A 576,716-nucleotide genomic window follows, 5' to 3' on the forward strand; every position below is an offset into this window, starting at 1 on the left:
GTAAAATTATAAGGTGCAATGTCACACAAGATGTTTATTGTATGCATAAATATTTTAGCAATCAATAAAAAAAAATTAAATAAAATAAAAAAATAAAAATAAATTATTATTATTATTATTATTATTATTATTATTATACGGACATCTTCATGGAGTCAGTAGACTCATCACGGGAGCCCAAACTATCCTAACGTATTTTGAAGGCAGAGTAGATCCTTCATGGAAGCCAGATGACACTTATGATGTTCAATAAACAAAGTAGTTGTATAGTACTGGCAAACGAAAATTATCATTTCGATTGCTAGTATTCAAATTATTAAATTCAAATTAAAAGTAGTAAAAAATCAATTTTATTACTAGATAAAAAAATTCACAAATTATTCAACCTTTTTGGCTCTAGTAAATGTATTATAGGTGTTCAACGGATGGTCGTTTGGTGGTTTTTACTAATATACTAGATGGGTTCACCGTTTGGCTCATCTCATCTAATACATTAAGATGTAAAGATTTCCAAATTTACATGTGTGGGTTTTCTATATATATATATAAGACGTTAGCGAATTTTTTCCCCCAAATTAACCAATGATTAATATTTAATTATTTAATAAATAATAAATTTGCATCAAATTTTAATTAGAAATTTATAAATTTTATTCAAATGTATACAGAAGAAATAGGTCGAAGAAATTTTTTAAAATACATTTTTGACATACATCCTGATATTTATGCATAGTTAATTATTTCATTTTCAGCATCAAAGAACACCATCCCCCAATTCCTGAATCTCCAGAGCCAATGTGGTAACATCCAAATTACCCGAATATTGAATTTTGTTTGGCTTATGTCAAAAATAAACTATGTATTTTAAATTGTAATATAAATACTATACCAACATTGTGAATAATCAAAGAAGTGCCTTTCTGTATATAAGCTGTAATTATTCATTAGGATAAATAAATAAATAAATAAATATATATATATATATATATATATATATCTTCTTTTATTTTGATTCTTTGAAGTTATTTCTTTTTCATAATTTGTGATATGTGAGATGCAAATAGGTGCGCTGTGTGCAAATCAAGTAGAAATATTATTTAGAGGAAAAGCGTAAGCAATCAGACATAATTAAAACTCACATAATATAAAATAAAGTAAAAATCAACAAGGAAGAAATTGACAGGAGTTCGTAAATTTCTAAAAACGTTTAGAAACTTTCATACAGTGAACGGGGATTCAAAAGTATGAAAATAATATCTAATTATATAAATAATACTGTCTGCACACACACACACACACACACACACACACACACACACACACACACACACACACACACACACACACACACACACACACACACACACACACACACACACACACACACACACACACACACACACACACACACACACAAATGGAAAATAACATGGAAAATATAATTTTGCATAATGCGCATGCCTAATTTAGACCAAACTTGAAGGTAAAGCTGAAATCAATATTTGTAATATGCACTGAACGGTATATTTCAGTCGAGAGTTCCAGAAACAAGTGCATAATAATAATAATTATTTTTTTAAATAATAAATATGATCTTCATGTTGGCTGTTAAATATTGCCAGACAATAAGTAAAAATGTTTTATCATTGCTAGAATTATCCTGTCCTTCAAGTGTCATCTCCATCCAAGAGGGTGATTATTATGGATCTCTACCTGAGATCCATAATGTATTGACATTTAATACATTAATATTATAATATTAATGTATTATAATATTAACATCACAGACGAGATTCGAACCCGAGTATTTCCAACCAAAGGGCTATACCAACTTACCTTTGGAGGATCAGAGTCCTTAAACGATCTCTAGCCAATAGGGCAAAGCCATTTTCACCATACATGCGACTAGAAATAAGTTTCTCCACTGTTGGTGTATTATATTACCTCATTATACACATCACCCTCATCTTTCTTGTTCAGCTGTCCATCCTCCCACAGAATATGATCAAGTGAATTGAAAAAGCAGTACTTGCAAAAGAACACCACAGGTCAAAAAGTCGTTTGCGAAATGCACATTTTTTCAGACATTAGTGTGAGTTCTAAGAAGACACTTTGTCTGCATTCTTTCTCTCTCTCTCTCTCTCTCTCTCTCTCTCTCTCTCTCTCTCTCTCTCCTATGCTTCTAAAATAATTAATAATTATGGGATAAGCTGATTGTGATGGCTAAGGGTTGAATATGACTTCTTGCCAATTTCCAAGAAAGTTAACTAAAAAAGAAACTGGCAAAATCCCATTTGGAAATTAAAAGGTCTTCATTTTTCTTAAAATTTAATTTTCAACATTTTGTTTCTGGAGGGGAAAAAATCAGTGGTCCATAGACTGTTCCCTTTTTTGGGAGCAGTGTAGAAGCTCATACTTTATGCTATGTAAAGGTTGCTCCTCTTCCTTTATGATAATAAAATGATTATAATAAAGCCTGACATAAAATGTACATATGCCTGCCTATGTAGCCTTGTAGGAATGGTATTTTCACCCAGAGCATTAGGCTACCTGAAGAAAAAAACATAAGTTCAATTCTAGTCGCCAACTAGACGACTTTTAATAAGCCTTTCTTCGATTGGTTCCCGAGTTAGTCGAGAACCTGTTTTAACCTGTTTTAACCCATACCAAGAAAATTGAACATAAAACTCATGCTATTGCAGACAATAATATGAATATTTGGATTCAGAGCCAAGAAACTTCAATACCGACTGCCCCCTCTCTCTTTCTCCTAAAATGCTTTGATTTATTAATAAGTGAATAAATATCACTCACTGTCAGAAAATTCTTAAAGAATTGATACCAGTCGCCCAATAGTCTTCAATAAATTAGGGATAAAGGAATTCTTTCTACTCCCTTTGGCAAACAAAACTGTTAGAGGATTTTTATTTTTTATAGAATTTAGTGATGTTAATTTTTTGTGTGCTTTTTTAGCCCTGTGCAATTATAAGTGTTAATCGTGTGTAAGTTCGATTTGTCTTTGTTGTTTCCAGTAAACATTTATTTTTTGGTTATGAGTTATCCTGGTTTGTGTAGCAGATAGTGTCTACTTACTCTGATTTCCTACCAGTACGCTGTGGTTAGACAAAAGATCTACCCATAACCGGCTGTAGATAAACAGTGAAAGCAAAGACCAAACATGGAACTGTTTTAAGCCACTTCGGCTTTTAGAAAGCATGGCATCTAAAGCAATTTTCTAGGATTATCTAAGCCTTAACCTATCACGATACAAAAAATGTACATGACAATTTTATAACATTTAGTTGGAAGGATTAACATAAAAAAATTCAACTTACATTCCTATATTTCTTTTGATGTACAGTGTTTTAGAATGAGAATTTGCTAATACCTGGTTTCTAAACAAAGAAATTTCAGATCCGACCTATAAGGGTCAGAGGTGTGATCCGTAAGCGTAGTTCTAATTCACGACAAATTTTATGCTAATCATTATTGTTAAAATAAATACTAAACAGAGAACAATAAAGACATGCTCATTTATTAATAAAAAATATTCAAATAAATTGGGCGAAAAACATAAAATTTGAAAATCCATTCATAGGTAAGCTAAACTAGTTATTGCACTAATGAATATTCATGCGTTCATGAACTGTTTAAAAAAGATGAGAAACATTTTTAATAACGCTTTTTTAAGGTATACGTGTTCTATGACATAGTAGTTCATTGTTACCATCTCACTACTGTCACAAAATTGTAGCTTCTTCAAGCATCCTCCGTAATTATGGACAGATCTCCACAACTGCAAACTAAAAAAATAACAATAAAACAGCAATGTTATAAATATTAGAAGTCACTGCAGTGAATCTTAAGCTAAGCATAGTAAGTCAGCGACTAATTTTTTTAGAAGAATCATTGGCATCATATTTTCAAGTACTGTAACTGCAGTTCTCTGCTCAATATTATTGATCAGTCTTCATACTTCTGTGGAATACTTCAACAAAAGTGTTCAAGAGGACTTGAAAATTAAAAAGGAAACTTGGAAAATATCCTCAAATGCCTCCAAAAGAGTTGATTTATTCTTCTTTCTTTATTTTCTTCTTCTTCTTTTTTTCTTTCATTTCCCCCATCTTCTTTTTATTTTCTTCCTGTTCTCGTCTTCTTCCTGTACAGATTAATATATTAATATGATTTTGCTAAGCTGTTGCTTAGACTTTTTGTGACCAGTTCCCAAGTTAGTCGATCTAAGTTAGGAACCGGTCCCAAGTTTCTTGGAGAAAATTCGGGTTTTTCGTCCCGTCAACTCAAGAAAATCGGCCGTTGAACCCATACTATTTTCATACAGTAAACATAATATTAGCATTGGGGACCACAAGATGGCAGGACTTGTCAGTCTCCTCTCTTCACTGGATCATGTATAATTAGCGGTAGTCTTGGGCAAGGTATCTCTGATTGGCTACCGGTGGAGATTAAACTGCCTTCCCCAAGTTTCAAAAGCAAGATAAGGCTCAAACTGCCTTGCCTACTTCCTATACGAAAATAAAAAGGGTTAGCGGATTTTTTTTTATGTGCGAGGAACTTGAAAAAAAATCAAAAATTAATATATATAATAACGATATATCTGCAGTATAATTAATTAAGCGGCACGCTTAATTAATTATACTGCAGATATATCGTGCTCCCTAGCCCTAATACAATATTCTTAATGTGTGAAAGTGTGGGTTCTATTTTACGGTCGAATTAATCGCTTTCAAGCCCCGTGCCAGAAATCGATTAACTAGGGAACCGGTCGAAAAAAGGTCAGAAAAAGTCTTCCTACGGCGATAAGAATCGAACTTTTGACGCTCTTTCTTCTGGCGGTTTAGTGCTGAGGAATGTAGTGTAAACATCACATCCACCGAGCTACACAGACTCAAACAAGAGTAAAATTTTTCGATGAGATATTTTATTAAGTTAATTCTTAAAATATGATTAACATAGTAACAGTCTGCTTTATTTAATGACACATAAATATTTATTATTATTATTATTATTATTATTATTATTATTATTATTATTATTATTATATACCAAACTCCGGATCATCACAGCAAAACTTTTCCAAATTAAAGACATTATTCCATCCAACATAAAAAAACTCCCATATCACGGTATCTGCGAATCCCTACTCAGATACGGAATAACAGTCTATGCACACACATCAAACAGCTACCTAACAAAATTAGAAATATTATTACAGGAAAATCGTGTCAACAGTGATCTGGACATCTTACACGCAACAACCAATATCCTATAAGCACATGGTGATACACAGAATTCTGAGCATTAAAAAACCTGAAACACTACATGACTTTAACAAGGAATTACTTCAACATCGCCTATCGAAACCACAGAGACATATATCGTATAACACGACCCACAATAACTCTCTACATCCCTACATCCTTCAATAATTCAGACGGTTCTTTTGTGAGATCACATCAGATACCCACGCAACTCAACAACCTGCCAAGAAATTTAAACACATAGATAACTACAGAACATTAAAACACGAACTTTGGAAAATATACCAACAAAGTTAATATACCATTCACACTAATATACACATCACAAATCACCAGCATCCAATGCCAACTTCCTATACATAAACAGTAGCAACAACGTAAATAGTGAAGCCTAAATCCCACTCTCTTCACAAAAGCTAACCCAAGCTTCGAAGTAGGTGGGATTAACTCGCCCACTCAACCACACGTAATCCTTATTAGCAAAGAAGTAGATTATGTAATAGAACAGTTAGTAAAGTATACACCAATAAAGAAGATATATAAGATACTGGTTATTATGTGATAATATCATTAATATAATACTCTTTTGTAACATGAAAAAAATAATGTAATAAATTATTCTTATAATCAAAAATTTATATAAACAAAAAAAATTATTATACAAAAAATTCTGAATAATCTTCATTGTTTAGAAGAACATGTGTTGTAAATACATAATATAGAGGCAAAAAATACTATTGAAAATTTTAGTTGAAATCAATATAGAAAATGCAGCACTTAGAGCTGAATTCTGTAAAATTATTAGTTACAATGTCACTCAAGATGTCTATTGTATGTGTAAATATTTTAGCGATCAATAAAATTACTATTACTATTAAGAGAAACCTCCAGAGAGTCAGAGACTCATCAAGGGAGGCAAAACATTACACACACCAGCTATCATGCTTATTCTTGAATTCATTCACGCTGTTTGCACTCACAACATCCAGTCGCAATCCATTCGAATCAAGCACCATCCTATGAAAGAAAAATCTAGCCTCCAACCACTTCTTAGTGGCATTCATTCGTAGCATCCAAGGATGCTTTCTTGTCCTTACTCCCACATTTCAGAAATTGAAAAATTCTTTCAGTTGAAATCCTATATGACCCTTTCAGAAGTTTGTAAGTCTCAATCATATCACCTCTCTTTTTCCTGTTTACTAGTGTCTGCTCTGTACAAATTCTCAATCTGAATTCAGTATTCCACAATCCTGATATCATTTTTAACACTATCCTTTGCATTCTCTCCAATATATCAGAATCATAACGGAAACCAGGAGACGAGACTTGCACACAATAATCCAAGTGAGGTCTTATCAAAGGCCTTCTAAAGAGGCAAAATAACAGCCGTATGCTGATGGACTGCCTTTGCATCTTTACATGTGAAAGTTCGTTTCAGCATTGCAATTATCTTTTGAGTTGTATTTGCAATCTTTGCTACATATCTCCTGAACTTCGACCTCTTATCTACTAACACTCCAAGATCCCTAAGCTAATCAGTTTCTTCGAGCTTAATCCAATATAATATGATATTGGATATCTAATCAAAACCAACGTGCATAACTTTACATTTACTGACATCCATTTTCCCATGCCTACAATTCTAGCCTATTCAAATCATTCTGCAAGTAATGCATATCAGCCACATTCCTGATTTCCATACCTATCTTTGCATCATCAGCAAATAGATGTATGTTGCCAGTAAAATCCTCCCCAATGTCATTAATATAGAGGTTGAATAAGAGTTCACCAAGAACTGATCCTTGTGGTACACCTCTAGTTACCGTCTATTTTGCAGACTCACATCTCCTGAATACCACTTCTTGATATCTGTTCAGTCAGCCATCCTCTTATCCATGCTAATATTCTAGAACCCAAACCCATATTCTCCATTTATGCAACAGTCTACCATGCTGTATTTTGTCAAAAGCCTTAGCAAAATCCAAAAGTATAATAGAATATAGTTCAATGGTGCAAGTTGCTAAAGCATTACCTTCCCTTAGTAAACCCATGTTACTCATTGCAAAGTAGAGATTCACTGTCAACCCATGTCTGAATGTGAACCCAACCAACTTTTCCACAATCTTCACTACCACTCTTGAGATACTAATTGGTTGATAGTTGGATATATCATTCTTTGGAATGATATATCCAGCTGACTGAACGCTACCGGCCTGGAAGTATATATACGTACAAGTTACCATGGATGCGAAGTGCATATTAAAATTGTAATATCATTGATATTATATTGAAATATATGATGGATACGAAGCGTATGAGGAGTATTTGATCCATAATGGCCGGTAAGGTGGTTAAAGAAATAGCCAGCTCAGCTGAATCACTTTTACCATACGTGCTAGTATCCCATCACTCACTATTGCTGAATTCTTATACAGTTTGTGCAACAGCTCCTATATCTCGTCCTCATACAACTGAATTTCTTCATTCAGTGAAGAGGTAACAGTGAGCTCAAAGTCACGTACACCAGGTTGATTGCTTTTAACAAAATTGGCACTCATTAGTTGAACAACCTCTTCTGTATCTGTAATCCTCACGCCATCTGCATGTAGCAGAGTTATTCTTTCATATTCATGTTTTCTTTTATTGCAGCATATCGATAGAATTCTTGTGGGTTGTTTTTAGCACTCAGAGCAAATTTCTTTTCATTTTAAGACTTGGCTTTACGTACAACAGTTGTGAATATTCTAGCCTGCTGCTTATAACTTTGATAACGGTCACCATCCTTATGCACAGTATTCCTCCCACATTATCCCCGAGACAAATTCTGTATTGCATCATTTAAGTAATGTCTAAATGCTTCCCATGCACTGTCGATATTCATCCCATCCAGCAAACGACCCCATTCCACTGAACTCAGGATATTGTACAATTAACTAGAGCTGTCTAAAACGTTCTCTGCCTCGACCATAGATGGCAACACTATCGGCAAGATTTTTTTTTTTAAGTTGGTACATCTGGTATAAGCATTCATGTGAAATTGCAAGTCATTCTATGAAGTAGTTTTTTTAAATACAACTGTCTGAAGCAAAAGGGTCGTCTGTATCCTTTGAAATGGATAAAACTGAGTATCGTGCAGTTATAAAATTTCTTTGTAAAAGAAAGTTTAACGCCAAACGAAATTCATTTGAAGTTCATAAGGGTTTATAGGCACTCTTCTCTTTCGTTGTCGACAATTAAGAAATGATCTTCCGAGTTTAAACGTGACCGTACCAGCCTTGAAGATGATCCACGTGAAGGACATCCAAAAAAGTGTAACAACACCAGAAATCATTGATGTCAAGTACACGATATGGTATTGGGTGACAAGAGAATCAGAGTGCGCGAAATTAATGAGACTATTGGCATTTCAAAAGAATGTGTAGGATATATTTTGCATAAAGAATTTCAAATGAAAAATCTTTGTGCAAGATGGGTGCCGAGGTTACTCACAGCAGATCAAAAACGCACTAGCATGAAAACCTCTGAACAGTGCTTGGAGCATTTTAACAAGAATAGAACTGATTTTGTGCGTTGATTTATTACGATCGGTCAGACTTGGATTTACCATTACCCAGCATAATCCAAACAGCAGTCAAAACAGTGGGCAGAAGTCCTTTGTTCAGCAGCAAATAAGACAAAGCCAGTTCCATCAGCGAAAGGTCATGGCATCGGTGTTTTGGGATGATAAAGGCATTTGGTTTATTAATTATCTTGAAAAGGGTAAAATAATAACTGGAGAATATTATTCCGATTTTATAACCACACTAGACGAAAAAATTCGTAAGATAAGACCCGGTTTCCAGAAGAAAAGGTTGTGTTGAAAATTAAATAAAAATAATTATAAGTTCGTTTTTTCATTGTTAGGCCGAGAACTTTTCCGATGACCTGTGTCTACACACACACACACACACACACACACACACACACACACACACACACACACACACACGGTAGACAACTTATCTTCCAAAAACACTACTGAATAACTTCAACGATATACGAGGGTGAGGTCCGAAAACTTCTCAGCCTAACAATGAAAAAACGAATTTCATCATCTCCATCATCAACATGTGTATCAAGGATTTAGGCGTAGCATGGCCTGTTCCTGCCTTGGAAGTCACCATTGAATCTTTTAAGAGGATGTCCTTGTTTTTCTTTTCCTATTGGTTTGTACTTTAAGGCTTGTTTTTGTAATCTTTCTATTTTCATTCTTTGAACGTGTTCCATCCATCAAATCAATCAAATCAGCTAACGCCTTTTTGTTCCTGTATAGGGAGTAGGCGAGGCCATTTTTTTAGGCCTATCTTACTTTTGGAGACTGAGTGGGCAGTTCAATCTCCACTGGAAGCCAATCTGGATAGCTGGCCCAAGGCTATCACTAATTAATCGACACGCAGTGAAGAAGGCGGCTAGTAAGTTCTGCCATCTGGTGGTCCCTAACCCTAACACAATATATTTAATGTCTGAAAATAATGTTGGTTCGACGGTTGATCGAACACCTTTCGTCGTGCGGTCAAGCACTGAAGAATGCAAACACCACTTCTACTGAGCTACACAGTCTCTGTTTATATTTTTTAATTTTTTGTATTACTGATTCTTGGTTTAATTCTTTCATAATTTCTTCGTTTCTTTTAACGAATTTATAATTAATTTATAATTATTGTAAACGAATTTATAATTTCAAAATTATTTTTATTTTTCAACATAATTTCTCTTAAGACTAATAGATTTATTCCAGCGATGTTTCACGCCATTATCCCGTCCCTCTAGTGGTTCTCAGTAAGATCTGCAAAATACTTCTCTATAGCTGCAATCACCTCTTGATTCGAATAAAAACGCTGACCATCGAGGAAGAGTTTTAGTTTCAGAGGGAGCCAAATCAGTGGAATAGAGTGAATGTTCCAACAATTCATAGTGCAGATCCTTAATTTTCCCATTGCCAAAACACCTTTGTGGGCAGGTACATTGTCCTCATGAAAGATGATTTTTTTCTTCTGCAAACCGACTGTTTTCTCACGAATTTTTTCGTTTAGTCTGTTATAAGATCGGAATAATAAAAATCCCCGGTTATTGTTTTACCCTTTTCAAGATAATTAATAAACAAATGCCTTTAGCATCCCCAAATAACGATGCCACGACCTTTCCTGCTGATGGAACAGACTTTCTCGTCTTTGACTGAACAACCAGCTTCTGTCCACTATTTGGACTGCTGTTTGGATTCTGGGGTGTAATGGTGAATCCACGTCTGGCCCATAGTAATAAATCGACTCACAAAATCAGTTTTAATTCTTGTTAAAATGCTCCAAGCACCGTTCAGAGATATTCATACAAGTGCGTTTCTAATCTGCTGTGAGCCAGTGTGGCACCGATCTTGTGCAATGCTTTTTCATTTGCAATTCTTTATGCAAAATATATCCTACACGTTCTTTTGCAATGCCTATAGTCTCAGCAATTTCACGCACTTTGACTCGCCGGTCATCCAATACCATATCGTGCACTTGACATCAATGATTTCTGGCTGTTACACTTTTTGGACGTCCTTCATGTGGATCATCTTCAAAGCTGATACGGCCATGTTGAATCTCAGCAGCCCATTTCTTAATTGTCGATAACGAAGGAGAAGAGTGCTTATAAATTCTTATGAACTTCGAATGAATTTCTTTTGGCGATCGCACGATACTCAATTTTATCCATTTCAAGGGATACCGACAATACTTTTTCGTCAGACAACTGTATAAAAAACTACTTTATAGACTCACTTGCAATTTCACATGGATGCTTATGACAGATGTACCAACTTATAAAAAAATCTTGCCGATAGTGTTGCCATCTCTGGTCGAGGCCGAGAACTTTTCAAACCACATTCGTATGTTACGGAGTAAACTGGTTTATTAACAAAGAAATATAGTTTTACCTATGATATGTACATTCATAATAAGTAGATGGTGGAATCTTGATCGGATATAGTATTAACGACAGCAGATTATATGCTCGAAATGGTAATGTTGTCTTTCAATGCCGGTTTTGTAGCATATGAGAAGAATGTCTGTCCTCTTATTTTGTCATCATCTATAAGACTATAATTCGTCCACATCTTGACGGCTGTGGACAGGTTTGGAAACCTGTCTTCCATGGGAATCAGGAGGCAGTCGAGAGGATTCAGAGACGATTGATCGATATGGTGACAGGTCTGTGAAGTACTCGCTACCAGGATACGTTGAAGGTTTGTGAGTTACAAAGTTTGGTTGATAGGCGGAAAAGAGGAGACTTGATAGAAACTTTTAAGATATTTATAAGTTTTTCTATCTAGAAAATGTTCAATATATGACAAATAGTCAGAGAACTAGGGGCCATCCATGGAACTGTGTAAGAGTGCAGTGAGTAGGACGTGCATACTAGAATTTTTGCATGGAGAGTGGTGAGTAAGTGGAATGGATTTCCAGAATTGGTTGTGAGTTCCCTGACAATGAAGTGATTCAAGGAAAGATATGATAGGATTTGTGTGTGTATAATGGTTCATTAGGGTGTCCCACAATATGTCTCCAGACTCCATGAAGATGCTGATATCATGAATCTCTATGTCTGTGAAGTTAGAATTCATCAGAGTGGTAGAATGTTAGTTATTGACATGGTGTAGTTGTTCTTTATGACAAATACTAAGAAACGATGCAAAACACATATGGAAGTACTATTCTGACAACTGAGGAGAGGGAGAGAGAGAGAGAGAGAGAGAGAGAGAGAGAGAGAGAGAGAGAGAGAGAGAGAGAGAGAGAGAGAGAGAGAGAGAGAATAACTCCATGGCATGTAAGGTGTCAAAATACTTTTGTCAGTATAGTTTATTATGCATTTACCAATTAATTGAAGTTAAAAATGCAAACAAAAATTGGCCACTATGGACATTTTTTTTGTTGAGCATGCAGGATTACCGTGGATTGCTAATCCATGGTAGGATATGCAGACCTGTAATAGATGAAGTATACTGATGTAAAGAAAAATTGGTGCCTGTGTAGTCCTGTGGAAATTTATTTGCTTCCTAATGCAATATTACTAGTAAATGGTTTATAGGATCAATATTAGTCGTCTACCAGAGGAACTTTTTCGAAGTTTCTTTTGAGTTGGTTTCCGAAATAGATAATCTTTGACATAAACGGCAGGTGAAATCTCCTCGCCCCCACTTTGCAACTGGAGAAAATTCTCTGTAAAACTCACACGTTTCCAGTACAATAATATAGATATCTTTTAGAATTTGTGATCATGATATGGGGATCACTGCCTATCTTACTTTCTTCCCCTCCCCATTCCTTTGAAATCATCGATAGCCTTGTACTCAGCCATTACTGGCGGAAACTGGAGATCCACATACACACACACACACACACACACATACTGTATATATATATATATATATATAAGAAAAGTCACCCTATTTATTAACACACACACATACACGCACATCCTATTGATTAATATACGGGTATTAAGAAACCGGAATTTTGTCCCTTAGGACTGTTGAACTTAAAAATAAACATTGTCATATGTAAAGTTTGGGCTTTTTTTTTTATTGTGCAATATATTATTATATTATGTATCGTATGGCTGGCAGATGATTCACAGGACATAGGGGTGTAACATGTAACGGAGATGATCGCTTTTACATTTCGAGTTTTAAAGTGTGTTGAAATGATTAAGAGGTGTTTCGATTTTCGGTTGTGATTTTTTTTTTTTTCTTTTTTAGTCGGGCTTTAATTTTGAGGTGTGGATATTTTGACAGTGCAATAGGAATACAGCTATGCCCTTTCACTCGTTTCTGAATTTATACTTTGCTATGATAATATTGACACGATAATTGAATGTTAGGTGCGGTTTTTGATTGTTTATTGTATAGTATCTGAAGAAAAGTCACCGTAATTTGTGTTTTTCACTGTGAGCAGAAAATATGTAAGCTATATAGATGGTGTACTGAGTATATTGTTATATTGAATTTATTTTGCTTAGCATGGTTCTTTACTATCAGGTACCACACTTGATAGTAAAAGAGTGCTGTCTTAGCTGAAAATAAATAAACAATAATCGTCATATAAACAGGAACACTTATATTTCTAACCATTCCATGTATTTTTCCCACTGTACACTCACTTAATAGTTTTTAACATAATTTACTCCAGTAACAATTTAAAATGGTTAATCGCTTATAAAATTCAAATGCCCATAACGATTATAATTAAAGAAACACCACCAAGAACTTTCTTTTAGCCTTGATTTAAAAGTAAAATAATGTTATTAACATTATTTTTATTAATATTATTACACTCTCCATGGAGCTCAGCAGACTCATCTTGGGAGGTTCATTCAACTGACAACATATCATACTGAATCTTAAAATCCTTAACACTCCTTGCATTTACAACATATTCTGGTAATGCGTTCCATTCACTTACAATTCTCCATGTGGTTTTGGGAACAGTTGTCATTCTAATGAACACACCATGTGTCTAGATGCTGTCATGAAATAATATTTTCCTATCTAATTAGTCAACATTATGAAATTTAGGATGGCAAGAAGTAAGGTATTCAAACAATTTGATTGTATGATTACTCATCACCACTGATCACTAACCCAAAGTATACTTGAAGGTAAGAAAGAGGCCTGATGCCACCTAGCCTTGATTCTTTCTTGGCCTTTTTTGCTTAGTAGTTTGCAAATATGACATTCAAGCATTTTTCTGCAGTTTCTGTGGATCAAAAACATTATTTTTATTTATTTCCATAGTTGTAAACTTTAGACTTGCACTTTGAAGGGATTGCTCCCTTCTGCCAAAAAAAGAAAAGAAAAAAAAAGTAGAACTGTTTTGGGGGATTGCAGTTTGCAGTAAATTTGCCCATCTTTTGTCTATGAAAGCATTAAACATTTGGTGGCCCATTGATCGCTGGTGAGACACAGTCTCGTCTAACTTTGCTAAGCCCCTCCCTCCAGCAGGAGGGAGGGGCTTAGCAAGTTTGATTCCACAAACAGGATTCTGGCAGTAGATGATCTGGATGATAAGGTGGTAGCTGACTTTGATCTGCCATGTTTGGCCTCCACAGTTGTGGTTGCTGTCTTCTCCTCAAGACAAACGCATGCAGCACAGGTTACACTTTCCATGGGTATGCTTAATATGCTCCAATTAATTAGAGCAGTACTGCCTCTTACAATACAACAGCAAAGTTCTGTAGGCTGGATCTGAGAGTAAGCTTCCTAATGCATTAGGGAAGCTCTCAAATCTTTGATGCTTTCAGGTTTATGCACTAGCTGGTGGGAAAATTCTTAATGCACTGGGAGATTTCCCAACCAGCTAGAAAAAGTTATCAAAATTAAGTGATACTGCAGATTACTAGAAAATAAAAAAAAAATCAGAAAAAAAAATAAAAATGCACTTCTCTCAAAAGTTAACTTCTAATCATATCAATGGTTATGTTGATGACAGCACACTCCATTCTTCATATTTGTTACATACCTCTGCATTGCTCAAATGATTAAGGTGTCTAGATCTTTAATAACTAGTGTCTTAAACACCAATTTGATTCATTCTCCACTGTAATAAGGATAATATAGTGAATTTCAGTGCAACAAAAACAGATGTTTTAATTCTTGTAAGAATGATTTCACTTGACTCCTCTTTAGTTTTGGTAATATCAAATTTAGTGTTGGTATTACTTCCAAGCCTCCATGGAGTCTGAAGACTCTGCAGGAGGTCAAGCACTCAGGCCACAATAACTGTCATACATTGCTTTGAACACATTCAGTGTTGGAGCACACTCTGGCAATGCATTTCACTCATTAGCCCCCCCCCCCCCCCAACAGACAAGCAGTTCTCCACCTCTTCATTGACATAACCTTTGTATAGCTTCCAGAGATGACTTCTTGTTCTTTCATCACGTATTATCCTATGTAATAAATTCACTGTATCTATTTGATAGGCTCCTCTCTCCAACTTATACATCTCAGCCATGTCACCCCCCCCTTTCCTCTTCCTATCTGCCAAGCTTTGAAGGCCACATTCTCTCAATCTGCCCTCATACTTTAATATTTCAGAGTACTGAGACAATGTAAATTATTTGCATCTGTACTTTTGACAAAGTTATCACCAGTATAGCCAGGTGACCAGATCTGTGCACAGAAATCCAAACTAATTTGCACATTATACTGTGGAACTATCACCACCTTATCTGTGCATGTCAGCATGTTCTTTTCATTTTAGCAGAAATTTTTTGGGATGAGTCTTACAACTTTTGCAATATGTACCCCGAACTTCAGTTTCCCATCCACCAAGATATCCGGATCTTTGCCTCTTCCAATATGGTACATCTAATTCCATATCATCTCTGGCCAAATTGCAGAACTTTTCACTTAACAACATTGAAATGACATCTTCATTCTTCAGTCCAAAGCACCAACCTATTCAAATCCTCTTGTAACAACAATACATCATAACTTCCTGACATTGCTCTTCCTAATTTAGTATCATCAGCAAACAACTGAATATCACCTTTCACATCATGAACTATATCATTGATATATAAAGTAAATAACAGTAGTCCCAGAACAGAACCCTGTAGTACTCCACTTATTTTCCCTTTCTGGGACACTGCACCACCATACAACTCATGGCTTGTATCAGTCAACCATCATTGTAACCAAGCTACCATCTTCATCCTGCTCAGTGTCAACAGTAGCTTATCATGTGCCATTCAAATGATTCAGATAAATCACAGTATAAGCATCTCCCGTGTCCAATACACTACTCACCCTATTATAACATTTAACTAAGTTACTGAAGCATCACCCCCCCCCCAACAAACAAATCCATGTTGCTCTTTGAAAAAATTTTCATTCTCATCAATCTAGATTTGTATTGTCTCTAACCAGCCGCCTACAATTTGACACTACTGACTTGAATTCTCCCATATGCATTGACACTTTTTTTTTTATTCTTTCCCTCTTTTGGGACTGTTTCAGTTAGCAGACTCTCATTGAACAACCACGTCAAGGACACTGCCAGCTCTTTTGCACATTCCTGTAATATATATGTAGTGATATCCCATTCATTCCTGCAGCCCTATTGACATTAATGTTACTCAATATGCTGGACACTTCCCATTCTTGAGCGGTCAATCCTCTGTCCTTCCTATTTAATCCCACTACATGAAATATATTAATGGGATACTCTAATAATAAATTTAGTTTAATCCTTTATCCAAGTATGAGCAAACAAAGTTTGCACCTGAAAATATCTTCAGGACTGAGGTAAGGTAGTACAACACTGGGCAACTCGCAGCAAAGGTGGATCAAGCTCTCAATTCTGTCTCAGTATCTCCCATAATGCACAGCACATCTCCTTGCGGACATGCATACTGCTATGCATTAAGGGAAGGGCCACTACCCATACCGGTTTCGACCTTTATTGAGGTCTTGTCAGTGGGAGCCAGGCCCAGAGTGGAGATACTAAGGCAGAAGCAATAGGAGAAGTCATCCTTACCTATAGGAGTTGCCAAAAGGTGTGCCACCTTATTATTAAATTACTCTGGATTTAGAGAAAGTTGTTTGAAAGTTTATTTTTCACTTGGTTAGACTATAATAAATTTAGTTTAATCCTTTATCTAAATGTGAGCAAACAAAGTTTGCCAATGAAAATATCTTCAGGACTGAGGTAAGGTAGTACAACACCGGGCAACTCGCAGCAAAGGTGGATCAAGCTCTCAAAATGTGATCTGTGTGCCATCTCCAGCAACTGAAGTCAATCTTTCATACTCACCCTTTCTTCTTCTTCTTGAAACATAACATAGAATTCTCTACAGCTTTGCTTTATTACTTCAGCCAGTCTCCTTTCATATGCTAATTTCTCTTTTCTTATTACACATCACCTTTCTAGCCTCTGCCTCATACTCTTCCTCCATGATATCCACTTTCTCAGAAGTTCGTACATAATTCCCTAATTCATCCATTTCACCACTACTTTATTTATTCTCAAAACTTTAGGAATGCAATATAACATTGCCACAAGTAATTGATTGTTGACCACATACCAGTAACTACTGAGATCAAGCTGCTGCATATCACCAGTCTACTTTCTTAATTTATTATAGTTCCCTTGCTTTGTAATTCTACACATCTCTTGCTTCACGAAGCTTGTACCAGACTAGCTACTCCCCCCCCCCCCCCCATCAAAACCACACAATCACTCTCCCCAACTGGTGAAATCTACATACTGGCTACTGAATTAGAAACTTTTATACAGATTTATGTAAATGTCAATAATGCACCATATATCAAAATATTTAGTCCCGTGCATTATCATGTGTTCTAGGCAACTATTTAAGAATGCTGCAGCAAGTAATTGAAGCAACACATGAAACTTAAATGTCACATTTGATGATATCATCTCGTACAGCGATGACAGAAGATGTTGATAAATTATGGATTTTTAAGGTGAATGGAAGGATGGTGTGTGTGTGAAGTGTGACTTGAATGTGGAGTTGATGGGCAGTAACATATTGTCAACTGAAGGTAATAGTAGTGAGAATGTAAGGAGAAGAATGAGTGCTCATCTGATAGCAAAGAGAGGTACTGTAAAAGCAGACTGGAAGTGTCTAATTATAGGCCTTTAAGATCTTGGAGAAAGTAGTGAAGGACCGTATACAGCATTGGGCAGATGAGGGTAATGTTATCTGTGAGAGTCAACATGGATTTGTGAAGGGGTGCTCTTGTTTTAGCAATATGCTAGTCTTTTATGATAAAGTTACAAGAGCATTAGATGAGGGAAAGGCATATACTCCCATTTTCTTAGACTTAGCGAAGGCATTTGGCAGGGTGCCACATGATAAGTTGATATTTAAGTTGCAGCACATGGGTCTGGATGTCAGATTGGTCAACTGGATTCAGGATTGGCTGTCCAATAGGTATCAGGAGAGTTGTGTATGGTGAGGCAGTTTCAAGGAAGCAGAGGGTTACAATTGGGGTCCCACAGGGCTCAGTACTGGGACCTATATTGTTTAACCTTTATATTAATGACATTGTCAGTGGTTTGCAAGGGGATATTCAGTTGTTTGCGGATGATGCGAAGCTGGGAAGGATTATTAGTAATAGTACAGATGTGCAGCCCTGCAAGAGGATTTGAATAAGCTAGATAGATGGGCAAATGAATGGGGGTGTCGATTTAATGCAGCAAAATGTAAGGTCTTGAGGTTTGGGAATCATCGATGGGACACTACATACTCTATGGGAGGAGTTATACTGGAGGAATATTGTTTAACCTATATTGTTTAACCTTTATATTAATGACATTGTCAGTGGTTTGCAAGGGGATATTCAGTTGTTTGCGGATGATGCAAAGCTGGGAAGGATTATTAGTAATAGTACAGATATGCAGCCCTGCAAGAGGATTTGAATAAGCTAGATAGATGGGCAAATGAATGGGGGTGTCGATTTAATGCAGCAAAATGTAAGGTCTTGAGGTTTGGGAACCATCGATGGGACACTACATACTCTATGGGAGAAGTTATACTGGAGGAAGTAGGGGAGACAAGAGATCTGGGGTTGATGATTGATAGAAACCTGAAATTTAGGGGACATATTGCAAAGGTGGTGAAGGTAACACAGAGGATTGCTGCAATAATGAGAAGGATGCTGACCTGCAGAGATAAAACAGTTATCATTCCGTTGTATAAGACCCTGATCAGACCACACTTGGACTATTGTTCTCAGATTTGGTACCCAGGATTTGAAGGGGATAAATTAACTGCGGAAACGGTACAAAGACGGATAACAAAGATGGTTTCAGGACTGTACGATGATAGTTATGAGGATCGGCTGAGGGAATGTGGACTGCAGAGTTTTGTGGATAGAAGGAGAAGAGGTGATATGATTGAGACTTTTAAACTGTTGAGAGGTGGCTACAGGGTTGACACTGGGGAGTTCTTTTGCTTGGTTGAACAGTGGGAAGGAGTGATGACAAGAGGCCATCCCTAGAAGTTACAAAAGGAAACTGTGAGCAAGAGGGTGAGGAGTGGTTTCTTTGCATGGAGGGTGGTTGAGTCATGGAATGCATTGCCTGATGGAGTGGTGGGAGCGAGAACGGTCAATGAGTTTAAGGAGTGGTATGATAGACTTTTTGTTTCTTGGGGGGGGGGAGGAACCTCCCCTCAATGAGTTTTAGTAGTCTTTGTGTTTCTTAAGAAGGACCTCCCATGAAGAGTCTTTTGACTCCATGGAGGCCTGAATAATAATAATAATAATAATAAAAAGAGCAGCAATGAGTAGTAAGAAAGTTATGAAAAAGCAAATGAGTGATCTGCTGAAAGAAATGTTCGATGGCTGCATAAATGGTCAGTAATCGTCAATAGTGTTGATCACAATGGGAAAACAAAGGATCTTTCAGAGTTCGATAAAGGGCTTATTCTGGATGCCTGTCTGACTGAAGCTAATTTTGAAAAGAACAGAGCTGACTGGTTTCTCAAAAGGCTAGATATTCTGGATGTTTTATCAGTGGAAAAAGCCCATATTGCTTGTCTAAGAGATGTAAATATGGTCCTAAGGCAGTCTGTCAGGAACGAGATTGCTGTCTTTATTTGTATGCGCAAAAAAGAACTTCCTGTGTGCAGCAATTGACTGAAGCATTTAATGAAGACTGATCCCGACCCACATCTCAGGAATTGAAATGCCTATGCAGAAACCACTGATTTCTGCAAAGAACCAGAAAGTTCATCTGGACACTGGAGGACTGGACATGTTCTGTTGGAACAGAACAAGCCCCCTGATATTGCTGGAAGGTGTCCTCCAAAGGATATCTGAACCTTGTTGCTGATCAAGTTCATCCAGCAATGTTGACTTTTTATCCAGCAGGTGACAGTTGTTTCCCAGAAGACAGTGCAATTGTGCATCGTGCAAGAATTTTTAAGGAATGGTTCAGCAAGAATGATAGCAATTTCCACCATCTTCCTTGCCCATCACAAAGCCCAGATTCAAACCCCATTGAGAATGTAGATAAACAGATCCAGGAGCAGAGTCCTCTTCTATCAAATCTGAGTGAATGCTATGTTGTAAACATAGATGGAGGGCCAACATGGTACTAATTCAGTGTCTGGTATGCGTGCTATCATTACTATTTGAGATATATTAAATTTAACACACTAGTCTCACGTGTTATTTCAGCTACATGCTGCATAGGATGATTGTTCCTAAGTAGCTCAAGAAATTTGATCTTCTTACACATGATATTTTTGCTTCATTGGTACTTTCATAATTCAAGTTGCCCATTATTGTCATCTTCCTGTTGCTCACTAATTTCATCTGTCTGAACATTTTGGAATCATATCCCTCTGCATTCCCTGACCTGTAGCAACATCCCACTAAATATCTAAAATTTGTACTAACCTCAACCTCACACCAAATGACCTTAAAGCCATTATCATTATTGCATTTCTGAAGTTCCACACTGAGAGGACACAACTGTTCTGAAATCATCAGTAATACCCTACTTCCTCTTTTATCTTTTATGTGATTTTGAAAAATGCCATAACCATAATATTCTATCCTGCGAGCTCATCATCCTCTGTAAATCGTGTCTTGCTGATACCAATGATTTGTGGGCCAACTAACTGTATCAAGGCCACAAACTTTGCACCCTTATTCCTAATACTCCTTGCATTGGTGTATAAGCACAGAAACTTTCCCCTGATTCTGCTTTCTTTTCCACAATTCCTTCTCATTGAGGCCATTCCTAATGTGGATCATCTGTAGCAAACCTCTCTCCTGCCTTCAAATTTATCCCATACATCAACTAACTGAAGTCCCTTTCTTCTTGCAAATTCTAGTTATCTTGACATTTGTGATGATTGCTCTTCTCCTCAACTTTCTACTATCATAAATTGATAGCACTTAAAATTCTTCCTCTCACACTATTTCACTTCACTATTCCTAGCAACACTCACAAATTCCATGCTACCTCATTTACATTTCCTCGCAAGTCATTTGTTCCAACCAGCACAGACAGCTCCTCTCCAGCCTTACTCTTCCTACTATTACTCCTCTCAGACATACTTTTGGCACCTCCTCTATTTTTACATATTTCATCACAGATTCTTCATGTAACACTACACTACTTTCCATTGCAATCATTCATCTCTGATTTATCTGCCACTTTCACCATCCTTCTTACACTTTCAACTACCAATCTCTTCTCTAAATATCTTGTTATACTCTGCATGATCCACAATTCATTTCTCAATCTTACCAGTTCTTATCTGATGTCTTGATTTACATTCATCGCTTTCATGATGTCTTCTTTACCATTCTTCATTCGTTCTTCTGCCATTCTACCATCTTTTGCATCTTCTTCTGCCTTACTGTACTCTGTCCAGTCATTCACCACATTTGCACTACATTTATATTGCTTACCTCATTTATGCAGCCATCGAACATTTCTTTCAGCAGATCACTCATTTGCTTTTTCATAACTTTCTTACTACTCATTGCTGCTCTTTTTATTATTATTATTATTATTATTCAGGCCTCCATGGAGTCAAAAGACTCATCATGGGAGGTCCTTCTTAAGAAACACAAAGACTATTAAAACTCATTGAGGGGAGGTTCCTCCCCCCCCCCCCCAAGAAACAAAAAGTCTATCATACCACTCCTTAAACTCATTGACCGTTCTTGCTTCCACCACTCCATCAGGCAATGCATTCCATGACTCAACCACCCTCCATGCAAAGAAACCACTCCTCACCCTCTTGCTCACAGTTTCCTTTTGTAACTTCTAGGGATGGCCTCTTGTCATCACTCCTTCCCACTGTTCAACCAAGCAAAAGAATTCCCCAGTGTCAACCCTGTAGCCACCTCTCAACAGTTTAAAAGTCTCAATCATATCACCTCTTCTCCTTCTATCCACAAAACTCTGCAGTCCACATTCCCTCAGCCGATCCTCATAACTATCATCGTACAGTCCTGAAACCATCTTTGTTATCCGTCTTTGTACCGTTTCCGCAGTTAATTTATCCCCTTCATATCCTGGGGACCAAATCTGAGAACAATAGTCCAAGTGTGGTCTGATCAGGGTCTTATACAACGGAATGATAACTGTTTTATCTCTGCAGGTCAGCATCCTTCTCATTATTGCAGCAATCCTCTGTGTTACCTTCACCACCTTTGCAATATGTCTCCTAAATTTCAGGTTTCTATCAATCATCAACCCCAGATCTCTTGTCTTCCCTACTTCCTCCAGTATAACTTCTCCCATAGAGTATGTAGTGTCCCATCGATGGTTCCCAAACCTCAAGACCTTACATTTTGCTGCATTAAATCGACACCCCCATTCATTTGCCCATCTATCTAGCTTATTCAAATCCTCTTGCAGGGCTGCATATCTGTACTATTACTAATAATCCTTCCCAGCTTTGCATCATCCGCAAACAACTGAATATCCCCTTGCAAACCACTGACAATGTCATTAATATAAAGGTTAAACAATATAGGTAAAACAATATTCCTCCAGTATAACTCCTCCCATAGAGTATGTAGTGTCCCATCGATGTTTCCCAAACCTCAAGACCTTACATTTTGCTGCATTAAATCGACACCCCCCATTCATTTGCCCATCTATCTAGCTTATTCAAATCCTCTTGCAGGGCTGCACATCTGTACTATTACTAATAATCCTTCCCAGCTTCGCATCATCCGCAAACAACTGAATATCCCCTTGCAAACCACTGACAATGTCATTAATATAAAGGTTAAACAATATAGGTCCCAGTACTGGGCAGATGACCCCAATTGTAACCCTCTGCTTCCTTGAAACTGCCTCACCATACACAACTCTCCTGATACCTATTGGACAGCCAATCCTGAATCCAGTTGACCAATCTGACATCCAGACCCATGTGCTGCAACTTAAATATCAACTTATCATGTGCCACCCTGCCAAATGCCTTCGCTAAGTCTAAGAAAATGGGAGTATATGCCTTTCCCTCATCTAATGCTCTTGTAACTTTATCATAAAAGACTAGCATATTGCTAAAACAAGAGCACCCCTTCACAAATCCATGTTGACTCTCACAGATAACATTACCCTCATCTGCCCAATGCTGTATACGGTCCTTCACTACTTTCTCCAAGATCTTAAAGGCCTATAATTAGACACTTCCAGTCTGCTTTTACAGTACCTCTCTTTGCTATCAGATGAGCACTCATTCTTCTCCTTACATTCTCACTACTATTACCTTCAGTTGACAATATGTTACTGCCCATCAACTCCACATTCAAGTCACACTTCACACACACACCATCCTTCCATTCACCTTAAAAATCCATAATTTATCAACATCTTCTGTCATCGCTGTATGAGATGATATCATCAAATGTGACATTTAAGTTTCATGTGTTGCTTCAATTACTTGCTGGATAAATAAATATCCCTAAGTAGCTCAAGAAATTTGATATCCTTACTCTCACATGATATTTCTGGCTTTCAGTCAATACTTCCACAGTTCATTACCCATTATTATCATCATTCTGTCCCAAATTTCCAGTCAAAGATTTCTCTTCTTGGGCTATCCTACACTTTCATCTTCCTGTACATACTCATTGCATTTATGTTTTTCTCACCCTCCAAAAAACTCATGGTTCTCTTATGTTCAAGGTTCTGTTTCTGACCTATATAAATTGTAATGCTATATAAATTCATTCATTTCAAAAAAGGACAATTCACTTAATGGATAATCATCCCTCTCTCTCTTTCACACTGATTATTCCCTCCAATCACTTTCTCATCATATCGTGTTTACATTGTCTTTTTTAATACACATTTTAATTAAAAACTTGAGCATTTCTTTCAGACATATCAAATCACTTTCTCTTATATAAAGTGGAAAATCCATAAATATACTTCATTGTTTCCTGTTTTTGCAAAGAAAATACTAACATGTTGCATAGTAACAGACTGACAGCATCAAATTTTACAATCAGTATGTGTGGCAAAAATCTAACTAAATATAGGAAATTCAGTAAAGAAATAACTCAGAAATATAAAGAGGTTGGTTGGTCAATTTGTGATTTATGGCCAAAGCACCTCGGGCTATGTGACTATTGTATTATCCCCATTCATTATATGTGTTCTAATGGCTGACTTGCCCATTTTGCTGGAAGAAAAATCCAAGTTCCTGGGAAGAAAAATCCTGCCACCTCTGTATAGTGTAAGGAGGCAAAGAAAACCCTAGTGTTCATTATTTATATGGATCACTAGGGTTTTCTTTTCCTCCTTAGGATAATATAATATACATTATCCTCAGAAAGGATAATGTACATCCTTGTCTTATACCAGATTTAACATTAAACCATCTTCCTGTACTTCAGTTCTAACTACTGTCTTACAACTGAAAAAACTAAGTATTGCTTGATATAATGCTCCACTGACTCAATACAACTGTAGCATTTTGAATAGCTTCTCTCTTGGCACCTTGTCATATGCCTTTTCTAGATCTACAAATTGTGTCTACTTTAAAGATTAAACTAAAAAACATTTCTAAAAACAATCATACTTGAAAGACTTGATATCTTAGCTCAGAAATTAGATCATGTAGGATATAAAACAGAAGACAATACACTTGAATGGCAGGTGCCAAGCAATTCTACTTCACCATGATTTTCACAAGATACAAGATAAAGAAACTTACAGGAAAGAAATGGAACAAACAACTCAAATGTTTAAAAAAAGGGGGAGGTGTTGGGGGAACTATATTAAAATCTATAGACAATAGGAAAGACACCTAAAAACTATAAGAAGAATGAAATAGATAACTGTCCAGTTCTAACTAAAGATGTAAGAAAAGCACTTAAAAGTTGAAGAAAATAAAGCACTGGGTCCAGATTTAGTTATACTTGATGATACCATTAATGCTAAAAAATTTAGAGATAATGGTATCATCCATTTAACAAAAATATGTAATATATGATTATGATATCTTGCCTAAAACTGTGGAAAACTCTATCATCCCAATACTGAAAAGCCAAATTCACTAATGTGTCCTGATTATGTGAAAATGTTGACAGAAACTTGAGGAAGTTGTTGCAGCAGGTAAAGAAGAATAGTGTTGTTGGGAAAGCCGTAGCATGTTGCCCAGATATGATAGCATGAATTGAGGAGGAGAGCAGAGATAATGAATAGTAAGATGGCTGAGTTGTGTGAAGCAAAAGGGGTTCATTTGTAAATCTGTGGAGTGAATTTGAAGGGAGTTGGAATGGTATGAATGTCGAATAATTGTGATGAATATGATTTGGGGCCTCCCTCGATGAGTCTAATGACTCCCTGGAGTTGCCCGTAATAATAGTAATAGTATAAAGCTGATGGATTACATTTGAATGGGTTTGGTATTGGGCATTTAGAAAGGCTATTGTTTTCTGAGAAGGCACAGTCAAGAAGTTAATGTAGTAAATGATCATTCTACTTGTTAAGCAGAATAGCACTAAATGGATTGTATGACAGGAGGGAAGATAGATATGAGGTTGAAGATGTGATTGCAGCAGCACAAGTTGATGGAATGCATAAAGATCAAGATGAGACAGATAGGAATGGAAATCACAGTCAGGATCAGGGAATTGGGAGTGATCAGACAAGAGAGAGAGAGAGAGAGAGAGAGAGGGGTAATATAGCAGCTAGAATAGAGAATGTTGGTACTGGTAGAATGACCTCAAACACACAGGGATTGTTATGTTTATACACAGATGTAAGGAGTATTCGAAATGAGTGCAGAGTTTGTTGCATTGATTGAGACAGTATGCTCATAAATAATTGGAATAAGTGAAACTTGTTTGTCTGAGGAGAATGTGATGTCAGGAATAGAATTAGAAGGATATATAATTTTCTTGAAGGATAGAAATGTGAAGAGAACTCACATTTCAGTGTCTTAAACTGATTAATTATTTATGACTTCTTGTGACTCTTTAACAAAACGATGCATAAAATTTTGTAAAAAAAACCTATATCAAATCCTTTTAATCTTCATAGTCATCTGAATCAATGTTCGAATCACCATCACTTTCACTTACATTAATTACCAAAGGTTTGCATAATTCTTCAATAATTTCATCTGTCCCAATACATATTTTTCAATTAGGCGACATGAGAGTGATATTTTCCCTAGTTTTGAACTGTAATACTTTTAATTGTCTTATCTGAAAACTTTAAAAAAGGTTCGACATATCAGTATTCCCAGTTACGTTATGATGACTAATAAAATTCTTCTCCTTCATACCCAAACATGCTCAATAGCATTAATATCAATGATATGGTGGTAGTCTCAAAGCAGGAATCCATTCTCTTCAAGTATTGTATTGAATTTAAATAGTTTAGTTTTGGGCAAGTTTCTTTTGACTAAGTTGAGCAATTTAATTTTTCTCAAATCAGAGGAATGAGAAATGTTATTTACAGTGCCAGTCCATAATGACTTGCTTCCTATTAGAAGAATTGGGAACTTTCTTTAATTGGATGGAGTGATATGGAGCATTATTAGTTATAACAATTGCATTTTTAGGGAGGTTTGGAATCAATTTTTTCATCTGCCCACTTTTCAAAGATCATAGAATTCACTTGCCCATGGTAATCTCCAGTTATTGAATTGGCTTTGTAAAGTAAATTTAAATTCAGTAAAAAAACCCATTTCTCTGCCTACACACAAAATCATTATGCGGCGTGAGGTATTTGCTTTCAAATCCTGCATTCTAGATAAACCTACGTTGCTTTACTTCATGATAAGTTTCATTTTATTCTGTGACTTTTTGAATCAAAATCCAATTTCATGAAGTATTGCCCTTATAGTTTCTCTTTTCCAAGGAAAATTAATTTTTTCTTTCAGCACAGGAATCAGTTTAGGAACAGTTGGCCTTTTTTTGACTGCATAAAATTTGTGAATAGTTCTTATAACATCTACATCAAAATCATTCAAAGCTATGTTTTTGATGGTTTTCTTTCTCCGGAGGTTTTTAGGAGATTTAAATTTTGACTTATCTTCACTTTTTGATTCCCTATGAATTCTTTAAAAAAAATGATTCCGATAGGACTGCAATTTCACTTGCACGTTTTGTGGCCTAAAAAATTGGAGCAAGACTGCTTTCTAATGATTCTTTTTCACAGAATGTCAGTACATTATGCAATATTCTTTTGCAAGCTATGAAACTCCAGAACTTGTTGACGGTAGTACTAGATCCATCATACAAGTAAAAAGTGGCAACAAAAAATCAACACAAAAAAGCAACAACAAAAAATCAAGCTAGAACAGTGACAGACAAAAAAAGCATGTGATTTTGCATGTTGGTGACAAATTCATACATTCTTTATTCCTTTTCACCCTACAATATGAATTGACTCTTCTTGGTACTCCCGCTATGATTCTATCGACTGTGGGCAGACATTATGTTAAGGATATTGAAAACACTTCAAAAGCAAAAGTACCATATAGATCTTTAGAGATGCACAAGATAGAAACATGAGAGTGATATTTTCCCTAGTTTTGAACTGTAATACTTTTAATTGTCTTATCTGAAAACTTTAAAAAAGGTTCGACATATCAGTATTCCCAGTTACGTTAGTGAAGAGCCATGGTGACACGTCAATAAGTGAAGAGCCATGGTCACCAACCTCCAGATCAGAAATGGCACTTGAATGAATATGTGTGTGTGGGGGGGGGGACCTGTATGGAATGCAAGGACTTATGTGGGAAGGCACTGGCTAGTTTTCCAATTTGCCTCAATTTCTTCTCTAGGACAAACTTGAAAACTGGTGAGTGCAACTAGAAAGCAGCTGCACTGAACCAAAATAAACATATTTGCACCTTTATTATTTTTTTAATATAAAAATACACTTCAGAATTTTATAATTTTTGCCAAAAAAGTAAAGAAACGTTTGCTTCTGCATTGACATATGGATCTTCAAAAGATACACAGATACTGCAAAGAAAACCAATAAATCAGTGATAAACAGAATAAAGCCAGATTGCTCCCTTGAAGCTATGATCATCAACTTTGGACATATTATCTGAGCAAATGACAATCTGGAGAAGATGATGCTTGCTAAAGTTGATAGAAGTAGGAGAAGAGGAAGACCAAGAATTAGATGGGTGGATGGAGTTAAAGAAGCAGCTGGAATGCACCTGGAAATTCTGAAAGATATGGCCAGGGACAGATCAGAATGGAGAGTGTATGTTCATAGAATCACCAGGAGTCGAAAATGACTCGATGGAACATAACAACAACAACAACTGAACAGTTAGGTTTACACCATTACTAACTTCCTTCAGTTCTTTTTCCAGATTAATTTGTTATTGTTGTCATATCTTGTATTTCAAATTTCTAATATTTCTAACAACTGCATTAATTTACCAAGATTCTTCTCCCCTGATGCTTGATTTCTAAGATTATCATAATCACCTGCCTTATATATAAATTCCTTTCTTCTTGACATCTCAGCATATCTACTTATTCCCTACATCAAGACCACGTAGTCACTCTCTCCAAGTTGGAGCAGAGATGACATTTCAGATACAGTCGAGTCATTTGATGCCAGAACCAAATCCAAAACTATTGCACCTCTTGTTTCTTCTACTACATGTTACTTGAGGCATTTCCCCCTCAAGAATTCTAGAATTCCATTTTTTTTCACTATTACTACATGCTGTTTCTTCTTCCCAATTTATACTGCTGTAGTTAAAATCTCCTGTAATGAACACTCATTTTGCACTTGCCAAGCTCAACTGTCTAAACATTTCCTGCTCTTCAGATTGTATTCCCTGGCCTATTGCAACATTCCACTAAATATCCTATCCTACCTACCTCACACCAGATACTCCCAAAACCATTAGTTGTATTTCCCTTCTACACCTCCACTTTGAGAGGACATAACTCATCACTTATAAGCAATACTCCATGACCGCATTTGCTCTTCTTATCCTGCCAAAATATGCTATACCTTTCTATTTGTATTCCTGTTAGTATATATCTTCCATCCACCATGCTTCAGTAATTCCAATAATCTTTGGACTAGCTGAGGCTATCGGTGCCACTAATTCATCTTCTTTATTCCTGATACTCCTGGTATTTGTATAAAGGAACATCAATGAATTGTTAGTATTTCTATACCTATTATTATTCCCCCCAGACTCTGCTTGATTCTTCATAACACCATATGTCCCCCATTTCCTGAGTGTCTGTTCCTGCAATTGTCTATCTCTGCTTCCATCCACCTTGACAACTCTAGTTTACCTGTACTAATACTCCCATTTGTTCTGAGAACAACATTCTGTTTGAATGCCTGCATTCTTCCTCATTCAAATGCAATCCATATTTTGCATACAGTGCTTTTCTATCCTCAAATGCATTCCAATCATTCACATAATCCAATCCTCTATTTTGACACATTCTCACTATCATGCCATTCATTATTGACATTCTTTTTCCTCATCTCTGCATTATCTACACTATTTCCATATTTAATTGGAAAATGGATGTCAATTTAATATCAGTAAATGTAAAGTCATTCACTTCGGTGTGATTAGATATCCAGTGTCATATTATATTGGTGGAATTATGCTTGAAGAAACTGATGAGGCTAGGGATCTTGGAGTGTTAGTAGGTAGGAAGTAGAAGTTCAGGGGCCAAGTAGCAAAGATTGCAAATACAACTCAAAAGATGAATTGCAATGCTGAAACAGACTTTCACATGTAAAGATAAGGATGTCATTTTGCCTCTTTACAAGGCCTTGATAAGACCTCACTTGGACTATTGTATACAGGTCTGGTCTCCTGGTTTCTGTTGTGATTCTGATATATTGGAGAGAGAGAGAGAGAATGCCAAGGAGAGTGTTAAAAATGATTTCAGGATTATGGAATACTGATTGTGAAGACAGATTGAGAATTTGTAGATACTGGCAAACAGGAGGTGAGGGGTAGATTTTTCTCTCATAGGATGATGCGTGATTGGAATGGATTGCCATTGGCTGTTGTGAGTGCAAGCAGTGTGAATGAATTCAAGAATAAAGTACGATAGCTGGTGCATGTAGTATATGGCCTCCCTTGATGAGTTCCTGACTCCCTGGAGGTCTCTTGGTATCTTCACAAAAAATTGTGATCTCTTTTTTTGTGTTCTGTAGAAATACAGTTATTGCTTCCTGTCTTCGGCACTCCTGCCTATTTTTGTAGTCTCTTTCTCATGCCAAATTGGTTTTACTGGTTATACAGTTTGGATAGTCAAAGATCTGTAGTGGATTTATTTAAAAGCATAATATCAGCATGATAATGATGCAAAGCTGGGAAGGATTATTAGTAATAGTGCAGATGCAGCAGCCCTGCAAGAGGATTTGAATAAGCTAGATAGATGGGCAAATGAATGGGGGTGTCGATTTAATGCAGCAAAATGTAAGGTCTTGAGGTTTGGGAAACATCGATGGGACACTGCATACTCTATGGGAGGAGTTATACTGAGGAAGTAGGGGAGACAAGAGATCTGGGGTTGATGATTGATAGAAACTTGAAATTTAGGGGACATATTGCAAAGGTGGTGAAGGTAACACAGAGGATTGCTGCAATAATGAGAAGGACGCTGACCTGCAGAGATAAAACAGTTATCATTCTGTTGTATAAGACCCTGATCAGACCACACTTGGACTATTGTTCTCAGATTTGGTCCCCAGGATTTGAAGGGGATAAATTAACTGCGGAAAGGGTACAAAGGCGGATAACAAAGATGGTTTCAGGACTGTACGATGATAGTTATGAGGATCAGCTGAGGGAATGTGGACTGCAGAGTTTGGTGGATAGAAGAAGGAGAGGTGATATGATTGAGACTTTTAAACTGTTGAGAGGTGGCTACAGGGTTGACACTGGGGAGTTCTTTTACTTAGTTGAACAGCAGGAAGGAGTGATGACAAGAGGCCATCCCTGGAAGTTACAAAAGGAAACTGCGAGCAAGAGGGTGAGGAGTGGTTTCTTTGCATGGAGGGTGGTTGAACCATGGCATGCATTGCCTGATGGAGTGGTGGGAGCGAGAACGGTCAATGAGTTTAAGGAGTGGTATGATAGACTTTGTGTTTCTTGGGGGGGGGTGACCTCCCCTCGATGAGTTTTAATAGTCTTTGTGTTTCTTAAGAAGGACCTCCCACGATGAATCTTTTGACTCCGTGGATAATAATAATAATAAAGCAGAGCTGAGTTTAATATCACCAGTTTTGATATCAGATGTAATGCAACTTTCCTTCAAAGTGTGATATAGGATGAATAGTAATGGAGATGGCTTAAACTTGCTTTATGGGGATTCATGTAGTGAAGCAAAAAGTGTCATTTCTTAATATTGGGTGGACATATGTTCACCCAATTATCACATTCCATGTTTTCAAAAATATGTAGAATCCACATATTCTTTACATCTCATTTCCAGCCAATATCGATTAATTTGCTTATAAGTTTTTGAGACCACACAAAACAAGAAATTCTGTTTGTACATGGAAAAGACCAGGAATCTTCTTTGTCTTTGACAGAAGAAAGTGTTTGAAAGAAGGAAATGTTAATTTCCTACGAGAAGGAAATGGCAGAGTTGAATTCTTGTAGGATGAGTGAGTTGACAGAAAATCTGGATATATGGAATAGTTTTATGTGATGTTTATTATCAACAGAGGTTTATCGGTATATAGTATAGGGTGTTAACATTGAACCTCCCTAGTTTCAAAGAACAGTAAAATTGAAATGCGGAAATATGTAAATTTTGTGTTGTTCAAACTTTTCAGAGAGACTTCAAGTTTAATTCAGAATTTTTTCTTGCATCACAATGTGATGGTGCTACTGGACAGGGCTGTCGTAGTTTTGCCATGAAATGCCACAACAGGTAATGTTTGCAGCTGACATTGTGGAATGTTTCGATGAGAATCAAGATTTTCTTTCCTGGATTTATTTTTTGGACGAAGCTACTTTTCATGTCAGCGGAAAAGTAAACAGGCCCAATATCAGGATATGGGGGAGTGAAAATCCTAACTGTGTCATGGAACGTGTGTACTGTACCAAGGCAAACATCTGCTGTGGTGTAATGCAAAACACTATCATTGGCCCATTTTTTTTCATGGAAAGCAATATCAACGGAATGATTTATCTTGAGGGAAGACCCTGTCAAGAGTTGCACTGATATCCAAATGCCACTGTGGCGGCATTTGGATATCCGTGCAACTCTTGACAGGGTCTTCCCTCAGCAGTGGATCAGACATGGAGGACTGATTCCCTTGCTGACGTGATTGCCGGATCTTACCCCCACTTGATTTTTTTTTTTTTTTTGTGGGAGTGTGAAGGACACAGTCTATGCAACTAAAGTGGATAGCCTAGAGAACCTGAAACATCGCATTTCTATTGCTGTGTCCTCCTTCATCCCTGACATGCTTCAGAGAACCTGGTCAGAGATAGACTGTCGACTTGACATTGCGCATGCTACTAAAGGAGCACACATGGACGTGTACTGATTTTTTTTTTTTTTTGTACAAAAACTTGTTGAGTGTTCCTTCTCATTTGTACAACACCATGGTCCATACACTTTAGTAGTAACATGTTGAAACTAGGTAGGTCCAATGTGGACATCCTGTATTTTGTTAATAATGGATGTGCCATCTATTGGCATATGATCATATTCATATAATCATATACCAATAGATGTTTGTGATCAAAACTTATAAGCTCGTTGGGCAAGGATTTTAATTTTTTGTTGCTTTTTTATGTTGCTCCCACCTACCAAAAAGTTATTTGGTACTGTGAGTGGGCTATGGATTTTTTTTCTATTTTTCATCAATTTTATATATTTTAAAAAAATTTTTAATCTATGTTTTATATAGTCTGGAACCCCTTCTCTGGTGACCAAACATGAAACTTTTTCTAGCCACTTCAGGTCTCTAATAAGTGGGATGGTGGTCGTACAGTGGGTGATGCAATTCATCTCTGATTTCAAGAGACAAGGACAAACATCCATTCCTATGGCAGGTAAGCTAAACACTCGGTCAACCATGCCAGCAAAATGTAATAATTTTACCAATATTGATATGATGTTGGTAAAGTTATGACAGGTTAAATATAATTATTAAGAAAAAAAAAAAAACAGGTATCAAAAGGAAGTGTGGCAAGCAGTTTATGATAACTGTGAAATAAAGATAATGAAAATAAGAATATCTTGCTTTGAAGAAATAGACGAAACAAATTAAAACAGTTTGGCTTAATTGAAATCCTTGTCCATTGGCCAGATGGAGGATGGGAGTTCCCATGGATCTATCTTCTGATAGAGGTGGGATTTCTCTCAACAGAAAAACTTAATTTGTTAAGAATATATATGTATGAGACAGTCCATAAAAGAAAGGTTGGCTTTCTTTTTCCAGGTAATGTTGCTGCATCAGTAGATACTTCAACTGAAAAAGATGTTAACACTGGAATATTAACTTCCAATGTTAACATCTTTTATAGTTTTACAATGTTAACAAGTTTTTACAGTTTATTTTTTATTTTGTGTGTGTGTGAGAGAGAGAAAGTGCTCACTTATCTGAGAAGAAGCTTAAATAAAATTTTATTTAATAAACTTCTTAACTAAGACGTAATAATTTTATCACTATTGAAATAATTTTGTTACAATTATTACAGGTTAAATATGATTATTGAAATTAAAAAAAAAAAAAAAAAAGATAAAAAGGAAGTGTGGCAAGCAGTTTATGCTAACTGTGAAATAAACATACTGAAAATAAAAATACTTTCCTTTCTGTCTAGTCATGAATTAAAAATTCAAGAAACAGACAAAAAAAAGTTACAATGTGAAGGATTATATATATCACTTTTTCTAATTTTAAACAAAAAAACTTTCTTCTTTTATATGTGTGTCACGAACTTATGAAAAACAACAACAACAAAAAAAAGTTTTCTCATTGCAATGTAATGCATTGTTTTTCAATGAGCTCATATTCATGAATTTTTTTAATAATTATATTGCTGAACAAGGATTTTGATTTCCAGGATCAAAACACATTGATTCTATGTATTATAGGATACAGTAATGGTATTATTATTATTACATGACACCTCCAGGGAGTCCAAAGACTCATCGAGGGAGGATACTTACTCCACAACTCTGTCTCCAACTACAATAAACCGCAACTACCTTCATCATCTATACCAACTCCATCTAACGCCAACCACCACCACCACTAGTATTTTCACGATCATAAACATCCATGCTCACGGCGGGATTCGAACCTGCAGCACCTTTCCTACTACACTGTTATCTTTCACTCTTCTCAATAGTCTCCTGATATTCATCCTCACATCCTTCTTATGTCCACTTAGATCATTCATCCCTACAATCACACCTAACTCTCTTGCTTGTTTCTTCCTCATGTCCAATGCCTTAATTATTGTACTCATTCTCTCACCCGGATAGCAGACTTTATGGACTCTGTCATTAACTAGCCCTCTAATTGAGTCGCCTCCATATACTGTTATCCTGAAATCACTCGTTACTTCTTTTACTCTTTTTTCTTTCGTTCTGTTTTCTTGCTCACTTTGATTAGTTTCCACTAGACGTCTCACATCACTCCACATATCCTTCATTTCATTTTTCATTTCCAATACTGTTTCATTAAATCTTGCATTTTGACAATTTTATTCTCTATCTCGCTACTCTCATTTGGCTGCACTTTATTTCCTTTTCCTCATTCATGCTTTCTTTCACTCCCTTATCACTAACTTTTGCTTGTACATCTTTGCATTCTTTCAGTTGGAGAAACTCCTTCAGTTTCTCCAACTTTCGTTTCATTTCTGTTTTTTGTAACTTTTGCTTCTACATCTTTGCATTCTTTTACTCTCTCTCTGTTTCTCTTGCTTTCATTTCATTTCCATTTTTGCCCAACTTTTTCCGTAACTTTCGCTTCCATATCCTCGCATTCTTTCACTCTTTCAGTTTCTCCTGCTTTCGTTTCATTTCCGTTTTTTGTAACTTTTTCCTTAACTTTGACTTCTACATCCTTGCATTCTTTCACTCTGTCAGTTTCTCTGCCGTTTGTTTAATTTCCATTTCTTTATGTACACCATCTACCCTTTCAGTCAATTTTGCATTCTTTGTATCGTGGTCCAACAATATATCGCACTTCCGATACATCTATACTTTCGTCTCTCTTCATTCTCTCTCTCTCTACAAAGACATCTCTTACACTCCACCATGCATACATATTGCACTCACGACATCAAATCAGTTTCGAAAAGTCTATGTCAGCAATGCTATTTGACTTTCGTGGCATTCACCTAGTAGCACCAGTCGATGCCCGCGTGGTTGACCTTGTGACTGCCATTGTATGATATTTAAAATGGCAATTTAGGCTAATAAATCGGACAGAATTTCACACCAAAAATCACTCAGACACACTTTGTTATCAAAAATAAATAACGATAGACATCCACGGAGTCCGCACAGTTAGCCTAGTGGCTGTGTGCTTCGCAACCATATGCCTGGGAAAGGAGTGTCCTAAGTTCGATTCCCATCAGTGATGCGAGGAGCTGAAGGATCTTCCTCAACCATAGCCAAGTTAGCCGGTCTTGGGTGTGGACAGTAGGGTTTTTCCCCAGTTTATCCTGAGGTTTTTTCATCCCACAGAGCAGGCAAACTGGCCTTGAGAACTCAACACTACAGGACATAGGATACACCGGGGCATAGGGCTGACCACTTTATCCTGTGAACAGTTTGAGATCCGAAGATTAATAAACCCTCGACACCACAAGGTAAAAGAGAGTAATAAAAAGATGAGATATGCGATCCATGGAGTCAAAAGACTCATGAGTGGTCATCCACCTCCCCCCCCATAATTACCCATGAGGCCCATCAAACTGTGCCTTACTTATTCACTCACTATTTCTACATGCACTGCATTCTCAGGTAATGCATTCTAATCACAAACACTTTCTTGCTCACATCCTTCTTATATCGCTTCCAGGGATGTCTTCTTACTCCACCTCTAGCTTCCCCCATTCTATGAAATATCTCACACAGCTGGCCTGGTTGGACGGCTAGTTAGTGTATCTGCTCTCCCCCCAAAGACTGCAGATTTGAATCCCACCATGGGCATAGATGTTTGTGATTGTCTGTGAAAATACTAACCAATATCATCTACACCAATGCCAACTACCATGGTAAATGATGTTGGTGTAGTTGCAGTTCATTGTAGATAGTGGATTGTGAGTGGTGGAGACAGAGCTGTAGAGTAGGTGCCCTCCTTTGATGAGTCTTTGGATCCCCCCCCCCCCCCAGAGGTGTCACGTAATAATAATAATAATTCAGTGACAATAACTTATTCTGCTGATATTATCAAGAGCACTATTCACCCCTCCCTTCTTGCCTTTGCTACCCTCACAGAAAACACCATACTCTTTCATTTTTGCTTCTATCAGGTATTATCTTCATACAGCTTTACTCATTCTAATAATTTTCAATCTTATCAGTTCAGTTAGTAGAACAATTTCAACTCCTGAAAGTGATCACCTAGGTTGTGGCTAGCCATAAGACTTCAGTGAAAAAAAGAATATTTGTGGAAGTACAAGCAAGGCTGATAATTATGATGAGCTTAGGAGACAGCTTGAAGCTATAGCATGGAATGAGGAGTTGAGCAGTAAGGAAATAAATGCTGCTTGGGAACTGATAAAGAAATATATAACAACATGAATGTGTGAATGTATTCTGAAGGCCAAAAGGTTGAGTAAGGTAGGTAGGTGTAAAATGGATGAATGAGAGGATTAAGCATGGAATTTGAAAGAAGAGGTTACTGTGGAAGCAGCACAAGATAAATAATGGTAACAATCAATTGTATGAGGAATATAAAGAGCATGGGCCAAGAAGGTGATTCATTTGGCAAGGACAACAAAAGTGCAATACGATCAGAAATTAGCGAATCAGGTCAAGAAAAACCCTCATATGTTTTTTCAATATGTGGCAAAAGAAGAATGATTATAGTAAGATGATATTAATGGATGAAAGTGGGAGATTTATAACTGCTGCAGAGGACATACTTGAAGAATTCAATGAGCAGTTCATGAGGACATTTCATCCTTAGTGTGAAATCAGAAGCTCAAGTGTAGAGAATGAAATGATAGAAGACTTAATGGTGAGCATGCAAGAAATATATGAGTTAAGTAAGCTAGATGCCATAAGGCAATAGGACTTGATGACATAGCAAAACGTCTTAAGGGAATGTTCTAAGCACTCAGCATCAGCCTTGGCCTACCTGTTTAACAAGAATTCTGCAACAGCTCAAGTCCCAAAGGAGTGGAATGAAGGCAAAATTATTCCGCTTCACAAAAGTGGTGATAAGACCGAGGAGAATTGGCAATACCTCGCCAGGCCATCTCAGCACTAACAGGTTCTCAATGAGAGTGGAATGAGAGTAAAATAGACAACATAAATGAGATCCCAAGAGAAGTAGTGAATTATAGATCATTGAGCATCTCAAGAGTTCATAGTGGTTGAGGTATTATAAAAGTTGGTTAAGGATTGTAGAAGATGATTTAATGAGCTGTATTGTGGGGCAAATGATAATTGTTATCAATTTAGTATACCAAATATTACAAGCTGTGTATTGCATCATAGGAAGCTTCACTGTAAGAATTTGATGAGGCTGGTGGATGAATCATCATCTTTATTTTTAAAAGCAAAACATTTTGGCAATAAACTCTGTCTAGGCTAGTCTACTCTGTCTAGTAGAGTAGACAAGGAAGTGCTGAAAGTTTATTTTGCACTTGGTTAGACTATAATAAATTTAGTTTAATCCTTTATCCAAGTGTGAGCAAACAAAGTTTGCACCTGAAAATATCTTCAGTAAGGTTGTACCACCTTACTGAGGTAAGGTGGTACAACCTTACCTCAGTCCTGAAGTTCTGGGCCTGGCTCCCACTGACGAGACCTCAATAAAGGTCGAAACCGGTCTGTTTAGTGGCTCTTACCTTAATGCATAGCATTATACGTATCCACAAGGGGATGTTCTTTGCATTATGGGAGATACTGAGATAGGAGTGATAATAGCTTGGTCCACCTTTGCTACGAGTTGCCCGGTGTTGTACCACCTTACCTCAGTCCTGAAGATATTTTCAGGCGCAAACTTTGTTTGCTCACACTTGGATAAAGGATTAAACTAAATTTATTATAGTCTAACCAAGTGCAAAATAAGCTTTCAACCATCTCTCTCTAAATCCAGAGTAATTTAATAATAAGGTGGTACACCTTTTAGCAACTCCTATAAGTAAAGATGACCTCTCCATTGCTTCTGCCTTGATATCTCCACTTCTGGGCCTGGCTCCCACTGACGAGACCTCAATAAAGGTCGAAACTGGTCTGGGTAGTTGGCCCTTACATAATGCATAGCATTATACTTATCCACAAGGAGATGTGCTTTGCATTATGGGAGATACTGAGATAGGAGTGATGATAGCTTGGTCCACCTTTGCTACGAGTTCCCTAGTGTTGTACCACCTTACCTCAGTCCTGAAGATATTTTCAGGTGCAAACTTTGTTTGCTCACACTTGGATTAAGGATTAAATGAAATTTATTACAAGGAAGTGCACTGGCTCAGGCAACACATTTTTTGACTGATTAGTAGACAAGTCATTTTTGGGGATAGGGGGGAGGGGAAAGGAAGATATTTTGAAAATATGGCTTCAGAATGCACTGAACATGTTGATAATGTGTGCCACTGCTGAATCTTGCATATGCTATAAATATGAGTGATAGCAGTGAGGTGTTATGAATCAGTATTCTAAGTGCTAACTCAGTTATTTTTCTTTGCAGTGAAGGAAGATCTCTTCACTGTCGATTATTGATTTAGGATTGTCGAATAAGAACAGCACAACCTCTGGTAATTTATTCTTATAACAGATTGTATTTCTTATACTAAAGATGTTGCACTGTGTTACTGTTATTGTATCTACTAGAATGAGGCCGCCTTTCCTTTTAATATATCCATAATGAAGTTTCATTGATTATATTTTATTAAGAATATTGTGTAATTAATGGATCTCTAATATTTGTTAATTACACAGTTGCCTTCCAGTGATAAATTTGAGTATAAATGCACAGCTAGTATAATTTCCTCTTTCTATATTATTATTGTTGTTGTTATTATTTTAACATCTGATACTTCTAGCCTCTGAGCTAGAATTTGAGAATGTTGGAATAAATGAAACTAGCCATATGATAAAATGAAAATGTAGCTTGAGACAGATCCCCCCCAGAAACTGCAGGAGAAAAAACCTCCTTGGAGAAAAAGCAGTATTCATATACTGCTTTTTCTTATATACTCCTTTTTTTAAAATTCTGCTTATTGAAATGGCAAAGGTTGAAAGAAAAATCTAGAGTTTCAAGAACATAAATAGGAACATTTTACCAGCAAATACAATATAAAAAAAAAGACATCATTCTCAGAGGCTGCTCCACATATGGACATTTATGAATATATATTATGAATGTAAGTGAATTTTATGAATATATTATTATGAATGTAAATCTCAGATCAAAAAATTGAAAAGTCTGCTCAAAAAAGATTTTTGTGGCCTCCTAAAATCGCAAAAAAACTCAGTCTTCAGTAGTCTCTCCCCCATCCCATGGATTTAAGGATTTCCAAAAATACACCAACCCAATTCTCCCTCTAAGACCTATATTAGATGCTACAAATTCCCATGCTGTAAATTAGAAAACAGTTAGCAATCTCATCACCTCCTATATAAAAAAAAACTTGATCCATTTTAAAACTTCTATTGAGAATTTAATTTTCATACAATTGACCCTTGAACATTCATACAGTTGACCCTTGAACAACGCAGATGTTAGAAGAATTGACCCCCCCCCCTCGTGCAGCCCAAAATCTGCGTATAACTTTTGACTCTCCAAAAACTTAACTATTAATAGCCTTCACAACCATACGCTTGGGGAAGGAGTGTCCTAGGTTTGATTCCCATCAATGACGTGAGGAACTTCTTCAGCCATAGCCAAGTTAGCCTGTCTTGGGCATGGACAACAGGGTTTTTTCCACCAGTTTATTTGGGGTTTTTCATCCTGCAAACAGGCAAACCGGTTCTATGAACATACAGGGTACAGTCATAGGATATAGCATGACAAGGAAGGCAATGGGAAACCACCTTGCTCATAATCATTTCCATAGTATGGTGGCATATAGCTACCCCAACCAGCCTTATGGCTGAGGGAATAGAATAGCCAACTCTTGATCGGAAGCCTTACTGATAACATAAACAGTCAATTCACACATATTTTGTGTGCTATATGTATTATATACTGTATTCTTACAATAAAGTAAGCTAGAAAAAAGAAAATGTTATTAAGAAAATCATAAGGAAGAGAAAATACATTTACAGTACTGTATTTATCAATACCATAAGTTTATCCATATACCAGATGAATCATCTGACTGTCAGTAACTAAATACATCAATATTGTCTTATATAATTCAATTATATAAGACAAAATATAATTCAATTATAACACTGTAGATGTTATACTTATTACTGAAACTAGACATCAAAAATGAAAAGGTAATGTAAAAAAGAAATTCACGTTTATTTATAGGTATAATGATTCATGCATTGATAAGAAAAGCAGCAGCAATATGATTGCTTTACGGTAGCCTAGCCTATACACTAATGAATAAATCATCATCATCATCATCAAATTCCTGTCATGTACCCTCAAGGGGTGTACAGGATATGACAGTACTACATGAAAAAATTACATCATTACTAACTTGTTATCTACAATTTTCCTCCAAATCAGTCTGTTACTTGTCAAGACTCCAACATTATCAGATCTTATATTTCTATCATCTAAGGCACTTTGTACCATATCAATCCACCTATATCTTGGTCTTCCTTTGGGTCGTTTTCCTGCCAACATGGCAGAGAACACTTGTTTTGCTAATCTTTCCTCTCCCATTCTATTTAAGTGACCATACCACCTGAGATTAGCTCTGCTAATGCATTCCTGGATGCTGACAATGTCAAGTTCTTTCCAAATATCCTCGTTTTTAATATGATATTGCCATCGATGCCATCTGTTCACGCCTCTAATCTTTCTCAGGACTCTCATATCTGTGGTCTCTAGTCTTTGGTCAACTGTTTTACTTCTGACCCAGCTCTCAGATCCATAAGTTAAAACTGGTTTGAACACTGTCTTGTATACAGCTAATTTAGTGTTCCGACTAATTTCTCTCTTATTCCATATGAATTTATTCAATTGACTTCCTACCATACCAGCTTTGCTGATTCTGTTGTCTATTTCTATATTTAATTTACCATCTTCAGTAAAAATTGTGCCTAAGTAGCTGAAATGTTTTACTTGTTCCACAGGTTCTCCATTCACAACACAGTTGACATTTTCAATGATTCTGCCTATTTTCATTGTCTTTGTCTTTTTATTGCTGACCTTCATACCATATCTATTACAACAGCTATTCAATTTAGTCAGAGAATCTTGCAGACTTGTAGCGGATTTATTTAGAAGTATAACATCATCCGCATAAAGCAAAGAGCTGACATTAACATCTCCAATTTTGATATCAGGTTTAATACCACTTTCCTTCAGAATGTGATCCATATAGATAATGAATAACAGAGGGGATAATGTACATTAAACCATCTTCCTGTACTTCCTTCAATTCTAACTGCTGACTTACAACTCAAATAAAGACTAAGTATTGCTTGATATAATGTCCCATTGACACCATATAACTGCAGCTTATTGAATAGCTTCTCTCTTGGTACCTTGTCATATGCCTTTTCCAAATCGACAAAACTTAAATACAGATCTTTGTTATATTCCCATGCTTTCTCGACTATTTGTCATAAAGTGAAGATCTGATCCTGACAGCCTCTACTTGGCCTAAATCCAGCTTGTTCTTCACCAAGCTTTTCTTCCACAATTCTTCTCAACCGTTTCTCAAGTATACTTGCATAGATCTTGCCAGGAACACTCAGTAGGGAAATACCTCTGTAATTCTCACATTCAGTTTTATTTCCTTTTTTATATATGGGTACTATGAGAGCTCTACTCCAATCATCGGGAATTCGTCCCTCTGTCCAGGCTTTCTGAACTATGCAGTGCAGCCACTGTAAGACTTTTATACCACCATACTTCAGCATTTCTGGTCAAATGTCATCTACTCCTGCTGCCTTTCCACATTTCAAGCCTTTGATGGCTTTTTCTACTTCAAGTATGGATATGTATTCCTGACTGCATGCCTGGTCAGTGTTTTTTATCACTGTGCTGTCATCACTGCTTGTTTCACTTAGCAGTTTTTCAAAGTAATTACTCCATACTTCAAGGATATCTTTTTCTCCTGTTTTCATGTCACCTTTATCATCTCTAACTCCTTTTACAGCACTCTTTCCTCCATTCCTAAGCTTCTTCAACAACCTCCAGAATATTTTGCCACCTTCTTGATATTTATTTTCTGTATTCTTGCCAAAGTCCTCCCATGACTTTTGTTTAGCTAGTTTTACACACTGTTTAGCTTTCTTACATTTGTCTCTGTATTCTGTAGGAGTAAAATCTGACTTATTTGCCAGGAACTTTTGATATGCTTTCTTCTTTTCCTTCACTGCCTCTTTAACTTCCTGTGTCCACCGGGGAGTTCTGATTTTTTTATCCTTGCACACAACCTCACCACATGCCTCTCTGGCAGAATCAATCAATGTTTTCTTCAGAGTTTGCCACTGAATCTCCAAGGTTTGATTCCTGTTCTCAAATTCTTTCATTTTCTTTTCAATAATCTTTGTGTATTTTAGTCTACAGTTCACATCTGAGAGCTGCTCAACTTTTATTCGCTTTAAAACTTTCTTACATGTTATTCTTTTCAATATGAAATTCAATTTTATCCTGCTCAAGACTAAATAGTGATCACTTCCAATTTCAAATCCTCTGTACACTCTGGTGTCCTGCACCAGGGAGAAAACATCACTATCAACAATAACATATTCAATGAGGCTTTTCTTATTCCTTGCCTCTTCTCTCCATGTGAATTTGTGCACATTTTTATGTTGGAACATGGTGTTAGTAATAACCAGTCCATGTCCTGAGCAGAAATCCAACAGATATTTGCCATTATTATTAGCTTTGCTCTTTTCTCCAAATTTTCCCAAAATATTTTTGTATGTCTCACAATCATTTCCTACTCTGCTATTTAGATCCCCAACAAGGACCAACTTTTCCTTTTTCATTGTGTCAGTTGCTTTTTCTAAAGCGTCAAAAAATTCCTCCACTTCTACCTTAGTAGAACCTTCTGTGGGACCATAGGCACAAATAAGTCTCATTGTCCAGTTCCCCATTCTCATATTTGCCCACATTACTCTACTTGAGACTGACTGCCATTCAAGAAGATTAGCCTCGTATTTTGTGTTGAATACTATGGCTACTCCTTCTTTTCCTTGATTTTCATTGCCTGAATATAACATTTTGTATTTATTGCTCAGGAAGATCTCACCAGTTTTGGTCTTTTTTGTTTCAGTCACCCCGATTATGTCAATCTGGTACTTATCTAATTCCTCAGCTAGCTCCATTTCTTTGCCATTCAGGCTTCTTACGTTGATAGTACCGATCTTTAACTCTGGTGATGTTGAGTTGGGGTTTGTTTTCAGATTTGTTCCAGTAGCTGACTTTTCGATGTTCGCCCTGGTTCCCTGGCGAAAACAACGGGGGCCTTGTTTAACCGGGCCACGCCCCAGCTGGCATGAAATTTTGTCATGTTGTACCATGTAACTAATTAATAACTGTGTTATTAATTAGTTACAATTAATTAGCATAAAATAAATTTTTTTTTTATAAATCATAAAATTTTTATTTTATGCTAATTAATTGTAACTAATTAATAACACAGTTAATTTTATGCAGTTATGATTTAATACTGCACCTTTACATTTGCTTACATTTCTCTTGACTGCAAATGGCGCCATGTACAGTCTGTATAAGTGCTTGTGTGCATAAGTTTTGATGAATTTTAACTTTTTATAATAGATTCGTGTATATTTAATGATAGTAAATGATAAAATAGACTAGTATCTACATCTATTTTATGCATTCATTACATACCTAACTTTTCTTAAATTGTTTGTTAAATATTTCTACGCTACATGGTTCATCTGTGAGTTTTTTCGAATTTCCACAACTCTCCAAAAATTTTTCAGTATATTGATTGAAAAAAAATCCATGTATAAGTAGAATTGTGCAGTTCAAACGCTTGTTGTTCAAGGGTCAACTGTACAGATATTTTGGTTAGTTTTGATATTTCCTTACTGTTCACCAATATTCCCTTAAATGATACCTTAATAAGTGTCATTTAAGGAGGAATATCAGGATGAAAGTTTTTCCTCCTGATATTACTGATCTGTTTTCCTTTGCTATCCATTCTGGATATTGTGGTTAAGATATGTGGATGATGTGTTCTCCATTTGGCCTCATGGCCCAAACACATTACTCTTTACTTTCTCACCTGAATAGTCTTCACTCTAAAATCCAGTTTACCATAGAAAAAGAAATTAATAATAATTTAGCCTTTCTATAGATACCTTAGTAACATGCCTCTTGGAAGCACAAAATTTAGGAACAGATAGACGGTACCTCTATGGGTTCTCTCCTCTCACCTCCACTAATTTTTTATGGAATATTTTGAAAAACAAATTCTTGACTCAGCCCCTCTCAAACCTTTTATCTGGTTAAGATATGTGGATGATGTGTTCTCAATTTGACCTCATGGCCCAGACACATTAGACTCTTTCCTTTCTCACCTGAATAGTCTTCACCCTAGAATCCAGTTTACCATAGAAAAAAATAAAGAAAAAGAAAGAAAAACTAATAATAATTTAGCCTTTCTATAGACACCTTGGTAACATGCTTACCTAATGGTAACTTGTCCTTTTCAGTATATGGGAAGCCCACCCACACAAGCAGATACATTCATAAACTTTCCCATCCCCTCCCCCTCAACAGTATGGTATCATTCAAAAAACCAACCAATAGAACCCATAACCTTTGTTCTAATGAGTCCTCTCTCTTATAGCAGAACTTGATCACATACACCAAAACCTTATCTAATGGCTACAGTTTTCATAGTATAAAAAATATAATAATAAATCCTTCTTCCAATCCTTGACCTTCTCTTCAGAAACATTTTATTAATGCTATCATCTCCTACCATGTCCGAAACACTTCAGATAAAATATCCAGAGTCTTAAAGAAAGATAATCTCTGCATAGCTTTCAAGCCCCACTAAAGATCAGCTCTCCCTCCTCTCCTGTTGGACAGACAGGAAGATCAGTCAACATCTGTATGTAAAAACACACAAAATACATTTGCAGTCATGACTGTGATCAATCAGGCATTGCGGACCATGCTTTAGATATGACTCACAGAATTGGTTTGAAGAAGATCACCATGCTCCACCACAGTAAAGTTAAAAGAGAAATTTTAAATTTTGGAATTTGCAGCTGCTCTTAGAAATCGGCCTAATTTAAATAATATGGTTGCATTAAACTTCCCAAAATATGGGAAACACTCATACTTTGAGATCCCAGTTTATATCTTAGGTGCCCACAGAGGGCACCTCCGCCTAGTTAGGACTCCTAGTTTTTCATCCAGGTGTTTCACTTAGTTTTGTGTTGCCTTTGTGTGTGTGTAACAAGCCTCATATTATACTCCCTGACAATGTCTCACTGACTGAGACGAAATATTGAAGACTTAAATAATATTTTTAATCCATTTTCAGTGCTGTTTTATTCCATTAAGCCTCTAACATGAATTTCTCACAGCATTTAAACCTTAACACACGAATTATTAGAGAAAGTTAGCTTAGTAAACAAAACAAAACAAAAAAAAAACCTAATGATTTCATTAACATACAGTTTCTGAGTTTATTGGCATGTGGTAAATAAACAGAAAAATGATTGATAGAATAGTTTTTAGTAGATTTTTATTATTTACAGCAACTATCATGGAGTTGGCAGACTCATCACAGAATACTCTTTTGACTAACAGTATATCTGTCATATTGAACCTTAAACTTATATATACTTTCTGCATTCGCAATGCATTTCATTCACTTGCCCACCATTCTCCATGCAAAAAATATACTCATCACACCTTTCTGACCAATGCCCTCTGATTAGTGGTGCAACCACCTCCTTATCCCTACTTGTTAATTTGCTCCTTATTATTTTAGCAGTGGTGAGATCTGGTGGCATTATCAATATTGAAAAATCTGATGCAATTATGGTCATGGATGATTGTCACTGCACCGTGTGAGAGATGTCGCCTTGCTTATTGGAAACCTGAAGTAGTTTTAAAAAAAAAAAAGTTGTTTGGTCTCTCAGAGCAAAGTTTCCAGATTATATAACCTTTAATCTACCTGTGGTCTAGTGGTGCATGATAATTTAAACATTTCATGATTGGGAATGATGTATTTTTATGAGTGAGAACTGCTAATGCTTTTGGCATTTGAGTAACTAACTTCCATGTTGGGAATTGTGCAGCTGTTGGGACTCAAGCATAAGTAAGTCCTGATGTTTGACACTGTCAGTCATTATCTCCGGTGAGTGGGATGGTGCCTAGATGCACCAGTGCAGTGAATTATATGCCAGTTAGTATCTTTGGAATGGTAGTGAAGAGCTACTTGTAGAAGCTAGTTAGTGCCTGAATTTGGCATGGTCAGATGCCAAATTCAGGCACTAACTCTAAGGGATATCATTATTTATTAAGGAGTCCCCTATATAGCAATCTCATCCATAAGAGGTAGCAGGACACATACTATATGTGCTTTGTGTGAGAGATTAGAAATTAAAAGAAGCCTGCTGATATTCTTTTTTGAATAGTTTGAAGTACTTGAAATGCATTTCATTAGAAAGCCAGTTCAGATTATAGAAGTAGATGAAATGAAAGAGAAGAAGATTATTCAGTGGCTTAATTCAAGGGAACAAAAAAAAATTGGATATTTATTTAGCTAGTTTTTATACCCAGCATCTGTGGAGCACAAATAGTTTTCACAGTACATAAGCACTAACAATCGGTTATTAGTGGGAACATGAAAACTTGCACACAAAAGAAGCTGACATTGACATCAAAATTTCAAATTTTCTAAAGATAACAGGAATGATCGATGATATTTTCAAACCTAACCAAGAATAAGAGTTTATAAAGTTTTGGCAAGACCTCTACTGTATGGAAGTGAATTATGGACCATAAAAACTGCAGAAGAAAAATGAATGGAAACTGGAGAAATGAAATTCCTCTGAAAGACAGCAGGCTGTACTCTCTCTTTCTGGGACAAAAGAAGCACAGAAATAAGTAAAGAACTAAAAATAAACTCAGTATTAGACAAAGTATATGAATACCAAAAGAAGTGGATTGATCATGAAAGAATGAACAGTTCAAGACTATTAAAAAAATACTCCGATACCACCCATTTGGAGGATATGGAAGTCTAGGATGACCAAGGAAAAGATGGAAAGAAACCAGAACAGGCCACTGAGCCTAAATACCTGAAAGGATGATTCAATTAAACTTGTAATTCAATGTCTCTGCTGTTGGGACAAAAGAAGCACAGAAATAAGTAAAGAACTAAAAATAAACTCAGTATTAGACAAAGTATGTGAATACCAAAAGAAGTGGATTGACCATAAAAGAATGAACAGTTCAAGACTACTGAAAAAATACTCCGATACTACCCATTTGGAGGATACGGAAGTCTAGGATGACCAAAGAAAAGATGGAAAGAAACTAAAACAGGCCACTGAGCCTAAATATCTGAAAGGATGATTGTAAACTTGTAATTCAATGTCTCTGCTGTTGGCGAAAAAGAAGCTTATAGGTTTAAGTTGGAGTTTGGCTTAAGATTACTGGCCAGATTTTTGGTAAATTAATACAACCATACTTGTTGTGATTTGGGGAGTATCTCATTGCTGATTCCAAAAACAGTCTTACCAACTTGTAAAAACTTCTTTGTAACTATATATTTTTTAAGAAATTACAGTGTGGACAGTTAAATTGTCATCAGGAAACACAGTACAGTATGATATGAACATGCAGGCACTACACTGGGTAAATGAGGCTGAAGCATGGTAGCCAAAAGTAAGCCCAAAATCTTAAATAGTGTCCTCCCCTATAGGACTAAAATAGGTGTTCTTGGCTGTTGGGCTGAAGTATGGAGGATGAGTGCTTCCCAAATTCAGGGCAGTTTCACGCAACTCCATATGTTGAGGTTTAGGTAATTTCTTAAGGCTGAAGCAGATTCAAGGAATAGTTCTCTCTCATACTTAAATTTGCTCTTCTAGCATATCCTGTGGTGGAAACAGATGTAGTCCTTTTGTTCAGTGATTCTGATGTTGGCTGTCTTGTCTTTTTGGCCATAGTAGTATAGTCTAGACTGCCTAGGATCCTGGTAAATTTGTAAACACCTGGCAGGTCTAGGGACTATGGCTCATCTTTGGTGGGTGGATAAGGGATGCCAATTTTTTTTTATTTGATAAGTAGTTATAAGGTTATATATTTTTAGCTATTTTTCTAGTTTTTCAGATGTGCCCTGGATATATAGAATGGTAGTTTCTGTTCCAGGGGGAAGAGGATGTTTGGTTTTGGGTTTTAATAATTTTTGGATATTTTGGAGATTGTAACCAATAGCTTAGAAGGTTTTGTGAATGTGGTCAGATTCAATAGTGAAGGCACTGTTATCAGAACAAATTAATTTGCCCTAGGGCAGTATTTCTCAAACTTCAGATATCTGCGGACCCCTTCTTAAATTTTCATTATTACCAATTACCCCTAATTAATTAATTCATAAATTAATTAATTAAAAATTAATTAAAATGAATAAATTAAAATTAATAAATTAATTTAAAATATTAAAAAAATTAAATATCTATTTTATTTGAATTTATATGTTCATGTAAACAAAAAATGCGATTTATTTTTAACAGAACAAACTTTATAAAAATACTATAAAGTTTTACTTACTTGAAATAATTTATCATCAATGAGAGGAGTGAAATTGCTTATGGTGAGATAAAATTTCAGCAAAATTTGGCTCTATAGTTGTTAATTTCAATCTCAGATGCTGTTCGACATCTATAATGCGATTCCTCTTCTTCATCTTAATATCTACAAGGGCCGAAAATCCAACTTCGCACAGATATGAACTTGGAAATAGAAAAATGAACCTTAGAGCTTTATCTGTTAATTCAGGAAATTCATTCTGTATTTGTAGCCAAAATGATGATTACGTATTCTCACTGTATTTATTTTTTAGGAAACCATCAGAAGCTAGTTCTAAAAGTTGTTGTTCTTCTATTGACGATAGATCCTTTGGCATAAATTTGTTTTTATTGAAAGGGTATCTTATCCACTCAATATTAATGTCCAATTCAGGGAAATACTTTTCTAGATTCATTTGTAAGCTTTTTAAATGCTGCATGATAGTAATTTTCACATCATCGTCAATTTGTTCATTTGAACTTGCAAGCAATTCATGAAGTGATGGAAACGCGTCAAATTTTTCATTACCAACCCGCTTTTGCCATAACTTCATTTTTGCCAACGTGGCATTCACTTTATCTTGGATATGAAATATATAAATTTCCTTGCCTTGTAAAGATAAATTAAGACTATTTAATACAGTAAATATATCTGCCAGGTATGCTAACTGACTGAGCCATTTCCAATTATGTAAATACTTTTTCAATTCAAACTTTTCATCAAGAAAAACTTGTAGTTCATTCCGAAGTTCAAATAAACGAGTAAGAACTTTTCCATGAGAAAGCCAACAAACATCGGAATGGAAAAGAAGTTGTGTATAGTTGCTTCCCATTTCTTTGCAAAGTTGAGAGAAAAGTCTGGCATTTAAATGACGGCCTTTAATATAATTTATGATTTTTACAGCTTCATCAAGAACTTTTCTTAGGTCTGTAGACATCATATGTGTAGCCAAAGCCTCCCTGTGTATGCAGCAGTGTGTCGATTTTGCATTTGGTGCAACAGCTTGAATCCTTGAAACAAGCCCTTTTTTAGATCCAACCATGGATTTCACTCCATTCGTGCTTATTCCAACACAACTTTTCCAATCAAGCTTGTTTTGATGCATAAAGGTATTTATGCTGTTGAATATTTCTTCTCCTGTTGTATGTTCTGGCAAGGGTTGGCAATATAAAAGGTCGTCATGAATTTTTTGATTTTTTTCGTACCTAATGAACACTAGAAGATTTGCAAAATTTGTAATGTCGGTGGATTCATCTACCTGCAACGCATAATAACGACTCTTACGTATATCGAATAACAATGTTTGTTTTATATTTTCAGCCATTTCAGTGATTCTTTGATGAATGGTACTATTTGAAAGACAAATCCTATTAAAAGATCTTTTTGCATTATCTCCGATCATAATTTCTGCTATTATTTTTGCTGCAGGCTTGACCAAAGTTTCACCAATTGTTTCCGCTGCACCACTTTTTGCTATTAATAGTGACACACGATATGAAGCTTCTAAAGCCTTCATGTTTTCACCTCCTGACACGATCGACATCACTTTTTGAGATTCTTTTAAATTTTTTAGTTTATTTTGAAAAAATTCGACAGGTTTGTCCTATGTTTCGATTCAAAATGGCGATTTAAATTACATGGTTTCATGCTTTCATTTTTTAAAGTTTCACTGCAAATTACACACAATGGAATAGGTTCCTCTTCATTTCCCGTCCGTGAAAATCCACATTTCAAGTAATTTATATCGTACTTACGAAGTTTTCTCATCTTCTTCCTAGTTGGTTCTTTAGAGATGTCAGATGCACACACTTATCAATTTCACTTGATCCAGATACAATATCAACATTTTCTTGTTGCTGACAGCTACTTGTATCTACTATGTTCCTCTCTTTTGCACATTTTAAAAATCCAGTCTTTAACCAGTGATCCATACTTAAGAATTTGAAAGCTAAAAAAAAATTACCGTATTTAACGAACATTCCTTCAATAAATGGCTAGTGAAAGCAGAACTCGAAACAGACAGCAAAAGTAGGCCAGTAGAGATAAAGCAGCTATGAAGACGTCCATATGATTGGTGCAGTATTAACAAAAGATCGCACTACTAATTGACAAAAGCAAGCTGACAGTTCAGTTGAAATGCTAATTCTCTTCAACCGAATTCCGTATATAATATCTGAAACACATTCAATATATATTTCTTAGTTTTAACACGTTCACTCAAACAAAACCATATGTTGCCGGTGCACCATATGGTTTTGATTGTCTACTATACAGCATTTTATGTGGTAGGGGTCATGCGATTCATTAGTTCCGTTTTTACCCAGTTGTCTCTAATTGCACTGTTTGTTGAGAAACATATTACACAGCCTGCAGATGTCTCTGTACCTTATTCAGTGATACGATAGGAACATATTACGATCTCAAACTTAAATTTTATTCCATGCGTTAATGATGCATAGTCGAAAATTGCCACGGACCTCTGGGGGTCTGCGTACCACACTTTGAGAAAGCCCTAGGGTTTTAATAATCCCATGTTGTTGGGAGGGGTGAAGTGACTGTTGGTGAACATATCTAGCAATATGTGGATTTTCTATAAATAGGAAGGGGACTATTGTTGTGTGACATTGGTGAATGAACTGAGGTGTCAGAGCATAAGGTTTTTTACTGACTTTAAAGTGGGCTAAGTTTTTTTGTGTGGAGGGATGTTGCCAGTATACTGGGAGAGCACTATGACCAGATGTTTGCCTAATTTGTATGTGGGTGATTGGGTATAATGGCACATTTCATTTATGGGTTTTTGGTAGCCCATATATCTGGAGGGGAGGGGGTGGAGATCTAGAATTGTATGGTTTTAGTTTATTAGTAATTTCATCAGACCAGGAAGTGACCTTTTTAAGGAGCCCTGTGAAGTGATGTGATCTGTTTATTGGTATTTATAGAGTGGGTAGGTTGAGCAATCTTTAAGCAAAGAGGCGTTTTAATGTAATTGTGGTAGTTCAGTAGCATTCTCCTTATCAGCTTTCATAATTACTATTTGATTGCTCTTCATTTCCTGTAGTGCTTCATTCCTTGTGGGAGAAGTTACTTTTATTTATTTGGTGGTCTTGCTTGTGTCAGTACACTACATTTAGTCTGATGTTTTTAGCAATATGGACAGGAAGGCTGAGAATCCTTCATTCACTCTGAATCATAATTTCTTAATCATGGATTTTTATAGGTGCAAGTGCAATGATTATTTATGCTTGAGGGTGGAAGACAGTAAGTTTACTACAATGTTTTCTTGAGGTCACTGAGGTTGGAAAGCAGTTTTTTAAAATGTTATGAAACTTGTTGGTGCAACTCCTTATATTTTTGAAATTCTTTGGCTGCTGAAGCATTGTAGACATCTGAAAGGATATCCAGGGCACAATCTGAAAAACTAGCAAAAATCCTAAAAATAAAAAAAAATAACTTTTCAACTACTTGCAGACTATATAAAGATTGATATTTTTTTATCTGCTCCACTAAAGACCAGCCACAGTCTCTAGACCTAGCAGCTGTTATCAGGTCTTTTGTAGCTATAAACCAACCTACTATGACCAAACAGACAGGATAGCTATGTCAGAATTGGTGAAAACAAGGACTCCATTTCTGCCAATAACAGCCATTTATAACTTTGCACGCCATACTTTTGACACCTACCACAGGATTCTCTGCAAGAAGGCCACTGTACTCCACTGCAGCAAATTTAAGTATGAGAGGGAATATTTCTTGAATCCTCTTCAGCCTTAAGAAACTATTCAAATCTTAGCAAATTTGGTTGCATGAAACTGCCTTGAATTTGGGAAGAACTCATCCTACTCCAGCCCAATAGCCAATGATAGATTTTATCCTGCTAGGGAGTCACTATTTTGGACTTGAGGCTTATTTTTGGTTGCCATTCTTCAGCCTCATTTACCTTATCTGCATGCATATCATATTGTTCTCTTTCCTGATGATGGTAATTTGACCTTGCCAAATACTGCCAAAATATTGGAAGTATTAATTAAATTTATTTTAATCAATATTAGTTTATGTTGGAATTTGCTTTATAAAAAAGCAGTTATGAATAGTCAACTTATAAGCTTTACCACCAGGCTAACTTCATTATAGCACTTTCCTTTTCTTTGATTAATACTGTGTAATAATATTATGTCCTCCTAGGCAGATGTCAACATATCTTCCTTTCTGTCCATACTAAGACAGTTCACAGATGCAAGGCACTTCATACACTCCAGGGTGTGATAAAAGATGGAATTTGTCCTCAGGTAAACAGATGAGGGTTGCTAATTTGACATATGTTTGGTTGGCATATGGCGTGCAGCTAGCTATTTTATTCAGTTACTTAATGCATTGTTTGATTATTAATCCTCTTAGCCTTGGGAATGCCAAAGTAGGAGTGAAAGGGATCAATCATGGAATTATTCGGAGCTTCTGAAAAAAGAGAACATCATGGAGGATGCACAAAGAGCAGGGTGTCCCTCAGCAGCATGCAGGCTAGGAAGGTGACGTATAGTAAGGAAAATTAGCATATGAAAAGAGATTGGCTGAAAAGGTAAAGCAAAGCTCTAGAGAATTCTACAGTTATGTTGCTAGTGGAAGAAAGGGTGAACATGTAAGATTGACTTTAGTTGCTGGAGATGGAACATGTGACATCTGCTGAAGATATACTGGAAATGTTCAGTGAGTATTTCATTAGTGTATTTCATGTAGTAGGGTAAAGAATGGTGTTGAATAGCAATAGGAAGGAGGACAGAAGATTAATAGTTTAGGAAGTGTTTAGAATAATATGGCCTGTGGGATTAAATGGGATATCACTACGTATATTGTTCTCTTTCCTGATGATGGTAATTTGACCTTGGACGGCAAAGGTTGGCCGATTGGTAGAGCCTCTGCTACTAATGGCTCAGTTAAGTAAGTTTGAGCGCGGTTAGTAGTTGGAAGGGAACCAATCATTCGATGCTGTTGGCACACTCTCCCTCAATGAGTCTTTGGACTCCCTGGAGGTGTCAAATAAAAATAATAATAATATTACAGGAATGTGAAAATGAGTTGGCAGATCCTGACTTGGTTGTTCAACAGAAGTTTTGCAACATCAGTGGACCCACAAGAATGGAAAGAAGGAAAAAGACGAGGGTGATCTGAAAAGTTCTTGGCCTCGACCATAGTTGGCAACACTATTAGCAAGATTTTTTTTTTCTAAGTTGGTACATCTGTCATAAGCATCCATGTGAAATTGCAAGTTATTCTATCAAGTAGTTTGTTTTTATGCAGCTGTCTGAAGCAAAAGTGTTGTCTGTATCCCTTGAAATGGATAAAATTGAGTATCATGCAGTTATAAAATTCTTTGTAAAAGAAGGTTTCCAAAAGAAATTCATTCAAAGTTCATAAAAGTTTATGGGCACTCCTTCATTTTCGACAATTAAGAAATGGGCTGCCGAGTTTAAACATGGTCGTACAAGCCTTGAAGATGATCCATGTGAACTAAACATGATATAGATGGCAGCCTGCAGTTTGACAGCTGACTTGGATTCTCCCTTATGCAGTGGCACTATGTGTTAAAAAGGCTGGTTATAGACAGAATACAAACCTGCATTGATTGAGAATTGAAATCTTTTGAAAGAGCAGTATGGGGTCTCTTAAGGAGGGTAATCATACTCTAGTAACTTGGTTACATTTTATAATGGGGTGACTAATATAGTGGACAGAGCAGATGCTTATACCATGATTTATTGGGATTTTGTTAAAGCATTTGGGCACCATATGATAAGCTACTGTTGATATTGAATAGGATTGTGATGGATGGTCATTTGGTAGTTTGCTTGCAGGGATGGTTGAATGATAGGAGCCAATGAGTATGGTAGTGCTACTACAACATAGTGTCTTGGAAAAGGAAGTTGACAAGTGGGGAGGGGGATATCACAGGGTTCTGTTCTGAGGCCACCGTTGTTTAACTTATCACTTATATCAGGGCTGTCCTACCTTAGGTAATCCGCAGGCTGCATTAAAAAAAAGAGATTTATCTGAGGGCTGCATCCAGAATAATAAATACATTACATATATTAAATTCTTGGAGAGTCCTACTATTAGTTAGGTTTAGTAAGCACTTCGAAAATTTCATAAGAAAGAAAAGTCATGGTGCTTATAAAAGTTTTTATTGAAACAGTAGACAAGGAACAATAATTGTTTATTTCATTTTAACGAGGCTCTGTGGTAGTTCGGCTTCATTTACCAAAGTACCTGTATCAATTTTGATGCTTGTAGTTGCCAATCACAGTAAATTTGCACGAGAATTATCAGTCAATGAACATCTGTACTTTGATTTAATGAATTTCATCGTTGAAAAAGTGCTTTCGCAAAGATGTGTGCTCCCGAGCATTGAGCACATCTTGAGTCCAAAGTTCTTCAATTTCAGGTACTTCTCTATTGGTAGTAATTTAAAAAAATCTTCTCCTTTTTCACTTCTGTTAGTATGAAAAAAAAGTGTAAGAACGCTTCTTTGATACATCTAATATTTGAAAAACATGTGGGTATGTAGTGATGCAAAAACACCAAATAAAATTACCAACATCGAAATTATCGATTAGTGATAGAATTAAAATATCTAATATGCATTTGATTCAAATTGTTATTTCTTTTTTGCTCATGAAAATCAAAACTCAAAGGTGGGCTGCACAGAATCACACCGTGGGCTGTGTTTTGGACAGCCCTGACTTATATAGTTCACAACGTGAAAGGAGATATTCAGTTGATTGCTCAATGATGCTAAATTAAGAAGAGCAATGTCAGGAAGTTCTGATGTGTTGTTACAAGAGGATTTGAACAGGTTGGTGCTTTGGGCTAAAAAAATGGAGATGTCATTTCTTTGTTGTTAAGTGTAAAGTCAGAGAAAGATGGAATGAAATTTACCATATTGGAAAAATCTTGCTTCAAGCAGTGGAGGAGGTAAGTGATCTGGAGATCTTGGTGGTTAGTAACTGAAGTTCAGGAGATACATTGTGAAAGTTTATAAGGGTTAATGTATGCCCACAGATATGAGACCCTACGACACTTCTGCACATATCAACAGAAGGAGGATCCATTCCGATAATAGGGTAATCAATCCGTATTATGAGATGAGTTATTTATTATTACACATCGGAAAATTAACTTCACTTTTATGATCATTATAGTTTTTAAAGTGGTAACTATTTTGCTTGTATAACAGTTGGAAAATTTTACCTATGAAGCATGTGATTTTGCATATTGGCGACCAATTCATACATTCTTCATTTCTTTCTCCCCTTCAGCATGAATCGACTATTCTTGGCACAAAGCCAAGCGAAGCTCTAGCAAGTGTGGGCGTACTATATCCAGCAAATTATGCTATAATGAAAAGAATGCTGACATATGCAGATAAGGTGGGATGGTTCCACAGTATAAGGTGCTAATTAGGATTTGGGACCACTGATGGATTGAAAGTTAAAGTTCAGAGGACATACTGCAAAAGTAGTCACAGCTTACAGCATTATTTGGTTACTGAAGAAACATAAGCAGATATAAGGAAGAAGTTATGATTCCTTTTTATTATGCTATTATGTAGAAGTGGTGCTGACCCCCACCCTCCCCAGCATTGTTTGAATATATGTGTATAACTTTTGACTCCCCAAAAACTTGACTACTAATTGGCTACTGTTGACTGGAAACTTACCGATAACATAAACAGTCGATTAACATATATTTCATATGGTAAATAAAATAAATTCTGTGTGATGATGCAGCGTTCCCCCTTTTTACGGGAGTTTATGGTACCATCTAGTTCCCCCCAAATTTTATCCGGGCTCCGGAACTGGCATAGGCTGATGAATCAGACTGGGTCAGTATTCCTGACTGTAATCCATGTGTGTCCTCGGACCAGTTTGCCTGCTTGCGGGATGAGAAACCCCAGATAAACTGGCGGAAAAAACCTTGCTGTCCATGCCCAAGACCGGCTAACTTGTCTATGACTGAGGAAGATCCGATCCTTGAACTCCTCACGTCATTGATGGGAATCGAACCTAGGACACTCCTTCCCCAGGCATATGGTTGTGAAGTGCAAAGCCACTAGGCTAACTGCACGGACATTTTATATGGTATGTATGTGTGTATATAGAGTAAACCTCAATTTAATGGACTATAGGGGCTAAGGGATGGCCGTTAAATCGCGAATTTTTTAAAATAAAAATATCTGTAACATTATACTGCAGTTTTATCAATATTATCACTGTAATAACAAAAAAATTGTTTTACACGCAATTTTTAACAATTTTCACACTTTTAGATATAAGCTAATATGAAGTTAATGTTCAATGTTGAGGTGCTTGGTTTAGGTAATCCTGCATTGAAAAAACTATAAATTTTTTTTTGAACTTTTGAATTCTGTTTTTTTATAATTAACTCCTTAAAATTACAAAAATGTGTATAATAAAACTGCCGCAGAAAGTCAAGCTACGCGACAAAAGAACCAATTACAGTGTGATTGGTGTGATTACGTCCTAATCATTAGTCGAACATGTTTTATGAATGGCGACTCATTTTTGTTGACTAAATTACTACAGTGTTTTTCCAACATATGATGGCCTATTTGCCAAAATGTTAATTTAATTATAAGCAAATCCTGGTTAAAAGCATTTTAAAATTAACATGGTGTTAATTTTCAGTTGTGACATACGGGCCGAAAATTTTGTCCATTAAATCCGAAGTCCGTTAAATCAAGGGTTTACTGTACTATATTCTTACAATAAAGTAAGCTAGAGAAAAGAAAATGTTATTAAACAAAATCATAAGGAAGTGAAAGTACATTTAGAGTACTGTACTGTATTTATCGATACTGTAAGTTTACATCACCTGTTTACAAGATTCGTATGTCTGTAAGTACCTACATCAATATTGTCTTATATGATACAAAACACTGTAAGTGTTATACGTATTACTAACACTAGACATCAAAAAATGAAAAGTGATGTGTAAAAGAAATTATTCATATTTATTTACAGGCATAATGATTCATGCAGTACTGTCGACAGGGTGTAGCATAGAGGCAGCCTGCCTGACGGTGGTGTTTAATAAGGGGCGTGCTCGTTCAGCCATATTGCAGTAGGCGCCATCTCTACATTAACAGGAACTGTTAGCATAGCAACTGAGGAAAGAAGTTTTTCCAAGCTTAAACTGATTACAAATTATTTGTGAACAGCAATGACCCAAGAAAGCCTCTTTGGTCTAGCAACTATATCGATAGAGGCGGACATAGCTTATAATTTAAATTTAGAAGAACTTATAAACAGCTTTATTGTGTGACATCCCCATAGAGCAAGCATTTAATTAATATTATTATGTAATCCTTTTGTATTAATGTTTCTCTTGTAATAAAAACAAAATAGCAAGGTTTCTTCTTGATGGGGAGGAGGTGGAGAGGATCCAGAGGCGGGTGACAAAGGTGATAGCAGGTCTATGGAATGAACCTTATGAGAACAGGTAGAAGATTTGTGAGTTGCAGAAATTAGTTGATATGCGGAAAAGGGGAGATATGATTGAATGCATTAGATGTCAAAATCTTTCAGGAAGACTTGGATAGATTGGAGTTCTGGGCTAAGGAGAGAGAATGTCAATTTAATGTGACAAAATGTAAGGTTATGCATTTTGGGGTGAAAAGATTAGCAGCAGTATACCACATTGGTGGAATTGTACTCCATGAGATTGATGAGGCCAGGGACTTGGGAGTGATGATGGATAGGGAGATGAAGTTTAGGGGGCACATTGCAAAAGTGGCTAAATCAGCTCATCAACTCACTTGGTTGTTGAAAAATACTTTGACGAGCAGAGACAAGCAAGTTATTGCACCTCTGTACTGAGCCTTGATAAGACCTCATCTCGACTACTGTGCCCAGATTTGGTCACCGAGGTTTCTTCTTGATGGGGAGGAGGTGGAGAGGATCCAGAGGCAAGTGACCAAGATGATAGCAGGTCTATGGAATTAACCTTATGAGAACAGGTTGAAGATTTGTGGGGTGCAGAAATTAGTTGATAGGCAGAAAAGGGGAGATATGATTGAGACATTCAAATAGCTAAAGGGTTTCTATAGGATTAATTCAGAGGATATTTTTGAGATCAGAACTATATGGAAGCTGGGCAAGAGTGTGGTTAGCAAGGGTGTTAGAGCTGGGTTCTTTACTTTTAGAGTGGTAAATGAGTGGAATAAGCTGCAAGAGTCCGTTGTGGGTGCTCTGACAGTGAATGAGTTCAAGGCAAGGTATGATAGATACTGTGAGAATGTCGAATAGTTGTGTGGACATGTTGTTTAGGGCCTCCATCGATCCTGGAGTCGCCCATAATAATAATAATTGTAGATTTTTTAATATTTTGTCTTATATTCATCAGGGGCGATGTTTAATCGTTTGCCTCAGGGCTCAATCTAATCTGGTGATGGCCCTGATGAAGCAGCAGCAGTATGGTTGCTTTGTGGTAGCCTAGTGCAATTGATACGATTACTTCGTAGTAGCCTAGCTTATACACTAATAAATGAATCATTATAAAAGTTTTAGTTTATGCTAATTAATTTAATTACCATATATGTGTCGGCGTATAGAATGACTGGCGTATAAGACGAGGCCTAAATTTTAGGGTATTTTTAGGTTTTAAGCTTATATCAGTTGTATAAGACAACCCCCCCCCCCCAGTTTCTTCTTTCTTGTATTAATGCAATATCAGGTATTGTTGTTATATCCATTATTTTTATATCTATACATATCCGTTATTTTTTTTGCATAGTATAGATTTTGTATTTACACGAATTTCCCTAATTAAAAGTGTTTAGCCCAATTTTAATTATTAATTTTGCATTTTTTAAAATTTTACGATTATTAAAATTGTTATTTAAAATCATGGAACCAGCAACAAAACAAGAAAGTATGAAGCTCAATTTAAAATAATGGTAATTGAAATGGCAAAGTAAACTAATAACTGCTGCTGCTGCAAGAAAGTTTGACATAACTGAGAAGATGGTAAGAGAATGGAGGAAGATAGAAGATATTTAAAAAAAATTGCCAAACTAAAAATATGCAATGAGAATGGGGATCACCTGATGGCCGCAACTGGAAAATCATGTTGCAGAATGGGTATGCAACATGATTTTGTTCGAATGGGTATTCGAACAAAGGCAGAATGGTTATCTTGTTACAAGAAATATGATTAGAGCATATGCACTAAAATGGTCAAGATTGAATCTGGATGAAAGTATAGAATTTCATGCTACTTCAGGATGGTGTAATCGTTTTATGAACAGACAAAATCTGGTAATACGATAAAAAAACGAAAATTGCTCAAAAACTACCAGCAGATCTTGTCCACAAACTTACCAGTTTCCATAAATTTATTATTCAGTTGAGACAATAACATAAATTTCTATTGTCAAATATTGGAGATATGAATGAAACTCCTATGAACTTTGATATGATAAGCAATAAAACAGTGGAATCTAAAGATAGTAATAGTGTGCTAGCTCGAAGTACAGGTCATGAAAAAACAAGGTTTACAGTTGTGTTGTCATGTTTGGCTGATGGAACCAAGTTAAAACCAATGATCATCTTCAAACATAAAACTAAATCTAAGATAAAATTTCCTTCAGGTGTTTTGTACATTTTCACAAAAATGACATTTTTGTGAAAATGTCATTTTTCACTGTTTTATTGCTTATCACAGATATGATAAGCAATAAAACAGTGGAATCTAAAGATAGTAATAGTGTGCTAGCTCGAAGTACAGGTCATGAAAAAACAAGGTTTACAGTTGTGTTGTCATGTTTGGCTGATGGAACCAAGTTAAAAACCAATGATCATCTTCAAACATAAAACTAAATCTAAGATAAAATTTCCTTCAGGTGTTTTGTACATTTTCACAAAAAAGGATAGATGGATGAAAATGGTGTGAAATTATGGATAAATAATGTGTGGAACGCACGACCAGGCAGTATAATGAAGAAACACAGTTTATTAGTATGGGATATGTTTCATAGTCATTTAACTGAGAATGTTAAAAGTCTTCTAGAAAAAAATAACACAAAAATTGGCTGTTATACCAGGTGGTTTAACTTCTATATTGCAACCACTGCTTGAACAAACCATTTAAAGGTTATATGTGAGAAAAGTGGAATAATTGGATGTTATAGGTGTAAAATCATTTACAAACGGTAGATCTATGCATGCTGCATCACTTGATATGTTGTGCAATCAAAGCATGGAATAAAGTAAAAGTAAAGAGTGTAATAAAATCATTTAAAAAGTGGTATCTGTAATCTTATGGATGGTATGGAAGATGATCTGTTGTGGGACACTGATGATGAAAAAGAAATCAATTCACCGGATTTGAAATGGGATCCATACGACGATCATTTAAACAATGAATCTGAAGAACTATTTTCAACAGATGATGAAGAAAATTTACATGAAAATTGAGGTTAATAATTATTTGGTTTTTAAGACTTACATCTATTGTAATATTTTAAATAAATTTATATAACAAAAAATTAATCTGATTTGTTTATAAACACTGTCTATTTTCTTATATAACAATGTATTGTAACTACCTAAATGTTCATCCAAGAAATTAACTTCCCTTTTTATACTCGCCGTATAAGATGACCCATGATTTCGAAGGGTTTTCTGTAGTATTCGAGATTCGTCTTATACCCAAACATATACGGTATTTAACTAATTAATAACAGGTAATTTTATGCAATTATGATTTAACACTTCATTTTTATGTTTGCTTACATTTCTCTCGAAATTTTAACTTTTTATAAATAGATTTGTGTATACTTTGTGGTAGTAAATGATAAAATAGACTAGTATCTACGTATCTTTTATGCATTCATGACATACCTAACTTTTTCTTAATTTTTTTGATATTTCCAAGCTACACAGTTTACATCTGCGAGTTTTTTCAAATTGTTTCAAATCTCCAAAAAATTTTTCCAGTACAGCAATCCCTCGATTAGTGCGCCTAATGCATTCTTTAAAACAGGTGCATTAATCGAAAATGCACTAATCGAATATAATAACCTATGGGAAAAAGTATAATTCGTTCCTCAAATTTCTTTTTTTGAACATTAATTTTTTATAAAAGAATTAAGGTATGTCTCAAGTCCTAGTTAAAGGAAACCATGAAGCTGAAAGACGATAAAATATATTCAGAATATAAATTTTATTATTTTACTTCTTAACAAAGAATTGACCTAACGTAGTATGGCGGGCATTTTGTTTATTTTTTCATACAACCGACGGTATGGCGCTATTTCCTTTTCTACTCTTCTGCAAATTTTACTGCTTGTCCCTTCATCAGGGTCAGCCTCGAAGCATTGCTGCTTAAAAACTTCGATTGTACGAAAAATATTTTCAAATTGTTTCTGCGAAATCTCTTTTGGCTGACTATCAGTGATTAAAATTTCTTCATATTTTTCGGGATCTTCCTGCTGTGCATCTAAATTTAGCAGGTCGAAATCACTCAGTTCTTCAGAATGAGATTTAATTAACTCTCGGAAGTTATCATTGAAGGGAAGAAAGAAATGAAGGATGTACGAATCGGTCGTCAACACGCAAAATCACATGCTTTATAGATAAAATTTCGCAACTGTTATACAAGCAAAATAGTTACCACTTTAAAAACTACAATCATCATTAAAGAGAAGTTAATTTTCCGATATGTAATAATAAACAACTCATCCCAGAAGACGGATTGATTACCTATTATCGGAATGGATTCTCCTTTTTGTGACAGCGCAGAAATGTTGAAGGGTCTCAAATCTGTGCGCATACTATAGCAGACGACATAAATTTTGGCGGTAAAAATTTGAGCATAGTGTACATGGAAGTAATGTAGTATGCCATTAAAAATAACTTTGTAAAATGTTTTAAATCAGTAACTAAATTATTTCATTCTGGTGAGTGATTTTTTAAAATAGTTAGCCATAAAAATGTATAGATAGAAAATTTTTAAAATCTGTAACATTTATTTTTAAGATGTATATAGGCGCACTAATCGAATTTGGATATAGAAAAAAATGGCGCACTAATCGGGGGTGCATTAATTGAAGGATTACTGTATATTTATTCATAAACTGCATATAAATGGATCTGCACAGTTCAAGCCCATGTTCTTCAAGGATCAACTGCCATCAGCCACATATCCATATCACCCAGAATCATATTCATCCTATTCACCCCAGATGTATAACAGAGTTTCATGTGGTATCCTGTCCAACACCATTGTGAAATCCATTCTTATTCTTAGATATTTTCTTATCCATCCATATATTCTTATCTGTCCATTCCCAAATTTCGTTTTTACTGACTTCTGTAATACCTGTCCCATGACTTCTTATTACTGCTTGTATGTAATTTGCTCTTGGCACCTCCTTTATGTAATGGAAACTATTTCATTCCCTTTCTACTTCCTCCAGACTGAGACAGTAGTTCCCAAATGGCTTCTAAGTCTTTAGGAAATAAATCATTGGTTAAGTACTTTGACTAATTACTTAATAAATGGAACTGTTAAGTACAGTAAACCCTTGATTTAATGGACTAATAGGGGCTAAGGGTGTTTGTTAAATCGAGAATTTTTTTAAAATAAAATATCTGTAACATTATACTGCAATTTTATCAATATTAGCACTGTAATAACAAAAAAATTGTTTTACACACAATTTTTGACACAATTTTCATGCTTTTAGATAAGTTAATGTTCGATGTTGAGGCGCTTGATTTAGGTAATCCTGCTTTGAAAAAAACTATAAAGTTTTTTGAACTTTTGAATTCTGCTGTTTTTTTATAATTAACTCCCTAAAATTACAAAAATGTGTGTAATAAAACTGCCACAGAAATTCGTTCTTTTGTCGCACCATGTGACAAAAGAACCAATTACAGTGCAATTGGTATGATTACGTCCTAATTATTCGCCAAACATGTTTTATAAGTGGTGACTCATTTATGTTGGCTAAATTACTACAGTGTTTTTCCAACATATGATGGCCTATTTGTCAAAATTTGTTAAAAATAACAGGGAATTAATAACAAAAAAAAACCCCGTTAATTTAATTATAAGCAAATCTTGGTTAAAAGCATTTTAAAATTAACAGGATGTTAATTTTCAGTTGTGACATATGGACGCAAAATTTTGTCCGTTAAATCCGAAGACCGTTAAATCGAGGGTTTACTGTATTGATTTTTGCCAAGGGGTGCTATAAAAACTTACTGAGGTACTAAATGTGTTGTGAATTAAGAAAGTTTGACAGACAGTTTCACAGCAGTATCGTCACCCTGATGATAAATTTACAGAGTGGTCACTAACTTTACTGCTTTGTCTGCATCTGTCACCTTTGTTATATCTTCGTCTTTTTTTTTCTTTGGCGTTATTGCCGCCTTATTTCTTATTTGTCCTATCTTACACTTTATCTTTTGTTATCATTAAATCTTAGTACTTTACTTATTATCAGTTAATTCGCTTGCCGACAAATTTGTATTATTTAATGACTGCGCCAGCCGGCAACAGAATCCTGATGCTATCCAAGATTACTTAGAAAGAAAATGCATATCTTACACTTTATCTTTTGTTATCATTAAATCTTAGTACTTTACTTATTATCAGTTAATTCGCTTGCCGACAAATTTGTATTATTTAATGACTGCGCCAGCCGGCAACAGAATCCTGATATGCTATCCAAGATTACTTAGAAAGAAAATGCAGGGATCATGAAGTATGCAGTCGTGGTCCCGTTTCTTATATTATTAGTGGATTCTCCTTTTATGCACGGTTCGTAATTTTCCAAGCGGTAATTCAATCCACAGAAAGCATGACAAACTCATTTGATTACACATAAAGAAATACATTTATTTTAGCACAAAACATAATGATACAAGTTAGTTAATCCTTAAATTAAAAGAGTCTGGGTTCCCTCCCTTTTCTTAATTTAACACATCCAAAATTTCTACGCTGTAATCCTCTATACTGACACAAATTCCTTCACTTATATATAACTATCCTCAGACTCTGACAACATATACTAAGTAACCAATCTACTATCACACATGCTAACTACATATATATATATATATATATATATATATATATATATATATATATATATACAAGTCAATTCAGTAACTCTGACATAGATTTCTTGAGGCAATGCTCCTTATATTTCAGACTTAATCCTCCCCCAAAATTTTAGTTAACATTCAATTAGGTTTTAACAGTATAATATTATTATTATACTGTTAAAACCTAATTGAATGTTATTAGTCTAAAGAATAATAACATTATTATTCTTTAGACACAAACAGTTCGTAGCCTTGGTTTCCTACTTGGCTCAAGCCTAAAGTGCCTTTTCCTTAGATATAGACAAAATGTCCAAGCTGCAGACAGTTCCTGCAACACTTCATGGAAATGGGCTGTGTTCTCAAGATCAGTTCTCCTTATTCCATGGTTACTCCGATATTAATATGAAAAGATTTCTGCTTACCGTTCTTGCTTTATCTGGATATTCGGATCTCTTTACTGTACTTTCTTTAATGGCGACTTCACCATTCTTTTGTTCCACACGAAACGAAACACTTTTACACTGATTTATACACTGACGTTAACTCATCAGTGGCCCTCTCTTCTTAGGAATCTGCACGCACTATAGCTGCAGCTTTATCCACGTAGCACACATAGCAAGGGGAGATTCTTGCTACGCATGGCGGCAAGCTTTTCACAGCTATACAGCCTTCCGCACAGCTAAACCAGGTACCGACAAAACGAGAAGAAAAAGATGATGATTCAAATCCCCGCCGAAACCTATATACTCCAAAACAGCAACCTCACTTGGTGGTGTCGTCATACATACTGCGACAGCCGATTGGATACCGTGGCCACGAACTATCTTCGACATGGCCTAAAACTATTATTAGCTTGTACGCATCTTTTTAGAATTTATACATGATTTTCTATCTTAATAGATTTAACAAACCTTCTCTATTTAGTTTATGGGATACTTTAACATTACTTAGAATTTACTAATCTGGATATACACATGTTCTTGGGTCATTAATGAGCACATTTTCTGTTTGGAGGCATAAGCATGTCATTATCCACTGCTTCTGAGCTAACCCTATGTAGTGTCGGAAAAGGGAGATGACTCATCACATTTTCTCGACACAACAAAGGCCCCCCCTTTAATTAAAATTTTTTCTTAATTAAGTTATGACAAAATTTCTTTGCCCCCTTTCCCTTTGTTTCCCCTTTTACATTTCTGCTAGAAGTCCCTGCCGAAGGAATTCTTTCTCTCAGTTCTCTGCGGTGGGTTGATGGTGATGTTTCTCTACTTTCCACACTGCCCTTTGGTAATGGCATGATATCTGTGGGGGTCCCTTCGGTTTGAATTTTCCGTTCATTCAGCCTTGTGTTCTGACTTTCTATTGAGTTCTCTGATTCTACCTCTTTGCTTTCATACTTTTGATTGTTCTTTGAGTCATTCCTTCTTCCATGGAAGAGCACAGTTGCTTTGGGATAATCACAGGAAAAACCATGTTTTTTCAGGAAATCTTCACCTAAGATCATTTCCACATGTGGGTACGCGTTTCTGGGCAGTACGAGGAAATTATGCCATGTATGTAGGCCTAGTCCTACCAATTCTATTCTTAACCTTGCCCGTTTTTGGGCATAAATCACAGGGGGTGATATCCCTAATAGTCTAATTGGCTTCCTCAATCTCTTAGTTCTCACTTTTATGAACGTACTCAGTTCCCTGATGCAGTTTTCAGATACAGTTGAAACCTGGGAGACTGTATCTAAGATTGTGTCTAAATCCTTCCTGCCTATTCTCGTTGTTACTTTCATACCTGTGAGGTTTTTCCTTTCCCTTTTCAAATTGCTTGGCACAAACGTAAGATGTGGCCTCATGTTGGTGCCTAACACTTGAGGATCCCTGTGTGGTAAAACAATCACGGGCAATGTGTCCTAGTTTATTACAACGGTAACATCTAGGGATTTCACGTTCGAAATCTCGTCTAACCTCTCCGTCTGCAGACAAAGAAGGGCTCGAGCCACATTGGCTAGACATTTCAGTCAACCTGTGCATTAGGGACTCTAATTTATCAAGTACTGGCTGTTGTAATCTATTTACTTCTTGTCTTATGAGATCAGCTACCTTCTCCTCTGGGATCATTTGAAAACTCTTGCTGTTAATATTATTTTCCGTCAACTGGCTTGCTATTAAATCAAGTCGTTCCATGAGTGGTTGTTGGAGTTTTTCAACCTCCATTTTGATTAAGGAGCGGACTTCATTGAGGCTACAGGTGTCATCGTCGACCTTACAGACAGATTTCACTTTGTTTCCTTCTATATTTTCTTGTACTTCTCAGCATTTTTCTATTTCCTTTTCTCTTCCTTCCTTTCCTTGATATAAAAATTATATTATCTCTTATTATCATTTACTACGTTTACGTAGTTTGCAGTGGCTGTGGGGTAGATGTCCCCAAGCAGTTGCTCTTTCTCTGTGGTGACATTAAGGCACTCCTTCAGGTTAGATATGTCTTTTGCAAACGCCACCTCCTTTAATTCCTGTCTCAGGCCTACTCTGAATAGTTGGAACACTGTCCAATCCAAATGTCGTCTCTCCTCCTCTTGTACACTTGGTGAGTTAGCACACGTGAGTAGCCTGTTGTAATACTCATTTACACTTTCTTTTTCCTGTTGCCTTATGCTTTGGAGCTTCCAGAGGTTAGGCCCCACTGTCTTGGTCTTTGAGAATTGTGAGGTTAGAATTTGCCTAAACCTCTGGTAGTCCATTGTATTTTTCAATAGAGGAGAGGAGTAGAAGTAGCTTTTTGCCCTTCCAGTTAACTTGCTGCGAAGCAGAATGAGTAACTGGAAGTCACTCAATCTCCCTATGTTCCTAAGTTCTACTTATTGAAAATAAGCCCCCACATCGTCAGAATCTTCGCTAGAGAACTGAGGGAAAATTTGTTGGGGGTTTATGGTCCTAAAGAACTCTGTGTCGCTCATCTCGGTGGTTGTATTTGGTAGGGACATACTTACGCTCTTTGATTAACACTGTTCAAATTCAAATAATTTCAAAAAAATTTCACTATTATACCTATCAATACTGAGTTTGTTTCTGGGATTGAGACCAGCTTGGTGCGCAAATTAATCTCTTTCAGCACATCCTGTCGACTGCGGCATTGTTATATCTTCGTCTTTTTGTCTTTGACGTTATTGGTGCCTTATTTCTTATTTGTCCTATCTTACACTTTATCTTTTATTATCATTAAATCTTAGTACTTTACTTATTATCAGTTAATTCGCTTGCCGACAAATTTGTATTATTTAATGACTGCGCCAGCCGGCAACAGAATCCTGATATGCTATCCAAGATTACTTAGAAAGAAAATGCAGGTATCATGAACTATGCAGTCGTGGTCCCGTTTCTTATATTATTAGTGGATTCCCCTTTTATGCACGGTTCGTAATTTTCCAAGCGGTAATTCAATCCACAGAAAGCATGACAAACTCATTTGATTACACATAAAGAAATACGTTTATTTTAGCACAAAACATAATGATACAAGTTAGTTAATCCTTAAATTAAAAGAGCCTGGGTTCCCTCCCTTTTCTTAATTTAACACATCCAAAATTTCTACACTGTAATCCTCTATACTGACACAAATTCCTTCACTTATATATATATATATATATATATATATATATATATAAAACTATCCTCAGACTCTGACAACATATACTAAGTAACCAATCTACTATCATACATGCTAACTACACACATATATATATATACACAAGTCAATTCAGTAACTCTGACATAGATTTCTTGAGGCAATGCTCCTTCTTATATTTCAGACTTAATCCTCCCCCAAAATTTTAGTTAACATTCAATTAGGTTTGAACAGTATAACATTATTATTCTTTAGACACAAACAGTTCGTAGCCTTGGTTTCCTACTTGGCTCAAGCCTAAAGTGCCTTTTCCTTAGATATAGACAAAATGTCCAAGCTGCTGACAGTTCCTGCAACACTTCACGGAAATGGGCTGTGTTCTCAAGATCAGTTCTCCTTACTCCACAGTTACTCCGATATTAATATGAAAAGATTTCTGCTTATTTCTTGCTTTATCTGGATATTTGGATCTCTTTACTGTACTTTCTTTAATGGGAGCTTCATCATTCTTTTGTTCCACACGAAACGAAACACTTTTACACTGATTTATACACTGACTTTAACTGATCAGTGGCCCTCTCTTCTTAGGAATCTGGATGCACTATAGCGGCAGCTTTATCCACGTAGCACACATAGCAAGGGGAGATTCTTGCTATGCATGGCGGCAAGCTTTTCACAGCTATACAGCCTTCTGCACAGCTAAACCAGTACCGATGAAATGAGAAAAAAAAGAGGACGATTCAAATCCCTGCCGAAACCTATATACTCCAAAACAGCGCCCTCACTTGGTGGTGTCGTCATACGTACGGCGACAGCTGATTGGATACCGTGGCCATGAACTATCTTCGACATGGCCTAAAACTATTATTAGCTTGTACACATCTTTTTAGAAGTTATACATGATTTTCTACCTTAATAGATTTAACAAACCTTCTCTATTTAGTTTATGGGATACTTTAACATTACTTAGAATTTACTAATCTGGATATACACATGTTCTTGGGTCATTAATGAGCACATTTTCTGTTTGGAGGCATAAGCATGTCCTTATCCACTGCTTCTGAGCTAACACTATGTTGTGTCGGAAAAGGGAGATGACTCATCACATTTTCTCGACACAACACCTTACTACTATCATCACTGAGAAAATTTAGTCTCCCATAGTCATTTTTTCTTTTACTTGTTGCAAAGTTTACTACAGACTGAAAGAACTATGATTTCTTTTGTCCTGCTCAGCTAATGTCTTCTCAAAATCTGATTTTGCACTTACCATGCTGGTCCCTTTCTTGTCTGTATCTTTTACTACTTGTGAGCTTGCTGATCACTTTCCTCCTTATATATACCCTCCACAACATTTTTGCATCTTGTGCTTCTGATACTAATCATCCATCGAGCTCTCACCTAATTTATCCTCTTGACCTTGTATATATGTCTAATATTTTTTTTCTTCAGACACCTGCCCTCTCCAATTATTAACATTTTTCCCTTATATATTCTTATGCTATTGCTCTGCTTCCAGCTGTTATAAGCTGTCTGCTGGTAAGTTTGTCATATTCGCCTGTTCTCTAGCTCCATAGTCTCTCTTCCCAGTTGGAGCCAGTGGACTACCTTGGTTTTGAATATAACTTTTGATCATGTGACCAAATTCAGCACTTCAAATTTTAAGTTCACTCCATCGCACGTTGATTCAAGTAGCTATCTCTTAGTATGTAAATTACATTTCTTTCCTCCTTTCCATATCCTTGAAGTTAAAGTCTCCTATAATAATTGGCCTGCACTCATCATACTAATTTGCAACTCATGTCATCTCATCTTTCTTTACATCCCCTAGTCCAGTGTTTCTCAAACTTCAGATATCCACATGTACCCTTTCTTAAATCTTCATTATTACCAAGTACCCCCTTATCAAAATAATAATAATAAATTAATAAAGTATATTTCATTGTAAATGTCTAGTTTATTTGAATTTATATGTTCATGTAAACAAAAAATATGATTTATTTTTAATAGAACAAAATTTGGAATAGGTTCCTCTTCATTTCCCTTCCATGAAAATTCACATTTCAAGTAATTCATATCATACTTACGAAAATTTTTCATCTTCTTCCTAGTTAGTTCTCTAGAGATGTCAGACGACACACCCTTATCAATTTCATTTGATCCAGATACAATATCAACATTTTCTTGTTGCTTACAGCTACTTGTATTTGCTATATTGCTCTCTTTTGTGCATTTTATAAATCCAGTCTTTAATCAGTGATCCATACTTAAGAATTTGAAAGCTAAAAAATTTACTGTATTTACTCGAATATAACTCGCATTTTTTTCCCAAAATGAAAGCTAAAAAATCGTGGTATGATATATATGCAGGGATTTTCGGAAACTAACGTTTTCAGGAAAAAAACTGAAAATGGCGTGACTTACTGAGAAGCCCCTATTCGCTGTCGCTACTTTTGGCATCAAGAACAGTTTCCTTGTGGGCATTGTAAGTCACCTACTCAAATAGCTTTATCTTCTTTCCCATTATTTCAAGCAGAAATTACCAATAATTTACAAGACTTGAGATATGTAATGAACAATCCTTCATGAATTACTAATGAGAAATAAAAGCAAAGTGTGAAACAGACAGCAATGGTAGGCCAGTAGAGATAGAGCAGCCATGAAGAAGTGCATATGATTGCAGTATTAACAAAAGATCGTGCAAACCAAAGACAAGCCAACAGTAGAGTTGAAATGCTAATTCTCTTCAACCGAATTCCATAATATCTGAAACACTTTCACTATATATTTCTTAGTTTTAACATGTTCATAACAGGGTGGTGTCAACCAAAACCATATGTTGCCAGTGCAGCATGTGGTTTTGCTTGAGTCTATGCAGCTGTTTCTGTTGGAGGGAAGATGTGATTCATCAGTTAGTGCAATTTTTATCCCAGTTGTCTCTAATTGCACTATTTGTTCAGAAATATATTACACAGACTGCAAATGTCTCTGTACCTTATTCAGTGATACAATAAAACTACTTTTTTTTCTTGCATCTTCAATATAGTGATGCTGTTGGGGAGAGCGTGTTGTTTACCACAGGGATCGAGTTACTATCGCCAGGACGTGAATGTCGTGGCAATAGTAACTCACAATTTTCGTGAACCAATGGGGGTACGCATATACCACACTTTGAGAAACACTGTCCTAGCCTATAATGGCAATCAATCATATTGTAATTATCCTCAGTAGGACAATTATCTTGTCTTACTTAAAGCAATTAATGTGAAGTCAGTAGCATCTGTATACAAGTAGATTAGTCCAGAAGACAATTGATATGAAATCTTTTTTTGCTTATGCTTGGGCAAAGGATTAAAAGAAGATTGGAATATTTCTTTTCAAGTAAAATAAATTTTGTACTGTGGTGATTTGCTGATGCTTGTCTTCTGTCTTCCTTTGTACTTCCACCTCCCTCCAGCCTGTAGCAGTAGCTGTATATTTTGTCCTAATTGGCTCTATCTCACCTATCATCAGCAGACCCACCTCCCCAATTCTGTTTCTTCATCTTTACTGAAAATACTATATCCCTCACATGCTATCCCTATAACCACATCATCTATTTATATACTTTTAAGGGGTAATTTTCTGTCTTTTTCTTTCATATTTGATTGTAATATTTTTTTTTCTTTTGCTTTTTTCTAATTCTCTTAGATTAACTTGGGTTTAGAAGAAACCATTTTGATTAGTAATGCCAGGATTAGAGAAAATTCATCTACAAGATGCATTTGATGATAATCCTCAAGTAAGTCCATTTTGTATATTGATAATTGATTGTGAAGACTAAGAATAATGTTGATAGAAGAATTGACAAATCTATTCAATAAATGACTAAAAGAAAAAGGTATATCAAACATCCTCAACAACATGTTATCATGATATTGCTGGAAAATAAAGCTGATAAGAAAAAAGATAAAAACTGCATGCTTATGTCTCTGTCACAAGTGCTAACCACTTGTAAAAATAACAAGTAGAATCATCAGATTATTAGCTCTAGCTCAGCATGATGAGCAAGGCAGTTTATAAAGGATTTACCGCAACAACATTTTCTCAGTACGTATAATACTGTAAAAAACGTATATAATAAATGATACAATTATGTGAAATTTTGACAACTCTACTAGTAGCCATTTTCTTTAAGCAGAGGAGTTTCATTTAAACAACCACATTTGAGAACTAGGTTACATTAAAAATATAGGTTTCTGCTTTAATTTAGGTATGTAAGTTGATATACTTAGAAAAATTAAAGATGGAAACTTACATGAAATAAATTTATTAGCTGCATAATTGTAGTTGGTGGATTGAATGGTGAGAAGGAGAGTGGTAGAGTAGGTGCCTCCCTCGATGAGTCTTTGGACTCCCTGGAGGTGTTAATAATAATAATAATTTTTGCCTATGTATTTTTCATACTTATCTGCCTAGATTATATGGTCTTTCCAAGTTCCCTAACAGTGAGTAGATTCAAGGAGAGGTATGATAGGATTTGTGTGTATGATGATTGATTTGGGTCTCCTGTGATGAGTCTCTGGAATCTATGGAGATACCTTAAAATAATAATAATAATTTATAAACTAGGTATTTCCATTAAGACCAGTAGTAGATTGTATTGGCTGTCCTACATATAAAGTTTCTAAATGCTTGTCTATGTTACTGTCTTCATTTACTGGAAAGTCTACTTCTCATATCAAGAATAAATATGAAGATAAGCTTCAGGAATGGCAGACAGTATCAAATAGTGGGTTGGACAAATATCAGAACAGGGAACTTAACATGAGACTAATTTGCCTATAGTCAAACAGAGGGTTCTATTAAGAAAGAAGTAAAATTTTTTGAGGCATTAGAGAAGGCAGGTCTCACAACAAAAAAAGGAAAAGTAGGAAATTATTGCCAGACATATTGAAATGTTTTGGGAAAATTTGGAGAAAGAGCATGTTAAATGCCTGCTGGATTTCTGTTCCGGACACAGACTAGTTATTACTAACACCATGACCTAACATAAATGTGTACAAACTCACATGCAGAGAATATGCAAGTAATAAGAAAAGTCTCATTGACTACATTATTGTTGATAAAGATGTTTTCCATTGGTTCATGACACAAGTGTACAGAGGATTTGAAATTGGAAGGGATCATTATTTAGCTTTAAGCAGGATAAGATTGAATTTTATATCGAAAAGAAGTTTTAAAATGAATCCATGTTTAGCAACTTTCAGAGGTGAATTTCAGACTCAAATACACCAAAATTATTCAAGAAAAAATGAGAGAGGTTGAACACAAAAAGGAAACATCGATCAATTCAGCCAGAAAGTCATGTGGTGAGGTTGTCTGTAAGAATAGAAAAATCAAAAATCCATGGTGGATGCAGGAAGTTAAAGAGGCAGTGAAGAAAAAGAAGAAAGCATATCGAAAGTTCCTGGCAAGTAAGTCAGCTTATGCTCTTAGAGAATACAGAGAAAAATGTAAGGAAGTTAAGTACTGTGTAAGAAAGTAAAACTAGCTAAACAAAAGTCATGGGAAGGCTTTGGTAAGAACATAGAAAATGAATATCAGGGAGGTGGCAAAATTTTCTGGAGGCTATTGAAAATGCTTAGAAATGGAGGAAGCAGTACTGTAAAAGGAATCAGAGATGATAAAGATCACACGAAATCTGAAGATAAAGGTATTCTAGATGTCCAGAGTAATTACTTTGAAAGATTATTAAATTAAGCAAGCAATGTCAGCAACATGGCAGAAAACACTCAACGGCGGGAATGCAGGCAGAAATACATAACCATACTTGAAGTAGAAAAAGCCATCAAAAACCTGAAATGTTAAAAAGCAACTGGAGTAGATGAAATTCAACCAGAAATGCTGAAAAGTTTTACAGTGACTGCACTGCATAATTCCTAGTCAGAAGGCCTACTCAGAGATTGAATTCCAGATGATTGGAGTAGAGCTCTCATCTCTAAAAAGGGAAATAAAACTGAATGTGAGTATTAAAAAGGTATTTTCCTACTGAGTGTTCCATAAGACTACTTACTTCAAGCAAGTATACTTCAAAAACACCTAAGAAAAATTGTGGAAGGGAAGTTTGATGAAGAACATGCTGGATTCAGGCCAAATAGAGATTGTGGGGATCACATTTTCACTTTAAGATAAGTTGTTTTGAAATCTTGGGAATATAACATGGGTGTCGATAGTATCGCAAGTGAATGCAGCAGTAGATTTGAGCTGCGCTAAAAAAATGTTTTTAATTAGTGTAGTGCAGCTTTTTATTGCAAATTGTGCTGCATTTTTTCAGTTTAGATACAAGTGTCTTCTGATGTTGTTGTAGAAATTTTTTTTTTGTTTATATTGTGTTTTGCTACTTGTTTGTTCATACTGCTTCTGAAAATGGTGTCTATAAAGAAACATACATCAGCAGTATGGAAGGCTTCTGTATAAAAGTCTAGCTCTGCCTTGGATTTTTTTGCAGTGGATGCATTGCGAAAATTGCTATATGCATGCACCCAAAAATGTGAAAGATTTGTGGAATGTTTGGGTAAATAAGAAGAAGGAAAGCATCAATGTATATGAAAAGCATCTTGATAGATTAGAGCAATTAGAAATGGTGGCAAGCATTGGGATCATAGTAGAAGAGCTTAGGCAGGAGGTAGTGAACATGAAGTCAAAGGATAGGCGAATTTCATTGTATGGGGGCTCAATCATTAGAGACGTGATGACTAATCAAGTGTACAAAACATGCTTTCCTGGTGGAACAATGAAGCAAATAACTGATGTGTTGCAGAAAAGGAAAGACCAGGTATCAAAATTAGTAGTAGTTATGGGCACAAATGACTTGAGACTTGAGGAAGTTGTTGCAGCAGATAAAGAAGAATAGCGTTGTTGGGGAAGTCATAGGCATTTTGCTCAGATATGACAACAGTGAATGGAAAAGGAGAGCACAGATAATGAATAGTAAGATATCTGAGTTATATGAGGCAAAGGGGATTCAATTTGTAAATCTGTGGAGTGAATTTGAAGGGAAGTTGGAATGGTCATTGTTTTCTGAGAAGACACAGTCAAGAAGATAATGTAGTAAATGATCATTCTACTTGTTAACTAAATGGATGCTTTCAGCATTGTGAGGCAAGCTTTTTGGCATACTTAATATCACAAAATGAGAGTGGGGGAAGCATTCATTTTAAAATCATATTCCAACTAAACTCTTATATTAGATAACTTTTTTTTTTTGTTTAGTTTAGCATTATATTATAGTGCAAACAAAATTATATTTTGTTGTTTAGATTCTTATCTAAGTAATGGCAGTGATAAATTGCAATTCATTTATGACTGTTTTTATTCTTTTTTTAATGAGAGTATACAACAAGATATTAATTTCTTTTGTGAACTCTGGCATATTCAGCTGTTTCATACCCAGTGTTGAGATTCCCCATAAACTAGGATAGGGAATGCTTAAGGCTGATTTTTGCTCTAATGGTGATATCATTCATGGTGTCAGCACCTTTTTTGTCGATTTGCAGAAATTAAGTTATTACCTTTCTCTATAAGGTGCAAGTAAATTTTTTAAATATATTGTCAGGAAAGTAATCATTATTTTGGATATCTTTTAAGGCTATGTTACTAATTTTTTCATATAGCAGTATTTTAATTTACTGTTTTATAGACAAGGGCACTTGTGGCTTTATTTGAGCAAGATGCACACCTTTTGAAGAACTTTATCAAGTCATTTTATAATCATTGTGAAAAAGTCTTAAATGCACAGGTTAGAATTGTCTTTTATTTTTGTAATTTTAGAATTTTTTTCGATTATATCAGACTATATGTTCAGTATTTATTTGTAACTTTTGTCACTTTGATTCTCTCCCTCCCCCATATATCTTAAAATATAGAGTGAGAGAAAAGTATGTAGATAATTTTTTGTGATACTTCTGAAGTATAAAGTAACATATAAAAGATTTGAAGAAAATCATTAGCATTGTCATAATAATACATATAGATACAAGCCTGATCAAAAAGAAAAGCCTCAGTATTTTGTCATACCAAATATAAGCAAGAAAGATTATTCTTGAAATCTGCATCCACACTTAAAAATTATTACTCCAACCTTAATAAATATTTATATATGAAACCACACCTCCTCTGGGTCCTGAGTTGGACCAGCTCAACTTTCTTTGTGTTGCTTTCATGCAAATGATGGTTCTGTATTGTATTGATATATGTGACAGAGAAGAAATATCAGAATCATTAAACTTGTGTTTACTTTTATTCCTTAATGGTGCTGATTCTGTTAAATTGCTGTTCTAAATATTCAATAATAATAATTGATGAATTTCTTTGCCAGCAAACATTTTGCTTCTTTAAAAGTACACTACCAGACCTACAATTTACCAATGATAGTTAAAATATTGTTCTTGATTAATTGTGTATTATAAAATATGTTTGAGGATATCATATGTAATTTGAATGTGAAAGCAATACTCACTAAGAGTAATATTCAGATAGCTCAGAAGATAATGCAAAGAGGATTTTGGAGAAGGATGGTGTAATGACTATGGCTTCTGAACAAATCTTTATTTTCCATTCTCCATCTGCCTACTGGTAAGCCTATTTGTAATTGACTATTTGCTTAATTAAAAAAGATTGTGAATAAACTGACGCTTTAGGACTGACTGGACTGGCTAAATTTTTATTCTGTATTAGCTCAAACACAATTAATAGTGTCTTATAAATTTCATTGTCAAGAATGTTAGGAGAAGAATACTTGGGAGTTGGGGGGAGGGAAACACCACCTATCTTGCTATTTACATCATGGAATCAATGTTATAAATAGCCTTCTGGAACAATGGATGGAACTAATACATTATTAATGAGTAAAGGATCGAGGGTAAAATGATGAGCTATCAAAGGAACTTCATTTATCAGCCAGTTATACATTTATACATCAATCACTGAATTACCCAATCTTGTTGGGAAATCAATCTGCTAGTCAGGTAATTCAGGATACTGTAGGTATCCTGAATTATGATGAATCATGATATTATACCAGAAGTTGATTTACGTGCTAACCCCATTTAGGGATTGGTTTTTACTGAAAGTTGTTATTTGGTCCTTTTCATTAAAATTGAAACATACTATTTGATTTTTCAGACCATGGATTTAATAAACATTTATACAAATGGTCTACTAGTTTCACCAGCTGTAACATTCTAGCTTTGTCAAGACGAGAAAGGTTATGCTAGTATTAAATGCAAAAAACAAAAGAATGAAGTAACGGTTTAAAAACAGTTAGACAAATTGGAGAGCACGCATGACATCACACGCATAAGGAGTGAAGACTTAGTTATTGTTATTAAGTCACATTTTATAATTTTTTTGCGTAATTTAGTTCCGTTAAACTTGATGAATTTAACAGATTTTTCCACATGTCTTTTAATATTATTCCCTGGTTTTTATTGAGATTATTTCCTGTTCATAGGACTACTGCAGCTTCTTTAAAGGTTCTACATCTAAAATCCTCTTCGATATGTTGCATGGAACTGTTATCACAATCTATTGAATGGTCTGAAGTTGAGAAATGATGTGCTAACCCTGGGGTGTCTCTTCTATTATGATTGACATCTCAGACATGTTCCTTTCGAATTTCTAGGCTTCTTGAAGTTTGGCCTATGTAGGTGTCCACATGTACATGGTATGCTATAAACACCTGCATATTAGTAGAAAGCGACACTATCCTTAGTGGATCTTAATAACTGTCTTGTAGTTGTGGTAGGTTTAAAAACAACTCTGATGTTAAAAGGTCTCATGATTCTTGCTATTTTCGTGGAGACTGATCCAGCATAGGGCATGACAATGGATGATACGTACTGGGTCGTCCGAGGTTGTTTCTATAGAGAATTTTGTTGATTATATTTTGAGGATAACCATTTTGTGATAGAGTTTTTGATATAAGGGTTTTGATATATTTGACTTAGCAAGTACATCCTTTTCCTCTGTGATGATATTTTTGACTGTTTTTTAGCATGCGTATAATGCTCAGTTTCTGTGCATAGTGATGATTGGATGTATAATGGAGATAACGTCCAATATCTGTAGGTTTATGATATATCGTAAGTTTGATATTTCTATTATCTTGTTTTTTAACTAGTACATCTAAAAAGGGCAATTGATGATTGTTTTCCAATTCTAATGTGAATTTAAACTTCAAATTCAACTTCAAACCATTTAATAGATTGGGATAACAATTCCATGCCATATATTGAAGAGGTTTTAGTTGTAGAGCCTTTAAAGAAGCTGCAGTAGTCCTACGAACAGGAAATAATTTCAATAGAAACCAGGGAATAATATTAAAAGATGTGGAAAAATCTGTTAAATTCATTAAGTTTAACAGAACTAAATTACATGAAAAATTATAAAACGCGACTTAATAACAATAACTAAGTCTTCACGCCTTATGCGTGTGATCTCATGCGTGCTCTTCAATTTGTCTAACTGTTTTTAAACCATTACTTCATTCTTTTGTTTTTTTTGCATTTAATACTAGCATAACCTTTCTCATCTTGACAAAGCTAGACAGTTACAGCTAGCGAAACTAGTAGACAATTTGTATAAATGTTTATTAAATCCATTGTTTTAAAAATCAAATAGTATGTTTCAATTTTGAGGGTTTGGTTATTTGAAAGCCAGGTATTTGAGACATCATTCCATTCAAGCAATAAGGAACAATAAAAGGATGAATTAGATGAGGATTTTAAATTAGTATATATGAGAATATGCTTTGAATTAGGCAATTTTGTGTAGTGATGATGTGGGTGGGCAAGTTTTAAGACGCAACATTGTCAGATAGGAGGAATTTTTTTAATCATTAGAAGGCAGATGAAATGAAGTGCTAACAAGATACATCATCTCTGCAGAAAATCTGAGAGTATTTTATCATCATCATCAAATTCTTGACATGTACCCTCAAGGGGTCTACAGGATATGAGAGTACTACATGAAAAATTTACATCATTACTAACTTCCTATGTGCAGTTTTCCTCCAAATCAGTCTGCTACTTGTCAAGACTCCAATATTATCATTATCAGATCTTATATTTCTATCGTCTAAGGCACATTGTATTGTATAACTCCACCTATATCTTGGACTTCCTCTGGGTCATTTTCCTGCCAATCTGGCAGAGAAGACTTGTTTTGCTAATCTTTCCTCGCCCATTCTGTTTAAGTGACCATACCGCCTGAGATTAGCTCTACTAATGCATTCCTGGATGTCGACAATGTCAAGTTCTTTCCTAATATCCTCATTTTTAATATGATATTGCCATTGATGCCATCTGTTCACGCCTCTTATCTTTCTCAGGACTCTCATATCTGCGGTTTCTAGTCTTTGGTCAAGTGTTTTACTTCTGACCCAGCTCTCACATCCATAAGTTAAAACTGGTTTGAACACTGTCTTGTATACAGCTAATTTAGTGTTCTGACTAATTTCTCTCTTATTCCATATGCATTTATTCATTTGACTTCCTACCATACCAGCTTTGTTTATTCTGTTGTCTATTTCAATATTTAATTTACCATCTTCACTAAAAATCATGCCTAAGTAGCTGAAATGTTTTACTTGTTCCACAGGTTCCCCATTCACAACAAAGTTGACATTTTCATCAATTCTGCCTATTTTCATTGTCTTTGTCTTTTTAATGCTGACCTTCATACCATATCTATTACAACAGTTATTCAATTTAGTCAGGGAATCTTGCAAACTTGTAGCGGATTTATTTAGAAGTATAACACCGTCTGCATAAAGCAAAGAGCTGACATTAACATCTCCAATTCTGATATCATGTTTAATCCCACTTTCCTTCATAATGTGATCCATATAGATAACGAATAACAGAGGGGATAATGTACATCCTTGTCTCACACCAGATTTAACATTAAACCATCTTCCTGTACTTCCTTCAATTCTAACTGCTGACTTACAACTCAAATACAGACAAGTATTGCTTGATATAATGCCCCATTGACACCACATAACTGTAGCGTATTAAATAGCTTCTCTCTTGGCACCTTGTCATATGCCTTTTCCAGATCGACAAAACTTTAATACAGATCTTTGTTATATTCCCATGCTTTCTCAACTATTTGTCGTAAAGTGAAGCTCTGATCCTGACAGCCTCTAATTGGCCTGAATCCAGCTTGTTCTTCACCAAGGTTTTCTCTCCACAATTCTTCTCAACCGTTTTTCAAGTATGCTTGCATAGATCTTGCCAGGATCACTCAGTAGGGATATACCTCTGTAATTCTCACATTCAGTTTTATTTCCCTTTTTATATATAGGTACTATTAGAGCTCTACTCCAATCATCGGGAATTTGTCCCTCTGTCCAGGCTTTCTGAACTATGCAGTGCAGCCACTGTAAGACTTATACCACCATATTTCAGCATTTCTGGTCGAATATCATCTACTCCTGCTGAATTTCCACATTTCCACAAAAATCCTTTGATGACTTTTTCTACTTCAAGTATGGATATGTATTCCTGACTGTATGCCTGTTGAGTGTTTTTTACCACTGTGCTATCACTGCTTGTTTCATTTAGTAATTTTTCGAAGTAATTACTCCATACTTCAGGGATATCTTTTTCTCATGTTTTCATGTAACCTTTATCATCTCTAACTCCTTTTACAGCACTCTTTCCTCCATTTCTAAGCTTCTTCAACAACCTCCAGAATATCTTACCACCTTCTTGATATTTATTTTCTGTGTTCTTGCCAAAGTCCTCCCATGAGTTTTGTTTAGCTAGTTTTACACAGTGTTTAGCTTTCTTACATTTGTCTCTGTATTCTGTAAGAGTAAAAGCTGACTTATTTGCCAGGAACTTTTGATATGCTTTCTTCTTTTCTTTCACTGCTTCTTTAACTTCTTGTATCCACCATGGAGTTCTGATTTTTCTATCCTTGCATACTACCTTCCACATGCCTCTCTGACTGAATCAATCAGGGTTTTCTTCATGGCTTGCCATTGAATCTCCAAGGTTTGGTTCCTTTTCTCAAACTCTTTCATTTTTTCTTCAATAATCTTTGTGTATTTTAGTCTACAGTTCCCATCTGAGAGCTGCTCAACTTTTATTCGCTTTCAAACTTTCTTAAATGTTATTCTTTTCAATACAAAATTCAATTTTATCTTGCTCAAGACTAAATAGTGATCACTTCCAATTTCAAATCCTCTGTGCACTCTGGTGTCCTGCACCAGGGGGAAAACATCACTATCAACAATAACATAGTCAATGAGAACTTTTTATGTTGATAGTACCGATCTTTAGCTTTGGTGATGTTGAGTTGGGGTGTGCTTTCAGATTTGTTCTAGTAGCTGACTTTTCACTGTTTGCCCTGGTTTCCTGGCAAAAACAACGGGAGCCTTGTTTAACCGGGCGACGCCCCAGCCGGCACGAAATTTTGTCATGTTGTACCATCATTTTCTATATAGGTTAAGCCAATAAGAATACAATTTGGTCTGCTAAATCCCAAATTGTGAGCCCATCCTTGTTCGTTCAGTATCCAAGTAGATACCCAACAGGGTGCACCACTAGAAGATGAGAATTGGACATTAGGTCAGAAGCCCTGGTCGGTTCTCTGCATTCCTTTAAAGGCTATGTGGAGGTCTCCTCTCAGTTATACAGCTTTGACCCTTAAGCACCCCGAGAGTATTTTATGCTCTCCAAATTGGCCAGCATAATACAGCACAGCAATTATTAAATGCTTTGAACACTTCTATAGAATGCTAAGAACCATGGCTTTCGCAAAAGGTAAAAGAAAGATTCTCACATGCTTTGCCAATTTTGAACAGTTGCAAATTCCTCAATTGGTCTATTTTCTGTTCCCTTAATATGATCATTCAGTTAATGTAAAGTTTATTCCATTGACTTTTGCATTTTTTTTAATGCAGTGCTGAAATTTTTACTTAGTTGTGCATCAAGAATTAGTCAAAATTTTGAATTCTATAGTTTGATACAGTATTCCCAATGTATAAATTAAAAGTTTACCTTAAATGGAAAATTCAGTTTTTTTTTATTATTATTACACACACACACACACACACACACACACACACGCACACACACTGAGAGGCCAACAAGGCCTATAGCAAATAAATGCTGTGTATGTGCTGGAGTCGAGAACAAAATCTGTTGATATTCTTCTTGAACTAGAAGTTATTCTTGGGAAATACTTCATGGGAAGGTTATTCCACAGAACTGAAGTGGATGTAATAAAAGATGACTGGGAGTAACAGTTTGTTCTTAATTTACTTAAGTCAAAATCCTATTTTTACATTCCTTTTTATCCTTTACTCTGATTAGTAAGAAGTGAAGAGAAATGATTGACCCATTTAGGTCAGTCATTTCTTTTTGCTTGCCTGGTTGGCCAAGTGGTTAGCATATCCACTCTCCAACCAACACAGTGTAGGTTCGAATCTTGCCAGGAGCATGAATGTTTGTGATTGTCTTTAGGTGAGAGACGAATTTCATTGCCCAGTGTGAGACTACTGCCTGGTTTATTGGAGGCCTGAAATGGCTTAAAAATGTTCCATGTTTGGTCTCTAGAGCAAGGTTTCCAGACCATGTAAGAATAAATAAAAAATAAAAATAATGAAAAATAGAAAGAGAAAAAAAATATCCTTTAGCCCACCCATGATACAAATGTACTATAGGTTTACAGAAAAGATTTTTATGGGAAAAAATGCTACATAAAATTATATAATTAAATACATAAATAAATACACATACATAAGAAAAAATATGACATATCTTATGAAAAAATTATTTATCATAAGAATTTCATAAATACAAGCCATTCGCAGGATGGCTAACGTTAGTTGCCTTCCATGTCATTGTGAATTTTTCACATGTAGCTTTGTTAACTGTGTAATTTATTATTATTATTATATTGCATAGGCATCTCATTGTGGAAGGTCTGCATTGTCTACACCATAGGTGGCCAACAGCAGGCCCGCGGTAGTATAAAAACTATATTAAATTATATTTATCAATTTAGCTATTAGTTTCGACCGCAGAGTTTCTGATTGATATACTAGTTATATTCATTATTTCTGATGACAGAAACAATTTATATTCTCAACATGGAATCAAAATTGCTTTAAAAAAGATTACTCAATTTATAAAATCTACTGCTTCTCTGTGTGAGGTGTAGTAGTGGGAGTGGAAGATTTCTATGCGCTCCAGAGTAATGCATCATTGAAAGTCACTTGCTCTGCTCTGGTTACAGTGATCAGTTTCACAGTTAACAGTGTTATTGTTGCAGTTTGTCTCCTGGTCAGTTACTTCAGCCTTTGTGTACTATGAGTAAGAAATGTAAGATCTGTGAAGAAAACAGATTATTTCAGGAGAAATGGGAAAATGAATTTCTGTTTATAAACAATAACAACAAACCACAGTGCCTTCTGTGTTTGCAAGTATTGTCTGTGCACAAGGAATATAACCTCAAACGCCACTGCATACAGCACCATGCCACTAGATACCAAGTTGGACAAGTAATACACTGGACAAGTACTATAATTATACGTAATTTGAAGAGAAAGGTTAGTGCTCAGAAACCTATTTTTACTAAATCAACATCATTACAAAAATGCTCACTCTTGGCATCGTTTTTTGTAAGCGCAGAGATAGGAAAAGTAAAAAAATCATTATCTGATGGTGAATTTATGAAACACTGTTCTGTGAAAATGGCAGGTGCATTTGGGGAGGATAAAATTGCCAGTGAGTTTGAAAGCATCTCACTATCAAACAAACTGTAACAAAAAGAGTCTAGAAAATAGGTTCTCACATATTAAATAAATTAAAAAGTGTTATTACAGATTCAGCTTACTTCTCATTTGCTCTGGATGAATCAACTGACATAACAGATACAGCTCAACTTCTAATTTTCATTTGAACAGTTTCCAAAGACTTTGTTATTAATGAAGAGTTACTAGCATTAGAGCCATTGCATAACACAGCCAAAGATCAAGACATTTATGATGCAGTTATGAAGGTTGTAAATGGTACTGGTGGTAATCTCACAGCTGTTGTGACAGATGGCGCCAAATCAATGCATGGTACTCAAACAGGCTTAGTTCCTGTATTAATCTGATAGATTAATACAGAAAAAATTATAAAAAGAGTGGATGTTAAGATGGGAAGAACAAGAGGCCATCTCTGAAAGTTGTATAAAGATGTGGTGAAGAAGGGTTTTAGGAGTTGATTTTTTACATGGAGAATTGTTAGTCAGTGGAATACATTGCCTGAGTGTGTTGTGAGTGTAGGTGGTATAAATAACTTCAAAGCTCATTATGATAAATACATTGGTGATTAAGTGGGCCTTCCACGATTAGTCTGACTCCATGGAGGTTACCAAATAATAATAATAATAAAATATACAACTATTTCTTAAAAGCTAAACAACACATGCTGTCACACATTCCTATAAAAAACAAAAAATGCAACAAATTAACCTAATATTAACTAAATTTAAAAAAAAATGCTTATTTGTCTGTTCCCTTGTAATCACCTATTGTTCACTATGATTCTCTCCAGTCTACATTTAAACATGTGGTCAATACACCAATTTTATAGTCTCACTCTTATATATGGTTTTATTCCAAAAGTTCAGTGAGCTTTAGGAGATAATTGTTATTTTCATGTAGCAGTGATGAAGTATTCATATTCAATTAGGATTAGAGCCTCTGTAGCTTAGTCAGTATAGACAAAGCCCTTTGGTTGGAAAGACCTGGGTTCAATTTCCATCCATGACATGAAGAACCCTTATCTGATCTCTTTCAACTAAAGGTGAGTTAGCTGGTCTCATATGGAAGTAGAGGGATTTTTTTCCACCTGTAAACTTGGAGTTTTTTGTCCCTCTGAACAGGCAAACCCTCCCCATGAACACACACAGACTTAGTCATAAGATACGTGTACTTCAATCCCTCATTAGGAGGGCTCCCCCCCTCCCCCCCCAAGGAATGGGGAGAAAGAGGAGAGAACCCCATACAAATAAATAAAAAAAAATCCTCAACAAATTCCACCAAAAACATTCCCACATGCACTTCGCTATTTATGAGACATACATTACCAACAGACATCCTAAACTGATTTTTTGCTTTTGTTTGAAACGCATACTGAAATTGTGTTAGTAACCAGCGTTAATATTGGCATATGCTGGGATTCTTAATCTAGGGATGTTTTCTACCACATACAAATGTACAGGGACAAAACCTGCACATTTGTATGTGGTCTCATGTTCTGTGATAGACATTGTGAAATCTAGATTTTTTTACCTTCTCTAACTGAATGTTTCCTTTGGACATTCATCTCTTGTCTTGACTACTTTACCTAAATTGTAAAAATGGTCCTGAACTTTCTCACTTGTTACCCTGAGGCTTGATTTTCTGCAATACAACTATTTATACAGTCAAGTAATCTTTCTTGGCATAACTTTAGTCCTCTACTGTGTGTGTGTAGCCCCAATTTTTCTAGTGTTCTGCTAACCATCTGGAACAGTTTTGATGTGATTTGTTGTATATAAACAAGGGTTTAAGCAAATTGTCCATTCATCAGTCAGAATACCAGACAACCTTTCTACTCTCCCAATGCTCTTGATCCTTTCTTAACTAGTCCTCATTCAAATATTCTATAGTGGAGTGGAGTGCCTTTCCCTCAAACACTGGTATCCTTTGGTGTGTGGGATGATCTTTGGGACTTCTCCTCCTTTCCATGGTCATGTATACTCTTTCTACTTTCCTGTGTCAAATATATATATATATATATGTCAAACACTTGCTCTTATCAAGTTAAATAAATTATTATTGCTAGAATGAAGGCCTTCATTCTGTACTTTGTTTAGAATTCCCACCTGCTATTCAAGCTTTGGAAGTATAGAATCAAGACATTTTAAGGGAAAACTACAGCATATCCCTAATGACTTAAGATAAAAACTAACTTCATTCTCAGCATTTACTGAAGGAACAAAACAACCATTAACAAATCCCCTAACATTAACAAGTATAGCATTTATCTAAAATTTGGGAGACAGCCAATTTTAGGCCTTCTCCAGCCCAGTAAAGGTTAGAATTTGTCTTAAAATTTTTTTTTTTTCTTTTTTTCAACGTCAGACAGTATCAAGTTAGACTTTAGTTCTTTTTTGTCCATTACAATTTCAATTGTTTTCACTACTAATTGTTATTGAGTGTGTATGGTGACATTATTTGTGGCTTGAAGTACTGGTTTGAAATCCAGCAAAATTTAGCCACTTAATAAATATCTTATTTTTTTCTTGTTGTTTAACCATCAAACATAAAATGAATACAGTACCCAAGTCTGCCTGTACGATCATCAGATCCCAGTCTGACTTTGAAAACTAAGTGCAGAAAATTATCCTCTTGTACAAAATAGTAGTCATTCTATTTTCAGTATTCTGATTGGAAAATATTATTTATTTTTTAAAATAGAGTAATTATAATTATAATAAGTAATTATAGAGTAATTATAATTACTCTATAATTAATAGAGTAATTATAATTATAATAGTAATTATTATAAGGGGTGCTTAAGGGTCAAAGCTGTATAACTGAGAGGAGACCTCCACATAGCCTTTAAAGGAATGCGGTGAACCGACCAGGGCTTCTGACCTAATGTCCAATCCTCACCTTCTCGTGGTGCACCCTGTTGGGTATCTACTTTGATACTGAACGAACGAGGATGGGCTGGCAATTTTGGATTTAGCCGACCAAATTGTATTCTTATTGGTTAAACCAAAATAAAAAATGATGGTACAACATGACAAAATTTCATGCCGGCTGGGGCGTCGCCCGGTTAAACAAGGCCCCCGTTGTTTTCGCCAGGGAACCAGGGCGAACAGCGAAAAGTCAGCTACTGGAACAAATCTGAAAACAAACCCCAACTCAACATCACCAGAGTTAAAGATCGGTACTATCAACGTAAGAAGCCTGAATGGCAAAGAAATGGAGCTAGCTGAGGAATTAGATAAGTACCAGATCGACATAATAGGGGTGACTGAAACAAAAAAGACCAAAACTGGTGAGATCTTTCTGAGCAATAAATACAAAATGTTATATTCAGGCAATAACAATCAAGGAAGAGAAGGAGTAGCCATAGTATTCAACACAAAATACGAGGCTAATCTTCTTGAATGGCAGTCAGTCTCAAGTAGAGTAATGTGGGCAAATATGAGAATGGGGAACTGGACAATGAGACTTATTTGTGCCTATGGTCCCACAGAAGGTTCTACTAAGGTAGAAGTGGAGGAATTTTTTGAGGCTTTAGAAAAAGCAACTGACACAATGAAAAAGGAAAAGTTGGTCCTTGTTGGGGATCTAAATAGTAGAGTAGGAAATGATTGTGAGACATACAAAAATATTTTGGGAAAATTTGGAGAAAAGAGCAAAGCTAATAATAATGGCAAATATCTGTTGGATTTCTGCTCAGGACATGGACTGGTTATTACTAACACCATGTTCCAACATAAAAATGTCCACAAATTCACATGGAGAGAAGAGGCTAGGAATAAGAAAAGTCTCATTGACTATGTTATTGTTGATAGTGATGTTTTCTCCCTGGTGCAGGACACCAGAGTGTACAGAGGATTTGAAATTGGAAGTGATCACTATTTAGTCTTGAGCAGGATAAAATTGAATTTCATATTGAAAAGAATAACATGTAAGAAAGTTTTAAAGCGAATAAAAGTTGAGCAGCTCTCAGATGTAAACTGTAGACTAAAATACAGAAATATTATTGAAAAGAAAATGAAAGAGTTTGAGAACAGGAATCAAACCTTGGAGATTCAGTGGCAAACTCTGAAGGAAACATTGATTGATTCTGCCAGAGAGGCATGTGGTGAGGTTGTGTGCAAAGATAAAAAAATCAGAACTCCCTGGTGGACACAGGAAGTTAAAGAGGCAGTGAAGGAAAAGAAGAAAGCATATCAAAAGTTCCTGGCAAATAAGTCAGCTTTTACTCTTACAGAATACAGAGACAAATGTAAGAAAGCTAAACAGTGTGTAAAACTAGCTAAACAAAAGTCATGGGAGGACTTTGGCAAGAATATAGAAAATAAATATCAAGAAGGTGGCAAAATATTCTGGAGGTTGTTGAAGAAGCTTAGGAATGGAGGAAAGAGTGCTGTAAAAGGAATTAGAGATGATAAAGGTGAAATGAAAACAGGAGAAAAAGATATCCTTGAAGTATGGAGTAATTACTTTGAAAAACTGCTAAATGAAACAAGCAGTGATGACAGCACAGTGATAAAAAACACTGACCAGGCATGCAGTCAGGAATACATATCCATACTTGAAGTAGAAAAAGCCATCAAAGGTTTGAAATGTGGAAAGGCAGCAGGAGTAGATGATATTCGACCAAAATGCTGAAGTATGGTGGTATAAGAGTCTTACACTGGCTGCACTACATAGTTCAGAAAGCCTGGACAGAGGGATGAATTCCCGATGATTGGAGTAGAGCTCTCATAGTACCTATATATAAAAAGGGAAATAAAACTGAATGTGAGAATTACAGAGGTATTTCCCTACTGAGTGTTCCTGGCAAGATCTATGCAAGTATACTTGAGAAACGGTTGAGAAGAATTGTGGAAGAAAAGCTTGGTGAAGAACAAGCTGGATTCAGGCCAAATAGAGGCTGTCAGGATCAGATCTTCACTTTACGACAAATAGTCGAGAAAGCATGGGAATATAACAAAGATCTGTATTTAAGTTTTGTCGATTTGGAAAAGGCATATGACAAGGTGCCAAGAGAGAAGCTATTCAATACACTGCAGTTATATGGTGTCAATGGGGCATTATATCAAGCAATACTTAGTCTTTATTTGAGTTGTGAGTCAGCAGTTAGAATTGAAGGAAGTACAGGAAGATGGTTTAATGTTAAATCTGGTGTGAGACAAGGATGTACATTATCCCCTCTGTTATTCATTATCTATATGGATCACATTATGAAGGAATGTGGTATTAAACCTGATATCAAAATAGGAGATGTTAATGTCAGCTCTTTGCTTTATGCGGATGATGTTATACTTGTAAATAAATCCGCTACAAGTCTGCAAGATTCTCTGACTAAATTGAATAGCTGTTGTAATAGATATGGTATGAAGGTCAGCAATAAAAAGACAAAGACAATGAAAATAGGCAGAATCATTGAAAATGTCAACTGTGTTGTGAATGGAGAACCTGTGGAACAAGTAAAACATTTCAGCTACTTAGGCACAATTTTTACTAAAGATGGTAAACTAAATATAGAAATAGACAACAGAATCAGCAAAGCTGGTATCGTGGGAAGTCAATTGAATAAATTCATATGGAATAAGAAAGAAATTAGTCGGAACACTAAATTAACTGTATACAAGACTGTGTTCAAACCAATTTTAACTTATGGATCTGAGAGCTGGGTCAGAAGTAAAACACTTGACCAAAGACTAGAGACCGCAGATATGAGAGTCCTGAGAAAGATTAGAGGCGTGAACAGATGACATCAATGGCAATATCATATTAAAAATGAGGATATTAGGAAAGAACTTGACATTGTCAGCATCCAGGAATGCGTTAGCAGAGCTAATCTCAGATGGTATGGTCACTTAAATAGAATGGGAGAGGAAAGATTAGCAAAACAAGTGTTCTCTGCCAGGTTGGCAGGAAAACGACCCAGAGCAAGACCAAGATATAGGTGGATTGATACGGTACAAAGTGCCTTAGACGATAGAAATATAAGATCTGATAATGTTGGAGTCTTGACAAGTAACAGACTGATTTGGAGGAAAATTGTAGATAGGAAGTTAGTAATGATGTAATTTTTTCATGTAGTACTGTCATATCCTGTACACCCCTTGAGGGTACATGGCAGGAATTTGATGATGATGATGATGAGTAATTATAAAATTTTAAAAATAAATATTGATGATTATTTAAAAAATTATCAAGTTAGAAAAATTATTCTTGCTGTAATAAATTATTTTACCTTCATTCTTCACTTCTTTACTCTGTTCAGAAATTTCTTTCATGTTCCAAAAAAATTATGCCAAGGCATTCCAAGAAGAAAATTTCTTCTATATATATATATATATTTTTTTTTTTTTTAAATAGATGTGTAAGTTGTCATGTTTGTTGAAATTAAAGATGGAAACTCAAAGAATATTTCCCATAACTGTGATAACTGAAGGCCATCAGATCTGTTTAAATTTGGGCAATATAGAAAGGCCTCACCTATAACCATTCTGCAAGGAAAGTACTCTGTTTAGTCAAGATGGCAGATTTAGCTAGGTGAATCTTACATCCAGTTCATGATACTGGATGTAAGAGTTATTTTCCTCACAATAGACGGCTGCAGATCTTCTAGAACATCCGAAGTAAGACAAACCAGATAAGCAAGGGATCTCGTAGACATCTGGAAAGTTCAGTGTTGGAAGCTTGTCTTTAAGTGAAGAAAGAAAGGTAGAAATCTTCCTGATAGGACGAAAGCACACCACAATGTTGAGAGGTCTTAGAACTTCAGCAATACATTCAGAAATTCCTTTAATATACAGAAGTGTAATCTGAGAGGTTGTTTCTTCTGGGGACTTAGAGATTGGCAACCTAAAGCTGTTAAATACTTTATTGATAAAGGACTCATTAAAACTTTTTTAAAAAAGGCAGATTTGATATATTTCAGCAGAACATATAAGAAAAGTCTAATCAATATCTTGAAGGGCCTAAATGAAGATTGCATTTTTTTAATATATATATATATATTAAATTAAAGTATCTGTCAAACAGATGTTAGTGAAAAGAAATTATTATTAATAATAATAATCTCTTTTCACTAACATCCATTTGACGGATACTGTTAATTTACTCGAGCAAGATTTTACGGACATTATTAGACTTTTTGGAAGTTATCCACTCTGGTTATTTTAGTGTCCAGGACAAATTATATCAGCAGGTGCAGGTAACCCCTGTTTTACATGGAGGATTTGTTCCAAAAAAAAAAAAAAAAAAAAAAAATATATATATATATATATATATATATATATATATATATATATATATATATATAAAGCAAATTTCCCCTTTAAAATAGGATACTGTTTTTTTTTCTTTTTCACATCTTTTGACAGTTTGTATTTGTTGATTGATTTTTTTCTATTTTTTAAAGACTGAGAGCCTTATTTGTTGATGGGTATTGATTTTTGATTTAAATGTTTGATCCACGCAATTAAGAATTTTTTCAGCTCTCAGATGGTTTCCCTCTGAGAATGGATGATTTTCTTTGTCAAAACGGAAGTAACATTTTCACGCACTTTAATTTTATCCTTATTCTTTGGAGATTGTTGTTGACTTGCTTAATTTAAATTCATGTGCATCGTCAACAATCTTAAAACCAGAGTTGAGTTTTTGTATGAATTTTAATATTGTATCTGAATTGATAACAGCATGCCTCTTTTTATGTATTGGCATATCTTCATTGTTGTGACTTTGCTGACATGTTTAATAAGGGTGCAAATTAAACCTGTAATAAATTTGCAGAAACAGTAACATCAGAAGCGTATTGAGCTGATATTTATCTACCTCTATTTTTAAAGTTCATCTTCAAACCAGCAATTGAATTTTCAACTTGCAGATATGAGGTAATATGCTGGCTAACTGCTGCATACATGGCACATGCATACAAGTGCATAGCAACATGTAGACAGTGGCATAACATATATATATATATATATATATACATACGTAGGCTGTTCAATAAGTAATATTACATGGTCTTTTTCAAAGTAACTACTGTGAGACGCGATGCATTTGTCCCAACGTTGCGTCCACTTCTTAAACACATGTGAGAGTCTGTTTTTTGAGAGTTCTTTCAAAACTGCCTCCTCAGCTTTTACACATGCTTTGTTGCTTTCGAAATGGCGGCCTCTTAGTGGTTTCTTGAGCTGAGGAAACAGCCAGAAATCGCACGGTGCGAGATCAGGACTGTATGGAGGGTGTGGTAGGATATCTGTGTTGTTCTTCTGCTAAACGTCCACTACACAACCAGCAATATGTGGCCTTGCATTATCGTGGTGCAATAAGAAGCCATTCTTCAGCAATGGACGCTTCCTTTTGATGTGTTTGATGATAATCGCTGTTGTGTTGATCATTGTCTCTGTGATGGACGTTGAAGGTCTTCCCTCACGTTCAAGATCTTCCACATTTTGCCTTCCTTCCTTAAAAGTTTTATGCCAGCGAAAAACACTTGCCCTCGACATTGCTTCATCGTGGAAAGCTTCGCGTATCATGTTAAAAGTGTCTGATGCCGATTTTTGCAAATGCACACAAAATTTAATCGCATACCGCTGTTCCAAGGACGCTTCCATTTCGAAGACTGGTCGCACCTCGTAGGCGCACCGATGAGCACTTGCGTTTAGTCACGTGACACTCTGGCACATCAGCCAGTATACGAAATCTATCAACCTCTTTTGTTAATGCATACAGCAACATTTCTTTATTCCACAGAAATTAATATTGTGATGAGTGGTTTTGCCACAGTAAAATTAGTCTTATTACGTATTGAACAGCCCACGTATATACAATGGCAAAAAAAAAAAAGAGTAAAAGCAAATCATATAAATTGGGGATCACCTGTACAGCCATGGGTAGTCCTCTCTCTCCTATGCTTGCTAACTGTTACACAGTCTTTTGAAGATCACCTCCTTAATGACATTTCTACTAAACTATAGTGTGGTACAGAAATGCTGTTGATATATTTGTGATATGAAATGCTTCTCCATCCGATTTTAAAATGCTTTTAAAAAATAAATATGATTTGTCCTGGAATTCAGTTTACCTTAGAGGTAAAAAAACCATCAGCTAGACTTATTTTTTTGATTCTTTGTCAGCCAGATGGTAGTTTACAATTTTCAGTTTTTTTAAAAGAAACACTGATTTCTATATCCATGCTATTATTGGAACCATTAAGACCTTATTTATACCATGCTCATAGTATGTCTCACCAAGACCTTCTAGGACAAGAATTGAATTTATCAAATCTGCCTTTTTAAAAAATTGTTTTAATGTATTATTTATCAAAGCATTTAATAGCTTTAGGCTGCCAATCTCTAAGTCTCCAGAAGAAATAACCTCTCAGATTCCACTTCTGTATATTAAAGAAATTTCTGAATATACTGCTGAAGTTCTAAGACCTCTCAGCATTGAAAGGAAGGTAGAAATCTTCCTGTCCTTTCAGGAAGATTTCTACCTTCTTTTCCTAATCTAAAGACAAGCTTCCTCCACTCAGCTTTCCTGATGTCTATGGTTCTTCATTTACCCATTCCCCTTTCTGGAAAATATTGTATCAATCTTCTGTAAATTCCTAATTTTTTTTTTTTTTCATTATGTATATATATATTATTAAATTAGGAATTTGCTGACAGTCTGCTGTCTTCTTATACCATAGTGGTGCATCTTAAAATAATTCTATTGTTGCATTTTATTTTGTGTTCCATTGTCAGGGTACTGAGAATGCCGTAGATACTAAGGCAAAAATGTTACGTCAATTAAAATTATTTCGATGTCAGTTTGAATCTCTGTCTTTGATTTTTACAAATCTAACATGTCCAAAGATATTCCGAGTAGTTTAAGACAAGAGCTTTAACTTCGTTCTCATTGGACACTGTTGCAGCATATAGGTACAAAACAATCATCAGCAAATTCAAATCTGACTTCAAAAGAACTTAATGCAGAAAAATCATTTCCTGTATAAATGATAATCATGCATTCTAGCCTCTTGCAAAGGTGTGCAACCTCTATCCATCTGTGCTCCTGACTCCCTTCCTCTCTCTCTCTTTCATGTGTGTGTGTGTGTGTGTGCACATGTGTACACACACACCACCGGATGACTCTGCTGCAATTAATTCTGAGAAGGAAACACACCTTTTGGCACAATTGATCTTTACCAAATCTTGCATAATGACCAAGGCAAATCAGCTCTACATGTACTTGCTTACAGTACACTATATTTGTCTTGTGGCCTATCACAAGAAAAGCATCAGAAGAATCTTGACTAACCAAGATACTAAAAAGTCTTCTGGTCCCCATGGTGTTATTCCCACATTTGTATTTAAAGTTGTGCTTCACAGCTAACACTGTCCTTCATCTCTGTATTGTGTTCTACTCAGCTGGCATCTATTCCGTAGCCCATTCAAAAAAACAAGAAAAAAAAAGATATAAAAATTCCATCATTAAACTATCAACCTATTCTCATCGGAGTTCTACCTAACATAACGGAGAAAGTCATTAGGTGTCACTGCCTTAGAGTCCCACAAGTTCATGATTGGCATCAGTATGGATTTTGCCATTTTATATCCACAGCTGATCTCCTAGACATTACTTACTTCAGGACTTATGGAAAATGTATGTGCATTTTCTACATCTCCATGAGGGCTACTCACCTAACTTCTATCCTGTTATCTCCCTTCCACCCTTTTAATTGGATTTACTTTCCTCTCTTGTCATTCACTGCTGGTCATGATGACTGGCTTTCTCTCATTCTCCAAATTTTGATACCAATTCTGAGTACTCTTCTGTTTGATTCTGTGTTCCCTTGCCTACCCTCTTTGAGGTTAGTATGTGTGGGGGGGGGTCATTTATACATAAATAATCTTGTCTTCAAGCTTCAAGATTTTCTATAGCCAGTGCCTTAAACACTGATTTACCATTATTCAGTGGAGTGAGGACAGTTTTTTTTTTTTTTTTTTTTTTTTTCAGTTCTGCAAAATGCAGTCCTATCTTTATTCTCACAAAAAAGATCTCAGGATCATCTTTCCTTATTTTTGTTAACACTCAGTTCACCTTATATTTATCTCTAGTCTCCTTTGATCCAAACACATCACATCATTAAACTCTCCCTGTTGTTCTCATCTAAGTCCTACCTAATATAATTTCCTCATTCTTCAAAAACTTGGTATCCTTTTCCACTCAAGACATTATTTTTTGCCTTTCCAACTGCTAACTCTAGAAATCCCAAATCCACCTAACCCTAGAGTACTGTTACACCATAGTGCACCAAAATCCTGTCTAATTTTTTTTAATTGCGTTAAGAAGAGGGCATTTGACTAATTGTTTTTCTCTCTCTCTCTCTCTCTCTCTCTCTCACATACTCACTCACTCCAGCTGCTTTCTCACAGATAGCACTAAGCAGTGTGTCTTTTCTGTAGGCGCTATTTTTCTGAACTGGCAGCCATTATTCCTTTACTTTCTGCTAAGCCTATAGCACCTGCTCAACATCCATTTATAATTTGACTGCTAATCTGCTGATTGTTTTACTGTTCCTTCTTTTTCATTCCATCTACTTTTGTTGTTTTGTCACAAAATGTTTCCCGAGGACCTCAGCCATTCCAAAAAAAAAGAATATCAGTAGATTTTTTCTCTTAATTCCTGTCGCATATTGTACCGGTTTGCTCACATTCCCACACTGCACCAATAATGAATGTAGCATGGGTTTTGAAACTGTGTGCGTAGAATTGTTATGTTAATCAGTAAGTATATTTACTTAAGTAAGAAAATAGCAGAGAATGTTGTATATTTGCCAGCCAGATTAACTGAGTGGTTAATGTACCTGCTCTCCATCCAATAGTTTCAAATCTGGGTGTGGAATGTCATTGGTAGATGGACAGTAAATTTCATCACCGAATGTGTGGAGACCACTGCCCTGCTTATTAGAGGCCTGAAGTGGCTTGAAAAATTCCTCATTTAGTCTCTAGAGCAGGGTTTCTGGATTCCTTAAAAATGTATAAAAAATACAAATACATGAATAACATAAAGAATAATAATAAAAAAAATTCTTAATCCATGCATGGTGCTAATGTATTGTAGGTCATTAACCTTTCATGGGTGGGAGTCACATAAAAATTAGATCCTTGAGAAGATTAGAACTGTAATGGATGAAAGATTAATAATAGTTTCATCACATTTTATGGCAGTTTATTAATGTTATTAATTGCACAAATGCTAGTAATTAATAATTCAATATCGAAAACAATAAAAATTTATTTATCCGAGTTATGATTTTGAATTTTCTAGAAAGATCTTGTGGCTGCAACTAGCAGTCTCTCAGATCATCTAAGGACTTATGAAATTGAGGTAAGTTAGACATACATTTTTCTTTTGACATGTATTGCATTTCATCCTTAATATAGTTGAGCATGTCTTTAAATAATTAAATTTAAATTTTTTTAAAGATTTAAATTAAAAGCTTTATTCATACAACAAGAGCCTGTGTAGCTCAGTGGATGTGGTGTTTGCACACCACGGCGCTTGGCCGCACGAAGGAAGACCTGGTTTCAAGTCTAGTCGGCGACTAGAAGAAATTTTTCTAAGACTTTTTTCGACCGGTTCCCGAGTTAGTCGATCTCTGGCACGGGCAAGCAGGTTTTTCCTCCCGGAAACTCGGGTTTTTTGTCCTGTAAACTCAAGAAAATCGACCGTAGAACCCACATTATTTCAGACATTAAATATATCGTGTTAGGGACCACGAGATGCCGGCACATTTGAGCCGTCTCTCTTCACTGTGTACCGCTTAATTAGTGATAGCCTTGGGCCATCTATCTCTGATTGGTACCAGTGGAGATTGAACTGCCCACTCAGTCTCCAAAAGTTAGATAGGGCTAAATGGCCTCGCCTACTCCCCGTATATGGGAATAAAAAGGCGTTAACTGATTTTTTTTTTTGATTTGATTTCATGCAACAAACATTTATTTATGCTATTTCGTATCTCATGTGTTTAAAAAGCTCATACTATGAGTATTATTTAAGCATTTCTGATTTCTTTCCAATATATTCATTTACTTTAAAAATAATTCTAGTTTCCCCAAACTGTTAAAATCTCAGATATTATATTCACCTCCCTTAGTCTTAATATTAAGACAAGAAAGATGTAATGCAAAGAAAACATTGTTTAATTAAAATAACTTACAAATATAATTATTTACATAAAATTCATTAAAAATGAGTTTCAGAGAGATACTTTCTCACTCACACATTTAATTTTGTGAATTAAAAAAATCTAACAAACAAAACAAAATTCTCTGTAAATCTAGAAGTAACAACTTCAGCTTTCCAATGTGATTGATTCACTCAGTTTCCAAATGAGAGCTGTCTGACTAATTCACAGTCTGCATTCTTTACAAATAAAATAACCTGGTCCTACCTCAGGATGTGTATGTAAAAAATATTGGAAAAATTACCCTGCTTCAGAAAGTAATCCATGAAGAGAAAATACTCAGAGTAATGTTTTTGGTTTTATAGTTCTCTAAACAAATCTTCATTACATGAATTCAATTCCTTTCTTTGTCTAAATAATACAGTTTCCTTCATATCATCAGTATTCTAATTCGTATACTATCATGAAAAAACACAGTTTTGAATGTGTTTTTTCATGATACATTCCACAACTCTCTGCTTGAAAATAAAATGTTCTATGTTCAGTTTTGTCTGTTGACAGGAACAAATGCAGGATTAAATAAACAAACACTAGATCAAAACTAGTACTTGAATTTCTTCTTATTATTTGGCACTACAGCCCCATGTAGGGCCTTGGCCTCCCATTTTTGGGTTTTGTAACTCACTACGAGGTGGGGTCGTTACCCCCATGCTCAACCATGCGTAATTGTCTATGAAGCGTTGTTTTCTTAAGACCCATTTGCCTGCTTTGCAGGAGGAAAAACCCCAGATAAACTAGGGAGAAAAACCCTGCAGTCCACGCCCAAGACTGGCTAACTTGGCTATGTCTGAGGAAGATCCTTAAGCTCTTCATGTCGGCGATGAGAATCGAACGCAGGACAGTACTTGAATTTATTCTTTCCAAAGCTTGCACTACTATTTATCTTTTAAAACAAGAAACATTAGGTGCCTTCTAGATTTTCAAATGGTGGTCATACACCATTTGAAAGAATTAAATACTTGCAGATAAATCTGTGTTTCCAAATACATTCCTACAACTCTCTCTCCTCCTTTAAACAGAACCCGTGTTATTCTTCTCATCTCTACAGTGATGTCACAAACACCTGTTGCTTAGCTATCCAGATACTTATATGTGTGTATATGCATGCATCCAAGCTCAAACTACTGGTATAACTTAATGGTGTTCTCCTCATATAGGTAGAACCACTCCATTGTGAATGGAGTGTCTAATCTTCCCTGGTTGGTGAGAGTGTACATGAAGTGATTACCTGAGTTGTAGCTGGTCATATGAGAACTTACAAAGAAGGGGTATATGTGGAACTACAAGACTGGTGATTATGAAAAACTTAGAAGACAACTGGGAGCTGTAGCATGGAAAGAGGAGTTGAGTGGGAAGGAGACACACTGTGTGGGCATTGATCAAGAACTATTTAACAGCAGTAATGCTTGAGTGTATTCTAAAGGTTAAAAGGCTAACCAGTATAAGAGTAAAATGGATGAATGAAGAGATTAAATCTGGAAGAAGAAGCTATGGAGGCAATACAAGATGGATATTGGTAATGATCAGTTGCACGAAGAGCACAAAGAACAGGCCAGGACTCTGTTGGTAAAGACAGCAGAAATGCAGTTTGAGAATAAATTAGCCAATCAAGCCAAGAAAAATCCTAGGAGTTCTTTCATTATGTGGCAAGTAGAAGAAAAAATGACTATGGGAGGATGATGCTCGTTGTTGACACTGCAGATTGGTAACCAATGCAGAGGATATAGTTGAAGTATTCAGTGATCAGTTTATCAGTATATTTCATCCTTGTGAAGGGTGACATCATGAGAAGCTGCAGTGTAGAAGGTATGGTGGAGAGGAATTAAGTCAACTTGATGTTAATAAGGCAATAGGACTTGACAATATATTGCCACATTTCTTCAGAGAATGCTCTTTGGAATTAGGGTTCCCATTCATCCTGTTTTTCCTGGGGACAGTCCCATTTTTTATAAAAAAAAATGTCCCGAGTTAATTCCAAAAGTCTCGCTGTTTTAAGTATCCATAAGGAAAAAATGGATAAACGGATTTTATTTTGTTTTTAGTACCAATTTCTATTACAATGTTGATAATAATAAATTTTATTTATTTATTATTTATAATAATAATCATTAGTATTATAAATAATATAACTAACTAATAGTAACTAATGGCAATGTTCTTTTTTCCCATGCTTCTGTTATAACAGTATCTTCTTCTCTTCTGTCTAAGACGGGTTGAGTCTTCCCTTGAGCAGGATCTTCCAGTCTTCTCTATTCCTTGCTGTTCGAAAAAGTTCCTTATATGTTCTGCATTCCGAAATGTTCTTTATTAATTTCAGCCAGGTAATTCTTGGTCTTCCGGGTCTTCTTTTTTCAGTCAGAAAAGTATTGATTAGGATGTTAGGAAGTCTGCCTGCGTCCATGCGTACAGTGTGGCCAAACCACCTCAGTTGTTCTTTTCTAATTTTTTCTATTATTGTCTTTTTATGCAATAATTCTTGTCTAACTGTGCTGTTTGTTTTCTTTTCTATCCAACTTGTTCTATTTATTTTTCTTAAGCATTTCATTTCAAATGCCAGCAGTTTTTTCTCCTCTCTTAACTATCCACGCTTCTGATCCATAGATGACTGTTGATTCATATAATTTGATTTTGGCTTGCTTAGATATCTTAAAATGATTTGACCAGATTTTTCTTATATCTTCAATATTCCCGGTTTAAGTCTTCTTGTTTACTATTGTTACTGCTTTTACTGAGAATTCCTCTGTAATTTCTCTTGTAGTGTAATGGAAGACTTTTTAGGTTGTTTTGTTGGTATGCTTCTTGGCATTTCTTAGCTTTTTCTTCTAGCCATTTTTCTTTGGCTGTTTTGCATAGGTTATCAACTTTATTTTTTAGAGGCCAAGATACTTGTAAACCAACAAAATTTCATTGTTTTGTTGGTTTACAAGTATCTTGGCCTCTTTTTTCTCTTCTATTATAGCTATGATTTCTTGGGTTATCCACTGTTTGTTTATTTTCGGTTTGGTACCTAGAGTGTCTTTTGCAATTGATAACACTGTTTCTTTTTCTTCTTCCCAGTATTTTACGCTGTTCTGGAAGATGGAGGGTTTTAATTTCAAGCACATCTGTTCTAAAAATCGACTTCTGCTTGAGCTATCTTTTAGTTTTGATGTTTTCTTCTTTTCTGATATTGTCAGTGTCAAAATCAAAGCTTCTTAATGTTCGTACATTATTTAGTGATCTTTTCCATTGTTTGTTTATGATGATATAGTCTATGCAGTTCTTTATATTACCATCTGGAGATGTCCATGTATATTTATTATTAGGGCGTTGATAGAACAACGTGTTTGCAATCATTAGATCGTTTGCTTTACAGAAGTGGAGTAATTGTCCTCCTCTGTCATTAAGCTCTCCATATCCAAATTTCCCCATCACATCTTTTTTGTCTGCTGTGAACTGTCCTATTTTGGCGTTAAAATCTCCCATCACTATTGTGAGTTCTCTATTTTTGGAATTATCTATTTCCTGTTGTAGTTCTTCATAGAAATTTTCTATTTCTTCCTCTGAATGGTTACTGTCTGGTGCATATATTTGGATTATTTTAATTGTTTGACCTTTTTTCTTTTGTTTGAAGTTTGGCTGTGATTATTCTGGGAGACACTGGTTTTATTTCAATTACTGAGTGTGCAAGTTTCTTTTCAATTAATAATGCAACTCCTTCTCTGTGTATGTTATCTTTTCTTCCTGAGAAGTATAGTCTTCCTTCTGGTAAATCCATGAATCCATATTCGCACCAATATGTCTCTGATAAACCTAAAATACTCCATTTCAGTCTTTTTAAATTTTCCTGTACTAATTGCAATTTTCCAGGTCGGTATAATGATCTTATGTTGAGGGTGGCCACGTGTTACACATCCTTGGCTGACCACATTGCTGATTTTTCACCTGTTCTATGTGGTCTTCGAGTAGGTGCGTCTGCTGTCCTGTACGAAGTAGCACTATCTCGGTTTGTAGACTTTCTCGGGCTCATGGAAGTTACTAGCTCATTGAAGACACTAAAGCCACTAAAGTCACCCACGTGGCTTTAGTGTCACTCTTTAGTGGCATAATAATGTAGCCAGCTTGCCATGCCTCTGCTACATCCTTTGGTCCACGACTCTTTATTCAGAGCAACCCATTTGAGTTTTTCCACATCCACCACCAGGGGGGCGTGCCTGGTAGGAGTGTGGTCTCCCCAAGTTGGTCTCTCCCCCCCCCCCAACAGTATCTTACTCGATCAATACTTTGTGTGTTTTAATTTTTATCATTTTCTATCCCTATAATGTCGAAACGTAAGTGCAGTATTAATGATTATATTTGAAGAGAATTTCCTTTCATTAAAGGTGTAGATGAAAATGTGGAATGTACTTTATGTAACTGTAAATTTTGCATTTCGTGGTTGACTGCATCTGACTGACCATGGTCGGTCAGACATAGTCAACCACGTGAAAATGAAAAAACAAAGCTACTGTTCGAAGTAAGGCTTCCAACTGCAGTATAAGTAATTTTTTAATTGTGAAAACCAAGAGGGAAGGGGGAAAAGAGTTATCACTGGCAGCGCAGGAAGCAACCTTCACGTATCACACAGCCATAACCACAGCTTTAACTCCATGGACTGCACAACAACAATCGTGAAAAAAATTTTCAACGATAAATTCAGGTGTTCACAAACAAAGTGCAAGGCAATAATAACCAATGTTATTGCAACCAGTATCATCGACAGGGTGTAGCATAGAGGTAGCCTGCCTCACACCGCGGCTTAATAAGGGCGCTCGTCAGCCATATTGTGGTAGGCTCTGTCGCTAGAGGCTTTGTCGCTATTAAGCCTCCAACATGAATTGTTGTACACTAACAATTCATGTTGGGGGGCTTAATGGATTGTATACAGCACTCAGAAAGGATTAAAACAGAATTTAATTCTTCCTATATTTTGTCTCAGTCAAAGAGACATCTTCAGGGATTACAAAAAAACTAATGTAACATAAATACAAATAACATTCACTGTTATTTATATTTATAAAATTAACTGGTTAGTGAATGTTCAATTACATTCATTAACCAGAGGAAATTTTTCTAACACTCTCTTCAACCTAGTTCCCAAGTTAGTCAATGGCACAGGTGTTTTTTTTTTTTAGTTACCTTCCTCTTTTGAGATATAGCCCCCTCCATACACAACCTGCTGATACTTATCTGACAACCAACAAGCTATCAAACTCACTAGTCTTATCTAATCCCATCTTCGCTTGATTGAACAGCGGGAAGGAGTGATGACAGGAGGCCATCCCTGGAAGTTACAAAAGGAAACTGTGTGCAAGAGGGTGAGGAGTGGTTTCTTTGCATGGAGGGTGGTTGAACCATGGAATACATTGCCTGATGGAGTGGGTGAGAGTGGGAACGTTTGATGAGTTCAAGGAGTGGTATGATGGACTTTGTGTTTCTTAGGGGGTACCTCCCCTCGATTAGTCTCGATAGACTTTGTGTTTCTTAGGAAGGATCTCCCACGATGAGTCTTTTGACTCCATGGAGTCCTGAATAATAATAATAGATGCTAGCTTATCATGTATCCTAGTCCTCAGCAACTTCTCTAACACCTTAACAACAACCCTAGACACACAGACTGGCCTATAATTTGTAGCCTCAGTTTCACATCTTCCCCTTTTTGTGAAGTGAAACAATTTTTCCCACTTTCCATTCCTTTCAGACTCACCCTGTTGCAAGACTCATGTTAAGAAATGCCATTATTTTAGGGTTCCCATAATGTTTTACTAAAATCTGGAACATTCTGAAATTTTTACTTAAAAAACCCAGGACATTTCACAAACAAACAGGACATGTTAAAAATTAAGAAAACGAAAAATAAAACTATTATATGTTGCAGTTAAATTAAATACTGCTATAAACATACATTAACATTAAATCCACTTTAAAAAAGGATTATTAATCACAAACATATTTAATTAGAAAAATATTTATCAGATTTATGAACCTGTTTAAGAATTTTTTTTTCTTTTGATATTTGATCATAGAACTCAGCAGAAGAGAAATTCTTAAAATATGTCTTTACAATGATTAAAGCTTTTACTGTCTCAATTTTAAGTCTGTTTTTTTCATCTGTCCAGAGCGTATTTATTAATGAAAAAACACATTCAACAGCTGCATTAGTTCCTGGCAGTGCTAAACAAAAACTAACTAGGCATTAAATACTCCAAGAATTTATACATCGCTTTGTAAAATGACCAAACAACAAAAACTAACTAGGCATTTAATACTCCAAGAATTTATACCCCGCTTTGTAAAATGACCAAACATTTCACACCATTTATCACTGACACTTTGATCCTTCTGTTCACTCCACACTTCAAATTTGCTTTCACAATATTTTTTCACACATACAAACTCATCAAATAAGTCCTCTTCATTCACAGTAAAACCTGGTGAAACTGTCTGCATGAATACGTAGCTTTCTTGTATGTTCTTGCAAGTCACGGGATCCTTTCCCTTGAAATTAATCCAATTCATAGACTGAAGAGGTATGAGAAATAGTGGAGTAGAAATCTATTGCATAGCTTTCAAACTTTTCAACTGTTGTGTCCTTTTTCTAATCCTTTTCACAGTAGATGTAAGATACTCTTCTGCCTTCCTACAATTTAACCTTTCCACCAGTTTGTTTGTTTCATCCTTCACTTCAATTACTGTTATATCTTGTTTTTCAATACATTTAATGGTATCATAAAAGGTTTTTAACTGGCTGGCAAGGAAATGCAGGAGTGTAATTGAAAGTGGATTTTCAAAGAAATTTTTGAGACTGATAAGACATTTGTCAATAGAAAGAAAATATGACTTCAATGAAGGGAACATGTCAATAACCCTCTGGATTGCAGGCAGAAGAGAGAGCCATCTTGTCTTGCTGCTACTGTGTTTGTGAATTCACAAAATGAATTCACAAAATGAACTGAATTCACAAAATGATTTCAGTTCCTCAACTCATACACAATATATGTGGAAATGTTGGTAAATCTTGTTAATTATTAACTGAAGATTGATAGTTAAGCAATCTGAAACAGACTGCACAGCATTATGTATCACATGTGCAGGGCAGCCGATTCCAATTAAATTGTTTACGGTGTTTTCTTGAATTTTAAAGTACAGTTTATTCTTTCTCTTTCTCTTCTTTCCACCAAAGTTTGTATTTGTATTATCTGCTAATATAGCAGTAACCTTATTCAAGAGATCTAACTTCTCTAACACTTCCAACACATAAGAAAAGTTTCACCACCTAAATTAATTAACCCTAACACATTCACCTTCACACCTTTTTCTGGATGATAGTATCTAATGACCAGAGGCACTAATTTCACGTCAAAGTGGTTTGATGAAACCCTCATAGAAAATTTAACCTAACACAGACATATTGGTAAGCTTTGACATCTCCTCATTGTTTACCAATATTCCTTTAATTGATACCTTAATCCTCATAAAAAACGTTTTTCCTTCTGACATCTTAGATATCTTTTCATCTATTCTGGTTATTGTTCTTGGAAGAACAAAATCTACAATCAGATAGAGGGGAACTGCCATGGGTTTCCCTCTCACTCACTCTTGCCAATTTTTATATGAAAGATTTTGAAAAATGAGCCATAGACACAGCCCCTCTCAAATCTTCTATCTAGCTAAAATATGTAGATGATGTGTTCTCTGTTTAGCCTCATGGCCCAGACACATTAAACTCCTTCCTCAGTCACCTCAACAGCCTACATCCAAGAATCCAGTTCACAATGGAAAAGGAAAAGAACAATTGTTTACCCTTCCTAGACAGCTTAGTTACATGCCTTCCCAACGGTACACTTTCCTTCACGGTATACCCACGCACACAGGCAGATACATTCACAAACTCTCCCATCACACCCCGGTCAACAATATGGCATTATTAAAACTCTTACCAAGAGAGCCCACAATTTTTGTTCCAGTGAAACCGCCCTTACTACTGAGCTTGACCACATACACAACACTTTTCTCTCCAATGGTTATAGCGATGGGGTGCTTAAGGGTCCAAGCTGTATAACTGAGAGGAGACCTCCACATAGCCTTTAAAGGAATGCGGAGAACCGACCAGGGCTTCTGACCTAATGTCCAATCCTCACCTTCTCGTGGTGCACCCTGTTGGGTATCTACTTTGATACTGAACGAACGAGGATGGGCTGGCAATTTGGGATTTAGCCGACCAAATTGTATTCTTATTGATTAAACCAAAATAAAAAATGATGGTACAACATGACAAAATTTCATGCCGGCTGGAGCGTCGCCTGGTTAAACAAGGCCCCTGTTGTTTTCGCCAGGGAACCAGGGCGAACAGCGAAAAGTCAGCTACTGGAACAAATCTGAAAACAAACCCCAACTCAACATCACCAGAGTTAAAGATCGGTACTATCAACGTAAGAAGCCTGAATGGCAAAGAAATGGAGCTAGCTGAGGAATTAGATAAGTACCAGATCGACATAATAGGGGTGACTGAAACAAAAAAGACCAAAACTGGTGAGATCTTTCTGAGCAATAAATACAAAATGTTATATTCAGGCAATAACAATCAAGGAAAAGAAGGAGTAGCCATAGTATTCAACACAAAATACGAGGCTAATCTTCTTGAATGGCAGTCAGTCTCAAGTAGAGTAATGTGGGCAAATATGAGAATGGGGAACTGGACAATGAGACTTATTTGTGCCTATGGTCCCACAGAAGGTTCTACTAAGGTAGAAGTGGAGGAATTTTTTGAGGCTTTAGAAAAAGCAACTGACACAATGAAAAAGGAAAAGTTGGTCCTTGTTGGGGATCTAAATAGTAGAGTAGGAAATGATTGTGAGACATACAAAAATATTTTGGGAAAATTTGGAGAAAAGAGCAAAGCTAATAATAATGGCAAATATCTGTTGGATTTCTGCTCAGGACATGGACTGGTTATTACTAACACCATGTTCCAACATAAAAATGTGGGCAAATTCACATGGAGAGAAGAGGCTAGGAATAAGAAAAGTCTCATTGACTATGTTATTGTTGATAGTGATGTTTTCTCCCTGGTGCAGGACACCAGAGTGTACAGAGGATTTGAAATTGGAAGTGATCACTATTTAGTCTTGAGCAGGATAAAATTGAATTTCATATTGAAAAGAATGACATGTAAGAAAGTTTTAAAGCGAATAAAAGTTGAGCAGCTCTCAGATGTAAAGTGTAGACTAAAATACAGAAATATTATTGAAAAGAAAATGAAAGAGTTTGAGAACAGGAATCAAACCTTGGAGATTCAGTGGCAAACTCTGAAGGAAACATTGATTGATTCTGCCAGAGAGGCATGTGGTGAGGTTGTGTGCAAAGATAAAAAAATCAGAACTCCCTGGTGGACACAGGAAGTTAAAGAGGCAGTGAAGGAAAAGAAGAAAGCATATCAAAAGTTCCTGGCAAATAAGTCAGCTTTTACTCTTACAGAATACAGAGACAAATGTAAGAAAGCTAAACAGTGTGTAAAACTAGCTAAACAAAAGTCATGGGAGGACTTTGGCAAGAATATAGAAAATAAATATCAAGAAGGTGGCAAAATATTCTTGAGGTTGTTGAAGAAGCTTAGGAATGGAGGAAAGAGTGCTGTAAAAGGAATTAGAGATGATAAAGGTGAAATTAAAACAGGAGAAAAAGATATCCTTGAAGTATGGAGTAATTACTTTGAAAAACTGCTAAATGAAACAAGCAGTGATGACAGCACAGTGATAAAAAACACTGACCAGGCATGCAGTCAGGAATACATATCCATACTTGAAGTAGAAAAAGCCATCAAAGGCTTGAAATGTGGAAAGGCAGCAGGAGTAGATGATATTCGACCAGAAATGCTGAAGTATGGTGGTATAAGAGTCTTACAGTGGCTGCACTGCATAGTTCAGAAAACCTGGACAGAGGGACGAATTCCCGATGATTGGAGTAGAGCTCTCATAGTACCCATATATAAAAAGGGAAATAAAACTGAATGTGAGAATTACAGAGGTATTTCCCTACTGAGTGTTCCTGGCAAGATCTATGCAAGTATACTTGAGAAACGGTTGAGAAGAATTGTGGAAGAAAAGCTTGGTGAAGAACAAGCTGGATTCAGGCCAAATAGAGGCTGTCAGGATCAGATCTTCACTTTACGACAAATAGTCGAGAAAGCAAGGGAATATAACAAAGATCTGTATTTAAGTTTTGTCGATTTGGAAAAGGCATATGACAAGGTGCCAAGAGAGAAGCTATTCAATACGCTGCAGTTATATGGTGTCAATGGGGCATTATATCAAGCAATACTTAGTCTTTATTTGAGTTGTGAGTCAGCAGTTAGAATTGAAGGAAGTACAGGAAGATGGTTTAATGTTAAATCTGGTGTGAGACAAGGATGTACATTATCCCCTCTGTTATTCATTATCTATATGGATCACATTATGAAGGAATGTGGTATTAAACCTGATATCAAAATTGGAGATGTTAATGTCAGCTCTTTGCTTTATGCGGATGATGTTATACTTGTAAATAAATCCGCTACAAGTCTGCAAGATTCTCTGACTAAATTGAATAGCTGTTGTAATAGATATGGTATGAAGGTCAGCAATAAAAAGACAAAGACAATGAAAATAGACAGAATCATTGAAAATGTCAACTGTGTTGTGAATGGAGAACCTGTGGAACAAGTAAAACATTTCAGCTACTTAGGCACAATTTTTACTGAAGATGGTAAACTAAATATAGAAATAGACAACAGAATCAGCAAAGCTGGTATCGTGGGAAGTCAATTGAATAAATTCATATGGAATAAGAAAGAAATTAGTCGGAACACTAAATTAACTGTATACAAGACTGTGTTCAAACCAATTTTAACTTATGGATCTGAGAGCTGGGTCAGAAGTAAAACACTTGACCAAAGACTAGAGACCGCAGATATGAGAGTCCTGAGAAAGATTAGAGGCGTGAACAGATGACATCAATGGCAATATCATATTAAAAATGAGGATATTAGGAAAGAACTTGACATTGTCAGCATCCAGGAATGCGTTAGCAGAGCTAATCTCAGATGGTATGGTCACTTAAATAGAATGGGAGAGGAAAGATTAGCAAAACAAGTGTTCTCTGCCAGGTTGGCAGGAAACGACCCAGAGGAAGACCAAGATATAGGTGGATTGATACGGTACAAAGTGCCTTAGACGATAGAAATATAAGATCTGATAATGTTGGAGTCTTGACAAGTAACAGACTGATTTGGAGGAAAATTGTAGATAGGAAGTTAGTAATGATGTAATTTTTTCATGTAGTACTGTCATATCCTGTACACCCCTTGAGGGTACATGGCAGGAATTTGATGATGATGATGATGATGGTTATAGCGATCACAGCATTAAAAAAAATAATCAGGTCCTTTCCCATTCCCTGGTCTTCTCTCCAGAAAGAGTTTAGAAATGCCATCACTATACCCTACATCTGTGGCACATCCAAAAAAATAGCCAAGATTTTAAAAAAGTACAACCTACACACAGCATTTAAGCCCCACCATAAACTTGCTACCCTTATCCGCTCTACAAAAGATCAGCTCCCTCCTCTCTCAGTGCCTGGAGTCTATAAAGTACCCTGTTCCTGTAAACTGGCATACTTTGGACAGACAGGCAGATCAGCTACTATCTGCCTGGAGGAACATAAGTCATACATCTGCAACCACGACTATGGTCAGTCAGGCCTGATGGACCATGTCTTGGATACAACCCACAGGATCTCATGGGAAAAAACCACCATGCTCCACCACAGCAAATTCAAAAGAGAGAGACTATTCTTAGAATCAGCAGCAGCTCTCAGGAATCAACAAAATCTTAACAAATATGGTTGCATTAAGCTTCCTAAGATTTGGGAAACGCTTATCACCAGATGTCCCACTTTACATTCCAGGCCACCTACAACCACCTTCGAGGTGGAGTCCTATCTAGGTGGAGCGCCCTTAGAGGGCACTCCACCTAGATAGGACTTTAGTGTCACACATGTGGTTGGGCTTAGTATTGTTTGTCATTTGTATTTATGTTACATTAGTTTTTTTGTAATCCCTGAAGATGTCTCATTGACTAAGAAGAAATATAGGAAGAATTAAATTTTGTTTTAATCCTTTCTGAGTGCTGTATACAATCCATTAAACCTCCAACATGATGTCCTCACAGCACTTAGGCCTCTACACACAGACACTAACAATTCCTGTTAGTGTAGCAAGTGCAGAAAGAAGTTTTTCCAAGCTTAAACTGATTAAAAATTATTTGGAAACAGCAATGGCTTAAGAAAGATTGGTTGGCCTAGTGACTATAACAATAGAGGCAGACATAGCTTATAATTTAAATTTAGAAGAGCTTATAAACAATTTTATTGTGCAATATCATCGTAGAGCAAACGTTTAATTAATATTATTATGCAATCATTTTGCATTAATATTTCTCTTGTAATAAAAACAAAATAGCAATTGGAGATTCTCTTATAATTTTGTCTTATAATCCATCAGGGGCAATATTTAATTGTTTGTCTCAGGGCATGATCTAATCTAGCGACGGCTGTGATTGCTCCATTAGCAACAAAGCAGATTGAGGAAGAGCTAAAAGAAGTTCGTTTTATATCAGTACCAATCAATTCATCAAACCACTTTGACATGAAATTAGTGCCTCTGGTTATTAGATACTATCATCCAGAAAAAGGTGTGAAGGTGAATGTGTTGGAGTTTGTTAATTTAGGTGGTGAAACTTTTCTTATGTGTTGGAAGTGTTAGAGAAGTTAGATCTCTTGAATAAGGTTACTGCTATATTAGCAGATAATACAAATACAAACTTTGGTGGAAAGAAATAAAAAAATAAACTGTACTTTAAAATGCAAGAAAATACTGTGAACAGTTTAATTGGAATCGATTGCCCTGCACATGTGATACATAATGCTGTGCAGACTGCTTCAGATTGCTTAGCTATCGATCTTCAGTTAATAATTAACAAGATTTACCAACATTTCCACTTATATTGTGTACGAGTTGAGGAACTTAAATCATTTTGTGAATTCACAAACACAGAGTATAAAACTGTTTTGGGTAGCAGCAAGACAAGATGGCTCTCTCTTTTGCCTGCAATCCAGAGGGTTATTGACATGTTCCTTTCATTGAAGTCATATTTTCTTTCTATTGACAAATGTCTTATCAGTCTCAAAAATTTCTTTGAAAATCCACTTTCAATTACACTCCTGCATTTCCTTGCCAGCCAGTTAAAAATCTTTCATGATACCATTAAATGTATTGAAAAGCAAGATATAACAGTAATTGAAGTGAAGGATGAAACAATCAAACTGGTGGAAAGTTTTGTTAAATTGTAGGAAGGCAGAAAAGTATCTTACAACTACTGTGAGAAAACAGTTGCAAGAATTAGAAAAAGGACACATAACAGTTGAAAAGTTTGAAAGCTATGCAATAGATTTCTACTGCACCGTTTCTCATACCTCTTTAGTCTATGAATTGGATTAATTTCAAGGGAAAGGATCCCGTGACTTGCAAGAACATACAAGAAAGCTACGTATTCATGCAGACAGTTTCACCAGGTTTTACTATGAATGAAGAGGACTTATTTGATGAGTTTGTATGTGAAAAAATATTGTGAAAGCAAATTTGAAGTGTGGAGTGAACAGAAGGATCAAAGTGTCAGTGATAAATGGTATGAAATGTTTAGTCATTTTACAAAGCGGGGGTATAAATTCTTGGAGTATTAAATGCCTAGTTAGTTTTTGTTTAGTACTGCCAGGAACTAATGCAGCTGTTGAATGTGTTTTTTCATTAATAAATACGCTCTGGACAGATGAAAAAAACAGACTTAAAATTGAGACAGTAAAAGCTTTAATCATTGTAAAGACATATTTTAAGAATTTCTCTTCGGCTGAGTTCTATGATCAAATATCAAAAGAAAAAAAAATTCTTAAACAGGTTCATAAATCTGATAAATATTTTTCGAATTAAATATGTTTGTGATTAATAATCCTTTTTTTAAAGTGGATTTAATGTTAATGTATGTTTATAGCAGTATTTAATTTAACTGCAACATATATAATTGTTTTATTTTTGGTTTTCTTAATTTTTAACATGTCCTGTTTTTTTTGTGAAATGTCCTGGGTTTTTTAAGTAAAAATTTCAGAATGTTCCAGATTTTAGTAAAACATTATGGGAATCCTAAATTAATGGCATTTTTTAACATAAGTCTTGCAACAGGGTGAGTCTGAAAGGAATGGAAAGTGGGAAAAATTGTTTCACTTCACAAAAAGGGGAAGATATGAAACTGAGGCTACAATTATAGGCCAGTCTGTGTGTCTAGGGTTGTTGTTAAGGTGTTAGAGAGAAGTTGCTGAGGACTAGGATACATGATAAGCTAGCATCTAAATTGAAACAGATGGGATTAGATAAGACTAGTGAGTTTGATAGCTTGTTGGCTGTCAGATAAGTATTAGCAGGTTGTGTATGGAGGGGGGGTTGTATCCCAAAAGAGGAAGGTAACGAAAAAAAAAACACCTGTGCCATTGACTAACTTGGGAACTAGGTTGAAGAAAGTGTTAGAAAAATTTCCTCTGGTTAGTGAATGTAATTGAACATAGAACATGCAGCCTAGTGCTGTGAATACAAATGCATTGCCACCCAGGCTACTTTATGAAAATAGAAATGAATTTATATGGAAATTTTAAGAGTTTGTATATGTGATGATGTGAGATAAAACAAAAGAGATATGCCAAAAACAGCCTCTTTTTACTAAAGGTGTGTGTGTGGGGGGGGGGGATAATTACTTCCTGACAAAACATGACATTTGAAAATATATGTGTGTCTAGTATTAACCGCCGGCCTGATTAGCCGAGTGGTTAGCATGTCTGCTCTCCAGCCAAGGGCCTGCAGGTTAGAATCCCGCCGTGGGCATTGATATTTGGGATTATCCTACAAACTTTGTGTGGAAAGTGAATCTGCGACCCAACCACTTATTCTAGCAGAAGACATCATTGCCAAAACCATATGCGGTACGGCATCTACAGACGTCAAATGTGAAAAAAGTATTAACCTGCTGAGATATATCTTAAACTGTTTACGTAATCAATATTGAAATCTGTAACCCAAATGTTAACATGCGAAGGAAGTCTAATGCCATTTTCTGCTTTGTTTATTGAGACATGAGTTGATAATAATAACCAAGAAAAGCCTACTCTCTTAGCTTCCTGAACATTATTACAAGAAGTAGAATACATAAAATCTAAGAAAATAACCTTGAAGCTCTGCAATACTTTCAGTGTGTGACTTTCAGCTATTTCATAAACAAATAGAAAGCTTTCTTCTTCAACTGTTCAAGAAGTTGAAAATTTTTTATGTTCTGGGAATCTATGAGCATTCTGCTCAAGATACTCTGAATGCTTAAGAAGCTGCATTCTGTCCTGTCTGAAAGCTTTCTTTGTTTTTAGATTTTGTGTAGGATAATTTCTTGCAGTGATATTACTTGGCATTTATCAGATCATTTGCTCCTGTGTTTTATCTTTGGGCAGTTGGGAGTTATGCAGCTATTTGTTGTGTAAAACATAAACATGCAAGCATTATGAAGTAGAACAATTGACTTGCAGAGCATGCTATTATCTCTGCACATAAATTCTACTGGAAAATTTCCACAAGAGCAGAATCTATAAAGAAGATAAACATAGCCCAATAGGCTCTGTGTAGCTTCTTTGTGAGAAGTAGTGTTGCTTGACATTGCTCATTGATGTTAATTTTTTTAATACCTTTTAATAAACCTTTCTGTGAATTGTTGCAGTCAGTGCATTCAACTAAACTACAGCCAACTCTTCATTTCATATCTGCATTGTTAATCCTTCTGTCATCATGTTTGCTTTTACTGTTAATAATCCATCTTTCAAATCATACCAGTGATGCCCATGATACTTTGGGCAAAATTCTATAAATAAATAAAACTTATTATATGGGACCCTCTATGGAATCCAAATATTACTTTTATGCACACAGTACCTGCTATTTCTTTTTAAGCTCATTAACTGACAAAGCACTCATCACTTCCCCTGGGCTTCTCTTCAACTCATTCACCACTCTTCAAGGAAAAATGTTAACCAGACTCTTTCACACATCTGGGGATGACCTCTTGTTCTTTCCTGTCTGTATTGTCCTCATTGACTGTCAGGACAATACTATTACCTATTGACTAAACTTCAAATCACAGAAGGCGGTTTGACTTAGATACACTTCTACATATGAAATATGTAGAAGTGCATTAGCCATATTAAGTTGTACCTATGGTTAATCAAGTAGGTTCGATGGATGAATAATATCATTAAGCATGAGCTTCAAAAAAGAAAATGCTGAAATGCTGTGGAGGATATATAAAGAGAAAGGTGACCATCAGATTCATGAACAGTAGAAGGGACAGGCAAGAAAGGTGACCAGTGTGGTAAGGATGGCAAAATCAGATTACAAGAAGAAACTAGCTGAGCAGGCCAAAGGAAATCCCAAAGAATTCTTTCACTATGTTATTATTATTACGGGTATCTCCATTGAGTCAGTAGACTCATCGTGGGAGATCCAAACTAGCAAAACAATATCTGTCATATCTCTTCTTGAATTCATTTATAGACGAAGAGCTCACAACTAAGTCAGACAATGAATTCCATTCATTCACCACCCTCCAGGCAAAAAACTTTGTTCTGACACTCTTGTTAACCACACTCTTCTTTAATTTCCAGGGATGACCTCTTGTTCTTCCATCACTATCACATAGCTGAAACATTTCCCCTGCATCAATCCTGTAAAAACCTTTCAGTAATTTAAATGTTTCTATCATATCCCCTCTTTTCTGCCTATCAACCAACCTCTGCAATCCACAAGCTCTCAATCTATCAATGTAGGGAGCATTTTTTACATCACTCGCCAACTTGGTCACTCTTCTCTGAACCCTCTCCACAGCCTCCTCATCTCCAAGGAATCCAGGTGACTAGACCTGAGCACAGTAATCCAAATGTGGAAGTATCAACGCTTTATAAAGGGTAATAATAACCTCTTTATCTCTGGATGTCAGTGTGTTCCTCAACAACCAAGTAATCCTATGTGCAATCTTGGACACCTTAGCAATGTGTCCTCTATATGTGTAACTATATATAAGTTCATCTCATTTCAGAAATATATATGTCACTCATTTCAGTAGTCCCATGCAGATTTTTATCCCCTCTCTTCTGCAATTTATTCTGCGAATAAGGATTAATAAATATACAATCAGTGCTAAAGTTTCTCTCTCTTACACTCAGCCATTTCAATATTAGTTTCCTTGCCCAATTACTTCAACTTGTTCAGAAAACAGTATAACTTCTTCAATCACCTATGTCCTTCCATGTTCAGATGTAGCCCATCTCTAGCATACAATATGGTAGGTAAGAGGAAGACTGACTAAGGAAGAATAACCTTAATGAGTGCTGATGGTCACAAGATTACAGAAGCAGATAAAATACACTCGAGTCTCTTTTTATGCAGTAGATATGTTCTACAGAAAACCACATATAAAAAATCGCACAAAAAAGGCCTAACTTACGTTGAAAAATTAGGGATGCATTCCATAATTTCCAAAAACCTTATTAAAACCGAAGCAATGAATTAAAATAAACCTAAAATCGCATAAAGAAAGTTTATGAAAATTCAGGAAAATAAGAATGCTCAAGTTTGTTTTAAAGCTTTATTCATTTAATTTTATTGAAAAGTAACAATTTTTTTTTTTTTACATTTTTCATCAGAATTATCGTCGCTATTAGACAATATTCAGCAACGTTTTCAAACGGTGCAAAATGACTTTCATCACCAGAAAAGATAATCATTTTTAAAAATAATAGGCCTACAGATTTAAATTTTAATATGAATAAGAGACAAGGGACTTTGTTTAATTTTGGTAAATAAGGTTAAGAAATCTCTTAATTGAAGATGTTTGTGACACAACACATAGTGATTCATTCTCCAGACTATAAAGTGATCTCCAGGATGTACAAAAGGAGGAGAAACTACCAGCACACAGGAGAAAAAGTCTGCATTCACTTGTAAGTACTTATAATAATATTATAAATTTTTGGTGATCAGAATGGGATATGTCAATGAAATCAGCACGAATTAATTTAATGATTATGTTTAATTGATGTTTCATTAATTAATAATTAATGATCAATTATTAATTAATAATAAAAATCAGCTAAATTAACAATTAATTATTAATTCATACATTACAAAATAACCAAGGTGTTCCATGAAAATTTCAGGATTTATGAAGTGTTCCATCATAGAAAAAGTTTGGGAAACGCTGGGTTACCCTATTATCGGAATGGATTCTCCTTCTGTTGACATGCACAGAAGTGTCGAAAGGTCTCATATCTTGAAGTTATGCACTGCATAACTTCAAATCCGCATAAAAAAGATACGCATAAGAAGAGACCCGAGTGTAGTTTAGGTTAATCCTTTATCCAAGTGTAAGCAAACAAAGTTTGTGACTGAAGTATCTTCAGGACTGAGGCAACTCGTGGTAAAGACTCGCACTTGGATAAAGGATTAAACTAAATTTATTATAGTCTAACCAAGTGGGGAAAAACTTCCAACATAAAATAGTTGTTACTGAGTGACCACTTTGCAAGGGTATATCATACAAGTGAGGTAATGTTGTGACATATATGACAGACTTATTTGGGAATAGAGGTGCATGAATTGGAGGTTTTTAGTGTATTGCACAATCTCAGTGTAAATGCATCTGTGGGATAAGATAGGATATCAGTTCACATTTTGTAAGAATGTGCAAGGGAACTGGCAATACCTGTGACTAGGCTCTTTAAGTCTCAGCTCTGGTTAAATTCCAATGGAGGGAAAGCGAGCAAAATAATTCCCTTACATAAGGGACGTTCTATGACTGCATTAGCAAATTATAGACCAATCAGTATTTCAGGAGTGGTGGTAAAAGTACTGCAAAAATTGATGAAAAAGAGAATTCAAGATGGGTGGATAAGAATATGATACTCTGAGGGGGCAACATGGCTTTGTGATGGTTGGTCATGCCTTAATAATCTGCTGAGTTTTTATAACTGAGTGACAGCTAAGTTGGATAGAGGAAATGGCTAAATGATGATTTTGCTGGATTTTGCAAAGGCATTTGACTGCATACCACATAGAACTCAGTTATGCTGGTAACCTTACAACAAAAGGGAATGGATATGAGACTGGTTATGTGAATAAGAGGGTAGCTGCTGGACAAATCAGAAAGTGGCATATGGAACAGCAGAAAAGGCAAAAGCTGGTGACTGGTGGTGTGCTGCAAGGTTCAGTGCTAGGACTATTGCTGTTTATTTTGCGTATAAGTGATATAGGAAATAACCTAAAAGGAAATATTCAGGTATTTACTGATAATGCAAAATTAAGTAGAGTAAAGAGCTTGCTAAATGATTTAAATAGGCTGTCAGTATGGACAAAAGATAATGGATGTAAGTTCAATGTGGAGAAATGTAAAGTTATGCATTTTGGGATAAATAGATTATAAGCTGTATGCTAATACAGCTTATAATCTATTTATCTACTTAATGGAACTGTATTCCAGGAAATAGATGAAGCTAGGGATTTAGAGGAGATGGTAGACAGAGTTGTAGTTTAGAGGACATATTGCTAAGATTACTAAGGTAGTTCATAAGATTACTTGGCTATTGAAGAACACACAAGTAGAGATAAGGAAGTTGTTAATCCTCGTTATAAAGTCCTGATATGTCAATTTCTGGATCACTATGCTCAGGTCTAGTCTTCTGAGTTTCTTGGGGATGTGGCTGTGGATGGGGAGGATTCAGAGGCAAGCAATGAAGATGTTAAGTGGTCTGTGGAATGTTCCTTAGAAGGATAGATTGAGGGTGTGAACTGGAGAAATTGATTAATAAGCAAAAAAGAGGGGATGTGATAGAAACATTTAAGTTACTTAAAGTTTTAGAGGATTAACAGGGGAAATGTTTCAGCACTTGGCTTTGAGAAGGACAAGAGGTCATCCCAGGAAGTTAAGTAAAAACATGGTTAGTAGGTGTGTGAGGACTAGATTTTTCACTTGGAGAGTTGTGAATGAACAGAATGGGTTGTCAGAGTCAGTTGTTAGTGCTTTGTCTGTTAATGGGTTTAAGGAGAGGTATGATAGATTGTGTGGATAGTTTGGATCTCTTGCGATAAGTCTTCAGATGACATGGAGGTGCCCATACAACAACAATAATAATACCATTCCTTCTCTGGACACTCTTATAAGACTGAATTGATAAGCAGGTTACAGTATAATGATATGTAGAGGTGATATCTAAGTAATCTTCATAACTTTTGTTCAGTTTAAATTTGATAAAAATCATGTTTCTGCTGATTTGAACTGTCTAAACGAATTTTGGACTTTTCCATTTATATATTGTTGAATTTTTTTTATTTAAGAAATTAAGTATTGCATTTCTTAGCACTGTAAAATTTTAAATGCAGATAAAATTAATTTTTTAAGGGTTTTCCTCTTGATACTGATCTGGATAGCGTTTTGACAGCTACTTTGCGAGAACTTGCTGCAACTCTGGATGAGGTAAATTATTTAAATTTCTATATTTATTTCTGCTGTATTTATTCTATATTTCAGCATAGGGGTTAAACAAAACAGATTTATAGGAATAAATGATATATATAATACTGATATGTAACAAAAAACACAAAAAAAAATCCCTGGATTGTTTTTGCATATTTCATCATCATCATCATCATCAAATTCCTGCCATGTACCCTCAAGGGGTGTACAGGATATGACAGTACTACATGAAAAAATTACATCATTACTAACTTCCTATCTACAATTTTCCTCCAAATCAGTCTGTTACTTGTCAAGACTCCAACATTATCAGATCTTATATTTCTATCGTCTAAGGCACTTTGTACCGTATCAATCCACCTATATCTTGGTCTTCCTCTGGGTCGTTTTCCTGCCAACCTGGCAGAGAACACTTGTTTTGCTAATCTTTCTTCTCCCATTCTATTTAAGTGACCATACCATCTGAGATTAGCTCTGCTAACGCATTCCTGGATGCTGACAATGTCAAGTTCTTTCCTAATATCCTCATTTTTAATATGATATTGCCATTGATGCCATCTGTTCACGCCTCTAATCTTTCTCAGGACTCTCATATCTGCGGTCTCTAGTCTTTGGTCAAGTGTTTTACTTCTGACCCAGCTCTCAGATCCATAAGTTAAAATTGGTTTGAATACAGTTTTGTATACAGCTAATTTAGTGTTCCGACTAATTTCTTTCTTATTCCATATGAATTTATTCAATTGACTTCCCACGATACCAGCTTTGCTGATTCTGTTGTCTATTTCTATATTTAGTTTACCATCTTCAGTAAAAATTGTGCCTAAGTAGCTAAAATGTTTTACTTGTTCCACAGGTTCTCCATTCACAACACAGTTGACATTTTCAATGATTCTGCCTATTTTCATTGTCTTTGTCTTTTTATTGCTGACCTTCATACCATATCTATTACAACAGCTATTCAATTTAGTCAGAGAATCTTGCAGACTTGTAGCGGATTTATTTAGAAGTATAACATCATCCGCATAAAGCAAAGAGCTGACATTAACATCTCCAATTTTGATATCAGGTTTAATACCACATTCCTTCATAATGTGATCCATATAGATAATGAATAACAGAGGGGATAATGTACATCCTTGTCTCACACCAGATTTAACATTAAACCATCTTCCTGTACTTCCTTCAATTCTTACTGCTGACTCACAACTCAAATAAAGACTAAGTATTGCTTGATATAATGCCCCATTGACACCATATAACTGCAGCGTATTGAATAGCTTCTCTCTTGGCACCTTGTCATATGCCTTTTCCAAATCGACAAAACTTAAATACAGATCTCTGTTATATTCCCATGCTTTCTCGACTATTTGTCGTAAAGTGAAGATCTGATCCTGACAGCCTCTATTTGGCCTGAATCCAGCTTGTTCTTTACCAAGCTTTTCTTCCACTATTCTTCTCAACCGTTTCTCAAGTATACTTGCATAGATCTTGCCAGGAACACTCAGTATGGAAATACCTCTGTAATTCTCACATTCAGTTTTATTTCCCTTTTTATATATGGGTGCTATGAGAGCTCTACTCCAATCATCGGGAATTCGTCCCTTTGTCCAGGCTTTCTGAACTATGCAATGCAGCCACTGTAAGACTCTTATACCACCATACTTCAGCATTTCTGGTCGAATATCATCTACTCCTGCTGCCTTTCCACATTTCAAGCCTTTGATGGCTTTTTCTACTTCAAGTATGGATATGTATTCCTGACTGCATGCCTGGTCAGTGTTTTTTTATCACTGTGCTGTCATCACTGCTTGTTTCATTTAGCAGTTTTTCAAAGTAATTACTCCATACTTCAAGGATATCTTTTTCTCCTGTTTTAATTTCACCTTTATCATCTCTAATTCCTTTTACAGCACTCTTTCCTCCATTCCTAAGCTTCTTCAACAACCTCCAGAATATTTTGCCACCTTCTTGATATTTATTTTCTATATTCTTGCCAAAGTCCTCCCATGACTTTTGTTTAGCTAGTTTTACACACTGTTTAGCTTTCTTACATTTGTCTCTGTATTCTGTAAGAGTAAAAGCTGACTTATTTGCCAGGAACTTTTGATATGCTTTCTTCTTTTCCTTCACTGCCTCTTTAACTTCCTGTGTCCACCAGGGAGTTCTGATTTTTTTATCTTTGCACACAACCTCACCACATGCTTCTCTGGCAGAATCAATCAATGTTTCCTTCAGAGTTTGCCACTGAATCTCCAAGGTTTGATTCTTGTTCTCAAACTCTTTCATTTTCTTTTCAATAATATTTCTGTATTTTAGTCTACAGTTTGCATCTGAGAGCTGCTCAACTTTTATTCGCTTTAAAACTTTCTTACATGTTATTCTTTTCATTATGAAATTCAATTTTATCCTGCTCAAGACTAAATAGTGATCACTTCCAATTTCAAATCCTCTGTACACTCTGGTGTCCTGCACCAGGGAGAAAACATCACTATCAACAATAACATAGTCAATGAGACTTTTCTTATTCCTAGCCTCTTCTCTCCATGTGAATTTGTGCACATTTTTATGTTGGAACATGGTGCTAGTAATAACCAGTCCATGTCCTGAGCAGAAATCCAACAGATATTTGCCATTATTATTAGCTTTCCTCTTTTCTCCAAATTTTCCCAAAATATTTTTGTATGTCTCACAATCATTTCCTACTCTACTATTTAGATCCCCAACAAGGAACAACTTTTCCTTTTTCATTGTGTCAGTTGCTTTTCCTAAAGCCTCAAAAAATTCCTCCACTTCTACCTTAGTAGAGCCTTCTGTGGGACCATAGGCACAAATAAGTCTCATTGTCCAGTTCCCCATTCTCATATTTGCCCACATTACTCTACTTGAGACTGACTGCCATTCAAGAAGATTAGCCTCGTATTTTGTGTTGAATACTATGGCTACTCCTTCTTTTCCTTGATTGTTATTGCCTGAATATAACATTTTGTATTTATTGCTCAGAAAGATCTCACCAGTTTTGATCTTTTTTGTTTCAGTCACCCCTATTATGTCGATCTGGTACTTATCTAATTCTTCAGCTAGCTCCATTTCTTTGCCATTCAGGCTTCTTACGTTGATAGTACCGATCTTTAACTCTGGTGATGTTGAGTTGGGGTTTGTTTTCAGATTTGTTCCAGTAGCTGACTTTTCGCTGTTCGCCCTGGTTCCCTGGCGAAAACAACGGGGGCCTTGTTTAACCGGGCGACGCCCCAGCCGGCATGAAATTTTGTCATGTTGTACCATCATTTTTTATTTTGGTTTAACCAATAAGAATACAATTTGGTCGGCTAAATCCCAAATTGCCAGCTCATCCTCGTTCGTTCAGTATCAAAGTAGATACCCAACAGGGTGCACCACGAGAAGGTGAGGATTGGACATTAGGTCAGAAGCCCTGGTCGGTTCTCCGCATTCCTTTAAAGGCTATGTGGAGGTCTCCTCTCAGTTATACAGCTTTGACCCTTAAGCACCCCTTTTTGCATATTTAAATAAATGAATTGCAGATGAGTTCTTGTCTTTACAAAATGAAAATTTTTCATGAAGTAATTGAGTAGAAACTTGAATTTTCTTATTTGTAGGTAATATGAGTCTTGTTTAACAACATTTAAGACTATCACAACAAAAACATTTTTTGTTGTAATTCTAAACTATCACAACAACGTTTTTTTTTGTGGTAATTTATACTTAATTCATATGAAGATCTAACTAGCGTGATATATTTATCATGCGGTGCCTAGTTAAACACTTCAGTGTAGTATCTGAGCACTGATAGCCTAGATTGCTGAGTGGTAAAGCCTTTGTATTTCCATGAATAGGTCATTGGTTTGAATTTTGCCTTGTCATGGATATTTATAAAGCTCCTTCTAAATAAGGAGCTATTTAGATGGGTTAGAGGGGGGGGTGGCAATTAGTATACTTATAAAGCTCCCTGATAAAGTATAGTTAGAAATATACTGGTGTTGCTCTTTCTCCCTGTACAAAAAAAATAATAATATTAGGAACAGTTTACTCTAAGCCACGGAGAAAAGAACAACTTTTGAGACTTGGATACATTGGAAATTGCATCGATTTTTGCTTTATCTGTTGAATTCAATTTTAGATGGGAGATGATATATGTCACCCAATGAGTCTGCCATCCAATCTTGCTTACAGAGACCTGCAGTGGTTCAACAATTTTCATGTTTAGTCTGTAGAGCAGATTTTCCAGAGCATCTGAAATTGATCCCATACTGTTATTGATGTGGCACTAGTTTAATAGGTTCAATTGTTAAAACAAAAAAAAATTAACTTTCATGAGTGTAATTTATGTGTAATGTTAAATCAGTTGATTCATGTTTGATTGGTTTCTGTTTTGCTGGAGGAAAAAACCCAAAGTTTCTGGAGAATTTAAAAACCAATCATCACTTGTATGTCCCCAGATAACTCTCCCTTGCATGCATTATTGAATTGGAACTTGGATCTGGCCAACCAAAGAATGGTTATCATTACTGACTGCATTTTGGAGGTGCTGCATATTGTGATTATAAGTAATTTATTTCATTGTTCATTATTATTTATCAACTGAAATGTGGAATGGCAGTGGGAGTAGATGATATGCTACCAGAAATGCTCAAGTATGGAGGTATAAAGTCTTACAGTGGCTACACTGTATAGTTCAGAAGGCCTGAACAGAGAGATGAATTCCAGATGATTGGAGTAGAGCTCTCATAGCACATGTATAAAAAGGGAAATAAAACTGAATGCGAGAATTACAGAGGTATTTCCCTACTGAGTGTTTCTGGTAAGATTTATGCAAGTATACTTGAGAAACGGTTGAGGATTGTGGAAGGGAAGCTTGGTGAAGAACAAGCTGGATTCAGGCCAAATAGAGACTGTCAGGATCAGATTTTCACTTTACGACAAATAGTTGAGAAATCGTGTTTTGTTCTGTTTTATTCATCAGATTAGGGGTTGGATCAAAATCTATTTTTTGATATGTTTTGGATCTATAATAGTGTTATTTTGTTTCTGTAATCTTTATTAATAAGTACCACAATGTCTCCTTTATCAGCCTTCATTACTATTATATCATGGTTATTTTTTTAGTGATTTTATTGCATTTGGTATCATGATTCCATTATTGTCTGCGGCCAAATCTGTTTGAAAACACCATTTCTTGTCTGATCACTGAAGTTAAGCAAACCTGAGCCCAGTTAGTACTTGGGAGGGTGGCTACCTGGGAATCATGGGTGCTGCTGGCCTGAATTTTTGATTTATGGAGTGTTAAGTGGAATGATAAAAAGTGCGATGAAAGGTTAGGACATCCCAAAAATGAGAATGGTGTTAATGGGAATAATCAAGGAAATGGATGGGAGTACTTGCAATGGTAATAATCGAGGTGATGTGGAAGAGCTTAGGCAAGAGTTAAGGAAAATGAAGAGTCAAGTTAATTGTAGATAGGAGGAAATTGAATGTTTAAAGAAGAGCATAACTGGTGTAAATGACAAGGAAGTTAATAAGAAGCAGCAAATATCTAAGAATGGTAGGGCTGCCTTATATGGTGACTCATTCATTAAAGGTGTGGTAAAAGATAAAGTGCACAAGACACGTTTTACAGGTGGTACAATAAAGTGAATATCGGATGCTTTACATAGAAGAAGTAGACATCAGAATTAGTGGTAGGCACAAACGACTTGAATAGTGGGACAAAGAATGTGGAAAAGGATTTGAAAAAGTTGTTGCAGGAAGTGAAGGATATCTGGGCAACAAACTAACCACTATGGGAAAGTGGTTAGTTTGTTACCCAGATATGATAGTAGTGAACTGAGAAGAGAGCAGTGATACTGAAAGACACAATGGCTAATTGTTTCAGGCAGAACATGTTCAATTTGAATATATGGAATGAATTTGAAGGAAAGTTAGAATGGTTCAAACCTGATGGGATGCATTTGAATGAATTTGGTGTTGGTCATTTGGAGTGATTGTTGTGCAATAAGAGTGCACAGGGTCCATACAGAATTCATACCACTAAGAGTCAGAGATAGGTTGTGAAGCAGGTTGTGAAAGGAAGGGAAGAGGATGGATACAAAGGGGAGGAAAGTGATGCAGTGTAAAATGGTGGGGATCATAAGAATATAAACGAAAATCGGAGTCTGGATCAGGAAAACGGGGATGGTCAGAATGAAGAGAGAAGTGTACTATAGCAGAGAGAATAAGAGGGATTATGTTGATGGGATTCAGTATGCCCAAAGATAATTGACATAAGTGAAACTTTGTTGACTAAGGATGATATACTGTCAGGACTTGAAACGGTAGGTTATAGAATTTTCCAAAAGGATAGGAAAATCAAGAGAGGATGGAGAGTATTAATGGTAGCAGAGGAATTGTGTCCTTCAAGAGTCGAAACGAAAAATAGCATGTGTGAAGATTTTGAAGGTGTTTGGTGTGAAGTTGAGATCAATAGAATAGTATCTAAGAGATACTATTATAGGCCAGGGATTGATTGTGAAATGTTTAGACAAATTAATTGGGCAAGTAAAAGGGAAAATGATCCTGATGGGAGAATTTAATTATAGGAATGTGGATTGCAAAGAAGAGATGGCATATAGTAACTGAATTTGTCGAGTTTCTGCAGGATAACTAAATCTAAAGCAGCATGTGATGGAAACAGCACAAGATTTATTAGTTACATCCTCACAGGATGTGATTATGAATGGGGTATTGTTTTAGCAATCTGCTTTTGTTTTATGATAAAGTGACAAATGTGTTAGATAAGAGAGAATCATATACAGTGATATTCTTGGATTTTGCAGCAGCATTTGATAGATTACCACATGAAAATTGATGTACAAGCTGCAGAGGATAGGAGTAGAGTGTATATTAGTTGGATGGATCGGAGATTGGCTCTCTGAAGGATACCAGCAAGTTGTGTATGATGGTGTCATATCTCAAAAATGGAAGGTAACTGGTAGTGTGCTTCAGGGTTCTGTTCTTGGGCTTTATTGTTTAACTTGTTTATTAATGATATTTCCTGTGGATTGACTGGGGATCTTCAAATGTTTGCTGATGATGCAAAGTTAGGAAGAATTACCAGGAGTAGTGCTGATGTTAATTCTCTACAGGAAGATTTGAATGGACTTTTAGCTTGGACAAATGAGTGGGGGTTGCAGTTTTAATGTTAATAAATGTAGGGGATATGACTATACTGTATTGGTGAAGCTATACTTCAGAAAGTGGATGAGATTTGGGATCTTGGAGTGATGATGGACAGTGGACTGAAGTTCCAAGGGCACGTCGCAAAGACTGCACGTCGTATTGCTGCTATGATAAAAAGTATATTGACATGTAGGGATAAGGAGTGGTGGTGGTGGTGCATCTATATAAGGCATTGGTCAAACCACATATGGACTATTATGCTCAGATTTGGTGACTTAGTTTTAATTGTGTTGTAGAAACACATGGGAGTGGGGAATAGTCATATTTAAGCCTTTTCCCAACAATGTTTCATTAAGTTAAAAGGTGGTGATTAGAAAGGTTCACTATCAAGTTAAATGTTTGCTTGCTTACTCTTGATAAAGGGTTAAAACAAAAGCAAAATTTCTTGTCTGGTATTTATTTTTTTTTTTTTTTACTCTCCTACAAAATCAAAAAAATACAAAGCAATCTTGCTTCTTCCTTTTAATCTATGTGTATATCATTCCTGTCAAATTGCAGTAGCTTACGACTGCAGCTTCCAATAACACTGCCAACAGAAATTCACACTTGGACTTTTTTTTATTTAATTTAATTAAATTAAATTCTTTCCAGACACTTACAGTTGATACTAGCAGCAAAAAGTTTGCATGTAAATGTTACTGAATATGCTCAATAACTGAGAAAAAATTTAAATGAAATTTCCATGTGACAGTATCAGTGGTTCCTTTGTAGAATCATCTACGATCCATATATATATATATATATATATATATATATTTTGCCACAATTTGAATTTTTCAGCTATCCATTGTATTATTATTTTGGCTATTCATTGAACTAGTTAGATCAGTTATTCTTCCCCTCACTGCTTAGAGATCTTTGCAGTTCAACATTAAGAGGTGTTGTTGATTACATATATGGTGTTTATGGCTGTTTAACAACTGAATAGATACAACTGTCAGTTTTATTTGTTTGATAAAACCATCATTTATATTGGAATACTTCATGGATTCCATTTCCCTCTTCAACTGCTCACCTTGATTACTCACTCACGTTACTTCTCTTGTGAATTTTTTAAAATTATTATTAACACCAGACCTTCATGGAATCAAGACCTTGGGAGGGACACACTGTCACACACAAAACTTATGAAACTTTAAACTCATTCATTGGGTTCGCATTCACCACACTGTTGGGGAATGCATTCCACTCACTAGCTACTCTCCATGCAAAGAACCTGCTCCTTACTCCCTTGCACACACCTTCCTTATACAGTTTTCAGAGATGGCCTCTTATGCTATGTTATGAAAAATTTCTTTTTTCCTCCTATTCACAAGGCTTTGCAAATTGATTCCATCAGTCTGTCTTCATACCTCACATTTCAAAGACCAGTTATCATCTTAGTTGATCTTCTCTGGACCATTTCTAATAAATTCTTACTACTACGAAAACTAGGTGACCAAATCTGTGCATAGCAATCCATATGAGGCCTGATCAATGCCTTATAGAATGGAACCATAACCTCTTTATTTCTTCTTGCCAAGGTCTTCTGTATCTTTGCCATAAACTGATGTCATGACCTCAACTTGTGCAATGTAACCCCTGAACTTCAGATCTTCATTCAGCACTCCCAGATCTCTTGTCTCTTCAATCTCCTTCATAATCTCCCCACTAAGTATATACTTCACATTCCATCATTGCCTGCCCAATTTCAGAACATTACACTTTGCAACATTGAACTGATATTTCTGCTACCTTGCCTACTCATACAATCTATTCAAGTCCTCCTGTAAGCCCATAATGCAAAGCACATCTCCTTGCAGACATGTATACTGCTTTGCATTAAGGGAAGAACCACTACCCAGACTGGTTTTGACCTTTATTGAAGTGCTGTTTAAGTAAAGACCTCTCAAACAATTAGACAGTTCCCCAGACCACTCCCTACGAGTGACTGAAGGACTATCCAATTCAGCGTTGTCTACTCAGTGATGGGCTCACCCTGTCACTGAGAAGAACTTCTCAGCGTGGGCTCTACCCAGTAGCAGGCTCACCCCACCACCAGACAGAGCCATAATCTCCATGTGGCCCCACTCAGACACAGGCAAAAACCTACCTCAAGGAAAGGGAAAAAGGGACCACTTCTGTGCAAAAGCACATCAGTGGGCACCATACCCAGAGGTGGTTGATACCAAGGTGGAAGTAACCACCTTGTACAAGTTGCCAAAAGGTCACACCTTATTATTAAAATTCTCTGGATTATCCAAGTGTAAGCAAACAAAGTTTGCACCTGAAGTATTTTCAGGGCTGTGGCAAATCATAGCAAAGGTGGTACAAGTTCTCATCACTTGCCTTAGTATCTCCCATAATGCAAACGCATCTCCTTGCGGACATGTATACTGCTAAGGATTAAGGGAAGGGCCACTACCCTGACCGGTTTCGACCTTTATTGAGGCACATCAATGGGAGCCAGACCCAGAGGTGGTAATACTAAGGTGAAAGTAATGGAGAAGTCATATTTCCATATACAAGTTGCCAAAAGGTGTCACATCTTATTATTAAAATTCTCTGGATTAGAGATAAGTTGATGGAAGTTTTTTCACTTGGCTATGCTAATGCTGCCAATTATATAATTGGTTTAATACTTGGATAAAGGATTGAAAATACTTCAGGTGCAAACAAAGTTTTGCACCCGAAGTATTTTCAGGACTGCCACATCACCTTTGCCACAAGTTGCCCCAGTCCTGTATCTCAGTATCATCCCCAAGATATGATTACTGTATTTGTATAACTGACATATTTTGAGTAGAAAATGTGTACACATTCAAATTTTCGAATTGCATATGCAAAGGGATCGTGTAGTATCACTCAACAGGATAAAAGGCTGAGCTAAGTGAATTGTGTTTGAAGGAATCTCTTTTCATGAAGGAATAAAGTTGCAAACTTTGGTCTTGTAATGTCTCAAAGTCTCAAATCTAGTTGATTTCAGGGAAAAATTATTGGAACGCTTTAAGAATGCTGCAGAAGAGAGTTTGGAATATCACATAGTTTTGTATCAGTGGCTCTGAGCAATGAATGTTTAAACTAATGGAATGTGTTCCAGATGTTTGCTAAGAGATCACCCTCATGCTAGCATGGAGCAGGAAGACAGATTTTTGGTTATACCAGCAAAACTTAATTGATGCACCACAGCAGGTCAGATTGCAATGCTGCTTCATTTAAGCACAAGTATGCAGATATCCTGACAAACTGTGACATGACATCTGAGACAAGTAGGCCTATACACCCGAAGTTATATCTGTGAAAATTGAACAAGACACTAATGGGCTAATGTACTCTTTACAGATGAGTCATTTTAGTTTTTCCTCTGATTTTAGACAACACTTGTGAAAGTTGTACTGCTTACCATTATAAGAATGTTTTGAAAAGGATAGATATCTGATTTTCGAAGCCATCTGACGTGAAGTAGAGTCTAACAAGATTAAATACGTAGTGGAGTGTTGTTACAGACCTGGTGGATCAGTTGCTTGCTAGTGATGAAGAAATGCATAACCAAATAAATATGATGGGTGTGAAAAGAGTAATCACAATGGGGGACTTCAATTATCCAAACATTGATTGGATCGCTATGAAATCTCATGAGGAAGAAAGAAACTGAATTATTGAGCTCTTGTGAGACAACTTCCTCAAGCAGCATGTGACAGAAGGAACTCGTGGTCAAAGACTGTTAGATCTGATTATAGTGTAAGAGGAGGTTTCAATTAAAGACGTAACTATTCTGCCTGCGGTTGGTGTCAGTGATCATGTGGTACTCACTTGGGAAGTGGCTAAGTTTATGAATGTTCCATTCAGAAAAGGTTACATACTGAACTGCAAAGCAAGAAATTATGACTACTTGAGGAGTATGCTGGATTCTGTACCATGGTATTAGTTATTAGATGGGAACGGACATCCACAGTGTGTGGGAAGTGTTTCAAAAATACTTAAATGATGCAATATCAGAATGTGTCCTTAGAGTTACAAGAATAGAGTAGGAGTGAAATGAATGTGTAATCCAATTAAGCAAGAGATCATAAGTAAAAGATGATGTGGAAGGAATATAGTTTGCATAAAGATGATGTCATCTATGATAATTATAAGCAGCAGGTCAAGAAGAGTCACAAGTGTTGTATGGAAAGTTAAGGTCAAGTATGAAAAGAAACTGGCTCTGTAAATTAAAGACAACCCAAAAGAAGTCTATCGTTATGCTAAAAGTAAAAGAAAGAATGAATTTGAAATAATTACTCCTGAATGCAGATGGTATGCGGGTGAGTGATGCAGAAATGATTGTTCAACTAATGAGCAGCTATTTTGCTAAAAGCTATGAATCTGGTATATGCAACGTTGAACTCACTGCTACCGCTTCACCATATGAGTAAACCCATACGTGGATGAGCGGGAAGTACTGGAGCTGTTGCACAAAATGAATAAGAATTCTTCAATAGGAACTGATGAGATATCAGCATGGATGCTAAAAGAATGTTCAGCTGAACTGGCTATTCGCTTGACCATTGACCTTGATTGAGAATTTGCAGGCTGTGGATGCTAGCAAACAGGAGAAAGAGGGATGATGTGATTGAGACTTACAAACTTTTGAAAGGGTTATACAGAATTTCAAAAGATGGAATTTTTCATTTTATGGAGGGTGGGGAAAGGATGCAAGGGCATCCATGGAAGTCGTTGAAAATTTTCCACTTGGTTATACTGTAAATTAAAGCTGCCAAGAAATTATATTCTTGGTTGGTTTCATCCTTTATCTAAGGGTAAGCAGACAAAGTTTTCACGTGAAGTCACTTCACAGGGAGGCTTAATTAAGCATTAAGCCAGCCCACATATTATGCTTAATGGATGCACTACTACAAGTGCATCCATTAAGGATGGAAAATGGAACTATGATATTGCAATGCAGTTCTTCAGTGTCATGTTCATTTGTTCCATGGTGTTGTAGGCAAAAAAAAAAAAAAAAAAAAAAAATATATAAAAAAAATTCATTTTTATGAATGACACACGTACATGAGTAATGGAGGTACTTCTGGAGACTGAATAGAGTGGCCAGCACACTCCCCTGATATCAATCCCATTAGAATGTGTTTGAGACGCAATAAGGAGATGCATTGCTGGTCAAAATTCCCCTGTAGAAAAAAGGTTTTCTCCTTGCTCTGGAGAGTGGGCCAGTTTTCCTCAAGACCACTGAATCACTTGGTGCTAAGCATGGTACAATGTTATGAGAAGAGTTTGAGGTGGACATACTCCATACTGAGATGTCTCTCTGCATAGTTTTCTGTAAGCACCATACATTAATTCCTTAACTGCATCCTTAGGAAATTTGTAACTTTTGTCAAAAATATATTGCAATTTAATAGCACATTTTTTGCATAATAGAATTTATTAGAATGCTGGCAATAAATTAATGTTCATGCTAAATTAATGTTCACATTTAGCTGTAGTCATGAAAATTTTTTTCATATACAGGTAAAAATGTAATTGTCCATAGCTTTTGGATACCAGTGTGTGTGTGTGTGTGTGTAATTTAGTCACCTAAAAACATTTAGAAGTATGTCACAGTGGAATTTTAAACCTGTGAGTTGGAGTGTATAGATGCTATCCACTCAGCCACCCAGGCTTATATTACCTAATACAGGGATCTCTTAAATTATCCAACTCTCAGATAACTAGAACTTATTTAACTAATGTGAAGTGAGCTCTTGGAACAGCTGGAAGTACCATATCATTAGTTAACTGGCCAGCAGATTAACTTATCAGCATGACTGGATTAATGCTATGTATTCATCCAGCTCTTATTGCAGCAAAGTATGTTATGATGTAAACAGATGAATGGCTTATCCTTTTTGCATTCTAGAATGTCATGGACGAATATTCAAGTAGCAGTTGATAAAGGAATTGCACATACCAGCATTAAAATAAAATGATATTTCTTTATCATGATACCAATGTAAATAAGGGAGGAAAAATAAACTAATGTAACAGTTCATTGTATTATGGTTGCTACTCAGGTCAGTGGGAATATGTGTTTTAAATGTGTTTTTTCTATATATATATATATATATATATATATATATCTTATCTTTATCCTTTATCCTTCTCTTCTACCTTTATGGTGTTGAGGTTTTTTATTATTGCTACTGCCACCATCTCAAGGATGAGATAGTTGGCCCTATGCTTGCCTGGTGTGTCCTAGGTCTGTAGATGCACGTGTTCATGGGATCGGTTTGCCTGTTCTGGGGAACAAAAAACCCGAGTTTCCAGGTGGAAAAAAACCCCTATCTCCATATGTCGTTGTTGTTATGATCTATCGAGTTGTTTCCGACTCCTGGCGACTCCACGAACATACACTCTCCATTCCGATCTGTCCCTGACCATGTCTTTCAGAACCTCCAAGCGTACTCCAGTTGCTTCTTTAACTCCATCCACCCATCTAATTCTTGGTCTTCCTCTTCTCCTGCTTAAATCAACTTTAGCAAGCATCATCTTCTCCAGACTGTCATTTGCTCGCATAATATGTCCGAAGTATGACAATTTTTGCTTGATGATCATAGCTTCAAGGGAGCAATCTGGCTTTATTCTGTCTATCACTGATTTGTTGGTTCACTTTGCAGTCCATGGTATTCTTAGTAAGCGTCTCCAAACCCATAATTCAAATGAATCTATCTTCCTTCTTTCACTCTTTCTCAGGGTCCAACTTTCACATCCATACAGCACCACAGGGAATACCATTGCTTTCACGATTCTGATTTTTGTTGTGAGGCTAATATCTTTATCTTTAAAGATCTTGCTTAAATTTGTCATTGCTTTTTTTCCGAGTAATAATCTTCTTCTAACTTCTTCGGTACAATAACCATCTTTATCAATTCGGAGATCCTAGGAACACAAAATTGTTAAGTGCTTCCATTTTCTCCCCATCTACTTCAAAATCATTAAGTTCACATGTTACCATAACTTTTGTCTTTTTGAGGTTAAGTTTAAGGCCATATTTAGCACTTCTTTAACTTTCATGATAAGTTCCTTCAAATCTTCTTTGCATTCTGCTAGCAAGGTGGTATCATCTGCATACCTCAAATTATTAATATTTTTTCCACCAATTTTAATTCCAACTAGAGACTCCTCCAGCCCTGCCATTCTTAAAATGTATTCGCTGTACAAGTTAAACAGGTATGGAGATAAAATATATCCTTGTCGCACCCCTTTACCTATTGTGAAATACTCAGTTTCTCCAAGATCTATTCGGACAGTAGCTTCTTGTTCATAATAAAGATTCCTCAGAAGGATAATGAAATACTCTGGGACTCCCATTGTTCGTAACACATTCCACAGTTTCACATGATCTACAGAGTCAAAAACCTTGCTATAGTCAAGGAAATAAAGGTAGACATTCTTGTGATATTCCTGTGCTCTTTCTATTATCCATCTCACATTGGCAATTTGATCTCTTGTTCCTCTGCCGTTTTGAAATCCTGCCTGTTCATCTGGCATTTCTCTCTTCATGAATGGTTCCAGTCTTTTCTGAATGATCTTAAATAAGACTTTACTTGCATGAGAAATCAGTGCTATAGTTCTGTAATATTCGCACTCCCTTGCATCGCCTTTCTTCAATAAAGGTATATAAACTTATTTTTTCCATTCCCTAGGCCATGTAGTTGTGATCCAAATTCACTGACATAGAGCTGTTAAATTTTTAACTGCCTCTTCTTCCAGGGCTTTGAGCAACTCAATGGCTATTCCATCTCCTCCTGGTGCTTTCTTACTGGATAGCTGTTGCAGTGCCCACCTCACTTCACTCTCCAGTGGTACTGGCTCCTGTGTATAATCCTGCTGTTCAAATTTTTCAGTAATTTTGGAGTCCTTTCTGTAAAAGGCTTCTGTATACTCTTTCCATCTTTCTTTGATATCTGCAGCTTCTGTAAGATATATATCCTTTGTGTTTACTTTTCAATATTGTCACCTTGGCACTAAACTTCCCTGTTAGTTCTCTGATCTTTTTTGAAAAGATCTCTTGTTTTTCCTTTCTTGTTTTGGTCTTCTATTTGGCATTCCTGGTTAAAGTATTTTTCCTTGTCTCTTCTGGCTTGTCGTTGAAACTCTGCATTCAAATGCCGTACTTCCTGCAAATTTCCTGTGGCCTTCATTTTCCTCCTTTCCTGAGCATGATGGCATTTTCTGACAGCCATTTGGACTTCTTCTTCTTACAAACTGTTGGAATATTCTTCTTTGCTTCTGTTTTAATTATATCTTTAATCTCTTTCCATAGTTCATCTGGTTCTCTTTCACACAAATTGAGTGTGTTGAATCTGTTCTGTATGCTAATATTGTATTCAGCTGGTATGTTTCCAAGATCATATCTGATAGACATTTGTGTTGTTTTTAGTTTCCGTAGTTTCACATATATCGTAGCCACTAATAACTGATGGTCTGTTCCACAGTCTGCACCTGGAAAAGTCTTGACAGACTGAATTGCACTTCTCCATCTTCTTTGTCCAAGTATATAGTCAATTTGATTTCTGTGTTGTCCATCAGGTGATATCCATGTGTACAATCTTCTTTTGTGCTGTTTAAAGCAGGTGTTAGCAACAAACAAAGAATTCTCTGCACAAAACTCAACTACTCTCTTCCCTGCAGTGTTACGAATACCTAAACCAAAACGACCTGTTATTCCTTGTTCCTCAGTCTCTCCCACTTTTGCATTCCAATCTCCAATAAGTAGCCATAAATCTCGCTTTGGTGTTGCATCTATCACTTCTTGTAACTTGCCATAAAATTCTTCAATGTATCTTCTTCTGATTCTTCTGTACTAGGTGCATAAACCTGAATGATGGTCATATTTATTGGATGTCCACTCACTCTGAGAGAAATGATTCTGTCACTCACTGGATTATAACCCAATGCATAGCTAGCCATCTTTTTCCTGAGAAAGAAAGATACTCCATTTTTTCGACTTGTCTCATGTCCTGAGTAATACACCATATAGTCCCCTGATCTCCATATGAGACCAGCTAAATTCACCTTTTGTCGAAAGAGACCAGATAAAGGTTTTTCATGTTACTGACAGGAATTGAACCCAGGTCTTTCTGACCAAAGGGCTTCATCTATAACAACTGAGCTATGGAGGCTCCATATAAATGTAGAAAGTTTTTTACCTTGGGTATACTATACGTTAAAGATACCAAGAAATTTTATAAACTTGGTTTTAATCCTTTTTTTTTTCCCAAGTAAGCCAAGTTTGTGCTGAAGTATTTTCAGGTCTGAGGCAACTCTGGTAAAGGTGGCATAAGCTCTGATCACTAAAGGATTAAAACCAAGTTTATAAAATTTCTTGGTATCTTTAACGTATAGTACACCCAAAGTAAAAAACTTTCTACATCTTTCTCTCATCCAGAGATTTTTATTTAATAAGGTTTAAGTGGCAACTCATATAGGTAAATATAAGTTCTGCATTACTTCAACCTTGGTATCACCACCTCTGGGTCTGGCTCCCACTGACGAGACCTCAATAAAAGTCGAAACCAGTTGGAAGCTTGGGTGATGGATAGCAATGCTGTAGTCATTGAAGTTCTAACTGAGGCTCTGCTGTTGCTGTTACCCAGGTACAGGGGTAATGCTGTAGCCCATGAAGTTAACTGAGGCATGGCTGTTTGCTGTTACCCCTCAGATGAAATATGAGTGGTTCTGCTCAGTGGTGGAGTAAGCCTGCCACTGAGTAGAGCCAAATGCTGAGAGTTCTCAGTGACAGGGTGAGCCTCTTACTGGGGGGGGGGGGGGGACAACGCTGAGTTTTCGATCTTTTGGGTCACTCATTGTTTGTTGGGTAATCTGGGGGATCTCATGAGTTTTTGGAGAGGTAATCCCGCACTTATTACGGGGAAACCGGTCTGGGTAGTGACCCTTCCCATAATACATAGCATTATACATGTCTGTAAGGATATGTACTTTGTATTATAGGATACTTAGCAAGTGATCAGAGCTTATGACACCTTTACCAAGAGTTGGTTAACTTGATTATCTATCGCACTTCATTCTGAAGAAGATTGAAAAACATTAATTTATTGTGTATACAAGCATTTTGGTAAGAATTATGATTTCTAGATTAAAAGAGTGATCATTTTTGTCTTAGGTCAGTTCTTGGCAGCAGGTCTGTGCCTCTCAACTTGCAGATGGTATGATGTTCCCTTTGAATCGATTTATTGAAGCTGATTTAACAGGTTAGTTTCTATTATTTGTATTTTTATAAATTTTATTGCCCTCTGAAATGAAAGTAGTCAACTGCAATATATATAATTTCACGAGATTATAATTACAATAATTTACAGTGTATCTAACTAGGAAGGTAATTTGTCATTCTGATACTTGAAAGATCGGATAATTCTGATACTTGAAAGATCGGATAATTCTGATACTTGAAAGATCGGATAATTCTATGTCAACAGATTTTTCTGTTGACATAGAAATATTGGTTAATTGAAGTATCATTGTTTTGAAAGTGGGTAAATAGTAGATTGTTATAGGTCTGGAGCTATAGTAATCTACTATATTTCTTAATTCCAGAAATTCCTGGGAAAAGAGTATCCAGAATTTCCATGAATGTACAGAATAGTAGTATATTAAGTGAGAATGACAATTTTTATTATTGGATGATAAGCTATCCTTTCAAAATTGGGATAATTAATGACTTATGCTTAGATGATCATTTCTATATTGCACCACTAAGTGCATTCTCCATCAGTGATTGCTATTTATTAATCATAAATTTATCATGTTAATCATCAAAGGACTCAAAAAAGACTGAAATAACATATTTCTTTAATTATAATTAAATGCATATGCATCTTTTATCTCAACAAATTTTATTGTAAAATATTTAGCAGTACAAGTTTTGCCAACCAAACTTCTAAAATAACTAGAAGAATGGCATTATCAGTATTGATATTACAATACTTATGTTACACAGAGAGATTTTCTGACATACATAATGTGTTAATGTGTTTCTTTAATGTTTTTAACTTTTGGAAATAGGGGAGTGGAACTGCAGCTCAAGGGATTGCAGATAACATTATAAATTATGTCATGTGAAAAGATTTAAGTTTTGTTTTTTTAGAAAGAAAAACTGTACTGAAACTAAAAATACTGTGATTTTTAACTAGGATTATCAATGAGTAACAAATTAGAGAACAAAAAGCAATGTTTTTAGAACTGATATGCATTATTAATTTATAAAATAGTTTTTCATGAAAGTAATTATCTTCAATAAAGTTCTTCAGGAACAAAGAAAAACATGATCATCTGAGCATAATTAGACAATATTAAAAACAAACAAAAAAAATTCTGGCATTGCTTTTTGATGCTAATGAAATATTTATGCGTAGTCAAGGATTACAAGCATTTCCTGTACCAATTAACAGCCATTTTTTTTAAAGATATACCATATGTTACACTATGAAAGTTTCTCTTATTTTGTCTTGACATTAACAATAATAATTTTGATGTAATAATTATAATAACCACGTGATAAAAGAACTCTATATAAAAATATATTGTATATGTTTATCGTCATCAAATTCCTCGTGTACAGGAAACTATGATAAATACTTCATGAAAAGTTTACATTATTAAATTCTGACAACAATTTTCCTCTACATTAGTCTGTTATCTGTCAGAACTCCAGATATTGTCAATTCTTATATTTTGGTCTTTTAATACAATTCTAAGTTAATCCACCCTGCATTTTGGTCTTTTTTCCTGTCATTCTGGCATTTTAATATGATTCTGGCACTAATGCTACCTATTTATTCCTCTAATTTTTCTCATAATTCTTTATTATTATTTTTTATTTCTCATTCAGCTCTTGGATCCATAAGTTAAAATTTGTTTGAAAACTGTCGTGTACACATCTAGTTTAGTGCGTTGACTAATTTCTCTCTCATTCCATATAAATTTATTCATTTGATTTCTCACATCACCAGCTTTTTATCTATTATCTATTTTCATCTTTAATTCATCTTTACTAAAAATTGGACCTGAATAGTTGAAATACATTACTTGTTCTATAGGTTCTCCATTCAGGATGCAGCTGACGTTTTCAGCAATCCTGTCTATTTTTGTAGTTTTGAACTTTTTGTAGCTGATTTTCAATCAAATTTATTACAGAAGTTTTTCAATTTAGTTAAGGAATCCTGCACACTTGTACTGGATTTATTTAGGAGTAAAACATCTTTCTTTCTATGTTCACTGAGCATCTACAGCTGCCGTATGGTCACTCCTATGCTCGGTGATGTTCCACACCAGGCCTCACCATGTAGTCCTGTTGTTTGCTTTTTCTGGCAGCCTCAACTCTCTGAAGATCAGTCACTCCATCCATCCATCTCATTGATGGTCTACCCCTGCCTCTTTTTCCAGGAACTTTACCTTCTATTACTATTCTGAGAAGTCCTCCTTCCATCCTTTCTATGTGTCCAAAATATTTTAACTTTCTTCTGTCAATATCATTAAGGAGAGCCTTAAAGTTCTACTGATCTTTTCTAACACCCATTAATTTGTATGCCTTTCAGTATATGATATCCTCAACAGCCTTCTGTAACACTACATCTTGAAAGCAGATATCCGTTTCTTATCTGACTTCTTTAGGTTCTAGGTCTCGCATCCATAAGTCGCTGTTGGAAAAACAACTGCATCCAAAATCCTCAGCTTTGTTCCCATGGAGATAGATCCATCCTTCCAGATTTTAGACAGGTCTGAGACTGTTGTTTTAGCCATTCCTAACCTTTTTCTGACATCTTCTGAACAGCAATTCTTCACATTAATAATGGATCCCAGGTACTCAAACTTGCTGACTTCCTCAATTCTTTCTCCATTAAGGTACACTTCTTTCTCAAGAGCTTCTCTGTTTATTTTTCCTTTGAGAACCATGATCTTTGTCTTGCTAGAATTGAGTTGAAGTTCTCTGTTATTACTGATCTTGTTAACTTTGTCAAGAATTAGTCCTAGTTCTTCCATGTCATTACAAAGGAGTACTGTATCATCAGCATACCTCAGATTACTGATCAATCTACCTCCTATCCTAATTCCTGTCCTGAGCTCATCCAATGCTTCATGCATGATGTCCTCTGCATTTATACTAAACAAGTGAGGAGAAAGTAAACATCCTTGCCTAACTCCTTTTCCAACTTGAAGCCAGTCAGTCAATCCAACACCTGTTCTTACTGTGGCTTCTTTCTCCTTATACAAGTTGGCTATCAACCTGATAGTGTGTTGAGGAAAACCCATTCTTTTCATTACTTCCCACAGTTTCACATGCTCAACACAGTCAAAAGCTTTAGAGTAGTCTAAGAAACACATTACCAGAAGGAGTCTGAATTCTTTATATTTTTCTATGATTGGACTAAGGCAAAGGATCTGATCTCTGGTGCCCCTACCTTTCCTAAAACCTGCTTGTTCCTTGGGCATCTTTGCCTCAACTTTGGCCTCAATCCTATTTAGCATGATCTTTAATAAAATTTTGCTTGCATGAGATATCAAACTAATAGTTCTATAATTCTTGCATGCCTTCATATCACCTTTCTTATGTAGTGGTATGAAAACTGACTTATTCCAGTCTCTAGGCCATGATCCTGTCTCCCATATCCTTGTAATCAATCTATGAAACACTCTTATACCTCCATCCCCTGTGGCCTTAATTAATTCTGCTGAGATTTCATCTGCACATGGGGCTTTATTGCTGTTAAGCTGCTGAACTGCTCTTTCAACTTCATGCCTAAGTGGAGGAGGTTCCAAATCAAAATTTTCTTGGTGGGAGGACTTCACATCATCTGTATGAATTATATATTTAGTTTAATCCTTTATCCAAGTGTAAGCAAACAAAGTTTGTGCCTGAAGTGTTTGCTTACACTTGGATAAAGGATTATCCAAGTATCTAAATATATAATTTATAGTCTAACCAAATGGGGGGGGAGACTTCCATGATCTGTATGAAGTAAAGAGCTCAGATTAACATCTCCAATTTAACATTTCACTTTCCTTCATAATGATTCATATAGTTGATGAATGACAGTGAAGATATTCCTTGAGTTTTACAACTGCTTTCACATCAAACCATCTTCTTATATCTTTACTTCTGACTGACTTACATCTTAAATTTAGATAATGTACTACTTGATATGGCTTTCCATTTACACCAAGTAACTGTAGATTTTTGAACAGCTTTTTTGCTTGGCACTTTATTATATCTCTTTTGCAGAACTACAAAACTCAATGCTTGATAACTGGGAGGAGACTTTCATGTAGACTTTTTAGAAAGGCAGAGGTCTGACCTGGGCTTCTGACTTAATGTCCAGTCCTTACCTTCTAATGGCACTTTGTTAGTATGTATCTGGATTCTGAATATATGAGGATGAGCTGTCAATTTGCGATTTAGCTGACCAATTGTATTCTGTATTGACTTAAACCAAAAGGCTGTGATGCTTGAACAATCCAAAAAGTCATGCCAGCTAGGCTGTTTCTCCAATTTAACAAGTTCCTCACTGTATTCATCAAAAAACTGAGATCAATGATAGGTCAGCTACTGGAATGAACTCAAACTTAATGTCAGCAAAGTTCAAGATAGGCACTATAAACATAAGAGGTATCAATGGAAAAGAAGTGGAACTGGCAGAAGAATTGAAGAAGTACTATTTTCACAGAGTTGGTGTTACCAGAACCAAAAACAGGTGAGATTCTTCTAAATAACAGCTACACGATATTATATTCATGCAATAATGATGAGGGAAAGGAAGGGGAAAGCTTTAGACCAACACCAAATATGAAGATAATCTTCTTAAATTGTAGGTGTGTCAAGTAGAATAATGTGGGCAAATATAAAATTGGGGAATTGGACAATAAGACTTATTTGTGCCTGTGATCCAACAGAAAGTTCTACTAAGGAAGAAGTGGAGGAATTTGTCATGTCATTAGAGATGGCAGCTAATGTTAAGAAAGAAGAAACTCTGGTCCTTGTTGGAGATCTAAACAATAGAGTATGAAATAAATACCAGACATAGGAATTATTATCAGACCCTCCCATGGCATTGACTCAGTATGGGAGATCCTCCATCACACATGCAGCTCATCATACTGTGACTTGTATGCATTCACTGTCTCCACACTTCCAGGCAATGCATTCCAACCACTCACAACTCTCCACACAAAAAATTACTCCTCACCCCTTTGCTCATACCCTGCATATGCAGCTTCCACAGATGGTCCCCTTGTTCTCTTCTGTCTCCAACCATTTTGTGAACATTCTGATCCACATTAATCCAGTAATAACCCCTTACCAACTTATGTTTCAATCATGCCTCCCCAACATTCTACCCACTAGACTCTGTAATTTGCAATCCCTCAATCTGTCTTCATACACTACATTCCAGAGACCAGAAACCACTTTAATCAATCATCTCTGAAACTTTTCCAATACCTCATCATCCTTTTGAAAAATCGATGACCAAACCTGTGCACAGTAATCCATATGCAGTCTATCAAATCCTTATACAAAGGAATCATAACATTCTTACCACCGCATGTCAATGTTCTCCACATCATTGTCATAATGCAATGTGCTATCCTCACAATTTTAGCAATATCCCTGAAATTTCAGGTCCTTATCCACCAACACCTCCAGAGATCCCTCATCTCCTCTGCCTCCTCTAAGGTATGTCCACTAATTTTATACCCTGCATCCCATCTGTGCTTCCCAAATTTTAAAATCTTACACTTTTTTCTATGTTGAACTGGTAGTCCCATTCACCCAATTTATTCAAATCCAATTGCAAGGGCTACAACAGCCATTTTTCTAATAATAATTTTTGCCAACTTTGCATCATCTGCAAACAACTGTATGCCACCATTCCAGTCTTTCCCAATGTCATTTACATTCAAATTAAACAGCAGTGGCCCAAAAACAGACCTATGGGGGCACACTACCAGTGACTTTCCTGTTTTGTGATATCATTACCCCATACACATGCTCATATGATGAAGCAGAACAATTTTTCCCTCTTTCCATTCCTTTGGAATTTGGGAAAATATAAGACTAATGTTAAAGCAGTAAGTCAAAGCTGTTAACTGCCTGGAACATTCTCTCAAGAAATGCAGCAATATACCATCAAGTTCTATGGTATTATAAACATGAATTTACTCAAGTCCTCATACACTGCTTGGAAAGAAGTCAATGGACACCCCCACAGACAAGGTGCATCATGTCATGTAATGAGTCATGTTTGTAGCAGGTATAATTGGAGGAATATGATGCTGTCAGTGTAACTGTGTTTAAATGAAATGGCTGTGAGAAGGGAACTGACAGAGTTTTAAAGAAGTGTTGTGATAGGATGCCTCATGTTACAGGCCTATCTGTTTGACAAATTGTTGATAAATTGGGCCATCCCAGGTCAGCAGTCACAAACTGGAACACAAATCTGCTCAAAAACATTCCTAACCAAGGCTTACAACATGGGTTTCCATAGTTGGACTGGAATACACAAGCCCCACGTTACCTGAACCAACATGTAGCATCATCTTCATTGGTGCAAAGAGCAGCTTGTGCAGTGGGACTTGGAAGCTTGGAAGGCTGTGTTATGGAACAGTGGATCCCACTATACTCTACTGAGCAGATGGATGGGTGGGGGTGTGGTGGAGATGCCCAGTGAAAGTCTCTTACTAGAGTGCATAAATATGAAAAATTTCATAAGTATGTAATTTAGAGGTGGCAGTATGATGATATGGTCCTGTTTTTCCTGGACCATATCTGGTTTGGCCTCAGACCTCTGTTTGTGATGCCACAAACATTGAACTCTAATAGGTGTCTGAACATTCTGAACAATGCAGTGCTTCCTACTTTGTTGGCTTTCTATGGAACTGACTATTGTCTCTTTCAGCAAGACTATGCTTCGTGTCATAAGGCTGCTGCTGTAACTACATGGTTGAGGGCATGAATATCATCTTGGCTTTCTGTAGGATGAACTGGAACATCAGGTGAAGGGACGTCTGCCCCATAACATTCCAGGACCTCATTACATGCTTGCGGGAAGAATGGTCCAAAATTCCCATTGATCGCTATCACATGCTTGTGGAAAGTATGCCTCATAGGATTGCTATAGTCATTGCAACAAAAGGAGGTCCTACCTTTTATTAGGATTCCGTTTGTTCCTCACACTATGATCTGTAGGATGAACTGGAACATCAGGTGAAGGGACGTCTGCCCCATAACATTCCAGGACCTCATTACATGCTTGCAGGAAGAATGGTCCAAAATTCCCATTGATCGCTATCATATGCTTGTGGAAAGTATGCCTCATAGGATTGCTATAGTCATTGCAACAAAAGGAGGTCCTACCTTTTATTAGGATTCCGTTTGTTCCTCACACTATGGTGTACATAGACTTCTTTCCAAGCAGTGTATACCTCCTGCTCACTCACCATAAGTGGTTCCTACTCCTTCCCTATTGTTCTCAAAGTTCTCCATGATGTTATCTTCACAAGGATGAAATACCTTTATGAATTGCTCCTTTAACTAATCTACTATATCCTTCTCAGTAGTTATCATTCTACCATTCTTTTCAACTAATGTCATCACTTCTACAATCATTCTTTCTTCTACTTGCACATATTGAAGAAACTTCCTAGGATTTCTTTTGGCTCATTAGCTAACTGCTGCCCTTACTGCACTTTCACTACCCTTACCAAGGAAGTTACCTCTCTTGCTTGCTCTTTGTACTCCTTGTGCAAGCGACTGTTACCACCACCACTACTCATCTTATTCTTACATAATGCTTTCTTCTAAATTGCATGCTTTACCTCTTCATTCATCCATTTCACACCCACCTTATTTGACCTCTTGACCTTTGGAATGCATGAATGAAGAGGTAAAGCATGACATTGCCTCTGCAAGCTGTTTCTATGTTTTTCATAATCACCAGGCTTATAGTTCCACATATATTCTTTTCTCACAGAAGCCTTCATATGGCTGACAACCACCCTAATAATTACTTCATGCTCACTCTTACTAACTGGAGGGAGATTTAACACCTCATTTACAAGAACATGTTGTGATGAAATGATCAAATCCAAGACTGTTGATCCATGTGCCCTCTGTTACATACTACCTAAGGTAGTTGTCCCTCAAAAACTCAAGAAATTCATTTTTGATCTCCCTCCCCAACCTTTCAGATGTTTCCTCTTCATTCCAGTCTATATTACCATAATTAAAATCGCCCGGTTCTTATTAGCTAGGCCGATTTGCCTATACATTTCCCTCTCATTGGCCTCCACATTACCGGGTCTGTAGCAACACCCAACAAGATGTTTCATTCTGTTCACTCCTTTGATCTCCACTTTAGATGGAGATGATGCTTCTACCGACATCAACAGCACTCCTCTTCTGCCGTGCTTATCCTCACGAAAAACGTATTCATTCATCTCTATTCCTACATGTCAGAATATCATCAACTAACCATGTCTCAATTATTTGAACACTGTTTGGATAAATATACTCTATTTATGCTAGAATTTCATTTCCTCTCTTTTAAATACTTCTAGTATTTGTAAACATATATATGAGCTTATTTTTGGTTTTATCACAAGCCTCTGCAACCCCATTCCTCAGATATGATTCCATGCCCCTCCCACCTTTGCCACTCTTCTCTATCATCACTGATTTTACACCTCTCTTCAGATGTTTTTGTTTCTCCCGCATTCCTGATCATTCCAATCCTTTCTTGTGTACACACACATTCTCCTGTATCCATCATGCACTCTTCTCACAGCGTATCCTGTCTACCCTGTTTCCCCATTTGTCTTGTGTTCCTTCTTTTCACTACTTACCTGCTCTTCCATGTCACCTCTACTGCCTCTTGCTTCCTCAGGTCTTCCATTGTCATACTGTTTATTGCAGCAACAACTTCTCCAGCTGACTCACATCAAATCCATTTAAATGCAGCATCTATATGAAACATTATATAGTTTCATCCATCCCTCAAATTTAAAAATGTAGCTGGAAGATTTAGAAAAGAAGTGCAGTGCTAATAATAAGTAGGTACCTTCTGGATTATTACTGTTTGGACATGGTCCACATCACTTACATCATGTTCCAACATAAAGATGTGCATAGATTTATATGGTGAAAATTAAGGGAAAAAAATGATGTTGTTGTGGATAATTATATCTTCATGCTGGTCATGACAAGCATACAGGCAAGTGGTGATCACTAGAACTAATTGACCACATTCTTGTTTGAAACAGAAAGCAATCACTATTTAGTTTTGAACAGAATAAAATGGAATATCATATTGAAAAAAAAATATGCAAGAAACTAAAAAAAATTGAAGAGCAGCTTTCAGAGGTGAACATAGACTCAAGATTCCAAAAATATCATTGGAGGAAAAATTAAGGAGTTTAAAAACAATAATCAAGCCTTGGAGACTCATTGGCAGACTCTGAAGAAAACATTGATTAGCCAGAGAGGCATGTGGCAAAGTTGTCTATAAGGATAGAAAAAGCAAAACTCCATGGAAAAGTTCCTAGCAAATCCATAAACATGTATTCTGAGAGAATATAGAGAAAAATGTAAGAAAGCAAAGCACTGTGTAAGAGTAAATGAAAGTCTTGGGGAAAATTTTGGTAAGAATACTGTCTGCCCACAGATGCGAGAACCTTGGCTGGCACAACACCAAGAAGAGTCAATTCATGTTGGAGGGGAGAAAGGAATAAGGCAATGTACGAATTCATCACCAACATGCAAAATTGCGTACTACATGTAAAATTTTCCAACTGTTGTACAAACAAAATAGTTACTCTTAAAAACTAGAATTTTCATAAAACACTAATTTTCCGACATAAGATAATAAACACTCATCATTGATTACACTATTATCAGAATGAATTCATCTTCTTCTCCTCCTGCCATGTGCCGAGAGGTTTCGCATCTGTGGTCGGACAGTATGTCCCACCAAGTATAGAAAGATATTTATCAGTAAAGTAGCAAAATGGTTTTATTATTATTATTACATAACACCTCCAGGGAGGGGGTGCTTAAGGGTCAAAGCTATATAACTGGTAGGAGACCTCCACTGTTAAGTTCAGAATGAGAGCATTTATAAGACAATATTATCTCATTCAGAATTTAACAAGATCTCCCATTCCTAAAGCCAATTTTGTTATTCAGAATTAATGTGAATTATTTCTTACTGTTGTGTGTCACAAAATTGTAAAATAAGTGTAAATATTTCTAGTTATAAATTGTGCTATTCTTGCAAATTCTTCGTAATACGTATACACACCATGTAATAAATTTAGTTTAATCCTTTATCCAAGTGTGAGCAAACAAAGTTTGCGCCTGAAAGTATCTTCAGGACTGAGGTAAGGTGGTACAACACCAGGACAACTTTGCAAAGGTGGAGCAAGTCCTGAAGATACTTTCAGGCGCAAACTTTGTTTGCTCACACTTGGATAAAGGATTAAACTAAATTTATTATACTCTATTATTTATTATACTCTATTATTGCCTAGGGCGGGATACATAAGCTTGTAAGTTAGTCATAATTGGAGATGTTAATCTTAGCTCTTTGCTTTATGCGGATGATTTTATACTTCTAAATAAATCTGCTACAAGTCTGGAAGATTCCCTGACTAAATTGAATAACTGTTATAGTAGATATGGTATGAAAGTCAGCAATAAAAATACAAAGACAATGAAAATAGGCAGAAACATTGAAAATATAAACTTATTGTGCATGGAGACCCTATTGAGCAAGTAAAACATTTAAGCTACTTAGGCATGATTTTTAGTGAAGATGGTAAATTAAATATGGAAATAGACAATAGAATCAACAACATGCTATTACAATGGTTTCAAGAACATTCCACATTTATAAGTTGGCCAACATATAGTGAGGTTATGTTCTTTTCATCATATGTACAGCAACTTAAATAAGTAAAATAACCTCATGTTATTGTTATTATTAACAGAATTCCGTGGAGTCAAGAGACTCATTGCAGTAGGTCCTGTTCTCACATGCACAGCTCATCATACCTTGATTTAAATGCTTTCACTGTCCTTGCACTCACCACATTCTCAGGCATCGCATTCCAGTCACCCACCACTCTCCATGCAAAAAATCTCATCTCCCCCTCAACCCTTGCTCACACCCATCTTATACAGCTTCCAGGTATAGGTTCTCATTCTCTTCTGTCTCTGGATATTCTATGAAAAATCTCATCCATGTTAATCTGGTAATTACTCCTTACCAAATCATGCATCTCAATCACATCTCCCCTGTTCTTTTTGTCCACTAGACTGTGTAATTTGATTCCTCTCAATCTGTTCTCATATTTCACATTCCAGAGATCAGAAATTAACTTAGTCATCTTTGAATCCTCTCCAACATCTCATTATCATTTAGAAAACCAGGCAACCGAATCGGTGTACAGTAATTCATATGTTGCTTGGACAAAGCCTTGTACAGTGGAACCGGTGTTCTCTGCATCATTCCCATAATCCACTGTGTTTTCCCCACAATTTTAGCAAAATGTACACAAAATTTCAAATCTCATCTACCCCCGCCACCCAAGTCAGTCATCTCCTCCACCTCCTCCAAAATATCCACACCAATCCTATACTCTGCATTCCATTATACTTTGCTTCCCAAATTTTAGAATCTTGCATATTGCTGCGTTAACTGACATCCGCACACACTTGACAGTTAATACAAACTATTATTATCATCATCAACAGACCTCCATGGAGTCAAGAAACTCGTTGTGGAAGGTCCCACTCTCACATTCCCAGCTCATTATACCTCAACTTAAAGGTATTCACTGTCCCTGTACAGTGAATACCTTTAAGTGTAAGTGAATGCACTTACACTTTCATGCAAAAAAATGTACTCCACATTCCCTTGCTCACACCCACCGTATACAGCTTCCAGGAATGGCCTCTCTTATTCCCTTGTCTCCAGATATTCTATGAAAATTCTCATCCATGCTAATCTGGTAATTATTAACTTATGTCTCGATCATATCTCCCCTCTTCCTTCTATCTACTAGGCTCTGATTTGCATTCTCTCAATCTGTCCTCACATTCCAGAGACCAGAAACCAACTTAGTCAATCATCTCTGGATCCAGATGCAGATGATGCAGAGAACATCAGTGTTCTCTGCATCATTCCCATAATCTGCTGTGTCGTCCTCATAAGTTTAGCAAAATGTCCATGAAATTTCAAGTACCTATCCACCACAATCCCCAAATTCTTCATTTCCTCTACCTACTCCAAAATATCTTCACCAGTCCTATACTTTGCATCCCATCTTTGCTTCCCAAATTTTAAAGCTTTACATTTTGCAACATTAAACTGATTGATACAGTCTCCCACACAACACTTGACCATTCAGAGACAGTATATTGAGGAGGCACTCTTGCAAGGTTACAACACCTGCTCTACTTCTCATAACTCTCTCCAACTTTGCATCATCTGCAAACAACTATATATCACTATCACCATTTAAGCCCTTTCCAATGTATTTTACATCATCATCATCAAATTCCTGATATGTACCCTTAAGGGGTGTACAGGATATGATAGTACTACATGAAAATTTACATCATTACTAACTCCCTATCTACAATTTTCCTCCAAATCAGTCTGTTACTTGTCAAGACTCCATCATCATCAGATCTTATATTTCTATTGTCTAAGGCACTTTGTACTGTATCAATCCACCTATATCTTGGTCTTCCTCTGGGTTGTTTTCCTTCCAACCTGGCAGAGCATACTTGTTTTGCTAATCTTTCCTCGCCCATTCTGTTTAAGTGACCATACCACCTGAGAATAGCCCTGCTAATGCATTCCTGGATGCTGACGTCAAGTTCTTTCCTAATATCCTCATTTTTAATATGATATTGCCATTGATGCTATCTGTTCACGCCTCTAATCTTTCTCAGGACTCTCATATCTGCGGTCTCTAGTCTTTGGTCAAGTGTTTTACTTCTGACCCAGCTCTGAAATCCATAAGTTAAAACTGGTTTGAACACTGTCTTGTATACAGCTAATTTAGTGTTCCGACTAATTTCTCTCTTAATCCATATGAATTTATTCAGTTGACTTCCTACCATACCAGCTTTGTTGATTCTGTTGTCTATTTCAATATTTAATTTACCATCTTCACTAAAAATCATGCCTAAGTAGTTGAAATATTTTACTTGTTCCACAGGTTCCCCGTTCACAACATGGTTGATATTTTCAACAATTCTACCTATTTTCATTGTCTTTCATTGCTGACCTTCATACCATATCTATTACAACAGTTATTCAATTTAGTCAGGGAATCTTGCAAACTTGTAGCGGTTTATTTAGAAGTATAACACCGTCCGCATAAAGCAAAGAGCTGACATTAACATGTTTAATACCACTTTCCTTCATAATGTGATCCATATAGATAATGAATAACAGAGGGGATAATGTACATCCTTGTCTCACACCAGATTTAACATTAAACTATCTTCCTGTACTTCCTTCAATTCTAACTGCTGACTTACAACTCGAATAAAGACTAAGTATTGCTTGATATAATGCCCCATTGACACTATATAACTGTAGCGTATTGAATAGCTTCTCTCTTGGCGCCTTGTCATATGCCTTTTCCAAATCGACAAAACTTAAATACAGATCTTTGTTATATTCCCATGCTTTCTCAACTATTTATCTTAAAGTGAAGATCTGATCCTGACAGCCTCTATTGGCCTGAATCCAGCTTGTTCTTCACCAAGCTTTTCTTCCATAATTCTTCTCAACTGTTTCTCAAGTATACTTGCATAGATCTTGCCAGGAACACTAAGTAGGGAAATACCTCTGTAATTCTCACATTTAGTTTTATTTCCCTTTTTATATATGGGTACTATTAGAGCTCTACTCCAATCATTCGGGAATTCGCAGTGTTCTGAACTATGCAGAGCAGCCACTGTAAGATTTTTATACCAGCATACTTCAATATTCTACTTCAAGTATGGATACGTATTCATGACTGTATACCTGTTGAGTGTTTTTTACCACTGTGCTATCACTGCTTGTTTCGTTTAGCAATTTTTCGAAGTAATTACTCCATACTTCAAGGATATCTTTTTCTCCTGTTTTCATGTCACCTTTATCATCTCTAACTCCTTTTACAGCACTCTTTCCTCCGTTTCTAAGCTTCTTCAACAAAGTCCAGAATATCTTACCACCTACTTGATATTTATTTTCTATGTTCTTGCCAAAGTCCTCCCATGACTTTTGTTTAGCTAGTTTGCTTTCTTATATTTGTCTCTGTATTTGTCCTTGAAGAAAACCCTGATGTCAATCAGGGTTTTCTTCAAGACTTGCCACTAAATCTCCAAGGTTTGGTTCCTCTTCTCAAACTCTTTCATTTTTTCTTCAATAATCTTTGTGTATTTTAGTCTGCAGTTCACATCTGAGAGCTGCTCAACTTTTATTCGCTTTAAAACTTTCTTATGTTATTCTTTTCAATATGAAATTCAATTTTATCCTGCTCAAGACTAAATAGTGATCACTTCCAATTTCAAATCCTCTGTACACTCTGGTGTCCTACACCAAGGAGAAAACATCACTATTAACAATAACATAGTCAATGAGACTTTTCTTATTCCTTGCTTCTTCTCTCCATGTGAATTTGTGCACATTTTTATGTTGGAACATGGTGTTAGTAATAACCAGTCCATGTCCTGCGCAGAAATCCAACAGGTATTTGCTATTATTATTAGCTTTGATCTTTTCTCCAAATTTTCCCAAAATATTTATGTATGTTTCATAATCATTTCCTACTCTGCTATTTAGATTCCCCAACAAGGACCAACTTTTCCTTTTTCATTGTGTCAGTTGCTTTTTCTAAAGCATCAAAAAATTCCTCCACTTCTACCTTAGTAGAACCTTCTGTGGGACTATAGGCACAAATAAGTCTCATTGTCCAATTCCCCATTCTGATGTTATCCCATATCACTCTACTTGAGACTGCGTGCCATTCAAGATCAGCCTCGTATTTTGTGTTGAATACTATGGCTACTCCTTCTTTTCCTTGATTGTCATTGCCTGAAAATAACATTTTGTATTTATTACTCAGAAAGATCTCGCCAGTTTTTGTCTTTTTTGTTTGTTTTAGTCACCCCTATTATGTCGATCTGGTACTTATGTAATTCCTCAGCTATCTTTATTTCTTTGCCATTCAGGCTTCTTATGTTGATAGTACCGATCTTTAAATCTGGTGATGTTGAGTTGGGGTGTGCTTGCAGATTTGTTCCAGTAGCTGACTTTTCGCTGTTCGCCCTGGTTCCCTGGCAAAAACAACGCGGGCCTTGTTTAACCGGACGATGTCCGAGCCGGCATGAAATTTTGTCATGCTGTACCATCATTTTGTGTATTGGTTTAAACCAATAAGAATACAATTTGTTGGCTAAATCCCAAATTGCCAGCCCATCCTCGTTCATTCAGTATCCATGTGGATACCCAACAGGGTGCACCACGAGAAGGTGAGGATTGGACAATAGGTCAGAAGCCCTGCTCGGTTCTCCACATTCCTTTAAAGGCTATGTGGAGGTCTCCTCTCAGTTATACAGCTTTGACCCTTAGAAATTAAACATCAGTTGCCCTAAAACAGATTCCCTGGGGTATGCCACTGGTGGCTGTCCTCTTATAGGATATCACTTCCCATACACAACCTGTTGATACCTTACAGACAGCCAGTCTTCAGCCCAACGCACTAATTTACTATCCAATCCCCATCTGTTCCAGTTTAACCACTAGATTGTAATGTGGCAATCTATTGAAAGCCTTTGCAAAATCTAATTATACTACTGTATATGTATCCCCCCACCCTCTTGTCCGTTGTATTTGTTATCTTGTTATAAGTAAGCAGATTGCTAAAACATGATCTTCCTATAGCAGAGCCATGCTGTCCGTTAAAGAGAATTCTACTGCTGTCCACCCTGTTCTGAATCCTTGTCCTCACTAGCTCTGTAGAATTTCTTTTACTATCATTTGCTAACTGCTGCTTATACTGCACTTTTGCTTCCCTTACCAAGAGAGTCATCTTCCTTGCTTGCTCTTTGTGCTCCTCATATAATTGATTATCTTCACTCATCTTGTGCTGCATCCAAAATGCCTTTTTCTTCCAGATTGCATGCTTCACCTCTTCAGTCATCCATTTTACACCTATCTTATTTAACTCCCAATCATTGCATATTTACATTCAGTCATTGCCTCCACCATATACTTTCTGAGTAGAATTGCTTTCCTTCCCATCCAGTTTCTTATTCCATGATATTGCTGCCAGCTGCCTCCTGAGTTTGTCATAATCACTGCCTTGTAGTCCCCATATAACCCTTTCTAACAAAAAATATCCTACCCCCCCCCTCCCACACCCATCTTATACAGCTTCCATGTATAGATTCTCGTTCTCTTCTGTTTCTAGATATTCTATGAAAAATTTCATCCATGATAATCTGGTAATTTCTCCTTACCAAATCATATGTCTCAGTCACAGCTATCCTCTTCTTTCTGTCAACTAGACTCTGTAATTTGATTCCTCTTAATCTGTTTTCATATTTCACATTCCAGAGATCAGAAAACAACTTAGTCATCTCATTTGACCTGATATGACTGGTGATCACTTTATGGTCACTTTAACCAGCTGGAGGAAGATGTGACACTTCATTTATAACAGTCTATTCTGATGAGATAATCAAATCCAAGACCCTTGATCCACATGGCCTCTGTTACGTACTGCTTAAGGTGGTTACCCTTAAAAACTCAAGATATTTGTTCTCTGGTTCCTGATGCTATCTCTTCATTCCATTCTATATTACCATAATTGAAATCACCATAATGATCATTCTTTTCTTATTAGCCAGACCAGTTTGCTTAAACATTTCCTTTTCACTGATTACATTATCAGGTCTGTAGCAACACTCTACTAAACATTTCATCCTGCCTGTCCACCACCACTCCACACCATACTGCTTCAAAATTACTGTCAGTATTTGTTTTTTGCATCTCCACCTTAGATGGACACAACTTCTCTGCCATCATCAATAGCATTTTTTGCCTTGTCTTCCTTCACAAAAGACTACATACCCCTCCATCTCTATTCCTGTCATAATGTCATTTCGTTCAACCATGTTTCACTTTACCGATAATTTCTGGGTGAATGAACTCTGTCAGTGTTACAATTTCATTCCCCTTATTTCAAATACTTCTAGCATTTGTAAACATTATACCAGTTCATTTCTGTTTCTATAGCGAGTCTCACTGATCCCACTTCTCGGATGTGAATCCCCCTCCCCCACTGTCCATTCCTGTCTATCTTACGTGTCTCCCCATATTACGTTTTCCCCATACCTAAATATTACTCCTACAAACTTTACTATCTTAATCCTTTCTTGTGCACTCACACATATCTCTCTCTCTCGTTCACTCACGCACTCACTCCTGAAATCATCATCTACACTTCTCACGCAGTGTCTCCCTGTGTTCCTTTTCTCTCATCTTTTTTACTTGTGCATCCTCTCCATTCCCACTTGCCTACCTTACTCATCTACTCTTCCACAACACCTCTTGTTTCCTCAGGTCTTACATTCATTTCAGTCATTTTCTCTTCCAGCAACAGTTTCTCCAACTGACTCACAGCAAATCAATTCAAATGTAGCCCCTGTCTTTTATACAGTTCTATTTATCCCACACAGTCACAAAATGAATTCCTTTCTCTTTTCGCAATTCTGCTAGCATACCATTTATAATCTTGGCTCATCTTCTCAGCTCATAATCATACCTAGGCAACATGCTTGACTATCTTACATACCACACTGTTATTTTTTACTCTCCTTAACAGTCCTCTGACATCCCTCCTTACATTCTTCTTGTTACCAGTCAAATCATTCGTGTGAACTATCACTGCCAACTCTTTTGCTTGCATACTCCTCTTATCCAATGCTTCAACTACTCTCCTCATTCTTCCTCCTGGAAAACAGACTGTGCACCTTTTCACTCACCACATCTCTTGTCATTAAATCCCATACATTGCTGCTCTCAAATCATTTGATATTTCTTTCAAGTCTTTCGTCCCATTCTCCTCACTTTCCAATTCAAATCCATAATTCTTTTCAGTTCATTCCTCATATGTTTAATCTCTTGTGTCATCTTTTCCAGCTCTGCTTTCACCTCTTCAATTACTTTCTTAGTGCCATTTATGCAAATCACATTTTTACTACCTTGCACATATCTTCTGTCTTACCACTCACTGCCACTAACTTGCCACCATCTATGCGAGCTGTCTTACCAATCAACATTGCTAACTCAGTGCCACTTTTGACCACTGTCTTACCATTACTGTTCATGCACTCAGTCATATAATCAACTCCGCTTAATCCCATAGCTACATCCATGATCTTTTGCCTGCTATCACTCACATTCAGTGATATCTCATAATCTATAAGTATTCTACACTTCTTACACACCCAAACTCTCATCTCTCTCTTATTAATCCTCTCCACATAAATATCTCCAATCTCTCCCCAAGTATACATAATGCATTCCCAGCATGTAACCATTTTCGAACAACCCATGCCACTTACATTCATCTTTTGTGCTGTTCTGTGTTCCACTGCCATTTTATTCATTCTCAAAGCTGTACAGAAGAAACACAAAGAAATTTAATAAATACAGAACTGTACACTGCCTACTGATTACAGCTATCATATAGCAATATTTAAATAACTAATTATCACTATTGTCACTCACAAATTTAAAATTAAACATGTTTTCACCAATCTTGATGAACACTCTTTGTCACCTAGTGGCCATGTTATAAACACATATGTGCTAAACTGCCCTATCAATTATCTGTAAGCAGAAATATGTTGATCCAAATAAATATCCTATCCTAAAGATAGACTCAGCAGAATGCATATAGATAGTATTTCACAAATACTTGAAGTTTTGATTAAGTGATAAAGATATATGGTAATGAATTCACTGAAATATTTGTATTCTGCTATAAAAAATGAAACATGATTATCTACATCTGAGCAAACTCGCTCTAGCAGAACTTCTTCAGACAATTTCTTTTTGTGAATTAGAGGTTTGAAATGTTAACCACACAAAATAAGTCCCAATTTCTCAGTAGGTCAAGAACATTATTCTGTTCTTTGCTGATAACAGAAAAATTTTTACGTGAATTTTTAGCACACAAGTTAATAATAATAATAATAATAATAATAAAAGTTTGCTATTTTAGTAAGAGTTTGAGAACAGGAACCAAACCTTGGAGATTCAGTGGCAAGCCGTGAAGAAAACCCTGATTGATTCAGCCAGAGAGGCATGTGGTCAGGTTGTCTACAAGGATAGAAAAATCAGAACTCCATGGTGGATACAAGAAGTTAAAGAGGCAATGAAGGAAAAGAAGAAAGCTTATCAAAAGTTCCTGGGAAATAAGTCACTTTTACTCTTAGAGAATACAGAGACAAATGTAAGAAAGTGAAACACTGTCTAAAACTCGCTAAACAAAAGTCATGGGAGTGACTTTGGCAAGAACATAGAAAATAAATATCAAGAAGGTGGTAAGATATTCTGGAGGTCGTTGAAGAAGCTTGGATAGAGGAAAGAGTGCTGTAAAAGGACTTAGAGATGATAAAGGTGACATGAAAACAGGAGAAAAAGATATCCTTGAAGTATGGAGTAATTACTTCGAAAAATTGCTAAATGAAACAAGCAGTGATAGCACAGTGGTAAAAAACACTCAACAGGCATACAGTCGGGAATACATATTCATACTTGAAGTAGAAAAAGCCATCAATGGCTTGAGATGTGGAAAGGCAGCAGGACTAGATGATATTCAACCAGAAATGCTGAAGTATGGTGGTATAAAAGTCTTACAGTGGCTGCACTACACTGCACTGCCTGGACAGAGGGACGAATTCCCGATGATTGGAGTAGAGCTCTAATAGTACCCATATATAAAAAGGAAAATAAAACTGAATGTGAGAATTACAGAGGTATTTCCCTACTGAGTGTTCCTGGCAAGATCTATGCAAGTATATTTGAGAAACAGTTGAGAAGAATTGTGGAAGAAAAGCTTTGTGAAGAACAAGCTGGATTCAGGCAAAATAGAGGCTGTCAGTAAGTGAAGATATGTCAGTGTCATATCTTCACTTTAAGATAAATAGTTGAGAAAGCATGGGAATATAACAAAGATCTGTATTTAAGTTTTGTCGATCTGGAAAAGGCATATGACAAGGTGACGAGAGAAGCTATTCAATTCGTTACAGTTATATGGTGTCAACGGGGCATTATATCAAGCAATACTTAGTCTTTATTTGAGTTGTAAGTCAGCAGTTAGAATTGAAGGAAGTACAGGAAGATAGTTTAATGTTAAATCTGGTGTGAGACAAGGATGTACATTATCCCCTCTGTTATTCATTATCTATATGGATCACATTATGAAGGAAAGTGGTATTAAACATGATATCAGAATTGGAGATGTTAATGTCAGCCCTTTGCTTTATGCAGATGATGTTATACTTCTAAATAAATCCGCTACAAGTTTGCAAGATTCCCTGACTAAATTGAATAACTGTTGTAATAGATATGGTATGAAGGTCAGCATTAAAAAGACAAAGACAATGATAATAGGTAGAATTGTTGAAAATGTCAACTGTGTTGTGAACGGGGAACGTGTGGAACAAGTAAAACATTTCAGCTACTTAGGCACGATTTTTACTGAAGATGGTAAATTAAATATTGAAATAGACAACAGAATCAACAAAGCTGGTATGGTAGGCAGTCAATTGAATAAATTCATATGGAGTAAGAGAGAAATTAGCCAAAACACTAAATTAGCTGTATACAAGGCAGTGTTCAAACCAGTTTTAACTTATGGATCTGAGAGCTGGGTCAGAAGTAAAACATTTGACCAAAGACTAGAGATTGAAGATATGAGAGTCCTGAGAAAGATTAGTGGCATGAACAGATAGCATCAATGGCAATATCATATTAAAAACGAGGATATTAGGAAAGAACTTGACATTGTCAGCATCCAGGAATGCATTAGCAGAGCTAATCTTAGGTGGTATGGTCACTTACACAGAATGGGCAAGGAAAGATTAGCAAAACAAGTGTTCTCTGCCAGGTTGGCAGGAAAACGACCCAGTGGAAGACCAAGATATAGGTGGATTGATACAGTACAAAGTGCGCTAGACAATAGAAATATAAGATTTGATAATGTTCGAGTCTTGACAAGTAACAGACTAATTTGGAGGAAAATTGTAGATAGGAAGTTAGTAATGATGTAAATTTTTCATGTAGTACTATCATATCCTGTACACCCCTTGAGGGTACATGTTAGGAATTTGATGATGATGTTATTTTAGTGGTTTGTGGTATATTTATATACAAAAAGATTCTTATTTATTTCCCAAAGCTTTTACAACAACGGTATGATCAAAAAAACAGTGGATCAACTGGATGAACTAGCATTTCATCCAGAGATCAAATCAAGAACAAATCATGTCTGTTTTGCAGGATTTTGATAGATGTAGGCCACTTTGAGCTGATTTTAGCAAGACAGGCCATCAGCTACCTCCTCTAGAGGTAGCTTATGCAATGCAATAATGTTGAGGGATCAAATTGCTAGCACTGAGATAGATCAACATTATAGAACATAATGGTTACATTTTATTAGATAAAATTTGGTCACAAGTTATTCTTCATACTACTAATCTGTCTAAGAAATTTTGATTATTGTTAGTTTTCATCTTTAGTCATAGCACCAAATTAAATAAGACGCATTAAGACAAGAACCCATAATAGCAGCTGCCCATCTGATTTACCTGATGCTTCAGATATTTATTCTGGAGAATAACTATTCTGAGTTCAGGCAAATTCACTATAGCAAAACTGCAGTAACAAAAGAAACATCACTGCATAAAAGTTCAATATAGTGTATTGCGAGTGTTTTGAATCAAGTTTCTACTATACACACAATTGTAATCATACAATTGCTGCCTGCATTAAAAACAAATTTTAGGCCTTCCAACTTATATGAATGCATATAAATACCGTTTTTGACATTTATTTTAATTTTTCCTTATATAAATACACTTTAACAAATTAGTACTGTTGAAGCTGTAAGCCTCAACAGTTTTTGCTCTTTTGTTATTTTTTTCATTCATTACTTTATAATTTCTTTTAGTGTTGTTATAATTTTTTGTCATTCAATTTTACCTCATCTGTAGTATTTTTGTTTGTTTAACATTTTACTGGTTGTTCATTAGTTATCCTGTACACTCCTAGAAAACACACACATCACAATTTGATGTGTATTATAAAATATACTTTTTTAAAATTTGATATTTAAATTCACTAAGAGCTTGAATTTGTCATTTCAATAATTGTTTTATTTATTATTTTTAGAAATATTCACAATGAGAGAACTGTTTTATATATCTTCCAGTGGTGAGTAACTGTTTAAAAGTTCACCTTACTTTGTCATTGGATGTGTCATTGTTCTTATTTCATGTTTAGTATATGCAGAATAAATTTGCAATTTTACATTTTTCTTTCTTTCATTTATATATTTTGTCAAGTGTTATCTGAATATCAACAAATGATATTACCTGTTGTTTTACCTGTTTTACTTTAATAAATTTAGTTTAATCCTTTATCCAAGTGTAAGCAGACAAAGTTTGCACCTGAAGTATCTTCAGGACTGAGGCAACTCGTGGTAAAGGTGGACTAAGCTCTCATCACTTGTCTTAGTATCTCCCATAATGCAAAGCACATCTCCTTGCAGACATGTATAATGCTATGCATTAAGGGAAGGGCCGCTACCCAGACCGGTTTCGACCTTTATTGAGGTCTCGTCAGTGGGAGCCAGACCCAGAGGTGGTGATACTAACGTGGAAGTAATGGAGAAGTCATATTTACCTATACAAGTTGTATAGCATTATAACATTATATATATAATATTATATGCATAATATAGTATTATATACATAATATTATATACATAACATATATAACATTTTGTATTTATTGCTCAAAAAGATGTCACCAGTTTTTGCCTTTTTTTTTTTTTTTTTTTTTTCCAGTCACCCCTATTATGTCAATCTGGTACTTATCCAGTTCCTCAGCTAGCTCCATTTCTTTGCCATTTAGGCTTCCTATGTTGATAGTACCGATCTTGAACTCTGGTGATATTGAGTTGGGGTGGGTTTTAGGATTTGTTCCAGTAGCTGACTTTTCGCTGTTTGCCCTGGTTCCCTGGCAAAAACAATGGGGGCCTTGTTTAACTGGGTTACTCCCCAGCCGGCATGAAATTTTGTCATGTTGAACCATCATTTGATATTTTGGTTTAAGCCAATAAGAATACAGTCTGCTTGGCTAAATCTCAAATTGCCAGCCCATCCTCGTTCATTCAATGTTCAGGTAGATACCTAACAGAGCGCACCACGAGAAGGTGAGGATTGGACATTAGGTCAGAAGCCCTGGTCGGTTCTCTGCATTCTTTAAAGGCTATGTGGAGGTCTCCTCTTAGTTATATAGCTTTGACCCTTAAGCACCCCATATATTCCTTAGCATCTTTAATTTATTCTGTTGCTTCCATATGAAATTGGCTAACTCACTTTCAACTGATAAAGTCCATGTAAGTATTCCTCTTGTCATGATGAGAATCAAATTCAGGCCTTTTCCAATTATAGTACAAATTGTCCCATTATTCTTCCAACTATGCTACAGAGACAAAATCTAGATTGTATTCATGCCATCTTTTGCACAAGATATTACAGACAGATATCAAAATAACTTTGATGACACTGTATTATTTTAAAAATACAAATAATTGGGTAAAGTTTAATTGTGTAATACTACTGCTTGGTATGCAACACATAATAGTGTTGTAGGACAGAATTTTTTAGTTTAATATCAGTTCTGTATATCTGCTATTGTAATTAAGGTATTGAAGAGATGGTTTAGGATTTAAAGTATTTTTTATGATGGTTATCATTGGTTTGTAAAGAGTAGATCTTGTTTTAGCAAGCTGCTTGTGTCTTGTGATGAATATGTTGGGTAAGGTACTCTTATACAGTGATATTTTTGGGCTTTGCCAAAGCATTTGATAGTGGCTACATGATAAATTGGTGTATTAAGCTGGGGGGGGGGGAATGGAATGGATAAGAGTTTGATTATATGTATTGGAGATAGGCTCTCTAAACAATACTCTCAAGTTAAGTATAGTGGGACAGTGTCCCAGAAAAGGAAGTTAACCAGTAGTGTTCCATATGGTTTTGTCCTTGGGCCTGCTGTTTAACTTATTTGATAATGATATTTCCTGTGAATTAACTGGGAATCTTCAGTTTTTTGCTGATACTGCAAAGTTGGGGAGAATTATAAGGAGTGTTCCTCTTTTCTGTTGTTAACTCTTCATTGAACAAATGATGGGATTGCAGTTATTTTAATAAGTGTATTATGTTACACTTTAGAGTGCAGAGGTTAAAGCTGTGTACTATATTGATAAAAGATGGTGAGGGTGGTGATCAGCAGCAGTTTGAAGTTTAGAGGGTATGCTGGAAATATTGTAAAGAATTCATGGTTTGTTGGTGCTGTGATAAGGAACACACTGACAAGTAGGTTCCTTTAATAAATTTAGTTTAATCCTTTATCCCAGTGAGAGCAAACACAGTTTGCACCTGAAAATATCTTCAGGACTGAATATAGTGTTGTACTATCTTACCTGGGTAAGTAGTACAACACCAGGCAACTCGTAGCAAAGGTGGAGCAAGCTACCAACACTCCTATTTTGTTTGCTAAAATAAACTTTCAACATCTTTCTCTAAATCCAGAGTAATTTAATAAAAAAAAGGTGGCAAACCTTTTTGGCAACTCCTATAGGTAAAGATGACCTTGCTACTGTTTCTGCCTGGTATCTCCACCTCTGGGCCTGGCTCCCACTGAAGAGACCTCAGTAAAGGTCGAAACTAGTCTGGGTAGTGGCTAATCCCTTAATGCATAACAGTATACATATCCACAAGGAGATGTGTGTTGCATTATGGAAGATACTGGGATAGGAGTGTTGGTAAGATAGTACAACTATCTTACCAAGTGTTTTACTATCTTACAATAGTGTTGTACTATCTTACCTGGGTAAGTAGTATTGTACTACTTACCCAGGTAAGATAGTACAACACTATATTCAGTCCTGAAGATATTTTCGGGTGCAAACTTTGTTTGCTCTCACTGGGATAAAGGATTAAACTAAATTTATTATAGGCTAACCTAGTGAAAAATAAACTTTCAAGTAGGTTCCTTATCATAGTGATTTTAGTGAATTTATATAGTGGGGATTATAAGCAAGTGTTTGTGCCACTGTTTAAAACACTGTGCAGATTAGACTTGGATTGTTGGGCTCAAATTTGGTCACCTGCAATTTCCATTGTGGTCTGAAAACACTGGAAAAGTCCAGGAACAAGTGAGTAAAGCAGTATCAAAGAAGTTCCAGAATGTTTGGTTATGGGGAGGTTGAGAGAAGGTAAATTTACAGAGTTTGGTGGAAGAGATAAGGTAATTTAAGTTAGTGAGAGGATTTTAGTGAATTTATACAGTGGGGATTATAAAAAAAGAGTGGTGGGTGAGAAGAAAAGAGCAAAAAGTCGTCATTCCTGAAAGTTGTGTGATGGTGAGAGGAATGTGTTGTGAATTCTGAGAGCATGAATGAGTAAGTATGATATGTCACCTATAGGAAGGTTTTCCACTTGGTTACAAAGTAAAATCAAGTTGACAAGAAATATAATTTCTTGTCAACTTAAAATCCCCTCAACTTTTAGGGGATTTTAGTGAATTCTTTCTGATAAATTATATTTCTTGTCAGAAAGAATATAATTTGTCAACTTTGTTGCTTGTCGAGAGAGACCTTTCATGATGAGTCTTTTGAACTCATAGGGGTTTGTTGTGTTCATAATAATAATAATTCATTAATCATTTCAAGATTCAGAGAGCATTTTTATGTATTCAATAGAATTGGAACATGCAGTTACAAAATTCTGCAAAATTTCAAAGAAGAAGGATGGAGAAAAATTGAGACATGAAGCTAATGAGGAAGTATATAACACCAACAAAAAGTTTCATCAGGTATTTATAGTTGATATTTTATACTTTATTCTCGGATTAGCAATATGAATTGAATAATATTATATATATGTATATATATATATGTTACGCACAAATTATGAAATCACACAATCCATGAACTGTATAACACACTTGTACAGTTCATGGAATGTGTAGAATTTTGAAACGAGCATTATGTTTTCTGCTCATTTCATGAATTGAGTACATAGTAACAGTAGCAGTGCATGAGCATCATGTGTGGAAACTCGTGATAAACTGGTGAAGAGCATTTCTTATTGGTTGTTGCTGCTGCTGCAAGTTGCTGTAGTTGCAGGATCCCCCGCGGCATATATGATATGTGACGATTAGGTTTTAAAGAGCATTTCTTATTGGTTGTTGCTGCAAGTTGCTGTGTTTTTAGAAGATTTTTTGTAATAGTATTAGTCAAGTGTTACAGTAAATTTGTACAACATTACATCAGAATTCCTTTTGTTGTATTTACTAAGGTTAGTTTCTCATTGGCATGAGTTGCAGGACCCACGGCTTATATGATATGTGACTATTAGGTTTTAAAGAGCATTTCTTATTGGTTGTTGTTGCAAGTTGCATCTTACATAATATGTGACGATTCGTCACTATTAACTTAATAAAGTGATATTTTAGGTTTTAAACATCCATATTTGTTAAATTTTGGATCCCTATATACAAAATGGAAGATTTGGAAAACGTCGTTAGAGAATGTGAAATCTTATGGAATAATGAATTCGAACAATATGTCATAAACCTTCTAAATGATAATAGATCTGGCTTTAAAAGAAGTAGACAAGAATATCATCTTAGAAGTAAGTACACCATATCAAATTTAATGGGTGTGTAACGAAAGTAGTGACAAAAAAGGGTTGATTTATGGCAACAAAAGAATCCGCTATTCTATCATTCATGATATTCATCTCTCTACTGGTCACAAAGGCTAGTCAAAAACTCCCACAAGAAAATAAATGGAAAAGTACGCTAACATTCCACGACGAATTGTTTCTGAATTAATGTGAAAGATGCACAGAGAAACTAAAAAGGAAGGAGACCATTAAAGGATCGTCGTTAGACCTATTACCAAAAATGACATGAATCAAAGGGGTCGGGTAGATCTTGTTGACTTTCAATGCTTACCAGATGGGAATTTCAGGTTCATCATGCACTATCAAGAGCATCTGATAAACTTTAATTTGCTTCAAGCGCTGCCTTCAAAAACAGCAAAGGAAGTAGCTCAACATTTATTAGACATTTTTCTCGAGTATGGTGCTCCACATGTTTTACAATCCGATAATGGAAGGGAATTCACAGCTGAAATTATCAAAGAACTACTCTTTGGTCAAACTTGGTTTTAGTGAATGGAAGGCCCAGACACCTGCAGAGTCAAGGATCAGTGAAAAGGAGCAATGCAATGCTTAAAGATTTTTTAGTTGTGTGGATGCGAGATAATAATTCTTCCATTTGGAGTATGGGAATAAAATTTGTTCAGTGGAGTATGAATACTGTATACCATGAAACTATAAAAATGGAGCCTTATAAAGCCCTGTTTGGAATAAAACCTAAAGTGGGTCTTGGTACAAGCCTTCCAACAGAATTTCTGAACAAAATTCAGTCGGGAATTGAAGAGAATTTCATGGATATGTTAAACTACACTGACACCAAAAATATATCCGAGCAAGTACCAATTCCAGAACAAAATGAAAATTCATTTATTGGGGCAAATGTAACTATAAATAATCATAACAATGAAGAATACATTGAATTATATGAACAATCTATTACAAATAACAATGAAACAGCACAAGTCATGAATACGATTTGATAGATGAAACCAGAAAATTGAATGGAGGAATTCTTGATGATTCATTAAGCAATCAGAGTCTAATTTTTTCAGATACTGACATTGATGACCTCCATCCAGTGGTCAAGCTGAGGAATATTGCAAGTCAGAACATGAAGCATATCGCTACAAAAAATGGTGCAAAGAACAAACAAAAAACTAAAAGAAGTGGATATTGGAGATTGTGTAAATGTGTTTGTACCATCTTTTGATCGTGGTCGAGGAAATCCGGCAAACTTGATTGGAGTAGTTCTTGACAGGAAAGAAGGAAAATACAGAATTGGTACCAAAGGTGAAGTTATTGAAAAAACTGGCTTCAGAGAAATTGTTTTGAAAAGGTTGATTTTCTGGGATTATCTATAAATGAAGAACTATAGACCTCAACATCAGAGCTCTAGTTCGCCAACTTTCTGTTGGTAATGGACAAGGATTCGAAAGATGCTCTTGTAAAACATGTTGTACAAATAAGAAATGTAGCTGTTTTAAAAATCAAGTTCTTTGTAACTCTTCATGCCATCCAAACAAGTCTTGTGAAAATTCTTAATTATTGTTTACTTGTTGGTTGTAACGAAATTTGGTAATAATATTTTTCTTGTGTTTTGTCAAAGTACATAACTATTTTTATGTAATAGAAGTTTTTGAATTAAAACTATTTTATTACTCTTCACCTGTTTATCATCTATTTATATGCTGTAACTATGCACCCAATTCATGAAATGAGCAGAAAACGTAATGCTCATTTCATGAATTGTGCAAAATTCTACACATTCCACGAACTGTATAAGCATATTATACAGTTCATGGAATGAACAAAAATGTTGCGCATTCCGTGAATTGTGCGATTTCATAATCTGTGCGTAACATATGCTGTAACTATGTACCCAATTCATGAAATGAGCAGAAAACGTAATGCTCATTTCATGAATTGTGCAAAATTCTACACATTCCACGAACTGTACAAGCGTGTTATACAGTTCATAGAATGAGCAAAAATGTTGCGCATCCCATGAATTGTGTGATTTCATAAGCTGCACATGATATATACATGAATGATATATACTGTCATCACAAATGGCCTGTGCAAAATAAGAAAATTGGATTGTACTCAGTACTTCTTGGTGTAAACCCAAATGTAGCCTCGATTCTCCACTGGATAATTAATTTTCACAAAGTAAGAGGGATAACATTGTAAAAGTCTCATATGATCATGATTTGCTAGCCTAGTTAGCTGAGTGGTTAGCATCTTGAGACACTTTCCAACCAACAGGCTGTATATTTACTATGGGCATGGATGTTTGTGATTATCTTTAGGTGGGAGATGAATTTCATCGTTCAGTGTGTGATCACTGCTCTACTTATTGGAGGTCTGAAGTGGTGTGAACAAGCTCTATGTTTGGTCTCCGAAGCAGGGTTTCTGGACTATGTAAAAAATAAAATAAAATACTATGCCCTGTTTATAGTAGTTTTCCTATGCAGTAATCTTGTGATGTGCATTTGCTGTATTATCAAGAGCAGTTTTGTCACATTACAGTTCGTTCTCTCAGGATTATATGGTAGTCAGCATCACTGTGCACAAATTATGGAGGAAAAACACATGTTAGAGCAATTACTTTTCTTAAAATGAATGTTAAGTGAGAATGTTATATACTCAATTGGGAAGCAAATTCTATACATTCCATGAATCAAGATGGAATCTGCAGTAAAGTTCTTTTTCTTGGAAGTACCTTTAGAACTTCCTTAGTTAATTGTGCTTCATTGTCAGAGCAATTATCTTCATGCCCACTTCTTCAGTGAAGGAAAGATGTTTTTCATGAAACATGCTTGCAAGAAAAAGGTATATGCAAGCATAATAGTCAAGTGAGAGCTTCACCTTCTTTTGGTAATTAAATTGTAATGGGATTTTATTGTAATTTTAGAGATAAGGCTGATTGAATAAGTAGAAGTAATAAAAAATGTTGTTGTGGTTATAGCCTTTTGGCTGTTTAGGGGCAGCTATATATATGCCACCATCTAGAAAAATGACTATGAGCATGGTGGTTCCCCGTTGCCTTCCTTACTGTGCTATATCCTATGACTGCACCCTGTATGTTCACGGGGCCGGTTTGCCTGCTTGCAGGATGAAAAACCCCAGATAAACTGGTGGAAAAAACCCTGCTGTCCACACCCAAGACCGGCTAACTTGGCTATGACTGAGGAAGATCCTTAAGCTCCTCACATCGCCAACGGAAATCGAACCTGGGACACTCCTTCCCCAGACATGTGGTTGTAAAACTACTAGTAAAACTGACTAATAAAAAAATAAAGGAAGATAAAAAAAGGCAGTGATGGAATAAATGCTGCAAAGGGAAGTTCCTATATAGTCAAGTGAAAACTATAGAAGATTTAGCTGAATGCTATATTCACTATCTTTGTGTATTTGATATTATCCTTGAAAGATTCTTTGAGCTCACATTATACAATCTATAGAATGTCCATATAAATTTATATATATAGAATTAGAAATTATTTACTAATTGCTATTTTACAGAGAATATGCTAGATCTCCTTAGAGGATAGAGAATAACTTAATATTTAGAATTGTAGTTATACATATATAATTATTTCCAGCAATATTTTAATTTTTTTATATTTGAGCTTCATTCTTTGGAAAAACAGAACATGCTAATTTTGAAGTCAATGCACCATCACAGGTATGAATCCAAAACATTCTAACCAACTAATAAATAATTGCAAATATAGTTAACTTGCTCTCCACAACAGAATCACTATAAACATTTGTATATTGAGAAGGTGGATTAATACACTGTTGTCCTAAACCTAATGACAATGCTATTTCAGAAGATTACAACTGCAAATTCAGACAGATCAGCTTGTGGCAATTTGTATAACTGATGATCTCAAGTTCATTTTAGAAATTATGGATTTTACAACCGTGTTATAAATAACTTTTAATATCCCAACGTTTCGATCTTCATATTAAGATCATCATCTGGAGCATATACAAATATACAGGACAAGCTAAGTTACATTACGTACAGTAAGCTAGAGAAACAATGAATTGATCACAAGTTATTCTACTGGCATGACCTCTAGTGAAAAAAAAAAATGAATTATTTATAAACTACATCAAGCTAAATTCTATTTATGATAACATGAATAAACATTCTTTCTTACAGATAGTTTTCTTTCAGTAACAATGATGTCCTATTTTTAGCATTACAATTGTTATTTTTGATTTAGGATCGTGGATTTTCTACAGTCCTGTTTATAGTTGCTCTTAGAGAGGAAGGTTCCGTGGGTTGAATATACGCCTTCCATATGTTTGGGATTTTTAGACCATCATTATTGTTCAGATTGGGGTGGTTGGTAATAATCTCACAGGCTTCCTTAAATTTGCATTCATACCATGTTTTGGTGTGATGTAGACAACTAGTGCTTTTCCAGTCAATTGTATGTAAGGTGTTCAGGGCATGATCAGAAAGGCCAGCTTCACCATAATTATTATATTTAATGTGTCGTTTATGTTCTTTTTTGTCTGATAGGAATTGCGCATCCTGTTTCTCCTATATATGGTATGTTTATTATTACATCACACCTCCAGGGAGTCCAAAGACTCATCGAGGGAGGACATCTACTCTACAAATCTTCGTCTCACTACTCCACCAACCTTCATCATCTAACACCGACGCCATCTACCGCCTACTGCCACCACTAGTACTTTCACAGACAATCACAACATCCATGCCCACGGTGGGATTCGAACCCGCAGCCTTTTGGCTGGAGAGCGGATACGCTAACCAGATTGCCAAAAGGAAGACGTGTGACAACTCGGCCAACCAGACCGGCAATTACAGGTGCAATAAATACGGTATACTCCAGGGTGGGCCAGCAGAAGGAGTGGGTCAGCTGAGTAAGCTTTTTAATTTTGCAGGAGGTTTAAAGGTGGCTTTGAGGTTGTATTTTTGTGGTATTCTGTTTATTTCATCTGATGTCCCTTTAATGTAAGGAATAGTTATAGTTTTATTGTAGTCTGGTTTGTCTTTGCTTTTTATTGAGGTCTTGTAGAGAATTTTGTTAATAGTGTTTTGGCTGTACCCATTTTTTTGAAAAGTATTGCTGATTACTTTAAATTCGTCTTTCAGTGCCTGTTCACTGGAGCAGATCTTCAGAGTCCTGTTTTTTAGAGTATTAATGACACCTAGGTTTTGTGTTGGGTGGTGATAGGAGTTTATGCATATATATTGGCCAGTATGTGTCGGTTTCCGGTAAACAGTGAAGGAAAGATTGCCAAAAGGAAGACGTGTGACAAGTGTATCTAGAAATGGAAGTATGTTCTTTTTTTTTTACTCTCAATTGTGAACTGTATGTGTTTGTGTTGTTTGTTTGTTTGTTTAGGTGGCTAAGGAATGTGTCTAGTGGCCATGGGGCCAGATCACGAAAACGTTGTCAATCAACGTATCTAAGCCAGACTTTGGGTTTTAAAGGAGAGGAACCTAAAGTAAGTTGCTCAAAATGTTCCATATAAAAGTTAGCAATGGGGGGGGGGGGAGATAATGGTGAGCCCATGGCTGTGCCTTCTTTTTGTAGGCAGAGCATTTTACCATACAAAATAACCAGAACGCAATACATGTGCAAAGAGTGCCATGATATCTGGAGGGAATTTGTTCTGTAAAAGGAGGATTGTGTCATTGATTGGGACATTCGTAAAGCAGGCAGAGACGTCAAAACTGACTAATAAATCATCTTTTTCCAATGTAATGTCTTTGATGATGTTTATGAAGTAGTGTGTGTTTTTGACTAAAAGAAAGGATGATCTCAAGTAGAAAGCAGGTAGACATTCAAATTTTAAAATCACAAACAAAGGGATCATGTAGTTGCTCTCAACAGGATTAAAGGCAAAAAAGGCTGCACTAAATAAATTGTGTTGGTCTTTCTGCCAGTTGGAGATGGCACTTGATCTGGTATGAAAGTGGTACTGCTTACCATTGTGAGAATGTTCTTGAAAGTGATAAATACTTTGATATTGCTGTATCACGAAAGAGAAAGGTCACTAGTGGTGTGCCGCAGGGGTCATTTTTGGGACTATTGTTGTTTTGTATGTTAATGATGTTGGGTTGGGTTTAACTAGAATATTTGATTTGATATCCACCTGTTTGCAGATGATGCAAAACTGGAGAGAGCAATGCAAAGTCAAGCAGATATTATTGCCTTACAAGAGGACTTGAATAGATTGCATGAATGGAAACTGTCAGTTCAATGTTGCAAAGTGAAAGGTTTGAGATTTGGTAAGCAACGATGGGATGCAATGTATACACTTGGTGGGGAAACTTTAATGGAAGTAAAGGAGATGAGAGATCTAGGAGTGATGGTGGATGAGGACCTGAAATTCAAAGGTCACATTGCACAAGTTGTGAAAACATCACATCGGATAATGGCAGTGATGCAGAGGACCCTGACATGCAGAAATAGAGAGGGTAGCCATTGTATAAGGCCTTGTTCAGACCTCATATGAATTATCGTGCACAGATTTGGTTGCTGGGTTTTCATGCTGGCAAGGATATGTTGGAAAGAGTCCAGAGAAGATTCATAAAAGTAGTCAGTGGTCTTTGGAATGTGGAGTATGAGGACAGATTGAGAGAATGTAAGTTGCAGAGTCTCGTGAATTGGAGTAAGGGGGGGGGTATGTTGAGAGATGTTGAGACATAAGTTTGTCAGGGGTTGTTATTGGGACTATGACATGGAGGAGATTTTTCATAGATTGGGAGTGGGGAGTATAACAAGAGGCCATTGCTGGAGACTGTATAAAGAGGGTGTGAACAGAGGAGTAGGTTCTTTGCATGGAGAGTGGTTGGTGAGTGGAATGCATTGCCTGAGTGTGTTGTGGGTGTAGACACATTGAATCAGTTTAAAGCACAGTTGGATGAGCATTGTGTGCAATAGTGTGTATCTTCCACGATGAGTCTCTCCATGGAGGTCAAATGTTAATAATAATAATAATACTGCAGTGCTGGGGTCATGGTGTGGGGAGGCATTATGCTTAATGGTCATGCTGAGCTACATGCCTGAAAAAAGGGACTATGACTGGTGAATGATATTGCAACAAAGTTCTTGAATGCCATGTTCAATTATTCCATGGTGCTGTAGGTGAAGAATCCATTTTTATGAATGGCAATGCCACAGCACATTGTACGTGAGCAGTGGTGATACTTCTGAAGACAGAGGATATTAATTGAATCGAGTGACCAGTATGCTCTCTGCAGACCTCAACCCCATAGAACATGTTTGGGATGCAATAGAGAGATGTATTGCTGCTTGAAATTCCCCTCAAGAAAACAAACAAGGTATTTTTTTCTTGCCTTGAAGGAGGAGTTTGCCAATTTTCCTCAAGAACTCCTGAATCACTTGGTGCTAAGCACAGTACGACATTGCGAGAGCTGCAATGCAGTTCAAGATGGACATATTTCATACTGAAATGTTTCTCTGCATAGTTTTCTATAAGTACTGTACATTAATTCTTTAACTATGTGTCCTTAGGAAATTTATAACTTTTGCTCAAAATGTATTGCAATTTCATTTGCATGAAATTTGTAATAGATTTTTTTGTGTATGCTGGCAATAAATTTATGTCCACATTTGGCTGTAATCATGAAAATTTTTTCATATACAGATAAAATTGTAGTTCATCCATAGCTTTTGGACACCAGTCTATAACTGGTGTCATTGAGAAGATTGGTTTTGACTTCACTACCTATATATTCTTTTAGGGTTTATATTTACCCTTTTGATAAAGGGTAAATATAAACATTTCTTGGAGATGATAATAATAATATTGAATCATATTTTAAATATGAAAAAAAAAAAAAAAAACTTAAATAGAAGAATAGTCAGAATTTCACTTGTTAATTATCCTTAGAAATAAGTTGGTAGATAAGGCAATAATTTTTCTGTGCACTTGCCCGTTAAGATATCCAACATATTACAGTAACTTTAAGAGTTTATTAATTTTAGAGTTTTCAAATGCTAATGAAGTAAGTTCATTAGCATTTGAGGAAGTTACATCAATACTTCCAACGTAATAAACAGTTTCTCAGTATTATAATAGCTCACCAGCTATAGCGTTTAAGTTAAGTGTACCATTTTAAAGTGATTAAAGAAAAATCACTTTAAAATGGTCTGTATTTCATCAATTTAGAGTAGGTTTAAAAGATAAATTAAAGGAAGAAGTTTATAAAAAAAAAAAAAAAAAAGAAAGAAATATGGAGGAATGTTATCAAGCTGTTAGAGAAAGAGAAGAAAGTCTTAAAAGTATATACCAACAAGTATATTCTTTGGGACACCATGATTCTCATACAACTAATGCAGAATGTGATAGTCAAGAAGAAGGTCAAAACCTACTTTAATGAAAAAAGAGAAACATTTTATGAAGAAAAATTTTGAGGATTCGAATCAAATTATGGATGATACTTTAGAAGACGGTATTCAGGTAAAATCCATAACTGGAAGGCATGTGTTTATGCTGCTGGGTATGCCAGTAGATGACGTTAGTGAAATAGATAACTGTTGCTAATCCCCCTCTCCCAGTTATAAGGGATGTGAATAATTTTGCATTAATCCTGTGTTACTACCAGAGGAGAAGAAATTGCCATTATCACAATTTTCTGGTATATATGTTCATGGGTTGCACCAGATATTATGATAGTCTAACACAATTTTTCATGACTAGTTTCCTATTAAGTTTTCTTCTGCACTGGTCTGTCATTTGTGATCAATTTTTTTTCACTCTTCTAAACACATTTAAGTTGATGTCATTCCTTTGACATCAACTTAGCTATATCCTGGGTTTCATGTGGCTTTTTTTTTTCCCCCTTGCTATCCTGACCTTGAATATACCTGCTTTGTTAACCTTTTCTGTTCCATTCTGTTTTAAGTGACCATCCTGCTCACTTGCTTCCATTTTTGAATGCTAATAATATCAAGTTCTTTTCTGATGTTTCTATTTTTAACATGCTTTCTCTACTGAAACCATGTATTTATTCCTCTAATTTTCCTCTTCAAAAATTTTTATCATTATCTGTCAACTTTTTTTAGTGTGGGTCTCAGGTATATATGTTAAAACTGGTTTAAGCACACTTTTTTTGTATTCTGCTAGAGTAGTCTTTTGGCTGATTTCTCTCCTTTTCCATGTAAATATATTAAACTGGCTTTGTGTTGTACCACCCTTATGGTTTTTTTTTTTTTTTATGCCTAATTTTTATCTTCTAAAATTCTTGTATAAATTATTATATGATATGTAACCAGTTTATTGGTCAAGAATGTAGTTTTGTATTTTTCTTCTTGTTTTCATTGTTTTAATCTATTATTGCTGATATTTGAGTTAAAGCAAATACAGGCAAGCGTTTGGATGGCTGATACCCACCTCATTATATAAGGATCAGAGTTAGGTAACTGGCAGGAGATCTCCACATTACAAAGATGGCTTGGTTGTTTGAAATTTAGTCAATCAAATTACATTCCATATTGGCATCTTTAATTTATGGTATAACCAAGTGGAAAAACTTCCAACAGTACAGTCTTCAGTTGGTTCAAGCAGAACATGTTTATGAATTTTTGATCAACCATAGATTATATTAATTGTGCATATGTATCAACCTTATCTACTGTACTGTGGTACCACTCTTATACGTGTGGTTGTATCTCTTTTGAAATCCGTTGTTGTTATTCTACCTTTTTTTAAAATTGTCAGTTACAATGAAGATGATCTGCAAATTTCAGACTGAAATCTTTGGTTTAAGAAGAGAAGAGAGACAAGTATTAAGAGAATTGGAAGTGAAAGAAACAGAGGTGTATCAATTATTGGTTGAGTTAGATGTGAATGAGGTTGTGAGTATGGAATACATATCACCACATATTCTTAAGGAATGTGCACCACAGTTGGCTATTTCCTTGACCTGGTTATTTAACGAATGTCTTAAAGTGGGTAGGGTTCCTAAGACAGAAGTCTCCAACTATAGGCTAGTCTGTATGACTGCAGTTGTGGTCAAGGTGTTGAAGAGATTGGTAAGGAATAGAATACAGAATTGGGTTCATGGACAGTATGAATTTGTGCAGGATAGGTCCTGTTTTAGTAATTTACTTGCATTTTATGATAAGGTGACAAGAGCATTAGATAAAGGAGAATCATATGCAGTGAACTTCATATAAATAGTTTTTTTTTTCTTTCAGATTAATCTGTTATATGTCAGGATTAAATATTTTCAGCTCTTACATTTCAGTCTTCTGAGATGCTACTAACTCAACTTTGCAAAAGTGTTTGATAAATTACCACATAAGTTGGTGTACAAGATGCAGAGGATTAGAATAGATAGTATATTGGTTAGATGGACAGAGATTGGCACTCTGAATGATACCAGCAGGTTATGTATGATGGAGCAGTGTCCCAAAAAAGGATGGTAACCAGTGGTGTGCCACAGGGTTCTGTTCTTGGGTCCCTGCTGTTTAACTTCTTTGTAAACAATATATCATGTGGACTGACTGGGGATCTTTAGTTATTTGCTGATGATGCAAAGTTGGGAAGAATTATAAGTGGCACTGCTGATGTTAATTCCCTTCAGGAAGATTTGAATAGACTTTTTACTTGAACAAAAGAGTGGGGTTGTAGTTTTATTATCAGTAAAACTACAACCCCACTGGAGAATTGTCAGTGATGGAATGCATTATCAGAATGTGTTGTTAATGCAAGAAGTGTTAAGGATTTTAAGATTCTATATGATAAATATGTTGTCAGTTGAATGAACCTTCCACAATGAGTCTGACTCATAAGAGTGAGTTAATAATTAAACTCACTCTTATCTTCATGTTCATATATACATGAGGAGGGTATGGAAAGTTCTGATAAACACCAAGAACAAAAATGATAATGAAGCAACTGATATAATCATAAGAAAGAACATACAAGGATATAAGAATATAAGAACAAAAGTCACCTTCTGCTATTCTGCTACTAGTATGTTCTTTCTTGTGGTTATATATATCAGCTGCTTTAATATCATTTTTGTTCTAGGTGTTATCAGGACTTTCCAGAACCCTCCTCCTCGTGCGTGTGTGTGGGTGGGGGGGTAGTTTTATGTATGTATAGAAGATAGAAATCATTTGAGAAAATTTAATAATAATAGTAAGATATCTGTTCAGGACATGGACTTAATTTGTTTACTTTCAGTTATAATACAATATGACACACAAAAAAAAGTGCTGAATAACTACAATGATATATGCTCTGGAGTAAACTTGTTTATTAACAAAGAAATATATGTTTACACGTGATATGTACATCCATAACTATCATGGCATCTTGGTTGAATAAAGCATTAAGGATGATAGATTATGTGCTGAAAATGGGCACCTTGTCTTTCAGGTCAGGTTGCATAGCACATGTGTAGGTTCTCTGTCATTTGGGAGAATAAGGAATAAAATTGATATGTATGGCAGATGTCCCAGTCCTTGTTCTCCCAAATGACAGAGAACCTATACATGTGCTATGTACATTGCAGCAGGACACTCCCTGTAAATCAATTAAGGCGATGATGACACTGTTGCTTGGGACACCCTTACGGAAATAATGAACAATCTGCTCACAAACATGTCATAAGTCTATGACATGTTTGTCATAGGCTTATGACATGTTCATGTTCATAATGAAACCACCATACTGTAATATGCATATTTTGCTGCATTCTATATCTCAGCAAGCAAGTATATAATAGTACATAAAATTAGCCACTGTGTTGCTGCAGCATATACTAAGAGATGCTCGGAGAAATCCTATGCTAATTTTCAACTGAAAAATATTAAGGTTGTGGTTATGCCAACTCCTCCACAATTTTATATTTAGGCACAGCATATGAAGGCTCTGGTAGTAAAATATGACCTATCAGTAAAGGTGGGGAAGTGCTAGTGGGCCCAGCCAGAAAAATTTGTGAAACACTATTATAGGCAATCTGAAAATGTGCTTTGTTGTCAGGGTTGTATATATGTTGACCAACTTAAAAATTTGTTCATTTGAGATCATCATCAATCATCATTTTTGTTTAATTAGCACCAAATCTGCTTTCCTTAACCATTGAAACAAGCAACACAGATGCACATAGTTCATGATAGAAACAGAAAATCAAATTCCTTACCACTCTTGGGATATGCCTGTAACTTGCCTTCCATTGAGCTCTCTCTCATTCAGTGTATATTGCAAATTTTTACACACTGGTAAATTTATACATATGTATACTCCTATCAGCCCAACACAAAAGCAGTAGCAATTTGCTCCAATGAATATGATCTCAAAAAAAGAACTACAATGGGTCCACCTTTGTGAGAAATGATATAATGCAAATGCAGTATATTGAAAAAAAAAAAAAGATAACACTAAAACAACAGTAATTGCAGCAAAGTTATATCTTATTCTTATATTAACCACCCATATGCCCATGTAAATGAAATATATCAATAATCTTAAGCTTTATATCCATGTTATTTCAATTAAATATTAGTGGTATAATAGCTTTGTCAGTTTTAATGGACACTTGCATCCATGGCAACTGATGTGTATTCATGTCAAGGACTATAGGGGTGGGGAGTTGGGAGTTAGGGGTTTGGGTGAAAAATAGGTAGAAATTTAGGGAAGTATGACATCAAAACAACCTTTAAACCTTCTTTAAAACTAAAACATTTATTCAGTGCATCCAAGGATTCTCCCCCTCCCCTCTCTCTCTCATGTCCATGAGTATACTGAATTAAATGTACACAATCTTCTGTACATTGGTGAAACTGGATTCATAAAACTTCACCTACCTAATCCATCATGGGAAAAATAGGCTTTTCCAATTATGCTCTGTAGACATTCCACAGAATTGATTGGAAAGATGCACAGCAACTCTTGCATCGAACAAAAATTTAGTATGAAAGAAAATGTAGAGGCATGTGAGACTTTACTAAGACAACTAAATTTAAACAATAAGGGTGATCTCAAAATTTCTGTTTTGTTCAACATATATACAACTCTGACAAGACACATCCTTCAATCGCCTAAAAGCATTAAACTATAGTTAACACTAATCTCTACATACCAAAATAATGAAACTCATACAAGCTAATGACTACTTGAAAGCAAAAAAAAAGTAATTTCAGTAAAAAAAAAACCCTGCATTTAAGGACATTATATATATATATATATATATACACACACACACACACACTAGGGGGGGGGTTCTTTCCCCTACGGTGCTGATAAGATATTGCTAGATCTGTTTTATGTAAATGTTGATAACAGTGCCGAACTTCTTTTGGGAATGATATGACAGCTGGATGAAAATATCAACCCTGTATAAGTAGGCTTTCTGTCAATATCGAATTATATTGCTGCCATCTTAAAAAGATAAATTTATTGATGTTCTTTTGTATTTCAGTAGTGAATTTTCTTTGTGATAGTTACCATTTAAAAAAATTCAGAAAGTTGTTCTAATCGTCCAGACTGTTGCTAAACAATAAAATATACTTCATAACACTACCATCTGGTCAGTTTTTAAGATGGCTACTTCAAATTTCATTACACATCATAATTTTGTGATTGATAATGATAGAGAACCCATAGCTAATCCTTGTTTTTGGTTATATTTTTTGCCTTGCGATATGAAGGATTTGAGGCAATGCTTGAAAAGTTCTGGTGGAAACAAATCTATGTATGAAATTGCGTTCTCTGCTGGTACATCATATCTTCAAAATGTACCAATGATGGAAAGTTGCATAGCATTAAATCTGATATCAGAATTGGAGATGTTAAGCCACATATTTATTCTTATACAGATGATGTTATATAAATTCACTACAAGTACTCAGGAATCTTTATATTGAATGGATGCTATAATTGAATAGATTTGTCATTAAAATCTGCAGTTAATTAAAATATGTGGGAACATGAAAAACATCAGTTGCATTCTGTATTCTCAGTGGAAAAATATACGCAAAGTAAAAAAAAAAAAACATTTCAGCCATTTAGGCTCAATTTTTAGTGAAGATGGCAAATTAAATGTGGAAATAGATAAGTAAAGCTGATATGACTGAAAGCCAGTTAAATATATGTGGAATAAGAGAGAAATTAGTCAAAACACTTATTTAACTAGCAGTATTTAACTTACAAGTCTGAGAGTTGGGTTAGAAATAAAACAGTTGATCAACAAAGACTTGGGATTGAATACTTTCATAGATGAAGTGAGCAAATAGTATGAACAGAATCATTAAAAATGATTCTGTCATTTATACTATTAAAAATGAAGATATTAGAAAGGAATTTTACATTCAAGGACAACTCTGAAGAGCAGAGGTGGATAGAATGAAAGAAGAAGAAAAGTTGGTTTGATGTGTTTGAAGCCAAATTATATGTGAGCTCTGATTGCAAATAATGAAGTTTTGTTTATATATTTTCTTTGCACCTTCTTGTGAGCATTACAACAATCTATAAAACCATGACTTAAGTGTACAATAATTTATTCACATTTTATAATAAGGTGACAACAGAATTGAATAAAGGAGATGACTACAACATGATACTACTGGACTTTGCAAATTCATTTTACAGAATACTGCAGTCTATCAACCACTTGGGAGTGACTGACACACACACACACACACATCAGAGGGTGGTGTATGGTGGAGTGGAATCAAGGTGAATGAGAGTGACTAGTGGAGTGCCCCAGGGCTCTGTACTAGGACCACTACTCTTTAATTTGTACATTAATAATATAGCAGAAGATTTGAAAGGGGACATTCAGTTGTTTTCCAATGATGCAAAATGAGGACAATAGTTGTGTAAATAAAGGTGTGTAGATGTTTTACAGGATGATTTAAATAAATTGGCAGTGTGTGTGCAAAAGCAAGTTCAGTGTTGTAAAATGGATGAAAGGGATGAAAAGATTACACTCTTCGTATCATATTGATGGCACTAGTTTACAGGAAATTGATGGGGATGTGGTGGTGATGGTGCATAGAGATTTGAATTTCAGAGAACATATTGCAAGAGTTGGGAAAATAGCTCAAAGGATTACTTGGATACTGAAGAACATATTGACAGGTAAAGATAGGGAAGTTATTTACCTCTTTATAAGGCTATGATTTGGCCACATGGTGACTACTGTGCACAGATTTGATCACCTGCATTTCTTGGGGATTGGGAGGTGGTGGAGAGGATTCAGAGATGAGTGACCAAACTGGTGACAGGTCTGTGGAATGTTCCCTATGAGAATAGGTTTAGGATTGAGGATAGATCGAGTGTGTGAGTTGCAGAGTTTAGCTGGCAGGCAGAGAAGAGGTGATATGATAGAAACTTATAAGTCATTAAAGGGATTCTATAAAATTGACACAGAAGAAATTTTTCAGTACATGAGGAGTAGGGAGGAAAACAAGGGTCACACTTGGAAGTTGTTTAAGGGTGTGCAGACTATGTTCTTAACTTGGTGAATCAGTGGAATGGATTGCCAGAGGTGGTTGTGAGTGCCCCAACAGTGAATAGGTTTAAAGAGATGTATGATAGGTATTATGTTAATTGATAGAGTGAGTCTCCTGTGAAGATTTGAAGACTGCTTTAAAATTTAATATATTTTATTGTTTTCTGCAATTTGAAATATATTGTATTCTCTATGCTTTTCATTGGGCATAATAAGTGAGAAGATACTGTTTTCTTAATTAAAGGTTTAGTAGCTCACCGTCTGAAAAATTGATAAAGTTGTGAAAAAGAAATAAAATTTTAAAATATGAATCCCCCTCCCCCCATTTAAAATAGTTTTGGATTCAGTGATCTTTTTCACTTGATTTTTCAGCATGGGTAGAGGAAAGGGAGGGAGAAATAGAGAGAGAGAGAAAGATTTCTTATGTTCATTTTGGTATTTTTTTATTCTTACTGTAAATTTCCTTGATGCTTGAAGAACAGAGGTTTCAGATGAATTGTAATGGAAAACATTTATGTCAGTGAGAATAATTTTGGTATGTGTTGAGAGTATGGAAATCAGCACTAAAGCCAGTCAAAGTAACAGTAGCAATTATGGAGATCTCAGAAATTTAGATCTCTATCAGTTGGATGATTAGATTTGGGTGAAAAATCCAAAAGTTCTGTGTAGTTGGTTAAGGTTGAGGAAGCAATAATAGTAGCAAATGAATTACACAGACTGATGTAAAGAAATTTTGAACAGGAAAGAGTCATAATGGGAGAAATTCTTTGTTAGATAACTTGAAATCCAAAAGTTCTGTGTAGTTGGTTAAGGTTGAGGAAGCAATAATAGTAGCAAATGAATTACACAGACTGATGTAAAGAAATTTTGAACAGGAAAGAGTCATAATGGGAGAAATTCTTTGTTAGATAACTTGGAGTAGATGGACATATGTTATCAAAATTTTAATTGTCATTTAGAAATTTATAATATTTAATAATTTTTAGATTTGAGATGATTATGGCATTGGGAATATTTTTTCAGTGCCATAATCAGTATACTTTTCATTTTTTATATTTTATTTTGCAGATGGCTCTTCATTATTATGCCAATTTAAATGCATTACAATATAAACGGAAGACTGCTCTACTTGAACCATTATTAGGATTTCTTCATTCTTTAAAATCTTACTTCACTGTAGGTCATGAAGCACTTAATACTCCTGAGTTAGATACTTTCTTATCTAATATCAGTGCCAGCATACAAGGGTAAGTTGATGTAAGGTAAATTAAGATACGAGGGGAGGGGGTCTGGAAAGTTCTGATAAGACACCTAGAACAAAAATTAATTAATTTTGTCTTCTTATATATCCTAAAAGAAAAAGAACAAATTATTACAATTTGATAAAACATAGGGATCAAAGGTTTTTAAGTTATGTTCTTTCTTGTGGTTATATCAGCTGCTTTAATATCATTTTTGTTGTTTATCAAAACTTTCCAGGCTTCTCCCCCACCATTATGTGTGTGTGTGTGTGTGTGTATGTATATGTATATATATATATATATATATATATATATATATGTATATATATGTGTATGTGTATGTATATATATATATAAAACACAGTAAAGCTATAGATGTTTTAATTAGTGTCCCACTAATAAATGTAAAAGAATTCCAGAATTTATCATGAAATCTACCAGAAAATTTAATCCTCTAATAGAAGATGCAGCATTTTATTTTCATGTCATTGCAGATCTTTTCACAGAAATTCACTAAAAATCAAGAAATCTGTGAATGAGGCTAGTTTGAATACTTCTTGGAAATAGGTGAAAATGGTTTATAAGGCCAATGTTTTAAATATTTCAAATTTATGATATAATAATCATAATAAAAAAAAAATGGCAGTGAACCTGAGTTCAGTTACAGTGTGCTGCACTGTGAAAATGTACAGAGCAGCAATGTTTAAATAAACTGTTTTAAATAAACAATCCATATTCACAGAGCCACATAGGAGAATTATGTAAATACAGAAGCGATATCCTTATGGGGAAATGTGAGCTGTATCCCATTGGTTTAAATATCTTATTACTATGTTATTATTAGTTATTTTTGTTTTAGCTATTTATAACTAAACAAAATAATACAAAAATATAAAAACATTACTATATTAAAAAAAAAAGCCTGTTAGATTTAGAATTTGCTGATTTTTGACGTTTTTGCTGATTACTTATCCATGCATGAATCTTAGTACTGTAATTATTTATAAAAAGAAATGTTCTTCTCAAAATAATAATACAGTGATACCTCAGCTAACAAAGATAATTCATTCTGGAATTGCATTCGTTAGCTGAAATGTGATTTCCCTTAGGTTTCTGTAGAAAATCGTTTAATTCGTTCTGGATGCTGCCTACTATTTAAAGATAAGTTTTATAAAATAGTAAAAAGCACAGTATAAAAGGGCAAAAACTCACCAAAGGCTGAGATGAACAGCTACCCAATTAGATGAAGGAGAATGGAAAGTAAAATGAAAAACTGGCAATCTTTACACTATTATATACACTTTATTAAACTGAAAATATGTACACAACGTTTTTACTATTCTTATTCCAAATTTTCAAAGTTTATTCAAGGTAAGTCTCCTCTTCTTCAGTAGCTGGCCTCTGTCTCTTTGCTAAAGGAGAAGTCAAAAATCTGTCCAAAGTTGATTGAACTTCTCTTTTTTTTCAGAAGGTTTTTAAAGTGATTCAGACACTTGTCTTCAACCAAGGCACAAAGTCTGTTCATTTTAGCTTTGTTCGGATGCCACTTTGTAGCCAAAGACTGAAACTCTTCCCAGTAGTGCAGCAATTTTTTAATGTCACCTGTTGGCATTCTTCCCTTTTTATTGCTGTCCTCCTCCTCTGATGAGCACTCTTTATCTTCCTTGTCTCTTTCCTGATTCAGTTGCTTTTTCAACTCTTCAAGATCTTTTGTTTTCCGATCTTTTGAGTGTTCTTCAACTAATTCTTCTACATCTTCTTCATTTACCTCCAAATGTAATGCTTTGCCCAAGGAGACTATCTTATCTGCAATGTCAGCATTTTCAGCAGCATCTTCAGCACTGGAAACAGTACTTCTTAATTTGCAGCAGTCTGGCCATAACTTTTTACAGGCAGCATTAAGTGTCCTATTTAATTAGATAAGAATAGAATTTCCTAATTATAAATTAATCCCCCATAGTAGAATTTAGCCAAGTAAAGAATAAATGCTATCATGCTTACCTCTCGCATTCACAGCCACATGGAGCTTGCACCGCACTGACACTGGTATGAGGCTTCTCGCTGTCTCGAACGTAAACAACCCAGTCCGGGTTGGTGGGTCTCCCCTGTGTGATGTAGCCAGCTCATTTCTTTGTCACACACATACAGATGAAAAAGATAAGCTCCTGGAATGGCCCGACTGTTCATGTTTGCTGCTTTATGTTAGCGTGTGCATCCACTAAAACATTCGTTAGCCGAGTCCGAAGAACAGCAAAAAAAATCTTCGTTAGCCGAAAAATTCGTTAGCAGGGTCACTCGTTAGCCGAGGTATCACTGTACAAGATATTCTATATACATCATCCAAAATGTCAGAGTTAGATTTATGTATGTGCTCCTGAAACTGAGTCCCAGATTAGAGGGATGAAAGGACTTGTAATTTAAGGAGGCTAAGAATTCATTAGAAGCAGAATATATTAGAAGCAGAAACTCTAAATAAGCTTTACAGATTATCTTTTCGTTATATCAGAAGTTCTAGGCAAAATTTGCAAAAAGAATATTTTAGGTATTGAATTCATGCAACAAGTTTGAAAATTGACTTCATTAATAAATATATTTGTGTGTATTATTGGCAAAAACAAAGTATTTTCCTGCATATATCATATTTTGGTAAGATTCTAGTGCGAAAAATTTAGCATATTACAATATATTAACTGTTATTATGGTTAAATTTTTACATACTGTTGGAAGTTTTTCCTTCCAACAGCGTGTAAATAAATAAATAAATAAAAATAATAATAAAATACAAGTTATTAGTTAGTGTTTACTCTCCCTTTGGGGAGATCCCAGTGTCTTCTTTTTGCTCCTGTGTTGGTTCCTAAATTTAAGCAATTTTCTTATTTAATTATTTTTAACATGTGCTTAGGTAAAACATCATGCTAATTTGAAAAAAAAGTAGAGGTTGTAATCACTGAAATCTGTCTAATGGTTTCTGAAAAATTGTCTTAGAATTTCCATAGGCATATAAGTGAAGCTGCCAGCAGAACAAAGCCCTTAACTATTAAAACAATACAATTCTTCAACTCTATATGCTGCAATAATCACCGTGTTCACTAAAAATACCATCTAATAATCATCTTCAGAGTAGCAGCCATGTTTGCTATAAATTGCAAAAGCTAGATAAGATTGACAAAAATTACATATTGCAAAGTTCCTTGGCATGCCACAAATATTATCATCACTTGTGTAGAGGGCAGTGCAGAAATGTACCAGATATAGCATCTTTCATAAATGATTCTACTGGCAGACTAAATATTAGCAGCAGTGGTTTAACTAAAACTTTATAGAAAGATGACAGGGGAAAAGGAATCAGATGTGAGAGTTCTCTTAAGAAAACTTCAGGGATCCGATATTTAGAAGACCTAAATGCCATTAAAGCCAAAATTAATGCAGATAGCATGAAATAAGAAGGAAATTAAAGAAATTATTCAAAACTAAAATAAACAGTTTCAAATCATCACTTGAATACAGCTTTAATTGCATTCATGATTTGAAGTGAAAACTGAATGCAGTTAAAAACTAATCAGAGTTGTCTAACAGAAATGTAGAAATAGGAAATGAAAATAAATTACTGATGCTGCATGAAAGTGGGATATAAAAAATTCATCAGTGCTCCAGATTGAGTAAAGCTGAGATAAACAGCTTACCAGAAGTTTAAAATGAACACACGCAATAAGAGCCTGGAAAAATTACTTATTGTGATGAGACCTAATGCAGAGAGTCATTGAAAGTAGATCATCAAGGGAGGAATGGGGAAAATGTGTGTGAAAGTTCAGCTGTAGTATGCAAATGTAATAAAGATATGAATGGCTTCAGACATGGTTATGCATCTGGCGAAGGGGTGGAAATATATCTTTTGAGTTTGGAGCTTTTGACTATGTCTAAGGAGGGAAAGAGAAAGTTCTACAACAAGACCAAATAGATTGCATATCTAATTATAGTCTATACACAAATACCAGGAGCATCAGAAACAAAGGAGTTATTTGAATATGATGTGGCCTAAAATTGTTGGCATTAGTGAAACCTGGCTATCAGAATCAGATATGGTAACTGGGATCGAGTGTAATGGGTATACTATTTTTAGGAATGACTGAAGAGATAAGAGAGGAGAAGTACTACTAATGATACCAGATGACTTAAGTCCATTTAGGGTAGAAATGCAAGAAAATAATGATGGTAACAGTGTCGCATGTATTGGTGAATTTGAGGCTATCTGGTGTGAAGTGAAGGCTAACAGAATGAAATATATGGTCGGGCATTGCTACAAACCTGGAGGCTCATTTGCAGGGGACGAAGCAATGCATTGCCAATTTAACCTTATGGGCGACTTTAATTATTCAAACATTGATTGGATAGAGGAGAAATCTTATAACAGTGAAGAGGAAGCCTCCAGGTCTGTAGCAACACCCCACCATATATATGGTGGGGGTGTTGCTACACACCTGCAGGCTCATTTGCAGGGGACGAAGAAATGCATTGCCAATTTAACCTTATGGGTGACTTTAATTATTCAAACATTAATTGGATAGAGGAGAAATCTTATAACAGTGAAGGGGAATTTATTTAATTGTTGCGAGACAACTTTCTTAAGTAGCATGGAAAAGAAAGAACTCTAGGTCAAAGAGTGTTAGATTTGTTCATAGTGCCAGAAGGGGTTTCTGCTAAGAATATGACTATTTTAACACCAGTTGGTGATTGATCATGTCTTGCTTTCTTGGGAAGTATCTAATTATATTGATTGACTAATTGATGCTGAATTACAAAGCTGGAAATTAATCAACTTAGAAGAATACTATCTTTGGTTCCATGGAATCAGTTACTGAATGGGAAAAATGTCAGCAGTGCATGGGAATTTTTTAAAAAGTGCTTAAATGAGGAGGTATCTGAATGTATTCCTAATGTTTGAAGAATAATAGGTTGGGAATGAAATGCATGTGCAACCTTATTAGACAAGAGATCCACAAGAAGAAGATGATGTGGAAAGAATATTGTGAGAATTAGAATGAGAGGAGTTATGAAGTATATAAAGTGCAGGCCAGAAAAGTAATGAGTATTCTGCAGAAAGCTAAATCAGAGTATGAAAAAAAATTGGCTATGCAGGCTAAAGGAAATCTAAAATAATTTTCATTATGCCACAAGCAAAAGAAAGAATGAATGTAGAAGAATAACTTTACTGAATATAGATGGTACTCGAATGTCAGAAGTTAATGAGATTGTTCAATTAATGAGTGCTCACTTTGCTAAGATAATCAGGTGTATGTAATATGATGCACAGTGTAACTACTTCTACATTGGATGGAGAGTTAGTGGTGCATGAAAATGAAGTTGAATAGCATAAAATGGCATAACGTGGATATGAATTTGTCAATAGGAACAGATGGAATATCAGCACATTTGCAAAAAGAATGTTCAACCAAATTGGCTAGGCCTTTCACATGTTTGTATAACTTGATTCTCAGTTCAGGAAGGGAAGGAATAATGTATGATAGTTCCATTGTACAAGAATGGTGTGTCTAACTACAGATCTATCAGTATCTCTGATGTAGTGAAGATTTCAGAGAAGGTTGTTCGCAGTATGGGTTTTCTGAAGGAATGTCATGTTTTAGCAATTTGCTCGTATTTTATAACAATGTTATGGCCAAGTTGGATTAAGGGAATGGATACACTATGGTAATGTTGAATTTTGCTAAAGCATTTGATAGGATACTACACAAAAGGCTGTTGCATAAACTCAAAAATATGGGATTGAAATATAAACTCTTAAGTTGGATAAGTGGATGATTGACAGACAGATATCAAAAAGTGGTATATGGTGGGGATGAATCTGCCAGATTTAAGGTGATCAGTGGTATACCTCAGGGTTCAGTCCTTGGGTCATTGTTGTTCATTCTATACATTAATAACATTAGGAAAAGTCTGACAGAAGATATGCAATTGTTTGCTGATGATGACGCAAAGATAAGCAGGACAATCAGGGATGCTACTGATATCCAGCAGCATTCCTGGCAAATGAAAATGGCTGTCAATTTAATGTTAGTAAGTGTCAAGTTATACACATGAAACTGATGAGGCTAGGAATCTTGGCATAATGGTGGATAAGAATTTGAAATTAAGGCAGAAAATAAGGATTCACTAATGAAAGTTGTGCAAGGGTGTGTGTGGACTAAATTTTTTACTTGGAGAATGTTGAATGAACAGAATGGGTTACCAGAGGGAGTAATGAGTGCTTTAACCACCTCACCAGCCATTATGGATCAAATACGCATCTTCATACGCTTCGTATCCATCATATATTTCAATGTAATATCAATGATATTACAATTTTAATATGCACTTCACATCCATGATAACTTGGACGTATATATACGTCTTGGCCGTTAGCGTGATTAACAGTGAATGAGCTTAAGAGAGATATGTTAGATTTTGAATGAGTAATCGTTAGTAGTGTGGACAATGCGTTTTCACTATGGAGATACCTACATAATAATATTATTAATCATTTGAAATTTTTTATAGATTTAGATATAGATTTTTATAGAAAAAAATTATTTGTGAGTGATTTTTTCTTGCTTGTAAATACTGAAAAATATTATTTTTTATACAGTGTGCATGCTGAATTAGGTCAGGAAACTCAAAAATCTGTGGATCTAATGGATACCATTGAACAGCAAAGTCAACATCTTTATTATGGTGAGCCTCCATCTGACATGCCATACATTCCACCAAATACTGGTTTAATGCAGAAGGCTGGTTATCTCTTTGTGAAAACGTATGTTATTTCTAATCATTTTTATTTTTGATCATAGTCTTTCACAACATATAAAATGGTTGAGTGAGATTTTGATCATTTTATATGTAGCATATATAGAGATGATGGTGAAACTATATATGATCACAGATCAGTTATAAACTTATAATTGATATTATAAGTTCATAAGTCTGATGTTAATTTAGTAGGCATCTGAAGGATAAAGGTTCATTTGGTAAGCCTTTGTACAACCTCTCCCTTATTTCCAGTTTAAAAAAAAATCCCAGAAAAACAACAAACTTCAAAGATATCTAGTGCCTACTTGCAAGAATAAGCCTTTGCTCTTTATGTATCTATTAAATGAACAATACTGGCCTCAGCAGTAGTGGTCTAACTTCATTATCATCTCTGTAAATATCTGGGGGTAATTTGGTAAACATGACCTTCTCAGAGTAATAAGCAGTATATTGTTTCTGTATTATATGCAATTCCTTAAACAGACATGAAAATACATAGCATACTATTTCCATGTGAATTGCTGATTTGTTCATAATTGCCAGATTATCAATCATAATAGGCTAGTTCTAGGCTACATTGAGTATAGGTGTACTATTATGAAGCTCCTATAATTAGTGTTTTTTTTTTATTCATTCAGTATTTTCTTGATTATTCTATCTTTAGTATATTATTATAGTTTTTAGTGGATTTGTTGTGTTTAGTCCATTTATGTTGAAAGTTTATTTTTCACTTGGTTAGAGTATAATAAATTTAGTTTAATCCTTTATCCAAGTGTGAGCAAACAAAGTTTGCACCTGAAAGTTTGCCCTAGTGTTGAAACACCTTAACCAACTCGTTGCAAAGGTGGAGCAAGCTACCAACACTCCTATCTCAGTATCTCCTATAATGCACAACACATCTCCTTGCAGATATGTCTAATGTTATGCATTAAGGGAAGGGCCGCTACCCAGACTAGTTTCGACCTTTATTGAGGTCTCTTCAGTGGGAGCCAGGCCCAAGTGGAGATATCAGGCAGAAGCATTAGCAGGTCATCTCCACCTATAGGAATTGCCAGTTGGTGTGCCACCCTTTTTTAATAATTTACTCTGGATTTAGAGAAAGATGTTGAAAGTTTATTTTTCACTTGGTTAGAGTATACTAAATTTAGTTTAATCCTTTGCAACGAGTTGCCCTGGTGTGGTACCACCTTAACCCAGTCCTGATGATACTTTCAGGTGCAAACTTTGTTTGCTCACACTTGGATAAAGGATTTAACTAAATTTATTATACTCTAACCATGTGAAAAATAAACTTTCAACATCTTTCTCTAAATTCAGAGTAAATTATTAAAAAAGGGTGGCACACCAACTGGCAATTCCTATAGGTGGAGATGACCTGCTAATGCTTCTGCCTGATATCTCCACTTGAGCCTGGCTCCCACTGAAGAGACCTCAATAAAGGTCGAAACTAGTCTGGGTAGCGGCCCTTCCCTTAATGCATAACATTAGACATATCCGCAAGGAGATGTGTTGTGCATTATAGGAGATACTGAGATAGGAGTGTTGGTAGCTTGCTCCACCTTTGCAACGAGTTGCCCTGGTGTTGTACCACCTTAACTCAGTCCTGATGATACTTTCAGGTGCAAACTTTGTTTGCTCACACTTGGATAAAGGATTAAACTAAATTTATTATTTAGTCCATTTAGTAATATAACTGTAGAAATATTAGTTTAAATCATCTTAAAAATTCCTCTAAAACTTGTAAGACCAAAGTGGCGTCAAAGCAGCACAAGTTGACATGGGTGTCAGGGACGAGACACCGATGTCACAGACGAGAACCTTTAAAAGTCCCACTGAGTAGAAGCATTGCAGCATCTATGTTGATAAAATAAGTGATGGTAATTTGACATTTGAAATATCCCAATTAAAAGAAATTATTAGAACATTTACTAGAGAATTCGAAAAAGTGGAGAAATGTTTAAAGACATTCAGACAGGATAAGAACAATAATTATAACAAGAAGATGCAGGAAAGCACTGAGTTAGTAAGAATAATTATGTGTTTAAAGTTTTTTCACTTAGTTAAACTATAAAGTAAAGAAGCCAAGAAATTATAATCTTGGTTTAATCCTTTATCCTTGGTATCTCTTCTGGGCTAGCTCCCACTGACAAGACCTCAATAAAAATCAAAACCAGTCTGGGCAGTGGTCCTTCCCATAATACTTAGCATTATACATGTCCAAAAGAGGGTTTTCTTTGCATTATGGGCTACTAAGGCAATTGATGTGAAGTCATTTTCCTCTATAAGTAGCCCAGCCATGAAGATACTTCACATTCAAACTTAGATTGCTTACACTTGGATAGAGGATTAAACCAAAATTAGAATTTCTTGGCATCTTTAATTAAAGAATAATAATAATAATAACAAGGTAAGTTAGTTAGAATATAACAAAAAAAGAAATAATATGGTATTGTGATTCAGTCATATGATCAGTCTAGGGAACAAAAATTATAGATGTGACAAATATAATAGAAAAAGAAAAGTAAAGGTGATGGTAGTGCTTTTTGGAGCTAATGATTTAAGTAATGAAAATATCATATAAGAGATTGGAAGAAGCAAGAAAGAAAAGTGAGAGAGTAAAAATTGTTCTTTGGCAGTTTTAGCTAAGAATAAGGGCTATAGCCAATGATTCAGTGCACAACTTGTTGTAGAAATAGATGAGAGTTTTTGGATGTGTGCAGTGAGTTTAGTAGAAAAAATTTGTGGAAGTCTTTTCTACCTAATGAGTGCCCACTTTATTAAAATCTATCAACCTGGTGTATGCAACATTGCACTTACTGCTACCTCTTCACTGGATGAAGAAACTCAGGTGTATGAGTGGGAGGTATTAGAGCAGTTGCACAAACTGAATAAGAATTCTGCAGTAGGGACTGATGAGATATCAACACGGATAATAAAGGATTGCTCAGATGAACTTGCTTTCCTTTAGCCAGGCTATATAATTTGAGTCTCAGAACAGGAAAAGAGCGGAAAGAACATAAGGTAGTTCCGTTGCATAAGGGTGGAACAAAGACTGTTGTATCCAACTGTTGATTTGTCAGTACTTTTGAAGTGGTAATGAATATTTTGGAAAAGATGGTGAGGACTCGCATTCAGAAATGAGTTAACAGAGTATCTCTACTTTGGAATGAACAGCATGGGTTTACTAAGGGAAAGTCATGTTTGAGCAACTTCTTCACATTCTATAATAATAATGATATTGAATTAACAAGGAGAATGGATACACCATGATACTTTTGGATTTTGCCAAGGTTTTTGACAGAATACAACATGAGTGGTGCATAAATTAGAGAATGTGGGATTCGATTTTAAAATGTAGGCATAAATAGGAAGATGGCTGACTGACAGATATACAAAAATGCTATGTGGGGGATGCGAGCCTGCAGAATTTAGTAGTGTAGCACAAGGATCAGTCCTTGATCCATTGTTATTCAATCTATATAATAATGACATTGGGAAGGATTTGACTGGTATACAGCTGTTTGCTAATGATTCAAGGAGAGGGGAACCAAGAATGCAGGCAATATGCAGTATTTTCAGAATGATTTGAATAGGCTGGAATTGTAGGCATGTGAAAATGGCTGTCATTTCAATGTTAGTAAAAGAAAAGTCATACACTTTAGTGTGATTATATATCCAATGTCATATCATATTGATGGGAATATACTAGGAGAAACCGATTACTCTAGGGATCTTTGAGTCTTACTAGACAGGAAGTTTAAGTTCAAGTGCCATATAGCAAAGATTGCAAATACAACTCAGAGGATAACCGGAATGCTGTAATGAACCTTGACGTGTAAATATAAGGTAGTCATCTTGCCTCTTTACAAGGCCTTGATAAAACCTCACTTGGGCTGTTGTGCACAGGTCTTGTCTTCTGATTTTTGTGGTGACTCTCTGCAAAGGAGTGCTAAAAATGATATCAGGATTGTGGAATACTGATTATGAAGATGGATTGAAAATTTGCAGACTAAACACTGCTGACAGGAGAAAGGGGGGGGGGGATTGATATGATTGAGACTCGCACACTTCTGAAAGGGTTATACAGGATACCGATAGAGTGAAGTTTTCATTTTATGGAGAGTGTGGAAAGGATGAGAGGGCATCTTGGAAGTTGAGGATGAATGCAGTAAAGAAGGGAGTGGGAGCTAGATTTTTTTCTCATAGAGTGATGTGTGATTGGAATGGACTGCCATTAGATGTTGTGTGTACAAGCAGTATAATAATGAGTGATGATCTGCATTTGAATTGATCAGCATCAGGAGCTGGAAAAATTATTTATTGGGGTTGAGACTTAATGTAGAGAGTCAGGGAAACTAGTTCAGCTATGGTATTCAGATATGATAACGATGTAAATGTGATTAAGCATGGTTATTATTATTATTATTATTATTATTATTATTATTATTAAACAAGACTTCATGGAGTCAAAGACTCATCTAGGAGGTCCTTTTATCTCACACACATCTCATCATACCGGGTCTTAAACACATTCAAACTCCTTGCAGACACCACACTCTCAGGCAAGGCATTCCAATCATTCACAACTCTGCACGAAAAAAACCTGCCTCTCACTCCCCTACTCACACCCTCTTTATACAGTTTCCAGGCATGACCTCTGGTTCTCCCCTGATCTCCCACTATTCTCTGTAGAACTTCTCCACCATTGATCCTATAACAACCCCTTACCAACTTGTAGGTCTCTATCATATCTCCCCTCTTCCTTCTCTCCACTAGACTCTGCAAATTACATCTTTTCAATCTTTCCTCATACTCGACATTCCAGAGGTCAGAAACTACCTTAGTCAGTCGCCTTTGGACCCTTTCCAACATCTCTTCATCCTTCTGAAAACCAGGTGACCAAATCTGGGCACAATAGTCCATGTGTGGCCTAATCAAAGCCTTATACAATGGAACAAGAATCTCCCTACTTCTACACGTCAGTGTCCTCCTCATCATTCCCAGAAGTCTTTGTGTTGTCTTCACAATTTTGGCGATGTGTCCCCTAAATTTTAGATCCTTATCCACTATCACTCCCAGATCTCTTATTTCCTCTACTTCCAACAATATATTCTCACCAAGCATAAATTCTGCATCCCATCTTTGTTTTCCAAATTTTAAAACCTTACATTTTGCAACATTGAACTCACATTCCCATTTTCTTGCCCAATCACTCAATTTATTCAAGTCTTCTTGCAAGGCCACAACATCTTCACTACTCTTTATGGTTCGTCCCAACTTTGCATCATCTGCAAACAACTGAATATCTCCATCCAAATCTTTGCCAATATCATTAATATACAAGTTAAATAGTAAACGCCCTAAAACAGATCCCTGAGGCACTCCACTAGTGACTTTCCTTTTCCTCGATATTGCACCCCCATACACAACTTGTTGATACCTATCAGATAGCCAGTCTCCAATCCAATGCACTAATCTAATATCCAACCCCATCTGCTCTAGTTTGACTGTCAACTTATCATGAGGTACTCTATCAAAAGCTTTTGCAAAATCCAAATATATTACTGTGTATCCTTTTCTCCTCTGTCCAAGGAAGCAGTCACTTTATTGTAATAAGTAAGTAGATTACTAAAACACGACCTCCCTTTAGCAAATCCATGCTGTCCATCAAAGATTATACTATTGTTGTCAACCCAACTCTGGATCCTAGTTCTCACAAGCTTCTCCAACAACTTAACCACAACACCTGACACACAGATAGGCCTATAGTTTGATGCTTGAGTTCGATCACCTCCTTTATGAAGTGGTACAATCTTGCCCTCCTTCCACTCTTTAGGGACTTGACCAAGTGCAAGACTCGTATTAAAAAAATATGTCAAGGCAGGTGTCAACTCTCTGGCACATTCCTTCAGAATATGCGGTGATATATTATCAAGTCCCACAGCCTTATTTACATCTAGTTTACTCAACTCCCCAAACACCTCTTCCTCACTTACAGTCAGTCTCTCCTACCCATCATCAACTGCTCTTAATCTCTCCATGAAGTCACATTCACAAGATTGAAAGATCTTTATGAACTGCTCATTAAGTATCTCCACCACACATTCTGCAACAGCTGTCTTTATACCATTTCCTCCAATCAATGTCATCCTTCCATAATCATTCTTTCTTTTGCTGGCTACATATCGAAAGAACTCCTTGGGATTCTTTTTGGTTTCATTAGCTAACTGCTGTTCATACCTCTCTTTAGCTACTCTCACCAACCAAGTCACTCTCCTTGCCTGGTCTTTGTAGAACTCATGAAATTGGTTACTTCCACTTCTCTTATGCTGCCTCCACAATGCCCTTTTTCTCTGTATTGCATGCTTAATCTCTTTATTCATCCATCTCACACCTAACTTATTTAACCTTCTCACCCGTGGTATACATTTAGACATTGCATCCACTAAATATTTTTTGAAAATCCCCCAAGCTGCATTGATCTCTTTTCCAGCTAACTCCTCATTCCATGCTACACCTGCAAGCTGTCTCCTGAGCTCTTCATAATCACCCCCCTTGTAGTTCCACATATACCCTTTTTTCACAGGGGTCCTTACACTGCTGGCAACCACCCAAGTAATCACCTCATGGTCACTTTCACCAATTGGTGGATGATTTGATACCTCATTGATAATTACATCCTCCGATGAGATGACCAAATCCAAGACCCTTAATCCTCTTGTGCCCTCTGTTACATACTGTCTGAGGTAGTTATCCCTCAAAAACTCAAGAAACTCATTTTCTTTACTTCCAGTTGCTATCTCTTCATTCCAGTCTATATTGCCATAATTAAAATCACCCATAATGATCACCCTTTTCTTATTTGCTTGGCTTATTTGACTATACATTTCACTATCACCACCATCCACATTACCAGGTCTATAACAACATCCCACCAAGTATTTGATTCTATTCACCTCTATCTCACACCATACTGCCTCAAAACCACTGGCCCCATTTCCCTCTTGCATCTCTACTTTGTATGGACATAACTCTTTCTCTATCATCAATAGCACTCCCCCTCCCTTTTTACCCCTTCTATCCTCACGAAACACATCATACCTTTCCATCTCTATTCCTGTCAGGATGTCATCCTCATCTAACCATGTCTCACTTATTCCGACAATCTCTGGGTGCACAGACGCAATTAGTGCAACCATTTCATCTGCCTTGTTTCTTATACTTCTAGCATTGGTATACAAACACAACAACTCATTTCTGGATCTACAGCTAGTTCCACTGATACCACTCACTCGATGTGATCTCTCCATGCTGGACTGGGGCCATTTCCCTTTCTGCTTCTTCATTTTAGAACCCTTTGCAATTCCATCTGTTTCCTTTTGATCCCTGATCATCCCATTACTTTCCTGCCTACACATTCTCTCACCTCCTCTTGGAGCATCCACCTTTCTCACGCTGTGTATCCCTGTCCACCTGAGCCTCGCCGTTTCCCTGCTCCTCTTGCACACCCATTCTCTCATTTTCTATACTCATACCACTCACTTCCACATTCATTTCCACTCCTTCAATCTCTCCTGTCTTACTCTCCTGCTCTTCCACATCACTCCCCTCTCGATCTGATTCATTCTCTCTATTCACTTCTCTACCTTCCAGCAGCAGTCTCTCCAAGCGACTCACACCATAACCACTCAAATGCAGTCCATCGCTCCCATACAGCTCACTTCGTCCCTCAAACTCATTCCACACATTAACAAACTCTACTCCCATCTCCTCACACATTTCAGCCAGAATATCATTCATAATCCTTGCTCTCCGCCTCATTTCACCACAATCATACCTAGGCAACACACTGACCACCCTTCCTGTCACACTATTCTCCTTTATCTTTCCAAGCAGTCTCCTGACATTCATTTTGACATGCTCTTTGTTCTCTCTCAAATCATTCGTACCAATTAATACAATTAACTCTTTTGCTCGTTCCCGCCTCATATTCAATGCCTCAATCACTCTACTCATTTTACCGCCTGGAAAACATACCTTGTGCATTTTATCCTCTAGCACACCTTTAATAATGGAGTCGCCATACAACGCCACTCGCTTATCTTTTGTTATCTTTTTTGCCATCATGATTTATTTTAATAGTTTTGACCTGAATTCTCTTAATTTCATTCCGCATCCATTTCATTTCTTGCTTCATCCAATCCAATTCACCTTCTGAACCTCGCGACACATTCACTCTATCATTAAATCTTTCTAACTTTCTAACTCTCAACCCCCTCTTCTCACTTTCCCTCTCATTCATCCTTCTTTGTTTCCGTACTTTCGGTCCAACATACGTCCAACTTTCACTATCATTCTTCTCACTCTCACATATCTTTCTTTGTTTCTGTACTTTCGGACTAACATGCGTCCAACTTTCCCTATCATTCTTCTCACTTTTACTGTCATTCATCTTTCTTTGGTTCAGTACTTTCGTTCCAACATGCGTCCAACTTTCGCCATCAGTCATTCTTTTTTCGCTATCATTCATTCTTTCGATTTTTTTTACTTGCGATTTCTGCACCACGCCATTTCTACTTTCATTCGTTCTCTCAATTTCGTTTCTTTCCGCCTTACTTTCGTCCCTTTTAACGTCCGTTACGGTTGTCAAATCGCTCTTTTTCTTTTTTCCTGATTTTTTAACATTTTTTCGCCTGTCTTTCCCGCCATCCTTCTCTTTCAAACGTGCACTCGCGACACTATCGGTACTAGCACTTTCTGTCATCAACTTCATATTCGCATTCATCAATTCCTCGTTCAGGTCACATTTCGCACACACCCTTCTTCCATCCGCACTAAACATCCACAAATCATTTATGTAGTCGAAGGAATACATATAACAGACCTCACACTTAACGAACCGACTGAAATCCAAATTAAAATCATGGAATGACAATGCCGCCGCCATTTTTTTTTTTTCTCTGCAGGTTACTAGGTCTAATATTAACGTTTTCGTATTTAGTTTGAGCAAGAAAAAAAACCCCACACTAATAATATCGGTAGCGTACAACGTTTACAGCCGCTCTTACTTAAACAATTACGCATATATACTTAATTATTCCTAGTAAAACTTATCTGAATCAGGAGCTCTTCAAAACACGTTCGTAGCGCTTGACCCACTAGCGCCCCCATCCTTATGTATAGGGATGCACTGAATATTCAGTTTTGCTTTGGTATTTGGTTACTTTGCCATGTTTTACTTGTTGCTCCAGCTGAACCAGAAGAAAGTTTCGGTATTTGGCCAGCCAGAGCAGAAAAATTCCTTTTATATGTGACATAATCAAGAAAAGCCTCCTCTTATCATGCACAACTGTTCAAATAGAAGGGTTTCCGAAGCTAAATAGTAAACTTATTACACATAGATATTATTTCTGGAAAATTTTCCATGTTACTCCTCTAAATAAATATTAATTTTTATGGCTATTTTGCCTATTTTTGTTTAGGAGCACCCTTTTATGATGAGTAACATGTCACAACATGTCATCGGCTTTTTACTCAATTTTTAGAGTATTACTGATGTTTTAAAGATATAGATATATGAAGAATATAAGAAAGGAATAATTTTGGAATAATTCTGTGAGTAGACATATAGATACAAAATTAATAACGGAAAACTCACGTACAAAGATTATTTAATAGTATAATTTTCGCCTGTGTGTCACAGGCATCTTCAGGACATTTTAAACTCAAATTAAACAATAACTGACAATTCCAAAAAGTGCCACCTAAGTAGCTGGTATAAGATAACTAAAAAGGTCAATAAATTTTCTTTAAAAAAAAAAAATAAAAAGGTAAGAAAGATTAGCTGATTTATAAAGTACTATCTCCCATAAAGGGGATAGACGTAAACCGTTGGATCTGTTTAAGTTAGGAGAATGAAGTAAAGTTTCACATGTTTCTTTATAAAGGCGTTCCATGAGGAACCGACTTTTGTGAAGGACTCTTGTCTTTCTCCAATGAACTCTATGTCTAGTGAAGATGGCATGTTCTGCAAGTCCAGACTTTTCAGGTTTAAAGTATTCAATATAAGATTGGTGTTCTTCTAGCCGAATAGAGGCAGATCTTCTTCCTATTAGTCCGAAATAAGATAATCCACAAGAGCATGGAATCTTGTAGACACCTGGATAATTAAGATGTGGAAGCTTGTCCTTAGGAGAAGTGAGAAAAGTGGAGATTTTTCTAAGCAGTCGAAAGGCAACAAAAATATTTAGTGGTTTTAAAACTTTTGCTATATGTTCACTAATGCCTTGTACATAAGGGATAGGAATGCACGTTATTTCTTCTGTATTTGAAGAGGAAGACATATTAAAACTACTCAAAGCTCTTTTAATGAAGCAATTCTTATAACCATTAGATAGAAAGGAAGAAGTTATATATTGCAGTTCTTTCTGTAAAAGATCGTCTGAAGAACAAAAGGAGTGGGCCCGATGAACCAGTGTTTTAATAGTTCCTGCCTTTTGACTGGGATGATGATGAGATTCAGCATGGATATAATGGCTTGTATGAGTCTTCTTTCTATAGACTGAGAAATGTAGGTTACCATCTGGTTGACAAAGAATTAAAAGATCTAAAAATGCTAACTGCTTATTTGATTCTACTTCTATGGTAAACTGGATCCTAGGATGAAATGCGTTTAACTTAATGAGAAATTGTTAAAGTTCATCAGAAGAGCCATTCCATACAGCAAAAATGTCATTGATATATCTGAACCAATGAGTAGGTCTGGGAGAAATGTTGTCAAAGATGTTTAAAATGTTCCATAAAGATATTGAAGATAGCAGGAGAAAGAGGATTGCCCATTGCTGTTCCTTCAATTTGTTGATACAACTTATTTTTAAAGGAAAAATAACCAGAATGTATTACAAAATCAAATAATTTTACAATGCCTGAAGGAAATTCCTGTTGCAGTAATTCAATGCTTTCAGAAAGAGGCACATTTGTAAATAAAGAAACAACATCTAAACTGATCGTGATATCAGAAACGTCCAAATGAAAATCTGAAATTTTATTTTTGAAATCCAAAGTATTTTTTATATAAGTATCAGTTCTTCTAGTTGAAGAGGAGAGTAAATTTGATAAAAATTTTGAGATTTTGTAAGTGGGGCAACCTATACAATCTACGACTGGTCTCAACGGAATGCCTGGTTTATGAACTTTCGGAAGACCATACAATCTAGGTGGACGACCGAAGAAGATTTTAAGTTTTTTCTTTTGATCTTCATTCCATGTGGATACATCATCTATAAGAGAATTAAGTCTCTTCAATTGCCTCCCAGTAGGATCCAATGTAAGAGGCCTATAAGTTGAATAGTCACAAAGTAATAGAGACATTTTTCTCTCATATTCCTTCCTATCTTGAATCACTACAGCCTTCCCTTTGTCAGCTTTCGTAATAATTAAATTATGGTTATTCTTCAGTGATTTCAATGCTTTAAACTCAGAGTAAGAAAGATTAGGACGAGGAGGCTTGGCATTAAAAAGAATTTTCGCACATTCAAAACGTAACGTGTTGGCTGTTTTTTGGGATAAGGATTGAATACCTCTGTCTATGTTATGAAAAAATCCATCAGGGGCACCTTATTCGGCGTAACGGCGAAATCATATTATAATAGCATTATATATATATATATATATATATTTTTTTTTTTTTTTTAGGAAATTTATTGACCTTTTTAGTTATCTTACACCAGCTACTTAGGTGACGCTTTTTGGAATTGTCAGTTATTGTTTAATTTGAGCTTAAAATGTACTGAAGATGCCTGTGACACACAGGCGAAAATTATACTATTAAATAATCTTTGTACGTGAGTTTTCCGTTATTAATTTTGTACCTTTGGAGGATGTTCCAGGTTGTCATCTTATTGAGCAGAATCCAGTATATGGTGATATTACTGAAGTATGACTGAAAGGAATGGGGTTGGAAATGCGGAGATAGAGATATGTGGGAGAATTGCCGGTAAGACAAAAGATATGTGAAATTTAAAACCCGGGATTTTTATTGGTGGGTAGTGAATTTTTTTCGGAAGAAAGTGAAAGAAAGAAATTTTTTGGGGAAAGGAGAAGGATAGAATGTGATGAAACAAGATTAAGGGTGGGAGTAATGGGGAGTGAGCCATTTCGACTGTGTGTCATCTTCGGAGCTCATGGGAAAAGTGGAGGCTATGTCATGTTACCTTGGTGTTTTTGTCTTTGGTGTATCTGTGTTGTTTTCTATCAGTTGGAGTTGTGACCTAATTTTTGTTTTCGAGCTTCCAACTCACAGAGATTATATAGAGGTTCATCATCATCATCAAATTCCTGCCATGTACCCTCAAGGGGTGTACAGGATATGACAGTACTACATGAAAAAATTACATCATTACTAACTTCCTATCTACAATTTTCCTCCAAATCAGTCTGTTACTTGTCAAGACTCCAACATTATCAGATCTTATATTTCTATCGTCTAAGGCACTTTGTACCGTATCAATCCAACTATATCTTGATCTTCCTCTCAGTCGCTTTCCTGCCAACCTAGCAGAGAACACTTGTTCTGCTAATCTTTCCTCTCCCATTCTATTTAAGTGACCATACCACCTGAGATTAGCTCTGCTAATGCATTCCTGGATGCTGACAATGTCAAGTTCTTTCCTAATATCCTCATTTTTAATATGATATTGCCATTGATGCCATCTGTTCACGCCTCTAATCTTTCTCAGGACTCTCATATCTGTGGTCTCTAGTCTTTGGTCAAGTGTTTTACTTCTGACCCAGCTCTCAGATCCATAAGTTAAAACTGGTTTGAACACTGTCTTGAATACAGCTAATTTAGTGTTCCGACTAATTTCTTTCTTATTCCATATGAATTTATTCAATTGACTTCCCACCATACCAGCTCTGCTGATTCTGTTGTCTATTTCTATATTTAATTTACCATCTTCAGTAAAAATCATGCCTAAGTAGCTGAAATGTTTTACTTGTTTCACAGGTTCTCCATTCGCAACACAGTTGACATTTTCAATGATTCTGCCTATTTTCATTGTCTTTGTCTTTTTATTGCTGACCTTCATACCATATCTATTACAACAGCTATTCAATTTAGTCAGAGAATCTTGCAGACTTGGAGCGGATTTATTTAGAAGTATAACATCATCCGCATAAAGCAAAGAGCTGACATTAACATCTCCAATTTTGATATCAGTTTTAATACCACATTCCTTCATAATGTGATTCATATAGATAATGAATAACAGAGGGAATAATGTACATCCTTGTCTCACACCAGATTTAACATTAAACCATCTTCCTGTACTTCCTTCAATTCTAACTGCTGACTTACAACTCAAATAAAGACTAAGTATTGCTTGATATAATGCCCCATTGACACCATATAACTGCAGCGTATTGAATAGCTTCTCTCTTGGCACCTTGTCATATGCCTTTTCCAAATCGACAAAACTTAAATACAGATCTTTGTTATATTCCCATGCTTTCTCGACTATTTGTCGTAAAGTGAAGATCTGATCCTGACAGCCTCTATTTGGCCTGAATCCAGCTTGTTCTTCACCAAGCTTTTCTTCCACAATTCTTCTCAACCGTTTCTCAAGTATACTTGCTTAGATCTTGCCAGGAACACTCAGTAGGGAAATACCTCTGTAATTCTCACATTCAGTTTTATTTCCCTTTTTATATATGGGTACTATGAGAGCTCTACTCCAATCATTGGGAATTCGTCCCTCTGTCCAGGCTTTCTGAACTATGCAGTGCAGCCACTGTAAGACTTTTATACCACCATACTTCAGCATTTCTGGTCGAATATCATCTACTCCTGCTGCCTTTCCACATTTCAAGCCTTTGATGGCTTTTTCTACTTCGAGTATGGATATGTATTCCTGACTGCATGTCTGGTCAGTGTTTTTAAACCACTGTGCTGTCATCACTGCTTGTTTCATTTAGCAGTTTTTCAAAGTAATTACTCCATACTTCAAGGATATCTTTTTCTCCTGTTTTCATGACACCTTTATCATCTCTAACTCCTTTTACAGCACTCTTTCCTCCATTCCTAAGCTTCTTCAACAACCTCCAGAATATTTTGCCACCTTCTTGATATTTATTTTCTATATTCTTGCCAAAGACCTCCCATGACTTTTGTTTAGCTAGTTTTACACACTGTTTAGCTTTCTTACATTTGTCTCTGTATTCTGTAAGAGTAAAATCTGACTTATTTGCCAGGAACTTTTGATATGCTTTCTTCTTTTCCTTCACTGCCTCTTTAACTTCTTGTGTCCACCAGGGAGTTCTGATTTTTTTTATCCTTGCACACAACCTCACCACATCCCTCTCTGGCAGAATCAATCAATGTTTTCTTCAGAGTTTGCCACTGAATCTCCAAGGTTAGATTCCTGTTCTCAAACTCTTTCATTTTCTTTTCAATAATCTTTCTGTATTTTAGTCTACAGTTCACATCTGAGAGCTGCTCAACTTTTATTCGCTTTAAAACTTTCTTACATGTTATTCTTTTCAATGTGAAATTCAGTTTTATCCTGGTCAAGACTAAATAGTGATCGCTTCCAATTTCAAATCCTCTGTACACTCTGGTGTCCTGCACCAGGGAGAAAACATCACTATCAACAATAACATAGTCAATGAGACTTTTCTTATTCCTAGCTTCTTTTCTCCATGTGAATTTGTGCACATTTTTATGTTGGAACATGGTGTTAGTAATAACCAGTCCATGTCCTGAGCAGAAATCCAACAGATATTTGCCATTATTATTAGCTTTGCTCTTTTCTCCAAATTTTCCCAAAATATTTTTGTATGTCTCACAATCATTTCCTACTCTGCTATTTAGATCCCCAACAAGGACCAACTTTTCCTTTTTCATTGTGTCAGTTGCTTTTTCTAAAGCCTCAAAAAATTCCTCCACTTCTACCTTAGTAGAATCTTCTGTGGGACCATAGGCACAAATAAGTCTCATTGTCCAGTTCCCCATTCTCATATTTGCTCACATTACTCTACTTGAGACTGACTGCCATTCAAGAAGATTAGCCTCGTATTTTGTGTTGAATACTATGGCTACTCCTTCTTTTCCTTGATTGTCATTGCCTGAATATAACATTTTGTATTTATTGCTCAGAAAGATCTCACCAGTTTTGGTCTTTTTTGTTTCAGTCACACCTATTATGTCGATCTGGTACTTATCTAATTCCTCAGCTAGCTCCATTTCTTTACCATTCAGGCTTCTTACGTTGATAGTACCGATCTTTAACTCTGGTGATGTTGAGTTGGGGTTTGTTTTCAGATTTGTTCCAGTATCTGACTTTTCGCTGTTCGCCCTGGTTCCCTGGCGAAAACAACGGGGGCCTTGTTTAACCGGGCGATGCCCCAGCCGGCATGAAATTTTGTTATGTTGTACCATCATTTTTTTATTTTGGTTTAACCATTAAGAATACAATTTGGTTGGCTAAATCCCAAATTGCTAGCCTATACTCGTTCGTTCAGTATCAAAGTAGATACCCAACAGGGTGCACCACGAGAAGGTGAGGATTGGACATTAGGTCAGAAGCCCTGGTCGGTTCTCCGCATTCCTTTAAAGGCTATGTGGAGGTCTCCTCTCAGTTATACAGCTTTGACCCCTATATAGAGGTTGTGAATGTTTATCGAGTTTTTGTCACATTTTATGGCTATTGTTTCCGATATTCTAAGCATTGTTTAATTTTCCTGTATGTCTACTATTACGGCTTTGTCGATTGCAGAGTATGCTTCCGTTCAAGTGTGTGGACTGCTATTTCTGTTTTTCCTGTATTTTCTATTTTGTTTTTCTTTTGGTTATTACATTTCCTATTGCTTAGATGTTTTCGAATTGGTATATTACAGTCACGAAAGTGTTCCTGTAGTCTTTCCCCATAAAGATCTGATTGTGGAACCTGTGTAGGTGACGTCACAGTCTTGTTGGCAAGGAAATTTGTATACTGCATTGTGGTGTTCTAGTATTACTTTGTATGTATGAGATTTTGTAGGTTTTAAAAGCGTTGCCAATTTTTGGTTCTTAGTAAACACTAATTTATAGTCGGTGTGTTTAAAAATGTATTTGTAGGAGAGAATAAATGACTACTGTTTTTTTTTTTGGTCAAATTTATTTTAAAACAAAGTTATACCAACCGGTTTCACCAACTGTGGCTGCTGGCTTCATCAGGGTAAAAGATGTAAAAAATAGTAAGAACGCTTAAATGCTAAAAACTGTTAACACTAAAACCATAAAATAAACCGAATACAATTGTATTTTTTATAAAAGCAGAAGAACGCATACATCACACACATAGCGCGTGTATGATCTGCTAGTTGTGATGTAGGAACGATTTGTAGTTGGTGGCAAAATTCAGTTCTGACATGTTGACAGATCTGATAAGGGTGTTCCAGATCTTAGGCAGAATCAGTCCTTGGTTTCTATTAAGGTTTTGTAATGAGTGGAGAACAGTTGTGGCTTCTTTTATAATTCTGGAGCAGAAGTCCTAATCTAAGTAGGGCATTAGTCCTAGCAAAACGAGAGGCTAACCCCGATTTGTCGTTTCTGTTATTATTGAAGTCTCCCATGTGCTCCTTCTTCCTGATTTCAAAACTTCTTGAAGTCTGGCCAATATAGTTCAAGCCACACGAGCAAGGTATGTTATAAACTCCAGCATATTTAAAAAACGGATGACTGTCTTTTGGAGATTGTAAAAATTGGCGAATGGTCTGTGCAGGTTTTTTTTTCTGTGACCCCCCCCCCCCCACACAAAGACAACCTGAAGATATACATTATAATTCTACCATTGGGATCCCGTTTGTAGCTACAATTTCTAATAAGATTGCCAGACTCCTCAAGCCACATGGTATACAAGTAGCTTTTAAACCTGCATAGACCATTCGCTAATTTTTACAATCTTCAAAAGACAGTCATCCATTTTTTAAATATGCTGGAGTTTACAACATACCTTGCTTGTGCGGCTTGAACTATGTTGTCCAGACTTCAAGAAGTTTTGAAATCAGGAAGGAGCAAATGGGAGACGTCAATAATAATAGAGACGACAAATCGGGGTTAGCCTTTCATTTTTTGAGGACTAATCACATTATAGAATGGGATAAAAGCTCAATGCCCTACTTAGAGGAGGACTTCCGCTCCAGAATTATAAAAGAAGCCACAACTGTTCTCCGCTTAGAACAAAACCTTAATAGAAACCAAGGACTGATTCTGCCCGAGATCTGGAAGACCCTTATTAGATCTTTCAACATGCCAGAACTGAATTTTTGCTGCCAACTACAAATCATTCCTACACAACAACAACTAGCAGATCATACACGCTCTATGTATGTGATGTACGCGTTCTTCTGCTTTTATAAAAAATACAATTGTATTCAGTTTATTTTATAGTTTTTAGCCTTTAAGTGTTCTCACTATTTTTATACATCTTTTACCCTGATGAAGCCAGCAGCCACAGTTGGTGAAACTAGTTGGTATAACTTTGTTTTAAAATAAATTTGACCAAAAAAACCCCAAATAGTAGTCATTTATTCTCTCCTATAGTTCGTGTGGTCAAAAATAACAGTACTACCATCATGAATAACCTCCATGGGGAAACTAAACATCAGGTATGTCGTTTTTAGCTACTTAAATGCAAAAATGCTAAACTGTTGAATCAACTTACATTTCTGAAGAGATGTAGAAACTATAATATAATTCCTAAGTTTCTTATTTTGAGAGAACGATTGCATTCAAGATGGGCCTAACCATATATATTTCAAAACATCTTTGGCACTTTTATGTGAGCGGATACAAAACACCAGATTTGATCTAAACCGAATAGACATTCAATGCTATCAGATTTACGAGGATATCTCCAGTACTTTAGACCAAAACCTATGGTCACTTTTAGATAGAATGATTAATAATAGCTATGAGAAGACCTTTTCAATCAGTAAACAAAACCAAATCAAGAAATTCAGTGTTCTTTATGATAAACATTTTCAGTCAAAACCTGCTTTACCAGACAACATGGTGATATGTAATTTCTCTGATCGCGTTCTATCTAAACCAGAAATGAGTATTCTCAAGAAAGGCTTCAATATTTCTACCCCCTCCCCTTATCTAATTCCTAAATTGGACATATTATGCAGTGTAGAAAAGGCCGTTTTGTGACTACCGGAGCCCATAGCTAATGATCTCAGACTTAAAAGCAGTATCATTCTCTCTTTTTCAAGAGCTCCCCATCAAAACATCACTCTTCCAGAGAACAATGCCATGTTTAGGTTAAAGAAAGATAAAGATATCATCATATTAAAAGCTGATAAAGGTAACTGTACGGTTATCTTAAACACCAGTGATTACAAAGATAAGATTGCCAACTTACTTTCTGATACATCTACTTATCGTGTTCTAGATTCGGACCCCACTTTAAAGAATCATAATGATACCAACGATTTATTACATATTATGGATAGCTGGCCAACAGAATTAAAATGAAGATTGAAGGCTATGCATCCACTGACACCGAGACTATATGGCTCTCCAAAGGTCCACAAAAATGGTATGCTGTTACGCCCAATTGTTGATGGTATTAATTCGCCTACCTATTTATTATCAAAATACCTTGCAGGTCTCCTCAAAGCACACATCCGCAATTCTGATACTTATAGACGAAATTCACAACATTTCATGGAAAAATTAAAAAACATCTCGATCTCCAATACAGATCTTCTGGCAAGCCTGGATGTTACATCTTTATTCACCAACATTCCAGTAGAAGAAGTGATCGACATTTTAGGAAGCTTATTCCATTAAGACGTCACTTCTTTGTTCCATCATTGTTTAACATCAAACTTTTTCCTGTGGAACAAAACTATTTACCAGCAATTAACAGGTCTTGCAATGGGAAGCCCTTTTTTGCCACCCTATGGATCTCTTTATGGAGAAATTTGAAAGTATAATTTTATATCAACTAGACCACCCACAGTTTGGTGGAGATGCATTGATGATATTTTTATTGTTTGGAAAAATACGGAAAAGGACTTGCTTGATTTTCTAAGCAAGATTAACTCTTTGCATCTAAAAAATTAGATGGATGTATCAACCTTACAGTTTATTGCAAACCCACCAATACAGGTAGATACTTACACTTCACTTCTTCACACCATATTTCTCAGAAACTCAGCATTGTACACATGCTAAAAAATAGAGCCTCTATCATTACGACAGATGATAAAGACTTCCAAGCTGAACTTTCCCAGATATCAAATAACCTTACAAAGAATGGTTATCCTAAGAAATTGATCCACAAGATACTTTTCTGTGACCCCCCCCCCCCCCCACAAAGACAACCTGAAGATAGACATTATAATTCTACCATTGGGATTCCGTTTGTAGGGACAATTTTTAATAAGATTACCAGACTCCTCATGCCACATGGTATATGAGTAGCTTTTAAACCTGCACAGACCATTCGCCAATTTTTACGATATCCAAAAGACAGTCATCCATTTTTTAAATATGCGGGAGTTTACAACATACCTTGCTCGTGCGGCTTGAACGATATTGGCCAGACTTCAAGAAGTTTTGAAATCAGGAAGAAGGAGCACATAGGAGATGTTAATAATAATAGAGAAGACAAATCAGGGTTAGCATTTCATTTTGCTAGGACTAATCACATTATAGAATGGGATAAAAGCTCAATGCCCTACTTAGAGGAGGACTTCCACTCCAGAATTATAAAAGAAGCCATAACTGTTCTCTGCTCAGAACAAAACCTTAATAGAAACCAAGGACTGCTTCTGCCCGAGATCTGGAAGACCCTTATTAGATCTTTCAACATGCCAGAACTGAATTTTGCTGCCAACTACAAATCGTTCCTACACAACAACTAGCAGATCATACACATGCTATGCATGTGGTGTACACGTTCTTCTGCTTTTATAAAAAATACAATTGTATTTGGTTTATTTTATGGTTTTAGTGTTAACAGTTTTTAGCATTTAAGCATTCTTACTATTTTTTACATCTTTTACCCTGATGAAGCCAGCAGCCACAGTTGGTGAAACTAGTTGGTATAACTTTGTTTTAAAATAAATTTGACCAAAAAAACCCCAAATAGTAGTCATTTATTCTCTCCTATAGTTTGTGTGGTCAAAAATAACAGTATTATCATAATGTATTTGTAGACTTTTTATGTGTTCTGGATGTATGGCAGTTTATTGATTTTTTTTTTTTTTTTTTGTGTTGGAAGTTTGTTATTGTTTTGATGAGTTTTCACAGTTTTTTGGCATAATTTATTAGCTATGTTGGGTAATTTAGGTTTTTAAAAATCTGTGTTAATTTCTTTATTTCTATGTTGAGATAGTTATTTGTAATTGAAAACATGTATGCTTTAATATATTGTGCTAGAATGACTGATTTTTTGATAGAATAAGGATGATATGAGTTAAAGTGGAGGTAATTTCTGATATGTGTAGGTTTGTGGAATATTTTTGTGACTATTTCGTGGTTTGTTCTAATTAATATCAGGTTTAAGAAATTTATGGATTTTTTATGCTTTGTTTCTATAGTGAACTTTAGTCTGTTGCTGAAATCGTTAAGGGATGCTTGTAAAGTGGTGATGCATGTTGGTTCTCCAATGCATAGAATATTGTCCACGTATCGGCTGTAAAAGGTGATCGGGGGGGGATGAGGGCTGAGTAGATGTGATTCTATATGTGATAGGAACAATTCAGCTAATTGTCTGCTATTATTTTGGCCCATAGGGAGTCCAAAAATTTGAATATAGATGTTGTTAAATTTGAAAAAATTTACCGAGATTATTAGGTTTATCAGGTTTATGATGTTGCTGGGTGTTAGTTTTGTTCATGATCCTAGGGTGTGATCATTGTGAGTAATGTGTGTATGATGTCTAATTCTGGGGATGTCCACATTTTGTGTATAGTGACGTTATATCCAATGAAGTGAGGACGTCATCGTGAGATAGAGTTAGGTTTGTTATTTTTTGGAATAGGTTGTCTGTGTTTTTTATCATTGATTTTGACTTGGTTAGTAAAGGTTTGAGTAGTTTTACATAAGTATTTTGATATAGGTGATTTTGTATGAGACTATTGGGTGTACTGGGTAACCATCTTTATGGGTTTTGATTTGTCCAAATATATATGGAGTATGTATGGTCCGAGGTGTTGTGTTTTTCATTGTTATTTTATCTGCCTTGTTTGCGTTTTTAAAACATTTAGTGTGTTGTTAATTTTTTTTATGAGGTTGGAGTAGGGTCAATTAGGACTTTTTGGTATGAGTTTTGATCATTTAAAATAATTGTTATTTTATTGTGTTTTGTTTATGATTACTGTGTCGCCTTTGTCTGCTTTTGCAATTGTTATATCCGGGTTCTTTTTTAATGATATCAGAGCATTTTGTAGGTTTGGGGTAATGTTGGATTGTATTTTTATTTTACTATTTGTGGAACCTCCCACGATGAGTCTTGATAGACTTTGTGTTTCATAGGAAGGACCTCCCATGATGAGTCTTTATAGACTTTGTGTTTCCTAGGAAGGACCTCCCGTGATGAGTCTTTTGACTCCATGGAGGCCTGAATAATAATAATTTAAGATGTTTATTTTATGAAATATTACTTCTTTGTTGGGGTCTTTTTCTAGTTTGGCTTGGATTTCGATAATAATATCTTTGTTTGGCAGAAATTTTGGAGGGACTGTGAAGTTCAGACCTTTGTTTAGGATGGTAATTTCATCGGGCGTGAGGTTATAATTAGATAGGTTTATATTTTGTACATCCGAGATAGGTACATCCGAAAAGATCTCAAGAATTCTCAATAAACATAAACTACGCACTACATTCAGACCATGTAGCAAATTAGCCACCCTCATCCGCTCACCCAAGGACAGCATCCAGGAGTCTACCAAGTACCCTGCTCATGCAATCAAGCCTACTACGGTCAAACAGGAAGAACTGTGAATATCCGCATCAGCGAACATAAACGATACGTCCGGAAATATCATTATGGGAAGTCGGGCCTAGCAGACCATGCTCTGGATACCCCTGCACATAGGATCAACTGGAAAAACACAAAAGTACTACACAGAAACCCATATAAATCAGAGAGATTGTTCTTAGAGGCGACAGAAGCCCTAAAACACACTCCAAATCTCAACAAATATGGCTGTATTAACTTGCCGAAGATCTGGGAGACAGTCATATTAAGAAAAAACTAGCACTTTTCTAGGACTCTAGTAATATACGATAGCGTTTTTTTTTTTTTTTTTTTTTTTTTTTTTTTTTTTTTTTTTTTTTTTTTTTCAGATAGAGGGCACCAAAATCAGGACTCTAGTCTTTGTGTTGCTGCTACAATTTTGTTGAAATACACCATGTTGTTTTAGTCTCGCATATTGTGACAAACAGTGTTTTTGTGCTCTGAGGATGCTGGTTATAATACCAGCGAAATATCAGCATCAAGTTAATAAATTAATTATTTACTTAGTTTCTGTGTTCTATTATACCGTTAAAATAATAAACAACATGTTCGATGAACACATAAGTCTGTCCACACGTAGATAGGTTTATAATTGAATTGTTTTTTGCTTAGGTTGCATCGTGGTGTTATCCAAATTTATTCCACATTACAATTTCTCAGAAAATTTCTTTCTGCACTAGCTACCAGCATATTCCTTGAAAGTTTTTTCAGAAGTTGGAAATATTTATGAAGAAACCAAACATGTGCTACTCCAAAAAATGCTGAAAAATTAATTTTCCTATGTCATAATTTATCGTGAATTCATTTTGATTATTAAATCCATATTTATTCTCGATATTTCACAATTTTAAATGAGTTGCATTAATATTTTTGTTATTTGAAATATGTTCTCTATGAAATTAAATGATAGTTTTATTTAAGTTAAGGGATATTGCATCCCATATTGTTTCTTAGCAAATAAGAAACTCAAAGAGTTTCATGCCGAATATAGAAACTATATAAAGTTCGGCGATTCCAAGCGTAAGCAAATACCTGGATAGTGCAGCACCTGACCCATTTGGTAGTGCAAACTGAGGCAACTCATAGAAAGGGTGGAGCAAGCTCTGATCACTATTCTTGGTATTTACCCATAATGTGAACTTAGCTCCTAGGAGCTGTATTACTGTTCTACATTATGAGAGAAGGTCACTACCCAGACCGGTTTCAACGTTTATTGAGGTCTCATCAGTGAGTAGGTAGACCTAGTTAATACGAAGTTTGTAGCGAACAGAACTTATATCCCTTCTATGAGAATTGCCAAGAAGGTGTCCTAATAAATTACTAATTATATGAAGAGCCAAAGGCTTCAATTCCGAATGTCGCCGAATTGAAGCCTTTGACTCTTCATATAATTAGTGATAGTTTTATGATATTGAAATGGAGGAAATTATGGATCCATCTATATTTCATAGCTAAATATAAAAAAAAATGTTTTGAAAATTTACCAGCGAGCTTATGAGACTGAGACTAAAATCCAAGTTGTCTTTTGCTTGCACTATTGAAGCAACACGAACTCTGCCCACAACTTGTATATTCTCCTTTTATTAATGCATGGAGTAAGTTTTAATATCCTGAAACCCCAGGCTTAGGATTCAAATTGACGAAATTAAAAAAAAAACTTACAAGTGGAAATGAAAACAAAAACTTAGTGCTGTAACAGCTATGTCAGAAAGTTAAATTCATCATAAGTGATTTCTAGGTGGATGCATAATATAATATTAAACTACAGAGCTGAGAAGCATACGTTTATCTTATATAAGATATTGTAATAGGAAATACTAGAGTTACATCTATATTTTATAGCAAAACATGGAAACAAATCCAAGTAAGAAATGTAGAAAATTTTTTTTTTCTTTTTAAAATTTACTAGAAAGCTTATGAGAAGGTTATGTTCTTACAAACTCTCTGGTAAATTTTTGATCTACACTTGGCTATTAAATATGGAAGGATCCATAATATCCTCTATTTCAAATTGGAGCATTTTGGGTCTATGATTAAAAATTGGACAGATATTAAGGAAAGCATAATTTTATTTTCTCTTTTTATCAAAGAAGATCCTAAAAGTTTTCATTTTGACAATGTGAAATAAACAAAAATAGATAATAAAGATACTTGCTTATTTCATGGCCAAATATTGGAGATTTTCGAATAAAGAAGAGACAGCTTATGAGAATACAATTTTGCCATTGGAGTTGCCTTAACTTGCACTTCTTAAACTTTCTAAGTTTCTTTTCTTCTAAAGAAACTTGGAAAGTTTCTTAAGTAGTGCATGAAATATGGATTGATCTTTTTATTTTACAATGCTGAAAATATATTTAGGCCCTTCTTTAATAATTACTCGTAACACATTTGTGCTGGGCATTATCTGTACTTTGTATACCACCTGCTGCTTCTGTTGGTCACATTTTCACAATGCTTATACAGTGTGTTAGTTGCAATTTTTTGGTACAATTTTATTTGTAAAATTAGCATTTGTGAAGTGCCTTGATGACATGGAATATCTCAAATGTAATTCAAACTGATTTCAAATTATATGTATGCATCAGAGAAATCAGCAATGTGGTCAGCCAAGGATGTGAAACATGTAGCCACCCTCAACATAAGATCACTATACCAACCTGGAAAATTGCAATTAGTCCAGGAAAATTTAAAAAGACTGAAATGGAGTATTTTAGGTTCATCAGAGACACATTGGTGTGGAGATGGATTCATGGATTTACCAGAAGGAAGACTGTACTTCTCAGGAAGAAAAGATAACATACACAGAGAAGGAGTTGCATTACTAATTGAAAAGAAACTTGCACACTCAGTAATTTAAATAAACCCAGTGTCTCCTAGAATAATAACAGCCAAACTTCAAGCAAAAGAAAAAGGTCAAACAATTAAAATAATCCAAATATATGCACCAGACAGTAACCATTCAGAGGAAGAAATAGAAAATTTCTATGAAGAACTACAACAGGAAATAGATAATCCCAAAAATAGAGAACTCATGATAGTGATGGGAGATTTTAATGCTAAAATAGGACAGTTCACAGCAGACAAAAAAGATGTGATGGGGAAATTTGGATACGGAGAGCTTAACGACAGAGGAGAACAATTACTCCACTTCTGTAAAGCAGACGATCTAATGATTACAAACACATTGTTCTATCAACGCCCTAATAATAAATATACATGGACATCCCCAGATGGTAATATAAAGAACTGCATAGACTATATCATCATAAACAAACAATGGAAAAGATCAGTAAATAATGTACGAACATTAAGAACTTTTGATTTTGACACTGACCACGAAATATTAACTGCCAAAGTGAAAATAAAATTCAACAGGAAAAATAATATCAGAAAAGAAGAAAACATCAGCCTATCAAAACTAAAAGATAGCTCAAGGAGAAGTCGATTTTTAGAACAGATGTGCTTGAAATTAAAACCCTCCATCTTCCAGAACAGCGGAAAATACTGGGAAGAAGGAAAAGAAATAGTGTTATCAATTGCAAAAGCCACTCTAGGTTCCAAACCCAAAATAAACAAACAGTGGATAACCCAAGAAATCATAGCTACCATAGAAGAGAAAAGAGAGGCCAAGATATTTGTAAACCAACAAAACAATGAAGAGAATAGAGAAAAATACATAGTACTAAAAAATATAGTTGATAACCTATGCAAAAAAGCCAAAGAAAAATGGTTAGAAGAAAAAGCTAAGAAATGCCAAGAAGCATACCAACAAAACAACCTAAAAGTCTTCCATGATACTGTAAGAGAAATTACAAAGGAATTCTCAGCAAAAGCAGTAACAATGATAAACAACAAGATGACTGAAACCGGGAATATTGAATATATAAGAAAAATCTGTTCAAACCATTTTAAGACTATCCTCCACCAAGGAAACAAAACTACAATGCCAACAATAGAAGAAAATAATGATCACCCAAAAATTTTACAAGAAGAAGTTAGATACGCAATAAAACAGATGAAAAACAATAAAGCACCAGGCATTGATACTATCCCTACTGAACTGTGGTCATATGGAGGCAGCATATCAATAGAATAATTAATAACCCTATTCAGTAAAATACTACAAACAGGAGAGATCCCAGATGACTGGAGAACTGGAAAGATCATCCCAATATACAAGAAAGGAGACAAAAGAGACTGCAGAAATTACAGACCAATCAATTTACTCCCTCACACACCTATAAAATATTCCTACGAATTATACAAAATAGATTAAAAAACACCTACGAAGAAATGATAGGCATAGAACAAGCTGGTTTCCGAGGAAACTATTCAACAATAGACCATATTTTCACATTGCACCAGCTAGCAGAGCTCAGCTGGGAAGACCATAAAGAAATATATTGTTGTTTTGTGGACTTTAAACAAGCTTTCGATAACATCAACAGAGAAATCCTTCTTAAAATTCTACTAAAAAAAGCAATAGACAAATATATAATACAGTTTCTGATAAAATATTACTCTAAGACAAATGCAATAATTAAAAAGGACACACACACTCACAACAGAACTCATAGAGATCCAAAAAGGAGTAATACAAGGATGCCCATTATCCCCATGCCTATTCAACATATATCTAGAAGAAGTTGTAAAGAAAGCAATAGACAATGAGCCTGGAATCAATGTCAACGGTTTAAACATAAATAATATCAAATATGCAGATGATCTCGTCCTTCTTGCAAGAACCCCAGATGAACTACAAAAGTTGATCAACAAGCTAAACGAAACCTGTAAAACATATGACATGACAATAAATATACAAAAGACAAAAGTGATGAAAATAGTGAGGAATAGAACTACCATCTCAGCCACCCTAAACAGAGAACAAATAGAACAAGTAGACAACTTCATATACCTTGGATCAAAACTAACAGAAACAATAGATGAACTCAAAACAATCAAACACAGAATAGCGATAGGATGGACCACCATGGGAAAATTACAGAAAATCTGGAAAACGAACAAGATATCTAAACAAGCCAAAATCAAATTATATGAAGCAATAATTATACCAACAGTCATCTATGCAGCAGAAGCGTTGACAGTTAAGATAAGAGATGAGAAAAAACTACTGGCATTTGAAATGAAATGCTTAAGAAAAATAAATAGAACAAGTTGGATAGAAAAGAAAACAAACAGCACAGTCAAACAAGAACTATTGTATAAAAAGACAATAATAGAAAAAATTAGAAAACAACAACTGAGATGGTTTGGACACACTGTACGCATGGATGCAGACAGACTTCCTAACGTCCTAATCAATACTTTTCCAACTGAAAAAAGAAGACTCGGAAGACCAAGAATTACCTGGCTGAAATTAATAAAGAACATTTCGGGATGCAGAACATATAAGGAACTTTTTCGAACAGCAAGGAATAGAGAAGACTGGAAGATCCTGCTCAAGAGAAGACTCAACCCGTCTTAGACGGAAGAGAAGAAGAAGATGTATGTATGTGTGTGTTTTTGTGCGATGTGTTTATATATATATATATATATATATATAGCTTGCATATTCTGGTCCTACCATGGAAGCCCATGTTGTGAGCCTCAGTTCCGAGTATTGTGCAGATTTGTGTGCCAGTCGATGTGTCTGGAACTCTGGATTCAACTTGTTGGCCAGCAAATGGTGGTTTTTACATATTATCCTTCGTAGCACCCACAGTCATGTTCAGTGAGTGTGGTGGGTGTCGTCCACTACCAGTAGCACTTGCAGTTGACCCCCTGCATTTTCAGCTCAATATAGTATCACTGATAATTGACCTGGGATGGCCCAAATTGTCAACAGTTTGCCAAACAGATAAGCCTGCAACATTGCCTCTTTCAAACTCCGTCAGTATCCTTCTCACATTCATTTAATCCAGACACAGTTGCATTTCCTTGGGAGCATCATATTCTTCCAATTTATAATGGCTACAAGCACATGTCATTAAATGGCATGCACCTTTCCTTTGGTGGGGGGGGGTGTCCATTGATTTCTTTCCAAGCAGTGTATATATATTCTCCTATTGATCTTTTTGCTTTACATAAATTGTGTGCTGTCTGTATCCAGTGGGTGCATTATGAACAGCTGTTATTCAATTTTTCTGGAACTGAAAATTTGAAAGAGGATGTTAGTACAAATGTGTAATCGTTTTTGCTTGCATATGTGCAGCATAGAGTCTGTTGGAGGGAAGTGTTTTTTGATTATCATTCCAGTTGTCTCTGATTACACTAATTGTTGCTAAATGTAGTACATAGACTGTAAATATCTTTGTACTTGTTGAATTTTTTCTTGACAATTATTCATAAGACTATTACACTTTTTTTTTATATAATCTTTGTCAAGTAGCTTTATTTTATCCTCCTACATGTTTTGCCAATCTTTTTCTATTGGCATCCTCAGGGAATACAAACTAGTAAGCTAAAATGAAGGTTACAGACTAGGTTATAACTGATGGTTCTAATTCTGCGTGACAATGTGCGTGTCTCGTTAACGTGATTTATTCGTTATGGCTCATGACGTAATTGTTAGGAAAGTTCATTTCTTTGATGTTTAATGATCTGATAAAAGTTTTCCAAATTTCTGGTAAAATTAGACCTTGATTCTTGTTTAGGTTTTCAGTTTTACGGGCGACTGTAGCTGCTTCTTTAAAGGTTCTTGAATGGTAGTTATCTTCTATGTATGGCATAAGGCTCTTATCCCACTCAATGTGATGGTTAGTAGAGGCAAAGTGGCATGAAAGGCCTGAAATGTCTTGTCTGTTATTTCTGACATATCCTATGTGTTCTTTCTTTCTCGTTTCAGAGCTTCGAGAGTCTGACCTACGTAACTAATACCACATGAGCAAGGTATATTATATACTCCAGAGTACTTGTAGAATGGGTGAGGATCTTTCGGTGATCTTAAAAATTTCCGAATAGTGTTGATTGGTTTGAATGCCACTCTGATCTTATGTGGTTTTAAAAGGTTAGCTAATTTTTTGGAAAGGTTGCTGACAAAAGGAATCGTAATTATACTGATGTATTGGACGTCATCACGTTGTCGACGTGGTATATCAGTAAAGAGAATCTTGTTATAGAGTCTTTTTGGATAACCATTTAAAGAAAGTTCTCTGGATATTGTGGTTAATTCCATTAGTAGGTCATCCTTGTCTGTCGTATACTGTATAGCTCTTTTCTTGAGACTATGGATAATGCTAAGTTTCTGAGCTATGTGATGAGCTGAGTTGAAATGGAGGTAACGTCCAGTATTTGTAGGTTTTCTGTATACAGATAGGTTGATACTATTATTGGATTGTTTCTTTATTAAAATGTCAAGGAATGGCAGTTTTTTATCTTTTTCCAGTTCTAATGTGAATTTGATGGTATTGTGGAAACTATTGATTTGGTTGAGGTAATTCATTAGTTCTTCTTTCGTATGATCCCAAATGATAAAGATGTCATCTACATATCTGTACCAAATTTTCGGTTTTGGAATGATCTGGGTTAAGATTTTTTTCTCTAGATCTTCCATGAATAAGTCAGCACAAGGAGGTGAGAGGGGGCTACCCATAGCTAATCCAGTGAGTTGTTTGTAGATCGTTTTTTGCCAAATAAAATAGTTAGAAGTTAAACAGTGATTGAACAAAGTAGTGATGTTTCTTGGGAACAAGTTGTCTAAGATGTTGATGACTTCAACCACTGGAATGTTAGTAAACAGAGATGTAATGTCCAGGCTTGCTAGTATATCCTCTTCAAAAATAGGGATGTTTTTTATTTTATCTATAAAATGTTTTGAGTTTTTAATATAAGTATCCGAGACATGAATGTGTTGTTGTAAAATCTTCACAAGATACTTGGACAGTTGGTAAGTGGGAGAATAGATTCCATCAACTATTGGACGTAATGGTATACCTTCTTTATGAATTTTTGGAAGGCCATACATAGGAGTAAGTGGGTGCATAGATTTTAGTTTTTTTATAATTTCTATAGGCCAGTTATTCATTCCACTTAATAATTCATTGGTGTCATTATGGTTTTTTGTGGTAGGATCTATACTGAGAACTTCATATACAGACCTGTCAGATAATAGATTTTTAATTTTTTCTTCATAATCTTTAGTATTTAATATAACTGTATTATTACCTTTGTCGGCTTTGAGTATGATGATATCTTTATTATTCCTTAATTTGAGAAGCGTTCTTCTTTCCATTTGGTTAGAGTTGGTGTTAGGAGATCTTGACTGAGCTGAAAGCATTATGCTACTTTTTAATCGTAACATGTTGTTTTGCACGTCTTCATTTTTTTAATTCAGAGGGCATTGTCCATCATACTTTTTTTTCTTCAGGAATGAGATGAGTAGGATGAATAAGACACAAAAGTGTCAGCACTAAAAAATTTAATTTTGCTTGAAAACATCAGTGAAGCGACTGCATGTTGTTGTTGCATGATCTATTAGAGGATGTAGATTTCTCATATCCTGCCAAAAATGATGTTATTGCCTTTACTATTTGAACTACTCAAATTGAAGATTTTCATCAGAGAAAAAGGTCAAGGTGACTGATGGATGACATTTGAGTAGCTTTAGAAATCTCTTTTCTCCAAATTTCTTTCAAGACAAAGGAAAATATTTCAAAGGTGACTGTATTGTTAAAAACTTTCACATGACATTTAATCCGGCTCAAATTACCCCCCCCCCCAATTGGTTTCTCTCTATTTGTTTGTACATTCATGTAAATGTGTGGATAGATTGAACATTCTTTTATATTAATATGCATGTATAATTTGTATAGGAGATTTGCTGGTATGGTAACAAAGTGGGATCGAATATATGTCTACACTCTGGGTAGTCATCTCATGAGTATGAATAAGGATGAGGTATGTTTTTTTAATCTGATATAATCATTCACATTGTGATTTTAATTGTTAATATAAGTATACAACAACATAAATATTTACATCACAGTTAATTAAATAATATCATGTGTATTGTTTATTAACATTAAAATAATATTAAAATATCATTATCATCGTCGTCATCATCAAATTCCTGCCATGTACCATCAAGGGGTGTACAGGATATGATAGTACTACATGAAAAATCTACATCATTACCAACCTCCTATTTACAACTTTCCTCCAAATCAGTCTGTTACTTGTCAAGACTCCAACATCATCAGATCTTATATTTCTATCATCTAAGGCACTTTGTACTGTATCAGTCCACCTATATCTTGGTCTTCCTCTGGGTTGTTTTCCTTCCAACCTGGCAGAGCATACTTGTTTTGCTAATCTTTCCTTGCCCATTCTGTTTAAGTGACCATACCACCTGAGATTAGCTCTGCTAACGCATTCCTCGATGTTGGCAATGTCAAGTTCTTTCCTAATATCCTCATTTTTAATATGATATTGCCATTAATGCCATCTGCTCACGTTTATAATCTTTCTCAGGACTCTCATATCTGCCGTCCCTAGTTTTTGGTTAAGTGCTTTACTTCTGACCCAGCTCTCAAATCCATAAGTTAAAACTGATTTGAACACTCTCTTGTATACAGCTAATTTAGTGTTCTGACTAATTTCTCTCTTATTCCATATGAATTTAATCAATCGACTTCCTGATTTTGTTGTCTATTTCTATATTTAATCTACCATCTTCACTAAAAATCATACCTAAGTAGCTGAAATGTTTTACTTGTTTGTTCCACAGGTTCTCCATTCACAATGCAGTTGACATTTTCAACAATTCTCCCATTTTTCATTGTCTTTGTCTTTTTAATTATTATTATTATTATTATTAAACAAGACCTCATGGAGTCAAAGACTCATCTAGGAGGTCCTTTTATCTCACACACATCTCATCATACTGCATCTTAAACACATTCAAACTCCTTGTGGACACCACACTCTCAGGCAAGGCATTCCAATCACTCACAACTCTGCACGAAAAAAACCTGCCTCTCACTCCCTTACTCACACCCTCTTTATACAGTTTCCAGGGATGACCTCTGGTTCTCCCCTGATCTCCCACTATTCTCTGTAGAACTTCTCCACCATTGATCCTATAACAACCCCTTACCAACTTGTAGGTCTCTATCATATCTCCCCTCTTCTTTCTCTCCACTAGACTCTGCAAATTACATCTTTTCAATCTTTCCTCATACTCGACATTCCAGAGGTCAGAAACTACCTTAGTCAGGCGCCTTTGGACCCTTTCCAACATCTCTTCATCCTTCTGAAAACCAGGTGACCAAATCTGGGCACAATAGTCCATGTGTGGCCTAATCAAAGCCTTATACAATGGAACAAGAATCTCCCTACTTCTACACGTCAGTGTCCTCCGCATCATTCCCAGAAGTCTTTGTGTTGTCTTCACAATTTTGGCAATGTGTCCCCTAAATTTTAGATCCTTATCCACTATCACCCCCAGATCTCTTATTTCCTCTACTTCCAACAATATATTCTCACCAAGCATAAATTCTGCATCCCATCTTTGTTTTCCAAATTTTAAAACGTTACATTTTTCAACATTGAACTCAAATCCCCATTTGCTTGCCCAATCACTCAATTTATTCAAGTCTTCTTGCAAGGCCACAACATCTTCACTACTCTTTATGGTTCGTCCCAACTTTGCATCATCTGCAAACAACTGAATATCTCCATCCAAATCTTCGCTAATATCATTAATATACAAGTTAAATAGTAATGGCCCTAAAACAGATCCCTGAGGCACTCCACTAGTGACTTTCCTTTTCCTGGATATTGCACCCCCATACACAACTTGTTGATATCTATCAGATAAGCAGTCTCCAATCCAATGCACTAATCTAATATCCAACCCCATCTGTTCTAGTTTGACTGTCAACTTATCATGAGGTACTCTATCAAAAGCTTTTGCGAAATCCAAGTATATTACTGTGTATCCTTCTCCTCTGTCCAAGGAAGCAGTCATTTTATTGTAATAAGTAAGTAGATTACTAAAACATGACCTCCCTTTAGCAAATCCATGCTGTCCATCAAAGATTATACCATTGTTGTCAACCCAACTCTGGATCCTAGTTCTCACAAGCTTCTCCAACAACTTAACCACAACACCTGACACACACAGATAGGCCTATAGTTTGATGCTTGAGTTCGATCACCTCCTTTATGAAGTGGCACAATCTTGCCCTCCTTCCACTCTTTAGGGACTTGACCAAGTGCAAGACTCGTATTAAAAAAATATGTCAAGGCAGGTGTCAACTCTCTGGCACATTCCTTCAGAATATGCGGTGATATATTATCAAGTCCCACAGCCTTATTTACATCTAGTTTACTCAACTCCCCCAACACCTCTTGCTCACTTACAGTTAGTCTCTCCTCCCCATCATCAACTGCTCTTAATCTCTCCATGAAGTCACATTCACAAGATTGAAAGATCTTTATGAACTGCTCATTAAGTATCTCCACCACACATTCTGCAACAGCTGTCTTTATACCATTTCCTCCAATCAATGTCATCCTTCCATAATCATTCTTTCTTTTGCTGGCTACATATCGAAAGAACTCCCTAGGATTCTTTTTGGCTTCATTAGCTAACTGCTGTTCATACCTCTCTTTAGCTACTCTCACCAACCAAGTCACCCTCCTTGCCTGGTCTTTGTAGACCTCATGAAATTGGTTACTTCCACTTCGCTTATGCTGCCTCCACAATGCCCTTTTTCTCTGTATGGCATGCTTAATCTCTTTATTCATCCATCTCACACCTACCTTATTTAACCTTCTCACCCATGGTATACATTTAGACATTGCATCTACTAAATATTTTTTAAAAATCCCCCAAGCTGCATTGATCTCTTTTCCAGCTAACTCCTCATTCCATGCTACAATTGCAAGCTGTCTCCTGAGCTCTTCATAATCACTCCCACCCCCCCTTGTAGTTCCACATATACCCTTTTTTCACTGGGGTCCTTGCACTGCTGGCAACCACCCAAGTAATCACCTCATGGTGACTTTCACCAATTGGTGGATGATTTGATACCTCATTGATAATTACATCCTCTGATGAGATGACCAAATCCGAGACCCTTAATCCTCGTGTGCCTTCTGTTACATACTGCTGAGGTAGTTATCTGTCAAAAACTCAAGAAACTCATTTTCTTTACTTCCAGTTGCTATCTCATCATTCCAGTCTATATTGCCATAATTAAAATCACCCATAATGATCACCCTTTTCTTATTTACTTGGCTAATTTGATTGTACATTTCATTATCACCACCATCCACATTACCTGGTCTATAACAACATCTCACCAAGTATTTGATTCCATTCATCACTATCTCACACCATACTGCCTCAAAACCACTGGCCCCATTTCCCTCTTGCATCTCTACCTTGTATGGACATAACTCTTTCTCTATCATCAGTAGCACTCCCCCTCCCTTTTTACCCCTTCTATCCTCGCGAAACACATCATACCTTTCCATCTCTATTCCTGTCAGGATGTCATCCTCATCTAACCATGTCTCACTTATTCCGACAATCTCTGGGTGCACAGACGCAATTAGTGCAACCATTTCATCTGCCTTGTTTCTTATACTTCTAGCATTGGTATACAAACACAACAACTCATTTCTCGATCTACAGCTAGTTCCACTGATACCACTCACTCGATGTGTTCTCTCCATGCTGGACTGGGGCCATTTCCCTTTCTGCTTTTTCATTTTAGAGCCCTTTGCAATTCCATCTGTTTCCTTTTGATCCCTGATCATCCCATTACTTTCCTGCCTACACATGCTCTCACCTCCTCTTGGAGCATCCACCTTTCTCACGCTGTGTATCCCTGTCCACCCTGAGCCTCCCCGTTTCCCTGCTCCTCTTGCACACCCATTCTCTCATTTTCTATACTCATACCACTCACTTCCCCATAATGCTGACCTTCATACCATATCTATTACAACAGTTATTCAATTTAGTCAGGGAATCTTGCAAACTTGTAGCTGATTTATTTAGAAGTATAACATCGTCCACATAAAGCAAAGAGCTGACATTAACATCTCCAATTCTGATATCATGTTTAATACCACTTTCCTTCATAATGTGATCCATATAGATAATGAATAACAGAGGGGCTAATGTACATCGTTGTCTCACAACAGATTTAACATTAAACCATCTTCCTGTACTTCCTTCAGTTCTAACTGCTGACTTACAACTCAAATAAAGACTAAGTATTGCTTGATATAATGCCCCATTGACACCATATAACTGTAGCGTATTGAATAGCTTCTCTCTTGGCACCTTGTCATATGCCTTTTCAAAATCGACAAGACTTAAATACAGATCTTTGTTACATTCCCATTATTTTTCAACTATTTGTCATAAAGTGAAGATCCGATCCTGACAGCCTCTATTTGGCCTAAATCCAGCTTGTTCTTCACCAAGCTTTTCTTCCACAATTCTTCTCAACCGTTTCTCAAGTATACTTGTATAGATCTTGCCAGGAACACTCAGTAGGGAAATACCTCTGTAATTTTCACATTCAGTTTTATTTCCCTTTTTATATATGGGTACTATGAGAGCTCTACTACAATCATCGGGAATTTGTCTCTCTGTCTAGGCCTTCTGAACTATGCAGTGCAAATACTGTAAGACTTTTACACCACCATACTTCAGTGAAGATGCCTTTCCACATTTCACATTTCAAGCTTTTGATAGCTTTTTCTACTTTAAGTATGGATATGTATTCCTGACTGTATGCCTGTTGAGTGTTTTTTTACCATTGTGCTATCACTGCTTGGTTCATTTAGTAATTTTTCGAAGTAATTACTCCATACTTCAAGGATATCTTTTTTCTCTGGTTTTCATGTCACCTTTATCATCTCTAACTCCTTTTACAGCACTCTTTCCTCCACTTCTAAGCTTCTTCAACAACCTCCAAAATATTTTGCCACCTCCCATGACTTTTATTTAGCCAGTTTTATGCACTGTTTAGCTTTCTTACATTTGTCTCTGTATTCTCTAAGAGCACAAGCTGACTTATTTGCCAGGAACTTTTGATATGCTTTCTTCTTTTCCTTCACTGCCTTTTTAACTTCCTGTGTCCACCATGGAGTTTTGATTTTTCTATCCTTGCAGACAACCTCACCACATGCCTCTCAGGCTTAATCAATCAGGGTTTCTTCAAGGCTTGCTACTGAATTTCCAAGGTTTGGTTCCTGTTCTCAAGCTCTTTCATTTTTTCTTCAATAATCTTTGTGTATTTTAGTCTACAGTTCACATCTGAGAGCTGCTCAACTTTTATTCGCTTTAAAAATTTCTTACATGTTATTCTTTTCAATATGAAATTCAAATTTATCCTGGTCAAGACTAAATAGTGATCACTTTCAATTTCATATCCTCTGTACACTCTGGTGTCCTGCACCAGGGAGAAAACTTCACTCTCAGCAATGACATAGTCAGTGAGACTTTTGTTATTCCTTGCCTCTTCTCTCCATGTGAATTTGTGCACATTTTTATGTTGGAACATGGTGTTAGTAATAACTAGTCCATGTCCTGAGCAGAAATCCAACAAGTATTTGTCATTATTATTAGCTTTGCTCTTTTCTCCAAATTTTTCCAAAATATTTTTGTTGTTTTATGTATTTTGGAACTTTCATTTTACAGTGAATATTTGAAAGCAGCTTAAAAGGACTGTTAAAATGGAAATGTGAATTCATTAATAACTGGTATTGATATTTTTATTGCTAAAAATTCTATTTTAATTAGTCTTTGAATATTCTGTTGAAAAATGAATATTGTAATATATTTTATACGTTGTAATACTTATGACCTATTCTTATAAAATTATTAAATATAGTGCAGTCCCTGTTTTATATTAAAGAATGCGGTAATTTGAAATTGTTTAATTTATATAATTTCCTAATTTAATGCTTGCTCTGATTAATTATTAGGTTTGCAGAGACAAAAATTTCCTACATTTAGACAGTATACTTGTTGAAGTATTTTGATAAATGTATATAGATGTTGTATTTTATACCAGTCTCATACATGAGAGAGCATTTACAGCATGTCAGTGCTTTGTGTGTGTGTGTGTGTGAGAGAGAGAGAGAGAGAGTCGGTGGGTGGGGGATGAAGATTAGAAAAGAAGAACCCTATTAGTTTTTCTCAAAGAGTTGGAAGTTGTAGTTGTTGGAAAAAACTTCATTAGGAAGACTGTTCTGTAGGATAGAAGTAGATGGAATAAAGCATGAAGAAGAAGAAGAAAAGCAGGTTCAATGTGTTTGTGGTCATACTGAAAAGGGATGTTAGGTAGCTGCTACTCGTATTTTAACATGCCCTCCAAAGTGGAGAGCAAAGAAATGGTGGATTCTAGTTCATTGAAGCAGCTTGTCTCTATGATAGTAGTAGAAGTGAATCATTTAGGGCAGGATTATCTATCTGCCAAATTGCTCTCCTCTGGAGAATGTTAAGAATTTTTTTGAGGTCTTTGATGCAACATCCCTAAACATGTGAAAAGTATTCTTGGAATGGGCATATTTGGGATTTGATGGAGAGTTAGTAGCTGAATTGATGAAAAAGCAACTTTGTGAGCAGGAAAGAATACCTAGGTTTTTTTTTTTTTTTTTTTTTTTTGAGGCCATGGAAGCTATTAAATGTGATGTGGTTATTCCAGGAAGCAAGTATTCAGTCCAGAGAGAGAGATCTAATCCAGTCTGGTGATTTGAATATTACAGTAAGGATAGGGAGCTGAGATTCCTTTTATGAGGAAAAAGGGCAAAATTATGTTAGCATTGAAGGTGAAGGGTGACCAGTTTATCTAGTTATCAATATCCAGTTTATCAACAAAGTGCACATTTATTTTCAGAAACTTAATAACCCATTGGTCATTGTGTTAAGTTACAACTCTGCCATCATGATGGCAGAGTTGTAACTTATTTGGGGCCTTAATTAACAGTCCCAGTATTTTGTAAAAGAATCACAATAAAGGAACAGTAACTCATAATGCAATAGCAGAGAGAGAGAGAGAGAGAGAGAGAGAGTGTGTCTGCTAGAAATCATTTTTTAGTCTGTTTCCAAGACAACGATTACAAACTTACAGATTTCATGTCAAAAGGGAAAAGTATTTTACATATTAACTCAGTAGTTTTCAAATCCAAGGTTGTCAACACGATGACTAAAATCATGTTATTTCAAATAAATTGTACTTTCTCCATTCCTTATTATAACTCCAAATTTTTTGGAGAATTTTTTTTTATTAATAAGCTGTATTAATAAGCACACCTTGGGCTATTAGAACACTGTGAATTTGACAAAATAGACTGATACAAATCATGTACCTAAGATAATGGAATTTTGAACCATTCTTCCTGCAAAATATGTCCCAACTGTGTCAGTGATGTTGCTCGCAGAAAATGTGATCGAACCTTGGAGAAAAGATTGGAGACAATGCCTTGTCCGTTTTCATACATTGTCATAATCTTCGATACTATGGCTTGTGTTACACCTATGATTTCTGCTGTTTTGGTTGTGAACCACTGCACTGAAGAAATAAAAATGCTAAATCGTGGCTGTTAATTCTGTGTGACATAACACAAAGGGACAAAGGCATCCTGCAGCATGATTGAAGTGGATGCCAAAGTCTAGAAGTCATTTCATAATAATGTGATACAATAATATAATAAAATAAAATAATGTGATACAAAAAACATATCACAGAGCTGTCATGATAGGTCTATATGATATGTTTTTTGATCAATGGACGTGACATTCGATGTGTTAGCCTTTGTGCATGGCCAATAACTGATACTGCCATAGAGCATTGTCTACAGCAAAATGCAACTGATTTGTTGAAAAGGTTTTGCACATAATATATGATTTTGTCTTTCAAATCTGCCAGTAAAGAACTTTGCCCTGATACACCATGTCTTTGAGGTAACCCTAAAGCCAATAAGTCACAGTGGTTAAGGTCTGGCAAATGCAGTGACCATTTCATAGTAAATAAGCAACTGATTACTCTGTCCTCTGTGAAATGTTGGCACAGTAATTCTTGACCTTCACATCCTGTGTGGGGAAGCTTATAAAAACTAAGCATTTTGCTGCCCTTTAAACTGACAGCATTATCAGATATTCAGTATCTTGAGGAAAAATAAATGTAAATAATAAATGCAATCCTTTAAAAACAAACTATTTAAACTTTAAACAGTCAAGAGTTAAGGGCCATTTATCATCAATACATCTTTAACACATCTGTTAATTGTTTCTAATAGCTTTTAGGTAGTTGTTGTAATTTAGGTTTGATGTGCTGCAAAATCTGATTTGGCAATTCTAAACATACAGTGTGAGCCTTTAGTTCAAATTCCATGTTTAGGTTTACCATGTTGAAAGAATGACCTCGTTGGATTTTTTTTTGTAGCAATGAAACAAGACGTTATCATTTATATGTGTCGTATAGGTTGTTGATCATTCCATTACATTGTTGTCTGTGGAAACGTGAGTTCTGACATCTCTTGCTATTATTATTATTATCTTAAAAGTGAATCCACATAAATATATATGTATTATATATTATTACCATAGGTGGACTAAGGATTAGATAATCAATCTTTATTCTTCTGGACAAATTCATTTAAAAAAAAAAAAGCCATTGCTTTATTACATCAGTCATTAAAATGTTTGGGAGTAAATTTAGTAGTAGGGACTAGTAGTAAAAGAAGACGGACTTTCGTCTTGCAGTGTTATCAGTTACATAATAAGTCTTGGTCATATATTTGAATAATACTGTTCAGTAGTATTAGTTTAAATAGGAATTTGAGCAATCTTTAAGGTAGGGCATTTTTCAGAGTGTAGAAAATCAGTATTTTTTTGAGACAAAAAAAATCAAGAAAACTTTTGCACTAGGGTAAGGCCAAAAAAGTTACTGCTCAGAAACTTGAATAACATCAGGCAAAATAAATTTCATTATATAAAATGAAGAAAAAGTGTGTGTGTGTGTGTGTGTGTGTGTGTGTGTTATGTGCATCTATTCCTCAAAGGCTTGTAGTATGTTAGTATCGGTACCAGTGCCAGGCTAAGGGTATTCTGAAAGGCTACTGAAAACTCTGTTTTAGAGATGAAACATGATACTTTTTTTTAGCCTTCAATTAAGTGATATCTCACACTGGAACAGTAAACTCTACCCACTACTTAAAGAATTGACAAAACATCTGTGCCGATGGTGAGACTGAACCTGCAGATTGTTTGGTCAGAAAGTTTATATGCTGTCCACTCAGCCAACTAGGTTGGCATGTATTATTATTGTTCATTTTTTCCCATAACAGACTAAAACTTAGTTTATCATCATTATTTCAAATGCCTAGGAGCTAGAACCTGATTTTCATTCGTAAGGACCAGGTTTGATTTTTTTGGCGTGGAATTAATTTTAGTCAGTCTAGATGGTCAAGTAGATGGTCTCCAATTATTACAAACCAGTTATTGATCAATTTGCATGTTATTGTGATACAGATGTTTATAAAATATTTATAAGATAGTAGGTACACGATATTCATCACCCAGTGTAACAATATCATGTTTCTTTTCATTTCATGCCATTAAAATGCATAAAAAAAAAGAGAGGCTATTTTGGTATCTCTTTTAAGAGTACTTCATTTTATCTAATCCTGGTTGATTTACAGTACTGATGTGATTTTAGTTTCTAGCTTCATGATTTGTGTTATAATTTAAAAGAAAACAATGAAATGTAGACCATGGTATTTTAAGTCTATTATTTAATAAATGAAATACTTTTCAACCACTCATTTATCTTATTTGATTTTAAAAGTGGGAGGTTCCCTTTTTCTGTCATCATCTTTTTATGTCCTGATATCATTTATTTCCTCATATAATTCATCTCAACCTCAAATAAAATGGAATAGAAGATAGGTACTATCACTGTAAGAAAATGGAAAAACAGTGGAGTTAACAGAAGAATTACAAATATACTGTTTTTACCTAATTAGTGTTACTGAGAAAAGAAGACTAAAATAGGTGAGATACTGCTTATAATAACTGTAAGATGTAATATTCAGGAAATAGAATCATGGAAAGGAAGCAAACTGTAATATTCAACATTAAACATGAAGATAAACTTCCTAAATGTCAGCCAATTTTATGGATAAATTTCATAATGCCACATTAGACATAGATTTACTTTTGTCTGTACTCTGATAACAATTCTAGTAGTGAAGAACTTGAAATTTTTGAGATATGAGAGCGTACAGTTGACTAAGGAAATGTTGGTTCTTGTTGAAGGCCTAAATAGCTGGGTAAGAAATCTGAGTTTTTTTTTTTTGAGAAGCAGATTTATTAATAATGATACTTTTTAGATTTCTGCTCAGGATAGATACTAATTATTACCACTGTCATGTTCCAAGTTAAAGATATGGATAAATTCCTGTGGAGAGAACACGCACAAAATAAGAAAAGACATGGTGGCACTAGTGTCCTAGTGGTGAATGTGGCGGTCGTGTTTAGTTAGGCTAGAAAACGTATTTTTAAATTTAAGTATAGTGTGGCTTTTTGTCTCAAATTGTGCTGCAGTTGTGCATCAGTTAGATACAAGTGTCCTTCAGTGATGTTATTGTTTGGAACTGTGTTGTATATATTGTGTTTTTGCTGCCGTTTGTTTCACTACTTCAACGTGTAAAGATGATGTCCAACAAGAAACGTATATCAGCGGCGCACAGGACTTCTACTTCTACATGAAAGGCTGGCTCAATGTTAGATTTTTCACAATGGATGCATTGCGGAAACTGCTACATGTATGTGCCGAAGAATGTGAAGGATCTGTGGTCAGTCTGGTGTTGTGTCGTCCTCTTATGTTTTAATGCCCTTTCTATCTCTTGTAAGCATAAATCACACTAATGTATCTTTCTTTAAATAATTCCTACTTATTACTTTCTTATCACCCTTTTTAATATCATTTATCTTTTAACTTCTATCTCAATATACTTATTACTTAGGCTGAAATCCCTGATGAGAGTGAAGTTGTTGTTCTGTGAGACAAAGAAATGCAAATGGCGGATGCCTATTTCTTTGTCTCGGCACTGGTTCTATCTCCCTCTTCAAATTCAGAGAAAATTTATTTATTAACGCTAAATATACTAAACATATAAGACCAATGAGTTAGAATCCAGTCAGCATTCACTCTTGTCATTTATAAATTTTAAACTTGCAGTCATGACCTGATAAGATATAATTTTCCCGCCTTTCGAGGTTCGCTATATTTTATGAGCAAGTGCAGTAGGATCTAAGTACAGGCAAGACAACATTTATATTTAAACAAAACATTTTAATTACAAGTAGGATACATATCATACACTTTGAAGCACTGAGTTAATCATTCAGTAAAATTTTGGTACAGCATTAGCACTCTTACATATAGTTATTTACCCTGTCCATAAATTTCTATCTGAGAAACCTAATTAATAACATTTTATCACTTAGTCTCGTTGTATCACTCTACTCGATCAAATCTCATTCTTAATATATATCAAATTCCATTCACAATCTTCTCTGACAATCTGACAAATCTTAATCAATTTACATATATCTCAGGCCTAATTAAGAACTCTTGTATATCTCTCTCTCTCTCAAGGTATATTCATGAGACAATGTTCTATTTCTTTCTTAAATCTATCACTTAACAGTTCAAAGAGTCTCTAGTAGCACATACAATAAAATTTTCTTATTCAATTCCATTAGTTAAAAGACATAAAGTTTTCACCTTACCAATTTGCTGGCATGCTACTTTAACTGCTTCAGTATCTCGTCAGATATTTACCTACGTTGACCGCTTCACTTCACACTTTACTGGATACTCTTTACGAATTTTCTCTATACTTCATATTGGAAGATTTCTGTAGTTTTCCACTATCAGGATCTGCTGGGCTTTTGTTTCTGACTGGTAAGTTCCCTTGGTCATTTGGTCGTAACTTCCTCGAACAAAGGAAACCCATGTGGAGGATCCATACCAGCCGGACTTCTGAGGCACAGGAATACAGCAGCAGGAAAACGTCTAAAAGCCTTGTGCGCAGCGTTACCGCTCCTTTTAAACGCTGCACCACTTTTTTCATTCATCATCTGATATCTACGTCATGCGTTCTCTACATCACACAGCACTAAGCAGCGCTCATGGAATCCTCTCATAACTTTTGTAGCGTCATGGTGGAAGAGGGGGGGGGGCACCTTGCTACATAACAGATGTACCTGTACTCTTACTACATGTTTTTGAAGTCGGCCATTTCACATTTTGGTTATTATCTCTCACCCAGCAAAATGGTTAGTTATTTACATAGTATCTGAGACTAAGCAGCTGTACACTAAAATTATAATGAAATTTCACATTACAAAATAAGATAAGATATAAAACTAAATAAAATTTCTATACAAGTGCTTCTACATTTCTGATAAATCATTAATTCTTTTAAGAGAGTGATAACGATGTTAAGTCCGAGTGAAACGTAATTTTCTTTAATACTTTGTTTCACTCCGACTTAACACTGGCTAAACGAGAAGAACAAAAATGTCGACATGTGTGAGAGGTGTTGGGATAGGCCGGAGCGTTTAGGAATGGAAACTGACATTGGGACTGTAGCGGAAGAACTTCAGTGGGAGTTCATGAAAATGAAAAATGACCTTCATCTTCTGCATGAGGAATTGGAAGTGCTCAGTAAGGAGATACTGGAAGTTAAAACTGAGTTTAATGTGTTAAACAGAGAAATTTGGATTATAGAGATTACTTTAGCTGAAGTAACTGGAACAGGATTACATATGGGTGAGTCTTTGGTGAATGATGCAGTAATAAATAGTATGGGAGTGAGTGAGAGTCCACAAAATAAAACCACAAGAGGCCTAGAAGAAATGAGATGTCATGAGAGTGGGGGGGAGGGGAGTAATAGAGCGTTGAGTAATGAAACTGGGAGAGTCATGCTGAATAGCATAGAAATTGAGTCCATGAGTGACGATTGTGTGGACTTGAATGAAGTTAAGAGTAGTAAGATATATGGTGATTCTATGATTAAGGGTATGGAGAGTGGTATACATGAGGTGTGCTTGGCTGGTGGGACAATAGAAAGAGTGGCTTTAGCAATAAAGAGAGCGCATGAAGCAGACAAGATGATAGTTATGGTGGGTACAAATGACCTGAGTGGTGGTATAAATCGGGTAGGAAAAGATTTAAGAACATTGTTAGATATTGTGAAGAGGAAAAGTGTCAATGGGAGGATAGTGTGTATGCTGCCTCGTTTTGACAATTATGAGTTAAGTAGACGTGTGATGATAATGAATGATATAATTGCAAGAATGTGCAAAAAAAGAAGTCTGGAATTTGTTGATGTCTGGAGTGTGTTTGAAGGAAAAAGACAGTTATATGCTAGAGATGGGCTGCATCTGAACATGGAAGGACATAAGCGATTGAAAAAGTTACTGTTTTCTGAACAAGTTGAAGTCATTGGGCAGGGAAACTAATATTGAAAAGGTTGAGTGTAAGAGAGAGAAACTTTAGCAGTGATTGTATATTTATTGATCCTTATTCGAAGAATAAATTGCAGAAGGGAGGGGATAATAATCGGCATGTGATTTTTATCCCCTCCTTGGGATAAAAATTTTACTTGGGAGGTTGCAGTTCTAAAGCCGGTACAAGAACTAGAGGGAATCTGCAATTTTTGTATACCAATACAAGAAGCATTTGAAATAAGAGAGAAGAATTTTTGGCATTAGTCAGTGCAATTTCACCAAAAGTTGTAGGCATTAGTGAATCTTTGCTGTCAGCAGAAGATGTGGTCACTGGAATTGAATGTGATGGGTACAGTATTTTCAGGGAGGATAGAGAAGATAGAACAGGGGAGGAGTACTGTTGATGATAGCTGATGTGTTGCAGCCAAAGAAAATAGTATATCAAGATGATGGACATGTGAATGAGAGTTCATTTTAGGTGGTCTGGTGTGAAATAATGACCAATGCAACCAAATATACAGTTGGATGCTGCTATAGGCCAGGGAGTACAGGGGGAGATATTGAATTCATGCATTGGCAAATTAGTGCAATGAGTGCAGGTTTAGTGATTATTATGGGGGATTTTAATTATGGTGATATCAATTGGAAGGAGGAAATATCACGTAGCAAAAAGGAAATGGAGTTCATACATCTTCTACGAGATAATTACTTGAAACAGCACATAACTGAAGGGACACGTGGTGTGAGAGTGTTGGACCTGGTTATTGGTTCAGAGGATATATGCATAAGTAAGGTGTCCTCGTTACCTCCAATTGGTGAAAGCGATCATGTGGTATGTGACTTGGGAGGTTGCAAAATCTGTGGATTTTTCTGTTAAGAAGGAGTATATACGGAACTACAGGTTAGGCAATTATAATAAGCTTCGGAGTGAACTTGCAGCCATCCCATGGCAGAACATATTGCAGGGGAAAGATGTTGGCAGTGCATGGGATAAAATCAGCGGGTATCTGAGGAAAGCAATATCAGATTGTGTCCCCATGGTTAGGAAGTAAAACAAGGCAGGCATTAGATGGATGAGCAGTAGTATCAAGCTTGATCTGCAAAAAAAGAAAATGTCATGGAGTATGTACAAAGAGAAATGCGATCAGTACATCCATGAGCAGTACAAGGCTCAAGCTAGGAAGGTTACCAGCATAGTAAGAAAAGCTAAATCTGAGCATGAGAAGACCTTAGCCAATGAGATCAAGGGTAATCCCAAAGAGGTCTTCCGCTATGTGGCAAGTAAAAGGAAGAATGACTTCGGAAGGATAACTTTAGTGTGTGTGTGTGCTGATGGTATTGAGGTGACAAAATCAGATGTAATAGTCGAATTACTGAGTGATCACTTTTCAAAAGTCTATCACCCAAGTGAGGATATCTCTGTACCTGTAGCTACAACTAATGTGAAAATTGAAGCTAAGAAATCAGAGGTATTTAATATATTGAAAAATTTAAATGCAAACACTGCTGTAGGTTTAGATGGAATATCAGCTCAGGTGTTGCGTGAATGTACAAAGGAATTGTCAACCCCTTTTACTTGGATATTTAACTTAAGTTTGAACTTTGGTATGGTCCCTAGGGAGTGAAAGTTAGGCAAAGTGGTTCCTTTGCATAAATGTGGCTCTAAAACTGCGGTAGTTAATTACAGACCAATCACCATCTCAGGAGTAGTGGTAAAAGTATTGGAAAAGTTGGTTAAAGACAAAATTCAAGAATGGGTGGATCAAGATATGATACTCTATAGAGGCCAACATGGTTTTGTTAAAGGTAGATCCTGCCTTAGCAATCTATTAACTTTTCATAATAGAATGATATCTGAGTTGGACAAAGGAACTGGCTACACAGTGGTACTTCTGGATTTTGCTAAGGCTTTTGACAGGATACCCCATGGAACACTGTTATGTAAATTGGTGATATGGATAGGAGAATGGCTCAGGTAGAGATTCCAGAAGGTGGTGTATGAGGAGCCGAGTCCAGGATGAGGCAGGTGACCAGTGGTGTGCCTCAGGGCTCTGTGCTTGGGCCATTGTTGTTTAATTTGTATATAAATGATATAGGAAATGGCTTAAAGGGAGATATTCAGTTGTTTGCTGATGATGCAAAGTTGGGTAGCGCAATAAAAAAATCAAGCTGATGTTGAAAGTTTGCAGGATGATTTAAATAAGCTGGTAGAATGGGCAAAAGGTAATGGATGTCAGTTCAATGTGGAAAAGTGTAAAGTCATGCATTTTGGGATTAAAAGATTACCAGCTGTGTACTACATCGATGGAACAGTACTCCAAGAGATTGATGAGGCCAGGGACTTAGGGGTGCTGGTGGATAGGGAGATGAAGTTCACGGGACACATTGATAAGGTGTCCAAGATTGCACATAGGATTACTTGGATGTTGAGGAACACACTGACATCCAGAGATAAAGAGGTTATTATTCCCCTTTATAAAGCGTTGATACTTCCACATTTGGATTACTGTGCTCAGGTCTGGTTACCTGGCTTCCTTGGAGATGAGGAGGCTGTGGAGAGTGTTCAGAGAAGAGTGACTAAGTTGGTGAGTGATGTAAAAAATGCTCCCTACATTGATAGATTGAGAGCTTGTTGGTTGCAGAGGTTGGTTGATAGGCAGAGAAGAGGGGGATATGATAGAAACATTTAAATTACTGAAGGGTTTTTATAGCATTGATGCAGGGGAAATGTTTCAGCTGTGTGATAGTGATGGAAGAACAAGAGGTCATCCCTGGAAATTAAAGAAGAGTGTGGTTAACAGGGGTGTGAGAACAAGGTTTTTTGCCTGGAGGGTGGTGAATGAGTGGAATTCATTGCCTGACTTAGTTGTGAGCTCTTCGTCTGTAAATGAATTCAAGAAGAGATATGACAGATATTGTTTTGCTAGTTTGGGTCTCCCGCGATGAGTCTACTGACTCCATGGAGATATCCGTAATAATAATAATATTGATTATGGTATTTTGATATCTTCACAGTAGTTCAAAATCTTATTATTAAGAGAGACCTACAGTGAGTCCCTGACTCTCTGGAGGTCTCTCTTAATAATATAGAGGCTATATTATCCACACAAGTTGTCATACCTGTTCTTGAATTCATTCATACTATTTGCACACACATCCAGTGGCAGTTCATTCCAATCATGCACTAGTATATGAGAGAAAAATCTAACTCTCACCTTTACAGCATTCATTTTCAACTTCCAATGATGCCTTTCTCCACCTTTCATCAAATGAAAAGTTCCATCTACTGATACCCTGTATGATCCTTTCAGAATTTGTAAGTCTCATTCATATCACCCCTCTTTTTCCTGTTTGCTAGTATTCACATTCTGCAAATGCCCAGTCTTACTTCATAATCAGTATTCCACAATCCTGATATCATTTTTAACACTCTCCTTTGCACTCTCTCCACTGTGTCAGAATCACCATGGAAACCAAGAGAGCAGATATGCATGCAATAGTCCAAGTGAGATTTTATCAAGGCCTTGTAAAGAGGCAAGATAACTTCCCTATCTTTATGTCAATGATCATTTCTGCATTGCGATTATACTCAAAGTTGTATTTGTAATCTTTGCTATATGGTCTTTGAACTTAAACTTTCTGTGTACTATAAAACTCCAAGATCCCTAGATTGATCAATTTCTTCTAGCATAATCCCACCAATATAATATGACATTGGATATCTAATCACACCCAAGTAATTTTACTAACATTGAACTAATAGCCATTTTCATACGCCCACGATTCCAGCCTATTCAAGTCATTCTCAAAGTACTGCATATAAGCTGCATTCTTCATTGTCCTGCCTATCTTTGCATTATCATCAGCAAATAGCTATATATATATATATTGCCGCTCAAATCTTACCCAATGTCGTTAATGTATAGATTGAATAACAGTGGACCAAAGACTGATCCTGGTGCTACATCACTGGTTACCTTAAATCCTGCAGACTCACTTAAATAGCAGTCATCAAATAGCACTTTTTGATGTGTCAGTCAGCCATCCTCTTATCCACACCAATATTTTATAATTCAATCTCATATTCTGTGTTGTATTCTGTCAAAAGCCTTAGCAAAATCCAAAAGTATCATGGTGTATCCATTCCCCTTGTTAATTCAATAGTAACATAGTAGCATGTGAGCAAGTTGCTCAAACATGACTTTCCTTTGTTAAAGATACCAAGCAATTTTAAACCTGGTTTTACTCCATTTTTCCCAAGTAAGCAAACAGACAAAAATGTCAAGTTTGCGCCTGCAAGTGATGCAAGACTAGCTGATCCTACAGGTAGTGCAAGACCAAGGCAACTCGTGGTAGAGGTGGAACAAGCTCAGATCACCAATCTTAATATTTACCCTTAATGCCAAAACACATCTCCAAGAAGGGGATGTATGATGTTTTGTATTAAAGGTAAGGGGCCACTACCCAGACCGGTTTCGACCTTTTTTGAGGTCTCATCATTGGGAGCTAGGCTAGAAGTACCAAGATTTAGTAATACAGAGCTTGTAAGTATTTTACCAAAACAAGTTACCATAAGGTGTTTTAACCTTATTAAATAAAAATCTCAGGAGGAGATATAGATGTAGAAAGTATTTTTACCTTGGGTATAATTATGTTAAAGATACCAAGCAATTTTAAACCTGGTTTTACTCCATTTTTCCCAAGTAAGCAAACAGACAAAAATGTCAAGTTTGCGCCTACAAGTGATGCAAGACTAGCTGATCCTACAGGTAGTGCCAGACTAAGGCAACTCGTGGTAGAGGTGGAACAAGCTCCGATCCCCCACCACGAGTTGCCTTGGTCTTGCACTACCTGTAGGATCAGCTAGTCTTGCATCACTTGCAGGCGCAAACTTGACATTTTTGTCTGTTTGCTTACTTGGGAAAAATGGAGTAAAACCAAGTTTAAAATTGCTTGGTATCTTTAACATAATTATACCCAAGGTAAAAATACTTTCTACATCTATATCTCCTCCTGAGATTTTTATTTAATAAGGTTAAAACACCTTATGGTAACTTGTTTTGGTAAAATACTTACAAGCTCTGTATTACTAAATCTTGGTACTTCTAGCCTAGCTCCCACTGATGAGACCTCAAAAAAGGTCGAAACCGGTCTGGGTAGTGGCCCCTTACCTTTAATACAAAACATCATACATCCCCTTCTTGGAGATGTGTTTTGGCATTAAGGGTAAATATTAAGATTGGTGATCTGAGCTTGTTCCACCTCTACCACGAGTTGCCTTGGTCTTGCACTACCTGTAGGATCAGCTAGTCTTGCATCACTTGCAGGCGCAAACTTGACATTTTTGTCTGTTTGCTTACTTGGGAAAAATGGAGTAAAACCAGGTTTAAAATTGCTTGGTATCTTTAACATAATTATACCCAAGGTAAAAATACTTTCTACATCTATGACTTTCCTTTAGTAAACCAGTGCTGTTCATTCAAAGGTAGAGATTCTCTGTTAACCCATTTCTTAATGTGATGGGTTAATAGAGAATCCATCACATTAAGATTAATGTTAATCTTAATGTGATGGATTAATCCCAAGATTAATCCCAACCAACTTTTCCAAAATATTCACTACCACTCCAGATATATTGATTGGTCGATAGTTGGATATATCAGTCTTTGCACCACCCTTGTGTAATGGGATTACCATACATTCTTTCTTCTCCTGCAGAATCTTTCCTGTTCTGAGGCTCAAATTATATAGCCTGTTCAAGGGAATACTCTTTTAGCATCCATGATATCTCATCAGTCCCTGTTGCAGAATTCTTACTCAGTTCATGCAACTGCTCTGATACCTCCTAGTCATATTGTACACCTGAGTTTCTTCATACAGTGAAGAGGTATTATCAGTGAGCACAATGTTGTATACACCAGATTGATAGCTTTTAGCAAAATGGCCACTCACTAATTGAATAATCCACATCAGCCACCTCCATACCATTTGCATTCGGTAGAGTTATTCTTTCATATTCATTCTTTCTTTTACTTGCAACATAACAGTAGAATTCTTTTGGGTTATTTTTAGCTTGTGGAGCCAGTTTCTTTTCATATGTACTTAGCTTTCCATACAATAGTTGACTCTTCTGACCTGCTGCTTATTATTTTCATAACTGACATCATACTTAAACACATGGTATTCCTTCCACATTATATTTTTCTTACAAATCTCTTGCTTAATTAGATTACACATGCATTTTACTCCTACCCTATTTATTCTTCAAACTCTAGGATCATGTTTTGATATTACATCATTTAAGTATTTTTAAACACTTACTATGCACTGTCAATATCCTTTCCATCCAACAACTAATACCATGGTGCAGAACTCACCATACACTCAGCTTGTTATAATTTTCTACTTTGTAGTTTGGCATGTAACCTTTTCTGAATGTAACATTCATGAACTTAGCCACTTCTCAAGTGAGTACTACATAATCACCATTGTCAACCAGAGGCAGAATAGTTATATCTTTAACTAAATTTCCCTTTGACGTTATAATCAAATCACATGCTGCTTGAGGAAGTTGTCTCGCAACTGCTCAATAAATTCAGTTTCATTCTTCTCATGCGAATTTCTTAATTACCTAATCAATGTTTGGATAATTAAATTACCCCATTGTGATTACTCTTTTCACACTTATTGTATTTATTTGGTGATGCATTTCTTTATCACTAGTAACTGATCCATTAGGTCTGTAACAACACTTTGCTATGCACTGGATCTTCTTAGACTCCACCTCACACTAGATGGCTTCAAACTCACTGCTACATGTAAAACTGTTACTAATATTGCTGTCATAGGTCTCAACTCTAACTGGATTCAAGTTTTCTAATGTCATTAGCAGCAGCAGCACCACCACCCCCACCTTCTCCTATCCTGTGTATGCTTCCTAAAATTACTATACCCTTTACACTTGATACCAGTTATTATGTCTGCTTCTGATAGCTAGGTTTCACTAATGCTTGCAATATGAGATCCCAATGTATTGGCCAAGGCAACAAACTTTACCCCTTTGTTTCTGATACTATTAACATTCATGCACAGACATAATAAACTACCTGCATGCTCTTTTGTATACTCTTCTCTGTAGTCTGCATGACATTTCGACAACTTGCAGATTTCAGTTGTCTAGTGCCGTACATATTGCAGGCATGGCACATGTTTGATAGGACCAAACCGTACAAACACAAAATTGTTCTCTCCTCATAATCATTTCCATAATAATAATAATACTTATTCCCATCATTAACACAGTTACATAACATTTTCGCTCATACACACAGATTCATACCATTCCTTCCATCATAATTCAGTTTCCCTGACTCTGTGTTAGGTCTCATACCAATTAATAATTTTTCAAGACTCCTGATACCAAACATATTTGAGTGTAGGCCATCTCTCTTATACATATTCATTCTTCCCTCAAACTCACTCCACACATCCAAAAACTTGTATGTCATGTCTATAATATACTTACGATTTTCACTTTGTTGATTTTCACTCTTGCTTCTTCTGACAACTATTTCATATCCTCTCTCACACTGAATTCATTGCTAGTTGTCATTATATTTTTTTGACTTTTCTGTTTTTCAATTGCTTGCACTATATTTTTAATATTTGTTCCAAGTATACTTGAAGTTATAACCTGCTCATCAATGACATATTTTTTGACAATCACCATACCAAATAACATCTTTCTTTTTACAATCAACTTTGTTTGTCTGATGTTTGTTAAGCACTAACTTACCTGATTCTGTGCTTTATTGTTTTCCATTTTTGCTATTTAACTTTCTCATACTCCCTACGTTCCTCTAAATGCTGCTTGACTTTCTGTAATTCTGTCGTCATCTGTCTAATAATCTGCTTTAACCTAATTTCAGAGGTTAAATTATTTTCAATATCATCTTTAGCAAGAAAAGCCTTCTTGTTTTCTGCTTTGCTGTTTTTATTTGCATTCCATTTCTTGTAAATTTTTGTCACCATTTTACAGTTGTATTTAATGTTACGATATCATAATAAAAATGTTATAAAAACACTAAATGCTGAAATATAAAAGTAAAAGTAACTCTAAGTGGCCATTACTATAAAAATATTATTTTTTACATAAAAAAAAATTACATATTGTATGTAACTCACCAGAAAATAAAGTACTCAGCTTGAGATTAACACACTTATGATTTTTAATGCTCTTTCCTGGCAGAAAATGAAGACAATTTTCAACAATAAATACTTTATACGGTAAACAATTGACATACATATGTGCTAAAGGGTATTTCCCCTAATATAAATTTGCTACTTATAACTACATGTGTGATATGGGCAGACCCAAATTTAACGAAGATAAAATTTGATTTTTAAGTCGGGTGTTGAAAAATATATGAAAAGATAAAGGGTTACTTGTATGTATGTGTGTGTGTGTGTGTGTGTGTGTGTGTGTGTGTGTGTGTGTGTGTATATATATATATATATATTCCATTTCCTTTACTACTTGTGACCATTCCTCCTCCTAATATGTATATATATATATATATATCTACATTGTCGAAATCCCCCATAATGATTACTTGACCTTCTGTCATCATGCTAACTTGTCAGTGAAGGCCATCTATGCTCACTCTTGTACCCCCTGGATTATAGCAGCAACCAATTATAAATTTTGGCCCGTTGACTTGTATTTCACATCAGATAGCGTCAAATTGAACTGCTTTCTGTATTCCTGCCCTTCTGATGTACTTCTGCTCTTTTGACTTCAGTCATCTGCTATCATTAGCAAAACCCCTCCCCTAACTTGCTCCTTCTGACCTCTCTAAAGATGCTATATCATTTGCATTCTATTCCTATGACTATATCATTATCAGTCAACCAAGTCTCAATATTGCCTATAACTTTTGGTCATGTTGAGCTAACCAATGCTAAAAACTCCAAGCCCTTATTCTAAATACTTCTGGCATTAATATACATAAACTGCAGTATCCCTCCATCCCACCACCTCCCTTACACCTTGTGTTGCTCAGCCCACTAATATATACTTTGCTATACTTGTGAGATTTAATAATTTAACAATGTGGGATTTAATATCCCCTTAATTTAAACAATGTTACATCACCGAAGTGAAGCCTATTGGCTCTTTATATTTAAGTAAAAATATATATATTTTTTATTGTTGACTAATATTTTATGAATGTGATAGACTTGTATATCATAATGCTGTGCATAATGAATTAACATAGGTTAATAAATGATAACATAAAGTTATTCAAATTAAGTGAATATCGAATCCAGCATTATTTCATAGCCGAATATAGAATCCACAAGAGTTTCATGCCGAATATAGACTATAAAAGTTTCGGCGGATACAAGCGTATGCCAATCTTTCATGACAGGGCAACTCATAGTAAAGGTGGAGCAAGATTCGATCACTGTCCTTAGTATTATCCCATAATGTAAAAGTCCGTGCAGTTAGCCTAGTGGCTGTGCGCTTCGCAACCATATGCCTAGGGAAGGAGTGTCCTGGTTCGATTCCCGTTGCCAACATGAGGAGCTTAAGGATCTTCCTCAGCCATAGCCAAGTTATCCGGTCTTGGGCACGGGCAGTAGGGTTTTTTCCGGCAGTTTATCTGGCATTTTTCATCCCATAAGCAGGCAAACCGGCCCCGTGAACACACACGGATCTACAGCCATAAATACTTAACCCACCATGAGGGGGGGCTCCGTGAACACACACGGAACTACAGCCATAAATACTTAACCCACCATGAGGGGAGAAAAAGCGGAGGAAACTCCATACCAATAAATAAATAATGTAAAACACATCTCCCAGGAGATGTATGATGCTATACATTATGGGGGGAGGTCACTACCCAGACCGGTTTCGACCTTTTTTGAGGTCTCGTCAGTGGGAGCTAGACCAAGAATACACTTTGGTCTAGTGTATTCTTGCACTTTAATATATGAGTTGCTAAAAAAAAGATGTCACATTACAAAAGGCACCAAAAATTATTGAAAAAGAGAGCCAAAAGGTTCACTTCGGCAATGCAAAATTAATCAAATTAAGTGGATATTGAATCCAACATTATAGAAATCATATAATGCTTATGGTTTATAGAATATAGAAACCACAAGAGTTTCAGAAAAACTACATATTCGGCTATGAAATAATGTTGGATTCAATATCCACTTAATTTGAATAATTTTGCATTGCTGAAGTGAAGCCTTTTGGCTCTCTTTTTCAGTAGATAACATGAAGTATTGTTGTAATTTTCATTTAAGAATTAATGATTTTAATATAATAAGTTTAAGAACTTAATCACCAGTGTTTATTTGAATTTGAAATACTTGTTTAATAAATTAATGAATTCAGATTAATGAATTTATTTTTAAAGATTGCAGGTAGTGTTGTGATGGAATTAGATAGAACTGTGGCAGCTCAGGCATTAGAACAAGAGGACCGACGAAACGTATTTCAAGTTTCTAATGGAAAAAAGTAATTATTTTTTAAATAAGATCTGCAGGGGATTGAAAATATTTTCATTGTATAAATATACACTATTGTTATCATTGTCATGGGATGTCTAAGGAGTTAAATTAATTGCAGGTGGCTCTTCCTCATTTCTACAGTATTTATCATACTACTTTAAATTCATTTGCAGTCTGTGTATCAGCATTATCAGTTTGCAGCATCTTCTATGACTTAAATATCTGTAAAGACAACCAGTCTACTCCATTAACTACTTATCAAGTCCTTTTTACTTCAATTTGCCATGCAGCAAACTCGAAATATTATATGATGTGCCTCTTTCTTATTTTCTCTATTATAAAACAAAACTAGATTGCATGAAACAAGCTTTAACAGACCTATGTTTTCTCTAATATCTGAGGAACGGTAGTTAAAGGACTGTGGTGGAAAAGTTGGTTAAAGGTAAAATCCAACAGTGGGTGGATAGGAATATGATACTCTATTGGGCAGCATGCTTGGTTGCAGCAAGATAGGTCCTACCTTTATAGTTTACTCACATTTTATAACAGCAGAATTAGTCAAGCAGCGTCATGGCTAAACCATGATACTGCTTGACTTTGGAAACTTATTTGACAGAATGCTGCATGGAAAACTATTACAAAATTGGAGCAAATGGGAATGGATGTGAAGTTGGTGGATAAGGAGGTGGTTGAGAGAGACAAACATTAGAGAGCAGTATATGGTGGAGTGGAATCTAGGAGAATGAGGATGACTTGTGGAGTGCCTCATGTTTCTGTACTTCACCAGTGACCCTCATTCTTCTAGATTCCACTCCACCATATACTGCTCTCTGGTGTCTGTCTGTTTATTGAAATTCAGTTGTTTGATGATGATGCAAAACTGGGGAGGGCAAAAGCTGATAAAGGTGATGTAGATATCCTGCAGGATGAATTCAATAAATTGGAATTGAGGGTGAAGGATAATGGTTGCTAGTTTAATGTTGCAAAATGTAAGGTTATATGCTTAGGGTTAAAAAGGATATAGGCTATGTATCGTTGATAATAGATTGCAGGAAATTGATGAGACTAGGGACTTTTGGGGAGTGATGGTGGACAGAATTGAAGTTCAAAAGACATATTGCAAGAAGCTGATAAAATTGCTCAAAGAATTGAATGTTGAACAAGATGCTAACAAGTAAAGATAAGAGGTTATTATTCCTCTTTATAAGGCTATGATTCAGCTGCATCTTGACTGTTGTGCACAGATTTGGTCATCTGGATTTCTTTAGGATCAGGAGGATTCAGAGATGAATGACCAAGCTGATGACAGGTCTGTGGAATACTCCCTATGAGGATAAGTTGAAGGTGTGTGTGGACTGCAAAGTTTAGTTAATACATGGAAAAGAGAGGACATAATAGAAACTTATTAACATAATAGAGTCATGGAAGGGGGTTCTATAAGATTGAACTAACGATTACCAAGTAAAACCTAGTCCACACACCTTTAAGTAATCCTTACTTAAGGGTGTGTGGACTAGGTTTTTTGCATGCAGAGTGGTGAGTGCAATGGATTGGCAGAATTTGTTGTGAGTACTCTTACAGCGAATGAGTTTAAGGAAGTATGATAAGTATTGTGTGTATAAAGGTTAATGTGGGTCTTCCACAATGTCTCCTGACTCCATGGAGATGTCCATATAAAAATATACTAATAAAACTAATAAAACATAACTAGAGTGATAAAACAAGCTTGTCTATTAACAAACCTATGTTGGCTTCTGTAGAAGATCTTTCCACTATTTGTATCTATACCACAGTGGCATTGGAACCCACATCCTGTAAATTAGAAAGTAGAAATGCCAGCCATTCTGCCAACAAGGTAAGTACTGGTATAATCTACTCATTTGGGACACACTAGTTGAAGATGCAATAAACAAACAAGTGAAGTGTACTATTAATCCTCTGGCACATTGCTATGAAATCTGTGGTGCAATGTTCATCCTGGAATCATTCCTCTCTTACCTAACAAGAATGTTGCTTTTACTAACCCAATTACAAAATAATAATAAATTAAAAAAAAATAAATAGCTCTTAACTGTCTCTCTCTCCCCAGTCACTTTTATTTCCCCCTCTATTCAACTGAGCCATTATGTTATCATTCCTTCTCTTACTGGCCACCTGTATTTTTATTTATCCTCCTTACAAAAGATCATTGACATGTTGTGTATATTTAATTACTCGGGTAGGCCAAGATTAGTAATCAAGTTTTTTTTTCTCTGCTCTAAAGACCAACCATAGTATTTTTTTTTTCTCCCCCCAAGCCATTTCAGGCCTTCAGTAAACAGGTTGATTGTCTCACACCAGGTTGATGAAATTGTCTATCACATTTCATATTCATGCTTGTAGTGGAATTGGAACCTACAGCACTGTTTGGATTGGTGAACAGGTATGAGAGGATGCTTGCTTCTCACTTTTATGGCTTCTATCTTATACTCTCAATGCAATTTTTCACGCCTTTCCTCTTTATTTCTTTCCCATAGCTGTTTCTTATTTTCTACCTGATATTCTTAGCCATTGGTTACACATGTTTTTCTGTTTCTTTTCAGGTATTATGTTATTAGCATCTTCAAATATTCAGCAACTAACTTCCAGGCAGCATTTATTTCTCCATATTTTCCCAACTCTTTAATCTGCCATAATTCCCTATTCAGTATGTATGCACATTCATTTTTCCCTTAAAACCTTCACTTGTCAGATCACAAATCTAGATCATGCAATCACTGTCCCAGATCACAAATCTAGATCACGCAATCACTGTCCCTATATATCACATTTGGTATTGATGATACTCTTTGGTTGGAATGACCAGGGTTCAAATCTTCATCTGGATTAATAGCTTTTCATTTAACTTTCCTACCACCCTTGATGTGTTTTCATGTCTACCAAAATGTGGATGTGAAGCATATGATAGACTTGAAGAAAGATGGATAAGAAATGGAATCCATCAGTTATCTTCATTAAGAACTGTGATAATCCTTCACACTCAGATACAGCTACACTGCTATATACTGTAAGGAACCACACATTTCTCACTTTCAGCAGTTTTGGTTCTCCAATTAATTCACGTTCATAGCTGCATCTCAGAGACAGTTGCAAAGAAATAGCCCAAAGGTTATATCAGATGTACTTGCTTCTGCAAACATAACAATATTCTTATTTATTTTCTTTTATTGAAACAGTAAAATGAAATCATAGATTTTCAATATTCCCTGTGAAATACATCTTTTGAAAATTTTCAAAGCAGTATAAAATTTAAGAAACTGCAGTTATTTATAATTCAGTGCCTTGAAATGTGGGGGTGGGAGGGAATATAATTAGAACTTTTCAAAAGGAGTATAGTCAATCCTTGGCTTATGACGTATTCAACTTATGACCACTTGTACTTAACAGCTGTCCAATTAACACTTTCACCACATAATACCTCACTACTGCGACCCATAGATTGAGGTGTTCTTGATGCCTTCATGGCATATTATTTAAGAAATACTTTTGCTCATGTTGTTACTATGATACCAAGGGTGAGAAAACCCTCAGAGACTTTTGAAAGGAATTTAATATCTTTCATTGCTGAAATATAGATGCAGTATGTGGTGAGGTGATAGTAGGGTGTATGAATGGAGTTTGAAAGAAAGTGATGAAAATATATATTCATGCATTTACAGGATTTGACAAAGCCTTACAAGAGGACGGTGACAGGATAGTGCTACTAGCTAAAGAATTGGAGTTTGACAATAAAGATTAGAGCAGTTATAAAGTTACAATGAAGATTAGGAAGCTGTGTAAGCTACCTTTATAGAGCTAGAGGCACAGAACGTTGTAAGAAGCCAGGCCCTCAAAAGGTTTCCAGCGAAAAAATTGGCAGAGACATTTGCCGCTGTTAATAAGGCAATTCTATTGTTGGAAGAAACAGATGGAGAGATTTAGCAAACACGCATAATGATGTAAGTTACAATTGCTTGCTACTGCAGAAAAGGCAGACTAAGTTGAATGTAATGTGCACATTTTTAAAGAAGCCCACTCCTGCTGTCACCTCATCCCCTGAAGATGAGCCTAGATCTTCTGCAAGTTATGCATTTGGTATATCATTCTCAAAATGCTTTGTCATAATTCCTGTATTTGAAGAATTCATTGTTGATGAACTAGCTTCCCTTGCCTTCTTCAGTGAATCATCCAGTGAATGTAGCAACAGCTTTGAAGATTTACTAGTTCCACATATTTCAGGCCAATTATTTTCTTAATAACCACAGAAGCGCTATACCTTCATTTTGCATTACTTATTGCAGTGCAGTACAGTATGTATGTATATATGCAATAATTTTATGTTATAATTTGCATACTGTATTATTTCATTATAATGCAGTATGCAAATTAGTTTCAAAAATAACAAATCACACTTATGCATTCAGTATTATCCTTCGTGGAGTGATTTCCAACTTAGAACGGAATCATTGGAATGGAACCCTGTCATAAGTTGTAGACTTGACTGACTATAAATTTTGCATCATTCTGCATAGGATATGATTCTCACACTTTCAGCATATATATCTATGGCATTAGACATTATTGTTATTGTGAAAATAATAAATAAATTCTTGTGTTGCAGTTTAAAGCTAGAGGTGAAAGAAACTGAGATAGGAGTGATGTTAGCTTGCTCTACCTTTGCAACGAGTTGCCCGGTGTTGTACCACCTTACCCTAGTCCTGAAGATACTTTCAGGCGCAAACTTTGTTTGCTCACACTTGGATAAAGGATTAAACTAAATTTATTATATTAAGGTGAAAGAAACATTCTTCTGAAACATTACTGAATATAAATTTGATTTAAAAAAAAAAGGAAAATTCTCATCAGAAAGGAGTGCAATTTAACATCATTTGTTTGTCCATAAAAATGAAACAATAGAGATCTAAAACAGTAAACATGATGATTTGCTGGCTTAGTTGGTTGAGTTGTTAGTATGTCCATTCTCCAGCCTGTTAATTGGAGAGTGAACACTAACTCCAGGTTCAAATCCTGTTATAGGCATGGATGTTTGCGATTGTCTTTAGGTGGTAGATGAATTTTGTTGCTCAAGTTTCAGGTTTAGTCTCCAGACCAAAGCAGGATTTCTGGACTGTGCAAAAAACCAAATAATAAAGTACAAAAATACATAAAATTAATAAAAATGAAAGGAAAAAAAATTCTTAGTCTACCCACAGCAATATACACTGGTGTCCAAAAGCTAAGGATAAGCTACATTAGTAATGCAAAGCACATATCTTAGACATGTATAATGCTATGCATTATGGGAAGGGTCACTACTCAGACTGGTTTTGATCTTTATTGAGGTCTCATCAGTATTTATAGCATAACCAAGTGGAAAAACTTCCAACAACTATCTCTAATCCAGAGTATTTTGATAAGGTGTGACACCTTTTGGCTACTTGTATATGGAAATATAGCTTCTGTATTTCTTCAACCTTGGTCTGGCTCCCACTGATGAGACCTCAATGAAGGTCGAAACTAGTCTGCGTAGTGACCCTTCCCATAATGCATAGCATTATGTCTGTATGGATATGTGCTTTGCATTATGGGATACTATGGTAAGTGATGTGAAGCCATTAGCTTCTTTATACAAGTTGCCCAGCCCTGAAAATAGTTCAGGTGCAAACTTTGTTTGCTTACACTTGAATAAAGGATTAAACCAAAAATATAATTTCTTGGCATTTTAATTTATATTACACATTTGAGGAATTGAAATTTACCAACCAAATATGGCATTCTCCTTCATTATTGTTTTCTAATATATCTTAAAACTAACACAAGTTGTTACCCTTTTCATGCAGATTTGGTTACAATTAATTGATAAATTAAAGTATTCAAAGTTTTCCTACAATTAATTACATTGAACCAATTAAGATGAGCACTGATGCACTATGCACGTGTAAAACTTTCATATATTGATAAAATGCAATCATACAGTCAAATCGATGTGAATTTAGCATGGGTTGTATAAGCTACACTACAGCACACTCATTCGAAATGGGCATGCGACACCACTGATATATACATATATAATATATATTAGAATTTTGCAAGGGGGGGGTGTTTAAATAACGTTTTTCATTAAATGTTATTAACATGTTATTGATAAATTTTTAGCATAATTATTTCGTTGCAAGCATTTGAAAACAGTGAAAATAAATTTGTAATAATGTTTTCAGTGAAATGAAAGAACATTAAATAAATCTTGTTTCATTGTTAAGATTGATTTCTTATCAAATTTCAAAATAGATTATTTCATGTGTGTAAAAATAAAATAATCTATTTTGAAATTTGATATACCAAGGAGTTTTCTGTCTTTCTTAAGGCCCTAGGAAGGTCCTCCCACAATGAGTCTCTTGATTCCATTGAGGCCTGAATAATAATAATAATGTAATCACCACACTCCAAAATTACTTTCTTAATGGAAATTGTATAGCCATAAACAGATTAACCATAACAGAGTGACCTTTGAATCCACTTGACTTAAAGTATACTGTTTTACTTGAAATTTCCTTTGTCAGAAATTGTCTTTCAACAATTGAACAAACAAATCATAAAGGATAATGCTAAATTGTTGAAAGGCAATTTCTGACAAAGGAAAATTCAAGTGAAACAGTATACTTTAAGTCAAGTAGATTCAAAGGTCACTCTGTTATAGTTAATCTGTTTATGGCTATACAATTCCCATTAAGGAACTAATTTTCGAGTGTGGTGATTACATTGTGAAAGATAGAAAAACTCCTTGTTTTATCCTTGAAAAATCTTAATGCAGCTTGTGTATTTGATCTGCTTTAGCTAGTAGGGTAGTTAATGGTGAGTTAGCTAGTGTTAAAGAGGTGACAGGGCTATATTTCATCCTGCAGATTTGCAAACTGTCCAGAACATCCAGTTACGAGACATACTAGATTTATAGTCTTAGTTGTTTTGGCTGTCCTTCTAACAACAGCATCACTACTCCCAACTGGAACAAAGCCAGCACCTCATCCTTAATCACTTGGTGTGATGTATTACAAATCTAAATCTTTGATCTTTTTGTTTCTTTATTCACATTATCTTGATAGTCATTATTCAGCAATTACAGAAATTTACTTTTCTCATTCCCTTGTGCCACTTCCAATCTTTCATTTCTGTTATCATAGTTGAAATCCCCCATAATGATTAATCACTCTTTTAGTAATTGCTGAACCACTTTGCCTACATATTCTATCACTCTCCATATTTCCAATCTTATATCAACAGCATCCTACCAAATTTCTCACCTTTCCTACTTCTGTCTTATGCCATTTTACTCTCACATCCTTAATCACTTGGTGTGATGTATTACAAATCTAAAACTTTGATCTTTTTGTTTCTTTATTCACATTATCTTGATAGTCATTATTCAGCCATAACTTTTTTCTCAGTCTCCTCTCTAAATGACACTTTTGCTGTTATTAGCATGTCTTGTTTATTATTGTTATTATTATTATTCAGGCCTCCATGGAATCTAGAGACTCATCGTGGGAGGTCCTTAGGAAACACAAAGTCTGTCATACCACTCATTGACCATTCTTGCTCTTGCCACTCTCTCAGGCAATGCATTCCATGGTTCAACCAGCCTCCACACAAAGAAACCACTCCTCACCCTCTTGCTCACAGCTTCCTTTCATAACTTCCAGGGATGGCTCCCATGTGATCGCTCCTTCCCGCTGTTCCACCAAGCAAAATAACTCCCCAATGTCCACCCTGTAACTGCCTCTCAACAGTTTAAAAGTCTCGATCATATCACCTTCTCCTTCTATCCACCAAACTCTGCAGTCCACATTCCCTCAGCTGATCCTCATAACTGACATTGTACAATCCGCAAATCATCTTTGTTATATGCCTCTGTAACCTTTCCACAGTTAATTTATTCCCTTCAAATCCTGGGTACCAAATTTGAGAACAATAGTCTAAGTGTAGTCTGATCAGGGTCTTATACAATGGAATGATAACTCTTTTATCTCTGCAGGTCAGCATCCTTTGCAGTATTACAGCAGTCCTCTGGATTACCTTCACCACCTTTGCAATATCCTCCCTGAATTTCAGTTTTCTATCAATCATCACCCCGAGATCTCTTGTCTCCCCTACTTCCTCCAGTACAGCTCCTCCAATCGTGTATGCAGCCTCCCATTGATGGATCCCAAACTTCAAGACGTTACATTTTGCTGCATTAAACCGACACTCTCCATTCATTTGCCAATCTGTCTAGTTTATTCATATCCTCTTGCAGGGCTGCCATATCATCCACAAACAACTGAATATCCCCTTGCAATCCATTAACAATGTCATTGATATAAAGGTTGAACAATACAGGTCCCGGTACTGAGCCCTGTGGAATTTCACTTGTAACCTTCTGCTTCCTTGATATTGACCCATTATACACAACTCTCTGTTGCCTATCAGACAGCTAATCCTGAATCCAGTTGACTAACCCGATGTTTAAACCCATGTGCTGCAACTTAAATATGAGCCTATTATGTGGCACCCTGTCAAATGCCTTTGCAAAATCCAAAAAAGTGGCAGTATATGCTTTTTCCTCATCAACTGCTCTTGTCACTTTATTATAAAAGGCAGTCATATTACTAAAGCAAGAGTGCCCCTTAACAAATCCATGTTGATTCTCATAGATAACATTATCCTCATCTGCCCATCTGTATATAGTCCCTCACTAATTTCTCCAAGACCTTAACAGCTATTGATGACACACAAACTTGCCTATAATTAGACACTTCCAGTCTGCTATCACCCTTGTGCAGCAGCACTATTTTACCTTCCTTCCATTCCTTAGGCACCTTTCCTGCAGCCAGACTTATTGAAGAGCCAGGTCAGTGGAGCTGTCAGTTCTTTAGCACATTCTCTCAAAACCCGTGATGAAATACCATCCAGTCCCACAGCTTTACTGACATCCAGAGTATTCAGTATTTGGAACACACTCTCCTCTTGCACCTCTAAACCCGGAACCTGACCTCTCCCTCTAGTATTAAACCCTTCTTCTCTAGAATGAAATACTCCAATAAAGTGCTCATTGAACAACTCCACTATGTCCCCTGCATCAGTCACTCCATTCCCATTTTTATCCTGCAGTGTCATTCTTCCACAATCATTTCTCCTCCTACTGTCCATCTAGCTAAAATATTCCCTAGGATTTTCTTTGCATCTTAGTGCCAATCTCTTCTCATATTCCAGTTTTGCCTTCCTCACCATACTAGTCACTCTCCTGGCCCGCGTCTTATATTCTTCGTGTATCTGCCCTCCACCCCTCTCCTTATATCTCTTCCATAATCTCTTTTTCAACTGCAGTTCCTGTTTGATATTATTTGTCATCCACTTTACACCAAATTGTCTCTTCTTCTTCACTTGTGGAATACAGCTTACTATTGCTGCTAACAAATATTCCTTCACAATTTCCCAAGCACTAATGATATTCTGGCCTTCCAATTCTGCCCTCCATGGAACTGCCCCTATTTGATACCTAAGACTATTATAATCACCTGCCTTATAATTCCACATATGTTCCCTTTTCTTTGATACTCCTGCATGTCTATTCATCTTCCACGTCAAAATCACATGGTCACTCTCTCCAACTGGTGGAAGAGATGTCATCTCAGTTATTATCATCTCTTCTGATGCTATGACCAAATCCAAAACTCTTGAACCTCTTGTTCCCTCTATTAAATGTTGCCTAAGATATTTCTCCCTCAAGAATTCTAGAAATTCCATTCCCTTATTGCTACATGCATCTTCCTCTCCCCAATTTATACTGCTGTAGTTAAAATCTCCCATAACATTCATTCTTCTTGCACTTGCCATGCTTAACTGTCTAAACATCTCCTGGTCCCCACCCTCTGTGCTCCTTGGTTTGTTTGTAGCAACACCCCACTAAATATCCCATCTTGCCTATCTCTACCTCACACCATATGCTTTCAAAATCATTAGTGTCACTGCCTTCCAAAGCCTCCACTCTTAAAGGATATAAGTCGCCACTTATCATAAGCAGTACTCCACCACCATGCTTTCCCCTTTTATCCTACCAAAAAATACTGTACCCTGCTACTTCAATTCTTGTTATATCATCTTCCGTCAACCACGTCCCAGAGATCCCAATAATCTTTGGCCAAGCTGATGCTATCAGTGCCACCAATTCATTTTCTTTATTTCAGATACTCCTGGCATTAGTATAAAGCATAGAAATGCCACTGCTTCTATGCCTATCATTATCCCCTTTAGACCCCGCTGGACTCAATCTTACCCAATGTCGTACCCCTTCCCCCCAAGCGCCCATTCCCACAAGAGGCACCCCTGCTACCATCCACCCTGGGTATTCTAGTTTCCCTGCATTGACACGCAGATATGTTCAGAAAACGGCAATCTCTCCAGATGCCTTCATCCTTCCTCATTCAAATGCGAGCAGTATCTTGTTTACAGTTCCCTTCTGTCCTCAAATGCCCTTCAAGCATCCACATATCCCAGTCCTCTCTTCTGACACATTCTGGCTGTTATGCTATTCAGTATTACTGCTCTTCTGCTCAGCTCATCACTATCATACCTGGGAAATACACACACTATCTTTCCTCTCTGTGTTTTCTTTTGTACAACCTCAAGCAAGAATCTCAGTTAAGAATCAATTAAGAGGGATGAAAGGATGAAATCCATCCTTTCATTCCTCTTAATTGCTATAGCTACACCTATCATCCCTCCAGGCAAACACTCCTCTGGTATCCTATCTTGCACACCACAGATCATTGAGTCTCCATACATCACACCTCTTCCCACTCTGTTCCTTGATTGCTCACCTGTATCCTTCACTCTCCCTCCTCTAACCATTTCTCTCTGTGTTCCCCCACTTACCTGCTATCCTGGCATCACTCTATCCCTGGTTCCAGCACTCTCTCGCATTCTTCTCATTTCCTCTCTCTGACTGTTTTCATTCTCCCCTCTTCTATCATTCCCATAACTCTCTCTCCTCCTCCTCCTCCTCCTCTTTCAGCTCATCTATCTCTCTGCAAGTTAGTCACTCTTACTCACCATTCATTCTCCCAATCAAGACCATCTCCGAAAACTTCACAGTCATTCAAGCCTTCCACACTCCAGACTCTTATTTTTTCATTCATATTTTGCTCGTCATTCTCTCCTATCAAACTGCTTGTCTCCCGACATTCATTTCCTGTCCCTAACACAACTAGGTCAATTATCGAAATATCTAATTCATTTAATTCTCCCATTGCCTACATTTTGCACGGGTGGACACCAAGTTACACGAAGTCCTCCGCCATTTAAGAGTCCTTAAATGGCGGAGGACTTAGTAACACACCATTTATAATTGGAGCTGCAGCCGCCATCATTCCTTACTGCCGAGGAACTACTAAACTAAACACTAAATATATATAAACGTTAAATATATATACATAAATATAAATGCTATATTCAACTATACTAAATAGCAAAAACTTATCTTCTCTTCCACTGCAGATGCGTTTGACTCTGATCTCACCTTCTCAGTCACACAAAAATAACAATATATAACAATGAAACTTCAAAAAGCAGCACCACTAAAGAACACGTGTGTTACTGAGAAAAAAAATGTAGCACAATTCACAAAAGAATTCACACTATGCACCATTTAAAAAAACACTTTTTTTTACCACAGCTCAAATTTACTGCCACGTGCTTCCGCCACTCCCACGCCCATTGTCTTTCCAGAATATGGAATATGGCTGAATTTCTGTTATTGCCAGAATGTTACTTTTGATCAGCTATGTTTCACTGATGCCACTTTCTTTCAGTCTATTTGAATATGCCAAACCCATAAACTCCCCCCTTCCCCCCTATTTTTAATACTTTATTCTCTGAGACCTCCATGAAGTCAGAGGACTCATCTAAGGAGAAATACATCACACCCACAAACAAGCTGTTATACCTTCTGTTAAATTCATTCACATTAGATGGACTTACTACTACTTCAACAGGCAAACTGTTTCACCCACTCATTGTTCTGTGAAAGAAAAATATAATTCTTACCCCCTTTCTTAACACAGACCAACTTAACTTCCACAGATGATCCATGTTCTCTCCCTGCCTTCCGTATAATGGAAATTTCCTTAGACAGTATCCTATAACACCCATTCTTGCTAACCAGAGTCTGTAATCTCCATACTTGCAATCTGTCCTCATAATCTAAATTCCATAATCTCTTGTAACTCTTCTTTGCAATCTTTCCATAGCATCTTTATCCTCTTGGAACCCACGAGACCAAATCTGTGCACATTAGTCTGGTGTGCTCTTATCAAGGCCTTATAAAGAAGCAAAATGACTTCCTTATCCTTATATGTCAAGATTTGCTTCAACATTGCAATTATCCTATAAGTTGTATTTGAAATTTTTGCTATATGACTGTTGAACCTCAAATTCTTATCCACCATTACCCCAATATCCCTAGCCTCATCAGTTTCTTTTGATATGCCATTAGAAATTTCATCACACCAAAATGCATAACTTTACACTTATTAACATTAAACGGGCAGATATTTTTATTTACCCAAATTTTCAACTCTTCAGATCATTTTGTAAGTGCTGGATATCAGCACCATCCCTGATTGCCCTGTCTTTGCAGGGCATCATCAGCAAACAATTGAACATTGCCTGTTAGATCCTCCCTAATGTCATTAATATATATATATATATATATATATATATTGAACAAAAAAAAAAGGTCCAAAGACCAAATTCTGGGGGTATACCGGGTTACATTAAATAGAATTACATTAATTCTATCCCATTCCCATTCAAGTGCCATCATACGAGGTGTGGCTATTAAATAACGAAACTGGTTGCAAAAATGTGGTTTATTATTACAATTGCACAACTTAATTGTAATCCCCTTCAGCATACTCCCCTCCTCTATCCATACACCATTGCATACGAATTTTCCATTGTTGGAAGCAGTACTGGAAGTCATCAGGTGTTATCTGCTTCAGTAGCCCTGCAGTTTTCTCCTTTATCCCATCCACTGACTGAAAATGGGTGCCCTTCAATGCGGATTTCAACTTTCGAAAAAGGTAAAAGTCACTTGGAGCTAAGTCAGGCAAGTAAGGTGGATGGTCTGCCTTACCACCACCTTCTTATCAGCCAGATACTGCTTTACAGACAATGAACTGTGGGCTGGAGTGTTGTCCTGATGGAGAATACACTAGCCCACAGTTCACTGTCTGTCCAGAACCTCAAAGTAATAATGTTGGTTAACTGTCTGACTCTCTAGTACCCAGTCAACTATTACCACGCCACTGATATCAAAAAAAAAAAAAAAAAAACGATCAGCATTGCCTTCAGTTTTGACTTCCTCATTCTTGCTTTTTTTCATTCTTGTTACGGAGTTTTCCAGTGCATCGATTGTCTCTTTGTTTTTGTATCTACTGGAAAATCTATGTCTCATCACATGTGATGATCTCCTGCAAGTTTGGCTCCGCTTTCAGCCGTTCCATGATGTCAGTGCAAATTTGTTTCCAATCCCGACACTTTGTTCATGTTCAATTGCTCATGCAAAATTTGTCGTACAATCTCCTTATCAATGTGCACCATGCCTTCTATCATCCGAATGCTTAATCGCCGATCGTTGTTGACAATTTCATTACTTTTTGCAATGTTTTGTTCAGTTGCTACCTGACAGGGTGACCCAGTCGTTCGTCATCTTCGTTTTCTCGACCTTCAGCAAAGCGTTTATGCCATTCAAACATTCATGCATGTGACGTTACGTTATCACCGTATACCTCCTGCAACAGTTTTAAACACTCAGGTGGCGATTTCTTCAATTGCACAAGGAATTTGAGATTAATGCGCTGCTTGAGTTTAATGTTAGACATTATTCCGGCAAAGCGATTTCACACGTGTTTCTTTTATAACTGCCTACAGACTAACTACGAGCAACAGCGAACAGTGCTTATCTCAACTACTTCTAGAACCTTCAAGGTCATTCATGGCGTAAGTGCATTCCACTGCTATGAGTACACGATTCACAGTGCACCTTGTCTCGTTATTTAATAGCCACACCTCGTATCGTTGTAAGTATTCATGGCTGTAAATTTGTGTGTGTTCATAGGGCTGGTTTGCCTGTTCTAGGGAACGAAAACCCAGAGTTTCCAGGTGAAATATCCCCCTACCTCCATATGAGACTGGCTAACTCACCTTTAGTCGAAACAGACCAGATGAACTTTTCTCACATCACTGATGGGAATCGAACCCAGGTCTTTCTGACCAAATGGCTTCATCTATACTGACTGAGCTATGGAGGCTTTCCAATTCACATCCTCTATATACTATTTTTTGATATCTGTCAACCATCCACTTATCCAATTCAGAAGTTTATATTCTAAAACCACATTCTCCAGTTTATACAGCAGCCCTTCATGTGCTATCCTATCAAATGCCTTAGCAAAATCCAACAGTATTATAGTGTATTAATTTATTTTATCGAAATTGTTTGTAATATTGTTATAAAATGCAAGCAAATTGCTAAGACATGACATTCCTTTAGTAAACTGATGCTGTTTCTTGCATGGTATAGCTTGCCTGTCTACCCATTTTTGTCTCCGAATTCTTACCAGCTTCTCTAAAATCTTCACCATTACACCAGAGATACTAATAGTTTGGTAGTCAGACACATTAGTTTTTGCACCACCTTTTTGTAAAACAGAACTATCCTGTGGCATATTTCCTGATCTGAGACTCAAGCCGTGTATGTTATGCAAGGGCCTAGCCAGTTTGGATGAACATGCCTTTAGCATAACATGCTAATATTCCATCTGATTCTATTGCCAAATTCTTATCCAGTTTATGCAATAGCTCTTCAACCTCATTCTCATGCATCTCTAACTCTTCATCCAATGTAGTAATAGAAGTAGCACTATTCATCATGTTATATACACCTGTTTGATACATCTTAGCAAAGTGAGCACTCATTAATTGAACAATCTCATTAGCTTCTGACACTACCATCTGCATTCAGTAAAGTTCTTCTTCCACATTCATTCTTTCTTTTACTTGTGGCATAATGATAGTTCTTTTGGATTGCCTTTAGCTTGCAATTTCTTTTCATACTCTGTTTTAGCTTTCCACACAATACTCATTACTTTCTAGCCTGCACTTTATATATTTCATAACTCCTGTCACTTTTATTCTCACAATATTCCTTTGATGTGATCTTCTCTCTTATGCATTTCTTACTTAATAAGGCTGCACATTCATTTCACTCCTCTCTTATTTATTCTTCGAACTCTAGGGATGCATACAGATACTACCTTATTTAAGCACTTTTTCAAAGATTCCCATGGGATTAAAGATAGTATTCTAAGTTTGGTCATAATTTCCAGCTTTCAGAATGTAACCTGTCCTAATTGGAACATCAATATAATTAGCTACTTCCCAGGAAAGTATGGCATGAACTGTTACCAGCTGTGGTAAAATAGTCATATTCTTAGCAAAGACTTCTGATACTATGAACAAATCTAACACTCTTTGACCTCAAGTTCCTTCTTTTACATGCTGCTCGAGGAAGTTGTTCCTCAAGAACTCAATAAATTCTGCTTCATTCGTATCATTTGCTCTTCTACCCAATCAGATTATGGTTTGTATATAAATGTAACAGTTCATGATCAGAGTTTTAAATAGTCCCTCATTGCATTACTATACTCTGTCCCAGTGCATTGTAATCTGAGATAGCAGACTGACTGTTATAGTGAAATTTTTTGAACAAATTGTGCCTAGCTTTGGTTAAGACTTCTTGATCACTTGTTATAGTGAGCAAATTTGTTATACCGATTTGTTACAGTGAAAGTCATCTCCCCCTCCCCCTAAAAAATATATATACAGTAAAATCCTATTTTTACTTTCCCGCAATTTACATTTTCATGCCATTACGCCATTTTCCATTGGTCCCGATATACAGTAAAATCCTGTTTTTACGTTCCCGCAATTTACATTTTCATGCCATTACGCCATTTTCCATTGGTCCCGTCTTAAGCCTATTCTTACGATATATTGTTTTCCCACCATTAACAACTTGATGTGGACGTTATTTTCCACATGCATTTTTTTCTCGGGTGGCAATACTGATTTTTGAATCGATTTCTGCAGAAATCTGTGCATTTCTGTTCCCAGATGGCGTTGCTTTCGGCTGTAGTTTTGTTTCTGCCATCACGGTGACTTGCACGCTTGCAGCAGTAATGTAGTGATGGCCGATACTGTGATTTTTCAATCACAGTACGAATTGATATTGCAGAATTTCTGCTACATAATTTAGCATGTGAAAGTTGCTTCCAAGTTGCTGTGGTGGATTATCCATGTTAGTAACATGGAGAAAAAAGACAAAATGTATTTCGGTAGAAGAAAAGATGGCAATTCTGTGACGTGTAGATTGACATGCCAGAACACGTGCATTTAGCAAAAGATCTTGGACTCTCCATGTCCACTTTGAACATGATAGTAAAAAACAGGTCAAGCATTGAACTCAATGCAAAGCAATCTGGCACTATGTCAAAAAAAAAAAAAAAAAATCTACCTGTTGTAATCTAGTATGTAGAGTCACAATAGCAGTAAGTCATCTTTTAGCCTTTTTTTAATGTTTTTTTTTTTTTACATTTCCTGCTATTTATACTTTTTTCCATCAGTCCCCTGAAAAGTGTAAAAAAAGGGGTTTTACTGTATATATATACAATGAAAGTCAACTCCCCCCCCCAAAAAAAAAAAATATATATATATATATCAAGAAACCTACTGTTTCTTTCTTGTATGTTGCATCTGTGTCAAATAACTTTGTATAAAAATCAGTGATTTTTATTCAAATAAATTCAGTCATTAAATTTGGTAGTTAGACACATTGTTTAAAGATGCCAAGAAATTACTGTATTTTTCCATGTATAAGACGATACGGTTTTCTAAAATTTTTAGAACAAAAATTGGGGGGGTCATCATACATGTGGGGGTAACCAGTTGAGAGACCCTCTGTTGCCTTGGCGAACCAGAACCTTGTCTCTGTGAACAGGCTTCCTCCAATCACTAGCCTTTACTAACTCTGTCGATTGACGTCATTAACGGCTGATTCTGAATAAACCAATCAGAACTCTGAAAGCATTCATACATCTGCAACTCGTTGGTGGGGTAAGTTAATGCATTAACAATATTTTGAGCACTAGCCCATAAAAATGCCTGAAAATAAAAAACGATTGTCATATTCTTCAAAATTCAAGTTAAAAGTCATCAATTATGCAAAAGAACATGGAAATAAAGCTTCAGAGAGACAGTTTGGACCTCCTCCCACTAAGTGCGTGATTAGACAGTGCAGAAAACAGGAAGAACAACTACTCAAGATGCTAAAAAAGAAGGCCTTAAGAGGAAAATAGCAAAATGACCAAACTTGGAGCAGAGACTTAAGATTTGGATTATAGAGTAGCGCCAGAGTGGGATATGTGTGTCAACGAAGCTTATTCAGTACGAGGCAAAAAGGTTTTCAAGAGAAAAATGAACATTATTGATTTCACAGGAAAGGCAAAATGGTGCTTCAACTTCATGAGGAGAGAAGGGTTGGCCATGAGAACATGAACCAAGTTAGCCCAGAAAATGCATCTTAGTATGTATCTTAAAAAATATTACCTAATTACTAAATATACTTTGAATATTTAAAAAATTATCAAATGTGTTCTGTTTTATGTTTAAAATATTGATTTCTTAATTTTGAGTTTGAAAAAAGTATGGCTTGTTCTTAAACACGGGAAAAATAGGTACATTATTGGTTTAATCCTGTATCCAAGTGTAAGCAAACAAAGTTTGCACCTGAAGTATTTTAGGTGCAACTCATATATAGAAGCTAGTGACTTCACATCACTTGCCTTAGTATCCCATAATGCAAAACACATTTCCTTACAGACATGTATAATGCTATGCACCATGGGAAGGGCCACTACCCAAACCGGTTTTGACCATTATCGAAGTCTGACCAGTGGGAGCCAGACCGAGAGGTGATACCGAAGTTGAAGTAATGCAGAAGTCATATTTTCATATATGAGTAACCAAAAGGTGTTGCACCTTATTATTAAAATACTCTGGATTAGAGATGGTTGTTGGAGTTTTTCCACTTGGTTGTACTATAAATTAAAGATGCCAAGAAAATTATATTCTTGGTTTAATCGTATATCCAAGTAAGCAAATGAAGTTTACATTTCTAAAGTATCTTTAGGACAGGGCAACTTGTATATAGAAGCTAGTGACTTCACATTACAGCTTCTATATATGTACGAGTTGCCCTGTCCTGAAAATATCTTCCTTACCATACTTAATCACTTTTCCTAGCCTGAGTCTTATATTCCCCATGCAAATGCTCTCCCCTCTCCTTATGCTTTTTTCATAACCTCCTTTTCATCTGCAGTTTCCATTTGATGTCATTACTTAACTACTTTACACTAAATTTTGTTCTCTTTTCCACTTGAGGTATACAACTCGCCTTTGATGCTAATAAATATTTCTTCACTAGTTCCCATACACTGTTGATATCACTCTTCCAATTCTTCCATCCACAGAACTATCCCAGACTAATTTCTAAGATTATCACCTGCCTTATAATTTCACATAAATTCCTTTCTTTTTGGCACTTCCACATGTTTCCTCATTCCCCAAGTCAAAACCACATGGTCACTCTCTCCAATTGGGGATTGGGATTATATTTCAGTATAATGCCATTTGATGCCAGGATTAAATCCAGAATCTCAAGCCTCTTGTTTCTTCTTCTACATGTGGTCTAATCCCTCAAGAATTCCAAAAATTCTATTCTCTCACTACTACATGATGTTTCTTTTTCCCAATTTATACTGCTATGGTTAAAATCTCCCATAATGATCATTCATTTTGCACTTGCCAAGTTCAGCTGCCTAAACATTTCTTGCTCCTCAAATTTTCTATTCTCTGGCCTGTAGCAACATTCCACTAAATATTCTGTTCTGCTCATTCCCACCTAACACAATATATTCTCAAAACCATTAGTGCCATTTCCCTCCAAATCTCCACTCTGAGAGGACACAACTTATCATGAGCAATACTCCACCATGTTTGCCCTTCCTATCCTGCCGAAATGCACTGTATCCTTCTATTTCTATTGCTGTTAGTATATCATCTTCCATCAACCATGTTTCACTAATCCCCATAATCTTTGGACTGGCTGAGGCTATCAATGCCACTAATTTGGCAGAAATTAGGCAAAATTAACACACAAAAAATTGATTGAGATCTTTTTCGGGGCTGATGTGATATTTCTGTGCACTTCATAATTTTGATTCCCTGTTTTCGTTAAAGACCATAGTTTAATTTCTCTCCCTATATACACACATGGACAAAGAAATTAGCGCACCTGGAAGAAAACATGGTACAATGGCAAAACTAAGCAAATAGCTAGAGTGTAGGGTGGGTATTCAAATGATCCAAGTTTGGTGCGATTGCACATGCCCACACACCCTGCGGTGGCGCTGCAAGCACGAACCGGCAGCCTTATGAAGCCGGCATGTAGTCGATAGTCGATTAAAGCGAAAAGCACCGACCGACACAAGCTAGAGTACAGAGTAACAGTAATACCGGGTAGACGCCAGAGACGTCGATTTAAGCAACTTACGGACTTTGACAGAGGCATGATCATCGGCCTGAAAACCGGAGGATGGTCGGCGCACAGTATAGGCGTGCACATGAACCGTTCTGACCATGCTGTCCAACAGTGTTGGGAGCTGTGGACGCATTCTGGCATTGCCACATGGCAGAGCTGCACTGGTCGGATCAGGAGGATCAACGGATCGTGTGGCAAGCACGGAGGGATCCCATGGTGACCTGGTCCACTATACAGGCAGATGTAGGGGCTCCTCTGTGCCCATGAACCATTTCCCGACACCTCGTAGAGGCGAATCTATGATCTCAGCGCCCCTTATGTGTGCTCCCATTAACACTGCAAATTCGCCGACTTCGTTTGCAGTGGTGCCAGGCGAGAGCGGTTTGGAACGCCACAGACTGGCGACATCTGGTCTTCAGCAATGAGTGCTGCTTCGTCTTGGGGACAGATGATCATCGTATCCGGGTGTGGAGGACCTCTGGTCAAGGACGCAATCCCAACCTTGCTATCAAGTGCCATACCTCCTGCACTGTAGGCATTATAGTCTGGGGAGCTATAGCCTACGATAGCCGATCACCCCTTGCAGTGATACGTGTCGCATTGCTGGGGCAGCTGTATGTCGATGACATCCTATGGCCCCATGTTCTCTTATTCCTGGCCAGGATACCAGGAACGCTATACCAGCAGGATAATGCCTGTCCGCACACGGCTCGGGTTGCCCAGGCCTGCCTACGGCGTGTACAGACACTTCCATGGCCTGCCCCCTCCCCGGACTTGTCCCCTATCGAGCATGTTTGGGAGCAGCTGAAATGCCAGCTCCCACTGTGCCGCAATATTTGTGATTTGGAGCACAGCGTCCAACACGTGTGGGCCAGTCTGCCGCAAGACAACATCAGGCATCTGTTCGCCACCATTCCGGATCGTATTGCAGCATGTAACGGCGCACGAGGCGGTGCAGCATGCTATTGATGATGACTGGATTGCGTACCACAGATCCCTTTGTAATTGTCCTTCAGCTCTGTTTTTGCCATCATGCGCATCACTCACCTGTATCATTACATCAATAAAATTTCAGTTGAATCCTATGCTTCCTTCTTGGTGCGCTAATTTCTTTGTCCATGTGTGTAGTTCCATACTGTGTAAGGAACTATATGTTTTGTACTCAATAATGACTTCAGCTTGAGGATCTGCCTATGAACACAGGTTAATAGTAGCAACATCATGTGCTCTCTCTCTCTCTCTGCTCAGGAGTCAAAGAATGTGGTTCGAATCATGAACAAATAAATCTTTCTTTACCCTAAATTTTCCTTTTCCCTCCAAATTTTACAGGCTGATATTTAATTTCTGTGTAATGGTGATTCCACAATCATTGTTTGCAAAGCTTTCTCCACATTTTCATCAGTCCAAACCAAGATGCTTTCCTGGTGGTGGATCATCTTTTTTTGAATCCTTGCCATCTTGAAATCTTGTGAACCACTCAAAAATTCTTGCACATGATAGGCAGTTATCCCCATACATCATTTTAAGATTATTAAATATTTCTGAGGTTGATTTGCCTAAGATGAAGTAAACTTTTATCACCACTCATTGTTTCATTTTCAAATTTTTGACATGAGGCATTAACACCATCTCACTCAAACTGCATCTATAAAGAAGCTATCAACTATCGCAGCACACATGATCATTGGAAAGAGCACTCTCTAATAGTTGAAATGATATACTATTTGCCCAATATTCTATTTACAGTATGCCTATAGAAACTGTCTTGTTATTTAATGGGCACCGTGTGTGTGTGAGTGAGTGAGTGACAGAACACATTCTACATTACTTTCTCGCAAGTCAATATTCATCATGTAGAAGTTATGGAGATAACACACATGTTAGAGCACTTACTTTATTTAAAAATTAAACATTCTACATTAACATATTAGTAAGTATGACCACAATCGTTTCTCTGCCAGCCCATCTAATGCAACATGATTGAATCTCTGGTGTTTAAAACTTACAGGTATTTTAAGTTTACCACAATGGAATTAAAAACTAATAGATGATTTTGAATTCTGATTAGGATAAGCTGTTTATTGATGTAAACAAGTTCAGCACGACTAGTATAAACCCAAGTTCAATAGATAATTCATTTGATTATTATGGTCATCTAGGAATAGCCTTCTGCATACATTTTATAACTTGCTTGTAGATTTTTAATTAGGTGCCACAGGTCCTGACATTATCCAAAATAATACTTTTTATTGCACTTAATGCCGTTATTGGATAGCACAGAATGCATAGATTGTAATTTGAAGATAAGTCCTACACTGTTTGGAAAGATTCCATTCTAAACAGGCTGGCTGGGAAAAAGATGAACTGAAGGTGTGCATTTTTTAGGTTTTCATATAGTTATTTTTATTCAGGTTAAGTGCATTAGTTCTGTGTAGCTGAAAATACAGACATGAAATTCTCCAAGTTCAATATCAGAAACATGTGCATGCACACACACATTCACACTACATAGTTTGATGAATGTTTAATGAAGATTCCATCTGGTATTATATGAAATAAAGTGCACTTGCAGCTTGCTTGATGTTGGACATCCTATCTAAGTTGGAAAAGCACACATACCATTATACTGAGTTGTTGATCTGCTACTGCAAATTAGAATTATCGAACCACATGACCATCAGCAACAAGAAACAAATTAGAATGAGAACCCAGTTCTCATTCTAGTTTGTTTCATAATGTCAAGGAAATTAAAGATACTCATGGTGATGCAAATCATTAACTATTCAAACTCAAATGAGTAAAGTCTTAAAAATACTGTAAACTTCCTTTCTTTCCAGCTGATCTTCATCTCTGGTAACTTGCTATCATTACAAACACTGTAAGACTCCAGACATGTATTAGCTTGATGTTACTATATTTTTAATATTTTAATACTTTTTTTTTTCCTTTTTAACTTATTTTATTATTTGTTTTTAGGGTAATAGTACTTCAGGCTATAAATGAAAGAGAAAGAAATGAATGGATAGCCACAGTACATAATATTGCAAAGGAATCTCTTATTTCTAGAGGCCATTCAACAACTCTCAGACAGGATTCAAAGGAATCACTTTCACAAGTAAGTGCTGCCATTTCAATATATGACTCTGTGCCAGTAATAATGTGAGGATTGAGAAAAAAAAGTGGACAACAAAGCCTTTGCATTGTAATTGGGAAAGTCCTACCATTCTTTCTGCATATCTGGAACAGAGATTTTTTGCATCCACGATTAAGGTGTTCTTTGTACTGATAGTGTCAAATTTTTATTTACCTGGAATGTTCATTTCCACAAAGAGATTGGAATGATAGTCCTCATCTAGATGAATAAAGCAGCTGTTCTATTGCTATAATATGCTTGAAATTCATGACAGGTTTCACAACATATCTTCATACAGTTCAGTGGCCAGTGTACCCAAGAAATAAGCAATAGTATTGTGTTCATTTCTTCAGAAACTGGGAAAGACTATCTTTGTATTATAGGCAATAGTCAACACCTTCACATTGCTTGGTTCCTCCATAAACTTTTTTATTATACCCTTAATATACCCAAAATAAGTTTTAGAGAACTCTGATAATGCACTAATTTTTTTTATATTTCAGTTTTGTGTGTAGGACTGAGTCCATGTTTGTCTAAGGTGAAATAAAGAATAGCCTATAGTTTAGTGCACTCATTATGTATCACTGATTATCCACTACACCACTACAATGACTCACTTTATTTTTTATTTTTTTGGAAGTTTTTTCCCACTTGGTTAGACTATTATAAATTTAGTTGAATCCTTTATTCAAGTGTAAGCAAACAAAGTTTGCACCTGAAGTATCTTTAGGACTGAGGCAACTCATAGTAAAGGTGGACCAAGCTCTCATCACTCCTTGTCTCAGTATCTCCCATAATGCAAAGCACATTTTTCCACTTTTTCAAGTGGAAAAAAACTTCCAACATCTTTCTCTAAATCCAGAGTAATTTAATAATAAGGTGATACACCTTTTGGCAACTCGTATAGGTAAATATGACTTCTCCATTGCTTCTGCCTCAGTATCACCACTTCTGGGTCTGGCTCCCGCTGACGCGATCTCAAAAAAGGTCGAAATCGGTCTAGGTAGTGGCCCTTCCCTTAATGCATAGCATTATACATGTCTGCAAGGAGATGTCCTTTGAATTATGGAAGATACTGAGACAAGGAGTGATGAGAGCTTGGTCCACCTTTACTACGAGTTGCCTCAGTCCTGAAGATACTTCAAGCGCAAACTTTGTTTGCTTACACTTGGATAAAGGATTAAACTAAATTTATTACGGTGCCCAACCCCCGAGTTCTGGACTGGTAGGCCGGTTCTCCCCTGAGTTTCAAAACGTTTCAAATAACTTGAAAAAAACATTATACCAAAAGACATCATTTTATATATATAGGGTAGATATAATAGATATGAGAACAGTTTTCTATGGTGAACTGAGTTGAGATATGTACAGATTTAGTAATAGTTTAAAAAAAAAAAAATAATCAATTGAATGAAAGAAAATATGATTTTTGAATGCCAAGCATGTTATAATTCTACTTCTTCCTCCTATCACAAATCTAGGCTAGGTGGCAGGTGGCTTTGGTATCAGCCCAGCTTTTCATCACTCTGCCTCTGTTTCTTTGACTTCTTGGATTGTAATTAACCATCTTCCTGGATACTCTATCATATGCCATTCATTCTAAATGCTCTTTCCATTTGGTTCTACATTTTTCTATGGTTTCCATTATTAGTGTTTGGTTTAGTTCTTTCAGTATATCTTCATTTCTCTTTTTTATCTAGTCTTGTATAACCTGCTATTCTTCTCATATATTTCATTTCTGATGCAATGATTCTTTTATTATCTCTTTCTCTTATTGTCCATGCTTCACTGCTATATGATAATGTTGGTTTTGATGAAAAACTGCATGTATTCGTTTACAAAAGAAATGAAGAAATTATGAATGAATCAAACCAGGATTCAGTAATAGAAAAATAAAAAAATATAAACATAAATGGATGGAATACATTAAAAGAATGAGAACAGAAAGATGACCAAAACAAGTTTTAAATTATAAATCATCAGGAAAAAGAAAACCAGGATGTTCTCTAAAGAGATTCAACAATGACTTCTAAGGCCAGAATAGGCCATTCCAGGCCTAAATCCTTGAAAAGCGTGATGATGATGAAAAATTATACATTCTTAGTCCACTTTTTTAGTAACTATTGCTGACTTTAATGCTTTGTTTATTTTTCCATTTACTTTGGAGAATTTGTTAATCTCCATAGTCCAAATAATTAAAATTGTTGACTTGGTCGATTATTTTATTGCCTATTACTATTTTACTTCAGATGGGCATTTTTCTTTCGAGTGCCATAGTTTTAGCTTTTTCTTGAAAGATTGACATTATATTTTATTATTAAATTTAGTTTATATATCACTTATTCCAAATACTACTTGGTTGTCTGCAAAGAGTAAAGTATCTAAGATAAAATATTTTCTATATGAATTCCTTCTTTGTTGGTTGACTTCCATTCATTGATTATTTCATTCATATGTGTGTATATATATATATATATATATATATATATATATATATTCCAAATGTTTTGGTTCTGTTTCTCATCTGTTTTTTACTTATTACTGTTTTCTAAATAGGCTGTACAGTGATTGTGATAAATTTATAGACAAGTAGTCTTTAAGTATCAAAAAGTTTATATATGTCTATAAAAAAACAGCTTTTGACAAGATAATCTATGAATGCTATATGTGTTTTTAAGTTGCATTCTCTTATTTTCTCAGTTAGTAGTTTGAGTAGCAGGGTCTTCCTTTTCTTTCTTACTTATGGGTTATGCAGAAGTATTCAGCTCCTTAGTACCTGCTACTGTGATTTCCATTTATTGCATATTTTGGAGAGAAAACACTTGTAATAACAGTAAAAGATGGGAGCACAGATTTAGGATAACTTATTCAAGGGCATGTATATTAGTGAAATGAATTTACATTTTTGGAGGAGAATTTTATATTTCAATAGTGGAATAAGTGATTTTTTAAAATTTTTTTAAGATTTTCTATATTTACTTGTTATTTTTTATTTTATTTGATAAGAACACAAATGTTGGAGCTTTTTGGGAACTGTTTTTATTCATAGCTGACTCATCCTCCTAATGTGCTACCGTTATGTTTATTCTGGTGTATTATCTGTCAGTTTGCCTGCAGAAGCATTTTGAATGGATTAAGTATACTGGCTCTTCCATAGTACCATTCACATCATCACTCACACTCAATAGATATGAGGTGGGGATGGAGAGTGAAAGAAGTGAATGAATATTTGGGAAACTTCTTGAGACTAAACATGGCTATATTAATTTCAGATCTCTATAAGCAGGGCTGTAATGTTGTGCCAGATGATGAAAATGATCCACCAGCTATAGTTCAAATTTGCTATTTCTTTTATCTAAGAAGGTATACTTTCACATCAACGACACCCTCTAGTTTTGCCAGACCCTCTCTCCCTTCAGTTTAAGCAGATCATACTAATAAGAAGATAGAGTAGACAATTGATAAGGAGAGGTTATATGTATATATTTTTTTATGTTCATTCTGCTTTTGAAAGGTTGTAAACCTGTAATAGAAAATTACCATGGAAAGGCCGAGGGTCAAATAATCTAAGAACTCTTACCAAAAACACTTTCAGATAATTTCATTCCCTCAGTAAGCAAGATAGTAGTCTCAAGACATCTAAAGACATCTGCAAATATTCATGTCAGAATGGAATTGGAAACCATACCTATTAATTGAGGAGTTGAGTGCTATCCATTTGGCCAACCAAGTCAGGATGTATCTTGCATTTCACCAGTCTATTCAAGTAGATGTTTTTTGTTTTTGATAAAAGCACAAACAGGAGTAATTTCAGAACCTTATCACCAGTTTAATAAGCAAAAAACTAAACAGGGTGAAATGGTGAAAAATTGCACTATTGAAGCATATCAGAACATAAACATGACTCTTGCTATTTTAAAGAAAATATTCTTATTACTAGGCCATTATGAATATTAAACTTTTCCTGCTTATAGTTTTTGAGTGATTTCTCTCAGTGGTTTTAATTTTGAAATAATTTCATTAATTATGATTAAAGCATATTATGAACATTATTATTGAAAACTTTGCATAATTCTAGTTAATCCTCTCCTGTAATGTTAACATTTATAACTAAACTTATTTTAATTTAATTTATTGACTAGATCTTTATGAATTAGGACATATATAGTAAATGTATATATGTTTCAGCAACCTGTGGAAAAAATTAATACACCATCAGCTCCAGTTTATCACAGGAGCAGTATCAATGGGTAAGTTGAATATGTTGCTAGGATCTTTATGAATTAGGACTATATAGTAAAATATATATGTTTCAGCAATCCGTGGAAAAAAATAATGCATAATCAGCTTCAGTTTATCACAACAGTATCAGTTGTCAAATTGATACTGCTATGAATTTAGTACTGTTATTAAAATAATTCTTTACATACAACATCATCAAAATTGAAGTTTTCAGTGAACATAATAGCTATCATGGAGTTATTAGATTATTATATTATTATGTACACAAGCTAAACTCATGTATATATGTGCTTTTTTTATTCTTAAATCAGTAATAGTTCCATATTGTAGCTGGAAGAATGCGCACTTTTATTTTTGAAAGAATGACCTCTAATTAAACTTAGTTGGTTTTTTTTTAGTGAAAACTCCGGATCCATCTTGGCCACATCCCTTCCTTTGCAAAACAAATTGTCCAGAAAATGTGCAGCTTACATACATACGTAGTCTGCTTATGAACTTAACTACCTTAGCATAATCCTAACTATTATTTAAAATTATGCTAAGGTAATCCATGGAGAAAACGTTTGCTGTAAACCACCATAGAATGAGAGCCATCAGTTTCTCATTGAACAATATCCATAAAGAATAATAATAATATTATTATTATTACTATTATGTGACACCTCCAGGGAGTCGAAAGACTCATGGAGGGAGAGTGTGCCAACAGCATCGAACGATTGATCCCCTTTTTTAAAAAAAAAAGTTAATTTGCTCATGCAAATTAACTTTTTGCATGAGCCATTAGTAGCAGAGGCTCTACCAATCGACCAACCTTTTGCCAAGAGGAGATGTGACCTCTATGGTATGTGGACGAAGAGCTGGTTTAAAAAAGATTAAGGGTATTGGGAAAGTGGAGAGGGTTATCAGTAATTCGGGTAAGTAGATGTATAGCTTCCACATCACTTCTGGCTTGATCAGTGGTATCAGGAAAAGAGGAGTCAGTTGGAGTTATGGACATTAAGATCACCTAGGAAGATGACTTCACTATCCATAAATCATTAATTTCATCATTCCAGTCTGTTTACATTCAGCTCTCATTATAGTAGACTTTTGGCTATATTAATTAAAAGGAGACTAAAGGAATACTTTGCTATAGTGATGTCCCTTTAACATAGTATTGATACTACTAAGCTTTAATTAATGTTACTGAAGACTATTTTGGTAGTTATAGTGAGTAAATTCACTATATGGCATTTGGTATAGTGAGAATTGACTGTTTATTAAAACACTTAAGGAATTGAACAACGTAGTTAATAATATAAATTAAATTAAACTTTAATAAATATTTCCGATATTTCAGCAACGTCACGTTGCCATCTTCTAAAGGAACTTATAAAAAATGAACGTGCACGTAGGCACTACAACACAGTAACTGGGAATGAAGTGATGAAGCTATTGTTCTCCTAAAAGTCCTGATGGTGCCCTCTAGCAGGCTAAGTAGGTGTTCTTGGCCGTTGGGCTGAAGGTCTGCTGATGTAAGCCTCCCACATTTGGGGCAGTCGCATACAACCAAATTTGTTGAGGTTTGGAGAATTTCTTAGGGCTGAGGCTGATTCCATAAATAGTCTTTCAAATTTGTATTTGCTACGGTGTATTACTGTAGCTTTCTTCCACCGTATTCTGTGGCATGTATCCAGAGCATGGTCTGCAAAACCAGAATGGCTGTACTTGTGAAAACGGATGTAGTCCTTGTGTTCAGAAATTCTGATATTCGCTGTCCTGCCTGTTTGGCCAAAAGTAAGACAGTTTACAACCGCAAAGGACCTGGTATACAGTAGGTAGGTCTAGGGGAAGTGGTTGGTCTTTAGTGGAGCAGATAAGGGATGCCAATTTTCTGTAAGGTCTGTAACAGGAGGTCAGATCATGTTATTTTAAGATTTTGGTAATCTTTTCTGATACCCCCCCCCCCCCCCACCCCCCCCCCCCCCCACCCCCCCCCCCCCCCACCCCCCCCCCCCCCCACCCCCCCCCCCCCCCACCCCCCCCCCCCCCCACCCCCCCCCCCCCCCACCCCCCCCCCCCCCCACCCCCCCCCCCCCCCACCCCCCCCCCCCCCCACCCCCCCCCCCCCCCACCCCCCCCCCCCCCCACCCCCCCCCCCCCCCACCCCCCCCCCCCCCCACCCCCCCCCCCCCCCACCCCCCCCCCCCCCCACCCCCCCCCCCCCCCACCCCCCCCCCCCCCCACCCCCCCCCCCCCCCACCCCCCCCCCCCCCCACCCCCCCCCCCCCCCACCCCCCCCCCCCCCCACCCCCCCCCCCCCCCACCCCCCCCCCCCCCCACCCCCCCCCCCCCCCACCCCCCCCCCCCCCCACCCCCCCCCCCCCCCACCCCCCCCCCCCCCCACCCCCCCCCCCCCCCACCCCCCCCCCCCCCCACCCCCCCCCCCCCCCACCAGTAGTGCAACACCAAGGCAACTCGTGGCAAAGGTGGAGCAAGCTACCAGGCACTTCTAACCCAGTATCTCCCATAATGCAAAACACATTTCCTATGTGGATATGTATACTGTTATGCATTAAAGGGATTGGCCATATACCCAGACTAGTTTCGACCTTTATTTTGAGGTCTCTTCAGTGGGAGCCAGGCCCAGAGCTGGAGATACCAGGCAGAAGCAGTAGCAAGTCATCTGTGCCTATGGGAGTTGCCAAAAGGTTTATCACCTTTTTTAAAAATTACTCTGGATTTAGAGAAAGATGTTGAAAATTTATTTATCACTAGGTTAGACTATAATAGATTTAGTTTAATCCTTTATCCCAGTGAGAGCAAACAAAGTTTGCGCCTGAAAATATCTTCAGGACTAAATATAGTGTTGTACTATCTTATCCAGTAAGTAGTGCAACACCAAGGCAACTCGTGGCAAAGGTGGAACAAGCTACCAGGCACTTCTAACCCAGTATCTCCCATAATGCAAAACACATTTCCTATGTGGATATGTATACTGTTATGCATTAAAGGGATTGGCCATCTACCCAGACTAGTTTCGACCTTTATTTTGAGGTCTCTTCAGTGGGAGCCAGGCCCAGAGCTGGAGATACCAGGCAGAAGCAGTAGCAAGTCATCTGTGCCTATGGGAGTTGCCAAAAGGTTTATCACCTTTTTTAAAAATTACTCTGGATTTAGAGAAAGATGTTGAAAATTTATTTATCACTAGGTTAGACTATGGATTAAACTAAATCTATTATAGTCTAACCTAGTGATAAATAAATTTTCAACATCTTTCTCTAAATCCAGAGTAATTTTTAAAAAGGTGATAAACCTTTTGGCAACTCCCATAGGCACAGATGACTTGCTACTGCTTCTGCCTGGTATCTCCAGCTCTGGGCCTGGCTCCCACTGAAGAGACCTCAAAATAAAGGTCGAAACTAGTCTGGGTAGATGGCCAATCCCTTTAATGCATAACAGTATACATATCCACATAGGAAATGTGTTTTGCATTATGGGAGATACTGGGTTAGAAGTGCCTGGTAGCTTGTTCCACCTTTGCCACGAGTTGCCTTGGTGTTGCACTACTTACTGGATAAGATAGTACAACACTATATTTAGTCCTGAAGATATTTTCAGGCGCAAACTTTGTTTGCTCTCACTGGGATAAAGGATTAAACTAAATCTATTACAATGTATAAGCCATTCTACGAGAATTGACTGTATATAAAGGATATCCCATTTATGTGAGTCCTGTATGGAGAAATGTTCCCTAATTAAAAACTTCACTGCTGTTTATTTTGTGCACAAATGATATAGGAAGTAATCTGAAGTGAGATATTCAATTGTTCGCTAATGATGTAAAGTTGGGTAGGATGATATTTACTCAAGGTGATTGTAGAGAGCTTGCAGGATGATTTAAATAAGCTGATGGTATCGGCAAAACATAATGATGTCAATTTAATGTGGAAAAGTGTAAAAGTATGGATTTTGGAATAAAAAAGATTACGATCTGTATACCACATTGAGGGAACTCCAGGAAATTGATAAAGGAGATATCATTCCTGTTTATAAAGCCTTGATATGACTGCATCTGGATTACTGTGCTCAGGTCTGTTCACCTGGGTTTCTTGGAGATGAAGAAGTTGTGGAGAATTCAGATGCAAGTGACCAAGATGGTGTGTAGCCTGTGGAATATTCCATATGAGGATAGATTGAAGTTTTGTGGAATGCAAAAGTTAGTTGATAAGTGAAAAAAAAGGGAGGTGATATGATAGAAACATGAAATTTCTTGAAGTATTTTATAGGATTTAATAGAAAGGAAATATTTTAGCACTTGGCTAAAGGGGATAGGGCAAGGGGTCATCCCTGGAAGTTGGATATGAATGTGGTTAGCAAAGGTACAAGGACTGGTTTTTTTATTAGAGTGGTGAATAAATGGAATGGGTTGCCAGAGCCAGTTGTGAGTACTTTGTCTGTTGATGAGTTCAAGGAGAGATACGATGATGCTGTCTCTATATCTTGGGTCTCCCATGATAAGTTTTAGGACTCCATGGAGGTGTCCATGCAATAATAATTAATATTAACTTAATTAGTAAAAGATTGTCTTCAGTTTTTGATTTTGTTGCCATTTCAAGTATACAAAAAATTATGCAAGTTCGATTAGAACTGCTAATCAGTAATTCATTATTCCAAAAAATTTTATTTTATTTTTTTTAGTGATCAGGTGGTCAAATCAGTATCATCCACACCTGCTTCTTCAATGGAAAGTTTATTGCCTGATACTCCTATTCAATTTGATATGTTTTCTCCAGCAGAAGAGAAGGAGAAGCAAAAATCTCGTGATGGCCCACCAGTGTAAGTATAAGAATATAATATCAGTAATGTTATATAGGGTATCCAAAAAAAGTTTGAACTAATAAAAAAATAATTTATTTAGATTTAATTTATTTTATTCTTTATTATTCAAATTGCATGCCATTAATAGTCAGTCGCGCAATAAACATGAAAATGGAAATCACAGAAATGGGACCGTCATATATTCAAATGAAAACTTTACTTGGATAGATATATGTGATGATAAAAAATTATATCATGATAATGATAATGAAAATGATGTCGCATTATTTGCAAAGTGCGCTGGTAATGTAACAACAGATCCAACTATGCAGAAGTTCATCAAATATTTGCTCATGTGATTGCTTTTATTTGATCACACCTGAACTTGTTTGCTTAAAAGAACACAAAGATTAGAAACCAGACTATGCAAAGATATTTCTGAGGCCCTTCTCCACAAACTCATTGAAACTGGAATTTTTGCATCAGGTTTTCCAAATTTCTGAGAGATAATTCCCATAAACATCCAACATCGCTGTTAATTTACATTCAGCCTGCTCTCACTACAATAAAGGAAACAGGAATAGTTTTCTTTAGAATATTATTGTGCCTATTGAATTTGCTTGGGACTTTACAGTAATTTATTGTGGTAGTTAATTTGTTATTATTGGGTTTATTATAGTGAGAGTTGAATGCATATCAGACCTAATTGTATGAATCACTGTATGCTTTATTATTATAAAATTGAATTATTCTGTTCCGCTATTTTATTTTTTTTATTTTTTTTTAGTGTATTTAAGTTATCATTGCACTAATGATGATCTTGATACTAGACAGAAAATTTTGAAAGAAATAAATTACGGTGTCTAGCACCCTCTATAATGTTGATGTTGCAGAGGGTACTAGTGTAATGCATAGTAGTAACAGTGCTGCGCATAGCTTACAGATGAGTCTTTATTTTAGTAAATATTAGTGATTTTAGTATTTATTTTTTGTAATATTTTACTTATTTTAGACTGTGAATTTTGTGTGTGTGTGTGTGTGTGTGTGTGTGTGTGTGTGTGTGTGTGTGTGTGTGTGTGTGTGTGTGTGTGTGTGTGTGTGAATTTTAATGTGTGATATCATCCAATAAAGCATTTTTCATAGCACTCTTGCATCATGGCTGGAAAATTCGCCGTAAACATTTTCGGCATAGGAAAATTCAGTGCAAGACATTTTCACTGTAAAAATTTAAACTAATAATCTGGTGATCTTATCAACCAACTAGTTAGAGGAAGATAATTTCTTTAAAAACTAAGCTTTCTAAATGACAGTCTGCTTGTGTTCTTCCTTTGATAAATATTTCTATGCAGTAACTCCGTTATGTAAAGCATTCGGTGAGCATTGTCACTCCTCTCAACCCTGGAAATCTAAAGTTTATCAAGCAATGATAAACTTAAATTCATCAGCTACTAGTTCACAAATCTCTGCTTGGTCTTTAATTGCTGATATTTCATCAAATTGAGATAACAACACTTCATCTCTGATGTCGTCTTTAGCAAATTTGTGTCATAATATTAGATGGAGGCAAAAGAAAGGCCAAGCACACCCCCCCCCCCCATCCCAACTGAAAGAAGTGGATATATAATTCCAGATGATTATAAATTTCTAGGAAATGGTGAGCAGTTTTTATTTTATGATAGTCATGAAGATGATGAAGTGAGAATTTTAGTGTTTGGTACACAAGCTGAATTAGATGACTTTGAAAATAATAAGGATTTGGCATGCGACGGTACTTTTAAATGCGGCCCAAATATATATATATTATCAGTTATTCAGGCTACATATAGTAAAAAATTCCACGTTTTTTTGCTTTCATCATCATCATGAACTGATGCCTCCTTCACTATCTTCTTCCACCTTTCTTTGTCCAATGCACTGTCACAGTTTCTGTACACCCATTCCACACCAGTCCTTTATGTCGTCTATCCATTCTCTGCATGGTCTGCCTCTTCTGTTTATACCATGCATAAATGTCTTTATCTTCCAGTCCTCACTCATTCTACAGATTTGTCCAAATAATTGCAGCTTCCATTTTATAATCTTCTGCATTAAATTCTATTTTGGTTGTATCTTCTGATAGAGCTCTTCATTTGGGATTTTCTGTACCCATCCTATTCTTAGAATCTTCCTGTAACAAGTTCTTTCAAATACCAAAATTCTTTTTCTTGACTCCTTATTTATTATCCACATTTCAGATCCATACAGTACACCACTAAAGATGCATGTTTCAAGTACTCTTAGTTTTGTTTGCAGGCTTATCACATTACTTTTCCGGATGTTATACATGGCCTTCAGATTTGCTCTTCCCATTTGCAATCCTGATCTTTATTTCTTTTTTATAGTCCAAATCATACATCATTTTACTTCCCAAATATGTGAATTGTTCTACATTTTCTATATCAATTCCATCCACTTGTATCTTTTGTTTCATGTTCTTCTCACCAAATACCATTACCTTCATTTTTTCCAAGTTCATAACAAGTCCAAATCTCTTCCCTTCCTCATTTAACAGTTTCAGTGTTTTTGTAGTTCTCTTTCGTCTTCTTCAATAATAACAATGTCACCTGCAAATCTCAGATTGTTAATTCTCATCCAATGCACTGATATTCCTTTTGCATCTTCCTTCATTTTATCCATTGCTCTTTCTAAATGTGCGATGAAAATGCTTGATGATATTGGGTAGTACCTCTGCTTGTTCTAAACCATTTCCCCAAATCATCACCTATTCTAACTGCTTCAACTGCATTCTGATAAACAGCTTCTAATATTGCTATTAGTTTTCTATCCATTCCATATGATTCTAGCCCTGCTAATGTCACTTTCTAATCGATTCTGTCAAATGCCTTCTGAAAATCAACAAAGCAAATGTATATGTTTTTGTTTTTTCTTCTAGCTTTCTCTACTATTAACTGCATTGTCAAAATCTGTTGAATTATAGTTCTATCTTTCCTAAATCCTGCTTGCTCGTCTGCAAGGTATGCTTCCAGTTGTGTTCTCAATCTTTCTGTCAATATCATCATCATCATTTTTACCAACGTGAATTGTCAAGGCAATTGTTCTATAATTTTTATATTCTAGCTTACTTCCCTTCTTGTATAATGTCACTAATATTGATTTCACCCACTCCTCTGGCATTTTCTGTTCTTTCCATGCCATATGTAAGCGAGTTAATTAGAATGCAAAAGCAGTGGGTGAAAAAAATTGATAGTGGTAGCAGATACAAATGATTTGAAAGGAGACAAAATGGCTATGAGTGAGGATGTGAAGGAATTGCTTGAGGTAGCAAAAGAGAAGAGTGAGAGAGTTAGGATGATGAGTCCGTTGCTGCGGTATGACAGTGAAGAGTATAGAAGGAGGGCCATAATTGCAAATGGCTTTATGCGTGAATTATGCAGGACAAGTGGTGTGGAATTTGTGGAACTGTGGAGTGAGTTCGATGGGAGAAAGGATTTATATAAGATAGATAGTTTACATTTGAATGGATTTGGTGTACAGAGACTTGAAAAGTGTTGTCGAATGTAGTGGAAGTGGATGTGCAGAATCAGGGAAGCTAGAGTTATTAAGGGGGGGGAGTAGATATGCAGACTTTAGGGAGACAGTTGAGTGTATGAATGTGTGTAATATGCTCAAGCGAGTATGAAAGACTACGAATCAGAATGGGATAGTTAGTATAAGGCATCAAAATAGGGATGGGACAAATGGGCTTCTGCAATTCATGTATACTAATGCCAGAAGTATTAGGAACAAGAAGGAAGAATTTTTGGCCTTGGTTGGCACTTCCAGGCCACAGGTTATTGGCATTAGTAAAACATGGCTGGCAGAAGATGATATAGCTAGTGGGATTGAATGTGAGGGGTATAGTGTGTTCAGGAGTGACAGGGAGAATAAAAGGGGGGAGGAGTGTTATTGATGATAGCTGATGCGCTACAGCCAAGGGGAATAGAAGTGGAACTGCAGGATAGAGAAAAGAGCACATTTGAGGCTATTTGGTGTGAGATTGAAACTAGCAGAACAAAATATACAGTTGGGTGCTGCTGTAGACCAGGTGATGGAATAGATGGTGGAGATAGTATGCATAAGCAAATAGAAGAAATGAGTAGAAGGCGGGTAATTGTTATGGGTGATTTCAACTATGGTGACATCGATTGGAAGGAGAAGAGGACATGTGGGAGGAAGGAATTGGATTTTATGCGATTATTAAGGGATAACTATCTGCAACAGCATGTAATGGAAAATACTAGGGGTCAGAGAGTGCTTGACCTAGTAATTGCATCTGAGAATTTGGCTGTAACGAATATGACCACATTGCCACCAATAGGTGAGAGTGATCATAGGGTCTTGACTTGGGAGGTGGCTAAAGGTGTAGAATTTACAATTAAGACAGGGTACATGTGGAATTATCGGGCTGGTAAGTATGACAAGCTTAGGAGTTTGATTGGTTCAGTGCCATGGCATGTAAAACTGCAAGGGATAGATGTTGATAGTGCATGGGAGGTGGTTAGGAAGTGTTTGCATGAGGCAATGGCTGACTGTATACCTAGAGTCCAAATAATAAATCAAGTAGGGGTTAAATGGATGAATAACACCATTAAGCTTGAGCTGCAAAAAAAAGAAACAACTATGGAGGGAATTTAAGGAGAAAGGTGACCGGCAGGCACATGAACAGTATAAGGCGCAGGCCAGAAGGGTAACGAGTATGGTAAGAAAAGCAAAAACGGACTATGAAAGAACATTAGCCATGCAGGCTAAAGAGAATCCCAAACAGTTTTTTTGATATGTTGCAAGTAAAAGAAAAAATGTACATGGCAGAATGATTTTAAAGAATGCCGATGGTAGGGAGGTAATTGAATCAATTGATATAATTGAATTACTGAGCGAGTATTTTGCAAGAATATATCTTCCAGGTGGTGACATTGCAGAAATGAATGAACCAATGGATTATACGGGAATTGTGGTGAATGAAGTGGAGGTGAGTAGTCTATTACAAAACCTCAATAACTCAATGTCAATACATTTGTGGGATTGGATGGTATACCAGCTTGTGTCGTAAGTGAATTGGCTAAAGAATTGTCAGTGCCCTTGACCATTTTGTTCAATTTGAGTCTTGGGTCTGGGTTAGTCCCGAGGGGGTGGAAAGAGAGGAAAATAGTTCCACTGCATAAAGGAGGTGCCAAGACTGCTGTTGTAAATTACCGACCGATTAGCATATCAGGAATCGTTGTCAAGGTCTTGGAGAAAGTAGTCAAGGGAAAAATACAGGAATGAATTGATGAAAATGACATACTGTATGGGGGACAACATGGTTTTGTGAAGTGTAGATCATGCCTCAGTAAGTTGCTTACGTTTTATAACACAGTGACGGCTGAACTGGATAAGGGTAATGGGTTTACAGTGATTCTACTGGACCTTGCCAAGACCTTTGACAGGACCACATAGAATTCTAATCAGTAAACTGCAGCATACGGGGATAGATATGGTGTTGGTGTGATGGATAGGAGGGTGGTTGATGCAGAGATATCAGAGAGTGGTTTATTCAGGAGTAGAGTCCAAAAGACGGCTTGTGACTAGTGGTGTGCTGCAGGGTTCTGTTCTTGGACCACTACTTTTCAATCTGTTCATCAACGATATAGGAAAGTATCTGAGAGGAAGTGTTCACTTGTTTGCTGATGATGCAAAGTTGGGTAGAGCAATTGTTGAGTGCACAGGATGTCAAAATTTTGCAAGATGATTTGGATAGTTTGGAGGACTGGGCTAAGGAAAATGGATGTCTATTTAATATGGCAAAGTATAAAGTTATGCATTTTGGAGTGAAAAGATTAGCAGCAGTATATCACATTGGTGGAACCGTACTCCAAGAGATTGATGAAGCCAGGGATTTGGGATTGTTGGTGGATAGGGAGTTGAAGTTTAGGGATCACATCACAAAAGTGGCTAAATCAGCTCATCAAATCACTTAGTTGCTGAAAAATACTTTAACAAGCAGAGACAAACAAGTTGTTGTTCCCCTTTATCAAGCCTTGATAAGACCCCATCTAGATTACTGTGCCTAGATATGGGCGTCAGGGTTTCTTCTTGATGGAGAGGATCCAGAGACAAGTGACCAAGATGATAGCAGGTCTATGGAATGAACCCTATGAGAACAGGTTGAAGATTTGTGGGTTGCTAAAATTGGTTGATAGCCGGAAAAGGGGTGATATGATTGAGACATTCAAATTACTGAAGGGTTTCTATAAGATTAATTCAGAAGATATTTTTTAGGATAGGACTGGTGGTGGGAGAACTAGGGGCCATACATGGAAGCTGGGCAAGAATGTGGTTAGCAAGTGTGTTAGTGCTACGTTTTTTACTTGGAGAGTGGTGAATGAGTGGAATAAGGTGTCAGAGTCTGTTGTGGGTGCCATGACTGTGAATGAGTTCAAGGCAAGGTATGATAGATACTGTGTGAATGTCGAATAGTTGTTCTTAACATGATGTTAGGCCCTCCAATGAGTCTGACTCCTTGGAGTTGCCTGAAATAATAATAATATTGTTATTATTACATAGTTGGTGCATTTCTGTAACCATACTTTCACCACCATATTTAATAATTTCTTCAGTGATGTTATCATTACCAGGACTCTTGTTATATTTTAGCCGTCCTATTGCTTTTTATTCTTGTAGCAAGGCTTATACGTTGGTCATACATAATTGGTAATTAGCTTAAGGAATTAACAATGCATATAACAGATATTAATTAAAGCAAACTTTAATGAATACCTTCAATATTTTGGCAATGTCACGTTGCCATCTTCAGGAACATACAAATATGGTATGTGCACGCAGGCACTAACAAAAGCAAATGAGGAAGAAAGCAAGAAATATGCCAAAATATTGAAGGTATTCTTTAAAGTTTGCTTTAATTAATATCTGTTATATGCGTCGTTAATTCCTTAAGTTAATTTCCAGTTACCTATTGCTTTTTCTATCTCTCCTCTTAAAATGTCCATATCATACTCATTACCTGTTGATGGTGATGATATCTGCTTCGATTCTTCAGTCAGTTTCTCAATGCTATCTAAATCTAGTTTTTCTTCATATAACTAACTACAGTATCTTGTCCATTGCTGTACAGTTTGATCTTTATTCATCAATACTTTACCTTTTTCATCTTTAACTGTGGTCTGTTTTGGTTGCCACCTTCTATTAATGGTTCTAATCATTTTGTACACCTCCCTAGTTTTATGCTCTCCGTAGTACTGTTCTATATTATTGCATTGGGCTTCTAACCATTTCATCTTATCCATTCTGACTGCTTTTTTTTTTACCTAATTACACTTTCTTCTATATTGCTCCTCTGTTTGTTCTGATGTATCCCTTCTTATCTTCAACATTCTTTTCTCCTGTACTAACTTAAGTGTTTCTTCTCTAATCCATTTCTTCTTGATCTTCTATTCTTCTGGTACTGTTTCTTCAACTGCATCTTCTATTGCCTTCATTACTCCTTTCACTCTTTGATTTGAATTTTTTTTCTTCGTCCACACTTTTAAGTTTCTCCTCTAACACTGTTCTGTACCTTCCTCCTATTTCTACTTCACTTATTCTTGCTGTATCTCTTCGTTTCTGATGATGGGGTTTAGGTTTTCTTTTTAATTTCAATGATGTTTGCAATCACTATGATTTAAACCTTAAAAAGTTCGACGCTGCTGTACTGATATTATCCATCTTCTTTTAATCATAATCATATTTTCCCATCATTTAATCAGCACGTCCATTTTCTACACTCCTTTTGCTGGAATCTTGTGTTATAGATCATCTTGTGGTCCACAGCAAATTCTAACATTTTTTCACCTTGTTCATTTCTTTCTCCGAAACCATATTTTCCCATGAATCTTTCACAACCATCATTATCCATTCGGACTTTGGCATTCCAGTCTCCTTCAATAATTAGTACATCTTGCTTTGGTATTGTTTCCATTGTCTCTGTCAGATCTTTGTAAAATAAGTCAATATCCTCATCTGTGCTGTCAGATGTGGATGCATATATATGAACTATTGATATTTTAAATGGTTTTGCTTGAAATCTTGCTGCTATGATTCGTTCATTGACTGGTTTTTGTAGCCTAACAGTGCCTCTCTAGCCCTTCAGGGCATGACACCAAGCACGAAGCCAACTCCTGCTTCGTGCTTGGTGTCATGCCCTGATAATATGACTTCGCATCCATTTATCTCTCCTGATGATGTCCATCGCATCTCTGCCAGTCCTAGTATATCACAACGATATCTCTTCGTTTCCTCGCAAAGTAATTCTAGTTTTCCTGACATCCAAAGTGTCCATACATTCAATGTTCCTACTGCTAATAGTTCTGTTAGTTTCAGTTTCTGTTTCCTTTTGGTATCCCACTTTTCGATTCAACACTGATCGCTTAATTGGTATCACGGATCTTATTGATCTGGGTGATGTCCGAGCTGGCATGTTGCAGCTATTGATCATATAGGCATCACATAACAATCGTGCTTTTTCTTTACGGTTAGAGCATCGACACTCACCTGACCGACCCTCTTCCTTTATCCAGGCTTTGGATGGCAGTTTTTGCTTTGCTTCCTGGCAAATCAGAATTAACTTACAGCAGATTATTCAGTGCCTTAAAGAGCTTGCATTCATCATTAGATCCTGAAACATTAATGGATGACTTCGAGAAAGTAATTATCAACGCTTTTTCTAACATATTTACATCAACAACTATAACAGGTTGTTTATTTCATATGCCACAAAATCTTTATCACAAAATTGTTGCCATTGGTTTGAAATTACACTATCAAACAGATGCTGAATTCAACACGAATTCAACATGAAAATTAAATGCTTCACGGTATTAGCATTTCTTCCAGTGAGCAATGCTACTGATGGATTTGTTGAATTGACGATCCGCAGCAAAAAGTTAATTATTTACACATCATCTCTTTTAATTTGCAAAATTTTTAAATGATTTCATTATGTTATGTATCACTGACATTCACCTTAATAAATATTTGCCTTTTTAATGATTTTATAATACCCTTTATCATCCATTGATTATTAACAAAAATTAATTCAAAATGTCTTGCACCGTAAATGTTTATGCCGAATTTTCCTAGAACCCTCTTGCATATGAGGAAAATGGCAGTAACAGAAGCAATAACTGAATTTAGTATAAGGGATTTTGTATGGCATAGTGTGTGTTCAGTGTATTCCTTACTAAAATGAATCGTTTATGGTATGAAAGTGAGAATAGAGAGAGTGTGTGTCAGAAATGTTTTATATTTGAGTGCAAGAAATGCAAGTCATGTGGAAAGTGGGAGAATAAAGTAACTAATATTAATGATGTAAGGCAAGATAGTGAAAGTGTTGTAGAGGATGTAGACAAGATAATTGACTGCTATGTTCCGACACCTCAGAATTCTTCAACAGACTGCAGGGTTCCAATCCCTTATATTTCTGGCATCTCTGAACCGATTGGTAGAATTTTGAAGTATCATCATCTCATTCCCACATACTTTCCTAACAGTAAAATTTCTCATCTGTTGTCATCTACAAAAGACAAACTCTCACCGCTGTCATTAGCTAGCATTTACCAGATACCATGCAAATGTAATCTAACATACTTTGGGCAGACAGGCTGTTCTGTGGAAAAAAAAGAATTAATAAACATCAGTATTATATTGAATACATGAAACCTCAAAAGCCTGGTCTGGCACCACATAGTATTGACACTAAACACAGTATCCAGTGGGATGAAACTCATCTTCTCCATAGAAGCAGCTTTAAATATGAACACCTTTTCAAAGAAAGTTGCGAAGTCCTTTTGCATCGGCCAAATCTGAATCGGAATTATTGCGTCTCTCTCCTCCCCCCCTTTCCCCCCCAAAGTTTGGGAGATTCTTATTTTATGTAACCATCAAAAATAGTTTTATAATAATATTATTTATTAATATTAATTTATAGCACACATAACAATTTGTAATTGGTAAGCCACAGACTGCTGTATGTACCTTGTATTCCCATTTCTTTGATTTGCTTGTTTCTACACACTGATGATCTAATGTTATTTTCAGTACGAAATATGTGTACTTTCATTTCGTTAAAGTTAATTACTGTGGTTATTGTGTAATTTATTGTTTATAGTCATGCCACATGTACCTTTAAAGATTAGAATTAATAGTGACAACTTCCCAAAACTTGGATATTGGCATACAGCCTGATTGGTTCAGGTTTGGACTATTTCATAGCATTTCACATGTTTCAAAGAAAAGATGATCAAATTTGAACTTGCCGGAGTGAAGGTGTTTTGTCTGGTTTCAAAGAACTCTGTTTCTAGTGTCAATAGTGTGAGAAGCAAGGCCAAACTTGTCAGATTCCAAAAATGTAATATAGTCTTGATGCTTTTCATTTCTAATCAAGGAAGAACAGGCAGTCTGTCCAAAATAGGAAAGATGACATGAGCAGGGTACTTGACAGACACCTGGTAAGGAAAGAAGTGGTAATGTATCCTTTTTTGTTTTTTGTTACATTTGCAAGCCATGAAACTTGGTTTAATATGTCTAGTGTACATGTTCCATTAAAGCTATTAAATTTCAGCTTGTCTAGCAGTAGTTGTGCTAACTGTATATTATTTCCCATTTCTTGGTTTAGAAGGATCAACCCATTTGACCAGTCAGCAACTGCTATATCAGCAGCAGATGTAGCAGAAGAACAAAAGTCACCTTACTGGGAAGTATTTCCAGTAAGATTTTTGGGATCTATGCAGGTATCAACTGACAGAGGTAAGTATCAATAAAATGTAACAGTTCAATGATTTTTCTTAAGATTTCATTACTGATTTCCAGTCATCTATTTTCTTTAAAATTTGCCTATTGTTAGATGCATTTCATAACATGAACATCTGTTAGATTTATTTTATCTATCTCTATGTAAATTATTCCACAATTCTGGGTGAATGGATTTTATCAAAAGTTGGAATTTGAAATCCTTAAGAAAAATTTGTTAGGATGTATTAATTTTTAATACAATCTGACCATTTACAGAAGCTCAAAGGGAAAAAATCATCAAAATCACACAAGGTCTGTTGTGAAAGGGACAGTTATTGTTATAAAGAAACTGGGCATATTGGCATAGTGTTTTGTAAGCAGATATGTATATAGACATGTCATAACATTACAAGACATACTCAAAGTCATTGCATAACCTCAGTAACCTGCAGTGCTTTGATGAATGAACACGAGTTTTTTTCTTTTTGAGTGTCTTGATGTTGGGAATCAGTGCATGTGTGTGCATCAAGTTCTGCATTAAACTTGGCAAAAGAAAAAAGCACATATTAGCTAGTTAACTATGACCATACCAATCACATAAAAAAGAAAATGAAGAATTTACATAAATTAGTCACCACATGGCCCAAAGATACCGTTAAAAAATTAATTCTTCACTACACTCATTCCCCAAGAATTTACAGTCTACCGAAGATTCACAACAAAACACACCACTCCAGGAGATAGTCGAAGGTATAGACAGCTCAAATTATCACCTAGCCAAGAAACTATCGTCAACACTCAAGGAGTTGGTACGTCATTCCCCCTCCTATATTAAAAACACACAACACTTTGTAAACAAAATCAAAGACATCACACTGGAAAAAGATGATTTATTAGTCAGTTTTGACGTCTCTGCCATCTTCACAAATGTCCCAATCAATGACACAATCCTTCTATTAGAGGACAAATTCCCGATATCACAGCGCTCTTTGTGCATATACTATGTTCTGGCTATTTTGTATGGCAAAGTGTTTTGCCATACAAAAGAAGGCACAGCCATGTGATCAGCATTATCTCCCCCATCGCTAACTTTTACATGGAACATTTTGAGCAACATGCTCTAGATTCCTCTCCTTAAAAACCCAAAGTCTGACTTAGATACGTTGACGATTTTTCGCTATCTGGCCCCATGGCCACTAGACAATAGACACTTTCCTCAGCCACCTAAACAAACAACACAAACGCATACAATTCACAATCAAGGTTGAAAAGCGGAACACACTTCCGTTTCTAGATACACTTGTCACACTTCTTCCTTCTGGCAGTCTTTCTTCACTGTTTACCAGAAACCGACACATACTGGCCAATATATAGACAAAAGCTCCTACCACCACCCAACACAAAAACTAGGGGTCATTAATAGACTTAAAAACAGGGCTTTGAAGATTTGCTCCGCTGAACATACATCATCATCAAATTCCTGATATATACCCTCAAGGAATGTACAAGATATGATAGTACTACATGAAAAATTTACATCATTACCAACTTCCTAGCTACAATTTTCATCCAAATCAATCTATTACCTGTCAAGGCTTCAACATTGTCAGATCTTATATTTCTATCTTCTAAGGCAGTTTTCACCATATCAATCCACCTATATCTTGGTCTTACTCTGGGTCTTTCTCCTGTCAACCTGGCAGAGAGCACTTGTTTTGCTAATCTTTCCTTGCCTATTCTGTTTAAGTGACCACACCACCTGAGATTAGCTCTGCTAATGCATTCCTGGATGCTGACAATGTCAAGTTCTTTCCTAATATCCTCATTTTTAATGTGATATTGCCATTGATGCTATCTGTTCATGCCCCTAATCTTTCTCAAGACTCTCATATCTGCAATCTCTAGTCTTTGGTCAAGTGTTTTACTTCTGACCCAGCTCTCAGATCCATAAGTTAAAACTGGTTTGAACACTGTCTTGTATACAGCTAATTTAGTGTTTTGGCTAATTTCTCTCTTATTCCATATAAATTTATTCAGTCGACTTTCTACCACACCAGCTTTGTTGATTCTGTTGTCTATTTCCATATTTAACTTGCCATTCTTTACTAAAAATCGTGCCTAAGTAGCTGAAATGTTTTACTTGTTCTATAGGTTCTCCATTCACAATGCAGTTGATATTTTTAATGTTTCTGCATATTTTCATTCTCTTTTTTAATGCTGACCTTTATACCATATCTATTACAACAGTTATTCAATTTAGTCAGTGAATCTTGCAGACTTGTAGCGGATTTATTTAGAGGTATAACATCATCACATCAAGCAAAGAGCTGAGATTAATATCTCCAATTTTGATATCATGTTTAATACCACTTTCCTTCATAATGTGATCCATATAGATAATGAATAACAGAGGGTAATAATGTACATCCTTGTCTGATACCAGATTTAACATTAAACCACCTTCCTGTACTTCCTTCAATTCTAACTGCTGACTTACAACTCAAATAAAGACTAAGTATTGCTTGATATAATTCCCCATTAAGACCATATAACTGTAACGTTTTGAATAGCTTCTCTCAGCACCTTATCATGTCTTTTCCGGATCTACAAAACTCAAATTCAGATCTTTATTATATTCCCATGTTTTTCTCAGCTATCTGTCATAAAGTGAAATCTGATCCTGACAGCCTCTATTTGGCCTGAATCCAGCTTGTTCTTCCACAATTCTCAACCGTTTCTCAAGTATACTTGCATAGATCTTACCAGGAACACTCAGTAGAGAAATACCTCTGTAATTCTCACATTCAGTTTTATTTCCCTTTTTATATGAGTACTATGAGAGCTCTACTCCAATCATCTAGAATTCGTCCCTCTGTCCAGGCCCTCTGAATTATGCAGTGCAGCAACTGTAAGACTTTTATACCTCCATACGTGAGCATTTATGGTCGAATATCATCTACTCCTGTTGCCTTTCCACATTTCAAGCCTTTGATGGCTTTTTTCTACTTCAAGTATGGATATGTATTCCTGACTGCATGCCTGGTCAGTATTTTCTACCACTGTGCTGTCATCACTGCTTGTTTCATTTAGCAATTTTTCAAAGTAATTACTCCATACTTGAAGGATATCTTTTTCTCCTGTTTTCATGTCACCTCTATCATCTCTAATTCCTTTTACAGCACTCTTTCCTCCATTCCTAAGCTTCTTCAACAACCTCCAGAATATTTTGCCACCTTCTTGATATTTATTTTCTATATTCTTGCCAAAGTCCTCCCATGACGTTTGTTTAGCTAGTTTTACACACTGTTTAGCTTTCTTACATTTGTCTCTGTATTCTGTAAGAGTAAAAGCTGACTTATTTGCCAGGAACTTTTGATATGCTTTCTTCTTTTCCTTCACTGCCTCTTTAACTTCCTGTGTCCACCAGGGAGTTCTGATTTTTTTATCCTTGCACACAACCTCACCACATGCCTCTCTGGCAGAATCAATCAATGTTTTCTTCAGAGTTTGCCACTGAATCTCCAAGGTTTGATTCCTGTTCTCAAACTCTTTCATTTTCTTTTCAATAATATTTCTGTATTTTAGTCTACAGTTCACATCTGTGAGCTGCTTAACTTTTAATTGCTTTAAAACTTTCTTACATGTCTTTCTTTTCAATATGAAATTCAATTTTATCCTGCTCAAGACTTAATGGTGATCACTTCCAATTTCAAATTCTCTGTACACTCTGGTGTCCTGCACCAGGAAGAAAACATCACTTTCAATAATAACATAGTCAATGAGATTTTTCTGAACATGCACTTAAGTGTGAATTAAAAGTTATCAACAATACTTCCCTAAAAAATGGTTGCAGCCAAAATACTATCAACAAAATTCTGTACAAGACCTCACTTAAAAACAAAAATAAGCAAGACTACAATATAACTTTATTATTATTATTATCATCATAACACTAATTACGGGTATAGACCATATTGGTCTGTTCTGGTCTCATTATCCATCTAATATCTGCCTTCTCTTTCCAAAATTAAATAAAACAGACCATATAGTTATAGCCAGAGAAATTAATAATAGGAATGAAATAAAATTAACAATAATATACAAAAATCTGGAGAACCAACAGTAAACAAAAATGCCTTCTCTTTCCAATTGATTTATATTTTAGTATTTGTTTAGGATGTAGGGTGTTGGCCATTTGGTTTACATGTTCAACTTATTTTTGTTTATAATTGTTTAGTTTTTCTTCTATTGATTTATTTATTAGTTCTTTTAAAATGCCTTCGTTCCTTTTTTGATCTAATAATGTGTATTTTGCAGTTCTTCTCATAAATCTCATTTCACTTGTTTTTATTATTTGTTTATCTTGTTTGTTTATTGCCCACATTTCACTGTTATATATTAATGTGGGCACTGCTAAAGTATTGTATATTTTCAAGCATGTTTCATTTTCTACTATATTTGGGTTGAATGTGCTATTTATCATCATCATCATCATCAAATTCCTGCCATGTATCCTCAAGGGGTGTACAGGATATGATAGTACTACATGAAAAAAATTACATCATTACTAACTTCCTATCTACAATTTTCCTCCAAATCAGTCTGTTACTTGTCAAGACTCCAACATTATCAGATCTTATATTTCTATCGTCTAAGGCACTTTGTACCGCATCAATCCACCTATATCTTGGTCTTTCTCTGGGTCGTTTTGCTGCCAACCTGGCAGAGAACACTTGTTTTGCTAATCTTTCCTCATCCATTCTGTTTAAGTGACCATACCACCTGAGATTAGCTCTGCTAACGCATTCTTGAATGCTGACAATGTTAAGTTCTATCCTAATATCCTCGTTTTTAATATGATATTGCCATTGATGCCATCTGTTCACGCCGCTTTCTCAGGACTCTCATATCTGCGGTCTCTAGTCTTTGGTCAAATGTTTTACTTCTGATCCAGCTCTCAGATCCATAAGTTAAAACTGGTTTGAACACTGTCTTGTATACAGCCAATTTAGTAACGCTTTGTAAAAGTAATCATTTTTTTCTTTTCCTTCTTCAGGGGCATACACTGCAACAACTGTTAAATTTTCTTTATTTAATTTTTATTGCACTTCTAATATTCTTTCATTCCAGCATGTATAATGAGTTATTTTTGCTTTAATTGATTTATGGATCCAAATCATTACACCAGCTTTTGCATGTATTTGTTTGTCCACTCCACTATATATGATATTGTAGTTAGCTGTTTCTTTTGTTCCTTTAAGTTTCTTTTTTGTTTCTATAAGGACTGCAATTTTTATATTTTTGTCATGTAAAATTTTATCTAATTCTTCTTCTTTATGTGCTATACTTCTAATGTTACATGTAGCATATTTCACCATGTTTTTCTTTTTCCAAAGTTTCTTAACCTTTTCCAGTTTGCGGTCATTTCCCATGTTTTCTGTCCTATTTGGATTTCGGTGACACTTGAAAGTAATATGTGTTTCCCTATGTCAAGTGACTAGCATGACAATAGGTATCCTAGTGGTGGGGCTGCCGCCTTAAGACAACTAGGCTTGCCTTTTTTTTAGTAGATAGTGGAAACTACAGTTTGAGAGGAAAGAGTCACCCCCTTGCCCTCAAATTGCTCTAATAGCACTGGGGGGGGGGGTACGAAGCAAGAGAGAGTAGAGAGAAAGAAGAGTAGAAGACCAGTCTCCAGATATGATATACCAAGTGTATATTGTACAAAGTAAGATCAGGTCTAGCTTGGGTATCTCTGGTTTGCCATGCCCGTACTCGCCAATGTGAGCACCTGAGAAATTATTATTTTTACCTAAGATCCCATGGAGTCGAAGCCTCATCTAGGAGGTCCTTTTATCATACGCACAGCTCATCTCATCATACCGTTCTTTAAACACACTCAAATTCTCTACAGACACCACACTCTCAGGCAAGGCATTCCAATCATTCACAACTCTGCATGAAAAAAACCTGCTTCTCACTCCCCTACTCACATCCTCTTTATACAGTTTCCAGTGATGACCTCTGGTTCTCCCCTGATCTCCCACTATTTTCTGTAGAACCTCTCCAGCATTGATCCTATAACAACTCCTTAATAACTTGTAGGTCTCTATCATATCTCTCCTCTTCCTCCTGTCCACCAGACTCTGCAAGTTGCAACTTCTCAATCTTTCCTCATACTCGACATTCTAGAGGTTAGAAACTACCTTAGTCAGTCGCCTCTGGACCCTTTCCAACATCTCTTTATCCTTCTGAAAACCAGGTGACCAAATCTGGGCACAGTAGTCCATGTGTGGCCTAATCAAAGCCTTATACAATGGAACAACAATCGTCCTACTTCTACAAGTCAGTGTCCTCTGCATCATTCCCAGAAGCCTTTGTGTTGCCTTCACAATTTTGGCTATGTGTGTCCTAAATATCAGATCCTTATCCACTATCACCCCCAGATCTCTTATTTCCTCCACCTCCGACAATATATCCTCACCAAGCATAAGTTCTACATCCCATTTTTGTTTTCTAAATTTTAAAACCTTACATTTTGCAACACTGAACTCGCATCCCCATTCCCAGTCACTCAATTTATTCAAGTGTTCTTGTAAGGCCACAACATCTTCTCTACTCTTCATGTTTCATCCCAACTTTGCATCATCTGCAAACAATGGAATATCTCCATCCAAATCTTTACCAATATCATTAATATACAAGTTAAACAGTAATAGTCCTAAAACAGACCCCCAAGGTACACCACTAGTAACTTTCCTTTTCCTGGCTATCACTCCCCCATATACAACTTGTTGATACTTATCAGATAGCCAGTCTCCAATCCAATGCACCAATCTAATATCCAACCCCATCCACTCTAGTTTGACTATCAACTTATCTTGCGGTAATCTATCAAAAGCCTTTGCAAAATCTAAATATATTACTGTGCATCTTTCTCCTCTGTCAATGGAAGCAGTCACCTTATTGTAATAAGTAAGTAGATTACTAAAACATGACCTCCCTTTAGTAAATCCATGCTGTCCATGTAGATAATACCATTGTTGTCAACCCACTGTTGGATCATAGTTCTAACCAGCTTCTCCAACAACTTAACCACAACACCTAACACACAGATAGGGCTATAATTTGATGCCTTTTCGTAATTTCACTCTGCATCCATTTCTCTCTTGCCTCATCCAACGCAATTCAACTTTCGAATCTCGTGTCACATTCTCTCTATCATTCAATTTTTCTAATTTTCGAACTCTCGACTCCTGCTTCACACTTTCACTCTCATTCATCCTTTTGAGTTTCTGTACTTACGGTCCATGTGTCCAACTTTCGCTTTCATTCATTCTTTCCATTTTTCCCACTTTTGAACCTTGTGTTACACTATTTCTGGATTCATTCATTCTTTTGATTTTTCCAACTTTCGATCCTTTAGTCACACTATTTCCAGTTTCTTTCATTCTCTCAATTTCATTTCCTTCTGCCACATTTGCCTCGCTTTCATTCTTTTTACCATCCATTATGGTTTTCAAATCGCTTGTTTTCTTTTTCAATGATTTTTTAACAATTTTTCTCCTTTCTTTCACACTATGCTTCTCTTTCGAACGAGCACTCATTCTTCCTGCTACATTCTCGCTACTAATTACTCAATCACCACTGCCTCAAAACACTTTCTACTAACACTTTCTGTCATCAAATTCATATTAGCACTCAGCAAATCCTCGTTTAGCTCACTTATTGTACAATGAAACCTGTGGAAAATTCGTGACTAAGCAAACACATGTAATAACCACAGTAATAAGTTTTAATAAGTAAATATTTCATCCTAAGTATCAAAGGACATCTTCAGTACAGTTAATTCAAACAATACTAGGAATAACATACAGTTAGGATTCCCATACCTTATGTCAAAAGGCATCTCTGAATGTCTTTCAAAAATTATGAAGAAATACAAACTTGCTACTACCTACAAACCAATCAACCAGATCTATAACTTGTTACCTTCTCCTAAAGACAAACTCTCACCTCTGATGCTACCTGGCATGTATGAGATTCCATGCTCCTGTAAATTGTCTTACTATGGACAGACAGGTAGATCTCTTCATAAACACATTTCGGAACATCAAGACCATTTCTGTCTTATCAAACCACAGAAATCTGGCCTCACACAACACAGAGTTGAAAACCCAAACCATAGGATCCATTGGAAAAAGTCCAAACTTCTACATAGATCTTTATATAAACATGAGCATTTATATAAAAAAAAGTGCTGAAGCCCTACTTTACAGACCGAATCTAAACCGTAATGATGTTCTTGCTATTCCTAAAGTATAGGAAATTGTCATACAAAATTGTGCAAGATAATTTTTTTTATATATGTTATCTTATTTTATCATCATCATCATCAAATTCCTGCCATGTACCCTCAAGGGGTGTACAGGATATGACAGTACTACATGAAAAAATTACATCATTACTAACTTCCTATCTACAATTTTCCTCCAAATCAGTCTGTTACTTGTCAAGACTCCAACATTATCAGATCTTATATTTCTGTCGTCTAAGGCACTTTGTATCATATCAATCCACCTATATCTTGGTCTTCCTCTGGGTCGTTTTCCTGCCAACCTGGCAGAGAACACTTGTTTTGCTAATCTTTCCTCTCCCATTCTATTTAAGTGACCATACCACCTGAGATTAGCTCTGCTAATGCATTCCTGGATGCTGACAATGTCAAGTTCTTTCCTAATATCCTCATTTTTAATATGATATTGCCATTGATGCCATCTGTTCACGCCTCTAATCTTTCTCAGGACTCTCATATCTTATTTTAATGTGATTTTTTTTTTTTAAGATATATTTTAATTTAATTCTATAACACGCTACTGCATGCATATTGGGATTCCATTGTAATCATGTGCCTTAACTGTATGTTATTCCTAGTATTGTTTGAATTAACTGTACTGACGATATCCTTTATTTACTTATTAAAACTTATGACTGTGGTTATTACTTGTGTTTATTTAGTTACAATAAAACTGTAACTATTCTATACATTAAAGGTATATCAGACAAAATAAACAGAATACTACAAAAATACAACCTTAAAACCACCTTTAAACCTCCTGCAAAATTAAAGAACTTACTCAACACATCCAAGGATCCACTGGCCCACCTTGGGCATACCGTATTCATTGCACCTGTAATTTGCCCTAGGGAAACAGGACACACAATTCCTATCAGAAAAAAGGAACATAAATGACACATTAAATATAATAACTATGGTCAAACTGTTCTTTCTGATCATGCCCTGAACACTTCATAGAATTGACTGGAAAAGCACCTATTGTTTACATCGCACCAAAACATGGTATGAAGGTAAATTTAAAGAGGCCTGTGAGATTCTTATCAATCACCCTAATCTGAACAATAATGATGGTCTAAAAATCCCAAACATATGAAAGGCACATATTCTACCCACTTAATCTTTCTCCCTAAGAGTTAATTTTAAATAGAACCATAGGTAATCCAGGATCATAAATCTAATATAACAATTGTCATGTTAAATTAGGAAATTGTTTTCACTGTAACAAAACTATCTATATGAAAGAATGTTTCTCTGATGTTGTCTTAAATAGAATATAGCTTTGATGTAGCTATTTTATTTTATCTATGTATTGTAATTTTCTTTTATTTTCACTAGAGGTCAGGCCAGTAGAATAACCGTTGATCAAATCATTGTCTTTTCAGCATATTATGTGAAATGTAATTTAGCTTGTCTCTGTATATATATGTGTGTATACTCCAGATGATGACCTTAATATGAATGTCGAAACATTAGGAAATTAAAATAATTATTTATAACACAGTTGTAGAGTCCATAATTTGTGTAAAATGAATGCTGATCACCATGTTACACTAAAGGAAAGGATTCTGACACTGCCTGTAGGAACTTTATCATATGGACATTGCTTACACATTGGGCAGGTTCTTTTTCACAAAGTTTATACAGCATATTAGTTGTAACTTTTTTGGTAGAATTTTATTTTTAAAATTAACATTTGTGAACTGTCTTAAAGAATCAAAAATCTCAAATGCAATTTGAACTGATTTCATGTTATATATATGCATATGCATCTTCATTTGCTTTCTGTACCCAATGACTGCATTATAAACAGCTCTTATAGTATGCCCATGCTTTAGAGATCTTTGCTTGGAGACTTGCCAAGAATAGTCAATTCATGCTGAAGGGGAGAAAGAAATGAAGGACGTACGAATTGGTCGCCAACACGTGAAATCACATGCTTTATAGATAAAATTTTCCAACTGTTATACAAGCAACTTAGTTAACTATAATGATCATAAAAGGGAAGTTAATTTTCTGCCATGTAATAATAAACGACTCATCCCACAATATGGATTGATTACCCTATTATCGGAATGGGTTCTCCTTCTGTGGGCATACTATACCATGTATTTTCTGCAAATGACAAATTGAAATAGGATGTTGGGAGAGATGCATTTAGTCAGACACTGTTTGGTGCTGCAATAAAACTATTTTTAAAAAGTGGGAACATTATGTGCAGCACAGTATCTGTAGGGTTCATGTTTTTCATTATGAGCATCATTCTAGTTGTATCTAATTATACTAATTTTTGCTAAATATACTACTACACCGTATTTAGTTATGGTAAAAGCATAACTAAATTTCTTTTCTTGCTTCTGTAGTATTGTGTTCGTTGGGGAGGGAATATTTTTCACATTATTGAAATATTTTCATTCCATTCTTTGGAAAGAACAGATAGCGAGTAAAAATTCACCTATTCCTAAATAATAACGAATTCTTCTATGTATTAAGAAGTGGACTGCATCCATGATATCCAACAAAATACTAGCATATGTGAGATATTTATTATTGATAAGACAGAAGAGATGCTGACAAAAAAAGAGGAAAAAACCCAATAAATATAGAATTGCAAAAGGCGGATAATTCTGTTAATCCACCTTTTCCACATTCTCACATGGCTGAAATGATGGTTCACATATTTACACTTTTAGTAATTTAGAAATTTAGTAATATATAGCATTCTCCTTAATTGTCATTTTCTAATATATCTGAAAAAAAAAATTCCCCCCCTCCCCCGAGATTTGGTTACAATCAAACATCTTAATTGAAAAATGTCAGGAATATGTTATAACAATTTATAACATATTCCATATTTTAACGTCAGCATTGTTAAAAACACTTCATTCATTTATGCATCACTCTTCTCCTTTTACTCCTGTATAAACTACCAAGATTAAATCACCTCCCACTACATGAAGAACAGCTCACAGCATACTTCTGATCTTTTTCAAAAAAAAAAAAAATTTGAATGTGTGTGTGTGTGTGTGTGTACTCACACAGTTAGGAGATACGTTTTAACAGAAAACTGCATATAAAGAATCGCACAAAAAAGACCTAACTTATGTTGAAAAATTAGGGATACGTTCATAATTTTCTGAAACTGAAGCAATGAATTAAAATAAATCTAAAATTGCATAAAAAAGTGTATAAAAATTCAGGAAAATAAGAATGCCCAAGTTTGTTTTAAAGCTTTATTCATTTAATTTTATTGAAAAGTAACATTTTTTTTTACATTTTTTCATCAGAATTATCCTCGCCATTAGAAATATTCGGCAACCTTTGCAAACTGATGTGAAATCAGTGCATCAGATCTGTATGGTAAAGGCAATCTTCACAAACAGAATTAGCTTCACCTTCGTTCTGTGCTGATTTTTTTCTTCTGACAATGTAATCAGTGATTAAACTTTGCGATGATGATTTTACTAATTTTTTATACAGCTCGCAATATCCAGACATACAGTTCTTCAGCTCATGTTGGAATTTAAAGTCTCGTTTCAGAATTTGTGTCATTAACAAGAAAATGATTTTCTAATTTATTGCACAGTTCAAGATCTTCTCAAATTATATTTGCAAGGAGGAGGACAGGTTTTTTCTTTCGCTTCACTATCATTATCTGGATCTTCGATATCTATTTTGTCGAACTTGCGTCAACTTTGCGAATGTAAGTTCGACTAGGCATTTTCTTTCAAAACAATCCTGTTTCATCAGCTTAAACACTTGATCGGGACAATATCCACCATCTTCAATAATTTTGGCTAACTTCTCTTGAAAATTTTTGGCGGCTTCTTCATCTGCTGCTGCAACCTCGCCTGTAATCTTCACATTATGAAGTGCATTCCTTTTTAAAAACCCAGTTAGTCCCTTGCTAGCCGAAAATTCTTTATCAGCCTGGGAAACGGAAGTAGATGGCTCCAATTGCTTCATCTGTTCATAAAACCGAAGAGCTTTTTATTTAATTTAATAACCACTTATAGGAATTCTTCTTCGAGTTAATTCTTCAATCCAAATTATGAGCACTCGTTCCATTTTTTCTAATAAAGCATCTCTTGAGTATGATGATAATTTGGCACTTAGTTTTATGCCAGAAATGACAGATTTTCTTATTGCGACTTATTCTTTTTAATTTCTCTTATAGTAGATTCGCCTAAATTAAAATGTTTACCAATCGCTGTAGATCCCTCTCCTTTTGCTAAGCAATCAAAAATTACAATTTTCATTTCCAAAGGAATTGCTTTTCTTTGGTGCTTTTTTTTTTCTCCATTGGACCATATTAAACCTTTAAAATAAAAATTAGCAAAATTTAGACAATAATGAAAAGACAAACACTTAACGTGCAAAATTAAACTTCATGAACATTCGCTGCTTACACGTTACTCACGTTACGCTAGAATGTGCTGCAAAATGCTGTTCATTATGTATAACGAGGAAACCCCGAATTCGCATGAAATACTGCATAACTTCAAAACTGCATAAAAAGAGACCCGAGTGTGTATATACGTACGCACACACACACACACACCAGAAGAATTCTGTAGAGCATGGAAACCAACACTTGTATGCCAGATGTTATTTTTCAATTATACTGGGAAACGACATCTGGCCTAGAAGCGTTAGTTTCCAAGCCATAATAGACATTGTATATCATCTGTACAAGCATTCATGCATCTGTTAGTATTAAAGCAAACCTATAGTTCAGCCTATCAACCCCTCCATGAAGGGGGGGGGGCATTGTTCCATTGCTCTCATCTCAATCCTCTTGAAAGCAATTGAGAACATCATCAGTATTCAAATTCCTCATTACTTGGAAACTCATCCAGTTAATTAGTAATCATGAATAAGATTCTGCCAATCATGATTCACAACCTTACCTGCCTTTGAACACAAACTATGAAAAAGTTGGAAGAAGCTCATTGTTTCTCATTATTGGCATTACAACACATCTGATCAGCAAATGGTACAGAGGTATACCTACCCAGCTATCATCTTATTGCTTGCATTCTGCCATTACACTTGACTTGGCAGCTTCCTCTGGTTTTTCACTATATGCCGTAATAGATGGTTTCTTTTCATTCTCCCCCCCCCCCATTGATTGGGCAAAAAATCAGGGGTGGTACTTTTGCCATTATACTTTTGTACTTTTATTGTTGTCATCAAATTCCTGATATGTATCCTCAAGGGAAAATGCAAGATACTATAATAGTACATAGTAAAAGTTAAAAGTTTACGTTATTACTAATTTCCTTTTGGAAATTCTCCTCCAAAGTAGCCTTAGATGTCAGGACTCCAATATTGAGGGATCTTATATTTTGGTCTTCTAAGGAACTTCTAACTGCATCCATCCACTTTAATCTTGGTGTTTCTCTGGGTCTTTAATTTGCCCATCTGACACCAAACACCTGTTATTTTTTTCTAACTTTTCATTTCTTTTTTAAGTGCCCATACAACCTTAGGTTAACTCTGCTGGCATATTCCTGAATGCCAACATTCTCAAATCCCTTCCTGATTTCTTCATTTTTATGTGTCTTGTTCTGACTAATTTCTGTCATTCCATATAAATTGATTTGGTTCACTCCCCACCGTTTATTTCCATATTTAGTTTGCTATCTTTATTAAAAATTGTGCCTAAATAGTTTAAATGTTTTAAGTGTTACCGAAGTTTTTTATTCAGTACACAATTGATGCTTTCAAATGTTACTGCCTGTTTTCATAGTCTGTCTTATTGCCAAATTTCATGCCACATTTGCTACAGTAGTTATTCACTTTTAAATAAATCCAGTGCAAGTATACTCATTTCCTTAGTAGTGTAACATAATCTCTGTAAAGAGTTTTAATTAACATCTCTGATTATGACATCATACTATAATTAATGCCACTTCCTTTCTTAATCTGATCCATATAGATGAACAGTGAAGATAGTGTACATCTTTGTCTTACACCTGATTTTACATCATATCTTCCTATCCTTCCTTCATTTTTAACTGCTGACTTACGAATTAAATAGAGGCTATGTATTGTTCAGTATAGGGTCCTGTTTGCACCACATAATTGTAGTTGTAATGAAGTTTTACTCTTGGCACCTTGTCATATACCTTTTCTAGATATAAAAAAACTACTAAACTATTTCTCTTATAGTGAAAATTTGATCCTGGCAATCCCTAGCTTGACATTAATTTTTCTTAGCTTCCTCTCAAATCTGTAAGTTAAAATTAGTGTGAACACTATCTTGTATATGTGCATATACTCGCTCTGACATACCATGCCAAAGAACATTCAACTTAGAATCACCTGATTATGATCTCCTTTGGCTGAAAATATTTCTTCTCTACTTTGTCAAATTCATATGCTGTCTATATCACTCTTCCAATACCACTATCATTTAGAACTCTTTGATTTCCTCTCTTTAAAAGTCAGTGTCCTTCATTCCAACTTTTCCAACAGTAAGGTTAACTTCTTTAGTGATTTCAGTGTACACAATACTAACTGGCTTTTCTTCTCCAACTGCACAAACTAAGCAGGTAGAGATGCTGAGACATTTGCTGTCATAGATGACCTTATGCAAATTGTTTACATGCCCACCAGAATAACAGATAATCTCACCAAACACTCTGGACCTCTTCCTTACTGGTGATCCCTCCAAATATACTGTGAAGGTTGTATCTTTCTCGTAGACAGGCTTATACATTGGTTATGCATTTCTAAATCACTTAGGGAATTGAACAACGTAGATCCGAATATAAACTAAATTATACGTTAATAAATATTACCGATATTTCGGCAACGTCACATTGCCATTTTCAAAAGGAACTTACAAAAAGGCACATGCACGCAGGCATTTACAACACAGTAACTGAGAATGAAGATATGAAGCTATCGTTCTCCTAGAAGTCCTGATGGTGCCCTCTAGCGGGCTAAGTAGGTGTTCTTCGCCGTTGGGCTGAAGGTCTGCAAATGTATGCCTCCCAAATTTGGGGCAGTCGCACACAACCAAATTTGTTGAGGTTTGGAGAGTTTCTTAGGGCTGAAGCTGATTCCATAAATAGTCTTTCGAATTTATATTTGCTACGGTGTATTACTGTAGCTTTCTTCCACCGTATTCTGTGGCGTCTATCCAGAGCAGAGTCTGTAAGACCAGAATGGCTGTACTTGTGAAACCGGATGTAGTCCTTGTGTTCAGAAATTCTGATATTCGCTGTCCTGCCTGTTTGGCTAATGTACGACAGTTTACAACTGCAAGGAGCCTGGTATACACCAGGTAGGTCTAGGGGAAGTGGTTGGTCTTTGGTGGAGCGGAGAAGGGATGCCAATTTTCTGTAATGCCTGTAACAGGAGGTGAGGTCATGTTTTTTTAAAATTTTGGTAATTTTTTCCGAGGTGCCTCCGATGTAGAGAATGGTGATGGATTTAGAGTAATCTTTGTTGTGGAGGGGGGGGGGGGCTGTGGTTTGTAGGTTTTAATATTTTTTTTTGGATTGTTTTTTTTTGGGGGGGGGGGTAGCCATTGACTGAGAAAGTGTTGAGGATGTGATTTAGTTCAGTGTGTAGGGCCATGTTGTTAGAACAGATTAGTTTAGCCCTGTTGTATAGTGTTTTCACCACTCCAAATTGTTGTGAGAGGGGGGGGGGGGATTGTTGGTGAATGTATCTGCCTGTGTGGGTGGGTTTTCTATAAACTGAGAAGACCAAGGTTCCATCAGGCTGGTTGATTACGGAGTTGGTAGCAAGTTTTGGATTGATAATAGAATTCTTTTTTATCTGTCGGCCTTGTATTTTTTCAAATTCTTTGTCTGCAGCGGTACACGAGATGTCATGTAAAATAGACCACAGTTCATGATTTAAATGTATGAAAGTTCATCTTCGAAGGCACGAATAGCTTCGTTAATTTCCACTAAGAGAAACTGCGTGGCGGTGATTTGTTCGCGAAGCAACTCGTAGCTAGCGCGGTTATATATATGGAGAGCTTTTTGCGAAACAAAACGGTGCTTGAATTTTACACAGTTCGGGATTACTTTATTATCCCGGCAGCGTTTCAGGAACGTTAGACGATTTAATTGTCTAGACAGCTTCAACTTCATTTTACCATATTGGCGGGCCTTCCGTGCGATCGTATCTCCGTGGATGATGTTGATTCTCGTAGACAGGCTTATACGTTGGTTATGCATTTCTAAATCACTTAGGGAATTGAACAACGTAGATCCAAATATAAATTAAATCCGAATATAAAGCTACGGTAATACACCGTAGCAAATACAAATTCGAAAGACTATTTATGGAATTAGCTGCAGCCCTAAGAAACTCTCCAAACCTCAACAAATTTGGTTGTATGTGACTGCCCCAAATTTGGGAGGAATACATCTTCAGCCCAACAGCCAAGAATACCTACTTAGCCCGCTAGAGGGCACCATCAGGACTTCTAGGAGAACAATATCTTCATTCTGAGTTACTGTGTTGTAGTGCCTGCGTGCATGTGCCTTTTTGTAAGTTCCTTTTCAAAATGGCAACGTGATGTTTCCGAAATATCGGAAATATTTATTAAAGTATAATTTAATTTATACTCGGTTCTACGTTGTTCAATTCCCTAAGTGATTTAGAGAAGGTTGTATCTCCTTGGTAATTCAGACCATAAACGTTGTACTTATCTTTTCCTACCAAGTAACATCCACAGCCATTCTCAATCAAGAGTTCATCATCATCATCAAATTCCTGCCATGTATCCTCAAGAGGTGTACTGGATATGACAGTACTACATGAAAAAATTACATCATTACTAACTTCCTATCTACAATTTTCCTCCAAATCAGTCTGTTACTTGTCAAGACTCCAACATTATCAGATCTTATATTTCTATCGTCTAAGGCACTTTGTACCGTATCAATCCACCTATATCTTGGTCTTCCTCTGGGTCGTTTTCCTACCAACCTGGCAGAGAACACTTGTTTTGCTAATCTTTCCTCTCCCATTCTATTTAAGTGACCATACCACCTGAGATTAGGAATTTAAGTGACCAAACCACCTGATATTAGGAAAGAACTTGACATTGTCAGCATCCAGGAATGCTAACGCATTCCTGGATGCTGACAATGTCAAGTTCTTTCCTAATATCCTCATTTTTAATATGATATTGCCATTGATGCCATCTGTTCACGCCTCTAATCTTTCTCAGGACTCTCATATCTGCGGTCTCTAGTCTTTGGTCAAGTGTTTTACTTCTGACCCAGCTCTCAGATCCATAAGTTAAAACTGGTTTGAACACTGTCTTGTATACAGCTAATTTAGTGTTCCAACTAATTTCTCTCTTATTCCATATGAATTTATTCAATTGACTTCCCACCATACCAGCTTTGCTGATTCTGTTGTCTATTTCTATATTTAATTTACCATCTTCAGTAAAAATCGTGCCTAAGTAGCTGAAATGTTTTACTTGTTCAACAGGTTCTCCATTCACAACACAGTTGACATTTTCAATGATTCTGCCTATTTTCATTGTCTTTGTCTTTTTATTGCTGACCTTCATACCATATCTATTACAACAGCAATTGAATTTAGTCAGAGAATCTTGCAGACTTGTAGCGGATTTATTTAGAAGTATAACATCATCCGCATAAAGCAAAGAGCTGACATTAACATCTCCAATTTTGATATCAGATTTAATACCACTTTCCTTCATAGTGTGATCCATATAGATAACGAATAACAGAGGGGATAATGTACATCCTTGTCTCACACCAGATTTAACATTAAACCATCTTCCTATACAACCTTCAATTCTAACTGCTGACTTACAACTCAAATAAAGACTAAGTATTTCTTGATATAATGCCCCATTGACACCATATAACTGCAGCGTATTGAATAGCTTCTCTCTTGGCACCTTGTCATATGCCTTTTCCAAATTGACAAAACTTAAATACAGATCTTTGTTATATTCCCATGCTTTCTCGACTATTTGTCGTAAAGTGAAGATCTGATCCTGACAGCCTCTATTTGGCCTGAATCCAGCTTGTTCTTCACCAAGCTTTTCTTCCACAAATTTTTCTCAACCGTTTCTCAAGTATACTTGCATAGATCTTGCCAGGAACACTTAGTAGCGAAATACCTCTGTAATTCTCACATTCAGTTTTATTTCCCTTTTTATATATGGGTACTATTAGAGCTCTACTCCAATCATCGGGAATTCGTCCCTCTGTCCAGGCTTTCTGAACTATGCAGTGCAGCCACTGTAAGACTCGTGTACCACCATACTTCAGCATTTCTGGTCGAATATCATCTACACCTGCTACCTTTCCACATTTCAAGCCTTTGATGGCTTTTTCTACTTCAAGTATGGATATGTATTCCTGACTGCATGCCTGGTAAGTGTTTTTTATCACTGTGCTGTCATCACTGCTTGTTTCATTTAGCAATTTTTCAAAGTAATTACTCCATACTTCAAGGATATCTTTTTCTCCTGTTTTTATGTCACCTTTATCATCTCTAACTCCTTTAACAGCACTCTTTCCTCCATTCCTAAGCTTCTTCAACAACCTCCAGAATATTTTGCCACCTTCTTGATATTTATTTTCTATATTCTTGCCAAAGTCCTCCCATGACTTTTGTTTAGCTAGTTTTACACATTGTTTAGCTTTCTTACATTTGTCTCTGTATTCTGTAAGAGTAAAAGCTGACTTATTTGCCAGGAACTTTTGATATGCTTTCTTCTTTTCCTTCACTGCCTCTTTAACTTCCTGTGTCCACCAGGGAGTTCTGATTTTTTTATCCTCGCACACAACCTCACCAAATGCCTCTCTGGCAGAATCAATCAATGTTTTCTTCAGAGTTTGCCACTGAATCTCCAAGGTTTGATTCCTGTTCTCAAACTCTTTCATTTTCTTTTCAATAATCTTTCTATATTTTAGTCTACAGTTCACATCTGAGAGCTGCTCAACTTTTATTCGCTTTAAAACTTTCTTACATGTCATTCTTTTCGATATGAAATTCAATTTTATCCTGCTCAAGACTAAATAGTGATCACTTCCAATTTCAAATCCTCTGTACACTCTGGTGTCCTGCACCAGGGAGAAAACATCACTATCAACAATAACATAGTCAATGAGACTTTTCTTATTCCTAGCCTCTTCTCTCCATGTGAATTTGTGCACATTTTTATGTTGGAACATGGTGTTAGTAATAACCAGTCCATGTCCTGAGCAGAAATCCAACAGATATTTGCCATTATTATTAGCTTTGCTCTTTTCTCCAAATTTTCCCAAAATATTTTTGTATGTTTCATAATCATTTCCTACTCTGCTATTTAGATCCCCAACAAGCACCAACTTTTCCTTTTTCATTGTATCAGTTGCTTTTTCTAAAGCGTCAAAAAATTCCTCCACTTCTACCTTAGTAGAACCTTCTGTGGGACCATAGGCACAAATAAGTCTCATTGTCCAGTTCCCCATTCTCATATTTGCCCACATTACTCTACTTGAGACTGACTGCCATTCAAGATGATTAGCCTCGTATTTTGTGTTGAATACTATGGCTACTCCTTCTTTTCCTTGATTGTTATTGCCTGAATATAACATTTTGTATTTATTGCTCAGAAAGATCTCACCAGTTTTTATCTTTTTTGTTTCAGTCACCCCTATTATGTCGATCTTGTACTTATCTAATTCTTCAGCTAGCTCCATTTCTTTGCCATTCAGGCTTCTTATGTTGAGAGTACCGATCTTTAACTCTGGTGATGTTGAGTTGGGGTTTGTTTTCAGAATTTGTTCCAGTAGCTTACTTTTCGCTGTTCGCCCTGGTTCCCTGGCGAAAACAACGAGGTCCTTGTTTAACTGGGCGATGCCCCAGCCGGCATGAAATTTTGTCATGTTGTACCATCATTTTTTATTTTGGTTTAACCAATAAGAATACAGTTTGGTCGGCTAAATCCCAAATTGCCAGCCCATCCTCGTTCGTTCAGTATCCAAGTAGATACCCAACAGGGTGCACCACGAGGTGAGGATTGGACATTAGGTCAGAAGCCATGGTCGGTTCTCCGCATTCCTTGAAAGGCTATGTGGAGGTCTCCTCTCAGTTATACAGTTTTGACCCTTAAGCACCCCCAATCAAGAGTTGCCTGATTATAAGAATGCCAAGTGACATAAAAGATTTCTATGGCTCATTCTCATGGTCGGACTATTGGTTTGATCCTCCAACCCAAGCACATGTATTGAATGCATCACTGAAGTAATCCTCTCCAGGATGGAAACACATTTTTCCCATTTCTCACTAAATTCCCATCCTCTAAATAAGATAGTTTTCCAACAGATGTGCCCAGGCTGTACAAATGAAGAACCAAGTATACACTAACTGGCTATTATCAAGAACTCTGCCTTCTTTCACCAAAGCCTGAACAGCTGCAAGAAAATCATTAATGCATCAAAAACCAATTTCCAAACAGCCAAAAACAGAAAACTTGCACCATGCCCAAATGGCAGCGGCACATTTTGGTCTCTGGCCAAAGCAGTTGGCCACAACGTTTGTCCATTGCTCCTGCACCCAGATGGGTCTTGCACCATTGCCCACAGAGAAATGCAATCTCCTGACATCATCCTGCCAACTGAGAAAAATGTAAGAAAACAAAGCTCTGTATAAAAGTAGCTGAACAAAAGTCATGGGTAAACGTGGATAAGAATAAGACAAATATCAGCAAAGTTCTGACATTTTCTGGAGGACAAAAAAAATAAGCTTAGAAATGGAAGAAAGAGTACTGTAAAAGGAATCAGAGATAATAAAGGTGACATAAAAACTGAAGATAAACATATGCTAAATGTTTAGAGTAATTATTTTGAAAGACTGCTAAATAAAACAAGTGACAAAACAGTGGAAGAAAATATTCTAGAAAATGCAGTTAGGTACATTATCAATACTTAAGTGCAAAATTTGCCTTCAAAAATGGTAAGAAGGTTGAATTTTGAATGATAGAATTACAGCTGTCATGCTACCTGTGTATAAAAAAGAAAATAAAGCAGTGTGAGAATTACAGAAGAATTCCCTTTTTTGTTATAAGTAAGATTTATGCAAATGTATTTGAGGCTAAAAAAAATTGTGGAAAAGAAACTTCAAGAAGAACAAACTGGGCTCATGTCAACTAGGAATTGTCAGGATCAGTGGAATAGGATCATTGCAGCTACGAAGAGCACCAGTGTCAGAATGGCACCAGTTTTCCAAACTACCACACTAAAAAAAGATGCTCGGATATGAATTTGCCAAGTGCACCAAAAAACTAGCTACTAGTAAGGATCAGATTTTTACTTTAAGATAAATAGTTCATGTAAATATAACAAGGAACTATATTTGAGTTTTGTAGATCTGGAAAAGATATATGACAAGATGGTAGGAGTAAAGCTGTTCAGAATACTACAATTATATGGCATAAATAGTGAGCAATATTTAGTCCATATTCAAATCTTAACTCAGTGGTTAGAATTGAAGGAGATATAGGACGACATTCTATAAAATAAGAAGCCAGTCTATGAAAATAGGATGGAACATTGAAAACATCATCTATAAACACCAAAACATTTCTACTATTTAGGCACAGAGAAAACTGAATGTGAGAATTACAGAGGAATTGTGTTACAGGAACTATAGCACGTGAGCGGGAAGGCAGTTCCACAATATTGCAGCAATAGGAATAAAGGAGAAGGAAGAGAAGCTTGTTCTATGAATATGAAGTTTGACTGTGAAGGGATGTTGCAGGTGATAGCTACATGTGCTCTAATGGATTTGATAGAGAGAATTATTGATGACAGTTCTGATGAACATTTGGTAGGAGTAAAGCTGTTCAGAATACTACAATTATATGGCATAAATAGTGAGCAATATTTAGTCCATATTCAAATCTTAACTCAGTGGTTAGAATTGAAGGAGATATAGGACGACATTCTATAAAATAAGAAGCCAGTCTATGAAAATAGGATGGAACATTGAAAACATCATCTATAAACACCAAAACATTTCTACTATTTAGGCACAGAGAAAACTGAATGTGAGAATTACAGAGGAATTGTGTTACAGGAACTATAGCACGTGAGCGGGAAGGCAGTTCCACAATATTGCAGCAGTAGGAATAAAGGAGAAGGAAGAGAAGCTTGTTCTATGAATATGAAGTTTGACTGTGAAGGGATGTTGCAGGTGATAGCTACATGTGCTCTAATGGATTTGATAGAGAGAATTATTGATGACAGTTCTGATGAACATTTACTATGGAAATATCTATAGAAGATGCATGCATTAGACACACTGCATCAGTCTGACTGCGTCGAGTATTTTTAGGAAGTTCTTAGCGGCACCTCCCCAGATGTGTGAGCAGTATTCAATGGATGAGCAGGTTTGTGATTCCTCTTTTGTTCCCCTGAACAGCCATTAATGCCTTGAACAAAAGAGGAATCCTAATTTTTTGGATGCCAAAGAGGCAACGGTTGTAACATGTTTATGCCAAGAGAGAGAGTCTTGATGTCAAGGTAATTCCAAGGAGAGAGATCTATCTTGCACCTAGAGATTTGGATGTTGCCAAAGGTAAGGCTGGGATAATATTTTTTTGTTGTTGTTATTTTTGTGGGAAATAAGGCAGAATTGTGTTTTGCAGGTGTTGAAATTGACAAGGTTATCCAAATCCAAGAATGGTTTGAATATCAGAATTTAGGTCTGCAAAAGTTGTTGCTCTCTGAGTTGTGGTGGTTTATTTGGAGCAAGGTTTGTCAAGCGAGGAGGAATTTTGTTTTGTCAATACACAGTTTTGTCATTGGCAAAACTGTGTATTGAATTGGTCGTCAGCTGAAGCAGGTCTTAACAGCATTAGCTGCATAGTTAGAAGATAGGAAACCATCACATGCACTGTACATCCACTGAGAAAACTGGTGACCCAGTTGCAGAAGTTGTAGAACAAATCAAATGATGGAAGCTTACTTAATAGGCCCTTGTGTCAGACCCAGTCTAAAGCCTTAGAGATGTCTTGTGCAACCACTTGGGATTTGCCAAACTTTTTCTTGCTTTTTATCCAGATGTGTGTGACATAGGTGAGCAGATCCCCTGTTGAATGGCATTCACAGAATCCATATTATTGGTGGTTTATTAGTTGAGTACGCTCAAGATAGCATAGGAGTTTGCTGTTGATGATTCTCTCCATTATCTTAGAGAGAACTGAGGTGAGAGATTGGGCGACAGATTGATGGTAAGGATCTGTCACCCTTCTTGGGAATAGGTTGGACATGAGCTAATTTCCAGGCTGTAGGGTAGATGTCAGTGGAGTAAGAGCATAAACAGGCAACATAGAATAGGAGTTAACTCTGGAACACAAATCTTCAGGACAATTGGAGGAATGCCATTAGGGTCAGAGGAATTTTTTGTATCTAATTTGGATAGGATTTTTCTGATAACTTCTTGGTGAAAGGTCAAAGGAGGCATTGAGTTTTGGGTGTTTGGAATGGTTGGGGGACATTTACCAAAATCATTTATGAAGTAATTTCAAGACTGGGCTTCTATATATGAGTTGCCTAGCCCTGAAATTACTCCAGGTGTGAACTTTGTTTGCTTACACTTGGATAAAGGATTAAACCAATAATCCTTTATTGGTTTAATAAAGTCTTCAGCATATATAATTTCTTGGTATCTTTAATTTATAGTATAACCAAGTGGAAACACTACCAACATCTATCTCTAATCCAGTTAATATTATGTGACCTTTTGGCTACTCATATATGGAAATATGACTTCTGCATTACTTCAACCTTTGTATCACCTCTATGTCTGGCTCCCACTGATGAGACCTCAATGAAGGTCGAAACTGGTCTGGGTAGTGACCCTTCCCATAATGCATAGCATTATGCATGTCCATACGGATATGTGCATTGCATTATGGGATACTGAGGCAAGTGATGTGAAGTCATTAGCTTCTATATACGAGTTGCCCAGTCTTGAAATTACTTCAGGTGCAACCTTTGTTTGCTTACTTGGATAAAGGATTAAACCAAGAATGTAATTTCTTGGTATCTTTAATTTATACATTTTTTTTTTTTGTATTATCTTCATGCTGACTTACTTGTGGGGAACTTTTTGATATACACACCTAGTCGTCGACTTACGACCACAAAAAAAAAAAAAAAAAAATTTATGAATAAATTAATAATAAATCAGGCAGCTGCTATGCGTACGATAACTATGGGATGCGATAGTTATCGTACGATAACTATCTCTCACATACACTCAGCCGCTTTCAAGCAATGTTGCGTGTGGTGTATTAATTAAAATGCTACTGAAATACTACCCATAAAATGTCTAGTAAAAGGAAAATACCTTCATCTACAGATACGCCAGCTAAGAAGTCAAGGAAAACTATTGATTTAGAGTGTAAAATGAAAGTTATTCAGAAGTATGAAGGCGGAAAGAAAGTGAATACGATAGCACGTGACTTGAAGTTATCACTTTCTATGGTATCGACGATACTTAAGGACAAAGAAAGAATTCGGAAAGCTATGAAAGGTTCTGCACCTATGAGGTCTACAATTTTAACCAAACAACGACAGGGACCCATCCATGAAATGGAGAAATTGCTGTTTATGTGGATGGAAGATTTAATACAGAAAAATTCACCCATGAGCCTTTGCACAGTGCAAGCGAAGGCTAAAAGTCTGTTTCAGAGTTTAAAATCACGTGCCGGAGACGATTACGCAGAAGATTTTCAGGCTGATACTGGATGGTTTAAGCGTTTTAAAAAAAGATTTGCTTTGCATAATGTATGTGTCATAGGAGAAGCAGGAAGTGCAGATAAAGATGAAGCCCAAAAATTCGTTGATAGTTTCGACTCTTTAATCAAAGAAGGTTATCTACCAGAACAATTTAACATAGGTGAAACCGGCTTGCAATGGAAATGCATGCCTAATCGGATTTACATACACCAAGAAGCAAAAAGGATGTCAGGATTCAAAGCTTATAAGGATCGGTTGACTTTATTGCTTGGTGGGAATGCCGCAGATTTTAAGCTGAAGCCTTTTCTCATTTATCGTTCAGAAAACCCTCATGCATTTAAGCACATCAACAAGCACACACTGCCCGTTTACTACTGTTGAAACCCTAAAGCTTGGATGACTCAAGCACTGTTTGAAGACTGGTTCATGAACTGCTTTATTCCCCAGGCTCGTAAATATTGTGCGGAGAGAGGTATCCCTTTCAAGATTTTATTAATTATGGACAATGCCCCTGGTCACCCTCCTCATGTGGACGACCTTCAACATGATGTTAGAGTGGTTTTTATGCCACCTAACACAACCACTCTCATTCAACCCATGTGATCCATTGGTTGAATGAGAGTGGTTCAGGGTGCTATTTCAGAATTCAAGGATCACTACCTCAGAACGACATTCGCACAAGCCATCGAAGCGATAGATTCTGATGCTGATTTATCTTTGCGAGACTCTTGGAAGCAGTACAACATTATTCAGTGTATCAAGAATATCGATGCACTGTTTGAAGACTGATTCATGAACTGCTTTATCCCCAGGCTCATGAATATTGTGCGGAAGAGGTATCCCTTTCAAGATTTTATTTAATCTTGAAAGATTACCACATATACCCTTTTCCCTGTAAGAAAAGGGTATATGTGGAACTACGGGGGGGGGGATTATGAAGAGCTCAGGAGGCAGCTTGCGGGTGGTAGCGTGGAATGAGGAGTTAGCTGGAAAACAGATCAATGCAGCTTGGGGAATTTTCAAAAACTATCTAGTAGATGCAATGTCTAAATGTATTCCAAGGGTGAGAAGGTTAAATTAGGTAGGTGTGAGATGGATGAATAAAGAGATTAAGCATGCGATACAGAGAAAAAGGACATTATGGAGGCAGCATAAGAGAAGTAACCAATTTCATGAGATCTACAAAGACCAGGCAAGGAGAGTGACTTAGTTGGTGTGAGTAGCTAAAGAGAGGTATGAACAGCAGTTAACTAATGAAGCCGAAAAGAATCCTAGGGAGTTCTTTCGATATGTAGCCAGCAAAAGAAAGAATGATTATGGAAGGATGACAATGATTGGAGAAAATGGTATAAAGAAAGCGGTTGCAGAATGTGTGGAGATACTTAATGAGCAGTTCATAAAGATCTTTCAATGTTGTGAATGTGACTTCATGGAGAGATTGAGAGCAGTTGATGATGGGAAGGAGAGACTGACTGTAGGTGAGCAAGAGGTGTTTAGGGAGATGAGTTAACTAGATGTAAATGAGGCTGTGGGACTTGATAATGTATCACCGCGTATTCTGAAAGACTGTGCCAGGGAGTTGACACCTGCCTTGATATATTTTTTTAATACGAGTCTCGCACTTGGTCAAGCACTATAGGAGTGGAAGGAGGGCAAGATTGTGCCACTTCATAAAGGAGGTGATCGAACTCAAGCATCAAACTATAGGCCTATCTGTGTGTGTCAGGTGTTTGGGTTAAGTTGTTGGAGAAGCTTGTGAGAACTAGGATCCAGAGTTGAGGTGACAACAATGGTATTATCTTTGATGGACAGCATGGATTTGCTAAAGGGAGGTCATGTTTTAGTAATCTACTTACTTATTACAATAAAGTGACTGCTTCCTCAGACATAGGAAAAGGATACATAGTAATATACTTGGATTTCACAAAGGCTTTTGATAGAGTACCTCATGATAAGTTGACAGTCAAACTAGAGCAGATGGGGTTGGATATTAGATTAGTGCATTGGATTGGAGACTGGCTATCTGATAGGTATCAACAAGTTGTGTATGGGAGAGTGATATCCAGGAAAAGGAAAGTCACTAGTGGAGTACCTCAGGGGTCTGTTTTAGGACCATTACTGTTTAACTTGTATAATAATGATATTGGCGACGATTTGGATGGAGATATTCAGTTGTTTGCAGATGATGCAAAGTTGGGACGAACCATAAAGAGTAGTGAAGATGTTGTGGCCTTACAAGAAGATTTGAATAAATTGAGTAATTGGGCACGGAAATGGGGATGTGAGTTCGATGTTGCAAAATGTAAGGTTTTAAAATTTGGAAAACAAAGATGCGATGCAGAATTTGTGCTTGGTGAGAATATATTTTTGGAGGTAGAGGAAATATCTTATTGATCTGGGGGGTGATAGTGGATAAGGATCTAAAATTTAGGGGACACATCGCCAAAATTGTGAAGACAACACAAAGACTTCTGGGAATGATGAGGAGGACACTGACTTGTAGAAGTAGGACGATTGTTGTTCCATTGTATAAGGCTTTGATTAGGCCACACATGGACTATTGTGCCCAGATTTGGTCACCTGGTTTTCAGAAGGATGAAGAGATGTTGGAAAGGGTCCAAAGGCGCCTGACTAAGGTAGTTTCTGACCTCTGGAATGTCGAGTATGAGGAAAGATTGAAAAGATGTAATTTGCAGAGTCTAGTGGAGAGATGGAAGAGGGGAGATATGATAGAGACCTACAAGTTGGTAAGGGGTTGTTATAGGATCAATGGTGGAGAAGTTCTACAGAGAATAGTGGGAGATCAGGGGAGAACCAGAGGTCATGCCTGGAAACTGTATAAAGAGGGTGTGAGTAGGGGAGTGAGAGGCAGGTTTTTTTCGTGCAGATTTGTGAATGATTGGAATGCCTTGACTGAGAATGTGGTGTCTGCAAGGAGTATCAATGTGTTTAAGACTTGGTATGATGAGATATGTGTGATAAAATTACCTCCCAGATAAGTCTTTGACTCCATGAGGTCTTGGGGTAATAATAATAATAATATTTCGACCGCATGGGAATGTGTAACAAAGAATTGTATGTCGGGAATTTGAAAAAGTGTCTAAAATGTTATGCTAATACATTTGAAGCATTCGAAAAAGGAAAGGAGAGGAACTGGAAGTGATTACAAAAAATCTTAAATTAGAATGTGAAATAGCAGACGTAGAGGAGTTGCTAGATTGTTAAATAAAAGAACTTTTAGATGAAGAGTTGATTGAATTGGAAACACAGAGAGTGTCAGAAGAAAAGCGAGAGGGAGAAGAGGAGCCAGAAAAGAAATTCACTGCAAAGAGTTTATCAGATTCTTTTTCGCAACTGAATAAAGCTCTCACCAGTTTCGAAGCAATGGACCCTAATGTCTAACAATTCACAAAGGTTGAATGTATCATTCAAGATGCTGTGCATTGTTATTGTGAGATATATGAAAGAAAAAAAAAATATTGCTGACAAATGACTAGATCGACTTACGACCTGTCAGCCAGAATGAAAGTCAGTCCTAAGTCAACGACCAAGTGTACTTTCTTATTTTCTATAACAGTGTTCAATATAGAGTTATGTTTCTATCCTTACGGAAAACTCCTGACTGAATCATTGAATGTTGTTTGCCATTTGAGCCTCCAAGGTTGTTTTAATTTTCATTTTTTCTACATTAACATTCTTATATATGAATCTACAGTTCACCTCTGAGGACAGTTCAACCTCGATTGTTTTTTAAACTTTCTTAATCCCAGGTACTCAAACTTGCTGACATCCTCAATTCTTTCTCCATTAAGGTACACTTGTTTCTCAAGAGCTTCTCTGTTTGTTTTTCCTTTGAGAACCATGATCTTTGTCTTGCTAGAATTGAGTTGAAGTCCTCTGTTATTACTGATCTTGTTAACTTTGTTAAGAATTAGTCCTAGTTCTTCCATGTCATTACAAAGGAATACTGTATCATCAGCATACCTCAGATTACTGATCAATCTACCTCCTATCCTAATTCCTGTCCTGAGCTCAGCAATGCTTCATGCATGATGTCCTCTGCATATATACTAAACAAGTGAGGAGAAAGTAAACATCCTTGTCTAACTCCTTTTCCAACTTGAAGCCAGTCAGTCAATCCAACACCTGTTCTTACTGTGGCTTCTTGTTCCTTATACAAGTTGGCTATCAACCTGCTTACATATTTTCTTTTCTTTTTCATATACCATTTATTTTTATTCTTCTCAAAACTAAACAGTGATTGCTTGGTGTTTCAAATATTTTTAATAATTTAGTATAGTGATGTTTTCTCCCTGGTGCAGGACACCAGAGTTACAAAGGATTTGAAATTGGAAGTGATCACTATTTAGTCTTAAGTAGGATAAAATTGAATTTCATATTGAAAATAATAACATAAAAAGGTTTTAAAGCAAATAAAAGTTGAACAGCTCTCAGATGTGAACTGCAGACTAAAATACACAAAGATTATTGAAGAAAAAATGAAAGAGTTTGAGAACAGGAATCAAACCTTGGAGATTCAGTGATAAGCCATGGAGGAAACCCTGATTGATTCAGCCAGAGAGTAATGTGGTCAGGTTGCCTGCAAGGATAGAAAAATCAGAACTCCATGGTGGACACAGGAAGTTAAAGTGGCAGTGAAGAAAAAGAAGAAAGCATATCGAAAGTTCCTGGCAAATAATTCAGCTTGTGCCCTTAGAGAATACAGAGACAAATGTAAGAAAGCTAAACAAAAGTCATGGGAGGACTTTGGCAAGAAAATAGAAAATAAATATCAAGAAGGTGGCAAAATATTCTTGAGTTTGTTGAAGAAGCTCAGAAATGGAGGGAAGAGTACTGTAAAAGGAATTAGATATGATAAAGGTGAAATTAAAACAGGAGAAAAAGATATCCTCGAAGTATGGAGTAATTACTCTGAAAAATTGCTAAATGAAACAAGCAGTAATGACTGCACAGTGGTAGAAAACAGTGACCAGGCATGCAGTCAAGAATACATATCCATACCTGAAGTAGAAAAAGCCATCAAAAGCCTGAAATGTGGAAAGGCAACAGGAGTAGATGATATTCGACCAGAAATGTTGAAGTATGGAGGTATAAAAGTCTTACAGCGGCTGCACTGCATAGTTCAGAAGGCCTGGACAGAGGGACGAATTCCTGATGATTGGAGTAGAGCTCTCATAGTACCCATATATAAAAAGGGAAATAAAACTGAGGGTAGAAAAGTATACCCTATGTGATCACAAAAGAAACGAAGATATTATGAAAGAATTAAACCAAGAACCAGTAATAGAAAAAATTAAAAAATATAAACATAAATGGATGGAGCACGTTCAAAGAATGAAAACAGAAAGATTACCAAAACAAGCCTTAAAGTACAAGCCATTAGGAATAAGAAAACCAGGACGTCCTCTTAAACGATTCAATGATGACTTCTAAGGCTATGCTAGGCCTAAATCCTTGATACGCATGATGATGATGATGAATAAAACAATGTGAGAATTACAGAGGTATTTCTCTACTGAGTGTTCCTGGTAAGATTTATGCAAGTATACTTGAGAAACGGTTGAGAAGAATTGTGAAAAAAAAGCTTGGTGAAAAACAAGCTGGATTCAGACGAAATAGAGGCTGTCAGGATCAGATCTTCACTTTACGACAAATAGTGGAGAAATCATGGGAGTATAACAAAGATCTGTATTAAAGTTTTGTCGATCTGGAAAAGGCATATATGACAAGGTGCCAATAGAGAAGCTATTCAATACGTCAGTGGGGCATTATATCAAGAAATACTTAGTCTTTATTTGAGTTATAAGTCAGCAGTTAGAATTGAAGGAAGCATAGATAGATGGTTTAATATTAAATCTGGTGTGAGACAAGAATGTACATTATCTCCTCTGTTATTCATTATCTATATGGATCACATTATGAAGGAAAGTGGTATTAAACATGACATCAAAATTGGAGATGTTAATGTCAGCTCTTTGCTTTATGCGGATAATGTTATACTTCTAAATAAATCCGATACAAGTCTGCAAGATACCCTGACTAAATTGAATAACTGTTGTAATAGATATGGTATGAAGGTCAGCAATAAAAAGACAAAGACTATGCAAATAGGCAGAATCGTTGAAAATGTCTACTGCATTGTGAATGGAGAACCTGTGGAACAAGTAAAACATTTCAGCTACTTAGGCACGATTTTTAGTGAAGATGGCAAATTAAATGTGGAAATAGATAACAGAATCAACAAAACTCCAAGTCAATTAACTGAATTCATATGGAATAAGAAAGAAATTAGTCGGAACACTAAATTAGCTGCATAGAAGATAATGTTCAAACCAGTTTTAACTTATGGATCTGAGAGCTGGATCAGAAGTAAAACACTTGACCAAAGACTAGAAACCGCAGATATGAGAGTCCTGAGAAAGATAAGAAGCGTGAACAGATGGCATCAATGGCAATATCATATTAAAAATGAGGATATTAGGAAAAAACTTGACATTGTCAGCATCCAGGAATGCATTAGCAGAGCTAATCTCAGTTGGTATGGTCACTTAAACAGAATGGGCGAGGAAAGATTAGCAAAACAAGTGTTCTCTGCCAGGTTGGCAGCAAAACGACCCAGAGGAAGGCCAAGATATAGGTGGTCTGATATGGTAAAAAGTGCCTTAGAAGATAGAAATATAAGATCTGATAATGTTGCAGTCTTGACAAGTAACAGACTGATTTGGAGGAAAATTGTAGATAGGAAGTTAGTAATGATGTAAATTTTTCATGTAGTACTATCATATCCTGTACATCCCTTGAGGGTACATGGCAAGAATTTGATGAGGATGATGATTGTAACCTGAACCATTGTGAATAATATCTGCTAATGAGGCTTTTGTATTTCTTGTGTGTTTCTTCCATGTGAATTTATGCATATCTTTTTGTTGGAACATGGTGTTAGTTGGAGTGTAGTGTTTGCAGTTATACACTTTTGTAAAAGTGCATTTATGACCTATTGTTAATTGTCAAAGTTTATCCATAGTTTTGCTGAGTATATCTAAACACTGACTGGCTTGCCATTCTTCAGTGGGATGAGAACCATTGCAATTTCAGTGCTTCCAAAACACAGTTGTGTCTTACTTATCATACGAAATTTCTAACTTCACTTCTCCTTATTCATGATAATTATCAGATATCTCCCTTGAACATCAGATTTTTTGACTGATTACTGACGCTATAGATCTTTTCTGGTACAAACACATCTCCCCAGTCTTCAGCATCCAAAAAACGTAAAACTCAAAAGGCCATTTTTCAACTCCTAATACTGTATAAGTCCCAGATTCTCCCCTCTCCCTCCCTACACTCACACACAGATTCACTCTAGTTACTTTTTCTCATAGATGTCCTGTTTCTGCATTATAGTTATTTTCTTGAGAGTGCTACTTCAGTGAACTGGTCATCATTCCTCCACTTTCTTTTGAGCATTTTTTTTAAATACTGAGGGGCTTCAGACCTATCAAACTAGTTTGTAAGTTTGAAGACTATCTAGGTTAGAGTTTGAGATAAGAGTTTAATTACCACTGCATTATCTTACATTTATCTTTAAAATACTTTTTTCTCTTTTTACAAAAAGATATCTTATTTTCTTGTAGGTGAACAACTAGTGTGTGAAACAATTAGACAAATTATGGCTGCTAGAGCAATTCATAATGTTTTCAGAATGTCAGAATCCCATATGATGATTACCCATCAGATCCTCAAGTAGGTATTTGTGCGTATAGCTTATCTGTGTCTGATGTACTTTTGAAATGCTGGCGAAATCCAAATTATGTATTAAAATTTCACCTCACCTTTTTTCCCTGCTTTATTCATGCTTAATATAAGCCATTTCTGAAAGCAAAATAAATCGTATTGATTTTATCAATTGAAATTGTGTGAATGAATTCAAGAATAAATATAATAGCTGTTGTGTGTAGTATGTGGCTTCCCTCAATGAGTCTCTGATTCCCTGGAGGTCTCTCTTAATAATAATAATAATAAAATTATCTGAATTAACTTTATGTCAGAGAATTAACACTCTGATTTTATCAGAGTATAATAAATTTAGTTTAATCCTTTATCCAAGTGTGAGCAAACAAAGTTTGCACCTGAAAGTATCTTCAGGACTGGGGTAAGGTGGTACAACACCAGGGAAACTCGTTGCAAAGGTGGAGCAAGTTACCAACACTCCTGTCTCAGTATCTCCTATAATGCAAAACACATCTCCTTGCAGATATGTCTAATGTTATGCATTAAGGCAAGGGCCACTACCCAGACTAGTTTCAACCTTTATTGATGTCTCTTCAGTGGGAGCCAGGCCCAAGTTGAAATACTAGGCAGAAGCATTAGCAGGTCATCTCTACCTATAGGAGTTGCCAAATGGTGTGCCACCCTTTTTTAATAAATTACTCTGGATTTAGAGAATTTTTTCAGAGTTTTCAGATGTTTTCAGAGAATTTATCAGAGTGTTAATTCTCTGACATAAAGTTAAAATATAAGACAAAAGGATTTTATACACTTATTTGTGCACTTGAATTTAATATGTTCTAAGCCATTTTTCATATTATCAGTTGTTTAAAAATGTGCCATGAGGGTGCTTATCAGAAATTTAATGATGATAATTTTTGTGAATTCTGTTTTTTTTTTCCAGGTGACTGAGCTGTTAGCTTGTACAGGCATAATTTATATTCATTGAGTATTATAGTATATTATTATAATTATGCATTAAATACTTAATGCATAATTATTAATTTTTATTAATTTTCAGGCATTCTTTACCAGAGTAAAATACGTTGTGTCCATTTTTTTCTGGTCTTTTGTTGTAATCATAACTGTGATATCGTTTCAACTTTTATAAGGGTTTTCAATGGAAGGTGGGATAGAGTGAAATAGTCTCATCTCATCTTGATTGATTGAATGGATAGCACCTCCATTCTCCTCTTCAACTAATAGGCTATGGATTCAAATCCCTACATAGATATGACTGTTCTTCAGTTGGTAGATGAATTTCATCACTCAGCATGAGACCATTACCTTCCTTTTTTTGGTGGTCTGTAGTGGCTTAGGAAAAAAAGTTCCATGTTTTTATGGTTCAAGGTGCTAATTATCTAACTCGTAGCTCATCTACAGTACTACTGTATGATAGGTTTACATTTTTAACAGGTGAGAGTTATTGCAACATTTGTGTAATGTTGCAATAACTGAGGTTGATTTTATTATGTATTACTATGTAGCAACTATCTCCAGTTGCACGACCAAGCGGGCAGAGATACTGAAACATTTGCATCACTAATGACTTTACACAAATTGTTTGCCTGCCTACCAGATAACCCTAACCACTCCACAAACAATCCTAGATCATTCCCCCCCCCCCTCCAAGTAATTCAAACCACAATCTATTGCTTGTCTCCTCTCCCAGGAAACAATGCTCACAGAGCCATCCGAAACAAGATTAGTCTGTCATTATAACCTATTGTTTTTGGTCTTCCACCTCATACATATGCACGGAACATGTTATGGAAGTAATCCTTACTGGCATGGAAAAATACACATGCTCACATTACTCTGAACTACTGTCTCCTACATAGGCCTTGGTTCTTCAAAAAGTATGCCAATGCTGTAAAAGCAAAAAATCAAGCATACCACAACTCGCTTTCATCAAGAACTCCATCCTCTTTAGTGCTTATACTCAAGCCCAAAACAGCTGCAAGAAAATATCAATGCTTAAAAACAGTTTGAAAGAGGAAAAAGCAGGAACCTGCATCTTGTCCAAATGGCAGCCAAACTTTTTTGTCTCTCACCAAAGCAGTTGATTGTAAATTTTTCTCACCACCACTACTCCCATTCCTCTCCACACCCAGATGGCACTATTGCATCATCACTAACAGAAAAATCTGATCTCCTAGCTTTATACTTTGCCTCCAATGCACACATAACTGATCGTGGTAAATGCCCCCCCCCCCCCCACCATTCCAGATGCACAATACTCAGTGCCTTCTCTGTCCTTTTACCAGAAGGACATCAGAAGAATATCATCCAAATTAGACACTAAAAAGTCTCCTGGCCCTGAAGGTTTGTGCAACAGAACTAACTCCTGTTGTATATCATCTGTTTATGCTCTCTTACTCCACTGGTATTTATCCAATAGTGTGAAAATTGGTCTATGTTGAACCCATTTTCAAGAAGGGTAGCAGATTACTACCAACAAACTATTTCCCAGTCTCTCTCTTTCTCACCTCAGTTCTCTAAAGTAATGGAGAGAGCCATCAATACCTAACTAGATGACTAAATGATAATAAATGACTATATCAGTATGGATTCTGCTGTTGATGATGAATTTCAGAGCACTGACATGTGTCAACCATCTCTGGACAAACACCATGGAGGTTTGGCAAATCTCGAGTAGTTGCACTTTATCTCCTAAGCTTTTGACTAGGTCTGGCACAAAGCTCTCATCATTTGGTCTGTCTCGCAACTTCTGCAATTGGATCGCCAGCTTTCTAACTCAGTGCACACTTTGTGTGATGGCAGATGATTTCTTATCCTCTCACTATTCAGCTGACATGAGTTCAACTAGGTTCTGTTCTCTCACCAACCCTCTTCCTCTCTATAATCAACAATCTACTGCAGTTGACCACAAATCTGATACACAGTTTTACAGATGACAGCACATTGCACCCCTCCCTTTCATTTGACAAACTTTACACTACATGAATCACCTTGCAGAACATCATCCTCCACTGCTCGCATCTCTGATCTTCAATCCATCCTCTAATGAGGTTCATGTAACCTCATCAATTTCATTGCTGGCAAAACCAAGTTCTGCCTTATTTCCCACACGCACAAAAAAAAAAAAAAAAAAAAAAAAATACCTTCCAGTATTAACTTTGACAACATTCAAATCTCTAAGCAAGATGAGATTGCTTTTCTTGGAATCACCTTCACAACAAGTCTTTTCTGGCATAAACACATTACATAAACCATTGCTTTCTCATATTCCAAAAAACATGGATTTCTCTTTTGCTCAAGGTATTATGTTACCTATAAACAGCAGTTAATCTCATATGAGAGTGGTCTGAAAAGTTCTTGGCCTCGATCATAGATGGCAACACTATCGGCAAGAGATTTTTTTTCTAAGTAGGTACATCTGTCATAAGCATCCATGTGAAATTGCAAGCCATTCTATCAAGTAGTTTGTTTTATACAACTGTCTGAAGCAAAAGTGTTATCTGTATCCCTTGAAATGGATAAAATTGAGTATCGTGCAATTATAAACTTCTTTGTAAAAGAAGGTTTAACGCCAAAAGAAATTCATTGGAAATTCATAAAATTTCTGGGCATTCTTCTCCTTTGTTTTCGACAATTAAGAAATGGGCTGCCGAGTTTAAACTTGGCCATACCAGCCTTGAAGATGATCCACATGAAGGATGACCGGCGAGTCAAAGTGCATGAAATTGCTGAGACTATAGGCATTCTAAAAGAACGTGTAGGATATATTTTGCTTGAAGAATTGCAAATGAAAAACTTTGTGCAAGATGGGTGCAGCGTTTGCTCACAGCAGATCAAAAACGCACTTGCATGAAAATCTCTGAACAGTGCTTGGAGCGTTTTAACAAGAATAAAACTAATTTTGTGCATCAATTTATTACTATGAATGAGACTTGGATTCACCATTACACACCAGAATCCAAACAGCAGTCAACACAGTGGAAAGAAGCCGGTTGTTCAGTGCCAAAGAAGACAAAGTCAGTTCCATCAGCAGGAAAGGTCATGGCATCGGTGTTTTGGGATGCTAAAGGCATTTTGTTTATTAATTATCTTGAAAAGGGTAAAACAATAACCGAGGAATATTATTCCGATCTCTCAACCAGGATAGACGAAAACATTGAGAAAAGACCTGGTTTGCAGAAGAACAAAATCTTTCATTAGGACAATGCACCTGCCCACAAAGGTGTTTTGGCAATGGGAAAATTAAGAGATCTGTACTATGAATTGTTGGAACATCCACCCTATTCCCCAGATTTGGCTCCCTCTGACTTCTATGTCCTCCCAAAACTAAAACTCTTCCTCGCTGGTCAACATTTTTCTTTGAATCAAGAGGTGATTGCAGCTGCAGAGGGTATTTTGCAGATTTTAATGAGAACCACTATAGAGATGGAATAATGGCACTAGAGCATCCCTAAAATAAATGTATTAGTCTTAAGGGAGATTATGTTGAAAAATAAAAATAATTTTGAAATTATAAATTCATTTTTTCATTGTTAGGCCAAGAACTTTTCAGACCACCCTCATGCAAATCACTAATCCACCCAGCTATTGAATATTGTTCTCACATTTGGCATGCATCCTGCTTATGTAGGATGCTTGAAATTGGCAACCAAATTATTATTATTATCCTAAGATAATAATGATCCCCCCACCCCCATGGAATCAAAGATGGGAGCTCCCTTTGTCACACATACAGCTCATCATGCCATACCTTAAATACTTTCAAATTCTCTGCAGATAACACACTCTCAGTCAGTGCATTTCAATCATTGACAACTCTCCATCCAATAAACCTGCATCTCACTTCCTTGCTCACATCCTCCTTATACACTGTCCAACCATGACCCCTTGTTCGCTCCACAACTTCCACCATTTTATGAAAAACCTCTTCAATGCTAATCGTATAACAAATCTTTATCAACTAGTATGTCTCTATCATATCAAATCCATCTGTTCCCCCACCCCTGCATCCCATTCCTTTCTTTTCCACACACACAACACACACACATTCACTTCCTCTTGGAGCATCAACCTTTCTCACACTGTTTTTCCCTGTTTACCCTGAGTCCCCCTGTTTTTCTTACACACATTCTTTCATTCTCTATACTCATGCTACTAATTTATTCATTCATAAACACCACTTCAGTCCCTCTTTCCATACTGTTCTGCTCTTTCACATCGCTTCTTAATTGCCCAGATTCATTCTCTGCATTCATTATTCTCCCTTCCAACTCCAAATGACTTGCAACAAAGCCATTCAAATGTGGTTCATCACTCTTTTACAATTCAGTTTGCCTTCCAACTGATTCCACACATTAACAAAACGAACTCCTTTCTCTTTACATGTTTCTGCTAACATGCCATTCATAATTCTTGCTCTCTGCTTCATCTCATCACTGTCATATTGTACCTGGGCAATGCACTGAATGTATTCCCTATCACACAATTATCTTTTATCCTGATACCTTTCCTATCACGCTATTATCTTTTATCCTTCTCAGCAATCTCCTGATATTCAGGCTTACATTCTCCTTGTTCACAGTCAAGTCATTTGTCCCTCCTACCAACTGTTTGTTTGCTTAGTTCTCATATCCAATGCCTCCGTCATTGTTAATTTTACCTACTGGAAAACAGTACTTGTGCATCTTCTCACCACCACCTGTTTGATAATTCAATTCTCATACAGCACCACTTGTGAGTCTTTGTTACCTCTTTCATACCAATATCATTCATTTCCATCTTCACTCTAACACCTTGTTCCCTGCTCTGATTTAAACAAGCCTTGTGGTCTATCAGAATATCACACTGCCTGCACACTCACTCCTGTCTCTTATTCATCCTTTTCATATAAACATCCACAATGTCATCCCATACATACAAATGACAATGATGAAACTATACTATTCTTGAAAAATCTACACCATCCACTTTGTCTCTTATGCTGACCTCCTCAATGAGTTACCTTTCACCGCCATTTTATACCAGAGCACTAAAAAGAAACAATGAATTTAAAATAATACTGCCCAAGAAATTTAACCAAATACTACATTCCACACTCAAATATCATATAGTAACACTCGAGCTAAAAATCTGATAATATCATCGCCTAATGAATATAAAATTAGCTTATCTTGTTGCAGCTCACATGATGACCAACGTTTAACATACCTTGCGTCTAGCTTTTTTGGAACAATGATTATATGCAAAATTAACAATGTTGCACATACACAGTTTCTAATTAAATAAGTAGACTTCTCTGACAATCCTGAAGAAATACACTAGAAATTACCAAAGGTAATGACACAAATTTCAGTGTCTTATTTCTTCAGTGCTTCTCTGCTCTGGATGAGGAACAAGTTAAAAGTTTGTTTGGTATAAATGAAACATGGAGCTTATTTGTTGAATGGTAAGTTTTAATCTCTACTAGTTTCATCTGCATTATATTTGTTGAATGGTAAGTTTTAATCTCTACTAGTTGCATCTGCATTATATTTGTTGAATGGTAAGTTTTAATCTCTACTAGTTTCATGTGCATTAAATACATTCTGTAGGAGGGATGAAATAAATTAAACTGATATTGTGTTGACTGTGTTTTTCAATTAAAAGTATCAGTAATATATATATAGTATTCAGAATAAATTAACAGTGTTGAAGATATTCACATTATATTATGCATCAGGTTTTTGATGCAACAACAAAAATACACCCAAAATTTTTGATGGTTTTGATGAAAAAAACAAAAATACACCCCAAAAATCTTGAAAAAACAATTCCATACACAGTTTATTAGATTACTTAAGGAATTTTTTATGTACAAACGATATAAATTAAAATTAAACTTTAATCTATATTCCAATATTTCGACAACGTCACGTTGCCATTTTCACAGGAACTTAAAATAAAGACACATGCACGCAAGCACTACACACAGTAACTTAGTACGAAGCATGAAGCTGTTGTTTCTCCTAAAAGTCCTGATGGTTCCCCCTAGCGGGCAATGTACGTATTCTCGGGCTGAAGGTCTTCTGATGTAAGTCTCCCAAATTTGGGGCAGTCTCATGTAACCAAATTTGTTGAGGTTACATGAGACTGCCCCAAACATGTTTCTTAGGGCTGAGGCTGATCCCATGAATAGCCTTTCAAATTTGATTTTACTACAGTGTATTACTGTGGCTTGCTTCCACCGTATTCTGTGACGAGTATCCAGAGCATGGTCTGCAAGACCAGAGTGGCTGTACTGGTGAAAACGGATGTAGTCCTTGTGTTCTGAAATTCTGATATTTGCTGTCCTGCCTATTTGGCCAAAGTAGGACAGCTGCAACCACCTCCCTTAGACCTACCTGGTATATACCAGGTAGGTCTAAGGGAGGTCTTTAGTGGAGCGGACAAGGACGCCAATTTTTTATATGGTCTGTAACAAGAGGTCAAGTTATGTTTCCTCGGATGTAGGGAATGTTGATGGATTTAGAATAATCCATGTTGTGAAGGGGAGAAGGGGTTGTGGTTAACTGGTGTCAATATTTTTTTGGGGGGTAGCCATTGGCTGAGAAAGTGTTGAGGATGTGGTTTAGTTCCGTGGTTAGAGCATTGTGATTTGAACAGATAAGTTCAAATCTACACAGCAGGGTCGTAATAACTCCATATTGTTGTGAGGGGGGGGGGGGAATTGTTGGTGAATGTATCTGCCTGTATAGGTGGGTTTTCTATAAACTGAGAAAACAAAGGTTCCATTAGGCTGGCAGGTGACTAGTGTGTCTAAGAAAGGGAGGCTGTTATTTTTCTCCTTTTCCAGGGTGAACTTGATTCTGGGATATTGGTTGTTTAGGTGTGTTAGGAAGGAGAGGAGTGAATCAGAGCCATGTGGCCAAATAGCGAACACATCATCAATGTGGCGAAGCCATATGGTTGGTTTCTGTGGGGCAGAGTTTAAGGCTTTCTCTTCAAAAGTCTCCATAAAAAAGTTGGCCAACGGTGGGGAGAGTGGTGAATCCATGGCTGTCCCCTCTATTTGTTTGTAGAATTTTCCTTGCCAAACGAAATAGCCCGAGTTCATAGTGAACTGAAATAGGGCTGAGATATCAGGAGGAAATTTAGGTTGGATTAGCTCTAAGGTTTAGCTCTAAGGATTAGCTCTAAAGTTTCTTTGAGTGGGACATTTGTGAATAAGGAGGTGACGTCAAAACTGACCATTATGTCAGTATGTTGGAGTGTAAGGTTTTCTATGCTGGCTTTGAAATTGGCTGAGTTTTTTATGTGTGATGGCATGTTGTCAGTATAGTGTGTGAGAGCTTTGGCCAAATGTTTAGCTAATTTGTATGTGGGGGAATCAATGCCATCCATTATGGGACGTAATGGCACATTTTCTTTAAGTATTTTTGGAATTCCATATATACATGGTGGGGAAATGGAGTTAAACAGTTTTAATTTGTTAGTGACTTCTAAAGGCCACGAAGTGACCTTCTTAAGGAGTTAGTGGAGTTTTCTAATTTGTGAGTTGGTGGGATTGTACTGAATAGGGAAGTAAGTAGCCCGATCTAATAATAGAGCTTTAAGCTTACCTGTGTAGTCCATTTGGTTAAGTACTACTGTGCCGTTACCTTTATCCGCTTTGGTGATTATTATTTTTTTTGTTTTTCTTTAATTCCTGCAGCGATTTATATTCCTTATTGGATATGTTGGTTTTTGGTGGTCTAGCTTTGGTGAGAACACAAGCTACATCCAGTAGCTTGTGTTTCTAATATTGTTGGCCACGTGGTTTGGAAGGTGGCGGATTCCGCGTTCAATTTCGATCATTATATACTCAGCCGGTAATTTTCTGGGAGCAATGGCGAAGTTGTGGTCACATGAGAGAGCAAAGCACACAACGCTCTCTCACGTGAGAGAGAGCGTTGTGTGCTTCAGGCTTCAAATTAACTGAAGGAAGGTTGACCACAGTGTCAGTAAGAAGTTTTGGTTCAGAGGTTGAGTTCTTTTTTAATTTCTCAAACTTCTTGATATGTTGACTTTGTACTTTTTTAAATTAAGCATAAAAAACTTATTGTTTAATACTGACCATATATAAATATTTTAACATTCTTTGCCTACCAGTTTCGCTAGCAAATTGTCTAGCTTTTTCAAGGCGTTGACGGAAAAGTATAAAAAATACTAGTAAATGCAAATTGAAAGGAACATAAAAATCTTGTAAACACTCTAGTAGCTAAGGTTGCACATTTGCGTGACAGAGGCTGAGTGGACTTATTGTTCTTAATCATTATCACTCATGCGTGTTTGTTGTAAACGCATAATGTGATTACTAGCTAGCTGTAGTTCAGATGGATTTAGAGAGAGGATGAGGTTTTTCCATGAATTGTTAAGAATAGTACCCTGGTTTCTGTTGAGGTTTCTGCCAGTTTTTAAACACTACTGCGGCTTCCTTGAATAAACAATGTCTATAATCGTCGTCTAAATATGGCATGGAGTTATTTTGCCACTCTATCGTGTGGTTAGATGTACAGAAATGATGTGCTCAGCTGGAAGAAATACTTCTGTTGTGGTTTACATCACCAACGTGCTCTCTCTGTCTGATCTCCAAACTCTGTGAAGTTTGTTCGATGTAGGCGAGACCACAGGAGCAAGGAATGTAATATACTCCTGGATGTTTGTAGAATGGCACCTTGTCTTTTGGTGATCCTAAAAAATGTTTGATGCTGGTGGTTGGTTTGAAGATCACTCTGATGTTGTGGGCTTTTAGTATTCTGGCTATTTGATAAGAAATTGACTTGATGAAGGGAATCACTACAGTAGAAATGTGCTGGGAGTTTGGTTCTTCTTGTTTGGGGTCGTCACCGTATACATATTTTTTGATGATTTTCGGAGGGTATCCATTTTGTGATAATGTTTTGGCTATTAGTGAGATTTCAGTCTGTGTATCCTCCTCTTCTGATATAAACTTACATGCTCTGTTTTTCAACATATGGATAATGCTTAGTTTGTGTGTCTTGTGATGAATATGGAGTTATTAAGACACTACACAACAGGGCTAAACTTATCTGTTCAAATGACAATGCCCTAACTAAACCACATCCTCAACACTTTCTCAGCCAATGGCTACCCCCCCCCCAAAAAAAAAAAAATCCAAAAAATATTGACACCAGGGCAGAGGAGTAACCACAACCTGCCCCCTCCTCCCCCTCACAACAAGGATTATTCTAAATCCATCACCCTACATCCGAGGCACCTCAGAAAAAATTACCAAAATCCTAAAAAAACGTAACTTGACTTCTTGTTACAGACCATATAAAAAATTGGCATCCCTTATCTGCTCCACTAAAGACCAACCACCTCCCTGGTGTATACCAGGTCCCTTGCAGCTGTAAGCTGTCCTACTTTGGCCAAACAGGCAGGACAGCAAATATCAGAATTTCAGAACACAAGGACTACATCCGTTTTCACCAGTACAGCCACTCTGGTCTTTTGATCCTCAGTTACTGTGTGTAGTGCCTGCATGCATGCGTCTTTATTTTAAGTTCCTTTGAAAATGACAACATGACGTTTCTGAAATATTGGAACATAGATTAAAGTTTAATTTTAATTTATATCATTTGTACATTGTAAATTCCTTAAGTAATCTAATAAGGATGTATAATTAACGTCTAAGCCCTTTCTACGAGAATTCCATACAAAAGAAATTACTTTCACATTCTCTACCACCCTTGAATCCATCAAATCCTTTATTCTTTATTTGAACCTCAGCTGGCATCCCCTACAGCTACTGCAGTTCACCTTAGCTGCCCTGACTACATTCTGTATCAGGGGCTGCTCGTGCATAGGCACTGCAGAACTGCAGCACCCCCAATTTTTCTCATATATATAAATATATTTATTAATTTATTTATATTTGCTTATAATATTTAATTTTTTCATCAACAATCCTATACAATTCTCTTATTTTGTATAAAAAAATAATAAAAATCCATCTTGTAGCACTTAGGAAGGCGAAGGATGCTAGCAGCACTGTTTACTACAGTGTCATATTGTTATGCGCATAAACATATGCACGTCATAGTGAGATGCGAGCTATTAGCGCAATGCGGCAATGTCCGTCGTGCAGTTCCACTGTTGTTTATACGCAGTTCGCGCAAGTAGTAGAGTGTTCGTAGTGCTTATTGTGTTTACTCCGTCTCTTTAAATATTTGGACATTACAATTAAAGAGATAACATTTGTTATAGTTTTTATTTTAGAACATTATTGGGGTTATGATAATGGATTTTATTTTTAAGTAATTTTGAATTATACTAACTGTATAATTTTATCGATAATAAACAATATTTTTTCATGAAACAAAACAAGAAGAATATATTTTAAGTAATTTTGAATTATAGCAAACTAATTTTATCGATAATAAACAATATTTTTTCATGTTTAATTTTTTTTTTACATTTTTACCATAATTTTGATATTTTATCCAAACACATATACACTGTTTTTACAATGTGTATGTATATTTCGAAAGTTGCAGCACCCTCGTGATTTCAATCCACGAGCTGCCACTGTTCTGTATACAACTATTGCTGGAGTACCACAAGGCACCATATAAGCAACTCTAGCTACTCTCTAGCAGTCCACTCCAGCCAATCCAGTACAGAGTTTTGCTGATGACAGCATACTCCACTCCTCCTTTCCATATGACAAACCTTGTAAAGTACAAATCACCACAACTTGCAGAACTCTAACCTCTACTACCTTAAAAATGGGGTTTGGATAACCTTATGAATTAAAGTTGCCAGGAAATTATATTCTTGGTTTCATCCTTTATCCAAGTGTAAGCAAACAAAATTTGCGCATGAAGTAACTTCATGACAGGGCAACTCGTATATAGAGGCTAATGACTTCACATCAATTGCCTTAGTATCCCATAATGCAAAGCAGATATCCTTACAGACATATAATGCTATGCATTATGGGAAGGGTCACTACCCAGACCAGTTTTGACCTTTATTGAGGTCTCATCAGTGGGAGCCAGACCCAGAAGTGATACCAAGGTTGAAGTAATGCAGAAGTCATATTTCCATATACAAGTAGCGAAATGGTGTTGCACCTTATTATTAAAATCTCTGGATTAGAGATAGTTGTTGAAAGTTTTTAATGTGCAAATTTTGTTTGCTTACACTTGGATAAAGGATGAAATCAAGAATATAATTTCTTGGCATCTTTAATTTATAATATAACCAACTGGAAAAACTTGTGACATCTGTCTCTAATCCTTTGGATAACCTTGTGAAGTTCAGTGCTAGCAAAATGCAGCTCTGCATTATTTCCCACAAAAAAGGAACCCTTTTCTTTCTGTCTTACCCTTGATAATACTCAAGGGCTTTATCACAAACAAAGATATGTTTGTGCCAAGAAAGCACAAACAAAAATATGTTTGTGCTTTCCAAAAACATATCCAAACATATCACGAATGTTGCTTCCTCTGCATCCAAAAAAATTAAGTTTTCTCTTTTGTTTGAGGCATTACTTTAACTCTAAACACTCATAGTCCTATAAAAATCACAAATCTGTCTACCCATTGAATTAGTGCTCTCTCATCTGGGGTAGTGCCCCTAAGAGCTCCCTAAAAATACTGGACTCTATATAGAAAAGGGAGGTCAGATTGATCGATGCCACCTCTCTCACTAATCAGTCCATTTTCACACAGTTGTTGCATTTCCACATCCTGCATCTTCAGTAATTACTTCACTGGCATCCTGTTCATCAAAATTGGCATCAATGAATCCCCTACCGTATGTCAAATCCATCCAAATGCGTACAGCAGCCAATCAACAATTCAAATCCACAGAAAAAATTTCTTCTCCTCTTCATTCATCCCCTCCACTGCTGTCCTCTGGAATAGTCTGCCATTTCATGTGTTTCCCAAAGAATACAATCCACAATACCAGTGTACTATAGATTCAATCCACCTTTAATAGATGGGTTCTCCATAATAATAAAAAAATAAAATTAAAAAAACCTTGAGAATTGGAAATAAACCAAGATTCAAAATAAACTTTACTGGACCCATTTCTATATGAACCATAAAACAATGTATGGACTAGTAATTATCTACAATAAACTTCACACTTATCTCTTTTTTAAAGGATTTTCTCTGCTTTTCATTTTTCTGTTCAGGCTTCATTTATTGATGACAAAAAAAAATCTTAATTCTTTCACTGTTTTTTGCTCCTTCTGAACAGCTGATCCTTAGCAACGTCCATTAATGTTCTTTTTATTAAACGAAGTTACTTTGCTATATTTCTGATTATGCTCAGAAATATTGCAAAGTAATTTCTGTTTGATCCGTCATTGTGAGCTACCATTACTTGTTTCAGCACTTTGCTTGAAATGCCAACAGTTATTTTTCATAGTGCAGGGTAGTTATTTATAATATCATTATGAAACAATTAGAATTTATAACATTTTTTGTCTTATTCCTGAAATGTGATTTACAGCAGTAACTTTGGCTTCTTTTGTAAGTGGCATATAGTAAAATTTGACAAATCATACATTTATTTACTAAACTTCTCATCTTAATAATTTCTGTAAATATTAATAATTTTGAATTAATATCAAATTAATAATTTCATTTATACCTAAGCAAGATTTCAGTAGCCAAAATTAAAACATCTCACAATGTCTACCTTGCAACATGTGAAAAGAAGTAGATGTTTAACCGCAACTTTACAAAATAATATATTATTTACTACTTACCTTTAAATTCAGTTAATTTGTTTTGTTTTAATTTGTGGGATATCTAAATTTTAGTTTTGGGGCAAAGTTCACATTAGCAGCAATAGTGAGGTAGTAGAAAAAAAAAAGATAAGTTTTGATATAAATTAAAATTTTTATTTTAAATTTAGATTTAGTTTTGCATAGTTTGATCATAATTGAGTGTGGATAGTTTATATTTTGAGTTTAATGTATTTTTTATAGTATATCTTGTCAGTATCTATTGTACTGTGTTTTCCATAATGGTGGCTGCTAGAAGACAGTTTCCTGATACTTTATTGTCCAGCACACCACCATTTAAAGATTACATTTTGCATGGAATCCTTCAAGATTTTGTAGCATGCAGTGCTTGCAGCATGTTTACATCCCAGCAGTAGAATGTGTCAGGTGAGAGATAGGGTTCGCATGTCTGCTTAAAATGTAGATTGATATAAATTATTACAATTTTTATTTTAAATTTAGATGGAGTTCTAAATTTAAAAGAACTGGGTGATGTTGATATAAGCATCTTTGGATTCAGTAGCAGTGCATTAGAAATGAGTGAGTGCCAGTAGAGAGAGAGAGAGGGAGAGAGATGAGTAGCTTGTGTGAAGATAAAGGAGGCAAGTGTGACATGGAGATGGATATAACATTAGGAAGTGTAGAAGATTTGGATGATAGTGTTGATTATGTAGGTGTCAAGGTGTATAGTCAAGCAAAGGTAGGGTGCTTGGAGAAAGAGATAAAGATACTGAGAGAAGAAGTGGAAGACATGGAAAATGAGTTGAGAGAAGATTATAGGAAGATATTAGAAGATCTACAATGCTAATTGACATGAGACAGACAAGATTAGGAGTGAGAAGAGTTATGGGAATGATAGAACGAGAGAGAGAATGAAAGAACCAAGAAAGGAGAGGTAATGAGAGGAAGTCATAAGTGTTGAGGGGAGGGGGTTATGAAGGTGAACAAGGAATGAATAGATCAGTGAGAAATGTGATGTTTGTAGGTTCAATGGTTTATGATGTTCAAAATAGAATGATAGAGAATTACTTTCCTTGGAGAACGATAGCAAGTGTGACTATGGCAACTGAACAGGATCACTATTTGGATGAGATGATAGTGATGACAAATATGAATAACTTGAGAGGTAGCATGAGTGAAGCAGCAAGAGATCTGAGGTTAATGTTGCAGGTGATATAGCAGAAGAGTGTGAGAGGGAAGGTAGTGAACCTGTTTTCCATATATGGTAATGCAGAGTTGATTACTAGTAAAGAAGGGAAGGAAAGAAAGGCAGAATTATGTGGATGCCTGGGGAACATTTAATTGATGGAAAAGAGCAGTATGCAAGAGATGAACTGCATTTGAAGAATATGGAAGGATACCTGCATTTGGAGAGTGTGTTGTTTTCTGTGCAAGTGAGAGTATTAGAGCAGAGAAACTAAAGTTGCCAGAGAGAAGTGACAGGAATGGCATTCTGTATTGACAGGAATTAGAGGGATGCAACATGTTTTGGCAGAATAGAAAGAGTAGACAGGGTAGTGGAGTATTACTTGTTAGTGATGAGCAATGTACTCTTAGACAAAGGAATTTGGGGGGAAAATGGTATTAAAGGTTTTGAGAGCATATGGTATGAGGTGGAGGTAGGTAAGACAGGATATTTAGTGGGATGTGGCTATAGGCCAAGGAACTCAAAGGGAGAAGAGCAGAAGATGTTTAAGCAATTAAGTCTGGCAAGTACAAATGAGTAATCATTATGAGAAATTTTAATATGACAGTATAATTGGGTAGAATAGCATATATCAATAATGGAATTTCTGGAATTGAATTCTTCAGGGACAAATGTCTTAGGCAACATTCAGTAGAGGGAGCATGAGGTTTGAGAGTTTTTGATTTGGTTTCAGCATCAGAAGATCTGATTGTAACTGAGATGGCATCCTTGTTGTGATCATGTTGAGAATGATCATATAGTCCTGACTTAGAGGATGAATAGACACACGGATATCAAGGAGAAAAGCATTCATATGAAATTATAAGATAGGTGATTATAATTATTTTAGTCTTAGAAATAATCCATGAGTGGAAGAATTAGAAGGGAGAGAGATATCATCAGTGCATAGGAACTAGTGAAGAAATGTTTATTAGCAACATTTGCAAGTTGTATACCTCAAGTGAAAAAGATAAAACACTTTGTTGTAAAGCGGGTGACTAATGAAATCAAACGGATTGCAAATCATAATGATCATGGAAATTGTATAAAGGGAGGGATGGAAAGCAGTTGCGTGCAAAATATAAGACTTGGGGCCAAGAAAGTGACTAGCATAACAAGGAAGGAAGGCAAAACTGAAATACAGCAATCCCTCGATTAATGCGCCTAATTCGTTCTTTAAAACAGGCGCATTAATCGAAAACGCACTAATCGAATATAATAACCTATGGTAAAATGTATAATTCGTTCCTCAGATTTCTTGACCCTTAATTTTTTTTTATAAAAGAATTAGGGTATGTCTCAGGGCCTAGTTATAGGAAACTATGAAGCTGAAAGACAATGAAATATATTCAGCTTCTAACCATGAAGCTGAAAGATCATGGAAAATGTATAAAGGGAGGGGTGGAAAGCAGTTGCATGCAAAATATAAGACTTGGGGCCAAGAAAGTGACTAGCATAACAAGGAAGGAAGGCAAAACTGAAATACAGCAATCCCTCGATTAATACGCCTAATGCATTCTTTAAAACAGGCGCATTAATCGAAAACGCACTAATCGAATATAATAACCTATGGTAAAATGTATAATTCGTTCCTCAGATTTCTTGACCCTTAATTTTTTTTATAAAAGAATTAGGGTATGTCTCAAGGCCTAGTTATAGGAAACCATGAAGCTGAAAGACAATGAAATATATTCAGAATATAAATTTATTATTCTGCTTCTTAACAAAGAATTAAGCTAACGTAGTTTGGCAGGCATTCTGTTTCTTTTTTTCATACAACTGACAGTATGGCCTATCGCTTCTTCTGCAAATTTTGCTGGTTCTTTCTTCATCAGGGTCAGCCTCTAAGCATTGCTGCTTAAAAACTTTGATTGTACGAAAACTATTTTCAAATTGTTTTTGTGAAACCTGTTTGAGCTTGTCAGTGATTAAATTTTCTTTATATTCTTCAGGATCTTCCCACTGTGCATCTAAATTTAGCAGGTCGGAATCACTCAACTTCTCAGAATGAGACTGAATTAACTTAGATTCATTTGAAAAACCTCTAAGATCATTTGCACAATGTGGAAGAATGTGCTTCCAAATGGCTCGCATATTGCTAGCAATAATTTCGTTCAACTTTGTGACTTTATAACCAGGCTGAGATTTCTCTGATTTGGCTAGAAAAGTCTTATAAGGCATTCGCTTCCAAAAAAAGGCCGGTTTCATCGACATTAAATATTTGTTGATCACAATAGACCCCTTCTTATACAATTTTCTTCAAAATCTCTGGATATCTCCTTATCTGCACTTGCAGCTTCGCCTGTGATTAGAACGTTATATAGGCTATTTCTCTTTTTGAAACACTCAAATCACCCAGCACCAATGTGGAATTCTTCTTCTTTTCCATCATCAATAGCCCTTTCTTTCCAGGTTACTAAGAGACAATGCTTTTGATTTAATAAGCCCAGTGTTTAGCAGGATCCTTTTTTGGCTACAATCGTCAATCCATGTAAAAAGAAGTCTTTCTCTAATTCAATCATTAAATACTTTGATTTCGAGTGCATGCATGATGAACTTGAATCAGAAGCTGATAGCAAAAATCATATCAGGGCTGTACAGTGCTAGTTTTGAGGATAGATTGATAACATGTGGACTGCAAAGTTTAATGGCTAGCAGTAGAAGTATCATATCAAATGATAATTAAAAAATTAACTATGAAAGTAGGATAAATATACATGTAACTTTTATTATACAACTAAAGTAAACCATTGCACAATAAGCAAAAACATTTCTCTACTCTGGATGAAATAAGTCTTCTTTCCAGTCATAGTCGAATTTATAGGTTTGTTGTTTTTTTATTTGGGTTACTCATTTTGAGGCAAAATTTTAAATGTATGGTCAAAGTGTGCTGACAACACCCGTGAAGTGGTGACATGTCCCTCAAGTGCATGGTTGCCAGTAGACTAAATACATAAAACATATGCACTTAAAGTACAAGCCATTAGGAAAAAGAAAACCAGGACGTCCTCTTAAACGATTCAACGATGACTTCTAATGCCGGAACAGGCCATACTAGGCCTAAATCCTTGATATGTATGATGATGATGATGATGATATGCACAAAATTGGCACTGGTAACACACAAAGACAGAGGAATTACAAAATGTTCGTAATATAACATAAATGTTAACATTTTTTTACAATTTAAATAAATATCATTACTAGGAGAAGACATATTTTCCAGTTTTAAATTTATTTTTTCCTTATTTAATAATAATTGACAGTGGGCAGATGCAAATAGCTCCGCGAGTGCAGTTGTGCCTGCGAGCATAGGTTTGAGAACTGCTGGCTTAGAAGATATATTGGCATAGAATAAAGAACTTTTTTTTAATGATCCCATTTTGATCTATTACTAATGTTTAAATATACTTACTTTGCTAGAATTGTTGATCCATCTCATCAGTCAGTACGTGCATTATTTCCTCTTGAAGACATTTCATTTTGGACTACACATAAAGAAAACAATAGGTAAGTTGCTTTTAGAATTCCATATTGTTTTAGTCATTTGCATGCTTAAATTTCGAAGCGATAGTTATAATATTCTGGCATATATTTTTAACAGATGAACTGGATATATTATTAGTAGTAATACTCCTCCAAGGACTCATTGAGGGAAGTCCCCACCATCTATAGATTGAAAAATCTAACTTGTTTATCCTGTAAGATCTCTTTACTAATTTGTATGTTCTATTATATCTCCTGTCCTCTGTCTATTTCTCAAACTCCCACAGTCTTCCTCACATATACAATCCCATTGGCTGCTTTTCATTTTGTTTACTTGCCACTGTATCTTTTCAACTGTTATCCCATCTGCTTGTGACTATATCTGCATATAGTAATCCAGATGGTTTTACCAAACCCTTGTAAAGTGGGAGAATAACTTCCTTATTCCTGCAGTGTTCTCTTTAACTGTGTCATTATCCAGTGCTTTGACAACCACCTTAGTATTGTGATGCCTAAATTTTGACTCACCATTTACTTTAATTTCATTGACTACGTCCACCAAACTCCCATTAATTTGTTGGAAGTAATCAATGAAATGATGTCAGTTAACAAGTGCAAGTAACCTTGCACTTGGCATCATTTAAATGATATGCATTGTTCACATTAGCCTGCAAGGATCATGTGTTAGCAGGGTTGTTGAGATGGAGATTTAGTGTCTTTACACCCTTCCCTCTCATCAATTACACTATATCAGTTACATTCCTTATTACTCTTTTTAACTTAGCATCGTCAGCAGATAACTGGATATCACAAGATCCTTCCCAATATCATTAAAATACTTGTCAAATACAATGAGACAAGTACAGAATCCTGTGGTAGACCACTAGTCACACCTCCTCATAGACTCAACACTACCACTATACATCACTTTCTAATACCTGTCAGTCAGCCTCTCTCTCCAGTCCATGCCACAGGTTTATTTTGCAAACCTATCCCTTTTGAGTTTATATAGATAAACTCAAAAGGGATAGGTTTCCACACTTAAATCCTTTCAAATGCTTTGCGCAATATCCAGAAGTATCATGATATATCCATTCTCTTTATCCAAATATGCTGTTACTATTATAGAACATGAGTGGATTACTGTAAACCAAGTCTTAACTTTACCTAAATTATGCTGTCCTCTACTATGGAGGGTAGCATGGTTTAAGTAAACCTTGTCCTGTCGCAGATACTAATTTGTCTATAATTTGCTGCATAAGTCTTGGTTCCATCCTTCTATAATGGAATTATCTTAATCTTCTTCTACTAATTAGAAATTATGCATGTGCTGGCTAAAGTTGAACACTGGAGTCAAGGCACTGCTCTTTTACACATTCCTTCAGCACCTATGTTGATATACCATCCACTCCTGCTGCATTTCAGTTAGGGCCTGAGTTATGGATCTGCTCAAAATATTATTATTATGAGCAGATCCATAACATGGGAAGTCAGGGATTCATTGAGGGAGGTTACATATCACTTACACTACCTGTTCATCCCTTCTCTTGAATTCATTTACACTATCTGCGCTTGTCACCTTCAAAGGCAACCCATTCCAATATAGCTCCTGCCTCTTTCTTAACTGCATTCATTCTCAACTACCATGAATGCCCTCTTTCTCTCTCTCACACACACACACCCTCCATAAAAGAAAAATTCCATCTACTGGGTATCCTGTGTGATCTTTTCAGAAGTTTGTAGGTCTCTATCTTATGACTCCTCTTTCTCCTGTTTGTTGGTGTCTGCAGTCCACAAATTCTCAATCTCTCCTCAAAGTCTACAATCCACAGTCCTGATGTATCTTAAAATTTGGATTAGTTGTCCATATTTTTTAAGTTGAAAGCACTTTTTTTTAAATGCCATAGTTACTCAAGAATTATAGGAATTATATTATAGCAATAATAATCTTCAAATGAAAGCTATTACCTTAGAAGAAAATTTTGCTGTTGTGAAAGAAGATATGAGAATGGAAGAAAAATAAAGGATATAATTTTAGTGTGACAGGACTTAGTGAATCAGCACTTCATGCCATCAGACAGTGCTAAAAATTAAAGAATTAAAAAAAAAAGTGCCACACATCTGAAAGCAGCTTGAGTTTATTATTCAACAAAGGATTCTACTTTTGTGGATTGAGCATCAAAATAGACAGTTCTCTCTTTTCTGATCAAGTGATTCAAGAAAAAAGCCCAAACCATTGCAATCTTTAAAAAGTTATGATTGTGTGGCTAACTAAATTTAACTCTGGTGCTTGATAGTATAGTTCCAAAAATTCAGACTACCATGGTTTCCACAATGGAAGACTGACTGAAGAAGTTGCTGAAATTTATAAGAGTAAGAATTTTGAAACAAGTAGTGTTAAACTAAGATGAAACCAGCCTAATTTGGAAACTCATGCCAAGCTAAACATTTGTTTTCATTGAAGAAAAAAGTATGAATGTTTCGAGGTTAACAAAGAATGCCAACTCATTTTGAAGTTTGTAGGGAGAAAGGACACTATCATTGTTAGATATTTTCATTAATAAGAATGCTATGAAATCTTCATGTCAAACATATATCAGAGATGAATTAACGAGTGTCTGATATTAGTTTGCACTAACATCAGCTGCAGTTGGTCAACCTGAGCTGTTAAAAGATAAGTATTAGTAATAAGGAAGTAAGGATTTTATTGTGTTTCTTTTGTTAGCAATACTGGTTTTTCAATATGCACTATAGAAACTGATTTATTTTATTTTATTTATTTTTTTTTTTTTGTATAATTAGTGTGGTCTTTTGTTAGGACATTGTCTCTAATTGTATTGATCGTATTCAACTTGGCAGCCACCAGTTCTAACATGTTGCCCATCCTGCCACTATTTAAAGACTATGTTATTCATGGCATAATTGACGATTTCATAGCTTGCTATGCATGTGGCATGATGCATTCGCGGCTTAAAAATGTGGCAGGTGAGGAATGGAATGTGTGCAAGTTCATGAAATATAGGCACTGGGAAGTGCTGGAAGACATAAGTATATCGATTTTGGGATTCAGCATTAGCACTGGAGATAGTGCTTTGGAAACGGATGAATGTCAATTTGTGGATACCAGTATTTTGTTTAGAGGGCAAAGAGAATTTGAACGATGTACATATGGATTTGACCTTGGGTAGTGTGGCAGAGGGAAATGGTTTATCTGATAGACATGACTGTGTGTGTGTGAATATCAGTTGAAAGCAGGATGTGTGGAGAGAGAGAAATATAACTGCAAAGGAGATAAAAGGCATGAAGATTGAGTTTTTTTTTTAATTTCATATCCAACCACAAGTGGTACAGTTGTAAGTAGTACAACATGATTTACAACAAATTAGGATACATTACAGTGAGATCAGCTTAGATTTGATAGGTGAGTTATACAGGGAATAATAATTAAATATGAAAAACAGGAAACTATACATAACTTATATACAATAAACATGTATATAAGTTATATACATGTTTATTGTATATAACAGTCAACTGCTCTTTCTGTGTAGGATATAAGGTCCTCTTTTGTACATGGTGATGGAAGAAACAGACAAGAAAGAAGGTGTTCCATGGACTGGGTTGTCCCATACTCACAATTGTCTGGGCCAGTGAGGTAGCCCCATTTGATGAGGTTTTGTTTGCAGCTTCCTGTTGTTTGAAATCTGTTGAGGCTTTTCCAAGTATTCCAGTCCAAGTAGGCACCAAGAAGTGTGGAAGATGTTCGGCTGTTGGAATACCAGTATTATTTTCAGGATATAGTGCAAGCCATTGTTGAAGTCTTGTCTCTAGGAGGTTTTCAGGTGGTTTAACAGTTGCCAGGAAGCTATGTTGGGATCTTAGTCTTTGGGACACTGCGGTCTGGCCAAATAGTCGGTAGCATTCATCATTCATTTGTTTGCTTCTTCGTCAGCTGAGAATGCAGATCTTTGAATTGAAGGGGGATGCAATACCAGCCAAAGTATAGGTCTTTTAGTGGCGCCTGAAACTAGAATGTTGGTTTCAGGCATCCTGTAATTAAGCGGCAGCTTTCATTCAATGCTGGATCAAGTTTTTCAGCATGGTAGGATCTGGACCATGCTGGGCAGGCGTATTCAGCAGAAGAATAGCAAAGGGCCAAAGCAGAAGACCTCAGTGTGTTAGTGTCTGCATCCCATTTGGAGGCAGTAAGCTTTCGTAGTATATTGTTTCTTGCATTCACTTTTGCCTTTGTTTTTTCTATGTGGGTTTTATATAAGAGAGTGCGATCGAGAGTCACACCGAGGTAGATTGGGTTCCAGGAATGTTCTATATTAGAGCCTTCCCAAGAAATCTGTAGCTTCCTGTTGGCTTCCTTATTGTTAAGGTGGAAAAGGCCAGTTTGGTTTTAGCTGATTGCTGGTATAGTATGTGGTTAGACTATTTAAGGCAAGTGATAGAGTAGTTTCAATGGACTTGAAATTTTTTGATTGAGTAGCTATGGCAAGGTCATCAGGATAGATAAAATTTCTAGTTCCTGGAAAGATGGGGAGATCATTGACATAATGTTGAAAAGTAATGGTGATAACACACTTCCCTGGGCGAGGCCATTTTTTTTTGGAAGTGTCAGCGGCTCTTCCTCTCCCCCCCCCTGCCCACAGGTCCACATAAAAGCGTCTATTTTCCAAGAGTGATTGGATCAGGAGGACAAGGCGATAGTCTCTAGTTAATCTATATATTTTATTTCTGAGTGGGAGATGGTTTATGGTATCATATGCTGCAGTTAGATCTACAAAGACTGCTCCTGTGGCTAGTTTTTGGTCATAACCATTTTCTATATATTGAGTGAGATTGAGAATTTGTGATGTGCAGGATTTGCCTAGTCTAAAGCCGGTCTGCTCAGCAATAAGATGGGATTCGATTAGGGGTTGTAGCCTATTCAAAATTAATCGTTCATAGAGTTTAAAGAGGTTGCTGAGTAGGGATATAGGTCTGTAGTTTTTTGCTTCTATTGGAATTTTCCCTGGTTTCAGAAATGCCACCACTTTGGCATGCCTCCAGATAGTTGGTATCCTTAAGGTTCTGAGGTAAGTGTTGTATAGGTTTAATAACCACTCTTTAGTCCTGGTTCCAAAATGTTTAACCTGTTCATTACAGACATCATCAAGACCTGCAGATTTTCTAGGTTTTAATAAGTTTATAGCAGAGTTGTTCAGTGATGGTGAAATCTGAGTTAATCGTATTTTGTTCCTCACTTGGGGTTCTAAGTATCTTATTTTTCATGTGCTTTTTAGTGAATTTTCCATCAGCAGCAACAGCTGGTGAGCAATTTGATTAACTGTTACCTGCGGATGCTCATATGGCTTAGTGAAATCCTTCCTAATTCTGTTAATAAAGTTCCATGCCTTTCTGCTACTATGGTTTATATCAAGGGCTTCTATTTCTTTTTTCCATGAGGAATGCCTTTCCTCTGCCATCTTGGAGCATAATTTTTCTCCTGCTTGGATAGTCTCTTCTGAGAAGGGGTTGGTGTTGTAAAGTTGTAAGTAATCAGCATACTGAGCTTGTATGTCACTGGAAAGGCCTGGAATGTAGTTTGTGCGGCATCCTCGGGGGAGGGATGTGTTTGGTGGAGATTTGGGGGGGGGGCGGTAGGCATAATTGCTGGGTTGAATTGAAGCATTATGGGTCTATGTCGAGTATGTGGAATCGGATTTAAAACCTTTCTAACACAAATGTTGGATATTTTTGAGCTAACAAATATGAGGTCAGGGTTATAGCCTCACTTCCATTTGCCACTGTTGAAAGATGCAGGGAGTTTTGGATTATGTATCAGGTTTAGAGAAAGGTTTCAGCCCATTTTTCACCAAGTTCTCCATCTTCGTTGGACTTTGTGTAACCCCAGTTAACACTATGGCTGTTAAAGTCACCTAATACAACATTTGTCATGTATGCATTATTATTGAGGAAGATGTCAGGGAAGGAAAAAGCTTCTTCTGGTGGTTTATAGACTGAGGTGATTGTAATATTTTTAAATGTGATTGTAATAATCTCAATGTTTCTGTTGTTCGTTGAGTCAATGGACGATGGGATCAAGTTCTCTTTTGTAAATATTGCACTACCATATTTATCGTGGCGTATTTCTTTGATGAGAGAATTGTTCAGAGTGTCACGTATGGTGATTTGATGATTCAGGGTATGGAGAGTGCCAGAGGAGTGGTTGCCAGGTAGAGGTAGTAATTATAGAGGTAGTAATGGCAATGAAAACAGGTGAATATGTAGAGGATATTATAGTAATGGTTGATACAAGTGACCTGAGAGGTAGCATAAATCATGTAGCAAGAGAGAGAGAGAGAGAGAGAGAGAGAGATTTCAGATTAATGTTAGGGATAGTGCAGCAGAAATGTCAGAGGGAATATAGTGAACAAGTTACTCTGATAATGTGGAGTGGAGGAGAAGAGCAGTGATAACAAATCGGATGATAGTGAAATGTGTAGGAAGAGAGAGAGATGTGGATTCATTGAGTATGTTTGAAGATAGAAGAGAGCTGTATTATTATTGTACAGACATATCCATGGAATCTGAAGACTCATCGCAAGAGACCCAAACTATCCAGAAAATCTATCGTATCTCTCCTTGAACCCATTAACAGATAAAGCATCTGACTCTGGCAACCCATTCCACTCATTCACAACTCTTCAAGCAAAAATCTAGTTTTCACCCCCCCCACTAACCACACCTTTATTCAACTTCCAGGGATGACTTATTGCTCTGGCTACTCAAGTGAATGAAACATTTCTGTTGAAACATTTCTGCTGAAACATTTCCACTACATCAATCCTATAAAACCCTTTAAGCAACCTAAAAATATTTCTATCATATCGCCTCTTTTTCTCCTATCAACCAGTTTCTACAATCCACAAACCCTCAATCTATCTTCATAGGGAACATTCTACGGACCACTCACCATGCCTCTGAATCTTCTCCACCACTTCCTCATCCTCAAGAAACCCAGGAGACCAGACTTGAGCACTGTAATCCAGATGTGGACGTATCAAGGCCTTATAAAGAGGAATAACAACTTCCTCGTCTCTACTTGTTAATGTGTTCTTCAATAACCAAGTAATATTATGGGCTACCTTAGCAACCCTAACATGTCCTCGAAATTTAAACTCTCTGTCTACCACCACCACCAATAAATCTCTAGCTTCATCTATTTCCTGGAGTACAGTACCATTAATGTAATACATGGCTTAAAATCTATTTATCCCAAAATACATAATTTTACATTTCCCCACATTAAACTGACACCCATTATTCTTTTGCCTATACTGACAGCCTATTTAAATCATCTTGCACACTCTTCACATCATCTTGATTAACTATTATTCTACCTATGGAAAGTTTTTTCCCTTGGTTATACTATAAATTAAAGATGCCAAGAAATTATGTTCTTTGGTTTCATCCTTTATCTTAATGTAAGCTAACAAACTTTTCACGTGAAGTCACTTCACCAAAAGGATGAAATTTATAGTATACCAAGTGAAAAAACTTTTAGCATCTATATTTAATTCAGAGTATTTTAATAATAAGGTCTGACACCTTTTGACTACTTGTATATGGAAATATAACTTCTTGCACTACTTAAACCTTGATATCACTTCTGGCTCCTACCGATGAGACCTCAATAAAAATTGAAACTGGTCTGGGTAGTATCCCTTCTCATAATTCAGAGTATTATACATGTCCATAAGGATATGTGCATTGCATTAAGGGATACTGTGGCAATTGATGCTAAGTCATTAGCCTGTATATATATATGTAGCCCAACTGTGAAGTGACTTCACGTGCAAACTTGTTTGCTTATGCTTGGATAAAGAATTAAACCAAGAATATAATTTCTTGTCATCTTTAATTTATAGCATGAAATTTGAATTGGTAGCTATATTATATAGAATAGAATATCAGTCTACAGACTATATATATATAGATAGATATATATCATTATCGAATACCTGATATGTACTGTACCTCAGAGGAGGACAGGTACATATTAGTACAAGATACAAGAAAGAGTATAGGATATTATGGATGAAACCAAGAATATAATTTCTGGGCATCTTTAATTTAGATTACTCTACCTAATTTTGCATCATCAGCAAACAACTGAATATTTCCTTTGAGGTTAATTTCTATATCATTCATGTACAAACTAAACAGTAATGGTCCAAGCACCAAACCTTGCAGCACACCACTAGTCACCTGTTTTTTGCCTCAATTCTGCCCCTGCATATACCACTTTTTGATATCTGTCCAGCAGCCATCCTCTTATCCACTTAACCATTGTCATATCCATCCCCATTTGTTCTAATTTGCATAAAAGAGTTCCATGTGGTATTCTGTCAAATGCCTTTGCAAAATCCAGCAGAATCACCATATAGCCATTCCTTATATCCAACTCTGCTGTTACTCTATTATAAAAAGATAGTAAATTACTAAGGCATGACAACCCTTCACAAAGCCATGATGCTCCTCATACAGTAACATATTTTTATCCACCCATTCTTGAATTCTCTTTTTGACCAATTTTTCCAGTACTTTTACCATGTCTGAGATACTGATTGGTCTATAATTTGCTACTGCAGTCTTAATGCAAGGGAATTATTTTGCTCTCTTTCCATTCCCTTGGAACTCTACCAGTCCTGCGACTTAAATGCCTTCTTGTCAGAGGCATTGCCAGTTCCCTTGCACATTCTTCCAAAACATGAGTTGATATCCCATCTAATCCCACAGCTGTATTTACATTGAGATTCTGCAATATCCCCAGAACTTCAAATTCATCCACCTCGGTTCCCATATTAGTGTCTGTCACACATGTTAAAATGCAAAAATGAAATCTATGCAGGAGATAGATTTCATTTGAATGCAGAAGGATGTTAGCATTTAGAGAAATTGTTGTTTCCTGGGCAGGGAAACTAGAATTGCAGGGGTGGAACGTAGCAGGGATGGCCTCATGTAGGGATAGTAGCTTGAGAAATAGAGAGGAGTGTGTACTATATTGCAGAGCCAGGTGGAGTATTCAAGGAGTAATAATGGCTATAAGAATATTGGCAGTGCACTATTTTTTCTCTATACCTAATGCTAGGGGCTTTAGAAATAAAGGGAATGAGTTGGCAGCAGTGATTGACTTGGCCTCTCCAAAGGTTGTTGGTATCATTGAAGCTCGGTAACTGAGGAAGATGTTCTAACAGGAATAGAAATCAAAGGTATAGCATATTTTGGCAGGATAGGGAGGATAACATGATGGTTGAATGTTACATATGATAAGAAATGAATTGTGGAAATAAAACTAATGGCTTTCAGAGTATAGGTGTGAGATAGACATTTATAAGACTAGATAATTATGGATAATGCTATAGATCAGGGAATATAAATGTTGATGAGCAGGAAATGTTTCAAGAAATTGGTTTGGCAAGCGCAAATTGAGTGATCATTATTAGGACTACAACTATATTAATATAAACTGGGAAGAGGAGGCAACATTCAGTACTGAGGGAACTGAATTTTTAGATTTCTTCAGGGACAACTGTCTTATGCAGCATGTGGTGGAGGAAACATGAGGATCAAGAGTTTTGGATGTGGTCATAACATCAGAGGATCTCATTGTGACTGACTTAGATATAATACTTTGTGGCCCACCCACAAAAGGCAGTTTATTTGTGAATCTCTAATACATTCATACTATGGGTAGGTAATAGATTTTTTTAATATTTTTATTGATATTATATATGTTTGGTGTTTATTATTATTTTTTCCTGATCTGGAAATCATGCTCTAGAGACAATGAAACTTTTTCAAGTCACTTCTGGTCTCCAATAAGTGGGACAGTGGTCTCACATTTGTCCCATTGGTAAGAGTGCTATATAGTCCTGACTGAGATAATGTATAGGCATGTAGAAATTTCAAGGCAGAAGGATTTTATGCAGAATTACAGTATAAGGCAGGCAGTTATCATAGACTAAGGAACCAACTTGTAGCAGTACAATGGATGAAAGAATTTGAAGGAAGAGAGATCAGTAGTGCATGAGAGATACTTAAGATAAATTTGTTGACAATTGCAGATTGTATATCTCAAGTGAAGAAGATAAAGCGATTTGGAGTCAAATGGATGACTAGAGAAATTAAATAGGAATTGCAGATGAAAAAGAGATTATGGAAGACATAAAGAGAAAAGTAAAGAATAGTTGCATGAGAAATATAAAGCTCAGGCTAGAAAAATGACTATTGTTGTTGGGATACAAAAATTAGAATATACTAGAGGAGAATAGAACACTGCAATCCAAGGAGAATCCCATGGAGGGTTTTTTTTTTTTTTTTTTTTTTCCTATGTGGCAAGTAGGAAGAAAAATGATTTTGGCCAGATTACCTTGCTGAATGGAGATAGGACTCAGGCAGCCAATTCAGAGCTATTTAATGATCACTTTATTAATGTGTTCCATCCTGGTATAGCATGCTTTATTCCTAGAGGGATAAGGAGTGGTTAAGGGTTAAAGTGACTGAAGTGGATGTATTCCAAGTATGCTAAATGTCAGAAGGAAGGGGTGACGAGATGGAATTTCACCATGTGTTTTAGGAGAATATGCTGGGGAACTGACTATGCTAATAACTTGGTTGTTTAATGAACAGCTTGCAATGGGACAGGTTCAGTGGAAGGAAGGTAAGATACTCTCATTGCATAAAGGTGGTGATAGAATGGAGGTAGAATCAAACTATAAGCCTGTTTGTATTTCTTCTTAGTTAAGATTTTGGAGAAATTGGCAAGAACTCTTATTCAGAATTGGACAGATGAATGCAATACTATTTATGCAGGCCAGTGTGGATTTGTTAATGGATACTCTTGGTTTAGTAATCTGGTTACCTTTTATGATAGAGTAACAAGAACAGTGAATGAGGGTAAGGCATGTCTTTTTTTGGATTTTGCAAAGGCATCTGACAGGGTGTCACATAACAAGTTGGTGTTTAAGTTTCAACATATGGATTTGGATATCTGGTTAGTGGACTAGATTGTTAAGTGACTTTCTGATAGATATCAGAGAGTTGTATATGGGAAAGCAGTATCAGGGAGTAGGAAGGTTCTTCTTCGTCTCTTCCGTTTAAGATGGGTTGAGTCTTCTCTTGAGCAGGATCTTCCAGTCTTCTCTATTCCTTGCTGTTCTAAAAAGTTCCTTATATGTTCTGCATCCCAAGATGTTCTTTATTAATTTCAGCCAGGTAATTCTTTGTCTTCTGGGTCTTCTTTTTTCAGTTGGAAAAGTATTGATTAGGATGTTAGGAAGTCTATCTGCGTCCATGCGTACAGTGAGGCCAAACCATCTCAGTTGTTGTTTTCTAATTTTTTCTATTGTTGTCTTTTTATACAATAATTCTTGTCTGACTGTGCTGTTTGTTTTCTTTTCTATCCAACTTGTTCTATTTATTTTTCTTAAGCATTTCATTTCAAATGTCAGTAGTTTTTTCTCATCTCTTATCTTAACTGTCCACGCTTCTGCTCCATAGATGACTGTTGGTATAATTATTGCTTCATATAATTTGACTTTGGCTTGCTTAGATATCTTGTTTGTTTTATATAATAGCAATAGGATGGTGGTCCATCCTATTGCTATTCTGTGTTTGATTGTTTTGAGTTCATCTATTCTGATGAACTCAAATATGAGTTCATCAGAATAGATGAACTATTGTTATGAGTTCTATTTGTTCTCCATTTAGGGTGGCTGAGATGGTAGTTCTGTTCCTCCCTATTTTCATCACTTTTGTCTTTTGTATATTTATTGTCATGTCATATGTTTTACAGGTTTCGTTTAGCTTGTTTATCAACCTTTGTAGTTCATTTGGTGTTCTTGCAATAAGGACGAGATCATCTGCATATTTGATATTATTTATGTTTAAACCATTGACATTGATTCCAGGCTCATTGTTTGTTGCCTTCTTTACAACTTCGTCTAGATATATGTTGAATAGGCATGGGGATAATGGACATCCTTGCATTACTCCTTTTTGGATCTATATGGGTTCTGTTGTGAGTGTGTCCTTTTTAATTATTGCATTTGCCTTAGAGTAATATTTTATCAGAAACTGTATTATATATTTGTCTATTGCTTTTTCTAGTAGAATTTTAAGAAGGATTTCTCTGTTGATGCTATTATTGATGATTATATTGTGTCAATGCATAATATAATCATCAATAATTAATTATTATATTGTGGACTTTGAACACTTGTTTAAAGTCCACAAAACAACAATATAGTTCTTTATGGTCTTCCCAGCTGAGCTCTGCTAGTTGGTGCAATGTGAAAATTTGGTCTATTGTTGAATAGTTTCCTCAGAAACCAGCTTGTTCTATGCCTATCATTTCTTCACAGGTGTTTTTTAATCTATTTTGTATAATTCTTACGAATATTTTATAGGTGTGGGAGAGTAAATTGATTGGTCTGTAATTTCTGCAGTCTCTTTTGTCTCCTTTCTTGTATATTGGGATGATCTTTCCAGTTCTCCAGTCATCTGATATCTCTCCTGTTTGTAGTATTTTATTGAATAGGGTTGTTAAATAGTCTATTGATGTGCTGCTTCCATATAACCACAGTTCAGTAGGGATAGTATCAATGCCTGGTGCTTTGTTTTTCATCTGTTTTATTGCGTATCTAACTTCTTCTTGTAAAAGTTTTGGGTGGTCATTATTTTCTTCTATTGTTGGCGTTGTAGTTTTGTTTCCTTGATGAAAGATGGTCTTAAAATGGTTTGACCAGATTTTTCTTATATCTTCAATATTCCTGGTTTCAGTCATCTTGTTGTTTATCATTGTTACTGCTTTTATTTCTTTTGTAATTTCTCTTATAGTGTCATGGAAGACTTTTAGATTGTTTTGTTGGTTTGCTTCTTGGCATTTCTTAGCTTTTTCTTTGGCTTTTTTGGATAGGTTATCAACTTTATTTTTTAGTGCTTTGTATTTTTCTCTATTCTCTTCATCGAAGGAAGGTTACAGGTGGATTTTCATAAAGTTCAGTACGGAACCATTACTGTTCAATCTTTGTTAGTGATATTGTCATAGGACTATAGGGAAATATTCACTTGTTTGCAGATGATGGTGATGTGAAGTTTGGGAAGGTTATTGGTAATAGTGCTGATGTTTTGGCTCTTCAAGAGGATTTGAATTAAGCTGGAAATTTAGACAAATGAATGGGGATGTGTATTTAATGCAACTAAATGTAAAGTTTTGAAATTTAGGATCCACAGATTGGATACTTCATACTCATGTTGAAATTATATGGAAGAAGTGGAGGAAGCAAATTTCTATTTAAATCACCTTGAGGTGATTTAAATAGAAATTTAAGGTTCAGAGGACATATACTGCAATGATTGTGAAGACATCTCAAGAATTGCTTTAATTCTGAGGAGGACATTGACCATGAGAGATAAAAGGGTGGTGTATAAAACCACATCTGCAGTTCTGTGCTCATATCTGTTCAGTGAGATTTGAAGGGATTGAACCTTGGAGAAGATACAGATAACAATAATGATATCAAGACTGTATAGTGTTGATTATGAGGATGGACTGAGGACATGCAGACCGTAGTGTTTGGTGGGTAGAATACAAAGTTGTGTAGGCAAGATGATTTTTAAGCTGTTGAAGGATTATTATTGAATTAAAACTCGGGAGATATTTCATATGGTAGAATGAGAAAAGGAACAAAGAAGTAATGAGATAACGGGTAAGAAGTGAGTTTTTTTCATGGAATGCATTGTCTGAGAGGGTGGTGAAAGTGCAAACAGATAAGTTTAAGGAGTTGGACAATAGACTTTGTGTTGACTAGCATAGATCTCCTACAATGAGTCTTGTGACTTCATGGAGTTCAAGAAAATAATTATTTTTACTTCTTCCTGCTATTAAATTTTCATAATTTCTTATAATGTTAAATTTTGATATAGATGTATTTTTTATTTTTATTATGTTAAAATTTCTGTCTTCATCATCATCATCAAATTCCTGCCATGTACCCTCAAGGGGTGTACAGGATATGATATACTACATGAAAAAAATTAAATCATTACTAACTTCCTATCTACAATTTTCCTCCAAATCAGTCTGTTACTTGTCAAGACTCCAAATTTATCAGATCTTATATTTCTATCGTCTAAGGCACTTTGTACTGTATTAATCCACCTATATCTTGGTCTACCTCTGGGTCGTTTTGCTGCCAGCCTAGCAGAGAACACTTGTTTTGCTAATCTTTCTTCGCCCATTCTGTTTAAGCAACCATACCACCTGAGATTAGCTCTGCAAACACATTCCTGGATGCTGACAATTTCAAGTTCTTTCCTAATATCCTCATTTTTAATATGATATTGCCATTGATGCCATCTGTTAACGCCTATAATGTTTCTCAGGGCTCTCATATCTACGGTTTATAGTCTTTGGTCAAGTGTTTTGCTTCTGACCAAGCTCTCAGATCCATAAGTTAAAACTGGTTTGAACACTGTCTTGTATACAGCTAATTTAGTGTTCCAAATAATTTCTCTCTTATTCCATATGAATTTATTCAATTGACTTCCCACCATACCAGCTTTGCTGATTCTGTTGCCTATTTCTATATTTAATTTACCATCTTCACTAAAAATCGTGCATAAGTAGCTGAAATGTTTTACTTGTTCCACGGGTTCTCCATTCACAACACAGTTGAAATTTTCAATGATTCTGCCTATTTTCATTGTCTTTGTCTTTTTATTGCTGACCTTCATAAAATATCTATTACAACAGTTATTCAGGTTAGTCAGAGAATCTTGCAGACTTGTAGCAGATTTATTTAGAAGTATAACATCATCCGCATAAAGCAAAGAGCTGACATTAACATCTCCAATTTTGATATCATGTTTAATACCACTTTCCTTCATAATGTGATCCATATAGATAATGAATAACAGAGGGGATAATGTACATCCTTGTCTCACACCAGATTTAACATTAAACCATCTTCCTGTACTTCCTTCAATTCTAACTACTGACTTACAACTGAAATAAAGACTAAGTATTGCTTGATATAATGCCCCATTGACACCATATAACTGTAGCGTATTGAATAGCTTCTCTCTTGGCACCTTGTCATATGCCTTTTCCAAATCGACAAAACTTAAATACAGATCTCTGTTATATTCCCATGCTTTCTCGACTATTTGTCGTAAAGTGAAGATCTGATCCTGACAGCCTCTATTTGGCCTGAATCCAGCTTCTCCTTCACCCAGCTTTTCTTCCACAATTCTTCTCAATCATTTCTCAAGTATACTTGCATAGATCTTGCCAGGAACACTGAGTAGGGAAATACGTCTGTAATTCTCACATTCAGTTTTATTTCTCTTTTTATATATGGGTACTATGAGAGCTCTACTCCAATCATCGGGAATTCGTCCCTCTGTCCAGGCTTTCTGAACTATGCAGTGCAGCCACTGTAAGAATTTTATACCACCATACTTCAGCATTTCTGGTCGAATATCATCTACTCCTGCTGCCTTTCCACATTTTAAGACTTTGATGGCTTTTTCTACTTCAAGTATGGATATGTATTCCTGACTGCATGCCTGGTCAGTGTTTTTTACCACTGTGCTATCACTGCTTGTTTCATTTAGCAATTTCTCAAAGTAATTACTCCATACTTCAAGGATATCTTTTTCTCCCATTTTCATATCACCTATATCATCTCTAATTCCTTTCACAGCACTCTTTCCTCCATTCCTAAGCTTCTTCAACAACCTGAAGAATATTTTGCCACCTTCTTCATATTTATTTTCTATATTCTTGCCAAAGTCTTCCCATGACTTTTGTTTAGCTAGTTTTACACAGTGTTGAGCATTCTTGCATTTGTCTCTGTATTCTCTAACAGCACAAGCTGACTTATTTGACAGGAACTTTTGATATGCTTTCTTCTTTTCCTTCACTGCCTCTTTAACTTCCTGTGTCCACCATGGAGTTCTAATTTTTCTATCCTTGCAGACAACTTCACCACATGCCTCTCTAGCTGAATCAATCAGGGCTTTCTTCAAGGCTGCCACTGAATCTCCAAGGTTTGGTTTCTGTTCTCAAACTCTTTCATTTTTTCTTCAGTAATCTTTGTGTACTTAGTCTACAGTTCACATCTGAGAGCTGCTCAACTTTTATTCGCTTTAAAACTTTCTTACATGTTATTCTTTTCAATGTGAAATTCAATTTTATCCTGCTCAAGACTAAATAGTGATCACTTCCAATTTCAAATCCTCTGTACACTCTGGTGTCCTGCACCAGGGAGAAAACATCACTATCAACAATAACATAGTCAATGAGACTTTTCTTATTCCTTGCCTATTCTTTCCATGTGAATTTGTGCACATTTTTATGTTGGAACATGGTGTTAGTAATAACCAGTCCATGTCCTGAGCAGAAATCCAACAGATATTTGCCATTATTATTAGCTTTGCTCTTTTCTCCAAATTTTCCCAAAATATTTTTGTATATCTCACAATCATTTCCTACTCTGCTATTTAGATCCCCAACATGGACCATCTTTTCCTTTTTCATTGTGTCAGTTGCTTTTTCTAAAGTCTCAAAAAATTCCTCCACTTTTACCTTATTAGAACCTTCTGTGGGACTATAGGCACAAATAAGTCTCATTCCAGTTCCCTATTCTCATATTTGCCCACATTACTCTACTTGAGACTGACTGCCATTCAAGAAGATTAGCCTCGTATTTTGTGTTGAATACTATGGCTACTCCTTCTTTTCCTTGATTGTCATTGCCTGAATATAACATTTTGTATTTATTGCTCAGAAAGATCTCACCAGTTTTTGTCTTTTTTGTTTCAGTCACCACTATTATGTCAATCTGGTACTTATCTAATTCCTCAGCTAGCTCCATTTCTTTGTCATTCAGGCTTCTTATGTTGATAGTACCGATCTTTAACTCTGGTGATGTTGAGTTGGGGTGTGTTTTCAGATTTGTTCCAGTAGCTGACTTTTTTGCTGTTCGCCGTGGTTCCCTGGCGAAAACAACAGGGGCCTTGTTTAACCGGGCGATGGCCCAGCCGGCATGTAATTTTGTCATGTACCATCATTTTTTACTTTGGTTTAACCAATAAGAATACAATTTGGTTGGCTAAATCCCAAATTGCCACCCCATCCTCTTCGTTCGTTCAGTATCCAAGTAGATACCCAACAGGGTGCACCACGAGAAGGTGAGGATTGGACATTAGGTCAGAAGCCCTGGTCGGTTCTCCGCATTCCTTTAAAGGCTATGTGGAGGTCTCCTCTCAGTTATACAGCTTTGACCCTTAAGCACCCCATTATAATTTCTGTCTTTCCTTTATGAAACCAATCTTTTTTTTTTTTGTACTTTTTCTCTATCCATTCATCTCAATCATATAATCTCTTAAATTGTGTGAGTTTCACAAGTTGCGCAACATTATTATTATGTCATATATTAATTACCTCATATAACTAGAGGTATAACTAGAGCCTGTGTAGCTCAGTGGATGTGGCGTTCGCCAACCACGGCGCTTGGCCGCACGAAGGAAGACTTGGTTTCGAGTCTAGTCGGCGACTAGAGGAAATTTTTCTAAGCCTTTTTTCGACCGGTTCCCGAGTTAGTCGATCTCTGGCACGGGCAAGCAGGTTTTTCCTCCCGGAAACTCAGGTTTTTCGGCCTGTAAACTCAAGAAAATCGACCGTAGAACCCACATTATTTCAGACATTAAATATATTGTGTTAGGGACCACGAGATGGCGGCACATATGAGCCGTCTCTCTTCACTGAGTACCACTTAATTAGTGATAGCCTTGGGCTATCTATCTCTGATTGGTACCAGTGGAGATTGAACTGCCCATTCATCTCCAAAAGTTAGGGCTAAATGGCCTCACCTACTCCCCGTATACGGGAATAAAAAGGCGTTAGCTGATTTTTTTTTTTTTTTTTTAACTAGAGGTATTACCGTGCATATGTATTTAGAAAGACAGATAGATAAAACAATAAAGTTTAAAAAAAAGCTTTAAAAATTTGTGGCATTCTTTGAAATGACAGTATTGAGCTCGCAAAACACTGACTTAAAGGCCCGTAAAAATAATTCTTTAGTAGTCCACCAGTTATGGTCTGCCCATAAAATAAAATAAAATAAAAAAAAAATTATGCTGGCCTGGTTGGCCAAGTGGTTAGTGGTCTACTCTTCAATCAACAGGATGTAGGTTTGACACCCACCACTCTTGTGATTGTCTTTAGGTGAGAGATGAATTTCATTGCCTGGTGTGAGACCATCAATCCACTTATTGGAGGTCTGAAATGATTTGAAAAAGTATATTTGTTTTCTAGAGCCATAATTCCTGGACTATGAAAAAAATCTCTTAAATATACAATAAAATATATAAAATGGATAAAAATAGAAAAAAAAAATCCTTAGCCCAACCACAATACAAAATGTATTATAGGTTTGCTAATAAACGTTTGTGGGTGGGAGCAGCATTAAAAAAAAAAAAAAAAAGAAGCACTCTCTGTTTCATTAAGGAATATGTAATAAGTAAGGCTTGTCTTGCCTTGTGGAAATGCCATTACATCTATAGTGCTAGGCTGCCCAAAGAAAGACTTTAAGTTCGATTTTAGTTGCCTACTAGAGGAACTTTTTTAAGTCTTTCTTCAGCTGGTTCCTTAGTTAATTGATCTCTAGCACAGGCAGGTGGATTTTTTTCCCTCCTGGAAACTCAAGTTTTTCATCTCATGAACACACAAAAAAGTGACTGTATAACTTGCATTATTTCAAACAATAATATATAGTGTTGGTTAGGTACCACAAGATGGCAGCACTTGTCTGTCATACTTTCCTCTCAGGATACCATTTACCACTGATAGTTATGGACCAGCTATTCTGTTATTAGCTAAACATAAAGGTTCGCTGTCCATTTGTCTTCAGAAGTTAGTTAGGGCTAAATGGCCTTGCTTGCTTCCTTTTGGCAATAAAGCAGATTTATTTATTTTTTATAACAATAAATAATAGTAATAATTACTCGTGGTACATCTTCAAGTTTCTCTGATCCTCTTAGCATAACAAAAATGAAAAACATTGAATTGTTTGGATCAGCAATCGGTCTTTCAGGTAGAAAGAACCTTTTTTCTTAATGCATGCTGCTCGAAGAATCTTTGGCCTGAAGTGTTTTATAAATTTTCAGGATTCTCTGATATCTGACGTTGAAACAAATTTGTGAAATTAACCAAATACATCTTCCAAAGACAGGAAGACTTCCAAGTGCAAGTCCAAGGCAACTCATGGTAGTGCCAGTGTTTTGGTAAAATACATATGAACTCTACATCCTTAGCATTTTCAGGTCTGGCTCCCACTGACGAGACCTCTGTTAATAAAGGTCGAAACCAGTATGGGTAACGACCATTGCCTTTAATGTTTAACATCATACATCTCCACAAGGGGATATGCTTTACATTAAGGGGAAAATACTAAGAAAAGTGATCAGAGCTTTATCCACCTTTACCACGAGTTGCCTTGGACTTGCACTACTTGCAGATGCAAACTTGACTTTCTTGTCTGTTTGCTTACTTGGGAAATAGGATTAAAACCAAGTTTATATAAAATTACTTGGTATCTTGAATACATAGTATACCCAAGTTAAAAAAACTTTCTGCATCTATCTCTCATCCTGAGATTTTATATTTATAAGGTCAAAGCACCTTGTGGCAACTTGTTTTGGTAAAATACATATGAGCTCTGCATTATTTCATCCTTAGCATTTTCAGGTCTGGCTCCCACTGACGAGACCTCAATAAAGATCGAAGCTGGTATGGGTAGTGACCATTGCCTTTAATGTTTGGCATCATACATCTCCACAAGGGGATGTGCTTTACATTAAGGGGAAAATACTAAGAAAAGTGATCAGAGCTCTATCCACCTTTACCATGAGTTGCCTTGGACTTGCAGGTGCAAACTTGATTTTCTTGTCTGTTTGCTTACTTGGGAAATAGGATTAAAACCAAGTTTGTATAAAATTACTTGGTATTTTGAATATATATATATATATATATATATATATATATATATATGGCAAGGCAACTAAACCTATAAGGTATTTGTTTGTTAATTGTGCATGTTCTTCTGGCCAGTTTGTTTTGTGGGGTATGTATGTCCTTGGTGGGATTTGAACCTGCAGCCTCTTGGCTGGAGAGCAGATATGCTAACCACTCAGCCAGCCAGGCTGGCTCCAGGTAGAAAGAACCTCTTTTCTTAATGCATGCTGCACTAAGAATCTTTGGCCTGAAGTGTTTTATAAATTTTCAGGATTCTCTGATATCTGACATTGAAACAAATTTGTGAAATTAACCAAATACATCTTCCAAAGACAGGAAGGCTTCAAAGAGATGGAAATTCATATTAAGAAGTTGAATTTTTTTAATGTGAATAATATGCACAAGAGTTGTAAACCTGTAGTGCACTGTAGTATGAATGGACTAAAGGTTAGATAATCCAGAAACACTGTTCTAGAGACCAAATACAATACTTTTTTTTTTGCCATTATGGGCCTCTATGAGCAGAATAGCTGAATCACATCAGGCAAAGAAAATCATCTTCCCCTCCTCAAGGCTTTCATGACATCTCTACAATGTAAGATTTAAACCCACAGACTGTATATTTGATAACAAGTATGCTGCCTACTCTGCCATCTATTAGGCTGACAAATTACAAACTGAAAAAGATTTACCATCCATTAAAAATTACTAAAATTCTGAGATTTAAATAATTATATTTAGTAGCCTTTCCAAAACCTGTTCTTTAATTATTTAAGTTTAAATATTTATTCCAAGCCTGTTCATTAATTATTTTAATTTGATAAATTTAATAATCTTAAATCTTCTTCTTCTTTCCCTACGCCTTATTCCCACTTCCTCTGCAGGGTCCGCGTGTTACTTAGATGCGACTTCTTTGTTAGTACTACTCCCAACCAACCTGTCGTCTGGTCTGCCGCTGGGGGGGGGGGGGGGAGATATTTTTTGACTGTAGAGGCGTGTTAATAATCTTAAATAAAATTCTCAAATCATACTCATAAATATCAACATATTTTTTCGACCTTGATCTTTCACATTTTCCAGAAATGAATAAATGGAATTTTTTTAAACATGTTATCTCAGTTTTCTTGAGAAGGTATATATATTCTAAGAAAATCTCAGGCTTGTTGCTGGTGAAGAACGTGTCCTGCTGACTACTATCTGTAAGTTCTGGTGCAAACCTGTCAGTACAGTCATTCCTTGATTTACAAATTACTCATACTTATATTGGCCATCACATTAACACGTTCACTGAATACCATCTCATACAATCCATTGACCAGGATTATTGCTATCTTTTTTTTGACACCTCCTGAGAGTCCAAAGGCTCACAGAGGGAGGGCACCTACTCTACAACTCTGTCTCCACCACTCAATCCACCAACCGCAACTGCACCAATGCCACCCACCACCACTACTAGTATTTTCACAGACAATCACAAACATCCATGCCCATGGTAGGATTCGAACCTGCATCCTTTTGACTGGAGAGCGGGTATGCTAACCACTTGGCCGACTAGGCTGGCAACTAGGTCTTCAAGGTATGTATTTAAGAAATACTTTTGTTCAGGCTATTGCAGATAATGAGGGTGAAAACCCTCATACTTTCAAGAGGAATGTAATATCTTGCAAATTCAGCATGGAATGAGGTGACAGCAAAGAATATAAATGGTGTTTGGAAGATGCTGCTGAAAATATATGTTCATACATTTGCAGGATTTTAAAGACCAAAAAAAAAAAAAAAAAAAAAACCCTTTCAAGTGATTGGTGAAAAGTGATTAGTGCTGCCTAGCTAAAAAGTTTGAGGTTGATAATGAAAATTCATAGCATTTGTTATATGCTATGGAAGAGCTCTCAAACAAAGACCTTATATAGCTAGAGGTACAGAAAGCTGCAGACGAAGAACAAGAAGAGGGAAACAACCCCCCCCCCCTTCCCTCCCAGAAAAGTCAGCAAGAATATTGGCAGTGGCATTTGCCTCTATTTAATAAGGCATTTCAGTTGTTTGAGAAAATGGATCCCAACATGAAGAGATTTGGCAATACCAACTGCAGTTACTTGCTACCGAGAAATTTATGCAGAAAAAAAAAAATGAAACCCATGCAGATTAAGTTGGACATAATGTACAAATTTTTAAAAGGTCCACTTCTTTATCACCTCATCCCCCTGAAGATGAGCCTAGACCTTCCATGAGCTCAGCACAGTGAACCATCCTTAGAATCTTTCCTGTTCTAGTTCCTGAATTTGAAGAATTTGCTGCTGATTACTTAGCCTACCTTGCCTCTTCTGATGAATTGTCCACTTAAGATAGAAGGAATTTCTATCTTAGATATATTGTTTTTAAAGTTTGGACTAAGTATATATATATATATATATATATATATATATAGCTTACTTGGGAAATGGAGTAAAACCAGGTTTAAAATTACCAAGTAAGCAAACAGACAAAAAAGTCAAGTTTGCGCCTGCATGTAATGCAAGTCTAGCTGACCCTGCAGGTAGTGCAAGACCAAGGTAACTCATGGTAAAAGTAGAATAAGCTCTGATCACTAATCTTAATATTTACCCATAATGCAAAGCACATCTCCTGGAGGAGATGTATGATGCTTTGTATTAAAGGCAAGGGGCCACTACCCAGACTGGTTTCGACCTTTATTGAGGTCTCATCAGTGGGAGCCAGACTAGAAATAACAAGATTTTAGTAATACAGAGCTTATAAGTATTTTACCAGAACAAGTTACCATAAGGTGTTTTAACCTTATTAAATAAAAATCTCAGGAGGAGATATAAATGTAGAAAAACTACTGTTTCTACATATATATATATATATAAAATTATAAGAGTTTGGCCCATTTATTCTTTCTTCTTCTTTCTTCATCCACAGATGCCATATGGTCACTCCAATGCTTGATGTGTTACACCAGTCCTCACCGTGTAGTCCTGTTGTATGCTTTTCTGGAAGCTTCAACTCTCTGAAGATCAGTCACCTCACATGCATACACATCATCCCTCCATCTCATTGATGGCCTGCTCCTTCCTCTTTTTTCCAGGAACTTTACCTTCTATTACTGTTCTGAGAAGTTTCTCCTTCCATCCTTTCAATGTGTCTAAATTATTTTAACTTCCTCTGTCAATATTATTAAGGAGCTTTAAAGTTCTATTGATCTTTTTGAACACCCATTCATTTGTATGCCTTTCAGTATATGATATCCTCTACAGCCTTCTGTAACACCACATCTCAAAAGCAGCTATCCTATCTGACTTCTTTAGGTTCGAAGTCTCACATCCATTAGTCACTATTGGAAAAACAACTGCATCCAAAATCCTCAACTTTGTTCCCATGGAGATAGATTCATCCTTCCAGATTTTAGACAAGTCTCTGACTGTTGTTTTAGCCATTTCTAATCTTCTTCTGATGTCTTCTGAACAGCAATTCTTCACATTAATAATGGATCCCAGGTACTCAAACTTGCTGACTTCCTCAATTTCTCCATTAAGGTACACTTGTTTCTCAAGAGCTTCCCGCTTTGTATATCCTTGTCCCATTTATACTTATTTATTAGAGGATAAAGAACTGTTAATATGAAAATATTATAAAAATCAAGTGGATATTATATGCAGCATACATTCAGCATTAAAAATGAAAATAATATTTTGATTAACTACAAAAAAGTAGTTCTGTAATAATTTTTTTTGAATTTCTAATGAAAAAGCAACAACAAAATTTGTATTTATAATTAAATTTTCCTTCTAAGGTTATTAGGATTTATCTCAAGATCCAGATCCGACTCTAATAGTCCACCAGTATTTCACTGTCATGTGTTTGAAGTTCAGCCTTCTGCAGAGGAGGTATGTTTTCGTTTATACTTCGCTTTAATGTTATTTTAATACTTTGCACCTACAGTATACAGATCTGATATTTTCCATTGAGGCTTCAAAAATTAAATCAATCCTTTTCTAAAATATGAGGCGGTTTTAATAATTCTACACACAGAACTTACAGTGCATTAATATTATATGTCAACTGCAGGTTGGAGATCAAGAAGGGAAATTCCTGACATTCTTACAGAGGAGTAAGGCTCTCTCAAAGAAATTTGCTTTTTTTATCGTGCAAAGACATCAAGGATCATACTACACCAGGACACAGGTCACAGCAGTACATATGGTAATTGGTTAGTAGGACAATCACAAACATCCATACCATTGGTGGGATTCGAACTTGCAGCCTCTTGGCTGGAGAGCAGATATGCTAACCACTCGGCCAACCAGGCAAGGGAAAAGAAGTTGGTTTGGTGGGTTTGAATTCAGGCAGCTATTACTCAAGTTTCTGTATGTTTAAAGAAAAGGAAGGAATTATGGATGTCTGATTTGGCTGAATAGTGCTCATGAAAGGACCTACAGAAAATACATGATATAGAACCAATCCACCTGTGTGATAGTGAATTTGTAATAAAAGGATAATTATTTGGCTGAATTGCTCTCTTCTGGATAGCATTCCAGAATTTTAGAATGGTTTTTACAGTACCTGGTACGACAGAACCAGGTATCATTGGACGAGGAGTAAGAGAAGGCTGTTCTCTGTCACCAATTTTGTTTAACATGTATTCTGAAGCAATGTTAAAAGAAGCACTGGAGAATTCAGAAGAAGGAATAAAGATTAGAGGTAGACAGATATTTGCAATAAGATACGCAGATGACAATGCATTATTATCAAATACTGAAACAGGACTACAACATATGTTGAACAGATTACTGGAATCCTGTATCAATTATGGAATGAAAATTAACATCAAAAAAACAAAGGTAATGAAAATAGCAAGGAAAGAGGCAAATATGGATATCAGAATAAATGGGGAAAAATTGAATCAAGTAAAGACATTTAAATATCTAGGAAGTGTTATTAGCAGTGATGAAAGATGTAAAACTGATATAAAAGCAAGAATTAGCGATGGGAAGAGATGCCTTTAATAGAAAATGAAATTTATTCAGAAGTAAAATGGATAGAAACCTAAAGAAAATAACTAATAAAATGTTGTGTGGACTGTTCCCCTCTATGCAGCTGAAACTTGGACATTGAAGAAAGAAGAAATTAAGATTTTGGAAAGCTTTGAGATGTAGATTTGGAGAAGGATGGAAAAAATCAAATGGACAGATAAAATAACTAACGAAGAGGTCTTAAAAAGAGAAGAAGAAGAAAGAAGAGTGTTAAGGAGGATAAAAAGAAGAAAGGGAAACTGGATTGGACATATTCTGAGAGGGAATGGAATCATCAGAGATGCCATTTAAGAAAAAATAGACGGAAAAAGACTCAGAGGAAGAGTAAAGAAAACAATGCTAGAGGTCATGCTGAATGGAGACAGGTACACAACCTTGAAAAAGAAGGCTCAGAACAGAAGAGAGTGGAGAAAAGTTTTTGCTACTAAGAAAAGAAGCTGCTCAATTGCAGAATACTCAAGAAGAAGAACCGATCCACCTGTGTGATAGTGAATTTGTAATTAAAGGAGTTATTTGGCTGAATTGCTCTCTTCTGAATAGCATTCCAAAATTTTAGAATGGTTTTTACAGCATTTAGGCATAACAGAATACTAATCCATTTTAACAGGCATAATGCATGTCACAGAAGAATGAAAATAAACATTGGTTTAATGATTCCTATATTTAATTTCTGTCACAGAGATAACATCAGTAATACAATCTAGACTAGCATGCAAGAATTGGTTAGACTTACTACACACCATTGTATTTGGTGCATCACATTTTTCATGTTGAATTTTTGGGAAAAAAAAAATTGTTGTAGTATAAGATGCACGATTATACGTCAAATTTTTCCTGCAGATATATATATTTTTTTAATTTTAAATTTTAATACATGTATCATTCGTTTATTAGATAAAAAAACAATTATTCTTAAAAATCATCAAATCATTAAAAAATCTAACATATAATAACATATATAATATATATGTAATAATATAGACAAAATAATTTTTATAAATTCCATTAATCTTCTTTTCAAATCTTTATTCATCTTCAGTCTAAAAATTTTTTGAACTTGATTCTTCATCAGAAACCGAGTCATCGCTGTCTTGAAATAATAAGTCGTCCTCCATACTGTCAAGAGAATTACTAATGCCACACTTTTGAAAAGATTTTATCATAATTTTGGATTTCACTTCATTCAATGAACTCTTTACACAGCTGCAAAACTGTAGTCTTCTTTCGCCTACTTGTAAATGTTTCCTCAAAATTTGAAAATTGCATCCAATTAACCCATTTTCCACTCATAAGTCCTTTAAATGCTTTATTTATTGATACATCTAAAGGTTGAAGCGTGGAGGTGAGTCCTCTGGGATTACAGCTATTTTTGTGTTCATTTTGTGACATTCATTCTTAATAGCTTCAGTTTTATGGCATCTAAACTGATCCCATACTAACAGAGCAGGTTCTGACAAACTCCCAGGACATCCTGACCACATCTTCTTTATCCGTAACTTCATCCCTTCCTCATTCATCCTTTTGGATGAAGAATGTAAACTCCTTTGGGAAGTTTTCTTTTGGGAATTGTTTTTCTTTTCAAAATTTAAAAAAGTGGCAATTTTGTTCCATCTGCACAGCATAACAAAACAACAATATAGTGGGTTTTTTCATCACCAAACGTTTTAACAATAACATTTTTTTACCTTTGGAGTCAACAGTCATTTGAGGTAATATCAAAAGTCAGAGGCACTTCATCCATATTAGCTATCTGTGAAAGTTCAAACTTATCTTTTTTTCTAGCATTTATGATGAATCTGTGAAACTCAATAATTTTATTTTCGAATTTATTATTTTTTGTGATATTTTTGTTTTTGCATGCATACATAAATCATTTTGCTTCATAAATCTGAAGCACCATGATGGAGACTGTAAAATCGAAGATATTTCTTTCTGTTGCCAATAATTTTGCTCATTGAATAATCATTTTTTGTGATACACAGCAACCTGATCTTCTTTGATCCATTATCCAAGTTTTTAATTCATTTTCAATTTCTGGTCATTTTGCTGGGTTTTTTAGAATGCTGCTCTTGTTTCCGAGTTTGTACCATTTTTTTCTGTAGGCAGAGGCCCAAAGTGCCGTTCTGCTGCCCTATTACCATTCTTTATTCTGTACTCGATCACACTATGCTTGAATGCAATCATATAGCTATGTCTGTGCTTCGTAGAATCCATGGGTTATAAAAAGTAAATATAATGATGTATTGATTACTAGTTTAAATGCATGACCATTAACAGCCATGCAACTATTCAAACTGATTATGCATTACTGACAAGCGATAACACACCGTAATTAACAAATCGGTGTATAAGATGCACCAGTTTATAAGACCCATTCAGCTTATAGGATGCATCCTAATTTTCAGATAAATTTTAGGTACAAAAAAAAAAAGCACATCTTATAAGGTGAAAAATATGGTAGTTCGTTTGTATTATTATTATTACGTGACACCTCCAAGGAATCCAAAGACTCATCAAGGGAGGGCCTACTCTATAACTCTCTGTCTCCACCACTCATCTACAATTACAGTGACCCACATCATCTACACCAATGCTATCTACTGGCCACCACTACTAGTATTTTCACAGACAATCACCAGTGGTGGGATTCAAACTCGCAGCTTTTTTGGCTGGAGAGCGGATATGCCAACCACTCGGCCAAACCAGGCTGGCTGTATTTGTGTGAGATCTCTGCATCTATATTTATTAAGATTAGTTTTTAAGTAGCTTCTAGAAAAAGTCATATTGTTAAATATGACTTTTATATGATTATATGATTAGTTTTTAAGTAGCTTCTAGAAAAAAGTCATATTGTTAAATTTGCTGCAGTCAATTGCTGTAGTGTCCAGAGCATGATTTTCCCTGAAAGTTCATGGTTGTGGGGGCAGGAGCAAGGAATTTTGCAGATGTGAAACTGAGAGGAGAGTTAATCCTTGGTGTGCACAAAGACAGTGGTAACCAGCTTCATGCGGAGTTTAAAAGCTGCATGGAGGTTTATTTCTTCTTTAAAGTTCTCTCTCTCTCTCTCTATATATATATATAAATATTTTTTTTTTATTGAGATACCCTGTATATAAAAAATAGTAATGGTATTCCTGTAATCTGTGCTATGGGTGCTAGTCATTTCCTCTTTGATGTTGTATTTCCAAAGTATGCTACACGTGTTTTTAGAGACCCTTGAAACTGTTGGAAGTACAAAGCTATTAAAGTATTATGCATGATTCCATGTATGAATTTCTTAAATAACAATTTCTCTTTTATACCTGCTCTGTGGACAAACTAAACTGCACATTATGACACATGGAATGGCAGGAGCAAGTTTAACTCTGATCTAGGAAAATAAGTGCACAAAGGATGGAACTTTAAAGGGAACAAAAAGTCAAAATGCACGACACTAAGTGATGACTTCTAGAAGTTCCATGACTATAGTAATTACAGCTTGTTAACAGCAGCTTCCGGGTAATAACCCATCACAGATGGGTTATTACCCGGAAGATCCCTCCCATACACAGTGAATGTTTTTACCAGAATCTTTTTTTGAACTAAATTGAACTATATATAGAACTAAATTGCTATATATATATATATATATATATATATATATATATTATTTTTTTTTTTCATTTTCTTCCTATAAAAGGTTCCTGTAAAAGCATTTCATTACATAGTCTAATGGTTTGGGTAATTCAGGAATCCTTCTCTGAAGATGGTAGTATTTGCATGTAAGACAAGATATGCCACTCACAAAGCCATGAGCCCCCCCATCATCCTCTCCAATAGAGTGTCATATTCCTATCTACCCATACATGAAAGCTACCTTTTAAACTAACTTACTTTTCTGATACCTTAACCATTACTCCTGAGATACTGACTGGTCTGTAATTTTCTATCCCTGTCTTATAGCCTCCTTTATGTAGGGATAGAAAATTACAGACACTTTGCCCTCTTCCCGAAGATGAAGATCCAACTCAAAGGTCATCGTTTTGACAACATTATGGAGATCTAGCGTGAATCGCAGAAGGTGCTTGACATGCTTCAAAAAGAAGACTTCCAGGACACATTCCAGAAGTGGCAAGAACGTTGGGAGCGCTGTATTGTCAGTGTTGTCAGTACGTTCTTCAACAGAACGTTGAAGAACACACTGACAAGTAGAGGCAGGAAAATTATTATTGCTCTTTGTAATGTGGAACTTAGTAATTAGTCACATTTTTGATTGTAATTAAATGCATACATATTTGGTTGCTTGGTTATCTTGGGAATGAGGAAGTGGTGGAGTAGATCCAGTGGTGAGTGACCGAGCAGCTGGTAACAATTTTGGAATATTTCATGTGAAGATAGATTGATGGATGCTAGTTACAAAATTTGATTGATGGGTGGAAAAGAAGCACTCTGATAGATATACGATGTGGTATCAAAATGTTTCGAGACTAGGTTTGTAACATGCCAACAGATGGCAGCACAAGGCTGCATGCACAGTCACAGGGAGCACCTACCTTCATAAGTCAGTGTGCCAAAAGACATCATCCTGTGTACATCGGGAGCTGTGCAACTGATGCTATTCTGACCACCTGCATTACCACATCTGCGATTTCATCATGGACAGCAAGTTAGAACAAAGAGCAAATGTGAAATTCTGCATGAAACTGGGCAAATCTGCCACAGAGAAGTTTGACACGATTCGGCAAGTTTATGGCGATGTGCAATGAGTCGTTCAAGGTGTTTTGAGTGGCACGCGTGCTTCAAGAGCGGAAGAACATCACTGGAAGACAATGAAAGATCAGGAAGACCTTCAACGAGCTCAACCCCCAAAAATGTCAAAACCATTCGGCAACTTGTGCATGAGGATCGTTGGAGAACACTCCACAACATTGCTGCCATTGTCAGTGTGTCATACGGAACAGTCTAGGCAATCCTTACGTGTGATTTGAACATGCGCCGTGTTGCTGCCAAGTTCATCCCCAGGCTGCTGACCCAGGAGCAGAAGGAACACCACGTCGAAGTCTGCCAAGAACTCTGTCAGCATGCCGTGGATGACCCATCCTTCATGTCGAGGATCATTACCGGTGATGAAACTTGGGTGTGCGAGTACAACCCTGAGACGAAGCAACAGTCTTCACAGTGGAAGTGCCCATCATCTCCATGACCGAAAAAGGCGAGGCAGGTCCACAGCTCGACCAAGTGCATGCTCATCGTCTTTTTCTACATTCATTGTGCATCGAGAATTTGTCCTCAGGGGCCACACCGCAATAACGAGTTCTACTGCCAGGTTTTAAGGCGTCTGAGGGAGGGCATTCATCAAAAATGACCAGATCTGTGGCATGCAAAAAACTGGATGCTCCATGATGACAATGCACCCTGTCGCTGAGCTCTCCTCACACGTGAGTCTCGCCAGAAACAACATGATCTCACTTCCGCACCCACCCTACTCGCGAGATTTGGCTCCTGCAGACTTCGCCCTCTTCCCGAAGATGAAGATCCAGCTCAAAGGTCACCGTTTTGACACCATTGCGGAGATCCAGTGCAAATCTCAGAATTGACATTCTTCGAAAAGAAGACTTCCAGGACACATTCCAGAAGTGGCAAGAACGTTGGGAGCACTGTATTGATATGCAAGGGAACTATTTTGAAGGTGATAATGTGTAAATGTAGATAAATAAAGTAATTTCTCATAAACAGAGCTGGTCTCGAAACTTTTTGATACCACCTCATATGTAGGATATAATATGATAGAAGATATGATAGACATAAAGGAACTTTGTAGATGCAGAAGAATGAACTGACTGTACATGTAAATTACATAATGTAAAATAAAGTATTTATTTTTCTTTACATGAAATATAAAATATGCTGGCCTGGTTAGGCAAGTGGTTAGTGTATCTGCTCTCCAGCCAAAAGGCTGTGGGTTCGAATCCCGCCGTGGGCATGGATGTTTGTGATTGGCTGTAAAAATACTAGTGGTAGTGGGCAGTAGATGGTGTTGGTGTAGATCAGTGAGTCTTAACCTTTTTAGTGATCGGCACCCCCCCCTTTGAATCTAAAAATAAGTTCCCGCACACCCCCTTGAAAAATGTGTTTCTATTTCTTTATTTAGGAAATTACATCTATTGCAAGATAATTTATTTATTGAAAAATAAACACATATATTTACATATACATATATAACAATATCTCAATTTTTAATGGCTATGTTTTTTATTCATAATAATACTTTTGAAGCGAGGCTCCTTTTTTGAAAGAGTAAGTCATCACTTGCATTTAAGCGATTTCTGGCTTTTGTTTTTATGTGCAAAAGTGATGAAAATCCCATTTCACACAGGTAAAAGGTAAAAGTGTCTGCAATGCTGCTTTTGCCAGCTGTGGATAAGGTTCTAACTGTGTACACCAGAATTGTTCTAAGTCCAGATTTTCAAATTCCATTTGAATACGTGCATTGGCTCGTATTTCAATAAGATCGTCTTTTATTAAATAGCTGTTGTCCATCGAATCTAGGTCAAAATTTAGAAACTTCTCTCGCACCCCCAGGAGTGCTCACACCCCAGGTTAAGAACCACTGGTGTAGATGATGGTGGTTGCAGTTCGCTATAGTTGGTGGATTGTGAGTGGTGGAGGTGGAGAGTTGTGGAGTGGGTGCACTCCCTCAGTGAGTCTTTGTACCCCTTGGAGGTGTACATAATAATAATAATAATAATAAGGTATTCATCATGAAATATAAGTATTTCATGATGAGTATTTAATCATATCATTAGAGCAAATATACAAAAATAACAGAACACATGCAATTTACAGACAAAAAATACTAGCTGTGGTGGTGGTTGTGGCCAGTAGATGGTGTTAATGTAGGTGATTGGTAGTAGAGGTTCTGTGTAGTAGTGGAGACAGAGAGTTGTACAGTAGGTGTCCTCCCGCGATGAGTCTTCGGACTCCTTGGAGGTGTCACGAATAATAATAACAAAGTTGCTTGAAATGTGCTTCCATCTGTCACTGTACTGTGTCACATGATACTGTAGAGTGTCATATGGAGAGATATATAATCTTTTGTGAACACAGACAAAGCAAAAAAGGGAGGAGGAGGAGTGTTATTGATGATGGCGGGGGAGTTGTGCCCATTTAGGTTGGAGATACCAGGATCAAATACTGACAGTGGTTTTAAAGTAGTATTGTGTGAAGTGGAGGATGACGGAATGAAATGTTTAGTAGGGTGTTGCTATAGACATGGTAATGTGGAAGGCAGTGAGAAGGAAATGCTTAGACAAATTGGTCTCAAAAGATGACCATTATGGGTGATTAAATTATGGTAATAGAGACTGTAATGAAGAGACCCATTGGGAACCAAAGGGAATGAATTTCTTGATTTTTTAAGGGATACCTACCTTAAGCAGTATGTAACAGAGGTCACATGTGAATTGAGGGTCTTGGATTTAATTATTTCATCAGAAGATATTGTTCTAAATGAAGTTACACATCTTCCTCCAGTTGGTGAAAGTGGGTATGAAGTGATCACTTCAGCAGTGGCCAGCCACATCAGGACTTTTGTGAGAAAGGATGATATGTGGACCTATATGTTGGAAGTTTATTTTTCACTTGGTTAGACTATAATAAATTTAGTTTAATCCTCTATCCAAGTGTAAGCAAACAAAGTGGTGTTGCACTACCTTACCCAAGTCCTGAAGATATTTTCAGGTGCAAACTTTGTTTGTTTACACTTGGATAAAGGATTAAACTAAATTTATTATTGTGGACCTATATGGCAGTGAATATGGCAAGCTCAGAAGGCGGCTTGCAGCGATATCATGGAATGAAGAGTTGCATAGGAAGGAAATCAATTCCACTTGGTCTCTACTCAGGAAGTATGTTTCAGAGGCAATGACTGATTGTATTCCAAAGGTCAGGAGATTAAATAAAGTAAGTGTAAAATGAATGACTGAAGAGGTGAAGCATGCAATCTGGAAGAAAAAGACATTGTGGAGGGCACAAAATGAGTTGAGTTAATCAGTTACATGAGGAGTACAAAGAGCAAGCAAGGAAGGTGACTCACTTAGTAAAGGTAGCAAAAGTGCAGTATGAGTAGTAGTTAGCAAATGACACTAAAAGAAATCCTACGGAGTTTTTTTCAATATGGCCAATAGAATGAAAAATAATTATTGGAGGATGATGTTGGGTCAGGGATAATGGGAGAATGATAAACGCCAAGGATGATAGAGGTGTTAAATGAGCAGTTCATTAAAGTAGTCTATCGTTGTGATTGTAACATATTGCAGAACTTCAGAATGATAGGAATGGAGGAGGAACCACTGATGGTGAGTGAGCAGGAGGTATATGAGGAATTAAATAAACTTGATGTCAACGAGGCCATGGGATTGATGGTATATCACCACATGGCTTGAGGGAATGTTCCTGGTTAACAATACCTTTAATCTACATTTTTAACATGAGTCTTAGATTAGTCCAGGTCCCAAAGGAATGGAAGGATGGCAAAATTGTTCTGCTTTATAAAGGAGGTGATAAGATTAAGGCTTTGAATTATAGTCCAGTCTGCTTGTCTGGAGTGGTGGTCAAAATGTTGGAGGCTAGTGAAGACAAGGATTCAGAACTGGGTGGACAGCAATGGAATTCTGTTTAACAGGCAGCATAGATTTGCTAAAGGAAGATCTTGTTTTAGCAATTTACTTATTATTATAACAAGATGATGAATATGTTGGACAAGGTGGATGCATATACAGTAGTATATTTAGATTTTGCAAAGGCTTTCGATGGTAGATTAGTGCTCTGGATTGGAGATTGGCTGTCTCATAGGTATCAACAGGTTGTGTATGGGTGAGTGATATCGCCGAAGAAAAAAGTCACTCGCGCTCCAGGGGTGTGTGCTTTGAGGCCGTTGTTGTTTAATTTGTATGTAAAAACGACATTGGAAAGGGCTTAAATGATAATATACAGTTGTTGGCAAATGTTGTAGCTTTGTAAGAGTACCTAAATAGACTGTCTGAATGGGCACGTGTGTGGAGATGTCAGTTTAATGTTACAAAGTGTAAGGTTTTAAAATTTGGGAAATAAAGATGTGATGCAGAGTAAAGGATTTGCAGATATTTTGGAGGAGGTAGAGAAGATGAAGGATTTGGGGATTATGGTGGATAGAGACGTGAAATTTCATGGACATTAAAATTGTGAGGACAACACAGCGTATTGTGGGAATGATGCAGAGAACACTGACATGTAGAAGTAAGGATGTTTTAATTCCATTATAAGGCTTTGATCAGATCGCATATGGATTACCGTGCACAGATTTGATTGCCATGTTTTCCAAAGACTGATGAGATATTGGAGAGGATTTAGAGATGATTAAATTAGTGTCTGGTATCTGGAATGTGAGGACAGATTGAGAGAATGCAAATTACAGAGCTTAGTGGATAGAAGGAAGAGGGGAGACATGATCAAGATCTATAAATTGGTAAGGGGTAATTACCAGATTAGTGTGGATGAGATTTTTCATAGAATATCTGGAGACAGTGGGGGGAATGAGAATGAGAGCCCGTCCCTGGAAGCTTTATAAGATGGGTATGAGCAAGGGGGGGGGGGGATTAGAATACATTGCTTGAGAGTGTGGTGAGTGCAGGGGCAGTGAATGCATTTAAGACGAGGTACAATGAGCTGTGCACGTGAGAGTACGACCTCTTACGATGAGTCTCTTGACTCCATGGAAGTCTGTCGATGATGGTGATAATACTATTACAAACCCATGGGAAACTGTAAACATAGTCATTAACACAGCAACAAACTTAGCTAATGGACAGAGAAGCTCACTTTGAACTTTGTAATAGTATAAAGACAGTTTAAAAAGAAATTAAGAAATTAAAAAATAATAATAATTATAACATTTGCTTGAAAATTGCATATAGTGCATATATAATTAATAGATTATTCCCACAAAGTACATATAAAAAGTGTATGTAAAAAAAAAATAAACTAAATTAACCTCTAAATATGTGTGTGTGTATGTATATATATATATATATATATATATATATACACATACACTGCTTGGAAAGAAGTCAACAGAAACCCAATGACCAGGGTGCATCGTTCCACGTAATGAATCGTGTTTGTAGCCAGTATAAATTGGATGAATTTGATGCTCCCAAGTCAGTGCAACTTTCGGTGAAATGGTTGCAAGAAAGTTGTAGGAAGTTTTTCCACTTGATTATACTATGCATTAAAGATGCCAAGAAATTATATTCTTGGTTTAATCCTTTATCCCAGTGTAAGCAAACAAAGTTTGAGCCTGAACTAATTTCAGGAGTGGGCAACTTGTATAAAGAAACTAATGACTTCACATCTCTTGCCTTAGTATCCCATAATGCAAGGCACATAGGCTTACAGACGTATAATACTATGCATTGTGAAGGGTCACCACCCAGACCAGTTGCAACTTTTATTGAGGTCTCATCAGTGGGAGCCAGACCCAGAGGTGATACCAAAGTTGAAGTATAGTTGAACTCATATTTCCATATATGAGTAACCAAAAGGTATCACACCTTATTAAAATACTCTGGATTAGAGATAGTTGTAGGAAATTTTTCCACTTGGTTATACTATACATTAAAGATGCCAAGAAATTATATTCTTGGTTTAATCCTTTATCCAAGTGTAAGCAAACAAAGTTTTGCACCTGAACTATAATAATGCATAGCATTATACACATCTATAAGGATATGTGCTTTGCATTATGAGATACTAAGGCAAGAGATGTGAAGTCATTAGTTTCTTTATACGAGTTGCCCAGTCTTGAAAATAGTTCAGGCGCAAACTTTGTTCGCTTACACTTGGATAAAGGATTAAACCAAGAATATAATCTCTTGGCGTCTTTAATGGATAGTGTAACCAAGTGGGAAAACTTCCTACAACTATCTAATCCAGAGTATTTTAATAATAAGGTGTGACACCTTTTGGCTACTCATATATGGACATATAACTTCTCCATTACTTCAATCTTGGTATCACCTCTGGGTCTGGCTCCCATTGATGAGACCTCAATAAAGGTCAAAACCGATCTGGATGGTGACCCTTCTTATAATGCTTAGCATTATATATATGTTTGTAAGGATATGTGCTTTGGATTATGGGATACTAAGGCAAGAAATGTGAAGTCATTAACTTCTTTATGGCAAGTTGCCCAGTCCTGTAAATAGTTCAGGTACAAACTTTATTTACTTACACTTGGATAAAGGATTAAACCAAGAATATAATTTCTTGGTATCTTTAATGTATGGCTGCAAGAAAGGAACTGATGAAGTTTGAAAAAGGCATTGTGATAGGATGCCATGTTGCAGGTTTATCCGGTCAGAAAATTGTTGACAAATTGGGCCATCGCAGGTCAATCATCAGTGATACCACACTGAGATGGAACTGTATGATGTCAACTGCAACTGCTACTCCCAGCAGATGACCCCACCATACTCATTAAATGTAACCATAGGGTGCTACAAAAGATAATATGTAAAAACCACCATTCTTTGGCAAACACATTGTTTGCAGAGTTCTGAGTATTGACTGGAACATGAATCTGCACATAAACATTCAGAGCTGAGACTCACTACATGGTTTTCTATGGTAGGACCGCACAATATGCAAGTCCCACATCACCCAAACCAACATTCAGCATCCATCTTTGGTGGTGCAAAGGGCATGTACATGGGAGTAGGGAGTTTGGAAAGCCGTGTTATAGAGCAATGAATCATGCTACACTCTACTGAACTGATGGATGAGTGTGGCAGATGCCCACTGAATGTCTCTTACCAGACTGTGTAACCTCAACTAAAAATTTGGAGGTGGCAGTGTGATGGTATGGTCCTGGTTTGGAAGCAGACCTGTGTTTTGTGCCTTGAACATTGAACTCCAAGAGGAATCTGAACATTCTGGACAATGCAATACTGCCTACATTGTGGCATTTCTATGGAACTGACCATTGTTTCTTTCAGCAAGATAGAGCACTGTGTCATAAGGCTGCTGCTGTAACTGCATAGTTTGTGGACATGTACATTACCACACTTGACTGGCTTCCACAGATCCCTGATCTTAACCATATTGAACATCTGTGAGATGAACTGGAACGTCAGGTGAGGTAAAGGGATGTCTGCCTAAAAACAGTCCCGGACCTCATTACATGCCTACAGGAAGAAAGGTCCAAAATTCCCATTGATTGCTATTATACATTTGTGGAAAGTATGCCCCCATATGATTGTTATAGTCATCACAGTGAAAGGAGGTCCGACATCTTATTAAGGTGATGTAATCACCATGGCTGTTAGTTCCTCATGCCATGTTGACTGTTGGTTTCTTTCCCAGCATCGTATACATAATGTATACAAGAGAGAGTCTGAAAAGTTCTCATAAATACCTAGAGCAAAAACGATATTAAAGCAATTGATATAACCACAAGAAAGAACACATCTCAAAACCCTTTAACACCTATATTTCATCAAATTGTAATAACTGTTCTTTTTCTTTTAGAATATATAAGAAGACATAAAATTAATTAATTTTTGTTATAGGTGTTTATCAGAACACCTATAACAAAAAAACTTTCCAAACCCCTCCCTCTCATTACAAATGTTCATGTAAGAATTGTATACAAATGTATATTATTAGTGAGAGTTCAAAGTCACTACTTCTCAGACGTTTGAAAATTTTAAACAATTACTGCAATTTAGATTAGACTGATTCAATGAAGAGCCTCAAATTTGAAACAACTTTGTGAAGAATTTTTGTGTTTTCCCATAGGATTTTGCAGCCAGTAGATATACCATGTTTTGCAAGACAAGATTTCTCAGCTTTGAGAAAACAGATGTAAGCTGTATAATCTGAATGTCATATGTCTTTGGTACAACCTGTCTAGCCAAAATCAGATAGATTGTAGGAAAAAGGAATCTGGCACATCCTGGGTGAACTGAGAGAGGAAGTTTATCTTTTTTGGCAGGTGGGAATAGTTGAAATCTTGTTAACTTACCTGAAAGTTGTCTGAAAGTCATTGTTTTACAAATTTTGAGATGCATTCAGAAATGCCTTTCATATAAGGAATGAAAATTTTCTTGTTTTCTGATGATGAGCTATTTATTAGTAGAGGATTAATTATCTAAGATATGTTGTAATTTGTTTGGAAAGTAACTGTTAAGTAGTATTAAGGTATCTTTAATTCTGTGTAATTCTAGTCTCAGTGTCTTCAGAAGAGCAGATAACATATGGATTCAAAATACATGGATTCCATCCATTTTCGCTAAACTGAGAAATTTGGTCTTGTGGAACATGGTATTTCTACTAGCACAGGATCCTATTGGGTAACACAAAAATTCTTCACAGAAGTTGTTTCAAATTTGAGAGACTCTTCAAGGAACACTATGAAGCTCATCACAATCAATTTCATATAAATTGCAGTGTGTGTGTGTGTGTATTTATACTTTACATATATGTATTCATAGATTGATTTAATTATTAATTTTTTTTTTTACATTACACTTTTTATTTTCACTTTATGTGATTACTCTCTTAATTGCATATATACTCTACTCTGCATGCAATTTTTCATGCAAATGTTATAATTTAATTTTTAAAATTATTTTATTTTTAATTTACTAAATGATTCTTTTTAAACTGTCTGTACTTTTACATAGCTGTAATAAGCTGTGTGCTCCTTTGCCCATTGGTAAAGTGTTTTCCTACTACTGTGTTAATGATTATGTTTACAATTTTCCACAGGTTCCTAATGGTATCATATGACTGGTAAGTAAAACAGAAGCACTCTGTAATGTCTGTCATTCCATTTTTACTTCTTGTAGCCATCCATTCTTTTTGTCTATTCACTCTGATCATGTGATGAGATATTTATCACAAAATATGTGTTTTATATTAAATAACACATTTTTCTTTACATAATTTACATGTATAGTTAGTTCATCATGTCTATGAATTACATTAGCATTAATAATCAGATGCAGAAGAAATTTTTCATTACATAAGAGAAAAAGGAGTCACCCCTAAGGTTGTGTAAGAAATGAGGTGTTAGTATGGACATGATCATGTGCATTAATGAATGAGTAAGAAAAGTTATAGGTATTGTGTGAATAACAGTTAGTGAGCCTCTCATGATGCATTTTCAGAGTTTGCTTTATCACTTCTGGCTATCTTAACAAAGGTATTGGTTAAGATCCTCAGAAATGGCACATTAGAATTAAAATCCACAATCTAATTCAGGCTTTTTTTAACCATATTCTCAGTCAAGGAGGCCTATATATATAGGATAAGTGAATGATATTATTTTTTTAATTAATAATTCAGTATCTTGATTAGAGTGGTACTTAATTTTGCATACTAGTTAATTTTTTATAGAATGAGTAAGTTTTAAAATTTAATAGAATGAGTTTTAAAATTTCTAATTATAGAATGAGTAAGAAGATTTATAGGTATGGTGTGAATAACAGTTAGTGAGCCTCTCATGATGCATTTTCAGAGTTTGCTTTATCACTTCTGGCCACCTTAACAAAGGTATTGGTTAAGATCATCAGAAATGGCACATTAGAATTAAAATCCACAATCTAATTCAGGCTTTTTTTTAACCATATTCTCAGTCAAGGAGGCCTATATATATAGGATAGGTGAATGATATTATTTTTTTAATTAATAATTCAGTATCTTGATTAGAGTGGTACTTAATTTTGCATACTAGTTAACTTTTTATATCAACCCCAGACACAAGAAGTTACAGAACTTATGAAGCAAGAATAGAGCCTGTATAGCTCAGTGGAAGTGGTGTTTACACTCCTCAGCACTAAACTGCCCAAAGATAGACTTCGAGTTCATCTAGTCACTGACTAGAGGAACTCTTACTAAGCCTTTTTTCGATTGGTTCCCGAGTTGGTTGATCTCTGGCACGGGCAAGCGAATTTTTCCTCCTGGAAACTCGGGTTTCTCGTCCCGTAAACTCAAGAAAATCGACCATAGAATACACACTATTTCAGACATTAAAATATTGTGTTAGGGATCATGAGATGGCAGCATTTGTTGAGCCGCATTTTCAGTGTGGGCTGCTTAATTAGTGATTGCCTTGGGCCAGCCAACTATCTCTGGTTGGCTACCAGTGGAGATTGAACTGCCCACTCAGTCTCCAAAAATTAGATAGGGCTAAAATGGCCTCGCTTATTCCCTATACTGGAATAAAAAGGCATTAGCTGATGATGATGAAGCAAGAGTGCAATGTGTGGACAAATGATTAAGAAGAAAGAAGGAACTGTTGATGTGTTTCTTGATGAGCTACAGATTCTCTTATTAGGGAAATTGGTATAGTGTAGGCTGTTCCAAAGAATAGAGGTTAGAAGGGAATGAGAAGTTACTTCAATAAGTTAGAAGTAACTTTATTTAGAACTGAATGGTTTGTGAATGTTGATCAGCAGATGCTTGTGAAGTTCTTACACAATTGAGGAATTGTTTTGGCCAGCACCTACTTTTATAAGTTTTTTTAAAAAAACAGACAAGTCAGAAATTATCATTGTCTATGAGAAAGCAATTCATGGAGGGAGTATGTGAAAGAGAGGGGTCATATTTTTTTTTTTTATATTGATTTCATATGTGGGAGGTAGAAGAACTTAGATCACATCAATGACAAATGCCATATGTAGGGTGCAGGTGAGGGTTGAGAAAAAATAAATCTGTTGACATTTTCCTTGAAGAGTTGGAGGTTGTAGTTGCTGAGAAACACTAAATGATAAGCAAGTTCAGTGCATTTGCAGTTGGACTTAAAAAAGGGATGTTAGACAGCTTCTGTTCTTGTTTTAACAAGCTCAGCAGAAAGCAGAAGAATGGTGGTTGCAACTTCATCAGGGATGTTTTGGGTGCTGGATGAAAGTGGTGATTTGAGCAGAAAAGGCCTACATTTTTTTAGAGGGAGGCTGAGGTAGCAAAGTTCCTGATATATGTGTTTATGCCAGGAGAGACTGGATTTTATTATTGTTATTATTATTATTCAGGCCTCCATGGAGTCAAAAGACTCATCGTGGGAGGTCCTTTCTAAGAAACACAAGTCTGTCAAGACTCATCCAGGGAGGTCCCTCATAATTTCGACAGGGATGACCTCTTGTCGTGACTCCTTCCCGCTGTTTAACCAAGCAAAAGAACTCCCCAGTGCCAACCCTGTAACCACCTCTCAACAGTTTAAAAGTCTTAATCATATCACCTCTCCTTCTTCTATCCACTAAACTCTGCAGTCCACACTCCCTCAGCCAATCCTCATAACTAACATTGTACAGTCCTGACACCATCTTTGTTATCCGCCTTTGTACCCTTTCCACAGTTAATTTATCCTGGGGACCAGATCTGAGAACAATAGTCTAAGTGTGGTATGATCAGAATCTTATACAACGGAATGATAACCATTTTATCTCTGCAGGTCAGTGTCCTTCTCATTATTGCAGAAATCCTCTGTGTTACCTTCACTACCTTTGCTGTATGTCCCCTAAATTTCAGTTCTCTATCAATCATCAACCCCAGATCTCTTGTCTCCCCTACTTCCTCTAGTTTAACTCCTCCCATAGAGTATGCAGCGTTCCATCAATGTGTCCCAAATCTCAAGACCTTACATTTTGCTGCATTAAACTGATACCCTGTTTCATTTTCCCATCTATCTAGCTTATTCAAATCCTCTTGCAGGACTACCACATCTTCACTATTACTAATAACGTTTTACTCATGTGTCATTCCAAGAAGTAAGATCTGAATCCTATCTGATGATTTCTGCATTACTCAGGATAAGGGTAGGTCCTTTTTTTTTTTGTGAGAATAAAAAGCAGTATTGCATTTTGATAACAATGAATACTAAATTGGACATTGGTGTCAAAGTGAGCACAAAGAAGAGAAAAATTGATTGGACTTGAAATCAGAACGTTATCAGAAGTAAGAGGAAGTGAAGTAGCTCCACATTCTTCCAAGATATAAGAGGACTGTGTTTTGTTAGCATTGAAATTCACTATATTATCTTCAAAAGTAAGTTGATCAATGTTTAAAGCATTGCTTAGGGAAGATCCTGAAGCTTAAATTCATTTGAGTACTACAAGGTTTATCAAATGAAGAAAAGGAATGGAGATTACTGTCATCAACAAAATTAAGAGGTCATTGATATATAGGCATGAAGAGCATGAGTAAAAGCAGAGAACCCTGCAGTATTCCAGCATTTGTCAGAACTTGGTTAGAAGGATGTTGGAAGTTTATTTTGCACTTGGTTAGACTATAATAGATTTAGTTTAATCCTTTATCCAAGTGTAAGCAAACAAAGTTTGCACCTGAAAATATCTTCAGGACTGAGGTAAGGTAGTGCAACACCAGGAAACTCTGAGCAAAGGTGGACCAAGCTCTCATCACTCCTTGTCTCAGTATCTCCCAGAATGCAAAGCACATCTCCTTGCAGACATGTATACTGCTATGCATTAAGGGAAGGGCCACTAACCAGACCGGTTTCAACCTTTTTTATAGCTGAAGCAGGCTCTAAAAATTAGGCGATCCCCATCTCAGCGTTGTTCCACAGTGACAGGCTCACCCCGTCACCGAGAAGAACTTCTCAGCATTGGCTCTACCCAGTGGCAGGTTCACCCCCACCACCAAGCAGAGCCATAATCTCAGTGGTGGCCCCACTCAGAGACAGGCAAAAACCTACCCCCAAGCGGAGCCTCTCAAGGCCAACCCCGCACCGGTTTCCACCCTCATTGGGATCTCATCAGTGAGTAGGTAGAGGTCTTGTCAGTGGGAGGTGACCCAAACGTGGAGATACTAAGTCAGAAGCAATAGGAGAGGTCATATTTACCTATAGGAGTTTCCAACAGGTGTACCACCTTATTATTGAATTACAATGAAGAGAAAGATGCGTCTGCCTCCCACTGACAAGACCTCAATAAAAGTCGAAACCGGTCTGGGTAGTGGCCCTTCTCTTAATGCATAGCAGTATACATGTCTGCAAGGAGATGTGCTTTGCATTATGGGAGATACTGAGACAAGGAGTGATGAGATCTTGGTCCACCTTTGCTCGGAGTTGCCTGGAGTTGCACTACCTTACCTCAGTCCTGAAGATATTTTCAGGTACAAACTTTGTTTGCTTACACTTGGATAAAGGATTGAACTAAATTTATTATTGGTTAGACGGCTTTGATTGCAGACTTAGTCAGGTCCTTGGAAATATCAAGAGCAAAGATGTGATTTTCTTTTCTGTGATCAGTAATTGGGTGATTCTTCAGGCAGTGAACAAGTTGTTGTTTTTTAATATTCTTTTTTATTACTTTCATGAGCATTGCAGTACTTACCAGTGAAGGTTGGTTTATGTATAACCAAATTTTTAACCAGACCTATTAAGTTCTCATATTGGAAATTCTCATTCATTTATCAAAAATTCGCAGATTTTCTAACAAAAAGCAATAGTCATCCCCTTCACTTCTGATAAATCTAAATGTAGAATCATTTACCAGTGTTATCAATGTTCCTCAGTAATGCTTTTAATTATATATTTGGTTTAATTCTTTATCCAAGTGTAAGCAAACAAAGTTTGCACCTGGAGTATTTTCAGAACTGGGGTAATTTTTGGCAAAGGTGGTATAACTTCTTATCACTTGCCTTAGTATCCCATAATGCAAAGCACATCTCCTTGCAAACATGTATAATGTTATGCATTAAGGGAAGGGTCACTACTCAGTGGTAGTGTCCACAAGAAGATGTGCTTTGCATTATGGGATACTGAGGCAAGTGATGAGAAATTATATCACCTTTGCCACAAGTTGCCCCAGTCCTGAAAATACTTCAGACACAAACTTTGTTTGCTTACACTTGAATAAAGGATTAAACCAAATATATAATTGGTAGCATAGCCAAATGAAAAAACTTCCATCATCAGTACTGCTTTTCTTCATGTGATATCACAAATCTTTCCTTCTGGCATAGAAAACTGTTTGACTTCATAATTTACACTGGCTACTTCAGTCACAATAACAAACTCTTTAAACAAATAGAAGTAACTCCAATGGGGCTGTCCACTCTCTCCTGCATTTACAAATTTCTACCTAGAACATTTTTAGGAGACTGCATTCTCTTCAATATAACCCCATCCTTTTGATGATATATTCACAATCACAAAGATAAATTCCTTATGTTCCTAGAAAAGATAGTCTAAATACTCATAAAATTCATCATAAAAGTTGAAAAGATGGTAAACTGTCTTATTTGAACTTTTATTTATTTATTTATTTTTTGTTGCTCATTCCAGGATATTATCAGAACACTTCCAGAATGAACATTATACTAAAAAATGGTTTCTCTAAAGACGAATACAACAGATCTGATTGCTATCAGCTGTAAGAAACAATACAAAGAATTCCAATTCTTTTTATGTCTTTTATTTTTGAACTGATTTCAAGGATCTTAAAGAAATATTACTTAATACCAGCATTCTTTCCAGTCAGTAAACTTCCTACAAGGACAGATGGCCTCCTCTTACATTTCCAGGCATTTATCATGCTCCCCATGATTGTATTCATCAGACTTACATTGCTTATAATAAACCTGAAAAGTCTGGCTTAGCACAACATGGTGTAGATGCCAAACATAATCTGGTGAAGAAATTGGAACAATTGCATGTTTTTGCAAAAAATATGGGAAAGTCTCATTCTCCTTAGTCATCCCTAGTGTTTTTTTATATAAGGGTCAAAGCCAAATAACTGGGAGTAGACCTCCACATCACCTTTTGAGAATGCAGAGACCCGACTGAGACTTCTGACCTAATGTCCAATCCTTACCTTCCCGTGGTGCACCTGGTTAGTAGGCATATACTGGTACTGAATGATGGGCTGGCAATTTGGGATTTAGCTGACCAAATTTTACTCTCTATTGGCTTAAACCACAAATACATATGAGGGTACAACATGATGAAATTTCATGTCAGCTGGAGTGTCCCTTGGGTAAACAAGACCCACTGTTTTTGTCAGGGGAACCAGGGTAAACCGTGAAAAGTTCCACTCAATATCTAGAAGAACAATAAACTGAAGATAGTAAACCATCAATATAAGAAGTATTAATGGCTAGGAAATCTAACTCGCAGAAGAATTGGAAAAGTACCACATGGACATAATTGGCATTACTCAGACAAAGAAGACAAAAACAGGTGAGATCTTACTAAATAATAAGTACAGAATGTTGTTTTCAGGCATTAATGACCAAGGCAAGGAAGGAATAGCGATAGCACTCAACACCAAACATTGAAGATACATTGAAGGCAGTTTCAAGTAGAGTTCTAGGGCAAACTTCAAAATGGGGAAATGGACAATAAAACTTATCTGTGCCTATGGTCTCACAGAAGGTTCTTCTAAAGAATAAGTGGAGGAATTTTTTGACTCATTAGAACAGGAAGTACAAAGAAAATGGAAAAGTGGTATTATTGGAGATCTGAACAGCAGAGTAGGCATATAGGAACATTTTGGGAAAATTTGCAGGAAAAGGCTAAGTTAATAATAATGGTAAGTATTTACTAGACTTCTGCTCAGGACACTGACCAGTCATTTCTAACACCATCTTTTAACATAATGATGTGCACAAGTTCACATGGAAAGAAGAGACACAAGAAATAAGTAAAGCCTCATTGACTACATCATTGTTGATAGTGATATCATAATGCTGGTTCAGGATACAAGAGTGTACAGAGGATTTGAAATTGGAAGTGATTATGCTAAGTCAGTACTAAGCATGAAAAAAAAGAAAAAATGAAACAAATATAAACAAAAACCAAGCCTTGGAGTCTCAGTTGCAAACTCTGAAGAAGACGTACCTCCCTAGCTGAATTAATCAGCTAGGGAGGTATGTGATGAAGTTGTCTGCAAAGATAAAAAAAAATAAGAATACTATGGTGGATACAAGAAGCAGTCCTGAAAAAGAAGAAAGCATACCATACCATACCAAAAGTTCCTAGCAAATAAGTCAGCAGATGCCCTAAAAGAATGACTATTAAATTATTTAAGGAATTCACAACATATACTGGTATATTAATTAAAAGAAAATTTAATGAATACTTCCTATATTTTGGCAATGTCACATTGCCATCTTCATGGGAACACACATGATGTTCTCATGATGTAAGTCTCCCAAATTTGGGACAGTCTCATGCACCCAAATTTGTTGAGGTTTGGAACATTTTTTAGAGCTGAGGCAGATTCTATGAATAATCTTTCGTACTTAAACTTGCTGTGGTGTATTACTTTGGCTTTCTTCCAACGTATTCTGTGACGGGTATCCAGAGCATGGTCTGCAAGACCGGAGTGGCTGTACTAGTGAAACCGGATGTAGTCTTTGTGTTCCGAAATCCTGATATTCACTGTCCTGCCTGTTTTGCCAGAGTAGGACAGTTTACAGCTGCAAGGGACCTGGTATACCCCAGGTAGGTCTGGGGGAAGTGGTTGGTCTTTGGTAGAGCAGATAAGGGATGCCAATTTTTTATATGGTTTGTAACAAGAAGTCAAGTCATATTTTTTTAAGGATTTTGGTTATTTTTTTCAGAGGTGCCCCAGATGTAGGGAATGGTGATAGATTTAGTATAATCTTTATTGTGAAGGGGGGGGGTTGTGGTTTACTGGTTTTAATATTTTTTGGGGGTTGTAGCCATTGGCTAAGAAAGTTTTAAGGATGTGGTTTAGTTCTGTGGTTAGGGCATTGTCATCTGAACAGATTTATTTTGCCCTGTTATATAGTGTTTTAATAACCCCACATTGTTGTGAGGGGAGGGGGATTGCTGGTGAATGTATCTGCCTGTATGGGTGGGTTTTCTATAAACAGAGAAAACCAAGGATCCATCAGGCTGGTGCGTGATTAGAATGTCTAGGAAAGGGAGGCAGTTGTTTTCTCTTTTTCCAAGGTGAACATGATTCTGGGGTGTTGGTTGTTTAAGTGTGTTAAGAAGGAGTGGAGTGTATCTGAGCCATATGGCCAAATAGCGAACACATCATCCACATAGTGAAGCCAAACTGTGGGGTTTTGTGGGGCAGAGTTTAAGGCTTTCTCTTCAAAAGTCTCCATAAAGAAGTTGGCCAAGGGTGGGAAGAGTGGCGAACCCATGGCTGTTTGTAGAATTTTCCTTGCCAAACGAAATAGCCTGAGTTCATTGTGAACTGAAATAGGGCTGAGATATCAGGAGGAAATTTGGCTTGGATGAGCTCTAAGGTTTACTTGAGTGGGATATTTGTGAATAGGGAGGAGTCGTCAAAACTGACCATTATGTCAGTATGTTGGAGTGTGAGGGTTTCTATACTGGCTTTGAAGTGGGCTGAGTTTTTTTATGTGTCATGGTGTGCTGCCAGTATAGTGTGTGAGCGCTTTGGCTAAATGTTTGGCTTTATATGTGGGGGGAATTAATGCCATCCACTATGGGATGTAATGGCACAGATTGTTTATGAATTTTTGGAAGTCCATATATTCGGGGAGGTCTAGAGTTAAAAAATTTCAGTTTGTTGGTCCACATGGCTCAGATACACCCCACTCCTTCTTAACACACTTAAACAACCAACACCCCAGAATCATGTTCACCTTGGAAAAAGAGAAAACAACTGCCTCCCTTTCCTAGACATTCTAATCACGCACCAGCCTGATGGATCCTTGGTTTTCTCTGTTTATAGAAAACCCATCCATACAGGCAGATAAATTCACCAGCAATCCCCCCCCCCCCAACAACAATATGGGGTTATTAAAACCCTATAACAGGGCAAAATTAATCTGTTCAGATGACAATGCCCTAACCACGGAACTAAACCACATCCTTAAAATGTTCCAAACCTCAAGAAATTTGGGTGCATGAGAACGTCAACCCAACGGCCAAGACAACCCAATATTGCCTACTAGGGGGCACCAATAGTTTCTTATCTTCTGCCTCATTTGCTTTTTGTGGTGCCTGCGTGCAAGTGTCATATTTGTATGTTCCCATGAAGAGGGCAATGTGACGTTGCCGAAATATAGGAAGTATTTATTAAAGTTTCTTTTAATTAATATTCCAGTATACGTTGTGAATTCCTTAAATAATTTAATAGTCATTTGTTGCCAACGTATAAGCCTTTCTACAAGAGTCCTAAAAGAATATCGAGAAAAATATAATAGAGCAGAATGATTCTTTAAACTAAAATTAATCAACATTAGTTTCTAGAATCATTCTGTTTCTGTGTGTTTTCTGTTTGATAGTGTTTACCTTATGAAGTATGCTGTACAGCATAAGAAACTAATAAAATTTAAAAAAAAATGCTTTCCAGATTGTGTGTTGTCATATGAGATCTATTTAATATGAACAACAACCACAGAATTTGTCTTGGTTCCTTAGTTTCCTCATCTTTCTATCTGTCGCCATTCATCAACAGTATTAATGTATGCTATTGAATTGAACAACTTCTCGTCTAGTATCATACTAAGGTCATGCATAGAAATAGCTGAAATATTACTTAAGACTGGTTAAATTACAGATATTTCAATTCACATATCGTGAACCATCATCAATGCAGTTTAAATATTTTTTTTTAACTGATTTCATATGTAACCTTAATATAATAATGAATAATACAGTAGTTCCTTAAACAATATTCTCATGCCTAGGATTACTGGTGTCAGGTTGGTGGGGGGAATTAATCAAATTACGTTAAAAAGAAAATAGAAACCCTTTTCAGAGCAAAATTAAAGTTATAACTTCTGTTACCAATATAACACATTAAGAATAGGTACAAGTACTTTGGTCTATTCTCACTCATTCTTACTTTAAGGGAATATTTGGATCTGCTGAAGCACAGTACAGTGAAATTTCTGCTTTCTCGGGAATTTAAATATTAAAAAATGAAGTGGTGAAAATGAAGAGTATATAACTCTGCTTAAATTTATACCTAATATTAAGATCATGACAAAATCATAAGCTCATTCAGCCATTTAATCCTTATCTCACATTTGAGATGACATAAGTGCCACTTTAAAATTTTTGACATGGTATTGGAAACAAGCAAAATTAATCCAAAATCTCTGATGTAGCTTTGCTATATGGACAATGTCTTTCCTGTGTAGAATAATTCACGTTAACAATTAGATGGCTTCTTACAAAAAATAACTTTCATCACAGAACTAATTTCACTATGGAACTATATCTTTCCTTGATATTCTTATAAAAAGATAATTGGATAGCTCCTTATCAACATCTTTTTGTTTCATTGACCCTTTTTTGGATCGATATATCTATCAGAGTTCACCATTCCTCACAAAAAAATATAGTACTATTAAATGCCTTCTTTCAAGAGTTTGTATTATTTGTTCTTCATCTAATATACTTCAGAAAGAAATTTCTACAATTAAAGAAACTGCCATTCTCAACAATTATAAATACTCCAAAACAGTAGTGATTATTAATCATTTTTCTCCACCCTCTGTTAGAAGAGAAAATTCACACAGAAATGTTGTGGTGTGTGGAAAAAATGAAAAGTCAGGCTCAGTTTGTCTTCTCTATTGTTTTTTTTTTTTTCTTAAAGAGATGCCAAGACACCAGTTTAATACCAAACTGTGTCAAAATTAAATACAAGTTGCACTCAGCCAAAGCCCAGCTCATTTACAAACAAGCGAGTTTAGCACTACTATGTGAACAGATCGCTTGGAGCTGTCAAAAATAAATTCAACTATCATTGCTCTACATGACAAACTATGTGATATTTTAAACACGGAACTGTGGGATATCCTTGACAACATCTCCGACTAATAAAGAATTCGTCAAAGTTAAAAACTGGCACCAGAAAAAATTTGAAATTCTCCAACAACATAATGCTACAAAACTACTGCAATTACTACAGATCATGTTGTGAATTTATCATCAGTAGCCTTAACCAATGAAGCTACTAGTGGATTAATCGAGGACACAGTTTTGCTATTATTCCCAGGCAATTTCCAACAGCCAAAATAATGGCTTCATTGAATGCGAATATACTACCTGCCTCCAGACAGCCAATAACGTTTGTTTAGGATGTTTGTCTAACATCCTAATCCATTCCAAAAAAAATATCCCACATAAGGAAATCATTGCTTTAAAAGAGCTACACAATAATAACCACATTGTTATAACCAAAGCAGACAAAGAGAATGCAAATGTGGTGATGAATTACTGAATTCAACAGAATATGAAAACAAAATGCACACATTTCTACAAGATCAGTCAACATACCAAATTATAGATTGGAATCCCATCAACTTGCAAAAGAATAAAGTTTGCAAATTATTGAAAAAAGTCATTTCCTGGCCTTTAAACAGTTAACAAATTCAAGCCCTTCCATGTTAAAACACCCAGAATATGTGGAACACCTAAAATTCATAAACAAGGTACACCCCTACGCCCTATTGTGGATAGTATAAGCAGTCCCACATACAAACTTGCTAAACATTTAGCTAAATGACTAGCCACTCTCACAATCAATTCTCCCTCCTTTGTTAAAAATTCTATCCACGTAAAAAGTATTTTAGAAAACCATACCTTAAAAAGTTCAGACATAATGGTTAGTTTTGATATCATTTCACTATTTACAAATGTATCATTAATTGAAACCCTTGATTTACTAAAGTCACACTTTCCCCCCGATATATGTGTGTGTGTGAATTATTTAAATTCACAGTACATGCAGGTTATTTTACATGGAAAGGGAAAATATACGAACAGTTAGATGAGACAGCAATGGGCTCCCTTCTTTCTATCCCCCTTAGGCAATTTCTACATAAGAACACTTGGAAAAGTTAGCTATCAATACAGCCACTCTCAAACCAGTGTTTTGACTACAACTACACTATGTTGATAATGTACTTGCTATTTGGCCACATGGTCCAGACACATTAGATACACTTGCTTAGTGTATTTAAATAGCCAACACCAAAAAATCCATTTTACAATGGAAATGGAAGTTAATGACTGTCTGCTCTTCCTGGATACACTAATCACACATCTTTCAGATGCTTCCTTATCTTTTTTGGTTTATAAAAAACTCACACATACAGGAAGATATTTGCACAAACAGTCACACTATCACCCATCACAACAGTGATTTGTTCCAATGACAATGCTATCACTGCTGAACTCGCTTACTTATGTCATACCTTCTTAGCCAATGGCTATAATCCCCATAGGATAGAAAAAATACTAAATGCTCCTCGGAAATCCCCCCCCCCCTCACTGTCTACTACAACAAAACTGTCACCATCTCATACATTCAAGGCACTTCTGAAAAGATATTTAGAGTGCTTAATAAATATCAGCTACACACCATATTTAAACCTTATGTCAAATTGGCAACTCTCGTCCATTCACCCAAGGACAGAATCTCTTCTTTATCACATCCAGAAGTCTATGAAGTACCCTGTTCATGTGATCGAGCTTACTATGGATAGACAGGAAGAACTGTGGACATCTGCCTCAGTCAACATAAAAAATACATCCGGCACTGTTGTTATGGCAAGTCGGGTCTAGCAGACCATGCTTTAGATACCCATGCACACAGGATCAATTGGAAAAACACAAAAGTGCTACACAGAATTCCTTATAAGTCTTATAAATCAGATTGTTTTTGGAATCAACAGAAGCCTCGAAACATACTCCAAACCTCAACAAGTATGGCTGTATAAATTTACCAAAAATTTGGGAGAGAGTCATCCTAATATCTAATTAATACCTGCTTTCTCTGTGTGTGTTTTTTTTCCCCTTTTCCAACATGGATAGTGCCTAATTAGGACTTTAGTCGCGTTGTCTGTCGCAATTGTTTAAACTAGTCCCATTGTTATACCAGACTGTTGTTTCACGTACTGTGACAAACTGTTTTTGTGCTCTGAAGATGTTGGATATAATACCAGCAAAATATCATCAAATAAGTTAATAAATAGTAATTATTTTCTTATCAGTCTGTGTTCTCATCAATACTGTTGAAAAAAAAAAATTAACATGTACCGTGAACACATAAGCCTTTCCATGCACTTCTATTGTTGTTGACATCTTCAATATATTATTTTTTTTTGTCTTATTTTCAAACTTCTAGATGTCTTCCCTATGTAAGAAAGGGGCCACAAGAATATGGAATATTATTATTATTATTTGACACCTCCAGGGAGTCCAAAGGCTTATCGGAAGAGAGGTCACCTCTCTTGATAAGAAGAACTTATCTTTGGTTGAACTCAATCCACCAATTGACCACAACTACACCAACTCTGACCACCATTGGTATTTCCACCGACAATCACAAACATCCATGCCCACAGCGGGATTCAAACCCATAGCCTTTTGGCTGGAGAGCAGATACGCTAACCACTTGGCCAGCCAGGCTAGTGATTGGGATATTATAGATCCGAAGATGTTTGTAGAAAAGGTTATGGTCTTTAGGCAAACTTAGTAAACCTCATATAGTTAAAATGGGCTTGAAAGCCACTCTTACTGTGAGATTACTGAATTTGAGTGAAAGTCTATCAGTGTGAGGGATGGAAACTGAGGTCTTGTAGTGAATGTTGGAATTTTGCTGTGGAGCAAGAGTAGAGAGTAGCAATTTTTGTTATAAGTTTCTTTGAATATCTATTGCATACAAGTAGTTGGAGTAGAGTTTCTAATTCTTCATTTTTTCTTCATCTCTTGTGATAGAGAGAGAGAGATTATTATTTTTATTTTTTTGGAGCATATGTATAATACCTAGTGTTATGGTATATGGTACGACGAGGATGAGTGCAGGTAATGACCAGTATGAGTGAGCTTGCTGTATATGCCAAGTGAGAAGCCTCTTTCAGCTTTTTTTGGTAATTAAGCATCTAGGAAAGGTGGTTTTCCTTCATTTTCCAGTTCCAAGCTAAATTTTATTTTTTGGTGGAAAGAGTTGATACACAAAATAAAATCATGTAACTCAGCAATAATGATCATTTCATCATCTCTATATCTCCAGCAAATTGAAGATTTATTGTGTATAGATGTGATGAAATGTTTTTCCAAGTTTTCCATGAATAATTTGGCATATGGAGTAAGCAGAGGACTATTCATTGCAATGCCAGGGAGCTGCTTGTAAAATTTCCCATTCCATCTGAAATATTTATAATGCAGACAATGTTTGAAAAGTTGAGAAATATCCAGAGGGAACAGATAGTCTGTAAGTTTTAGGACTTCATTTACCATTACTGGTGAGCAAAGCTACAAGATTAGCTAGAATATCTGATAGTATGGTGAAAAGTTTTGATAGTTTTTGTATAAAGTGTTCAGACTTCTTAATGAAGGAGTTGGTGTGCCTGATATGCTTCTTTAGAAAATTAGCAAGATGCTCTGATAAAAGATAAACACGTACCACAACATTGAATCAAATAAGATTTCTCTGCCTTACATATGCTGCCTTCACTGCTCATAACATAAAAGAATGTACTATGGTCATCCATTCACAAGGCACACTCAACAGGAATAAAGGATTGATCCTGTGTGACCAGATCTTTCAGCATGATAGACTTTAAATTTTCAGCCAACTGTCTGGACACAATGTTGAACAATAGCTAACTCATTCCAACCTAGAAGAGTAACGAGTGTGGTAAGAAAAGCAAAAAAGGATTACAAAAGAACATTGGCCATGCAGGCTAAAGAGAATCCTAAACAGTTTTTTCAATATATTGCAAGTAAAATAAAAAAATGTATATGGCAGAATGATTTTAAAAAATGCCGATGGTAGGGAGGTAACCGAATCAGTTGATATAGTTGAATTACTGAGCGAGCATTTTACAAGAATATATCTTCCAGTTGGTGACATTGCAGAAATGAATGAACCAATAGATTATACGGGAATTGTGGTGAATGAAGTGGAGGTGAGTAGTATATTGCAAAACCTCAATGTCAATACATCTGTGGGATTGGATGGTATACCAGCTCGTGTCGTATGTGAAGCGGCTAAAGAATTGTCAGTATCCTTGACCATTTTGTTTAATTTGAGTCTCGGGTCTAGGTTAGTCCCGAGGGAGTGGAAAGAGGGGAAAATAGTTCCACTGCATAAAGGAGGTTCCAAGACTGCTGCTGTAAATTACCGACCGATTAGCATATCAGGAATCGTTGTCAAGGTCTTGGAGAAATTAGTCAAGAGAAGAATACAGGATTGGATAGATGAAAATGGGTTACTGTATGGGGGACAACATGGTTTTGTGAAGGGTAGATCATGCCTCAGTAAGTTGCTCACGTTTTATAACACAGTGACAGCTGAACTGGATAAGGGTAATGGGTTTACAGTGATTCTACTGGACCTTGCTAAGGCCTTTGACAAGATACTACATGGAACTCTAATCAGTAAACTGGAACAGATGGGGATGCATAGGAGGGTGGTTGGTTTATTCAGGAGTGGAGTCCAAAAGATGGCTTGTGACTATTGGTGTGCTGCATGGTTCTGTTCTTGGACCACTACTTTTCAATTTGTTCATTAACGATATAGGAAAGGATCTGAGAGGAAGTGTTCACTTGTTTACTGCTGATGCAAAGTTCATCATCATCATCAAATTCCTGCCATGTACCCTCAAGGGGTGTACAGGATATGATAGTACTACATGAAAAAAATTACATCATTACTAACTTCCTATCTACAATTTTCCTCCAAATCAGTCTATTACTTGTCAAGACTCCAACATTATCAGATCTTATATTTCTATCGTCTAAGGCACTTTGTACCATATCAATCCACCAATATCTTGGTCTTCCTCTGGGTCGTTTTGTTGCCAACCTGGCAGAGAACACTTGTTTTGCTAATCTTTCCTCGTCCATTCTGTTTAAGTGACCATACCACCTGAGATTAGCTCTGCTAATGCATTCTTGAATGCTAACAATGTCAAGTTCTATCCTAATATCCTCGTTTTTAATATGATATTGCCATTGATGCCATCTGTTCACGCCTCTTTCTCAGGACTCTCATATCTGCGGTCTCTAGTCTTTGGTCAAGTGTTTTACTTCTGACCCAGCTCTCAGATGCATAAGTTAAAACTGGTTTGAACACTGTCTTGTATACAGCTAATTTAGTGTTCTGACTAATTTCTCTCTTATTCCATATGAATTTATTCAATTGACTTCCTACCATACCAGCTTTGCTGATTCTGTTGTCTATTTCTGTATTTAATTTACCATCTTCAGTAAAAATCGTGCCTAAGTAGCTGAAATGTTTCACTTGTTCCACAGGTTCTTCATTCACAATACAGTTGACATTTTCAATGATCTTGCCTATTTTCATTGTCTTTGTCTTTTTATTGCTGACTTTCATACCATATCTATTACAACAGCTACTCAATTTAGTCAGAAAATCCTGCAGACTTGTAGCGGATTTATTTAGAAGTATAACATCATCCGCATAAAGCAAAGAGCTGACATTAACATCTCCAATTTTGATATTATGTTTAATACCACTTTCCTTCATAATGTGATCCATATAGATAATGAATAACAGAGGGGATAATGTACATCCTTGTCTCACACCAGATTTAACATTAAACCATCTTCCTGTACTTCCTTCAATTCTAACTACTGACTTACAACTGAAATAAAGACTAAGTATTGCTTGATATAATGCCCCATTGACACCATATAACTGTAGCGTATTGAATAGCTTCTCTCTTGGCACCTTGTCATATGCCTTTTCCAAATCGACAAAACTTAAATACAGATCTCTGTTATATTCCCATGCTTTCTCGACTATTTGTTGTAAAGTGAAGATCTGATCCTGACAGCCTCTATTTGGCCTGAATCCAGCTTTTCTTCCACAATTCTTCTCAATCGTTTCTCAAGTATACTTGCATAGATCTTGCCAGGAACACTGAGTAGGGAAATACCTCTGTAATTCTCACATTCAGTTTTATTTCTCTTTTTATATATGGGTACTATGAGAGCTCTACTCCAATCATCGGGAATTCGTCCCTCTGTCCAGGCTTTCTGAACTATGCAGTGCAGCCACTGTAAGACTCTTATACCACCATACTTCAGCATTTCTGGACGAATATCATCTACTCCTGCTGCCTTTCCACATTTCAAGCCTTTGATGGCTTTTTCTTCTTTCAAGTATGGATATGGATTCCTGATCAATGTTTTTTACCACTGTGCTGTCATCACTGCTTGTTTCATTTAGCAGTTTTTCAAAGTAATTACTCCATACTTCAAGGATATCTTTTTCTTCCGTTTTCGTGTCACCTTTATCATCTCTAACTCCTTTTACAACACTCTTTCCTCCATTCCTAAGCTTCTTCAACAACCTCCAGAATATTTTGCCACCTTCTTGATATTTATTTTCTATATTCTTGCCAAAGTCCTCCCATGACTTTTGTTTAACTAGTTTTACACAGTGTTTAGCATTCTTGCATTTGTCTCTGTATTCTCTAAGAGCACAAGCTGACTTATTTGACAGGAACTTTTGATATGCTTTCTTCTTTTCCTTCACTGCCTCTTTAACTTCCTGTGTCCACCAGGGAGTTCTGATTTTTCTATCCTTGCAGACAACCTCACCACATGCCTCTCTCTGCAGAATCAATCAATGTTTTCTTCAGAGTTTGCCACTAAATCTCCAAGGTTTGATTCCTGTTCTCAAACTCTTTCATTTTTTCTTCAATAATCTTTGTGTATTTTAGTCTACAGTTCACATCTGAGAGCTCAACTTTTATTCGCTTTAAAACTTTCTTACATGTCATTCTTTTCAATATGAAATTCAATTTTATCCTGCTCAAGACTAAATAGTGATCACTTCCAATTTCAAATCCTCTGTACACTCTGGTGTCCTGCACCAGGGAGAAAACATCACTATCAACAATAACATAGTCAATGAGACTTTTCTTATTCCTTGCCTCTTCTCTCCATGTGAATTTGTGCACATTTTTATGTTGGAACATGGTGTTAGTAATAACCAGTCCATGTCCTGAGCAGAAATCCAACAGATATTTGCCATTATTATTAGCTTTGCTCTTTTCTCCAAATTTTCCCAAAATATTTTTGTATGTCTCACAATCATTTCCTACTCTGCTATTTAGATCCCCAACAAGGACCAACTTTTTCTTTTTCATTGTGTCAGTTGCTTTTTCTAAAGCCTCAAAAAATTCCTCAACTTCTGCCTTAGCAGAACCTTCTGTGGGACCATAGGACAAATAAGTCTCATTTTCAGTTCCCCATTCTCATATTTGCCCACATTACTCTACTTGAGACTGACTGCCATTTAAGAAGATTAGCCTCGTATTTTGTGTTGAATACTATGGCTACCCCTTCTTTTCCTTGATTGTCATTGCCTGAATATAACATTTTGTATTTATTGCTCAGAAAGATCTCACCAGTCTTTTTTGTTTCAGTCACCCCTATTATGTCGATCTGGTACTTATCTAATTCCTCAGCTAGCTCCATTTCTTTGCCATTCAGGCTTCTTATGTTGATAGTACCGATCTTTAACTCTGGTGATGTTGAGTTGGGGTTTGTTTTCATATTTGTTCCAGTAGCTGACTTTTCGCTGTTCACCCTGGTTCCCTGGCGAAAACAACAGGGGTCCTGTTTAACTGAGCGTTGCACCAGCCGGCATGAAATTTGTCGTGTTGTACCATCATTTTTTATTTTGGTTTAACCAATAAGAATACAATTTGGTTGGCTAAATCCCAAATTGCCAGCCCATCCTCGTTCATTCAGTATCCAAGTAGATACCCAACAGGGTGCACCACGAGAAGGTGAGGATTGGACATTAGGTCAGAAGCCCTGGTCGGTTCTCCGCATTCCTTTAAAGGCTATGTGGAGGTCTCCTCTCAGTTATACAGCTTTGATCCTTAAGCACCCCTGATGCAATGGTAGGTAGAGCAATTGTGAGTGCACAGGATGTCAAAATTTTGCAGGATGATTTGGATAGTTTGGAGGACTGGGCTAGGGAAAATGGATGTCAATTTAATGTGTCAAAGTGTAAAGTTATGCATTTTGGAGTGAAAAGATTAGCAGCAGTATATCGCATTGGTGGAACCGTACTCCAGGAGATTGATGAGGCCAGGGATTTGGGAGTGTTGGTGGATAGGGAGTTGAAGTTTAGGGGGCACATTGCAAAAGTGGCTAAATCAGCTCATCAAATCACTTGGTTGCTGAAAAATACTTTAACATACAGAGACAAACAAGTTATTGTTCCTCTATGTCGAGCCTTGATAAGACCCCATCTAGATTACTGTGCCCAGATATGGGCACCAAGGTTTCTTCTTGATGGGGAGGAGGAGGTGGAGTGGATCCAGAGTCGAGTGACCAAGATGATAGCAGGTCTGTGGAATGAACCTTATGAGAACAGGTTGAAGATTTGTGGATTGCAAAAATTGGTTGATAGGCGTAAAAGGGATGATATGATTGAGACATTCAAATTACTGAAGGGTTTCTATAAGATTAATCCAGAAAATATTTTTGAGAATAGGACTGGTGGTGAGAAGGCTAGGGCCACACATGGAAGCTGGGCAAGAATGTGGTTAGCAGAGGTGTTAGAGCTAGATTTTTTACTTGGAGAGTGGTGAATGAGTAGAATAAGCTGCCAGAATCTGTTGTGGGTACTATGACCGTGAATGAGTTCAAGATGAGGTATGATAGATACTGTGTGAATGTCGAATAGTTGTTCTTGACATGATGTTAGGGCCTTCCTATGAGTCTGTCAACTCCTTGGAGTTGCCCGAAATAATAATAATAATAATAATAATTCTGGCTCTCACATTCCACATGGTTTCTTTTCAGCTTGTAATGGTTCCTACATGTTTTGTATATTTTAGTAATGTTATAGCTCATGTTAGACTTTTATTGCATTTTTTGTCATTCCGACCATTATATTATTTATGACCAAATAAACCATCTATTTTCATTTATAATTTATACCGATTGGTTGAAAGTCTATATATTTGATAAAAAAAAAAAGTAGCTTCTTGTTAGAAAGGTGCTTTTTTATTCATCTAGCATTGCAAAATTTGGTTGATAGGCGTATCATTTAGCATTGAGAAAAGAGCCAAAAGGCTCTTTTCTCAACGCTAAATGATGCCATTGACATGTTGTTGTTGTTGCCGTGTTTGCATGCTGCCCTTTATTTGCTACAGTCTGAAGTGCATCATAACAATACTTGACTACACGTTATCACTTTAATTTAAACAAGACCTTAATCATGGAATAGGAGGTCCTTTATCATTCTTGTGGTTTGTCTAACTCCCAGACTGCCATCTGTTTGGCTTATTAATCCTGTTTGACAACATTACACTGATGTTAAATGAGTGTATAATTTAATTGATGATTTAACACAGATGTTAAATCAGTTATGTCATCTATTGATGGTTTCATGACCATCTGGGTACACTTTACATTCTTATCTTATTAATTGTCATCTTCGTCCAAGAAGTTGGCTATTGCATATATTCCTATCCTGGGCCATTCTGTAAAGTTCAGTCCTCACCCCACCCCACCTTCTCCAGCCAATCCTTCCCATTTTTAGCATGTGTGTTCTCTCTCTAATTCATCTTTTTGAAGACGGTTGTGTCTTACAATACAACCCATATACAATTTCAGTAATTTTCTCTTCTGTAAGTTTTTCATTATTTTCATTTATTATTATTATTATGTGACTTGTGGAGTCAAAGAACTCATCACGGGAAATCATGTAAAAAAAATAATCATCGAACCATTCCTTAAAACCATTCACAGTTTTCACACTCACTTTCAGGCAGTGCATTCAACTCACCAATCAGTTTCCATGCAAAGAACCTGTTTCTCACACCCTCCTTATATATCTTCCTGGGATGACTTCTAGTTCTACCCATGACTCCCTGTACTCTATGAAATATCTCTTCCCCATTAATCTGGTAACAACCCCTCAACAACTTGTGTCTCAATTGTATCTCCTGTTCTTTTTCTATTCTCAAGGCTCTGTAAGTTGCATTCCCCTCAATCTCTCCTCATATCTGACATTCCAATAGCCTTGACATTAACTTAGTAAACCTTCTATAGACCCTCTCCAAAACTTCCTCATCCCCCCCCCCCTCTTGAAAACCAGCCAGAGTAGTCTATATGTGGCCTGATCAAATTTATACAGGGGAAACATAATCATTTTGCTTCTGCATGTCAACATTCTCCTCCTCATTGCAATAATGGGATGTCCTTACAATTTTAGCAATGTGACCTCTAAACTTCAAGTCTCTGTCTGCCACCACTCCCAGATCTCTCATCTCTTCTACCTCCTTCAAAATTTCTCCATTAATTGTACACCATGAATCCCAATCTTACCTACCAAATTCCATGACCTTGCACTTTGCAACATTAAACTGATAGGTCTACTCATTTGCCCTTGCACATAGTCTATTCAGATTCTCCTGCAAGTCATAACATCTGCTTTACTTCTCATAGCTCTCCCCAAATTTGCATCATCAACAAACAGTTGCATATCTCCAGTTAAGCCAGTCTCAATGTTATTAATGTACAAGTTAAACAATAATAGTCCCAAAACAGATATTCCTGTGGCACTCCACTACCAACCTTCCTTTTTTTGTGAAACCACTTCTCCATGCACAACCTACTGATAAGTGTACAACCATTCAGCTATCCAACTTATGAGTCTGTTATCTAATCCCATCTGTTTCAATTTAGCTACTAGCTTGTGTGGCATTCTATCGAATGTCTCGGGGGGGAAAAATCCAATATGCATCTCCTTTATTGAGTAAATTTGTCACCTTGTAATACATAAGCAGATTGCTGAAAACATCACCTCCTTTTAACAAACCCATGCTGCTGTTATCAACCCACTCCTGAATCCTAGTCCTCACCAACTTCTGTAACACCTTAACAACAACCTTAGACACATAGCTGGACCTATGATTTGTAGCCTCAGTCTTGTCCCCACTCCTCTTGTGAAGTTGAACAATTTTTCTCATTTTAGATTCCTTTGAAACTCACCCTGTTGCTAGATTTGTGTTAAATAGGTGTGCCAAGGGAACAATTAATTCCAGTGAGCATTCCCTCACGACATGTGGCAATATATATTGTCAAGTTCTGTTGTCTTATTAACATTAAGTTTACTTAATTCCTCATATATTTCCTACTCATTCACCATCAGTCCCTCCTTCACTATACCCTCTACATTCCAGCTTCTCTTGATGATGCCTTCATGAGGATGAAATCCACTGATAAACTGATCATTGAATACGTCCTCTGCATTACATTGCATTGGTTACCAATCTGCCAGTGTCATCAACTATTATTATTATTACAGGTATCTCCATGGAGTCAGCAGACTCATCGCAGGAGACCCAAACTATCAAAACAATATCTATCATACCTCTTCTTGAATTCATTTACAGACAAAGAACTCACAACAGAGTCAGGCAATGCATTATACTCATTCACCACCCTCCAGGTGAAAAACCTTGCTCTCACACCCTTGTTAACCACACTTTTCCTTAATTCCAGGGATGACCTCTTGTTCTTCCATCACTATCACACAGCTGAAACATTTCTCCTGCATCAATCATATAAAAACCTTTCAGTAATGTAAATGTTTCTATCATATCCCGTCTTCTCTGCCTATCCGCAAGCTCTCAATCTATCAATGTAGGGACCATTTTTTACGTCGCTCACCAACTTAGTCACTCTGCTCTGAGCCTCTCTCCACAACCTCCTCATTTCCAAGGAATCCAAGCAACCAGACTTGAGCACAGTAATCCAAATGTGGAAGTATCAATGCCTTATGAAGGGGAATAATAACCTCTTTATCTCTGGATGTTAGTGTGTTCTTCAATAACCAAGTAATCCTATGTGCAATCTTAGACACCTTAGCAATGTGCCCTTTGAACTTCATCTCCCTATCCACCAACACCCCCCAAGTCCCTAGCTTCTTTTCCATCAATGTCGTACATAGCTGGTAATCTTTTAATCCCAAAATTCATAACTTTACACTTTTCCACATTGAACTGACATCCATTGCCTTTTACCCATTTTGCCAGCTTATTTAAATCATCCTGCAAACTCTCGACATCGGCATGATTTTTTATTGCGCTACCCAACTTTGCATTATCAGCAAACAACTGAATATCTCCCTTCAAGCCATTTCCTATATCATTTATGTACAAATTAAACAATAACGACCCAAGTACAGAGCCCTGAGGCACACCACTAGTCACCTGCCGCATCCTGGACTCTGCACCTCCACACACTACTTTCTGGTATCGTTCCATGAGCCATTCTCTTATCCATATAACCAGTTTAGTATCCATCCCCATCTGCTCTAAAGAAGTATCATTGTGTTGCCATTCCCTTTGTCCAACTCAGATATCATTCTGTTAAAAAGTTAAAAAGTTTTGTTAAAGGTCGATCTTGCTAAGGCAAGATCGACCTTTAACAAAACCATGTTGGCCCCTATAGATTATCATATTCTGATCCACCAATTCTTGAATTCTGTCCTTAACCAACTTTTCCAATACTTTTACCACCATTCCCGAGATGGTGATTGGTGTGTAATTAACTAATGCAGTCTTAGAGCCACCGTTATGCAAAGGAACCACTTTGCCTTCCTTCCACTCCCTAGCAACCATACCAGAGTTCAAACATAAGTTAAATAACCAAGTAAGAGGTGTTTGACAATTCCTTTGCACATTCATGCAACACCCTAGCTCATATTCCATCTAAAGCTGCAGCAGTGTTTGCATTTAAATTCTGCAATATACTGAGTACCTCTGATTCATTAACTTCAATTCACGCATTAGTTATTGCTACAGGTACGCTCACTTGTATATCCTCACTTGGGTGATAGACTTTTGAAAGGTGATCACTCAGTAACTGTACTATTACATCTGAATTTGTCACCTCAATACCATCAGCACCCTAAGATTATCCTTCCAAAGTCATTCTTCCTTTTCATTCCCGAGATGGTGATTGGTGTGTAATTAACTACTGCAGTCTTAGAGCCACCGTTATGCAAAGAAACCACTTTGCCTTCCTTCCACCCCCTAGCAACCATACCAGAGTTCAAACGTAAGTTAAATAACCAAGTAAGAGGTGTTTGACAATTCCTTTGCACATTCATGCAACACCCTAGCTCATATTCCATCTAAAGCTACAGCAGTGTTTGCATTTAAATTCTGCAATATACTGAGTACCTCTGATTCATTAACTTCAATTCTCACATTAGTTATTGCTCCAGGTACACTCACTTGTATATCCTCACTTGGGTGATAGACTTTTGAAAGGTGATCACTCAGTAACTGTACTATTACATCTGAATTTGTCACCTCAATACCATCAGCACCCTAAGGTTATCCTTCCAAAGTCATTCTTCCTTTTATTTGCCACATAGCAGAAGAACTCTTTAGGATTACCCTTGATCTCCTTGGCTAAGGTCTTCTCATAATCTGATTTAGCTTTTCTTACTGTGATGGTAACCTTCCTAGCTTGAGCCTTGTACCGCTCATGGATGTACTGATCGTCTTTCTCCTTGTAAATTCTCCATAACATTTTCTTTTATTGCAGATCAAGCCTGGTACTACTACTCATCCATCTAACACCTACCTTGTTTGTTTTCCTGACCATGGGAATACGTTCTGATATTGCCTTCCTCAGATACCCGCTGATTATATCCCCATGCATTACTAACATCTTTCCACTTCAATATGTTCTGCCATGAGATCGCTGTAAACTCGCTCCAAAGCTTGTTGTAATCATCTAACCTGTAGTACCCCTTTTTAAGAGAAAAATCCACAAATGTTGTGGATTTTTCTCTCCCAAGTCAATACCACATGATCGCTCTCACCAATTGGAGGTAACAAGGACACCTTACTTATGCATATGTCCTCTGAACCTATGACCAGATCCAACTCTCACACCACGAGTCCCTTCAGTTGTGTGCTGTTTCAAGTAATCAGCTCTTAGAGTGTATGAATTCCATTTCCTTTTTGCCACATGATATTTCTTCCTTCCAATTGATATCACCATAATTAAAATCCCCATAATAATCACTAACCCTGCACTCATTGCACTAATTTACTGATGCATGAATTCAGTATCATTCCCTGTACTCCTGGCCTAGAGCAGCAACCGACTGTATATTTGGTTGTGTTGGTCACTATTTCACTCCAGACTGCTTTTACCAACTGAGTCACCTTCTTGGCCTGCTCTTTGTGCTCTTCATGCAACTGATCATTTCTAACATTCATCTTTGGTTGCCTCCACAGTGTCTTCTTACTATTCAAGCTTAATCTCTTCATTCGTCCATTTTACTCCTATCTTGTGTAGCCTTTTCACCTGTGGAATATACTCAGACATTTGCTGCTGTTAAATAGTTCTTGATCAATGCCCACACAGTGTCTTCCTTCCCACTCAACTCCTCTTTCTATGCTATAGCTCCCAGTTGTCTCCTAAGCTTTTCATAATATCACTATCCTTGTAGTTCCACATATATTCCTTCTTTATAGAAGGTCTCATATTACGGGCTGCATAAGATTGTTTTCTCCCTTAAGAACTCGAACACATTCTCCATATTCCTCTCATTCAGTCATCTTTTCATTCCAGTCAATATTGCCATATTATTTAAAGCTAAGAAGAATTATCTCTTCTCCATTCACAACCACATCAGTCTCACCAGTCCACTCTCCTGCTCATTCACATAATCTTTGACTTCCACTGATACCTTGTTTGCATCACTCATTATACTTTCTTCTGCCAAATATCTCATTCCATCAACCTCCACTTCACACCATACTGCTTCAAAACTACTACTATATTTTCTACTTGTATCTTAATCTTGTGTGGACATAATTCCTCTGCTTCATCAGTAGCACTCCCATCTTGCCTTTCTTGTCTTCATGAAAAACATCTCTCCATTTCTATTCTTACCAAGATATCATTCTCATCCAACTATGTTTCACTTATTCCAAATATTTTTGGGCACATAACCTCAATCAATGTAACAATTTCATCTCCCTTATTTCTGAATACTCCTGCCATTTGTAAATAAGCATAAGAATTCATTTCTTGCTCTATAACCAGCACTACTCATGCTACCCCCTCCATCATCTGCGACTTCTCCTCACCCCCTAATTGTTCATCTTCTGCCAAATATACCCCCCCACCAGACTCAACCCCACATCTATTCCTGACCATTTCATTCCTATGCTGACCATCCAAATATATTACCACTCTCCTTATACTGTATCTCCCTGACCCACTCCATTTCCCTGTCTAACTTGCATTCCTTTTCTCACATTCTCTTCTCAATTCACAACTACATCAGTCTCACTTAGTTTTCACTCCTGCTCTTTCACATCATTTTTGAGGTCTACTGATACTTTGTTTGCATCATGCATTACACTTCCCGCCTAGAGCAACCTCTGGAAATGATTCATTTCACAGGCAAGCCTGGTGACTTGGTTAGTGATGGTAGCTAAAGAGAGGTATGAACAGCAGTAAGCTAATGAAACCAAAAAGAATCCCAAGGAGTTCTTTCGATATGTAACCAGCAAAAGAAAGAATTATTATGGAAGGATGACATTGATTGGAGAAAATGATATAAAGACAGCTGTTGCAGGTGTGGTTGAGATACTTAATGAGCAGTTCATAAAGGTCTTTCAATCTTGTGAATATGACTTCATGGAGAGATTGAGAGCAATTGATGATGGGGAAGAGAGACTGACTGTAAGTGAGCAAGAGGTGTATGGGGGAGTTGAGCAAACTAGATGTAAATAAGGCTGTGGGACTTGATAATATATCACCGCGTATTCTGAAGGAATGTGCCAGGGAGTTGACACCTGCCTTGACATATTTTTTTAATATGACCTTGCACTTGGTCAAGTTCCTAAGGAGTGGAAGGAAGGCAAGATTGTGCCACTTCATAAAGGAGGTGATAGAACTCAAGCATCAAACAATAGACCTATCTGTGTGTCAGGTGTTGTGGTGAAGTTGTTGGAGAAGCTGGTGAGAACTAGGATCCAGAATTGGGTTGACAACAATGGTATTATCTTTGGCATGGATTTGCTAAAGGGAGGTCATGTTTTAGTAATCTACTTACTTATTACAATAAAGTGACTGCTTCCTTGGACAGAGGAGAAGGATACAGTAATACACTTAGATTTCGCAAAGGCTTTTGATAGATTACCGCATGATAAGTTGATAGTCAAACTAGAGTGGATAGGGTTGGATATTAGATTGGTGCACCAATTGGATTGGAGACTGGCTATCTGATAGGTATCGACAAGTTGTGTATGGGGGAGTGATATCCAGGAAAAGAAAAGTTACTAGTGGAGTGCCTCAGGGGTCTGTTTTATGACCATTACTGTTTAACTTGTATATTAATGATATTGGTGAAGATTTGGATGGAAATATTCAGTTGTGTATGGATGATGCAAAGTTGAGATGAACCAAGAAGAGTAGAGAAGATGTTGTAGCCTTACAAGAACACCTGAATAAATTGAGAACCAGAGGTCATCACTAGAAACTGTATAAAGAGGGTGTGTGAGTAGGGGAGTGAGAAGCAGGTTTTTTTCATGCAGAGTTGTGAATGATTGGAATGCCTTGCCTGAGAGTGTGGTGTCTGCAGAGAATTTGATTGTGTTTAAAGCACGGTATGATGAGCTGTGTGTATGATAAAAGGACCCTCTAGATGAGTCTTTGACTAAATGGGGTCTTGGGTAATAATAATAACTTCTCCATTTCTCTTAATTACCAAGTAGGCCAAATTAATCCTTTAATCATTCTTAATCTTAACCTATTCTTTCTTTTAAGGTTACACATGGGTCAGCATTCATAGTGAAGAATTTATGGGGAGACAACACACACATGTTAGAATAATTATTTTACTTAATTAAGAAAGTTAACATTTGTTTCAACCTCTGTATTGAGATCATCATCAGGAAAACATATATACGCACAGGACACAAGCTACATGACACTACACTACATAAAAGTAAGCTGAATCTAAATGCCTTTTAATCATTTATCTTAGCCTGGCCTTTGGTGAGGAAAAAAAACATTAAAAATAATTCACAAAATAACATTTTCTTCTCTATTTTCAATCCATATAGCATCTAGAACAACCCCAAACAGAAGAAAACCATAATATGAGAGGATTTTAGAAATTGTTTAATGTAGTTCCACTATTTATATATATATATATATATATATATATATATATATATATATATTTTTTTTTTATTTATTTATCATCTGTATAGTATAATGAAAAGACTGTTTGTGAATTAACTTTTTTTTTTAACCAGAGATCAGGCTAGGATAAATGATTAACAAGTATTTAGATTCATCTTACTTTTGTGTAGTATAGTGTCATGTACATATGTATGTTTTCCTGATGAAGACCCTCAATACATAGGTCATAACGTCGAAAGTTACCTTCTTAACTTTTGACGTTATGACCTATGATTATATACAAAAAGTGCTACACAGAAGTCATAAGTCAGAGAGATTGTTGTTTTTGGAATCAACAGAAGCTTTAAAACATACTCTAAAAATCTGGAAGGCAGTCATTTTAAGAACTAATTAATATTTGTTTTTCTCTCTTTTTCCAACATAGATAGTGCTTAATTAGGACTTCAGTTCCTTGTGTTGTCAGTTACAATTTTTTTTTAAAACTAATCCCACTGTTATACCAAATTTTTTGGTATAAATTTGTTGCTTTTTTGCATACTGTGACAAACTGTTTTTATGCTCTGAAGATGCTGGATATAATATCAGCAAATAAGTTAACGAGTTTTTGTTTTTAGGTCTTCTATTTCTTTGACTTTCCAGTATGCTCTCTTTATTATTTTGTTTACAGATTTATTTTCTGTTTATTTTGTTTTGTTGACTAGATTTAATATACTTTTTAATCATCCATGGTTTCTTCTTTTTTTTTTTAAGGTGAAGAGGGTATAAATACAGTCAACAATCAGCATCTTTATCAATTTTTTTGAAATGTTTCCTTTCTTTTTCTGTCTTCAATTATTATCAGTTTGATTTCATGTTCTAAATGAAACTTTCTAAAGTGTTCAAGATAGTTTTTAATTTTTGTTATGTACTTATTTTTAGTTGTCATTCTTTAGGTAATTGAAATTTCATGCAACGTTCTTTATTTCTGCATAGTGTTCTGCTCCTGGGCATGTGTTTGTACAAACAAAATAGTATTGTTTGTACAAACAATACTCTTTTGTACAAATATTTGTAGAAGTACATTCTAGAGGCATTAAAAATCTTGCTGAATAATGGAACAGATGTCAGTAAATTTGAGGATTATATGGAAAAAAAAAAAGTTTTATGAAAAAGGAGGATGAGAATTTGCTTCAGTAAGTTTGAAGCTTGAACCATATATGGATTCACCAACAGATAATGAACTGAAGGTAGCTGTTGTTAATAATTTTGATAATTATGCCCACATTGCATTAAATATCACACCAGACATGAAGATGCATAAATCTGTGCAAAGAAGTTCACACCGAAACACACTTGACTACTGACATTCTTCATGTCCTACTTTTTTTTTCCCATCTGTTTGATATACTGCAGTGACTTGACTCTCTGACCTGTTGTATATTTAACTAAAATCATGTGCTTCCTATAGGTCTCCAGAAGACTTGAACTCACTAGTAAACCGAACTCCATAACATGATCAAATGCATAAATAATTTCACTCTGCTATACAATTTGTTTGTAAATCAATGTCATTTTGTTTTTCATTTTCTATTGCTCTACAGTATATGTAATTTTCATGATATTGTTTGTTTTAGATTTGTAATGCTTTGACTACAGCAGCAAATATTGCACTAAAAGCATTGTTGGTAAGTGTAGAGTTTAATTTTTATTTATTTATGTATTTATCTCATAAGTTAATTTGTGATCATTTATATTCTGCTTTAACCTTCATGTAAAATCACTTCACTTAACTTGCAGTAGCTTAGAAATTTTATAAATATCCATCGTGTCAGAAGTGGTGGTGAAGATTTTGAAAAGTTGGTAGGAACTTGCATACAGAAATGGGTTGAAAGAGTTTATGCTTTGCAAAAAAAAACAGCATGAGTTTTACAAGGGGAAGGTCATGTTTGAATAATTTGCTCACATTTTATAATAATGTTACAGTTGAGTTAGACAAGGAGAATGGATACATCACTATGTTGTTTGCTAATACTTTTGACAGGATAATTGGAAGTCAGAGATATGGAATTTGATTGTAAACTATTAGTATAGATAAGAGGATGGCTTACTTGACAGATATTAAAGTGGTGTATGAGGTGGGGAGCTGCGAACTGAAAGATTTAAAGTCACCAGTGGTATACCATGGATCATCCTTGGTCCATTGTTATTTAGCCTTTACATTTAATGACATTGGAAAGGATTTGCCTGGTGACAAAAGAGCTGTTTTCTGATGCTGCAAAGATAGGCAGGTTAATCAGAAATGTAATTGATATGCAGTACTTGCAGAATGATTTCAATAGGTTGGAATTGTAGACATGTGAAAATAGCTCTCAGATCAATGTTAGTAAAGTTATGCATCTTGATGTAATGAAATATCCAGTAGTATGTTATATTTGTGGGATTATGCTAGCGAAACTAATTAGACTGGGAATCTTGGAGTTTTAGTAGAAGAGAAATTGAAGTTCATTGATGTAGTTGGCCCTATGCCTCCCAGTGTGTCCTATGTTCTACCTCCTTATGAGACTGTCTAACACACCTTTAGTCAAAAGAGGCCAAATAAAGGTTCCTCACTGGACAGGAATCGAACCCAGGTCTTATTATTATTATTGTTCCGGGAAACTCCAAGGAGTCGACAGACTCATCGAGGGAGGCCCTGACATCATGTCTGGAACAACTATTCAACATTCACACAGTATCTATCATATCTTGCCTTGAACTCATTCACGGTCGTAGCACCCACAACAGACTCTGGAAGCTTATTCCACTCATTCACCACTCTCCAAGTAAAAAACCTAGCTCTAACACCCTTGTCAACCACGCTCTTGCCCTTCCAACAAAAGGGTTTCGTCTTTACCGACTGAGCTGTGGAGGCTCCCTCACTTGGACTGTTGTGCATAAATTTGGTCTCCCAGTTTCCATAGTGATGCTGTATACATTGTAGAGTGTGCAAAGGAAAGTTAAAGGAAGTTTTTTCACTTGGCTATGCTACCAATTACATATTTGGTTTAATCCTTTATCCAAGTGTAAGCAAACAAAGTTTGCACCTGAAATATTTTCAGGACTAGGGCAACTTGTGAAAAAGGTGGTATAAGTTCTGATCACTTGCCTTAGTATCCCATAATGCAAAGCACATATCCTTATGAGTATGTAAAATGCTATGCATTATGGAAAGGATCACTACCCCAGACCTTTCAACCTCAATAAAGGTGTCAACCTTTATTCAGGTCATTTGCATTATGGGATACTAAGGCAAGTGATCAGAACATATGCCACATTTACCACGAGTTGCCCTAGTCCTGAAATTTATTTCGAGTGCAAACTTTGTTTGCTTACACTTGTATAAAGGATTAAACCAAATATGTCATTGGTATCATAGCCAAGTGAAAAAACTTCCATCAACTATCTCTAATCCAGAGAATTTTAATAATAAGGTGTGGACACCTTAGTATCACCACCTCTGGGTCTAGTTCCCACTGATGAGACCTCAATAAAGGTCGAAACCGGTCTGGGTAATGATCCTTTCCATAATGCATAGGATTATACATACCCATAAGGATATGTGCTTTGCATTATGGAATACTAAGGCAAGTGATCAGAACTTATACCACCTTTACCATGAGTTGCCCCAGTCCTGAAAATATTTCAGGGGCAAACATTGTTTGCTTACACTTGGACAAAGGATTAAACCAAATATGTAATTCAAAGGAAAGTTAAAGATGATATCGGGACTGTGGAATGTAGATTGACTACAGATGCTAGCAAGCAGGAGGGTAATATGATAGGGACCTACAAAATTTTGAAAAGATCTTACAGGATATCAGTAATTTTTCATTTTATAGGTGGGGAGAGGATGAAAAGGGCATCTATGGAAGTTGAGAATTATTGCAGTCAAGAAAGGGCTCAAGAACTAGATTTTCTCTCATAGAGCAGTGTGGGATTGGAATGGATTGCCCTTGGAGGTAGTGAGTGCAGGTGGTGTGAATGAATCCAAAAAAAAAAGTATGACAGTTTAGGAATGGTATTTGGCCTCGCTCTCTCAGTGAGTCTCCGACTACCTGTGAAGATAGTCGGAGACTCATTGAGAGTTGGAGTCAGATGTTTGCAACAATTTCTTGCAAACATCTGAACTCTCGTAAGTATCATTCATTAGAAGTAGTGATTAAGCTAGAAATTAAATGACTTCTGGAAAGTTTCACTTGGTTTCATAGAATATGATTATTGTTATTATATACAAGAAATTGTTCTTATATTCCTTCATATTATTAGGTGCACGTGAGATGTTCTGCTTGTAAATAATATCTTTTGTATAATATTGATTCATAATATGAGTATATTATGTATCACTGTCATAAAGTTATATAAGTGCTTTTGTTTAGTCTTTTGCTAGAAAGCAGTTGATATTTTGTATCATTACAAATTGCTGTAATTGTCCAGTGCAATAAGAAGTTACTTAGGAGTTTATATCTTCCTCTTCATCTTTTCCATCATCATATAGGTTTATATTTATTTTATGAAGTTACCATAATAGAATCATCCTTTATAAGATTCTTAAAAACATATTAACTTGTTCAGATGCAGAGATCATTGTGAAAAGGCATGGAAGTTTGATAGTGACTTTATCATCCTTGACAAGGAAGGGAGGAAGATCCTGAAACTAAGAGAATCAAAACTTTTTGCTTTAGCACTGGCATGTATATCTAGAAGCTTCAAATATTCTTATGCATTACAGTTCAGAAACTGCCTGTCTCTTCATTCCAAACATCCCAATGTTTTTAAAGCTGTGCATTTTAAAATGTAGTTTTAAACAGTAGAAAACATTGCACTGTTTTCTGTAGTTCATTGTGCTTGTATGTTTTTATTAGTATGCTTATACTTCTAGGAATGATAGTTGGACCGACATTCAGACTACTGAAATCTTGAATTAATTATTTAAATATTTATATTGAGTCAATCAGCAGGTCTTAACATTATACAAGAAGCAGCTCTACAACCAAATTTTAATCATGGAAGCCTTTTTCATGTGAATACTAAGTTCGCATGTAGACAGTTGAAAATTATTTATTCAAGACTGATTAAACTACAGATTTTATTTTACATATTGTGAACTGTCATCAGTGTATTACAGCTGGAAATTAAAAATTAAACAACAATGCTTAAGGGTCAAAGCTGTATAACTGAGAGGAGACCTCCACATAGCCTTTAAAGGAATGCAGAGAACCGATCAGGGCTTCTAACCTAATGTCCAATCCTCACCTTCTTGTGGTGCACCCTGTTGGGTATCTACTTGGATACTGAATGAACGAGGATGGGCTGGCAATTTGGGATTTAGCCAACCAAATTGTATTCTTATTGGTTAAACCAAAATAAAAAATGATGGTACAACATGACAAATTTCACGCCGGCTGGGGCGACGCTCAGTTAAACAAGACCCCTGTTGTTTTTGCCAGGGAACCAGGGTGAACAGCGAAAAGTCAGCTACTGGAACAAATATGAAAACAAACCCCAACTCAACATCACCAGAGTTAAAGATCGGTACTGTCAACATAAGAAGCCTGAATGGCAAAGAAATGGAGCTAGCTGAGGAATTAGATAAGTACCAGATCGACATAATAGGGGTGACTGAAACAAAAAAGACCAAAACTGGTGAGATCTTTCTGAGCAATAAATACAAAATGTTATATTCAGGCAATGACAATCAAGGAAAAGGAGTAGCAGCCATAGTATTCAACGCAAAATATGAGGCTAATCCTCTTGAATGGCAGTCAGTCTCAAGTAGAGTGATGTGAGCAAATATGAGAATGGGGAACTGGACAATGAGACTTATTTGTGCCTGTGGTCCCACAGAAGGTTCTACTAAGGTAGAAGTGGGGGAATTTTTTGAGGCTTTAGAAGAAGCAACTGACACAATGAAAAAGGAAAAGTTGGTCCTTGTTGGGGATCTAAATAGCAGAGTAGGAAATGATTGTGAGACATACAAAAATATTTTGGGAAAATTTGAAGAAAAGAGCAAAGCTAATAATAATGGCAAATATCTGTTCGATTTCTGCTCAGGACATGGACTGGTTATTACTAACACCATGTTCCAACATAAAAATGTGCACAAATTCACATGGAGAGAAGAGGCAAGGAATAACAAAAGTCTCATTGACTGTTATTGTTGATAGTGGTGTTTTCTCCCTGGTGCAGGACACCAGAGTGTACAGAGGATTTGAAATTGGAAGTGATCACTATTTAGTCTTGAGCAGGATAAAATTGAATTTCATATTGAAAAGAATGACATGTAAGAAAGTTTTAAAGCGAATAAAAGTTGAGCTCTCAGATGTGAACTGTAGACTAAAATACACAAAGATTATTGAAGAAAAAATGAAAGAGTTTGAGAACAGGAATCAAACCTTGGAGATTTAGTGGCAAACTCTGAAGAAAACATTGATTGATTCTGCCAGAGAGGCATGCGGTGAGGTTGTCTGCAAGGATAAAAAAAAAAATCAGAACTCCCTGGTGGACACAGGAAGTTAAAGAGGCAGTGAAGGAAAAGAAGAAAGCATATCAAAAGTTCCTGTCAAATAAGTCAGCTTGTGCTCTTAGAGAATACAGAGACAAATGCAAGAATGCTAAACATTGTGTAAAACTAGCTAAACAAAAGTCATGGGAGGACTTTGGTAAGAATATAGAAAATAAATATCAAGAAGGTGGCAAAATATTCTGGAGGTTGTTGAAGAAGCTTAGGAATGGAGGAAAGAGTGTTGTAAAAGGAGTTAGAGATGATAAAGGTGACATGAAAATGGGAAAAAAGATATCCTTGAAGTATGGAGTAATTACTTTGAAAAACTGCTAAATGAAACAAGCAGTGATGACAGCACAGTGGTAAAAAACACTGACCAGGCATGCAGTCTGGAATGCATATCCATACTTGAAGTAGAAAAAGCCATCAAAGGCTTAAAATGTGGAAAGGCAGCAGGAGTAGATGATATTCGACCAGAAATGCTGAAGCATGGTGGTATAAAAGTCTTACAGTGGCTGCACTGCATAGTTCAGAAAGCCTGGAGAGAGGGACAAATTCCTGATGATTGGAGTAGAGCTCTCATAGTACCCATATATAAAAAGAGAAATAAAACTGAATGTGAGAATTACAGAGGTTTTTCCCTACTCAGTGTTCCTGGCAAGATCTATGCAAGTATACTTGAGAAACGATTGAGAAGAATTGTGGAAGAAAAGCTGGGTGAAGAACAAGCTGGATTCAGGCCAAATAGAGGCTGTCAGGATCAGATCTTCACTTTACGACAAATAGTCGAGAAAGCATGGGAATATAACAGAGATCTGTATTTAAGTTTAAGAGGTCATCTTTACCTATAGTAGTTGCCAAAAGGTGTGCCACTTTTTATTAAATTACTCTGGATTTAGAGAAAGATGTCGAAAGTTTATTTTTCACTTGGTTAGACTATAATAAATTTAGTTTAATCCTTTATCCAAGTGTGTGCAAACAAAGTTTGCACCTGAAAATATTTTTCAGGACTGGGGTAAGGTAGTACAATACTGGGCAACTCGTAGCAAAGGTGGACCTTCCCTTAATGCATAACATTATACATATCTGCAAGGAGATGTGTTTTGCATTATGGGAGATACTGAGATAGGAGTGATGTTAGCTTGGTCCACCTTTGCTACGAGTTGCCCGGTGTTGTACTGCCTTACCCCAGTTCTGAAGATATTTTCAGGCGCAAACTTTGTTTACTAACTTGGATAAAGGATTAAACTAAATTTATTATAGTCTAAACAAGTGAAAAATAAACTTTCAATAATCTCACTATTTATCATATACTGGTAGAGTGCTAGCAGTTTGCACGAGAGAGGAATGAAATTTTTGCCTACCTGGCCAGACCATATTCACTCAGGTTTTTTGTCTATTTATGTATGGCTTGTCGGGCAGATTGCACGATGTTTTTAATTTTTTACAAAGAGTTAATTTATCCAAATAAATTTGACTGTAATCTTGTTTACATGTAAATACTGTATTGCTTCACTTAACTTTTGTATGTATATATTGCAAAATATGTAATGTTTTGTGGTGTATATATGCAGAGATGAGTACTAATCGTATATATTATTCATTAATTTAATTTCTGACCAATCATGTATTTCTGTAGCCTTGTGTTAACTTGTTGTAATTTTGTTAATATGTAAATACCACACACCTGAACTTAATTTTTATGCATACATATTGTATAATAATTCCTCTTTAACTCTATGTATTACTGTATAATACAATAAGATTACAACAAATCTAATAACATTTGTTGTAATCTTAATGTAGTAATCTTATATGTAGATACTTCATTCCTTGACTTGGTGTTCTACATGCATTTTGTTTATTAACTTGTATTGTTGTCTAATTATGTACTGCCTTAACTGCTGCAATAATTTTGTTTGTATGTAGATACTGCATTGCCCAGCTTAACTTTTGTACATACATATTATTTACTATTTTTTTTTGACTAATTATGTATTGCTGTAGGACACCTTGTATATTTGTGTAACCTTCTTGTAATTTTGTTTATATGTAGATACCACATTGCCAAATTTTATTTTTATGCATGCATGTATAATAATTCGTTTTTGCCTATTTATGTATGGCTGTAAAAATATCTGTTATCATTTTAACTATATTTTATTTAGATTTTATAAAGATTACATCCGGATTATGGGATTTAGATTATGAGGACAGATTGTGAGTATGTGGATTACAGACTCTGGTTAACAGGAGAAAGTGGGGTGATATGTCTATAAACTTTTGAATGGGTGTTATAGCATTTCAAATGATGAAATTTTTCATTATATGAAAGGTGGGGAGAGAACATCCATGGAAGTTAAATTTATTTGCAGTCAAGAAAGGAGTAAGAGCTAGGTTTTTCTCCCAGAGAGCAGTGAGTGAGTGGAATAATTTGCCCTCACGGGTAGTGAGTGCATCTAGTGTAAATGAATTTAAGAGAAGATATGATAACTCGGTTGGGTTGGGTAATTTAAAGCCTCCCTCGATGAGTCCTTAATAATAATAATAATAATAATAATAATATGTAGATACTGCATTCCTTAGCTTGGTGTCTTGTACACTCATTTTGTTTATTTAACTTGTCTTGTTAATTTTTGTACTACTGTAACCTTTAACCTTGTGTGTTGCTGTGCCCTCTGCAGCAATTCTGTTTCTATGTAGATGCTGCTTTGTGGAACCTATTTTTTTTTACAGGCATATTGTTTACAATTTTCTTTAACTGCTTATGTTTAGTTGTAACCTTAATATGGCATAGTATGACCTTTGTAGTTTTTGTGCCAAATAAACTATAAACCAACCCAACCAACCAAAGTAGAATAAGTGGCAGTTGCATGGGACTTAATATGCTTCCATATTGCAATAGAGGTGGAGTTTTATATGTTGGAGATTGTATTGTAGAGCTGATTGAATTAATAGACTAAAAAATGGTGGATATATTAAACTTCTGTAATATACGAGAAATGCATTCCGAGATGCCTGTAATGTATTGAATGGCAATTCTATGTGAGTCATCGCTTCTAATAGGGGACGGAGGCAATGCTTCATAATCTTCTCTGTTGTTTTGGAGTTATAACCATTGAGAATGGTCATTTCTTTGATTGCAGAAATTTCTTTTAGAAGCAGTTTAGATGAGGAACAGATAATGTGAGCTTCTGAAAGAAGGCATTTAATAATACTATATTTCTGTGCAGGATGGCGAATGGAGGTGTGATGGATACCGACCAGAGAAGAATGGTTTGCAAAAAACAGATGTTAACGAGGAACCATCCAATTTTCTTTTTGAAAAGAGACAGGAAAGATATATATTCGGTTTGATTCGAGTTCCATAGTGAATTTGATTCTGTGAATTGTCATTAATTTTTTGTAAGAAGGCTTCTAATTATTCACATAAATTATTCCAAACAGCAAACACATCACCCATATACCACAGCCATAGGGAAGGTTTTAGATTAAATATTGCATTTTTTTTTCTTCCATTTGTTCTAAATAGAAGTTAGTCAAGGATGAAAGAAATCGAAGAGCTCATTGCAATATGTTCAGTTTGTCGATAAGTTTTCATTCCATTTTAAATATCTAGAATTCATGATGAACTTGAAGAGGAGCAAAGTATCCCATGGAAAGCTAGAGATGATAAAAATTCCAGGGTGTCAGCTAGAGGGACATTTGTAAACAGTGAACTATGAATAGGAGTGAATTCCCAAATCTTTACTTTTTGATATAAAGTTGCTTACATTTTTAATATAAGAAAAGGGATGGTCATTTAAGAGAAAGAGATTTTAAAGAAACTTAAATATTTTATATCTAGGACTTGTATGCAATCAGCGATTGGCTGATCATATTATAATGAATAATAATGAACAGTTATCCATTAATCAACATTTTTATCATTATTATTATTATGTGACACCTCCAAGGAGTACTCCAAAGACTCATCGAGGGAGGGCACCTACTGTACAACTCTGTCTCCACCACTCGCAATCCACCAACTACAGCAAACCGCATCATCTACACCAACACCATCTACTGCCCATCACTAATAGTAATTTTACAGACAATTACAAACATCCATGCCCACAGCAGGATTTGAACCAGCAGCCTTTTGGCTGGAGAGCAGATATGCTAACCACTCGGCCAACCAGGCCGACATGAATCAGTGGTACTTTCAGTCTTACATATGTCAGCAAAACAGGTTGCAATTTTTTTTATTATCATTATTGTTAAGAGAGAGACCTCCAGAGAGTCAGGAACTCATCGAGGGAGACCATTCTATTCGCACCAGCTGCCATACCTATTTTTGAATTGATTCACGCTATTTGTACACACAACATCCAATGGCAATCCATTCCAATCACGCACTACTCTATGAGAGAGAAATCTAGCACTAATCCACTTCTTGACATCATTCATTCTCAACGTCCATGGATGCCCTGGCATGCCTTTCCCCCCTCCTCTTCATAAGATGAAAAATTCCATCTACTAAAATTCTGTATAATCCTTTCAGAAGTTTGTAAGTCTCAATCATATCATCCCCTCTTTCTCCTGTTTGCTAATGTCTGCAGCCTACAACTTCTCAATCTGTCTTCAAATTTGTATTCCACAATCCTGATATCATTTCTGACATTCTTCTTTGCACTCTCTCCACTTTATCAGAATCACTACAGAAACTAGGAGACCAGACCTATGCACAGTAGTCCAAGCGAGGTCTTATCAAGGCCTTGTAAAGAGGCAAAATGGCTTCCTTATCTTTACATGTAACGGTTCTTTTCAGCATTGCCATTATTCTTTGAGTTGTATTTACAATTTTTGCTATATGACCCTTGAACTTCAACTTCCTGTTTACTAAAACTCGAAGATCAGTTTTTTCAAGCATAATCACACTAGCATACATGACGACATTCATTAACATTGAAATGACAGCCATTTTCACATCCCACAATTCCAGCCTGTTCAAATCATTCTGCAAATACTGCATATCATCAGTACTCCTGATTACCCTACCTAGCTTTGCATCATCAGCAAATAGCTGTATGTCACATGTCAAATCCTTCCCAATGTCATTAACGTACAGATTGAATAACAATGGATCAAGGACTGATCCTTGAGGCACACCACTGGTTATCTTGAATCATGCAGATTTATCCCCCCCCCACCACCACTTTTTGATATCTGTAAGTCAGCCATCTCTTATCCATGCCAATAGTTTATAATCCAATCCTATATTCTCCAATTTATGTAACAGTAATTCATTCTATATTCTGTCAAAAACCTTAGCAAAATCCAAAAGTATCATGATGTATCAATTCCCCTTGTCTGACTCAGTAGTAACATTATTATATAGAATGTGAGCAAGTTGCTAAAACATGACCTTCCTTTAGTAAAGCCATACTGTTCATTCTGAAGTAGGGATTCTCTGTCAACCTATTTCTGAATGCAAACCCTAAGCAACTCTTCCATGATCTTCACCAAAACTCCTAATATACTTACAAGGGTGGTCTGAAAAGTTCTCAGCCTAACAATGAAAAAACGAATTTATAATTTCAGATTATTTTTATTTTTCAACATAATCTCCCTTAAGACTAATTTATTCCAGCGATGCTTCAGCACCATTATCCTGTCCTTGTAGTGGTTCTCAGTAAAATCTACAAAATACCCCTCTGCAGCTGCAATAACTTAATAACACCTCACTTGGACTATCACCTCTTGATTCGAAGAAAAATGCTGACCAGCGAGGAAGAGTTTTAGTTTTGGGAAGAGACAGAAGTCAGAGGGAGCCAAATCTGGGGAATAGTGTTGATGTTCCAACAATTCATAGTGCAGATCCCTTAATTTTCCCATTGCTGAAACACCTTTGTGGGTAGGTGCATTGTCCTGATGAAAGATGATTTTTTTCTTCTGAAAACTGGATCTTTTCTCACAAATTTTTTTGTCTAGTCTGGTTGAGAGATCAGAATAATATTCCCCAGTTGTTGTACCATTTTCAAGATAATTAATAAACAAAATGCCTTTAGCATCCCAAAACACCGATGCCGTGACCTTTCCTGCTGATGGAACCGACTTTGTCTTCTTTGGTGCTGAACAGCCAGCTTCTGTCCACTGTTTGGATTCTGGTGTGTAATGGTGAATCCAAGTCTCATCCATAATAAAAAAAAATCAACACACAAAATCAGTTTTAGTCTTGTTAAAACGCTGAACGTTTTTTTGAAATGCCTGTAGTCTCAGCAGTTTCACGCACTTTGACTTGCCAGTCATCCAATACCATATCCTGCACTTGATCAACGATTTCTGGTGGTGTTACACTTTTTGGACATCCTTCACATGGATCATCTTCAAGGCTGGTATGGCCACATTTAAACTTGGCAGCCCATTTCTTAATTGTTGAAAACGAAGGAGAACAGTGCCCATAAACTTTTATGAACTTGGAATGAATTTCTTTTGGCATTAAACCTTCTTTCACAAAAAATTTTATAACCACACGGTACTCAATTTTATCCATTTCAAGGAATTGTGAGGATCGGCTGAGGGAATGTGGACTGCAGAGTTTGGTGGATAGGAGGAGGAGAGGTGATATGATTGCGACTTTTAAACTTTGAAAGGTGGTTAGTGGTTACACTGTTCTTTCGCTTGATTGAACAGCGGGAAGGAGTGATGACAAGAGGCCATCCCTGGAAGATACAAAAGGATACCGTGAGCAAGAGGGTAAGGAGTGGTTTCTTTGCATGGAGGGTGGTTGAACCATGGAATGCATTGCCTGATGGAGTGGTGATAGCGAGAACGATCATTGAGTATAAGGAGTGCTATGATAGACTTTGTGTTTCTTAGGAAGGAGAACCTCCCACTATGAGTCTTTTGACTCCATGGAGGCCTGGGTAATAATAATAATAAACAAAACTACTTGATAGAATGACTTGCAATTTTACATGGTTGCTTATGACAGGTGTACCAACTTAAAAAAAAAAAAAAAACTTGCCTATAGTGTTGCCATCTATGGTCGAGGCCAAGAACTTTTCAGACCACCATCGTATTGTTCAGTAGTTGGATACATCATTCTTTGCACCACCCTTGGGCAATAGGATTACCACACATTTTTTCCACTCCTTTGGAATCTTCCCTGTTCTGAGACTCAAATTATATAGCCTGATCAAAGGAATAGCCAGTTTAGCTAAACACTCTTTTAGCATACATGCTGATATAGCATCAGTTCTATTGCATAATTCTTATTCAGTTTGTACAACAGCTCTAGTACGTCCTCCTTATCCAAAGCAGGGATGAATTAAGCCAGTTGGGCAGTGGGTCCCCTAAAAATTTTTTTCTACATTTTTTAAAAGTTGACATTTCTCTTCCAGCCTTGATATGCTTGTGTATCAGTACTGAATTTGCCATTATCTTCTTTTAAAAATAGTAGAAACTGTTCCAGTTCATCATCTAAATGTGTAATAATATCTGTATCGTTCTTATAGATCTCTCTTAATTTTTCCACATAGCTCGGGGCTTCTTGGCTGCCAGGTCCAACATCCTCTTAATCTGCCTCTGGTTCGGAGAAGAGTGAGTAAGACAATATCAGGACTCTGAAATGCTGACTATGGAGAGAGAGAGATAGTGAGGTTGAAGGAATGTGGATTGTAGAGCTTAGTGGATAAGAGGAAAAGAGGTGATATGATAGAGACGTTTAAGTTATTGAGTGGATTTTATCAGATTAATCCAGGGGGGGAATGTAAAAAGAGTAGAAGGCAAGAGTTAAAGAACCAGAGGCCATCCCTGGAAGTTATGAAGAGTGTGGTGAAGAAGGGAGGTGTGAGGAGTAGATTTTTCTTATGGAGGATAGTGAGTGAATGGATTGCATTATCAGAATATGTTGTTAATATGAGGGATGTTAAGGATTTTAGGATTCAGTATGATAAGTATGTTGTCAAAAGTTTATTTTTCACTTGGTTAGACTATAATAAATTTAGTTTAATCCTTTATCCAAGTGAGAGCAAACAAAGTTTGCCTGAAAATATCTTCAGGACTGAATATGGTGTTGTACTATCTTACCTGGGTAAGTAATGCAACTCGTAGCAAAGGTGGAGCAAGCTACCAACACTCCTATCCCAGTATCTCCCATAATGCAAAACACATCTCCTTGTGGATATGTATAATGTTATGCATTAAGGGATTGAACACTATCCAGACTAGTTTCGACCTTTATTGAGGTCTCTTCAGTGGGAGCCAGGCCCAGAGTTGGAGATACCAGGCAGAAGCAATAGCAAGGTCATCTTTACCTATAGAAGTTGCCAAAAGATTTGCCACGCCACCTTTTTTATTAAATTACTCTGGATTTAGAGAAAGATGTTGAAAGTTTATTTTTCACTTGGTTAGACTATAATAAATTTAATTTAATCCTTTATCCAAGTGAGAGCAAACAAAATTTGCGCCTGAAAATATCTTCAGGACTGATTATAGCCTAACCAAGTGAAAAATAAACTTTCAACATCTTTCTCTAAATCCAGAGTAATTTAACAAAAAAAAGGGGGCAAACCTTTAGGCAACTTCTATAGGTAAAGATGACCTTGCTATTGCTTCTGCCTGGTATCTCCAACTCTGGGCCTGGCTCCCACTGAAGAGACCTCAATAAAGGTCGAAACTAGTCAGGGTAGTGCCCAATCCCTCAATGCATAACATTATACATATCCGCAAGGAGATGTGTTTTGCATTATGGGGGATACTGGGAAAGGAGTGTTGGTAGCTCTCTCCACCTTTGCTACGAGTTGCCTGGTGTTGTACTACTTACCCAGGTAAGATAGTACACCATATTCAGTCCTGAAGATATTTTCAGGCGCAAACTTTGTTTGCTCTCACTTGGATAAAGGATTAAACTAAATTTATTAAAGTATGTTGTCAGTTAAATGAACTTCCCGTGATGAGTCTGCTGACTCCATGCAGGGTGCAACAATAAAAATATAACATTTTGTGTTTCTTGCTTAGAAAGATATCTCTTGTTTTTGTCATGCTTATTATGTCAAGCTGGTACTTATCCAATTCTACAGCTAATTTCATTTCTTTTTCATTGATGCTACTAATGTTGATAGTACCAATCTTGAACTGTGCTGATGTCGAGTTAGGATGCATTCCAGGATTTGTTCCAACAGCTGACTTTGTGCTGTTCGTTTAACCGGGTTTAACAGAATAAAATTAGGGATACTTAAAGGTCAAAGCTGTATAACTGAGAGGAGACCTCCATGTAGCCTTTCAAGGAATACAGTGAACCGACTGGGCTTTTGACCTAATGTCCAGTACTCATCTTCTCGTGGTACACGCTTTTATCTACCTGGATACTGAATGAACAAGGATGGGCTGGGATTTAGCCAACCAAATTGTATTCTTATTGGCTTTAAACCATAATGTAAAATGAATTTCTGAAATTTATATTAAATGTAAATTTGTCAAAGAGAGTGGGGGTAACTCCATCATCCAATAAGTTTTGCTATTTCCATCATTACTGTTGTTATAGAAGCTACATGAAGCTGTAGTTTCAGAATATTTTTGGATTAATAAATTGGCTTTTATTTTTATTTTATTTTATTTTTTTTTAAATGTAGTTCCACCCACAAAAGGTTATTAGTGAACCTATAGTGCATTTGTGGCATAGCTGGGCTAAGGATTCCCCCCCCCTCCCCATTTTTATCAATTTTATATATTTTTATGGTAATTTTTTTATTTTTACATAGTCCAGAAGACCTACTCTAGAGACCAAACTTGAAACTTTTTCAAGCCGCTTCGGGCCTCCAATAAGTGGGGAGGTGGTTTCACACCAGGCAATGGACTTCATCTCCCACCTAAAGACAATTACAAGCATCCATGCCCATGGCAAGATTTGAATCTGCCACCTCTTGATTGGAGAGCAAATGTGCTAACCACTCTGCCAACCAGGCCAGCATATTTTCCATGGTTACTAATTATGTCTAATTCACCTAATTTTTATTCTACAAAAGGTTATTAGTGAACCTATAGTACATTTGTGGCATAGCTGGGCTAAGGATCCCCCCCCCCAGGTTTCTCTGGTTTCTATTTAATAAAATATAATGTTGAATTTATGAATTGATGTCTCATGCTGTGTATAAGGTAATAGGTTTAAACTTGGAATCACTTTCATAGTTAACTAATTTTCACAGGCACACCTCACTGTTTCAGTTTTTTATAGATATGCATGTGTTATATAATGAAAGTAAGCTTCTCCATGTGGCAGAGTAAATAGGTATAGTTGTGATAGATTATCAGCACGGTGATTGTAGAATGCATTCTGAGATCAGTGAGTTTGTGTCAGTGTTTATTGAAATATGCAGATAAGAAAAATGGAGATGATGCAAGAACTTTTTTAAAACTGTAAACAGTATATCTTCATATTATTAATATTATGAAATTCCATATAGTTTTAAATGTTAATATCTATCTCTACAGAACTTGCCTGATACGCATCAAGCATCTGATGATATGCCCAAGACAGAAAGTGATTCCTCCGAACAGCAGCAGCAGCAGCAGCAAGACAACAGCAGTCTTTCAAATGAGATTGAGCCCAAAGTAGAATCTAACGGTTAAAATAAAGAGTATAATATTTTTTTATATATAGTTTGAGAAATAGTTTGTTTGTCATATACATAAAAGTTACCTTTTTTATGGGGGATGAGAATTAGTTCAATGTTGCTTTTGTATATATGATGAAAACTTGCCATTATTACTTGTTTTAATGCAAATCTGCTCTGAATCATCATGGATTTACTAATAATTTTGATATCACAAAAATATAAATAGCAATACCTAGAGGTTTAATTTACCTTTGGTAATTTTTGTATAGAATGTTAAATTCAAACCATCAATCCTTATTAGGTTCTCTATAAAATATTAATTTATAGAAACATTTTCATTTTGTATTAGATAAAGAATGAAGGTGAATGACGAAGTCACTGATTTATTAAATTGATTTGAATATTCATATGTGTATATGCCTACACATTTTAGCAGGAAGCTTCAGTATTATAACCCCACTTAAAACGATTGTCATTATTCCCCATTTTATATGTGTATATAATTGTTGATGTTAAATAATTTATTCCCACAAGTTTTGTGCCCAAGATCTTTGATAATAGCATAATAAAGAAGAAAACATTTTTATTTATCAAGAATGTATTAGTTGAATAAGTATGTGTATGATATAATGTATTTTGTTAAAATTTATTGTTAACTCTAAATGTAGCATCTGCTTTTAATTGTGTTTACATCTGATTGTGTGTGGAAAAGAGAGAGAGAGAGAGTGCTTTAAAAAGTTTATTGTTGGTAATCATATTGCAACTTAAACTGCTTTCTTTCTTCAAAGTGCTACCTATATGAACAAGTATATTCTACTTTTGAGACTTTCAAGTAATCGTTCTGATAATTGCGTTGTGTATTTTATTGCATGAGAAAATTCTAAAACCTTTTGGTGTTGATTTGATTTTTTTAATGTCAGAAATTGCAAGGTGCTAAATGTAATAAATTTAGTGAACATGTATCGTGATACCATATTATCAAGGAATCAGAATATTCAGTTTTGTCTAAATGCCGAAGAGTTGATGTGCCACTGTTCATTTACTTTACTACTGTCACAGATTCAATCTAACTATGTAATCTCCATCATAATTGAAAATTTCCAACATGACTTTTCTTGCTGATATATTAAATTTCTTTGATTGTAGTAATATGAATTTTTATCAAGATAGCTGTTATTTGGGTTGGTTAGTAGAGAGCAAAAGTCATGCAAGAAACATTTTCTCATCTTATTTGCCAGTTTGATTGGTTGGCCAAGTGGTTAGCATATCCATCTCCAACCAACAGGCTGCATGTTCAAATTGCACTATGGACCTAGCTGTCTGTGAATGTCTTTAGGTGATAGGTGAATTTGCAAAAAAGTTCATTATTTGATCTTTAGAGCAAAATTTTTTTGGATTATCTAATCCATAGCCTATCCACAATAATGATGCAGGTTAACAACTTTTTTTTTTGGGGGGGGGGGGCAAGATTCACATTTCATTTTTTTTTTTTAGTATATATTTTTTTAATATCAAACACAAGATTTTGATATGTATGTATTATCATATTACTGTATGTGCATACTTTCATTTTATTGGAGTTAGTTTTATAAGATGCTTGCAAATACCATGCAGCTTTTGATAATTCATAAGCAAGATACTGCAGCTACCTGTAGCAATTTTATCCATTTCTTTTATACAATTATTTCATCACAATGGCATGAAGTACCAGAATACCCTTCCTCTTCAAGGAAAATTTAAGAAGCTAGAGTTGTATATAATAGATTATAAATACTAACATGAAGTTTACATGTTTAAGCTTTTCAAGCACTGATGATAATGTGTTATTATTGGTCATTTTGAATTTACTAAAGACTGGCAACAGTGCCTGTTCTGGACCACTTAAGAGAGTATTTATTTGGGATGCAGTCAGTAACATTAGATGTGTGTGTGTGGAGAGAGAGAGAGAGAGGAGGAGGAAATTCAGAAGCATTGGTTCTGTTATTTTTCAATGCTTTGAAACCTGCTCATAGCATCTGTAAATTGGCCTTCTTCATATGCAAAACATTGCAGTTAATGTTTTCCTCATCGAAGCACAAAATTTGCTATATGTTGTCTTTTCTGTAAGATATATGATATGATATGTATTCTGTGTCCAATACCAGAGTAGTCATCAAGTTGCTCTAAATTAGAATGATTTTTATACAATAAGTTCCAATTAGATGTAATGCACTGTATATATTTGAAAAGTATGGTACATCATTCAGCAATTACGCAAAACACTAGGTTAGATGGATAACCTAGTATTTGAATGACCTGCCAAGAGTACAGTGATTGTAAGAGATGTCTGTAACACACAAGTGCATCAACTACTGTCTATGAATTGCTTGTTTTAAATAAAAAATTACTAGAAATTCTTCATGGGTAATGCATGTTGTTTTGAGTTTCATAGAGATAGTATAAAGTACATACCATGTATTTTATCTATTTATTTTATTTCTATTTTTATTTATTTTATCTATTTATATATATATATATATATATATATCTTATAAAAAGTTAATGAAAATAACCTTTCCTTAGATAAGGAAATTTGTAAAGTAGATAATAGTATAGTTTGTTGAAGTACAGGGTGTCAGAATCAAGCTCAATAGTATTCTGAAAGATTTCTGAAATAATGTTTTGATTAAAACATTGTTATTACTAAATTAATTTCTCTGAGATAAATAATAAAAAACTTAGCGTTGCTTATATTATTTAATACAGTAAGTGGAAGTGCACTGGGTGTTTGCATGTAGAATAGAATGTGCTTTACATTGAACTGTTTCCTTGGATTTCAGTATATATATAAAACCTACTGGTTTGATTATGGAACCAGAGATTAATTAAAATCCTATGAAGTACAATTTTTGGATTGTCATGTGTGTGTGTGTATATATATATATCTTATTGCAGTACTGAAAAGTTAGAAGTGCACAAAATAAAAGATATTGCAAAATCATGATGATGCAAACACAGTAGTAGGATGAGATGGGAGTTCAGTACATGTTAAGGAAATATAGAATCAAATTGACAATGCCTTTGAGCTTTAACATAGGCAGTATCCTAAAGGACTAAAAAAAGAAAAGAAATTCATTATACCAAACCATCCACTAGAACAAACTATTCTTATGACCTATACAAGTTTGCTACAGTGAGAGTAAACTGCAACAGTTTATAATATAGAACTGATTATTATTAATAACATAGCTTTGACAAAACATGATTTTGATAATGCTCACTGGTTGAAAAGTGCTGGTTTCAAATCACACCTGGGACACAAATAATTATCAAAGCTTTTGGAAAGTGAGTTAGTAAGTCTCATATGTAGGTAGCAAGGTTTCCCCCACCCTGGAAACTTGGATTTTTCATCCTGAAGAACGGGAAAACCATCCAGCATGTGTGTGTGTGTGTGTGTGTGTGTGTATGCATGCATGCAGATCCCTTAATTTTCCCATTGCCAAAACTCCTTTGTGGGCAGGTGCATTGTCCTGATGTGAAAGATGATTTTTTTCTTCTGCAAACCAGGTCTTTTCTCATGAATTTTTTCGTCTAGTGTGGTTGAAAGATCGGAATAATATTCCCCAGTTATTGTTTTACCATTTTCAAGTTAATTAATAAACAAAATGCCTTTAGCATCCCAAAACACCAATGCCTTGACCTTTCCTGCTAATGAAATTGACTTTGTCTTCTTTGGTGCTGAACAACTGGCTTCTGTCCACTGTTTCAATTCTGGTGTGTAATGGTGAATCCAAGTCTCATCCATTTTATACCACCTTTACCACGAGTTGCCCTAGTCCTTAAAATATTTCAGTTGCAAAACTTTGTTTGCTTACACTTGGATAAAGGATTAAACCAAATATGTAATTGGTAGCATAGCCAAGTGAAGTGAAAAAACTTCCATCAACTATCTCTAATCCATAGAATTTTAATAATAATTTGGCAACTGGTATATGGTAATATGACTTTCGTATTACTTCCACCTTAGTATCACCACCTCTGGATCTAGCTCCCACTGACGATCAATAAAGGTCAAAACTGGTCTGGGTAATGATCCTTTCCATAATACATAGGATTATACATATATATAAGGATATGTGCTTTGCATTATGGAATACTAAGGCAAGTGGTCAGAACTTATACCACCTTTACCACGAGTTGCCCCAGTCCTGAAAATATTTCAGGCGCAAACTTAGTTTGCTTACACTTGGATAAAGGATTAAACCAAATATGTAATTGGTAAACTACTTGATTGAATGACTTGCAATTTCACATGGATGCTTATGATGGATGTACCAACTTAGGAAAAAATAATCTTGCTGTGTTGCCATCTATGATCGAGGCCAAGAACTTTTCAGATCACCCTGACATATATATATATAATATGTTGCTCATATTTAAGTTTAATGGAGAAAGCACACATCTAGAGATGATACTAAATTAATTTAATAATAAGTCACCAAGGCATGGTGCCAAGAAATGGGCACAAAGATTTAATAATAGTGTCTTCCTGCTACCTGCATATGCATGTAGGTAGCAGGATGACAAAAACACAGTATGAAAGACAGGATCCTACAGTCCTAAGTGGCAATATCTCTGGTTGCAGTGATAGGAACTTGCTTAATGATCTCCCATATTTTGGGTAAAGTGAGTAAGCTGATTTGTTCAGGTTTGGTTAATTGGTGAATGCTGTAATGCTGTAGCAGATTCTAAGAATAATCTCTTCGATTTATATCTATTCCTGTATAAAAGGAAGGTTTTGTTTTATGGGTTCCATTTTATACAGGAATAAATAAATTGGAGAGATTATTCCTAGAATCTGGCATAGCATTATAGCATTTATCAAATCTGAACAAATTTATATGCCTGACTTTACAAATACATGGAGACCATTATTTTGAGACCTAAGGCATGTTCCTATCACCACACCCAGTTAGGACTCGAGGAGTCTACCTTTCATATTTTATGTGTTTGCCTTTTTTCTAGTCTGCCTTAACCACCAAAGCAAAATATTTGCTTAGTACTTTATAAGCTAAGTAAATTTAGTATGTAATTACTATCTCTAGATGTGTATTTTCTCCATTAAACTTCAACATTAATAATAACCAACATCTGAGTACCCATACTAGATTAATAATATATACATATTTTGCTCCCTGTGTGAATGAATGACATACACTTGTGACATATGCAGTTTCTTTAGATGGGTACCAAAGAATGGAATTTTCCTTGAGGATTGGAAGTCCATCGGCTGAGATAAATGCTGGCCTGGTTGGCCGAGTGGTTAGCTTATCCAATCTCCAGCCAAAAGGCTGGCGGTTCGAATCCTATCATGGGCATGGATGTTTGTGATTATCTGGGAAAATACTAGTGTACAGTAGATGCCATTAATGTAGATGATGCAGTTCGCTGTAGTTGGTGGATTAAGTGGTGGAGATGGAGAGTTGTAGAGTAGGTGCCATCTCTCAATGAGTCTTGGTATTCTTGGAGGTGTCAAGTAATAATAATGATCATCATCATCACTCAGTTAAACAACCTTTCAGTTATTCAAATAGCAAATTGAGCCAAAGTTGCTGCTGGATAACTGGGAAAGTGCTCTGTGTGTGTGTGTGTGTGTGAGAGAGAGAGTAGGGTTTAATTTTCTTCAGAAAAGCTTTTCTGCCATTATCAACTAATATTCTATCAGCCACTAATCAAAAGTCACTAAAATGACTGATGAATTATCCTGGTAATATTGTGGGGCTTGGAAGATAGATTCCCTTGGGCCTTCTCCTGCATATGCTACTGTGATATATACTATGTGATACACACACCTTGATTAAATAATAAAAATTAAAATTTCTGGAATTAAATTAGTGTATATCTTTCTCTACCTAGTTCTTTATTTTGTAAATTAGATAAATACATTGATTAAATAATTGATTTTAGGAATTAAATAAATTTAAGCCAGCCTGGATGGCCGAGTAGTTAGCGTCCACTCCTCAGCCAAAAGGCTGTGGGTTCAAATCTTGCCGTGAGCATGGATGTTAGTGATTGTCTGTGGAAATACTAGTGGTGGTGGTGGTGGTGGTCAGCGGTAGATGGCGTTGGCATAGTTAGTGGATTGAGTGGTGGAGACAGAGTTGTACAGCAGGTGCCCCCTCTCGATGAGTCTTTGGACTCCCTGGAGGTGTCAAATAATAATAATAAATTAGAACCCTGAAATAGTTAAATAGAAGTCTAAAAATGGTTTTAATGCATCAGAATTCATTTTACATTGCTTAATTTATTATATTATGTAATTATTTTTTATTTAATGTATTTTACCTAGCTTTCAACTTTCATTTAATGGGATATGCAATTATGTCCACATACCTAAATTTCCAGTGATTATTGAATGTGTTGACATTTTATGAATGAAGAAAAGCTGTTGATCTTTCACCACTGGCTTGGGAATTGTAATCTTTTGGAGATGTTTTGTCATGTTAAATATGTCCCAGAATCATCCAAAAGATTTCTTAGCAAAGAAGACACATTAGTTTGCAGTGTCTAATCAACACCCCCTTTTTTTAAAAAAAATATATTAGTGATAGACATTGGCCAGCTATCTCTGATTGGCTACCGGTGGAGATTGAACTGCCCACTCAGTCCCCAAAAGCTAGATAGGGTATAAAGACCTCGTCTACTCCCTATAAGGGAATAAAAGGCGTTAGCTCTTTTTTTTTTTTTTTTTTTACTATATTTAGGTTGTATATTTCAGTTGATATGTGACAGTAATTATTGTACATGCTGTGACAAATCTCATTAATAAAAAAATAATTAATGAGATAATTATTTTTCTTTTCTTAAGCTCCTGTCAATTCCACTTCTTTTTTTCCATTGATGCATAAATATTCAGTAGCTTGCTGATTATGCAAAAATAGTTAGCATAAAGTTAATCAAGGAGATGTTGAGAGTTTTCAGGATGATTTAAATAGGCTGTCAGTATGGGCAAAAGATAATGGGGTTCAGTTTAATGTGGAGAAATGTAAAATTATGCATTTTGGGAAAAATAGATTTACATGCTGTGTATCACATTGATAGCACTGTACTCCAGGGAATAGATGAGGGCTAGAGATTTAGAGCTGGTGGTAGACAGAGAGTTAAAGTTTAGAGGACATATTTTTGAGGTTGCTAAGGTAGCCCATAAGATTACTTGACTATTAAAGAACACATTAACAAGTAGAGACAAGGAAGTTGTTATTCTGCTGTCTGTTTGAGTTTGTTCCATTAGCTGACTTTTCCCTGTTTGTCCTGTTTTTTCCAGTGAAAACAGTGTGACCTTGTTTAACTAGGCAATTGCTCAGCTGGCATGACTTTTCCTCTTGTTTTACCATCATTTTCATTGGTCAATAAAGAATAAAGCTTAGTTGGCTAAACACCAAATTGTCTGCTCATCCTTGTTTGTTCAGTATTCAGATAACTACTAATTGGGTGAATCATGAGATGCTGAGGATTGGACATTAGGTCAGAATTTGTATTTCTTATGAGGTATTAAGTCTCCTCCATGTGATCTAGCTTCAACTCTTAAGTAACACCAATATTCTTTGTGTTAACAATATTTTTTATGATATTTGTGATCATTCATCTTTGAATTCATTCAAAGTAATGGTTTGTCAAATAAAAGTTAGAAGTTAAAAAATTTTGTCCTTTTGTGGATGTTGAAGCTGATATATAATGTGGTTGTGTTGAATTTTGTTATTATAATGTGACATATAATGGTTTACAATGGAAAAAACAATCTTTTTTTTTTTTTTTATACTAGTGCTGTGCAAAAGTTTCTGCATGTGGTAGTTTTATAAGTGAAATCAACATTTTCAAACTACTTCTGTTTTCTTTATTCTTAAAATGGTGAATTTCAAATAAGGTTAATTTTTAACATTCAAAGTATTAGATTGTTTAAAATAAATTTCACACACCTTCATTACACAAATTTGAATAAGCCCAGTGAAAGTTATTCCATCCTCTCTTATCTGACCATTGCGTTAAACTCAATGGCCAGGTAAATTGGCTTCTTTCTAAGCCTTAATGCTCTGATATGGCAGCTAAATCCAATCTGCATAGCGTAGTGTGAGGCTGTCAGTTTTGTGTGTTCACCTAGCTGGTTTGCCTGTCTTGTGGGATGAAAAACCTGAGTTTCTGGAAGGGAAAACTGTTATCTTCATGGGAGATTGGCTGATTCATCTTCAGTTGAAAAGATCTGATGAAAGTTCTTTATGTCCTAGACAGGATTCAAATTCAGGTCTTTCCAGCCAAAGGGCAACATCAAAAGTGAAAGTTATTACTATGTTGAATTTTCAGACTTTGGTAGTTTGATTAGAATTCAGGATCAAAAAGAATAAGCTAATTAAAATAATTACCTCCAACTTTTTTCAAATGGCCTGTCAGATACATTATTTAACTGAAACATTTCTGTTTTTAATTCCTATGCTATTTTTGTTTACTTAATAAAATAAGTAATTTTTTTTACTCTCCACTTAAATAGTGAAACTAAAATGCAGTTATTCAAAGAATAAAATATTAATCATAAGTAGATTAAATTAGACGAACTTATTGTGCATATGTTAATAATGTTTGTAAAATTTTATAAAGATATATTTATACTGTGAGTGCATATGTGCGTGTGTGTATATATATATATATGTATAGTTACGTAATCCTTTCTTTTAGTGTTGCACGGTGATCAGCATTCATATTAGAAATTATGGACTTTACAACCGTGTTATTTATAACATGGTTGTAAAGTCCATAATTTCTAATATGAATATAGTTAGGTAACTTTATTTCTATAAACATGAAAATGGTCCAGTTTAAATAGTTTTTTTGAGGATTTTGATAGTCATTTTGCCTTTTTACAAGGCCTTGATAAGATCTCACTTGGACTATTGTGTATAGGTCTGGTCTCTTGGTTTCCATTGTGATTCTGAGAGAGAGAGAGAGAGTGCAAAGGAGAGTGTTAAAAATGATATCAGGATTGTGGAATACTGATTATGAAGATAGATTGAGAATTGGTAGACTGCAGACACTAGCAAACAGAAGAAAGAGGGGTGATATGATTGAGACTTACAAACTTCTGAAAGGATCATACAGGATTTCAATCGATGGAATTTGTCAATTTATGGTGGGTGGGGAAAGTACAAGAAGGCTTCCTGAGAAGCTGAGAATGAATGCCGCTAAGAAGGGAGTGAGGACTAGATTTTTCTCTCATAGAGTGGTGTGTGATTGGAATGGATTGCCATTGGATGTTGAGTGCAAGCAGTGTGAATGAATTCAAGAATAAGTATTGATAGCTGGTGCATGCAGTATGTGGCCTCCCTTGATGACTCCCTCTTAATAATAATAATTTTTAATGAAAACATAGATTGCAAGTAGTTAACAAGTGATGACGTGATAGTCTTCTTAAAAGAATTATAATACTAAAGATTTTAGTATTGTTGGTTGTGTACTACTACTGTTTACATTCTCTGAATGTGAATAACAAGCTGATATTTAACCTTTTTCATTTTATTTGTTTGCCTAACACTCAGAGTTACATGTAAACTTAGGAGCATTTGAAAAAAAGATCTAGTGAACAGCTTGAAGAACAAGAATGAGTTCAGCTGATGACTTATCCTTTTCATAATGCCCATATGATCTGCCCAGTTCTTAGTGATTAGTGACTAAGCATTCATGTATTTTATTATATCATCAGTTTATTAGTATAGCATTTCATGTGAGTTTTATTAATAGAAATCTATAATATACATTTAATTATGAATTTTAATAATTATTAATGTAAATTAATATCATGTTATTATGTTAATTGTAATGCTGTTGGTAAGATTTTGGGGACATCTATGCTTAAATTGATAATACTGTAATAAATTTTTATTAATATCGAGTAAATTTAATGAATTAATAATGGCCTCTAAGTGTGCAGCAAGTGATGGTAATGTGTGTGTGTGTGTGTGTGCTGGAAAGTAACATTGGAGCAATAACTAGACATGGCAAAGCACTACAAAAGTATTCACATTCCTTATGGTACAGAACTGCCACGATATGGAGTGTGCATGTGAGTTTAAGTGAAAGCATATTAATTAAAAATGTTTACTTAATTGTTTGTGTAATATAATTCAATAGACCCCAAAAATATCATTTGTTGTCATTTATAGGATTTTCAGTGACAGCAGAAAAACCTTACCTTACATATGTCTAACTGAAGAAATCATGTTTATGTTTGCAATTTTTTTATTAAAAAGGTCTGAGAAATGCATATATCATGTAAACAGAGGATTCACTGTATCAGCCTTATACACATTCAGAGGTTACAAAACCTATATAAGCTGTGTGGACATAGTTTTCACTCAATGCAGTTACTTAATAAATCAACAGAGTGGAAGGTTATTTCCATTCTAAATAACCATGTTGGCATATGTCTGTTCTATATATGCCAACATGGCTATATAAAATTTCAGTAGTTATGTCACCTAGATCCAATCTGCTTAAGCCCTCACACATCTATTCATTTGCTCACATTGGAGTTAAAGACCCCTGTACCATGACTTACATGTTAAATTGACAAGTTGAAAACTCAACATTAATAATAAAAGCACAAATATGAAACCAAGAAAATTATAAGTTAATATTTTTTTATTATTATTACTTTGTTAAACAACCAGAAATTTGCTTTAAAAAAAAAATACCAGATTATTGTTTCCTTCACATAGCTAAACCTTTCAGGTGTTTATATAAATGTAAATCTTTGTTTTCTTTGTATGTTGGCAGCTGCAATTCCAAAACAATGTGTGCCACCTCGTAAAATGAGCATTTCTGTTTTTTAAAAAAAGTGTCGGGTGGGAGGATTAACATGAATTTCTCAAGAAATTCACAGCATTTCATTATTGGAGTCTTTAGAGATAATTACAAGTAATGTCAAGCATAGTTTCCAAATTTGTAACATTTTTTAAATCTTCAGGTATTGGGAACAGGAAATTGCATCTTTTGAGAATTTTATTTTATTGTTTTAATATTTGCAGTTTCTCTTAAAGAAGTGCAGAAAGGGAAATGGCCCCAGTCCAGCATGGAGAGATCACATCGAGTGAGTGGTATCAGTGGAACTAGCTGTAGATCCAGAAATGAGTTGTTGTGTTTGTATACCAATGCTAGAAGTATAAGAAACAAGGCAGATGAAATGGTTGCACTAATTGCGTCTGTGCACCCAGAGATTGTCGGAATAAGTGAGATATGGTTAGATGAGGATGACATCCTGACAGGAATAGAGATGGAAAGGTATGATGTGTTTCGTGAGGATAGAAGGGGTAAAAAGGGAGGGGGAGTGCTATTGATGATAGAGAAAGAGTTATGTCCATACAAGGTAGAGATGCAAGGGGGAAATGGGGCCAGTGGTTTTGAGGCAGTATGGTGTGAGATAGAGGTGAATAGAATCAAATACTTGGTGGGATGTTGTTATAGACCTGGTAATGTGGATGGTGGTGATAGTGAAATGTATGGTCAAATAAGCCAAGCAAATAAGAAAAGGGTGATCATTATGGGTGATTTTAATTATGGCAATATAGACTGGAATGAAGAGATAGCAACTGGAAGTAAAGAAAATGAGTTTCTTGAGTTTTTGAGGGATAACTACCTCAGACAGTATGTAACAGAGGGCACGAGGATTAAGGGTCTTGGATTTGGTCATCTCATCGGAGGATGTAATTATCAATGAGGTATCAAATCATCCACCAATTGGTGAAAGTGACCATGAGGTGATTACTTGGGTGGTTGCCAGCAGTGCAAGGACCCCTGTGAAAAAAGGGTATATGTGGAACTACAAGGGGGGTGATTATGAAGAGCTCAGGAGACAGCTTGCAGGTGTAGCATGGAATGAGGAGTTAGCTGGAAAAGAGATCAATGCAGCTTGGGGGATTTTCAAAAAATATTTAGTGGATGCAATGTCTAAATGTATACCACGGGTGAGAAGGTTAAATAAGTTAGGTGTGAGATGGATGAATAAAGAGATTAAGCATGCAATACAGAGAAAAAGGGCATTGTGGAGGCAGCATAAGAGAAGTGGAAGTAACCAATTTCATGAGTTCTACAAAGACCAGGCAAGGAGAGTGACTTGGTTGGTGAGAGTAGCTAAAGAGAGGTATGAACAGCAGTTAGCTAATGAAGCTAAAAAGAATCCTAGGGAGTTTTTTCGATATGTAGCCAGCAAAAGAAAGAATGATTATGGAAGGATGACATTGATTGGAGGAAATGGTATAAAGACAGCTGTTGCAGAATGTGTGGTGGAGATACTTAATGAGCAGTTCATAAAGATCTTTCAATCTTGAATGTGACTTCATGGAGAGATTAAGAGCAGTTGATGATGGGGAGGAGAGACTGACTGTAAGTGAGCAAGAGGTGTTTGGGGAGTTGAGTAAACTAGATGTAAATAAGGCTGTGGGACTTGATAATATATCACCGCGTATTCTGAAGGAATGTGCCAGAGAGTTGACACCTGCCTTGACATATTTTTTTAATACGAGTCTTGCACTTGGTCAAGTCCCTAAAGAGTGGAAGGAGGGCAAGATTGTGCCACTTCATAAAGGAGGTGATCGAACTCAAGCATCAAACTATAGGCCTATCTGTGTGTCAGGTGTTGTGGTTAAGTTGTTGGAGAAGCTTGTGAGAACTAGGATCCAGAGTTGGGTTGACAACAATGGTATAATCTTTGATGGACAGCATGGATTTGCTAAAGGGAGGTCGTGTTTTAGTAATCTACTTACTTATTACAATAAAGTGACTGCTTCCTTGGACAGAGGAGAAGGATACACAGTAATATACTTGGATTTCGCAAAAGCTTTTGATAGAGTACCTCATGATAAGTTGACAGTCAAACTAGAGCAGATGGGGTTGGATATTAGATTAGTGCATTGGATTGGAAACTGGCTATCTGATAGGTATCAACAAGTTGTGTATAGGGGTGCAATATCCAGGAAAAGGAAAGTCACTAGTGGAGTGCCTCAGGGATCTGTTTTAGGGCCATTACTATTTAACTTGTATATTAATGATATTGGCAAAGATTTGGATGGAGATATTCAGTTGTTTGCAGATGATGCAAAGTTGGGACGAACCATAAAGAGTAGTGAAGATGTTGTGGCCTTGCAAGAAGACTTGAATAAATTGAGTGATTGGGCAAGCAAATGGGGATGTGAGTTCAATGTTGCAAAATGTAAGGTTTTAAAATTTGGAAAACAAAGATGGGATGCAGAATTTATGCTTGGTGAGAATATATTGTTGGAAGTAGAGGAAATAAGAGATCTGGGAGTGATAGTGGATAAGGATCTAAAATTTAGGGGTCACATCGCCAAAATTGTGAAGACAACACAAAGACTTCTGGGAATGATGAGGAGGACACTGACGTGTAGAAGTAGGGAGATTCTTGTTCCATTGTATAAGGCTTTGATTAGGCCACACATGGACTATTGTGCCCAGATTTGGTCACCTGGTTTTCAGAAGGATGAAGAGATGTTGGAAAGGTTCCAAAGGCGACTGACTAAGGTAGTTTCTGACCTCTGGAATGTCGAGTATGAGGAAAGATTGAAAAGATGTAATTTGCAGAGACTAGTGGAGAGAAGAAAGAGGGGAGATATGATAGAGACCTACAAGTTGGTAAGGGGTTGCTATAGGATCAATGGTGGAGAAGTTCTGCAGCGAATAGTGGGAGATCAGGGGAGAACCAGAGGTCATCCCTGGAAACTGTATAAAGAGGGTGTGAGTAGTCGAGTGAGAGGCAGGTTTTTTTCGTGCAGAGTTGTGAATGATTGGAATGCCTTGCCTGAGAGTGTGGTGTCTGCAAGGAGTTTGAATGTGTTTAAGACCCGGTATGATGAGATGTGTGTGAAATAAAAGGACCTCCTAGATGAGTCTTTGACTCCATGAGGTCTTGTTTAATAATAATAATAATAATAATAATAAGTGTTTTTTGTGTTTAATCTTGTCATAAAACACTATAATAATCAACTGTATATTTAGCATATAGGAGAAAAGTAAAATTTAATTAGTATTATATATTCAAAAATAAGACTTCAAGTTTGTTGATTCTAAACAAACAAAACCAACAGAATATGTATGCCACTTCATATAAATTCATTTCACTTCTTAATGAAGAAAATACCTTGTTTGATCGATTTTCATTTTGCCATCAAAATTAATCTCTCTCTCTCTATGTTTTTTTTTTTTTAAATACACTTCTAATCCTCTAGCTTCATAATTTTCCATATCTTCATTTCTATCATTTTCTGCTTCAAACTCTTCTATTGAAGTATACTTTCCTTTGAAAATTCTTTCCATTATCAGTGTTGCAGATCTCATTATGTCGTTTTTATTTGCTATAACAAAAACTAATTACTAATCTCATTTAAATAGTTTGGATTATTCAGGTATTTAATAAGTGATATTAAGACACTGTACATTTAAAAATGTTGCTGTTTTAATTTCTTTCAAAACATTCAAAAAATTATTGCTGAAAACAAAATTTTGTTTTCCAAATTACAAAAGAATTAATTAAAAATTCCTTTGCTTGTTAGTATATTTGCATCACAATTGTTTAAAATCTCTGCTTTTCCTCCATGAAACTCATGTTTTGTAAACCAGCCAAGAGAACACACACCACACAATTGATAGATAAAAATTATATTGCAACAATAGCTTTATATTTGTTTTGTAAAATTGTGCCATACTTGCAAATATGGGCCTCACAGATTTTGTATTATCATGCACTTAACTAAAGAAGAGGCCTTTTCTGCAGAACAGTTATCAATTTTTATTAGAGCAAGATTTAATGAACCTCTTTGTAATATATGTGAAGGTCAATATAACTTCCGTTTCTATTACTGGTCCATTCATCTATAGAAATGCTCATTTTTTTATTTTAAAACTAAAATGTTTCCAGTATAGACTTGCTATACTTTTTTCATAATTATACAAGGTGTGCAAAAAAAGACCAAACATTTGCTATGAAGACTTTATTGCTCATTTTACAACATTTTAAGCACTGTTCCCTTCAAAGTAGTCCCCTCTACTGGCGATACACCATTCCCAACATTTCTTCCATTGTTGGAATGCTTCCCAGAACTCACTTTCTGTGATTGTGTGCTGAATCTCCTCTGTGGTTTGGAATTGATGTCCTTTCAAAGTGGTTTCAAGTTTGGGAAACAGGAAAACAGTCTGCTGGGACTAAGTCTAGAGAATAGTGTGGATGTGGCACAGTGATGTCAGATGTTTTGCCATATAAATGTAGATGAGGAGCGACGCATGAGCCGCCGCATTGTCATGGTGCAACATCCAAGTCTGGTTTTCCCATAATTCAGTCCCCTCTTCCTGTGCACAGCATCCCTCGAACATACTAAAACTTCCTAGTGCAACTCTTTGTTTACCATCTGACCACGTGGAACAAATTCATAATGGACAATGCCTTTTCAATCAAAAACCACAATCAACATTACCTTGATCTTTGACCGACTCATCCATCGATGCTTAAACCACTCAGAGTACTGCGTTTGGTCCAAACAGTCCTCCCCATATTCTTAAACAATTGAAATGTCTTAAAATTTTTACCAATTTGCAGCAAAATTTCACACACATGTTCTTCAAGCGCTTTCATTGTCACTTTGTCAATAATCCGATGAACAGCTTGTGCATATGCTCACTTCAGTGGATGTAACTCAACGACTAATGCCCATAGCAAAATGGGGCAAATGGCAGTTTGTTGTGAAAACCTGCCACTAGGTGCCAACTGGGACAGTAGCTGCAACGCGCGCTCTGTCCCGGTTGGCACACTATTTAAAAAGTTCGGTCTTTTTTTGAACCCCCTTGTATATTAATGCCATAACAGATGATGGATTTCATAATATTTTACAGTATAAACAAATCCAAGAGAGGAAAAAATATGTTTATTAAAATCACTTAATATTTGTGTGGTTTTCTAAACAGCATCATCAGAGCACAATTTTAACAAGAGGCACACAGGACTAACTGCATAATTGAGGAAAACAATTTCAGTTGTAACTGACAACAGAACTAATGGCCTTACATGGCATTCTCTATTGGTCAGATAACCACAAAGTTAATTTAGAGAAGCCAGACTATCATATCTTAAAATGATAGTCTCCCAGATCGTTGGTCAATTAATGTGATCATACTTCTTAAGGTTAGGAGCGTGCTTCATAGCTGATGCTGAGTCTAAAAATAGCCTCTCAGACCTATAATGACCTCTATGTAATAAAGATGTCTTCCTATATCTGATCCTATTTGAAGCAATATGCAGAGCGTGGTCTGCCAATCCCAACTTGCCATACAGGTGATCCATGGATGTAATTTTTGTATTCTTCAAGACAGATGCTAAGTGATCTATCACTCTGTCCAAAGTAGGCCAATTGTAGGCACAAGGAAGTTTATCACTTTGAGATGTTCAAGAGGATGCAGTTAATCTTTAGGAGGAAGTATGAAGATAGCTAGGTCTGAAATTGGCATGAAGATCATGTTTGCAGAGAACTTTGGGTACTTTTTTCTGGTTACCCTTAACATATGGGATGGGAATGGTTTTGCTGTGATCCTGTTTCTATTTTATATGACCTGTAGCCATTGGCTACAAAGGTGTTGCGAAAGGTCTCTGCACTCAGTTTTAAGGGCTGTGTCAATTGAACAAATAGCCTTGGCTCGATGAATAAGTGTTTTGAGGATGCCATACTGTTGGAAAGGGTGGTGATGTGCTTGTTTATGTAAATACCTTCCTGTGTGAGTGGATTTTCTGTAAATGGAGAAGGATAATGAGCTATTAGGAAGTCATGTCACTAGTGTATCTAAAAAGGGAAGACAATTGTTACTTTTTCTATGGTGAAGTTTATTTTAGGGTGTTGGCTGTTAAGATGTACCAAAAATATATCTAATATGTCTGAATCATGGGCCAAACAGCAAACACATCATCAACATAGCACAACCAAACTATTGGTTTAAGTTTGGCTGTGTTCAATGCTTGGTTTTCAAAATGTTCCATATAGAAGTCACTTAGAGGGGAAGAGAGGGAACCCATAACAGTTGCATCAAGGTGTTTGTATATTTTTCCTTTCCATATGAAATATAATATACAAACAATATACAAATATATAAACAGCTAGAATCAGCATCAGCTATGATTCACTCTCCTGACCTCAAGTATGGTTGCATTAATTTACCAGTGATGTGGGAGACTATCATTTTAAGACTTGAGAGCCTGACTTCCCTAAATTAACTTTGTAGTTCTGTGGGAAGTTTTCGGTATTGAGACCACATTATTATATAAATAAAGAGTTTAATAAAAATAAGCAATTAAAACCTGACAAGTTTCTTAAAACTTACATCATCATGGGTACCTGTACATAAACGTTTTACACATCAAAAGCCTATTAACAATTACACATTTGATGTTTTTGATAACTTCGCAACTGTATGTGTGTTTTAAAATTGCTAGTTGTTGCTATCACGTTCTGTGGTATTACACGTGTTATATCCTAGGTCCATGGCAGCTAAATATTTGATGGAAGCAGACCATACTGATGTTAAAGTAAGTCTTGATTTTTATTGCATTTTGTAAGATGTCTAAGCATTTGCAAGGCTTCTTTAAATTTTCTTGTAAAACAGTTATGATCAATATGACATTTTTGTTTGTTACCAAAGTACTTGATGGCCAGTAGTGGTTGTGTGGAATACCAGGCCTGATTTATGCTCTCTTCTTTTTTCGATATCTTTGTGGTCAGACATACAGATCTCTCCTGACCATCCTGGCTGGCTTATACAGCAAATGCCACAAGAGCAATGAATCTCATAGATGCCTGGTTTTTTCAAGGGGTGGTGTGGAGGTTTTGGTGGATGTAGGAATCTTGATATTTTTTATAAAGGTAAAAAAGCCACTTTTACATTGTACTTGCAGAGCAATTCAGCCACTTTGTCTGTAGCATTCTTATGTAAGGCAACATGATTGATTGCATTCTTGAAATCTTATTTAAATAAGGGAGTTGCAGGAGATGTATTAACAATTTTTCTGATTGTCTTGGATTCAAAACCATTAAATGCAAGTTTCTGTTTGAGGTAGTGCAGTTCTTCATTCCTTTTAATTGATGTGCTTGATATATTGTATGCCCTGTCTCGTAAAGTTTAAATTATGCATATCTTTTGCAATGGATAGGGGTGTGAAGTGGCATTTAAAAATCTTCCAGTTGCGGTAGGTATTCTGAACCTACTTTTTTAATCAATCATGTTGCCTTACATCAAGAAATTCACAGACAAAGTGGCTGCATTACTCTGCAAGTACAATGTAAAAGTGACTTTTTTACCTCTACAAAAAATATCAAGATTCCTACATTCACCAAAACTTCTACATCACCCCATGAAAAAATCAGGCATCTATTGAGATTCATTGCTCTTATGGCATTTGCTGTAAGCCAGACAGGATGGTCAGGAAAGATCTGTATGTCTGAATATATAAAGATGTCGAAAAAAGAAGAGAGCATAAATCAGTCCTGGCATTCCACACAGCCACTACTGGCCATCAAGTAGTGGCTTCAAAAAAAAATGTCATATATTGATTGTAATGTTTTACAAGAAAATTTAAAGAAGCCTTGCAAATGCTTAGGAACCCTACACAATGCAATAAAAATCGAGGCTTAATTTTACATTAGTATGGTCTGCTTTCATCAAATATTTAACTGCCACGGACTTAGGATATAATATGCGTGATACTAATCAATGACATGAAAGCATTTTGTAGCTGATAGAATTTTTGATAAAAACAAGTCTCTTTTACAAAAGCTTATTAGCAACTGATTCATCTACTTCTAGCATATACTGTTTGGTAAATTGAAATACTGCACTTTGTTTTTTGAAACGGACAATATTTGCACAGTTCAATTCACAGATTTTCTTTCTTTTCATGCATTGAATATGTTGGAGATGACGAAGTCCATTTGCTTGTTTGCCTTACAGTGTTTTGGAACACATTTGACAACGAGCTATCTGATAGCAGGTATTTTAAAAAAGATACCATCTGTTTTAAAATACCTGCCAACAGTATAACCCTGGAATGGAAGAAGGGGCTGTTGACTTTCAAAAATGCAAAGTAGGAGTTTTATTTGAGCAGTGGAGAATAGGGTTGCTTCAAACAGCAGTATTATCATATTTTAGAAATATAATAAAAGTAGTTTGTTTTTTCAGTGAAGCTATTCAACTGTGAAAAGACTTCGAAAGTAGCTGCGATAGATTTGTCATTGTTTGGTTTTGATCAATTTTTTTTTTATCTGAATCCTAGTTTGTAAACCTATTGAGTTATGCCATGGTGGTCAGATGATCTTGCAACTCTACTCTAGAGACTAAACATGGAACTTTTTCAGATCACTTCAGGCCTCCAGTAAGCATGGTGGCAGTCTCATGTCATGTAATGAAATTCATCTGCGACCTAAAGACATTCACAAACAACCATATCCACAGTGGGATTTCTACCAAGGCCCTATTGCATGAATAATAGCAGTACTATTTGCATGGACAACGAGGTTAAACAGTTATATTTAACTTACTAAAAATGGTTTAGTTTCTGGTTTTTGAAACTGGATTGTTTCAGTACTAGCTGAGAAATTGGACAAAATATTTTTTTTTTTTAATGAGAACTAAAATATTTTAATGATTATGGATAATTATTGATGTGTGCAAATTGAAAGTACAGTTTTGTAAGTAGTTAATTGAAAAATTTTTTAAAAGTGCTGGTGAAGATTCAAATATACAAATTTTAGATGATCTTCAGTTAGTGTTACTACAGTTAGAAACTTAGAAATTAAGGTTTCTAATTTGAAACAAATACATTATGAAGCAAAGCATTGACCCCCCCCCCCTTTGGCAGAAGTGTATAACACATCATCATTTTGAATATTCTTAAACTTAAAAGACTTTACTAGGATAAATAATATTGCATCAAGATGTCTAAACAGCAACTGGTAGAAGTGTTTTTTATGACACCTAGCTATCTGTAATAACCCCACAAAACTTCTGATGATGAACTGGATATTCTTGTGTTCTTATTATAAGATGCCTTAGTTGCTGCCAATATTGTATATAGATTTTCGCAAATCCAAGAAATGCTAAGAGAGACCAATTATGCAACTGAACAATGTAGATTTTTTATTGTCTCTTTCAAAAGACAGGCTTTCATAAATAGAGAAATTCTTCAAATGTTAATGGTTAGTTATATTTGCTAATTCTTGGCTGTGTCATTTGAGATGTATATGTTGAATGATATAAATTTCTGTTCATATTTATCATATGTTAGTAATTGTTTCGTTTTCTTTGTACTGTATTTTCTGTAATAAAATTTGAACTTTAAAATAGTGTATAGTATATAGTACATATTTATAGCATTTATTAAAGAAAAGAGACTGGATGAAAAAAAAAAAGATTTAAATGAAAAGACCTGAAACATATTCAGAGAAAGAGAGAGAGAGAATACCATAATTCTGTGATGGACAATATGATGCAATTTTCATTCAGCATGAGAAGTATTAGATTAGTGGATTCAATTGGTTCTGCTTTTTACATTGGAAGATGTGATAGTTGTTTTCAAAGCATTGCATAATTTTGCTGACTTATTTGTACTTGTTTTTGATATTTTTATCCTCTGAAAAATTGTTTTCAGCAGTCATATATCATCATCATCATCATCATCATCAAATTCCTGCCATGTACCCTCAAGGGGTGTACAGGATATGACAGTACTACATGAAAAAATTACATCATTACTAACTTCCTATCTACAATTTTCCTCCAAATCAGTCTGTTACTTGTCAAGACTCCAACATTATCAGATCTTATGTTTCTATCGTCTAAGGCACTTTGTACCGTATCAATCCACCTATATCTTGGTCTTCCTCTGGGTCGTTTTCCTGCCAACCTGGCAGAGAACACTTGTTTTGCTAATCTTTCCTCTCCCATTCTATTTAAGTGACCATACCATCTGAGATTAGCTCTGCTAACGCATTCCTGGATGCTGACAATGTCAAGTTCTTTCCTAATATCCTCATTTTTAATATGATATTGCCATTGATGCCATCTGTTCACGCCTCTAATCTTTCTCAGGACTCTCATATCTGCGGTCTCTAGTCTTTGGTCAAGTGTTTTACTTCTGACCCAGCTCTCAGATCCATAAGTTAAAATTGGTTTGAACACAGTCTTGTATACAGCTAATTTAGTGTTCCGACTAATTTCTTCCTTATTCCATATGAATTTATTCAATTGACTTCCCACGATACCAGCTTTGCTGATTCTGTTGTCTATTTCTATATTTAGTTTACCATCTTCAGTAAAAATTGTGCCTAAGTAGCTGAAATGTTTTACTTGTTCCACAGGTTCACCATTCACAACACAGTTGACATTTTCAATGATTCTGCCTATTTTCATTGTCTTTGTCTTTTTATTGCTGACCTTCATACCATATCTATTACAACAGCTATTCAATTTAGTCAGAGAATCTTGCAGACTTGTAGCGGATTTATTTAGAAGTATAACATCATCCGCATAAAGCAAAGAGCTGACATTAACATCTCCAATTTTGATATCAGGTTTAATACCACATTCCTTCATAATGTGATCCATATAGATAATGAATAACAGAGGGGATAATGTACATCCTTGTCTCACACCAGATTTAACATTAAACCATCTTCCTGTACTTCCTTCAATTCTAACTGCTGACTCACAACTCAAATAAAGACTAAGTATTGCTTGATATAATGCCCCATTGACACCATATAACTGCAGCGTATTGAATAGCTTCTCTCTTGGCACCTTGTCATATGCCTTTTCCAAATCGACAAAACTTAAATACAGATCTTTGTTATATTCCCATGCTTTCTCGACTATTTGTCGTAAAGTGAAGATCTGATCCTGACAGCCTCTATTTGGCCTGAATCCAGCTTGTTCTTCACCAAGCTTTTCTTCCACAATTCTTCTCAACCGTTTCTCAAGTATACTTGCATAGATCTTGCCAGGAACACTCAGTAGGGAAATACCTCTGTAATTCTCACATTCAGTTTTATTTCCCTTTTTATATATGGGTACTATGAGAGCTCTACTCCAGTCATCGGGAATTCGTCCCTCTGTCCAGGCTTTCTGAACTATGCAGTGCAGCCACTGTAAGACTCTTATACCACCATACTTCAGCATTTCTGGTCGAATATCATCTACTCCTGCTGCCTTTCCACATTTCAAGCCTTTGATGGCTTTTTCTACTTCAAGTATGGATATGTATTCCTGACTGCATTCCTGGTCAGTGTTTTTTATCACTGTGCTGTCATCACTGCTTGTTTCATTTAGCAGTTTTTCAAAGTAATTACTCCATACTTCAAGGATATCTTTTTCTCCTGTTTTCATTTCACCTTTATCATCTCTAATTCCTTTTACAGCACTCTTTCCTCCATTCCTAAGCTTCTTCAACAACCTCCAGAATATTTTGCCACCTTCTTGATATTTATTTTCTATATTCTTGCCAAAGTCCTCCCATGACTTTTGTTTAGCTAGTTTTACACACTGTTTAGCTTTCTTACATTTGTCTCTGTATTCTGTAAGAGTAAAAGCTGACTTATTTGCCAGGAACTTTTGATATGCTTTCTTCTTTTCCTTCACTGCCTCTTTAACTTCCTGTGTCCACCAGGGAGTTCTGATTTTTTTATCTTTGCACACAACCTCACCACATGCCTCTCTGGCAGAATCAATCAATGTTTCCTTCAGAGTTTGCCACTGAATCTCCAAGGTTTGATTCCTGTTCTCAAACTCTTTCATTTTCTTTTCAATAATATTTCTGTATTTTAGTCTACAGTTTACATCTGAGAGCTGCTCAACTTTTATTCGCTTTAAAACTTTCTTACATGTTATTCTTTTCAATATGAAATTCAATTTTATCCTGCTCAAGACTAAATAGTGATCACTTCCAATTTCAAATCCTCTGTACACTCTGGTGTCCTGCACCAGGGAGAAGCAGTCATATATACATATATATAATCAGTGGTGTCGCGTGCCCGTTTCAGTATGGTGTGCTGTCATGTGGCTTATGATCTGCACTACAAAATTCACGTCAATTTGACCATAAGATTGTATTGTTATTGATATATAAAAGTTTGAGTGCACAACACATCAGCGCATAAAGGTCAAATGAACAATAGCTATGCCACATGCATGGCATTTATGTGAGAAGTACAAAGTGCTTTGTGGTGAGATTAGATTATCATTGGCAACTACTAGAGTGAGACATGGATAATATGAATTTTGATGTTTTTAAATACAGCCATACAATATGCACAGAAATTGGAAAAAAGTAATCACTTGAAAAATTATTTTTTTGGATTGAACCAAAGAAAGGCTGAAATAACTCGTTTTACTTACCTATTTATACACAAGTTTTAACCTCATTTGACTATAATCATGCAATCCATGAAAGCTCTGGCAGAAAACTGTACATTCAGTACATCATCAACACTGTTTCTCATTGTAAATATGGGCAAAAAAGTTATAAATTATTTATAGAAAATTATATATTAAAATTTGTCTATATCGGTGTCCTAAACATTTATACTTCACACCTAAGATGCGCACAAAATAGATGAAACTCAGAAAACAAAAACAGCAACTCATGACAAATGAAAACATTCAATTGGATTGGTTGATGCAATAACCAGTCGCAACCACTGATTTCTTGGTGCTGTTGTCTCAGCTCACACTCTGCCTCACCTTTGGGGTGGTTTAAAACCACTGGAATGCTAAGAATTTGACTCACTGCACTATCTGTACGTCTGTCCAAAGGGTTCAAAGGTGTCCGTATTTGTGACCTGACACCTGGGCTATTAACACAATTGCAATGCAAAGTGTCCTCTTCATTCAGCATTAGTATCTTATGTTTAATTTTAGGAATCACAAAGCCAGGAAACAATTAGGGGAATCTTTAACAGGAATAAATGCAAAAGTATAATATTGGCGATATTGCTATTCCGTGGGTGTGCAATGCACACCTGGAATACATGCCTGATATATATATATGTGTGGTTCATAAATATCTCTTTTAAATTAACTGATTTAACTAAACATGGATTTAATGATGGGTTAGTCCCGTGTAATACTGTATTTAGACGTGCATCTTATTCAATATTGCAATTAATGTATTAGGCCCAACTTGTTTTTTATAATTTATAGTTAGATAGTTGAACACTTAGTTTGCATTGAAACAGAACAAACATATTTTTTTGTGTTAGAAAAAGAAAAGCAGCTTATGTTTATTTCTAGGAACTGTTTTCTTTTTCCATCATATCTATAAAATTCAGAAGACTTCATTTTGGATAACTTGTGATTTTTAATAAACAAACATTTACAAAATCACATGAAAAAAAAAAAATAATCATATTTTGCTGAGTAGTAATTTTATTGTGATGTTAGTGTTTAGTAAACAGTACTGCATCACATGCATAAAGAAAGATATTTTCTCTGAAACTACTGAATTTGTTCAAGTCCAGATTTTAGCTTTATGGTAATTGATGGTGGGGACAAATGACTTGAGAGGTCGTATGAATCATGTAGCGTGAGATTTGAGGTTGATGTTTGAGATAATGCAGCAGAAATGTGTCCAGGGAAGATAGTGTGTTGCTCTGGTATGATAATGCAGAGTGGAAGAAAAGAGGTTTGGAATATGTGGATGCATAGAGTACATTTGAGGATAGAATAGGGCTATATGCAAGAAATAGATTACATTTGAAGTAGAGAAGTGCAGGCATTTGGAGAGACTATTGTTTTCTGGGCAAGTGTTTTGGGATAGGGAAACTAGAATTGTACAGATGGAATGTAGCAGGATGGGATAAGTGTACACTATATTACAAGCCAGGTGAAGTATGAAGGAGTAATAAAGACTATAATAATACTAGGTGTACTAGTTTTTCTGTATACAAATGCTAGGGGCATTGAAAATAAAGGGAATAAGCTTGTGGCATTGATTTACTCAGCCTCTCCATAGATTGTTAGTATCGGTGAAACTTGGTAACTGAGGAGGATGTTCTAACAGGGATAGAAATCAAAGGGTGTAGCATATTTAGGGAGGATAAACATGGTGGCAGAGTGTTACTTATGATAAGAGATAAATTGTGCCCTCTCAGGGTAGAGAATCAGTGGAAATAACAGACCTCCCACGATGAGTCTTTTGACTCCATGGAGGCCTGAATAATAATTAATGGCTTTGAGGGTATATGGTGTGAGATAGACATTTATACAACAAGATATTTAGTGGGGTAGTGCTACAGACCAAGAAATATAACTGGTGATGAGCAGGAAATGTTAGTTTGGCAAGTGCAAAAGGAGTGATCATTATTGGGGACTTCTACTATAGCAATATAAACTGGGAAAAGGAGACAGCATGCAGCAATAAGGGAACTGAATTTTTGGATTTCTTGAGGGACAACTGTCTTAGTTGGTGTGTGGTGAAGGGCTACGATCAAGAGCTTTGGATTTGGTCATAGTATCAGAGGATCTGATTGTGAATGAGAAGCCAACTTGACTCCTGTTGGTGAGAGTGACTACATAATCCTAATTAACATAATCCATATGTGGAGGTATCAAAACAAAGAATTTATGTGGAATTGTAAGGAAGTTAACTATCCTAGATAGTTACCTGCCTTACCTAGAAACTACCATGCAGCAGTGCAATGAATGAAAGAATTTGGAAGTAGAGGGTCATTAATGAATGCATGGGAGATACTTAAGAAAACATTGTTGGCTGCAATGGCAGATTGTATACCTCGAGTGAAGAAGATGAAACAATTTGTAGTCAAATGGATGACGAGAAATAAATGGGAATTGCAGAAGGAAAAGAGATTATGGAAGACATAAAGAGAGAACAGTTGCATGAAGAATATAGTGCTCAAGCTAGGAAAGTGACTAAGAGGAGACTGGTGCTGCAATCCATGGAGAATTCCAAAGTGTTTTTTTTGCTATGCGGTACCTAGGAGGAAAAATGATAGTGAATGGATGGAGATTGAAATCGAGTGACCAAAGCAGATTACATAGTTGAACTATTTAATGATCACTTTATTAGAGTGTTTCATCCTGGTACAGCAGGCCATAGAAGTATAATGAGTGATCAAGTGTTAGAAGTGAAGGAAATGGATGTATTCCACATACTAAATATGCTATATATTAATAAGGCAGAGAGCCCCTAGATGGAATTTCACCACATATTTTATGGAATGTGCCATAAGCTTGGCTGTTTAATGAAAGTCTTGCAATGGGACAAGTTCCTGGAGAGTGGAAGGAGGATGTGATAGTACCATTGCATAAGGGTAGCAGTAGAATGGAAGTATCAAACTATATAGACCTGTTTGTATTTCTTCTGTAGTTAAGATTTTGGAGAAATTGGTAAAAGCTTTTATATAGAAAATTGGGTAGATAAGGCAATATTATTTATGCAAGACAACATGGATTGTTAAAGACTGTCTTCTTTTAGTAATCTGATAATCTTTTACAATAGAGTAACAAGAGCAATGGATGAGGGTAATGCTTACATGGCCACTTTTTTTTTAATAATAAAACATTTGACAAGGTGCCACACAACAAGTTGATTTTTCAGTTGCAACATATGGGTTTGGATATCAGGTTAGTGGATTGTATTGATAATTGACTCTCTGGTAGATATCAGACAGTTGTATTTGGAGGAGTAGTATCAGGGAGCAGGAAGGTTACAAATGGAGTTCCATGGGATTCAGTACTGGGACCATTGCTGTTCAATTTCTATGTCAATGCTATTATCACAGGACTACAGGGAGGACTTTTTCAGTTTTTTACAGATGATGTGAATCTTGGAAGGGTTATTAGTAATAGTACTGATGTTCTGACTGTTCAAGAGCATTTGAATGGGCTGGAAAGGTGGACAGATGAATGGAGATGTAAGTTTAATGCAAAAACTAAATGTTAAGGTTTTAAATTTTGGAATCCACAGACAAGATACTTCATACTTACTTGGTGGGGGTTATATTAGAAGTGAAGGAAGCAAGGGATCTCAAGATTGATTGTGGATAGATCTGAAGTTCAGAGGACATATTGCAAAAGTTCTGAAAACATCTCAGAGAATTGCTGAATGCTCATATCTGGTCACTAGGATTTGAAGTGGTTGGTGGGTGATGAACCTTGGAGAGAGAGAGAGAGAGACAGATAGCAAAAATGATATCAAGGCTGCAGAATGTTGATTATGAGGATAGACTGAGAGCATGTAGACTACAGAGGTTGGTGGATAGAAGCAAAGGTGGATATGATTGAGACATTTAAGCTGTTGAAGTGTTAACACTGAGGAAATTTTTCATATGGTAAAATGAAGGGAAGGAGCAAAGACAAGGGGCCATCCCTGGAAGTTGCAAAGAAAAGTAGTGAATAAAAGGATACAGAATTTTTGCACAAAGTGTAGTAGGAGCATGGAATGCATTGCCTGAGAGGGTGATGAATTTGCATATAGTGGATGAGCTTAAGGATTGGTATGACAGACTTTGTGTTGACCTCCCATGATGAGTTTTGTGACTCCATGGAGGTCAGGAAAATCCAATCTTCATGGGAGCAAAGAAATATACTAAGCACATGCACTTTGGCACACCAGCATGAAAGCAACCACAGACCGACTTTATAACATGTCCTATAGTCCTAACAGGTACCCTTTAACGGTATGATATGGTATGGAATCTTGCTGAAGATCTCAAAATGATGGCCTCTCAGATATTTGGCACTGTGATGCAGTTGGTGGCAGATTCCAGAAATAGTTTCTCTTATTTAAATATTTAAATCTGATTCTGTATCAGAGAAGAAGGCCCCCCCCATAGCACACCCAGGATTTAATCTTGGGGGGCAGGGGACTAGTTGAGTAGACGATTTGAGAATACACACTACGCATCGCATACAACCTATGACTGAGCATCTGCAATGATCACTAATTCATAAGTAGTATAGAAATAGAAGACACGACACAACATGAATTTAAAAAAATGAATTTTAATTAGGAAAAGAATTTTGGAAATTTTTCTAGAGTTTGTTTTTCTTTGGGGGGTGGCCAGGCCCCCCCCCCCATCTGGGTGCACCACTGGTCTTTCCCCTATTGGACCTGGTGATCTATATCTATGGCATTGTCTGCTACTCCAGAATATTTTTTCTGTTATTCTGAACAGATATTGGCACTACTTTCCATTAGTCTGAATTATTTAAGATTGCAGGAGCAAAGGATATTGTGAACCCCAAGATGGGCTTAGATAGTGGAGGAAGATCTTTTGGTGAGTGGATAAAGGTAGCTAATGTTTGGTAATGCCTAAAGAAGGTCTATATGTATAATGTGTGCAATTTTTTCATAAGTGTGACAGATGTGGAGAATAGCAAGGAATTCTTTTATATAATTTTTTTATATGTTCTGGATTTGGGAGGGTAGGTTTGGAGGTGGGGAAGGGGGTATTAGCTAAAAAAAATTCCCAAATGTCATTAATTTTGATAGGGGGAGACAAGTGTGGCCCAGGCAGATATTTGTTAAGCTTTTGATAACATCATATTGTGAGGAGGGTAGTATTGGAAAGATATCACACCACTGCCACTATCCCTCCTGCACCTTCTAATGCAGGATTTTTCTGTAGACTGAAAAGGATATGGATCCATTGAATAGGCAGGTAAGTACAGTGTTGGTTCTTTTTGATGGTGAAAGAGATCTTTGGGTATTGACTATTGGAGTGTGCTAAAAACATTTCTAATATATCCCTGCCATGTAGCTAAATGGAGAACATCTCAATGTAGCATAGCCATTTTGAGAGGGGGGAGCATAGTTTAGGACTGTCTTTTCAAAATATTCCATGCAAAAATTGGCAAATGGAAGAGGGGAAGGGCCCATATCTGTGCCTTGAGTTTATCTTTGTTAGGTAATGATAGTGCATGGTGAAAGTGAATGAGGCTGATATGTCCAGGGAGGGGGGGGGGAGAGTAGAGTAGAGTATGAACAAGTTCTGAGGTTTCTTTTAGGGATTAATTAGTGAACAGGATAGCTATATCAGAACTGACCATGTTGTCAGTGTCTTTGAGGATCATATCTGACAAGCAAAACTTGAAGTGTACAGGGTTTTTAACATGGGAAGAAATGTAGCCAGTGGTGAGAGAGAGCTTATAGTGTCTGGAAACTTAATGAATTTTGCAGTCTCTTCTAATTCTCTGAACTTAACAAATCTTAGAACTGCTCAACAGTTGACATAGTGAAGTTTAAAAATAACTTTTGAAAACATCGGCTGTCTGTTTTGTCATCCTTTTGGAGATCCTTGATGTATTTCTTTAGGTTTAGAAAATAGCAAAATCTCTCACTCTCTACATCACTCTTAAAAACTCCTACTTTCATTAAATAAGTAAAGTGTATATTAGATCCGGCATTAGGAAGGATAACCTTAGCGGGTGCTGATGGTATTGAGGTCTCCAATTCAGATGTAATAGTACAGTTACTAAGTGATCACTTTTCAAAAGTATCACCAAAGTCAGGGTATCCCTGTATCTGTACCAATAACTAATGTGAGAATTGAAGTATATAAATTTGAGGTACTTGGTATATTCTAGAATTTAAATGCAAACACTGCTGTAGGTTTAGATGGAATATCAGCTCGGATGTTACGTGAATATGCAAAGGAGTTGTCAACGCCTCTTACTTAGTTATTTAACTTAAGTTTGAACTCTGGTATGGTCCCTAGGGAGTGGAAGGAAGGCAAAGTGGTTCCTTTTGCATAAAGGTGGCTCTAAGAATGCGGTAGTTAATTACAGACCAATCACCATCTTGGGAGTGGTGGTAAAAGTATTGGAAAAGTTGGTTAAGGACAGAATTCAAGAATGGGTGGATCAGAATATGATACTCTATAGAGGCCAGCATGATTTTGTTAAAAGTCAATCCTGCCTTAACAAGTTATTAACTTTTTATACAGAATGACATCTAAGTTGGACAAGGGGGAATGGCTACACAGTGAGGCTTCTGGATTTTGCTAAGGCATTTGACAGGATACCCCCCCTCCCCATGGAATACTGGTGTGCAAATTAGAGCAGATGGGGATGGATAGTAAACTGGTGATATGGATAAGAGAATGGCTCGTGGAGAGATACCAGAAAGTAGTGTATGGAGGTGCAGAGTCCAGGATGAGGCAGGTGACCAGTGGTACCTTAGGGCTCTGTGCTTGGACCGTTATTTGTACATAAATGATATAGGAAATTACTTAAATGGAGATATTCAGTTGTTTGCTGATGATGCAAAGTTGGATAGCATAATAAAAAAATCAAGCTGATGTTGAGAGTTTGCAGGAATGATTCAAATAAGCTGGTAAAATGGGCAAAAGGTAATAGATGTCAGTTCAATGTGAAAAAGTGTAAAGTTGTGCATTTTGGGATTAAAAGATTACCAGCTGTGTACCACATTGATGGAACAGTACTTCAAGAGATTGATGAGGCTAGGGACTTGCGGGTGTTAGTGGATAGGGAAATGAAGTTCAGAGGGCACATTGCTAAGGTGTCCAAGATTGCACATAGGATTACTTGGTTATTGAAGAACACACTAACATCCAGAGATAAAGAGGTTATTATTCCCCTTTATAAGGTGTTGATACTTCCACATTTGAATTACTGTGCTCAAGTCTGGTCACCTGGATTCCATAGAGATGAGGTTATGGAGAGGGTTCAGAGGAGAGTGACTAAGTTGGTGAGTGACGTAAAAAATGCTTCCTATATTGATAGATTGAGAGCTGTGGATTGCACAGATTGGTTAATAGGCAGAGAAGAGAGGATATGATAGAAACATTTAAATTACTAAAAGGTTTTTATAAGATTGATGCTAGGAAAATATTTCAGCTGTGTGATAGTGATGGAAGAACAAGAGGTCATTTCTGGAAATTAAGGAAAATTGTGGTTAACAAGGGTGTGAGAACTAGATTTTTTGTTTCGAGGGTGGTGAATGAGTGGAATGCATTGCCTGACTCAGTTATGAGTTCTTCATCTGTAAATGAATTCAAGAAGAGGTATGATAGATATTGCTTTGATAGTTTGGGTCTCCAGCATTAAATCTACCGAGTCCAATGAGATACCCGTAATAATAATAATAATATGCTCTGCACCTTCGGTTCACTTACCACAATTTCCATGTAACCCATTGTCTCTTGTTACTGCAATATCTCCACCTGAATGGTATACTCTTACAAAGGGTTTGCTTAGTAATTCTACTATTTTGCCTGATTCAGTTACCTCCCTACCATTGGCATTCATTAAAATCTTTTTTTTTTTTTTTAATAAAACTCCTTCCTTTTATTTGCAATATAACTCTTTGGGATTATCTTTGGACTGCACTGCTAATTTCCTTTCATGCTTTGCTTTTGCCTTTCTTACCACACTGGTTACCCTTCTGGCCTGTGCTTTGTATTACTTGTGTGCCTGTTTGGTCACCTTTCTCCTTGAATTCCCTGTATAATTTTTTTTTTTTTTTTTTTTTTTTGTAGCTCCAGCTTAATGATGATATTCATCTATTTAAATCTCACTTGATTTAGTTTCCTGACTCTAGATATGCAATCTGCTATTACTTCCCTCAAACACTCCTTTACCACTTCTCATTCACTATCAACATCCATCCCTTGTAGTTTCACATGACATGGCACTTCATCAAACAATCTCCTAAGCTTGTAATATCTATCTGTTTTAGAATCCTACATGTATCCCATCTTAAATGAAAATCTACACATTTAGCCACCCTCCCCAGGTCAATATGATCACTCTCACCAATCGGTGGCATTGTGTGGTCATATTGGTTATGGACAAATTATCTAGTGCAGTTACCAGATCTAGCACACTCAAATCCCTAGTACAGTGATTTTCAACCTTTTTCATAACACGGCACACCTAGACTAATTATTAAAATTCTGTGGCACACTAAAAATATATTCTTTTAATTTTTTTGATGGGACAAAAAATAGGCATAATTTTGATTGATTTACACACACAAGAGGATGGAAGACCAGACACTAATAAATAAATGTGCAAATTATGACATTATTTCTTTCAATTAATTTGTTTTCATAAATCTCGCAGCACACCTGAAGACCTATCGTGGCACACCGGTTGAAAATCACTGCCCTAGTACATTCCATCACATGACGACTCAGGTAATTATCACTAACTGACTCCATAAATTCGATTCCTTCTCTCCTGTGTTCTCCTTCATCCAATCTGTTTTCCCATAGTTCAAGTTGCCCATAATAATTACTCACCCTCCACTTATTGAGCTTATTTGCCGATGCATACTATCCCCATCATCCTTTACATCTCCTGGTCTGTAGAAGCATCCAACTGTATATTTTGTTCTACTGGCCACTATCTTACACCAGATGGCCTCAACTGTGCGACTGAAAGTCGCACAGTTGAGGCTGTCATTAATATTAGACTTTATTATTGGCTGTCATTAATAATAGACTTCCCCTGTTCTTTTCTCTGTATCTTCCCTGAGCACACCATATTCTTCACATTCTATCCTAACTATATCATATTCCATCAGCCATGTCTCACTGATGCCAATAACCTTTGGCTAGGATGAATTAATCAATGCCAAAAACTCCTCTTCCTTGTTCTAAATGCTCTTGGCATTAGTGTACATAAAGTGCAAAAGTCCCTTTGGTTCACCTCTGTCCTGACACACTATACTACCTAACCTGTTTTGGTTTGTTACCAGTGGTACTAACTTAGGCAACATTTTATGCACATTCTTACACTTAACTGTGTCACTGATAGCTGTCACACTCCACATATAATACACAATGTATCCCTTGCTCTTGCGAACTTAAATACATCAAAGGGGAAGAACTGCTTATAGTCATCTAGAAGAACACAGAAAATATGTCTGCCATCTGCACCATAGCCATTCCATGGTGGCAGACCATGTAACGGGTACAGATCACCAAATCCAATTGGGAAAAATCCTAGGAAACCATCATTTTCAGACCTTCAAGATTTCACACCATGCCGATAAAGATGCCTTGGTGACCACAGTGATATAGTCTTAATAATCTAATTAGTTAAGTCAATTTAGTTAATTATTAATCCACTAAACATTCGTATGGGTGTTAATGTTCAAGCTTTGATAACAGATTTGTCATATAGTAAACATTGATGATATTCAAGTTTGTGCTTTAAAATGTCCACTGTGTCAGCATCATTAATTCAATAGCATCTCAGAGGTTATACCTCTGTAACTTAACTTTTGAAGTGTTTTGACATAGCTAGGGTATAAGTGTAATCTTTCACAGTTTAGTATAATTAGGGGATCTTGGGATGGGATGGGTAGATATTAGCTTATTTTTCATTCACCTGTCAGGTTGGGTTTCATTGAGGTATTACAGGCCATCCAATGATTGTCTTTCTTTGATGGATTGTGGATGGCCCACTTTAAATCTTGCTCACACAGTGTCTTACTTCTCCTTAAGCCCATTTACTGGTGAAGCACTCAAACTATCTTTGGTAACCATTATGTAAAAAATGCTCCCTGCATTGATAGATTGAGAATTTGTGGATTACAGAGGTTAGTTGATAGGTGGAGAAGAGGAATATGATATAACGTTTAAATTACTAAAAGGTTTTTATTTTATAAGATTGATGCAGGAGAAATATTTTAGCAGTGGGATAGTGGTGTTAGAACAAGAGGTCATCCCTGGAAATTAAGAGTGTGGTTAACAAGGGTGTGTGGATTAAATTTTTTGCTTGGAGAGTGATGAATGAATGGAATGCATTGCCTGACTCAGTTGTGAGTGCTTCGTCTGTGAATGTCGTCTTCTGAGTTCAAGAAGAGGTATTAATAGAAAAACGTGTGGATAGTTTGAGTCACCCACGATGAGCTTACTCGCCTCATGGAGATGCCTATAGAAGTAAATGTATTTTTTTTTATATATTATATTACACAGCACTCCAGGGAATCCAAAGACTCATCGAGGGAGGACACCTAATCCACAACGCTCCGTTTCCATCGCTCAGTCCATCAACTACATTCATCATCTACACCAATGCCATCTGTCACCGCCACTAGTATTTTCACAGACAGTCGCAAACATCCATGCCCACAGTAGAATTTGAACCCGCAACCTTTTGGCTGGAAAGAGGATAAGCTAATCACTCGGCCAACCAGGCCGGAATATATGGGATGGGGTGTTTTCTTCTTCTTCGTGGAATGTGATCTTTTCACAACCAAATTTTATTTTCAATAGCCCTCTTTTCCGAAACAAAATGCAGATTATTATTTTTTTTATTTATATATTTTGTACTATTGCAATATTGTTGTACTTGCATGTTACACAGAGGGGATGGGTAATATATGACAGTTTATTTCATACTTATTTCAGTTCTGCAGAGCAACATGCTGCAAATAAATTCTAAATGATATACGTAAGGATTTATGTTCACCCTGATGCAAAAATATTTTTAGCAATTATTATGTGAGGTTATTTTGAATTTTAAATCAGGAATAAACAATTTAAAATGAACATTGAAGTTTTTAGAAAAGTTCAACGTTCATTTTAGAATCACTACAGTTTAGAATTAAAGACAATTTAAAATGAATGTTGAACTTTTTAAAAAATTCAATTTTCATTCTGAATTGTTAACTGTTGTTTATTCCTAATGTTATAAAGTAAAATCACTTCATGTAATAAATGCTTATAATTCAGACATATGCAGTTCTTGGGGAGAAAAATATGTGCACTGTCAGCTAGGTAAAATTAATAAAATGAAATTGATTCTGACATTGCTTTTATCCAGATAGATACAATATTTATGTATTATTAAAACACTTAAGGAATTGAACAACGTAGTTAAGGATATAAATTAAATTATACTTTAATAAATATTTTCCGATATTTCGGCTACGTCACGTTGCCATCTTCTAAAGGAACTTACAAAAAAAGGCACGTGCACGTAGGCACTACAAACACAGTAACTGGAAATGAAGAGGTGAAGCTATTGTTCTCCTAAAAGTCCTGATGGTGCCCTCTAGCAGGCTAAGTAGGTGTTCTTGGCCGTTGGGCTGAAGGTCTGCTGATGTAAGCTTCCCAAATTTGGGGCAGTCACATACAACCAAATTTGTTGACGTTTGGAGAATTTCTTAGGGCTGAGGCTGAATCCATAAATAGTCATTCGAATTTGTATTTGCTACGGTGTATTACTGTAGATTTCTTCCACCGTATTCTGTGGCGTGTATCCAGAGCATGGTCTGCAGGACCAGAATGGCTGTACTTATGAAACCGGATATAGTCCTTATGTTCAGAAATACTGATATTCGCTGTCCTGCCTGTTTGGCCAAAGTAAGACAGTTTACAACTGCAAGGGACCTGGTATACACCAGGTAGGTCTAGGGGAAGTGGTTGGTCTTTAGTGGAGCGGATAAGGGATGCCAATTTTCTGTAAGGTTTGTAACAGGAGGTCAGGTCATGCTTTTTTAAGATTTTGGTAATCTTTTCCGAGGTGCCTCGGATGTAGGGAATGGTGATGGATTTAGAGTAATCCTTGTGGAGGGGGGGAGGGGATCTGTGGTTTGTAGGTTCTAATATTTTTTGGATTTGGGGGGGGGGGGTAACCATTGGCTGAGAAAGTGTTGAGGATGTGATTTAGTTCAGTGTTTAGGGCCAAGTCGTTTGAACAGATTAGTTTAGCCCTGTTGTACAGTGTTTTCACTACTCCATATTGTTGTGAGGGGGGGGGGAATTGTTGGTGAATGTATCTGCCTGTATGGGTGAGTTTTCTGTAAACTGAAAAAACCAAGGTTCCATTAGGCTGGCGGGTGACTAGTGTGTCTAGGAAAGGGAAGCTGTTGTTTTCCTCTTTTTCCAGGGTGAACTTGATTCTGGGGTGTTGGTTGTTTAAGTGTGTTAAGAAGGAGAGAAGTGTTTCAGAGCCATGTGGCCAAATAGCGAACACATCATCAACGTAGCGAAGCCATATGGTTGGTTTTTATGGGGCAGAGGCTAAGGCTTTTTCTTCAAAGGTCTCCATAAAGAAATTGGCCAAGGGTGGGGAGAGTAGTGAACCCATGGCTCTCCCCTCTATTTGTTTGTAGTATTTTCCATGCCAAACGAAATAGCCTGAGTTCATTGTGAACTGAAATAAGGCTGAGATATCGGGAGAAAATTTAGCTTGGATTAGCTCTAACGTTTCCTTGAGTGGGACATTTGTGAATAAAGAGGAGACGTCAAAGCTGACCATTATGTCAGTACGTTGGAGTGTAAGGTTTTCTATGCTGGCTTTGAAATGGGCTGAGTTTTTTGTGTGTGATGGTGTGTTGCCAGTATAGTGTGTGAGCTCTTTGGCCAAATGTTTAGCTAATTTGTATGTGGGGGAATCAATGCCATCCACTATGGGACATAATGGCACATTTTCTTTATGTATTTTTGGGAGTCCGTAAATACGGGGGGTGTTTGTAGTGCACGTGCCTTTTTTTGTAAGTTCCTTTAGAAGATGGCAACGTGACGTTTCCGAAATATCGGAAAATATTTATTAAAGTATAATTTAATTTATATCCTTAACTACGTTGTTCAATTCCTTAAGTGTTTTAATAATGCATAACCAACGTATAAGCCTGTCTACGAGAAACAATATTTATGTGCACTAATTTATTACAATTTTTTGTACTTGTCAATGGCTATTTATTATGATAAATGGCCAATCATATTGCAGTATGAAAGTTTTTATTTTATCGTGCGTTAAACAAGCTGTAATTATATGTGTTGAAAGTATGAAGGATTATCACACTTTGAAACAGAAGCTGCAATAATTTGGATACATCTGCAGAATGAACGAGAACTGGAAGATTATTGTTATGTAACACCTCCAGGGAGTCCAAAGACTCATCGAGGGAGTAGTGTGCCAACAGTATAGAACAATTGAACCCCTTCCGACTACTAACCACGCTCAAACTTAACTTTTTGCGTGAGTCATTAGTAGCAGCACTTGTTTGCCAGGCCTCTTCATCAGCGGCTGCTATAATTAGTGATAGACATGGGCCAGCTATCTCTGTGTTTCAGTTAAGTATCAAAGTTGCTTAATAATTAGGTATATAATGTAAAGTAAGTAAGTATATTGACAAAAATTCTTTCATATCCTCAATAGGAGCTTTTTTTTTGTTGTTATTGGTGATTAATTCCAAACTATCATTTTAAGCATTATGACCTTCCACATCATGTTTTTATTGTCAAATTCTGTGTCCTCACATGTGTACAGATAATATGATTTTCCTCCGAATTAATAGGTTATCTGTCAAGACTCCAATGTTATCAGATCTTATATTTCTGTCTTCTAAGGCAAGTCTCACTATATCAATCCAGTTAGACCTTCATCTTCATCTGGGTCTTTTTAATCTGCCATTCGGCCACAAACAAAAAATTATGCTAACTTTTTCTCTCCCATTCCTGTTTAGGTGACAATAACACCTAAGTTAGCTCTGATAACACATTCCTGAATGCTGACAATATCAATTCTCATTTTTAATATGATACTACCATTGATGCCATCTGCTCACTCCACTGATCTTTCTCAGAACTCTCCTATTGGTGGGCCCATCTTTGATCGTGCTTTATTTCTGACCCAGCTCTCATATCCATAACTTAAAACTGGATTGAACATTCTTGTATACAACTAGTTTAGTTTTTTCATTAAGTTCTCTATTCCATATAAATTTATTTAGCTGAATTCCTACCACACCAGCGTTGATAATTCTATTGTCTATTTTTCTGTCTATTATTGTTTTAGACAGAAATTGTTCACATTCTGTACTGTTACCATTGAACTAGACAAGGGGAATGGATGCACCATGATACTTTTGGATTTTGCTAAGACTTTTGACAGAATAAAGCATGAAAGTGGGTTGCATAAATTGGAGAATGTGGGCTTGAATTATAAAGTATTAGCATGGTTAAGAGGATGGCTGACTGACAGATATCAAAAAGTGGTATATGGGAGATGTGAGTCTGAAAGATTTAAGATAACTAGTAGTGCACCACTACTAGTTACCTTAAAGTTATTCAATCTGTACATTAATGATATTGGGAAAGATTTTGACAAGCGACATACAGCTATTTGCTGATGATGCAAAGATCGGTAGGGTGATCAGGAATGCTGCTGATATGCAGTACCTCAGAATGATTTGAATATGCTGGAATTGTAGGCATGGGAATATGAATATCAATTCAGTGTCAGATTGCAAGCAGAGTATTATTAATGGGAATTTGCGGCAAATAGCCAATGAAGTTAGAGAATTGGAAATTATAGTGGACAGAGAATTAACATTTAGGGATCACAATGCCAAGATGGAAATTGTACAGGATAACTGCAATGTTGAAGAAATTACTCCCTTGTAATATATAGAGATTTTGTTTATTATTTAACTTGATAAAATATACATTAGAAGATAGGTAACAAAAGCACTATTTACATATAAGTATATATTGATATATATTACAGAGAAAGGAAGATTTTCCTTTCGGATATACAACAGAAAATACAATAAACGAATCAACATTACAGTTTAGTTTCATTCTTAGTTATATTTTAGATGAAGTGTATTGTCGTCGGCAATCCAGAACAGGGTATACCAGTTGGATTCGACTCCTCTATGAATTTCGCGACAGTTCTTGTTTCTTTGTAGTAATCAAGTTCCTGTGAAAGCCTGCTTTGTAGTTTCCGACATGAGGGTTTGTGCCGATTTGGTGATGGATGGGTGCTGGTTATTTCTTGTGTGTTTTAGGTAGAAGCTGCAGATGATGGCCTTAGCGCAGGTGAAGAGAAATTGTGGACTAAATTCCAGTAGTCTTCTTGTCTGTGCATAGTTACAGGTGCTAGAGGCAGTATTTAGGACACAGATGATTATCGCTTTGTTTGAGGGACAGGTTAGATATGTGTGTTCCAAGGATCTGAACCTTCACAGAATAGACGGATCCGTTTCTCTGAGCTGAAATTTGTACAGCTTAGAAGGAGTTGGCAAGATGTTATGCCGCAGTCTCCACTGTATATCGGAATGTGGTTTGGCACACTTCGATTTGTATGCAAGATCCCACTGAAAACTGAGTGGTATGTGCAGCCTTGTAGATGAGAGTTAAAGATGAAGATAGATAGATATTATTCATTTCATAAGGCTTTGATAATATATCTGGAATACTGTGGCCAGATATGATAAATTGGTTTCAAGTGAAATGAGAAAGCTGAAATGATCCAGTCCTGTGTAACCAAGATGATAATTCGCCCACTCCTGTTTCCCTGATCTGATATCCACATATTTTCATTAAAGCAACTTCTGTAAACACTTACTCCCATACTTATTTAAATGCAGTCCATCATCGACATATAATTCTTTTCTCCCATCAGATTCATCCCACACATACTCAAACCCTCTCTTCCTACACACTCTAGCTACCATTTCACTCATCACTTCCCTTCTTAATTCTCCGCTATCATATCTGGACAACACACTGACTATTCTAGCGCTCTTCCTCTTTAATCTACGTCTCCAACATTTCCCTCAAATACCTTGCCGCACACGATTTACGCTGCTTCTTAAACCATTCTTCCCAATCATTACAATCATTTCATTTACATTCTCACCTTTCTTTATAACTCTAGTCACACAATCTAAAGTACCTCCCGGCAAGCATTTTTTTAAAAGCATCGATTTTTATTCTACGAATCATCGAATTTCCTAGCATTATTTTCTTAACTTTTCTGCTCTACTTTTTTTTTTTCCTCCCCTGTCTAACCATCTCTCACCAAATTCATTTTCCCATCCCAGTGTCCATATATCTTATCCAAATCCTGAACTGTGCTGTCTGCAGTGAACTCCGGAGTGCCTTAAATTTCTTTAAAATCATGTTCAACACTTCTGTTCTTCACTCATCCCGGAATCATTCTTACTTTCACGCACATTTTGCCTTATGCTTTCATATATCATCTCTTCAAGAAATTTACATTTTTCACATATATACATAACTTCCTTAATCTCATACCACGTGTTTAGAAACATGAGACATACAAACAAACAAAACATTTAACATTATTTTTAATACCATATCCTTGAGTACTGGTGGAGTAAAAACCGAGATATACTGTCACTTTGTCTTTTAGTTAAACTTTGTGTACATCATTTTTGTGCAAGATTACTGCCCCAGTAATGTTGCTACTATGGAAAATTCTTGTCCAACTAAACTAATTTCTTTATTAGATACATTAACACTTGCTTTCTGTATATTTAAGGCAGTGGACTCAGTATTTTTGATGCCATTGCCAACAGAATCAGGTGATTTGGAGGTATTCTGCTTTTTATTGAATTTTCTTTTTTCGTTCTCTTCCTAGTGGAACCGCACTCTATCATGTAAATTTTCTGCACAAGGTACCAAGGGAAGGCCAGTCAGTGTTGGACTGGAAGCAGTGAACTCCAAATCCTTAACAAATGTTTCCGAACTATCTAAATCAGCACCATCTGTTTTGGTTGAAGCGGTGTCTAATGCAATCCCTCGCTGCACATTTGTTAAAGGAATGGATACCAAAATCCATTGATGGTCAAGTATTGATAACTTTTCCATTACTTCATGCAAAATCAGATTCCTTAGAAATTTTCTCGGGGAAACAAGGTTTGGATAACACCTTTCGATTTTAAGGACTCCACCTGAAATTTTCCACTATCAGGTATAGACTCTTCCACAACTTTAGCATTCACCGAAATAGAAGACGACAATGAATGCAACCCAAATTCATCATAAACCAGAGATTCATGTAAAGATCATTCATTGAATATCAGCACTCTGAGAAGATAAGGTTAGTCGATTGGTAGAGCCTCTGCTACTAATAGCTCACGCAAAAAGTTAAGCAACTTAGAGTGCGGTTAGTAGTTGGAAGGGGTGCAATCGTTTGATGCTGTTGGCACACTCTCCCTCGATGAGTCTGGACTCCCTGGAGGTGTCGCATAATAATAAGGAAACCATGATATCTTCAGTCACATCGCTAGCATTGTCTTTAGTATGTGGTGAATCCGGTTCATCGTTGCAGTTATGCCAATTAACACCTATTACCTGTGCAAGGTCGCTTACCTTAAGCGTTTCAGCAATTTGCAAAACTTCTAACAGGTGATCATGGGATACACTAACTTCCCCAAAATCTACAACCGTTTTAAAATTTTCATAACTTATATCTTTCATAATTAAGCTAGGATACTATGCTTACATGGATTTGAAAGGGGGAAAAAAAAGCTACAAGCTGCAAGCGCTATTTTATGAGCTTTAAAACTTAGTCCTTCACGTGCCAAATTTACGCCAATGAGCGCTTCACTAGACAGTAGCCGCTTTTAAGCGATCGATGTCTACTGAACATACAGCCTGATAATTATTTCATTTCAAAAGCAACGTTATCTCCATTTTCACACCTCCTCATGAAAACTAATTAATTTTATTTCGTGTGCGAACTACTAAAAATGTAAGATCACACATATAAATGATTTAAAGAAATAGACATTAAAAGAATTGGGATTAAAAGACAAAAATGCCAATTGCATTAAATATTAAACAAAACCATAAAATGTCAAATTTCACTCATCCAGTGATTAATATACTTTAAAGCTGTTTCATTACACTACATTAAATCTTCTCGGGTATATGTATTATTAATGTCTATTAATCAGCATTATAGAATATGATCCATGGTTTGTGTTTCACCAAATGAGCAGCTGTCATTGTCTGTGTAGCCCCATCTGGCCGGAAGGAAGAGATTTTTTCATGTTTAATTTATTTTTTAATTTTTACCATAATTTTGATGTTTTATCGAAACACGGGTACACTGTACTTACAGTGTGTATGTAGATTTCGAAAGTTGCAGCATCCCCCCCCCCCATGAGCTGCCACTGGAGTGGAGGAAGGGATACAACTGGAAATCTTCAAAAGAGCATGAGATTTCATTTTTCTGTAGAGGATGTGTTTCATACATATTTTCACCATATTTACGTATTTCATCGACTGTATTTCATAACATAATGACATTACTTAACAGTGGTTAAGCAATACAGTGGAATGAACATACTACAATAAATAAAAATAATAAATAAAATAAAATAAAAATCAAAAAAAAAAAATCAGCTAACGCCTTTTTATTCCCATATACGGGGAGAAGGCGAGGCCATTTAGCCCTATCTAACTTTTGGAGACTGAGTGGGCAGTTCAATCTCCACTCCAGTGGCAGCTAGATGGCCCAAGGCTATCACTAATTAAGCGGTACTCAGTGAAGAGAGACGGCTCAAATGTGCCGCCATCTCGTGGTCTCTAACCCTAACAATATATTTAATGTCTGAAATAATGTGGGTTCTACGGTCGATTTTCTTGAGTTTACAGGACGAAAAACCCGAGTTTCCGGGAGGAAAAACCTGCTTGCCCATGCCAGAGATATCGACTAACTCGGGAACCAGTCGAAAAAAGGCTTAGAAAATTTTCCTCTAGTCGCCGACTAGACTCGAAACCAAGTCTTCCTTCATGCGGCCAAGCGCCGTGGTTGGCAAACGCCACATCCACTGAGCTACACAGGCTGTATTAAAAAGATAAATAAAATAAATGAGTCATTTTACTTCATGGAGATTTTAATTTTAATAATAAATAAATAAAATAACTCGAGTTTTTCATCCCGTGAACTGAAGAAAATCGACCATAGAATCCATATTATTTCAGACTGTAACATACCATGTTAGGGTTAGGTACCAAGAGATGGCAACACTTTTTTGTCCGTCTTTTCATCGATGCCGCCGATAATTAGTGATAGACATGGATCAGCTATCTTTGATTATCTACCGGTGGAGATTGAACTGCCCACTCAGTCTCCAAAAGCTAGATGGGGTTTAAAGGCTTCGTCTGCTCCCTAAAAGGGAATAAAAGACATTGGCTGATTTTTTTTATTTATTTTAAGATAAAATAATATCTATTGCAATTTTACCACACACACACACACTAGTGGCCAAAATTGTGGAAACCTTTTTGGAAAAAGTTATTTTTGAGGTTTGATGGCTCATAACACCACTTTTTTTTGGTGTAATACCATAAATTATATATTTTCAGATAGATAATTTCAGGTGGCAAACCATTGTAAGAATAGAGGCCGGTAAAGTTAGTCAGATGGTTGAATGCGACTCGTACCATAGTTCACAGACTGTGCAACCAATTTCAAAAAAAAGCATTGCACAAATACAGCAAAGAAAGTGATGGTATGGGCTACAATCTGGTAGCCAATACAAGTGATTGTATGGGCTATGGGTCACCCCTGTGATTGTAGCCAATACAATCACAGGGGGTGACCAATACCTCCGATTATCTGCTCGCTGAAACAGGAGTGCTACCTCGAATCAGCTAAGATCAGACCTCGTGTCGGCTACAGGAACATTCGTATCTGATTACACTGTGCAAAAGGTTTCGTGGTGATGTGTGTGCTAGGCGACCAGTAGTCTGCGTGTCTCTCTATTCCCCAAATCCACAGGAGAGAACGTTTGAAATGGACCAGGCTACATATCAACTAGACTAGGACTATTGACGGTCGGTATTGTTTACAATACCGACCGTCAATAGTCCTAATTTGTTCAGTCTCGATTTGCTCTACAAAGCGATTACAGGCGTGCTCTGGTCTGGAGAGAACTAGAGACACATTATCATTCCCCTAATATCCATGAAAGAAGGCACTTATGGTAGAGGGAGCATGATGATTTTGGAAATCATCTCGGACAGAAGCACTGACCTGTATGTACTTCCTAGTGGAACCATGAATGATGCAATTTATAGAGATGGTTCGTCAGTATGTGGGTACGATAGGAGAAGCATTTATCCTACAATACGATAATGCCCGTCCTCGTCGAGCTCCGCTCTTCGACCAATATCATCAAGAAGAGGCTGTCGTGATCTGGCTGACCAGTTCATACTGGTCAGCCAGATCTTCTGACCTTAACCTATTGAGCATTGCTGGAAAGCATTAAGTAGGCATGTCCCCCATTTCCCCTAAAACTTCGAGGAAATTAGCTTTGCTCTGTTATTACCAACTGAGCTCCAGGGGACAACATCACGAATCGTAAGCTCTGTATTGCTGTGAGCAATGACCAAATTCATTATTGAGATTCTTTGACAATCTCATTTGGACTTCGTGTTTGTTGTTTTCATGTACCAGTTTGTTTCTGAATTAACTATTTATTTACAATATTGCAGGTGTTTCTTTCGTATCTCATATCACCACTATTCACTGAATTGCATAAAAATTAATCATATAGTTTTTGAGTTATCGTGATTTTTATCTTTCTTCCCTAATTTATGGAAACTGCTGTATCTGCACTCTGATCAATATTTATCTTGCATCCATAAGGAGTTTCCAGGCAGAGAAAATCCTACTTCCTCCTGCCATGGATCGAGTAATAACTGGTTGAAAAAAAAAAAAAAAAAAAAAAAAAGACATTGAAAAAGTTCCTCTGTTTTATGATTAGAATCAATCAATCTTATGGTCTTTCTTCTGGTGGAAATAGTGTTAGACCACACATGCGCATTCGTCTCCTATATATATATATATTCCTTCATTTTAATCATATATATTCATAATAAAATTTTAGTTAGAGTAATTTTTTTAAAATATTTAATTGCATTTGATTTTATTTTAGATACAGCTGTTTTCAACTAAAAAAAAATGGATAATATTTAAGCTTTGTTGTTAGCTAAGCAGAAGAGAAATTTAAGAAAGAAGAATAAAGAACAGTAAGAGACTATACAAACATATTAGATTTTAGATGTTATTTACTAGAGGAACCATCACTAATGATAAAAGAATATTCAAGATTTTCAGTTCGTAATGAATAACTATTTTGAGATGAATGTTCAACTAATTGATTCTCAGAAAACTAAACTATTCTCAGGATTAAAAAAATCAAGGAGAGTACATTGAATATTGATAGATCAAAACTTCCAAATCACAATATATATTCCAATTAATCAGCAATTAATCAAATGGGGGGAAATAAAATTAGGAAAACAAGAAATATTTTTAAACATTATATTCTCGATTCCTATTTTAGTTGTAGGAACAGGTGCCTGTGAGTAGTGTTGCTAATTTTTTATGTTGCTCCCACCCAGGAAAGGTTATTTGGAAACCAATGATACATTTTGTACCATGGGTGGGTAAAATGTTGGGTGCTAAAATATACAGGCAGACCAACTTACAGAAATTATCCTGAAAAAAACAACTAATGCCTTTTATTCCCTGTAGGGAGTTGGTGAGACTGTTTTATCCATATCTCTCTTTTAGATACTGAAGGAAAAGTTCAATCTCCACTCAATTGGAGATAGCTGGCCCAAGATTATTACTAATTATACATGGCATTCGGTGAAGAGAGGTGTCCAAAGCGACACTGAAATGTTCGCCATCTTGTGGTCCCTTATCCTAACACTATTTTTACCAGTAGAGAAAGGTACGTTTTGTGAATGTAATATGTACACTTGGATGGATGTTGAGAATGTGTTTGCTGAGAGACTGAACAGGAGGCGAGGGAGGGTATGAGATTGAAATTGTTGATATGAAATTGTTGGACAAGTTATGAGTAAATGCGAAACTTGCGGATGTAATGAAAGATTACGTAATTGTAGAAGCAAATGACAGTATGAATCACTGAAACGGAAACAACTGCAGGCGCAAATGATTATATAAATGACCGAACGAAATCGAGTGGGACAGCGTAAGCGAAAGAAAGTATAGCTGAAGGAACAAAAGCGAATGACACTGTGGAAGCGAAAGAAAGTCTGAATGAGGAAACGAAAAAGAAAAAAAAAACGAATGATAGACTGATAGGCAGTATAATTACCAGAATGCAAGACTGCATAGTGAGACGAGAAGGTTGGTGGATAAGGACGGACGAGTACAAAAGATTAGGAAGGAGGATAACAGGAAGAAGAGGTGACGAATGACTCGAGACCAGCGGTGCATGGAGATTGTATTATTAGAGGTGTGTTAAATGGGAGATTGCAAGGTGTGATTTCCAAGAGGGAGAATTAGCAGGACAATTGAGAAGCAGACGATCAAGCGACCTGGTGGTGGTGGTGGTGGTGGTGATAGTTTTTGTTGGACCGAATGACTTGGTTGAACATAAATAACATGTAAGAATGAATATCAGGAGGTTGTTGAGGAGAGGAAGAGACAACATCGTGGTTGGAAGAATGGTCGGTGTGTTGTCTAAGTATGATAATGGTGAGTTGAGACGAAGAGCAAGCATCGTGAATGGTATGTTGGCAGAGCTCTGTGAGGAGAGGGGAATGGAGTTTGTGAATGAATGGGATGGAAATGTACAGAAGTGATGAGTTGTGTTTGAAGGGATTTGGTGAGTCAGAAAAACTATTGCTGCAAAGTGGAACAATGAATGACGTGAGCAAGAGAGCAGAGGAAGTAAGAGGTGAAGATGATCGGGCTGGGAATTGGTGAGACCGAAATGATTGTAAATGAGAATAGTAGTATTGTAGTGATAATGACAGACTGAGAGTACAAAATGGACAGAGAAAGGAGAGAGTCAGGTTAGACACAGAGGCATGGTACAAGGAGAGTAGATGTTGGAAGTAGTAGTGAACGTGTGTATGTGGTTTAGTTGAGTGTGAAAAGATAGATAGGGCAAGCTATAATAATAAAGGGATTTGGGAAAAGGCAGATGTGAGAAAATCACACCTACAAGAGGCATGGGAAGGACTGGTTATAGACCGAGAAGAAAACTGCTGTGTTTGTTTACAAATGACAGAAGTATCATAAATAAGAGAGATGAAATGGTTTTGCTGAGTTTATTTGCCCAAAAAAATTGTTGGAGTAAGTGAAACATGGTTGGATGATATTATCCTGACGGGAATAGTAATGGAAGGATATGATGTTTTCCATAAAGATAAAAAGAACAAGGACGGGACGAAGTGTGTGTGGGGGGGAGGGGAGGTTCTGCAGATGGTTGCAGGCGAATTATGTCCGAATTACATCTCGCATCTCCACTTGCGAGATGTAAATAGTGGCAATAGATTTGAATTAGTATGGGAGGTTGACAGAATAAATTATTTAGTCGGCGCTGCTGTTATAGACCATGGAATGTGGAGAGTGGTGATGAATAAATGTATAAATAACTTCGGTAAGTGAACAAGAGAACAGTGATTATTATGGTATTTTAATTATGACAGCATATATTGGAGTGAAGAGACATCATTTCGAAATAGGAAAAATGAATTTCTTGAGAAACGACAATTTCAGGCAGTGTGGGAAAGGAGGGCACACGAGGATCAAGAGTTTTAGATCTGATCATATTCCAGCCGCCATTGTATGTTGGCGACATCACAAAAGACCCAAATTAAATAGTTTAGAAATAGTACAGTATTATAAAGTCATATATACTATGCTATGAAGTCCCTAAGAAGCTATTAGTCTTAGTAACGCGCTTCTCATTCCCAAGAAAACAGACCTAACAGATCCGTTTTTCTAATCAACACTGACTACAAAATAAAGCCGTATCGATGTAATTGTGAGTGGGGGTTTCGCACTTTTCTCCTCCAGTTGGTGAGAGTAATCATGAAGCGTTCACCTGGGTTTTGGCTAGCTATATGAAGGCTTCTATGAGGGAAGAATATGTGTGGAATTACAATGCTAGTTGGTAGAGGAACTAGAGGGAAAATATATAGGAGTTGGTAATAAATTCTAATTTCTCTTAATTGCGTTAAACCGTTTTTAAAGTATTATTACTGTCTACCACACGTTTTTATAAAACGTCCAGTTATATCAATACCTCCAACAACATAAAGAAAACAGTCAATGACAGCAGAGGAAAAAAAGAAAAAGTGGCACGGAAAAGGAGAACAGAAACTGGAATGAACACATGAGAAAATAAATAAATAAAAGAGAAAAATGAAATTTACACAAAATGGTTATCTTCAAATAGAGTTGAAAATAAACTAAATTATGAAACAATGCCTTTTCTAATAGGGAAATTAGAACCTGAATAATTATGTAAAAGAAGTAGAAACAGGGTTAAATACAACACAGCCATTGACAAATGAAATCTTGAAATACCTGAACAAAGAAATTAACGAAATAACAATTTAGGTATAAGTAAAAATGGAATAATTATTATGGAAGCTGATGGAAAGACAATGAGTTTACTAATCGTAATATAAGTGACAGAAACGAATATGAGATGAATTAATTAAAATTCTAAAGAAAATGAAAAACAACAAATACACACACTATTGAAAATTTCCTACATACGATGCTCTCTAAACGAAGTTATGTGCTAGATTTATATCTACTGATGACGTCGCCACCGTGATACTAATTAAGATGAGATGAAAGCAATCCATGTGCATTGCAGAACTGAATTTTAGTAAAACTACTTGCTTGTGGGCAAGCAATGGAAAACCTCAATTGACTCACCAACTGAAGGTGACTGATCAATGCAAAGACAAAAAATGCTTGCCAACGCCCAAATCTATAGCAATCTCAAGTGGACGAAGCTGGGCAACTACTTCAAAAGAAGTACTAGGCAAAATGAAAAAAAAAAAAAAAAAAATATTTCTAGAATCAGTGGAAGAAGAATGTTATCCATCATCCACAATGGCTGCTGATGATCTGGGATAAGGGTTAGTATTCAGAAGACTGTGAAATCCAAAAAAAAAAAAAAAAAAAGCAACAGATTACCTCTCGAACAAACCCTGCAATGGGATAAGCTGCTCAGCAACTCTCGCTTCAAATAAAATTGCACCTTTCAGAACCATCTTTTTTCTCAAAGCTGCTTGTCATAATTGAACAGTTTTTACCTTCGACATATTAAAAAAAAAAAAAAAAAAATTGCAGTCATAAGTTAAAAAGTCCTCGCATCTCTTCATATTGAACAAGGAACAATAGTTCAAGTTAACGCAGAGTGGAACCGAATTTGTACATCCTCTTCTGGAGTGAAGAAGATAACGTGAACTTTATTATATCAGAGACAGTTATCCTTCGTTACACACAAAAAAAAATTTCATATTTGCTGCCTTTTTATATTATATTTTATAGTCTTTGTTCTCTTTTAATAATCATTTTGTAAAATGTAAATTTTTTTCCCCCCAGTTAGTCATAGGTACATTTCTGCTAAGTTTAATATATAGGTATTATTATTATTATTATTATTATTATTATTATTCGTGACACCTCCAAGGAGTCCGAAGACTCATCGCGGGAGGACACCTAGTGTACAACTCTCCATCTCCACCACTACCGAACCTCTACTACCAATCAACTACATCAACGCCATCCACCGCCCACTACCACCACCACCACAACAAGTATCTTTTGTCTGTAAATTGCGTGTGTTCTGAAGGGCCGATTTGTCTGTATGCGGGATGAAAAACCCGAGTTTCCGGGAGAAAAAACCCTGCTACATCCGTATGAGATCGGCTAACTCACCTTCAATTTGAAAAGTCCATATAAAGATTCCTCCCATCACGACAGGAATCGAACTCAGGCCTTTTCCAATTGAAGAGCGCAAAGTACCATCGTTCTTCAAATTGCGCTACGGAGGAGCTTAAAAAAAAAAAAAAAAAACATGCCCAAGCTCGGGCATCTCACGGTCGATTCCACCGTTTTCGCTCACCAATGTGGGTGTGGATGTACTTTGGAAAAATATATAGATCTACTGTTCCAGAATTTTTCAGATGAAACCCCATCATATGGTCTCATTTCATATATCGTCAACTGGTCTATCCTTAAGGTTATGGAAGCACACTTGAAACACTTTCCTAAATGAGCTCTCCTCAGATCACTGCATGCAAACATAAAGCAGTCAGTGCCTCCACTTATTCTCAAAAAAAAAGTAGTAGTACTAGTAATAGTAGTAATAATAATAATAATAAATACTCTTTCCGACATAGGGGTCAAGAAGTGACTTGCATTCCAGCCATCATTGTATGTTGGCGACATCACAGAAGACCCAAATTAAATGGTTTAGAAATAGTACAATATTATAAAGTCATAGACTATTCTATGGAGTCCCTAAGAAGCTCTTTGTCTTAGTAGTGTGCTTCTCATGCCCAAGAAGATAGACCAAACAGATAGTTGAAAGTGACGATCCGTTTCTCTAATCAACACTGACTACAAAATAAAGCCGTATCAAACCGACTGAAACTCGTTCTACTGTTATTGACATTAACAAACTTACTCTGTACAGCAAGATCGATACGTGATAACTACCTCATCAAGGACCTCATCTAGGTACATTGCCATTCAAAATGAAAAAGACATCATCACTCTTGATCAAGAAAAAGCTTTTGATAAGTTAAACACGAGTATGGTTTTAGCCTCTGCGAATGTTATATAGGCGACGCACAGTGGTTGAGATTGTTAATATGATACTGTAAAAAGAATTTCATTTTGCGAATAGAATTTCTGAATTTATATATATATAATTCACAGAGGCTAAAACCATACTCGTGTTTAACTTATCAAAAGCTTTTTCTTGATCAAGAGTGTGATGTCTTTTTCATTTTGAATGGCAATGTACCCAGATGAGGTCCTTGATGAGGTAGTTATCACGTACCGATCTTGCTGTAATCCGCTTGCAGTCAATTTTCTTAAGCTATGAGATTAAAAGGTTTCAGGAAGAAAATCCCTAATTTTCCGAGTCAAACATCGACTAATTACCAGAGAAACAGGTGAAATAAGGCCTAGGAAAAATTCATCTGGTTGGCGAGTAGAATCGAATTTCTAACATTCTTTTCTTGGCGGTCTAACGCTATGGAAGCAAACCTATTTCTTCAGGGACTATTTTATTGACAATTAATAATTATTTACATGATAAAGATTGCATGCATACACTGAAGAGCCAAAACATTATGACCACCAATTTAGTAGCATGTTTGGCCTCCTCTGTCTGAGATAACACCGTCGAACTCCACTATACCATGGAAGGCATCCTGAGGTATTCTGGACCAACTAGTGAGAATAGCGTTATGAGAGGTCAGCGACCTAGATGACCTCTTTTAACGTTATGCGATCGTTCCACATTACCCCACAAATGATTGATGGGATTCAAATCAGGAGAATTAAGTGGCCACGGAGCATACGTAATTTTTTTAATTTTTTCGTATGATGACTCAACGGCCGTCAGCCCCTTTTACGGGGAGGAACGGCACCACCTCAATCCTCCTATTTTTTATCCGGACTCGGGATTGGCATAGTTGACAGAACGATGGCTGGAAAGATTGTCTTAGGTATTCGTGTCTTAGGTGTTGACGGGACCGGTTTGCCTGTTTGCGGGATGAAAAACCACAGCTAAATTGGGGAGAAAAACTCTGCTTTCCACGCCCAAGACCGGCTAACTTGGCTATGGCTGAGGAAGAGCCTTAAGCTCCTCTCGTTGTCAATGGAATTCGAACCCAGGACACTCCTTCCCCAGGCATATGGTAGCGAAGCGCAAGCCACTAAGCTAACTGCGCAAAGAGCATACTTAATGCTTGGATATGATCCTTGACCCATGCTTATATAAGCACAATATTGAAAGAGTCCATATCCATCAGGCCATGTTATCACCAAATAAAGCAATACTTGGTCCGAAACAATTCTCAAGAATTAGGTATGTTTATTGCAGATGAGAGTACTCAGTGTTGTCCATGAGCATCATCCCCATACCAGGACAGCGCCACCACCGCCTATTTTTCGACCAACTGCAAAGTTGGTCGAAAACAAGGCAGTGGTGGTTACTAATTTCTATATTGGTCTATAATACAGAAATTACCTGAAACTAACTTTCACATAATTTCTGTGTTAAATATAAATATTCAAAGTTTTGTTTAAAAAGGACATTGTAACTTTATTTTCCGTTTTTTTTTTTTTTTTTTTTTTTCCCATTTAAGTGCTATTTTTTTTTAACATTCAAAACATAAATTCAACCTTTGTTCTGTATGTGCAGAACGGGTGCACTTGAAATCGTGAACATCAAAGATCTTCATGTTCATGAATTAAAACTGAAGTATCAAGGACTTCTGGATTGATACTTTAAAAAACATCCAGATTTAATGGAGGTTTATTGGCGCTTTTGACTTAAACCGTCACAAACTGAATGTCATTATGTCATTCCCGTAATAATAACCACTCATAAATATGAACCAAAAACCAAGTTACGAAAATGAAAGTAAACAATAATGACAGTACACGACGTTCTAAGATCATTCTTGTTTAATGACATCATTCACTATAACAACAATTCTACTGTGTGTGTGTGTGTGTGTGTGTGTGTGTGTGTAGGCAGAATTCTTACCCCATAGCCTGTGCAGTAAAATACCTCTCACTAGGGCGGCTCGTGCATAGGCACTGCGGAACTGCAGCGCCCCCAATTTTTCTCGATATATAAATATATTTATTAATTTATTTATATTTGCTTGTAAAATTTAATTTTATCATCCACAATCCTATTCAATTCTCTTATTTTGTATAAAAAATAATAAAAATCCATCTTGTAGCACTTAGGAGGGAAGACGCCAGCAGCACTGTGCTTACCACAGTGTCATATTGCTACGAGCACAAGCATATTATTATTATTATTATTATTATTATTACGGGCGACTCCAGGGAGTCCTTAGACTCATTGAGGGAGGCCGTAAACATCATGTCCACACAACTCGACATTCACACAGTATCTATCATACCTTGCCTTGAGCTCACTCACTGTCATAGCACTCATAACAGACTCTGGCAGCTTATTCCACTCATTTACGACTCTAAAAGTAAAGAACCCAGCTCTAACACCCCTGCTAACCACACTCTTGCCCAGCTTCCATAGGTATCCCCACTAGTTCTCCCGCCACCTGTCCTGATCTCAAAAAAAAAAAAAAAAAAAAAAATCCTCTGAATTTATCATATAGAAACCCTTTAGCAATTTGAATGTCTCAATCATATCTCCCCTTTTCCGCCTATCAACTAATTTCTGCAACCCACAAATCTTCAACCTGTTCTCATAAGGTTCATTCAATAGACCTGCTATCATCTTGGTCACTCGCCTCTGGATCTTCTCCACCTCCTCCCCATCAAGAAGGAACCTAGGTGACCAAATCTGGGCACAGTAGTCGAGATGAGGTCTTATCAAGGCTCGGTACAGAGGTACAATAACTTGCTTGTCTCTGCTCGTCAAGGTATTTTTCAACAACCAAATGAGTTGATGAGCTGATTTAGCTACTTTTGCAATGTGCCCCTAAACTTCATCTCGCTATCCACCAACACTCCCAAGTCCCTGGCCTCATCAATCTCCTGGAGTACAGTTCCACTAATGTAGTATACTGCTGCTAATCTTTTCACCCCAAAATGCATAACCTTACATTTTGTCACATTGCAAAATTCATTCTCCTTAGCCAGAACTCCATATGCACGTCATAGTGAGATGCGAGCTATTAGCTTAATGCGGCACTGTTCGTCGCGCAGTTCCGCTGTTGTTTATATGCAGTTCGCGCCAGTAGTAGAGTATTCGTAGTTCTTATCGTGTTTACTCCGTCTCTTTAAATATTTGGACATTAGAATTAAAGGATTTAATTGCAATGTCCGAAAATTGTAAATTCGTTCCTTTAATTACAATTAAAGGAATGAATTTTATTTTTAAGTAATTTTGAATTATACTAAAATTTATAATTTATCGATAATAAACAATATTTTTTCTTGTGTTTACTTTTTTTTTTTTTTTAATTTTTATCATACTTTTGATATTTTATCCAAACACGTATACACTGTACTTACCGTGTGCATGTAGATTTCGAAAGTTGCAGCACCCCCCCCCCCCCCACGAGTTAGCGAGGTAGTCCCCCTCCCCCATAGAGATCTAATATTATTACTAATACTAGATGTCTATTGCTATTATTAATACGAATCCTAAATACCAAATTTCGTTAGACTGAATGAAATCAGAGAGATATTATTCTTACAATTTCGAATATTCTCAATATATTATTATTCTCAATATATATATATATATATATATATATATATATATATATATATATATATATATATATATATATATATATATATATATATATATACAGGGTGTTCGGGATAAATTTGACATATTTATAATTAATTATATTTTTCCGTAAGTTACATGTATTAACACACACTTCTCTTCATTTAAAAGTTTGGACCCTTCTTCATTCATATACAAGATGTCAGAAAGGATGGATAGCTGGAACCCACCTGAATCATGGAAGAGAATAACTTGTATCATGATGATTCGTGCCCGCCATCAAAATAAGGATATTACGACTGCTGCCCAATGCTCCCTGAATACAGTAAAAACAATCAGGCATGAACTAGAGACTTGCAATGGTGACTACGAGGATGTAGCAAGAAGAAAGATCCCTAGCAGACGATCTGATTGCGTTCGTACAGCAGAATTCCTCGCAAATCTGCAGGAACAGGTGTTGAAGAACCCTGGCATTGGAATTCGGGCTTTGTTCGTGGAGTTGCTAACTGTAGTCAAGCCCTGGATAACAAGGGTAGCCAATGGTAGGCCGTATGTATGGCAGCAGGATTCGGCCCCTTGCCACACCTCTGGGAAAAGTCAAAAATGGTTGTCTGAAAATTTCTACGACTTCACCAGTCCAAATGTTTGGCCTCCAAACTCCCCAGACCTTAACCCCATGGATTATTTTGTATGGGGCGCAGTTGAAAAAGACACCAATCGCACTTCCAGTAATACAAAAGCCCAGTTAATGGATAAAATTAAAACAGTTTTTGCGGCCCTTCCCAGGGAGACTGTAGCATCAGCTTGTTCGAGGTTCCGAAGCAGAATTGAAGCTGTGATCGATGCTAATGGTGGTTATTTTGAGTAAATCTTGTTGATAGTATTGTAATTAACTCTGCCTGTAATGTTTTTTTGTCAATTCATTAAATTTAATAGATACAAAGAAGATTTTCTTTTTCCTTACGAAACTGTCAAATTTATCCCGAACACCCTGTATATATTGAGGATACATTCTTAGAACAAGCGCTAAACGAAACAGCGCTATACTGGATCATTCCAATATTACATGATAATGTTATTGAGTGCTTTTATTAATAATAACTCTCAAACAAAGCTTATAGATAAGAATAATAGTAATAAATATCAAAATCATTGCATTCGGATATTTAATATCTAAATATCGGATGACTATCGTGCTAAACAAACAAACAGAATAAAAACATCTTATCATGGAAGTGAGCAAAGCTAATTACATCAGATAATATTCAGTGAGCTAAGGTAGTCATCGGCAGCTAGGCTCTGAAACTTCCGCTTGCTATCCACTTCAACGATATCGGAACAAGACACTTTCCCAAGGTCATGTTAGACGGAAACTGCAAGATTTGTAAAAGTAAGGAACGGTAAGCGAATTATTTTAGTGTTATAGATATGTCGTGATTATAATTTGTGTGTGTGTTATACAAAGATGAGGTGCTGCTTTTTAACAGACATTATTCAAGCTGTCAGACTGAAGTGGTAAAAGTACAAGATGGAATGAAAGAAATTCAACCTTCCATTGAGTATAATTACACGTTTGCGCATTCCACTAAATCGATCGATTATAAAATATCTGAAGTCTTAAAAGAAGAAAAAAATGAGTGACCAAAAAAAAAAAAAATCTTACGCATCAGGGGAGTGTATTCCTAGCATTAAAAAATATACTGAAGGCACGATATTCAAAACAGATGATCATAGTTAACCGTTGGGATTTGAACATGAAGAATAAACATTCATCGCTCAGTAGGAAGACATTAAAAACGTTAGCTTTCTTGTTCAAGTATTTATACGTTTTTTTTTTTTTTTTTCTAGTCATATCTTTTCGCCTTGTCATTGCCTATCGTCTTTCTTGTATATATTGTTTTATTATTTTTTTATTTTCCCCCTTTCTTACATATGTAGTCTTTTCTTTTCGTTTTGAATTGTATTGTATAATATTGTACATTGAAATCTACAACTTGAATTGTATAATACAGTATAAATATCTTGTATACGTGATGAGAATGATAATAATAAAACTGTTTTTTCTGTTCATCTATTTCAATAGCAAATACTTGATATGCCTTCGTTATCTGATTCTGCTTCCTGTCGTGCATCTATTTACTTCTGTTATAATTTCAGGGCATGTTTGTTTGTATTTGCTTTGGTCAGTAGCAGAATCACTTCAAGAAAGAGAGTAGCATTCCAACTTCTTCTTTTTTTTTTTTTTTTTTTTTGTAAACATTTCATACCATCTCTTATCATCTATAGATTGGCACATGGCCGGAACTTTATCACCTATTGGACCGCAGGTCAGGGGGTGGGTAAATTACTGATAAGCGACTTTGAATATTTTGCTCTTGCTGATTGCGCGCAATGACAGAATTGGGTAGGGGAGGGGGGGGTGAGAAGTACAGATCAGTGGCCCGATTACTTCAGTTCTGTATCGAGTTCGGTGATTATGTGTCTATGTAAGGCCGGGTCATGTAAAGAGGCGAACGGGGAATATCGTCAGTAGAGTGATGTGCTTGCAAACGGATCCCACCTCTACCTATTGCACGTAAAAAGCGATCCGTTAACGGGAAAAGAAAATTAGGTTGAAACCCCACAACGTTCGAACTGTGTACAGACGTTCGTAGTTGACAGGTGATCGGCATGGGAACCTGTAAGTCATACACTCCGCACATTTAACAGCTATCATGTATACAACGTCGTCTCGCAACGCAGCCACGCCCCCTTGCTTGCCCAGCGGTCGGCGATAAACTTCTTGTGCGCCAAATGGATGCTATAGCCGTCATGCCGGAGTAGACGTAGGCTTTAGTTATGGCAACTTTCGCTGCAGTTTTTTTAATGGAGCTTTCGAGTCCGTTTCTTGGCCTTCCTGAAAGTCCAACTCTGCCATTCAGCGGAGAACTATCGAAGGTAAGTCGTTAGACTTTTATAACAGTGATTGTTGGGTTATCAAACCAATTAAACACAAACCGAAAGAAGATTTAGACTTCGTAGTTGAACATTTGTTCCACTTGGGATCGAAAATATGAATTCGTATTTATAAATTAGATCTGAATTATGAAACGCCATAGTTGAAAAGACATCGTAAGATCATATGATGATTCAAATGCATTTAGTGGTAATATTTATTTAGTGAACATGAAGAGAATTTGTAGGATCGTTTCAACCAAACGAAACGTTGTTTATTTTTTTTTTAAATAATAATAAAGTCGATGAGTTGTATATATATCAATTCACGGAATACATTTGATTCGTGAGTGCATTGGTTTGATCGGGAAATAGCAAAGTTAGCCGGTCTTGGGTGTGGACAGCAGGGTTTTTCCCCCCGGTTTATCTGGGGTTTTTCATCCCGCAAGCAGGCAAACCGGCCCCGTGAACACACGGATCTACAGCCATAAATACTTAACCTCCCCCATGAGGGGGGCTCAGTTCGCCCCCAATAGGGACAGGGGAGAAAAGGGGGAAACTCCATATGAATTTAAAAAAAAAAAAATTAAGATGATATATTAATTAAGCCTGTTGTATTAATCCGCGACCACGAAGTTTTATGTCCTCTGACTTAAAGGATTAGGGTAGTAATAAAGGCAAAAATAACTTCCAAGGTGAAAAATAGAACAGCAAATAATGAACATAATTATAAAGAGACGTGTGGAATTTTAGTGCCTTTAGTGACCGGTCCCTTGAACACACACAAATTACAATCAGGAATACTTAAGATCCAGCTATAGGCCTGATTCATCAGGCTGTATGCCGGTCCGTAGCCCGGATAAAAATTGGGAGGAGGGATTGAAATGATGCCTACTTCCCCGTAAAAGGGGGCCTCACGGCCGTTGTATCATCATACACTAAATAAAAATTCAGAAATCTTTATAATGGTATGCATATACAAATAAATGTATATGCTCTGTGTCATACTGGTGCGAGAACCGAGGTAAATGAACTGGAGGTCCTTAACATAATGAAAAATATCAATGTGAATCCAGCAATGAGAGTGGACGATAAGTCAGCTACGAGAACGTGCAGGCTCTGACAAAATCGTTTAATCTAAGTCTCCGCACTGGTAAGGTTTCAAAAAAAAAGTGAAAGAGGGTAAGATAGTTTCATTACATAAAGGTAGAGCCAATTACAGACCGATTATCTCAGGCATGGTGGTGAAGGTATGGGAGAAGTTGGTTATGGATAGAATTCAGGATAGGAATAAAATGCTTCAGTAGCATGGCTTTGTAAAAGTTAGATCCTGTCTTAGTAATTTGCTCACATTTTATATGCGACAGCGGGGAACTGGATCAAGGAAATGACTACATCCTGGTATTGCTAGACTTTGCAAAGGCATTTGACAGCATACTTCATCGAAATCTATTGCATAAGTTGGAACATATGGGGATGGACATGAAGCTGGTGATGTAGATAGTGAATGGGTGACTGACAGACGTCAGAGGATGGTATATGATGGAGTGGAGACTAGGAGAATTCGAGTAATTAGTGGAGCGCTACAAGGTTCTGTTCGGCCGGCACTTCTGGACACTTTTGATATAAATGATACAAAAAATGATTTAAGGTGGATATAAGTTATTTTCTAATAATGTTAACCGAGGAGGGCAATAGTTGATGAAGATGAGGTAGACCATTTGCAATATGATTTGAATAGGTTGACAGTGTGGGCGAAGGATAATGGACGTCAATGTAATGTTGCAAAATGTAAGGTTATGCACTTCGAAATAAAGATTGAGTGCTGTATATTACACCGATGGTATCGGATTGTAGGAAATTGACGAAGTTAAAGTCTGGATGCTATGGTGGATAGAGAGTTGAAGTCCACAGGGCATATCGCAAAAGTTGGCAGATTAGCTCATAACATCGTTTGGATGTCGAAGAACATACTGACACGTCAAGACATGGAGGTTATTATACCTCTTTATCAGGCTATGGTTCGGCTGCATCTTCACTGCTGTGCTCAGATTTGGTCACCCAGATTTCTTGTGTACCAGGAGATGGATTTAGAAACGAGTGACCACATTGGTGACAAGTCTGCAGACTTCCTCTATGATGCTAGACTCAAAGTGTGTGGTTGCGAGGTCTTTTTGACAGGTGAAAAGAGGAGATGTGGTTTTAAGTTGCTAAAGGAGGTCTATAAGATTGGCACAAAGGATATTTTTCACGAGTATATATATATATATATATATATATATATATATATATATATATATAGAGAGAGAGAGAGAGAGAGAGAGAGAGAGAGAGAGAGAGCTATGCCCACCCTTGGAAGTTGTGTAAGAGTGCGGTTCACAAGGGTGTGCAGATTAGATTTTTTTGCTTGGAGAGTGATGAGTGATTGGAATGGATTTGGCGGAGATCTGCGAGTGCCTTGACAATGAACGAGTTTAAGTGAAGATATGATAGGTGCTGTGTGAATATCGGTTAGTGTGGGTTTTTCGCGATAAATCTTATTCCATAAAGATTTTTTTTTAAATAACAATCATAATAATAATTTACAATTATATTGTTCAAAGTTACATAAGTAGTCTTATATTACATGTTGTAGTTTACTATTTTTTTTTTTTTCAAGTTTGAAAAGGTGTAATTATACAACAGTATTTACACATATGCAATCTAAATATTGTGTTTCCTTATTCTCACAAACATACGGTGTAAACTCATGATTTACTTTTAAAAGAATTTTTTTTTTTTACATTGCATACATTTGTTACAGTTATTATATACATTACATACTTTTGTTACAATTATTATATACATTACATACATTTGTTTACATATGATACATTACTTACATTTGTTTACGTGTGATATTTACATTACGTACATTGGTTTACATATAATACATACATTACATACATTAGTTTTCATGTGATACGTACATTACATGCATTTGGTTACATATGATACATCTTGGATGAGAACTAATTTTTTTTTGCTTTCATCCTCGAAGCTTATATGTAAGCTTATCTGAGGATGACAGCAGTTGGTTATTATGTATTTTTTTTTTTTTTTTTTTTTTTGCTGTGTTGGGAAGCTACGAAATCAATGATTGAGAAATTCGCGCGCGCACACACACACATAGATCATAGATTTCGTAGCTTTGGGAAGCTACGAAATCTATGATTGAGAAATTCGCGCGCGCGCGCGCGCACACACACACACACACACACACACACACACACACACACACACACACAATAACTCGGAATGTATTGATGCGTCGCTGAACAGGAAGCCTGAGCGAATATATCGTGTTTCATTAAGTTTGTATGGTATTTTGGGTGCGTGTTTCTTGTTCGTAGTATGTCCTTAGAGCTCTTTTCAGGCTATTGTAGTTTGTAAGGTTTCTGTATTCAAAAGGTAATTTGTTTATCATGTCTGGGATGTAGAAGTTTCGCGTGGCCTTTCCGTAGTGATTATTGTATTTATATGTGATATAATTAGTAGTCTGAGATCTTGTTATACGGTATGTATTTCTAGCTGTCCTGTAGTTGGCATCGAAATAATGTTTTAGCAAGGCTGCATAGTGACATAAATGTTTTGCTGTCAGTATTTTGTTTTCTGACATTGCAATGTTTATAAGGTCGTGATTTTCTCTTTGTTCCCAAAAGATCAGTTATCAGTAGTAGTAGTAGTAGTAGTAGTAATAATAATAATAATAATAATAATATTTTATCATATTCCAGTGTTGAACAAAGATGTGAACAGTTTTATTTATTTTATTTTATTTTTTTTGCTAGAGTTATGGAAAGAGCTGGGTTATTCTGAATTATCGTCGAAGAAACTAAGACTGTAGAAGCGCATTATGTTTGATAATTGCGTATGTTCATTTGCTTAATACAAACCGCTAGTTCGGAAAGGTTTAAAATTATCTCATCTTTTTTATTTTTTATTAGTTTCATTTTCATTTTATTTATTTTTATACCTGATTAAATAATGCATTGCTTAGTCAGGTAGTTTGTATTCTCCTTTTTCCGCTTGGAATGAAGATGAAATACGATACTTACTATGTTTCCTGTTTTGATCATGCGACACCACAGAATAATATTAATAATTAATCAGTGTCGAAAAATCTTGTCTATAACGTCCGTCGTATCATGAAGTCACACTGAGTTTAGAAACGACTAGATAATATTGACATTAATTTGTTTTTTTAGCTATGAATGTAAACTTTATATTTTAATTTCTTCTAACGTTGGTACATTTCGCTACCCAAATGCTCTTTTTTATTTCTGAAAAATCATCATCCAAGAGTTTGTTGCTTTATTTAGTTATTTTTTTGACTCATCGTGGCATTCAGTATAAACTAAAGAGGTTATTTTTGGTCATTTCTTATCATTATCTTTTTCTGCCTTTCAACGGGGTCATTACGAGTATGTCTTAGCTTCTTGAAAACAGTAAATATTAGTTGTTATTTTTTTGTTTTAATAAGGTCATGATATGCATCGCATCGAGTAACCGAAATGAAGATCAACATTGATTGTTTCACTAGTGTTGGCGACTCATCGTAGACTGGTTAATGGCCTCTGCCGTATGACGTATTTCTGTTGTGGTTTCGGCAGTATTGGCGCATAGTTTATTTTCTTTCGTCATAATAAATAGGCGAGTAACCCTGACTATAAACATAATAAAGATGCAATTCTCTTAAAGGATTCACCCCTTTCTCTGTCTGCCAAAGAGTCTCGTGGTGTATTTTATTTTTTCTTTAGTTATGACGTTCACTCACGAAAGGTTATATATCTATAGTACATCGGTATACTATACTAATGTACATTAGTATAGCATAGTTATTTTTTTTTTATTTCTCATTAATTTTTATTATTTCTTTTGTATTTTTTATTCATTTTTTTTACCAGGGTCGGAAACCCTACTTCAGAAACATAGACAAACATGGAACTTTTTTCTTTTTTCTTCTGTCACGTAGGCACAGTCTCTCAATTCTTCTATCATAACTTGCTGTTCTGCACCTTTTCCTGCCTTTACCAGTCTGGTTTTGTAGTGACTACCTTATACATCTTCAAAAATTTAGAAATGCCACCTTTGGTTAAGTTACCACCAAGTTTTCTTCTAATTTCTTCACAACTGTAGCCTTGTTCACATAATAGTACTATTTTACATCTTTTTGAGTGACCAGTCAACTCTTTGCGCCATTTCTTTAATTTTATTACGTTTTACAAACTCACTAAATGAAAGAACACAAAAAAAAAAAACCAACTTGATAGCAATCACATAACACAATGACAAATGTCCTCCTCTCAGCTCCAATACATGACATCAATAGTTGAATCCTACTGTGGCCTTATTGGCTCATTGCCAAAACAAGATGACACCTGATTGACTCTCTAAACACTCATGCTCATTGACTACATTCAAATGAAGGAAAGCTACATTATATCAACCTAAGCAAGTTGTACTTCTTTTTTCTGGTTATTTGGTTATAACTTTTCATAGAATACAGATAATTGAACAAACTTTGTTGCATTACATTCTTGATTAAATTATATTTCTATTGATATATAATTTTATGGTATTACCCCCAAAAAAGTGGATGTTATGAGTCATCAAACTTCAAAAATACACTTTTTCCAAAAGGTTTCCACAATTTTGGCCACTAGTGTAATTGGTAGAAACCTGCTTGCTTTCCAATCGACGTTTTCTGCCATTCTGATGGTAACATACCATCTGAAAGGATATGCAAGCTAAAAGCTGTTCAATGTTAAAATGCTGAATGACAACTCGTAGAGCGATATGCCCGTTGCTGATTTATCCCTCACCTGAGGAATACAACTTCAACTTACAAAATGATTAATCATCTCTCCATAACCCAAAGTTTTTTTCTGCACCAATTGTATCTTTGAAACAAGTTTGAATAACAAGCTTCGTCAAACATATCAGAGATATCTGTTTAGGTCACTGAATAGCTATAAACCTAGAAATTTGATGCAGTATTTTCTTTGTATTTATATTCGATGCTTGAATTGCATCTTCTGATGTAATCTAGCGTGCGTTCTTAAAATTTATGCACAATTGGGGGGAAAAAATTCTCACATTAATCATTTCTCAACCACGATATCTTTCTGTCAGGAAAAGTATTTTCCTAAGTACTTTTCCTGATACTTAGGAAAATATTAGTATTTTCCTAAGTATCAGGAAAAGTACTTAGGAAAATACTTGCTTATATATATATATATATATATATATAAGCAAGATATATATATATATATATATATATATATATATATATATATATATATATATATATATATATATATATATATATATATATATATATATAAGCAAGATATATATATATATATATATATATATATATATATATATATATATATATATATATATATATATATATATCATCATCATCATCATCATCATCATCAAATTCCTGCCATGTACCCTCAAGGGGTGTACAGGATATGACAGTACTACATGAAAAAATTACATCATTACTAACTTCCTATCTACAATTTTCCTCCAAATCAGTCTGTTACTTGTCAAGACGCCAACATTATCAGATCTTATATTTCTATCGTCTAAGGCACTTTGTACCGTATCAATCCACCTATATCTTGGTCTTCCTCTGGGTCGTTTTCCTGCCAACCTGGCAGAGAACACTTGTTTTGCTAATCTTTCCTCTCCCATTCTATTTAAGTGACCATACCATCTGAGATTAGCTCTGCTAACGCATTCCTGGATGCTGACAATGTCAAGTTCTTTCCTAATATCCTCATTTTTAATATGATATTGCCATTGATGCCATCTGTTCACGCCTCTAATCTTTCTCAGGACTCTCATATCTGCGGTCTCTAGTCTTTGGTCAAGTGTTTTACTTCTGACCCAGCTCTCAGATCCATAAGTTAAAATTGGTTTGAACACAGTCTTGTATACAGCTAATTTAGTGTTCCGACTAATTTCTTTCTTATTCCATATGAATTTATTCAATTGACTTCCCACGATACCAGCTTTGCTGATTCTGTTGTCTATTTCTATATTTAGTTTACCATCTTCAGTAAAAATTGTGCCTAAGTAGCTGAAATGTTTTACTTGTTCCACAGGTTCTCCATTCACAACACAGTTGACATTTTCAATGATTCTGCCTATTTTCATTGTCTTTGTCTTTTTATTGCTGACCTTCATACCATATCTATTACAACAGCTATTCAATTTAGTCAGAGAATCTTGCAGACTTGTAGCGGATTTATTTAGAAGTATAACATCATCCGCATAAAGCAAAGAGCTGACATTAACATCTCCAATTTTGATATCAGGTTTAATACCACATTCCTTCATAATGTGATCCATATAGATAATGAATAACAGAGGGGATAATGTACATCCTTGTCTCACACCAGATTTAACATTAAACCATCTTCCTGTACTTCCTTCAAGATTTCTTCCTGTACTTCCTTCATTATATCAAGTATTGCTTGATATAATGCCCCATTGACACCATATAACTGCAGCGTATTGAATAGATTCTCTCTTGGCACCTTGTCATATGCCTTTTCCAAATCGACAAAACTTAAATACAGATCTTTGTTATATTCCCATGCTTTCTCGACTATTTGTCGTAAAGTGAAGATCTGATCCTGACAGCCTCTATTTGGTCTGAATCCAGCTTGTTCTTCACCAAGCTTTTCTTCCACAATTCTTCTCAACCGTTTCTCAAGTATACTTGCATAGATCTTGCCAGGAACACTCAGTAGGGAAATACCTCTGTAATTCTCACATTCAGTTTTATTTCCCTTTTTATATATGGGTACTATGAGAGCTCTACTCCAATCATCGGGAATTCGTCCCTCTGTCCAGGCTTTCTGAACTATGCAGTGCAACCACTGTAAGACTCTTATACCACCATACTTCAGCATTTCTGGTCGAATATCATCTACTCCTGCTGCCTTTCCACATTTCAAGCCTTTGATGGCTTTTTCTACTTCAAGTATAGATATGTATTCCTGACTGCATGCCTGGTCAGTGTTTTTTATCACTGTGCTGTCATCACTGCTTGTTTCATTTAGCAGTTTTTCAAAGTAATTACTCCATACTTCAAGGATATCTTTTTCTCCTGTTTTCATGTCACCTTTATCATCTCTAATTCCTTTTACAGCACTCTTTCCTCCATTCCTAAGCTTCTTCAACAACCTCCAGAATATTTTGCCACCTTCTTGATATTTATTTTCTATATTCTTGCCAAAGTCCTCCCATGACTTTTGTTTAGCTAGTTTTACACACTGTTTAGCTTTCTTACATTTGTCTCTGTATTCTGTAAGAGTAAAAGCTGACTTATTTGCCAGGAACTTTTGATATGCTTTCTTCTTTTCCTTCACTGCCTCTTTAACTTCCTGTGTCCACCAGGGAGTTCTGATTTTTTTATCTTTGCACACAACCTCACCACATGCCTCTCTGGCAGAATCAATCAATGTTTCCTTCAGAGTTTGCCACTGAATCTTCAAGGTTTGATTCCTGTTCTCAAACTCTCATTTTCTTTTCAATAATATTTCTGTATTTTAGTCTACAGTTTACATCTGAGAGCTGCTCAACTTTTATTCGCTTTAAAACTTTCTTACATGTTATTCTTTTCAATATAAAATTCAATTTTATCCTGCTCAAGACTAAATAGTGATCACTTCCAATTTCAAATCCTCTGTACACTCTGGTGTCCTGCACCAGGGAGAAAACATCACTATCAACAATAACATAGTCAATGAGACTTTTCTTATTCCTAGCCTCTTCTCTCCATGTGAATTTGTGCACATTTTTATGTTGGAACATGGTGTTAGTAATAACCAGTCCATGTCCTGAGCAGAAATCCAACAGATATTTGCCATTATTATTAGCTTTGCTCTTTTCTCCAAATTTTCCCAAAATATTTTTGTATGTCTCGCAATCATTTCCTACTCTACAATTTAGATCCCCAACAAGGACCAACTTTTCCTTTTTCATTGTGTCAGTTGCTTTTTCTAAAGCGTCAAAAAATTCCTCCACTTCTACCTTAGTAGAACCTTCTGTGGGACCATAGGCACAAATAAGTCTCATTGTCCAGTTCCCCATTCTCATATTTGCCCACATTACTCTACTTGAGACTGACTGCCATTCAAGAAGATTAGCCTCGTATTTTGTGTTGAATACTATGGCTACTCCTTCTTTTCCTTGATTGTTATTGCCTGAATATAACATTTTGTATTTATTGCTCAGAAAGATCTCACCAGTTTTGGTCTTTTTTGTTTCAGTCACCCCTATTATGTCGATCTGGTACTTATCTAATTCCTCAGCTAGCTCCATTTCTTTGCCATTCAGGCTTCTTACGTTGATAGTACCGATCTTTAACTCTGGTGATGTTGAGTTGGGGTTTGTTTTCAGATTTGTTCCAGTAGCTGACTTTTCGCTTTTCGCCCTGGTTCCCTGGCAAAAACAACGGGGGCCTTGTTTAACCGGGCGACGCCCCAGCCGGCATGAAATTTTGTCATGTTGTACCATCATTTTTTATTTTGGTTTAACCAATAAGAATACAATTTGGTCGGCTAAATCCCAAATTGCCAGCCCATCCTCGTTCGTTCAGTATCAAAGTAGATACCCAACAGGGTGCACCACGAGAAGGTGAGGATTGGACATTAGGTCAGAAGCCCTGGTCGGTTCTCCGCATTCCTTTAAAGGCTATGTGGAGGTCTCCTCTCAGTTATACAGCTTTGACCCTTAAGCACCCCATATATATATATATATATATATTGCGCCTGCAATTGATGCAAGTCTAACTGATCCCACAGGTAGTGCAGGACTAGGGCAACTCGTGGCAAAGGTGGGACAAGCTCCGATCACTAATCTTAATATTTACCCTTAATGCCAAAACACATCTCCAAGAAGGGGATGTATGATGTTTTGTATTAAAGGCAAGGGGCCACTACCCAGACCGGTTTCGACCTTTATTGAGGTCTCGTCAGTGGGAGCTAGGCTAGAAATACCAAGATTTAGTAACATACAGAGCTTGTAAGTATTTCGCCAAAACAAGTTACCATAAGGTGTTTTAACCTTATTAATTAAATAAAATCTCTGGAGGAGATATAAATGTAAAAGTATTTTTATCTTGGGTATAAATATGTTAAAGATACCAGGCAATTTTAAACCTGGTCTTTCTAGCCTAGCTCCCACTGACAAGACCTCAATAAAGGTCGAAACCGGTCTGGGTAGTGGCCCCTTGCCTTTAATACAAAACATCATACATCCCCTTCTTGGAGATGTGTTTTGGCATTAAGGGTAAATATTAAGATTAGTGATCGGAGCTTGTTCCACCTTTGCCACGAGTTGCCCTGGTCCTGCACTACCTGTGGGATCAGTTAGACTTGCATCAATTGCAGGCGCAAACTTGACTTTTAGTCTGTTTGCTTACTTGGGAAATGGAGTAAAACCAGGTTTAAAATTGCTTGGTATCTTTAACATATTTATACCCAAGGTAAAAATACTTTTACATATATATATATATGAAAGAATGATCATTAACTCGGTTAACATATCGGTTAACATACATATTTTTATGAAGAATTGAATGAGACATTATAAAAGAAAGAAAAAAGAAAAAACACTAAACACTGAAGGTTAAAAGACTATGAACAACATAGAGAGTCTCTATACATAATTAGCATGAAAAAGTTGTAGTTGTATTTAAAGCTGTTCTTTCGTTTGTTGCATTGTTGGGAGAGTGCGTGCTTGCAGCATCACCTTTTAATCTTCAGTGTTTAGTGTTTTTTTCTTTCTTCTTTCTTTTATAATGTCACCTGATGAAGGCTGTTACAGGCCTTTAACAATGTAAAAGATACCAAGCTATTTTAAACATGGTTTTACTCCATTTCCCAAGTAAGCAAACGGATAAATAAGTCAAGTTTGCGCCTGCAAGTGTTGTAAGTCTAGCTGACCCTCCACGTAGTGCAAGACTTTTTCTCTTGCATAAATACTTGTGTTGCAAGTCTAGCTAACCCTGCACGTAGTGCAAGACCAATGCAACTCATGGTAAAAGTAGAATAAGCTCTGATCACTAATCTTAATATTTACCCTTAATGCAAAGCACATCTCCTGGAGGAGATGTATGATGCTTTGTATTAAAGGCAAGGGGCCACTACCCAGACCGGTTTCGACCTTTATTGAGGTGTATTTAAGTAAAGACCTCTCTAAAAATTAGGACAATCCCTAGACCAGTCCATAGTGGCCGAAAGACCGTCCAACTCAGCTTTGTTCCACTCAGTGACAGGCTCACCCCGTCACCGAGAAGAACTTCTCAGCGTTGGCTCTACCCAGTGGCAGGCTCACCCCACCACCAGCCAAAGCCATAATCTCAGCGGTGGCCCTACTCCGAGACAGACAAAGACCTATTCCCAAGCAGAGCCTCTCAAAGCCAGGCCCCACCATTTCCGACCCCAATCGAGGTCTCATCAGTGGGAGCCAGGCTAGAAATATCAAGATTTTAGTAATACAGAGCTTATAAGTATTTTACCAGAACAAGTTACCATAAGGTGTTTTAACCTTATTAAATAAAAATCTCAGGAGGAGATATAAATGTAGAAAGTATTTTACCTTGGGTATAATAAATGTTAAAGATACCAAGCTATTTTAAACTTGGTTTTACTCCATTTTCCAAGTAAGCAAACAGACAAATAAGTGAAGTTTGTGCCTGCAAGTGTTGCAAGTCTAGCTGACCCTCCACGTAGTGCAAGACCAAAGCAACTCATGGTAAAAGTAGAATAAGCTCTGATCACTAATCTTAATATTTACCCTTAATGCAAAGCCCATCTCCTTGAGGAGATGTATGATGCTTTGTATTAAAGGCAAGGAGCCACTACCCAGACCGGTTTCGACCTTTATTGAGGTCTCATCAATGGGAGCCAGGCTACAAATACTAAGATTTTAGTAATACAGAGCTTATAAGTATTTTATCAGAACAAGTTATCATAAGGTGTTTAATACCTTTAATAATACCTGTTTAATACCTTGCCTTTAATACAAAGCATCATACATCTCCTCCAGGAGATGTGCTTTGCATTAAGAGTAAATATTAAGATTAGTGATCAGAGCTTAATCTACTTTTACCATGAGTTGCCTTGGTCTTGCCCTACGTGCAAGGTCAGCTAGACTTGCAACACTTGCAGGCGCAAACTTGTCTTATTTGTCTGTTTGCTTACTTGGGAAATGGAGTAAAACCAGCTTTAAAATAGCTTGGTATCTTTAACATATATATATATAATTCATTTTTTAAACTTGGGGATATTGTATATTAGGGTTACCAAGTAATTTTTTAAGCTTGGTTATTTAACTCCTAATCCCAAGTATGCAAACAATTAAGTTTGCGGCTGAAACATAATTCAAGTCTGAAGATGGCACAACACCAGGGCAACTCACTGTAAAGGTGGGTAAAGCTGTGATCACTATTCTTGGTATTTTCCCATAATGTAAAGCACATCTCACTAAAAGATGTATATTGCAATGCATTATGGGTGGGGTCACTACCCAGACCGGTTTCAACCTTTTTTGAGGTCTCCTCAGTGAGTAGCTAGACCCTAAATACCAATACCAAGGTTTTAGTAATCCAGAGCCTTATCAACTTTACCTATAGAAGTTGCTGCAAGGTGTTTTTATTTTTAATAAGAATCTCTGGAGGAGATATAGATGTAATTCATTTTTTAACTTGGGGATATTGCAATATAATATTATATGATTATGTAAAGCACATCTTTTATTGAGATGTGCTTTACATTATGGGAAAATACTAAGAATAGTGATCAGATCTTTACCCACCTTTACAAGTCTGAAGATGGTACAACCATCTTCAGACTTGAACTGTGTTTTAGGCGCAAACTTAATTGTTTGCATACTTGGGATTAGGAATTAAATCAAGCTTATAAAATTACTTGGTAACCCTAATATATATATACTTAGTGCCAGACTTAGTTAATGTCGGACTTGGCGCCACAAGCTGAACCCATCGCTATCGATGATTTTAGAAGCACCAAGACAAGAGTATGGTAGACACCTGCCGCGCCATCCATTGAGCTTAACACTCTTATTCCTGTCTGCAATAGTGTAAGTTCTGTGTCGATGTTTTCTCAGAGGCTATAGGTTCTGAGACACTCGAGAACGGATAGGGAAGGAGATTACATGGATGTGATGGTCATCTGGAGATATAAAAGTACAAAGAGGATGCATTTGTAGTTGGTATCCTCAGAAATTCAGTTTAACTCAAAGAGTTGAGAGAAGGTGCTTCCTCTGAGGATACCTACATGTGCAGTTCAACCGATGTCTACGAAATCTGGAATAATAGTTATTGCTTACGTTATGTTTCCTTAACAATCTGCACCCAATAGGACAAAAACTAAGACATTTTAAGGAACCAGCGTCATTCGCCGATATCTCCACAGGTCGTATCATTCAACCAAAATGGAAATATGTAGCTGTTTCTTATATTGCTTAAGATTGCTTGAACAAAGGTTGTTCGGTTGTGCCGGCTAATTGAACAAAAATGAAGGACGCTGTTGTAAAGAAAGGAAGGGAGAAAGTACAGGGTGTTCGGGATAAATTTGACAGTTTCGTAAGGAAAAAGAAAATCTTCTTTGTATCTATTAAATTTAATGAATTGACAAAAAAACATTACAGGCAGAGTTAATTACAATAGTATCAACAAGATTTACTCAAAATAACCACCATTAGCATCGATCACAGCTTCAATTCTGCTTCGGAACCTCGAACAAGCTGATGCTACAGTCTCCCTGGGAAGGGCCGCAAAAACTGTTTTAATTTTATCCATTAACTGGGCTTTTGTATTACTGGAAGTGCGATTGGTGTCTTTTTCAACTGCGCCGCATACAAAATAATCCATGGGGTTAAGGTCTGGGGAGTTTGGAGGCCAAACATTTGGACTGGTGAAGTCGTAGAAATTTTCAGACAACCATTTTTGACTTTTCCCAGAGGTGTGGCAAGGGGCCGAATCCTGCTGCCATACATACGGCCTACCATTGGCTACCCTTGTTATCCAGGGCTTGACTACAGTTAGCAACTCCACGAACAAAGCCCGAATTCCAATGCCAGGGTTCTTCAACACCTGTTCCTGCAGATTTGCGAGGAATTCTGCTGTACGAACGCAATCAGATCGTCTGCTAGGGATCTTTCTTCTTGCTACATCCTCGTAGTCACCATTGCAAGTCTCTAGTTCATGCCTGATTGTTTTTACTGTATTCAGGGAGCATTGGGCAGCAGTCGTAATATCCTTATTTTGATGGCGGGCACGAATCATCATGATACAAGTTATTCTCTTCCATGATTCAGGTGGGTTCCAGCTATCCATCCTTTCTGACATCTTGTATATGAATGAAGAAGGGTCCAAACTTTTAAATGAAGAGAAGTGTGTGTTAATACATGTAACTTACGGAAAAATATAATTAATTATAAATATGTCAAATTTATCCCGAACACCCTGTAGAATGCCTCAGCCATAGTTTCTATGTTCAACCTATTTCAATAATTTTTATTGTTAGACTGTTTCTCCTACTTGATTTGAAAAAAAATAAGTATCCCATAAGACACATACTTAAAGAAGCGATCCAAAATGCTGAAGTTGCAGAGTGGTGGATGAAATAGAATTTCGAAGTGGTTATTAGCAATTTAAAATTGGGACTTAACTAACATTAATTGTTGAGAAGACAAATGTCCTTTTAAAATCCAAGCAGCAACAAGACTAATTATTAATAATTTCCGTAAAGCAGTTGCTTCTAAATTGAAGCCAACCTCCGACTTCATTAGTACTTGAATCGCTCCCCCCCCCCTAGGATTAAGGAGCAAGGAATGTTGAAATTCGGTTTATCTTGAATTCAAAAGCGAAACTTGAATCATAGAACATTACGATCTAGTGTCGAATGCCATAAAATGACAAAATGGATTAATAAAGTAAATAATTCCTTTATACAAACGTGGTGCGAAGATTGATGTATCCAACTATCGATCAATCAGTATCTCAGGAGTGTTACTGAAGATTTTTGGAAAGGTTGGTTAGAGCTCGCATTCAGAAATGGGTTGACAGAGAATCTCTACTTTGCAATGAACAGGATGGGTTTACTAAAGTAAGGTCATGCTTTAGAAACTTTAGCTAAAAGGTGAGGGGATACTGCATGATACTTTTGGATTTTGCTAAGACTTTTGACAGAATTCAGCATGGAAGGCTGTTGCATAAATTCGAGAATATGGGTTTGGATTATAAAATATTAACGTGGATAAGAGGATGGCTCACTAACAGATATCAAAAAGTGATATATTGGGGATGTGAGTCTGCAAAATTTCAGGTAACCAGTGGCATACCACAAGGATCAGTGCTTGGTCCACTGTTTTTCAAGCTGTACATTAATGATATTGGAAAGGATTTGACAAGCGACATGCAGCTATTTTCCGATGATGCAAAGATCGGTAGGGTAATCAGGAATGCTGTTGATATGCAATACTTGCAGAATGATTTGAATAGGCTGAAAATGTGGGCATGGGAAAATGGGTGTCAGTTCAATGTAAGTAAATGTAAAGTCATTCACTTTTGCATGGTTAAATATCCAATGTCGTATTATATTGGTGGGATTAGGCTAGAAGAAACTAATGAGGCTAGTAATCTTGTAGTGTTAATAGATAGGAAATTGAAGTTTAGGGGCCATGTAGCAAAAATTGCAAATACAACTCAAACGATAATTGCAATGCTGAAACGAACTTTGACATGTAAAGTTAAGGAAGTCATTTTGCCTCTTTTAAGATCTCATTTGGACTACTGTGCGCAGGTCTAGTCTCCTAGTTTCCGTTGTGAGTCTGATACAGTGGAGAGAGTGCTAAAAATGAATATCAGAATTATGAAGACAGATTGAGAATTTGTGGACTTCAGACACTAGCAAACAGGAGAAAGAGGGGTAATATGATTGAGACTTACAAACTTCTAAAAGTGTCATACAGGATTTCAGTGATTTAATTTTTTATTTTATGGAGGGTGGGGAAAGGACGCCAGGTGATCCTTAGAAGTTGAGAATAAATGCAGTCAAGAAGGGAGTGAGAGCTAGATATTTCTTCATAGGGTGGTGCGTGGTTGGAATGGATTGCCGGTGGATGTTGTGAGTGCAAGCAGAGTGAATGAATTCAAGGACAAGTATGTTAGCTGGTGCGTGAAGTATGTGACCTCACTCGATGAGTCCATGACTTCCTGGAGGTCTCTCAATAATAATAATAATAATAATATTGCAACCGATTCATACTTAGCTGCAGGAAGCTTTAATTTTGAAAAGATGATAAAAACGAAGCAATTTAAACAAATGCTTTATCAAAATAAACGTGTCTGAAGTACTCGGGAGAGTAGTAGGGGGTATTTTTAGTTCTCTACATGGCGAAGAATCATTTGATGATCTTGTGTTGTATAAGAGAGAGAATAGATAAGATTTTAAGGCGTGTTCAATAGGATTCACGTGCTTCGATTGAAACAATAAAAGACCTGGATTAAAATTCAGTTTCGGATTTATGTGCAGAACTCTCAATCCGTGTAGAAAGCTGTTATAGCTGATGTATATGTTGTGTGTGAGGGAAAAAAAAAAAATATATATATATAATAGAGAGAGAGAGAGAGCTTTAAAGGGAAATTTTATTTATTCGTATTTATATTTAGTGAGTTATTGATCTATTTGCAATTACTGTCTTCTTGTTGTATGTTTTCGAAAGATGGCCTCAAAGAATAAATAAAATACGTTTCCAATGTAAATGTATAAACTGCTTGAAATAACCGACCACCCTTGAGGTTCCAGGTGTCACTATTTTCGTCGATGAATAGCTGACACACCTTATTTGATATTTCTAATTTACGTTCCGTTTCCTGTGCCAAGCACTAATCCCACTTCACAGAAGTTAAATTATTGATCAGAATAAATTTGTGCCTGCCGAGGAAACTTAGAAGACTTCATAAGATTATTTCTTCTTGAACGATTAGCATGGATTGGCGCGTGTACCGCTGGCGTGATCATGTACATGAAATTGCTGTTTGAAGAGTATGTAGCCTTCGCTGTTTACGATGTAACACCTGTAGGAATGTAGTGCTGAGATATGTACACAGATGTTGCTAGAATATGGCCATTTTTTTAAAAGACCAACTTTAACACGTGTGTATGTGTGTGTGTGTGTGTGTACCTTTTTTGATTGCTTGTTCAGTAACGTATCAAAGATAAAATTTCCGGGAAAAAAAACCCAGTGAAGCTCTCTCTCTCTCTCTATCTCTCTCTCTCCCTCTCTCTCTCTTTTGTAAAACCAATTTCTAAGTATACATTCGTTTTAATGTGGAGAGAGTGCAAAGGTCATAAATATTTTATACGAATCCCACTCATGAAAGATTGTTGATTTTTCGCACGTTAGTATCGTGAATGGGTTAAGATTTAGATAATCCGAAAACTGCTCTACAGACCAAACATGGAATTTTTTTATAGTCACTTCAGACCTCTAATTATTAGGGCGATCTGACCCCAGGTAACATCATCCATCCTCCACCACCACCACGAAAAGACGCCTAGAAGCATCCAATCTCGCAGTAGATTCAAGCACATGGCCCATTGTTTGGATTTCTGAAACACTGTCCACGTTGCCAAAAAAAAAAAAACAGGTACCGAATGTGTGTGTGTGTGTGTGTGTGTGTGTGTGTGTGTGTGTGTGTGTGTGTGTGTGTGTGTGTGTGTTTCTATCTATTTTAAGACCTGTTTTTCCGCAGACATAAAACTACGAAATCTGATTCAGAAATTTTGATGAGTGAAACTCAACAAAATCTGTACCAATTTCTGCCGTCCCCTCTTAAAATTTCCAAAATTTAACTTTCCTTATGTTTTTAAGAACAAAATGTTTGTTCTCGGGTCAAGAAAATGCGATTATATTAAAAATACTATATAATTTTATTTTCTCTTTGGCAAAGCGCTTTTATCTAAAGGTGAGTCAGTCGGTCTCCTACAGAAGCGGCAGGGTTTCTTCTCCCGGGGTTTTTCATCCCACAAAAAAACAAACAAAAAAAAATACAAACCAGCCAGAAGAACATACACAGTATCCGGACTTAGTAAACTACGGGAATAAGGACTAACAATCCCCTGTTCTGTCAGATAGGTCCGTGTAGATCTACACGTAAGCGTAAAACAGGAAAGAAGGATTTTCACATTCAGCAAAAAAAAAAAAAAAACAATAAAAAATTCAGCATTTTAATCTGCAGGTTTCCTGCTCTGCGAATGAATCTATGCTTTTGATCAGTTTATTTAATCTACTGTTGGTTTTTGATGAAAGGTTTGATAAGCGTTTCCGACTCATTTTGCTGAAGCTACAAACTTGGATATTGTTTATCTCCTTTAAATTTCTCGGTTTGTCCCTTAGATCCTTCTTCAGATTATACCGAATATTTAAAATTTTGAGGGAAAATTTTTCCAGGTGAAGCTGTAATTATTATTCGATTTTATGTGACGACCAAAATACATTTTTACTGCGTCAATGTCGTATGCCACAAGCAGTGATTTTATCGTATTCACCATATCTAATCTCGTATTAATCTTCCTGTCTTTTTTTTTTTTTTTTCAGCAAAGAATCTCCCATACACAAAAGCTAGTCGACTCATTACCGGACATCACTACCGACTAACAAAGCAAAATGGTTATTCATTTTCCATGGTAATATTGATACACAAAGGTAGCCTTTAGCGTGCGACTTTTACCAAAAACTTTTATGAAGCGTCTCCATAGCGTGCTCGCTAGATAACCCAACATTTGCCATTTGATTGGAAAAACCTGGGTTAAAATTCTATATAAGACTCAAGGAATCTTTCATAAGGGTTCTCAATTGAAAGAATTACCAGGCTTTCTTTGCAGAGATGGAAGGGTTTCCTTTATTGTACTCCTGTTTTTTCATCCATCAACGCAGACAAATTGACTGGAGAACACACGCTAGTTAACACACAATACACTAGACATATTGGACTAATTTTTAATGAACTAATATGGACGTTTTTATAGTGACTTTATTTCTTTTTCTCAGCGGCTGATTATTCCATGTCAAAGAATGTTCCATTGTAATGTAAGCAGAACTATAACCATTGTAGAAGCACTCGATAACCTTCGCCCAGATAAGCGTATGTCCCTATTAATCGATACTTCAGACAATAGGAACAAGAACAAACACAATTTGAACTATCTAGACTGAGATTTCATTTGTGTTTGCACTCCATCGGGACGTGAGATAAGAGACTCCCTCTCGCCCTAGTTTTTATGATAAGGGAGTTCTTCGATAAAATCTTATCACTGTTTGCAGCTGTGATACATCTAACCGAGAAAGTGTTAGGTTTTGGGTTTTTGGACTACTCCAACAGCACGTGTTCATTTCAAATGGATACATGTGTTGTTGGATAAGGATTGACTGTACTTTTCTCACCATGTTTTAATTATGAAATGAAACTGGAGCGAAGAAGTTACTATATTAAATAAAGACCAGCGATTTTCTCTTTCCCATTGCATGATATAAAACATGGCAATATTCTATAATGAACTGAATAATGAATATATTGTCTATGAATAATGCAGCATGCCTCAAAGGGATTTTCTGTTATTTATTCACGATTTTAAAAATTAATTATATATTTCCTCATTGGTTATATATGTGCAGAATCTTTCATCTAGCAGAGAAATGATCGGAATTTTCTTTCCTTAAGGGCCCAGTAGTGAAATGATTCTCTGTGTTGTGATTTATGAATGAAATGTTTTTGAATTTATATCTTAGCCTTCAGTTCACTAAGCAAAATAGTTCCATGGACAAGAAATGCCCAATCATATAATTGGACAACTTTATTCATCTGAAATGTATTCATGAGATTGTCATCTTCATGACCGTTGAATTTATTGTCTGTCCTCTTTACACAAGATTTCCTAGTGAAAATTGCAACAAAACAAGCATAATATTAGCGTTCATATCAAAGAACAGTAATCTCATGTTATCACTAACTCTTTAATTGGTCCAGTTTCTTCCAGATCTCCGAAAGTTGAATCTCCTACTAATCATAATGGTGATTAGTAGGGGATTTTTTTATGTAAATTCCTCACACGAAAGATAGTAAACCAATAATACATTAGTATTAGTATTAATATTGGTACTGTTGCCGGGCTAAGGTTAGATCATCTGGAAATTCAGCCAAATCTTATCTGGAGACCAAACGTAGGATTGTTTTAAGCCATTAGGGCTCCAATAAGCACAGTGATGGTCTAGCACCAGGTGAAGAAAATCGTGTATCACCTAAAGACACTCACAAACATCAAACAGCCCTGCCTAGAGTGGGATCTGAATCTCCAGTTGGCAAAACTGTCCACTCGGTCAACCAGTTCGGTGTTCTTCAAGAGAGCAGGTGTGATTTTAGCTCCATGCCAATGATTGCAGAGCAAACCACTTCTGGCAAACAGCATTTGGCAATTAAATCAACACTGCATTATCACATCACCACGGAGGTGATATCCAAATCCAACATGGCTCCACACGCATTCCCAGAAACATTGTTGCCGTCACTTGATTTAATCTTGGAAGGGATAGAGATGCTTGCATGCTATGTGTTTTTATTTCCTTATTCCGATATAGCAATGGAACAGGCGCGTCTCTTCCCCAGTGATTCCAGACCATTCCCCCCCCCCATCATCAACGCACCATTGCACTTTGGTAAGCGGATCTAGCTTTGTAGTCACCGGTGAGCTTGCATGCCCTTCTGTGACAGACTTTTCAATAACTCAAACACTCACGGGCTTTCATATTCTTACTTTGTTTGGTACGATCTTCATTTTCCAACTAACAGTGGTGTGTCGCTGCAAAAAAATTTCTACTTGAGGTCGTCTGTTTTCCAGTAGCAGGGCAGTGCACAAATTTAGTTTCTCAGTTATTGCTTCCTATAACAATTCGTGTTGAACACGAATAAACTAAGAAATTCTCTGTCTCCTGTGCGTATATTGAGTACTTTGACTAGCACTAATAAAAGACACTTGTCCTTTAAGAGGAAAGACGTGAGTTCGAATACCGAATCAACTCTCTGACGCTTGTCTCCGTATTAGACACAAGTCGAATTAACTTGTGTCTAATACGGAGACGTCAGGGGGGTCTCCTCTGTTACGAAAACAGATAACTTGGCAAGAAAATACACACCGTTAACATGCTCTTGCATAAAGGTTAAACGAACTGTTGTAGCTTAAATTCGATTTCTAAATGTCAAGTCGTCAGCGATGTGTCTTTGGATCTTGTGTGTTAATGGAAGATATATTTATTCACTTTACACCGAGATGACGTCTGCATAAATTTACATTTTTATGAAGGTGTGAGGCAGACTACAAATCGTTCTTATTCAGAGTATTCGCAAATACCGATTTTCCATATTAAAATGTTACAGAAGATTGATATTTCAGTCATATCCTGAGCAAGAAAAATAATCTCTAAATTATGCAAGATTATACAGTGGAATGGAGTTATTAAGCAAGATTCAATGTCCGAGACACGAAAATGCGAAGGGAGGAACAGGGAAATAGTTTTTTATCACATAATTTAGCAAGCATGCGTATTAAAAGTACCAATTCCTAGAGATTTTCAATTTTTGCGAATTAATTTAAAAAAAAAATTATCATATTGAATAAGTCATATCAAACTATTTGAACCAAATTTCAAGACGTCTGACTTTTATCATATTTTTTAACTGCAGGATATTATTTCTGAAAAAAGAAATGAAATAAAAATTACTTCAGATCGAAAAGCAGATACTACAAGGATACGAAATAATTTTGTGTGAAGCATGCTGACAAAGGTGTCAGCAATCTCTTCCATCCCAAATACCCCTAAGAATATTTTACATTATATATATATATATGTAATAAATTTTTTAAGTTGGGGATATTGTATATTAGGATAACCAAGTAATTTTATAAGCTTGCTTAGTTACTTAACTCCTAATCCCAAGTATGCAAACAATTAAGTTTGCGCCTGAAACAAAGTTCAAGTCTAAAGATGGTACAACACCAGGGCAACTCATTGTAAATTTAGGAGATATAGATGTAATTTATTACATCTATATCTCCTGCAGGAGATTTTTATTAAAAATAAAAACACTTTGTTGCAACTTCTATAGGTAAAGGTGATAAGGCTCTGTATTACTAAAACCTTTGTATTTGGGGTCTAGCTACTCACTGAGGAGACCTCAAAAAAGGTTGAAACCGGTCTGGGTAGTGACCCCACCCATAATGCATTGCGGTATACATCTTCTAGTGAGATGTGCTTTACATTATGGGAAAATACTAAGAATAGTGATCAGAGCTTTACCCACCTTTACAATGAGTTGCCCTGCCCTGGTGTTGTACCATCTTTAGGCTTGAACTTTGTTTCAGGCGCAAACTTAATTGTTTGCATACTTGGGATTAGGAGTTAAAATAACCAAGTTTATAAAATTACTTGGTTATCCTGGTGTTGTACCATCCTTAGGCTTGAATATATATATATAATGTCCGCGCAGTTAGCCTAGTGACTATGCGCTTCGCAACCATATGTCGGAGGAAGGAGTGTCCTAGGTTCGATTCCAGTCGACGACGTGAGGAGCTTAAGGATCTTTCCAGCCATAGCCAAGCTAGCCGGTCTTGGCGTGGACAGCAAGGTTTTTTCCCCAGTTTATCTGGGGTTTTTCATCCCGCAAGCAAGCAAACCGGCCTCGTGAACACACAGACTACAGTCATAGAATATAGTACGGCAAGGAAGGCAACAGGAAACCACCTTGCTCATAATCATTTCCGTAGATGGTGGCATATATAGCTACCCCCCAAACGGCCGTAAGGAAGGGCCGCCTTCTCCTCGGTGAATCTTATCAGCTCATTCACTATTCCCCCTCCTCTGGTAAATGCAGTGACATCTTTTCGAAGATGGGCAAATCCATTATCGACAGTATTGTTTTCAGCGTTCAACATTGTGAATGTGGAACAACAGTGATTGAACTGAACAGAGTACTACAACAGAGACTTAGTACTTCAGTGTGTACAATATTTCCAACTGTGTTATTCTCTTTATCAATCTTAAAACAGGAAGTTTGAATCTTTACACTTGATATCGTGAGAGTTCGTGTGTAATGACTAACACAATGATTCTGTTCATCAACGTGAACGCTAACACGATCAAAAGTTTGTCCCCGGGGGGACTTTATCAGTAGTCATCGCAAATGCTAATCTGATGGGAAATTGCTTACGGTGAAGTACAAACGTCATATCGTTATCATCTTTTGAGTTCAGAGTAATCCTGGTGGCTACGACATTCGCTGTCCTCCAAATCTATTTAAAATTCGCGTCACACACACTCAAGTCGTATAATTCTTTTATTTTATATTTCGTTTTATTTTAGACAGGATTTATTTAAGCATTGTATATTGCGATCTAAAAGTCACTTTTCACCAATAAAAACAAAGAAATAAACTATTGTTATTACAGGGTGTCCCAAAATTCACGCAAGATTTAAATTTAGGCGCCATTTGTGCGGTAAAGTGTTGCCAACGAGAAAAAAAAGACAGCGTGACAGCCGACAGTTCAGGGTTATTAAAAATGACCACACACAGCGAAGAGAGTTCGTTGAATGGATTATGGAACAACAACAAGTGGATGCTTATTTTTCGAACAAATCATCTTCAGCGATGAGGCTCATTTTCATCTTGATGGCTTCGTTAATCGACAAAATTGTCACATTTGGGATTCAGAAAATCCACGATTCAGAAAATCCATGCATTTGTTGAGAAACAAATGCATCCACAACGTGTCACTGTTTTTGGTGCGGATTTTGGGCTGAAGGCATCATCGGTCCATTCTTCTTCGAAAATGCGGCTGGTAAGGCAATAACAGTTAATGGTGCTCGCTATCGCGACATAATAATCCAGTTTTTTGTGCCTGAATTGCAAGATATGGATGTGGACGACATGTGGTTTCAACAAGACGGTGCCACATGCCATACAGCCATAGAAACGATTCAATTACTGCAGGAGTCATTACCTGGTCGTGTAATTTCCCGTTTTGGTGATCAGAATTGGCCGCCCAGATCATGTGACTTAACGCCGTTGGACTTTTTTCTTTGGGGTTTTTTGAAGTCTAAGGTTTATGCCAACAAGCTCACGACCACCCACGCCTTGAAGGAGGAAATTGAGCGCTGTATCAACGAAATTCAGCCACATTTATGCAAAACGGTCATGGAAAATTTCGACAAAAGAGTGCGTATGTGCCAGCAAAGCCGTGGAGGCCATTTACCCGATATGCTATTCCATGCATAACCCTATACTGTATACTTTATGAATCAATAAGAAATTGCAATTTTTAATTAAAAACCTGTGTTTTCTATCAAAATTACTTCTTGCGTGAATTTTGAAACATAAACACCTTGTAGTTGTTTATGTTTCAAAAATGCTATCAATGGTGGCAGTGTTTTCTCGTAGCAATTCCCATGACTACATAGATTATAACTTCGATCCTAGTCACCGACTAGAACTATTTTCCGTCGCTTCTCTAGTATATTTATCTTCGGATCAGGAAAATTAGATTTGACTTGCAGCAACTTCGGTTTTTAACCCCGCGACTCAGAATATTAACCACAGAACTCTGACTATTTCATGCGAAAATACCATTTTTGATAAGGAATACCAGGTGGTGGGAGTTGTGTGCCATATTCTCTTCACCCGTAAGTCTATAAATCATTGATAGAAGCGAACTCTACTACCGATGAAGACTAAGTATGGATGGCTTCCTACCATTTCCAAAAGTTAGGACTAAAAAGAGTTCTCCTGCTTCTGTTTGGAGAATGAAAAGGATTTAGAGAGCGTTTTATCTTGTAGTTTGTATAAAAAATAAGATCAATGTTGGCTGAAAATGCTTTTTATTATTCTACTGTAAATCTTACTTTTCCTGAAATAGTTCAATGTTTACATTCACAATTATTATTTCACTGAAATAACAAACTAAAATGAAAATAAATGAATGGAAGGATGAAAATATCGTTGATCATATCACGATGGTAGTTTTAGACTGTAAACATTGCTGGCTAAAAAAAAAAAAAAAAAAAAATCGGCAGCAATGCTCATTTTCTGTTTCATTTCTGACCAATGGTTCAGACTCCATATTGCTCTCCGAATTATTTTGGACTCAACATTATGGCAATAATAATAAAGCACTTTATTATTATTTTTAGTTTGGGTTAGAAATAATTAGGGTCATTCAGAGGATTTCATACAGATGTAGTAATCATTTTCGTCTCCGAAACTCCAGTTTTTCATGGAGTAAAACAGAAGAACAGCTTCTGTAGCTCATTCAGTATACACGAACGCCTTTGGTCGGAAAGACCTGGATTCGATTCCTGTCCATGACGTGAAGAACCTTTATCTGGTCTCTTTCGACTAAAGGTGAGTCAGCCGGTCTCATACGGAGGTAGGTAGGAGGTTTTTTTTTCACCTGGAAACTCGGGTTTTTCATCCCCCAGAACAGGCAAACCCGCTCCGTGAACACACACATTGACAAACATTGGGCACACCAGGAGGCATAAAGCTAACCACCTTATCCTCGAGTTACGGTTGTGGTTGCGAAGTCCAAGAATAGGTCGAAAGGTCGCGGGCACTTAAGTGCCTGTTAGTTCCACTGATAGGATAGAAAACAGAAGGACAACGAGGTTGACACGTCATATACTGGCCTCATAGTTTTAGTTATAGTGATTTCGCCGGTATCCAATCAACTCAAACATCATTCTATATATAGAATTAATGGATTGCATTCAGTTGGTTGATTGATTCGATATAAATCTCTCGCGCGCGCGCTCACGTGTGTGTATTCATTAAGTTTTCAAAATTGAGAATTCGGTGATGTAGGATATATTTAATTATAGATCTATCGATACTAAATATTTGATATTTTAATCACCTTTTTGTTATACCGATATATCAACCAATCTAATAAGTAGATTACTTTAGTTGAAACTGTTATTCAGATAATTAGAAAATCAATATTTGTTACAGGTTGATGATTGGGATGATATCAGCACTGAAACAGCCTCCACTGAATCCAAAATGACTATCCAAGATCTTGGCTGTCCGTGCAGTCCTGTAAATGGTGTAAGTAGACTCACAGATTTGCTTATTGAACATGCGCGCCGTTATATTATACTTTTTGACAACTTTATCTTGAGGTAGAAAGTTATAATAGTAATTATAATGAGGTAGAATATATAATACATTTTTATTTATAATAATAAAATTTAATAAGCTTCGAGAACGAACTGGTTACGTTCGTGATTCTAATTCTGGAGGTAACTGATCATTAGCATGTATTTTTTTTCCCCTGTTCCTCCAAGAAGAAACCTGATTTTTATCCGCAGCTCAGTAAAATCAATCATTAGCGAACTTACATGAGTGTATATAGATAAATACTATTGAGTATTATGAATATCGACTCTTTAAACGTCCCCAGGAAATTCATACAAGCGATACTGAGAGTGAAGACTTGCTGACTATGAATTTCCACAAATTTACGATTACAAGACACTTCCGCCTACTTTCTTTTGATGGAAACAAGAAAATCGTTAGAGTATATATTTATTATATTAATTACGTGTAGGTCCGCGTGGTTAGCCTAGTGGCTGTGCGCTTCGCAATCATATGCCTGGGGACGGAGTGTCCTAGGTTCGATTCCCCTCGGTGGTGTAAGAGCTGAAGGATCTTCCTCAGTCATAGCCAAGTTAGCCGGTCTTGGGCGTGGACAGTAGGGGTTTTTCCCGACTTTATCCTGGGGTTTTTCATCCCTCAAATCGGTGGAGTTGCTTAAACGTAAATGCAGAATGTATTTCTTTCTGTGTGTGTGTGTGTGATGATAAATTTCCTATTATCAGATTTATTTTCATACATTTAAAATATATCCATGTCCTGAGCAGAAATCTGTTGGATTTCTGCTCAGGACATGGACTGGTTATTACTAACACCATGTTCCAACATAAAAATGTGCACAAATTCACATGGAGAGAAGAGGCTAGGAATAAGAAAAGTCTCATTGACTATGTTATTGTAGATAGTGATGTTTTCTCCCTGGTGCAGAACACCAGAGTGTACAGAGGATTTGAAATTGGAAGTGATCACTATTTAGTCTTGAGCAGGATAAAATTGAATTTCATATTGAAAAGAATAACATGTAAGAAAGTTTTAAAGCGAATAAAAGTTGAGCAGCTCTCAGATGTGAGCTGTAGACTAAAATACAGAAATATTATTGAAAAGAAAATGAAAGAGTTTGAGAACAGGAATCAAACCTTGGAGATTCAGTGGCAAACTCTGAAGGAAACATTGATTGATTCTGCCAGAGAGGCATGTGGTGAGGTTGTGTACAAGGATAAAAAAATCAGAACTCCCTGGTGGACACAGGAAGTTAAAGAGGCAGTGAAGGAAAAGAAGAAAGCATATCAAAGGTTCCTGGCAAATAAGTCAGCTTTTACTCTTACAGAATACAGAGACAAATGTAAGAAAGCTAAACAGTGTGTAAAACTAGCTAAACAAAAGTCATGGGAGCACTTTGGCAAGAATATAGAAAATAAATATCAAGAAGGTGGCAAAATATTCTGGAGGTTGTTGAAGAAACTTAGGAATGGAGGAAAGAGTGCTGTAAAAGGAATTAGAGATGATAAAGGTGAAATGAAAACAGGAGAAAAAGATATCCTTGAAGTATGGAGTAATTACTTTGAAAAACTGCTAAATGAAACAAGCAGTGATGACAGCACAGTGATAAAAAACACTGACCAGGCATGCAGTCAGGAATACATATCCATACTTGAAGTAGAAAAAGCCATCAAAGGCTTAAAACGTGGAAAGGCAGCAGGAGTAGATGATATTCGACCAGAAATGCTGAAGTATGGTGGTATAAGAGTCTTACAGTGGCTGCACTGCATAGTTCAGAAAGCCTGGACAGAGGGACGAATTCCCGATGATTGGAGTAGAGCTCTCGTAGTACCCATATATAAAAAGGGAAATAAAACTGAATGTGAGAATTACAGAGGTATTTCCCTACTGAGTGTTCCTGGCAAGATCTATGCAAGTATACTTGAGAAACGGTTGAGAAGAATTGTGGAAGAAAAGCTTGGTGAAGAACAAGCTGGATTCAGGCCAAATAAAGGCTGTCAGGATCAGATCTTCACTTTACGACAAATAGTCGAGAAAGCATGGGAATATAACAAAGATCTGTATTTAAGTTTTGTCGATTTGGAAAAGGCATATGACAAGGTGCCAAGAGAGAAGCTATTCAATACGCTGCAGTTGTATGGTGTCAATGGGGCATTATATCAAGCAATACTTAGTCTTTATTTGAGTTGTGAGTCAGCAGTTAGAATTGAAGGAAGTACAGGAAGATGGTTTAATGTTAAATCTGGTGTGAGACAAGGATGTACATTATCCCCTCTGTTATTCATTATCTATATGGATCACATTATGAAGGAATGTGGTATTAAACCTGATATCAAAATTGGAGATGTTAATGTCAGCTCTTTGCTTTATGCGGATGATGTTATACTTCTAAATAAATCCGCTACAAGTCTGCAAGATTCTCTGACTAAATTGAATAGCTGTTGTAATAGATATGGTATGAAGGTCAGCAATAAAAAGACAAAGACAATGAAAATAGGCAGAATCATTGAAAATGTCAACTGTGTTGTGAATGGAGAACCTGTGGAACAAGTAAAACATTTCAGCTACTTAGGCACAATTTTTACTGAAGATGGTAAACTAAATATAGAAATAGACAACAGAATCAGCAAAGCTGGTATCGTGGGAAGTCAATTGAATAAATTCATATGGAATAAGAAAGAAATTAGTCGGAACACTAAATTAGCTGTATACAAGACTGTGTTCAAACCAATTTTAACTTATGGATCTGAGAGCTGGGTCAGAAGTACAACACTTGACCAAAGACTAGAGACCGCAGATATGAGAGTCCTGAGAAAGATTAGAGGCATGAACAGATGGCATCAATGGCAATATCATATTAAAAATGAGGACATTAGGAAAGAACTTGACATTGTCAGCATCCAGGAATGCGTTAGCAGAGCTAATCTCAAATGGTATGGTCACTTAAATAGAATGGGAGAGGAAAGATTAGCAAAACAAGTGTTCTCTGCCAGGTTGGCAGGAAAACGACCCAGAGGAAGACCAAGATATAGGTGGATTGATACGGTACAAAGTGCCTTAGATGATAGAAATATAAGATCTGATAATATTGGAGTCTTGACAAGTAACAGACTGATTTGGAGGAAAATTGTAGATAGGAAGTTAGTAATGATGTAATTTTTTCATGTAGTACTGTCATATCCTGTACACCCCTTGAGGGTACATGGCAGGAATTTGATGATGATGATGATAGAATATCTGTATTTTAGAGACACAGCGAAATAGGCAGATCGTAAAATATAATTAAAGATTAAAGTAGAATTAAAACTATATTTATTCAAATCGATGAGTGCTCATACTCCCTTTTCCCTAGAAAAAATATTTTTAATCAAGCAAAATAGAAGCAGGCAAAATAGCCGTAAATATAATATTTGTAATCATTTCTTTCAAAAATCCTGAGGCTTTTAAAAATATAAACAACGAATTGTTTTTCACAATTTTATTGGTTTTACGTCAATAACTAAAAACATTAAGATTTCTAATCGCTATCCCACAATGTAATTAGTATGAAAACAAGTTGATTTGATACTTTGTTTACTATGATATTTGTAAATAAGACTAAACGCAGCTCACGATTTCTTGTCTGCAGTCCGAGAATTTTTGTTCATTTCTTTGGTCAACATATATAGAATAAGTTGCTCTAAATGTGGAATGAGTTTTTTAGCAATGTATGTTGAAGTCGATATAGTAACAACAGTTCTAGTTATTGGTAATTCTACCTTTTTTTTTTTTTTTTTTTAGATTCCTGATCCCGAAGGGCCTCTTCAAGAGCTAACGTTTTCCTCAGGGGCTGATAGAATATCACTTTCACTTTCAGATGATATGCCCGAGGTGAAAGTTCAAAACGAAGACAAGTTCTTTATACTGGGTAAAGATCGCCAGCGGAAGGAAAACCACAACATGAGTAAGTGAACGGAAAAACCTAATTTTCATTTTTAGACGACAGAAATGCGGTATTATTATCAGTATACGATATAGACACGGCTATCGAGAAGGCGTTTGTTCCAGACGTCAATTGACAAAACAGAAATGTTAAAAGTCGCGATTTTTTTTTTTTTTGTTTTTGTATTGTTCTGGAATATTATTTAGCATTCGCCCTTAATAAAGTGTCACCTTTTGCCAATTTTCCTGTTTGCCAATAACTGTTAATGTTTCGATTTGGTCTATAATCGAGAAGTCTTTAGTCTTATTTGAAATGACTAATAAATGGCATTATTATTATTATTATTATTATTATTATTATTATTATTATTATTATTATTATTATTATTATTATTAGTGGCGGCTCGTGCGTAGGCACTATGGAACTGCAGCACTCCCAGTTTTTCTCGATATATAAATATATTTATTAATTTATTTATATTTGCTTGTAATATTTAATTTTATTTAAATTTATAAAATATTTATAAAATATTAAATAAATTTTATTTATTTAATTTTATAAATAAATAAAATTTATTTATAAAATTATATAACTAAAAATTAAAAATAAAATTATAAAGAACTGTCCGTCGCGCAGTTCCACTGTTGTTTATATGCAGTTCGCGCCAGTAGTAGAGTATTCGTAGTTCTTATATCGTGTTTACTCCGTCTCTTTAAACATTTGGACATTACAATTAAAGGATTTAATTGTAATGTCCAAAAATTGTAAATCCATTCTTTTAATTACAATTAAAGGAATGGATTTTATTTTTAAGTAATTTTGAATTATACAACTATAATATTATCAATAATAAACAATATTTTTCATGAAACAAAACAAGAAGAATATATTTTATTTTTAAGTAATTTTGAATTATACTAAACTGTATAATTTTATCGATAATAAACAATATTTTTTCATGTTTAATTTTTTTTTTTAATTTTTCCCATAATTTTGATATTTTATCCAAACACGTATACACTGTACTTACAGTGTGTATGTAGATTTCGACAGTTGCAGCGCCCCCACGATTTCAAGCCATGAGCTGCTACTGATTATTATTATTATTATTATTATTATTATTATTATTATTATTATTATTATTATTATTATTATTATTATTATTACTTTATACATTCCAAAGCCTCATCACAGGAAGGCACATCATTTCATACTACTCGTCTAAATCTTCCAACGCCATCTACCGTCCACTAACTGTATTTTGTGTCGTTAAATATTACGTGTACTTTGGCCGATTTGACTGAATGGTTAGGAAAAAGCCAGTTTTTGGGAGAAGAAATTCTGTTACATCCATGTGAGATCGGTTAACTATAAAGCAGGCGATTATGATAAACTGCGGAGGCAGCTTACAGTGGTGCCATGGTATGAGAAACGACATGATAGAGGAACTGCTGGTGCATGGGAAGTAAGTCGTCAAGAGGTGTTACGAAGAAAGCCATAACTGACTGCATTCCCAGTCAAGAGAATTAATCGCAGGGATGTAACATCGATAAATAAAACTTTAAAACGTGCGTTACATAAAAAGAAATGTTATCGAACCTATATCGTATGAAACGTGATGAGCACTATAACGAACAGGCCAAGCACGCGACAACCATGGTGAGGAAGGGTAAATCAGACTATGAAAAAAGTTAGCTGAACAGGTTAAGGCAAGTTTTTCGCTATGTGAAAAGTGAAAGGAAGAGTGAGCACGGTAGGAGAACATTAATCAAGGACTAATGTCATTCTACTAAGATGTAAAAAAATAAAAAAATTAAAAAAAAATCAGCTAACGCCTTTTTATTCCCGTATACGGGAGTAGGCGAGGCCATTTAGCCCTATCTAACTTTTTGGAGACTGAGTGGGCAGTTCAATCTCCACTGGTATCAATCAGAGACAGATGGCGCAAGGCTATCACTAATTAAGCGGTACGCAGTGAAGAGAGACGGCTCAAATGTGCCGCCATCTCGTGGTCCTTAACCCTAACACAATATATTTAATGTCTGAAATAATGTGGGTTCTACGGTCGATTTTCTTGAGTTTACAGGACGAAAAACCCGAGTTTCCGGGAGGAAAAACCTGCTTGCCCGTGCCAGAGATCGACTAACTCGGGAACCGGTCGAAAAAAGGCTTAGAAAAATTTCCTCTAGTCGCCGACTAGACTCGAAACCAAGTCTTCCTTCGTGCGGCCAAGCGCGGCGGTGTGCAAACGCCACATCCGCTGAGCTACGCAGGCTTTCATTTCTAAGATGTAGGATGTTAAAAAAATATAAGGGCCTGATGCAAACACAGTTGGTTTGGATGATATACCAGTGAGCTTTATAAAGGAATGTGGAGAATTAGCTACCTCCTTACTTGATTGTTTAACGTGAATCTCAACATGAACACACGATTCGTAATGATTGGAAGGAGGGAAAGATGCAGTTCGTGCAAAATTGATATAGCCAGTCATAGCCCATTCTGCATCTCTAGAGTACTTTTTAAAGTATTCGAGAGAATAGTGAGAAATCACATTAAGCCATGGGATAGGTAGATAACATGATCTTTCACAAGCACAGCATGGCTTTGTTAAAGATGTCTCGTCTCACCAACATGTTCACCTTTTACCATATAGTGACAACAGAGTTAGATAAATGGAACTGATGCACAACGATTCTTTTAGATTTTGTCAAAGCATTTGATGGAATTCTGCACAACAGTTCTCATTATTATATGGATTGAAAGGTAAGGATATACAAAATAGGCTTGCGATACGAATTTAAACGTGGTTATTTGAAAGATATCAAAGGGCGATGTATGGAAGAGCCGGATCTAAGAAAAAGAAAGTGACAAGTTTGATACCAGCGGATTCTGTCTTTGGACCATCCTTAATTACATTTGGAATGGTCTGGAGGGAAACATTCAGTTATATGCAATTGAAGAAGTTGGAGCAGATACAGAATACTTGAGGATGACTTGAACAGACTGGGTCTATAGATTCAAATATTAAGGAATATCAGTTTAATGATGTTAAGTGAATAGTTATGTATTTTGAGTTGAATATATTGCAGTCTGAGGATTAATTTTATGGGAATTTGTGCAAGTGGTTGATAAAGTGGATAGGGAATTAGTTTAGAGACCGCATTACCAAGAAGGTAGTCAAGACATCATCTGATAAATAAGTACAATGTTGAAAAGAACACTAACTTGTTGGAATAAGCAGTTATTCTACTACTTTACAAGGCCTTAAATAATTGGAATAAGCTTCCAGCGGCCTTCCCTGAACAAACCCTCTGGCTCCCACTGCCTGGAGATGCTATATATAATAATAATTATTATTATTCAATAATACCGTACCAGATAAATGAAAATAAAAATAAAATTGAAACAAAATGAGGCAAACAACTTAGGCAAAGTACCACTACCCAACAGTATTCATTATTAAGCAACTTCTTGGGTTCAAATATGCCTGAAGAAAGATTTTTTTTCCCGTTTTTAATGTCAAATCTATTTATAATTATATATAATGTTGTTCTTCCGGAAACTCAGTTTTTAATACAATAATTCAGAAAACTGGATATCACTGCGTCATAGAATAATGCAAGTTAGGTAGAAAACGAGATGGTGGATTTTTGTCATCTTGCGTAGCAATCACCTGTACAAATGAACTCACCACCATCTACTGATGAAAACCGAATGCCTGCTGCGTTCTAATAGAGTGTGTATTTTGTCGAATAAAAGATTTTACAATATTTATTTACAAGTTTATATGATATCGAATCATTTTGCCAAATATTTTACTAAAACTGACACATTTAAATCAAAATTGAAATGTCGAAACAAATTTGTGTGTGTGTGTGTGTGTGTGTGTGTGTGTGTGTGTGTGTGTGTGTGTGTGTGTGTGTGTGTGTGTGTGTGTGTGTGTGTGTGTGTTAGATATCAACAAAAATTCTAGGTCTCAAAGAATTCATTAGAAAAGCATGCTGAAGTAAGAAGGAGCCAAAAAGCATGCTGAAGATGTTGTATGGCGAAGAGTTGTAACAATAGCAGTGGAGAAAAGCAAAATGGTAATTTTATTAGCGACAATTCCACTAAGGACAGTCTCACATAAAATACTAATAAATCTAATCCACAGTAGCATTTTAGTGTTTAGTTTCTCACTAATAAAATTACATAAAAAAACAGTAAGATCCTCCCACGTTTTTATTACGGCTGAGTCCTATGACATAATAACAGAGTGACGGCTGAACTGGATAAGGGTAATGGGTTTACAGTGATACTGCTGGATCTGGCTAAGGCCTTTGACAGGATACCACATGGAATTCTAATCCGTAAACTGCAACATATGGGAATGGATATAGGATTGGTGAGATGGATAGGTGGGTGGTTGAGGAAGAGATATCAAAGAGTAGTTTATTCAGGAGTTGAGTCCAAAAGACGGCCTGTGACTAGTGGTGTGCCGCAGGGTTCTGTTCTTGGACCACTGCTGTTTAATTTGTTCATTACCGATATAGGGAAGGATCTAAGATGAACAGTTCATTTGTTTGCTGATGATGCAAAGTTGGGTAGGGCAATAGTGAATGCAGAAGATGTCAAAATCTTGCAGGATGATTTGGATAGATTGGAGTTCTGGGCTAAAGAGAATGGATGTCAATTTAATGTGACAAAATGTAAGGTTATGCATCTTGGGGTGAAAAGATTAGCAGCAGTATACCACATTGGTGGAACTATACTCCAGGAGATTGATGAGGCCAGAGACTTGGGAGTGTTGGTGGATAGGGAGATGAAGTTTAGGGGGCACATTGCAAAAGTTGCTAAATCAGCTCATCAACTCGCTTGGTTGTTAAAAAATACTTTGATGAGCAGAGACACAAATAGGTTATTGTTCCTCTGTACCGAGCCTTGATAAGACCTCCTCTCGACTACTGTGCCCAGATTTGGTCACCTAGGTTTCTTCTTGATGGGGAGGAGGTGGAGAGGATCCAGAGCCGAGTGACCAAGATGATAGCGGGTCTATTGAATGAACCTTATGAGATTAGGTTGAAGATTTGTGGGTTGCAGAAATTGGTTGATAGGCGGAAAAGGAGAGATATGGTTGAGACATTCAAATTGCTGAAGGGTTTCTATAGGATTAATTCAGAGGATATTTTTGAGGTCAGGACTGGTGGCGGAGAACTAGGGGACACCTATGGAAGCTGGGCAAGGTTAGCAAGGGTGTTAGAGCCGGGTTCTTTACTTTTAGAGTGGTAAATGAGTGGAATAAGCTGCCAGAGTCTGTTGTGGATGCTATGAGAGTGAGTGAGTGAGTTCAAGGCAAGGTATGATAGATACTGTGAGAATGTCGAATAATTGTGTGGACATGATGTTTAGGGCCTCCTTCGATGAGTCTAAGGACTCCCTGGAGTCGCCCGTAATAATAATAATAATAATAATAATAATAATAATAATAATAATAATAATAATAATAATAATCTGATACAATAACAGTTATCATTATTGGAATATATCACCAACATATCACCGTTTAGCATACTGTGAAAGAATCCTTGAACGCTAAGTTATTGAAATTGTATGATTTTTTTTTTTAAATCATTAAGTCGACAAATACTTTTCTCAATTTTTCCCAAATCATTCTATTGATTTTTATCATTTATAAGCAGAAATGGACTATAAACTTGAACTACATGAATTGTATTTTAATACTATAAAAATATTATAATTGCTAAGTTATGTCTAATGAACTTTTTAACCCTTTGAATTTATTTTATTAATTATTGTTTTTTTTTTTTTTTTTAGTTGAAAGGCGTCGGCGATATAATATTAACGACAGAATTAAGGAACTTGGGACTTTGTTACCTACACCAAGCGATCCGTGAGTATCGATTAAAAAGCATCAATTATTTGATAGAATTGAATTTTCCATATATTCGTCAAAAAATATGCAAAATCAAATATTTTATATACAGATATTATCATGAGGGAGGATAATATCATCGACTTTTTAACGTAGTGCTGAGTTTCTATGTTACAAAATTCATTATTTAAGGAAAATAGTGAATTTGAAAGCCCTTGGATTTTGTCGAATTCAAACTCATCTTTTTAATTAAAAAATCTTCAAAATGAAATCATGACGTAGTCACATTCGGCCTAATTTTTTTCACTGCATATCTTTCATAGCTAGAACGTAATCACTAAATATGGAAACATGCAAAGAGAACTCAGAATATTACCGAAGTAACTTAATTGGGTATGCCAAGCAAAATTACCAGATTTAAGTGGTACTGTTTTTTTTAAGCTGTGCTACCAGGGGGCATTTCAATCATATTAACAGCAGTTCTATTATAACGCCCCTTATATAGGCACGCCCCTTATGACCGAGCAAAAAATGTAAAAGATAATTAAGGTGTATTTTTTTATACGAGGCACGATGTTAAATCACACACACACACACACACACACACACACACACACACACACACACACACACACACACACACACACACACACACACACACACACACACACACACACACACACACACACACACACACACGACGCACGCATTGAGAAGAATTACAGCTGCAATAAAAACTATCTGTCACGTAATGTGTGCATGATAGCACCAGGGTAGAAGGATATAAAATAGTCTACCGACATGACCAAAACAACTCAAAACAAGATGAATCACAGGAGAAGAAGAAACAAAAATCTTGGTTTTCCCATGTAATGTGTGTTGTTTGCAGTAAAAGTTCCACTTACGTTAAATATTCATTTTCTATTCTTCTAGGAGCAGTCACCACGTGTGAGTATCTGTCAAAGTGGATTGCATTACTTTTAGTGACATTACAGCACATCCACGTGGAACGAAGAGGGGAATCAAGCAACGAAGAGTGATATACAAGCAGATACAAGAGAAGCTTTCAATTTGAAATGATATAGAGACTGGGAAACATTTAATGTAATCGGAGTAGGATGAGACAAGGTGTATAACCTCATAACACCATCCGGAAGTAGGGTCATCGTCCCATGAAACTAGATATAGGAGAGTGATAGGCTTTTGCAAAGAGTCATCAGATCCAGAGGATTTTACAAAGTGGAATAAAAAAAATTATAAAAAAATAAAAACTCGTTTAATACTTAAGCTCACCAGTTAATCAGTGACCACCAGTATGGATTCAGCCACCAGTATATATCTTAGCCTACATCACCCACCAGTGAATTGGCAGGCAAGCAACATTCTTCTGCTTGCTATTAGGCCTGTTAAAACAAGAGCAACACTACCCTTTCCATTATACCTGCTAATTCATCGAACGTGCTTCTCCTCTCCGTCATTTATTCCCTCTCCCTCTGTTCTCTGGAATAGCCTTTTTTATGATGTGTTTACTAACAATTTCAACCTTCTGCTCTTTAAGAAGAATGTCAATAAGTTTCTTCTTTCTTACCCCTCATCTACACTTCACATACACAACACTGATGTGCTATAGGTTCTAGTTCCTCTCGTGTGTGAGATAAATAATAAAAAAAAAACCTTCCTCATGCTGATTACACCTATTCTTTTAGCAGGTTAGCGAGATGGAGTGGTTTCAGAGTGTGTGTATGTGTGTGCGCGTGCGCTTTAATGACGTCATTCTCCTGATTGAAACCTCATTAAGTTACTATACGTGATGCCTTCACAAGACATAAATTTTGATTTTTCCTTTTCATTATTCTCTCTCTACAACTAATGTTTTGTTCTGTGTTCATAGGCTAGTATTTTTGTAAAACATTTTCATCATCTTGTGGAATCGAATAATGCCAAGGTGATTTGTAAACTAAAGAGGCGTCACACGATATTAGGAGAAGGTCCTTAATAAAGTGTCCACTGTACACAAGCATAAGCGCGCAGATCTTATATGAAACAAACATTTAGTTCAACTACAGTTATTCATAGTGGCGGCTCATGGCTTGAAATCGTGGGGTGTTGCAACTTTCGAAATAGACGTACACACTGTGTTTGGATAAAATATCGAAAGTATGGTAAAAATTAAAAAAATAAATAAACAAAAAAAGATTGTTTATTATCGATAAAATTATACAGTTTAGTATAATTCAAAATTACTTAAAATTAAAATCCATTATCATAACCCCAATAATGTTCTAAAATAAAAACTATAACACATGTTATGTCTTTAATTGTAATGTTCAAATATTTAAAGAGACGGAGTAAACACGATAAGCACTACGAACACTCTACAACTGGCGCAAACTTCATATAAACAACAATGGAACTGCGCGACGGACAGTGCCGCATTACGCTAATAGCTCGTATCTCACTATGACGTATACATATGCTTGCGCGCGTAGCAATATGACACTGTGGTAAACACAGTGCTGCTAGCGTCCCTCCCAAGTGCTACAAGATGGATTTTTATTATTTTTTATACAAAATAAGAGAATTGTATAGGATTGTTGATGATAAAATTAAATATTACCAGCAAATACAAATAAATTAATAAATATATTTATAAATCGAGAAAAATTGGGGGTGCTGTAGTTCCGCAGTGCCTATGCACGAGCCGCGCTTGTTCTGTTCCGAAACACAAAATATTTGGCACGCATGCTGCATTCACGAGACAGTAAGTTTTAAGAAACTTGTGACTTTTTGATTTTTGACTTTTTTTTTTTTTTTTTTTTTTTTTTTTAAACCTGGAGATATCTGATGTCCACTGAATCATTAGCAATTCTTAGCACGGTCAGAATGTCTCGTTCAGCAGATACTTGATATGCGGCCAGGTTTTCTGTGTCAAGAAGGATCAAGTGGATCAAGTAACTCGAGACTTGCAAATTGATTATGGAAGAAAATATTGTTTACCTGAAAAAGAAAAAAGGAGTCCCAAATTAGTGAGTTTACGGAGTTATGGCTCTGTACTAAAATGATAATTCCTAAGAAATGCATTGAAAGAATTTGTAATTCTTTCGTAATATTCTGCGATTGTGTCATTTTGCGACAACACTTACGTTAAGGAAAGCACCCATTAATATTGAGAATGATGCTGGAATGTATGAGTCAGAAGGTTTTAGAAATTAGTCTTTGAACTTTTTAAGGTTTTTCATCTTATTGTACGATTTTACAATTTGTAAATTAAAATTGGCAAAAAAAAAAAAAATTGAAAATAATATTCAGCGTAAATCATGCAATAACTTGAGTGTTTATCATAATGGCAAAAGATGATGCTGATTTCATTTATTTCACTTGTCACTTTCAAGGAAAGTGATCAGTACCAAAAAAAAAAAAAGCTTTTTTTTTTCATAATTGGCTATAAAGTATTTTTCATCCTCCAAAACAGACAAATTTGCCAAAACACCACGTAGTTTTACTGTATTTTTGGTGTATTTCATAACGCATTTGTTCAGATACCTCAACAAACATGTAGTGCTGTAAAACGGCTCCATTTTAAACGCCAAGAATCAGAGCAGCAGCAAAAATGAAACGCTAACGTGAATAGTGAATAAGAATAAGCAGTTTATTAGATAGACACAGACTACGCGGCGACTGCATGAAAGTCGAGAGGCATGTAGAGGCAGTGGTGCACCCGGGGAGAAGGGGGCCCAGGCCCCCTCCAAAAAGAAAAAGAAAAAAAATAGAAAATTTTCAAAAAATCTTTTCCTAATTATTATTATTATTTTAAATTGACAAATAGAAAAGTAAAATAAAAAGATAGTAGTAGGTCTAAGTAGTAAGGACAAATGAATTAATTAGCGATAATACAGCACGAGAGACAGAATATGTAAGGACTACAAGAAGCAAGAGTGAAACGTGACAAACTGAAGAGGCAGATATACTAAATGGTATCGAGCGTAAACAGTACAGTATTTTTAGAAAGGATAGACGAATAGAAGAGGAAGTGGGGGGGGGGGGGGAGGATGCTGCTAATGATATCTGATTATTTGAGTTCACTTAGGATAGAATGGCTGCAGTACTAGTACCATGACTATAACATAGTTATGACCAATACTATTAACAACTTTCCATGTAGCAATGAATTTGAAACTCTCCGCTGGGTAGGGTCGAATGAGATCAAATACGTAGTATAGTGTTTTCTATAGACTTAGAGCAGTATTTCTCAAACTTCAGATATCCGCGTACCCCTTCTTAAATTTTAATTATTACCAAGTACCCCCTAATTAATTAATTAAAAATAAATAAATTCATTAATTAAAAAATAAATAAACGAATTAATTAAAAAATTAACTAATTAAAATTAATAAATTAATTTAAAATTTTAATTAAAATTAAATATCTATTTTATTTGAATTTATATGTTCATGTAAATAAAAAATATGATTTATTTTTAAATTTTGGTTCTCTAGAGATGTCAGACGACACACTCATCAATTTCATTTGATCCAGATGCAATATCAACGTTTTCTTGTTGCTTACAGCTACTTATATTTGCTATATTGCTCTCTTTTGTGCGTTCAATAAATCCAGTCTTTAACCAATGATCCATACTTAAGAATTTGAAAGCTAACAAAAAAAATACTGTATTTACTCGAATATAACTCTAACTTTTTTCCCAAAATTAAAGCTAAAAAATCGTGTTGCGAGATACGTGCGGAAATTTTCGGAAACTAAAGTTTTCAGAAAAAAACTTTAGTTTCCTTTAGATACCATAATGACTTTAGATACAATAATGACTCCTTTAATTATGCATAGCCAAAAATTGCCACGTACCCCCTAACTACCTTTCGCGTACCCCCGGAGGTATGCGTACCACACTTTGAGAAACACTGACCTAGAGGATCAGTTGCTGGTGACGACGAAATGCTTCACGAAATCAAACCCAATGAGTGCCGAACCAGCAATCGTCATGGGTGACACATTGCTCACATTTTATAATAATGTTACGCTTGAGTTAAACAAGGGGGATGGATACACCATGATAGTTTTGGATTTTGTTAAGGCTTTAGACAGAATACAGCATGGAAGACTGTTGCATAAATTCGAGAATATGGGATTGGATTATAAAATATTAGCGTGGATAAGAGGATGGCTGACTGACAGATATCAAACAGTGGTATATGGTGCATGTGAGTCTGCAAGATTTAAGGTAACCAGTGGTGTACCAGAAGAATCAGTACTTTGTTATTCAATTCTGTACATTAATTGCATTGGGAAGGATTTCACTGGCGAAATACAGCTATTTGCTGATAATACAAAGACAGGTAGGGTGATCAAGAGCGCTGCTGATATGCAGTACTTCCAGAATGATTTGAATAGGCTGGAATTGTGGGCATGGGAAAATGGCTCTCATTTCAGTGTTAGGAAAAATAAAGTTATGCATCTTGGTACAAGGAGATATCTATATTGGTGGAATTTTGCTAGAAGAAACTGATTAGGTAGGATTCTTGGAGTTTTAGTAGATAGAAAGCCGAAGTTCAAGGGCCATGTGAGTGATATGTGGTATTCTTCGACGAGTTTCCGACTGCCTGGAGGTCCCTCTTAATAATACCGTATTTAATCGAATATAACTCGCACCTTTTTTCCCCAAAAATTAAAGTTAAAAAATCGTGGTGCGAGAATATATGTGGGGATTTTCGGAAACTAAAATGTTTCAGGAAAGATAAACTAAATCGACGTTCATAATTATAATTATAATAATAATTATTATAAAAAAACCTCTATGGAGTCAAAGACTCATCGTGCGAGGTCCACAACTATTATACACGCAGTTTATCATGGTAACAATACATTTTTAATTGAAATAAAGTTTCATGCTTGAAACCCAGAATAGCCCACCTTTTTTTTTTTTTTTTTTTTTTTTTTTTTTTTACCAGCTCTTGAATCTGTAACTTGCACGGGAAGAGAAAAAAAAAAATATTACCGAATTCACGTTATGCTGACGATATTTAATCCGTTTTGTAAATAAGCAGGTTAATGTCCCGCCTAACGAACAGACCACAGAAAGTATAATCTGATTTTATCACTTTGTTTTCCAAATCAATTCATTTTAACTTTTGCTTTTCTTCTTTCTCTTAATTTGATCATTAATTTTAGCAAGTATATTTTAGAAATATTTGACCATTAATGGGACATTTTCATTGTCAGCTATTATCATTTAGTACACGACCTCAGGCGGAATAAAGGCACAATCCTCAAAGCCTCTGTAGCCTACTTACGCTGCCTGAAAAGGGACGTTGCAAAGATTCCAAGTATTGAAGAACGCCAGAGACACCTGGAACACGAGAACAGAACCCTCATGTTAAGGATATGGGTAAATACTCGACTGTTTTTTTTTTTTTGGTAATTCATATTAATTTATTTTTGTTTTATTTTTATTTAGATTATGCACAGGATGATGATTATTTGGTGTTATTTTGCGCATATTATTGAATGAAGAATTTTCAAGAACCCGATTTCTCTTTTAAGAAAACGAACAAAATGTCGTCGTATTGCTATGAGTCCGTTTTCTTCTCTATAAGTTGCAACAGTTGCTATTTAAATTCATGTTTGCGTCAACTCAAGGAAAATGTAGGTATACCCTCTATCCAAAAAGAAACCGAACTTTTCGAAACTAGAAGAAACTAGTGGCGCCTCCTGTTGTATATTTTTCTTGTCGAAAGCGGCAACCTTCATTAGTGTTCTGTCAACTGTTTATGACATTTGTTTCGTTAGAAGCCGAGTTATAGTGCCAAGAGTGACGGTGTGTTTTGACAACCGGTCGGAAAATGAGTTTCAAACAGAGAGCTGCGATTGTCTTTTGTGTTTAACTTGATAAAAGTTTTACCGAAACGCATCAAATGCTTCAAAAAGCATACCGTGATGAATGCTTATCCTGTACTCAAGTTTACGAGTGGTTTAAGCGATTTCAAAGTGGTTGTGAGAAGACGCTTGAGGACGACGAAAAGCCGGGCCGTCCAAAAACTGAACTGAGCGAAGTTAACATCCGAAAAGTGCGATTTCATCAAAGAAAACCCGAAATAGTCCGTAAGATTGATTTAGGATGAATTAAGGATTCCAAAATCAACTGTGCACAACATTTTGACCGAGAGTTTGGGCCTTCGTAAATTGAATTCGCGGTTTGTTCTTCCGGACAAGTTGACCGCCGACCAAAAAATGAATCGAATTGAGCATTGCAAGGACCTCATTAAAAGGATTCATAAGGATTATGAATCCTTTAATTTATAAGGATTCAAAGCTCGTAAGGATTCAAACTTCCTCGAAACGATCGTTACTGGTGACGAAACGTGGTGTTTTGTGTATGAGCCCGAAACAGAGTGCCGAGCGGAGATCACCAGAAGAGGGGCATCCGAAAAAAAGTCGCTTGGAGAAGTGAAAAGTAAAGACAATGCTGATTTGTTTCTACAATTCCAAGGTATCCACAAAGAATTCGTCCGCCTGGCTAAACGGTCAATGGTGAGTTTTGTCTCGAAGTTTTGAAGCAACTGATAACGAGAATTCGCCGAGTACAGCATGAATATCGTGACGACCGACCGTTCGTCAAAACACACTGTCACTCTTGGCACTATAACTTGGCTTCTAATGAAATAAACAGTTGACACAACACTAAGGAAGGTTGCCGCTTTCGACAACAAAAAGATATAACAGGTGGCGCCACTAGTTTCTTCTATTTACGAAAAGTTCGGTTTCTTTTTGGACAGAGGGTTAGACACAAAGAAGCGTCACACAAAATTGGTAAAAAAAAAATGACAGTTAAGAACCAAATTTATTTATAATTTGACCACGTTACCCTTCAGCTTTATAAAAAATAACTATGGGATTAGTGCTAATTTACAGTAAGTTGAATAATACTCAGAGATTCAAATGATCACTTTCGAAATCTCTTCAAGGACTACCTCTCAATAATAACAGATGTGAATCCGTCACTGGAAAAGATTTTATACTGACGATCAAATGATCAATTAAGATGGAAACGAAAGTTTCGAGTATTATTTACGATGTTATGACCGTAATGCTAACCTCATGGTCCGTCTGTCGCGTATTTTGGCATAGCAAACTTAAAACCCAAAGAATAATTTTGCCACCTTTGTATGAGATACCTCTTTAGCGTTGCCTCATCTCCTTAGCTCAGTCGTTTATCAAAGATGCGTTTTGATTGAAGAGACCTTGGGTTTTCATCCCGCAAAACAAGCAAACCAACCAGCCCGATGAACACACGACATTAACAGACATACTCCGGCCTCATACCTTAAGTTGTTTTAATCGTAGGTTTCAAACAAACAGCCTCTGTAGTACAATAGTGAAGACTTCGCGACATTGCCTTTCGATGGAAAGGAAAGTTTCGAGTATTATTTACGATGCTATGACCGTAATGCTAACCTCATGGTCCGTCTGTCGCACATTTTGTCATAACTCAATTTAACTCAAATCGCAGCTCATATGAGAAGTTTTAAGGACTTTTCGAATGAATGTAAGTTAACGGATGCTCATTCGGATTTTACAGCAGTTTTTCCTTCAAGATTCTCCTTCCCCAGTCACAAAACAGGAAAAATGAAAGAGAACACATGCAGTTAATAAACATAATACATTGGCTTCATAGTCTCAGTTGGTTTGGCCGTAATTCTAGCCAGCCTTAATTAAATATAATGAAATTTAGTATTACAACTACTATCAAGAATCACTTAGAATTTTTGAGTCCTTTCAATATGACTTTAAATGCAAGGTTTGGGGAGGTCAAATAATGTTCTACAGCGCCTATACCAAGAGAGATGATCTTTGTATTTTGCATACTTAATCATGTTTTCAATTTTTTTTCCGTAAAAGCTGTTGTTAAATTTAATTCGAGATTTTAAAAAGTTTCAAAAAATAACAATAGGACTGATGAAGTTCAAAGATTCTAAGAATATTTTCTAAGAAATCGAACTTAATTGCTAAACGCTAACCACGTTTAACCTTTGCTATTGCTCACTGGTGTGTGCGTTGTATTTCCCCCCCCCCCAATATATAGTTTATTTTTTTTTTAAATGTTTCATTACGCCCAAAGGCATATATTACTTGTATTTACAAAAATTTTAAATTATCATTTTTTAATTATTCCTTATTACTGTATTTTACTCGAGTGCAATGCTGACTTCATTAGTGATATTTTCGATTACTGATATGCAGTGTTTAAAATTATTAATTGAAAATCAATTGTATTTACGAAAATAAAATAAAAAAGGAACAATAATTTTAGATGAGTCCTTGTTTCGATACTGACCACTCTTTCTGAAGCGATAATCTCAAGCGATGATGTAAAATAACATCCGAATGAACTTAGTCAAAATTAGACCATCTCAGTCTGCTCAAATTTTGAGCACACTGAGATGACCTAATTTTGGTAACGATTAATTTCTCATCTTTGTAGAGTGAGAATCCTTATCAGATTTCTCTCTTTCTGTGAATTCTGTCTTGAAATAATGTTATTCTGTAATAGTTGGTCTTCGATAAAAATATCCTTCTACTGTGCTTGACTACCATCAGTGTAGATTCTGTACTTCTCGTTCCATTAGCCTCTTTCTTTCTCCTTAACGTATATTTTCTTAACTCTTAGTAAGGGAATACCGTGAGTAAGACATATAAATACAAAATTAATGAAGGAAAATCTCACGTAAAAAGATTTTTTTAATAGTATAATTTTCAACTGTGTGTCAGGCGAAAATTATGCTATTGTCAGTTATTGTTTAATTTGAGATTAACATGTACTGAACATGCCTGTGACACACAGGCGAAAATTATACTATTAAAACAAATCTTTTTACGTGAGCTTTTTCGTCATTAATTTTGTATTTGTATATTTTCTTACCTGGATAGTCTAATCGATTTAATGAATTGAATAAATTCAAACTTTGTCCAGTTTGAGGTCCAAATTCGTGCAGTCTTTACTTAATGCTATGTACAATCGGTCGTGATTTTTTTATTTATTATTATTTTTTTTATTTACCATTTTATGGTCAGAAATATTTCCTATCAGATTCGCTAGTTTCTGAGACTAACATTGTGTTTCTCAGAATAGACAGGATGGACAACATTTCTGAGTGCGTTCTCAAATTCTATTTCATGGCTTCCATCATCTTTGTATTTGTTCCCAATCCAAGTGATAAAAGGCTTTCGGTAGCATCTTTCTTTAAATAAAACAAAATTTGAACAAATGTTCTTACAGTTTTTGTTGTTCGTGTGAAGAACTGACGGTTCCATTCATCTTGGCCTTCAGAATTGGAAGGGGTCAATTGCAAATGGACTTTGACTGCTGAGATTAGTCCTGGCAAATTGCTAGTAAAGATTCTTTCTTTTAGGGTTACACAGTGATCAGCACTCATATTTGTAGATTTAGGGACTCAAAAACACACGTGTTGAACAGATTATTTTATTAATTACAAATAAAATAAAACTTGACGTTTCGACCTCTATATCGAGGTCATCATCGGAAGAATACAACTGTATACAGAACCAAGCTACATGCTCATGCTTTCTATACCAGTAAACTAAATCTACGTAGTTAATAAATCTTTTTTCTAGCCTGACCTCTAGTGATAGAAAAGAAAAACAAAAATAAATAAAGAATAAAATAAAATTATAAAAAAAAAAAAAAATTATATATATATATATATATTATAAATAGATAAATGCAACTACAATAAACTGTTAGAGTCCTTATGTATTAATATTCTGGATAGTTATAAAATGATTTCTTTCAGTTGCTATTGAATGTTCTAAACACTTCACCAGGTTATCTTCTTGTAGTGGGAATTTTTCTAATGCTAGTTTAGGATGTTATACAGGTTGTAGATGGGTCCTCCACATTCTTGAAATGGTGAGGCCATCATTTTTGTTGAGATTTGGGTTGTGTTTGAGCATTTCACAAGACTCTTTAAATTTTCTCTCAAACCAGGTTTTGGTGCGGTGTAGGGACTTGGTATTTTTCCAGTCAATTCTATGGTATGTTTGGAGTGCATGGTCAGAAAGGGTGTGCTAGGTGTGGAAGAGGATCTTTAGAGGAACTGAGTAGGTGTCTTAGCTTATTGGGGGGTTTAAAGGTGGTTTTAATGTTGTATTTGCGAAGTGTTCTGTCTATTTTTTCAGAAATGCCTCTAACATAAGGAATGGCAATAGCATTCTTGAAATCTTTTTTGTTCTTACTGGTATCTTTATGGAGGATCTTGTGAATAGTTTTTTTATTGTATCCATTTTTGATAAATGTTTGGTTGATGATTTTGTATTCTTGGTTTAGAGCCTGTTCATTCGAACAAATAGTTAGGGCTCTGTGTTTAAGGGTGCTTATGACACCTAATTTTTGTGTTGGGTGGTGGTAAGAATTTTTGTGTATGTATTGGCCTGTGTGTGTAGGTTTGCGGTAAACTGAGAAGGAGAGACAGCCAGAGGGAAGACGTGTGACAAGTGTGTCTAGAAAAGGAAGAGAGTCGTTTTTTTCCATTTCAATGGTGAATTGGATACGTTTGTGTTGTTTGTTTAGGTGGCTAAGGAATGTATTTAGAGCTTCGCGGCCGTGCGGCCAAATGGCGAAAATATCGTCGACGTATCTGAGCCAAATTTTGGGCTTTAGACATGCTGTCTCTAGAGCACATCGCTCCAGGTCTTCCATATAAAAGTTAGCTATTGGGGGAGAAAGTGGTGAGCCCATGGCTGTACCTTCTTTTTGAAGGTAAAAATTGTTTTGCCATACGAAATATCCGGAGCGGAGTACGTGGGCAAAAAGGGCCGTGATGTCATGTGGAAATATGTTCTGTAGGAGCAAGATCGTGTCATTGATTGGGACATTAGTGAAAAGGGAAGTTATGTCAAAGCTGACTAATAAATCTTGGTCGGTGAGTGTAATGTTTTTGATTTTACTGATGAAATGTTGTGTATTTTTTATGTAGGAAGGGGACTGACCTACCGATTCATTGAGTGTGGCAGCTAATTTTTTTGCTAAGTGATAATTTGGGTGTCATTTCCTTCAACGATCGGGCGAAGTGGTGTGCCAGATTTGTGTATTTTGGCAGGCCATAAATTCTGGGCGCACGGGCATACTGAGGTATTAATTTTTTTGTCGTTTCTTCGGGCCATGTGTGGACGGATTTGATTAGTTCAGTTGTTTTCTTTTTGTTACGTTTTTATTTGTAATTAATAAAATAATCTGTTCAACACGTGTGTTTTTGATTCCCTAAATCTACAAATATGAGTGCTAGTAAAGAGTACACGAACAATGAATGCCAATGTTACTTGCTCTTATTCTAGCCAATAAGCAAAGAAACCTGGATGAAAATCACTTATAAGAGTTTAGAATAATGTAAATAGGGAGTAAATTCTCCACGATTAGAAGGAACACTAAACAAATAACCATAAGTACTTGAGACATCTGATTTCCTAATTTAGAAACTACAAAAAGAGACTAAAATGAGAAGTAGAACAGAGTCTAGTATGTGTCTCCGTTTCTCATAATTTCAGAGTATTTTACAAGCGTCCCCCCCCCCCCAAATAAAGAGTATTCATATAGCTTTTGGTTGAAATTGATATTGAATAACATAAACCAACTTTTACTAAACATAAAGCTAAAAGTTACATTCTTAAGCCATCGCCATTACAGTGCACTAATCTTAGGATCATAATGGGCCATTACGCCATTATGATCCTAAGATTAGTGCACTTCTACACTAATACCGTTACTTTCTCTAATGTCCAGGTTAGCATTGAAATTGCCTAAATTTAGGCAGCTTCTACGAGTATACTGCTTTTTCTATTTCAGCAATCAACTGTCCATTTTTGGAGGACACCTCATTATATTTAACTTTCTACAAAATATTTTACTGGAAGTAACATCACTATCTACGCACTGTACAATCAAGTGAGCACTACTGTTGCAAATGGAAACCATTCTAGATTTACTGCATCCATTTATATCCGTACTGACTATTGGGTTGAATGTGAGCGCATGTTTTCCAATTGGATAACTGAATTTCGTGCCTTCTCAGGCGATTATAGAAGAGTGGGTTAGGAAGATCGTCTGAAAGCTAGATTTGCTGGAACTGCGATAGGTTATGCACTGGATAAGACATTTCAGCTGATAAAATGTCATTTATTAATAAACACTCTTTGTCCAAAAAAAAAGAAATCGAACTTTTAGAAAACAGAAGAAACTATTGGAGCCACCTATTATATCTTTTGTTTTTGTTGAAAGCGGCAAACTTCATTAGTGTTGTGTCAACTGTTTATGACATTTGTTTCAATAGAAGCTGAGTTATAGTGCCAAGAGTGACAGTGTGTTTGGACGAACTGTCGGAAAATGAGTTTCAGAGAGCTGCGATTGACTTTTGGGTTAAACTTGGTAAACGTTTTACTGAAACGCGTCCAATGCTTCAAAAAGCATACGGTGATGAATGCTTATCCCGTACTCAAGTTTACGAGTGGTTTAAGCGATTTCAAAGTGGTTGTGAGTAGACGCTTGAGGACGACGAAAAGCCGGGGCGTACAAAAACTGGACTGAGGGAAGTTAACATCCAAAAAGTGCGTGATTTCATCAAAGAAAACCCGAAATCGTCCGTGAGACTGATTAAAGATGAATTGAGGATTCCAAAATCAACTGTGCACAACATTTTGACCGAGAGATTGAGCCTTCGTAAATTGAATTCGCGATTTGTTCCCCACAAGTTGACCGACGACCGAAAAATGTATCGCATTGAACACTGCAAGGACCTCATTAAAACCGCTCGTAAGGACTCAAACTTCCTTGAAATGATCGTTACTGGTGACGAAAAGTGGTGTTTTGAGTATGAGCCCAAAACAGCGTGCTGAGTGGAGACCACCAGAAGAAGGGCATCCGAAAAAAAGTCGCTTGGAGAAGTGAAAAGTAAACACAATGCTAATTTGTTTCTACGATTCCAAGGTATCCACAAAGAATTCGTTCCGCTTGGCCAAAGTGAATGGTAAGTTTTATCTTGAAGTTTTGAAGCGATTGATAGCGTGAATTCGTCGCGTACGGCATGAATATCGTGACGACCGACCGTTTGTCGAAACACACTGTCACTATTGGCACAATAACTCGGCTTCTAATGAAACAAATGTCATAAAAAGTTAACACAACACTAATGAAGGTTGCCGCTTTCGACAACAGAAAGATACAATAGGTGGCGCCACTAGTTTCTTCTAGTTTCGAAGAGTTCGGTTTCTTTTTAGACAGAGAGTGTAAATGCATTTGGAAACAAAACAAAAAAAACCTGTTAAACTTACGATAAAAATCAAATGAATTCAAATGCGATTTCTACAGTCTTTTTTTATAAATGTGAAGTTTCATTCTCCGGGAATGATTTATTTGTTGAAATAATTATAGGGACCTACTTGATTTAGAATGAAATATTCTGATATGTATATTCCTGCCCTTGACGGTTACGTAAGGCAAAGAGATATACTGATGAAGTATCGTCCATCTGTATTTGTCAATGGCAGGTGGAAATAACTTATGTGTTGAGAAATTAGAATTATCATAGGATGCCATAACAGCGCCCTCTCCCTTTGTTAGTGACATTGGTAAAAAAAAATATATAACTTCGCCTAAAATCAACTTGAAGCAACGTTATCAGCCAATGGAAATATCAGGTCAGCCAACAAACGCCCAAGACTCAGAAACCTGACACCAAGGGACCATAGGATGTTCAAGAGGACTTGTACAGAAATCTTATATACAGTACAATGTGGAAGATCAACTACGAGTTCAAAGAGACTGCAGAAGTTTAGTTTAATAAGTAGGACACTACGAAAAGAGCTGCATAGTCTCGATTTCATAAAAGCCAAAAGTCAACTCGCACTTAACGGTGCAGATTACACTCGTGTAAAGAATATCGTGACTGGACTTTAGAGCGTTGACAACCATGATATGTAGTGACGAATCACTCTACATCCTTTCACGATCGGATGTACGGTGGGTGTGTGATGTCTGGGGAACGACTAATGCCCAGTGTCTCATTATAACGGTAAAGTTTCGAAGAGGTTTGTCAAGTGTCAGCTCTTTTCTAGGTATAACTCTGACTTTTAGTTCTGAGTTCTTACCCGGGGGGGGGGGAGGGAACAGCCGTTTGCTTGGAATGATGAACAAATATGCAAGATTTATGTGCAGATTTGCTGGATAATGCCTTGCTTCCTTCGGTTTTACAGAACAGATTCTTGTTCTTTTTAATATGATAATGTGTCATGTCTATTCTGCTTCACACAGATATTTTCATTGAGAAAATTTTGTGTTCTGTTTACCAGGGATTTTATAATTTGGAATTTTGGAGATATAGTGCGCAAATGAGATATCTTGAACAAATGCAAGATATCAGATTTGTCTAAGAAGATATTGGTCCTGACGGTCGTTTCCATTTTCTCCAGAAAACTCAGGTTTTCAACCGCACAACTCAAACATTGACCTTTAAATTTACACTATTTTTAATAATAATAATATATAATATTAGGATTCGCGAGATTGTAGCAGTTATTTGCGATATTCCTCACCATAGATGTCTATAAAAATCAAAAAGGTTTTAGCCGATTATTTGTTTTTTTGAGAACTGCTTCGATCCATATAAAACGAGGTTGTACAAAGTATAGGCTATTAAATTAATCAGGTACCAAACTTTATGCTTTAAATTGAGTTTCATGCTTTTAATTAATCATGTTGGCACATGATTAATTTAAAGCATGAAACTCACTTTTCTCATTCAGAGTATTAACTAATAATAAAGTAATCTTAAATCAATCCAAGGATAATAATATAAATTATTTGTTTTAATAATTATTTTATTTATGGAATTAACACATTTGTTTATATCTTAATAGGAACTGGAGCTCAAACTCCGTGCTCATGGAATTCCAGTGTCTGAAAAAAGCTGGGATTTGCAAGAAGATGCTGACATCTATGGCACTTACAGAAATAATCTGGAATCCGGAAGTGATATCAGTGAAAACTCCAGCAACAGAACAAATTGGATGACTGTAGTAATTAAAGAGGAAACACCTTATAATTCCAGCTCAGAATTCATTTCAGGACTAAATAACACTAACACCTCTCAGGGTCATTTATATCAATACGAATTTGAAAAAAATGATCCAGAAAAATGTGATCCACCGAGAGTGCCTCCATACATTTTGAGTTTACGTGCGGAAACTGCAGATACATCCGTAAATCACCATGTCGTCGACAGCAAACAGCAATCGCATTCTACGGATCAATGAATTCGAATTTTGGTTCTAAATAGATTCATTTGTAAGACGTTCATGATAGTACAAAATAGTTCTCCGTATGACTGGATATACACAGGATTCTTCAGAAAAAATGTGTCTTGGTCATTCTTTTTGTAGCTAAACATCTCTGTGTAGAGATGTTTAGCTACCAATCTAATCCTCCATCCTTGGTACCTGAAAGTTGTAACAAAATGGAGTCCAACACTTAAACCACCATAAATAAACTGTTTGGAACTGCTCAAGATGACCTAGACTTTGTGATAATTTACTAATTTATACGGTCGGGGCATCCAGTGTATACTCTTGGACCCTTCGTTATTTAATCAAAACATATCTGTTTAATAAAGCAAGTCTGAAATTTGATAGTTCAAACGCAATGCGCTGTGAAATTTTAATTTATTCCCAAAGTTTCAGTAGTCGCATTGAACTGTGATGATTCCATGGTGGAAACTGTGGAATTGTCATTTGAAAACTTGTGTAAAATCTACAGAAAGATGACATCGCTAGAATTCTCACTCAGAATTATAAGTTCACTTAAAAGGTTCCTAAAAATGATTTAACTTAACGGATAATACAATAAAGAGCGAAAAGGCTATTTTTTCGGCGACGTAAATTATTTATTTAAGGGGATAAAAAAATCCCTCATTATTTTCAATCCGAATAAGAAACTCGCAATCGGCTTGAAAATAATGAGGGATTTTTTATCCTCTTAATTAAATTAACGGATAATACTTTAAAAATTGAATGCGGATTACGATAATGTAGGAAATAAATCAGTGTTGTTCTCTGTTATTACATGTTCGCTTATTGGATGTCTCCATTACGTTATTACTGGTCCTTAAGGACCAGTAATAACGTAATGGAGACATCCAATAATTCCTTTGTGTGTTAATGCAAAGATTCTTCACTTGGGCCATTGTTATAACATTTGTATTGTGTGTTAAACGCAATAAGTTTTTTTTTCTTTTGTCCTTTTTTTTTTTTTTTAAATCATAATGTCATCAGATTTTCTTCTCATCACTGCCAGATTCTACTTGTCCAAAAATAAATAACTAAATAAATAATAATCACAAGGTGTCAGAAAGCGAGGAGAGTAGAATACCACTTTGAATCAGATCTTTCCAATGTGCTAACTCACTAAAGTGAGTGGAAATATTGTAGCGGAAAAACTGAAATTGCCGTTTTCTTTGGTTGTTTTTCACTGTAAATTTTTTCAGAGGCACAGCAGAACCATCTAATGTTAGATCCCATCGGATCATTGAGATCACTTTTATTTGATCTTCGATTCGCATCCGTAAACCCATGTTTTCATCACCTTGGATGGCATTCGAACGAATTTGCAGATGTGCTTGAATTTTTTTTTTTCTTGATTCGTGTCATATTTTCAACCCCTTTGCTCCTCGGTGGGTGTCCTATTAACATGGTGTCCAAGGCCGATGTAAGATGAAGGAATCAGTAGAAAATTTCGGTGCCTGGCGCTACATATATTTTTGTCTTTCAACGGAACCCAACCTCCTTCCTTCTCGTCGGCCATGTATGTGTCATATCCCTTCTAAATTTAGAAAAGCAATGAAATTTGTGAATTCTGTTTATTGTTTCCATGCTATTATCCTGTGCGTCTTATGTTCAATGACCTGTCCTATTAATGCTTTAATAGGGGAAGTTTAATCGTATTTGCATACTGTATTATGGCTGCCCATTGCTGTCTTTCCATGACCACGATGCAAAACACGAGTTTCTGAGAGACAAAAACCACACGACCTCCGTATGAGACTACCTAACTTGCCTTCAATTGATTGACAAGACCTGATAAATACCCTTTCATTCATAGGACATCATTCAAAACTCACTAAACTACGATTGTTCTCTGCTAATGTTTTTCCACACATGGACTCAATGAACTAAAAAAGTGTCTTATTGTATTTATAAGAATATAAATAGTGAAATTCAAATAAAATCAAACTCAAATACACTTTAAATTTGGAAATTTGAAAAAAACTTTAATTCAAGTATTTTGTTCAGAGAACCATATGTATAAAATTTAATATGCAGATGGCCAAGTAAATGAGTGACTTGTGCAAACAAATACTTCAAATATTTCCGTGATTGCAAGAACGTTTGCGTTGTCAAACGTTAATTAAAATTAAGCACTGGTTCATGGTTTTACACCCGTTACTATGATCCCACTAGTGAGATCATAGTTACGCCTTTGGGCCCAGTAGTTTTCAATAGCAAAAGAGCAGAAAAATTAGTATGAGGGACACATGCATGCACTGGACTCAGTGATCCGGTCAGCAATAACATTTCTAGGCAAACATGTGACCTATTAACGATGCCGGTTAGGCGCTGAAACAGAAAAAAATAAAATAAACTGTATCGAAAAAAAGCCTGTGAACTTTCTCAGAGGTCAGACAAACGTACGACCCACTGGAAAAGTGTATGAAAGAAGCACTGTTTGTAGAAGCGACAGAAAGAGCAGTATTTAAAGAGGAAGATAAATGAAAAAATTGGATGTCGGTATAAAGAGGTCAGTTCAGGGCACGAAGAGACTAAAATGCGTGCTCTCAATTGCTAACTTTTTTTATGGTTTCGTCTAATAGCAGCAATAGGAACAACAAAAAAGGGAATTGCATAGAGAATGATTTAGTAACTTCTTTATGCATTTCTCGACTGTTTTAAAATCGCCTATTAAAAATTCAATGACAAATCCAAGCATTCCATAATTTATAAAACATTTAGGATGCACTCAAATTCTTATGCTAAAAACGGTAAAATAAATGTGTGGTTGTTACGTTTACAAAAGAAATGAAGTCCACAATATGAAGATGGGAAGTGATGGGGGATTCACTTAAAGTGAAGTCTCTTTAAACGATATATCTTTACATTATAGTTTAAGTGATAATATGGTCGTCAAACCATATTATCACTTCAGCGACAAAAAATAAAAATAAAAAATAAAAGTCGATAGGGTATTGTGCATTTATTATAAATTTTAAATTAATAAGAAAACAATGTAATTTATTTTTGAACTTAAATTGTACATATTTGGTCTGATGTATTAAAATAAATAACTTTTATTATTAAAAGACCAGAAAATAAATGATAAAATATACAAAGAGCCAACAAGTTTCACTAGCCACTGTCTAGCATTTTCAAGGCTGAACTGGTGTGAAAACAAATGCATTGAGTTACATTTCAAACATACACTTTAGTAACTGTTAGGCCGTTACATTTTGTTCCTTCTGTTTGAAAGCGTGCATGTGTTCGAAAGCTTCAGTCAGATTCCGGTACATGACCACGTGTTTTGTTGGCTCTTTGTATATTTTATCATTTATCTTCTGGTCTTTTAATAATAAAAGTTATTTATTTAATGTAATTTATTGTTATGTAAGTGTTATTATTAAGTAAATTGCAAAGTGAACTACAAAGGAGGCCGAAATCAAGATTAATAAATAAAGTAATGTTAAGTCTAATAATTATTTTCGGATCGCAAACAGAGTTATGAAGTCAGTGTCTGTTAATTGCCTGGTTTGCTGGATAAGAAGCCTTGTTTTTAGGAAGGGAAAAAAAAAAAAAAACACTTATTTCTATATGAGTTCGGCTAACTTATCTTTACCTCAAAAAATGTTTCCATTGAAGGAGATTCGAATTCGTTCCAACCGATGGAATATGTTCGGACATCAGGAATGTATTACCTAGGCGTTGCAAAACACCAAGCAGCATTACTGATATGCTGTATCGACAAACCGCACTAGACCAAGTCCAGTGTGATTTTCGATAAACATAATTGCACTATTTGCATGATGCATTTACGGTGTTTAGTTTTTTTTATTATTATCGTTATTTATACTCTTTTTTTTTTAAACTAAAAACCTGATAATTGAATTTTTTTTTCTAGTAATCCCTTTCTCTCTCTCTCTCTCTCTTCGAAAGAGAGGTATTACTAGGAAAATGTGTGCGCCATCTCCATGTCAGTATTTTTTGATGCTGACCAACATCCTATAAAATCGAGAAAAGAAAAAAAAAAAACCCTCTAACTTTTATACCTTAAGGGAATAGGTGGAACTCCTTTAGTCCATAAAATTCTACTTGTTCCATTTTTTTGTTTCTATCCGTTTTTAAATAAAATAAGGGCAAATTCTTGTATTTGAGCACCACATTTCACATCGTCCTAATTGCACGGAAGTCAGAAAGAATACGTCATAGTTTCCAACGTGCATTAATTAAATTTTATCAAATATGTGGAATATTAATATTCCTGCGTAATTTCTTGTAACTTCGATGGCGCTTAATAAGTTCCAATGTACTGAACGACAACAGGAACATTTTTACAGCAGATGCTAAGTTAGTTGTATGTTTTATTTTTGTATGTTATTATTATTATTATTATTATTATTATTATTATTATTATTATTATTATTATTATTATTATTATTCCTGACACCTCCAAGGAGTCCGAAGACTCATCGCGGGAGGATGCCTACAACTGTCTCAACCACTACATCGAACTTCTACTACAAATCATCTCCGTCCACGCCATCTATCGCCCACCACAACTAGTATTTTTTTTGTCTGTAATTTGCGTGTGTTCTGAAGGGCCGATTTGTCTGTATGCGGGATGAAAAACCCGAGTTTCCGGGAGAAAAAAACCCTGCTACCTCCGTATGAGATTGGCTAACTCACCTTCGATTGAAATCGTCCAGATAAAGATTCCTCTCGTCGCGACGAGAATCGAACTTAGGCCTATTCCAATCGAAGGGCGCAATGTACAGTCGTTCTTCCAATTATCTCCTCAGAGAAACTCGAGTTTTTAATCCTTCTTCCGAGGAAAATCGATATTAGAACACACAAGTGCATACAAATAAAGTAATTCTAATCGAATAATAAATGCAGAATAACTTCTTTTTATTTATATAATTATTATAAAAATTGGATCAAGTACCATGAACCAGAACAGTGTAAACTTTCATAATATGCTACTCGTTGCACACACGGGGCCAAACCAAATCCAACAACAAAGGCTGGTCGTTTATAGAAAGTCGTGAAGTATTGTTCTAATCTGAACGGATTTGATGGGATGCTTTTGTTTCCTTTGTGGGAATTAGCGTAACTTTAACTGATACTTGCCTTTGAACACACTTTTCAGAACAAGCTTTTGCCACGAAAAGCTTGGCAAAATTTCCATAAATATATATTAAAAAAGTTGATTTCACTCAAGTATTCTCTGTTTATCATTCGCCTGCTGTGTGTCAGCTTACATCTCACTTAAACGCAGATATACATAAAATACTATTTTTAGTTATGAACTTCGCCTCTTATCTAGCGTGCCATTGAGGATGGGGGATGGGCAATGTAACTTCATAATAAGAGATGGAGACCAACTTACTCATTTCCAAAGCGTTAGAGGTAAAAGAGTACCGTTGGGGAAATGAAAAAGTGTTCCGGAAGGACTTATTATTTTTTATGTAATAACAGAACAGAATACAGGATATCATTACAGGCAGGTACAGTGAAGAAATGTAGCAATATCTGAGAATAAAAATTTCTACGATTATCAGTGGATTTCAACCCCGACCTTTCTAGTGAACACGAAGAGTCGTTTCTTAACTGAACTCCAGAGGTCATTCGCTCTTTGGATCAGTTTTCATATCGTAATTACATTTCTTTTAGGGGTAAATCCGAAACTACAAAAGTGGGTTGTTATGTAGAGGAACAGAGCTAAAACAAAAGTCATTAAAAAATCTCGACCCTGTTATTAGACATTTTTAGATCAGGATTATGAATTAATGACTGTAATGAATTACGTTCTGAAAAAAAAAAAAATATTAGCGTACAAATCACGGCACTGTTTAAAGCAAAATATAATTAGCGACGTGGAATAATGTTAACCATGCTTACAGAACCGGTCTGGTCGATTGTCAGCTCCAGGCATGAAACAAGTGTCTATTAGCAAGATTAGATTGATGTTTGCAGTGCATCACATTAATGAAGACTACAAGACAGTTATTACATATGCGCAAAATAAAGTCTTCTTTATGGGCAAAAAAAAGTCTCTTTTTCTGGAATATAAAAGACGGATTAAATCAGTAATATATCCATCACGTATGTGGGATTGCTTAATGAAAAACTAAACAGATAAAAATTTAAAAAAAAATAAAACATGAACACGAATGGTAATATTTCATAGAAGGTTATGCTCTGTTTAATGAAAACTATTTACATTTAGTTATGCGAACAGTGAAAGATAGGGTAATATGATACGATAAGCAGGTTACATAAGAGCTATATAAAAATGTTTTTTTTTTTTTTTCTAAAATATTGTCAGTAGTCCGAATTTAAGTTTCCAAAACTATTTTACACTTTCATTTTCTAGACGATTTCATCAACAACAATACTGCATTTTATCGCTCCTGTTTCTTTAAAATTTTGACCAGTTCCGGTCAAAATTGATTCACTTGCAAAGCAAGCGAAATGCGTACTTTTCTTGGTTGGGAATTGAAGTGTTATTTTCCTTTTTTTGCCAATTGAAACCCATCGCTATTTCATCAATAAATAATCTTCAATTCTATCTGAAAGACAGTACGTCTAAGGAACAGTTTGTTGTTCTCGGCGATCTTGCAATTCTTGTTGGTGCCAGGCGCACATTTAGGTTATGTAGAATTCTCGTCAGCTGAAAATCTGAAAAAAATAAAAAAATAAATAAAAATAAATAAAAATGAATCAAGAAGGTGAATATTGATAATTATGGAGAAATTTTACACCTATAAAGGATGTGATTTTAAATTAGAATTCTAAAATACTATTTTCGTAATTATTACCGTGATCGAAATAATTTTAAATATAATTTAAAATTATACTTATAATTTTATTTTCTGTCTATTTTTTTAAATTAATGAACTTTTACAGCTGTAGCTGTTTCTATTTTGTTTTGTTTATTTCAAAAGAGCGACACGCACATTTTTTAAATTACACTTTGTAATATTTTTCTAAAAATATTTTTTATAAAAATTAGTTATTTTTAGAACATTCCCACGTAAGATACGTTGTAAACTTATAGTATATTAGTCCCGTGAGCGGACTAAAAATTAAATAATCCGATTTCCCCTCCTCTAGAGCCTAAACATAATTACTTTTTTTTAGGTCATTTCAAGTTTCTAATAAATTGAGTGGTGGGCTCGCATCGGGTGATGAAAATCATTTCCCAGTTTCGGAAATGAAAATCATTTCCGAAGTGATTAATGTTTAAAGAATATTTGAATCGTTGACAGCGATTTTTCAAAAAAATAAATAAATAAATAAATAAATAAAATAAAGTAAAATAAAAAAATAAAAAAATAATAAAATAAAGTAAAATAAAATAAAATAAATAAATAAATAAAAAATCTTCAGCAATGGATGAAGTAAGGCAACCGATACTTAAGGAAGAGTGGGAACTTTTCAACCATTACAAAAATTCTACAGCCTTATTTACCTAGTTTGCGAATTTTCCTTTCATGAAAATATGAAGTAAAGTTTCGTTAAACATTACAGCAAGTAGTAAAAAAAAAAAAAAAAAAAAAAGTAGGCGGTGATAGTTTAATCTGGCAACTTCAAATTAATATTTCCTATGGAATCAACAGCTGTTTCTGATACATGTCACTTTCATTCAAGCTTCTTCATTACTCCACGGGTGGCGCTGTCATTATGATCACTGTATTCCCCCTTCTCTATATCCCTTTCATACACAACACACATTTACTTCTTCTTTTTTTTGTTTCACATAAATAAAAAACATTTTACTCTCTTTTTTTTGGCAAATTTAACTGTTCATTTTTATTAGATATATTTCGGTTCAACATTTGATTAAGGAAGTAAAACGCAGTTTATTAATTATTTATTCATTCATGTATTGGTAAACAGCTTTATTGAAGAGATGAAAGAGACAAATGGACATCAAGAAAATATAAACTCATGTGTATTTAGCCTAGTTACACACGTTTAGTTATGAGAAACGATCGCAGTATGTGGCATATTAGCAACTGACAGAATAAGACCTCCCTAACAGGCTTTAAACGTCATCTTCCTATCAAACATTTTGAAATTTGAAGACAAATTGCGTGAATTTTTGGAGAGAAAACTGAAGCACTCAGGAGGATTTTTGAAAGTTGCAGTTCAATAATAATAATAAATAAATAAAAAACTATAGTTGGTTTTTTACTACAAAACAGGCGGTTTAAATTTGTATTTATAAATTTATAAATAAATAAATTAATTAATATTTTATAATTAGCAGTAGACGAAAAATTAATACAATGCTGTAGCCAATGAAGTTTTAACTGAGGCTCGGCTATTACTGTCACCCTCCGCTAATGATCAGAGCTTATAGCCCTATATTATCCTATCCATACATTTTCTTTACAGATAACGGGGAATATGAAAAGTATTTGTGCTTCATCCATCTGGCGAAAAAAAAAAAAACCTTACAGCGATTTCACCCTTAATACTTAGTATTAGCTTAATGCTGACTTTAATTTCTGAAAGCGTAAGATTAGTTATGGGGCCCATGATGATCATATCATTTCTGTATATTAATATCACAAGTATTAGGAACAAGGGGAAGTTTTAAGCATTGATTAGTTCCTATTGGCCAAACGTTATTGGTGTTAGCGAAATGGAGATGACAGAGGATGATATAATTAATGGTATAGAATGTGAAGGTTATAGTATTTCAGGACAAATAGAGCAAATAGGATGAGGAGGGTATTACTAATGATCGCAGATGAATTGCAACTTAAACGATTGTGAGTACAACAGGAAGTCATTAAAATAGAAGACACCTCAAATGCTCTGTCTTCTATTTTAATGATTTGAGGTGTCTGGTGTGATACAGAGGCTAACAGGACAAAGTATTTGGTTGGATGATGGCGTAAGTGATATGCATTAGCAAATAAATTCAATAGGTGGAAGGCGGGTAATTATTGTGGGCGACTTTAATTATGGGGATATAGATTAGAATAGAATTTATGCTTAGGCGTAATTATCTAATGCAGCATGCAATGGAAGGTACTAGGGAATCAAGAGTGCTGGACCTGAGATAACTCAGGTCCCGCACTCAATATCTAAGATGGATATATAACTAGGATTATCGATAACTAAGGTGACTATATTGCCGCCAATTAGCGAGAGCGATCATATGGAATTACACGTGTAATTAGAGCTATGAATTAAAGAAACCTTAGGAAATTGCTTAGAGTAGTTCAGTGGTAGGACATACTTCAGGAAAAAGATGCTAGTATTGCATGAGAAGTGACAAAGGATTATTAGAAGAAACGAGTAGCTAACTGCATACCTAGAGGTAAGAGAATAAATTAGGAATTAAATGGGTGAGTTGCAGCAATAAGCAGGAGTTTAAAAAAGCATGTAGATGAGATTCAAAGAGAAATGATCAACAAGCTCATGGGCAGTATAACAGGACACAAAATCGGAGTAATAAGAACGGGTTCTTTTGTGTTCGCAAGTAAAAGAAACAATGACTATATTAGAATAATTTTGATGAATGCAGATGGTAGGGAGTTGACTGAAGCAGATGAAATAGTTTAATTATTGAGGATCGCTTTGCAAGAGAGTATCATCCAAGTGCAGATTTTTCGGCAATAGGTATGACAGTGGTTAATGTGGATGTAAGGCAGAGCAAGCTGAGGTATGTAAGATATTACAGAACCTTGGTGTGAGTACAGCTATGCTTTTGAATGGGATATCAGCTTGAGTATTACGAGAATGTGCTAGGAAATTAGTATAGTGCCTTGGACTAGATTGTTTAATCTAGTCCAAGGCACTCTGACACAGCCTCAAGTGGAAGGAGGGAAAAATAGTTCCATGCATAAAGGTTTCAAGACAAAAGTAGCATACCGAACGAACATCATTTAAGGAGTAATGGCCAAGGTATTGGAGGAGTTGATCAAAAACAAAATTCAGGAATGGATGGGTACTGTATTGGGGATAGCATGGTTTTGTGAAGGGCAGGTCTTCAGTAACTTATCACTTTTTATAATAAAGTGAAAACGAAGTTGGATAAATTACAGCAAATGGGTATGGACAGGAAAGTGGGCTAGTTCAGCAGTTTATTAAAGAGCGGTTTTCTATAAAAAAATAAAAAAAAAACCTGTGAGGAATGGAGTGCCACAGAAATTTGTGCGTAGACACAGCTATTTAGTTTGTACATTAATGATATAGGAAACGGTCCTAGTGAAAATCGTCAGTTGTTTACAGATGGCAAATTAGATAGAGCAATAGTCAATAAAGAGGATGTGGAAATTCGTCTCTAAACGAGAGCACTGACTGAAGAAATTTAAAAATTCAAATTTTTGAAAATGAGAGCTGTATAAATAAAATAAAATAAATACCTTTAGTGTAGCTCGGCTGGAAGCAGCTACTGTCCGTAGCAGATGCCAGCCGAACAGAAGACCATCTCGCTTTGCCAGCAGTGCGAAAGGTGGACACCTTTCATTACCACTGCTTAGTCCATCAAGCTATATGACTTAATAAGCGCTGCTGTTGTTAATGTTGTTACTCGAAACAAGTATGTTCATCTGTATTTAAAACTACCAAATTTGTTACCATGCAGTAACGTTTACACGATTATCAACTTATTCTATCTTAGTGTTAGATTTCTTATCTTAGCTGTAGGATGTAAACTGCTTGAAAAGAAGTCAATGGACACTCTCATGAGCAAGGGTCATCGTGCCATGTAACGAGTCATGTGTTAGTAGCCGGTATAAATTATAGGAATATGATGCTCCCAACTCGGTGGAACTGTGTCCTGGTGAAATGACTGCAAGAACTGAATCTTATCAGTATCCAGCTGAACTGACCAGCGTTTGAAAGAGACGTTGTGATAGGCTGCCATATTGCAGACCTATCTGTTTGGCAAATTGTTGACAAACTGGGCCATTCCGGTCAATAATTAGTGATACCAAACTGAGATGGAAGTGCAGGGAGTCAACCGAAAGTGCTGCCTGCATAGGACGACCCAACCCACTCATCGACCGTGGCCGTAGGGTACTACAAAGGACAATTTGTAAAAAATGCCATTCATCGGCAGGCATGTTGAATGCAGAGTTCCGGGCATCGACTCAAACACGAATCTTCCCAAAAATATTCACCAAGGTTCACAACACGGGTTTCTATGGTAGGAACGCAATAAGCAAGCCCTACATTACCCGAACCAACATGCAGCTTCTTCATTAAGGCAAAGAGCGTGTACAGTGGGATGTGGATGCTTGGATGTATGTGTTATGAAGCGACGAATCACGCTACACCCCCTACCTAGCAGATGAACGGGTGCAGGTGCGGCGGTTGCCTCTTACTCGAGTTTGTAACCCAACTATGAAATTTGGAGGTGGAAGGGTGATGGTATGAGAGCCAGCTCAGTCAGTATAGACGAAGCCCTTTGGTTCGAAAGACCTAGGCTCGATTCCCGTCAGTGACGTGAGGACTCTTTGACTAAAGGTCAGTTAACCGGTCTCATACGGAGGTAGAGGGGTTTTCCTCCCCAGAAACTCGGGTTTTTCGTTCCTTAGAACAGACAAACCAGCCAATAGAACACACGCGATTTACAGACAAGAATACTTAGAGGCATAGGAGTAACTGCCTTATTCTCGTATTACGGTCGGGAAGTCCAAGAATACTTGGAAGGCTATGGGCACTTAAGTGCCTGTTAAAGCCACTGATAGATGGATGAATAAATGGTGTGATATGATCCTGTTTGTCTAGTTTAGCCTTGGTACCTCTGTTTGTGATGCCACGAACATTGCACTCCGAGAGTTATTTGAACATTCTGGACAATGCAATTATTCCTACTTTGTGACGTGCCTATAGAACTGACCATTGTCTCTTTCAACAAGACAATGCCCAGTGTCATCAGGATGCGCTGTAACTGCATGGTTTGTGGACATGAACGTCATTAGCAGGGTGGCCACTAGTGACAAGATTAAGATCAAAATAAGTTAAGGATTCGTGACGTCGTTCTGTGATGATATCATTGACGTCATTGTGATGGAGAAGTGGTGTGACGTCATTAGATTGGAATGTTTGGAATACAGATCAAAATCAAGATAAGATAAGGAAACGTGGCGTGAATGTTTGTTATTATCAGATGTAGATAAGTGACATAATTTGTTAGTTGTAAATAAGTGACATTATTGTTTTGAATGGAAAAGGAAGATATTAGAGGATAAGGATTCGTGTCGTGATTGGTGGGATACTATGAACAAAACAGGGGTAGGGTGAACGGGGGGAAGCGTCTTGGATGTGATTGTTATGAGTTGTAGATAAGTAAATGGTTTGCGTGTGATGGATACTGATAAGATTGAGTTGGGAATGTTTGGAATTTCGCTGGGGCCCCCATTCTGTCAGGGACATCATGTAGTGTGTTTGCAGAACATATGTCTCTGTGAAATCACGTGGTGTTTTGGTTTGCCTATGGAATTGTGGGCGATGTTTTTGAGATAAGATATCTTGGAATTTTCTCAGGGTGACACAAATCCTTCATTGTCATCATGTTTTGTCTTTGGTTGTCTATTGATGGCTGTACTAATTTACCAATACATTTTGGGGTATTTCTTTCCTGTTAAAGGGTGGGAATTCATAGAGTAGAGTTCTTAGAAATCTTAGATATGGCCGCAGAGTTATGGGAAAAAAAAACTATCCAGTATTAGAACTGGCTTACCCAAATATACAACCAGCAGTTATTGAAATTAGAAATCACTTGTTATGTTTAAGTTTAAAAAACAAACAAAAAAACATTAGCTTGCATTTCTTCCCAGAATGGGACATCTTGAAACTATCGAGGTTTACTGAATATTCCAAATTGCTGATTTTAACATATATTCACAGCACAAAACACACAAACACAAGATCTGAAATGCGGTTGACTCTTTTTTCATTATATGTTACTGGGGCTAACATATATTCACAGCACAAAAACGCACAAAACATAGGAGTTGAAAGATATTTCTGTAAATAGCCAAAAAAGTTAGTTGACTACTTAATTTAGATTACTATCCGATAGGTTCCCTGTATTAATTCCTTCCCACAGTTGCTCATGCTATGTTTTCCCAAGCTTGGTGGGAAAGTCTATGCACCCTTTTGTTGAGGGTATGTCTTATTTCCCGATCCCAAGTCTGAGTGCTCTTAGAGTATGGAATTCTGACAAGTGAAATGATTTTTTCCCCTCAAATTGATTGATTATTTTCTCTATTTTACTTTTAAATTTCAGCTTAACTACATATTCTAACAGAATAACTGAACAAAATTAATAAATAAATAAAATGTATGTGAATTTATTTTCCAACACTGTAGATTTCTCATTAAGTCTTATCTTAAAGATATCTCTCTTATCTGGTCGCCAAGTTGTTGTACTTAGGTGAGAAATCGTATGTTTAGGTTGGAATTCTTCATTCCCATGGGAAAATATTGCTGTAGTAAATTAATGCTTACATTTATTTTTTTTAAACCGATATGACTATTAATTTTACCTTTAATTCCTTGTGCTCTTAACCTATTTCTGTAACTGAAATTTATTTTTTTAATTTATTTTTTTCTTTAGCATTTGTAATTTTAAGTAACAGACATGAGACAAACAAGGTTTTGAACTCTCCATAGCATTTTCTTTTAAAAACTTCTTTGGCCAGCACAACAAACAAATAGTTATTTCTTATTATTTCAAATGAATATTAGCTCTGTAATATATTCTTTGTTAATTTCTATGTTACCTTTTATTTGACTGTAATATCATTAACAAATTGTATTTACTGAATTTAACACACAGAAATAAAATAAAGTGAAAAGACAGTATTTTTTCTTCTTCTTATTCTTCTGATTTAACATTTGTGCTGATCTTCATAATGTATGATTTGCCTCTAGTGTTTATGTGTAATTCATGTAATTTTTCTCCATGTGACATTTCAAAACAAGTTGAACTATGGTTTTTACATAGTTCAACTATGTAAAACTCATTTCTGTTAGTCCCAATTGATGTTGTCCTCTCAGCCAGACATTTATTTCACAGTAGGGATATTTATATATATATTTTAACACAATTATTGTAATAGATATTATTTCCAATACAAATAAATAATTATGTATTTTTATTTCAAATGAAAATTAGCTCAGAAAGAAAGAAAGAAAGAATGAAAAAATGTTTACCTTCAAATACATATTTATGATCACAGCAAACAAGAAATTCATCAGCTTTTTCAAAGTTTTGAAATTCATGCATATATTGCTTTCATCATTTGGTATCATTTAAATGAAGAACGGGTCTGGCTATTAACTTCATTAATGTTTTTTTATTCTTTTCTCTTCGAATGACGAGTATTATTTGATATATCCATGTTGATTCACTTGATTTTGTCTGCACACTACAATACCATTTTTCTACAACCTTTTTAAGAGTTTTAGTAACGTGTTTGTTTTTAATATCTAATGTCACTCTGTAAAATAACCAAATTCTAACAGTCGTATTTTTTCGTAACAGTAGTAAAAATCGACTATTTTTTCTAGTCTGTTGGAGGTATCTACAGATATAATAACAAAATTGTGACTTTTCAGGTGAAATCTTCACTAAAATTCTGACTATTAATTTAATACCCGATTCCTTTTGCTTCCAAGAGTTGACAGTTTCTGGAAATATTTGACGGCTTGCATGAACAAATAAGAGTTTAAATTCACTGAGTAGATTTTCAAAAAAAAAGTCTCTGGTTAGTTTGTGGCATGAAATTTCACACACACAAAAAAAGTGTTATTTAAATTTGTATAACACATCAACAACATCCAATTTATTCATTCAAATTTACACATTTTATTTGAGCGAAATTTTATTTACAATGTATTTTCTGAATCTAACATACAGAAAATAAAAAAGTGAAAAATACAATCTTATGATTTGGTCCTTTATCAGCTTACTGTTAATTTTGCAGTGTTGTTGAAAGGTTCTTCCCATGGTTGGGAAGAACCTTTCAACAACAGTGCAAAATTGCCATCATGTGGTTTTCAACAATGTGACTCTCATCTGAAAGTTTCTTCGTTTGTGATCGTTGGGAATTTGTTACTGCAGTAAAATTAAGGTGACATTTTTATTATTTTGAAACCAATACATATATTTTTGAGCATTATTAAAAGCACAGAAACATTCGCTATGTTTCCTAAAGCATTTAAAAGTACACGTTATGTTTTCATGTTTTGGGAATCCAATTTCATTTAAATCAAGAAGAGGTCTCTCTAACAACCTTGTTAATGTTTTTGATTTTTCTCTTCCTTTGGCAAGTAATATTTAATATTTGCTTGTTGATTCCATCATCCAATTTCTTAGTTCATGCAGAGATAGTGAACCAATTTCCCACTTCAGCTGATGGTTATATTTTATTAACCAAGAATTCTGTTTTTTAACTCATTCAGGTAATTCATTCCAACTACAACATGATTTTGTCATGCATATATTAAAATAATTCCATCAGAAATTCAAATTTCTTTAGGAAATAAATATGAAGTCTTATTCAAAAGAAATTAAACATCAATTATACCTATGATAACTTAAAATTCGTATTTTTCACCCACTGTTGATTTCTCATAATCATTTTCCTTCATTCTTCTTCTTAGATTACTTCATATGGCACCACAAATAAATAGTTATTTAATTATTATTACTATTATTTCACTGATTAATAGCTCTGATCTTATATTTTATGTTAACTTTCTGTAACAAAATTCTAAACAATTAGAAATTTTTACAAAGAAACTTTCAAAGAATTTTGTGGCTCACCCATTATTTGTACATTACCAAACACAAAACACCAGAACACAATATAGCAGCTGCAGTAGATGAACAATTACCGTAAGTCCAAAGTCACTCGACTCTATGGTTTTTCTTATAGTACTGTTTACCTTTACTATGGCCTACCCAGACCGTTCCTTCAAAAATGAACTTTTGGGTAGATGATTCAACGACATGCTGTTGGATAATCAGATGGTGTGTTTTCATCTTACTTTGTGTGGGGAAAGGTAAAATTTGTATTCGTGTTATCTGGAGAGTACAAATATTTTTTCTATACCAAACTTTAAGAGTTTAAGTCACGTTTTTCGGATAAATTATCTGCTGTCTCTGTAAAACTACCAAATTCTATCAGTTCGGATTTTCGATTATGTGAACGAAATGTTTTCAGATAACTCAAACAATGTCAATAGGTAGCATTAGACAATTTCTAAAATAATCAATTACATGGATATCAGTTTTCACCACTTTTCACCCCATTCCTGGCATTAATTTTACCACAGTGATTTTTTTACAATAATTAAACAGAATTGCATTAAAGTATAAAGTGGATTTAAATATCAATTTCTAATCAGAATAACTGAGTAAAAAATTCACCGTGGAAAAACACAATAACAAATGCACATATCTTTGTTCATTTAAGTTTACAAATGTATATTTTATTTTGCTTAAATACTATTTACATGAATATTGACAGAGTCGCAAAACTGTAATTACCTAAAAATATTTCACAATATTCAATTTACACTCTTAACATTTTCTAAAGAGTTCAATGAATAAAATTTTTGTTACTCACTGTTTCTTGGTTACATGAAAATAGCTGGTCATGAAAAAGAGTTTTTAAATCAGATATCATGGTAAACACAGCTCCATACATTTGATATTGTGTCAGTCTGGAAATGACACCATGCCTCCCTAAACATTCTGTGTATTGTTTTGCTACCAAATATACACAAACAGTTTTTTTAAAAATGTTCGTAAATGTCCCAAAATAAAGAATCTTTATCGATTTGGATAAAATCTTGAAAATGTCTAATTTCACCACTGATGAATTTAAATGATTAGCAATAATTTTCCACACGATATGAATAGTTGGTAATTCAATTTCCAAAAATAGTAAATGATTATCAATGTCATGCATTTTTGGTGAAAATCTCTCAGCTTTTTCACAACTAATAGATAAAAACTTTACTTCCATCAGCTCCTGTATCATCAAGTATTAGTTCTCCATCTTGGCATTTCAGAATATAACACTCACTGAGGTCCATTTCATAGTCAACTCTTCTTTGCAAGTAGCCGAGGATATCAGTTTCTATCCAGGATATCACTATTTATCCAGGACCACTTTCTCCCAAGTGGTCCTGGATAAATGTCAGAATGTACATGTCTTCTAAAATAATAATCGGTTTCCATCCTTTTAGAGCTATGTGAAGAGTTTTGTCTCTTGCTATTTTCCTGAAGAAAGAAAATTTCAATGACTAATCTGGCTCACCCATTATTTTACTTTACTTTACTGGACACAAAACACCACAACACAATACAGTAGCTGCACTGGATGAACGAATTGCCGTAACTGCAAAGACACTTGACTCTTTTATTTTTCCTTCTGGTAGTGTTTACCTGACCGTTAACCCTGACCATTCCTTCCAAAATGAAACTTTCGCACAGATGATTCACGGACATGTTTCTACATGCTGTTGGATATGATGTTGATGTAAGATTATCTTACTTTGTGACATCATTGGCCAAACCTTATCTCTGTGGCTCGAAGGGTATGCTATATTATTTTTCCTTATTATGTTAAGTACTTTATCCTCAAACAGCATTTTTGATGTTAGACCATGTGACTAGTTCTCTCACTCATATGTCCAAATTGTGTTTGGAGGGAAAAAAATGCGTTTTTTTATCAGTATCAGTTTGGAGGTGACATCACTAAAAGATAACCGCAAATGATGAGCTCACTCATCTCCACTAGCCTGAGCAGATATCTTCTGGAGGAGAGGGGGATGAGGAGGGAGCATTGCAGGGAATACCCCTGTCACCATCTTGACTACCCTTTCACTTCCACACCTAATGCTGTTTTTTCCCATCCCAACAATTTCAGACATATGAGTGAGAGAACTAGTCACATGGTCTAACATCTAAAACACTGTTTGAGGATAAAGTACTTAACATAATAAGGACAAATAATATAGAATGCCCTTCGAGCCACAGAGATAAGGTTTGCCCAATGATGTCACAAAGTAAGATAATCTCACATCAACATCATATCCAACAGCATGTAGAAACATAAATGATCTGTGCAAAAGTTTTATTTTGGAAGGAACGGTCAGGGTTAAGAGTCAGGTAAACAGTACTATAAGGAAAAAAATCAAGTAAAGTGTCTTTGCAGTTACGGCAATTCGTTCATCCAGTGCAGCTATCATATTGTGTTGTGGTGTTTTGTGTCCAGTAAAGTAAAGTAAAATAATGGGTGAACCACAAGTCATTGAAATTTTCTTTCTCCAGGAAAATAGCATGAGAAAAAACTCTTCACATAGCTCTAAAAGGATGGAAACCAATTATTATTTTAGAAGACACGTACATTCTGATGTATTTATCCAGGACTACTTGGGAAACGTTATGCAGAAAGTAGTCTGACATCCACGGCTACTTGCAAAGAAGAGTTGACTATGAAATGGACTTCAGTGAGTGGTATATTCTGAAATGCCAAGATGGGGAACTAATACTTGATGATACAGGAGTTGGTGGAAGTAAAGTTTTTTCTAATAGTTGTGAAGAAGCTGAGATTTTCACCAAAAATGTACGATATTGATAATGATTTACTTTTTTTGGAAATTGAATTACCAGCTATTTGTATCATGGGAAATATTATCGCTAATCATTTAAATTCATCAATGGTAAAATTAGACATTTTCAAGATGTTATCCAATTGGATAAAGATTCTTTATTTTGGGACATTTACGAACATTTTACAAAAACTGTTTGTGTATATTTGGTGACAAAAGAATACACAAAATGTTCAGGGGGTCATGGTGTCATTTCCAGACTGACACAATATCAAATGTATGGAGAGGTGCTTACCATGGTATCCTATTTAAAAACTCTTTTGGGTAACCAGCTATTTTGATGTAATGTAACGAAGAAACAGTGAGTAACAAAAATTTTATTTATTGAACTCTTTGAAAAATGTTAAGAGTGTAAACTAAATATTTTGAAATATTTTTAGCTAATTACATGTTTCTAATTTTTCTCTGTGAATATACTTGTAAATAGTATTTAAGCAAAATAAAATATGCATTTGTAAACTTAAATGAACAAAGATGTGTGCATTTGTTATTGTGTTTTTTCACAGTGAATTTTTTACTCATTTATTCTGATAAGAAATTGATAATTAAATCCACAACTTTATACCTTAATGCAATAATGTTTAATTATTGTAAAAAAATCACTGTGGTAAAATTAATGCCAGGAATGGGGTGAAAAAAGTGGTGAAAACTAATATCCATGTAATTGATTATTTTAGAAATTGTCTAATGCTACCTATTGAATTGTTTGAGTTATCTGAACACATTTCGTTCACATAATCGAAAATCTGAACTGTTAGAATTTGATGGTTTTACAGAGAGATAGCAGATAATTTATCCAAAAAAGGTGACTTAAACTCTTAAAGTTTGGTATAGAAAAATGTGTGTACTCTCCAGATAACACTAATACAAATTTTACCTTTCCCCACACAAAGTAAGATAAAAACACACCAACAGTATATCCAACAGCATGAGAAAGCATGTCGTGAGTCATCTACCCAAAAGTTTCATTTTTGAAGGAACGGTCAGGGTAGGACATAGTAAGGGTAAACAGTACTGTATAAGAAAAAACTATAGAGCCGAGAGACTTTGGACTTAAGGTAATCATTCATCCACTGCAGTTGCTGTTTTGTGTTGTGGTTGGTAATGTAAAAATAATGGGTGAGCCACAAATTCTTTGAAAGTTTCTTTGTGAAAAGTTCTAATTGTTTAAAATTTTGTAACAGAAAGTTAAAATATAAGATCGAGCTAATAATCAGTGAAATAATAATAATAATTAAATAACTATTTATTTGTGGTGTCATATGAAGTAATCTAAGAAGAAGAAGAATGAAGGAAAATGAATATGAAAAATCGACAGTGAGTGAAAAATACGAATTTTCAGTTATCATTGGAATAATTGATGTTCAGTTTCTATTCAATAAGACTTCAAATTTATTTCCTAAAGAAATTTTTATTTCTGATGGAATTATTTTAAGATATGCATTGACAAAATCACATTGTAGTTGGAATGAATTACCTGAAAGAGTTAAAAAACAGAATTCTTGGTTAATAAAATATAACCATCAGCTGAAGTGGGAAATTAGTTCACATGTACTTTTAAATACTTTTGGAAACGTAGCAAACGTTTCTGTGCTTTTAATAATGCTCAAAAATATATGTATTGGTTTCAAAATAATAAAATTGTGACCTTTTATTTTACTGCAGTAACAAATTTCTGACGATCAAACGAAGAAACTTTCAGATGAGAGTCGCATTGTCAAAACCCACATGAGGGCAATTCTGCAACCATGAGAAGAACCTTTGAACAACAGTGCAAAATTAACAATAAGCAGATTATGCACCAAAAATAAGATTGTATTTTTCACTTCATTTATTTTTTGTATGTTAGATTCAGTAAATACATTGTAAATAAAATTTTCACCAAATAAAATGTCTAAATTAGAATGAACAAATTGGGTGTTGTTCATATGTTATATAAATTTAAGTAAGACTTTTTTTTTTGAAAATCCACTCGAGCCTGTGTAGCTCAGTAGATGTGGCATTTGCACACCACAGCGCTTGGCTGCACGAAGGAAGACTTGATTTCGAGTCTAGTCGGCAACTAGAGGAAATTTTTCTAAGCCTTTTTTTGACCGGTTCCTGAGTTATTCGATCTCTGGCATGGGCAAGCGGGTTTATTCTCCTGGAAACTCGGGTTTTTCGTCTCGTAAACTCAAGAAAATCGACCGTAGAACCCACATTATTTCAGACATGAAATATATTGTGTTAGGGTTAGGGACCACAAGATGGCTGCACATTTGAACCATCTCTCTTCACTGTGTACCGCTTAATTAGTGATAGCCTTGGGCCATCTATCTCTGATTGATACCAGTGGAGATTGCACTGCCCACTCAGTCTCCAAAAGTTTTTTTTTTAGAAAATCCACTCAGTGAATTAAAAGTCTTATTTGTTCATGCAAACCCTCAAATATTTTAAGAAACTTTCAACTCTTGGAAGCAAAAAGAATCGGGTAATCAAAAAAAAAAATCAGCTAACGCCTTTTTATTCCCGTATATACGGGAGTAGGCGAGGCCATTTAGCCCTATCTAACTTTTGGAGACTGAGTGGGCAATTCAATCTCCACTGGTACCCAATCAGAGACAGATGGCCCAAGGTTATCACTAATTAAGCGGTACGCAGTGAAGAGAGACGGCTCAAATGTGCCGCCATCTCGTGGTCTCTAACCCTAACACAATATATTTAATGTCTGAAATAATGTGGGTTCTACGGTCGATTTTCTTGAGTTTACAGGACGAAAAACCCGAGTTTCCGGGAGGAAAAACCTGCTTGCCTGTGCCAGAGATCGACTAACTCGGGAACCGGTCGAAAAAGGCTTAGAAAAATTTCCTCTAGTCGCCGACTAGACTCGAAACCAAGACTTCCTTCGTGCGGCCTAGCGCGGTGGTGTGCAAACGCCACATCCACTGAGCTACACAGGCTCTTTATTTATCGGGTATTAAATTAATAACCAGAATTTTAGTGCAGATTTCACCTGAAAAGTCACAATTTTTTTATATCTGTAGATACCTCCAACAGACTAGAAAAAACAGTCATACTGAAAGTATGACTGTTAGAATTTGGTTATTTTACAAAGAGACATTAGATATTAAAATCAAACACGTTACTAAAATTCTTAAAAAGGTTCTAGAAAAACGGTATTGTAGTGTGGAGACAAAATCAAGTGAATCAACATGGATATATCAAATAATACTCATCATTCGAAGAGAAAATAATAAAAAAAAACATTAATGAACTTAATAGCCAGACCTGTTCTTCGTTTTGATGATACCAAATGATGAAAACAATATTTCATGAATTTCAAAACTTTGAAAAAGCTGATGAATTTCTTGTTTGCTGTGATCATAAATATGTATTTGAGGGTAAACATTTTTTCTTTCTTTCTATTTCTGAGCTAATTTTCATTTGAAATAAGAATAAATAATTATTTTATTTGTATTGGAAAGAATATCTAATATAATAATTGTGTTAAAATATATATAAAAATATCAATACTGTGAAATAAATGTCGGGATGAGAGGACAACAGTCAACTGGAAATAATAGAAATGAGTTTTACATAGTTGAACTATGTAAAAAACATATTCAACTTGTTTTGAAATGTCATATGGAGAAAAATTACATGAATTACACATAAACACTAGAGGCAAATCATACATTATGAACATCAGCACAAATGTTTAATCAGAAGAATAAGAAGAAAAAAAATACTGTCTATTTCACTTTAGTTTATTTCTGCATGTTAGATTCATATGGAGATATGAATCTAACATGCAGAAATAAAAGATAACATAGAAATTAACAAAGTATATATTACAGAGCTAATATGCATTTGAAATAATAAGAAATAACTATTTATTTGTTGTGCTGGCAAAAGAAGTTTTTAAAAGAAAACGCTATGGAGAGTTCAAAACCATGTTTGCCTCATATCTGTTACTTAAAATTACAAATGCTAAAGAAAAAAAATAAATTAAAAAAAATAAATTTCAGTTACAGAAATAGGTTAAGAGAACAAGGAATTAAAGGAATTAAAGAAATTAAAATTAATAGTCATATTGGTTTAAAAAAACAAATGTAAGCATTAGTTTACTGCAGTCATAATTTCCCACGTGAATGAAGAATTCCAACCTAAACACACGATTTCTCACATACGTACAACAACTTGGCAACCGAAAAGAGATGTATCTTTAAGAGAAGACTTAATGAGAAATCTAGTGTTGGAAAATAATTCACATATATTTTATTTATTTATTTATTTTGCTCAGTTATTCTGTTAGAATATGTAATTAAACTGAATTTTAAAAGTAAAATAGACCAAATAATCAATCAATTTGAGGGGAAAAAATCATTTCACTTGTCAGAATTCCATACTCTTAAAGCACTCAGACTTGGAATCGGGAAATAAGACATACCCTCAACAAAACGGCACATAGACTTTCCCACCAAGCTTGGGAAAACATAGCATGAGCAACTGTGGGAAGGAATTAATACAGAGAACGTATTGGATAGTAATCTAAATTAAGTAGTCAACTAGCTTTTTTTGGTTATTTACAGAAATATCGTTCAACTCCTATGTTTTGTGCGTTTTTGTGCTGTGAATATATGTTAACATCAGCAATTTGGAATATTCAGAAAATCTCGACAGTTTCAAGATGTCCCATTCTGCAAAGAAATGTAAGCTAATGTGTTTTTTTTTTTTAAGCTTAAACATAACAGGTGATTTCTAATCACAATAACCAGTGGTCATATGTTTGGGTAAGTGCAATTCTAATACTGGATAGTTTTTTTTATCATAACTCTACTCTGTGAATTCCCACCCTTTGACAGGAAAGAAATAACCCAAAATGTATTGGAAAATTAATACAGCCATCAATAGAGAACCAAAGACAAAACATGATGACAATGAAGGATGTGTGTCACCCTGGGTAAATTCCAAGATATTTTATCTCAAAATCTTCGCCCACAGTTCCATAGGCAAACCAAAAAGCCACGATTTTACAGACATATGTTCTGCAAACACACCACGTGATGTCCTTGACAGAATGGGGGACCCCCAGCGAAATCTCAAACATTCCCAACTCTATCTTATCATTATCCATCACCCATAATGCCATAAGCAAACCATTTACTTATCTACAACTCATAACAATACACATCGAAAACACTGATGTCGCTCCCCCCATTCACCCTACTCCTATTTTGTTCATAGTATCCCACCAATCACGACACGAATCCTTATCCTCTAATATCTTCCTTTTCCATTCAAAAGAATAACGTCACTTATTTACAACTAACAAATTATGTCACTTATCTACATCTGATAATAACAAACATTCATGCCACGATTCCTTATCTTATATTGATCTGTATTCCAAACATTCCAATCTAATGACGTCACGCCACGCCTCCATCACAGTAACGTCAATGATCTCATCAAACAAAGACGTCAAGGATCTCATCACATGACGTCACGAATCCTTATCTTATCTTGATCTTGTCACTAATGGCTGCCCTACTACTAACATCACCACACTTGACTGGCCTTCACAGAGTCCTGATCTCAATCCTACTGAACATCTGTGGGACGAACTGGAGTTTAGTGTGAGGTCATGGGAAGTCCGCCCCCACAATAGGGCCCGTTCCATTACATGCCTACATGAAGAATGGTTCAATATTCCAATTGATTGTTATCATACGCTTGTCGAAAGTATGTCCCGTAGGATTACTGCAGTCATCGCAGGAAAGGGGTCCTACATCTTATTAAAGTAGGCGGCATTGCTGTTTGTTTCTCACACTGTGGTGTTCGTTGACTTCTTTCCAAGCAATGTATTTGTCAAATATCTATCTTTGTCATTTCCGCCAACTATTTAATGTAAAACTTCGAATAGCGTATACTCGATTCCATGACTCCTTGTTCTTTAGATTCAAAGTCCTAATTTAATAGTCAAGTCTTTGACGCTAAAGGACAATTAGTGATGGAATCAAGTATCTTCTTGTTTTGTTAGTAACAGTTATTAGGTAGCATAACTTAATATCACGAACGCGCCTGCTAGTTGTAATTCAGATTGGTTTTGATAATATTTAAGTTAACAACAATTCATTTCAATTTGTTCAGGTTCAAGGAATTCATTCCACTACGCCAATGGCTTCAGTGGCATAGTTGGTAAAATTACCACATGACACTTCAATGCTGTGAGTTCGAGTTCAGCTTTGACACGGATGTTTGTAATGTCTTCAGCCTTATAATACAAAACTGTTATTATCCTGCGGAAACTGTAACGGCTTTAGTCCTGTCAAGAGAGATATTTCAAACCAGTATTAATAGTTTTCACATCGACTTAGAAAATCATCAAAATTTCATTAAAATTTCAAAAATGAATATTAAAATACTCACGTGGAATTTTTATTGACGTGTACTTGTACCTGTTGGTTCTTCGGATTGCGTCTTGGAAAACATTTCTGTAAATAAAATTAAATGCTTTACATATAATGACATCTTTGAAAATGATTTAAGATCTTGCCTCCAAATTATTTCAAGTGGATAAATTGGGCACCTTACATTGATTATTTTACAAATCAAAAGCCATACTTTTTATACTAACAAGAAATAACAATTCATTATGTAAAATAGATGTAATAGTTTGACTGTAATTCTGAAATCGAAATCAAGGATGGGTGGATTAAAATATTCCTACTTCTCGTTTCTGGGAAATAAAAGACCACAGAGGATTATTTATTTATTTAACACCACCAGATGAAGTGCCTCAACTTCTCTCCACTACCTTTATCCGTTCAATGCATCCATTAAATATGTCCGTGAACTGCCTGTTTGTCTCCTGGTTTGCTTTCAGGATAAAAAAAAACCCTATCACCTTCGTATAAGACATTCCAACTTATCTTTAGTTGAAAGGGCGTTATGGTGGTTCCCTGCCGTCCTTTATGCAATTCGAATTCAGGTCTTTCCAAATGAAGAGAAAATGTCTTGACGTCCTCACAACTGCACTGTGGAGTTTTCGGATGGAAATATCTTGCCACGTTTATATGAGACTGGCTGATCATCTTCATTTGAAATATGTTTTCATAAATGTTCTTCATGTCTTGACCAGATTCGAATCGAGGTTCTTTGCAATCAAAGAACACACATAGCTCTTTCTGTTACTGTAAAGAGAAGATAAATACAATTTGGTTTTCATTCGATTTGCTTGCTGCATTTTAAACAGCCTTATTATTATTATTATTATTATTATTATTATTATTATTATTATTATTATTATTATTATTATTATTAACTATATAATGGAGATCTCAAACATAGGCGAACATATCCAGTCAGATAACATAAACTTCAAGGTCTTTGACTCTTTGAAGAAATGGTCAGACAACATTTCCACCAACACCAACTTCACTATCATACACACAAACATAAGAAGTATAAAAAAAAACACTGGCTAACATTGATAACACAGCTCAATTATACCATGATAAACATAGATGCGCTAATACTGACCGAAGTTGCAATAAATGACACAGAAATTTACACATACAACATAAATAATTATCAAACCTACAACTTATGTAGACCAAACAAAAGAGGAGGTGGAATTGTGGCATTTATCAAAGAAAAATACAATGTGACAGAAAAACAAACTCACTTCGAACATGCGGAAACACTAATTTTAGAACTCACAAATAGCCACAATAGTATCAAATACACAATAAACACAATATACAGACCCCAGATAATAATCCACTCAGTTTTCTTCACGAGTTTAGAAACATGGCTAAGCGGCATCGAACCGCGTACAACACACAGGCTCATCCTAATAGGAGATATTAACATAAATACTCTAGACCACGCTTCTTCAACCACTAACACATATCTTGATATACTAAGTCAGTACAACATAAACCCTACCATTAACACACCAACAAGAGAAGAAATACTCAATAACTCACTAACACAATCATGCATTGATCATATCAACATACGGGCTCCCATCCATACATATACATCATCAGTAATTAACGTAAAAATTGCCGATCACTACTTTGTCTCAACTTCGTTTTATTACGTTTCCTACCCCCCCCCCCTCACCACCACAAAAGTCGACAAAACTCGATCATACTAAAGAGCATTGTCGATAACCAAGTAAAAAATACAGACTGGAATTTCCTACTTAAAATAAACGATTCTGTAACATTATACGAGAATTTTCAACTAATGTTCACAGAAATATACAAAAAAGCAACAAAACCTACACCAACGAGGCGACAAACAGACAGCAACCCATGGATAAATGGCGACATACTAAATACTATTACTGAAAAAGAAAATCTATGGAAAAAACTTAAAAAGTCACCCAGTAACACACATTTACAAACCTTATGCAAAAACACAAGAAATAAACTAACAACAAAAATTCGTAGGGCAAAAAGACACTACTTCCAAAAATTCATGGAATATAACGACAACATGAAGCAAACATGGGCAACACTCAACGAATTAATAACCCGAAAAAAGAAAACTTCAGCACAAGATTTTATTGCAAAAAGCTTCGGTCAGGACACAAACCAAGAGGAACTTGCAGACTCATTCAACCATGCTTTCACAAACAACATCACACGACTCAAAAAAGACAAACTACTAACGATCAACAAAAAACTACCGACACAAAGTCAACAACAAACGATGTATTTTCCACCCATAACAAAACAAGAACTGAAAGAAGCAATCCTACCACTAAAACCAAAGACCACTCCAGGAATAGACAAAATAAGACTCACAGACCTTATAACACATTTTGAACAAATAAATCCAATACTTTTGAAACTCGTGAACATAATATTCGACACAGGCATTATTCCACAATAACTAAAAACTGCAGTAATTACGCCAATATACAAACACGGCAAAAGAAACGATACTCAGAACTACAGACCAATAGCTACACTACCAGTCATCTCAAAAATTCTAGAAAAAATAACACACACCAGACTACAGAACTATTTACAGAAGTACAACATTATTTCACAAAACCAATACGGATTTCAGAAAACAAAAAGCACCATTACTTTATTAGAAGACATCGCCGACACAATAAACAAAGCTCTCGACAAAAACAAGTACGCCGTCCTCATACTGCTGGACCTAACCAAAGCATTTGACACACTTGAACATGACATACTACTCACCAAACTATACTCAATAGGTATAAGAGGAACACTGCATACATGGTTCAAGACTACCTCTCAAACAGAACACAAGTAACAAAAATAGGTACATGTCACAGTCGGAGTATACAAGTAAAACACGGTGTACCTCAAGGTGCCATATTATCACCCACTCTATTCAACTTATACATTAACGATGTTCATAACATACCCATAAGAAGTCAAATATTTCAATACGCAGATGACACCGCACTACTAGCAATCCACACAAACATTAACACAGCTCTCTGCAAAGCACAAAAAGACCTAAACGAAATCACAACATACTTCCACCAAAACGCAATTCTAAACAACGGCACCAAAACACAGATGTTGATAATACACAACCCAAGAATCATACGCCCTACATCACTATCGATACATTGTCACACATACTGCTGCATCAACAGCAAAAATACCTGCCAATGTACAGAAATCAAACCTGTAACACACGCAAAATACCTCGGTCTCTATATAGATTCCCACCTTAAATGGACAAAACATACAGAATACCTACACACTAAACTCCGGATCATCGCAGCAAAACTCTTCCAAGTTAAAGATATTATTCCACCCAACATAAAAAAAAACTCCTATATCACGGTATCTGCGAATACTACTCAGATACGGAATAACAGTCTATGCAAATACATCAAACAGCCACCTAACAAAATTCGAAACACTACACAGGAAAATCGTGTCAACGGTGATCTGGACACCTTACATGCAACAACCAATATCCGACAAGCACATGGCGATACACAAAATTCTGAGCATTAAAAACATGAAACACTACATGACATTAACAAGGAATTATTTCAACATCACCTACCTAAACAACAGAGACACACATCGTATAACACGACCTACAACAACTCTCTATATCCCCACGCCCTTCAACAACTCATACGGTTCTTTTGTGAGATCACATCAGATACCCACGCAACTCAACAACCTACCAAGAAAGTTAAAACACGTAGATAACTACAGAACATTAAAAAGCGAACTCTGGAAAATATACCAACAAAGTTAAGAAACCATTAACACTAATATACACATTATAAATCACTAGCATCCAATACCTACACCCCATACATAAACAGTAGCAACAACACAAATAGTGAAGGCTAAATCCCACTCTCTTCATAAAAGCTAACCCAAGCTTCGAAGTAGGTGGGATTCACTTGCCTCACTCATCTACAAGTAATCCTTATAAGCAGATGCAGAAATTTGTATGAATAATCACTCTTTCTCAAACTTTAAAAATAAAAAATAAAAAATATATATAAATAAAAATTAATGAGAAATAATAATTGTAATTATTACTATTATTAATTGTTATTATTACAAATGAGAAATAATAAAATGCTAAAAATTTTTTTTTAAAAAAATTTTAATTAATAATTAAAAACATCTGTAATAATCATCATTATGAATATTATAATAATATACGTTATAAACAGTTATTGTTATTATTATTTAAAAAAACTTTATGTACGAGAAATATTTGTTATGCATAATTGTGTTCATATAATGTATGTAATTTATCTGAAAAAAAAATGTAATTTTTATATTTTTCTTAATTTCTATAATTTTATAATGTAATTATTATATGTATGCAAGACATAATAAAGTGTTATTATTATTATTATTATTATTATTATTATTATTATTATAGGATCAGCACACAGCAAAGAGGTACATGTAACCTGTGGAGTACCGCAAGGAGCTGTCCTATCTCCCATTCTATTTAACATATACACACACGACATAAGCCAACTCCCCCTAAAAAGTAAAATCTTCCAGTATGCAGACGACACTGCCATAGTATCGATTCACAACACTGCAAAAATCGCTTACAAAAATATGCAACACGACATCAATCAAATCACTAACTGGTTAACCGAAAACGGCATATATATAAACCCAGGAAAAACAAAGCTAATGATATTCAAAAACCCCCAAACCCTGCCCATAGAAACTAAATATCTCACTATCAAATATTCATCCTCCTATACACAAAGTGCAGAACCTAAAATCACAACCATCACACAGGTGAAAACAACACGCTACCTTGGACTTCACTTCGATGCAGATCAAAGTTGGAATAGCCATACAAACTACCTACATACCTAGCTTAGGATAATAGCAAGCAAACTATACAGATTAAAAGACATTGCCCCAACCCACATAAAAATACTAATCTATAAAGCATTATGTGAAAACATTTTAAGATATGCAATCACATCATATGCATTCTGCGCAGACTACAGACTTAACAGGCTACAATGGTTGCAAGATAAAATGATAAAAGATATTCTGGGAACAACCCACTCTTATGCAGGAAGCATGGACAAAACACAAAATATTTAAGGTGAAACACTTACGCCACTACACAGTCATGTTAAAACACTACTACAGCCCAACATATAGAGTAACCAGAACAACACATCAAATAACAAGACCACAGTCAACAAACTACATAACATATAAGTACAACAATCACCACGGCAAAGCCACCCGAAACTTCTACGTACCTGACATGATAAACAAACTGCCGTTCGACAACAGAAACTTAGGAACATACAGAGAGCTGAAACAGGCACTATATAAATATTATAGCGAGAATGAAAATTAGAGCAATTCCTGTTTCTCTCTCCCCCACCACACATACACACACACACACACAAACCTACGACAACCTCCCCCCCTCTCAAAAAACTACCACCACAAGAACACAAAGAAACAAACACACCATGTCTAAATCCAACCCTATTTGCACAAAAAAAAAAAAAAAAAAAAAAAAAAAGTTAAACTGTAATAGCAGTCGAAGTCTTTCAAGCACGTACCAACAAACAGTAAAATCAACACCTGGCTTGTGACCACTATAGGAACACAACCATGAAACCACCACCCTCTGTCATCTATTATCTTCCTCAGATAAGCTCTGCTAAGCTTCGAGGAAGAAAATTACTAACTTGCAAGTATCTGTTATACACACTTGTAATGCGTTATAAATATTATATACATATAATTACTACAGCAACTATGTATGCAATTCATCTGAGACAAAAAAAAAAAAAAAATCTGTATAATCCTTATTGTAAATACTGTAAATATTATTATTGTATGTAACTTATACTGACACATAATAAAATGTAAAAAAAAAAAAAAAAAATTATTATCATTAGTATTGAATTGTGTGTGTATGCTGCATTACTGCATTGTATCGTGAATTGTGTGCACATTGGTGCCAATCCATATTTAGCTAGTTTAAAAAAATGTATATTCATATTTATAAAATGTACTCTGCATTTTGTATATCGAATTTTCGCACTGTACAGAAAAGATAATATGTTTTTCATTGTGTGTGTGCAGATACTCTGTGTGATAGTAAACCTTATCATTTTCATTGTAAAAACAAAAACAAATAAGTTGTTTATAAAAAAAAAAAAAAAAAAAAAAAAAAAAAAAAAAAAAAAAATTATTATTATTGTTATTATTAAAAAAAAAAAAAAAAAAAAAATCAGCTAACGCCTTTTTTATTCCCGTATATACGGGAGTAGGCGAGGCCATTTAGCCCTAACTTTTGGAGACTGGGTGGGCAGTTCAATCTCCACTGGTACCCCATCAGAGACAGATGGCCCAAGGCTATCACTAATTAAGCGGTACGCAGTGAAGAGAGACGGCTCAAATGTGCCGCCATCTCGTGGTCTCTAACCCTAACACAATATATTTAATGTCTGAAATAATGTGGGTTCTACTATATTCTAAATTCAAAAATTCTGTATAAACCTTATTGTAAATATTGTAAATATTATTATTGTATGTAATTTATACTGAGACATAATAAAATGTTTAAAAAAAAAAAAAAAAATTATTATTATTATTATTATCCCAGACATGATAAACAAATTACCTTTTGAACACAGAAACCTTACAAACTACAATAGCCTGAAAAGAGCTCTAAGAAACATACTATGAACAAGCAACACGCACCCAAAATACCATACAAACTTAATGAAACACAATATATTCGTTCAAGCTTCGAGTTCAGAGACGCATCAAGACATTCCAAGATCGTATGTGTGTTTGTGCGTTTAGTGCACGAATTTCTCAATCAATGGCTGCCGTGGATTGAATCAACGGATTTCGTAACTTCCCAACACAGCAAACAAACCAATAAATAATAACAAACTGGTGCCATCCTCAGATAAGCTCATAAATAAGCTTCGAGGATGAAAGCCTGAGAAATTATATCTCATCCAAGATTTAAAAAAAAAAAAAGAATTAAACCTGTTGTAAATATGTAATCATAATTTTAATTTTAAAAAAAGGATTGCATTTTTTAAAAGAAAAATATGTGATCAAGAATGTATCATATGTAATCAAATGCAAGTAATATATGTATCATATGTAAGCAAATGTCAATAATGTATGTATCATATGTAAACAAATGTATGTAATGTTGTATCATATGTAATAAAAAAATTACAACACTGTAGAACCAGTAGGCCCAGTTTTATGCTGCGCACTATATGAAATTTCCGAAAAGCGCTAGTAGACTTCTATCAACTTGAATAATTAACCAGGTTTGACTTGTAGACTTTTTTTATTCATTAAACTGAATGTTTCTCCGTCATGTTTCGCTATGGCTGACAGCATCGTCAGGAACAAATTTAACACGAAAAAAAAAAAAAAAAACTTATTTCTATAAATCGAAAAATACTGGATGGATAACCAGTATTGGGTCTACTGTATCCACGTACCATGTGTATCATTTAGGCACATTATGCGCAGTCATTTACATCCTATCCTTCTCATCCGTCTTGGACGGGTTGAGTCCCCTCCTAATGAAGGGTTACCGGCGTATTAATGTAGCCGGTTCGCCAGCTGTATCCCCTAGGGGCGATATTCATGACTGGATCCGTGGGTGTTCACGAGGTAGGTTTGCCTGCTTGCGGGATGAAAAACACCAGATAAACTGGGGAAAAACCCTGCTGTCCACGCCCAAGACCGACTAACTTGGCTATGGCCGAGGAAGATCCTTAAGCTCATCACGTTGTCAACGGGAATCGAACCTAGGACACTCCTTCCCCAGGGATATGGTTGAGAAGCGCAAAGCCACTTGGCTAACCGTGCCGACCATTTACATTTACATTTACAATTTACATCAGCAAAAAATTTAAAACGTGTCAGCAGTTTCCAAGTTTCGAAGCCAAGTTACATGATGATGAAAGGACAGTGAATCTAACACGTGATAAGGAGAAGATGAATACGGTTATTGGAAATGGAATTCCGGTCTGATAATTAATGTTTCTTGAAAAGTATATTTCTGATAATTATTGAATTACAGTGTTAATATGTCTTGCAAAAATTCACTATTCAGTGAATAAGTTATATAAGTTGAAAGCACGGGTTTTTTTTTAATGCATTTTTATTTAATTGCTACAAGAAAGGCACGAAGTTCATCTCATGCTGCTGGACCTAAAAGAAAAAAAAAAAAGTGTTTGCAATTTAGTTATCGCCTCTGATTGAGTAACATTAAATAAACAAACACTGGCTTGGAACCACACGACCTGTAGTACAAATACATTCCCACGATCATTTTCTCTATGACGCATGCGCACAGGACTGTTTAGGATCATACGTCCGGCAGTATTGCGGCCATAGATTTGCATATATGCGATGATGTTAAACCAAGAATTGCTTCGAATGATGCACAGTAAATGGATTCCTATAAAAAGATTATTTTTTTTCCCTAGTGGGCTTTTATACAATGGTGCAAAGAAAATATGATTTTGATGTGAGTACTGCGAACTGCGCACTGTTAACCAGACGATTAAATATATGTTGCTGAGGGCGCTGGTGCGTAATGGCGGTTGCCAAGTGTTTATATATGTGATCAGTGATTTAAATAGTTGTTATGAATAATTCGGAGTGTTGATTCAGATTTTTGATATAAGCGGAAAGCGAAGATAATCAAGTAGCTGATGATTGTGTTGTTAATTAGTGATTGCGGTCTCGCGATAGTCCTTTAGTGTGTTATATTTTGTGTTTATACGCTATACGGAAATCCTTGAGATCCAGCTCAGGTAAGCATATAAGCATATATTTGAATATTTCAAACATGACCAGTTTAAGTCCCGATGATTTTATCCAATCGTTGGATAAGAAGCTAGCGCTCGACCTCCTCAAAAAACTGTTGAAGAAATTTGAGGTAGAGTGGCCAGGGTTTCTAAACCTATATTCAGCGACAGACGACTCCACAGAAGGGGACAACTCAACATCAGGGGAAGATGAACCTGATAATCTCTGCTCCCACTCCAAAACATGATACAGAAACCCATGCACGGAAAAAACGTAAAACAGCGGAGACTCAGATAAACGAAGGGATGGAAGAAGATGCCCCCAACACTGACCTCCCCACGCCCAACAACGAAAAAGTTCCCCCAATTGTTCTACGGGAAAAGAACGTTGGACGGCCCTTAGGCCTATTATGCAAAACCACTAAATTGCCTATTCTTGGGCAAAAAACGTAGACGACGGAGTTAAAATCCAGCCTACCACAGTAAGTGACTACAGACTCCTCACAAAAACCATGGACGAGTCAAATATTAAATATCATACTTACTCACTGAAGTCGGAGAAAAACCTAAAAGTTGTACTCAGGGGAGTAACAGAAAACATCTGCATAGATGAAATTACTGAAGACCTCTGCCTCCACAATCTCCCACCTGTCAAAGTTAGCAGAATGCTACGGGCTGACAAGAGTCCAATGCCCCTAGTACTTGTTGAGATACCTAACACACACACAAGAATATATACAACTTAACAAAGATCTGTGGCCTGAAAATCACAACAGAACCACTAAGAAAAAGAGCCTCGTCAGGCCAGTGCTACAGATGTCAGAAGTACACACAGAAACTCTGCAGAGCAGACTACAAATGCCTCAAATGTGGGTAAAACCACCCCACAGCAACCTGCTCAAAACCCAGGACCTCACCAGCCAAATGCGCGAACTGCGGGGGCCCCCACCCGGCAAACTACAGAGGCTGCAGTCACTACCCTAAGAATAAAACACAACAAAAGGAAACAGATCTCTGAACCCTGCGCACAGGCACCTGAGTTGACTGCTCCCCAGTTGCTTGACACGCAACAAAATACCAGCTCTCACAAGTGGAAAATACCAACAGTCTGGAAAGCCACCGTCGAAGCAGGACATATGCCGAAGTTGCCCGCTCATCCAAATATATCCAGCAGGACCAAATTCTTCCAAACATGACAACAGTCATCACAGCCTCATTGGCAAACATGCTTCAAGACTTCAGTAAGTCAAACCCTTCACCAAACTCCACAAAAAGATTTCTAAAAGAAACCCAAACCATATTATCAATGCTTGTTAATGAATAAAACTAGATTAATGCCAGACTCACTACAGATCGCCGCTTGGAACGCCAATGGCCTAAAAAACAAGACTCTGGAACTTCAAGAATTCTCTCACAGATACAACCCTGACGTCATCCTAATTAATGAAACTCATCTAAGACCTGCAGACAATCCAAAACTGAGAGGCTACACAATATACAGAAACGACCGACTGGACTACAGAGGTGGTGGTACAGCCATATTTATCAGGAACTGCATCAGGCACAATGGAATACTCACCCCCCCCCCCCCAACTTCCAACCTAGAACTCACCGGTGTCGAAGTCCACACAAATTCAACTGGAAGACTTAAAATCTATGCCGCCTACAACTCCCCTGCTAAGACCCTGCTATTTTCTGACTTGGATGCTGTACTAGGCACAAATGAATCCATCATCGTCGCTGGGGACTTAAACTCCAAACATCCCTCCTGGAACAGCAGAACCACAAATAAAAATGGCCGTATCCTCTTCAGCTACACAGGATTAAACAACGCTGTCGTAACAGGACCCAGTGAACCAACCCACCACAGCCCAACTGGCACAGCCGACATCCTAGACATCGCCATTCTACACAACATCAAATACCTGCACAGCATTCAAGCACTGAACGAATTATCATCAGACCACAACCCAATCCTACTTCACTTAGGGAACAAAGATCAGTCACCTCCTCCCCAAACCTCCATCATCTGGGAGAAACTCAAGAAAGTGCTACCAGAACACATTGGTCCGGTTCCCCATATAAAAGCCAAGGAAGAAATAGACACGGCAATAAAGAACCTCACCAATCAAATCAATAAAGCCATAACAGCAGCCACAGTATCCACGATTACCCACAAACAAAATCGTCTCCCGGAAGAAATCATGGACTTAATAAGGGAAAAAAACAGACAAAGAAAAAGATATCACAACACTCGTGCTCCCCAGGACAAAACAGCCCTCAACAGATTAAACAAATCTCTCCGAGAAGCGCTTCAGAACCACAGGAACCAACAATGGGACAACAAGCTCACCTCCATCTCCACAGCAGATCATTCTATATGGAAATTCCTAAACAACCTCAGGATCAAGCGCAAATCCCTCCCCCCCCCCCTTTGCAAGCAGAACAGCACCTTGCATACACAGATGCTGACAAAGCCGAAGCCATAGCAAGAAACCTAGAGAAACAATGCAGTCCTGCATATGATAACCTAAACATCAGCCACGTATACAAGATCCATCGTAAAGTCAGGTTCACAGTAAATCGTCCCGATGTCAATCCAAGTCCCATAATGCCTACCTCACCTACCGGAATAATCGGCATCATCAACCATCTCAAGATCAAAAAAGCCCCAGGTCCGGATGGCATCACTAACCAAGTCATCAAAGCACTACCACGCAAAGCCATAGCACATCTGGCAAACATCATAAACTCCATCCTCAAATGGCAGCACTTCCCCCAGTCATGGAAAATAGCTGACATCATCCCAATGCACAAACCAGGTAAAGACCCACACCTACCTGAAAATTACCGTCCCATCAGCCTGCTATCCAATTTAGGGAAAATAGCTGAGAAAATCATCCTCATCAGACTCCAAGATCATGTCAACCAATTAAATATCATTCCAGAAGAGCAATTCGGCTTCCGTGAAAATCACAGCACCACCCATCAAATCCATAGACTGGTAGAATACATCACCACAGGATTCAATTGGAATCAACACACTGGAGCTGTCTTCCTAGACATCTCAAAGGCCTTCGATAAGATCTGGCACCAAGGCCTCCTCTACAAACTTATCATCGCTAACCTTCCACTAAACATGATACACCTGATCAAATCATACCTCTCCAACAGGAGGATGCAAGTCAAAATCAATGAAACAGTCTCAACCCAACGGAAAATCCTCGCTGGAGTTCCTCAAGGATCACTGCTACTCCCGATCCTGTTCAACATCTATATGGCAGATATCCCTCAAAATCCTCTCACATCCACCATCGCCCTTTATGCTGATGACACGGCTATTCTAGCCAGATCTCGTCAACCACTTCTCGTCACCAAAAAACTACAAGACACCATCCTGAATCTAGAAAAATGGTTTAAAGACTGGCGACTACAATTAAACCCCCAGAAAAGTACAACGATACTCTTCACAAGAAGACGAGCATCCCCCAAAGGAGACATCACCCTGTTCAAGTCTAAAATTCTCTGGAAAACTGAAGCAAAATACCTAGGAATACTTCTCGATAAGCGATTATGCTTCAACAGCCACATCAAGAGCATATGCACCAAAGCTTCAAAAGTTATCGTCCAGCTATACCCCTTGATCAACAGACATAGTAAACTAAGCTCAACAAATAAAATACTACTGTACAAGACAGTGATCCGTCCCACAGTCATATACGCCTCCTCAGCCTGGAGCTATACCTCCAAGACAAACATCCTGAAGCTACAAAGACTACAGAACAAATGCCTGCGAATGATTCTGGACGCCCCGTGGTTCATCAGGAACGCCCAGATCCACCGGGACATAAATATCCCCTACATCTCTCCACTACTACGCTCCCTAGCAGAAAAATTCTTTATGAAGACATCTATCCATCCAAACCAACTGATACAACAAGCCGGAAACTATGACGGTATTGACTACTGGAAACATAAAAGACCGAAAGCCATCCTAACACCCCACGACGAATAACCACTTCTGCACACTCAGGGCGAGCTAAAATAGCTCACAAATCTCTCCCATCACTGCTCCCGAAACAGACAACAGGGAATATGAAAAGCGTCAAGCTTCACCCTCTGCGCCATATATGTCCTGCGTCCTGTTAACCAGACGAATGCGTAAAGCGTAGCTGCAAATAATTTACCGTCGTACATGCTGTCAGACGCGAAAATCGACAGATAAAAAGCAAGCAGTACGTAACCTGGTTAAAAGAAACTGCAACAGAAAAAGTTTTTTTTCTAGGCGAATTTCACTGTATAAAGAATTTTTGTAAATACAGATACATTTTACATACCGTTGCAATAAAATTCAGAAAAAAAAAAATTAAGTATCGTTACACTTCCTACAGATGAAACTGATTTATTTACCTTGAACGTAGAATTCCACATCGGTAATGGTCGTTGGACTTCCCCAAGCACGCACGCCATCTTGCCTAATGCTGAAATACCGATTACCTGGAATAAATAAAAGATATTTCATTATTAATATACAATACTGAATGACTTGTGAATGCTGTCAAAGAAATGTCTGCAAACCTTTTGATAAAGCTTTTTTTGACAGCATTATGCAAGCATCTAAACACTAATAACAATATTTATAGAAATACTTACAGTGGTCAGTCTTTCCGGTGGCTGGTTGTGCCTTGCCGCCCATTTCTTGACCATGGTCAGCTGCCTGCACATCTGAGTCACAGCTTGATTTACAGAAAAGCGAGTCGTTTCCTGTGGTTTGGCAACATCCCATATACAGTGCTGGAGGGCTGCGGATACCTGCATATAAAATATATAACATCATTATTCACAAAAATATCAACCTCATCCTTTTCTGGTTCTGCACTCTCATAGGGCCCAGATATTACGTTAGTCCAACATCGTTGCTATTTCATTACTATACAGAAACAGAACTTTAGATAATTGGAAGAAATCTTCCAGGCAGCCTTTACAGAATGGAAATAACCGGTCGGTTATTTACATTCTGTATCGAACAATACCAATTTATTAATAAGTAAATTTACATATTAAAAAATTGCTTTATTAAAAATATTTCACCCTCACACACCAATAATAAAAGCTTCGTACACAGAAATAACGCTCGCAAGCACACGATATATCTGTAGCGACACTGCCCAACGAGCAGTATCAGATTCACTTGTTACGTGCACTAATAAATGCAAACGAATATCGGCGAGTCTAACAGGAACTGACCGAACGTGATAATTCCGACACTTGTTTCGTAATATAAAGCGTTAATCGAACAATGTAACCTTTAACATGTATTGTATTTATATAATGTTGTAAGCATTATTATTATTTATAAACACAAACAAAATTTAATTTTTTCGTTTTTTCCTTGGAGGTGCTGCAGTGCACAGTGCTTATGTACAAGCCGCCATTGGTAACAACCGATAAACGCAGTCATTCTCCTAAATTCTCAGCCTTGAATACGATGTCTTGCGCTTCCTTACATTCATAATATCACCTTTGCACTTCCTCTTATCTTTTTGTTTTATTTATTTTTTCTCTTTTTTGTTTATACATATACACTATAAACATTATCAACATGTTCAGAGTGGTAATTATATGTTATAACAAGTATTATTCAGAATTTATCAATAATAATAATAATAATAAAATTCATAGCACGCCCCTTACTAGTTAATTATTAATTAATTGATTACCTAAATGACATTCAAAACGCAAATAGACCAACGCAATAATTATTTCCTCATTGGCACGATACCAACTCTTTAACGACACATCAAACGATACTTGAACTAGTCATTCATATATCAGATAATACACGCATACCTCTTTCATTATTTATTGTTTATTATTTTGCTGTAATTTTATTTATATGTAGATACTACATTGCTTGGCTTGATCGTTGTACATGCATATTGTTTACTAATTTGTCTTTGGTGTTTATGCACTGCAGTAACCTTTGACCTTGTGTACTGCTGTAGCCTTTGCTATGGTGTAGTATTACCTACGCTGGTCTTACGCCAATAAACTATAAACCAACCAACCAACCAATGCCAGTTTATCCACCAAGTCTCATAACTTTCCTGGTTTAATCCCTCAACAAACTTAGTGAATCTTCTCAAGTATACCTTTAACCTTTTCAACGCCCATTAGAAATATAGGTGACCAAAGATGAAAGCCGTAATCCCAAGATTGAATCACAAATCTTGGAGCTTTTGTTTTTACTCCTTTATCAATCACCAGTCGAATAGTCTTTGCTAAAATCAATCTAAATAAATCACATCAGAACCACTGCTACAATCCATATTTTTTTTACCTCTTCATAAAAAGGTTAGCAGATTTATCAAGATCGACAGATCCTTTATAAAACGCTCAACGAGTGATACAACATTATAAATATACAAATTAATTCATTTTCTGCAAAATACAGTAATTAACAGAAGGGACTCTGTGCAAAGGTGGAAACACAACAAAAGGAATTTGAGTTTACTGCAGATGAATGGTATACCAATAATGTGATCTCGATGACTGACACCTGATCACCTACTCATCAAACCTGGATCCATCATTATTTGTATAACGATTCCTTAAGAGATTTCCTTATTTTTGAACAATCGCAACAAGTAATCACAACTGCTGTTGAAGAGCATCATAAAAAATACTGGTTGGTTATTATAAACTTGTACATGTAGTACTGTGCATTTAAAATGGTATTAGAATTGCATGTAGAAAATGTATGAGTTAATTAGTATTGTAAAATCGGATTTGAACTGTTGTTCAAGTTAAATATTTTACTGAAGATAGATCATTCATATTGGACTCTCTCTCTCTCTCTCTCTCTCTCTCTCTCTCTCTCTCTCTAAGAATGATTCGTTTTATTCTTACCTTCGCCTCGAGATGCAAATCTACACATTTCAGACCACGATCCCAGGTCTCTTCTTCCGTTGCTGAAAATAATAATAATAATAATAATAATAATAATAATAATAATAATAATAATAATAATAATAATAATACAAAGAAGTACACATTTTCGAGTGAATTCTAAATAACAAAAACTATGATAGAAGGAAAGGAATGAGAGGGGAGAGATATTTAAAACAACATGCATATATTGGCTATACATAAGATTGGACTGATTCCTAATGTTTTAACTGTAACAACACTCTAAGAAATAGGAAACAGTTTAACACCATTCAGCAATGGAGAAACTGTAATATTATAGTTGTGTTGTTTTCCTATACTTGTAATATCTTTTTTTATTTATATCTCTATTCTTTAGCTTTAGCTTTATTCTTTATTACTAATTAGCTGTGCGCGCTTTCTCTCTCCTAACCTTTCTCACTTACTCTACTGCGTATTATGTTTGTCCACCTTCCGTATTCATTAGTCGTTTGCCAATGAACACTGGGAAATTTATTTGTTAGACTGCGCCATCCAATATATCAATATAAGGCATAAGACTCAATAAAACGTCGGTTGATCTCTCTCTCTCTCTCTCTCAGTCATCGCCAGAGAGAGGGAACAGATTCGGGAGAGTTCCCTCTCTCTCTGGCCATGACTGGAAGACCTCCCTTGCTTGGCTCTGTTCCTTTTTATTATGCCTTCTCTGAGACCTTGCACGAAGGGTTATAACCTCGTAAGTATTCGGCATAACTCTTTCGTTTTCTTTTAAGTTCAACCCGCTCACTGTTCTCGTCCATGCACCCTTTTGATCATAAGTTGCCGGCCAGCGGAAAGTTTTTCGAATCTTTTAGACTGACTTTGGAGGTGTTTATGCGCAGAGCTTGTAAGCACTTTCTCATACATAAAAGTCGTAAACAATCTTTCTTATGTTCCTCAAAGAGAGCTATTGCACAACGTTCCGGGGGCAAAACATTGCCTTTGTTTTTAACACTCTAAAATATTCTTGTTAAAGGAGTATATACAGTTATTTTCCAAAAGGTTATTTACAATAATATCTAGCACAAAATGCACAAAATATAGAGAGGCAAACAAGGTTGATTTTACAATATTCTCATGGGACTTGACCTATGTAAAAAATCGAAGTAAAGCGCCTTGGTATTTTTAAGCTACATCGAGTTTTTACGAAACAGTTCAATTTCTTAGGATTCTTTTATATGTGCATCTTTGGTAATACGGCAGATATTCAGCTTGTATTCTCACTATTTTCAGGGTCCTACGTGACCGTATTTACTGATGTCAGTCAAATACGTTCTTTCAATGCATTAAGAGTCATTGTCAGGTTAGAAAAGTGCAACTTAAAAAAAACTTGTTCCATATCCTATATACTATCCTTACAAATTTGTAGCTTAGTATTGCAACATCATTGCATTTTTTCTCGAGGAGCAGCCATGTTGAACAGCTGTGGATGTAGCTCCAGTCTCTGATTGAGAGAAGTGTGCTGTTTTTAGTGGGGAAACACATTCGTCCTTCTGAGGACGATTCAAACCGCACGAGGTTTGATTTGGAACTACTTCTAAAGTAAAATGAAATATAAGCTTAAAATCGCTCGGGTTTTCATGAAACATTCAACGTACATTTGTGTTTACGATAAAATAAATGAATACATTCACATTCTTATTGATTTTTCGTATTTTATTTTTTATTTTAGTTTTTAAAACGAAGAGAAACCCCTCCATCTTAATTTTCATTTAAAATTTCCTATTTCCATACAGCTTCGCTTCACATGAGCTCATGAGATATGAACAATGTTCAAAATGTTTAACTTAGGGTCTGGTTTAGTTTAAATTTAAATTTAGGTTGGGTTTAGTTTAGTTTATCGTGATCTTTAACTCAATTTAAACTGAATATGTATCTCATATGAATATGTATCCGCATGCCTAGCGGATATCAACAAAGCCAGTGTAGTGATGAACTCTGCTAACCCTAAAATATGTTTAGATTAGTTTTAAATTAAAGTAAACCTATTTTCGGCTTTGTTTAACGTTAGGTTTAGTTTAGTTTAAAATTCAGCTTAAAGTTAGATTTAATTCCCTAAGACGATCTGGTTCTTTCTGTGAAGTTGAGAAGAATATTTTCTATTTTTATTAGCCATAACAATTTCAAGTTAAGAAATTGACTCGTAGTGACAGCAGCGAATCATAATAGCTGGAAGACTGATTTCCTCGTCTGGGTGTTAGTCATCAAATCACGAAATCGATTTCTCTCTGTTTTAAAAATTCTATTACAATTGCGTTTTGCTGTAGTAAATTTGCCAAGGTGGTCGCCAACTTCCGATAGGTGGCACTCAAAGAAGTGTTTTGAACACCGTTCCTGCATTTATACTTGAACTTTCTTTCTTTACTTTCTTTTTTTTTTTTTTAATATTCAAACCCGTTTATTAATGAACTGTACAAATGCTAATATTAACAACGTAATGCAATGTAACTATTAAAAAAAATGCAGGTGTAAATACCTTTCGAACATTCCGCGCATCGCAGCTTTTAAGGAAAGCAATATAAGATTTCCTATGCAAAGGTTATTTGCTTGTTCCTCCATAGCCCTGTGCAATATATAACTGAAACTTGCAATTTTACATGAAACAGATTTTTTTTTTTTTTTTTTTTTCATCAGTTAGCTGAAATCTTCCTGATATCAACTGAAAGGATTAGCAAGTGGAGCGCGAACCTGTTGATTTACTGATATGGACATTTAGTTGCTACTCTCATTACTTGATATCTTTCCTTCTACATTCAGGATTGCATTGCAGGAATTGTTCCTTTAAGTTTTGCTTCGTAGCTTCACCAAACATGCTATTATTATTATTTTTTTTTTAAAATAATAGCATGCAAAATAATGCGTTATTAATATTAGCATTAATGTAATTAGTGTCTGCGGCTAGCCGAGTGGCTATGCGCTTCGCAACCGTCGACGACGTGAGAAGCATGTTCAAATGTTTAAAGAGACGGAGTAAACACGATAAGCACTACGAACACTCTACTACTGGCGCAAACTGCATTTAAAGAACAGTGCGACGGACAGTGCCGCATTACGCTAATAGCTCGCATCTCACTATGACGTGCATATGCTTTCGCGCGTAGCAATATGACACTGCAGTAAACACAGTGCTGCTAGCGTCCTTCGTCCTCCTAAGTGCTACAAGATGAATTTTTATTATTTTTTTTTAAACAAAATAAGTGAATTGTATAGTATTGTTGATGATAAAATTAAATAGTACAAGCAAATATAAATAAATTAATAAATATATTTATATATAGGGGGTGCTGCATTTCCGCAGTAGCCATGCACGAGCAACCCCTGATCATTATTATTATTGCAGAGTATCCAACTGGAATCCCAGGACTGTTCGTAGCCACTCGACATTCTGTTCCACACTACACTTCTCGTCTACATCTACCTCGTCGACAAATGCATTTTTTGCTTATTAGTCCCCCCCCCCCCACTCACACACACAATTTACTGCTTGTGTACTCCCTTTTTTTCAGAAGTTCAATTCATCGTTTGTTCATGCATGATGCTCAGTGTTATACATCGCAGAAATTACAAATACTGAAATACAGTGCAAATAAGTTTATTTTTATTCTTTATAATTCTTGTGCCATCCTTACTACCAGAGCAATGGGTTAGGCCTTTGTCTTTGGGTTTCACCTTTAAAAAATAATATGTTGTTTGTCAGTTTTGAATTTCCGTTCTACGCTTTGATTTGTTCATATGGTCATACACATGGGGATATGTACATCCACAACTATTAAAGCATTAACGACGGTCCATCACGTGCTTGAAATAGGCACCGAGTCTTTTAAAACAGGTTTCTTAGCGCATGCGCAGGTTCTCTGTCATCTCGGAGAACAAGAGTTGGGATATCTGCTGGGCATCTCGTGTAATTTTTAAGGTAATGGTGGCACTATTGCTTAGGGAACACTTACGAAAACGACGAACAAACTGCTCACAACACATGTGGTAGGCTTGGACCGTTTGCTCTGCCAACTCCGTATGAACGAAAATAATGCTCAACAGTAAACGTCTTTTCTTCCAACGTCAACACCATTGAGACAGTTAAATAGTCACTACTGTTTTTTTTTTTTTTTTTTTTTGCGCCATACCGTATTAAATTCAAACATACACCCTCTATCCAAAAAAGAAACCGAACTTTTCGAAAATAGACGATACTAGTGGCGCCACCTTTTGTATCTTTTTGTTGTCGAAAGCGGCAACCTTCATTAGTGTTGTGTCAACTGTTTATGACATTTGTTTCAGTAGAAGCTGAGTTATAGTGCCAAGAGTGACAGTGTGTTTAGACGAACTGTCGGTCGTCACGATATTCATGGCGTACGCGATGAATTCTCTCTATCAATCGCTTCAAAATATCGAGATGAAACTCATCGTTGACCACTCGTAAACTTGAGTACGGGATAAGCATTCATCACCGTATTGTTTTTGAAGCATTTGATGCGTTTTGGTAAAACGTTTATCAAGTTTAACACAAAAGTCAATCGCAGGTCTGTTTGAAGCTCATTTTCCGACCGTTCGTCAAAACACACTGTCACTCTTGGCACTATAACTCGGTTTCTAATGAAACAAATGTCATAAACAGTTGACACAACACTAATGAAGGTTGCCGCTTTTGACAACAAAAAGATACAACAGGTGGCGCCACTAGTTTCTTCTATTTTCAAAAAGTTTGGTTTCTCTTTGGACAGAGGGTATATATATTTTTGAATTTTATTACATAAAATGTGTACTTTATTACATAAAGATTGTTATAATTAGTTTATCAGTAATAGAGCATGCGAAGCTGTATAATCCTGCATAGAATATAAAATACATTAAAAAATAGCCTGAATTCTCTGAAACAGAAAAACCAGTTTAGTAATTGATGATATGATAATGGAAACTGGGACGATGATTTTACGGTTAGAATATTAATTTCCTAAATTAAAACAAAAAAAAATCCTTTACACTTTTGTGGAGGGGGGGGGGGGGGAGAAGGTAATATGCCGCTAGAATTTATACAGCTTCTAATTTATTTTCTGCCAGTAATCACAGCGGATTCTGGTCTGTCTGTGGCCAAGAATAAATTGGAATTTGCCCTCCCAAGCACGTTTGTGAAATTAAGCGTAGCACTCTCCGTCAACACACACACACACACACTGACAGCACATAGCGATTTTGTTTATTGTGTGCTCACTGGTCGATTTGGCTATTTTAGTGATATAAACATGAGCAGTTAATTTGTAAATCGATTACATATTTAATTCGAAAATTATTCTTGCAATAATAATGCAACAGGAACTGAATAACAATTAGGGAGAACAAATTAAATTAGCTGTTCGATATACGAGTGGTTAGAATGTCCACTCTCCAATTAACTGGCAATTTCTCCGAGGTTATTTAGCTTATATATCGCCGACATGCGATACCATATCCAGGATATTTGGATATGCAAGATAATTGGGCTCTGGCAACAAGTAGTGGCTCAATAGAAACTACAGAGACAACACTGACGACTGACCTGGACTCCCTTGGTAGATATTTCAGGAAGTGGCGTCTTCAACCGAATACCAACAAGTCTGAGACCTGCTACTTCCACCTTAATAACAAACTTGCCAACAGAGAACTTCAGGTTTACCTTAATGGACAACTTCTTCGACACAACAGTACCCCAAAGTACTTGGGAATATCTCTTGACAGGTCTTTGACATTTAAAAACACCTCATGAACACATCGGCTAAAATCAAGACTCGCAACAATATAATTCAGAAACTGACCGGAACATCTTGGGGAGCTTCTCCGACGATGCTTAGATGCTCAGCTCTCGACCTTGTATTTTCCGAATATGGAGCTCCCATGAGGATTAACAACGCACACACCCATTTGGTTGACAAACAGCTCAATAATACTATGCGTCTTATTTCAGGGACAATCAAGAGTACTCCTATAGAACGGCTCCCTATTTTAAGCCATATTCTTCCTCCACCGTTAAGAAGAGCCAACGCCTTATGCAGAGAGTACAGAAAGATCCAGGAAACCCCCCCCCATCTTTCAGTGCATAGAGACGCTTCAAATTTAATAAATAGATTGAAATCAAGATATCCTCCTGTTAGTATTGTTATAAGACTACTAGAGGACAATTTTCAAGTCAATCAAGAGTGGAGACGCCAATGGGAGGTGTTTGTAGGTCCAGACCTGCAGAA

At 36.1% G+C, this 576,716-nt stretch overlaps 2 protein-coding genes and 1 pseudogene across 6 annotated transcripts; all 3 read left to right on the forward strand.

Moving 5' to 3' along the window:
- Positions 1-13,006: 13,006 nt before the first annotated feature.
- On the forward strand, positions 13,007-421,584 carry LOC150100640 (DCC-interacting protein 13-alpha-like). 5 transcript variants are annotated; one of them, XR_016549161.1, is made up of 22 exons: positions 13,007-13,256; positions 39,173-39,239; positions 72,835-72,925; positions 76,826-76,924; positions 97,256-97,315; positions 118,760-118,834; positions 136,206-136,293; positions 158,563-158,604; positions 162,161-162,273; positions 179,680-179,858; positions 186,493-186,657; positions 217,477-217,561; positions 241,583-241,683; positions 264,364-264,502; positions 268,709-268,770; positions 273,443-273,580; positions 284,250-284,380; positions 317,128-317,236; positions 335,635-335,721; positions 359,570-359,655; positions 404,599-404,649; positions 419,982-420,067. XR_016549161.1 is itself a non-coding variant. In XM_090401384.1 (22 exons), exons 3-22 carry the CDS (start codon positions 72,872-72,874, stop codon positions 420,117-420,119), a joined length of 2,010 nt encoding a protein of 669 aa, XP_090257510.1. In that variant the 5' UTR covers positions 13,007-13,256; positions 39,173-39,239; positions 72,835-72,871; the 3' UTR covers positions 420,120-421,584. The 5 variants fall into 5 exon arrangements, 4 of the variants coding, with proteins under 4 accessions (XP_090257510.1, XP_090257511.1, XP_090257513.1 ...); XM_090401384.1 differs by having other exon boundaries at positions 359,562-359,655; positions 419,982-421,584; XM_090401385.1 differs by having other exon boundaries at positions 13,007-13,175; positions 359,562-359,655; positions 419,982-421,584.
- Positions 123,992-124,110, forward strand: LOC150100641 (5S ribosomal RNA; annotated as a pseudogene).
- Positions 421,585-476,614: 55,030 nt separating the features above from the next.
- LOC150100642 (transcription factor EC-like) lies at positions 476,615-529,939 on the forward strand. Its single transcript, XM_090401371.1, has 6 exons — positions 476,615-477,134; positions 503,284-503,379; positions 507,208-507,370; positions 513,164-513,239; positions 519,456-519,621; positions 529,158-529,939. Exons 1-6 carry the CDS (start codon positions 477,036-477,038, stop codon positions 529,551-529,553), a joined length of 996 nt encoding a protein of 331 aa, XP_090257497.1. The 5' UTR covers positions 476,615-477,035; the 3' UTR covers positions 529,554-529,939.
- The last annotated feature ends 46,777 nt before the right edge of the window (positions 529,940-576,716 follow it).

The sequence above is a fragment of the Typopeltis vanoorti genome, chromosome 12 (assembly GCF_054136105.1).
Source record: "Typopeltis vanoorti isolate ZY-2024b chromosome 12, IOZ_Tvanoo_1.0, whole genome shotgun sequence".
In the NCBI taxonomy this organism is placed as follows: domain Eukaryota; kingdom Metazoa; phylum Arthropoda; class Arachnida; order Uropygi; family Thelyphonidae; genus Typopeltis; species Typopeltis vanoorti.

What these genes read in the sequence shown, in the direction of transcription:
- LOC150100640 (XM_090401384.1), top strand. Translation starts at nt 72,872, where the DNA reads ATGCCAGGATTAGAGAAAATTCATCTACAAGATGCATTTGATGATAAT. An exon ending in AAAAAGTCTTAAATGCACAG is followed by an intron (nt 76,925 to 97,255) that starts GTTAGAATTGTC and finishes TGAATTTTCTAG; the next exon opens with AAAGATCTTGTGGCTGCAAC. An exon ending in TTCAGCCTTCTGCAGAGGAG is followed by an intron (nt 359,656 to 404,598) that starts GTATGTTTTCGT and finishes TGTTTGTTTTAG; the next exon opens with ATTTGTAATGCTTTGACTAC.
- LOC150100642 (XM_090401371.1), top strand. Translation starts at nt 477,036, where the DNA reads ATGGCAACTTTCGCTGCAGTTTTTTTAATGGAGCTTTCGAGTCCGTTT. An exon ending in TCAGCGGAGAACTATCGAAG is followed by an intron (nt 477,135 to 503,283) that starts GTAAGTCGTTAG and finishes TATTTGTTACAG; the next exon opens with GTTGATGATTGGGATGATAT. An exon ending in CCCTCATGTTAAGGATATGG is followed by an intron (nt 519,622 to 529,157) that starts GTAAATACTCGA and finishes ATATCTTAATAG; the next exon opens with GAACTGGAGCTCAAACTCCG.